A 576,716-nucleotide genomic window follows, 5' to 3' on the forward strand; every position below is an offset into this window, starting at 1 on the left:
TCAGTGCTTAAGAACACTGACTGTACTTCCAAAGGACCTGGGTTCAATTCCCAGCACCCACATGGCAGCTCACAACTGTCTGCAACTCCAGTTCCAGGGATTCTGGCATCATCATACAGACACACATGCAGGCAAAACCCCAAAGTGCATAAAAAATTAATAAATATAAAAAATCAAATTTCTAGATTTGTGTTTTGGGGTATTAATATTAGAGCAATGTAAATTCTTGACCTTTCCCCTAACTCTGTTAAGCATTACACAGCTGGCTATATTCTTGTCTCAAACTCTGCTAGCCATTATACAGTTAGCTAGATTCTGGTCCTACTTTAGAGGCAAGAGCGAGACAGACTGCAGGGCTCTGGGAAGAAGGGAATAATCAACAGCAGGATACAGGCCCTGCAAGGGTGTGGGAGACCGACCTCACAGGATCTCCGGGAAGATGTGAGGTGCCCTGGTGAACAGCAGATAGTGAGGCAGGGTCCATTTTCTAAAGCCTGAGGCAGAGAGAGTGTCCTTGCCTGACATTCAGGGTGCCTCTCTTGTCTAGCCTTCAAAGCAGTCTTCCAGGGGCTGGAGAGATGGCTCAGAGGTTAAGAGCACTGACTGCTCTTCCAGAGGTCCTGAGTTCAATTCCCAGCAACCACATGGTGGCTCACAGCCATCTATAATGAGATCTGGTGCCCCCTTCTGGCATGCAAGCATACATGGAAGGAATGTTGTATACATAATAAATAAATAAATCTAAAAAAAAAGCAGTCTTCCAAAGTATTTCTTCATTAGTCTGAAAAGCCTCATTAAATGTTTATAGGAATCATGCTGGCATTGTTTTTTCCAAGAAGATCAAATGATCATGAAGCCATATAGTGCCCAAATAGGCTACAAATAGATGGGTCCCAGTCTCTGCTCCTGCATACAGGTGCTAGCACCTGGTCACATACGGACAGCTCTACAGAAGATCCAATGCTGCCTTGCACATCTCCTTTGCAGTTGTGATTCGAGGAGTTATCTGTTCAAGGTTGGTAGCGTGGGTTGCATGATACTTGTTTTTCAGCTGTTCAAGCAAATGAATGAAATTATCCAAAGGCCAGATCTTAGCCTAAGGTTTTTCTTCCTTTTTTTCCATCCTCGCTGTCTGAAACGATAAAGAAGCCGTGTTCTGGAGGGGATTCCAGCAACCCCACATCCACCCAGCAAGCCAGCATCCACCCAAGCAAGCCAGCATCCATCCCATGAGCAGTGGCCACTTGCTTCTCCCCTGTCTCCCTCCCTCCTCTCTAGGCTCACTCTCACAGTTGCTCTACCTAGCTTTCCCCTCCTTTTCCCTCTCCCCTCCCTCCCTTTCTCCCTCCAGAGGCCCCAGACTCAAACTGCTGGGAAGTCTCTTCAAACAGGATTGAAATGGCTTTAAATATTAGAGGATTAGGGGAAGACAAACAGACCGAGGAAGGTCTATGTTTGGGGATTAGGGATAGACCTCCACTGCTCTCTAAGCATAGGTGGAGGCCATGCTGCTCACCTCCAGACACTGGCCTCTGAGCTGGGGCAGCTCCAAGTTCCATCTCCGTGTAGCCCACACCCTTGGGCTGGTCCATCAGTAGCTGGGCATGTCAGACATTTTCGGGGCAGTCCCAGCCAGGCAACCGCTGCTGCTTCTCATCCCGTGCCCTTGCTCACCAAAGAATTGCCACATTGAGCTAACCTGATGCAAACCCAATTTTCTTTCACCTACTATACCTTATCTTGTGAAGTACTTTCTGTGTACCAGCTGAGGAGCCTTTGGCCAACCAGGGGAGGGTCACAGAACAAAAGAACCCCTGTAGCTGGGTAGCAAGAGCTAAAGACACAGCCTGAGACAAGAGGAGTATGGGTATATGTGCACATGACCGTGCATAGAAACAAGATTTAATGTATTGTGACTTCCATCATGTCTAAAGCCCGTACTGAGGGTTATAATTTCATATTTGAGGGATTTACCACTAATTAGAGTCTTGGACTCTTAAAGGCTGAATAAACCATAGACACCCCACTGAAGTTACATCTCCCTTATAGCATCCTTGGTGGACTGTATGAACTATGTTCTGGAAACATGCAGGTGCCAAGGAAAAAAATTATCCAGGTTTTGTCTCTCTACTCTGAAGCATTGTAAAAATCATTGCATTGAAAATATGCCTCTTTTCTATCAGCAGAAGCATCCAGAAGCACCAATCCCAATTCTATAAAACAGGCTCCCTGTGTATGTGAGCACAGGCAATCCTCAATTTGAACTCAGAGTGCAGGAAGAAAAATGTAATATGACAAAGTGAACCAACCACAGATGAAAAGACAGGTGCATGTGGTGGTATAGAAATTATGATTCTCCCCGTCCAAAGACTCTGCTAAAACATGAATATAACACATATTTTAGGGTAAGATATTTGATATACATATGTGTGATCAAGGACTTCAATTCGCAGTATGTCAGCAATTCCTCCAAACAATGAGGCAGAAGAAAAACTGAGGGAAAGGTGATCAAGGACAGGTGACATTTTTAAACGACCAGTGCACGTGGAAAGGGCACGCAAATAGTCACTGGGTCCATGCAGCAGCCAGTGCGCATGTGAAGGAACACATAACTCAAATAGTCACTGGGTCCATGCAAATCAGAGCCCCGGTGAAATACCGGTCTATACTCATCACGCTGGCAGGAACCAGGACGTCTGACAGTGACAGGCATGAAAAAGATGAGTTGAGAAGTTCAGCCTCACCCTTGCTCGTCAGAATGATCGGTGTAAAAAGCGGTGTTTAGTGTCAGCCCATACGTGCAGACTTCTCTCCGGGGTGGGTGCCTTAGGGTGCGCAGAGGAGGCGGCTCGTAGCATCCCTGTCAGTTTAATTGCCTTGAATTGAAAACTGCTCCAATATTTACTGACATCACGTTGAATTAACAAGTTAGGGCATATTCGTACAAGGAAAAACTATACATTAATAAAAATGAGCAAACTGTAATTATGAATGAATCTTTTAAACAGCAAAGCAGTACACACTACTCTGTTTGTGGGAAATTTAAAAAACAGGCACAAATAGATCGTATCATTCAGCTTACATACTGAGATTATTGGACCGTTTTTAAAATGTTGCCATGGAAGACAGAGCTATGGAATTCCTGGTCCTACCTGAGAGCAGGATGCCGAGTGTGGTATGGGAAAGACAGGGCGGTGTAGGAGGCACTGTTACATAGCTTGACTTAGGAGATAGCTATGTGGCTCTTTCTACATGTTTGGGCATAATATATGCTTGTTTTCATATTTTCTGCATGTGTGTTCTTCACAATTAAAAATGCGTTTTGAATTACAACTTAACAACTACTGTGTTTCAAACTACTGTGCTCACTTAAATATTCATTTTGTTTTGAGACATGGTCTCTTGATGAAGGCGAGGATGGCCTCAGGAGGGCTGTGATTATAAACATGACCCACAACACATGGTTCAGCCTTCTCTTTTCAATACTACAAATGATTGGTTTCTTCAAAAACCCATGAGTCCCAAAGCCTGTGCTATATGAGGGGCCTTACTATTTCTATTTAGGGTTCTCCCTTTTTCCCCTCTTCGCTCTCCCTCTTTCTTTCGTCTGTCATCTTCTGCTAAAACAACGGCTGCTCCATCCTAACGGAGCAGTTAGAAAATCAAAGGTAGAAATGGGCAGACCTCAAATAAGGACAAGCACAAGTCCAATTTGTAACATTCCAATGAGGACAGATGCCATCGATAAAATAAACAAACCATTACACAACAAACAAACCATTAGGATGAGAACAGAAGTGTCTACACATTCATAATTTCTTAATTTCAGATCCTTGATGATAATGAGTCCACTGACAGACATTAGTTGGTGTAAGCGGCAAACAGGTGCCAGCACCGAGACAAAATCAACTTCTGGGACGCGGGCTGCAGAGAGAGCCTGCCAGGGCTGGGGGAAACAGGCCACCTCATCATCTTGCCAGAAACATCTGCTGCCTTCCTCCAAGGCTTCTACTTAACAGCCTGGGGGGATGAGAACTGGCTCCTTGCTCAGGGGTCTGGCTCAGCCACAGGGCAGATCTCTGGTCTCAACACAAGCACGCTAGAGACTTCCCTGGCAGCCCTGCCTTAGAGACATCCAATCCTGTCCTTCCCTCCTTTCCAGGGAAATACCCCAGGGAAGGAAGAAACCTGGGGAGAAGCGAGGTCTTGCCTAGTCTCTACTGCTAATTAGCCATCAGCAGTCTCCAGTCCTCTCTGATTACCCGGTGAGAAGGAATGAAGAAGCTCAGGTGAGGAGGAGCTGACAGCCCCTGGGAATGGGAGCTGGGCTGAGGCAGATTCTCCATCACCTAGCCCCGCTCAGACTCTGGCGACAGACACCTGTGTCTAGTCAATCACAACATCTGTCTACCTGAAGCTTTGCTCCAGGTCCGTATTTACCATTATTACAACATCAGATCAACTAGTTTTCATGATGTGGATAGCCCACCTGGGGCCAGAAGCTCCTGACAAGCATGCAGATGAAGGAAAGTCCATTTGTCCTGCTCTTTGGGAGTGACCAAGTCCCTTGGCCTCTGCTGTGGATCTCACCAAGTCACTGTCTCTGTGACACACAGACCAAAGTGTCAACGGCAGGTCAGAGGATAGAATTCTGCAATGTAATGTGTGGGATTTGCTGATGTTTCCTTTCAGATGAGAAAAATAAGGTGTATCTTGGAATTAAGATGCCTTCTTTAAAAAAAAATCTAATGCTCTCTGGGAGGCTGGAGAGATGACTCAGTGGTTAAGATAATTGGCTGCTCTTCCAGAGAAGCTGGGTTCAATTCCAAGTACCCAAATAGCACAACTGTCTATAATATCTGTTTCAGGGGATCCAGCTCCCTCTTCTGGCATCCCTGTGTACTGCATACATGTAGTGCACAAAATTGTTAGACCTGAAGTTAACCTGTAAGTCCCACCTGCCCAAGGACCAAGTAATTTCCTGGAATTCTGGGAATTGTAGTCTTTGAATGATAACATCTGCCTAAGTACCGGGTAACTTCTTAGGAATCTAGGGGTTGTATTTCTTGGGAAATAACAACAAAGCCTCATAGGAAAGAGCAGTGGCCTATTGGTTTTGGCCATAAAAGCCCTGCCAACAGCTGTCTCCATGCCACTTATCTGGAAATTTCTAGGTGATGGTCCTGACCAGAATCCATCTTCAGTATTTAAAACTGTAATAAAAGCTTGCTTAAATATGGCCAAAATGGTGGAACTAGTTTTTCTGATGAATTTCAAAAATAACGATGCAGATAAACACTCAAACACATATAAAATAAAAATAAATAAAATATCTAAAAAAAAAATACTTAAAAAATCCCCTATTTTTAAGTCAGCCCAAGCATAGAGAGTCAGGCCAAGGCCACTAAACATCATCAGGACCAGCCTCCTTCCTTGTGTTCTCCAACCCTTCTCCTTCCTCCTGCCATTGCCCCGGTTCCTTTAAAGGACCAGGCAGATGCTACCATGAGAGGTTTCTGTGACAGTAGGTGAGTGTCTCTCAGGGTGGTAGCCTGACTTCCTGAGTCCTGAGAGTACACTAAAGGTCCTGAAATCATCATCAGGAGTAGACCTTACTCATCCAGTCCAGATCAGGACGGGCCCAGTACCTTATGTGGGCTGTGGCTTCATCTCATTCTCTGAGCTGGTCTCATGATGCTACTATCTAATGTGCATCAGCTTTCTTTCCGTAGCGTTGTGGTGTCGTCACAAGAGGGGAATATCTTACAAGCTCACTTATCCCTTTGTGACAAATGGGGAGCGTGTTTATAAAACACTAAGAATGAACAACAACGAAATCTCACACATTTAACAGTAGGAACCTTCAGACAGTTAAAAACCAGCAAGCTCAAGGTCATTGCATGGGTAGGGCAGTAGAGGGGTGGAGCATTCAATCTCCGGACTTCAGGCCAAACCCCGTGCTCTTCAGCCTGTGACTTTCTTGGCTGCCCCCCACTTTGCTCTCATCTCCTTTTCACGTTTTCCCATAACCTCTCTTCTAGTACAGAAGGCTCCAAGCCACGCAATAAGCGCCCATCAGCAGAGGGACATTCAGTTGCCTGTCCACCCACCCAGGGTTGCTGGCATCATGGCCAGGACAAATGTCTGCTTTGGAGATGGGATCTGGAGACGAAGAATAATAATAAATCGTGAGTGGAACAAGACCGAGCAGCGCACACACCTCCCCATCTGCTCTGGTACAGGCTGCTGGATTTGCCTTAGATTAGATCTCTGTTTTCTGATCTGACAACAGATGCCGGAGCCATAAATAACTGTGTGTTTTTCCCTTGAACTTTCGCTGCCATCTCCTGATGCCTCGTGTCACATTGCATTCTGGGGAGAGGTGCGGTGGAGCATGCCGCCATCGTCTCACCCTCCCTCTGTCCCTGTTTCTGAGTGCTGCCACCCCAAGTCCAAGGGCAAGTGCTGAGCTTTCCTGTGGAGCACACTTTCTGGGGACCGGGAACCCTGGCCCCTCTCCCCAGTCGCTGGGCTTGACCCCAGCTTCTCCCGGGGGACTCTGAAGTTGTTGATGTGTCTGCACAGGCAGGGAGCCCCTTGTGGGGCTATGGGGAAGGCAGTTCTCTGGCCAGGCATTTAAGAGGGGAAAAGAAGGTTCCACGGGCTGACAGCCTAGTCCTGGAATCCCCCAGGTAATAGATGGGCATGTGGCCCCCACCCCGGGAGTGACAGTAACATATTTAAGGCAGTGTCTCTTCCAGCTCTACCCGGTGTCGCTAACCCACTCGATCTCTCATCCTTAATGGTGCATCTTCCTGGCCCCGCCTCCTTCTCTGATTTGTTTTGACTTAGAAACCCAGAGTCACCCTTGTTACAGACCAGGATGGAACATTTTATAATCAAGAAAATCTAAAGCCGAGTGCTCTCAGCCAGTCTTACCAACCACTGACAAACGGATAACAGAATAACAAGCGCGGATGTTGGCAAAAGTTCAGGATGAGGACCCAATCTGCTTCCCAGAGCTCTGATTTCAGTCTTGGGCCTCCCCCTCCCCTAGCACCCTTTCCTCTCCTCCCGTGCCCTTCTCTCTCGCTGTCCTCTCAATACCATGACACCCCTCTCCACTTCTCTTCCAGTTTCCCTATCAGTCTTGTCTCATTTTTAATTCTTTATCAGACCATCTGCCATCCCTATAGGTGCTTTCCTGACACACTTCCTCCCTCCCACCTCCCCTCCCTCTCTCTTCATCCCTCCCCTAACCCCGGCCTCTTCTCAATGTTTCTGTCTGTAGGCACCTGCCTCTGCTTCTTCTTTTGCCTGCTGAGCTTTCAGAAGGCTCCCCCTCTGGTCTTTCTCCTTGCTTTCTCTTTGAATTTTTTCTTTACTGGCTCTGGACCTTCTCCTGTCTGTCTGTCTCATTGATTTCTTCCTCCCCACACTCTTTTCTTTCCTTCTATCCTGTCTCATGATCCTCCCTCTTCCCTGGTTGCCCACATTCTATGCTTCTGCCGCCTGTATCTGTGCCTCATCCAGTCAGACAGCCAACTTTCCCCTTGCTCCTGTGGACACCCCACTCCCCCTCTTCTGGATCAGTAATGATCTTGTGTCATTAGCGTCTTAGTTCCTTTCTTGTTCCTCCCCCAGCACTGCCCAACTGCTTGGAGGTTTAGCATCTACCTTCTCTTTCGATGGCAAACCGGAAGTGTGTTACACACCTCAGGGCTAGGTGTGACTGGTCCAAAGTAGAATAAACTCGTGAAAAACAGGAAGGAGCAATGTGAGGGGAAACAGTGAGAAAATATTCCTGAGGAAGATGCAGGAGTTAACTGGCCTCGAGGAGGGAAGACTGGGAGGGAACTCAATAAAGTCTGCAAATCTGAAGAGGCACCAAAAGGCACTGAAGAGGACGAGGCACACGAAGCTATTTTCCATCTTTTCCATGGAGTGTAAAACAAAGAATGAAATATTAAACTGGAGACATGAAGAAGTACCTGATCGGGAAATTGAAGAGCAATTAAAAACAGGGACCCAGGAGGCCGTGGGGCTGCTCTAAGATAGTTTTGGAGACAGGTTCACATAGCTCACCAGAATGATTTTTTTGTTGTTGTCTTTACTTGTGGTAGATGATGACCCCCCCCCCTTTAACTCAGGCTTGTTGGTGGAGGCTGCTTGTTTGTTCCCAGCCACTCAAACCCGAAATAATCACACAGAAACTATATTATTTGTGATACTGTTTGGTCATTAGGTTAAGCGTATTTCTAGCTAGTTCTTATATCCCAAACTGATGCATCACCATTAATCTGTGCATCACCAAGAGGTCATGGCCTACCAGCAAAGTTTTGGAAGGCTCTGCAGAGGCATCTCTCCTATGGTGGCTACATGACTTCTCACTGACTCTGCTTTCTTTCCTCCTCTATCTGCTTGGAATTTTCCACCTTGTTTTATTCTACTAAGCCACTGGCCAAAACAGGTTTATTCATTAACTAATAAAAGCTACACATATACAGAAGGACTTCCCATACTGCTTCCCCTTTTCTGTCTAAATGAAAAGGAAGGTTCTAATTTTAACATAGTAAAATTACATATAACAAAACAGGTATCAAACAAGAATTACAGTTACAGTATTTATATCTACTTTATCTTTTATCATTACTAAGGAAAACTATAATTATAACTATTTATTCTTCAACTCCATCAAAGACCCCAGAAGGATATAATATTACCTAAGTTAACAGGAAGTGCATTGTAAGCAACTTCCAAAACTCTAGAATTGACAGAGACATCTCACTACCTACACAGTCACCCAAAGTTCTTCTCTAACATTCTTCTGTAACATTGGGGTACCCATCTTCAGCCTACAGGCCTTAGTATCTGGCAGACTTTTTCACGAAACAGGAAATTTCAAGATCTCTTATGCCTTGTATTGTACTGGCAAAATTCATCAGTTACTTGTTTCTGTGTACTGCAAAATGTCTGGCAGTTCTGTCATGAAACAGGAACCCCAAAGGACCAGCTCACCTTTAGACAAGTTCAACAGTCATTCTTCTGTGGGTCTTGCATGTCCAGTTCATACAGCATAGCATCAAGCAGTCCAGGTAAGAATAGTTTCTTGCCTGAATGGCTAACCAACTCCTTAAGGAGCTTCTTCAATGCCCATCATCCTCTTGAAGTAGACTGGTACTGCCAGGAGCAGATGTGTCTCATTGTCATGAAAAGTCCTAAGTTTTTAAAGCATTTTAAATGCCATATTCTGTAGTCTTTGAAAGGTTTAAAGAACAACTATCCATCTGAAATATATCTCAGTACATCTAGAAAACATAACTAACATGACTGCAAGTTTGACTATTACAAATGACTATCTATTAACCTCTACTTTAAAATTATACATTACATTTTTAAATGAACTGCAAAAACACAATACCTTAATCAAGAACAGAAATATACATATAACAAAATTTACATTAAATTTGTACCACTGAACCAAGATCAATACCAATGCAAAGTATTCGTATCTATAGCATATCCCCATTTAATTGTAAAAAAAAAATTTATAAATGATCATTTAGGGAATTTGGGTGTTTTGTTTAGACTACTCACTGTTAATCAGATCTGTCATGTGTGCCCTGTGTGGTAGGTCCATCTCAGCCAGCAATTCTGAAGCCAACATGGATGTTGCACCATCTGGGTCATTGTTTCAGAGGGTCTTGTTTGATCAAACCACATTAGTCTGGAAGGAATACACAGGTTCTCATCCTCTATGGAAACAAAAGTAGAACCTCTTTTACAAAGCAACATATTCTTAGACCCAAATTTTGAAGTAAAAACACCTTTAAAATATGTATGTTGGATTAGCTTAGCAGCCCATACAATGAAATGTCTCTTTGTACTTAGCTTATTTACAATAAAAAAATTTCAAAGAAAACACAATAATATACATAATCCATAATTATGTATACATAATCTGTGTACATTCCATCTTTACGTGGCTTATTTTTCTGTGCTCCTTTTATCTGTAGCTGTCTGTACCCTGTCTCTTTAAAAACTTTGTTTCATTTTTTAAAAACTATTTCTTTTATAAATGTCTATATTCTTTTTCTTCTCTCTCTCTTTCTCAAGTCTTTGTACATTTTTTAAACACACTTTGATCCATTCAGAGGTTTATTTCTGTCTGAATCTGTCTTTATTGCATATCTGTAATTATTTTTTGACCAGGCAAGCTTTAAAAAAAAAAAAAAAAAAAAAAAAAAAAAAAAGCTAAGCAGGCATGGCTAGGACTACCTCCACGGCCCTGCCTGTTGGATCCACCCAGTCAAACATGGCAGAGGCATGTTTGCTGCCTCTGAGAATCATGCACATTGCCCCATTTTCAGTCACACAGCAAGTCTATGTTGCCATTAAGCAAGTCGTAGCACTCTGTTCACAAACCCCATTAAAATGCTCTGTAGCCAGACCTCCCAGAAGAGTCGGAGCCATCTGTACAGGCAAACCAGGAAGCCACCATTTTTAAGGAAGCTGCACAGTTTTTAGTGCTAAAGCTGAGTCAAGATAACTCTTAGAGGAGCCATGTCTCTGCTTCCTGCCAGAAAACAGAGCAAGAAGCTGCACTGAACTCTCTCTCTCTCTCTCTCTCTCTCTCTCTCTCTCTCTGTGTGTGTGTGTGTGTGTGGGTGTGGGTGTGTGGGTGTGTGTGTGTGTCTAGAATTCCTTTTCAAGCTCTCTCCAGTTTTTAACTGGATTTAGTTGACCACATTGGCGCCAATCTGTCAGACATTCTGCAGGACACAGAAGAAAGTGACTGGCAAACTGCTAATATAGGCAGAACTGTCTTTGAAATTTCCTGCTTCATGGAAAAGTCTGCCAGATGCTATGGGCCTGTAGGCTGAAGATGGGTACCCCAGTGTTACAGAAGAACTTTGGGTGACTGTCCAGGCAGCAAGATGTCTCTATCAATTCTAGAGTTTTGGAAGTTGCTTACAATGCACTTCCTGTTAACTTAGGTAATATTATATCCTTCTGGGGTCTTTGATGGTGTGGGCAGTCCATCTGTATATGTGTTCCTTTTATTGGTTAATGAATAAAGAAGCTGCTTTGGTTTGTGATAGGGCAGAATAGAGCTAGGTGGAAAAACTAAGCTGAATGCTGAGAGAAAGAAGGTGGAGTCAGAGAAAAAACATGTAGCTGCCAGAGGAAAACAATGTGAGCTGTCAGCCAGAACCTTGCTGGTAGGCCATGAGCCTCATAGTAAAGTAGAAAATATAAGGAATGGGCTAATTTAAGATGTAAGACATTGCTAGGAATATGCTAGAGTCATTGGCCAAGCAGTGTTTAATTAATTCAGTTTTGTGTATTTATTTCTGGTCTGAGCAGCCAGAAACGAATGAGCAGCCTCCACCAACACAGGCTCCTGACTTCCTCCTCACCACAGCAACACTCTGACTCTGTACATGGACTGCAGATGCCTCACTAGCCCCTGCAAACAGCAGTGCAGCCATGCTGTGTGAGCCATTGCAGATGTCATTCATCATTCCGGCACCTGCTTGACACAGCGACTTCCACCTCGATGCCATGTCTCCTCCCCCTTTTCTCAAGGTGCTAGGTCCATCCTCAATACCACACTCCTTCCTTGGCCCCCCACTGACTTGCAGGTCCTGAGGAACTTGGAATGGTCAGACCTGGGTCCCACTTCCTCATTCAGACCATCAGCCCGTTTCACTTCCTTTGAAGAGTTCCTATCACCTTCTTCCTCTCTCTTCGCTCCAGGATGCACGAGCAAGCCAGTATGATAGAAAGCAAGACCGTACAGCTGGCCAGCCAAGACCATTCTGTGCTCCCAAGTTTTGAGACAAAGTCGTCAAGGTCTGAAGACTGCCAAAGGGCATCCCATTGAGCGAGACATGCATTTTTAATAAACGATATTTGACTTCCATGATGGGCAAGTTATTAAGTCGTTTGACAGCCAATGGCATGAGGAAATGAGAGAATACCTTAGAAGTAGACATTTCTTGGCAGATAAGGGAGAAATTCAGTGAGCTGGAGGCAATAGAAAGGGAAATGCAAATAGAGATGCGATGCTTTTGCCTATCTGCATACAGTGGAGAAGCCATTAATATAACAGTGAATAGTGGGATTTTTATCAGTACTTGACTTGAATGTCTTGAAAACTAGCCTAGCCTTGAAAGGATCGGTCTTTTCAGCTCCAGACCAAGCCCCGGTCCTTTGTCTCTGTGTGGAGAAGATGAATTTGTTTTCTGATGTGTTTTTCTCCTCTTTTTCACATCTCTCTGAAATGAGAACTGGGTTGGTTTTCCATCACTTTCCGATTCAGAATTATTAAGGATAATGATAAGGAGTAAATGGGTCTTTCTTGCCCAGAGGCATTTTATTGAACTGATGGATTCCCATCCAGGCTGGCAGCTCCTCTCCCACCACCACAGATGGTCAAGTCAGTGATCTTCATTCTAAGGGACCCCTTTGAGAGGCACTTTTCTATGGGCTTTTCTGACCAACCAAGTGTGCTACCAAGCTTCCCGTTCCTCTAGAACCTGCAAACTGCTCGTCTGTTCTGCCTGTGTGTTAGGGTTCACTGCTTTGAGAAATCATTTTCTTTGCTGCTTGAATATTTTTCAAATATTCTTCTAGGGTTTGGATGCTGTGTTTCCAATTGCTGTCTACAGACTAGCAGGAGAATAGCTAACTGCGCTCCTTTCCTTGCGCTTGTCAGAATGGTCACTAACTACTGTCCTTGGAACATTTAGGAAACACACTGGTGAAAGCAGAGTAGAACTATTAATAGCAGGGATTGAGCTACCTAGCTGGTTGGCATGACCTTGAGAAGCCAAGGGCATGCGGTTTAGAAAACATAGATTTTTGTTATTTAGAATCTTTTCCTTTCTGCCCTGGCTCACCCAAGAATTCTGGAGAAACTAGTGTTCATAGATTCTAGTATGCCATGGAGAGATTGCCTGGGCATAAGAGAGTGGATAAATAACCCACGGTCATTAGTCCTTTTGTGTTGAAGATCCTGTGTGGTCATAGAGTTCCTCTGTGTCACATACCCTCATGGTGGACTTCCCTTGAGTCCTGTGGGACTGTGATCTGTCTATGACAGTTTCCCTGATCTTCAGCGTCATGTTACAAGAGTTCTATTGTCTTGTTACTCCAGCTGTAACCAGCTTTTCTCTGATGGCCTGACTTCCCTCTGCAGACCACCCAAGTACTGACTCATTTCCCACCAGATTTCGTGCTATGGAGTGTGCTTTCCTTAGTCCCCAGTGCCACATCCAAAGTGATTCCATCTTGTCCCTAAAACTCCTCAACCCTTCAGTTCATGTGACTGTACATCCCAGACCATTACATCATAAAGTAGATGCCTGGCAGAAATCTCCTGTTCCAATATCGCTTTCAGTTGAGACCATACAGATATAGTGACCTGCGCTTCCACCCCAGACCATGGGGTTGTCAGGGCCCAGGCTGCTCCTGAGGGCCATGCCCCTCTTCACCACACTCAGGAAAGATGTCCCCACCCCTCACCACCAGTGGGGGAGAGCTGACCCTGGTGGTATGGGCATAGGGGAGCTGACTCAGCCCCTCACCTGAGGAGACAAGGCAGTCCCAGTGGTCTGAACTAACCAGTTCAGCTATTGCCCAGGCCCACAGCTGGGTTTGGGGTTGACCCACCCTAACGTCTTCCCCATCTAGGACCAGTAGGAGCTCATGAAGAGACCTGGCCTGTGAAATGATACCTGCAGGATCTCCTTGACTCAGGCAGCCACAGGATAGCCGAGAGGAATTTCAGTAAGGATCCAGTGATGATGGTGTTCAAGAAACCAGAGGTCTTGAAACAGACAAGTGACTCATTGCCATGAATATATTTGCAAATAAAACTGATTGACCGAGAAAAGGGGTATTCAGTGCAACACACCATGTAGTCGGAGGCTGCTCATTCATTCCCAGCTGCCCAGACCCAAAACAATCACACAGAAACTATTAATTCAAACACTGCTTGGCCAATCACTTAGGCATATTGCTAGCTCGTTCTTATATCACAAATTAGCCCATTTCTATTATTTGGTGCATTACCATGAGGCTTATGGTTTACCAGCAAGGTTCTGGCGGGCATCTCTCGTCTTTCTCCTCCAGTGAGAACACAACTTCTCCCTGCCTCCACCTACTTTCCTCCTCTATCTGCTTAGAATTTCCACCTTACACTATTCTGCTAAGCCATTGGCTAAAACAGCTTCTTTATTAACCAATGGCAATAAAACATATTCACAACGTACAGAGGGGAATCCCACATCAACACCAAGGCTCCCAATGCCACCAGGACGAATGAAGAGGTGCTGAAGAGGCAGAAAAGATGGAGGAGCGAAGAGGATTTTTGGTGTTGTTTTGGTTTGGTTTGGTTCTTTTTTTGTTTTTCTTTTTATTTGTTTGCTTGTTTTGTTTTGTTTTTAAATCTTTGGGGGCAGCTGCAGGGAGGAGAGGAGGATATGAAGGAACTGGTGAGTGAGTGGAATTGGGGTGGATGATATGAAATCCCCCAAGATTCAATAAAGAAATTATGCTAAAAAATCAACACATTGTTTTCATTAAGTCCACAGGTCCAACCTGCTTTCCCACTGAGCCTGACTTCAGAGAATACTGTGGCCACTGACTCGGTTGCTCTCAGTACCTTGTAGTTTTCCTTGATTTTTATCATTTCTATGTCCCTATAGCCATTCATTTGAGTAAGTCCTGTTGGCTCGTCCATAAAGACCCTGCCTCACCCAGTTGTTTAATTAAACCTTCCTATTGCCCTTTGCTCTAACTCTTCCTCATGCCAGTTCTTCAGAGGCAGACGTGGGGTTCCTAAACCCCTTTATCTGTTCTTCCCAATGTGGTCATTTTAATTAACTATCCCTTTTTCGCTTTTTGCCATTACTCATTTTTTTTTTTTTTTTTAATTTTCAACACGTGTGCCCTGGGCTGCGTTTAGATGTCAGAGGTCAGCCTTGGATGTCAGGCCTCACCTGCTACCTTGTGTGAGATATGTATTTTTGTTGTTCATTGATGTGGATGTCAGGAAAACTGGTCCACAAGCTTCTGGGGGGTTCTCCTATCTCTGCCTCCTACCTCACTATAGCAGTTATAGCTGCTCACCATTGTGTCGTGTACCACTGTGTCTGGTTTTCTGTGGGTTCTAGGGATCTGAACTCTGGTCATCATGCTTGTGTAGTCAGTGTTTTGCCCATGCACCATATCCTCTACTGCATCATCATTTGAATTGCTGATCTGGAACAGTGGCTGAGCCCAGTTCATCCAGCTGCTGGGGCCCAGACTTCTTCACTGAGACTAGTTCCAGCAGCAATTGCAAAGACACAAACTGTTCCTGTACCTCCTCAGCTCCAAACTCTCCAAAGACATCTCTTCCAATAAAACAAGACCCAAAGCCCTCATGCATTCAAAGACTTTAATTGTCTCAATTCGATCACCCAACAATCTTAGAATGCCCACAGCTTCTCTGAAACCCTACTCTCTTGCTAGCTGTTTATCAACTGTAGGACTAGCTCATCTTCATCTGTGTCACTTAGACTCAGGCTCTACCAGTCATCAGCCCTCCCTTCTCCTCTTACTTAAGTCTCTTCTTAGCTCTAATAATTTTTCCTCTCTCAAGGTACTCTCAAATTCATGCCCTTCTGCCCAGCACCCTAAATATATCCTCTGTGCTGCTCTTCAGAATAAGAACTTAGGACTGTCTAGCAGAATGATATTCATGTGTTTAATTGCTCATTTTCTATCTCCCCTTCTGAACTGGATCACATTTTGGTTTTAGTTGTTTGTTTGTTTGTTTGTTTGTTTTTTCACTGTTGAATTCTTAACTTCCAGACCAGGCATGTGGTTGCTTGCTGTTAAGCAAATGTTTTTTTAGTGAGGAAGGAATGAGAAATGTTATGTACAGTTCATGAAATTAGCACCAGATAGAGAAAAGGAGAGAATAAGACCCGTCCAGGCATTCCCAGAGAGGGATAGATTCGAATAGCTACTTCCCAATGAGCACAGAAAAGAGATGCATTAATAAGGGATTCAGAAAATTAGAGTAGGGGTTTAGATGACAAAAAGGGAAATTCCTCTGCCACTGAGCTGGACAGATCTTGGGGGAGTAAGCAAGGAAGACATTTTATAGTCAGTGCCTTGGTCTTTTGTCTCATGGATGCATGGAAGAAGTCTCAAGAGAAGGGAAACCCATACATTTTAACCCCTGATAGAACTTCTCTGACACGACAGTGAACCTATGAATGCAATGAGAGGTGTGCTCAGAACAAATAGAGCTTGTCTGGAGATCAGAGTGCAGAGCTGGCCACTAGTTAACCATAGAGGCCAGGCGGTGGTGGCACACACCTTTAATCCCAGCACTCTGGAGACAGAGGCAGATGGATCTCTGTGAGTTTAAGGCCACCCTGGGCTGCACGAGATTGATCCAGACTAAAAGGAAAACAGAGCCAGGCAGTGATGGCTCACACCTTTAATCCCAGTACTTGGAAGTCACACGTCTTTAATCCCAGCACTGGAAAGGCAGAGACAGAAAGGGATATGGGTGGGTGGAATATGAGGCTGGAGGAGACAGGAGCTCAAGGCATTCAGTCTGAGCATTCATAGAGACAGGATCTTGCCCTATTCAGTCAGAGGATTTGGTAGAGGTAAGAACTCCAGTGACTGGCTGCTCTGCTTCTCTGATCTATCAGCTTTCATCCCCTAATATCTGACTCTGTATTTTTTAATATTAGGACCAATTAGAATTCGCACTACAGGAGGGGACTCAGACAACCTCGGTAGTTTGCCGAACTCCTATTAATGACTAATTACTTCATGAATTTCCTTACATAGCAAATTGTCCTAATTGTCCCAGGCTTACTTATCATTTTGTACATACCTTTGACATGGGACTTTTTCCCAGAGTGAGTTTGTTTTCTGTTTACACTCCCATTCCCCTCATTTGACTGTGACAGAAGCCGTCATGTTTTATTCATCTTTGCATCATGCCTGTGGTGGTACTCAGCAAACAATAGCTCCAACAGGGCCAGCTCTCTAAAGCAAGGAGTTGTCAAACAAGGGGCTCTTGTTCCTTTCTCTCTCCTCTTCCCAAGGATGCTGAGTTGCAATGCGAAGTTTCTCCTTTGTTATCTAAAGCCTGCATTTGTGGATCAAAGCCCATCTGCATCCTTGCCCCTTGGCTCCGGTACAGCAAAGCCTTTGTGGCAACTGAACAAACCCCGTCGTCCTCTTGTCACCCAACTCCGCCACCTCCACTTCTGTAGTCCATCTTGTAAGCTCATCTTAGATCTTTGTCTATCCAAGATGCTTGGTCAGCAATCAAGGTGCTTTGTTCTCTGCCCTGTACTATTTTAAATGAGTAGCTAAGGGAACTAGAGGGGGGAAAGGGGGCTGCAGGAACGTTGCTAAAATAACCATTAATCCCCTAGTCACAGAAATAAGTGCTAAGCACCAGGCTCTCTAGATAGTCATATTTAATGGGACACATTGATCAAAGAGGACAGCGAGGCAAAGACTTCCTCTTACCTCCACTTTCTACCTTGGTCTCTGGTAGGACTCTGCCTGGTCACCCTCTCACAGTTGTACCTGTGAAGGGAGAAGTGAGCTGATGCTTAGGCATTGTGCGAGTAGACGGGATGTGTGTGGAAGGAGCTTCATGTCCCATCTTCTTGTGTTTTCCATTTCTTCTACTGTCAACTTAAAACCTATTTCTCTCCAGGTGGTGGTGGCGCACGCCTTTAATCCCAGCACTCGGTAGGCAGAGGCAGGCGGATCTCTGGGAGTTCGAGGCCAGCCTGGTCTACAAGAACTAGTTCCAGGACAGGCACCAAAGCTACAGAGAAACCCTGTCTCGAAAAACCAAAAAACAAACAACAACAACAAAAAAAAAAACTATTTCTCAGAATCCATCTCCTCTATGAGTCCTCATAACTCATTCATTGCTCATTGGCATGCTGACATAACACATCAAAAATGGGCCAGTTTGTAGTTTATTGAAAATCTAATCATCTCCCTTTTCCCATCCCCCAAGGTTATACAATCATGAACAGAACTTGGTTGGGGGGAAGCCCTTATACACAAATCAAGTTCTCCTTCTCTCCCTTTCTGTTTGGCAAATCTCTGCAAAATGACCATGCTTGGAGGCAGCTAACTGCACCAAAGGGCTACTCTCCCTCCTCTCTACTCACACAGTCTTCCTCAGGGGAGAAGATGCAAGTGCAGAAGTTCCGGTGCTCCCTCTTTGCCGACAAAAACTTGTGATGAGCACCTGAGGAGCTGATGGTGGTCAAGGAGTTCCTCCTCCCCTCTGTTACCTCCTCTGTGACAAGCCATTGTGTACTGTGCCTCTTTCTTTCACCAATTTTCTCTAGTGAGGAAGCACTTAGAAGGGAAGTCGGTAGCTCTGGCTTGCCTGAGTTTGCTTTCTGATGCTATGACAGAATACCTGAGAGCAGACAATTTTTGAGGAAAAAGGTTTTCCTTCTGGTTCTTCAGACCGGGAACTTCAAGACTGGGAGATTTTCTTTCTACAAGATCATGTAAACCAACCTCTTCATGGCTATAGTAGGAAAAAACACCAGAGTGTAAACATCATTAATCTGCAAGTCCAGCCTTCTGAGTCCTCAGATAAACAAGAGATGGAAGTGTGTGTGTCTTCAGGGTCCAGGATCTTCATCCACAAAGCTATGATAAGTACTTTGATGAACTGTGTGAAGTCAAAGAGGCCATTATGTAGAAAAGAAATCTGCTCGTGCTTAATCCCGATCTGAAGGGTGAACGGCAGTCCTCAGAAATCTGCTAAGTGGCAATACTCAGTCTCCCAGTTCACCAAAGGGAAAGCCGAGACTTCAGAGAGCTGGACACCGGTGGCAGTGAGGAGGGGTAACACAGGAGGTCATGTAGATCTTGTATCCAGGTTTAGAACCTGTGTCGTGCACACTTCCATCTTGTCTTGAACTTTTGCTTGGCTGAGCTGTCAAACAGAGATAGGCACCTGACTGGAGATGGCAGGTTCCTGGAGGGGCTGAGGCCACCCTATTCTTTCCCGGTCAGTAGACAGTTGTGTTCCAACCAGGCGAGCAGAGCTCTGATCCAAAGGAGGTATGTGTTCTAGTGATTTCTGGCAGGTTAAATCAGTGGGTTGACAGTTTGTAGAGTCTTGGGCCCTGCATGAAAATTTTGATGTCTCTTTGTGTGACTTTCTTGTCTTGAAGGCCTTCTTACCAGGTTACATGCAGTATTAATACTCCAGGTAAATGTTTGTGTGTGAATGTCATTGAAAACCCTCTTCCTCACTTTTCTCATTTGTAAAATGGGAGTCACAATGCTTGTCCTGACCATTTTAATGGACAGTGTGAGAATTACCTGGGGCAGTACATAGAAAGCACTGTTGGTTTAAAGTGTATGGCAGGCTATACTTCTTGGGTTTGGTAGTATAAATCTGTTGGAACCAGAGTAGTGATTTTATAACTTGACCTCAAAAGTATCATTTTGAGTAAAACGTAAATAATAAAGCTATCTCTAGAAAGTCTCACACACTTGTCTCTTGCTTTTTCATGGTGGTGGGATAAGAGGAGCCAATGTACTTGACCAGCATACCAGACTACTTACTTACCTGACTGGTGACCAGAGTGTGTACCGTGCAGTGTGAACCGCAGGCATGTGCGGCATCCTACCATCTTTGCAGACTCAGTACACCTTGTGTGGATGAGCAGAACAAAGAAATGTCCATTGGTATTCATTGTTCATAGCTTTATAGGTGGACTCAGAACTCTGATGTCACCTTGCCTCCATCTCAAAAATCTCTCTGTAGTCACTTCTAGTGGTAAAGTTGAATAATGCTTCTTCTGTTCCACTGTTCAGCTTGCTTCTGACCTGTCTCTATCTCTGTCTCTTTGTCTCTGCCTGCCTCTCTGCCCCCCTCTGTGTGTGTGTGTGTTTGTGTGTGTGTGTGTGTGTGTTGTATGTGTACAGAGGTTAATACTAATTTAGCTAGACTTGTTGGCCACTGGCTGGCCAGGGAGTTCCTGGGATCTGCTTGTCTTTGCTACCCTAGTTTAGGGGTTGCAGGCATGCAACAACACCAAATTCAGCTCTTTACTTGCTGGATGCGGATCCAAACTTATGTCCCCATGGTTGTGTAGCAAGCATTTCCCTGATCAGCCATTCCTGCCCCCAGGCCCATTTCTCACTTGTGATGACAAGGCAGGCCATTCTTTCAGAGGCTGGTCTTGCTGAAACTAAAGGAATAGCTCCTTTGCCTAGGGTCTCCTTAAACAGACACAGTCTCTTGCTTATAGCCGAAGAGTGCCATGATGGAGGCTGTTGCTCCTCTCTGTGTATCTCCAGTTCTGCCACCCTTTGCATGTGTTGTTCTGTATGCCCTGGGGAACTTGGGCTTTTTTTTTTTCACTTTCTCCTCCTTCTCCAAAGAAGTCCTGCTGTCCGCTTGCTCCCTGCATGCAAAACTGAATTTATCTCAATGTCATTTCTTCAAGATGTGAGCTGGAACAAATCTGGAGCAGCTGCTCCGTTTCTAAGTGTCCTTTAGGGACCCCCTCGGCAGACACTTTGCAGGGTATAATGATGACATTCTAACGAGCATTAATGTACATGTTGTCATTTTTCTGTATTTACCCCTCCCACAGGAGGCATAGCTCTGAGAAGGAAACTCCAAAAGCTGGGCGATGGGGAAAAAGTTCTTCACCACCAGCTCACTAGCTGGGAACATTCATGGTAAAGGAAAGAAAATCAGCAAGGGCCAGTAGGGCTGGGAAATTCTGGAAGACAAGAAGATGGAAAAGGAGAGCAAGAGAGGAGAGTAGCCTCGGAGGCAGAAGAAGAAGAGATGAGGTTAGGGATAAAGTTCCCAAAGTGGATATAGGACTCAGAACAATCTTGATTGTCCTAAATACATTTTCTTCATCATGACGCTGACCACTGTATGTTGCATTAATGAATCCATCCACCCCTTTAACAGGAAGTGATGGAATCCTTCCTGCCCTGCAGACATTGTGCCAGGGACCAGTGGTGAAGGATAATTGGAAAGAGAATTTAACCGATGGTGGGTGAGTAGGGTCTGTTATGTGAAACATCACTGAGCCACCGGCTGGCCTCCACCTGCTGAGATATATAGTGGATGAAGGGCTAGGCTCGGGAAACAGGAATTTCTTGTGGTTTTCACTGTGTGCACGGCTGTGCCAAGGCTTCCACCCAGTTCTGGGCACTTTCTTTTACCATCTTTCTTTGATTTGTTTGTCTGTTTTTACAGGAACATGGGAGGGAAGGAGGTAAACTCCAGTTTTGTGGTTCCCAAGAACTCTGAGGGATTTTGAATATATCTTCCAAGAGCTCTCAACCAAATACACCGAACACTAAAATCAGGCCGCCTCCCTTTTCCTACTACTACCCACTTGAGAACACTTTTGATCCTTCCACTCACAATCCTCTCTCCTGGAAAGATTTTTTATGCCATCCTGATTATATAAGTTATATAAAATAGGAATATAAACCAAATATTTACTGATAATAAATCATATAAAATTATCTTAAGATACTAATTTAGGATCTGGAGAGATAACTCAATGGCTAGCAGCACTTGCTGCTCTTGCTGAGGACCGGGTTTCAGTTCCCAGCATCCACACGGATGTTCACAACAGCCTGCATTTCCAGGTCCAAAAGATCCCTCTGCTGGCCACCATGGGCACTGCACGCATGCATGTATGTGGTACACTTATGTCCACGCAGGCAAAAGTACTCACACACATAAAATAAAAATAAAGACAATCTTTTAAAGATACTTTGCCATTTAGTAAGACTGAAAGTGCATCTGCATGCTGTTGCTGTGCCATATGTGTGCGTGGTTATTTTTACATAAAGAATAAAATCTTGGTTGATTATTTGATACTGCAGAATATAGATTATCTCAGAAACTTTTTAGAGTTGATCAATATTTTGATTTTATGATGATCAATGCTGAGAATCCCACTTTACATAAACACATAGCATAGACTACTGTGTGCAGGGTCATTTCAGAAATCATGAGAAATTCTTTACTAATCCCAGCCAACTTTATTTAATGATTTTTTTTTATGAAACTTAACTCATCAACACAAATGGTAATTTTTAAGGTCAAACATTTTAACCCAATACAACCCAGGATATACTAACTGGATATTAGTATGCTGAGTGATAATGGTGGGGAAAGCCTTTGCTTTCTATAATTAAGCCATTATGTTTTTGTAAGAGCACAAAATGACACATAGAATAAAATTCGCAAGGGTTAACATAAAAAAGTCTTGAATCTGATACAAGGGATTTCAGGTGCCACTGACTGACTCACTTGGGGTGACAGCATGAGTGATTCAAAGTGTGTGCCTTGTGTGCTTAGAACAGCGGTTCTCAGCCTGTGAGTCGTGATCCCTTTGTGAGGGTCTGATGACCCTTCACAAGGCTGCATATCAGATTCCCTATATATCACAAATATACCTTATGATTCATAACAGTGGTAAAATTACAGTCATGAAGTAGCAATGAAAATGATTTTATGGTTGGGGGTCACCACAACATGAAGAACTGTATTAAAGGGTCAGCATGATGAAGGTTGATAAGCGCTCGTACAGAGCCAAGGCTGCCATGAAGTTGCATGGTGTAACCCAGGTGGGTGCTGCCAGGAGCACCTCTCAGATCCAGTTCATGGGTTTGGTTTTTCATTGATTTTTGGTCATTGTTCACTCGGAGACCTTTCACTGCTATGGAATTTTAGAGATCCCCTTGCCACACTGAGTTAAGCAACCTCATGTGGGTTCAAGATTTAATGCGTACGTAGCTGTGCATGTTAGATACCTACCAGCCAAGACTGGAGAAGCCTCCCTGGCTGTTCCGAGCCTCTGTTCTCCCTCCAAGTTCTGCAGACACCTCACAGTGTCTTTCAACTAATTAATCAATCAATTCACAATTAAGTCTGCATTTATATAGTTCGTCCCCATTCTCAAAGCTTCTCTAGTCATTATTATTGTAATAAGTCCTTGAAGCAGACAAAGGAGGAGTCAGCACCCCCTGTGGCCACACCAGGGAGCAGGAGTTCAGACATATTACTGTCCCGGAAACTAGCCAGTAGGAGAATATCAAAGGCAGAACCTCGAAACCGGGACTTCCGTCTCCATTCTTCCTGAGGCCAGAAACTTCCACAGGTAGGGTCGTCAGGATGTCCCTCCTCAGTCTACAGAAGAGGAGGAGGCTGAAGGTATTCAGTCAGTAGACAAAGACACCATCTAGCGCGTATCCATATTTTTGTCCCAAAGTGGAGGCACCTGACATGAATCTCAGATTGGTCTGTATTGGTGGTCTTTGTCTATAAGAGAGCAGGGCAAAGCACTCATAAAATCCCTGGAAATAATTCCAAGGTCAGACACAAGCACACAGGTAAGAGTGTGTGGTAGAGACCTTGGGGAAGAAAGTGACACCGCAGCCAGGTCTTTGTGGGCTGAGAGCCCCTGGCCTCCAAGAGCAGCCGAGAGAGAAGGAAGGTTCCTTGAGCAAGCACAAGGGAAGAGTCCTTACTTTTCTTTAGCCGAATGATAAGGTCAAACTTCGTCCTCTGCTGCCCATAGATCTTATCTGGGTGGGATTGTATCAAATAAATAATGTATCAGGAGATCCGTCCCCTGTTACATTAGCCCCCTCCGCAGCCAGAGCACAGCCCGGGTGTGTGATAAGTGCTAATAAATGGCGGTGCTTGTCAGTGGAAATTTTTCTGGCAAATTTTCCGAACCAGATTAAAAAGTAAATTAGATTTCTTCTGAAGAGTTACTTTCAAGGGTTTTTATCCACTGACGTGTGTATGCAAGATTGTAGCTTTGCCAAAGGGGAAGAGAATGAAGCTGAGGAAGAATAACAAAATAAAATAAAATAAAAAATCAGCATGCAATTATCTGTCTGAACAAGGCTATCGTTGGGAAGGCACCTAATCAGAGATGTCTCAAATTTGCTTAAAATACAGTGAGTGATATAAAATGTATTTATAATGTGCCTCTTATGCTCCAATAGAATGGTTACCAGGATCGAAAGAATAGTGGGAGGCAGGAGGTTGTAAAACAAAATGGCTAGAATCAAATCTGTTATTAATGATTGCTGAATAAAACACAGCTTTGTGGATAGGGAGGAATGTGTTGCTTTGTTGGGATTCAGTTGCTTTGTGTGTGTGAGTGTGTGTGTGTGTGTGTACATGTGCATGCACGTGCTTGTGTGAGGGGGGTGTACACGTATGTACACGTGTAAGGAGGCCAAAGGACAGTAGTGGGTATTGGTCTTCAAGCGCCGTGCACTCTTTTGTTTGCTTGTTTATTTGTTTTGGTTTTTCAAAACAGGGTTTCTCTGTGTAACAGTTCTGATTGTTCTGGAACTTGCTTCATAGATGAGGCTAACCTTAAACTCACAGAAATTTGCCTGCCTCTGACTCCTGATTGCTGAGATTAAAGATGTGTGCCATCACCACTCGGCTCCCATCCACTTTTTAAAAAATTATTTATCTATTCATTTATTATGACATAGGAACTCTCATTGACCTGAAACTGATCAAATAGGCAAGACTGCTGGCCAGAAAGCCCCAGAAATTCACCCATCTCTGCCTCCCCAACTCTGGGACTACAGCACACCTGGTTTTGTTTATGTGGGTCTTGGGGGTCAAACTCAGGTTCTCAGGCTTGCAAGGTAAGCACATGACCAACTGAGCTATATCTCAGCCCTTGACCAGGTCCCTTAAGGGCGGCATGAGTTGAGTGCCGACGACTCTCGCCCCTTTTTGTGTTCCTTCTCTGCCTTACAGGGCTTTGCCTTCTCCTTCTTGCTCCATTCCTCCAGTCTCTTGGCAGCTCATCTGTTTACCATCTTATGGACGTTTTCCGGTCTGTCTTCCCCACTAAGCTCAGAGTGACCTTCTGCTCTTCCAGCCTGGCTGCCATCTCCCAGCTTGACTGTCTTTAACTGTTCATCATCTGTAAGACAGAGTCGAAACTCGCAAGCCGGCATCATTTTGTATCCACATCACCCTGAACTCTGAGGTTTCAGAAAGACCGGCAACACCAAAAATAGTTCCCAGCTTTCAACTGCTGCCCCTCATAACCAGTGACTCTGCCAACCATTAAGTAAAACCATGGGCAAAGAGAGGGATGCAGAAATGGGGTCAATTCAATGGGAACTTGAGCATCTCAGCACAAAGCAATCACTACAACCCTTCTCCCTCACTTGAAAAGCCATGTTTCATGGATAAACATATTCTCTTCCTTAAAACTATCAGTAAAGTTTTAAAGTCACGAAATAACAACTAAATAAGAAAACGATTAGATGAACAGGAGAGGAGAGAAGGGAAACTGTGACCAGTATGTAAAATAAATGAAAAAATTTTAACGAAACAAAAAAACAAAAAAGGCAGAAGCAGGGGATTGCTGCAAACTTGAGACCACCATAGTTCTAAATAGTAAATTTTAGGCCAGCCAGGGTTACACAGTGAGACCATGTCTACACAACAAACAAACAAATGACTAAGTAAATAGAATTTTACTTTTTTCTCTTAATAAAAAGAAACAGATCAGTTAATTCCCCTATTTGTGAGGAGTCGTGACTCTGTCCGGATTGGGAGTTCTTATAGACATTTCCCCCTCTTGTTCATATCTAGCCTTTGGTCATTTACATTCTCAGAAGCAGATGCAAGAGAGTTGAAACTCCAGCCAGCTCTTTATCTCCCCACTGAAGGAAAGAGTGGGGTAGATGGTGATGCTCTCTGGTCCCCTCCCCAGTAGATCCTGTATTATTTCCTGGGGACATAAATATTGTCTGTATTTGTCTTCCAAGAAGGTGGAGAAGGCTGTAGAATTCTCCCTGCAGACATGTTTTTCACCCCTCTCTACATCAAGAGCCCTTCCAGCTAAGGTCTGGACTCCTGGCATAGCTCAGTGCGGCCACTAAGAGAGCCATCATTGTTCTCCTACCTCAGGAATACAGATTTTCTGCTCTATCTTGGAAAACTGAAAGGAAGGAAGAACAGCACTGGAGTCTGCTGGCATGATGATGGAAGTGGGGCCAAAAGCGGATTGGAAAGGAGATTCCAGGAGCCAAAGCTAATCCATAAAAATCAAGTGGGCCTTTGGGATGACTGAACGTCCGCTTCCTTTTCCCCAGCCACCAGGAGCTGTCCTTCTCTAGTGATAGTGGCTTTCAGCTCAAGCGCTGTGGACCTGTGTACTCTTTGCTGTTTTGTGCAGAGTGAGAATGACGTGGGAAAGACATATTAGTCTCCTTCCCATGACAGCAAGAGCCCAGGGTTGTTTCTGTCCCTAGAGAGTATGAGCCAAGCAGCTAGGCATAGTGTGCCTCTGCCTGAGAATGGCTATGCGTGGATTGCCAGGCCAGCACCTCTACAGAGCTTGGCTGAAACTGGGTGAGAGGCGGGGACTTTGGGAGAGTTGATGGGGTTAAATCCAGGGAAGATAGAAAACCACCAGCTGAATCCAGTTTGAGTCTGTCCTACAAAGACACTCATCAGTTTTTCTTTGCACACTCAAACATAGCTCCCTGGGGGAGGTAACAACAGGAAAGAAGGAGCGGATTGTTTCCTTGCATGGTGACGACTACCTATACAAAATAACAGCAGGATTCGCACTGTGGGACCTGTTAAGAAGACACATATCTTCTGCCCCATAGTTTTGCGGTCACCCCGACCGACAGATGCTCTGATGTGCGTAGGCACAGTGTAGGCCTAACCCTGGGGCCTTGGGAAGATCAGAAGCAGGAGGCAGCCAGCCCCTGGAGCATGGTCCTGGGTACTGAGATTCCAGGGGGCATCTCCTGCGTTCCTCTAGTGTTCTTCACTGTCAATTCCCTTTTATTCTTCTTTGCTTATCCTTACAACTTTTTTCTTCCTTCCTTTGTTCCCTCACTCCTTTCTTCCCTCCCTCCTCATCTTTGTTTCTGTCTTGTCTTCCCCTTTCCTCAGTACTAGCCTCCTCCTCCCCAGCTGTCATTCTATGAACAATGGTAGGAGATGCACAGTTCAAAAGCCAGGCACACAATAAACAAGACCCAGCTCTGTTCATCACAGACAGAGGAAGGAACACACGGCAATAAGATACTGAGACATGCCACCCAGGTATGCACAGGGTCCCAGTCTAGCTGGAGAGGGCTTCAAAAACTAATCCAGTCTTGTTGACTCGACAAAGACCTCCCAGGTAGTGATAGTTGGGGATGCATGGAAGTTTCGAGACAAGAAAGCTGAAAAGCCTTCTCGCCTGAAGAACCCTAATGGCAAAGACCTAGAGGTGGAACATGAGGTATTTTGCTTGATTGTGTAGGTGTGAGGTTAGAGCAGGGACCACACTGTTTTACAGGGTTTGGGTAAGGTTAGATGTTGGCTTGTCTCTTGCAGGCCATGAAGAGATGCTTCAGTGGTTAAACATTTTTTCTGTCATCCAGAGGACCTTCCCTTGAGGAAGGGAAAGGGTTCTCTTAACTGCTCCTTTTGTTCAGCTATAGATCACTTTATTCCAGTGTCTTAGTCCATTCCAAGTGGCTATAACAGAACAACTGAACATATAAACAACAAGGTTCTATTTGGCTCACAGTTATAGAACCTGGTAAGACCAGGAATATAATGCCAGTATTTGGTGGGGGTCTCCTGTTGCAATCATTTCAGGTGAAAAGACAAGAGTGCATAAGACAGATAAGAATTGATCTCTCTCCCAAGATGGATTTAATCTGCTCATGAAGATGGTACCCAGTATCTAACACTCTCAGTACTGCTGCTTGGGGAATAGGGTCACTAACAGATGAGCGTCTGGGGGCGGCCTTCAAGCTGAAGCATCCTTCCATCTTCCCTTTTTCTCCTCTGTTTCTCTTCTGGCCCTCCTCCGCCCTCCTCCGCCCTCCTCCGCCCTCCTCCGCCCTCCTCCGCCCTCCTCCGCCCTCCTCCGCCCTCCTCCGCTGTCACTCCCAGCAGTGCCACCCCAAGTCCTCCTCACTCCAGAATCAGAGGAGGGGGCCATATATGTGCACGGTCTGATTTTGGGCAGCAGGCACAACAGACACCTGCCTCTCTGTCCGCAGTCGTCTTCTGTCTTCTGGATGTTTCTTCATGAGTCCCCCTCCTTTGTTCTCCCCAATTTCATTGTCTGACTCTGGGGACGCAGGACCAGAGTGAAGCAGAGCCTCTCATGATCTTTTCATGTTTAGGAACTGACCCATTTGGTGACTTTAGCCTTTAAAGCCTGAAAGATGCCTTAAAGCGGTGGTTCTCAACCTTCCTAATGCTGCGACTCTTTAATACAGTTCCTCATGTTGTAGGACCCCCAACCATAAAATGATTTCCATTGCTACTTCATAACTGTAATTTTGCTCCTGTCATTAATCATAATGTAACTTATCACATATGCAACCCCTTTGAAAGGGTCATTCAACCCCACCCCCAAGAGTCACGACCCACAGGTTGAGAACCGCTGCCTTAAAGAGAATACCAATACCTGCAAGAAGCCCCTTGCTAACGTTGCTAACAATGCTTCCCTAATGCCAGGCTAAGAACAAACTTTGCCTGGTGCCTTTCATTGTTATACTAGCTCATTCACTGCAATGAATTCAATGAATTCAAAACTCACAACTGGATCCATATGGGTAGGACACCTGTCTTTTTCTGGCAGCTATTTTGTTGGATCCTTGACCTATCTGCTGACTCTTTTAATGATTACAAGAATCTAATAAAGTGTGTATTTATTATTTATACCCCTCTATGTGAGCAAACTTATGATATAGGGTGACATGGGCTCAAGGGGTTTCAGTGAGATTCAGGAAACCAGCCCCTATATACAGTCCAAAGACGACACGGACACTATGGCTTTCCCCTTTCCTCATTCACTTCTCTCCTCCCTTGAGCCCTTTGCCACCTCAGATTTGTGTCAAGAGACAGGCAGACCTGGGCAGGAGAGTGGATGTGATGGGTAGGGCAGGGAGGAGGGACCTTTGGGTCTATCTGTCACTGTGGCATCCCTATCTCTTTCTTGATCAGTAAGCTCTCACCTCCCCCAGAGCAGCCCATTATTCTTGCCAATGCTGAGGAGATGGAGCCCAGCCTCCCCCATGCTTGAGAATGAAGACCTAGTAGAGTGGTGGTGTCCCAGTCAGCTTCCCTGGGGCAGCTGGGGCAGCTGCAGAGTAGCAACTGGACAGCCATTGTTCTGAGATTGGAGCTGTCTCCTCCCTGAGTAAATGCTGTAAAGAGGCAGGCTACCTGGAGAATCAATCCACAGTGTGTTTAGACATATTAAAGACTGAAGGTGGTACCATGGCCAAGGAGAACCAGTACAGACCAAGTCTGGTGTTCTGGACTTTGACAACTTGCCAGTGCCAGAGTGGGTTTTGAGACGGTGGCTTCAGGCTTAGCCCCTCTTCTAGGAGGTTTTGGTGATAGAAGAAAATGACAGAGATGTGGGGAACTGTGTTTACATAGGAGCAGGAAGAATAAGAGCATATTTATTTAAGAAAAAACATGTTCCTACACAACACAGTATCAGGGCTAAAGAGATGGCTCAGCAGCCGAGAGTTTGCTACTCTGTCAAAGGATCCAAGTTCAATTCCCAGTACCCACATCTTGTGGTTTGCAACCACCCATAGCAGCAGCTTCAGGGAACCCAGTGCCTTCTTCTGGCCTCCACAGAGAAGTGCATACACAAGTGCTTACACACAGAAACATGCACCCAGACATATAGACAAACACAAAAAAGCATTTAAAAACAAAGACACTATGACATTATAAAGAGAGCATGGGGTGGGGGCTGGGAGGCTTGTGTTGCACCCTGGTGGTGGACAAGCTGTGTGTCTCTTTTTTGGTCTTTGTTTTCTGTATCAGTAAAGAACAGATGCTGACATCACCTACCTCAGAGGGATGGTGGAAGACAATGCAGGCAAAACAAACCCAGACTGTCCCCGCCCCCTATTTCCGGCACTCTGCACGATATAGGCAATGACTGACAGTCACATTGGTGCCGGAATTAGATGTACCTCATGTCACTGTGAATAAATGACATGCTTCTCTCGTCTCTGGGAAAGTCACTGGAAGTGAAAGTGGCCAGGCACAAAGTAGGTGCTCAATAAACAATGGCTGTCATTGGAGATCTATTGGGATAAGAGTTTGGTTGAGGTCAGCTTTGACAGAAAATGAAACACTGTTGGATTTGAGCATTCTAGACATTTCTTTTTGATGATTCTTGGCTACTGCTTTAATGAAAATGAGACATCTTACTTAAAGGCAAACGATTAGTTCTGCTAATAGAAAAGAAGAGAATCTTAATCTATGAGCCGTCCGTGGATCCCCAGGCCCGAGGTACTGTCAGGAGTCCCACACTGCCGGAAAGATGGGTGGGTTCCCCAGAGGGCTGCTCCTCTACCTCCTCTTCACAGCTCTCAGTAGAAATCTCTGGAGCAGGGGCATGGAAACTGCCCCGTACCACATTCTTCAGGCAGGCAACCCTCTCGTCCTGCTAGAGGTATTTGCTGATTTCAAACAGGCCCCGTTATCCTCCCACTCCTCTCATTTCCTCTAATCCATTTTATACACCCCAGTCAAAGACGTCTCTTAGAAACACAGGCCTCATCACTTCTCGCCTCTGCTTCCAAACTCTCTAACGATTTCTCAGGGCTCTTAGGATGATGTCCAAACTCCTTATCAAGGCTTCCAGAGCTCTCAATGGTGCCATCCTCTAAGCCCGCTGTGTCACCTCTCCTCCACCCAGCCCCCAGCCCAGGCTCTTGCCCACCTTACTCATTACCCATCTTCCTGGAAAATCCCAGACCCCTTCCAGCTCCAGGAGTTTCTACGTCCTGCTCTCTCTGACCCAAATGCTCTCCATTTAGCTAACCCCTATTTATTCTTCAAACCTCGACTTAAATGCCCTTCCTTGAAGAAGGCTTCTCTGCTTTCCCGAACTGGCTTTTTGCTCTGATAGCATCAGTAAGTGCCAGCTCTCCCCTAATCTCTGAGAATAGAAAAGCGTGTGAGTAGCGCCATACCCTTCCCTGTATCTGTGCACCGTGAAATGCAGCTGTTCCCAGCAAAAGATGGACTCATTTTGCTCACCCTTTCTTTTAGGCTAGCCCTGAGCCTGATTCTGTTCATTGACTATGCTGCAATGATGTACGCGATCTGAACCTAGCCTTCAGGAGATACTGTCAATTTCCATTAGTTCTCCAGGAGCTCTGCCAGGTTGCCAAGGGAACAAGCACCGGCCAGTCTGCCAGGTAAGAGACCGTATTGTCTAGTCAACCCCATCTAACCATGTTCTAGTCACACCCATATAACCTCCAGAAGTACAACTTCCTAGTCAACCCACGCCTGTCTGTAGATTCATGAATGAACCCAACCAAGACCAGAAGAGTCGTCTAGTTGAGCCCATTCCAAGCTGCATAGAAGCATGAGCTAAGTCCGTGGTTGCAATATTTAAGCCAAAGAAATTCACATTCCAGTAGCTGATACTGGCATCTCACAGGGCAAATAGATATATGAACATCTAGATAATCAAAGATACAGGATAACGGGTTCTAAGTGGGCCAAGGGACACAAAGTAAAAAGAAATGAAAGTCCAACTGGAAGTCTGGAATTATAGACAGTAATTAATTTATGTATGTCATTATTTCCATTGAAGACATGGACTGTGTCTCAAAATGATTTTGTAAATTTTGTAATGCCTAGCACAGTGTAAACTACAGCATTCAAAGGTGAGAAAGATGGCTCTGAAGGTAAGAGCATTTGTTGTGCAAATATAAGAACCTGTGTTCAAATCCCCAAAGCCCATGTTAAAAACAAAGTATGATCACTTACATAGCTGTAACCCCAGCACTGCGGGAAGCTGAGACAGAGGGCTTGCTGATACTGGCTGGGTGCAAGCCTAGCTCCATGTTTAGTGAGAGACCCGGTCTTAAGGGAGTAAGATAAGGAGAGCTAAATCAGGGCAGCCAGTGTCTTCCTCTACACTTACACCCGCACATGTATGTGTGTGTGCACTTACACGCATGTGTACATACACACACACACACACACACATGACTCAATTTTAACAAACCTGCCACGGAAGGAGAATCAGTTCTTAAGAGTTGGGTATGATTCTGTAGGTTGCCTGTGTTCCAGGGGAATACCCTACTCTCGTGTGCATATATGGTCAGCATTGAGAATCAGTGGACTCTTTTTTAAAAAGTCAAATTAATTAAATAAATAAAAATAAGAAGGGGGCACAAGGTTGATGGGGCAGATGTGGAGGAGAAGGGTCTAGCAGTGGGAGGATGGGAGTCAGAGGTGGGTAGAATCAAAATACGCTGTATACATGCATGACATTGTCAAAGAATAAACACATTTTAAAGAACATAGCTGTTGGATGATTGTTTTTAAAAGAAAGACATTCTATTGATCTTGTTAACTTTTATATTCCCAGCACCTGAATGGAATACAGAGGGATCCAGTAAATACTGGATAAACAAGTGACTGGTTTTATAAAAGACAAAAAAATACCCATGTATTTCGAATTGTTTAGGCAGTGTCTGCAGATAGAACACACTAAGGAAGGCAACCAAAACCACAATGGCGTAGGGCTGATGATCTCATTGTCATCCATTCTGCCCGTGGGACCCATTCCTAAGCACTTCAGAAGCCGCAGTCACACGTGGTTCTCTTCCCACTAGTCTTCCAATTTCTCACCGCTTTCTCTCTCTTCCCATCCCCATCTTCTCCAGCCCTTTTTTGGTTAACATCTCTGATGTACACAGTGAACCAAGTTTAAGGTGAGAACTTTGGGTTAGCAGTGACCACGGAGATGGGAGTGGAAGACGGAGGGACTCTGGGGAAGGTGCAGGGCCATGATGGTCCTTCATCCTTATCGTCCTTTCTCTTCCTCCTCTCTGCAATGCCAAAAATGAGAACAAGGGCAGTGTGAGGGGTCCGTTTGACTTTGCCTGACTGTCCTTCCATAGCCACCTGGTCACCTGACAGCTGTCTTCTGGAGGCTGCAGTACTGCGTGCACCTGCACCCTCTGTGGTGATCTTGATAAGTGTATCCCCACAGATGACTTCGATAGGTAGCTCTCCTATTTGACCCTTGGGACGGCGGGCAAATATACACATTATGCATTTGTCCATTCATCTTGGCTCTGTTTCAGCTCTTTCCAGGCAAGATCACTGCCTCATAGTTGGACCAGTCTCCCTGGTACCTGAGCGATGCCTTGCATTTATCCCTGCAAGTCCCAGTGCATAACCATGCTACTCATTTGGTATTAGATATACAATAAACTACTTCTTGACAGTTTTTATTTTTTTTTCTGCTTTCAAACAAAGAATCTGAATATAGCTCAGGTTGGCCTCAAACTAGAATCCTTCTGCCTTAACCTCCCGAATGCTGGGTTTCTCTGCACGTGCCACCTTGCCCAGTGAGATTTCTTGCTCTAAGTATTGCCTCCATCTGTTTCCTGCTATTGTAATAAAATATGCCGACTAGGGAGAACCAGTGTGTTTATCATGCAGCTTGCAAGCCTGTGTCAGAGTCCATCACTGAGGGCAAGCCAAGGCAGGAACTTGGAGCAGATGATCGTATTCATAGTCAAGAACACAGAGAGAACGATTACACCCATGATGCTGCTTACTCTCTCCTGTTTATGTCATGGGTTCAGTCCGAGAGATGGTGCTGCCCACCACAACAATGAACATAATCAGGACATCCTCCACAGACGTGTCGACAGGTAGACCTATACAATCCATCACTGAGACCAGCTTCCCAGAAGATTCTACAGGTCAACCTAGACAATCCATCACTGAGACCCCCCCTTCCCATGTGATTCTACGAGTCAACCTCAGATGATCCATAATTAAGACTTCATTCCCAGGCTGTTCTACAGGCCAACCTAGACAGTCTGTCCCTGAGACCCCTTCCTAGGCGATTCTTTGTTGTGTCAGGTTGACAGTCAGGATGGTGCCTCATCACACCAACGAGATCTTTAAAGGAAAGGCAGGAATTTTATTTGCATGGCTTGTAGATCCATGGACATCTGTAGACATTGAACAGGGGCTCAGACTTCATCCTCATGCGTATATGAGTACATGGCAAACTGAGAAAGACCAGTTTGCTTTGAAGCCTTATTCCAGTAAAAAACTGATACTTTCCTATTTGCTAAGTTTGTTTATTTGACAGTTGAACGCACATAAATGATGTTTCCTGATTACTCAACCCTACCCACTCTTATGTCCTTCCCACCCATCACTAAAAGTTACTTTATAACAAGTGCTTAACTACCAGTCAGATATCGAAGTATGCACTTTAAGTGGGCTCTGAAAACTCTTTCTTCATGATGTCGCTGGAAGGTGGGCCCCGTCTCTGTTCCTGAGTTTGTAGTGGGGCTCTAGAGCAGGCGCACACTGACTCCCAGAAACTGAAGGACAACATGGACCACTCCAGCCAAGAAAAGTGCAAGGGGTGTAATTTCTCCTTTACGAAAATAAATGGGGAAGGTATTATTAAATTGTTTTCCCTCATGAGGGCTCTGGGCATACCACTAAGCCAGTTACTAGCTGCCTGCCATATTCCATGTGATTCATTTCACTTTCTCAAAAGGCTCGTGACAGGTACTACATAATTCCAGTTGTTACCATGTGCCAGGCATTACACTTGACACTTCACAAAAACATTTCACCTAATGTGTCCAATAGTGTTTAATGCCAGTGGTGTTGGTGACGATGATGACGATGATGATGATGATGATGGCAGCTTTTTCCCATAGGGAAATCTAAGAATCAGAGAGGTTAAGTAACTTCCCAGAACCACTGATATGTAAAGAGCCCTAATCTCTCCTACTCAAAAAAAGTGTCCCTTTAGCTCTAAGGTGTAAGGTTCCAAGCTTCCAAGTGCTTGGGGTTCTCGGGAGCTAGAGCCACATGAAAATCCAATTATCTAGTGGCTGTGCATGGGACTTGAGTCTTTGTGCTAGTGCAGCCACGCTCTGCTGATGAATCAGACTCCCTAGACCTAGAATCCACCTTCTGAGCATCCACTTAGGTGAGCCTGCTACAGACTGCTCATGGACCGGGCGTCATGGCAACAGCTCCCTCTTCAGGTAAATGGTTTGAATCTTCTGCAGGAGACACCTGGATGGTGTGTGTTTCCTCCTCTTGGCATGCAAAATGCTGGCAGTGCCCAAAGATATGTGCGTGAGCTTGCCCTTTATCTTGCCATCATGGCTAGGACTTTAAACTCTCATGGCTTCTGTGTTAGGAAGTCTTTCCTTACTATTCCTGTATTGTCCTGTGTGTGGGGTCTCACTGAAATTTTAAAGTTCTCTCTTTTTCTTACCCCCTAAGATGTAGCCTGATTGAAATCCACAGATCTTTGCTTCTTTCTCCTTGGAACCCTTGTGGCTTATTACTTACCTTTTCATCACTCAAGGGCCTGAAGCAAAGATGTAGACCTTCTCAACACTGACATCTTCCTTGCAAGAATCGCCCCTTGGTTGTGAGAGAGATTACTGTGGGGAATTGGCACGGAGGCACAGTAGCCCTATAATTTTCTTTTGCTCATCACTCGCCATCTGGAAAGCACTCATAGAAAAGTTTCTTTCTTTCCAACTCAGTGAATCCAAGCAAGACTGTTGTCGCCGTCCCCGCCTGCGTGACATTGCCACAGACTTTTGGAAGTGTCCTGCTTGCTCCACCACAAGGCAGCTTCTCTCATTCATACCTGTGTGTCCTCTGAGAACCAGTACAATGAGTGGTTCATTCCCTGAGCGGGGAAGCTTCTTCCAACATGTATGTTTATATGATGGCTGGCTGATGCAACGTTGAGAAGCCCCAGTTTCCTATACAGTGGAATGGGGCCATGATACCCTGTTGTACAAGTTGTACAAGCCCAGGGTGAAGTCAAGCTGCCTCCAAGGGAGCCTATGTTCTTTGGATATGTGAGACCTCTGCCCTTTGTTTTTCAGTTGTTTACAGTGCTGAAGGTTGAACTTGGGGCCTTGTGAACGCTAGACAGGATCAGGGCTGTGCCGTGGAACTACATCCCCAGCCCTGTGGGAGATCAGTCTTAATGGCAAATAATAATTCCACCGAGTGAGCAGTGCAATGGCTTTGCACGTTTTTACAGAGACAGCAAGATGTTTTGTGTACTAGAGTGGTGGTTGTGAAGTAGCTTTGGGGTGACTGGTTTAGTGTTATCTCAAGTAATTTAATTTCTTTAAAAGAGTCTTTATACCCTAAGCCTTCCTATTAGCATGCCAAAGGTGGATAACTATGGGACCTCATTCGTTGTCCCGTGATTACTGATGTAACCATCCATCCAGAAGCATGTGTCACACCTCTGCAGACTAATAGAGGCAAACTAACACACAAAGCCGAGCTCTTGGCCTTGAAGAGCATGCAGCCTGGCGAGGGAGTCAGGAGTTCTACACACTACGTCCTGAGGTGATTTTAAACATGGACTGTGTGCTCTGAGGATCCAGATAAAGGAGAGGAGAGGCCTCCGGTCAAAGAGAAGTGAGGGAAGAAGTGAGAGGGCCACACCCTGTTACTGGAAAGGAGTGCTCGGGGCCCAGAGGTGACTGGAGAGAAGGAGGCAGGAAGATGAAGTGAGGCGGTGATGGATTCACGCCCCCCTCATCCTCTCCCCTTGTCAGTTAAGCTTCGGAGTTGTCCGGGTTCTGCCACCTGTCAACTAAAATTTAACTGAGAGAAATCTCTCATCAAGAGGTTAATTGTGGCATCGAGTCTCATTTCCGGGGCTGGGGTGACCTGGTACCTGTGCAGACTGCTCCTTCTCTGGCATCTGGAGCATCCTGTCTGTTAGAAAAAAGCAGATATTTGCAGTGGCGTTCTTTCTGGTCTCTAGTTTCTTCTGGAACATCTTCTCTTACAGGACCACTCTCTGTATTTCATTTCTCAGCTTTTTAGAGCTCTTCCAGATGGACCTGGAGCACCTTCATCTACCTCAGGCCCCCATCTCCCTGGCACTCCAGGCCCAAGCTGAATGTCTTCTCAAGGACAGTCTCGCATCTTCCTGGTGGTGAAGGTAGAACTCTCAACCCGGAACCCAGAGCACAGAATGGGCACATTTCTCATCTTGTTCTCTTTGTAGTTGCAACCTCTTCCCATTTCCCTAGCTCTCCAAGGCCAGGAGCTTCCATCCCTTGTGGCCACTGCTTCAAAGGCGCCTGGAGCCTTTGCTCAGCCTGCTCTCCAGCCTCTAGCTTCACTTGACTGCTTAGCTCATCCCCCAACAGCCTCTCCCCCCCCTCCTCTTTTTCCTCCTCCTCTAAACTCTGCTTCTCTCAGCCCAACCTATCCTCAGATGACGGGTGTACAGTGGGTGTCCCTTAGTCACTGAGATTCCACACAGAAAGTTGTCTAAAAAGTTGAAGCAGAGATAGCTTCTAAATGACTCCAAACTTAACATAGTATTTGTTTCATCTTTGTAGAGACGAGCAATATAGATAAGTTAATGAGATCAACAGGAGCGGGTAAATCAAGGTGCAGTATGGAAACCTAATAGTCAGGACCAAAGCTGGGAGTCCGCAGGTAAGATCTATTTGATCCCTGGGGATGATGACAGACAGGTTTTGACTCCAGTGCTTATCACAGGTGGATCTTGTCTTTGTCATTATTATGTAAGACCTAAGAGAGGTTCTCAGGAAAAGAGACACAGAATCCAAGAGAAGCCTGCCATGGCAGCTCGAGGCAGACTGAGCAGAGACACTGTGGCTCACCTGCCGGTACAGTAGGGACCATCTGCAGAGGCAGATGTCACTGAGTGATGAGCCTGTCAAGCCCACACTAGGCTACTTGTGAATTTATGGCATCCCAGAAAATCAGGGAATCTTCACCAAGACTACAAATAATGTTGACGATCTCAAACCCTGGGATCTTGGAAGTAGGGCACGCTGAGTCAGCTAAATTAAAGGGACATCTGCAGAGAAGCCTAGGCTACAGATGAGGCAGGCCAGAGCTCCACCCAGTTCTGCATTTCCCTGCTGCACACCTCAGACTGACTACCTGACTGCTCTGAACCCACAGTCTCTTCAGATGAACCTGGATGGTAAAGCCTGTCCCTCAGGGCTATGACTTTTCATGGGAAGACCTAGCCATGATAACTGGGAATACAGAATTACAGTAGTACTTATCCTAGCTGTGCAGGTGTTTATGAGGCAGAGGTGTGTGTGTGAGAGAGAGAGGAGGGGGAGAAGGAGGGAGAGACCAAATCTAGGCAAAACATCAGACAGAACAGGTGAAAGTATCCAGAAACTTGAAGATAACATGAATGTTATGTGATTTCAATAAATTTACTTAGTAACCATGATCATGCACTAAATGAAATTTTGATCAACAAAATGAGTCACATGCATGAAGGCCATCTCTTTTATTTTATTATATCACCTAGTAATATCTTAATTTTATAAATCTTATGTTTCTGTTATTTGTGCAAAGAGGAAGTCACACGAGGTCTCATTTTTCAGAATTAAGCAACGTGCCACTGCGCTGTGCCTTAGGACTGTGCTGGTGTGACGGACACAAACATCAGGGGTTCTATTTCCTCAGGAAACTTCGGGGCTGATGAGAGAAAGTCACAGGCAGAGTCTGGCAGCACCAGCCAGTGACTCCCAGAAGAGGGATGCTCACAATACATATGGGTTTGTGGGAACTGGTGAGTGGGTAGAGAAGATAGAAAGCAACTGAGCTGGGCTGGGATCCCAAAGGAATTTGTGAGTGAGCTGTCACCCGTGGGAATGTTGAAGGACCAGGGGACAAGGCCCACAGGCCAGCGGGGAGGCTACACAGTCTTACTGTCCCAGGAAGGAAAGTTAGCCTAGGGCAGACTTGCCAGTAGACAAGCCAACTCATAAGTGCTTCATGATCACTGTTTGCTAACAGGCCATGGACAACTTTCTTATAGGAAAGGGTCAGTAGACTGGGCGATTTCTCAGCCAAAGGAGCTCTCCCAGGCTTATGCTTCCCAGTAGTTTGTGCTTCCAACTCACTTTAGATGTGAAGACTACAGATCACCTGCAACAGAGGGGTGAACGTGCACTGGAGGATGAGTCCAAACTGATGAGGACTGGAATGGTGAATACTGACCCAGCCCGTTCTGAGACGACAGTGGCCCTTCCTGCCTGCCCACCTTGACTATCCATAAGCCAGATGACCCAAAAGCTCTGGTAGATTGTCTGGCTTAAATGATAATGAATCAGAAGCAGTGTGTCCCTTCTGTTCAAGGAAAATCCACAGGATGTTCTCCATTCCATCATTTCTCTCCTCCTTTGGTTCTTGGTTTCTTCATGGTTAGGGTGGAGACTTTGTATGACAACAGTCTCTTTAGATTTGTCTTGTTCTATGTCCAGGGCTACATGGATTTGAGTTTCTGAGCTCTGGTCCAAAAGGAACACATTCCACAGGGGAATGATGGAGAGTAAAGAAATGGTATGAGCCAGGATGATTTGGCTACTAGGGGAGCCAATGAGCAACATTGACTACTGCAGACACAGCCAGGTGTGTCTATAGGAGTCATCTTTGGGCAAAAGATGACTGTTTAGTGGCAGCCCTTGGGAAACAGGAGCTGTCTCATAAGAGTAGAGCGCTCCATTTGACACAGAACCTGGGACTTGATTCTTCTCTCTTGGCTCTGTCTTTGGCACATAATCTTTACTCAGTAAATTCTTACAGCTGAAATGAGCAGCAGATGCTGCAGGAAGCCAGGAGGATTGACATTGAAGAAAGAGAACAATCCAGGTCCCTGTTTCATATTTCTTTATCACAACTAAGGGTGTCCATTATGGTTGATTCTTTCCCATTTTTCTCTCAGAGGTTAAATTTATTTCTGGTCCTCTGACCCTGCTCAACCAATTCTTCTTGGCTTAGAGTGGAGGCAATTCCTCCTCCTGGGATCATTCTCTGCCTTCTCTGGTGCAGTGGATGGGTGGGGATATCCACAGGGTGCTCTTATTTACTAGTACATGCCATCTCTTTGTTGCATTAGCTCTAATGTGGTGCGGGAGAATTGTCTGTATTCTGTCATTCATGTTTTAAGTAAACGCTGATTGGCCAGGCAGTAAGTATAGGCAGGCCAACCAGACAGGAAGTAGAGGTGGGGTGATGAGAACAGGAGAATTCTAGGAAGGAGGAAGCCCATTCCTCCCAGTCCTGCCCAGACCACTGAAGAATCAGGATGTGACCTGCCTTGCTGAAAAAGGTACTGAGCCATGTGGCTAACATAGATAAAAATAATGGGTTAATATAAGCTACAAGAGCTAATAAGAAGCCTGAGCTAATGGACCAATCAGTTTATAATCTTATGGAGAACTCTGTGTGATTTTCTTTGGGACTTGCCGGCTGTGGGAACTGGGCAGGACAAAAACCCCAAAAAACAGGCCCTCATGTTACACTAGTAGACCAGGATCCAAAGCTGTGGGGGCTGCAGGGAGGTTCCAAAGGTAAGATGTAAGCACTTCCTAGAGGATGCTGACCTAAAGGATGGACTTTCCATTTACAGGAAGCTAGAAAATGCAGGGGTGACCTCTCCCCACAACCCCAGAAACAAAAAGCTCCCTCTTTGGTGAGTTTGGATCCAGGAGGATTTGACTGCCTCCAAGATGACAGCCTTGTCTCATCAGCCAGGGGACTTCCATTTGGAAAATCCTGAATCTCTATTACAATGAAGTACTTTTTGGTAAAATTTTATATAAAATATATATCAGACTATATTCTTGAAAGAAAGCCAAGTATAGTAAGAAGAAGGCTGGAATTTGAAGGCATAAATTTAATTTTGGCTATATCGCTTCTTACCTCTGAATCTCCTTCTGTGTCAAATGGAAATATCTAACTTACAGCTATTGTGAGGATTAAAGGAGAACATATGCTTAATGATTCCAAAACTATTTGCCAAGTACCACATTTATTAATTAGGACAACACATACTACCTCCATGTGTGAGCCTCTAAATCTCAGTGGTTCAACATAGCGGAAACCTGGAAATCTTGATATAAGGTAGTGGGTTCTCCTCCTGCCTACAACACAAGGATTCCAACCTCCTCAATCCCGTGATAGCCCTCTTCCATCACATACCTGCCAAAGCGAGGAACGACAGAGACGGGTGAGGAACACTTGGTCTGCTGTGCCTTGGGCCAGGGGTGACACGTCGCATCTGTCCATGTCCTAGCTGTCAAGCATTAGTCAGCTGCTTACAGTTTGGCTCCGAGGAAGGCTGGGAAATATTCCCACGTCTGAACCTCAGAAGAGGACCCTCAGTAGAGAGAACAAATGGCCTCAATTCTGCCAGTGCCTGCTAGGAACTGTTCTAGGTGATGAGAATGTACACTGAACAAGGCAGGGTCACTGTGCTCAAAGACTGCACAGCACAGAAGTGACTTTCCAACTATTACAGGCTCTTAGAACAACGGGACTTCCCTTTCAATTCTCAAAATTTGCCCTCTTTCCTCTTGTCAGTCATTTATTTATATTCTCAAGATTCTGTGTCCTTAAAACTTGATACCCTGCTTGTTGGTCTTAGGTAACTCATCCATGCCCATGGCACGTTCTAGCCCACAGTCACCTGTCAGCCAGCTATGTGATACATTGTCCTTTTCCCATAGATAGCTGTTGAATTTGAGTTTTTTGTTTATATCTCTCTTTTTTACATTTTTTAAAGTTGTTCACTTAATTGCATGTAGGTAAGCATTTTGCCTGTATATATATATGTACCATATATGTGCCTACCGCCCATAGGTCAGAAAAGGGAGTAAGGTCCCCTGGAACTGGAGTTATAAGCCACCATGGGGGTACTAGGAACTGAACATGCGCTCTTAACCACTGAGCCTTCTCTCAAGACCAGCGTTTATTTTGTTTGTTTTCTTCATTCAGTTATGCTCCTGTCTTCTCTTTGTCCGTGGCCTTGCCAATGCACCCTTCTCGTCACAGTGGACTTCTGGCTTCTCAGCCTCTTCGCTCTGGTGGCACGGTGGCACAGTGACACTGTGACACGGCAGGACTCGGCATCTCCTGGGTAGAAAGACAAGAAGACAAGCCCTTCTTTCTCCCTTCCTCCCTGTCAGATGCCTTCTTCCAGAACTGCAGGAACTGAGCCCCTGGAGAACTGCCTGACTCAAGGGAGAAAGTGTAGTCCACAGAGTGGTCCGGCTGTAAGTAAACAAGTCAAAGGGTGACAATAAGAAGTACAGACTGTCACTGTCGGGAGTTCTTTGACACCTTCTCTCTGGGCGCCATTCTTCTAGGGTGGCCTCTGATGTCCCTCCTCCAACCTGCTGTCCCCTGGTCCAGGCAGGCAGCATCGGGCAGCAAGGCATACTTCACTCTCTACTCTCGATTCTCTTATCATCCCGGCAGCCAGGTCCTGCCATGTTGGAGAACAATAACAGATTCAGCCTTCCGTGTTCATCATTACCCTGTACCTTTAATCAGGAGTGTTATCCACAGCTCCTGCCCAGGCCTCATTTAGATTTCTTGTTTGTAGCAATAATACCCTTTTAATATGCTAAATGAGCGAGCAAATGAGCCTTCCTCCACTTGTGAGGTTTTTAAAAACATCCCTTCTTTAGTGGATGAAGGTCATTCTTTTGGCAGATTAATACTTAACTAGGAGGCACTGTTTATTGTCTGGGGTCACTTCAGTGGCTGTCACAGCATATTAAAGAGCACAGGATTGCCCCTGCCAGAACAATGCAGCGAGGTGGGGGACACAGGAGGGGTAGCCACTCACCCGGTTCCCTTCCTTGGCTCTCATTTAAACTCTGCAGCCGTTATTAATACTTTAATTTGTACTGCATTAATGAATTCTAATCCCCATTATGCGTTGAGCAAATGGGCCTTCAACAGGCTCCGTGCAACCCGAGTGGGTCCTGGCTGCAGGTTAGACAGACACACTAATGGTATTAGCGAGGGGTGGGGCATTTTTTAGAAGGGCTGTGGGTGGGTGCTGGCAGCAGAAGAAAAGTGGACAAGCAAGAAGCAATCCTGGGGGAACTGTCTGAGACCCTAGGCTATGCTAGCTCTACCCTTGGACTTTTCAGATGCAGCAACCAGTTTTACCCATTCCTGTTTTAAATTTTCCCTCAGGCGAAAAAAAAAAGTACAATAATAATGGAGCCAGTAGTGTCGACTCATTGAGTGGTGTGCGTATTAAATGAAGTATTATACTTGATTTTCTTAGGGTTTGCAGAAGACAATTAAAGCTCATTGTTGCTGTCCCCAGTTTCCCCAGCAGGAGGCTGGACATAGTGGCTGCCTCCCTTGCCCATCACCTCACTTCCTGCCTTCCTGCCTCCCTGGAGCATACCTCTGAAAGACTTGTTTAGGAACTGACTTCTCGCCCAAAGTCAGTCCTATTAGGGGCAGGAACTGTGCCATCCCCAGTCCTCTCCACTCCCAGTATTTAACAATAGTTTTTATCCTCAAAGAAGTCGCCTTATCTAGGCTCCATAAACAGCTGAATAAATGTAGCCTGGGTGGAATCATAAGTTGTCTCATCAAGGAAGGAAGGGTTAATTTTGTCTACTACCTTCCTCCTTGGTGGTGGGGAAGGCATGACAACAGGAACACGCCATGGCTGGTCACACTGTGGTGCTGGCAGTGCGGAAGCAGAGCGGGTGTCAACTCACTTTCTCCTTCTCACACAGTCAGAGACCCTAGCTCGCAGAAGAGAGATGCCTGTAGTTAGAGCGGATCCTCTCACTTCCATAAATCTAATCTAGGAACTCCCTCACGGACATGTGCAGTTTATCTCGTAGGTGGCTTTAGGTCCTGTAAAGCTGACAGCTGTTAGCCACCACCCTGAGCCTGGACTTGTCCCTCTAAGTTCAGTCTTTTCTCCTGTCCTCAGGACATGGACCACTGAGACGGCAAAGTCCTCTTCCTGGGGTGCCTAGATCTTCCCTTCCCTTCATGACAGCAGCAGCCCATGCTGACCAAGGAGAACCTACAGTCGATGAGAATAAGCATTCGGGTTCTTAGCTCATGCACCTGTAACTCAGAGGTTTGGGAACATCCAAGGCCACCCAGCCACTGTGTGACGTAAACCCTCAGAGCCAAGTTCTCTTCCACCAGTCACCTCATGATAAGGTGTGCCAACTACCACCCCACTCTACTCTTAAAGGCTTCCCTGAAACCACTTGCTAAAGGCTTGGTCCCCAGACTTCCCTGTGACTAGGAATTGATAGAACTTTCTGGAGAAAGAGTCTGGTGGGAGGCAGGTAAGTCACTGGGGGTGTGTCCTTGAGGAGAATCGCAGAACCTTGGCTCAAACTTTTCTCTTTATTTCCCAGAATGCCACAGGGGTGAGACACTCCATCCACCACAGCGTTCTGCTTTGGCACAGGCCCAAAGCCGCAGGACCAACCAACCATGCATCAAAATCTCTGAAACTGTGAGCCTTAACAGTATTCCTTTAGCTTAGCTCGGGTATTTTATGACAGCACCCCAAAATAACACATTCAGTCACCCAGTCAAAGCAAAGAATGGACCAGATGGGACGAGGTGATGATGCCAGGCCCCGTGGATGATTCTGAAATGCAAGGCAAATTCCTTCTACCCTGGGACCATAAGCTGCTGAGTCAGGACCTGGTTATAATGGCTCTGCCCTCGGGGTTCTCAGGGGATATCTTCTGTAAAACATTAATACAGTCTCGGATCAATCTAGTAAGTACCTGGAGCTCTAAGGCAGAGAAAATGCTTGGTGAAAACAGAGCCTCTGATTCCAACCACATGTGGGTTCCTGAACTACATCATGAAGAGTCAGCACAGAGTGTCCATAAGTAAACAGACCAGACTGTCCTAGTTCATCTATGACGTAGGTCCCAACGTCAAGGCCTCTCAGAGAGCCCCTTCCTTAATAACACTGGCAGACAGTCCTGTCCCTCTACATCGTTTATTTTTCCAAGACCTAGGATCCAGCTACTTGGAAAAGATACAAATATTCTTGATACATCCCTTTGGCCTGATATATCCAAACCTATCTTATGGGAAACCATGTGGAGATTTCTTTGGCTCAATGGCAGCAAAGAAATTGCTCCCATGGTCCTCTCTGTCACCCACTTCTCTCAGCACAACATATTTAATCACTTTTACTGGCAGAGATGAAAGGAATCTGAAGTTCACTGAGTCAGAAGTCAAAAGACAAAAGAGGAGACAATGATAGATTAGGGCTCCGCTAAGGAAATGGGCTCTCTGGCTAAGCTGCACCCTGGCTCTTCCAGAGGCATCCATCTGAGGTCACCTAGTCTGGCCTCCACATGCTTGAAGTGCACTCAGACGTGATGAGCAGATTTCTCCATGAAGGAGGAAGCAGACTCAGATTCACGTGTGTGTGTGTGTGTGTGTGTGTGTGTGTGTGTGAGTGTGTGTGTGTGTGTCAGAGAGGGGGGATACAGACAGGTGGGTACTAAAATGCATGAGTTGCATTTGTAAGGGGATGGGGAGTCTACATGAATGAGTCCACGTAAATAATATGTGCATATATGAGTAACAGTAGTTAGTCAAATGTGTTTGGCGCAGGGAGTTGTTGTGTAGCTTCTTCCCATAAAACATTCTAACTTAGGGAGAGGCTTACTAAGACATGAAATGTTCTTAATGGAGGTGAAACATTTCATCCAGCAGTGACTCATTAGACTCAAGAGGTAAATAACTCAATAGCTTCAGGAAGTTCCTGAAACAGACCAGATTCACCAGGCTCCTCCCTCCCCTAGCCTATCTAAGGTGTAAAGACTGCTGAGAGACACTCTTAAACAAAACAAGCTTTCTAGAAGAGGCTCAGACCATGTCAGCTGTCTAGAAGCTGCAGAGAACAGCCAAGTGGACTGAAAGAGAAACACTTCAATCTACTGAGCTGCCTGCTAGTTATGGAGAGGCCTCTAGGTCCTCAGTTTTATGAGCCATTGCTCACCCTAGGGTGGACTTTTGGTGATGTAAATGTCTTTAAATCATTTCTGCTCCTTTTAGTAACTCCTCATTCATACACCTCTAACCTAAATAAAACTCATTAGTTCACCAAGTTGGACTTTGGTGGCATCCTTACTTTGGCTTGTCATCAGTTTCCTACCTAGGAGAAGCAGACATTTGTTCAAGTTTCCCCAGAAATATAGTCACACAGCAACAGTATAGAAGTTTATGCACACTTAGACAGAGAGTACTTGCAATGGTTCAGAAGCACCTGAGTGTGTCTGAACAGTGTGGATAAGTGCATTGACATACTTGAGATATTTTTTATGAGTGTAACTGAGTGTTGATGTGTGTGTTTTCTTGAGTAGGAATTTTATGGTAATGGTTGTGGGAGTGAATAATAATGGTATAACTGGGGTATTATGCTTATATTTACAATATTGGAGTTACATGAGTTTGAAGGTATGTTTTGAACTGTATCTTTATGTTCACCTAATATAGCCATGCGTGTGATACCTGTGTGTGCTATGTATGGATGACTTATATCAAAAGGTTGAGAGATTTAAGTGCTATGATTATGAGTGTAAGTGAAGATGTTAGGGGAGAGAATGTTCATGAACAGGGGTTTAAGGACAATGGTGAAGGTGAGGGGGTTTGGTACAGAAAATAATCTTAGTTTAGGTGCACCTATGCTCATATATTGATAATAGTTTATATAGCATCATGTGAACCAAGTGTTAAATTTAAGAACTGTGAAAATTGGCTGTTAAACTTAGTCATATTCAATAATTAGACAGTGTATATTTAGTTAAATAAATTATAGAACAATAAATATAATAGATCACCAAAACTCAACCCTTCCTAATTAGTTTACAGTTTGCTCTCAGCTGTTACTCCAGATAGTGCATATGTATGTGTGTGTGTGTACATGTGTTATATGTGAGTATGTGCATATGAACATTGATCTCAGGGGGAGGCAGAGATCAATGTAACATGTCTCTGTCCATCTTAATCTTACTTTTTGAGACAGGGTCTCTCACTGAACCTGAGAACTTTTTGATTCCACTAGGCTGGCTGGCCAATGAGTTCCAGGAATTTTGTCTGTCTGTGCTTCCTTCTCCACCCTAGGAGTGGAGTTATAAACACAGGTAACCCAACACCCTCATTCCTTGATGTATTTTACATCCACTACATCTCCGTGGTGGAAATAGGATGCTGTGTTGTACATGGCTCATCTCTTCCAGCTCTGGGTTCCATGACTTTGCACTGATAGCTTGAAACTGGCCATGGTAGGCATCTTAACACCACAGATGCTAACAGACTGACTCCCCCTCCCCCCTAAAAAACCTGTACAGATGACTCATAAACATTTACCAGTACACAGTTACGTGGGTACTTTTTGTGTTAGAGTGAAAGTTAGTTGGATAGTTTTTGAAGTTGGATTTAGAAACATGTGGGCGGGTCACTGGTGAATAAGTGGTTAGAAATGTAATAAATGAAGATGCATATCCTTTATAACTATGTATTTCAGGTAAGTTAAGGCAATCATTAACCTGGGGTTCACGGGTCTCTGAGGCTCCAGAAAAGGATGAAAGAGCGTCTGTGAACTTGAATAAGTAACATTCTCTTTCATGAACTGAGATATCAAGTATAAGCAACAATACACAGCAGTATTAGTGGTGTCTATGAGTTTAGTGCCAATAGAAATGTCATATATTTTCATATTATTTTATAGTTCTTTCAGGTATATCAAAATATTACTTATGGTCTTTACATTATTGGTCCATAAGATTCATCATTGAATATTATTTAAAGTAGGAAGCACATGTATTGCCAACTCCTAAATTTTAAAGGTATTTTGACATCAATTCATTTTCTGTCTAATCCTAGATACTTTCATTTCTGCATTAATAACTGTTTTCAAGGGAGTTCCTGGACTTTATCAGACTGCCTAAGTTGTCCAGAGCGCAAAGGAACCATTGCACCATGTTATATGTAAATGAGACTGACAGAGCAGGGAATGGGGTTAATATGAGCGTGCATATGCATGTATGTATGTCTGCATGCGTTTGAGAGCTGGGATGCGGGGATGTAAACGACTGGCAGGCTGCCGAGGGGAGTACGTGAGTGAGAATGGGGAATATTTATTGTCCAATGTTGGACAGAGCTTCCCCTTTCCACTAATAACTCCAGTGGGCCTGAATCTGCAGGATGAGGGGGTAGGGAATGCTCCCAGCACGAGTGGGCTCTAAACTGAATTTGAAATCTCTACCTTGCGAGGAAGGCTTGCTCTAAAGTCCTTTTTATACAATTCTTGTTAGCAGAAAATAAATTTACTTTCAGAATCCTGGCTGCCTGGTTGAGGCTGGCTGGGGAAGCGTTTCTCTCCTAACTTACACACACACTGCTCTGTCCCTGCAGACATCTCAGACTTCTGTGAACACAGGCATTTTGGTCTCCCCATCGACCTGCTGTTTCGCTTGTCTTTCTCCAGATACTTGAAAACCCACTCTGGTAAACTGCAGCTAATCCCTCTTGGTTTAGCTAAATACTCTCTGCTTTCAGCCTCCGGGCCTTGCATATGCCCTCAGGTCTTCATCCAAAGGACATCAAACCCCATTTGACCACCTCTACAGCTCTGCTTCCTGTCTGGGCACTGGCCACCTTGGCTCAACTGAGGAACGACTTCAATGTTCTCCCAGAGAACAAGCCAAGGGGAAGAGAAGGCAAAGGTAGAAAAGAAAAGGCTGTGCTCTTTCAGCTTCTGGCTTTCAAAGGTTGCATGTCAGAGTGAAGAAGACTGTAAGAGTAATATGCTTACCTTGCCAAACAAAACAAAACAAACATCTTCATTTCTGGTACCCATTGGGATTTCTTTTCCATTGACCTCTATGGCTAAAGTAAAACTCAGGATGGATGTTTTTCCCTGGACTTGCCACACACCCTCCTCAGGGTGAGATGCTCTCCGATTCTTCCAAAGGATGATCAATGGACATTCCTGCAAGTTTCTGGCTATGATGCAGCTCTTCACCCTGTTAAAACCAGGTCTCACAGGCATTCTTCAGAAGCTGGTCTAACCCCAAATCCCCATAGCTTCAGCTTAAGCCTCTTGATCAGCTCTCAGGGGTAGCAGAAATGCTGTGTGATCTTCCAGCGTCGGGAGCAGCCGTCAAGGCTCTCTGGGTGCAAACCAGGACACCACGCTACCTGAGTGCAGCAGTAGGGCATGGTCTTGAAGAGTTTCTGAATGCTGAAGTGGTTTGTGCTCCTCTGGTGGTCCAAGAGGAGGAAAAGTGTTTGGCTCATAATTTGACTGCCTACTGTTGCCCTGGTGTTTGTACCCTTGGGTAAGGATTGCATACATGGCCTAAACACACAATTAAGCCTTTGGGATTCTTGACAGCATCTTATGTAAGCCTAAGATCCAGAAATAAAACCAGAAGGAACCTCAGGTGTTCTGAGGAGTATGACACCTTGCTATTCTTTATTATATCAAAACCCTGCTCATACTAGAGTTGTGTGCAAAATCCTATACATGTCTTTGAGAGAAGAACTACAGCCCTGGCTAGGAAGATGGCTCAGTCAATAAAGTGTTTGCTATGCAAGCATGAGGACCTGAGTTCAGATCCCAGCACCCATTTTAAAAAGACAGATGCTGTGGTGGCTGTTCCCATTTTTAACCCCAGCACTGGAAAGACAGATATGAAAGGATTCCTGGAGCTTGCTGACCACCATTCTACTTCGTTCACTACGTCCTGTTGTGGGAAGTGTGAGCTTACACTAATAATAATAGTGAGTAATAGTGAGAATACTTGTGGGCTATTATTTATAGAGAATTTATATTGGTATAGATTCTTGTATATTGATACAAATCCAAATTATATTTGTTATATTAAATATGCTCCTATTTCTGTGTACAATATTTGTACACCTATGCAAAGTTATTCTGTCCTTTTGTATACATGCATGTTTCTACCTCTGCTTAAGATATTTTGTGTATTAATGCAATTTTAAAATACATGTATCATATTGCACTATTCATTTCTACCACTGACCAAGATACTTATATATTATTTACATTTTGAGATCATTGTCCTTATTTGCTGCACATTTGTTTAAAGATTGTTTAATATTTTAATATAAAGCCTTAGTCTTTAAGCTATATAGGTATTAAGAACTATAGGTTAATAGTCATCCATGTTTGTCATATTTATAGTTAGACTAATCAGGCTCTCTAAATGCATAGAGATTATACAAATTTCACATAGATAGGTAATCTTTAACCACTTCAAAGAGCTATCAAATATGGCATTTAAATAACTTAGGGTTCTGTTACCATGAGACACGATTGCTCCTGGCAGCACCAATCTATTCCTAAGAGAATGTTGGGCACCAAAGATACTCCACTTGGAACTTGTTTTCTTCATGGCAAAACTGGCCTTTGGGCAAAGAACTGCCCCTGCCTCGACCACTGAAAAATGCACGTTGTCCAGACTGGACAAGCAAGATACAAACAAAACGACTGCCAAGCCTTGCCAAGACAGGTTAAGACGGTTTTTAAAATGTTCCTGCCTCTGAAAATGGTCTGCCAGTTATTCTAGGCCTTAGCCAAAGTTGTTTGACCCAGTGTTGCAAATGAGACTTTGGTGATTGCCCAGGTAACCAGTTGTCTCTACCATTTTTTACACCTTTCAGAAGTTGCTTGATTGTACTTTCTGTTTACTCAAGTAATATTATTTCCTTTCTCAGGTCTTCAATGGGGTTAAAGACTAGATAGTTGTAGTTACTTTCCTCTCATGACTTAGCCAAGCCATTTCTAATATAAGACTTGGACTCCTTAGAATAAGATAACTATTGAAACATTTACCATATGTTTCTTGTTTGATATTATTCATGTTGATTTTAATTCTAATTTTTATTCATGATATTTGTTCTTATTGTATATAGTTTTGCATTAGGCTTAGAATTCTCTTATTTAGACAAAAGGGGGAGGTGCTGTTGGAACTCCTCAGTCAATAGCCTTTAAGATAGTGGCTCACTTTGGACGTGGTCTCATGTACTATAAATGCAGACATAAAGCATGTGTGGGGTTCCTTTGGCTGCTGGATTTGGTCCCAGTTCCCTGCACATGCAGAGGACTGCGTATCACTACTCTTTCTGTGAATTTACCCCTAATAAATAAACCTTTGTTATACTCCATTCTGGGCTAGTGTGGAATTCTTTGGTACGGCAACAAGTTCCTACCTTCCAAAGGTTCCACATCCTCCCAAACAGCACCCCAAGCTGGCGATCAAAGTTTAAACACATGAGGCTATGGCAAACATGTGACCACCAAATGCTAACACTTAGCTATCACTAATCATTGCTTCATTCTCCTTAGGTACTGTTGGTTAGCGAGTCTCTGCACACTTGTGCAAAAAAAAATCAATCTAATAAGCACATGAGTTCTCTGAGGAACCTGACTCAAGGCAGAAGAACTCGTCTGACACTCGGTAGATGCTTAGAGTTCTACATCAGATGGACAGAGAAAGTAGGAAGGTTTTCGGGGAGATTAGCCTGCCCAAGGCTAGCCTGATACTCAGCCACCTGGAGTTGTAGAGGAACCTGATGACACTTTGTGTATTATCATGATCAAGTATCTGTACATGTGTTCTCTGCACTGGCTAAAGAAAAATACATTCTTGAAATTTTAGCAACATTCCCCAAGCTTCTACCTATCCCTTTCCAGATCTCACTAACCTCCCACATCTCTTAAAACAAAGCCGCAGAGGAACTCAATCCTGATAGTTGTGGTCCTCATCTCAGAGGAGATGAAGGTCAGGCAGACACTGTGAGAACAGCATGGCACCTTTCCCAACACTCATTCCTCCATGTCCTCAAAACCTCTGTCCAGGACCGGGATCAAGGCAGCTTCTTAGTTTCCTGCATCAAACCACAAGAGTAAACCTCTCCTCACCTCTGTGCTGCCCCTTCCTGGCTTACATAATGGAAGCACCACTTAGTTAAGATCATAGGTCCAGGGGATTAGAGAGATGGCTCAGCAGTTAAGCACACTTGCTGCTCTTGCAGAGGGCTCTGCTTGGTTCCCAGCACCCATATCAAGCAGCTCATAATAGTCTCTAAGTACAGTTTCAGGGATCTAATGACATCTTCTGGCCCCAGAGGGCACCAAGTGTGCTTGTGATGCATATACGTATATGCAGGTATTCACACAGACACATAAAATAAGTAAATTAAAAAAAAAAAGATCTAGAGGTTCTCAATACTGTGCGCATTACTATTTATATCACTGTGGAAAAATCACACAAGCTTTCTAAGCTTAGCATCCTCTTTTCCATAATTGGGGCATTGATGAGACCTTTGTTGCACAGTTATTACAAAAATCTCAATACACAATGTGGAGCAATCAGCTCCAAGTCCAGGCATCAGTACTCTTCAAGCACTGCTTGTGATGTCATCCTTGTGTGTCTGTGCCTTAGACCTCCATCTCTTGTCCTACTGGGTTTCTACTAGGATGCTGGTATGTTCTCCAAATGCATCTTCCTCATGTAGAAATGTCTAGAAACATAAGTGGTCAGGGATAGTTTCCCAATTGGGATTCTACATACGGAAATGCTGGCATGCCTGGAAACCTTCATCAGCACTGGGGTTGTTTGGTAAGTTAAGCAGTGACCCTGGGCTCTGAGAATCTTCCTAAAGGTTTGATGGAGAGTTGCCAGAGCAGTGGAATATGGAGTGAAGAACCCTGGGAGGCATCTGCGTAAGACAGCATGGACCATTCATCCACAAAGATGTGGAAAGCAGGCAGTTGGGGAAACTGTCTCTAGAGCAGGACCTTTGGGAGTTCCTTGAAGTCGGAGGCTGATCAGTATGCTTGCAATTGTGTGGGGAATGGGAGAGCAATGACAAAGGAGAGGCTGCTGGGGAGAACACATCCTACTTGAACTTGGAAACTGACAGTTTTCATTGCCCACACTCTTGCATAACCTCCCTTCAAGCATTCGTTTTTTAAGTATTTGTCTTGCTCTACCAAAGCTCCGTAACTAGGCCATCCTCTTTGGAAGCCTGTCACCACTCTGCTTACTTTCCTCTTCTTGTAAGTGGCCCTGGGTCTCGCTGCAAACCTCTTCCAAATCTGATGAGACAAACCTGAATGCCTACAATAGGATCTGCAAAATGTCCTTGATCTTGTCAAGCACATCTTATGATCCCACATGATATGCTTGGGGGTGAAGAAGCCCTATAGAGTTATTTCCTCTGCTGGCCTGATGGAGGTAAGCCTTAGTTCCAATTGGGGAATGGTCACAGACCCCCCCCCACACACACACACCAATGCCCTCATCTAACTCCTCCTACGTGGGATATATCTATGAGATGTATTGAGAGAGGGGCCGATTATAAGGTTTGACCCAAAGCAAAGTAGTACTCTGTCTCCATCCCATAGCCATTGGTAAAAGAACATCTTAAAGTATTTTTTAAAAGTCTTGAAAACAAAGAGAAATAGTTCAGAATGTGAGAATTCATCACCTCCTAGGAGTGAAGAGGAAAGACACCAAGGCCTCATAGCAGTGATGTTACATTAAAAGGAAGAAGCGGTATTGTCCATAGCTAGAGAGGATTTTCTAGAACCTCTTGTGGGTTTGATGCAAAATTCATGTCATTTTACAAGGTCTTAAAGCAGATTTGTCTTGTCATGGTTTCTGTTTTTATTTTTATTTATGTGTCTGGGTGTGTGCCTGCTTGTCTGTATGTGCACCAGGTGAGTACACATGTCTTCAGAGGCCAGAAGAGGGCACTAGATCCCCTGTAACAGGAATTTCAGATGGTTTCTAAGCCACCCAATGTAGGTACTGGGAACATAGAGCAGTAAGCACTTTTACCCACTGAGGCATCTCCCAAGGCCAATCTCATCTAGATCAAGGAACATATCTAACTGAGATGTAAACTTGGGAATAAAACTTACACATCTTTCCAACTCCCAAAGTTCTGGCTTTCAGATCCTTCTTCATTGTTTTTCTAAGGCCAATGAAAGTACAGTGCTTAGGTGACCTTTGTAGGTTGACATTAGCTTAGAAAAACAAGACTGGCATTCATTTATTCCTGTTATCAGCATCATGTGTTCAATCCTTCTCCAGGAGTGGTAACTTCTTTAGGCACTCACGTGACTCACATGCTTTGTATGTATCCTACGCACTGCATATGACCACGGCACGACCTTAGCTTTAGAGTCAAACCACCAAGCTAGTGTCTAGCATAAGGAAATGTCGGTGTCCATGACTCATCAAGGCGGTAGAAAGTGCTGGACATAAAGAAAAGACAGCCCAGGGCCCTGGGCTGGGACTTTGTTCTACTGAATTCTTTCAAATTCCATCGTTAATTTGTTTTCCAATCACTGCCTCCACCTACTCTGGGATTCTGGTACAGTTGGCATGGCTTTTCAGAGGCTAAAGACGGCTGAATTATCTGCCCCAGTAACCTCGTGTGAACAAATAAACTCTGCCTTTTGTCTAGTGAGGAACAGGAGCAACCATGACCCTAGCCAGGTCAATAGCTCCACACTCTGGCACCCATATCCTGGCTGAGTATTTTTCTAGCACCCCCTCCCCTACCTCGTGAAGCCACGTGGTTCCCCTCTGTGTTGGGTCATTTGCATCAGCATCCCGCCCACACTCCAACTTCTCTCCTATTAAAGTAGCTTCCCTTGACCTCTTCTTAAGGCCCCTCCCTGTCCCTTTCCCTTTAAAACAAGACTGAAAGTTGTTGGGTGGTGGTGGCTCGAATGTGAAAAGGTCCCCTAGGCTCGCCTTTGAACATGCAGGAACCTCTAAGGGGCAGGGCCTTCCAGAAGAAGTGAGTCACCGCGGGTGGGCCTTAAGGTTTTAGAGCCCAGCCCTATACCCTGTTTTCTCTTCTGTAGTCCCCGATGTTACCTGTTCCTGTTGCGACACCCTCCTGGCGTGATGGATTATGTCCTTCTGGAAGAAAATAAACCCTTTCTTCCTCAAGTTCCTTTTGTCGGGTTATTTTATCTCAGCTATGAAAATGTAATTGAGGTAGCTGTTGTCTACTCTCACGTGTCCCATTTTCTCTCCTCCTTCCCCGCCTAACCCACTCCAGTTTGGCCTTCTCCTCCTACCACTGCGCCAAGCTTCTTATAGGATTACCCCGACCTCACCAGTCGTTCCTCGTGACTAGCACTATTTGACCTTTTAATAGCGATGTCTATACACTGGATCCCTAACCTTGTAACCTCCCTACCTGTCCTCTAGATGACCATATTCACTAGTTTTCCATTAAGCTTTCTGTTTTATCTAACATTGCTTTTGCTAACTCTTCTCTCTCTCTCTCTCTCTCTCTCTCTCTCTCTCTCTCTCTCTCTCTCTTTCTCCCTCCCTCCCTCCCCCACCCTCTCTTGGAGTTTTGCTTGTTTGTTTGTTTGTTTGTTTTGTTTTGTTTTTGAGACAGGGTTTCTCTAATAACAGCTCTGGCTGTCCTGGAACTTGCTTTGTAGAACAGGCTGACCTTGAACTCACAGAGATTCACCTGCTTCCTGAGTGCTGGGATAAAATGCTGTGCCACCACTGCTCAGCTGCTGACTCCTCTTTTTATACCCAGCCTCTGAACACTGGAGCCATAACAGGGTTCAGACTTTGGAGTTCTTTCTTTTTCCACCTACACACTCATTGCCTCGAAGGACAAGCTTACCCACTGCCGTAGCTTTAAACGCCATCCCCTCAAGCAATCTCCTGCCTCTGTCCCACGTCTGTGTATTCATAGATACTCATGTGACATCCCACACCTGTGACAGGCATCAGGAGGCCTGTGTGTCCAAGCACAGTCCCTGACCATTCCAACCAAACCAGCCTCTCCCAGAAACCCCACCCCTCAGTTTACGGCAATTGTATTTCGTCAGTTGTTTTAATTCAGAGTCTCAGTGCTGCCCCCGACTCTGTTTTTCTCTTATTCACCATAGCTGCCTGGCCTGTCAAAAATGTCCTCAAAATATACTTGCAAAATGTATTTGGCATTCAACCCCTTTCACAAATCCCACTGCCATATTGTGGTGCCCTCCACACCTCTGGCCTTAATTCTACAACAGACTCCTGGTTACTCCCCCTAACTCTGCTCATGGCCACTATGTTCTTCTGTCTTCAGCTGATCTGGCTTCCCGTTTCCAGTGTGGTCTTTTCTTCTGCTGTCTACTAATTTTGCTCCAACCATGCTATTCTCTTAAATATTTCAAGAGCATTTCTGCTCCAGGGCCTTTGCACATGCTTTTCTTTCTATGTAGAATGTTCGTCCCCAAGGAGTGCATATGGCCAGTTCTCTCTCTTGTCATCACTCAAATGTCACTTTTGTCAGTAAGTCATTTTTCTCAGACCAGTGCCTCTAATTTTAGCCCCGACCCCTATACTTTTCAAATTATTCCTTCTATACTTTTTTTTTCCAGAAATACCTTACCAGAACCCCTTACTATATATTTAACTAAGTTGTCTTTTACTATACATTTATTTATCTTGTTTGTGAATGTCTCTGGGCAGACAGTAAACACCAGGAGGGTTGGAGTCCGTGGTGGTTCTTTTGAATCCTAGGGCCTCAGCATTTGGAAGAAATATATATCACACATGCTCAAAAAGCATCAGACGAATCTATTGAACATTGAGACAGAAGAAAAACCTAAGGCAGAGAAATTGCCTACCTAACAGCATCAGGAAAGATGTTCAAGGAACACCAAAGGATATAAAAAGCCCAAACTGTAATGCTGCAAAGCAACTAAGTGTTGGCTTCTGTACCTCTGAATCTTTTCCTGGAAGTGCTTAATAAAGTAAAATATTTGCTATCCTCTTCTGGGGACCAGGAGAGGAAAACTGCCTGAACTGCAGAAACATCAGGTGAAGCCAATGATAAATCAACTAGGATATTGCTTACCATGCTTTAATATCAGCAATAATAAGACACAGCGCAAGCCGTGACTCAAGCATCATCATGGGCTTTCATCAAGCCGAGGTTTTTCTGCAAGACATTTTGGGTCAGCTTCCTGGTCCATGAACACGTGCTTCGTGTACAGATGCTAAATGCTTCTTAGCAACTTACATGGGAAGTTTTCCGAGGAGCTGCATGGTGGAGGGAGGCGAGCAACTGTGAGGTTGCACCCAGTGTGGGAAATGATGTCTCTCGAGGGCGAGATTCACATGAGACATTGGGTCCACTTGTAAGCAGATCTGAGGTGTTAATTGTCAGGGCCTTACTGGGTCAGCAGCAAGGGGGATCTTCCAGCGGGAGGTAGCAGTGTAGATGGAGAGAGAAATAAACCTGAAAAAAAAAATAGGTAAATGCTTCAAGGAACAAAAGGGCCCTAACAAAAAAGGCCAGACCTTTCCTTTTAAACCATCTCCACTCATGCACATACCTTGTAACTGATCATCACCCAAAGCATGATATGACTGACGGGTCCCTTGGTAGGTGTTGCTGTACAGCTTATTTCTTGATTCTGTCGGTATCACCTCCTGCTTTCAATCTCGACCTGTACTTGATGACCGCCCTTGTTTTCCCTGTTCCTACCTCCATACTCCTTGAGGGTCTAGGGTTAGCCTGTCTAAATTGATCTCCCCAGTTTTTGTCCCTTGATACCTTGCCCTTCATATCTTCAGTTCCAGAGCCCAAATCCCCATAAGCAAGAGGAGAAGGATGGCAGGTCAGGTGAACATCCGTCAGGATGCCTTATATGCTCCTGGCCTACAGAAGCTGGGCAGCCAAAGTCACCCCATCCTACCAGCATATCCTTGCTCTTTGTCTAATTCAACAAATTCCATGGCAACGCAAGGCCTGCTCAGCTTCCCTGACCCCTTCCTGACCTCCCTGTTAGCAACTCTCACTTAGCTGAGTGTGTGAGAGTCTCTTTCCCCCTCTGTAGCCTTCTTTGATGTGGGCATTACAGCACAGAAGTGGGATAGCCTCTCCCCACTCATGGGACGATTTGGGGGAAATGAAAGAGGGAGAGAATGAAGCCTGTGGTGTGGTAACAGGGTGGTCTGGAAGGTCACAGTTCCTGGAAAGCAGTGCCTGGCTGCTGAGGCTTGCATTCAACTGAGACACTGATGTCATGCATTTTTCTAAGATCCTTTTAGGGTGGCTAGCACAATGGATCAATGTTTATGTCACTCAGGATCCCTAACAGCTTGGTGTGACAAAACCCTCTTTGTCCTCCTGATCAAGAACCCAAAGAGCCTTTTAACATGTAGGTCTGCAAACTTCTCTGTTGCCCAAAGTGGGTTTTCCTGAGCATGGCAAGTACACAGGATGTACCCCTGGCAAGCAACAATCAGCCATTTTACTGGTCCACTGATGGGGTTTGATCTTTATATCCCAATCCTTTTGCTATGGCGAGGATTCTTTTTGTTGTTTTATTTTTTTCTTTTATGTGTGTAGAGTGATAGGCAGTTTGTGAAACATGGTCCCATACCAAGCCATTTGACTCACAGAGTCTTAGAAGGGAGACATACAGGTATTTTCTGTGGAGTGCCCCTCTGGAGAAAGTAACACCTAGAGCCCAAAGGTCATGAGGACCTTGCTTGTGCCAGGAAGTGATCTAAAGGTCTCTGGTCCCAAGTTCAAGGCTTTTCCCCCAGCCCATTCTGTCTCTTTATGGTCACATCCAGGAAGGTGCAAGCAGCAGAACGGGTGAGCCTGCGCATGGGTATGTGCCAACAGGGTGCCATGCTGTGTAGGCTATGCGATTGATGGCAAGGAGTCTTGTCACCTCATCCCGACTCTTTTCTCTCAGGCCATCTTCCCTAGACAGAATCAATCTCTCAGCTTCCATCCTCCTGCACCATGTAATTCAAACGTGTTAGGAAATCACCTGTAAGATTGTAGTACAGATGGCTGAAAACGGGTGGCTGGGTTGAAACTAGACTATGACAACTGCGAGGTTAAGCAACACTACGCCCCCCAGAGGCCTGCTCTGTGCTCTAGGCAGAGAAAAATCACTCTGCCTGGCGGGAAACACGCCGGGGCTCCGTTACAGGTGTCGGCACCATCCTATGATTTCCCCAGAGCCCAGGAGCTCCATGGAAAACAATCCGACGCTTTACTCTGAGTGCAGAGCTTTGTTGGACACATCTGATGGACTAAAGACAGAAGTCCCCACAGAAAAGAGGCGATAATGGAAATCTGCAGAAAGATGTACCCACAAGGGAGGAACAACCCTGGCAGGGTGAGCTGGGCTCAGTCACTAGTCTGAGGGGTTCAGGACAGGGGATCCTCATTCTGGGTTGTATGGGGAAGCCCTCTGTGCCTCATCACTCCCCCCCCACCCCCTCCCGCCCACACTCTCTAGAGAATCTGTGCTTCCGTGCTTGAGAAAAGACGAAACAGAAGCCTGGTGTGGTATTGTGCCCCAGCCCCTCTTCTCTTAGCCCCTTGGCAGGATCTAGGCCCTAAAAGACTGTTGTTCCTCCACCAGCTGTACCATGATCAATAGTTCGGCAGGTGGAAACATTCAGGAAATTCTTAACTACACTGCTGGAGAGAATTCATCCACACATGCACAAGAAGGATGCTGCTGAATCACTCTTCAGAGGCATCCGAGTTCCAGAGACCGATGGAGACATAGAGGAGACTTCGCGGGAGCCAACCGTCCTTGGCATGGCTGTGTGTGACATACTCTAGCTTTTTAGAGGCCCATATAGAGACAGCAGAGGAAGGAAGGCTACGACTGTAGTAGAAACAAAGAACTCCTAGAGCAGTTGAACTCAGGATTTCCGAACCGAGGTGATATTTTATGGGGCGGCCCCTCCTAAGTTCTCAGGCTCTCAAGATAGAACCAGGTCTTGTCCTCATCGTGGGGCAAGCTTAATGATGATCACAGATGTGTGGCCATGGCCTTCCTGGTCAGTCTGTTTAAATTTGTCTTCTAACTTGTGGTAAAATGTGTGTTATATAAAAATCTAATATTTTTCTATCCCAGGAGTCAATTTCAAAAGTACAAAGTACATTCTCATGCCTATGTAACCGTCCTTACCCCATCTAGCTGCAGATATTTTTCATTTTCTCAAATTGAGATATTAACTGCCTGTGTTTCTCGCTCCAGCCCCTGGAAACTACCCTTCTGCTTCTGTCTCTAGGAATTTGCCTTCTCTAGGTTCAGCATCTCAGAGGAGCCAGGTAGAATTTGTTCTTTGGTGCCTGGCTTATTTGCACTGATCACAACATCCTCAAGGATCATCTCTGTTGTAGCAGGTACCAGAGCTCCCTTCCGTTTTACTGGGTGACGTGGCATGGCGTGTATGCATTGTGTTTTGTTGATCTATTCGTCTGTCAGCAAAAGTGTGGTTTGTCTAGACGAAATGTTTTGTTATTGTGAATAATGCTGTCATAATAAGGACACATAATATCTTCCTCTATCTTGTTTCTCATGTCATTTCTCCTCCCCCCACCCCTCACCCTCTCAGTCTTAACTGTTGCCCATGTCTGTAATTCCACCTTTAAATCAATTCTTCTGGGAAGCCGTCCTTGACCCTACAGTCCAATGTAGCTGCCTCTACTATGCACACCTGGGCCCCTGCAACTCTTTGTAACATAGGCCGCTTGCATTGCTTACTCGTGTTTCCTGATTACCTGTGACCTTCATATCAAGGGACCCTTGTCTGCCTAGCTCATCTTTAGATGCCAAGGACCTATTAATGCCTGAGCCATAGAAAGCCTAAAACAATTTGTGAATGTAAGAATGTACTTGGTAATCCAAGTAATGATGAAGTGAGTGTGTTGTGTCTACAGACATAAGCACGAGTGAAGGTTTTTGTGATATGCTTTCTCATCTAACCATGGTCCCTTCTTTTTAATTTTTCAAAACGTTTGCATGTGTTGGGGAGTATGTGTGTTTTGTGACTGTGTGTCTGTGTGTGCGTATTGAAGCCAGAGGCCAGTGATGGTTTTCTTCCTCTATCAGTCCCTGTCTTTTTTGAGACAAGATCTCTCACTGAGCCCAGAGATCATCAATTGGCTAGTCTGCCTGGCCAGGAAGCTCCAGAGATTCTCCTGTCTCCATCCATCTCAGTCTACTGCCAGTGCTAGGTTTGCAGACTCTTGCCACGATGCCAGGCTCCAGTCCTTTCTTCGCCACATATTATTACATGTTATGCTAAAGCTCCAGGATGTGCAAAAGCTGTGCCCTGAGTTCCTGGACCATCCAATTCAGTGCGGAAGGCGAGATCTCTAGGCATGGCATGGTGGGTGGAGGCAGAGCACACCGAAGCAGTGGTGAAGGGGGTGAGCACATGTTCTCCGACAGGAGCATGCAGAGCTGTGCTCGCTAGACTGAACGTCAATGATAGACCTACTACCTTAAAGCTGTTCAGGTTTCTCCTCTCTCATTTTTAGGTGTTAGTTCAAAACTAAAGTCATTGCTAAGTCTGCATTCCTTTTGAAGGTGTCATGGGAAAATCATGTTTCTGGCTTTATCCAGCATCTAGAAGCTTCTGCATTTGTTAGTTTAAGGTCCTTTCCTCTGCCTTCAAGAACATATCATTGAATCTCAGATACTCTTGTCCCATCTTGTGTGTGCATATGTGTGTTTGCTTGTGTGTGTGAGTGTGTGTATGTGTGTGTGTGTGTGCAAGTACCCATGCCACACAAGAGGAGGTCAGCCTTCAGTACCTTCCTCTGTTACTCTTCACTTAGTTTTTATTGTTTTTGATACAGGCTAGCCTATTGAACTTACCTCTTATCTATTTAGTTAGACCGATTAGCCAGTGGTCCTCCGGGGATCCTCCTGTTTCATCCTCCCCGACACTAGGATGATGAGTGTATTCCACCATCCCAGATTTTATGTGGGTGCTGGTAATAGAACTCAGGTTTTCACAATTGCACAGGAAACATGTTGCCAACTGAGCTATCTCCCCAGCCCTCTCGTCACATCTCCTCTTTACCCTGACACCTATCATCTTCTAAGAATGCTTGTGATCACATTGGACCTATCCAGGTAGCCCAAGATAATCTCCTGTTCCAGACACTTTATCTCAGCTGCGGTTCTCTTTTTTTGGGGGGGGGGAATGCTGCCACATTCTCAGGGAATAGGATGTGGACCTTTTGGAGGGGCTGTTATTCTGACTACTACAGAGATCTGAGCCTGACGGATGAGGGCCGATGCATAGGGACAGGCTTGAGTGTCCACTTCGAGCAGAATCAGGAAACAGTGGAAGGATGCTTCAGATGCAGAGGGCTCTGAAGTAAGCCTTGGGGGAGGGGGGGCTGGAACATTGAGACCCCAGTGGGCAGAGAGAAAAGTTTTGGTGAAGGAAATGTGGGGTGTTTTGGGAGGTACTGAGTATGCTGGTCCAGATTTCTTTGGGTTCTGACGCCAGGCAGGGCTATCAGGCAGGGCTATCTAGGTACTCTGAGAGTCGTAAATATCAGCTGAGCCGTTTCTTTGGAGGAGGTCTGCACCCTCAGCCAGGTCTGCCTTGGATCACCTCCCAGCATCCCCCTTTTACATGCTTTTTAACGAGCGCTAAGATAGAAAGGGAATAAATCACATCCAATCCTTATATGAGCATTTTCATTGTCATCCCCTGCAGCTGGCAGTAACAGGGAGTACATAAAAGTGACATCTAGGAGCTGGAGGGCCTTGATTCAGAGGGGTGCTCAGCCCTGAAGTTTGGTGGTCAACGTGGGTCCTACTTCTGCAAGAAAACTGCACAGCCAGCTGCTTCTAGAGAACCCAAGAGACGACAGAAGGCGTGCTAAGTCCCCAAGGATATACCTTTTGGTTCCTGTCCCCATCAGCATGTTGGAGAACAAGACCTGGCTGGGGGCAGGGAGGGGGAGTGGAATCTTCTTTTCTCTGATTTCCTCCCCCCCCCCATCTTACGCTGGCAGATAGGACCGGTGGGGATACAGCAGCTGTTATGAAGGTCTCAGCACTTTTTGTTGCCAGAATCCCAGGCCCTGTACCACCTGGTTTGGGGCTTTGGGGAGTATTGAAGTGGGAGCAATCTAGGCCCTAGACTAAGTCATCACTGTGCCCTCTGGTGTCCCTTTCTCCCCCTCCTCACTTCTCTTTAAGCAGCAGCCAGGCTTCTAGGAGCTTCTCGGATCGCTGAACTCCACTTATGCTTGAGTCTGCCCAGAGGTCAACAAGGATACCGGCATCTGATCTTTGCTGGTTAGCACCCTCAACTCTTTCGTTGACTGGTAGGCTGAAAATAGGCAGTTAGTTAACTAATCCTAGGCCTGACCACTCCTGCCAAAGCCATTGCATCTGTCTGGTCTAGGATTAGTCTCCTAACCACACGTACTTCTATCCCTGCCCCTTTCCAGTTAATTCTCCCATGGCACAATTAAAACACACATCAGAGCACATCTTGTCTGTGTAGACACCCAGTAGCTCGGCTTTTCCCCTAGAACAGAATCCAGCTTTCTCCGTGTAGTGGTCCAGGCTCTGCCCCACCCATCCCTTAAGTCTCACTTCCTCCTCTTCCTCCATTCCCCTTCCGAGTGTTCTTTAGCATCCATTCGTGTCCCCACATCTGCTGGCAATAGCCTTCCCACAGATCTCAAATGGGTCCACTCCCTCCCTCACTCAGGTCTCCTCCGGTCAGATATGTTGCCGAGGATCTCTCTACCCACACCTGAAGTTCCCCTTCATTTATCTTCAGGAACCTATAGTAGTGTACCTGTGCTTCTCTCTCCCGACACACACCCCATCCAGGAAGGTCAGGAACACAGGCGTTGGTGTTCTGTTTCATCTACCTTTATGCCCATAGTTCCTGGCCCAGGGTAGCTAGTTCATAAACTTGGTTGAATGACTAGATGAAGGGATTGTTTACATCTCAGAAAATGATTGAGGCTATTATTACATGACGAGAACTGATATGTAGATAATGCTTATTCTGGGCTCCTAGAAACTCACAGCCTCCTGAACAGAGTTAAGGAAATACATATAACTTTAGCAGACTGTGATAAGTGCTATGAATGAGGTATGCATAAAGTACCACGAGAATGTAAGTGGTGAGATGGTTTTTCCTCAAGGTTTAAGAAACTATAGAGAGACAGAGATGGATTTGAACTTGAGTTGAACTCATCAGTTGAAGGGCTCTGAGTTGCCCTTAGTGCTAATTGCTTGCTGATACATCTTCAAAATTGACTATAACCATCATGGCTAAATCTGCCTGGATTTTCAAGGATGCCCACACTTCAAAAAGCTCATGGAAAGATGTCAGAGTCTAATACTAGGTCCCAGAAACCATTGGCCTCCCAAATCCTAAACAGGACCCAGGATAGGCAGCTCCTGCTCTAAAGGCCTTGGCAGAAAAAAGCTCTCCAATAGCTTCCAACTGTAGTTTCTACAAGTATTGTAGTAGCTGATGGTAACCCAGGGTTCTGGCCTCTGGATACAAAGACTTGTCCAGTTGTACCAGTATAAATACAGAGGCTGGGATGAAGGTGCCCGTGAAGGCTCTCTTGGCTGCAATTGGCTCCATGGGACTTCTCTGGGACATCCCATGCCTCGTTTGAGTTGGTTCAGTTCGAACATGATGGTCCAAGCATGCAGGTGGTATTAGTTCTCCAGCATCAAAGACATCTCTGACAGGTAGCACTTTTACTGCTCCCTGGAAGCAGCAATGCTGCAGGGAGATGCCTCTGTTGAGGTCCATAAGCAAAAGCCATTAGGTAAAGCACCCTAGCTGCGTCTGCCTAGGAGCAAGGCTGTGCCTGTGTAGCCCTGCCTACCAAAGATGGACCCTGAAAAGCCCTGAACAGATGGATGCATTCACATTTACACCTTCCATTTCCCAGGGGGTTTCACACACGTTATTTAATTTGGTTCTCACAGCGGTCCTATGAGGTGGAACAGTCATGTATTTTATTGTTTTTATTAGTATTTTTCCCATTACAGTTTATTATAGAAATTCTGGAATGCATCAGAAGGCACAATGAACACTATAAAGATCATGTGTAATCATAGCCTGTGAAGATGTATCTTTCTGCCCATCCCCCCCAAGGCGTAAAGACATAAACAATCTATACAGCTTTCTGTCTTGGTGGTGGCAGCTAAAATTGGCTCCAATTCCTATACTATTGCCCACGTAAGTATGTCTGAAAATTTCTAGATGGGCTCATAGACTCTCTTTTTTATTCCATAAAGTTCCTGAGTTGCAACCCACAGAGACTCAGGCTAAAACTAAAGCTGTTGGAAAACACGGGTTATCACATTGGATTGAGCAAAAGCTGCAGATACAACCTCACAAACGACAGACACCTAAGTATCATAAACCACAAACAGCAGAGAGCCTAATGTCACTTCGATAAACCAACACTTCAGGCTCCATCAATCCACTCCAGAGCCAACCCCCAGGGAGAATACCTCATCACTCTAGAGTGTCTTACCTGTTTACAGCTTGGCCACGGATGACAGAGCATCCAACTTGACAAGGCAAGCACCGTATTCAGGGGCAGACACCCCCCTTCTGGAGGTCAAATTGGATTTTAATGTATTTCCAATAATCAAGAGAACAGCAATTTGACTTCAGATTCATCTGCTATCTTTTTAACCACTCATCTGTGGGGGGAGACAACTTTTAGTACATGTCTTTCTTTCCGTGGACTATACTAATTCTCTAAGTTCATTTGACTCGGAAAACTCCTGCTGACCATTTTGCTTTCAGATCTCAGTTTTTATTTTTTATACTGTGAGGCATGTTCCACGACTGCCAATCATAACAGTGCTTTTCCCTCTATTTACTTCAAAAACGTCATATTTGTCTTCTTACACAAGCAGAAAATTCCCAGAGAGCTTAACTACCCTTGTTATGCAGGGCTTCTTCAGGCAAAAGGAGAACCAGAATTGGCCTCAGAGGGAAGACTTATGGTGTTGGAAAACAGGGAAGGATGTAGGTACAGAAATGAGCATGTGCCACACACCGACAAGCCCCTGCCTCAGAGCCATGGGATGAAACACCGGCACACAGTACGCGTTGGCCAATATCCATACAATAGCTTCAAGCAATTGCCTAAACTGCGAGCCTTTGCATTTGAGGAGGCTAGGCTATCCTGCAACCCTCAGTAAGCCTGCTCTACATCCCGTCGGAAGACAGGAGTGGAGCGTTGCCTTCATTTTCAGTCATCTGAAAAAAAATCCAAGAATGTGGAAGACAAAGAAGGATGCATGGACTCTGTCAATAGCCTGTGACAAAAATAAGTGCCCCACCGCGTGAGGCTGTTGGATTAAATTGATGACTTTATGCCCATAGCGCTTAGGAAACTGTGTGACAGTCACCATCGGCGCGAACATGATAGGTCTTCTCAGATAAAATGATAACAAGAGATAACATTTACAAGATGCCCCTACGTGTTAGGCACTATGTAAGCCACTTTCCATAATCAATCTCAGTTAACTCCTATGCAGCATGCTGTGGCCTGCTGTGGTCAATGGCGATTGCACCCCCTCCAGGATTACTTCCTCTCCTGCAGCGGCTGGTTAAAAACTACACTTCCCAGAATGCCTTGCAGCTTATAGTCCTCGTGTGATTTTGATTCATCCTTTTGGAAGTCAGAACCGGAACTCCTCACTGAGCTAAGTAGGGTGATGAGGAGTTTGAAGTGTGCTGTTCGGTTTTCTGATGCATACTCAGATGGTCTAACAGGTAGACTCTGGAGTCAGCGGTGGTAATGACAGATTCCAAATATCTCTGGTTCCCGCGTTCTTGGATTGCTCCTGTGGTGAAGTGATCCTGCGTTCAGAAGTTTGGACGGTGGCCTCCTGTTTCCCCAGCCTTCTGACTGGCAGATGTAAGTATCTTCTTAGTTGATTGGTAAAGTGATGGCATTTTGGAACTTCTTAATATTGGCTGAGGCTAGAGTCTGTTTTCTGTGTCTTTCAACAATTGTACAAGTACCTGATCCCCCACCTATATTCAGCCCTTCTCTGCTTAAAGAACTTTACGTGTTCATGTTATCTCCAGTGAAGCCCAATGCAGCCATTTTATGGGTGGAAAAACCAAGGCAGAGAATAATTCCACACATCCTCTAAGATTGTAGGACCAGTGTGTGGAAATGGGATCTGAGCTCTGGAAGTTGGCTGGCTTTGCTGGCTGGTTGACACCCTTTATACTTTCATCCCTAACATCGAATCTACACTTTCTATGTGTTATGAAATATGTTCAACTCCAGAGATGTGGAAGATATGCACTCTTTCTTCTAACTCTCCTGCTTTGTGATGGACAGCACGGTAGCCACAAGTACATTTAAATTGCAGCGTGTCCTGCTTCTGGTTTGCATGGGAAAGAGGCACGTAGTATTTGAAAGCACACAATGTAAATCAAAAGCAGTTGTAAAAGAGCTGGTGGCTAAAGGGATTCGTTTTGAAAGTTGATTGACATATGATCCAGTGGAAATATTGGTAAGAACAAATGGAGAGAGCTAGGAAGAAAGGAAAGAGTTAGTAAATAGGCCGACATCCTTACCTTTCATGAACCTCTTTGATGGGTCTCCTGGCTACCCCACAATCCTCAGACCAGCGACTTTAAGTGACTTCGTCACATCCATTCCCGGTTGGGACTCTAAAGAAAAAGGTAAGCCATGAGCAGGGAACTTGAAAGGAATGAGTGGCCCCACTGGAAATTCCTTTCTAGTGCTGAACAGATAGGACTTGGTGACTGGGTCACGTGAGATCTCTGATCACTGCTGACTGAGGAAGAAAGCCCTAGAGAAGTGAATGAGTTTCCCAGTAGAGGTGTAATCTGTTGGCAGAAGGAAGACTCCCGAGATATGAACTTCTGATGAAGCTACAGAAGGAGTGGGGCCAGGCCTATGCCTCAGGAAGGGATTTCAACTGCAGGTTTCAAAACTCAAGAGTGACTTGAAAGAAATACCCTCAAAGTTAGGGATAAAACCGGAGCCAAACAATCAATAATAATGAATAATTATGGAGACATGCTCAAAGTTTCCTGAGGGACAAACTTTTATTTTCTTTAAAGATCCACACTTCCAGGCTACAGAAACCTCTTTGACGTGTAGTTATTTAATCCACAAACTAGATCTCCTTGGTACCCATATTCACAGGCTATGTGCTTCTCCCTGAGGTGATGCAAAGGCATTGTGCCCTAATTGCTGGCAAGGGAAAAATAAAAACTCACATGAGCCTTGGGTTTATGAATCTATAGATAAAACTGGTATTGACAGTACAAATTCTACAGAAAATCAACAAGAAAAATTAATAGGAAATAATTTACAAAATTTTATTACATGTATTTTATTTATTTTGCTTGCATGGGTATATGTGTTTCAGAAGGCGTACGCATATGAAGTCAGAGGACACAACTTTTGAGAGTTGATTCTTTTCTTCTATCACGTGGGTCCCAGGGATCAAAACTCAGGTAGTCAGGGTTGGCAGCAGGCACCTTTACCCACTGAGCCATCCTGCTGAGCCGTCTTGTCGACCTATCTAATAGGAGCTCTCGAGGCAAAGGTGGTATAGTAGTCAGGGTTCTCCAGAGGAGCAGAACTAATAGAATGAATCACTTTATGAATATAAAAAGGAGATTTATTAGAGAGCCTTACAGACTTTGGTCCAGCTAGTCCAGCACTGGCTGTCCACTAACAAAAAGTCCAAGAGTCCAGTGGTTGTTCAGTCCACAAGGCAGGATGTCTCAGCTGGTCTTCAGTATATGCCATAATCTCAAAGAAATAGGCTAGTGCCAGTGAAGAGATGCACTTACCAGTGAGAGGAAAAGCAAGCAGGGAAAGAGAGAGCAGGCTTCTTTCTTCCATGCCCTTTATATAGGCTGCCAGCAGGAGGTGTGGCCCAGATTAAAGGTAGAAGATCCCATCTCAGAAGATCCAGATCAAAGGTGGGTACTCCCACTCAAAATGATTCATTAAGAACAAACCCTCACAAGTGTACTTGTCCCCTTGTACCCGGCCGCTTGGGTTTCAGTTAATTCCTGAAGTAGTCAGGTTGACAACCAAGAACGGACATTACAGATTGGCTTTGAAGATGCTTAGGTGAAATACATGTCATTGGTAAATGGCTTCATTTTGGGGGGTTGGGGCGGGGGGCTCAAGACAGGGTTTCTCTCTGTAGCCCTGGTTGTCCTGGCACTCTATAGACCAGGCTGGCCTCGAACTCAGAGATCCTTCCACCTCTACCTCTTGAGCACTGAGATCAAAGGCAGGCACCATCAACACCCGGCGACTTCATTTGTTTTAAGAAGCAGGGATCTGTGGTCCTCTGTTCTCTGTTTATCAGTTGACAGTTTCAGACACTAGCCATGTATTAATGAAAAGTTTCTCCTTCGATCACTCAACTCAGTCCAAAATGTAGAGACACGACAAGCCCCCGCTATCCATCCATAAACTGTGCATTCACTAATGTTCTGGGTTCTCAGGGCCACCAAGACATGCCAGTCACCTGACTGTGACAGCAAACCAAACGTAAATGAAGGGTTTACAACTCTTTCTTCCCCTCTCCCGTCTGAGAGTAGAATCACTCTTTCCTTGCCCAGGTGTAGTTAGACTCTGTGGCTGTGCGGCTGTGTGACAGCCAGTGGAGAATGAGGAGAAGTGACAGGTGTCACTTCCCTGCAGAAACTCTGAGCGCCAATTCTTGCTTTACAGCAGTCTCACTTCCCTGTTCTATTGTGACTGGCAATGTTACAGTACGAGCTCCTTTGTCAGCCTGGTTCCTGGAGCCAGGCAATATAGAATCGGTTCCCTGAGACTTTTAGCAAGAGTGAGAAATAACCCTATGCTTCCGTCAGGAGCAGTGTCTGAGGTCACTTCTTACCATGGCGTAACTTAGCCTAATCTGCCTAATACAAGGCAACCCAGTAAAACTAACTTTTATTGAGGCCTAACTATATCCTGAGCATTGTGATGAGGGCTTTGTATGCATTATCTCACTGAAGTCTTGTAAAAGCACCATAAGGTGTGTGTGTGTGTGTGTGTGTGTGTGTGTATTATTACTTCTGTTTTATAGATGTTGAACTGAGTCCCAGAGCTAAGTTCAAACCATGCTGTTATTTAACGCTAGAATGGAATTTTAGAACCTTGTTTGCCTGGATACAGAACCTATGGACTTAACTGCTGTCTTAGTTTATTATGTATTTCCGTAACCAAATATCTGACCCTGGGTCTAAAATTCTAGACAATGTAAACCAAGTGGTGCTATGAGACCAAATCCGGTCTGGAGAGTAGTGCTAATCCCATCAGCAGGGTGGTCTCGCCTGGCCACGCCTCTGTCACCTCCTGTCCTACTCAGCTTTGACTGTCAACTTGGCAGAGCCTAGAGTCACGTGAGGTAGGGGGTCTCAACTGAGGGATTGCCCAGATGATATTGGCCTATTGGCATGTCTGTGTGCGATTTCCTTGATTACTAATTGACATAGGAGGGCCTAGCCCACCGTGGGCAGCGCCGTTCCTGCACTGTATAGAAAAGCCCGCCAGCAAACAGCGTTCCCCCATGGTTCCTGCCTCAGGCCCTTCCGTGACAGGATTGTACCCTGGAAGCATAAGCCAAATGAATCCTCGCTTCTGGTAAGCTGTTTTGGACAGAATGTTTTATCATAGCAACAGGAAGGAGACTAGACTGACTCACTCTGGGCCCTGCCTCTTAAAGTTTATCCCCACCTTGATATCACTTCACTGGGAACCCAGCCTCTCCACACATGAATCCTTCTGCAGAAAAAAAATAAAATAAAAATCATTGTGTCATATAATTTCAGGTGAAAAAAAATTGAAATAGGCTGGAAGTGCTCTGAGCATTTTAAAAGTGGAGTGTTCAGTACCCACTAGAACTTCTTGGGAAGAGATTTATGGAAAAGTGAGAATTGCAACATGGGCAGGTGGTAGAGAGGAAAAATGGAAGCTGTAATGTTCTCTGGCCTATTTAAAATGGGATGGGGGAGGGAAGAGGCCTCATCTGTCTGGGTGAAATAAGGCAATACAATGGCTATGCCAAACCTGGAAATTGGTTTAGTCTACCCTTAAGAGTATCACAGTCAGAAAGGGGCGATAAGGCATTTACCCAAATTACTATCATAATTCAGGCAAGCCGGAATCCTCTGTAAACGTGTTAAGATGTACCAAAGCAAGATAAAGCAGAAGCCTCTTTGCCATTGCAGAATTGGGGCATGAAGCAAGAAGCCAGCAGCAGGAGGGACAACACAATGACCCAGGTGCTGGACCCCTGAGCACACAGCAGTCTCTGTCCTACTCCAGAAGGTGCTGGTAGAGAAATAACCCAGACATAACTCAACTAGATTAGTGCAAGATGGCAGGAGAAATATATCCCCTGTTGCCAATAGCAATGACCAGAAGGGCTAATGGGGTAACAAAGCCATCTTAGTACATTTTTATCTGTGACCTTAGTTCCATGGGATGATGCTAAACTTCTTGGTCTCCTCGGTGTGTTCAACACATGGGACAGAGTCTCGGAATCTCTCCTATCAACTTCCCAGATTCTGTTCTTGGATGTCTGGAGTATCATCCAAAACTCTTGTTTTATTGCCTAGATCCCTTGTGCTTTCAATATTGATAATCTTTGAACCTTATTTAGAAACTCGTTCCACAACAGCATCAAAGAAAACGTGTCTCTGGAACTTAAGGAAAGCCTGCAATAAAAGTAACAAAAGTGTAAGAAATAAGGTTATGGGTTTTCTAAAATATATTCATATTCTTTTAAGATTTTAATGGTGGGAAAAAAAGTAATTCCAAGATGGGCAAAATAAAATTGAAGTGAGGCAGTCCGTAGACTTCTAAGATTATATATGGACTTCTAAAATGTGTTGCTTCATTTATGTCTTTGTTGGAGAAATCCAAATTTTCATTAGATTTTTCAAAGAAGTTGCAACTCAAAATGTTTCAGATCTTTAAGTGCTGCTGCTGTTGGACCTTAAGGGCAGTGTGCGTGACACAAGGAGAGAGGACACCCCAGAAAAGCTTGTGGTCCTGTGGGTTTCAGTGGAGTGCACAATACCTCCAGAGCAATGGTAGAAAACAGTGTCAAGAAAGAACAAGCTCCTACAAAGCCTTGAATGCTGGTTATTTGTAATGTAATAAGAAGCCTTTGGAGGTTTGGAGGCAGGAAAATAATGTGTGGAGTCTGTGCTTCTGGATGATAAAACCATCAGGTGTGCAGGAGGCATGGGAGAGGAGGCAGAACGGTAGAGACAGCCAGCCGCAGGCCACGATTGGTCCTAATAAGAAGGCTGAATAAGTAGAAAGCTGTAAATAGAAGCAAGGCCTGTGGTACACTTGACCCTGCAGCTCTTCTCTTCCACACTCAGGCTTAACCAACCATGGACCTGAGGAAAATCGTATCAGTATTGAACAAGGGCTGGACTTATAGTTTTCTTGTGATTATTAGGCAATCATGTATAACAACCCCTTAAATAACATATATAGTGTCTTGGGTATTTAATAAGTCATCTAGAGATTACTTATTTAATTCCCTATCATTTTATGTAAGTGGACTAGGCATCCTTGAATTCTCACATCCACAGGGGTTCTACACCTAACGCCTCTATGAACAGAGCAGTGACTGTAGCTGACAGTACAATGGAGTCAGGATGACAACATGAGGTTGATTGACAGAGGGAAAGGATTTGTCATTTTCAGGAAAATTTAAGTTTGGTGTAATAGCAACTAATATTTATTGAACCAAAGCTGTGCCTTCAGTGCCTTGCTCTTAAAACCTGCCCAGCATGTCTAGAAAGCAGGTAATTTTATTTTCCTTGACTGTAGATGAGGAGATAGAAACAAAAGATGCATGTCCAAGGATCACAAGCTCAGCCGGAGAGGAGTGGAGCCTGGAACTAGAGCCTATAAAAGCATGAAAAGCCATTTTCTTAACCATCAATTTTTTTTTTTCATAGAAATCAGCATGAGTTCGGATTTAGACTTATTTCAGTACACCATTTGAATGTCCATGGGACGATGTCTACAGTCATTTGGGACAGTGGAACTGGAGTTTGAAACAGTGATCAGAAAGGGGGTCTATGGAGCATTAATGGTGGTGAAGAGGGCCGTCGGAGTCCAAAGGTGGAGCCCAGTGACCGCTGGGGAAAGAAGGGCGGAAAGGCAAAGGCTGTGAAAATGGAGTCGCAAACACAGAAGACTGCAAAATGGCACTAACATGCAAGCTAGGGAGAGGTGGACGGTAGGAGCAGAGAGGTCACCGAAGAGGAGGAGCTGAGAAGGAACCTTTGAAGTTGTCAATTAAGAACAGTTCGGTGGAGAATAATTTGAGTTCATTACTTAACAACAGATAGAAGGAAGATGTTCAAGGATAAGAGAAGAGGGTGACTGTGACAGCATCTGCCGTGGTTGGGCAGCAACAGCCCAGTAGGTAGTTCAACGATGTAGCGGGATTCCAAAAGGCGATTGTCATTTGCTTTGTCGTATTAGCATGTGAGAAACTGGAGCTTGTGGTTTGCTCTCATGGCAGGCTCTCGTGGCAGAGGCCCGGCAGGGGAGCTGCTGACTGTGTAAGGGGAAGTGGGGAGAGGATGGCAGGAACCCAGTGAAGTGCTGGAGAATGACTTGCTGGGGGTGGGTAGCAAAATGTCCTGCTTTGTAAGAGAGAAGAGAAACTGTAGAAGCTAGAGGGACCTAGAGAGTTGGAGGCAGAGAGAAAGGAGTGTGTGGCAGTCATGGCTGACGGCTGTTCTTCTGAAGAAAAGGGAATGAGTGGAGCAGAAATGAGTGGCCAGGGTTGGCAGGAACTTCATTAAGGAGCCAGCCCTGCAGAACCTGCAAAGCTAACGTAATATGCTTGGCCCTGGTGCTAAGACTTCTCTGGCATCGGAAAAGAAAAGCTATTAGCTTTGTAAAACTGTCACCATGCTGGGCATGATAACACGCACCTGTAATCCCAGTATTTGGGAGGTGGAGACAGCAAGATCAGAGGCTCAAGGTAATCCTTTGGCCACCTATAAATTGCAGGATAACCTGAGCTATACTAGACCCTGTCTCAAAATTAATGAATGAATAGATAAATATAAAACTGCCATCAATATTATCATCTCTGTTAACATGGATGTAATTATAGTCTGGGTGTGCAGTTGATCTAGTCATATAACAAATACCACCACCCTCAGAAACACTCTTTCTTCTGAAAATAGATCCATGTTGTTGGGCCCTGTACTCTGGAGCATCTTTGGCTACAGAAGTCACCGAGGAGTGATTGCTGCTTCTCCTTCACAGGTGGAGGACTTGCTGGTGTTCTAAATACCTCAGAAATCTGGATGATAGAGTTGCCCCTTGGGTTTTTTACTGGGTAGCTTTACTATAAGCTTGCAGTACACGTTTTATGAAGTCTGGATGGAAAGAGGCTAATATCCCTCACTGGGGCCAATTAAATGGGGCTGGACAGATCTCCCAAAACCTTTGTAGTCATCGGATGCTAATAGCAAAGAGGTTAAGTGACTTGTCCAAGTCATGTAGCAGGCTGCTGAGATGGACCTTAGACCCAAATCTTCAACCAATGATTCTTTGCCTAGACCTTGAAGAGTGGCTTATGTACAGAATGTCAGTAGGAAATTTCTTTTTACGAAGACCTTCCATGGTCTTTTCAAATAACTTACTTTGGGTTTCCCCCTGAGTGGTGTGGCATCCGTGTCCAGGTGCTGTGATGGTGTGGCCCATCTTTCCTGCCAACTGGATTTTGAAGTGCCCAGGTGATGGGTAAAACACACCACTGATGTGTTTTGAGGGTCCATTTGGAAAGAATTAAGCAAGGCAGGAAGACTCATCTTGAGTACTGCTACCCACAGGGAGACAGGATGGCATCAGAGGAGGGAGAGAAGGGAGCCTGGAGCATGTGCCATGATGTGATTTATTCAGTTCCACCACAACCCCCTCTCCATCATGGGTTATGACTTTAGAGTGTGTCAACAGTTCTCCTCCCTCCACTTGTCCCCTTTTCCTTCTAAGAACTCTTTACATTTTCATGTAGTGTGCATGTGTGTGTGTGTGACAGTATGAGGATAATTAGTGAGACCTGCTTCTCTCTTTGCATCATGTGGATTCTAGAGATTGGCAGCAGTGGGCAGGCTGGCATCAAGCATCTTTACCCACTGAGCCACATCTCCAGTCTTAATTTGCCTTGCTTAGGTTTGCGTTCATGGTGTTAGAAAAGTCCGACCAACTCTGACAAATGTCTCTTTGATGTTTGAATCATGTAGGAGTTTCCTCTTTCAACAGGCATTAGTTTCCTAGTGTTTCTGCGATGTATTACCACAGATGCCGCGACTTAAAGCAGCATACTTGTATTTTTCCCAGAAGGTTCCAGGTGCTGGAACTCTGAAATGACTTTCATTGAGCTTCTACCAGGGAGTCAGTAGGTCTGGCTCTCACACAAGCTCAAAGAGAGGATGTGTGTCCAGTTTTCCATTGGCAGCCTTCCTAGCTACACGCCTCTCTTCCATCTTCAACGCCAGTCTCTGAGAATCTTTTAAAAACTTTTTTGGTCTCTGCTTCTGTCTTCTGTGTCACCCTGGCTTTCATGCTTCACTCGTATAAGGACCCCTTTGGATTTCAGGGTGGCCACCCCAAAGCAGCCCGGTACCATCTCATCTCTAGATCTTTCACTTAATCACATTGGCAGTGCCTATATTGAATATGAGGATATTCTTTTCAACAGCACTGTCAAGTTCCTGAGTGAGTAATGCCCCTACCTCCAAGATGTCTGCATCCCACATCCCGTGGAAGAGCCATTAATCAGCCTATCACAAGAATAAGGAGCCAACAGACATCGCTGTGGCCATTTGTCAACTAATCGATGAGCAAGTATTTGTTGTGCATACTGTGTGTCAAGCCCTAATATGAGAAGGGTGGGAAACATATGTCCACACGAGACATGCTCTCTTCGCTCAGAAAACTCCTACTCATGAATGATTAGACTTTAAACTCTGAGGTACTTGCTGTAAGTGCCACAGGGCTACAGAAAACACTCTCTGGAGTTGCACAGGTTGGAGCAATCTGTGAAATTTTCGTGGGGGAAAAAATCCATAGACTTAAAATGAATGTGTAGCGTATAGATGGAGCGAGAAGGAGAGAAGCAATTGAAGTGGGTTGGGTTATGGAAGCCAGAGTGCGGCCACAGGAACGGAACAAGGCTAAGAAACAGATTGCCCGGGAGCAGGGGTCACAAGCCAAATCCAGCCTTCCGTCTCTTTTTATAAATAAAAGCTTTTATTAGAACAGCCATGCTTTCTTGAAATATGACTTCTTTTATGCTTTAATGACAGAGATGGACAATTCTAACTGAAATCAAATAGCCTGGAAAGCCTAAATATTTTACTGCTGGCCCTTTGTGGAAAAAAATTGGCAACCCCATCCTACATGAAGAATGCGCACCAAGGCCCTTTGCAAGAAGTACACAAGAGAAGACTTTGAGCCAAGTGTACCAGTGAGGGGTGTGGTTTGCTCGAGTCCCCCTTCGTTTGGGTTAGCACAGTTTTCTGTTCTCAGTACTTCCACTGGCCACCAGAGTTTCAGACCCTTCAAAGTTTGCATTAGATGCCTCATGTTGGGGTTACTAGTATTGACAAAACAGCTCTCATCTCAAAGGAATAAAAGACACAGCTTGTTTAGAGCCAAATACGAGTGACCATGTCTAGGAACACTGACAGGACTCCCCAAATACCATGTTTTGATGAGGTAGCACTGAACTTCTTATAGTGACAGAACATCAAGACCGTCTTTAAATACATTGATGGCAACATCAGGTAGGCCACATGGAGAGAGCTCTGCCATAGGCCTTGGATGCCATCCGACAACACTCTGATTTTTGATTGGTGGGAAATTGGCATTTTGTTATGTTAAAACATTCCAAAAGTCTTGATCTGTTTGGCAGGGTGATATTTCTGACATGGTTGGGGGCAAGGAATGGCTATTCTGGAAACTCAAGATTGCCCAAGATCAATTATAATTTGGCTCAGAAACTTCAGTGTTCCAACCCCTCCACATAACCAGTTAGTCTTACGGAAATAGCTTCTGTCCAGGACTACCTATTCACACTCGCTAGGGAAGGTGTGCTCAGGATTGCCCATTCACACTCGCTAGGGAAGGTGTGCTCAGGACTGCCCATTCACACTCGCTAGGGAAGGTGTGCTCAGGACTGCCCATTCACACTCGCTAGGGAAGGTGTATTCAGGACTGCCCATTCACACTTGCTAGGGAAGGTGTGCTCAGGATTACCCATTCACACTCGCTAGGGAAGGTGTGCTCAGGACTGCCCATTCACACTCGCTAGGGAAGGTGTGCTCAGGACTGCCCATTCACACTCGCTAGGGAAGGTGTGCTTAGGATTGCCCATTCACACTTGCTAGGGAAGGTGTGCTCAGGATTGCCCATTCACACTCATTAGGGAAGGTGTGCTCAGGATTACCTATTCACACTCGCTAGGAAAGGTGTGCTCAGGATTGTCCATTCACACTTGCTAGGGAAAGTGTGCTCAGGATTGCCCATTCACACTCGCTAGGGAAGGTGTGCTCAGGACTGCCCATTCACACTCGCTACTGAAGGTGTGCTCAGGACTGCCCATTCACACTCGCTACTGAAGGTGTGCTCAGGACTGCCCATTCACACTCGCTACTGAAGGTGTGCTCAGGACTGCCCATTCACACTCACTACGGAAGGTGTGCTCAGGACTGCCCATTCACACTCACTACTGAAGGTGTGCTCAGGAGAGAGATCCAGGGTGGCAGTGACCACATAAGCAGCTCCTGGACAGATCATTACCAGTTCCAAAATTCTCTGTCTACACTCTCCTTATAGAATATACAAGGCACCATCATAGGTCTTATCTGCTAGCTGGGGCTCTTGGGAAGATCTTTATAATGACAGATGTTTTGGGTGCACTCCTTAAAGGAAGCAGCCTGTCACTGCCCTCACACACTTTCAAGGGGCACATGGGCTGATGTGTGCAGAGGTCACCGTGTGCTTGCTTGCCTCCTGAAAGGTTCAGACTCAGTTTTGCAGCTAGTTTACCCCATTCTGAGTTTCTGAATGAAGCTTCAGGCAGCCCCACCTTCCCCAAGTCTCTTCTGTATCAAAAAGGGAGTGGTCAAGAGGAAAGGCCTGGATCGGCCACCAGAAGCTCCTAGCAGCCGAGCTTGGTTTGTACATAGACGATGGAGGAAATAACAAAAACTGGTCTCTGCTCTCCCGGGAGCTCAGAGCCAAGTAGAAAACCCAGCAGAGACATGCGGTGTAACATAAAAAGAGATGACAGACCCTGACAAAAGGATGGGGGAGAGAAATGGGAAGAGTGACAAGGGCTTCTGGGAAGGAGATGAGCATGAGGTGCACACTCTCAGAGAAGTCTACAGTGCCTTGGCGAACATGGTGTTGGGTTTGGTCTTGAGAAATCAGTCTCATTTATATTGGGAGAGTGGACATGAAATATACGTGAGGTGCAAGGGAGAGAAGAGTAGAAGCTTGGCCTTGTGCTTCTGAGTGTCAGTCCCGGAACTAAATGACTAGGAAGTTAGGACGCTGAGTCACACATCTGAAGTATGCAAAACTGCAAAGAGGCCATTACATCTGCTGTAGAGTCTCCCTATGCAAGTGAGGCCAATGCATCCATATTTAAGTACACACAGGATAAAAAAAAAGAGGTATGTGGCAATATTATAATTGCCAAGTGGGTATTATAGACAGTAACCGCTGCTCCCAGGTCCTTCCCAGCAGGGATGACTCCCTGATGGAATGTTGCTTTTTTGAAGTCAGTTGTATTTTGACAGGACATTATCAGATTTTGTGGGCGATCACTTCCGCTTGCTGCCATCGAAGGATGGAAGAGATGAGTGTACTACACGTGTACTAGATCCCCAATATTTACCTCCCTGTGACCTTCCCACAGTTCTCTCTTGTCCCAACCACAGCCTCTCAGAACAGCCTCAGCTGTTCCCTTCTACTCAATTTGGGTTTTTTGGTTTTTTTTTGTTTTTGTTTTTGTTTTTTGGTTTTTTCGAGACAGGGTTTCTCTGTGGTTTTGGAGCCTGTCCTGGAACTAGCTCCTGTAGACCAGGCTGGTCTCGAACTCACAGAGATCCACCTGCCTCTGCCTCCCAAGTGCTGGGATTAAAGGCGTGCGCCACCACCGCCCGGCTTGGGTTTTTTTTTTTTTTTTTAACATGGACTAGCCGCTAAGTCACTCACATGATGTAAGCCAGGAGAAAGATGAGTGCAGAGGTCTGTCCACCGTCACCCTTGACTAAGCAACACATACCCAGTGTAGAGTTGGCTTGGCAGTGCTCCAGCTTGTGGAAATGTGTGGTGGCAGACTCACTGTCTCCTGGATCCATGGCTACAGTTCTGCCATCTCAAGAGTTGGCTAAGCGAACGTGTTTACTAGACCTAATGACTAGGCTCTGAGTCTTAATGCTCCCCTTAGTGGAACCGTCTATCTTCCCCGTGTACACCTGCATGGTAGAGCCTAAGAATCATTATGTTTCTTCCGGCTTTCTATGGAGATTTCTAGACTTGGCCTGTCAGTACAAGCTACCTGCACCCCCGCATCCATCCTAATATTCAGCACACAAGCCATGGAGGTGTGAAAATTCTCTGTGGAAAAGTCACATAGAGAGATCAGAGTGAGACATATTGCCGATGCAGAGTTCAGGCTGTGTCCTCGTGGGAAGCTGCCCTTCTCAGAAGTTTCCTCGGCTCTGGCCTGTCTTTTTCGGTCTTGTGGGACAGTATTTGCTTTTGCTTTTCTAGATTCTGTTTTCTGAGGATGAATGCAAGGAGGTTTGGTTTCCTTAGCTCACGTCATACGCCACTCAATCCAAGGGGAGTTTGTGGCAATGCCATCAAGAAATGACCAAGAGAATGTAGGGAAATTGAGACCAGGAAAAGTCAACAGCATCTCCCTCCTTCTCTTGAAAGGCGATTGGGGGACACTCGTACTCAAATCCAAGTTGCCATGCTGTGGGGAGCCCAAACCACATAGAAAGGCTAAGGGCTGAGCTTGGATGGACAGTGTCCCTGTTACTGACCACCAGGCTTGTCATTCTGCCACCTGTTGATCCCAGCCTGCAGACACGGCTTTCAAGTTACTTCACTCCAACAGCAGAGTCTTTCCGTGAAGACCAAGGCACGTTGTACCAGACACATGCCCAGTGGCCCTGCTCACACACCAGCCTCACAGAACCTGTTAAAATAAAATGCTATAACATCAAGTTCAGGGTGGTTTGTCATGCAGTTAAGGGTAACTGGAGCACTGGCCCAACCTTAGCTTTCAGATAAAAGCACAGTCCTTGTGCCGCTTCCCTGTTCCCATTGGTCTGAAGTCTCGTTTACTCTCTGTTTCCAGCACTCTCCTGGAGTAGCTTCTAGAATCGTTTTTCCTCTTTACCAGCTTTCCACTTCTGTCATGGTAGAGGTATGTGTGAGTTCTTATACTCAGACACTAGTTAAGTGTGTGTGTGCTTGTACTCAATGTTAAGAGTCTTACACTCATATGAAGGCACTAGTTAAGTGTGTGTGTGCTTGTACTTGGTTCCTGGTACTCTAAGCGGCCAGAAGAGGGCACCAGATCCCCGAAAAGACCAGAAAAAGGCACCAGCTCTTCTGAAACTGGAGTTATGGACATGAGCCACCACATGGGTGCTGGGACCCACCCTCAAGTCCTCTGCAAGAGCATTGAGTGATCATAACTGATGAGCCATCTCGCCAGCCCCATGGTAGTCTTGTCTTAGCATTCTATTTTACTCAACTTTCTCTTTTCATTAACAACAACGGCTAATGTTTATTGGACTCTTTATTTGTGCCTCACTCTGTACTAATGGCTTCTCATTTTCATAAGACTTTTACTACATTAGCTTCTATCACTACCCACGTTTTCCAAAAGGGGAACAGGGGCTGTGAGACCATGCTCGACTGGCTTACAACCCTCTCAGTATTAATTGTAATGGGGCCTCAAGTCAAGACCTGTTGACTGCAAGTCTGATAGAGAGATGTGATTGCTGATTAATCCATATTTATATTGTTATCTTTCCAAAGTCATGTTTATATTAACATCATAATTGGGTGAGATATATGCATTAATCAAGAACTTTGCAGTCTCTTCTTGAGAAGAGATACATTTTCATCAACATCCACAACCCATAGACCTCATGCTAACTGTGTGGACTGGAAACACACTGCCTTAGATGGGTGGCTGGGTGGAATGTGGGAAAGAGTCTTGAATTTGCAGAATGAGTCTCTTTTCAAAACATCTTTGTTTCCATTCAGCACATGCAAGTTGCCCTAGTATTCAGCTGAAAGGAAGGTCACAGGTGATCAGAGGGTAACTCCTTACACATGATTATAATGCAGTAAATTTTTTTATCATTATTATTTAAAATTAATTCTTAAATTAATTTTGCATCCCAAAAGATATGTGGTGATGTCTGCAGATATTTGGAGTGGGGAGGACACTTGCAGCTATGAAATAGAGGCCTGGGAGAGCATGCTGTGCTCTCTGTAGTGCACAAAAGATGGTCTGACCCTAGATGTCAATAATGCTGAGGTTGAAAGCCTGAACAGTAGTGTACGGTGTTTTTCAGCGGTCCCACTGCTTAATACAGGTTCTCACTATTACTCTCCAAGCAAACCTCAGGCCTTTAATGAGATGTCTCATGGTCCCTAAGCTACTGGCCTCTTGGTCATCATGGTGGTTATTTAGGGTGATGGATGGTTTAATGTGAGCACTCACTGTGTACCAGGCATTGTTCTAGGTACCTTGCATGCATCTCAGTCAGTGACTCTGGTGACATTTAGTAAAGTGTCATTAGCATCCTCATTGTACAAGTGAGAAACCCATCTAAGACTAGAAAAACCAGCAGGGGCTCCATCAAGGTGCACTCACCCTTGCCTGCATTCCTAATTTCTTCCCTCCAACAATAGGCCTGAGTGTCCACCTTGGGTATTTCCCGAGCGTCCACCTTGGGTATTTCCCGAGCGTCCACCTTGGGTATTTCCCGAGCATCCACTTTGGGTATTTCCCAAGCGTCCACCTTGGATATTTCCTGAGCGTCCACCTTGGGTATTTCCTGAGCGTCCACTTTGGGTATTTCCTGAGCGTCCACCTTGGGTATTTCCTGAGCGTCCACTTTGGATATTTCCTGAGCGTCCACTTTGGGTATTTCCTGAGTGCACAGTGAGTGGGGAAGGCTCCCATTTAACAGATGGGAACTAAAGATGTTAGTGGCAGAAGGAAGCTGGCACACTGCCCATGATCATTAAGCAGAATCACTATCGTGTAATATTCAATCTGTGCTCTTTTGTGGTTTATAATGCTGAGTGTGGACTTGTTTCCCATTTTTGGTTGATTAACTAGTTATTGCAAACAAAGACTGCTAGGTGGATAGATGGAGAAGTTAAATGGGTGATCAAATACCAAGATGCCTTCAGGAATGGCACATTAGGGAACATATGTCTCCTTTCTGTGACTCAAACGTGACAGCAAAGCTAAGAGACAACTGAGTTGGAAGAGCCAAAGTTGAGCAAGAAGTCAGATATGTGACTTGTCTCAGCCCCAGTACTATGGTACCTGTAGGGCCCTTATTTGTAAGCTGGAAGGGACTCATCTATTAATGTATTTATATTTTGGTTTTCTTCCTGAGCCAAGTTTTTTTGTTTGTTGCTTTGTTATTTTTGGGGGGAGGGGTTCTCAAGCAACCTCACTATGAACATGTTCTGTGTTGGGGGAACTTTCTTATGTATTGTAGGATATTTAAGTCTCCTTGCCTTGTGCACAATAAAAAATAGGGTATCCCACCCAATTCAAGATAATCAGCACTATCTGCAGACACTGTCAGATGTTCCTGGAAATTCAAAACTATCCCAAGAGGAGAACAACTCTTCTCTGTTGTTGTGTTGTTGTGTATCTCGGGCTGGCCTTGGACTCTGTGTAGTTCAGACATGCCTCAAACTCATAGCAATCCTCCTGCCTCTGCTTCTTGAGCACAGGACTTAACAAGAGCAAGCCACAACACCCAGCTTTTTTTCTAGGCAGAGTCCCTGAGGTCAGAACTTGAATCTCCCCAGCGCGTTGCTTATGGCAGAACTTGCACGGGAAGGAAAGGGCATGGATGTCTATGAATTGAAGACTCATTCCTCTCTTTTGGTGAGGAAAAAAATAGAATTTCAGGAAGAATCCAGGAAAGACAAAATAGAGAAGGAGAGGGATGGGGAGAAGGAAGAACAAGAAGGAGGAGGAGGTTGCTCGTAGATCCCAATGACACCCACTGTGCCCACCCAGGGCTGGAGACTTAGCAGCAGGTGTGAGAAGGACTCCCAAGCCCAGTGAGGAGCTTCAGATGACTTCACCTCTGTTTGAACTAGAAAATTCACACTGTTTCTGCATTTGTGCTCTTTAGAGGGACCAGGGTTATCTTTGTGTGCATGAATAGATGCGTGTGCGCATGTGTGTGAGTATAATTACCAATCACTGATTAATCTTCAGACTGAGTCAAGCGTTCATTGCAAATCCTTGAAACAAACAAGTCTATTTATATTTTAATTTTTTTCTTTTGGATTTCAGGTTAATTTGTCTTTCTTCTGCATATTTATGAAGTTGTTGATCCCATGATAACCTTTTTATTACCTCTTGTGGATCAGAAGGAAGAGAGAGGGAGACAGAGAAACTGGCTCTGTCCCTTCTGTTCCCCAGATGCCATATCACTCCCTGTGGTTCTAGAGGACAGTGAGGACAATACAAGAACATAGGCAGCTTTTTTCAATTAAGGTGTAATTAATTAATTGGACCCCCTGCCCATGGCTGTCATTCTTATTTAAGGTGACCTCAGCTCTCGCTGAAATTTGACTTTGGTCCTGGACTCCTTTTCCCTCCTCGTTATCACCCCCTTCAATCTTACTCTGTCGTTATTAGACCCGTGTTTCTCCCAAAGGCCCTAATTTCTTCTTAAGTAGTTGAGACCTTTCTATAAAATTGATCAATGCATTTGAGTTATTGGAGAAACGTTGCAGTTTTCTTTGCTTGAGCATGTAGTTCACGGATGGGAAAAAAAGCAAATATGAGGTCAAGGGTAACTGGTGCCAGGTTGGCAAGATTTCTAGCCCCACCCCCATGTCTGTCCACTTAGCATGCATCAAAATGGTGATGTGTTTAAGCTGCTGGATCCAGTAGCGTGGGTCTATGCCAGACACTGCTCAACTAATGCTTTGATCAATAGCAGATAATTTTCCCAACAAATACTGTCATCAACTGACCTCCATGCAGGAATATGCTTCCTGATCCATCAGTGTTGAATTTGGCCATGTGGCTGTTTGATTTGTCTTGGCCTTGAGGTAAAAGAAGAATACTTTCTTGTTTCTTGCTGTGGCAAATGGACTGTCTATCATTACAATGCCTGTACACGCGGGATATGCCTGACCGTCACCGAGAAAAGCACATGCTTTGGGAGAGTGCTCATCGAAGAAGCACGAAGAGATCCTTCCTCTCTGGGCCAGACCTGCAGCCTATCTCAGACAAGTCTATCCTAGATCAATAGAGTCCGAGCTGACTATCAGACCTGTAAGCAGAAGGATGAATTCTTGTGGCTTTGTGGGAGTTTATTAGGCATGTAGATTCCAAGCTCAGTGGCCTTGCTGCACCCAACTCCACCAAAAATGGCTTTATGACATGTAACTTGTTATTGGGGGGACTTAACTATTGCATCTCCATAGCATCCGCATGCTAGCTTACCAAGGTCTGTTGCGTTATTAGGTACTGACTATTGTAATGACTGTGACCTGTTAGAATACATCTGTATGTGGCCGAAGAACTTCAGTATGCTTTGCTTGCCTAACATGTCAAGACTATGAGGTGATATTTCCACGCTTATTTTATAAGAAGACTAGGCCTGAGTAAGAAGACAAGCCATGGAAGGAAGCTCTTGGACCTCATTCAGATCCTGTATCACACTGAGTGGTCAGAAGACAAGTAGGGCCCTAACCTTGCCCCACCCTCAGCTCTGTGGACGTGAGGCAGTTACACACGTTTCCTCTGCTCTCTCAGTCCTTAATCCCAAATTAGGCAGATAGGAGTGCAGCATCCTTCCATCTACCCTCCTGCCCTGACACCTGTCCCCCAGCATGTACTTTTCTCTCCCTCTGTGTGTGTGTGTACGCGCGTGTGTGTGCACGCGCATGTGCGTGCGTGCGTGTGTGTATATGTGTGCGTGCATACGTGTGTGTGTGTGTGTGTGTGTGTGTGTGTAAAACCCAGTGAGTCTAGTTAATGCTGCCTCTGTGTACTCCGTATGTATGGGAACAGGATCATAGAAAAACCACCAGTAGCTACCTCCCCCTAGAATGTGATTCTTCCTCCCCTAGCAACCATCAACAACCACTAGTAGCTTCCTTACAAGGTGAGGCCTTGGATGGTGGTTTGAAAGAAAATGGCCCCCGAAGGGAGTGGTACTATTAGGAGGAGGGGCTTTGTTGGGGTGTGGCCTTGTAGGAGGAAATGCATCACTGTGTGGGTGGGCTTTGATGTCTCCTTTTCTCAAGCTATGCTCAGGGTGGTAGATAGTTCGTTTCCTGTTGCCTGTGCATCAAGATGTAGAAATCTCAGCCCCTTCTCCAGTAGAGTGCCTGCCTGCGTGTCTCCGTGTTTCCTGCCATGATTAATGGACTAAACTTCAGAAACTGTAAGCCACTCAAATTAGTTTTCCTTTACAAAAGTTGCTGTGGTCATGGTGTCTCTTCACAACAATTGAAAACTTAACTAAGACACCTTGTGAATATTGAGTGGTATGGTCTGGAGCTGTAGGAACTTCCTGGAGGCAACATTCCTGCCATATGCAGAAAACCCCAGTTTTCAGCAGCCCTCTATCCAACCCCCATCCCATGGCTCCTACAATCCTTCTACCGTCTTTTCTGAGATGTTCCAAGTCTCTACTCAGGGATCTTAGCACACACTCATCTTAGAAGATGGCAGCAGATGTTAACAGGCTTTCTTGGTGACAGGCCACCTGCTACATTTTTAGGCTTGGAGTGCCACAGCGCCTCACACACAGAGTGGTGGAGAAGCAGTTACAGACACCATGAATGTATCAGCCAACAAAACTTTCCCCATGCAAACAGATGGTGGGTAGGGTTTAGCTGCTGGCTATAGTATGCCCACCCCTGGTTTATAGACTGATGGAGAAGAAGCTGGAACACAAATGATAGCACAATGCCCGCACCTGCTTTGTAGTTACTTCCTTCAGTGAGGCCACGAGAAAGCTTTTCCTGTCTTTGTACCCTTCTTCCCCACCCCCACTTCTTCGAGTCTTTATTTTCTTAACTTGTCTCATTTCCTTTATAAGAAACAGATTTATTATTTTTACTTACGTATATGTGTGCACATGCACATGTGTCTACCATATGTGTTTAGGTGCCCAGAGAAGCCAGGAGAGGGGATTGGCTCCCTTGGACCTGGAGTTACAGGCAGTAATAAACTTTCTGATATGGGTGCTGGGATCTGAGCTAGGGTCCTCAGGAAGAGCAGCCAGCCAGTGCTCTTAACCATGGAGTCATCTCTCCAGCCCCTTACCTCCTTTAAAAAAAATGAACAATTTCTTTCTTGCTCTCTCTGCAGTCTAACCAGCAAATATCAATACTTACTGAGCATCTACTTAGTCCAGGTAGCAGGCATATGAAGGCTGGAAATCTCCTCTGCCTTGAACTCCACTGGCTCCTGTTCCTTCTTTGCAAGCTCCAAGTGCCCTGGAAAAGGGGGAGGCAGTGAGGTCCCGTGGACAAAGGGGTCGGGCTTGCTGAGCCCCTCCACAGGAGGCAGAAAGGTAGGGGCCTCCTGCATCAGAGTCTCCATTTCGGCACTCCTTTCATCTGGAGCAAGACTCTTTAATTTGTAAACATTAATAACCATTATTATTATTAAAAAGGAAAGAAAGCGAGTAGCCCTGTAACTAATTACTTTAAGTGTTCTCAACAAGGCCCAGTTCAGCTCCTTTATAAAGCCTCCTGCTGTGAAGACCAGATTGTCATTATGATGGGCTCCTTCCTTAGACCTATTAATTTTACCCAGAATAACAGCAGAGCAGATGCAAGAAGAAGGCTAGTCTGATTAACATAATTCTTTTCAAAGACCATTTCCTCCCTAAGGGCCACCGTAGCGAGTCTTCTATCTTGTCTCAGATCTAATTACATTCAGGAGAATTCAGACACTGACGGCCGATCTCGGCAGATGTCACTTCTCCGATTTGAAGCACACTTCAGGATATGAAACCTTATCAGAAAATCAATTGAAATTAACAATCCCCCCTCCATCACTTCCCTCTGCTAACTCCCCCCCCCTCCCCCCGCCTCCTTTGGCCAGATTAAAGTTGTATCCAAACACTAACCTTTCTCAGGAGGAGAGACAGCATTTTCTGGTATTCAGTACACCTGAAAATTCAAGTCTTTGCCTAGCTTTTGAAGTACTTGACTGCTTCCCCCTGCCTCAGCATAATGAGAGAGAGAGAGAGAGTGTGTGTGTGTGTGTGTGTGTGTGTATGTTACCAGCAGCGGTTCCTGAAGGCCTCTATAAGGTATAAAATAAGACAAAACAGGAGAAACCAGAGTGGGGCTTCCTGCCGCACATAGAAAGCACAGACACCGAAAAGTCCCTCTCAAGTATCTGGTCTCTGATTGAAACCAGAGCTGATTTGGATCCCTGCGTCCGATCTTTGATGGGCGAGAGCCGTGGGCTTACAATGGAGTATCTTGCTGCTTTTAATGAAGTATTTGACATTTCTCCTGCTGCTTTCAGGCGAGCTGTGGGATCTTTGGATAGCTGCTCCTGGGGGGGCAGCGAATAACTGCAGATGGGGTTTTGGTGCTCACTCCTAGGTCAAGACAGGGCAGTACGAGGGCTCCTGCCGCACCCATGTCCCTCCTCCTTCCCCAGCCTCATCCTGGGCTCCAGTGCCCTTTGTTAGGGAGGTCTCAGAATGCAGAGAATTTGGCTTGAACTTCAGTGACGTGAAAACCTCGCGCCGTGGCCCTGCTGCCGTGCTCAGACTCCTCTGTGACATGAAGGGTGTCATATGTGACATATGGCCTGACCATAGGGAAGTAGCCACGGGCAGGAGGATTTGAGGGCATGACTATAGATGGGAAGCGTGCACCGGCCATCTACTTTACATATCCTGGGAGGACAATGAAGGAGTCCGAAAGCAGCAGCACACATGTCTGCATTATGCATTGGCTTTTTTTGTGACTTGCAGATGCTCTTCAGTGCCTCGCTGACACGGCGCTCAAAGCAGCCTCCGTTCCCTGAAGCGCCATTGCAACAGCTGGCCTCGGCTTGGTTGGGCCCGGATTTGTGTCTCTGTGGTGGTGTTCCTCAGGGTGGCCAGCTGGGTGTTCTCCCCAGATAGCCTGTGGGGTTGGCAAGGCCCTCCGAGAAGCTGCCAGAGGGAGGAACACTGGAGCAGAGTTGGTCCTGGGCCCCTCTCTGCAGGAACTCTGAGAAGTCTCTGTCTGCATACCGCTGAGGCGGCAGCTAGACGGAGAAACTCCAGAACGGGGAGAAGAAGTGGAGAGAGTTATGGACCCCGGGATGTGTTTGTCATTTTCTGATTTGTGTTGTACATCTTGCTACTGCCCCACTGAGAGACTGGGCGAATTTGACTTTTAAATAGTTGTCTATACTATATGGCCTTCCCATGGTCTGGCCCAAGAACCACACCAGTGTGTACATAACTAACAAGAGAGAGGCCCGGTGACTCCAAAGAGGTAGCTCTATTGCAGGCTTTACACGTAGGGATTTCCAAGAAAGTTTAGACTTATGCCGCAGTTAAGACAATAAAACAAGAGGAAACCAACCTCTATTCTCTTCCAGAATTTTCTGAGTGAAATATCATCATTACCGTTTGTTCTTGTGGGAGAGAGGAGGCTCATTATGGGGGAAGGCAGGCCCGTGCTGTGTCTGGAGGTCCTGAGCTGGGGGAGGTCTCCAGACCATCTGCGCTGTCACTAAGCCTGGAGGCAAACAAATACATTATGGTTGGTACTGCTGCAGTCTGGCTGAGACATTAGGTTTCTCCACTGTGCTCAGCTTGCCGTCAGCTTCTCTGAGTGCTGTGGCTTGCATGAGGGTACCCCCCTCAAGCCCAAGCCCATGTATAAAAACTTAGATACCTTGGGTTGGCACTGCTGCAAAGTGAGACCTGATGGAGGTTGTTAGGTGGCTGGGGGCATGAGGCAGACCTTCTGTGCCCACGTGAACCCTCCTGAGTTGTTAGAGAAGGAGCCAACAACCCCGTGCTGTGTGTGTGTGTGTGTGTGTGTGTGTGTGTGTGTGTGTGTGTTCTGGGTCACAATACTATAACTGTTCGCTTCTATACAAGAGTTCAACCACGGCAGGTTGCTGCACGAGCTGTCTGACATGGAATGAGTACCCGATCCAAACTACTCAGAAGGAGGACCTGTTTATGCTCGTGTTTCGGTCTGTAGTCACTTGACTCTGGACTGAGGGAGAGCATTATGGTGAGGAATGGGTAGAGAACAATGATGCTCACATCCTGGTGGAGAGGGGGACATAGAAGAAGCAGTTGTAGAAGAGGAGCTGCGAGAAGAAAAGGAAGAAGGGGAAAGAGAGGGAGAAGGCAAAGAAAGGAGGAAGAGAGAGAGAGGATGGAGAGGCCGATTAAAGTCTCCATGTACCTTTAAAAGATATACTCTTGGATAACCTACTTCCACCAACTGGATTCAGCCTCCGAAGGTTCCCAGCACACCCATACCCCCAGCACTGCCCCTGGCTGGGGATGAAGTCTTCGGCACATTAACTTCCAAGGAATGTTCTAGATCCAAAATGTAATAGCATGCCTGCAGCTCGCAGAGGCCAAACAATGGGGATGTGTGCTTGATCCTAAGCTTTGGTTCTCTGAAAATAGTAGCTAACTAAGACTCTTTCCCTTCACAAATGTCAGGCATTTCGCTACAGTGGCAGGCAGCTGACTAACACAATGTGGTGGTTTGAATGTCATTGACCCCCATAAGCTCATAGGGAGTGGCACTATTAGGAGGCGTTGCCTTATTGGAGTAGGTGTGGCCTTGTTGGAGGAGTGTATCCCTGTGGGGGCGGGCATTGAGGGTTTGCTATGCTCAGGATACTGCTCAGTGTTTCAGTCAACTTCCCGTTGCCTACAAGATATAAGACTCAGCTTCTTTGCCAACACCGTACCATGCTCCCTGTCCTGATGATAGTGGACTGAACCTCTGAACTGTAAGCCACCCCAATTAAATGTTCTCCTTTATAAGAGTTGCCGTGGTCATGGTGTCTCTTCACAGCAATAGAAACCCTAACTAAGACACGTACTAAGTTTAATGTGGAAAAGTGGGGTTTGTCTACCATTTCTTTGGATAGCCTAAATGGAAAAGATGTTGGTCTGTGATTATACCATCCTGGGATCTTCTGATCCAAGATTCAGAAAGAATATAATTATTGAGCATCTTTATCACGTAGATGCTTTCGCTTACTCAGCATTTACCCAGCATTGACTGTGTGTAGAGCAGTGTGACAGACAGGAGGGAGAAGTGACAACAAATGCATCAGAAATAGCTTACAGTGTAGGAGACAGACACACACAGATATATACACAAAACAGAAGCAGGAAACTTAATATGGAAGCCATCAGTTTCTACTTCCCAATACACACGCGCGCGCGCATACACACACACACACACACACACACACACAGTGGTGCTAGGGATCAAAGCCAGAGCTTCACACAAGCTAGGAAAGTGCTCTACCACTGAGTGATAGCCCCAATGTAACAGGACTTCTAAGTTATATAATGAGCAGAGGCTTCATCTTATTATTATTTTTATTTACTATTATTGTGGTTGGTATGGGGGGATGATACACCTATGTGTATATGATGTGCCTGTGTGTGATGTGTCCATGTGGATGCTTGTGCCACAGTGTCCTTGTGGATGTCAGAGGATAACTTCGTGGAGATGGTTCTCCCCTTCTACCTTTACTTGGGTGCTGGAATTCAGATTTGTATGGTAAACACCCCTACCCACTGAGCAATCTGGCCAGCCTACCTTTATTTTTAAATAACTTTTTTTTCTGTAAAAAGAAAATATGTTGGGGCTGGAAAGATGGCTCAGCACTTAAGAATACTGACTGCATTTCCAGAGGGCCTGGGTTCAATTGCCAGCACCCACATGGTAGCTCATAATTATTTTTAACTCTTGTCCCAGGGGATCTGACACCCTCTTCTGGTTTCTGTGGGCACCAAACACACAGGTGATACACAGACATATATTTAGGAGACATATGCACATACATGCATATACCAATATGCATAAAAGAAAAATAAAAATATTTAAAGATAAAACAAAATACATACCTAGCAGTGAAAATGTGAAAAAGAAGTTTATCTCAGTATTACCACCTCACTATTATTAGTGGCTATACTTGGGCATCTTAGATAATTCTCCAGCATTTAAAAATTATGACTGAGCTCTAAACTTAACATGCATATACACACAGAGGTGTGGGGGGAAAGGAAGATACATACATACACAAACACACAACATCCTGGATCAAACCAGTACTATCTACCATATATCTGGCACTTCTCCCCATAGCAACATCATCCATATGAATATATAAGACAGAAAGTAGGAGTCATTCTGGATGATTCCCTTCCTTCTCCAGTATACAGTTATCTCGATTTCTTTTATCTAATCTAGAAAGCACAGATCCACTTAACTATGCCTGTCCCCCTTCTCTATCACACTGTAGCCCAGCCACCTTCTCACCCAGATTACTTGACAGTCATTCATCACAATTCCCAACTTCACTCTTGCCTTGTCCACCCTATTATTCATGTTATAGACTAACTCTTAAAAAAAGATGAAAAACTACCAGGTGTGGTGGCCATGTCTGCAATCCCTGCACTCAGAAGGCAGAGGCCAGAGGGTCATCACAAGTTCAAGGCTAGCCTGGTCTACCTAGTAAAATGTAGGCCAGCCATAACTAAATCTGAGAGAGAGAGAGAGAGAGAGAGAGAGAGAGAGAGAGAGAGAGAGAGAGAGAAAGGTAAATTGGATCATGTCACTCTTTTGCGTAATGATTTAGTGGCTCCCAGCTGCCTTTAGAATTGACTTCTCAAAATAAGGCAAGCTCAGTTGTTTGGAAAACCTTGTGCTGACAACAACTGAAAATGAGTTGTATTTTTAAATTTTTCATTTTGAAGCAGTGAATTACCAGTTATATCATAAAGAACCACCAAATCAAAAGGTTAGGGAAATTAAGAATCCAAATAGTTAAATAGTGAGTTTGACCCCTTCACCATTTCCTGAAATTGGCAAACCAGTCACAGACTCATAAGGCAATGGAAACATGAACCAAATCCCCAACATGCCCCATAGTGGGGTGCATAATGAGGTAGCCATCTCCCATAGAAAGCTGGGTTGGGGGGCAGTCAAAGGGAGGGTGTCGGATTGCCATCTCAGGAGTTAGAAACATGTCCTTAGCCCTATGAAGATCAGGGCATCATAAAATCATATCTCCCCTAGAAATTGTAAGCACAAAATGGTCATCTAATTAACCTATGGGATAAATTCTTTTGAACTGAAATGCCATCACTTGCTGTGGATTTGGTTGGCTGTGGCCAAGCTCTGGAAGTACACACGGGTAACTCCAAACCCAACTTGTCGTTTTAGAAAATGCCTCTAGGTTTCAGAGATGTCTCCAAAGAATGTTCAAGGGAATTGAGTAAAGCACCATTGAGAACAGCCAGGTACTAAGTGAAAATTAGCAGTAGGAATTCATTCTAAACAACAGACGGCAAAAGTAGACCCGCCCACTCCATGGCAATTTAACAGAAGCATTGTGGAATGCATGCGTTTACTCAAAAGTAAGAACGATTTTTAAAATATCTTCATGGGAGCTTACCAAGGAACAACCTAAAATATTTGAGATAAATGAGATTTCTAGAAATGAAAACCAGAGTGATCATGGCTGAGCTGATGGGTTTATCAGCAGACAGGGTTAGTGAACCAGAAGCTTGCTCTGTATCTGGAACGTGCTAAAAGTGATGGAAGTATAATAGGGATTGAGAGCGCAGGAATCAGGTCTTGTCTTTGTTTGATTCAAGATTTGTATGGATAGTAGAATGAGGCCAAGACAATATATGAAGTGACAGTGGCTGGGAATTTTCCAGAAATGTTTAAAGAGAGATCCAAGAGTCCTTACAATCCAAACAAAATAAGAAGAAATAAATCCACTTGTGGATGTGGCATAGTGAACTTTCAGACACCACAGATGGCAGAAATCTTAAAAGTAGAGAAAAGAAAAACACATTGGCTTCAAAGAGACACAGATACAGTGATGATTGAACTCTCAAAAATATTGCATTGAGAAGAAAAGCTTAGGTACCCGGAGTAGCCCTAAAGTCCTGTGTGCTTCATGTCTGGCCTCCTTTCCCCATCTTTTCTACTCATTCCCCATCACTTGCTCTGTATTCAGTGGGTCCCCTTCCTTTCTGTGACAGAACCTGCCCACTGCTCCATCTGCAGGTCCTCATCCATCTCTGGGCAACCCATTCCTCAGCATCTTTCAGGTCTCAGCAGCTTCTTCAGGGATGCTTCCCCCAACCAACTCTTAGCATTCTTTCTCATTTCATGTGTTCCCTTTCTTCATCTGGCATTTCTTCTGCTAGGCTGTACTCTATATAAGTACGAGAACCATGATGTTTTATGCACATCACTACACCTAGCATCCTGAAGAACTCATGTACAAAAACTCAGGAAATATTTGTGAAGAAAATGTTTGTTGTTCAGATACTTCTTGTCTTTTCCTAAGTATATTACCTTATTTGGTTATACATCATTTTATGTTTTTCTTTATACAGATATAACGACATTCCATTTTCTAGGTTGTGTTTTAAATTATCCATATAGCATAAACTACTCACCATGCATATAAGCATCCTTCCATAACTTCATTTCTGATGGCTTCACGATAGTCAGTTACGAAAAATCATAATTTGTTTACCCAAAGCACTATAGCTTGCTGTTTAGATTTGTCCTCTAAATCTTGGTGTAAATAAATCATCTTTCCTTGTGCCTTAGCAATTGTACCTGAGTGAAAATGCAAAGGGGGAGACATATGTGTGCATGCTGAAAATATCCACCTGATATTTCTATGTCCCAGTCACTTAGCTTCCCTTCCTAAGTATGGTATTATCTAGTTTAATATCTATGACCATTTGATGTACAAAAATGGCAAATATATATATTCCTTCCGCAGAAAGTTTGCTCTAATAAGCCCAATATATCCATATTAGAGTGCTTGTGTGGGAGTATATGTATATATACATGTGCATATGTGTAGAAGGATATAGGTGAATGTGTATATATGTGCGTGTGAAGATAAGAGTCAATGTCAGGTGTCTACTTTCCATCTTATTTTGGGAAGTACCACTGATTCAGTAGTGTGGCTGGCCAGCAAGCACCTAGCTTCTTATGCGGGTGCTGAAAGACTGAACTCACGGTTATTGTTTGTTTCTTTTGTTGTTTTTTGTTTGTCAGTTGGTTTTTAGTATTGCTTTATATCATAACTCCATAAAGAGTAGTCACATTCTTTTAGGTGTTGTATAATGTTATAAGTTAGGTTTATATTATGACACATTTAACTAGTGCCCTGTCGTTGGGAAGATCTAAATTAAGCTCCTAGAGATGGGACAGAAATTTTACAGATAGGGTCTCATATGTCCAGACTGACCTCTAACTTACTGTGTAGCCAAGGAGAACATATACCACTACACCTGGTTTTATATGTTTCTAGAAATAGGAGCCAAGACTTCATATATGCACAGCTAGCACACTATTAATTGAGTTACATACCCAGCCCTGCTGGAACTTGCATACTTAGGTTACTTCTTTTTTTTCTTTAATTTGCAATACTGTTTGGCCAATAGCTTAAGTGTATTTTCTAGCTAGCATTTACATCCTAAACTAACCCATCTCCATTAATCTGCACATCACCATGAGGTCATAGCCTACCAGCAAAGTTTCGGTGGGCTCTGGCAGAGGTGTCTGTCTCTTGCAGCTACATGGCTTCTCCCTGATCTACCTACTCTCTCTCTACATTACTGTTCAGATTTTCCACCTGGCTTACTCTGTTAAGCCATTGGCCAAAATCGGCTTTATTCATTAACCAATAAAAGCAACACATATACAGAAGGACTTTCCATATCATTTCCCCTTTTCTGTTTAAATAAAAAGGAAGGTTTTAACTTTAACATAGTAAAATTACATATAACAAAACAGGTATTATCAAGCAAGAATTATAGTTACAATATTTATATCTGCTTTATCTTTTATCATAACTAAGGAAAACTTTAACTGTCTATTCTTCAACTCCATCAAAGACTCCAAAAGGATATTATATTACCTAAGTAAACAGGAAGTGTATTGTAAGCAACTTCCAAAGCTCTAGAATTGACAGAGACATCTTGCTGCCTGGATAGTCACCAATGTTCTTCTGTAACATTGGAGCATCCATCTTCAGCATACAGACTCATAGTATCCAGCAGACTTTTCCAGGAAGCAGGAAATTTCAAAGACAGTTTTTCCTATATTGGCAGTTTGTCGGTCACTTTTTTCTGTGTCCTGCAGAATGTCTGGCTGATTCTTTCATGAAGCCTGAACCTGAAAGACTGTCTCACCTTTCTGCAAGTTCAGCAATCATTTTTCTGTGGGCCCTGCATGTCCAGCATAACATCAAGCAGTCCAGACAAGAGCAGTTTCTTGCCCAAATGGCTCACCAACTCCATAAGGAGCCTCTTCGATGCCCATCTTCCTTTTGAAGATCAGTGCTGCCAGGAGGAGATGTGTCTCATGTCATGAAAAGTCTTAAGTTTTTAAAACATTTTAAATGCCATATTCTGTAGTCTTTGAAAGATCTGAAGAATATCTTTCCATCTGAAATACATCTCTGCTCTTGATCTTAAATTTGTGTCAATAAACCAAGATCCATACTAATCCAAATCTCTATAGCATATCCCCCTTTAAGTGTAAACAAACATTTATAAATGATATTTGGGAATTTGAGCATAGTTTTCTCCAAACTGCTTCCTGCTTTTGGCTGGGTGAAGTAATTTTGGAGTTCACAGAGACCTGTCAGGGGTTCTTGTTCCTTCAAACCACATTAGTCTAGAAGGAATCCACAGGTTCTCATTCTCTGTAGAAATAAAAGCAAAACCTCTTTTCCAAAGCAACATAGCCTTAGCACCAATTTTGAAGTCAAGATATCTTTAAAGTATATATGTTGGCTTATTTTAGCAGTCCCCAGAATCAAATGTCTCTCTGCAGTCAAAAAATTCAAAGAAAATACAATAATATGCATAATCCAGACTCTCTGTGTATATTCCATATTTACATGGCTGATTTTTCTTACTCTATTACTTTTTCTACAAGTTTAATATTTATTTTATTGTCTTTACTCCTTTAATCTATGACTGTCTATACTGTTTTATATTATGACTGTCTATACTCTTTTTTCCCTCTCTCTCAAGCCTACAGACATTTATTCAACACTGTGACACATTTAGAGGTGTAACATGAGGGGCTGCTTGCTTGTAGGGGTTTCTGTCCTGCCCAGTTCCCACAGCTGGCAAGTCCCAAAGAAAATCACACAGAGAGTCTACATTAGGTTATAAACTGATTGGCCCATTAGTTCAGGCTTCTTATTAGCTCTTGTAGCTTGTATTAACCCATTATTTTTTATCTATGTTAGCCACATGGCTCAGTACCTTTTTCAGCAGGGCAGGTCACAGCCTGCTTCTTCGGTGGTCTGGGCAGGACTCGGGAGAAATGGGCTTCCTTCTTCCCAGAATTCTCCTGTTCTCCTTGCATCACCTCTACTTTCTATCTGGTTTTCCTGTCTGGCTTCCGACCAATCAGCGTTTATTTAAAACATAACTGACAGATATAGAATTGTTTTCCCGCACCATAGAGGTTTTTCCATCTGGATTTGTCTTTATTGCTTGTGTATCTATAATTATATTTTTGATCAGGAGCATTTTTTTTTCTTTTAAATGCTAAGTAGGCATGGCTAGGACTAACTCTGTGGTCCTGGCTGCTTGTTCCACCCAATTCAACATGGCAGAGTCATGTTTGCTGCCTCTGAGAGTCATTCTCTCTGCCCTAGATCCAGGGTTGTAACGAGTCTGTATCACCATTAAGCAATTTATAACCTGTTGCTCATAGACCCCATTTAAGTCCTTGGCCTCCTGAAAGAGCAAGAGCTGTATGTGCAACTATCATGAACCAGAAAGCTGCCATTTCTAAACCTTGCGGTTTATTTTGCTGCTACTGCTGAATCAGGAAAACCTCTCTTAAAGGAGCCATGACACCCCTGCTCACCAGCAAGAGCCCACTGGAAAAAAATGTTGCCGGCTACCAGGAAGCCATGACTAACTGTTCTTTTGTATCTAGAATTCCTTTCCAAGCTTTTCAGGTTTTATGTGAATGTAGTCAGCCCTACATTGGGTGCCTATTTATAGTCAGAGGCTGCTTGTTTGTTTCTGACTGCCCAGACCCGAAATAATTGCACAGAAACTATATTATTTAAAACACTGCTTGACCAATCACTTACGCGTATTTCTAGCTTGCTCTTATATTCTAAACTAACCCATCTCCATTACTCCGTGTATCAGCACAAGGTGGTGGCTTACTGGCAAAGTTTCAGCCAGCTCCAGTGGAGGCGTCTGTCTCCTGTGGTGGCTGCATGGCTTCTTCCTTAGGTTACTTCTTATCAACCTTAATGTTTTAGTTACTTTTCTGGCACTCTGATAAGACACCATGATCAAGGCAACTTATGGAAGAAAGACTTTGTTTGGACTTATAGTTCCAGAGGGTTAGAACCGTGATGGCAGGGACAGTGTGGCTACAGGTGGCAGGCATGGTAGCTGGAGTAGCAAACTGAGAGCTCACACCTTGACTCCTAAGCAGAGGGTAGAGAGGGAACTGAGAGTGGCCCAAATCTTTAAACTCTGAAAGCCTGCCCCCAGTGACACTTCCTCCAGCAAGGCTACACCTTAGGTCTTTGCAAACAGTGCCACTGGGGAGCATTGTTCAAATGCTTTAGACTATGAGGGGGCATCGTCATTCAAACCACCACACTGGGTAAATAGGAGTTGTAGATATTCTCAACATCTACATTGCATTTCTTTAATTAGCAATGGGATCAGTGACCTTTCTGCTCATATGAAAGCCATTTATATTTCCTTTCTTGTGGAGTGCTCTTATCCTTTCTCATTTTCTAATAGATGGCTGTTCCTGCTCTATTAATGTGTAGGCACTCTTTACATATAAGCTCTCTTTTTCCTACCCACAGTCCTCTGAAAGTTAAGAGTTTTCATAAATTCAATAGGAAACTCATGTAGTCTAGAACTTGACATGGACTGCCCCAGATGCTAATATACATAATATACAATATATTCACAGTATGCTCTTTCCAAAAAAGAAATTAAAAACACAGAGATCTCAGATTCTTTAAAACCTGGAAAACATTGAGAAAAATTATTATTTTATTTTCTTTTTCCAAATTGTTGCTTCTCCCTGCTGCTTTCCGCATATTTAGAGGCAGAATACCCAGGAAAGAGTTCCTTTACTACAGTGTCCAGTCTGGATTTTGCACCAGAGGATCGCCATCTGCATTTATCTGGGTGTGTTTCCCTGCAGGAAGTGTTGTAAAAGACATCATGGGATCACAAAACGTCTTCCTTGCAGACACAGAGTCAGCAGATGAATCTGCTTACCGAAGTATTAGTCACAGCTCTCACCAGCTTGGGCTGTATTTCACACAATAATATTTTTGTGACTGCTTAGCACCTAATAAATCATATATTTATGGAAACAAAATTGAAGACATCTCTGGAGAAAGGCTTTCCTCGCTCTGAGATTATAACGGATTACCCCCCTGCTTTCCTCACAGCGCCTTTACGGATTCCTTTGTCCTGGTTACTTATTTGACCCACCTGGAGTTTATTTTGGTATAAGTGGTGAGATAGGGAGCCAAATGAATATTTTATCAGATGACTATCCGGTTGTCCCAGCTACATTCATTGATCGTTCAGCCAAATTTCATTAATTTGAAATGTCATCTTCATCATATACTAAATGTTTATGCTTTATGAGTTCATCTTTGGATTCTCTCACCTGTCACATTGAGTTGGTTGCTTCATATTGTGACAGTATACTCTGGGGAGGTTCTGCCTCTCTATACCCCTGTGAGCAGCATATGGGTGTCTTGCCCTGGCCAGCATCCTTAGAAAGACTCTGTTCATATTTTTAAGCCCTTTTCATTTTGCAAACTAGCGTATAATTTAATAGTCGTTTACCTGCATGTTTATTGCAGTCAAGCCTGACATTTGTTTCTGTAAATGTTTATCTGGTTTATTGAGCACTTTATTTTTCTTCTGTTGTACGTTAGATATTGGTGTCTTTCTCCCATATGTCTAAGGGGACACTTAACTAATCCTCAATACTAAGGCCATCCTTTAAGAATCTCTTCCAGGGGACCAGCTGATATCAGGAATATCAGAATAGGCTGGGCGGAAGAATCAGCTACAATCCTCCCTGGGAATGTGTCTACAGGCAGAGGCTTTTTCAGATGGGGAGGCGGAGGGAGACAAATAACAATACCTGGTTTGGTCTGAATGTTTTTGTTTCCCCAATTTATGTGTTGAAGTTGAATACTGGAAGTAATGGTATTTGAATTTAGGAATTTAGAAGCAATTAGGTCATGAAAAGTGGGTCTTAGAAGAAAAGACACTAACATACTGGCTTCTTCCATCTGATCTCTCCTACATGAGAACAAAGCACAATGAAACTACCTGTTGGCTACAAAGACTCTGTTCAACAGAACTCAGCTACTTGGGAACCTTGACCTTGGACGACAAGGTTCCGGAACTATGAGAAGCTTGTTTTAAGACATTGTCTACCTGTAGGATTACATCACAGCAGGCCAAAATGTCTAAGACATTATCTAACGTTAGCTAATCACCCATGAACTGGTACTTCCCATAATTTTATTCATTGTATAATCGGAATAATTTTATGAACTATCATCACTGCATTTTCTGAGATAAGGAAACTCTAGCTTGATGGTTAAATAGTGATTTGGTACATAGATAGGACATTACAGAAACACAAGTAAAATCCAGCTCTCACTTGAACATAATAGTACACTCCTATGACCCTAGTCTCTGGAGACTGAAGCAAGAAGATTGCAAGTTCAAGTACAGCCTGGGCCTCATAGTGAATGCAGGGTCAGCCTGAGTACATAAAAAGGTATTGTATCTAAAACAAAATAGAAGTAAAATTTAAAGTCTCAAATTCCTGACACTTCGATATTCTTCATTTTTTGTTTGTTTGTTGTTTTTCAAGATAGGATCTCTATGTATCTCTGACTGTCCTAAAACTCGCTCTGTAGATCAGGCTGGCCTTGAACTCACAGAGATCCAAAGGCATGCACCACCACTGCCCAGCTAACACTTCTGTATTCTTAATGTCTCTCTGTATTGAAATTCTATTCTCCCCTCACTCCAACTAACGGAAAAGATGTATTCATACACAAAACAATGAGGCAGACACTGTGCCTGCAACTAACTGGGTCCTTTGTCTGTCGTGCAGATGGACAGGTGTACTGTGAACTCTGCTACCTCATCAGTACCATGCCCTGCTGTTGCCCTTGGTGATCAGAGACCTTGACCAGGGCACCCACTACCCCTGACCTCTGCTGGCACTGCCCTCAGCCTGGACATGTCCTTGAACCTTTCCCTTTTCTCTTCCTCAAAGTGTCCCTGGCCTTAGAATTAGAAGCCACCATTTCTGCTAATTTATTCAACTAAATTGGACAGTTGTTAATAAATGCTAATAAATTATTACCTTATTCCCACAGAAGCCAGGAAGTAGACCAGTGAAGGGAAAACTGAGCAGTTTTACAGTCAAGAGACAAATAATACATTTGACTTTCCAGGTCGTGTGGGGTCATCTGCCCTAGGAATCCCCCTGAGGAGAAAAAACAGCATTGGTCCTAGGCTGTGCAGGAAGGGGAAGACAATGTGGAGGACTAGCTGGGCCTCAGCTGCTGTGGACACTGAGTCTCCCTGGCCCAGCTCTACATCAGACATTGGCCTCCCAGCCATAGCACACATCAAGAGCTCTGGGGACCCAGTGGTGAGGGTAGAGAGATGGGGACAGTTCCTGGAGAAGTGGAGCTCCTTAGGGGATAGTGCTCGAAAAGGCAACACAGAGTGCAGGCTCAGACCTGGAGAAACTTCTCTGGTCCCCCAGAGCTTCTGTTAGCAGACCCAGGCTATGGAACAAGGGGAGGTCTCCTTTTAGACTTGCGTCACGGTTCTCAAGCTTCAAGGCAGCTCCTGCCCGTGGCAGATCTAGATGTCCCTGCAGTATTGCAATGAAAAACTCAGAAGAGACTGGAGGCAGAAGGAGGAGCACCCTTACACATCCCATTGCAGGGGGAGCACCCTTACACATCCCCTTGCAGGGAGGAGCACCCTTACACATCCCATTGCAGGGAGGAGCACCTTTATGCATCCCGTTGCAGGAGGGAGCACCCTTACGCATCCCGTTGCAGGGAGGAGCACCCTTACGCATCCCGTTGCAGGGAGGAGCACCCTTATGCATCCCGTTGCAGGGAGGAGCACCCTTATGCATCCCGTTGCAGGAGGGAGCACCCTTACGCATCCCGTTGCAGGAGGGAGCACCCTTACACATCCCATTGCAGGTTGCAGGAACCACTCCTAGAGACTGGCAAGATGGCTTGTCAGTTCAAAGCACAGACTATTCTTGCAGAAAACCCAACTTTGGTTCCCGGTACCCACACTGGGCATTATAACCACTGCCAAGTTCAACCCCAGAGGATCTGATAGCTTTTTCTGGACCCTACAGACACCTGCATTCATGCGCATATACCCACACATAGCCACACACACGTCCTCACAATGAAAAATAAAATAAATCTTAAAAGAAAGAACTCTGGTTTTTTTGTTGGAGGACAGGAGGTGAGCAAACAGGAGATGCTCTACAAAATTTATAATTACCACTGATAATACAATATTTCCAGAAATCATTGCTCAAGGCTACACATTTTCTCCATTCTAGGCTTTTCCTTTGATAATGTCAGATGCGCGTGAGGAATACATGAAGCGAAGGCCTGAATCCGTCACAGCCACGGAGATACCCAGTCTGGATGGGAGGCTCTGAATGAGCCAAGCTCTGGGCCCCCTCCAGCCAAATGTTTCGGTGATTGTGGCTGGCTTCATCTGGATGGATGAACTGGTCTAAGAGTAAAGAATGAGAAAGAATTCATTCCCCAACTGGATCAAACCTCTCTGAAGTGGAACCCCATCCAAGCTGCTCCTCCCTTGTTCTCCTTACTCTCCTGAGGAGTTGTGATATTCTGAGGCCATTGGGAGGTTAAAATAATTTTGTCATGAACAAACACCTTGAGGCAGCTGAGGAACATATCCCCTCTTTTTGTCATAGAGTCAGAAGCTGAGGCCTGGGGCTGCCCAGTTTCTTTGTACCAGTGAAGCTGTTGCTAGTGTCCATGCCGCTTGTCCCTGTAAGACTCAATCAGCTGATTACAGTGGCCTTTCCCTTTCAAGCCCCATTGCATTGGATAGATGCATTAAAAGGCTCCCCGGGAAGACAAATCCTGGCACTGACAGGTAGCTTTCCATTAATAAAGCAAAAATATAAATCCTCTTGGTGATTCTAGATCAGGGCTCGCCCCTCCTTCCCCACCCCCACAGGAATCCACAAACACATTTTTAAATAACAAAAGAAAATTGAGTACCCGATGCAGTTAGCGGCCCCATGGGGACCGAGGAGGCCAGAAAAGGAGTCTATTATTTTGCACCTGTCCTGCCCGATAGCTCATTGTGCAGCAGTATTTACTTAAAAAGCAGAGAAGGAAATCATTATTTGCTCTTAGTCCTGCGATTCCCGTGGCTATGCTCTTTGGAGGAAGTGTTTTATTTTATTTCTTTTTCCCCCCTCCTCTTTTCCCATGTTTGAGTTGCAAGAGGTAAAAGTGGCAGCGCCTGGTGCATACGATATGGAGAATGAGCATGGGGGCCAGAATGGAGCTTAGCAGATGTCTGCACTGCTTCCTTTCATGTCTGGACCACGATGAAAGGAAACGAGCTCAAAGGGAGAGTTTCTCTTCCTCTTTCTCTCTTGCCACGTACAAAAGCTGCGTGTACGCTGCATATGCACACTGCCCAGGCACGCACACCCCGAGTATACACACGTGTGTGTGCAGATTTCCATTGTGCTATGTAATGAAACACGCGTGACTATATTCCACCTCCCTCCTCGAAATCAGAAGACTTAATGTATGCTGAGGGATGTTGGGGGGAACACACACAACCTGTCGGGAAATAAGAACAGAAAAAGGAGTCCGCCCTCTTTTAAATGCTCTAAGTATCTTCCGATTTCTAATGCCTTTCCCTCTAAATGGCTGTGTTTGCTCCACTAGATTGGCAGCAATCAGCCTTACAAGTGTTGGGGAAAGATTTGCTTGAACAGATGAAAGAAAATTATTTCCTCCTAAAGGCTGGCGTCCACCACAGATGATGTGGCGTTCTCCTGCTTGGCAGAAGGACAGTGCATTTTGAAGAAGCTTGTTTTCTTAGAAAATATAGTCTTTGAGCCAGAAGGACAAAATCACAACCAGGCTGATAAAAATGTGACTGCTGCAAGTCTTGAGGTGTTAGGAACGGTGCTTTCAAAGTGAGGGACTTTAGGTAAGCTCGAGAGCAGCTGGGCAGAGGGATACGTGGTGTTGGGGTAGAGAGTGTAGCAATGGGACTGGCTGCTTGTATTAGACATATGCTGTGCCCCCTGAAGTACAGGAGAACTTCAAATGGTTAAAACATCAGGGGAAAAAATTAAAAGTTATTCTAAATATAACCAGTGGAGCAAAGAGGAAGCAAAAAGGCAAATAAAGCAAAGGATCCAACTCAGGACATAGTCACAAACCAATGTGGAGGAGAAGGTCAGAAGCACAGATAAGAAGTACAGCAAGGAAACTAAGATCTTGGGGGGTGGGGAAGAACAAGTGTTGAGAACGAAAACTTGCATCAAATAAAAGTACAATCATAAGCATCACCAGTAAGGGACTGGAGAGATGGCTCAGTAGTTAATGAAGCAAAACACCCAGACAACCAGAGTCTGCTTCCCAGCACCAGTGAAGGGCGGTTCTCAACTCCCTGTAACTCCAGCTCCGGATCTGATGCCCTCTTCTGGCCTCGATGAGCACCTGCGCTCATGTACACAGAACATAGTTTAAAAATAAAATCTTTAAAATCACCAATGAGTCTACAATCAGCCAAAAAAGAAACTGGTAGTGATAGAAGAAAAGGCTAAGGAAATAGTCCAGCTAGACATCAATGAAGAAAAACAAGTAGTCATGACCAGAGACTGAAGGAATTATGAGGTCTGCTCAAGAGACCAAACCTAAGAATCCATGGGGTAGAAGAAGGAACTGAGACAAGAAACTGACGGCATAGAAAAATCAATGAAATTATAGGGCAATTTACAAAATCCAGGGAAAGAAATGCATATCCAAGAACAAAGGGTATTTAGAACCCCAAATAGACATGACCAGAGAATAACCCTGTCACAACACACTGTAGTCAAAATTCTAAGAGTATAAAACAAAGAAACAGCGTTAAAAGACTCAAGAGAGAGTGCCAACTCCTTTCCAAAGGCAAACTCATCACAAGAACATTAGACATCTCGGCAGAAACCCTTACAGCTAAGAAAGCAAAGAATGATGTATTTCAAGCCTTGGAAGTAAGTAACTGCCAACAAGAATTACTATATTAGAAAAGTTATCTTTTTAAAACAAAATAGAAATAAAGACATTTCAAGCAATTCATGCCCACCAAGTCAGTGTTACATCCAATTCTTAACAGAATCCTACACACAAAGGAGGAAAAAGGCAATCTCAGTCGAGAGTGCAGAGAGAGGAATCAGTGAACAAAGGAGAACTGAGAAACAACCCATTGTTTCCAACTCAGTAAACCTGTAAACACCTAATGGAAATGTGGGGATAAGAGAAAAGAGCCCGCAGGGGTGACAAGATGGCTTAGCTGGTAAAAGCACTTGCCATGCTTTTGATCCCCAAGTTTGATCCCCAGAACCTAGGACCCCTGTTTGAGGGAGAAAACCCCCGGAAAGTTGTCGTCTGATCTCCACATATGCACACTTGCCACGGCACACATGTATCCACACTCAAACAGATGTCACAAAACAGTATTAATAAATAAATCTATGTAAGCAAGAGGAGCAAGTAATAGTTGAATTAACCAGGTAAATAATAAATAATAGGAATCGGTGTACCCTTCCCAAATTTACAAAACAGACATTATAGGACATAAGGGAATATATAGGCACAGGTATAATAACATAGGCCACTTTGATACCCAATTCTCAGCAGTAGCTAGATCATTCATACAAAAATACAACAGACTTCAGAATTAATCTCTACTTTCGATCAAATAGGCTTACCGGGGAATTTCACCTGACACCTTAGAACTGTACATTCTTAGAAGCCAATGAAACATTCCCCAAAATAGATCACATTTTAGGACTCAAAGCAAGTCCTAACTAGCAGAAAAGAATCAAGATGACTTTTTATATTTGATTATACTATAGTGGAACAAAACTGAAAATCAATAACAAGAGAAACTGCATAACTGTATAGACGCTGAATAAAACACTCTTGAATAACTGTTGGGTCGCTCATGGAAGGATGCGGTGAGGATGCTACAGTCCAGTGAAGAGGAAAGCACAATTTACCAGAACCTTTGGGATATAGCAAAGGTGGGCTGAAGAGGAAAGTTTACAGCCAGGAGAGCTCACAGGAAATGGAGTCCAAAAGAACCATACATAGAAACCTTCAAACAAAGACTTAGAACAGACAACCCCCTAACCCAGCTAACCAAAAGAAGAAGACCCAAACTGACAAAATTGGAGATGGAAAGGTATCAGTAACTACAGATCCATATGAAATACAGAGGATCATCAAGGCATACTTTGAAGTTTTATATTCAAAAAAGAAAACAAACTAGAAAGTCTAGAAGAAATGACTAGATTCCTAAATATATACAACCTAACCAGATTAAATTGAGAAGATACAAAGAACTTAGATCCATAACAAATGATAAAACTGGAGCAGCAATAAACTCTCCCACAGAGAAAAACACAGAACCAGACAGGTTGATGGATACATTCTAACTTTAACCAAATGTTACCACCAATGCTCCTCAAGTTACCTAAAAGAGAGAGAACTATAGAACTAACCTGTGAAGCCTGCATTGCTTTGATACTTACTCCATCAAGGACACAGCAACCATCATGAGTTTTCCTGTCGAACATCTCAATAAAATCTGTGCAAGCTGAATTCAAGAATGCAAGTTAGTTTAATTTCAAGGAGGCAGGGACTGTCTGACACACGAATCCCAATAAACTAAAATATACCATAGCAATAAGTACACTCAAGCAGAAATCACAAGGTCATCTCAACAGACACAGGAAAAGCCTTTCCCAAAGTTCACATCCTTTCATGGGAAAGCTCTGAAGAACTGAGGATACAGAGAGAATAGCCCTTCTGAAGCTGCCGGGTTTCACATTAGATTTTACACTTATAGGATCTAATATATTTTTATGCACTTCCTCATCACCCCAAAGCAGAAATTCCACGACAGAGTTGGAACTAGAAGAACAATTAGTTTCACCTCCTCATGCATGACTCAAATGTCATTGCCAGCACCCGGGCCTTCCTCACCCCTGCATCTCCCTTCATATAGTCTCTGCTTCTTACAGTGCAGAAATTCTTTGAGATATGTAGACTTTGGGTCTGGTTAAGTCTTGTATGTGATATTTTTCATGTGCAAGTTCTTCATAACTAAGTTTTAATGGAGAAAAGAACTGCGGGTAGGAGGAACAGGTACCATGTGGCACGATAAAGGCTAGCTATGATATTACACTCTAATGAGGACAAACTGAAAGCATCCTCTTGACAGTCAGGAACAACACAGGGCATTCAAAGTCTCCACTTTTATTTAAGATAGCTTGAAGTTTTAGAGATATAAGGCAAGAGAATGAAATAAAAGGCTACACATAGAAAACAAAAAGTAAAGTTATCCCCATTTGCACCGGAGAATGCTTAGATGTTAATCTGCTATTCAGTATACTAACATAAATAAATAAGTAAACAAATAGAATTAACAAGACAAGCAACGGATTTTTCTCTGCAGTAAGAGCCTGATGAGGGCTTTGACACAGAGGTTGTCATCTGGTTTACATTTTAGTCAAACATTGCTTATGATTGTGTGAAGAATAGGCCAAAGATGCATTATTAAATTAAAGGCAAAAGCCCAGGGGCGGGGCAGAGGGACGGTTATAACAATAATCTACATGTGGGATGCCACTGGTTTGAACCCGGAATATGGTAGGGAATATGCTGAGAAACTACACTACGATCAAGGAGTAAAAATGTTAGATACGCATACGAGGCTGTGTTGACTTAATAAATTAATAGATTATTTAATCAGTTACCATGTCAAAGCCAAAGGATTGCGTTTAGGGGAGGGGAAATAGCCAGTGGCGTCAAACAGACTAAATTTCCTGTTTTCTAAAACACCAAAGTCTAAGCAGGGGCAGTTGCAAGTGTCATACAAATCAGCATCCACAAACAGAGGTTAAGACTGGAGCGTGGTCCTCTCCTCAAGCTAGCTGTTGTCGCGGTAGCCTCCTCCCCTTTCTCCCTCACCTCACCATCTAAGAGCGTTTCCACGTGTCTCCTCAACATGGGCAATTACATCAAGGGGCTCCACCATTCTCTAAGACACTGAGTCCTTGTCTGCGTCCTCTTCTTACTCTGCTACTTCCTTCAAAGGTTTGAAGTCCTTTCTGGTTGTTTCCCCAGTTCCGAACTGCAGCTGGCTAGTTCACCCTGCAGGATACTGGCGAGTGCTGATGGCTTCGATCTCTGCCTCTCCAACTAACCAGACATTCCACGTTCTTCTTCACTCTCATCGGTTCTCCGCTGACTTGCTTTCTGAATCACAGACTCTGTGGGTCCTTCGGGTTCTGTGGAAGAGCATGAAGCCCCACTTCCCAACTTCCCTTTCCACCCGGTCCCCAGCACTCTTATGTGCTGTTTCCTTAGGCACCTATGGGCACACCAGACTCTTCCTTCCTCTCTGCTTTCTCAAGGACTTTTCCCTCTGATTAGGGCGAACTTCTTTCCTCCGCCAACTAAGACCAGCCATCCAGCCGGGCACTCTGATGTCCTCTCATGCCATAGACCTCCTCTGCTGCATCTGTACCATGCAAAACAACTTCAGTCACCACATGGAACTCTGGGGAGGCTGAAACATGTCGAGTGCCACATGCTGGAATGGTAAATGTTTGTATTTATTGAGTTAAGTAACATTTAGCATTAAAATGAATCAATCAATTTTATTAGACCTTTTAAAAATATAGCTACAAGAGCTGGTGAGGTGGTTCACTTGGCAGAGGTGCTTGCACACGGGCCTGGCAACCTGAGTTTCATCCCCTAGATTGCACATGGTAGCAGGAAAGAGTCTGAGAGTTGTTTTCTGATCTATACAGGCATACACGCGTGCACACACAGAAAAACACCTCTCTCCTTCCACAGAACTGGGACTACGATTTTTTTAAGTGGATTCTGAGGCTCGGACTTAGGTCCTCGTGTGAGACAAGCAAGCACTTTAACTGAATAAACTTTTTCTCAGCCCAAACTACTAGGTTTTCCATTGTCCTTGTGACTCAAGGCATTGTATTTCCAAGCAACATTGCATATGGTACCTTTCATAATCATATGTAATTCTTCAAGTACATGTCTGTCTCCTGCAGTATAGAATGCCTTTCCTTTCTGGTCCCTACCAGAATGGACAGTACCCCCTGAACTGTGAGCCAAAAATCCTTCTTGTCTTAAGTCGGTTCTCTCGTGTTTGGTGGCAGTGATGGGAAAATGAATCAGTGTATTAGAGAATCTGAAGGATTCAGAGTTACCTATAGTTCAGGTCCTTGAAAAGGAAGCTGAGGTGAACCATCCATGAGGACTTGCCCACTGCCAACATGAAGAGTCTTCTGTGAGCAGGAAGCCATGGAAGATTGAGCAGGAAGCAGCTGCCATCCCCGTGAATAACACAGTGGTCACAAACAGCAGTAACTTGTAGAATTCCCAGCCACCACGCTGTCGCACTGTTTGCCATCTTGTACTGTTTACAGCTAGGCTCCTGTTTTCTTCATCCAAATGCCCGGTGTGAGGGGAGGGGGGGTGTATAGCCCCGATTTTGGAATCCCCAGAGCAATCCCTGTTGTTTTTTCATTTTCCATCTCAAATCCCGAATCTCAAACCTTTCAAAACGGGGGACAGAAAACCCAACTCTTCTGAGGATCTTCCCAGTTTACTTTGCTTTTTGTCCCCAAGAGGTGACTGGACAAATTCTAGAGAAGGGGGCTGAGGCCTTGCAGGGTTCTTCCAGACTGTGGCCTGAGAGCTTTCGTCTCTTTGAACACAGCGCTTTGGAAACAAGCAAGGAGCTGCCCACAGCACCCAGCTCCAGGCTTTGATCGGAGGCTCCTGGGCCCTTTGATGAGTGTGGACCAGAGCCAGTCCTGCGGGATAATTAAGTCTCTTTTTTACATAATAAGGTCCCTTTGGCTCCTTAATTACACTTTATAGAAAAATGAACCACCTAGGCTGATGGATCAAAACTCACGTAATACGTGATGGGAAGAGGGAAAGAGCAGGCCTTCAATTGTGCTCTTCCGCTTTATCAGCAGATGAAAGCAGGGGACACAACAACTCAAAACCAAGTCTTCTGGAAGCCCTGTGGAGCCTCCAACACCAGGATGAGTCTGCGCTGGGAGGTATTTCAGATAGCTAGATCCCGCACTGCTATTCAGTATGCAGAAGCGTCAGAGCCATAGGCAGGTGGCTTTCCCAGGACTTGCTTCTCACTGTATCAGGTATTAAGTGTCTCCAGACTCTTGGTAGAATTATGACATAACGGTAGTTTTTTTCTTTGCTTATCATTTGATTCATTCATTCATTCATTTATTCATGCATGCATTCATCAGGGAGATTGAGAGTTCGGGGCTCGATTTGGCATAAGGTCATCTTCTTCTCAGTCTCTAGAGTCTCACCACCAGGTCTTAGCTGCCTTCTCATGGGGCCACTAGCTTTTAGACATGATCTGGTTTGAGTTGGAGGAAAAATGTCTTTTGTGGTAATACAGGACCATTTCAAGAAATAGGGAGGATGCCTTGGGAAAGGGTTCAATGTGGAATGTATTGCTCAGGGAAAAGAACAATAAAACTACTTGGAGGATTCGAAGTTTAGCCACCAGGAAAATCCTAACCATGTGAACTGTAAACGAGGTAAAGAGCCCAAATGTCCATGAGTCACTGGGGGAGAAACGTCTCACAATGTGTTACGTGCATCTGGAGTCACGGAGAACAAGGGTCTGAGGTCAGCTGAGCCTTGCCTGTGGAGCCTATGACATGGCAGGGAGGCAGGGACGGCCAGGAGATGACTTGAGGTGGTATGTCAGTAAGCCTTTCATCTTGGTGATGAATCACCTGACCCGGGCTGCATAGGAATTTGGAGAGGCTTAGTTAGCTCAGGTTGGGAGGGTCAAGAGCACAGCACTTGCATTGTCTCAGTTCGCAGCTGTGTCACCTCCTGGTAGATGGCCATGGTGGGGCCATCTTTAAGCCACTGATTCCTTCTTGAACCAGCAGCAAAGAAAGGGAAAGACTTAAGTGTCTGAAGTCCCCTGCATGTCCCAATGACCTAAGAACCTCCTGTAAGCTAAATTCCCCCAAACCATCACCCCGAGGACCAAGGGACCCATCACGGTAGAGTCAAGCCATAACAGGTTCTGGGATTCATCGCTTCATGCCATAAAGGACAACTGGAATCTGTGGAGAAAGACTTGTTGTGCTTAAGCCTCTGCTTTGTAACAGGCCAAGTCATTCATTATCAGGTCAGCAACCTCATCTGTAGAAGCCAGAGCAGGGGCTTCCTCCCAACTCTTATCACCCATAATGCCTGTGGTGTCTAGGCACACAACCATGCAAAGATGTTGCAAGCATATCCCTGACACCTCCCAGATGGCTATGTCTCTTGGCTGGTTGTTAAGGGGGTACTGGTAGCCCCCAGGAAGCCACATGACATAGTGCCTTTTGCTTTTATGGGCTCCGTGCACACCTGTGCAAAGTGTGCTGTCAGGTAAAGACTCCCCTGCCACTCTGAGACCAGGAAACAGCCACTCCCCGGCCTGTGCTTCTCAGTATAGCTCTGCCCTCTGCCACGGGTTTTATTACTCAGTGAATGATGTTTGCCTGGAAACACTTTCTTTATGACTTATTAATAAAAAGCGAGAAGGGAGAAATGGAAGAAACACAAGGTAAGAGAGCGGGATTGTGTCTAAGTAAAACACTTTTCAAAGTGTCAAAAGGTCTTTGGGGAAATAGGAAAAATAAATGAGTCAAAGTGTGAAGTGAGTGAGAGGCAGGAAACTGGCTCCAGGAAATAAGTCCTCAGCCGCGGCGATGTGGACTAAAACAAAACAGAACAAAATAAAACCTGACAAAACGATAACTAATAATAATCATCGCCGTCTTCCTCGTCGGCGTCACCCTCACCGCAGTGCCCTGTGTTGACATATTATTTGGAGACTGGGTTGATCTGAAAAATGACCAAGTCGTAAGAGGAAATAAAACAAGGTCGGCGAAAGAGAGAACAGGCCTAGCCCCCCCATTCCAGTGTCTTTGCAAACGAAGCCCTTGAGTCCCCGGGGGCTGGAAGACACCCCCAGATGGAACAGGCAGTACGTTGGATTGGAGTTCACTTCAGAATAGAGGGGTTTCATGCCTCCTCTGGTAGTGTTTGCTTACCCAAGGGGAGGAAGTAGCTACCGAGACAGCAAATCCGTGGGTAAGTGCAGCAAGAGGGATGAGGCTCCTACCAGTGAAACACTGAGGACCTTCGTGAGTGGTAAAGCTCCGGGGTGTGCCTCCCAGCGACCCTGTAAAGGTCACCCCCTACACTGGTGACTTCCAGGGCAGGGCAAGGGTAGGAGAGAGTTCACGTGTGTGGGTGTGAGTGGCAGCCAGAGGTTGATATCTGCTGCTTTCCTCAGGTTTTTCCACCTTATTTTTCCAGTCAGGGTCTCTCACTGAACTTGTAGCTCCCTGATTCAGTTAAACTGACTGTCCAGCAAGCCCAGGCCCCCACCTCCGAAGTATTGAAATTATAGGTATGTAAAGAAGCGGTGTCTGGATTTTCCGTGACTTCTGGGGATTGCTTTGCTGATTGAGCCATCTCCCTAGCCCCCTAAAGCTTCTGAGAGGACTTTTGTGAAATGAGAAAGGAAAAGACCCTGCCTTTACCCTTATTTCTTGAAGTGTCAAATTCTGGCAGTTTTCCCATCCAATCTCATCGGCTTTCTGGCCCTACATCAAGGACACAGGCCAGTCTTCGGGGAACTTCTTTCACTTTGTCCTGTGATGGCCATTCTCATGGCTCTCCCCACCTTGATTCTTCTGCTATGACTCTCAGTCCCACCTTGATCTAAATCCCACCCCCTTGAGATCTCACCTATCTCTAAGAAGCACAGCCTGTCGCTTCCAAATGGGAGCCATTTCTCTTTGCACTGCCTTTTATTGGCCACACCACGGTCATGCATATTTTATGAATATTTGTACACATTCAGGATGCGTCTTTCCTGCTGGAGCAAAAACTCCCTATGAGATGGGACCTTGCCTTATTTATCTGAATGATGTTGGGTATAGGAAGCCTTTGATTGCCTTGCAGGTAGGCGTATAGCTCAGCCCAGAACTCAGTGGCTTAAACCTTAATCCTCCTCCAAGGCCCATGACAAATGCCATCTTTTTTTTAAAAATGATTTATTTTTATTATTTTATGCGTGTGATGTTTTGCCTGTATGTATGTCTGTGTACCACATTCTTTAGTAGCTACCCAGGGGTACAGTCAGATGTGGGCTGGGAATTGAATCTGGATCCTCTGAAAGAGCAGTAAGTGCTGCTCTGTTAGCGACTGAGCCATCTCTCTAGCCCCTGTCACCTCCTTCTTAAAGCCTTCCTTCGCACTTTTATTTGGAAGCATGCTCTCTTCCACGATTTCCTACGGAGAGCTGGTCAGCAGACATCTCCAGCGCTCCTCTGGACAAATGGCCAGAGTGTATTCTCCCCCACCCCCTTGGTAGTTTATCAGGGTCATGTGATTTGCTTTGGGCGTTAAAATTAAAACAGAGGGGCTGGAGAGATGGCTCAGCAGTTAAGAGCATTGCCTGCTCTTCCAAAGGTCCTGAGTTCAATTCCCAGCAACCACATGGTGGCTCACAACCATCTGTAATGAGGTCTGGTGCCCTCTTCTGGTCTGCAGGCATACACACAGACAGAATACTATATACATAATTAAATAAATAAATAAATATTAAAAACATTAAAACAGAGATGACTTGCGTCACTCCTCAGTGGACACGCTAAGAGCAAGTACAGGGCTTGTTGCGCCCTCATTCTCCCGCCCTTACAATGGTGGAAGCCCAGAGAGGGGGCCTCCCTCAGGCTGCAGTTCTTACACAAGGTAGTTGTAGAATGGATTATTTCTGCAGTACCCTGAGAGCCGTGTGGCAGGCGTGAGAAACAAACCTTTGTGTTTTATAAGCCGCTGACTGGGATTTGGGAGCTAATTGTTACTGCAGCATAATACAGCCTATGCTGTCTGATATGCACACCATAACACTTCCCAATATTGTATTATTTGTGCAAGTGCCATCTCCCTAATAAGTTGAGCGATTCTCCATCTGTCCATTCATTTATGCAGTCTTCTACTTCCCCAGCATTTATAGAGCACCACCATATGTTAGGTGTTCCGTGCAACTCTGCGCTGGCTGCCTGAGACGGCATAATAAGCAAAGGGAGGTATCTGTCCTTTGTGGGCTTTCCGCCGGGGCGAGAGAGTGGTCAGGTGACCAGCTGGTGTCTGTGAAGCTACTGGGGAGTGTGAAGAATGTTACAGAGGCACATGGGGTAAGAACCTAACTTTTAGAAGTCTGGGAAGGTTGGGGAAGAATTGCTGGGGACATTTCCATCTAAGCAGAGACTTGCAACAAATGGGAAATTTTCAGCAAACAGAAGAAGGGAAGAGGACAGAAATGTGGCCAGAAAAGGGGTGTGGGGTAGAGAGAGATGCATTTGTGCATCCACCCATGCTATGCATGTGGAGGCCAGGGATTGATGTTGGGATGTCTTCCTCAACATTTCTCTCCCTTGCTTTTAGAAATAGAATCTCTCACTGACCTCGGAGCTCACTTGAGAAGACCTGGCCAGCCCAAGCACCTCTGGGATCCACCTGTGTCTGCTTTCAGTGCCGGGATTACAAAGTCACACATACCAGGGTTTTTACATGGATACTGGGGATCTAGCCTGGGGTCTTCATGTGTGGGCAGCAAGCACTGCAGCCAGAATCATCTCTCTAGCCCTGAGAACAGCATCTGTGAGAGGAAAATGAACAAGAAAAGATAGGAAAGACCAAAAGCACTACGGTTCATGCAGGATTGGGGGGTGGGGACTGGAGTCTAAGATGGAGTGGAAACCGTAAGATGGAGTGGAAACCGTGAGATGGAGCTGGCCAGGAAAGCTGGATTCATGCGTGGGAGAGCCCTGCATATCAAATCAAAGACTGGATTTAAATATAAAGGTGCTAGAGAGCCATTGAAGTAGAAGTGAGAGACATCACTGTGTATGTCTTGGATCTCCGACATCCTTTGGCTTGCGGTAGGAATCAGGGGACTTGAAGTTCGGCAGCTCTGGGAGCTCTTGAGGGAGGAATCTGGGTCCAGTTCGCTCTGCTGTCTCTCCTCCTTCCTGCACACCAAGCCCCTAGAACCGCCTCAGCATTTCGGAAACAGTAACTGGGTAGAAAGACAGCAGCGGGTGTGCAAATCCTCAGCCCTGTCAGTAACACCCCGGGGTTCGGAGCAGTCACTCCCAAACGGCAGCAACAGGGAGTACAGAGGCGGAGTGGTTTGAGATGCCCACGCTCTGACTGGAACAAACCTAATCAGGCCCCAGTAATACTTCCACAATAGCAAGCCTGTGCTGGACAGTAGGAAGTGCCTCTTCCTCAAGGGAACAGGCAACATCTAGGCCTGGAACTGGAACCTTCTGGAAGGAAACTGGCCACCACACAGCTGATGGTGTTGGGGGATGGGCGCTAAATTACCGCACTGGTCTTTGACACAGCCATTCCAATCCGGCTGCCGGTTCTATCAGCTCTGTGCTCTCACAGGGTCTGCAAACTTCGGAGGCAGGTGGGACAAATGGAGGCTCAACCTTTCCCAGGCTGCAGTGGAGTGGAGAGACCCAAAAGTGCCACCCTGTTCTTTCAGGCAGCAGAGCTGTGCTTTTTTTTTTCCCCCTTCCTGGGAGCTGGGCTATAGGCCCAGCCAGGTGTTTCAGAGCAGGAGGGCTGCTCACGCTCCAAGAGCCGGGCCGGCAACTCCAGAAGGCAAAACTTCAGTGTATTCCAATTTTCCAAAATAGAAAGAATAAAACAAATCAGAGCAGATGTTCCAACATGTAATTATCAACTAATCAGTTCGGACTTTTTTTTTTTTTCAAAAAGGGAAATTTCAAAATAGCTCCCAGATTTCATCAAGGCCGTTCGTTCTGTTGGGAAGCTAGTGGGATTGGGAGGAAGTGACTGCGTCACAGGGCTGCAGGTGCCCAGGTGGCAGAGAGTGGGAGGGGCAGACTCTTTACGGGTGGGGGGGCGGGAGGGGGGGCGGCTGGATGCTGCTGCTCCTGCTGCTGCGCTTGCTGAGTGCAGCATTCGGGGAGCTGCTCCAGGCTGCAGGTGCCAGGTTGAGGCAGCTGGGCCTCAAGGCAAGCAGTTTCCTTCACAGGGATGCTTGAGCTGGGATGAGTCAGCTTTGCTTCATCTTGCCCTAGATCCTATCTCTGGCAGACACGGGGATGGCTCGCACACGTGGAATGACTCACATAGCCAAATATGAGTTGACCATTTATTCTAAATCCCAGCACCTCAGGGAGTGGGTATCGCCCCTATCTACTCTTCCCCACCCCAAGACCTGCTCTGATCTTCGAATTCAGTGAGGTCCAGGGGAAGCAAAACATCAAGTTTGTGGGTGGTGGGAATCCTGAGACTGTCGGTTCAGTTCTACACTTGGTTTTGAAATCTCCAGTTGCTAAATTTTTTCTTTGAATGCTACTGAGGAGCTAGCAAGCTGGCTCAGCGAATAAAGGTACTTGCCAACAAGACTGTGAATCTGAGTTCACAGGTCTAGAACCTACATGGTAGAAGAAGCAACTTCTGCAAATTGTCCCTGACCTTCCTCCTTGCAAGCACTCAGGCACACACACACACACACACACACACAAATAAATAAATAAATAAATAAATAAATAAATAAATATGATAAAAATAATGAAGTCAAGGCTGCTGGGACCTTTAGTGGCTTCCCAGGAGCTGACAATGAGAGAAAGCAACAGAGAACAAAGAGGGAAGAGAGGAAGGGGGGGGGGGGGAGAAAAGGAGTGGCTGAGAGAAGGGAAAAACCTCGGAAGGAGAAGGGCAGACTCCATAGACCTTAATGGAGTCCTGAGGTTGGGGACATTGCTTTGGAATGAGCACAGTCTTGGTGCTGATTGGTGTGTCTGTATGTGTCGCTGGAGATCACAGAAGCTCTGCACCTTAAGCACTTTGGACTAATGGAACAAACGTTCTTCTTAAGTCCCTGGAAACTTTCAGGGACCGGTGTTAATGCACACTGACAGATTTCACGGCTTCCTGCCTAGGTGCTGGACCCTGGTTTTTCTAACCTAGTGGGCAGCCTGTGCCCCTTCCTTAACACAGTGTTTACTTCCTACCCCTCTCCTAGGAGAGGAATAGACTAAGCAGTCCCCCTAAGCCGGTTTCCATAGACCGCTCAGCAGGCAAAAAGGCACAGTTGTCCCTAGTGGGATGACTTCATTGTCAGGCATCCCGGGGTCAAGCCCCAGTGGCATTCCTTACCGCCTGTGTGTCTTTGATAAGCTGTTTAACCTTAGTGACTTCTATCTCATCTGCCAAATAGGGAAAACGATTATGCTTCTTGCATAAGGTGGTCGTGCGGCTCTCCAGGAAGTGTGCAGGTGTAAGCTTCTGTGTTCCTGTAGTAGAATGTCAGCCCCCTAAGCCCGCCACCAATGGCCTGCTGAGGAGAACCCAAACTGAATGATTGCTGGACTAAGAGAAAATGGAAATACACAGTCTCTAGTCCTGTATATCTGGGAGGGATTCCCTGTCCATTTTTCCTTTCTTCTTTTTCATTCTGGGAACGCCGTTTTCTGTCCCCATTTCCGCATAGCCAAAGTATATTGATTCCTTAAGGCCCAACTCCATGCTCACCAAGAGCCTCAGGTCCTCGTACGGGTTCCTCCCAGAGCTGTGTCCTGCCTTGACATTCTTTCAATACATTTCTTGGGGCCCATGTCTTTATGGACTGGTCTGAGTCTTCTATGAACTCTCCAAAACAGAGTTCTTGCTGGCTCACCTTGATGAGCATCCTATGCCTAGTACAGGTCTGCCTGCTGCATCGTGGATGATAATCTGTGGTCGTCAGTGCGAGCATGCAGGTAACTAACTCTTGACAAAAGCTGACTTGCCAGCAGTACAATGACGAAGCTACACAGGGACCATCCCCTTAGTCGGACGTTAGTAAGAGCCTGTGATTCAAGCTAAGACAAGTGAGGTCTCAGAGGAGCCATGAGATGGTCTCTTTGCTTTTTACAGTTCAGGGATTTGATGTACTGGAAAGAGAATGTCATGTTTCACCTTTTGATAGGAATAATTGCATAGACTTTGTTCATTCTCTTATTAATTTATTATTGAGAAGCAGCTTAGCAAGAGTGGTTAAAAATAAGCACTAGAGGGGTTGGAGAGATGGCTCAGAGGTTAAGAGCACTTACCACATTGCAGAGGACCCAGGTTCCATTACTTGTACTCACATGGTGGCTCACCGTAGTCTGTAACTCCAGTTCCAGGGATCCAGCATTTCCTCTGACCTCCAAGGGCTCCTGCAGGCGCGTGGTGCAGACATACACTTTGCAAACTCACATAAAATAAATAGACATATTATTAAAAAGCACTAGAGGCCAACATAGTGGTTCTTAGGAGACGGAGATGGGGGATCAGCTATTGGAAACCAACATTAACTACACAAGGAGTTCAAGTCCATCCTGGACTACATTGCAAAACTCTGCCTCAAACACAAGCAAGCAACCAAAACCAAACTACTTGAATCAGATTGCCATTCATCTGCTGTGCAAATACGTAGAAATTTTTGTGTAAAATAGTAGTATCTACCTCTTGATGCTATTGTAAGGATTACTTGCAGAATTTTGCAAGGGTGCTAGGCACGTGGTACCACTAAGCAAGTAACCAAACCCAGGAATCTATCTTGCAAGACATCAGGGCTAAGAAAAGAAAGCCAAGAAAGTCAGCTTCAAATGCTCGTCCTTACCTTCAAGTTCCGCAGTTGTAGTGCAGGTTCTCAGCTGCCCTGGGCACCGTGCCTTGCGTTTTACATCTGTGAAATAGCCGTTGGATTTGTTGATTTCTCAAAGCTGTCTTGAAGCTCCATTTTAACAAATTTATGAGAATTTGGAAGAATAGTCACAAACAAGTGTTAGACATATTCCAATGGTGACCTTGCACACACACACACACACACACACACACACATACATACACACCACTTCTGACTCCTGTTCTTAATATCCTCTGTCTTCTTCAGCCTTCCTCATATAAACTCTGATCTGTAATCTTTCTCATGTAATCTTTCTTATGCGTGCTTATGAACATGTAAATACACACACAGAGGGGGTGGGACTGGTTTTTGTTTTTGTAATTTTTTTGTTGCTTCTAAATCTGTTTCTTCTCTCTTGGGCACTGCCTGGGCATAGCCCTGCATTTCTCCTGAGAGTTCAGGATTATTGGGGCCCAGGCAGGGTGGAGGTGGGAAGGGCCTCGCCCACTACTCTCTGGGTTACCTGCAAAGCCGAGGCGCCTGCAGGGGATTAGCCTTTATTAGATAGATCTGTGCCCTGGCTTTCCTTGGGCTGAGCTGGCCCTGACGCATCCAGAACTCTGTGGGCTTGACAGGTAGTCAGGGCAGCAGAGGAAAAATGAAAAAGGATTTTGTTTTTGCTTTTTTAATAAATGATAAAGAAGGAAGAGAGAATGAATGTAGTTCAGATTCCCTCCCTCGCTTCTCACCTGCCACGGCCTGTGCACCTCTCTGGAGGGGACACCCTGTCCCCTGTGGAAGGCTGCTGTGTGGTTTCTGCTATCTCAGGGCTGGTTTCTGACTCACCAGCTGGGAATGGTTTTGGGAATCACTCTGTCTTGGATGGCTCCCTCTTTCTGTCTCTCTTTCTCACTCCATCTCTCCCGTTCTTTGGTGCTATTCTCTCTCTCATCCCCACCACAACCTTCCCAGAGCTGGCTCCAGTTAAAACAGATATGGCAGTTTGGCCCCCCGTTGCTGCAGAAGTTTTCACGGTTGACAGAGATCCTTGGCTTTCCTGCCTCATGTGCTGTGGGGAAGAAGAAAAGGGGGGATTTTCCTCACACCCCTTCTCCTCATCTTCCTTTTCCCTCGCCGTCCTAGCCTCCCATATTACCCTGGCTCTTCCCCAATCTAAGGCCAAATGATATCCAGACAGGTATCCCCTACCACACCCCGCTGCTGAGATGCAAGCACCGCCCATGCCCCATGCAACACTTCAGTTAGTCTGAAGGAAGCCACAGAGGCGCCTGGCCTGATCTCTCATGAGTCCCATTGACCTGCCTGCCCACTCCTGGGAAATGGTGGACTTTGTGGTGCGGTGTTTTCCAGCATTGTACACTAACGATTACATCTTGTGATCATTACCCAGCAAGGCTAGAGCTGAGGAGCCCTACTCTGCCTACCTCCCCTTGAAGCCCTAGCATCTCTTCCCCCTTTCAGAGGGGCAACACCAGGCTAAGCAGTCACTTTTCCTTTGTTCCCTACGGCTCTGCTTCAGCCAACCTGCTGCCAGCTACCACTTGGCTTCCAGCTACCCGCGACAACCCCTCAAGGCTCCTCAGTCCTCACTCCAGTGTGCCCAAGGGTGAGTTCCTTGACACCATATGCCTACCCCACTACCTGTTCTTCCTATGTAAAACTGTCGCCCTCGTATGGGTAGGGAAGATTAGTTGTAAGTCACTGTTACCTGAGAAGCAACCTGAGGCTATAAACCCCGGAATGCCTTTACCTCATTCTCACTCTCTGACTTTGCCATCCGTCCCCTCCCGTGTCGCTGGTCTCCTTGCCTCAGATCCCAGGACGTCTCCAGTCACTCTTGCCGCTGGGTCTAGGATTTTTACCTTGTTTCCGTCTACTCTATGAACCTGCGGCAGCTTCCTGTGGCTTTTGGATTGGAGTCAAAGTTTTCCTCCGTCTCCCTTCCCACTGTACCGCTGTGCCCACCTTGACCGCCTTCCACCATACCCCAGACTCACCATCCTCTTCCCCATCTGTTGCCACGCTACGATCCCAGCCTTGGATTCTCTTTGCTTCAGTGTGTCACTGGATCTTGTCTGACAATTTATGCTAATAGGCTATCTTGCCTCGTGAAAGGCATATGATAAATACGTGTAGACTGGCTGGTTTGGATTTGGAAATGGGGAAGTTACTGATGAGCCGAGATAAGGTGTGGCAGGCACCAACTGTGACTCCAGCACTGAGCTAGGCCCTGGGATCTGCCCTGTCTAGGAGAACTACAGAAATGGAGGGAGAGAATCTGAGTGCAACATTAATCTGATAAGGAAGCCACAACCAAGCGTCTATGCCGTGCCAGGCTAGATACTGCATCCCATGGATGAGTAAATGAAGTGATTTGGCCAAGTTTGATATTGTTAATAAAGGCTAGACTGGATGGGCATGGATTTCTGCCCCCAAAGCCTGTATGGTTTTTTCCCAGGAAGATGAGTCAAGCACAGGAAAACTAGGCTAGTTTCCCGGGATACTTTCCCTCTTTCTAAAGTCATGAAAAGGAATGCTCAGGGAAGTGGGGGATGGGTAGCCATGGCTCAGGCCTCGCTTAAGCTCTGCTTTATCTGATACAGATAGTTCAGGGTTTGCAGGAACCAGAACAACTGACACTAGAGGCGGAGGCAGACCACGGACTGAGGCTCAGAAAGAGGGCACGTCTCGAACAAATAAATGTACCTGATTCTGCTGTAGGCTAGGCGTGGATAGAGTATGGGCTGGAATGGGACTCGGAAATAAGGTTTGGACCTCTTCACCCGTCTTGCTTATTAATAGTGCAAGCCGCAAGCTTTACATTTCTGAAATGTCCACAGCAAAAATAAATAGCCGGATCAAGATGGCTTTGTGGAAATTTTGGCCCCATAAACATGTGTTTCCCGCTATTTTTCTTCTTTTGAAGGTAAAATCCCGTGTAAGTCTCCCACGTCGGAGGAGTTAGTCTTTGAGTATAAAGTTCAAGAAACCATGGTGGCAAAAAAAAAAAAAAAAAAAAAAAAAAGCCATATTCTAAGACGAACCTTGTTTATTGAAACTTGCAGATCATTTGACAGATAGTCAGGCGTCCTCCCTGCGAGATACGCTGTGCCGCAACCCGCACGTGCTCTTCATCACAGATGCGCCCACGCAGGTGAGGAAGCCTCTAAGCCCGTGCGAAGAGGCCCAAGGAGGGGAGCCTTGGCTTGAGCTTCAGCTCACAGATGCCATCAGACAATGGGCCTGTATCCAAGGAGGCCGGCGTTTGGGAGGGTCCCAAGCTTCTGTTAGCAAACCCAGTCGGGCTCAGCCCCTCCTCCACCCCCCTGGGAATACAGGGAAAAGATGAACTGCCTGATTTACTGGAGGAGTCTAGGAGCAGCTACCGGGCAGGCACCCTAGAAAAACAACCCCTTGAGCGAGGGCAATGTCAGAGGGCCGTCTCCAGGCAACTCCGGACAGAACCTGTGATTACACATTTTTATTCTAACCACTGGGTGGTTGTGACAGCCTGGTCTAGTGGAGTGCTGTTCTTATGGCAGGATCTCCTGTGATGAGCACAGCAATTACGGTGGATGGGGGCATAAATTCAAGAAGTTCTGCTGCCCCGGGAGCTGGCATTAATAAGAAGGAGGGAGGGAGGGAAGGAAAGAGGGTAGTCCTGACTTCCGGGCCTCCAACAGGCACCTCTCCGCCAGTCCCTCTCACCAGGCACGGCTATAGGGCCTGGAGTTTGGCTATTTATAGTCAGGCTCTGCTATCTTACGTGATTACCTTTCGGATCTCAAGTGTGCTGTCTGTTTTATGAAAATAGACAGTCCAGGCTAATTGCGGATATACCATGGTGCACCTATTTTTCCCATTTCCTCTTCTCTCGTCATCTCCCACCCTGCTCCCGGTGCCACCACTGCAGCTGAAGGGCCGCCATCTCTATTAACCGCGAGGAAAGACAATTCTCCCAAGACACGGGAGCCTACCCAACTGGGTTTCCTTCCTGAGACGCCATTGGAGACTTCGTTTTATGTTCAGAAGCTAGCTGAATCCCAATGAAGCATGATACCTTGCCATTTCCACCTTCGAGAACACCTTGCAGGTCAGCCAGTCCATCTCCCCACGAAGGGCTTCTCTTGCCATAGCTCTGGCCCCACCCTGTGCCAGGCCACTTCTAGAAAAGGCAGCGTACCCTTTCTGATGCCAGCCGTTCTGTGTTTAAAGTAATCCTCATTGTTAGAAAGTCCTTATTTTGAAGTGGAATCTGTCTTTTTAGGAAGAGTCTTCACAGATAAGATCGAGAACAGTCGTCCCCACCCACCCACCCACGTGTGATCCTGTAACCCATTCGTGCTCCGGGCCTCTGCAGCCCTTCATCCCCAGCTGGGGCTACTTGCTCCTTCTCCTCTGGACTCGGTTCAGCTCGGTGCTAGGACTAATCTCGGCCTGAAGCAAGAAGGATTGAAGGAGCTCAAAACCAACTGTATGGGATTAGAAATCAATTTCCCTTCAATGCTAATCTCACTGATACGGGTTTTTCCCCCCCATGGTTGGGTTTTTTCTCTGATTAAACCGGCTGCGACTGTTTTTATGATCACAGCCTATCATGTTTTGAGTATCTGCTCTGTCCCAGACACTGCGCTGAGCATGTTACAGCTTAATTCTATCTGCAGTTTTCTAAAGTGGACATCACTCTCAGTTAACAGAAGAAGCTGCAGCCCAGGGAGGTCAAGTGACTTTCTCAAGATTATGACGCTCATAAATGGAGTCAGGGATGCTGGTCCCCGTGGCTTAATGCTGCCCTCTGGACTGGCTTTATTGGTTACTTTTCTGGTCGCTACAACTTTCTGCCTGGCAGAAGCAACTCAAGGAGGGAAAGGTTTATTTGGACCACAGTTCAAGGATGCAGTCCATTGTGGAGGTGAAGCGCAGTGGCAGGAGCATGGAACTCACGTTGCAGCACTCATCGGGAACCAGAGGATGGTGAACACTTAGGCTCGGCCGTAAACATTTCAGCCGTATAAAAGTGCTCAGTCAAAACTTTTTCCTAATGGCCTCCACTTTCCCATTAGGCTTCTACTCGGTTTGTGAGCAGCACATTCAATGATGTTATCTCTATGTTGCTTTTTGCTCTTCAACTTGGTAACCTCACCTAAGGGGACTCTCTCCACTCTGTCCAAGAGTCATTGAAATCTCCAGCTGCCCCAAAGGGTCTTTCCCAGTCAATTTCAGTGGACTGTATTTAGGCTCCCAATTTGATGATATTTTCCATCCATCCATTCATCCACCACTTACTATTTATTCTATTTTTGTGACTTGCTATATACTTAATAAACTCACTCATTCAAAAACTATGGCCATCACAGTCCACTCTCCATATAATACAAAACACTGCAGTGGTACTTACCTTTTATCCCAGAGCTAGGACCCTGCCACCTACGTAGACACTTCCCCTTCAGTGCCTGTCTATTCGTTAGTTCTATCCATCCTGCATACCTGGAATTGTTTTCCAGCATTCTGTCTCACAGCCTGCTTGTAGCATTTGGCATTTGCATTCTTCCCTCCCCTCTTTCTCCAACCCCCCAGAGTCCCCTAAAGCCACCCAGGGTTATATGTTAGCCTGCAGGAGAGTCCTGTGAGAGTCACATTGGGTTATCACCTCGATTATCTCATACTTACAGAGACAGCTATGGAGCAAGCTCTGGTTGTGCCTGGTTTGACTATTCCTTAGCACTGTAAGAAAGATCCGTTGCTTGAGCCCCCAGCCACACATGCTCCAGAGAAGGAAGTGGAAGCATATGCTAAAAAGGCCACACTTCTTGAGGATTTCTTAGAGGACCCCACACTTTTCAGACTTAGCCAGCATCCAGAGATCTGATCCATTGGATCTGGGGATGAGTGTAGAGTAAGGAGATTGCCCAGCCATGGTTCTGCCCACCTAAGTCCTCATTTGGGTTTTCCTCTTCCATCCAGATCCCCAGATCTGGTACATTTTCTTACAAGGACACACACTATCACACTCTTTATGCCTGAAAGAAGAACAGCACAGAAACTCTGCCATCACCTTGTTGACCTCATTCTGAGCAGGTTCCTATTCTTTATTGTGATTCAACTATATAGGCAATTGCTTTGTTTTTCTTTTTTTTATTTTATTGATTTTTATTGAGCTCTATATTTTTCGCTGCTCCTCTCCCTGCCTCTTACCTCCTCTCTAACCCTCTCCCAAGGTCCCCATGCCCCCAATTTACTCAGGAGATCTTGTCTTTTTCTACTTCCCATGTAGATTAGATCTATGTATGTCTCTCTTAGGGTCCTCATTGTTGTCTAGGTTATCTGGGATTGTGATTTGTAGGCTGTTTTTCTTTGCTTTATGTTTAAAAACCACTTATGAGTGAGTACATGTTGATGTGGGAGACCTCTCTGTGTGCTGTGATTATCATTAATGAATAAAGAGACTGCTTTGGACCTATAGCAAGGCAGAACTTAGGTAGGCAGGGAAAGCTAGGCTGAATGCTGGGAAAAAGAAGGGCGGAGTCAGAGAGACGCCATGGAGCCGCCCAGAGATAGACATGCTGAAACTTTGCTGGTAGGTCACGACCTTGTGGTGATACACAGATTAATAGAAATGGGTTAAATTAAGATTAAGAGTTAGCCAATAAGAAGCTAGAGCTAATGGGCCAAGCAGTGTTTTAATTAATACAGTTTCTCTGTGATTATTTTACTTCAGGGCAGCCGGGATGAACAAGTGACCTGCCGTAACAACACGTGATAATTGTCTCTCTGTGTCTGGGTTACCTCACTCAAAATGATATTTTGTCGCTCCATCTATTTGCCTGCAAAATTCAAGATGTCATTATTTTTTCTGCTGTGTAGTACTCCATTGTGTAAATGGATCACATTTTCCTTATCCATTTTTCAGTCAAGGGGCATTTAAGTTGTTTCCAGGTTCTGACTATGACAAACAAAGCTGCTGTGAACATAGTTGAGCACATGTCCTTGTAGCACAATTGAAGATCCTTTGGATATATACCCAAAAGTGGTATTACTGGGTCTTGAGGAAGGCTGTTTCCTAATTTTCTGAGAAATCGCCACACTGACATCCAAAGGGGCTATACCAGCTTGCATTCCCACCAGCAATGCAGGAGTGTTTCCTTTACCCCACAACCTCTCCAGCATAAGTTATCATCAGTGTTTTTTATCTTGGTCATTTTTACAGGTATAAGATGGAATCTCAGAGTTGTTTTGATTTGCATTTCTCTGATGACTAAGGATGTTGAGCATGTCCTTAAGTATCTTTTAGCCATTTTAGATTCCTCTCTTGAGAGTTCTCTGTTTAGGTCTGTACTCCATTGATGACCAATTTCTGTGTTCTTTGTATATTTTGGAGATCAGACCTCTGTCTGATGTGGAGTTGGTGAAGATCTTTTCCCATTCTGTAGGCTGCCTTTTTGTCTTGTTGACCATGTTCTTTGCTTTACAGAAGCTTTTCAGTTTCAGGAGGTCCCATTTATTAATTGTTTCTCTCAGTGTCTGTGCTACTGGGGTTATATTTAGGAAGTGGTTTCCTATGCCAATAAGTTCAAGTGTACTTCCCACTTTCTCTTCTGTGAGGTTCACTGTGGCTGGCTTTATTTTGAGGTCTTTGATCCATTTGGACTTGAGTTTTGTGCATGGTGATAGCTATGGATCTATTTTCATTCTTCTACATGTTGAAATCCAGTTATGCCAGCACCATTTGTTAAATATGCTTTCTTTTATCCATTTGATATTTTTTGCTTCTTTGTCAAAAATCAGGTGTTCGAAGGTGTATGGATTAATATCTGGGTCTTCAATTTGGTTCCATTTGTCCTCCTGTCTGTTCTTATGCCAATACCAGGCTGTTTTCAGTACTGTAGCTCTGTAGTCAAGTTTGAAGTCAGGGATTGTGATGCCTCCAGAAATTCTTTTATTGTACAGAATTGTTTTGGCTGTCCTAGGTTTTTTGCTTTTCTATATAAAGTTGAGTACTGTTCTTTCGAGGTCTTTGAAGAATTTTGCTGGAATTTTGATGGCATTGCATTGAATCTGTAGATTGCTTTTGGTATGATTGCCATTTTTACTATATTAATTCTACCTACCCAAGAGCATGGGAGATCTTTCTACTTCCTGGTGTCTTCTTCAATTTCTTTCTTCAAAGATTTAAAGTTCTTGTCATACAAGTCTTCCACTTGTTTGGTGAGAGTTACTCGGAGATATTTTATGCTATTTGTGGCTATTGTGAAGGGTGATGCTTCTCTGATTTCTTTCTCAGCCCGTTTATCATCTGTGTACAGGAGGGCTACTGATTTTTTGATCTAATGTTGTATCCCACTATATTACTGAAAGTGTTTATGAGTTGTAGAGGTTCCTTGGTAAAAGTTTTGGGGTCACTTATGTAAACTATCATATCATCAGCAAATAGGGAGAGTTTGACTTCTTCTTTTCCGATTTGTATCCCCTTGATCTCCTTTTGTTGTCTTATTGCTCTAGCTAGGACCTCAAGAACTATATTAAATAGATAGGGAGAGAGTGGACAACCTTGTTTTGTTCCTGATTTCAGTGGGATCACTGGGAGTTTCTCTCCATTTAGTTTGATGTTGGCTTTTGGCTTGCTGTATATTGCCTTTATTATGTTTAGGTATGTTCCTTGTATCCCTGCTCTCTCCAAGACCTTTATAATGAAGGGATGTTGTATTTTTAGACAATTGCTTTTTAAGACAAAATATTTTAAGGGGTAAATAAAAAGTGACAGTGTAAACATGCTATCAAAAAGGAAAGAAAGAAAGAAAGAAAGAAAGAAAGAAAGAAAGAAAGAAAGAAAGAAAGAAAGAAGAAAAGAAGGAAGGAAGAAAGGAAGGAAAAAGGAAGGAAGGAAGGAAGGAAGGAAGGAAGGAAGGAAGGAAGGAAGGAAGGAAGGAAGGAAGGAAGGAAAAAAGGAAGGAAGAGTTCCTTAGAACATTTCAAACTCAAGTGGAGAAAAGACTGACTTTTCTCTTGCATTGTTTACATGGAATTCAGAGCTGCCTGTCGTTATGTTTCCTTCAAATCGAAAAAAAAATTATAAAGAACACAGATAAAATATAGGTTGGGTTAAAAGGTTGATGGGGAGAGAGTGAACAGGAACCCAGAGTCGGGGAGAAAGACAGACCTAGCGCCGATGGCACTGCAGGCCTCGGGTCCTATTGTGCCTGAGGTCAGCCTCATTCCTTCCCAAACTGGGTTGTTTATTGGCCTAATGAATTTCCTTTTATTAGATTGTCTTCTTTTAATTGACTTCTAAATCTTGACATCCCCAAAGTTCAGACTCAAACCATTTTCTTGTCTTTATCTGTTCCCTGTCTTGGTGATCTCATCTTGTCCCACAGCTTTAAATACCATTTGTGTTGGATGTGTCGTAAATTTAGAGCTCTAGCCCTGACTTCTAAACTATATATCTGGCTGCCTGTTCAGCCGTGCCTCATAGTTGCCTGGCAGGCATTCTGATCAGACATGTGTCACACAGTGCCTGCCTCTTACGTTAGCTGTCTCGAGGGGAACAAAACCAACAGGATGGATATACATGTATATCTGGGTTTATTAGACCGGAGACTGGATGGTTCAACAATGGCCATCTGCATGCTTGAGAGCCAGAAAAGTAACCTGGTGGCTCTTGGGTCTAAAAGACCGGAAGTCATGGAACAGGGACCAGGGCTGTGACTCCAGCCTGTAGCTGAGGGGTGGCCAGTGTGAGTGTGTGCTGAAAGGCTGAAGATGCTGGAGTCTGGCGTTCCGGGATGAGGACATGCATCAGGAACACACTTGTCAGGAAGAACAGATGTGCACGCAATGATTGCTTTCACCTTTTTCTGCTTTGGTTCCACTGGGGGCCCAGCCTATTGGACAGTACTGCCACGTTCAGGGAGATCCTGTCCCCATCAGTTACTGTCTTCCATGTTGGTCACCTCTGGAGACACAGACATATTCAGGAGTGTCCTTTACTAACCTCCTATCTTACAGTCCCATAGAGTAGACAGCTGAGACTCACCATCATACCCCTCCCTCACCTGGTTGACCCTACATCCTGCCTCTGCCTCCTGAGTGCTGGGAATAAAGGCGCATGCCACCATACCTGGCACACTTTTAAGTTATTTACCTGACACCAAAGGCTAACCCAGGAGCTTTGTAATGTCGCAGACCGGACATCCCATCCATCCCCAAATCCTGCTTCTTCCACCCCTATTAATAGGCCTGTTCTCTCCATCTCCTCTTCCTCCGCCTGATCGATCACAACAGCCTCCTAACTGCTTTCCTACTAAACCCCTAAGTGTGTTCTCCATCTTTGCATGGCACATTTTTAGAATCTGAGTGAGACAATATCACTCTTGTGCTTAATTTCTCACAATTGCCTCTCCAATAATTAATCAAATCCAGACTTTCTCATCATGCTCCATGAGACTTCATGATCTGGCTCCTGTCCACCTTGCCAGCTCATCTTCCTTAATTAAGTCTTCTTTCCTCAGAACTGTCAGGCTCGTTCTCTGCCTCAGGCCTCTACATTCGCTCGTCTGCCCAGAGAGCTTGCGTGGCTGTTTTCTTTTCATCATCTGAATGCCTCGGAAAAGCCTGCTCTGTCCCACAAATCCAAGTTCTCTCTGACTCCTTAGTAACATTCTCTACAGTGTGTTGTTTAATTTCTTATCACAGTCTGGTGTTTTCTTTTTATCACTCTTTATTTTTCTGCCTCTCTGTCTAAGAATGTAGTGCCCTAAACTCGGCACCAGGCCCTTTCAGTGTCATAACCTCAGTGCACAGACAGACAGACAGACAGACACAGAGAAACACATGCATACACAGAGAGAATTTCTGACAAAGAAAAATCCTCGATATGTGTTTGCTAACTGAATAAAAGCTCTTTCGTTGGGTTCCTCTCACTTGCCAATAAAGGAGATCCCAAGAGATTTTTCCTCATAATTCTACATAAGGATCAATGATGATAAGTTTGATACTTGGATAAGTGACTAAGTTACAGAGTTGTATCAAATGTCACGATAAAATGGCAGCCACTGCTGTAGCCATGTTTCTTATGGTGTGTTGAGTATTTGTTATAGCCTAGACAGTGGATTTTACATTAACCAAATTTAATCTTCACAGAACCCCTTATGGTGGGTGTCCTATTCTTTTTTTAAAACAGTATTAGAAACTCAGGCCCTGGAAGTTTATTTGACTTGTCCAAGAGTACACAGCAAGTAAAATCAGTGGGCCTCGGACTTGAAAGTTCTGATCTGTATGTCAGCATTAACTCATGAGATCATACTATTTCTACACAAGGAACATAATTTTTTAAAGTACAAAAGGTAATGATTTAACAAAGGCAACTTTATACCAGGCATGAGATTTTTAAAAAGATATTTTACTAGATAGAAACTTCACTACTGTAAACAACAGTGTAAAATATGGCAAGGAAAGCCCTTTATGGGGAGACCTAAGGAAATAAGGTTGGCAAATGGTTTGAATAATGAGAGGCTGTCATGATGCTAAGGTTCATTATGAAGTCACATTTTAATATGGTGCAGCTTTACCAGAGATAAAGTATCCACCCAGGCATTTCATTGTGATATTGAAACTTTATGAAAGTTTTGAGTGAAGAAATATTGCATTATGGTCTTGTGAGGGCTATCATTTTTTCTTTTTAGATTGCTTGATGCCTTATTCCAAAGGGCAAACATTAGATCATGCAAGAAGACCACGACCTTTTGGGGTAAAGAGGCTCTCTGCTCTGTACTGCAAAGAGACGGTCATGGCTCCTCTTTGTAGTCTACAAACACCGAGAAATGTATTGGCTCTAAGTATCCAGAAGGCACAGATAAGAATACTGCGGTCTTTTTTTCTTGAGAGAATGAGAGAATGGGTTTGATGGGAGGAGGAACAAAACAAAGGTGGAAGCAAGATGGAAGCTGTCGGCTTTGTTTGCAGTGGGCCAGCACCCCAGATCCTCTGTCTTTGCTGCATGCATAGACGCTCCCTCTATCACTGATCCCCCTGCTCTAGGTCTGGAACTTGGTGCTGGCCTCAAGCTCCCTTAATGCTGTTTACTTGGACGCAACCTGCACAATTCTCCTCTACCTTGGGTCTGGAAGAATGGTTGGAAACAGTCACGATTCATCACTGGCTAACTTTCCTCCCACCCACTGAGCCCATTATGGGACATGGCTTCATCAGGACTTCATATGTCTGCTTTCTCCTTGGCTCCACCACCCTTCAAAGTCTCCATCAGTTTATATATGTATCGTGTGTCATCATCTTGTTCATCCGTGAGCCTGCCTCCTCAAGATCATATCCTCTAATGTCTTTGATGAAGTCCTTATTGCTTTTTAACATTTCTCCAAATTATTACTCAGCCAGTCTTCTTGCCAGCTGTATCTTTTCCCAACAGTCTTTACTGATGCAGCCATGTTTCCCCCTCCATGCCTTCTCATCTTCTCCATCACTAGGACAGATGTTTCCTTCTTATTAATTTATCACAAATACGCAAGTAAAACCTAAATACAGAGTGACTTATTTTATCTTCTCCATCAGTGGGAAGTAAAACACGCCTATCTATTCCTTTCTGTTACTAAGAAAATCCATGGGAAGAAAAATAGAAATAAAAAACACCAAAATTACCCCTTTATTTAATTACAAGGTACTTGCTTTCATAAGCCACATTTTCACTGCTGAGAAGATTCCGATTTGGCAACAAAAGGCAAAAGCTATTTCTACTGAGAGCGGTAAGGAGTCCGCATTAGCAACCCACTGGTGTGGAGAAGCCATGCCGGGTATCTTTCATGGCTGTCTACCTTGGAGGGAGGGGCAGCCAGGAGGTGGGGACACACATAGAAGGTACAGATATACAGAGATGAATAAAGGAAAGGCAGGAAGATCAAGGGATGGAACAAAATGTTTTGAAAGGACAGAGCAACACAAAGAAACATGCAGAGTAGAAACAGGCTGGAGGGCCAAGTAACAGATGTAGAGAGTAAACTATGGCAAGCCGTGAGGGACTGAAAAGCAAGATGGTTAGAAGCTGGTGGTTGGAATTAGGTCATCATCACCTGACAGTAATAGTCATCTAGAGTTTTCTAAGGTGCCGTCTATCACCGAGGCTCACAGAGATCAGGCTGTTACTGAGTAGGTTTGTAAAGAGATTAAGTCTTATTAAAATGGGAATGTATATCAGAACAGCATTCTCAGAATAAAAGCAAGAGGAATAATAGAAACAGCCACAAGAAGTAAAGAGGAAACTCTGCACAGTTGCCCCCGATGCCGATTTTACTTCCACTTCAGCCGTGCCTCAGTTTAACCGCGGTTTCTGTGTCAGTGGATGAAGCATTGACTTTTCAATCATTTAAGAGTAGATCTAGCAATCACCTAAAGTGACACGTCAGAACTTGCGATGATAATCTGGTTGTCTGAGTATGGAGCCTTGAAGCAGTATTATCCATAATAAGGCTCAAAGACACGAGCAGATCAGGCTGCCGGAGGAGATTTCTTCCCCTGTCTCATGCTCACTGGAAAGCCCATCATCCGCACATGACTCCTGACAACCAGAGCTCATCTCCCAAACAAATACTGCTGCACAGGTAGTGTCTCCCAGAGCATGTCTGCCTAGACAGGTGTGCTGAGAGAATGTGTGAGCTTAGGAAAAATGATACCCAGGCTGGTGAGCTCCATATACCGTGAACATGGGAGCTCCACCTGCTGGGAACTAACTGGAGACATCAAGACCCAACAGGAGATGCTTTCCTGACCCTTCTTCCAGCATCTTCTTGAGAAGCCTGAGAGGGCTTTTCTTTCCTGAGGACCCAGAAGGAGTGAGGATCGAGGCGTGCTCCCAGCTGTAAGAGGCAGAGACAGACACGTCCTGGTTCCCCCTAAACTCTTATTTCACCTTCCCAATTTTATGCCAGTTTATCCCATGAGCCATGGCAGAAGGTACAGAAGAAGGGGCAATAAGTTTTGTTCATTTCCACTGACACTAATATAGTACCTACTATACGCCAGGCACTTGGGATACGGTGATTAATAGGATGTTCCCCCAGCTCGCATGGAGCTCGCAGCCTAGCGAGTGGGCAGGGAGATCAGTCAAATCAAGAGTTATGCTAATACCCGGTGACTCATACAGTGGTGAATGCCAGTCTCCTACATAAAACCTTTCTGTGACCCACTGCTTCCTGCCTAAAGGTCTTCACGTGACATGGAGCCGTTAACATATCCTATTCACCTCTCCAACTTCCCGTCATACTCTGGGCTTAGTCTGCACTAGTTCATTTTCAATTTCTCAGACTAATTATATTCCAGTCCCCTCCGTGCTCTCTCTAGACTATTCAGTCAGCTTGAACCATTCTGCATCTTCTTCCCTGCCCCTGTCCTTGCTGATGCTTAAGAGAGCCTTCCCCTAGCAAGTCTTATCTAACCTGGCTGATCTGGACTAAGCAGTCTGATGGGTCCTGTATCACATGACCCATTGCTCATCTGAGCACTTGGGCCACTAGGTCAGAATTGATAGACCCCGTATTTCATACCATTTATACATGTTTCACCTGATGGATCATTTCTGACCATGAGGCCAGAAATATGTGTTCTCCACGTGCTTAGCAAGCAGAAGAAAATCTGGCACAAATTAGGTTCTTACGCGTTATCCGCTGTACAAATAAACCAACAGAAGTTATATGCAAACGGGTGGTTCACTATGGCTTTGGTTTACTCTTGCTCTGTAAATAAGCCAACAGAAACTCTGTGTAAGTGGATGGGTGGTTCACGGTGGCTTTGGTTTAATGTTGTTAGATATGGACACAGAAGGGATTCTTAGGGGACATTTGTTTTACTCTCAGAGGAAAAGGTTAACCACGTCTTCATGGCAGGAGCTTCTGAATTTTTCCAAGACTATCGCTTTAGATCTCTCTCCAATGCTTGTTTTCTGATTCTGCGCCACAAGGTGTTAGCTTATATGCATAAAATTTTACCCCTCCTTTGAGAATTTGAAATGAATACTTGGTTCTGGAAGGTAAAAGTCTCCCAGGACTGAATTAATGAAGACCAACAAAAATGAGCATGTGAACATAGCTTTGGGGTTTTCAAAAAGCCTTTCATGTTATTTTTAATTGACAATATCTGTACTTCTTCATGGGTCACGGTATTATAATTCAACACGTATATAGGAGATGTAATGATCAAATCTGGGTAATCAGCATTTCCATATCTTCAGATATTATCATTTGTATTTGTTCGGAACCCGCAGACTCACCTCCTCTAGTTATTTGAAATGCGTAATTAACTGTTGTAGACTCTAGCTACCTTCTGACTACAGAACATTACAACTACTTCCCCTTTAATTTCTACAAGAAATCAAGGCCTAGAAAGTCTGCCAGTCTGCCCAAGGTCACAAAAACAAAAAAAGAAGGAGCCAAGAATCAAAGATGTGGATCTTCTGAATCCAAATCCTAAATTCTGTGTTTTCATCACTGTAGCTCCCTGTGACTGGTGGAGGCCAGGCAGAACATGGGAGTATAATGAAATCATCTTAAAACTGAAAACATTCCTAATCACACCATGGGAACCACTTTCTATTCTGTCTGCCATGAAGCTATTGGAGCAGAGATAATGGCAATGAGCCCTCTTGATCCTCATTGGTGAGGATCACCCTGGGCTTGGTCCTCAGCTTGCAGAGTGGGTTCTGGAGCTCTCACTTACTAGCATACTCTAGGCTGAGTCAAAGACATGCAAGGGTACATGGTAGCAAGAGAGTAAACAGCTTACATGTCAGGGTACCAACCTAATTCAATAAGACTGGTTTTGCTGAAGGACTGTGTTGAATGCCAATGTATAGCAGGTGAACGCACATCCGGGAGGATGGAGATGTTACTAGGCGTTGTGGTCCTGCAAAAGCTGAGACAGAGCTGCAGAGGTACAAAGATATGGACATAAAGAATTAAGAGGAAGTAGGAAGCCAGTTATCCTCTGAATCTAGGAGACATACAGAGGCCAGAACCAGTAAATTACAAGGCACTAAGGATTACATATGGAGCTGGGCAGTGGTTGCCACATGCTTTTAATTCCAGCACTCGGGAGGCAGAGGCAAGTGGATCTCTGTGAGTTTAAGGCCAGCCTGTTCTACAACAGCTAGTTCCAGGACAGCTAGGGCTGTAACACAGAGAAACCCTGTCTCAAAAAACAAACAAACAAAGAAAAGAAAAAAGAATTGCATATGAAAAGCAAATGAAGTTATATGGGATTGATTCCCCCAGGTTTGAACCCTTCAAGAAAATATATGCTCCATAACCCCAATTGGGGAACTAGCTGAAGACTTGGGAGGCTGGGTAGAGCGTGAGAATAGCCATCTTCACTAACAAACAAAATCCTCCTCTACAGTTTCTAGAATCTTTTCCCTATACTTCCCACAAAGCCTTAACTCAGCCTTCTCCCACTACCCATTTGCAAACAAGGAAGGCTTTCTGTTCATTCCTTCAACGACAACGCACTGAAGCTTGCTATTTTTATCTGTCACTCAGCCTCCCGCTACCTCCAGGCAAAATTGCCATTGATTACAGTCTTACCAAATTAAAGCTTCAGGACACTTAAGTGAGCAATTATTATCAGCTACCGAATTCCGGAAATCGTTGTTAGATATCATCTTGCTCTATCCTCTGCCAGCCTCCCACGGTACTTTCCCTTGCTGCTCCGAGTCAGGAGGGTGGTTCGCTCCTGTGCACTCAGATTTACTTTCCAATAGATATAAGCTCATCCCATTCCTTTCTATTGCTTCTTGATCAATGTGGTAGGTGCATATCCATACAGGGTATGTATGGTGTGCTCATGAAATGACCCAAGATTATCTGGAAGGAGAAGATCACCTAATTCAGCTTAGGTAGACCAAGACAGTGTCCCCAGAGACCACATCAAGCTTCATCTTAAAGGAACTTATTGCTAGAAAAAGCACTGAGGACCAGGTACTCCATGTAGAATGAGCATCAAACACAAGGGGTGGGAGACTATGATCTAACCAAACAACTTCATGCTCACAGAGGGCATGGCTGGAAAGGAGGACATGGGGGTTCTCTTTTGCAGACGATGTGGAGCAAGCGGGAGAGAGGCTGAACAGAAAGAGCTAACTTACTTGTGCTGCTCTGTCTGGCAGGAGCACGGGATGCAACTGAGACAGGAGGTAGGCAGGTATCTGAGAGTGTGGATCCAGGCAGGGAAGGAACGGGCTCTCCGTAGAATCTCAGCGATTGAAAGTGGGATTCAGGCAAAATAAAGAAAGGGGCTAGAATTGAAATCGACAGGAACAGAAAAGCCAGCTGGAAGTAAGTTGGAATGGTGATAGAAATTAGCATAGGTGCCCTGCAGAGAAATCCTGGGCCTGTAAAAGTGACCTATATGTAAGGCTAGACTATAGGAAATGCCTTTAAAAGAACCCGGCTCTCTCCCTGATTCCAGGATCACACACATGAATCCTGCAACTCTATAGTCAAGATTTCTCTGCCTCCACCCTCATCCCCATCTTTCCCTCTCCCCTTCCCCTCATGGGTCAGGTCACTGTGCACAGCCAAGCCGCTCTTTGCTTTCTGCACACACCTGTGATTTATCCCTGCAGTTTGCCATCCAGATCCCTCTGTTCTGCTGTTCCCAGGGCTTCCTACCGCCAAAGCCCAGGTTAAGCTATGAGCCTTCCCAAAGCCTCCCCTGATGGCTCCTGACAACTTCACTCCTTTTAACTGGATTTTCTATCATATCTATGGTCAGCTCCATCCAATAAACAGGGCCCTGAATGTATTACCTTGCAGTTTCTCATCTGAGAAAAATGAGTAATTTTCCCTTGTGGGCAAGGACCTTGTCTTATAAGTCTTTTGATTAGCTAATGAAGTTTATCATGAAAGCGAATAAAGCTATAGGAATCCATAAAGCACAATATAATAATATGAATTTACGGTACCATTTTGAGGCCCTGGTGCATTATAATGGCAGGCACACTGTAGTGATCAGGTATTGTCAAAAGCAGCTCTATAAAGAAAAGTTGAGGTTGGGGATAATTTGCAAATTTCAAGAGCTTACTAAACTGTAAACCAGCACAGTGGATAAAAATGAGGAGAGGGATGTCATTTCAGCCTCGTGGACTGCTTTCTTGAAGCCAGAACTCCAAAGGTAAATGAGATGATTTCCTAGTAATGGCTGACATCTCTGTAGAAGCTTGAAGGCCTGTGTAAGGAGTAGAGTGTGGAGTTGGGGTGAAGAGGATGGGCTTTGTTTCCTAAACTGCAGAGTGTAGGCAACCGTATGTACCTCACAGAACTGGGTATCAGGAGCAAATGAGATGTCACCAGTGAAGTGTGTAGCAGGATGAATTGATGGTAAGTGTCTTATTTTGCAATCATTGATATAACTGGATTTGCATACTGAATGGGACAAGCATCAAATTCAGTAATCTTGACAGCTCTCCTAAACCCAAATGTCTGTGAGGTTAAGGTAAGTACTTCCTGGTGAACTTGGACTTATAGAGACAGACTATCATTTAGAGAAGGCAGGTACCACATAGCTGCTGTTTCTCCTGTGAAGAACAGTGATTCTTTTGGACCATTGAGGAAGTAAGAAAAGCATAACAAGACTGACCCTGAATCCAAAAGTGCTAGTTTAAAGGCTGTGGTGGCTCACACCTTCAATCCCAACACTCTGGAGGAGGCAGAGGCAGGCAGATCTCTGTGCATTGGAGGCCAGCCTGGTCTACAGAGCAAGTTCCAGGACAGCCAAGGCTACACAGAGACACCCAGTCTCAGAAAAGAGGATGAGGAGAAGGAAGGGGAAGAGGAAGAGAAATAATTTGTTGCCTAAAAATTATTAAAGACTTATACAGGAAGGAAATTCAAAAATATAAATACCAAGTCAAAAGCCCAAAGACAGGAATAGATAAGGGGGCAGAATCTAAGCTGGCAAGAAACGTATTAGAGAGCCTCTTAGGAATGTGAATGTGCAGGAAGCCAGGTGTTAAAAGCCAGCCAATAGTGACAGCAGTGACCTTTAGGATACAAATTTCAGTGTGAGGTCGGGTTACTTCTGCAGGGATCTGGTGAAATGAGGTTCTGGTGCCTCTCTTTAAACACACTGAGGAGTTTCAAAGGGTCGTTGCACCCCAGTGCTCGTCCTGCATGTGGAGTCCCCTCACCCTCTCTCCTTCCTTCCGAGTTCACATGCGTGTGATCTCTCCCCCACCAGCCTTTCTCTACATCATCCTGCGCGTCACACTGGTCTCAGCTCAGATTTCATGCAACCGTATCCATTCTCTGACTCACACCAGTTGTGATAGATGTGACGACCCCTCCTCAGTGCCTGACTTCGAACCTTTCCACTCCCCTTTCAGCCCTGTATCTTGAGGGGCCATAGCCTGCCACACCGCCTGCCTGCCTGCCAGCTCAAGTGGTGGTGGGCTGCAGGGAGCTGGAGAGGTATGGTGCCAGCTCAGGACTCAGAGGCCAGCTGGAGGGGAGAGCACCACATTCTTGCACTTTCTGGCATTCCACAGTTTTGGAGTGACCCAATTGGCTCAAGGAATTTTTCCCTGAGAAGTCTTTTTTTTTTTTTCCACTGGAAAAGTAAGTTGTGCATTTGTGTTCGCTGACCATGGACCTTTCTCTCAGCACAGCTTCAAAGAGCAAAATATTTGGGCGACTACATAAGAACATATAGGAACCTGTCTTCACTCAGTGAAATGGGAACCCTGTTAATAGCCCAGCGTTTAATTCCTGGCTTCTTTCACCCTTCTTAGAACTGAAATCATTCTGTTGTCAACTCTGGGGAGGGTTAGCTGTGTTTGACTGAAGTGGTAATTTGACAAGATGTGTCTTCGCTGTCATTCAAAGTGTAGAATAGAGCTCTTAGCATATTCAGGTTTCTTCTCTCTGCCACCTCCATCTCCTCCTTGTGAAACTCTGCCTTCCCTTTGGAGATAAACCTCCTTAAAGATCAGAGAGAGAGAAAAAAAAAACATGCAGTGCGAGGGGTCAAGAGGGCATGTGCTAAACTCCACAGTGAGTCGGAGTCACTTCTCTAGATTCAGTGGGGGCCCTTCCAGGACAGGAGGGGGACAAACGCCAAGGTTTAGGGCTCCTTTGGCAAGAGGTTCCTGATTATCCCCATAAATCAACCCCAATCAGTTAATTCCTCATAGAAATGATGAATGAGAGACTCTGAAAACTGCCTGGCATGAGGTTTGGTTGGTGAGGGGCCAACGTGCCTGATTTGTCCCAGCGCTTGCAGAGCAGGGTACCAAACATGGAGAAGACTCCCATGTGTACTTCTGGTCCTGATGCTGCATGGGGCCACCAGAGACTCCAGATTTCCTTCCGGATACTCTAGGGAACTAAAGCCACCATCTGGATTTTATACTGCTGATATTCAGTGATTAAGAGAATTGATTTTCTTTTCTTTTTTTTTAAGGCTGGAGAGAGAGATGGTTCAGTTTGTTAAGAGCACATCCTGCTCTTGCAGAGAACCTGGGTTCAGTTGCCAGCACTCACGTGGTGGCTCACGACTACTTGCACCTGCCTTCACATGCACACACCCCACACTGACACACAAACACACACATAATTAAAAATAAATCTTTAGAGATAAAAGGGGATGAATTTTAGAGTAAGAGACACACGGAATTTCAACTTCTCGCCTTGGTTAAAGAATAAAGGATATCACTTCCCTGTCTGTAAAGGAGGTGTTGATGCCTACTGGAATGCCCAGCAAATGGCAGCTGTTAGTGAGTACACTGTGCATCTTCCTGAGGGGGTCTGTGTAGTCTGGAACAACATCAGGGTCTCTGGACCAAAAGGAACCCAGGAAATGGAAAAGAGACTGACCAGGACTTGTTATTATAATCATTCTTATGCCCAGTCCTTTTGGATCCTCTGCTCCTGAGTCGTGCTGAGTGCATAAGCCCCCTGGTGAGGGCTGCAGAGCCTGTGTCCACCAGAATGGGAGGAATCTTTTGAGTTGCCCTTGGAATTCTTTGCATAGTTGTCTCTCAGAGCTTCCAACAACAAACATTTGAGCACAACCTCACACCAGGTGTCTGTCAATCGGGACAGAGGGATACAATGTGATGGCGTGCCCTCCGCCCTTGAGAAACTTAGGGAGAATAATGAAGGGGAGCAGACCAGTAAATAGTTAACAAGGTTGAAGCATGAAGAGGGCTATAATGGAGGAAAGCAAAGATGGGGGAGAAGCAGAGGAAAAGGAGAGGGACACCTGAGCACAGACACCTTCTTCAGCCAACCCGGGCTCTTCTCCCATCCCATCACACCACCCATCCTTTAATGTTTTATTTTGTTTCTCTCATGTTTGCCCTGCTCTTCTGAGTGAGAAGTAAATGAAGATGAAATTGAAAGAGATGAGACTTGTGAAGCTCCCAGCACATAGTGGGTGTTCACTGAGTGCTGGATCCCTTTTATTCCTTTCCTCTCAAGTGGGAGTCAGATTGAGTCAAACCATATGGAATGCCATTTCTGTAGCCCCTTCCAAAACTGCCATTTCCGTAATTGTAAGCAGTTGATTATCAATGATTTCTTATAGTTTGTGCCAATATTACATATATGTGTGCTTTATGTTTTAGTTGATAAAACTATATATTTTTGACATATCACATGTTGTTTTGATATATGCATAGATTTTGTGGAATGACTAACTCCAACTAATTAGGATATGTGTTGCACCACTTTTTAAAAGAGGACTTAAAATCTAAAGTATTAGCAACCTTTAAGTTCATGATTTATTGTCCTGAACAGAAGACGTGATGATGTACAATAAGATTGTTTGAATTATCCCTCCTGTTGAGTTAATATTTTGTTCATTGACCTAACATCAATTGACAGATTAATTGATTTAGCTTGGAAGAAAATAGTGTTTACTGACAATGACTGAGGGAAGGTGTAAGGCTTTGTACTGAGTATCCAGTGTGTTTAGAACACCAATTGCTTAAAGCATGAACCAAAAATAGAAGGTCCCTACTAGCAAGAGTTGAAAAACCAAGGAAGACAAGAGAATTTCTGATTCATTGTCATGATTAGTGGAGCAGGTGGCCACACACTATGTGGTGACACAGGATGAAAGGGCAATGAGTATGGTCCAAAGACAGCAAGGCCACACTTGACATAGGGGTGACCTTGAGAATGAACCAGAAAGTGGCAGGGACACCATTTACAAAGCTATGTCTTCTGAACAAATGGAACAACAGAGTCAGAAAGACACATGAGCAACACAGAGTGGCTTTCAGGAACCCTCTAACCGCTGTCTTCAGAACAAAGGGGAATTTGTGATTCACGTACCGCGGTAATGCCACTGATCACTGGGGATCTGTTCTCATAATTGCACCACTAGGAGCTTCATCGTGTGAGACATGCTGCATGACCACTACATGACAGATACATTCTGACAAGACCACTATTAAGTATATAGTGTGTCATTGACTAAAATATCACCATGTGGTGTGTGACTACATTCTCATAGACTCTATGAAATCCTCTATATAGAGAATTTCAGAAGAACTCAGGGCTTCTAACGGGGGCATGCTGGTGGTCCTTCCTACTAGGAAAGTGAGCAAGAGTTTTTCTGTGGGGGCCTTTTCTCCAGAGCTTTCTACACCTGGTCCTATGGTCAGGGTATCCACGGCAGTTCAGCATACTCTGGGCTTTGGTCTACGGTAGTGGCCCTGCCCTTCAGTGGGCTTTGGTCTACGGTAGTGGCCCTGCCCTTCAGTGGGCTTTGGTCTACGGTAGTGGCCCTGCCCTACAATGAGGGCCTTGGTTCACACTAGTGGCCCTGCTCTACAGTGGGCTTTGGTTTACAGTAGTGGCCCTGCCTTTCAGTGGGCTTTGGTTCACAGTAGTGGCCCTGCCCTTCAGTGGGCTTTGGTTTATGGTAGTGGCCCTGCCCTTCAGTGTGGGGCTTGGTTCACAGTAGTGGCCCTGCCCTGCAGTGGGCTTTGGTTTGTGGTAGTGGCCCTGCCCTTTAGTGGGCTTTGGTTTATGGTAGTGGCCCTGCCTCTCAGTGGCTGGTGTTTTTCAGGCTTCTGTGGGACCGTTCCCCCACTCCTCTCCCACAAGCCCTACTCTGACAGAAAAAGGCTGTTCTTTGTCCTTCTTGCGGTGGCGCTGCAAGGCCCAAGTGGGGGCAGCTGTTTTATTGATGTTATTGATGCTTCTATGGGCAGGGGAGGCAGGGGGTTGATGTTGCTGTGTCAGACATGTGTGCTGGCTGAAGCGCTCAATATTGTTCTCAGCTTCTGTCCTCTCCTCGTCTCACCCCCACCTCCAAGTCCCTGACTGTCCTATGAGAGTCTGGCTCTCACTCTGAATATCTTGTGGTCAAGACACTTACTGAGCCAGGATTGAAGAGCCCCTAGGCAGTGTCAGGAAAGCTGGCGATGGTAAGACTGTGGAGAGTGGAAAAGAGTGGGAGGGAGTGTCAAGGAGAAGGGTGCCAAGCAACTGCTGAAAAACAGTGAATAATGATACAGAATCTCATGAGGGGCGAACTCTGAGTTAGGAGTCAGACCAGTTTGCCAGTTCCTTCTGTGACTCTTGGAATTTTTTAATTTTATTCATTTTTATCTTTTTTTAATTTTTATTCAGTCAGTAACTTACTATGTGGGTCTAACTAACCTCAAACTCATAATCCCGGGCGGTGGTGGCGCACGCCTTTAATCCCAGCACTCGGGAGGCAGAGGCAGGAGGATCTCTGTGAGTTTGAGACCAGCCTGGTCTACAAGAGCTAGTTCCAGGACAGGCTCCAAAAACCACAGAGAAACCCTGTCTCGAAAAACAAAACAAAAAAAAAAAATATTAAGCCGGGCAGTGGTGGCGCACGCCTTTAATTCCAGCACTCGGGAGGCAGAGGCAGGCGGATCTCTGTGAGTTCGAGACCAGCCTGGTCTACAAGAGCTAAAGTTCCGGGACAGGCTCCAAAACCACAGAGAAACCCTGTCTCGAAAAAACCAAAAAAAAAAAAAAAAAACTCATAATCCCTCTACCTTAGCCTCCTGAATGTTGGGATTATAGTCATGTGCCACCATGCCTGGTCAGTTCTGGAATTATATAAAGCACAGGATTAAAATAGATAGATAATAGACAATAGATGACAGAAGTGGGTAGATGATAGATAGATAGATAGATAGATAGATAGATAGATAGATTATAGATATACGATAAGTATGTAGGTAGATAGGTAAATAGATAATAACAAGATAGACAATAGGTGATAGATATGTGGCTAGATGATATAGATAGATGATAGATAGGTAGGTAGATAGATAAATAGATAGATAGATGATTGATAGATAGATGATAGATAGGTAGATAGATGATAGATAGATAGATAGATAGATAGATAGATAGATAGATAGATAGATTATACCTATGTAATAGCATGGTAGCTATATTTCCCTAAACTTACTTTGTCAGAGGAGTTTTATAAAATACCCTGGGCAGCCCAGTGTGTCCAGCCCTTCCTCTCCCCTCCTTCCTTTCCCAGATTAATATTTCAGCAGGGTGCCTGTACTCTCAGTGAATACACCAGCATCAGTTGTTTGCTCAAATCCATCTTAGTCAGTAATATTTTAAAGTTGATTGGATCTTAAAACTGTAAGAGGTCTCGGGTGTCGTGACTTTGCTGGCATTATCAGCTCAGCCATTTTCTTACCAAGCAACCTCCTACTGAACAAGCATGAGGCTCCCCATCCTGGAGCAAGCAGGAGGGAGCTTCTGCCTGTGCCCACAGGGGAGGCTCACTTAAGAAGCAAAGATGGTGAAGAATGAGGATGCCTCTCCCAGCTTGCCCACATGACCTTGGGAGTGTGCTAATGTGTCCTTGAAGCGTCATGGAAGGCTCCCCAGCCTTCTCTCCCTGCTCTCCTTTTTCCTTTTCTTCTTCTTCTTCTTTTTTTAATATGCCCACTGACAGTGCCATCTCTCAACTTGATAAACTTGTCAGAGAGTGCTCTGGGAAAGTGTGACACTGAGTTTGCAGTGATTGCTGAGTGTGCAGGGAGAAGAGGCTGGGGAGTTGTGGGAGGCACCAAGACATTAGCCTGGGGGCGGGCAGATGTTCTGGGGTGTTTGTGACTCAGGGGCAATACGCATCACCTCCACAGTGCGGGCTTCCAAGGGTTGTGGGCAGCTGTGTGATGGGCGTTAAGGGAGATGTGGGTTGACTGAGGGGGTGAGGGGAATATGCAGGGCTGGAGGTGTGCGTGAGCATTATGTGACCTGGGAAATGGCATGGCGGGCTGCTCCTCTGGCAGGCCACGTGCAGCTGGGTGGGCAGAGGACTGGGCATGAAGGGTAGAAGGTTAGTGGAGCTCGTGAAATAAAAAAGCATGCTAGAGAATGTGATCTAGCCGGGCAGTGGTGGCGCACGATTTTAATCCCAGCACTCAGGGAGGTGGTGGCAGGTGGATCTCTGTGTGTTCAAGGCCAGTCTGGTCTACAAGAGCTAGTTCCAGGACAGCTAGGGCTGTTCCACAGAGAAACACTGTCTCAAAACACAAAAGCAAACCAAACCAAACCAAACAAACAAAAAAGGAAAAAAAAAAAAACAGGAAACTGTGATCTGAGCAGCTCTTTCTGACTTCTTCTCTGATTTTACTTAGTTGCCCAGAATGGTGGGAGTTTAGATTAATCATTCTTCTTGGAAATGGGCATGGTCATACATACCTGGAATCCCAGCAGTTGGGGGTTAGAAACATGAGGACCAGGAATTCAAAGTCAGTCTTGGCCACACAGTGTATTTGAGGCCAGCATGGACTGCGTAAGACCCTGTATCATAAGAAAGGTAGATCTGAGATATGGCTCAGTTGGAAATCCCTGTCATTCAAGTACAGGGATCTGAATTCAGTCCCCAGGATTCAAATAAAAAGGCAGGGCACTTCTGTAAACCCCTGTAATCCCAGCCCTGGGGAGGTGGAAACGGGCGGATCCCGGGGCTTGCTGACTGTCTAGTCTTGCTGAATTGATGCATTCTAGATTCAATGAGAGACCCTGGCTCAAAAACTGAGGAATAGAGCCATTGAAGAAAACATGTGGCATTGCCTTCTGACCTCTCTGCACAAATGCATGCACATGTGCACACTTCCACACACCTGGACACAAATGCCTACACCACACGCATATATAAGTAAATGCATTGCGGGGAGTAGAAAAAACATATCCTTTGAGCACACATCATTTTAGCACACTGGCTGGGTGACTCAGCGATTGCTGTACCCTGAGACAGGATATGGTACTTTGTGCTTCCTTACCAGTCTATTGCTACTGATAAATGTTGCATCAGTGAATGAACCCAGAACCCATTTTCATCTGACCTGATTTGCTGAGGCTGTGCGTGAAATCCGCATTAAGTGGACAGGCATGTGGGGAGTCGGGGCGGGAGTGGGGGTTGGGGGGAGATAGGAGAATCTGAACTTGAAAGACTGTTTCGACTCCTCTATCTGTTCTTTTCCTCTGTTTCCTCATCTCAGTAATGGGAAGCCTGAAATGTCCTGCAGATGACCTTGTTCAGTGTTTTAGCTTCTAGAGAGAAATACGAAATGCTGTCTCAGGGATAAGACGTTTGGAAATGGCAAAGCACAACACAGACTCAGGACTGCCCTGATCTCCTAGAGGGGGACACATCCCCTTAGTAAGGATTCTCCAGCTCATGTACGTCCCCTCTCCTACGCTTGCAACCAGTCCCATCTAGCTAGAGGGAAGGGCTTTGGCAGTCTGCCAGCGGAACAGGTGTCCTCCCGCTCCCTCCGTCCAGCTAATAGTCTAATAATCTTCTGCCCCAGTGTCTCCAAGTGATTAGGGCACATCTCATGTCCTAGCTTCTCATCCAGAGGCGAGGCCAAGAAATCCTCCTCACCTGGGAAGTACAATAATTGCTTAATGGTGTCCTGCCTAGAGTGTGATATTTATATTATAAGATGGGATTTAAGTCTAAAAATAAAGGAAGTTGTCAGAGCTCAGGATTATTGATAGCAAGGGTAAATGACAGTCCTGACAGCTAACATGATGAGCTCTGGTTGTGTCCAGGCTTCTAAACTGGGAGGGAGGTAAAATTAATAATTAGGTCACTGACAATCCCCAGTCAAGGAGGGAGGAAACGATCCGACAACTCACCGCTCGCCCTTTCGGCCTTCACATAAATAGAGCTGCACGTAACTGCAGATACACTAAACAGAGAGGGGTGGAACTCCTGATAGAATTAACATCTTACAAAGCCACCACCAGCTCAGAGCAATCAAATAATATGGGAAATAAAAGTAACTTGATAGGCAGATGTAGTGGTGCACACTTTTGACTCAGCACTTGGGACGCAGGAGAATCTCTGTGAGTGTGAGTCCAAAGCCAACCTGCTATACGGAGTGAATTCCAGGCTACATGAATTAGACAATAGAAACGTGGTACCCATGGCACGCTAGGGAACAGATGCGCCGATCTAGAGGGTTTGCGGTTGGGAGTCTTTCTCTCAATTCTCTATCAACCATCCTCGTGACCTGTGGGCCTCAGTTTCCTCATCAGCAATAGCTGGGGGTTGGACAGGAAGACTTCTGAGGTCGCCTCCAGTTTTGACGTGCCAAGGTTCGATGTGCAGTGCAGTGTCACTGGTCCCTGTCAATGTAGAAGCGGCGTCTGGCCCCTGGAGTGCCCAGGGATCACCAGTTTGACCATCAGTGACCTTTGTCCGGAAGAGAGGCCCTGATTAATCCAGCACAACACAACAGACGTTTCCCGGGAGCACTTTCTTCCTCACCCCCAGCTCTTCTCTCCTTGGTGAGTTAAGTAAGACTGGTCAGTTTTGCTTGCTTGCTTTCTTTCTTTTTTATTTTTCCTTTTCTGCTTTTTATCTCCACCTCCAGCAGAGATTCGGGTTTTTTCATTTCCTCTCTCTGCAGGTTTCAATCTTCCCCACCCCCAAAACAATATCCTCTACCCCATTGCACAAAATAAAAGAAAACCTACAAATTGGCTCTGCCTCCTTAAGCTTTTGGGAAACTGTATTTGCCGTGCCTGTCTGTAGAAATCTAAATTTGGGGTCTGTGCTATTTGGTGATGTCTCTTTACCTCAGAGGAATCTTCTAGCTTTTCTCCATTTCAAAGCACTTGGGTCCACACAAAAATGCTCTCGAAGAGAGAGCTTCCCCACACCCTTAACAAAAATTCAGGTCTGCCACCAGGAAAGGAGAGGTTTTTCTGTGGAAATCGTCCTCGTGCTGGTTATCAAAGGCACTCACATCGCAGTGTGAACTCCGCTAACACGCTCCGTTGTCTTTGTGAGTGAGAAGCGAAATCCACACAAAGGTATAAAGAGTTGATCCATATAAAGATTGCTCTCCGGATTCCACTGGGCCTCAGCTTTCTGATGACCGAATCTTTGCCGCAGACAGCTGTGCAATTGAGACCACAGCAGGGCTCCAGATGTGCTGGGGCTTGCCAGGCAACAGACTTAGAAGTTTGGCCAAATCAGCCCCAGATAATCACCAGAGAAGAAGCGTGCAGGGGGTTGAAGGGGGCACAGAGTTGGTCCAGAAGCTTTGTGTAACTCAGGAACCGGGCTAAGGAAGGAAGTTGGATTGGAAGGTCTTCCGGTCTTCTCACTTAGTGTGAGTGTCCTTTCCTTGGCTCTAAGAACAAGGATTGAGAGTGATGACCTAGGAGGTAATATCACCTAATGGCCAGTTGTCTGGGCACATCAACACAGTGGGAATCCCTGCCTCTTACTAGCTGTGTGACCTTGAAGACACTTTGTAAGACTTCGGCTCACAAAGCCCTGAGAACACGCTTGACACGCATCCTTGCAGCAGCTGCTCCTTTTACCAGGAGGAATTAAACAAGCAGCTAAGATACTAACCAGATGAAGATCAAACAGCTAGGAGCTAGTAGCGATTAGTGCCAACACCAGCCCACACTTCCTTCCTCTATACTCAATGTATCTCATTATAACAATCACTTGGTTGAACGGCTCTTGAGCAGAGCCTAGAATCCAAATATTAATAAAATGTCCCGGGTGACATGGGACATGGTGACTCATTCTTGTAATTCCACACTTAGAAGGCTTACTGAGAATTTGAGGTAAGCCTGGGCTACAGAGTAAGACCCTGTCTCAAACACAAATACATAGGTACATACATACATATGTACATACATACGTACATACATACATAAACAAATAAGTAAATAAATAAACATTTTAAAGCTTCAGGTGAATATTAAGATGGAAAAGCTGCATTTGAGAAAAGATGCCCTGTGTCTTGCAGAGCCGAGGGTGAATTCGCCCAGAGCTGGGTTCTCGCTCCTCATATATTTCTTCCATATATACAAAATGAAAACTGTGAACCATCAAGTTTGGGACAAGATAAGAACCCCAGAAAGAGCTATCTAAAAAGAAACTAATGTGTTTTTTTAAATATTTGTGTCTATATGTGATGTGTGCTTGTATGTGTGTATGATGTATTATATGATGTATATGGATGTATGTGGTATATACATATATACATATGGTGTGTGTGATTTATATGTGTGTATATTTCAGTGTGTAAGTACAGGCATGTGTCTCAGTACACGTGTAGAAGTCTGAAGACAACCTTGTGGGTCAGTCCTTGCCTTCCACCCTGTTTGGGACAGGGCATCTTTGCCTTATGCCACTGCATACACTACAGAGCAGCTGGCTAGAGAGCTTCCAGGCATTTTCCTGTCTCTGCCCCTCTTCTCCGGGTAGGAGCATAAAGATTGCTGGCACATGCTGTACATGTTCTGGGGATTCAAACTCGAGTCCTCAATTGTGTGGCAAGGGCTTTGCCCACTGAGCAACTTTGCCAGCTCCCAGTTTGATTGAACAGATACACCAACTCTTCACAAAACTTTCGACAAGGAAACCGAATCTCCACACGCTGTCTCTAATAGTGATGGTTGAGAAGACCCAAAGTGTTCCTCTCCAGGGCAGGTTTTAGCAAGATCTGTCTGCTGGGGGTGGTATGGTTCGTTCTTCCTTAACCATTGTTAGAAATCAGGGAGCTATTTGAGGCTGGTACAATCTAGGCTTTCAAAGGGGAAGGTGGAAAAAGGACCCCTTAGGTGGGAGCAGAAGAGGAGCCAATGATTAAAAATTGTTCGTGGTGTCCCTTGAACATGATTGCCGAGGAAACTTGGTTTTCACTTTGGTTTTTTTATGGTTACTTTGGGTAACCACAAAGGATGGCACAACTGTGGCCGCAGCTACGCTGGGAGAGAGAAGTGTGTGTCCTAAAGCATTTAGGTACAAAGGCAGGTGGCTTCAGATCGACTGCAGGTTACAAAATGGAAAAGCCCATTGTCGTTTTGGACTTCACAGGGAGCCAAGAGTAAATAATACTTCTCATGTAGCTTTAGCCTAGTGCTATCTTAATTGCAATCTCTGGTGAGATTTGGAGTTATGCGTTTTTAACAAGCAAACCATAAAATAAGGTTTAATCTCCCCAGAGCCCTAGAGTTAATTTATCTGTCCACAGGCTAAGATCTTTTTAAAGGTTAAGAATGCTTGGGTTTTCTTTCTAGGTCTCTGGATTGGCTAGAACACCTGCAGGTGTCTCCTATGGCTGGCGGCTGGAATCTGGCTTTCATCAGTGCTAAAGACCCAACCTCAGGAAGCCCTGCAAAAAGAATCAGGTGTTGGAGCCTAGCAGTCATGAACCCTATTTTGTTCAGATGGTGAGGAACTGGTATGACCGAGGGCAGCATCTGTAGCAGCTGATATGTCCAATTTAGCCTCAAAAGGAAAAGAATCGTCTTTCCTCTCCTGTCGGGAGGTGCAGGGGTTCGGGGAAGGAGTGCCGACCTCTCTTGCATTTCACCAGCTGTAAAATGAGGTTGAAAGATTTACCTTGGGTCAGTGAGATGGCTCCTCAGTGAGTAAGAGCACTTGGAGCTAAGCCTGAAGACCCGAGTTCCATCCCTAAGAACTGACTCGTGCAGATTGTTCTCTGACCTCCAGCTGTGCATCGTGTCTCACATGTCCTCCAGCTAAATAAATAAGTAGACAAATGTCTGTAGTAACAAATGTAATCTATCCTGGAGACTTCATCGCCCTTCATCGTTCCAGAATCTCAATATTCTTTGAACATCAGATGCTCCATGGCTGGCTCTTGTTTTAATAGTAAAATGCAGCACAGTTATTAAGCTGACTTTCTTATCTAGGTGCTCGCCCAAGTGAAATTTGCCTCATCAGAGCGCAAGGACATTCTCAGGTATTCAGAACACGTCTGAAACTCAATCTTAACTCTTGTAACTGACCGTCATAGGTTCATTGCCAAAGCGCAGAGAGCCAGGCTATCACACAGGCCTTGCCTGCAGAAGAGCTGTGCACGTGTGACCTCCGTCATTTCGGCGGAGTCACTTCCTTTGCTGAAGCACCTTTCCTGCCTCTGACAAGTTCAGAAGCTACTGACTAGACAGGGGATCTCATTTTCATCCTGTGTAACTAATATCCCTAGGAAGAAGAATCAGAGGAGCCCACATACACTATAAGTTGAGAAGATGGAGGAGAGACCCCTGATTTAGATACCACACTCCAGCCTTCACTGAAATTCGTAGCCCCATTGGCTAGCCCCTAATCTTCAAGTTCTGCAGGAGTCTGTTTGCTTCTGCCTTCTCCCCAACATACTATGTCCCTTCCCCTTGCTGAACTTGATGTCTTCTGCCTTGATGATTCTTCCTGTACTTCCTGCCAAATCATTTTACCACCGTCCATGAAATTATGACCACAAAACCACCTTGTTAGAAAACCATCCCTGAGTAACCTTGTATTTTGCTAGCATTCCCCATGCCTTTCCATCAGTTCCCCCATCCCACTATTGGTATATTTGATCAGGTTATAATAACCCCTAGTCTCAGACAAATCCAAGAGGGACAAGATGATCCTTGGCTCATTTCATTCCTTGAGAATTAAAATTCTGTGCCCCGTGCTTTGTTCTCTAAGAGATTTGCAGAAATTATTCTGAGCAGCTGCAAACAAGCAAAGGCCAGCCAGGTTCAGCCGAAATGGGAAGTAGGCTAGTAGTGTTGAGGCTCAAGATTCCTCCTAAGGTGCACATTGAAGTGTGTTTAAACGTTCCTTGCTTTGGAGGGATTGTGGGTCATGTGACAGAAATAAAGGATTAGGAAGTATATGTCAAAGGGAACAGAATTGTTCCTCTAAAATACGGTTCACACCTCATAAGTCTTCCTTGGCTCCCCGTGACACAAGAGAGAAAACCCATACTCAGCCAGGGAAACAAGTGCCTGTACAATAATTACCACCCATCGCCCCCCACTCTCTCTCTTGCTCTTATGACTTACCACTACTTCCCAGTCCCTGTCAGGTGCGCCAGGCTCTACCGCTCATCAGCATCTCTCATCTCTTGTTCCTCTGCCTGGAACATTCTTTTCTCTTCCCTCTCCCATGTAATCTAAGCCATGGAAAACATATCATTTAAAAAAAAAAAAGGAAAGCATATCATCTCCCGGGCTTTTATTGACCCTAGTCAGGATCAAGTCTGTCTACCTTAGGATAGTGGTTCTGGTTCTGAACCTTCCTAATGCTGCAAGCCAGGTTCTCATGCTGTGCTGACCCACAACCACAAAATTATTTTCTTTGCTACTGTTATGAATTGTAATGTAAATATTTGATACAGAGATGGTCTTAGGCGACCCCTGTAAAAGGGTTGTTTGATCCCCGCCTGAGGGGGGTGCAACCCACAGGTTGAGAACCTGCTATCTTAGGAAGTAGACTTGCTTCTTGTCCTTTCATTCACAGGACACAGTTACCTCCAGGGCCTGTGTTCCTCTTCTCCTTTTCCTTTCCTTTCTTCCTAGTTGCCTGTCTGCTGTCCTGAATGCTCCATAGTCAGGAGTCCTTACAGGACCATTACGGAGTCAAACTGAAGTGACTGAATTCAGCCTCCAGGGCTTCTCCTCCTCAATTCTACCACAACACCCCACCTTTCTTGTCCTTCTCCCCCAGTTTGTCTCCCATTTCCTCCAAGACAGGTAGCAGTCTCGCTGTCTGGGCTTCCAGGAAAGTAAGAAGCCTTGTGGGGCCCCTGTGCCTGCCCTGCCTCTCTTACCTGAGGCTGCTGGTCTTAAGTTGTTGAGGAGACAGCGAGAGAGAAAGGGTGGCATCCCCTCCCACCACCTCTTCTACCTCCGGTTCTTCCTGGACAGCTTACTCTCTCCCAGTCTTCATCCTGAGACAGGTGGAAAAGCAGCAATAATCCAATTAAAGTGTCTGACACGATGGCCAGGTGGCGCCATGCTGGGGAGGAGGTGGCCACACGGGGGCTGTTACAGGTGGCGATTCACTGGCTGTCGATACCTACAGGGAGAACGCTTGCTATAAGATTCACACATAAAAACCAGTGGCCTCTGCTTTCTCTCCAGAGTGTTTTTGTAAGAAATTGGTTTGGGCCAGGAGGAGACAAGATCCTTCCTCTTTCTTTTCCCACCTTGATGGCATTTAGAGGAGGTAGGAAGACGAACTGTTCGGGGAGGGGAGAATAAATCAGAGGAGCTGATAATGTCAGAAAAGCCAAGCATGTCTCCAGTCGACCAAGTCTGCTCAGGTGAGGGGTGGCCACTCTCCCGTCCTGGACTTGCCCCCTGCCACCCTTGATACGTGTCCTCACTTTCTGTCTCTTCTCATTAGATCATTGCCATTGCCCCAGCTCTGAGACTCCCGGGATAGCTTCTGGGTCCGCACAAAGGCCAGGGACCATCCCTGGGAAATTAGAAGAAAGGAAGGACAACCATCCTCACTCCACCTTCCGCCGAGTCTATCTGCTCACAGCAAAAAGCCAGCCCATGGAGACGAGCCCTTACAGGTGTGGGTGCTGCTGCACCCCCAGTCCACCTACACGAGTATCCCAGCACCCTGGCTACCCCCAGTTCCAGCTCACTTGACCACCTTCCCATCCACAGAAGCCCTTCCACCCCTACCTGAGCAGCTGCCCCAGCCTCCCACACTGCTTATGACTGGTCCAGCAGGCTTCCCCACACTGCTCCTGGCTGACTGGACTGGACCAAACCAAGTTCTTCCCTTCGTTATCCATTAAAAGAGTGTTTGATTCTGACTGAAGTGAACAATATGAAGAAGCACTAGAGAGTCCTGGCGGAGGATGAGAAGTTCCTTATATCCACGGAGTGGCACTTCAAAGTGGCCAGTGGAAAGGTTCCACTTTAATTAGGGGGAAGAAATTGCCATGTGCTTTAATTAATATCAAATTAACTCCCCCACCACCAAACACAAGACAGAAAGATGGAGAGAGGGCGGGGCTACTGACACAGTCTGTCTGGCTCGGTTATAGACAGCACAGTGAGAGATTTGTTTTCTAGATGAATCCTTGGGTCAGTACTGAACCCGAATGCCTCAGGTGATCTATGCCACAGCACAGGTGCACAAACGTGTGTGTGTGTGTGTGTGTGCATGTGTGTGTGGTGTGTGTGTGGTATGTGTGTATGGTGTATGCATATGTGCGTGGTCTGTGTGTGTGTGGTGCATGTATGTAGTGAGTGTGGTGTCTGTGTGATACGTGTATGGTGTCTGTATATGTGTGGTGTGTGTGTATATGGTGTGTGTGTATAGTGTGTGTGTGGCATGTATCTTTGTGGTGTATGTGCTTGGTGCATGTGTGTGGTATGTGTATATGGGGTGTGTGTATAGTGTGTGGTGTGTGTATGGTGTGTGTGGTGTATGTCTGGGGTGTGTGTGTGTGGTGTGTGAGTTGTATGTGTGGTAAGTGTGTATAGAGGGTGTATATGTATGTATGTATGTATGTTCTTTTTCACGCTACATGTATACATGTCACATGTGTGTAGGTGCATTTGTTGACTAAAGAACAGTGCCAGGTGCCATTCCTAAGGAGCTGTCTGTATTATTTGACCTTGTTTGTGTTTTGGTGGTTTAGGGTTTTTGTTGTTGTCAATTGTAGTTAGGTTGGCCAAGTTTTTCCTTTGGTTTTTGAGTTTCGCTTTTTAAGACTTGGTCTCTCTGGATCCAGGGCTCATCATTCCAGCTAGGTCACCTGACTAGCGAGCCTCAGAATCTGCTGTCTCTGCCACCCCCCCCCCACCCCAGCGCTAGAACTCTAAGTATACACCATGACACCCAGTATTCTTTTTTAAAACATGTGCTGTTGAGATTAAAGCCAAGCACTCTACACACTGAGCCCACTCTCCTGTGACCTACCTACTTTACTGGAAATATCCGCTACTTCCTCCTGCACAGTACTCCAGCAGACTTCTGGGAATCTGCCCGGATTCTCCTTCTCTCTCTGTAATAAGTGCATCCCAGACATTCTAGCTCCCAGTTCTCAAACCTGTCCTCTTCGGCCCTGTCCTTATCCAGCTTACAAGGAGGTGCCTACCTGGTTCCTTGTTTTCTTCACTTGTACTTAGGAGCCCAGTTTCCATCTGGCTGCCAGGATGGTTCTTTGTTTGTTTGTTTGTTGTTTAGACAGTCTCACTATAAATAGTGGCAGGCCTGGAACTCACAGAGATCCTCCTGCCCCCACTGCCAAGGGTTGAAATTAAAGGTGTATGCCACCAGTCCAGGTGCTGTGATCTTTTAAATGAAGGAAATCAAGTCCTTTCTCTGCTCAAAAGTCGTCTGGGGCTTCCCACTATGCTTGAACATTATCGGCATTTCCTGCCTGAGTGCCACCAAGACCCTGGATGATCTGGCCCCTGTCTGACTCTCCCTCCCTCCCTCCCTCCCCTCTGTTCTTGGCACTAACCAAACTATTGGAATCTTCCTCACAAGATTTCTTCTTTGGGGACACTGTCTGCTAGGTCTTGGCTTCCCTCACTTTTACTCATCCTTAGCAGTCTGATTTAAATATTTCTGCTCTGGTAATAATTCTAAGGTACCCAGCATGAAAATCCAGCTACATACATACATACATACATACATACATACATGCATGCATGCATACATACATACATTTTTCTCTGAAATACACACCAAAATAGAACCGGGTAAGTGTTTGGCCAAATACCTGCTTAATGTGGATCTCTTCCCCTGAACAACAAGCCAGGTGAAGCAGAGCCTGTGACAGTTTCATCATACCTGTTTGTAGGATTGTTTACTCAGAGTCACGACAAACATTCTGCTCCCCATACAGCTGGATTTCAACCTTACCACAAGCCATCATTTTACTAAACTCACTTTACAGAGGCGGAATCCTAAGCCAGACATTGTCCAAAGTAACACGGTAGGTGGGTGGAGGCCTGGCCTCGTCTCACCGTTCCAAGTGTACAAAGGATGCACAGTACCCAGTTGCTGGGGAAGGAAGGATTCTGGGTTAATGGAGGTGGATAGTTGGAGTAGAAGGGACCAGAGGGTACCAAACAGGACTCTCCATCCCTTCTTTTCTATGGTTGCTATGGTAAGTACCACCAAAAGGTCAGTGTGAACTAGAAGGCAAAGAGAAGCTGTGTAGTGCTCAACAGGTACACACAGCCCTTTGGAAAGACATATAAACACTTTCTTTTTCAGTTCATATGTTTGAACAGCCTCCAACTTGTTAGCAACAGTGGTCTTTATGGAGTTGTTTGCCCAGAGCTACCATGTTTGCCCATGCCTGTGTGTGGTATATGCGTGTGTCCTTATGTGTGCACAGGTGTGTCCGTGTGCATTTGTGTGGAGGTCAGTGTGGGTGTAGGATGCCATCCTTCTTTGATCTCCACCTTATTCTCTTGACACAAGGTCTGTCTGTCAACTTGGAGTTCTACTTAGCTACACGCGGGCCTCAAGCCCCAGGGTCACCCTATCTGCACCTCCACAGTGCTGGGATAATAGGCATGCACTACCATACCAGGCTTTTAGGTGGATTCTGGGGGATTCAACTGACGTCCCCATTCTTTTCCGGCCATATAAGTTTTCTCAATTTATCTACAGAGCCATCTCTCAAGTCCTCAGACCCAGAAACATTAAAAAAAGAAGAAAAGAGAGAGAGAGAAAGAAATTAAGACAGGAAGGGAGAAAGAGAGGGAGGGAGGGAGGGAGGGAGGGAGGGAGGGAGGGGAGAGGGGAGAGGGGAGAGGGGAGAGGGGAGAGGGGAGAGGAGAGGAGAGGAGAGGAGAGGAGAGGAGAGGAGAGGAGAGGAGAGGAGAGGAGAGGAGAGGAGAGGAGAGGAGAGGAGAGGAGAGAAAAAAGAATTTGCGTCTCTCAGGGTGCCAGGCTCCCACACAGCAGCTTGTCCCCAGCTTGTGTGCACTTGCACGGCTGACAGAAGCAGGAACACTGAGCCCCAGGGTTTGAAGGACAGGTTTGTAATTGACAGTATCTGCTGCCCTCCTAGTGCAGTGCCTCAAGCCCGAGGTCTCTCCAAAACAGCAAAGCAAAGCCTCTTAGCTCCCCGATTCGTACAAGGTCGTGTGTTATCAGCGCCAGATGTGATCCTCGAAGCCACCCACTCCTGAGCGCACCATGGAAATGGGCTTGGCAGGTGGACAAAACGCACAAGATGACAAGCACCGTAGAGTTCGCAGCCTCTGGAGGGGGTGGCGAGGCAAGAGGTCTTAGGATGCCAGCCCTGTTGGTGACACTGCTGTCGGGTGCCTCACCCTCCCAAGGCCTCTGCCGAAGCAAACTTGTGGGCCCTCTCCTAAGCCGCTTCTTGTCCTCCCATAGAGATGGGGTCCATTGCAGAGGCGTGGCTTCCTCCACTCACTGTTTTCTTTGTGTGGGCGGGGTCAGCTGCGGGCCAGACACAGCTTTCTCACCAGGAGCAAAACTGTCACAGACTCAGCTGGGGATGTGCAGGCTGCCCTGCTCACCCCAACAGTATGAGTGAAATGAGGGGTGTGCTCTCGGGCCCTCTGGAGGCCTAGGGAGCTTTGTGGTGTACAGGTCAATCCGTGTTAATTCTGGCTTCCAGAAATCATGTCACCTAGTACATTCTCTGGCCAATCCTTCCACCCCTCTTTCTCTCCTCACCCCATCTTGAGGCCTCTGAGGCTGTCTAGTAGATGGGGGCCTGTGCTATCTGAGAATCGGCGGCAGCCTGGATCTGTGCCCTGCTCGGGGTACATCCCAGGGGGAGGGGAGGGACAGGCGCCAGATGTAGGCAGTTCTCTCCCTGCACCCCCTGCCTTGGGAAGGCTTGCAGCTTGGCAGCCTCCTGGAGTAGACCTTCCCAGCAGCATGCCTTGAGCTTCTCTCCGCCAAGCCGCAGACGTCTGCCACATCCTCATCCCCCAGCTGTAGGACTTACAATAATTTCATACAGTTCTGTAGGCAGATATTGAAAAGGCATCTGGGAAAATTGATAGCGTATCAAGGCAAAGATTTCATAAAAGTCATTTTTTTTTTAATGTCCAGCCTTCGGTACCCACTCACAATCCTCTCGGATGCACACTCGGGTCCCCAAGGTCCTTTTTCCTGATCTTAGAGCGCCCCCTGTGGAGCTGAGTCTCCTACTGCTGCTGGGAGTGCCTGCTTCTCTCTCAGCCTGGGAGGATGAGGGCCGAGAATGGGAAAGGAGGAAAAAGGAAGAGGAGACAACATCTTCCCATGTGAGGAGAACCACGCTTCACCCTTGCACCTGACATTCCACCAAGTCCTCACAAATCAACCTTGGGCCCCAGTTTATTAACAAAACCCAAGAAGTCAAGGAACCGCAGGCTCCACTACCAACCCACTGTTCTCTCTGGTAACTGATGCATGAAGTCTGGTTTTTTTGTTTGTTTTTTTTTTTGTTGTTGTTGTTGTATTTTGTATTTTTTTTCTCATCATGCTCTGACAAACTTTCCCAATTCTCTACCGAAATCACGAGGAGGAGCCACTGTGCCCAGGAAGATTCCAGGGCTCTGGCTGGAAAAGGGTGGATGCTTGTCATAATACCAAGGGACCTTTGAACAGTCCTCCCTCCCTGCATTTCTGCTGGGCTTTGCTTCCTTCTTGTTTTGGTGACCATGAATGGATGTCAGGACAAGAAGAGAGCCCAACTTGCAACCAGGAACACAGTCTGGCACAGCAAGAGCTTGTTGGCTTCGGCAGGATCTGGCCCGGGAGGGGAGAAACTTCTGGGCTTCTGGATTTGATTGGGACAATTTTAAAAGCAGGTGAGGTAGGGGTTTGGTTAATAGGGTATTCCGGAGATGCGAGACCAGTAAGGAACATTTTCTCATAAGGACTCAGCTCACACAATTTTGAAGGCTGAATGTCCCCATGGTCTGAGTTCTGAGCTGGAGACTCAGGGAAGCTGGTATTGTATTTCGGCCTCAATCCCAAATTCTAAGAACCGCAGAGCTAGGACTGTAAGCCTTAGGCCTAAGTAGGAGAAAAATCAAAGCTATCCTGGTTCAAGGGCTCAAGCAGGGGAGGGGGGTGTCCTTCCCTCTAACTGTTGCTTCATACAGACTCCCATCCGATTAGATGACATCTTGGTGAGTACAGCTTATTCAGATGCTAATCTCATCCACAAACCTGGCCACAGACTTGCACCACAGCCTGGTTCAGTTAACTATCTGGGCACCCGATGTTCCAGGCGAACAGACCTATACAAAAAAGCAGCACACCCGGTGATTGCACAGAGTGGGGACCTTACCCTAAAGTGCAGAGGAAAATCTAGGGTCCTCTGGAAAGAGCCTTATCGGGAGTGAGGAAGGGGTCAAGTATTTGCAGAGGGAATTAGGACCAGTCTTTCCAAGGACCCTTGAAGGACCCCTGAAGGACATCTGCATTGAGTCAAGAGCAAAGATGAGGTCTTGACCGGGCGTATCTTAAAGGCACAGCTGCACGGGTGGGTCTGGGGCTCCTGAGACCCAGCAGATTCCTGGGGTGCTTGGGATAGACTGGCGTATGCTGAGTGTGAGCTTGACCAGGTCTCCAAGCCACAATACAGAAAAATCTCTTATAAGAGTAGGGGGCAAAGGATTAAAGGATTCTCAGGAAATATTCCCTTGGGGCAAGGGAAATGTGTTGAGTAGAAGAAGCCTGGCTCCCTTTTTTCTCTGGGATTAGCAAATGGAGGCTGCCTCTCTACTTCTTCCGCCTCCCCACCCACCCCCATTTCCTGCTAACCTCACATCGTTCCAATGGTATATTTTACTATGGAAGGTCTAGGAGAATGTCTCCATGCATGGTTTCCCAAATAAGACCTTACAGTGTCGGGAAAAGGGGTTTAAAGCAAGGTCTGCCTCAGTACAGCTCTGAGGAAGGGATGGGATTACACTGAGTTCATTCTCTGGAATGTGTTGGACCATACACAGGCTTCTCAAAGGGAAAAGCCCTGTGTCCCAATGGCTGATGTGAAGCCAACCACACCAACAGGCCAGGACAGGGCAGGTAAAGTGACCACCTATGGGAACGGGGCTTGTAGGAGTCTACAGCTCTCCTCTGCTCCCAGCTTGGCACTGATGGACTGAGCTGGCCAGAGTACCGTCCTGATAACTGATAACAATAGTTTCACAATTTGAACCCTATATGGGCAGAGTAAGCTTTCAGAAATGGGAGAATTCTTCCCATAGCCCAGATACCCAGCCTTTCTCCTATCAAATGTGAGACACTGGGCTTCAAAAACACTGCTAAAGGCGTTGTCTTCACCAGATGCCTCTGATGCAAGCACCGCTGGAGAAATTCCTTTCAGAACTTAGGGCCCAGAATTTTCTGCCATATCTTAAAGAGTAGAGGACATTTTTAAAAAGTGAATTTGGCCCCTTTAAAATGATTACAACTATGGTAACATGCTTTATTGCTCTTTTTGCCTTAACTACTAGGAAGCTCCAGTAAGATTTTATGTTAATTGGAGTAAATGTTTTCAACAGTATTTTGAATTAATGTATCTATTACTGTCTTTTTGGCTCAAATTCCGTTTTCCTTTTTATTACTACTCATGCACATCCTTTGTCTAATCCCTTTAAGCCACCTTTGGAAAAAGACATTTCTAGAAGGAGACAACAGACTACTTACTGTACATTCGTGGTCACAGCTGGAAAAGCCACATGAAGGGTCCATTTTCCTGGCAGGAGCCCACATGACATCAGCACTGCTTTCAGAGATAAAGGACAGTCTTCTGTGTTTCTCCCCTGCCTCTTCCCCAAGCCACCACCCTCACAAGGACAAAGTGTCGGGGGCATTCTTTAATCTCCTCTATTTTAATTGGTGAGAGAAAGTGGTGCCACTCATCGGTGCTCTAAGTTGGATGGATTTAATTAGATCTAATGACCAGATAAATGGAGAATTCTGAATAAGGACCTTTGGGGACTGAGTGGTGTGAAGAGGATTATGTTGTTATATTTCCCTACGTTTGTCACCGTGCTGGGAAGTGAGGCAGAGCCAGATCCGGATGCTGGTGCATGGAAGGGGTAGAAGAGAAGGCCTAGGCTCATTCTGGGGGCCACAGCAGAGAAGGTACTCGGAGCAAAACTGAGGGAGTTCTCACTTGTGAGCGCCCAGAGTTTGGAGTCTACTGACTGAGTCACCGCTACTTCCTTCCCAGGTCATCTGTTTCGTGGGCATTTATCCCCCCATGACCCTGGTATCTTTGTCACATTTGTGGAAAGCCACAGGCTAGTCCTAGAACGGGTAAGGCGGTTGGTTCACTTGTCAAGCTTCCCTGGAGCTGATACTGAGGACAATCTGTCCCACTTTGACAAGCCGCCTTCATCTAGTATGAGCAAGATCATTTTGAATGTCCTTGGGCTGTCACTTAGGGCCGGGAGTGTCACAGACTTCTCTCCCCTCAAAGATCATCTGTCAGAGTTAGTAGGGTATTCTAGTCCCAAAAGCCCTGAGGGAAGAGTGCTGGGGGCGTGGGGGCAGAGAGGAATCCAGGCAATAGAGTCAATCAGCAAGTCCTCCAGCTCCAGCTCATTCCTAAAGTGGGGGAGAGGCAGAGTTGACCCTGGAGAAAGGTCAGCCAAAGCTATAAGTCCTGAGAGGAGAGAGAACCTTTATTGGGCATCCACCACCTGTCTAGCATTTGGTCAACACTGCAATATTGCTTAATTCTTATGCTCTTAGATTTTTGGTACATAATGGGTCTTCAGTATGCATTTTTTAAAAAGATGAATAATTAATTATTCTGGGAGTTATCACAGTCTTCATTGTACAGAGAAGAAACCAAGATTTAGAGGAAATAAAGTGTGCCAAAAAGAGCTAGGATTTGAACGTATATATTTTTCAGTTTGACCTGAGGTCCTCCCAGTCTCTTTCCCAGATAGGCTGATATTGCTCTCAGTGCATCTCAGTTTGTCCACCTGTTGAATGGACTGACTAGAGGAACACTGCGTGACGAGGGAAGCAGCTGCTGGTTTCCCCTCCACATTTCTGTGCTAATATGGCCCATCTTTTGTCTGCATCCCATCCCCACAGTGGGGTGCATTGGAACATTTATGAAATAAATGGTAATTCTGTTTCTCTATCTACTCCCGGAGATGGATTTACAAATGAGCTGAAAATGTATCAGCGGTTCTACCTGTGATGTGCTGTTTCCCATCTCTGGATGTTGAATAGCAGCTCAGGCCATTAAGACAGTAACACACACATATGCATACACACATGCATGCAGGTACACACACTTCAACCCCTCTGACAGCACAATACAGCAGGAGGCAGGCAGGGGTGCACGAAGGTCCTACTTCACTAATGTAAGTGGTCACCAACCATTTGTTCCAAACTTTGTGAGGTTCTTATAGGTCCCTCTCATCCCCAGCTGACTTGAACTGTCTGTCTCCTCTGCTTCAGTTCACCAAAGAAAGACTTTGACAGGCTGAAATCAGGCACCTGGCTAGTCTGCGACCCCACGGTGACAGCCCACGCGTTTCCTAAGCACGTCACTCCTCCTGAGAACAACAGTTATTAATTTTCCACCGACAAATGATGATGCCGCTGCGTTGTACATGGACGGCCTCCCATAAGTGACTCTACTCTGAATGTTTACTGTGGTTATACCCATTTTACAGAGAGAACGGTGAAGCTTAGGAGTTCAGTAACCTATTCAGATCTACCCAGGCAGCTGATAAATTAGCAGTAAGGAAGGAGATGGAAACCTAAGCCTTCCTGAGCTGTGACACCTAGACTGGGCCATAGATGACAATGACACGTGTGTTTCTCAGGATACGGGGCTGTTAAGAAAGTAGGAGGTGGGATAATGGATGTTTAAGAGAAAGGGACTTGACAAGTTTTCTTACACTTTGTACCACGAACCATGCTGAGTACAGAGTCTGCCCCAAGTCTCTTTTCTCTAAGATGAGGACAGATCAAACCCCAGACTTCTCCATTCATTCATTCGTGACTTAAGTTAGACATATCCAGGGCTGTTCACTGAAAATACAAGACCTGGTTTCTACTCTCAGTAAGCTCACCATCTGATGGGGGAAGACTTATAAATTAATTATTACCTATCCATATAATAAATGCTCCCAAGTAGATGGAAATACCGCAAGTCAAGGGAAGAACATCTCAAAAGAAGGAACCTGAAGAGAAAGAAAGAGCTCGGAGCCAACTTTAAAAGATAACAAAACAACCGTCTGTGATTCTTATCTTTGTAACCTTGAACCTGTTGAACTGCTTTGAGCTGTTCTGTTTTGTACAGGAAAACAGTATCAGTTGGATAAAAGAACTGCACAAGAGATTAAATGGGTTAACGTAAGCGAAAACAGCATTGTTCATCAGCAAAATGGCAAAGCTGGAAAACACCGGCAAACCCGGTGTGCAGAGTCAGAAAGGCAATGCGAAGATTTCTATAATGTGGGATTATGTAGCAGTGTAATAATATAGATGTGGATGTTACAGGAAATGGGCTGTCTTGGGACTTTGAAATCATCATGCATGCTTCAAGGGAACAAATCTCTCCATATGGTTTTGAGGAGAATGAAAAAAAAAATACTTTCAAGCCACTTTCAGATATAATTCCTCATTGGGTAGGAGGGGAAAAAAAATAACTGAAACTTTCTATCAGATCTCAGAAAAATCAATCTACTCCCGCGTGTCTGCCGATCCAGCCATGTGTCAATCGCTATGATTGTTTCTATGCGTAACTTCGCACGAGGTAGCTGGAAAAGAAAGAGCCATGTACACCGAATAATTCACAGCTAAATGGTTTGTGACTCACTGGTTTTGGTATTCTGAGGAAGCCTGAGCAAGAGAGATGAGAGATGCGTTCATGGAGGAAGTGGTAAGACCTTAAAAGAGGCTAAGATCAAGAGGAGAGCGTGAAGATGATGAACGAAGCGGAGAGGAGGAGCGGGGGGGGGGTGACAAAGATGAGCAAGAAAGGTGAGGAGTGAGAATAGGAACCACACATAGATTTAATGTTGCAGGGAGAAGGACCCAAGGGGGTCTGAGCCTGGAAGGGCTGCTAGGATGCTAAACATCTGGACGCAGCCAAATTTATGGTCTAAGCTGATGAATCTGGGTCTGATGCTTGTGTGAGTTGGCCAGTGACATGGCATTGCCATAAAAGAAGGAATGCAATCTGCTCCACAGTTGGAGGGAACGATGAACAGGAAATCATTCCCATCAGACTACACCATTGAAATAAGCTAAAAAAAGTGTGTGTGGTGAGAACAAGGGACTCACCACTGGGAACATTCTAAGACTTGGATATCAGAAGAGAAGATGGAGAGCAGAAAGGGAAAAGTCGAAGACTCCCACAAGGCTCAATTGGGTTAGGAACCTAGACATAAGGCCTCTATGGTGGACAAATTAAATATCGGAGAAGTTAGAATGTGTGTTCTTTGGAGGCAGTAGCAATCCCCTCAAATGGGAATGTTATAGGAACAGTTGGGACGAAACTGAATAGCAGAGGCAAGATTGAGGCTAAAGAAGTCCGTGCAAGAGCTGTGTTAGAGATCCCAGGTAGAGTGGCTAGAGGGATGGGGGAGGCAAATGCAGAGAGGTCCCTCGAGGGGTCTCACAGGTAGGATGACAGGAGAGAACAGATACACTGAAGGAGAAACAGCAGTCTCGGGGGATAGTAAGAGAACCCCAACAATTAGGCAGATCGGAGTCAGAGATAATGTAAGGGATGGGGGGAGCATGGTCCTTAGCGTCTAGCTGCAGGGAGGAGGACCAAGAGATGGGGAACTAAGATGGCTACTCCAGAAGACGTGTCAGTATAATTGGGGAGCAAATGTCAGCTTGTGTGGAAGCTGAGATTGGCAGGTCAGGAAATGGGGAGAATCGTCAGCAAAAGGAAAGGCGAGGAGCGGGAACTTAGCAGGTTTAACAGAATCAAACAGAGGATCTTTCTGAGACAGAGAAAGTAAAATACATGGAGAGAAGAGGGCCAGCAACATAGAGGAGGAGGAACTAGACACACATTGTGGGAACAAAATCCCGGAGGAGATAGGGGTCCAGAGTTCATGCGAAGCAGTTATCTTTAAATAAGAGGAAAGAAGCCTCTTCCTTTGAAAATAAAGGGGGGATTCCACTTCATAGACAGGGCACCTTAAGAGGTGAGGACGAGGGTACTTGAGATGCTCACAAAGATGGCTTTTATCTCCTACTGATCTGAAATGGACACATAGCATGAGTGGAGAGAAGCCTTTGATGGTTTAAGTTCCTGGGATTTTCAGATTGTCACTGCAGCATAACCTAGCCCATCCTGATTGAATACAAGGAGAAAGCCACCTCCTGGTATTTAGGTAGCAGGGATGAATCAAGGTTTAAGGAAAGAAAAGGAATGAAATAATAACATGATAGCATCCAAGTGGTTCAAAAGGAGGCTTCATCTCAAGGCGTGTTTTTGAAAAGTTTGAAAGCTGCAGAAATGTTGGAAGCCAGGATAATGACCACCCAGAGATCCTTCACCCAGATTCACCCATTGCTGGCATCTTGCGGCATCTGACCACATTATCTCTCTGTAATGTCAGGGACACACACACACTCACTCCTGCAGCACACCTTGTTTTTTTTTTTTCCTGATTTTCTTCTTGTATTCAAAAGTACCCAAAAGCAAGTTGTAGAAAGCACTTACTTCATAAATGTGGAGAATTTCTCTTACAGAATTATAACCTTATTACTACAGACAGAGAAATGAATAGTTCGGGTTGTTTAAGACTGTGCAGATCTAAAGTATATGACACTGATCTTCTTACACATAGTGAGGTCACTACTACAGCCAAACAAATTAACATGGCTGTCATCTCACATTTCTTTATGTGGTTAAAAAAATACTGAAAATTTACACAGTAAATTCCCGGTATACACTATGATATTCTTGACTATAGTTCTCATACTGCACATTAGATCTCTAGGCATATTCGTCCTACAATAATGTAAACTTCATTTCCAAGCTTAATATTAATGCAACACTCTTATCTAGCATAGTCTACATGATTCAACTTTTCTGAGGCATTTTTAAATCTCCTTCATACTGTTCCCTCACCTCTGCCTGTGAGACCATTAAGAATTGAATACTGAGCTTTGGAGAGAGGGAGAAAGAAAGGAAGAGAGGAGGGTATAGAGAAAGGAGAGAGGTTGGTATTAATTGATTACCTGGGAAGAATTTGGTTTTCTTATTCTTTAACAAGGCAGACTTGCATTGTGGAGAAAAATGATAATCAAATGTATGGTGATGGCCTGACTGGAGAACATAGTCCTTTACTTGAGATAAATGATTAGCATAATCAGAAGGGGGGGAGGAGGAAAGGGGATGCATGGTATATAATAGCAAAGGAAAATGGCAATGCTCAGATAACTAATGGGCCAAAAAGAAAAGGAGAATTTGGAAATATAATTTGGCAATGTAAAAATTAATACTAATTAGACTCTTTATACCCTCCCCCAAATGTTTAATTACCATGCATTAAACAATCAATCATTAAATCTATGTGAAATTAATTTGTTCTGAGATCTTTACACATATATGCTCAATTTGCAAGTGGCATGGTGAACTCCTCCCAACTTTAATTAATTAGAGCTGGCATTGGAGATGGAATATTTATTTATGGGCCAGGTGCAATTAAAGGAGAAGGTTCTGCTCACTCTGGAGAATGACAAGCGGACTGTGGGGTGTGAGTGTTGGAGAACCCTAGTCTCTCAGAGCAGGTGTAACCTCAAGGGTCACTCCCTTCCGACTATCGTGGGGAATCTAGGAGAGCTGCAGAGGAGCTCTGTGCTTTTCTCCATATTTCCAAACAGCTAACAGAGACACTAGATTTCATCTTGATAAGGTTGCACTGGCTAGATAAACTACCGGAGTGTTGCTGTGCCTTTGGCTGGAATTATATTCATCCTTTATGACAATGTTGGTTATCTTCTCATGACCAGATGCCCCAATTATCAGTCCGTTCTGTCTTTCATGAAAAGAAGGAAATGATTTTATTTTAATCATCAAGTTTATTTGGTTCAAGAGATTTCTCAGAAACAAAGGGAAAGGACGGGGTGCTGAGGGAATTGATAGTGAAAATCCTCAGAATGGAAAAGAGGGAAAAGCACCATTCTTGTCCCAAACCGAACAAAGAGGAGATTGCCCAAGTGATACAGTCAAGTTCACGCCGTGACTTATTAAAAGCAATTAACTGAAGCCTTTCTGGTTCATCAAAGGTTACTTGAGGAATAAATTTTATGAGTTAAAAGTGGAAGATCCCTGGAGACACTAAGTCTCAAGCAAGAAAGTCATTCAGGAGGCTGGTGTGTGCCATCCAGAAGGGATGTGGCAGCTGGTGTCTATCAGGAGTGGATGGAGAGATCCGCGTGTACACAGATATTAGGACGTCGTCTCTCAGGAGACCTGGAATGACTGAGATTCTAAGAGTTACTTCTGCCCCAAGGGTCTCCCGGGTTTCTGTAATGCCAAGGACAGAGAAGGACAAAGGAGCGGTCCCATCCCAGCCCCAGGCTTTGAGCCTGCGGTGGGAGTCTCTGCCCAAGGCAGACGCCAGGGGTCAGTGCAGGCCCACCTTCCCCAGCTGGAGCGTCGCCGAGGTCTCCCGCCTTCAGCAAGTGTTCATTACGGAAAGAATTTAAGAGAACTCTAAACGGCAGATTCGTTTATGATAGCAGCATTTACAGGCAGTTGTAATTATAGTGTATGGAAAACAATTATTCCCTCCTAAAATTGCTCTTTTAATTTTCTCTTATTTGTCCCACAGTGAATGTTAAATAAGCCTCATTGCCTTGCAGACAGCCTCCGATATGCGTACAGAGAGAAGCTCCTAAGCACACGCCACACTGTAACCTGCACACGCGCACTCACACACGCGCGCACTTGTTCCTAGTACACGCGACAGGCAAGTTCTGAAAAGCATACGGGTCTAGCCAGTGGCTTCCCACCACAGCCCCATTCCAAGTACAGCTCAGGGATGCCATGTGGGAATCTCCTCCCTGTCCAACAGATCTCTCGCTGGGAGTTCCTCAGGAGTCACTACTCAGGAAAGGAGAACCCTTCCTCTCCCTCCAGAATCCCCAGACAAGTCTTGTAGCTCCAAACCGTATTGCACCTTGTTCCTGGGCCAGACATCTTCACTTGACAAAGTTTCATCTACTTCTTTGTTTACAGACCTCTCTTTACATGTAAAATCTCAGGCTCAAAATGCTTGCCTTTTTAGCACCAGTGAGAAAGCTTTCTCCTGGTCCCTCTCTTTGGCTATAGGTCAGGATAGTGCTCTTCCGAGGAAAATCACGAGTTGAATACTTTCCTAAAATGTTAGTTTGCAAAGAGCTGTGTTTCCATATTCCAGCTTCTACCAAGGAGTGTAACAAACCAACATTCAGAACTGAATGTATCTTTGTAGAGACCAGCCATGTTCTAGAACCTTGACGGCAACGTGTTGCCTTTCAAAGGGTCTTGACCTTTAGTGAGGTTTCAAAGACTTGGGGTGCAACAGAGGTCTCTAATTATCCTTGATGAGAGAATAAATGTCATTAGACTCAGACTGTGGGACAGATGGGTAGAAATGGAAAACAAAACACATCTTCACAGTCAAGGACCAATGACCTTTAATAAAGGGATTAGGCGGTGACATTCTATAGGTTCTCAGACCACCTTGAAGTGACTGCTGTTGGTAGATAGAGGCCAAGCTCTCTTAGGGAGGGCTGTGGAAGTCTGTCCCTTTGATTAAAAAGTTTTCATTGGAGGGGGAGATGTTTGTAATTTGGGGAAAGTGTTCTTGTTAATTGCTTGTCTTGGCCTTGAAATGGTCATGATTGTTAAGTAGCTCTCTCTTTCCACAGTAGAAGAGAGAGCAGGAGGAAGGGATTTCATGTGAGGGACAGAAAAGAACCAAGAGGATGCTGATGCCAAGTGAGCCGTCTGGTGGGTGTTTGATGCTGGCAGGCTGGACTCCTCTATTCATCCGTGTTCTCTCTGTCTTGGCTCGGATGCTTACGGGACTTCTGAATCTCTTTGTTTCCTGTTTTTACTGCAAAGGTATAAAATAGTTCTGAGGATTCCTGCCACCGCTTCATACTAAGTCTTTTTTCTCTTTCTTTCATTTTTTTTTCTTCTTGTTTGTGCTGCTATAACAAAGTGCTATAGTCTGGCTAGCTTAAGCACAATAAAAAGTTTATTTCTCACCATTCTGGCGGCTGAGAACTTCGAGATCAAGTACCACATGAATTATCTTGCTTCTTATAGATAGTGCTTTTGACTCGTTCTCACAGGGCAGAGAGAGCAGCAAGCTTCCTGGCACCTCTTTTAGAAGGGTGCTGTCGACTTTCAACGTACACAGATCTGTCTGTGAGACCTGGGACTTGAGGACTTTACAGAATGGGGTGGATTACAGTCTAATACTGTGGACAGCTTTACTTCCATTTCAGTGTGCTTTTATACATGAATGTAACAAAGAAAGCAGTGATTCAAAAAAAGGTTGTCTGAGCTCAGAAAAACATGTAAATAAATGCCAGTAAGCACATGCTAAATATTAACAGAGCAGCCCTTTCCCAGAACTTTCTCAGGACAGGCCAATTTGCCTGGAACATACTAGAGGTTATTTCTGGGAAAGCCCAAAAGCAAGGCAGAAGGCCATGCCCACATTCAGGGGACACTGAGGACAGCACTCGGCATACCCTTTCACCAGACTGGCTTCTATAACTATGTTCCTGCAGGTACTAATCCCATTCACAAGGGTCTTCCCCTTATGACACAATCATCTCCAAATACTGTCAAACTGGTGATTAGGTCTCAATACAGGAATGTGGTGGACATGGAGCTGAGGAATTCCCACTGTAGTAACCAATGCTCATGGGATTGTGTAGAAGAGACCTGAGTTTTCCTTCCCCATCTGTCTTTAACATCCCATGAAGAAAACCAAAGGCTAGAAGGTAGACATGACATCTTGTTAAACATTCTAGAACTTCTGTAAGCAGTGTTTCTTAAAAAAACATGTGTGTCCATTACATTTGAGAATCGAAAAAGAACTAAAATGAATAGAAAGACAGAAAATGTAGTCCTGTATATTCTTAAATTACTTGTAAACAAATATGTAAACGATGTAAATGTACTGTATGCATTTACATTTATTAAATTACTTAATAATTATTTAGGACCTCTCCCATGGCTTGGAATGAAATACTCAAGGAAGGGTCCTAACCTGAGTTTTGTCCTCTATGGGTAGCTTAGATCCATTGGCCTCCTAGTTCTGTTGTTAAAGGACAGACAGGGGGACATTTGGATGAAAGTTGAGGCTGCTGTCCCTTCTTCAAGTAGGAAACGACCAGGTGATCCCACCTCACCTTCCAAAACTATCTTTCCATTATGACTTCTTGGTAGGGTTTGACTATGGTTCGTTCTCTCCAAAGCTCATGGTGTGATTCAATTGTCATTCTGGCAAACTTGGGACGTGGTCGTTTAATAGCTGAGGTCTAGGAGGGGGATTCATGACAGTCTCATGGGAGTGAGTTCATTATCACAACAACAGGTTACCATAAGGCAAGTCTGCTCTCATCATTTCCTTTTACTGTGTCATGACACAGCACGGAACCCTCATGGGAAACCAAGTAGATCATGGGACCAAGCTCTTGTACTTCCTGCTCTCCCAAACTGTGAGCCAAACATCCTTTCTGCCTTAAACATTACTCCATCTAGAACAGAAACAGATTTAGACACTTCTTTTTCTAGAGGCAAAAATTTTGCCTGGATGGGATTTATTTATCTAACTTTCAGTCACCTGCGAGTTCTGCCCATGTCAGGTTCCTGGAACACGTTCCTATCATTTCCTAAAATGGTAGTGCAGAAACAGGCAGGGCAGGGTCAACACAAGGGCACCTCTTACACGTGCAGCTAGGGAGAGCACCGAGGCAGAGCCCTGGGAGCTTATTCCACAGAGCTGTTCTCCCTAAGGGCTGTAGTAAAGGCGGAAGTAAATGATGACCATGTTGTCTCCCACGGTTTAACAATTCCCAGGTATCTGGCTTTTTTGTTGAGCACTTGGCACGAAGTACTGCATTGAATTCCCCCCAATTTATCCTGGAAGTAAGGGCCTAACCATTGTGTTCCTGGGAGATGGTGCCGCCATAGTGGAAGCCACCTAGGAAGCAGGAGAGAGATGGAGAATAACTAAGGCTGCCTCCGAATAATTCCAAAAACACCTGGAGTCTGCCCATAACTTGTTTCCTTCTTTCAGAGATGAAAGGGACTTTCTGCCCCAATGGGGAAGGAAGATTTTGCTGTTTGAGACCCTGCCCTTTATCCCAGGTTGGTCTCTAACTTACATAGCTCAGGCTGACCTTGAACTTGTGATCCTCCTGCTTCAGCTTCCTGGAGGAGAAAACTTTTTAATAACCACCATTGTTTACCACCCAGGACAATCAAACAAAACTGCCCTCTGAGAATTTTACCATCATCATTGCTGGTAATTTTTAATCAAGAAAAGGCATCCTCATATCTTTCCCCAGCGAGTCCTGGCCTCCATCCACCCACATTAATCACTTCAAAATAGCCTGAGAATTCATTTAATGTCACTGCTTAATCACTTTATTAAATGCCACTGCTCCTTCCACGTGAGTGTTTGTTTTTAGCTCATCTCTGACATCCATCGGTGCCTAAGAACTCCAACCTCTTTTCAAAAAGCCCATGAGTTTCATGTTGTGCCTGCTTCAGGGACCCTCTGCCAGGAAGACCAATGGACTTGAAATCCCCCCATAGGAAGCCATTCTTATAGATAAGGGTAGCTCTCTCATAGTACTTCTCCACAAGGCTATTTGATTCTGTAAACTTTTATTTTTAATATTATTCTCAAGAGAAAATTGTATAAACAGTGTAGAAATTTCAGGAGTGGAGGGAGAGGTAACTGAGGGGCAGGGAAGTTAACAGTCTGAGATAAACTTTCTATCGCCAACAGGAATGATACCAAAATGGGTTTTGTCCCATTGACTAAAATCAAGACTTTTAGCAGGGGAGGGTGGTGTGTACCCATTATTTCAACACTCAGGATGGTGAGGTAAAGGAATCATGAGGTCAAAGGTTGTATAACAAGACCTTTCAAAAGAAGAAAGGAGAAAAAAGTAGCAAAAAATTGACAAAGATATTGTTGACACTACTGAGGTAAGAGTTGTCTTATCCAACCTCACTGGGGAAAGATGTAGCTGTGGTTGTGGGAGGATGGTAAAGGAACAACTGATACAGAAAGAACCTTCTCTAGAGGGAGATGGTTTGCACTTGATTGATAGCATCTTGGACAATAAAAATAAATCTGAGTTATAAATAAGTTCTCTAGGTTTTTTCAATTTTTTTTTACTATTTTTAATTGTGTGTGTGTGTGTGTGTAATTCCATGGAGGATGGCGGTGTTAGGTGTCCTGGCACTGTGCTGGTCCTCTGTAAGAGCAGTATGTACTCTTGACTGTTGAGCCATCTCTCCAGCCCCAGGAAGGATTTTTTTTTGTCCTATTACAAAATTAAGTTGTATTTGCACACAATCACCAATTGACCTATAATGGCTAGCTGCAATACGGGCTTAAAAATGATGCTGAAGCCTTACCAGCTGGAAGGCAAGCCATGAGGAATTCAGGATGTCTGGTGTGTACAGAGAGGAGATGTGCTTTGCTGTGATATCAGTCACTGTCCTACTGCTGTGAAGGTACACTATGACCAAGACAACTCCTACAAGAGAAAGTGTTTAATCCGAGGCTTGCTTACAGTTACAAGGATTTAGTCCATTATCATTATGGCAGGGAGCATGGCAACAGGCAGGAAGACAGGATCTGGAGCAGTAACTGAGAGCTATATTCTGATCTGTGGGCAGGTAGGCAGAGAGAGAGAGAGAGAGAGACTGGGGCTCACTTGGGCTTTACCCCCAATGACATACCTTCCCTAACTAGGCCACACCTCCTATTCTTCTCAAATAGTACCACTCCCTGATGACTAAGCATTCAAATATATGAGTCTATGGGAGTCATTCTTATCCAAACCACCACAACTGCCCAACCTACTAACCCCACACTAACATGCTGGTTAATCTGCCTGAGGCTGCTATTGAGCACTGAAGAACAAGGTCCTTTTCCCTGTCATTTAAGCCTTCAACGTTTCTTCCTTGCAGGAATTTGGGACTGATGCTATTGCTTACATGTATTTAAAGGTGATCTTTATGCTTCCCGAACCCCATTCTTGCTTTGCAGAGGAGGAAACTAAAAATAACAGGAGTAATTGACTGCTCCTTCATTTAAGGTCTAGAGTTCCAAAGGTACGTTCCTGCAAATAGAGTTATTTCACTGCCTGTTGTAGGATATATATCTGGGAAGATCACCAAGAAGTACACAGGTTGTTACACACCTTCCTGTGGCATTCATTCCATTGGTAAAGGCGGCATTCTATTTGGAGAGAAGTACTGGCTCCTGAACAATCATTCCCGTGCATCAGTAGATAGAAACATGGTGTGTGTGTGTGTGGGGGGGGGTCACATTTTAGAAAGCCAAAGCTATGATTTTCAGAATGAGGGAGAAACCTTTGACTATGGGATGAGAGCCTTTAAAGACCAAGAATATCAGTTTTCCTCTTCATTTGACTGATTTGATTCCCCATAACCACACTACTGAGGTGTGCATGGGTTTGCCCCCATTGTAGAGGAATTGTGCCTCATGGAAGGAGTCATCTGTCAGGCTGGGGTCTGTATCCAGGCCAGCATGGCAGAAGTTGGGAGTCTTTTCAGAAAAACAGACAGGCTCCTAAGTAGAGGTGCAGGTAAACAGACATGGGTAAGCAGATATAGATAGGTGAAAGACAGACAGCAAACACACCGATGACAGATAAATACAAGAGCCGTGCATGGTGGCGCACGCCTTTAATCCCAGCACTTAGGAGGCGGAGGCAGGCGAATCTCTGGGAGTTTTGAGGCCAGCCTGGACTACAGAGTGAGTTCCAGAACAGTCAAGTCTGTTACTCAGAGAAACCGTGTCTTGAAAAAACCCAAAATAATAGATAGGTAGATGGACGGACGGACGGACGGACGGATGGACGGATGGATGGATGGATAGATGGGTAGGTGGGTGGATGGATAGATAGATAGATAGATAGATGATAGATAGATAGATAGATAGATAGATAGATAGATAGATAGATAGATAGATAGATATAGAGCTATCTGCAAAAGCAGTGTTATAGATTAGCATTTGATTTTCCAGGCCATGACTTAAGATACTGAAATGTGGTTCTTCTGGCAGAGAAATAAGCACACATCCAGGATGTACAGACTACACGGGTACTGATTGATTTATCAAGCTGAGTTTATACTAAAAATAGAGGAAGAAGAAGAGATATCCAGAAATGAATCAAGACAGCATCTATGGCAAGAGAAGAAAAACAATATTGTAAGGAATGTCTAGGAGATTACAGAGAGCAGTGGGAGAACATCTGAAAATACACACAGCCTTAAACAGTCCCCAAACAAGTTCCTGTTAAGGGGCAGAAACAGATTCTCTGTAGGCATTCTTATCCACATGCAAAAAACGCTGCTGTTTCTACTATATTAAGAAAATACTCTTAATGTGGAGTATAATCCCTATCTCCATCCTCATTTTATATCGTAGTCCATCTGATGATCAAAACCACATAAGAAAGTCACCAGTTCCATTCAGGCAGGCTCACAGCACCCTCAGAACACAGCTGATGTGGGATTCCCTCTGTATGCAGTGAACAGCACTGGTGAATAAAGAAACTGCCTTGGCCTGTTGATAGGGCAGAGTAGAACTAGATGGAGAAAACTATACTGAATGCTGGGAGAAAGAAGGCAGAGTCAGGAGAAGCCATGTAGCCCTGCAGGAGATAGATGCAAGAACTTTACCCAGTAAGCCACAGCCTCATGGCGATACACAGATTAATAGAGATGGGTTAAATTAAGATATAAGAGTTAGCCAGAAATATGCTTAAGATATTGGCCAAACAGTCTTGCAAATAATATGGCTTCTGAGTGGTTATTTCAGGGCTGAGCAGCTAGGAACAAACGAACAGCCCCCTACTACACATAGCCATTTCCTACCTTCATAGACCGTATAAATTAAAGAATTAATCATGGCTGCTGCAGGCAGGCAGGAGTATGCTCCCTCCCCAGAAAGTAGGCCCGTTTTCTTTCTCATTGGTCACTGATGTGCCCGCCAAGTCCTCCGGAAAGTCACACCGGAAGAGCACCACATACAGCTCTAAAGATATTTGTTGTACCTGCCTTGGAGGCTTCTCAGGTGTCCTCCATGCTCCGAGAATGCCACCAGTGCCATCATGGCTCCCTGATGTCAGTCTTAGATCCTGGTTCTAATAGACCCTAGCCTGTGTAGCCCATGTCCCTGGTGATGCTGGTATTCAAGTGAACACTTGTTTAAAGCTCATTTCCCCCTACCCAAAGCTCTAACTTGGTGCTGCTGTGGCTGATCCCAGCGCCCATTTCAGCAGCCATGTAGGATTGTAGCCTCCTTGGACTCCAAGAGGCAGAGAAAATGGGTAGCCATAGTCATGGACGGGCCTTTCAGGGCAATTTGAGATCAGGAATACCCAGATGTGAGCGACTGTCAAAAGCTGCCTCCATTTAACTGCATAGGTTCATCAAAAGCTCCAAATACCCTCCTTTTCACATGAGTTAACAGGAATTTTAATAATAAAAATTAGAACGCTCAGTATATATTTTGCTCCCTATTTCATAAAAACTAATTCATTAGAACACTGTAATTAGTCTCCTCCCCATCTTTACAGATACAACAATGGGGGCACAGCTAAGGAATTTAAAAGCTGGGTGTCAGAAATGAGACTGAAACTCAGTTGGGCTGATGCACAGCCAGTGCCCCTGACCAGCCCAGTACCCCGCCGCTTGCTTGGCTGGAGGGTTTATATCTACCAATTACACATGACATTCCAGACTGACTTTCCTGATTCAGTTGATAATAAAAATTCTTTAATATACAAAATCTCAGTAATATCAGAGCTAAAGGACTGGAAAAGATAGAACATTTTTAACGTAATTGCGTTTCAACAGAAGCTGAGGGAATCTGGCATCTGATAAGTATTACTGATGTAAATTTGACACCCTAAGTCATCAGTGACTGTGAAGTTAGCAGAGAATTTTTGCACGTTTGATTTTGTTCTCTTTATCATTGCATAGCTTGGACAGGGCCATCATTTAGATAGGGGTAACCCTTCAAATAAGCAATTTCTAAAGATTAGCGAATGCTTTGACTATTGCTGCAAAGATTTAATGAGTCATGTGCACTAAAGTGATGTCATGTGACATAATTAGAGTATAGCCCGCTGAGCACATGAGAAAATGAAGAGGAGCTTGGGATGTAGCTCAGTGGGCAGAGCATGTGCTAAGCATGCATGTGACCGTAGCTTCAAACTGAGTGGTTATGTTATAGACTTTAACATATATAGAAAGTGATTATAACATATAACATGTTATAGACTTTAACATTATAACATTATGCCTTAACATTTATGTTATAGACTTTAACATTAGTATTTTACTATGCTGATAGTGTTTTGAATATCACTTCATCTTTTACTAGAATTTAACTCAGGCTTAAAAGGGTTTCAATTACTGTCAATGCACCAGTCTCTTGCCTTTCCTAGCTCACCAGTGCACCCTCTCTGGTTTTTGTTGTTGCTGTTGTTTTGTTTTATTTTGCTAGTTATTCTTCCTTCATCTCCAAAGTGCAGTATGTTCTAGGCTCAATACTGGGACCTCTTTTCTTTTTTATCTGATCTCTCTTGATTGTCTCATACAATATCATGGCTAAGTCCATACATACATTGGATACTTAAAAATGTGTATTTTGGGTTTACCTCTTTCTGGACAGCAAATGAGTGTGTGTAAATGGTTACTATCTCCACTTAGTTGTCTTAAACCTATATTTAAGCTTTAACTTTTAAAAAGTGTGTGTGTGTGTGTGTGTCTGAGTCTATTTATATGCACCATGTGAGTGCAGAAGCCTTTGTGTCAGATCTCCTGGAACTGAAGTTATAGATAGTTATGGGCCATGCAACATGGGTGCCTGGAACAAAACCCATGTCCTCTGCGAGAGCAATATGTTCTTTTAACTTCTGAGTTATCTCGCCAACTTCTAGCACTAAACTTTTGTTCTTCTCCAGACTCACACAATCTTTCTCACATAAGCAAATGGTGTTCTCTCCATCTGGCTATTCTAGCAGTAAACCTTTGAGTCATTCTGGATTCTTCTATTGCATCTCTTATCCAATCTATAAATTAATCTCCTACAATCTGTTTTCATACTGAATCCTGACCGCTTCTTGCCATCTCATCATTTTCCTGTGGATTTTAGTGTTTGCTTAATGCTCCCCTCTCTGCATCACTGATTCTTAAGCAGTGGTTTCTTTAAAATATGAAGCACCCCAATATAATCTGCAAGGCAAGCTGCTTCAGTGTCTTCTGTCAAACTCAGAGTCATCATAGCACCCCCAGCACCTCCCAGCCACCTCCTGGCGGTCACTTCTCTCACTCCTCCCCAGAAGGGTCTCCCTCCTTCACTTGGCTTCAACCGTGCTGATACCCTTTTGCCCCATGTATATGGCAGTCACATGGCTGTCTCGGGAGCTTTCATTGTATTTCACCTGACCAATGCTCCTCCCTCATAAATCTACCTGACTCTCTCCCTCACCCCTTTAGTTCTTTGCTCAGACCTCACTTTTTCAGTTTCCCACGGTTGCTGTAACTAGACAGGCAAAGCTTTGTCTTAAAATGATGTGTATTTATTATCTTATAGTTCTGTAGCTGAGGGATTTCAGGAGTCAAACATCAAAAGAGACATTGCATTCCTTTGATGGTCATTGCTTTGCCTTTCTAGATGACTCTCATATTGCTTCACTCCAGGTCTTTTGCTCTGCTCCTAAAGCTGGTGGCATGACATCTTCAAATGTTCTTTTATTATCAGGTTCCATAGTCACACTTCTATTTCTGAATCTGACTCTGTTGTTATCCTATGTAACTACACTGGGTCCACCTGAATGGCAGATAATCCCATTTCATGGACTCTCATCTGGTCACCTGTTCAAAGGCTCATTTTCCATGTAAGGTAACATAGTGTCTCCGTTAGGGTTCCTATTGCTGTGAAAAGACACCATGACCACGGCAACTCTTACAAAGGGAAGCATTTAATTGGGGCTTCTTACAGTTTCAGACATTTAGTCCATTATGGTCATGGTGGGAAGTTGTTGGAGACCAGCTTTGACAAAAATACCACTTACTAGGGTAGGGGCTTGGGGATTAGAAGTAAAAAGAATGTAGACGTGAGTGAAAATAATAAGACAGGAACATAGGATCATACCGGGAAGGAGTTCCAGTGAATACTGAAATCACCCACATTTAATTTCCATTTGCTTAAAATACCCCTGACTTCAAAAAGTAGGAGTAAGAAAAAAAAACTCATTAACATGATCAAGGAAATGAAAATACCAGTTGAAAGTTGCTTATTACATTCTTAGTTAAAGATTTTATTGTTAGAACAAAATAAGCCATGCTCACACCCTAGACCAAAACATTCTAGACCAACTCATTGCTATTTCCCCAAGGGAGTAGGAACCTAGCTGGATTCTTAGACTTTTGTTTGAGTTAGAAACAAATCTACTCCTCTATTCCTGAAATACAAGGTCTGAATATTAGCCACACCTGTTGACAATAACCTTGAGAGAGCAAAACTCTAGGTGGGACCTTTGTTTGAGGTTGAAACAGACAATAACCCTGAAGGAATGAATAGAAGTAAGTTCCAACTCTCTGACCTTCAAATAAGGTGGAAATAGGCTCACATTTTTGGGCCTCCACAGGAAGTATGACAGCAAGCAGGCAGGCATGATGCTGAAGAAGGAGCTGAGAGTTCCATATCCAGATCAGCAGGCAGCAGGAAGTGAATGATACGACCTGCCTGAGCATTTGAGACCTCAAAACCCACCCCCTAGTGACACACTTCCTACAACAAAGCCACACCTACTCCAACAAGACCACACCTCCTAATAGTGCCACTCCCTCTGAGCCTTGGGAGCCATTTTCTTTCAAACCACCATACATAGACAGTCACAGGTTCTAGGAATAAAGACATGGACATGTAGGGGATTGCCATTCAGCACACCACAGTGAACTAGTTAATAGGCATTTTCAACTGAAACAGTTAAGTTTATGAATCCTATTCCCTTGCCTGAATCATGTTGTTTCTGCTTTAATTTTCCTTTATGACATTTATCACCATCTCACACATTACAGATCTAGAGTGTATCTGTTTAAGGATAAATGGGCTTTTATTTACTACTATGTATAATCTGTAGCTTATAGAAGACCAGCTAGAACATAATAAGTACTCAGCAAATGTCTGTTGAATAAGTAGAAAAGATACTTCATAAATAATATCATATGGTAGACTGAGACCTACAACTGGAATCTGCTAATAAAATGTTCATGGAGAGGAAGATATCATGAGAGCTTGTCAAAATCTTGTCTCCATAACTGTGCTTGAAAGACTATACTTTTAACACCTTTGTGGTTAGTTGGGATCATACAACTAATTCTGGCCACTGAAATATGACAGAAAAGGATCCATGTTAAGTCTAATCTGCAGCCATAAAAAGACTTTTCTTTCTCCTCCACGCTGAAACCAGGGATAGAAAATTTCAGGTGACAAGGTGGCAGAGGGCAACATTTTAAAAATTATTTCTTCATTTTATTTTATGTGTGAGTATTTTGCCTGAGTGTGTATATATGTGCACCATGTGTGTACTTGGTGCCCATGGGAGGCAGAAAGAGAGTATCAGATCCCATGGAACTGAAGTTACAGGTGGCTGTGAGCATGTGGGTGTTGGTAATTGATCCTGGGTCTCTACAAGAGCAACAAGTACTCTTAACCACTGAGCCACCTCTCCAGTCTCAATAGCAACATCTTTGATAGCTTGAGTTACTAAGAGGAGTGTCTGTGTAAAGTAGAGCCTTCACTCCATTTCCACCAGCAGAGCAAGACATGGAATAAAATCAACAAATCAGCTTCTGTTGCCGTAAGGTGCTGAAAGTGGGTTGGGGATGTGGGTCAGTCAATAAAGAGCTTGCCTAGAATGCAGAGAGCCCTGACTTTGATACCAAGCTCCACATAAACCAAGCAAGGCAGTGCATGCCTGAAATCCTAGCACTCAGGAGACGGAGGTGGGACAGTGGTGAATGCAATGTCATCCTCAGCTACATAGCCAGTTCGAGGCTTGTAGCTTGAACATAGATCAGGATCAACTCCTGAGACGCTTTCTCAGAAGCAATCAGTTGTCCACATGAGAGATAATAGATCCCAGGATAGACTCCAATACTCGTACTACAAAAGTGCACCTTTGATTTTATTGTGAAGATTAAAAAAGAAATAAGCCAATTTAAAACAAACTCTGGATTATTTGTTATCAGAATATAATTAGTCTATTCTGATTAATGCAGCTTGCATTACGAAAAATTGGATGCCCTTGCAAAACACAACCTAAAATGCATGCTGCCGACTTTGCAGATGGCCAATGGCAAGGAAACTAATATCCGAAGCTAGAAAGGTTATGATGTATGTGTCATATGGTGAACCAGTATTTAGCAAAACTGTCACTCATGTAACTTAGGAAGTAGATTGTTGTGTGAGCGAGACAAAAGCTCAAGGGAAAAACAAGATGTTAGAGGATTTGCTTTGTGGTATTTGTCATGTTTGGCTCAGTCTTAGAAAAAATAAGCCCAGGGAAGAATTTCACAATTTCAAAGCAGAAATGAAAGGAAGTGAAGATGTGTAAGGATTGACTCTTTGCAGAACGGAAAAAGCCAATTGCTTCTATACCCCCAAATAGTAAAATTTAAGTCTGAAAGCAATTTTAAGGCAGATGCCAATAAAATCTCTCAGCAGATTATATTACCTAAGGGCAGGGATCAAATTAAGGATATATTGCACAGTAAATCTTTTTCAATTGTATGAAATTACTCATGGCAGATATTAAGGGCAAAATTTGTCTGCAGAAGTGTGGTAGCCTGGAGAAAGAAACTGTGAGACTGAAAATGCGAAGACACACACCAGATAGGAGAAATTTGTCTCAAAAAAAGCTGTGAGCCTTCTCTTTTTCTTCTCTTCCTTTCCCTTCATGGAGAGAGTAATCTTATGCCATGAGGCAGGTAGAAGGAGAATCTCTGTACCTGGTACAAGAGTTGGGGAACCTCAGTGTCCCCAAAGGAGATGGAATCTGAGCTGAATCAGGAGGGCTTCTGTTTTAGACAGCCGCCTATATTCCTGCTGAGATGTGGGGAGGAGGTGGTCCATAGGATGGATGCTGAGATCCCTGGGTAGGTGATGTTAGAACCAGAGGAGGGGGAAGAGCGACTCCTCCACTTGAGTGAATGAGCTGGTGGGTTGTCAGAGAAAACACACATGAAAAGCACAACCCAGGATGGAAAGTCAGAGCCCATGTACCGAGAAGAACATCTGTGGTGAAACGGGATAGGATCTGGGCACAGGGTGACAGAGGCTGGGAAGGATGAAGAAGCTAACCATGTACAGGGTGCCTTATGGCAGAGCCCGGTAGATGGACAGCAGAGGTGACAGTAACCAGTGAGAAAGGGGTCTCACAGTGGTGGCTCATTAGCAAGAAGAGGGGAGCATCCGCAGCACACGTGCAGACTGGAGAGGAGTTTGGTTAAAGATAGCAAGGAAAGGGACTGGTAAGGTGGTCCAGCTCGTAAAGTGCTCGCCTTGCAAGCATGAGAACCTAAATTCAAGCTCTCGGAAACAGAAGGAAGGCATGGTATAACACACCTGCAATCCCAGAGCGAGGGAAGCAGAGGCAAGCAGATCCCTGGGGCTTCCGGACCAGTCCGCCCAGCCTAATCGCGACTTCCTGGCCTGTGAGAGACTCTGCCTGAAAAACATCGTGCCAGATATGGTTCCTGGGGAGCAATACCGAAGACTTCTGTCTTCCACGGGCATGCTCACTCACATGTACCTGCACACAGATGGGACACACAACAAACACATCAAGTAGTGAGTAGGGTGGTCAGTCATATAGGGAAGAAGCTGCAGCAATGGATGGTGGTGACAGAGCCCTGTGATAAACTTACGAATATATACATATATTCCTTATGTATGCATATATAAACTTGATACACATACACACCTATGCACATATACATATGTGCACACTGTTCTGAGAGATCCTGGGGACAACAGTATTCAAGTAGTAATGGACATACCAAGCATCTAGATTATAGACCCTAAATACATAATACTAAAATTATATGACATGTGTGTGCATAAGTATGTAGAGACTAGAGGATGTCAGGTATTATTCTCAGGGTTTTTTGGAGGGAGTGGTTTGGTGTGTGTGTGTGTGTGTGTATCTGTTTTTAAATTTTTATTATTCTATTTTATGTATACGGGTGTTGTACACTACTGTGTGTACCTGGTGTCCTCAGAGGCCAGAAGAGTGTGATCTGTCACCTGGAACTAGAGTTATAAGTTGTGAGCTGCTGGGAGCTACTAAGAATTGAACCTGGGTCCTCTAGAAGAGCAGCTAGTGCTCTTAACTGCTGAGCCCCCTCTCCAGCCCCTGTTTGTTTTAATTAAAGGTCTAGACATCCAACTCAGGTCTCCCTGCTTGCACAGCCAGTGCCTTACAGATGGAGTCATCTCTCCAGCCCTATTACCTGTTTTTCATATCTAATTTTAAAGTTATGCCTTTCCATAAAATCTAGAGGTCACAAAATTGACATTCTTAATTCATACTTAGAAGATGTGAGAACTCCCCCACAGGACTGCGCAAAAAAAAAAAAAAGAAGAACCATGGCTTACATGGAACTGCATAATTAAAATTTAAATACATTCTTAAACCTTATTTAATTTAATGTACATAGAATAAATCTATAAATAATTATGGCACAGTAATTTTATTATTCTGCTTCAAATTCTTATGAATATTTATTTGTAGAAAAAGGGTAACTTCCGAAAGCTATCCACCTAACACAATTTCTCTTCATTTTATGAAAACTGCTCATTTGTACTCATTTATTTAGCTATTTTGAACTTGTAAATTATTCTATGCATCAAGTGAACAGCTTTCATAATAATTGCTGTTCCAGTTCATAATTATAATAATAAATATTCCTTTGCATTTTTAATAGACTGAGAATTTTCATATATAAAACATGTTTAGAGAAGCAAGGTCTGGGAGCGCAGGCTTTCAATCCTAGCACTCAGGCTGAGGCAGAAGGATTGTGAGTTTGAGGCGGCTTGAGCTCCATAGTGGGTTCCAAGCCAACCTGGACTATACTCTGAGCCTGACGCAAAAACAAAACAAAACACCAACAAAATCCAACCAAATGTGCAAAGGGACCCGAGGACAAAAAACGAAGCAGAATCATAGACAGAAAAGTGAGGAGAGGCACCCTTTTTATTTGTTTTGGAAAATAAGATTTATGCTTGCTGAATAGAAAGTTTGTCTGAAATATTTGCCCATACAGCATATTTTAAAATTAATGAGCGATAGATGAAGGATCACCGTTGAGACCCCTCTTCAACTGTTACTTATTGATTTCTTCTGCCTCAATCAAGACACATATGCCACCTGAGCCTCATCCATGAAAGTAGGCAGTGCTGTCTACGTTAATAAAAGTAAAAAGTGCATAGACATTTTATAAATTCTTGAGGTCTGCACAGAACTAATTGATTTGAAACTCTCTTCTTGATTAACATCTTCATTTTGATCTATTTTGATCATTCTCTCACGCTTCCATTTGGTCTGTTACTGTTTTGACCACAATGACACATGATATTTTAAAAACTATTACTAATAGGTATAGTTATGACCTCTGTTTCACCATCAGAACACCGAAATTCATAGTTAAGAAAGGGCAGACCTGTTTCCTTATCTAAAGAAACTTAGTGCACATACTGATAAGATCCAACTTGAGGATCGACAATTTGAGGATCCTCTAGCAGCCCTTTCCCCTCAGAAATCAGACCTCTCCCCGCCCACCCCTGCTTCCTAGTTGATAAGCTAGGCTTGCTAAGAGCTTGCTGCTCTCAGAGTTGAGTCTTCCCCTTCCCTCTTGCAGCCTCCAGATTCAAGGTAGCTTTGAGTTACACAGGTAGCTCACACGGACCTGTCCTCTCCCCAATGGAAACCTTTAAGATCGGTTTGTTTCCCCAGAACTGAATGGAACTGAGAATCTTTCTCTCCTTCGAGACACAATCTCATAGTTGCCTCCAGATATGGTGTATTAATTCTCCAGATAACTCATGGGACCAACAGGCAAGAAGTCTGTGTTTGACATTCACTCCATTGTAACATCAGCGAGACTGTGGGAGGAAGCCTTTTCACTGTCAGCTTGCCACAACAGCATCTATTGTAGATAAAAGCATCTTTACGGGAGTCTGGGAGGCCAGGCAAGAGCTCCAGGACACTGTTGGAGCAAAGAATCTGGGAATGAACTCACTGAAGAAGCCTGAGGGGCTTTACTTCACCCGTCAGCTTTTCCTCAGACATCGCAGACAGCTGAGCAACGTTTGACTAGCCCAGGGATGTAGGTCTAAGAGGTCTACGTCTTCCTCACCCCATACTGTGTACTGTACTGGAACAAGTGTTTGAGACAGGCTGAGAGCAGGGGAGAAGGCCACGGGGCTGGGAATCCACTTCTGTTGCAGTGTTACACCATGTTCCCCAGGGAATAGATAATGTCTATTCCCGTAAAAGGTTATGAGTCCTGAATTACTCAGTTAAGTCTATTTTTTTTTCCTCATCCAGAGAATGAAAATAAGGGTAGAAACTGCTTCCTGAATTGTTTAGCATCAAGACAGGGACCACTCACAGAGAGTGTTCAGCAGATTGACTTACCCTCTGTAACAACCAAGTGTTGAGGTCTGGGCTAATCCAAGGCTTCCCTGCGACCCTTAAGTATGGAGAAGAATCATAGCTCCTTTTCATAGGAACATGCTTGACTGATCGACTAACAGCCTGGGGCCAGGGCCTTGGGAGCTTTTCCCTGAGGCCTGACGGGATGGAACACAGCTGCTTCTCGAAACCAGGTATATGCTTGACCAAGCCAGTAACGGTCTGGTGCCAGGGCCTTGGCATTGCAAACTTCAGATTATGAGAACCCAACCCTTCCCATCACATGGGGCTATGGTTAGCAGTCCCAAGCCCATGTGTAATGCTCTCTCTCGAGATACCTGTTTCCTTCTGTGCAATGTTGTTTTATTAGCTCACTGATATCACCCCATTGTATACTTTCTGCTGACCTTGGCCCACTTCTTCCCTGAAAATACAATATAAGGTGTTGTACTTCTTAATAAACTTGCTTGGTATATGATATGGTTTATACAAGACCTCCCAGTCTAAAACTTATCTGTCTCCTTATCATCAATCTCCTGGCCCTTTTCTTTCAGGACCCTGTTACTGAAGAATGACCTGCTGGTCCAGGTTGTCTAGAATATTTATAAATTGTATCTTAAACTGACCTTTAATGCCTTATTAAAACTATTTTAATCTTTGCTACAAAAATGTGTTGCAATGTTTCTTTCTCAGGTAACTCTTTCATTGTTAATACCAGTTAGTGTCCCAAAGACATTTCTACCTTATTCTCTGTGAAGGAGATTTGAAGCCTTAGTCAATATTGAAGAAGACAGGCTTAAGCAGCAGCTGATGCCCGTGGAGAAGGGATTGGGGTATCACTAATATCAGTAGAGATGAGTTCAGGGTATTAGCTGATATTAGCACTGAAAGAACTGGTTTAAAGGAAAACAGAGTGCTAAAATTCTAGGGCAAAGATCGAAATTGGACTACTGTCAGAACACAGAAAATAAGAGAAATCCAATTGTATAAGGGAAGAAACAAGTTTTACAACGTGTGTGTGTGTGTGTGTGTGCGCGTGCGTGCGTGTGTGTTCTAGGAAGTAGTGCAAAAGTCAGAAAAATCAATACCTTGTAAATTGCTAGCACTCAGAGGTTGGCAGGTTATCACTTGCAGAGAAAGGACGCAGTAAGCAGGTTTTAGAAGCCTTCTATCCAGCAGCACCACAAATTGGCCAACGGTGCCCATGGAGGAATGCTCAGCTCAAGTTCCAGTAGATAGAAACGGTGTTTCGAACAAAGGCATTGGCCTGTTTGCCGCCTAATTTTCTCTTCTAGAAGCTCTCCCCATAAATGCCTGCTACAAGTTTTTCCATTACGTTGGGTGAAGTATTTGCCGTTGTTCATGAGAATGATGATGAAAATGAGGACAATAATGACGAGGACAATAAGGAAGATGGTGGTGGTGATAATAAAGAAGTTAATGATGGTGGTGATGGTGATGATGATCACTTAATTACTGACATCCATAATATCTGCTGTTCCCCAAGTATCAACCCAAGATTTGTGCAATTGTTACCTCACCTCGGTCCTGTGTTATTGATATGAAACGGATATGACCTGAGCCTCGATACTTTGCCACCAAGGGACCCATGCTCAGAGATGTGATGTGATCTGCCCACACTCACATCACCGCTAAGTAGGTATGGAATACATAAGCTTGACTTACGTGAGAGGAAAAATTATCTATTGATAAGATATCAGAAATTCTTCTGTAAAAAACATTGGGAGATTAAAACTATTACTAAGGTGTGGATTTGAGAAGATCCAGCAGTAGAGAATAAAAAGATGAACCTTTTTGCTCTCAGAAATGCAGATCAGATTGGAAGACCTTTCAGAGGAGATTGTTTTGAACATGCTGTATAACCTTACCCTGCATTCAGAAATACTAAGCAAAGGCCTCTAAGCACAAGAAGAGAAAGATGTTCAGTAACTACCAGCAACATACAGGTTGGGGCAGCTGTCTTGTTTGTCAGGGAAGCCACTAAACATACTGAATTAGCTAGATCAGGAGGATACAAATAACACAGGTCAGATATAACCAACTCTCTAAACAAATTAGAGGTCATGAACTCTTATTACCGCCTATTGGGAGCTATGGCTTTAAAGGGGAACAGTGTAGAAACTGGAATTTTTAATAGGTAAACAGTGTATGAGAAAGTAAATCATTAGCCACATACCTAGTGTTGGCAAAAGTCTCTGGGTCTCTGAGCCATGACCAATGACATTACCAGAGCAAGAAAGGAAGGGTGGTGTTTTGTTCAATTCCAAAACCAAGAGAAGCAGAAAACCTATGCCCCTGAAAATGTCAATTATCAAACACCTTGTGGAAGTTTCCATTTCCACAATCACTTGAGGTAGGATTGCTCCACTCCTTATCTCGTCACGAGCACTTTTTAAAAATAGACTAGGAAAATTAAATAGAATAGAGACATTCTTACATAAAACAAATACATAACCAAGAAACACCTGTCACAATGGAAATTCATACGGTGAACTCAACAGATTACTTAGAACAGAATTAAAATAAAGAACAGAAAATTGGTTAGATAAGAAATGAGCACAGTATGTGGGCAGTGCCGGCTATAAAGGTCTTACTGGGAAGCACGATTAATACAAGTTCAGAGACAGAAATAAGGGTTCAACCTGAAGGTCAGAAAAGTAAAGCATACAGCCCACTCACTCTTACCTCTTCCTCAGTCCAAAATGCCAATCCTGCCCCCAGCAATCTCAGAATGAGACTGTGATTGAGAGCTGTCTCCTCCCATTTTATATTCCTCTTCTGGGATTAAAAACGTGCATCACTACCACCTGGTTTCTATGGCAACCTAGTGTGGTTCCTGGGATTAAAGGTGTGTGTCGTGGCCTGGTCTGTAAGGCTGGCCAGTGTGGCTGTTTTACTTTTCTGATCCTCAAGCAAGCTTTATTTATTAAAATACAAATGAAATGCCACTAACATAACTGATAGGCTTTATGTGAATGATTTAAACCAAAGGAGCAAGCTAAGAATTTCTTGAGAGTGTAAAAACACAATTAACAGGAAAAGAGAAACTGATCTGGCTACTTTGAAATCTATCCAGTGGGAGAATCATAAAAGCAAAACAAAGATGTTACTCTTAGTTTTGTTGTTGTTGTTTCTAACACACTTAATTCACTTTATTCTTCCTGTATGAAAACTCTTATGTAGTGGTCACAGCTGGTGCCTGGGTTCAGAGGACATCACAAGACGGTCAGTGCATTCCTGATGAGACTTGGTAAACACAGTCTCTTTGCAGATTTTGGGGGTCAGGTAGCTGTAGGTCTTAGAGACGGCATCAAAGGAAGCCTTGGCAAAGTTGTCCAGGGTGGCAGTGCAGCCCCTAGCTGATGTGTAGCAGTCATCAGTACCAGCCAGCAGCAGCAGCTTCTTGGGCACAGGAGCGGAGACAATGCCAGTGCCTCTGGGGACAGAAATGAGGCGAATCAACCAGAGCCACAGTGGTGCCGTCACTTTGCATCGAACAGTGTGGGGCTTGCCAGTCTTGTTCCGCCAGAGACAATGGAAAGCTTGACCAAGATGATGGCCCCTCGGATGGCAGTGGCTTCCTCCTTTGAGCACTTAACGTGAAGACCAATGTGACCATTGTAGTTCCCATTAACAACAAGGCCTTGAACCTGGCCCGCTAGTCAACCTGTTTCTGCACTGGCATGATCTTTATAGAACCTTATCTTTGGGGGATGCACCCAGGAAAATATCAATAATTTCAGATTCCTTAATGGGCAGGGAGAACAGACAGATCTCCTCCAGGGACTTGATCTTCATGTCCTTAACCAGGCGGCCCAGCTTGGTGATGGGGATCCAGTCCTTACCGTTGGGTTTACCTCCACAAGCCCTGCGGCCTCAACCACCACTGGCCCCTACAACGGCTGCGGACTCCTCCGAGGAAGTTGCTCCAGCCTCCTAATCCTGGGCCACTAGGTCCTCAAGTCCCTATTGCTGCCCCCACTGTCTTCCTCCATTTGGTGTTTCCCCAAAGAAGAAGGACTCTTAGGTTTTTAAGAGAATATTTGCATGATTGGAGAAAGACTACTCTTCAGACTGAGCTGACACAGGGAATCCTGGATGGGATAAAAGATCGGAATGAATCAAGATTAACACACCCTGGGAGTTAGTCAATTTTCTGTGGCTGTGACTAGCGCTTGAGGTAAGCAGACTATAAGGAATAAAGATCTGTTTGGCTCACAGTTTCCGAGGCTTTGGCCTGGTTGGTTGATCTTTGACCTGTGGTTGGTTGATCCCGTTGGCCAGGCTTGGAGTGAAGTACAGTGTGCTGGGAGAAGCTGCTGGCTTCACTGAAGCTTGCCGGACAACATCCTCCCACCTCCAGTCCACTAAGCCAAACAGTAAAAGATTATAACTCACCAGCAGCATCAGAAGACTCACCAGCAGCGTCAGAAGCCTCCTGCACAGGGACCATTGGAAGATAAACTATCAAATCTTGAAACTTTGATGCCTGAAAACAAATCTATAGCACATCAGTGTTGTGGATTAGGTTTCCAAAGTTCATTCAGATGCGAGCAAGACTTCTTGGGAGCTTCTCCTGGAATCAATGCCGCTAAGAATGTAGGAGAAGGAGGACTGGGCAGGAGGAGAGGCTGCATGGTGGCCCCTCCAAGACGGAATCACCATTTAACAAAACTCTAAAACACACAATAGTGTGGGATCACAAAATCTATCTTCATCGCGAGGCTGGGAACTGAGTGCTAGCGGGATAAGGAAATACTGATTGTGGGGGCTGCCTCACGTGGAGATTATTAGCAATGCTTTTGTCAAGATGCATTTAATTATGTAATTTCAAAGTTATTATTATGTATAAGTTGTATCTAAATAGAGTTTGCTGGAAAGAGGAACTCTGAAAAATAATAATAGGATAAACATACGACTCGGCCTAGGAGACCCGGTCAGCTAGCCAGTGTTTCAGAGAGTGAAGCGACCACGTGTTGATGGGTCTGCCACGGACCCCTCTACCGTCCCACATGCTGTTGTAGTAAATAAAACAGAGACTCCGTGTATCCCTCATCCAGCCGTGGTGATATATTTTATACACAGGATCCTGACAGTGAGACAATGTACTAGTCTTAACTCCATATTTGTTCAGTTTTACTTGTATGTGTTTGTGTGTGTGTGCACATGTGTATTTTCAGTTATATAACTGAAAATGTGATTGTTGGCATATCTACTAAGACAATCTCTTGTCTATTCTCCATTTTAATAATTTTGCCATCTCAGGAGTATTATACAAATAAAACTATATCATTTGTGAGGTTTTAGATCTTCTAGGTTTGTCTGATTTTTTTTTTCAATCTGCATGATTCTATGGAGATTTCCCCAAGTTTCTGGGTAGTGGTAGCTAGTCTGTTTTTATTACTGAGTTCTAACCTCTGGAATGGATCTACAGCAGTGTGGTTATCCCTTCACCCACTGAAGAACATCTACAATTCTTCCAGTTAGGGGTTATTACCAATAAAGCTGATATGAACTTTCATATATAGAGCTTTGTGGGAATATAGTTTCCTTTCTCTGAGCTGAATACCCTACCATACAATTGCCAGTGTGTATGCTTAATGGAATATTTGGCTTTGCAAGAAACCTCAAGGGGCTGGGGAGATGGCTCAGTTGGTATAGTGCCTGCTCCACAAGGCATGAGGACATGAGCTTGGCATATTGGTATACTATACCTCAGCACCGGAGGGGTACACAAAGAAAGAAGCTAATTGGCCAGCCAACCTAGTCGAATCAGTGAGCATCTGGTTCAAGGAGAGACCCTGTCTCAAAACTTAAAGGTGGAGAGTGATCAAGGAAAGACGCCAGACAACATCTGGCTTCTATATGTACACACACGTGTTCATATAAGAAGTGCTAACAAGTATATACAACACACACTCACACAATACACAAATGCAAAAAGAAAACAACAAGCCACCAAACTATTTTCCAGTTTCGATGAGTGGTGTGTAAAGCAAACCTCTCCAAAAGCCATCTCCCCCTCCGCCCCCATTTCCTCCCACTCTTCCTCTTTCTCAAGCTTCTCTTTATCAGTTTCAGCCATTCTTATCAGCGTGCAGCGGTTTGTCCTTACTGTTCTAACTTCCACTTCCCTGTGGGCTAGCTGAGCGCCAATCCGTGGGCTTCCTTACTACTAGCTGCACACGTGTACGTCACCCATCTCCGTCCGTAGCTCTTGGGATTTTTTAGTGGCATCGCTTGTTTTTATTTCTCTTTGTGTTTTTAGAAACAGGAAAGAGTGGATCCATTCCCACGGCAACAAAGATGTTCCCTGGGGAAAGAGTGACTCAGATATCGAAATGAGTAGACTTCAAATTATTCTGAATTATGGAAAGAAAAAGTATGCTTATAGTACATGAAATAGAAAATACCAGCACAGAAATAGAAACTGTGTTTCAAATAGAAAATTACAGCTTAGTTTCATTAAAAAAAAAAAAAAAAAAAAAGGCCACTGAACACAGGTGCCATTGGGATGACTCAGCAGGTGAGCCGACCACCTGAGTTCAAGCCCTACAGCCCACATGGTGGAAGGGACAAACTGATTCCTGCAAGTTGGCCTCTAACTACCACACGCAAGCCATGGCTTTCACGTGTGTGTGTGTGTGTGTGTGTGTGTGTGTGTGTGTGTGTGTGTGTGTGTGTGTTTCAAGACTGGCCACTTTGTGTTGGTTAACCACTCAGGGGACTCATTCCTGGAAGAAGCTGTTTCTCTCTCCCTCAGCAGTCGTTGGTTGCCTATAGTTTTTTTTCCAGGAGTGTGACCCCATGAGATTTTCCTTTTTCCACATCAGTATATGTGTTGATATTTCCATTCTTTGGGTCTTATTTAGACAGATATTTCTGGGAGAGACTATTTGACAGCAGACTTCCTGACCCTCTGGTTCTTACACTCTTTCTGCTTTCTCTTTCTCAATGTTCCCTGAGCCATAAGTTCAGGAGAAATGATGTAGATGTCTCTACAGGGGTTAGGGTCCACAAGATCTGTTGACCTCTGCACTGTGTTAGGCTGTGGTTTCCTGCAAAGGTCTCCATTTATTGTAAAGAGAAGCTTTTGGGATGTGATAGCTGCAGCTGTCTGTGGGGATAAGGGTGAGACTTAGGATTTAGTTGGGTATTGTGCTGGTCTAGCAAAGTGACAGTAGCAGATTCTCTTCTAAGACCATGAGCTTACTAGCCCCAGAAAGCTGGCTAGGTTTTTAATACCAGGCATAATTTCCCTCCTGTTCAGTGGGCCTCACGTGCAATGATAGACTGACGATAACGAAGATTTTTTTGAACTGATAGATAAACTGATAGACATCAATAAAACTAGATAAAAAGAGCTCCAGAAGAGGAATAGAGAGAATAAAGGAAATATCATCAGAAACACAACTTATTGAGATGGCTCAGTGGTTAAGAGTATGTAGTGTTCTTGCAGAGGACCACACTTGAGTTCCAAACACCCACATCAGATAACTCACAGCTTCCTGGAACTCCAGCTCCAGAGGACCTGTGACTCCCTTCTGGCTTCCATGGGTGCCATGTGCATACACTAACCTCCATACAGACACAAGTGCATGCAGACGGCTAAAAATAAATAACATAACTACTAGCCAGGCAGTGGTGGCGCATGCCTTTAATCCCAGCACTCGGGAGGCAGAGGCAGGCGGATCTCTGGGAGTTTGAGGCCAGCCTGGTCTACAAGAGCTAGTTCCAGGACCGGGCACCAAAGCTACAGAGAAACCTTGTCTCGAAAAATCAAAATAAATAAATAAATAAATAAATAAATAAATAATAACGTAACTACTTTAGACATAGAGAAAGTCTTACATGTATAGATTTCAGAGACTTTACAGAGACTTGGGGAGGATACATTTAATGTAAACCTCTTGTACATATGATGGTACCCACGGGAAACAAGAGGGTGTGGGAAGCAGTCAGAAGAGACAGATAATGGATGTAGCCAATGAGCGGTGATTCAAATGCCAGCTGACTTCTTTCAGTATGGGAGCTGGAGAGTAGAATAACAAGTGGTGTCTGAGGAGCTTTCAAAATGTTCTTTAAAAAATGTATATTTCTTCCCAAAGGTATCTCTGAATACAGTTCTCCACACAGCTAAAATGCCTGCCCATGAAGGCAAAGCTTTGTCAGGTGAAAGCAGCTAGGGATTTACTGTCGGTGGACCTAACTTGCAAGAAGCACTTGCTTGTAATTTTTATTGTTAGTTTCTTTCTAATCTGATCTTGAGGTCTTTCTGTCCAGAGTGACCATAAGCCGAGATATGGGCTCATTTGGGGAGCCTGTTGGGGGCAGAAAGAGGTGCCAATGAGCATCAGGTGAGAACCAAGGAGGCGTAGAATTTACACAACTGCCTTACTGATAGGTTACAGAGAGGATCCGGGTGCTGGTAGGAGATTGCCAGAAGGTATAGAGGAAACAGCTCCACCAGACAATGGGAAATGACGTGTGGGGGAGTGTAGGACCATGGCTTTAAGGTCCACACATGTTATCCTTTGGGTCTCCTGCTAAGGGTGTGAGTTTGTTTATAACTTTTGTGATTGGAGGACCTAATAACATGGCCGTGATGTTGAGCTTTGTTTCATCATGGCCAACAGCTGTGTGGTATGCTTGTGCTTGGTTTGGGATTAGCGAGATGAGGAACAAACAGGGAACTCAGAGCCCTGCCGGAGGTGATAGGATATGATTGGGGATTTCAACATCTCACATCAGGTCTAAAATGAATGGCACCCTATGACTCATTTGTTGGAAAACTCTCTATATGACTATAAAGTATGCTAACGTTTGAAAATCATGACTCCCAATGGGAACCTGGTATCATATCCCAGGTTAAAATAGATTATTCTTTGCTGACCATTCTAACTGTAAATTATATGATTGCATGACAGCATTGAATGCAATAAGGAAGTCTAGCTGTCTGAGCTAGATCTCCAACATAAATAGTGAATACAATATATTTCTGTGAATCATGGGTTCAAGAAGCCTGCCTCTGTTAAAATACAATAAAATGGCAGAGAGTTGTAGAGACATTATACTCCCTGCTTCTCCACAAAACCTAGCACCATCATGGGCACCCAGAGGGCCATTAGCTTTAAGAACACCAGGAAGGAAGAATTTCAGAAGACAATATTACTCAGAGGATACAATAAAGCTATGGAGGCCACAGCAGTACCCCTCCAAGCTGCTCTGTAAGCATCACTTGTCAGTAATCATTAACCCAAAGACAAGGGTGGGCGAGGCAGAGAGACAGAAGGCAGACAGCCGCATTCACAAGTGCACACAGAGGACAATAACAAGCAACTTTTGTTTAAGATCAGGTGTAATGTTAGATGGAAAGTTCCAGACTAACACACTCAAGGTTGTTTAAAATATGGCAATGAGAGGAAAAGAAAAAAAAACACACAAAAAAAAACCCATATCTTTATTTGGTATGGTCCGCTGAGAGCTGGGCCTCTGGATATGACAAAGCATTGCTCAAGTGGAAGGGACAAAAGGTAATGAAAAAGTGATGAAAATCTGACAATGCTGTGTCCGAAAACAAATACAGATAACGTGCGTCCCAGGGCATGGCTCAGTGGGTATAGGTGCTTGCCTCCAAGCCTGTAACCAAGAACCCAAGCTCAAGCCCAAGCTCTGCATGGTGGAAGGAGAATCGACACAAATGATTGGCATGCAAGTAGACACGGTGCTGGAGAAGTAGCCAGGTATCCTACTTCTTGACGTGTAGGCAACAGGAAGTGGTCTAAGACACGTGGCAGTATCTTAAGCATGTATGAGACCTCAAAGCCTGCCTCCACAGTGATACCTCCTTCAACGAGGCCACATCTACTCCAACAAACTCATACCTCTTAAGAGTGCTACTTTCTTTGGGGGCCATTTTCTTTTAAACCACCACACCATCTAAGGCTCATAAAGACAGTAGCGACACCAAACGTAATAATTCAAGGGTGAACTTCACCATACGGGAGAGGTGTGGGATGGAGACTCCTCCTCTTTCCCAACAGCCACCCAGTGACTCCCTCCAGTGTCACTATGATCAATAAGTAGACGGAGGCATGGAATTGAATTTATAATGGACTAAATCAGGGACAAAGTCTGGGGTGGTAGCTGATGCCTGTAATCCAGGAGACTGAGGAAGGAGGATCAGAGAAAGTTCAAGGCCAGCCTGAGCCAGTGAGTTCAAGGCCATCTTGGGCTCTACAGTGAGACCCTGGCTCAAAAAACATCAAAAGTAAAGATAGAACAGGATTGATTAGCTCTTCAGAAGGCCTGGACAGACAAGGTATTCCCTGCACAATACCGTTCTCCTGCATTTGAACATATTTTTTGTGATGAGGATATATCATTTACTTTATTTTAAAATAGAAATTATTTGTGACAATTTTTCTAGTCATGGATTCGCGAGCACAAGTGACCACACTGCTAACTACCCGCTGCTGCGGTCACAGTTCCATTGGGAAGTCCTTCAGCTCCCCTGCATGTAGCACATTTCTGACCTATAGGAAAGCAGCAAAGGTGGGAAGTGACCTCCCTCCCTCCCTCCCTCCCTCCCTCCCTCCCTCCCTCCCTTCCTTTCTTCGTCCCTCCCTTCCTTCCTTTCTTCCTCCTTCCTTTCTTCCTTCCTCCCTCCCTCCCTTCCTTTCTTCCTCCCTCCCTTCCTTCCTTTCTTCCTCCTTCCTTTCTTCCTTCCTCCTTCCTTCTTCCCTCCCTCCCTCTCTCCCTCCCCTCCCTCCCTCTCTCCCTCCCTCCCTCCCTTCCTTCCTTTCTTCCTGTCTTTATTTTTTCTTTCATTTATTTTCAAGACAGGGTTTCTCTGTGTCACTGCAGTTCTATCTGACCTGGAATGCTCTGTGGATCAGGCTGACCTTCAAACTCACAGAGATCCGCCTGCCTCTGCCTCCTGAGTGCTGGGATTAAAGGCGTGCGCCACCACCTGGCTGCCCATTTTCTTGTGCCACAAGAATCCCACACACTTTTCAGTTTTTATTTTCTACTATTTTCAAGCATATCTATAACCAATAGGCAGCATGACATAATAAAACCAGGTATCTATTATAACAGTTACCTTTGGACTAAATTTCCCTATTTAGTTCGTTTTGGCTAAAATATTTTTTTAAATGGTGCTTTACCTTTGTCTTAGAGTTTTGTCATAAAACATTATGAATGAGGAAAGCCAAAAGTAGTGTCTTATTGTGATTTATTTGTATATTTTAATATGCTTGTAAAAAGCAATTTCCTCTTGGTGGCTTAAAAAATACACATATATCTTTTCTCTTCTTAAATTTTACACACAACAATACCATTCTTTACACATATATCTTTTTTCTTCTTAAATTTTACACAGGACAATACCATTCTTTAAACAAAATTTTGTTTATTGGCAAAGAAAAAAGTATCCTATGATCATTAAATAAGTCACACATGTTGAATAAGCTGTTTCTCCTCCAGTTCAGATTTATATACATATATACAAATGCATGCAAGCATGCTAGGGATCCAACCCAGTGGATTATATGTGCCAGGTAGGCAATTACTTATAACTGATCTACATTTGTCACCCCAATTTGATAACTCTTTTTCAAAAGATGTATATTTTAAACATGTGTGTATGTGTGTGTGTGCACGTGTGTGCACATGCCCTGTGATTTTGATAACCCCAGTGTTGGTTCTGGACACTGAACTTGGGTCCTCTCGAAGAGCAGTAAGCATTCTTAACCACTCTCCAGTTCCAACTCTTTTTTTTGTTTGTTCTTAGACAACGTCCTGTGTATATATTTGTTCTTAGACAACCTCCCATGTATGCATTTATTCTTAGACAATGTCCTACATATGTATAGCACATTGTGGTCATACTCACTCCTCCACCACCTCCACTCTTTTGTTCCCACCTCTACTTATCCCTTCCTTCTTCCCCTTAACTCCCAATCCACTTTCATGACCACTTGCTTTGTTTTTGCTTTGTGACCCACTGGTTTTAACCAGGGCCACTCCCATGGGCATGGGTGTGAAGCTATCCAGCTATCCACCACAGCGTTAGCACACACCAGTGGCTACATCACTGAAAACAATAACTTTCTCTCCCATAGCAGCCCTTGCTGGCCATTAACTCCCCCGAGGGGGTGTGGCTTCATGAGCTCATCCCCATCCATGATCAAATGTTTTTTGGCTTCATCTTGTGCAGCTCTTAGTAAGAAACAACATCTGTTATGAGTTCATGAGCACTATGGCCATGGTACAGCCCAAACAGCCCCCTTCTCTTCCGCTCAGCTCTTGTGTCCTTTCCCCCTCTCCCCGCCACACTGTTTCCAAAGTCTAGGTGAGGCGATAGGAGTGTCCCATTTGCTGGTGAACTCTTCTCAGTTCACTTGCTCTCAGCACCTTGACCAGCATGAGCCTCCGCATTGACCACCATTTGCTGTTGTTCTTAAAATCCAGAAAAGCTTCTTGCAGTAGATGGGAACTAACATAGAGACTGACAATTGAATAATGTGCAGAGAGTGAGAGACTTCAGGCACCCAGTCCTAAATGGGATGTTTCCATCAAACCCCTCCCCTCAGCAATCAATGCAGAAGAAGGGGCAGAAAGACTATAGGAGTCAGAGATTATGGAAGCCTCCAAGGAAAGAGGGTCTTCCAGATGCAGCAGGACCAATGCACACATGAACACACAGAGACTGTGTGTGGCAGCACACACAGGACTGCATAGGTCTAAGCTAGACAGGGTCCCAGTGCTGAGATGGGGAGTGGACTCAGGCTCCCATCCCTAACCAAGAAATCATCTAAAATTGATACCCATTGGCAAAGAGAAAATCCGTTTTCTCCAATGGAGTCTCTCTAGGTCTATCAACCACACTTCAGGGCAGGAACCAGCGCCCAAGAATAGCTGTCCAATACTAACAAACTCAGTGATATTTCTGTGGGACTGATTGTTTCATTTCTCTTTTGGGAGGGCATTTTATTGTCTTATTGGCCTTTTGTTTGTTTGTTGTGATTTTCCTTTTTGTCTTTTAGGGGAGTGTTGTTTGTTTGTTTCTTGAGTTTTGCTATTGTTTATTTGATTTGAGAGCGAGAACATAAAACTAGGTTGGCAGGGAGATGGGGGAGGATCAGGAGAAAATGAAGAAGGGAAAAACATGATCAAAATAGATCATGAAAGAATTTTGTGTAATGCCATACACACATATATTTATTTATAATATTCAGCTTTTCCCAACTTTCTCCAAAACATCTTTTTCAAGTTCAAAACAGGTCTTATTCCAGTAACTGGATATCTCTCAAGTATCTGTTTTAACAGCTTTATTGAGTTATAACTTATATACACAAACCTGCCCGTGTTTAATGTGTACAAGTTGATGAGTTTTAATATAAGTCTGCTGACTTATATGACTTATCACCACAGTTATGATTATAAGTATATCCCTCACCTCCAAAGGATTCCTTGTGCTTCAAAATATCCCACATCCTAAGTTTTTCTTATTCCTTTATCATGGTATTATGTAATGTTTTTCTTTACCTCCTAAGTTTCCTGTAAAATAGATATTTAGTCTGAAAGCTGTCAGATTCCAGTTCAAAAGTTTGGATAGAAGTGATGGTGGCACACACCTTTAATCCCAGCACTCAGGGAAGCAAAGACAGGCAGATCTCTGTGAGTTCGAGACCAGCCTGGTCTAAAGAGCGAGTTCTAGGACAGCCAGAGATACACAAAGAAACCATGTCTTGAAAAAAAAAAACGAGAGAGAGAGAGAGAGAGAGAGAGAGAGAGAGAGAGAGAGAGAACTTCACTCCAGAAGGTACACAGTGGCAAGATGGACCCATTTCAAAGATATCAAGTGGATCTATCAATAGGTTGTGGCAGCCTGCCTGACTCCCTTGGTACATAGATACCCTTTCCTCTCATGGCCAGGAAGTAATCTGTAGCTAACAGCACCCTGTGGCATGTGTAATTACTTTAGCATCTATTAATGTTGATTATGTTGGATTAACAACTTTGAGTTAAGGAGTTAAGAAATATACTGTGCTTTTTCTCGTTCTTTTTATATTTGTTGACTGTAACATTGCTGTTAGAAGAGTTTACCTTCATTAGCAAAGTTTCATATTCCTGAGAAGTAATTAAAGAGAAAAAGGTGGTTCACACAAATAGTGTTTACAGCCACATACGTGTCTCTCTGTCCAGTCAGGCTCCTGGCACAGAACTTAGGTGAGGTGATTCACAGGAAATGCAAATGGACTGGGCACTCCAGAGTCAAGGTCAGTCTTGGGGCCAGCTGAGAGCCTTCTTTCTGACTCATCTATGGCTGTCCTCCCCTGGTCCTCACAAGAACTTAAATCTGAAGGCTATCAGACTCTGCTTCAACAGTTTGGATGCAAGTGCACAGTGGTGAGATGGGGCTGAGGACCACTCCTTTCATAAGGATACAGATCCCGTTCCTGAGTCCTGATGTTGTGACCAACTGTGTTCCAAAAGGTAACACATCATAATACCGTCACCTTCTGATTAGGGGTCAACTGGCCGAGCTTGGGAGCACACAAACATTCAGACCCTAAAATGTCAATACTAGCTGTCTGCAATAATAAATAAGGTAGTGACGGTGCTTAACAGCTGTTGCTGCTAATCAGTAGTTTTTGGGATTCTCGATTTTAAGACAGTCTCTTGGTTCTTAACCCATAATCTCGCTTCATAAAAGAGGATTAAGCATCACACATATAAGCACCCACAGCCTACTGAAAGCCTGAAAGCCGTCAGAATGGAGGTAAACTAAGAGATGCCTTGCAGGGGAAAAAAGAAATGTTTATGATATTATGGACAAAAAGGAGGAAAAGACTGCAATAAATGTCAGTTAGGCACTGCAGGGATGGGGAGAGAATAAGGAAATCCAAAGCAAGTGTATAACAGCCTCAGGACCATTTTACAATGTGCACACAACTTAGGAGAGGGGTGTGTACTGCGTTCTGACATTTACAACCATTCTGTATACTCGTTAAAAGAAAAGGAAGAAAAATACAGACAAACTGAGGGGGGAGAATGGAGGGAGAGGAAGGAGGATAAAGAAAAGAGCGGGGAATGAAGGAAAGAAGGAAGGAAGGGGAAGCCTTGTCTGCAAGGTCCTTAGCTGTGGAACAGTTTCCTGCCATTTCACTAAGGCTACCAACCCAGAGCAGTGAGTCCCTGACCAGAGGGCAGGCCTCAAGGTCCCCGCCAGGGAAAGCGGGCCCCTGCTGCTGGGGCTGCAGTCTCTGCTGTGATCTGCTGGACCTGCTCTGCCTGCGCCCTACTTCCCTTAGTCCCTGGCTCATTGGGGCATCCAGGAGTTCCTGTGTAGGTGCCGAGAAGTTTCATCGGGACGGGTGAGTGTGTGCTATCCTGGGGCAGAGGGTCCCGGTAGAGAGCACAAACGCCCCTCCCCCAGCTCCTGCTGCAGGGCTTTCTCTCCTACACACCCGCCCCCACCCCCACCCCCAAGCCTGCCTTGTCTGCAAGGTCCTTAGCTGTGGAACAGTTTCCTGCCCTTTCACTAAGGCTACCAGCCCAGAGCAGTGAGTGCCTGACTAGAGGGCAGGCCTCAAGGTCCCCGCCAGGGAAAGCGGGCCCCTGCTGCTGGGGCTGCAGTCTCTGCTGTGATCTCCTGGACCTGCTCTGCCTGCGCCCTACTTCCCTTAGTCTCTAGCTCATTGGGGCATCCAGGAGTTCCTGTGTAGGTGCCGAGAAGTTTCATCGGGACGGGTGAGTGTGTACTATCCTGGGGCGGACGGTCCCGGTAGAGAGCACAAACGCCCCTACACTAAGGCTACCCAACCAGAGCAGTGAGTGCCTGCCTAGCGGGCAGGCCTCAGCAACCCCCGAAAGGGAGCGCAGGCACCTCCAGCTTGTACTGCAGTGTCACCTGTGTTCTACTCGACCCCGCCCGACCCCTTGCATTCGGCCTTCTTTACGCGGGTCATTGGAATACCACGCATCCATGTTTTGGTGTTGAGGAGTTCATCTGGAAGGGAACGGTTCCTGCCCCTACACTGAGGAGATACACCTAGAGAGTTAGTCACAGCAAAGACTGGTCCAAGACATCAGGCCTCTCCTGGCTCCATTTGAAGGAAAAGATGGGCAGGCGCCAATGCAAGAATTCCCCCAACAACTTGAAAGGCAACGTGACATCACCAGGATCCAGGAATCCCGAAATGAGAAGTGTACACCCTAATCCAGAAGAATTAGAAGAATTTGACTCAAAAGTGAATTTTATGAAAATAATAGAGGACCTTAAACAGGAGGTGAAAAACTGCCACAACCAATTAGAGATTACAAACAAAAAGGTAGAGGAAATGAATAAATCTCTCAAAGATACCCAAGAAAACGAAGAGAAACAAGAAAAAGTAATCAAACAGGTAAGGGAAACGGTTCAAGACTTGAAGAATGAAGTGGAAGTAATAAAGAAAACACAAACCGAGGGAAGAATGGAGATGGAAAATTTGAATAAACGAACAGGAACTACAGAGACAAGTACCACCAACAGATTACAAGAGAAAGAAGAAAGAATCTCAGACACTGAAGATACCATAGAGAAAATAAACACTCTCATCAAAGAAAACAGCATAACCAACAAATTCTCATCACAAAACATTCAGGAAATCTGGGACACAATAAAAAGACCAAACCTAAGAATAATAGGGATAGAAGAAGGAGATCTACAGCTCAATGGTCCAGAAAATATATTTAATAAAATTATAGAAGAAAACTTTCCCAACCTTAAGAAAGATATTCCTTTGAAGGTCCAAGAAGCATACAGAACACCAAATCGACTGGATCAAAAAAAAACATCTCCTCGTCATATAATAATCAAAACACAAAACATACAGAATAAAGAAAGAATATTAAGAGCTGCAAAGGAAAAAGGTCAAGTTACCTATAAAGGTAAACCTATCAGACTTACACCTGATTTCTCTATGGAAACCATGAAAGCCAGAAGGTCCTGGATAGATATACTGCAGAAACTACGAGACCATGGATGCAAGCCCAGACTACTATACCCAGCCAAGCTTTCGTTCACTATAAATGGAGAAAACAAAATTTTCCAGGATAAAAACAATTTTAAACAATACGTAGCCACAAATCCAGCCCTTCAGAAAGTAATTGAAGGAAAATCACAAACCAAGGAGTCCAACAATGCCCACAATAACTCAGACATCTAATGACCCTTCACCAGCACAACTTGAAGAAGGGAAACACACAAACTCTACTACCAAAAGAAAGAAAGAAAGAAAGGAAAAATGACCGGAGTTAACAACCACTCGTCATTAATATCACTTAATATCAATGGACTCAACTCACCTATAAAGAGGCACAGGCTAAGAGATTGGATACGAAAACAGGATCCAACATTCTGTTGCTTACAAGAAACACACCTCAACCACAAAGACAGACATCTACTCAGAGTAAAGGGCTGGGAAAAGGGTTATCAAGCAAACGGACCTAAGAAACAAGCAGGTGTGGCCATACTAATTTCTAAGAAAGTTGACTTCAAACTAAAATCAATCAAAAGAGATGGAGATGGACATTTTTTACTCATAACAGGAACAATTCACCAGGATGAAGTCTCAATCCTGAATATCTATGCCCCTAATATAAAAGCACCCACTTATGTAAAAGAAATATTACTAAAACTCAAGGCAGTCATCAAACCACACACACTAATAGTAGGAGATTTCAACACTCCTCTCTCACCAATGGACAGGTCAATCAGACAGAAACCTAACAGAGAAATAAGAGGATTAAGAGAGGTAATGAATCAAATGGACTTAACAGACATCTATAGAACATTCCACTCAAATAAGAAAGAATATACCTTCTTCTCTGCAGCTCATGGAACCTTCTCGAAAATAGACCACATACTCGGTAACAAAGCAAACTTACACAGTTACAAAAAAATATCGGTAACCACCTGTGTCTTATCAGATCACCATGGATTAAAGTTAGAATTCAACAACAATGCTATCCCCAGAAAGCCTATGAACTCATGGAAATTGGACAGTCAACTACTGAACCACACCTGGATCAAGGAAGAAATAAAGAAAGAAATTAAAGTCTTTCTTGAATTCAATGAAAACGAAGACTCAACATACTCAAACCTATGGGACACTATGAAAGCAGTGCTAAGAGGAAAGTTCATAGCATTAAGTGCCCACATAAAGAAAACAGAGAAAGCACACATTGGAGACCTAATAGCCCACCTTAAAGCTTTAGAAAGAAAAGAAGCAGACTCACCTAGGAGAAGTAGAAGACTGGAAATAATCAAATTGAGGGCTGAAATCAACAAAATAGAAACACAGAAAACAATCCAAAGAATCAATGAAACAAAAAGCTGGTTCTTGGAGAAAATCAATAAGATTGATAAACCCCTATCCAAACTAATCAAACGGCGGAGAGAGAATAGGCAAATTAACAAAATCAGAAATGAAAAGGGAGACATAACCACAGACACAGACGAAATTCAGAGAATCATTAGATCTTACTACAAAAACCTGTATGCCCCAAAATTGGAAAATGTAAAAGAAATGGACACTTTTTTAGATAAGTACCATATACCAAAGTTAAACCAGGACCAGGTGAACAATCTAAATAGACCTGTTAGTTGCGAAGAATTAGAAGTTGTTATAAAAAACCTCCCCACCAAAAAAAGCCCAGGTCCAGACGGCTTTAATGCAGAATTCTACCAGAACTTCCAAGAAGACCTAATACCTATACTCCTTAATGTATTTCACAATATTGAAACAGAGAAGTCATTGCCAAATTCCTTTTATGAAGCTGAAGTACTCTGATACCAAAACCACACAAAGACACAACCAAGAAAGAGAACTACAGGCCAATCTCACTCATGAACATCGACGCAAAAATACTCAATAAAATACTGGCAAACCGAATCCAAGAACACATTAGAAAAATTATCCATTATGATCAAGTAGGCTTCATCCCAGAGATGCAGGGCTGGTTCAACATACGAAAATCTATCAATGTAATCCATCATATAAATAATCTGAAAGAAAAAAACCATATGATCATTTCATTAGATGCGGAAAAAGCATTTGACAAAATTCAACATCCCTTTATGATAAAGGTCTTAGAGAGATTAGGAATACAAGGGTCGTTCCTAAATATAATAAAAGCTATTTATAGCAAGCCGTCAGCTAACATCAAATTAAATGGAGAGAAACTCAAAGCTATTCCACTAAAATCAGGAACACAACAAGGTTGTCCACTCTCTCCATACCTCTTTAATATAGTGCTTGAAATTCTAGCAATAGCAATAAGACAACATAAGGGGATCAAAGGGATTCAAATCGGAAAGGAAGAAGTTAAACTTTCATTATTTGCAGACGATATGATAGTGTACATAAGCGACCCCAAAAACTCCAGCAAAGAACTCCTTCAGCTGATAAACACCTTTAGTAGCGTTGCAGGATACAAGATCAATTCCAAAAAATCAGTTGCCCTCCTATACACAAAGGATAAGGAAGCAGAGATGGAAATCAGAGAAGCATCACCCTTCACGATAGCCACAAATAGCATAAAATATCTTGGGGTAACCCTAACCAAGGAAGTAAAGGATCTATTTGACAAGAACTTTAAGTCAATGAAGAAAGAAATTGAGGAGGATACCAGAAAATGGAAGGATCTCCCTTGCTCTTGGATAGGGAGGATCAACATAGTAAAAATGGCAATTCTACCAAGGGCAATTTATAGATTCAATGCAATCCCCATTAAAATCCCATCAAAATTCTTCACAGATCTTGAGAGGACAATAATCAACTTTATATGGAGAAACAAAAAACCCAGGATAGCCAAAACAATCTTATATAATAAAGGATCGTCTGGAGGCATTACCATCCCTGACCTCAAACTCTATTACAGAGCCTCAGTATTGAAAACAGCTTGGTATTGGCATAAAAACAGAGAAGTCGATCAATGGAACCGAGTAGAAGACCCTGATTTTAACCCACAAACTTATGAACACCTAATTTTTGATAAAGGAGCTAAAAGTATTCAATGGAAAAAAGAGAGCATCTTCAACAAATGGTGCTGGCAGAACTGGTTGTCAACGTGTAGAAGAATGAAAATAGATCCATATCTATCACCATGCTCAAAACTCAAGTCCAAATGGATTAAAGACCTCAATATTAGTCTGAACACACTGAACCTGATAGAAGAAAAAGTTGGAAGTACTCTACAACTTATGGGTACAGGAGATCACTTCCTACGTTTATCCCCAGCAGCACAGACATTAAGGGCAACATTGAATAAATGGGACCTCCTGAAACTGAGTAGCTTCTGTAAAGCAAAGGACACTGTCACTAAGACAAAAAGGCAACCCACTGACTGGGAGAAGATCTTCACCAACCCTGCAACAGACAAAGGTCTGATCACCAAAATATATAAAGAACTCAAGAAACTAAACTTTAAAATGCTAATGAACCCAATAAAAAAATGGGGCACTGATCTGAACAGAGAATTCTCAACAGAAGAAATTCAAATGGCCAAAAGACACCTAAGGTCATGCTCAACCTCCTTAGTGATAAGGGAAATGCAAATTAAAACAACTTTGAGATACCATCTTACACCTGTCAGAATGGCTAAAATCAAAAACACCAATGATAGCCTTTGCTGGAGAGGTTGTGGAGAAAGAGGCACACTCATTCATTGCTGGTGGGAATGCAAACTTGTGCAACCACTTTGGAAATCAGTGTGGCGATTTCTCAGGAAATTTGGGATCAACCTACCCCAAGATCCAGTAATACCACTATTGGGAATATACCCAAGAGATGCCACATCAAATGACAAAAGTATCTGTTCAACTATGTTCATAGCAGCATTGTTTGTAATAGCCAAAACCTTGAAACAACCTAGATGCCCTTCAATGGAGGAATGGATGAAGAAAGTGTGGAATATATACATATTAGAGTACTACTCAGCAGTAAAAAACAATGACTTCTCGAATTTTGCGTGCAAATGGATGGAAATAGAAAACACTATCCTGAGTGAGGTATCCCAGACCCAAAAAGAGGAACATGGGATGTACTCACTCATAATCGGTTTCTAGCCATAAATAAAAGACATTAAGCATATAATGCGTGATCCTATAGAAGTTAAATAAGAAAGTGAACCCAAAGAAAATCCTATAGTCATCCGCATGGAGAGGGGGAAGTAGACAAGATTGCAGGGCAAAAACTGGGAACTCGCGGGTGAGGTGGCATGGGGCAAAGGGGAAATGGGATGAGAAATATGGGAAGGGGAGGATGGGAGGAGCTCGGGGGATTGGGATGGTTGGGATATAGGAAGGATGGATACGGGAGCAGCGAAGTATATATCCTATCTAAGGGAGCCATCTTAGGGTTGGCAAGAGACTTGACTCTAGAGGGGTTCGCAGGTGTCCAGGAATATGTCCCCAGCTGGTACCTTGGGCAACTAAGGAGAGGGAACCTGAAATGACCCTATCCTATACTGATGAATATCTTGCATATCACCTTAGAACCTTCATCTGGCGATGGATCGAGGTAGAGACAAATTCTCAATTTGGAGCAACGGTCTGAGCTCTTAAGGTCCAAATGAGGAGCAGAAGGAGGGAGAACAAGAGCAAAAAATCAGGACCACGAGGGATGCACCCACCCACTGTGACAGTGGAACTGATTTATTAGGAGCCCACCAAGGCCAGCTGGTCTGGGACTGAATAAGCATGGGTTGATTCCGGACTCTCTGAGCATGGCGGTCAATGAAGACTGATGAGAAGCCAAGGACAATGGCACTAGGTTTCAATCCTAATACATGAACTGGCTTTGTGGGAGCTTAGCCTGTTTAGAAGCTCACCTTCCTGGACGTAGATAGAAGACCTTCGTCTTCCCGCAGGGCAGAGAATTTGGACTGCTCCTCAGTATCGAGAGGGAGGGGGAATGGTGTGGGGGGAGGAGAAGAGGAGTGGGGATAGAGTGAGGGGAGTGGGGGGAGGGGGCAATATTTGGGAGGAGGGGAGGGAAATGGGAAACGGGGAGCAGGTGGAAATTTTAATTAAAAAAGAATAAAAAATAAATAAATAAAAAAGTATTAATCTATAAAAAAAAAAGATCTGAGAAGGGAATAAATATTACTTAACAAACGAGATATATCCAAAATGTGCAACAATTGACAGAGACAACTGACTACCTGCGCAATTACCCAAAGTCTCGTTTGCAATGTTGAGTCAACCAACTTTGGCTAAGGCGTAACATAACTGACATACCATTATTAAAGGCAAGGAACTTTTCAAAACTATCTTACCCTGTCTTGGCAGGATATGACAGTCCTGTTTTATCCATTGATGCACGCTCTGTATCTCTGTCAGTGGTTGAGATCTTGGGCATTTCTTTGCCCAAAGGCCAGTTCTGCCAAAAAGAAAGGCTCCAGGTGGAGTGTCTTTGGTGCTCAACATTCTCTCAGGAATAGAGTGGTGTTACCAGGAGCAATTGTGTCTCACTATCACAAAACTCTGAGTTAGACTAAAGGCCATTTTCTACAGCTCTTTGAAGAGGTTGAAGATTATCTATCTATACTGAGTATAATCTCTATATATCTAAAGAACCTGATTAGTCTAATTATAAATTACAAACTTAGATGACTATTAATCTATATAATTCTCAATATCTATCTAACTTAAAGACAAAGACAATAAACAACTGTGTAACAAATGAGGATAATGACCTCCAAATATAAACACTGTACAAATATACATTGCAATATGGTAAATATATATCAATACACAAACATTATATAAGTATCTTAATCAGAGGTAGAAATGTACACTGCAATATGGTAAATATATACAATATATATATATATCAATACAATATATGTCAATACAAAAATTTTTTAAGCAGAGGTAGAAACATGCATGCATACAATAGTCAATACAATAACTTTGTATCAATATACAAGAATACAATATACAAGAATCGATATCAATATATTTGTCTAAAAACAGTAACTCACAATTATAAATCTATTATCCCATCATTCCCTCTTCTTTTTTTTTTTTTTGTTAAAAATATATACAGCTTTAATGGGGAAATAGACTTACAGAACCACCGTTCCGGCAGAGACCAGGAAAGCAGATGCAAGTGCTGCTGCGAGCATGCTCTCCAGATTTATAGGTAAACATTAGCCTGAGGCGAACATGCCCCCTAAGGGGCGGGACTTATCCCTACATTTAGGTCAAACTCATCTATTAGTGGTTTAATCTATATTAAAGGACAACTGAAAATTTTGAATGCTTTTTTGTGTATATGTAACAAAATATATGTGGAAAACTTAGCATTTTAGTCTCTTGTTAAGTGCACAGCTGAGTGGCATTGCAGCCATGCATCCAATTGTTGTTAACCACTGGTCATTTCCAAAGCTATCATCATCACAGACAGGAGCCTTGCTCTCCTAGACACTGATACCCTGGCCTCTCGTCCTGCTTGCCTGGGGCAAATTCTGTCCTACTTCCTCATTCTATGGATTTGACAGATGGTACCTAGTGTAAGTGGAATCACCACAAAAAAAGTTGTCTCTTTGTGCCTGGATTAACCGGTTTGAACTGGTCTGAAACAGCTTGAACCGGTCTGAACCGGACTGAGCTGGTCTGAACCAGCCTGAACACGTTCTAACTGGCTTGAACGGGTCTGAACTGGCTTGAACTGGCATAAACCCAACTGAGCCGGTCTGAACCAGTCTGAACCGGTCTAAATCAGCCTTAACCAGTCGGAACTGGTTTTAATCGGTCTGAACTGGCCTGAACCAGTTTTAGCTGGCCTGAATTGGTTTGAGTTGGTCTGATCCAGTCTGAACCGGCTTGGACCGGTCTGAACCAGTCCTAACCAACTTGAACTGGTTTGAACTGGCCTGAAACGGTTTGAACCAGTTTTAACTGGTTGGAACTGGTCTCAACCGGTTTTAGCCAGCCTGAACCGGTTTGAGAAACACTCTCCCTGCTGGGCTCAGACTGTCATGTCTCAAACACCACTCTACTCCACAGCCAACCCCTCCCCTGCCCAGAGTGCAGAAGTCATATTCCCACCTCTGAGTCTCAGTCTGACTCCTCTGCATCCTGCAGAGGGCCCTGCTGTGCTGCTGACTGCCACCTAGGCTTCTACCCATGACTTAGCTCCCCTCCCGTCTGACTCCTCTGATCTGACAGCCTTGTCTATTCATCTGGATATGCCAGGCTAACTGGGCACGGGGCTCCAACCAACACACATCTGGACTTTACCCAGGGCTCTAACTGCAGTTGGGCCTCTCATCTGCCTCCACCTTACCTCTATGCCCCAGGTTCTTTCCTCCAAAGAGAAGGCAAAGGAGGAAGAGAGACAGGCTCAGGGCTTGCCAGTGCCTGAGCCCCCTGACTCCCTAGGTTTTCTGGTCTGCTCCTACAGCACTAACACTTGTAGCACGTTTGTCCTGTCTCTTGAGAAGGCTACTCTTGTGCATGGATCTTTCTTTGGCAGATTTCTAAAATTCCTGTCATTGCCAATATTCTGGACTGCCCATGATGAATAAATTCTGACCTGAAGTTTGTTCAAAGATTCTGGGTAGAGGTTCTCCCTCTGCCATACACTGTCTGGCCTCAGACGCTGTTTTACACACACTTGGTGTAAGTCTCCATTGTCGTATAACTACAGCACTCTGGCACTCAATCTGGGGGTGAGAGGGTGGTAGAAAGGAGGAGATAGGAGTGAGAACATGGAGAAATGGGATAGTTTAGGGAGGAGAGGGATGAAGTGGGAGAGCAATGAAAGGGAGATCTTGATAGAGCCACTATGGGGTTAGAAAGAAACCTGGTGCTAGGGAAATTCCCCCAAATCCACAACAATGACCCCAAATAAGAGTCCTATCAATAGTGGGGTGGGTGCCTGAACTGAACTTTCCCTCTGATCAGATGGGTGAATACCACCACTAACATCATAGAGCCTTCATCTAGCAACTAACAGAACAAGATGCAGAGATCCACAACCAACCACCACGCCAAGCTCCAGAAATCCAACTGAAGAGAGGGAGGAGGTAATACATGAGCAAGGGAGGTAAAGATCATGAGGGAGTGTTGGGAGCTGTGAACACCCAGATCCTGAAACAACTTGTTCTCCCCTGATCTGAGTGCCTACAGCTGCTCTGAGAAACTCTAACTGCAGTTAGAGTTCCTGATGGCAGGAGAGTGCTTTCTGGTGAGTTTGGCTGGGGTGTGGCTAAAGCTGCCCCTGAACACAATAAAGGGGGAATTCTTGGGGCATTCTGGCATCAAGGATGACCTGTCTCTCTCTGTCTGTGCGTCTTTGTGTGTTTCAATCTCCAGCCCCTTGCCCAGTTCACAAACTTTACGGTGGTGCCTAGAGCACAGACGGGTGTGGTACGCCGCAAGGGAGAAATCTACAGAGACAGCTGCACCAAGCTCCCAGGAGCTCACGAGCCCTAGACTGACAGCTGTGCAGACTGCATGGGATCGGACCTGGTCCTCAATACGTGGGAGACAGCGGTGAAACTTGCACTGTGTGCTTATTGGAGCCCATTCCCTATGGTGGCAGGCCGTGCTCAGCCTTCATGTGGGGGATGGGGGTTGGCCCTGCCACAACTTAACGTGTCAGACTTTGTTGACCTCACATGGGAGCCCTTACCCATTGAGAGAAGTGGATGGGGGTGGGCTGGACGGGAGGCAGAAGTGGGCAGGAGGAGGAGGAGCAGAGAAAAATAAAATAAAATTAAAAAATAAATTAAAATCAAAAGATAAAGTGGTGCCTGTGGCAGATTTGCCTATGTCCACCCTGGTGCAAGCATTTCCCATGGGCAACTGAGTCTCATGCACCTGCTCATGGGAGTGCTTCCAGGTGGCTCTGCGTGCCTGACTTTTTGCTCAGCATGCTCCACAGTCAGGTTGTGCTCTACCCCACACTGGCTCTAACTAATCAGATTTGTTAGGTGTAGTTACTTTCAGCTCTGCTAGGTCTCATAGTCATTCAGGTCCTGCACCAGGACCTGCTTTAGTGCCACAACCGTGACAGCTGCAAACATCACTATATATCCTAAAATTCTCATACACACCAGCTACCAGAACAGTCATTCTACTGTTGGTCAATCAAGATTATCATTATCATTACCATTACCTCACAGAATTAGAGATGAGCTGCCTAAGGTTGTTAGCCCACCTGCCATGATGTGGACACTCACTGAAACAGCTTACCTGAGCTAATGGAAGCCTTCCAACACCAGTCTGACAGCAAGGGAGCGAGCTGAGGACCTAACTAGACCCTCTGAATATGGGTGATAGTTGTATGGCTGGGTAGACTGTGGAGCCACTGACAGTGAGACCAGGATTTATTCCTACTTCTTATTCTGGCTTTTTGGAATCCATTCTCTCTGGAGGAATACCTTGCCCAGAGTAGATATATTGGGCAGGACTTTGGTTATGCCTCAAAGCAATGTGCTAGACTTTGTTGACTCCCCATGGGAAGCCTTACCCTCTCTAAGGAGTGGAAGGGGGAGTGGGGTAGGGGGTGGAAGGGGTGCAAGGTGGAGTGAGCAGGAGGAGGGGAGGAAGTGGGAAATGGATTTGGCATGAAAAATGAGAAAAAGTAGTTTTATAAAAAAATAGATTAAAATAAAAAAATCAGAAAAATGACATGGATTATCAAAATAATAATTAACATTATGTCAGTCCCAGTTAAGTTGATCATCCCTTCATTTAATTGTTCCATTTTTAAATCATGCATTGCATAATCATACAGAGACCTAACTTCCTCTATCATAATCATGTTTCTCATTTTTTATTGTTGGAAGAAGCTCTCTCTTTTTATGTATTTCCCCACTTAAGAATTTTCAGTTCTTTGGTTGAGGGGTATCTAGGTTGTTTCCAGGTTCTGGCTATTACAAATAATGCTATTATGAACATAGTTGAGCACATGTCCTTGTAGTATGGTTGAACATCTTTTGGGTATATGCCAAAGAGTGGTATTTCTGGGTCCTGAGGTAGGTTGGTTCCCAATTTGCTGAGAAGCTGCCATACTGATTTCCAGAAAGGTTGTAAAAGTTTGTATTCTCACCAGCAATTGAGGAAATTACCCCTTACTCCATATCCTTTCCAGCATAAGCTATCATTGGTGTTTTTGATCTGAGCCATTCTGACTGGTGCAAGATTAGGTATCTCAGAGTTGTTTTGATTTGCATTTCTCTGCAAAGGATATTGAGGCTATAGTTCATGATTTGAGAGAAGCCAAGTAACAAGGTAAACCCTAAAAAAACATACATATATCCACCTGGAAAAAGGAAATAGACAAGTTTGCCTGACAAAATTGGGAGCATGGGGGTGGGGGGAGTAGGGAGGGCAGAAGGGGAAGACGAGGGGAAGACAAGGGGAGGAGGGAGGAGAACTTGAGGGAATGGGATAGTTGAGATGGAGGAAGGAGAAAGATGAGAGAAGATAAGAGATATTTTTTTTAAGAAGAATACCTTTAATAATAAGTCCAAACTGTTAATTCTACAAAAAACCTATTTTGAGTGACTTTCAAGTCAATAGACCCGATAGTGAAGCATTGTTTTTCTTCTCCCAGAAACCTGTGTTTCTGTCCACATACTACTTAAAATATTTGGATTCTTTTTTTTTTAAATTTTTTTATTAAAGATTTCTGCCTTCTCCCCGCCACCACCTCCCATTTCCCTCCTCCTCCCCCATCAAGTCCCCCTCCCTCATCATCCCTAAGAGTAATCTGGGTTCCCTGCCCTGTGGGAAGTCCAAGGACCATCCCCCTCCATCCAGGTCTAGTAAGGTGAGCATCCAAACTGCCTAGGCTCCCACAAAGCCAGTACGTGCAGTAGGATCAAAAACCCATTGCCATTGTTCTTGAGTTCTCAGTAGTCCTCATTGTCCATTATGTTCAGCAAGTCCGGTTTTATCTCATGCTTTTTCAGACCCAGGCCAGCTGGCCTTGGTGAGTTCCCGATAGAACATCCCCATTGTCTCAGTGTGTGGGTGCACCCCTCGCAGTCCTGAGTTCCTTGCTCGTGCTCTGTCTCCTGCTCTTGATTTGGACCTTGAGATTTCAGTCTGGTGCTCCAATGTGGGTCTTTGTCTCTGTCTCCTTTCATCACCTAATTGTTTTTCTTTGGGTTCACCTTCTTAATTAGCTTCTCTAGGATCACGTATAATAGGCTCAACGTCCCCTATTCATGGCTAGAAACCAAATATGAGTGAGTACATCCCATGTTCCTCTTTTTGGGTCTGGCTCACCTCACTCAGGATAGTGTTTTCTATTTCCGTCCATTTGTATGCAGAATTCAGGAAGTCATTGTTTTTTACTTCTGAGTAGTACTCTAATATGTATATATTTCATACTTTCTTCATCCATTCTTCCATTGAAGGGCATCTAGGTTGTTTCCAGGTTCTGGCTATTACAAACAATGCTGCTATGAACATAGTTGAGCATATACTTTGTTGTATGATAGGGCATTTCTTGGGTATATTCCCAAGAGTGGTATTGCTGGGTCCAGGGGTAGGTTGATCCCGAATTTCCTGAGAAACCGCCACACTGCTTTCAAAAGTGGTTGCACAAGTTTGCATTCCCACCAGCAATGGATGAGTGTACCCCTTTCTCCACAACCTCTCCAGCAAAGGCTATCATTGGTGTTTTTGATTTTAGCCATTCTGACAGGTGTAAGATGGTATCTTAAAGTTGTCTTGATTTGCATTTCCCTGATCACTAGGGAAGTTGAGCATGACCTTAAGTGTCTTTTGGCCATTCGAACTTCTTCTGTTGAGAATTCTCTTTTCAGCTCAGAGCCCCATTTTTTTTTAATTGGGTTGATTAGCCCTTTACGGTCTACTTTCTTGAGTTCTCTATATATTTTGGAGATCAGACCTTTGTCTGTTGCGGGGTTGGTGAAGATCTTCTCCCAGTCAGTGGGTTGCCTTTTTGTCTTAGTGACAGTGTCCTTTGCTTTACAGAAGCTTCTCAGTCTCAGGAGGTCCCATTTATTCAATGATACCCTTAATGTCTGTGCTGCTGGGGTTGTACATAGGAAGTGTTCTCCTGTGCCCATGTGTTGTCGAGTACTTCCCACTTTCTCTTCTATCAGGTTCAGTGTGTTTGGGCTGATATTGAGGTCTTTAATCCATTTGGACTTGAGTTTTGAGCATGGTGATAGATATGGATCTATTTTCATTCTTCTACAGGCTGACATCCAGTTTTGCCAGCACCATTTGTTAAAGATGCTTTCTTTCTTCCATTGTATACTTTTAGCTCCTTTATCAAAAATCAGGTGTTCATATGTTTGTGGGTTAAAGCTAGGGTCTTCTATTCGATTCCATTGGTCGACTTCTCTGTTTCTATGCCAATACCAAGCTGTTTTCAATACTGTAGCTCTGTAATAGAGTTTGAAGTCAGGGATGGTAGTGCCTCCAGACAGTCCTTTATTGTATAAGATTGTTTTGGCTATCCTGGGTTTTTTGTTTTTCCATATAAAGTTGATTATTTTCTTTTCCAGATCTGTGAAGAATTTTGATGGGGATTGTGTTTAATCTATAGATTGCTTTTGGTAGAATTGCCATTTTCACTATGTTGATCCTCCCAATCCAAGAGCAAGGGAGATCCTTCCATTTTCTGGTGTCCTCATCGATATCTTTCTTCAAAGACTTAAAGTTCTTGTCAAATAGATCTTTCACTTCCTTGGTTAGAGTTACCCCAAGATATTTTATGCTATTTGTGGCTATCGTGAAAGGTGATGCTTCTCTGATGTCCCTCTCTGCTTCCTTATCTTTTGTGTATAGGAAGGCAACTGATTTTTTGGAGTTGATCTTGTATCCTGCCACATTCCCAAAGGTGTTTATCAGCTGTAGGAGTTCTTTGGTAGAGTTTTTTGGGTCGCTTATGTATACTATCATATCATCTGCAAATAATGAAAGCTTAACTTCTTCCTTTCCAATACGAATCCCTTTGATCCCCTTATGTTGTCTTATTGCTATTGCTAGAACTTCAAGCACTATATTGAAGAGGTATGGAGAGAGTGGTCATCCTTGTCGTGTTCCTGATTTTAGTGGGATGGCTTTGAGTTTTTCTCCGTTTAATTTAATGTTGGCTGTCGGCTTGCTGTAGATAGCTTTTATTATATTTAGGTATGATCCTTTTATCCCTTATCTCTCCAAGACCTTAATCATAAAGGGGTGTTGAATTTTGTCGAATGCTTTTTCAGTGTCTAATGAAATGATCATATGGTTGTTTTCTTTCAGTTTATTTATATGGTGGATTACATTGATAGATTTGCGTATGTTGAACCAGCCCTGCATCTCTGGGATGAAGCCTACTTGATCATAATGGATAATTTTTCTGATTTGTTCTTGTATTTGGTTTGCCAGTATTTTATTGAGGATTTTTCATCAATGTTCATGAGTGAGATAGGCCTGTAATTCTCTTTCTTGGTTAGGTCTTTGTGTGGTTTTGGTATCAGGGTAATTGTAGCTTCATAAAAGGAATTTGGTAATGACTCTTCTGTTTCTATATTGTGAAATACATTAAGAAGTATAGGTATTAGCTCTTCTTGGAAGGTCTGGTAGAATTCTGCATTGAAACCATCTGGTCCTGGGCTTTTTTTGGAAGGAAGATTTTTGATAACCATTTCTAATTCTTCGCGACTATCCGGTCTATGTAGATCGTTCACCTCTTCTTGGTTTAGCTTCAGTATATGGTACTTATCTACAAAAATGTCCATTTCTTTTTCATTTTCCAGTTTTGTGGCATACAGGCTTTTGTAGTAAGATCTAATGAGTCTCTGAATTTCCTCTGTGTCTGTGGTTATGTCCCCCTTTTTATTTCTGATCTTGTTTATTTGCGTGTTCTCTCTCTGTCATTTAATTAATTTGGATAGGGGTTTGTCGATCTTGTTGATTTTCTCCAAGAACCAACTTTTTGTTTCATTGATTCTTTGGAATGTTTTCTGTGTTTCTATTTTGTTGATTTCTGCCCTCAGTTTGATTATTTCCAGTCTTCTACTCCTCCTGGGCATGTCTGCTTCTTTTTTTTCTAGAGCTTTCAGGTGTGCTGTTAAGTCCCCAATGTATGCTTTCTCCGTTTTCTTTAAGTGGGCACCTAGTGCTATGAACTTTCCTCTGAGCACTGATTTCATCGTGTCCCATAGGTTTGAGTATGTTGTCTCTTTATTTTCATTAAATTCAAGGAAGACTTTAATTTCTTTCTTAATTTCTTCCTTGACCCAGGTGTGGTTCAGTAGTTGACTGTTCAGTTTCCATGAGTTTGTCGGCTTTTTGGGGGTAGCATTGTTGTTGCCTTCTAACTTTAATCTGTGGTGATCTGATAAGACACAGGAGGACACTGATATTTTTTTGAATCTGTGGAGGTTTCCTTTGTTACCGAGTATGTGGTCAATTTTCGAGAAGGTTCCATGAGCTGCAGATAAGAAGGTATATTCTTTCCTATTTGGGTGGAGTGTTCTATAGATGTCGGTTAAGTCCATTTGCTTCATTACCTCCAACAATTCTCTTAAGTCTCTATTAGGTTTCTGTCTGCTTGACCTGTCCATTGGTGAGAGAGGTGTGTTGAAGTCTCCTACTACTAGTGTGTGTGGTTTGATGTCTGCCTTGAGTTTTAGTAATATTTCTTTTACATAAGTGGGTGCTTTTATATTAGGGGCGTAGATATTCAGGATTGAGACTTCATCCTGATGAATTGTTCCTGTTATGAGTATAAAGTGTCCATCTCGATCTCTTCTGATTGATTTTAGTTTGAAGTCCGTTTTGTTAGAAATTAGTATGGCCACACCTGCTTTTTTCTTAGGACCTTTTGCTTGAAAAACCTTTTCCCATTCCTTTACTCTGAGTAGATGCCTGTCTTTGTGGTTGAGATGTGTTTCTTGCAAACAGCAGAATGTTGGATCCTGGTTTCGTATCCAATCTTTTAGTCTGTGTCTTTTTATAGGTGAATTGAGACCATTAATATTAAGTGATATTAATGACCAGTGGTTGATTACTCTGGTTATTCCTATTGTTTTTTGTAGTAGAGTTTGTATGTCTCCGTTCTTTGAGTCGTGCTGGTGAAGGGTCGCTAGATGCCTGAGTTATTGTAGGCAGTGTTGGCTATGTTGGATTCCTTGTGTTGTGATTTTCCTTCTATTACTTTCTGTAGGGCTGGATTTTTGGCTACGTATTGTTTAAATTTGTTCTTATCCTGGAATGTCTTGTTTTCTCCATTGATAGTGAACGATAGCTATAGGGTATAGTAGTTTGGGTTTGCATCCATGGTCTCTTAGTTTCTGCAGTACCTCTATCCAGGACCTTCTGGCTTTCATGGTTTCCATAGAGAAGTCAGGTGTAAGTCTGATCGGTTTACCTTTATAAGTAACTTGCCCTTTTTCCTTTGCAGCTCTTAATATTCTTTCTTTAATCTGTATATTTTGTGTTTTGATAATAATATGGCGAGGGGATGTTTTTCTTTGATCCAGTCTGTTTGGTGTTCTGTATGCTTCTTGAATATTCAAAGGAATATCTTTCTTTATGTTGGGAAAGTTTTCTTCTATAATTTTGTTAAAAATATTTTCTGGACCTTTGAGTTGTGACTCTTATCCTTCTTGTATCCCTATTATTCTTAGGTTTGGTCTTTTTATTGTGTCCCATATTTCCTGAATGTTTTGCGACGAAACTTTGTTGGTTTTGCTGTTTTCTTTGATCAGTGGGTTTATTTTCTCTATGTTGTCTTCAGAATCTGAGATTCTTTCTTCTATCTCTTGTAGTCTGTGATTATGTTTGTTTCTGTAGCCTCTGCTCGTTGACCTAGATTTTCCATATCCAACTGGTCCTCATTTTGTGTTTTCTTCCTTGCTTCAATTTCCGTTTTCAGTTCTTGAACTGTTTCCATTACCTGTTTGATCATTTTTTCTTGGTTTCCCAGGGCATCATTTACGTATTTACTCATTTCATCAAACTTTTTGTTATACTTCTCATCCATTTCTATAATGGTGTTTTTTACATGTTGTTTAAGGGACTCTATTGCTATCATAAAGTCAATTTTTTCTGTGTTAGGGTGTTCAAGTCCTTCTGTTGTAAGATCATTGGGTTCTGGTGTTTCCATCTTGTTTTTCATATTGTTGGGTGAATTCTTGCCTTGGCGCCTGCCCATCTTCTCCTAACAATGCTATCTAATGGGTCTTTTAAGTCAAGAACAGGTTTCCCTGCTGGCCAAGGGCTCCGCTTACAAAGTGCCCTCACTCTGTTTCCTGGCTCCCGCCGTGGGCTGAGATCGCTCACACCACTCAGAAGGATCTTCAGGACCAGGACCAGGACCAGGCTCCCCGTTTGCCCAGGACCTCGTTCACAAAAGGCCTACCCTTTTGTAGGCCAGCCACCAAGACAGAGAAACTCCCACTGTCCTCTGCCCCAAGCTCCTGACCCAGTGCCCAAACAGGCTATACTGGGTGATCCCGCAGCCCCGCAGAAGGGAGGGGGAGTGGAAGAGGGCCCTGGGCACAAGCTTGGATGTGTCAGAAATAGAGAGGCAGTAGAGGAGGAGCAGCCCCCGCAGAGGGTATCAGCCTTCGCAGGCTTACCAGGGGGGTGAAGGGGGTCTGAGAATGCTCCCGCTCCGTTTCCTGTGTCCCTGCGCAGGCCCAGAACACTCTCCCCACTCAGGAGGGTCTTCAGGGACAGGACCTGGCTCCCCGTTCGCCCGTGGACCTCGCCAATAAAAGGCCTCCCTCTCTACAGGCCAGGCCCCAAAAAACCTACTTGATTTAACTGTGCGGGCCGGGGGGTCTGCTGCTTCCGTTCGCGCGGGCCGGGGTCCCGCTGCTTCCGTCCGGAGCGGGCTGGGGTTCCGCCACTTCCCGATAGGAGATATTTTGATTGAGGGAGCCATTAATGGGCTATCAAGAAACCTAGCACTAGGGAAATTCCCAGGAATCCACAAGACGACCCCAGCTAAGACCCTAAGCAATAGAGGAGAGGGTGCCTTTCCCTGTAGTCAGATTGATGAATATCTTAAATATCACTATAGAACCTTCATCCAACAACTGATGGAAACAGAGTCAGAGTTGAAGTCCAGTTGAAGAGTGGAAGGAGTCATTGTTTTTTACTGCTGAGTAGTACTCTAATATGTATATATTCCATACTTTCTTCATCCATTCTTCCATTGAAGGACATCTAGGTTGTTTCCAGGTTCTGGCTATTACAAACAATGCTGCTATGAACATAGTTGAGCATATACTTTTGTTGTATGTTTGGGCATCTCTTGGGTATATTCCCAATAGTGGTATTGCTGGGTCGAGAGGTAGGTTGAACCCGACTTTCCTGAGAAACCGCCATGACTTCTTGAATTTTGCATACAAATGGACGGAAATTGAAAACACTATCCTGAGTGAGGTAAGCCAGACCCAAAAAGAGGAACATGGGATGTACTCACTCATATTTGGTTTCTAGCCATAAATAAAGGACATTGAGACTATAATTCGTGATTCTAGAGAAGCTAAATAAGAAGGTGAACCCAAAGAAAAACATATAAGCATCCCCCTGAATATTAACCTTCATCAGGCGATGAAAGAAGACAGAGACAGACCTCCTTTCCTTTCTGCTGGGAACCGGCTGCTCGCTGTCGAAATGGGCAAGTTCATGAAACCCGGGAAAGTGGTGCTCGTCCTGGCTGGACGCTACTCGGGACGCAAAGCCGTCATCGTGAAGAACATTGATGATGGCACCTCAGACCGCCCTTACAGCCATGCCCTGGTGGCTGGAATTGACCGCTATCCCCGAAAAGTGACGGCTGCCATGGGCAAGAAGAAAGTCGCCAAGAGATCCAAGATCAAGTCCTTTGTGAAGGTTTATAACTACAACCACCTGATGCCCACAAGGTACTCTGTTGACATCCCCCTGGACAAAACTGTTGTCAACAAGGATGTCTTTAGGGACCCAGCCCTGAAACGAAAGGCAAGGCGGGAAGCCAAGGTCAAATTTGAGGAACGATACAAGACAGGAAAGAACAAATGGTTTTTCCAGAAGCTTCGCTTTTAGGTATATTTTTGTTTACATCATTAAAGTTTAAAAAACAACAAAAAAAAAAAAAAAAAAAAAGAAGACAGAGACAGAGACCAACATTGGAGCACTGGACTGAAGTCTCACGATCCAAAGGAGGAGCAGAAGGAGAGTGAGCACGAGCAAGGAACTCAGGACTGCGAGGGGTGCACCCACACACTGAGGCAATGGGGATGTTCTATCGGGAACTCACCAAGGCCAGCTGGCCGGGGACTGAAAAAGCATGGGACAAAACCGGTCTCGCTGAACATAATGGACAATGAGGACTACTGAGAACTGAAGAACAATGGCAATGGGTTCTTGATCCTATTGCACGTAATGGCTTTGTGGGAGCCCAGGTAGTTTGGATGCTCACCTTAATACACCTGGATGGAGGTGGGTGGTCCTTGGACCTCCCACAGGGCAGAGAAACCTGCTTGCTCTTTGGGCTAAGGAGGAAGGAAGACTTGATTGGGGGAGGGGGAGGGAATGGGAGGTGGTGGCGGGGAAGAGGCAGAAATCTTTAATAATTAAATAAATTAATTAATAAAAAAAAAGAAGAAAAAAAAAGAAGAAAAAAAAAGAGTGGAAGGAGTGAGAATATGAGCTAAAAGGTCAAGACCATAATGGTAACACCACTGAAACAGTCTACCTGAGCTAATGGGAGTTCACCACCTCCAACTGGACAGGGAAGGAAACAGCATAGGTTCAAACTATTCCCTCTGAATGTGGGTGACAGTTGTATGGCTGGGGCAGACTGAGGGGCCACTGGCAGAGGCACCAGGATTTATTCTTACTGCATTTATTAGTTTTGGGGAACCTATTCTATTTAGCTGGATCCCTTGTTCTGCCTAGATATAGTAGGGAGGGCCTTGGATGTTCCCCAAAGTAATGTACCTTACCCTCTCTGAGGAGTGGACGGGGGGGGGGGGGGGCGTGGTGAGGGGGTCAGTGGAGGGAATGGGAGGAAGATAGGGAGTGGGAACTAGGATTGGTATGTAAAATGAAAAAAGATTGCTTTTAGTTTTTTAATATTAAATAGTGAAAAAAAAAGAATTCCTAATTTTCTCACCGAATCTGCTGATGGCAAAAATGAAGATGTGAGGCTGATGATTACCGCTGCTTAGAACTTTATATGCCTGACCATATTTCAAGGCACCCACTTAGTTTTGGCAGCATCTGGAGAAGGGGGTCCAGGGAAAGTCCACCAGGAGAGAAGAAAGATTAACCTAGGGGGTGGGGCAGTGACTCCAGTCGAGTGTAGCTCAGGCATATGCCAATTGCTGCAAAGTCTGTCCAGGAAAACAGCTTCCTCATGAATCCATCTCCAAAAGTTAGGCACCAGATGTAGCTTGAATTGTAACTGTTCTTAATAATCAAAACTCGGAGTCAGCTATCAAGGGGTGAAAGCTGAAGAATCAGAGAAGCAGAGTGGCAGCCACTAGAGTTCATACCTCTCCCAGTGCTCAGAGCAAATGGATGATTCTGTCCTCAGACTGCTTAAGACTGACAGCGTCAGACTGACTGCAATGAGCTCCTGTCTCCTCCCACCCTATATTCCCTTCTCCACTCAGCTGAATCACTCCTGTCTCCACCTCCCTGGTGCTGGGATTACAGGAATGTGATCTCAAGTGCTGGAATCACCTTTGTGTGAGCTGTTTCACTTTTAGAATGGATCAGTTTCGTGTAGCTCAGGGTGGCCTTGAACTATCAGAGATCTGCCTACCTCTGTCTCCTGAGTGCTGGGATTAAAGGTGCTTGCCACTACTGCCTGACCTCCATAGCTAACTAGTGTGGCTAGCTCTGCACTCTGATCTTTAGGCAAGCTTTATTTGTTAGATCATAAACAAAATATCATCATGTAAGATTATTTGGCCTTTTCTTCCTCACTGGTTTATTGCTGTGAATAGACATTAGGAGCACAGCTACTCTGTTTTGAAGGAAACCATGTGATTGGGTTCTTGCTTACAGTTCCAGAGGTTTTAGTTCCCTATTCATCATCATGGTAGTGGTATGGTGATGCTCATGGCTCTGGACAGTAGCTGAAATCTATATCCTGATCCACAGCAGAGAGACAGTGGACTTAGTATGTGCTTTTGAAATCTCAAAGCCCACGTCCAGTGACACACTTCCTCAACAAGGCCACACCTCCTATTCTTCTAATCCTTCCAAAGTGTTCCACTGTCTAGAAACTAAACATTCAAATATAGGAGCCAATGGAGTCATTCTTATTCAAACCACCACAGGCCTCTTCTGAGTCCCTCGCCCTCTCCATTGAACTTTAGGATCCATTTGACAATTTCAAAACAGTGACTGCTAGGATATGATAGAGCACATTGAGTCTGTGTATCTGTTTATGATATATTGACATCCTAAGAACATAGTCTTCTGATCCATGAACACAAGCCTTTAAATGACCATGTGAACTCAGTCCATCTATCTACATATCTATCTATCTATCTATCTATCTATCTATCTATCTATCTATCTATCCACCTATCTATCCATCCATCCATCTATCTATCTATCTATCTATCTATCTATCTATCTATCTATCTATCCATATATCTATCCATCCATCCATCTATCTATCTATCTATCTATCTATCTATCTATCTATCTATCTATCTATCTACGTTAGAGATATGTATAAATATATTTCAGTAGATAAAAATGCTCTTGTTAACTTTTATAATTCTTTTTAAATCAGGGTTCATAATTAACTGGGTACCCATAACATGGTCACAAAGCTGCCATCATCAAATGTCAATGTGCAACCATATATATGAATGTGTATATGTATATATATATATATATATATATATATATATATACATACATATGTTCACACACACACACATGTACCTTAAGGAGGCCACACATGAAGTTTTCAGGCTCCCACAGATTATCCCACCTGGTTGAGAATCACTTTTATTTGGAGGATTTAGATTTTATGGTTCTAAAAGGGTAAGGATCTGGCTATGCTGGCCTTACACGGCCTTTCTGATGGAAAGAACACCAAAATGCCTTAAACTAGAGTCAGTAACTCTCCTAGGCTTGGCCATGGCAAAGGCTCAGGGTCTGTCATATTCTCCACATCTGTGAAATGGGAACCATAGGCTTAGCTTCTAGGCCTGCTGTGAGGATCTGGTGAGGAAACACACATGTGAAACCAGCTATGAGATTCATAGTGATGTCCCAAGGGACCATTTTAACTGTCACATTGTTTAGTGACAGTTCAATATCCTGCTCTTTCTTGTAGGATCCTTCTCCAGACACAAAACCAGGTAACTTTTTGAAGTGCTCATCTTACAAAATGAGGCAATTCTCACATGCTCCATTAATGAGGTTTTGTCAGCTGGGGTCAATTAAGGAGACCCAGTTGTGATACCTGCGGATTCTCCTTCCTCAAAGCTTGGCATCTTCTCCTTCAGGCCTATGGGTCCACCTGAGTCAGAATGAAGTCTCTAGAGTTTGATTTTTTTTCATGCTGGTCTCTAGGGTGATGCCATGACTACTGTGGAGTCAGCCCAGCTCTGAGAAACAGGAGCCTTTTTGGTTAGAACCCATGTACAGCAAATAGCTTGAACTCACACATTAAGCATCTGATAGACGTGTCAGATTCAGCCTCACCCCCAGACACAAGTGGCCAGTCCCAGGAGTTGGTTTTACCATTTACTTGTTGGGTAACCTTTGCCAAACTGCTTATGTCTTCTGGGTTCTTTTCTGTTCAATGGGCAGATAGAACTATTCTATGGAATCTCTAAGTGCTGCAGTCTTTTTAAAATACAGCACGTGCAATCCCTTGGAGCAGGCGTGTGGCTCTCTTATGTCTAACTCAATTGGTGTGTGTGTGTGTGTGTGTGTGTGTGTGTGTGTGTGTGTGTGTGTGTTTCCCTCTTGAACCCGTTTCTAAACATCTATAATAAAATCTCCATGACTAAAACCAACAGTGTCAGGGTGGCTGTGTCATTCTATATGTGACACTCAATCACAGAACTGCCTACTTCTCTGGGAACCTCTATTTCTTCATTAATCCTGGTGGAGAAGCCTCTCTGCCTGGACTCGACTGCCTCTCCAGAGCTGATGAGGATCAGCAACAGGAGCAAGGAGAGTTGGGGTTAGAGCTGTGGAACAAGGCTTAGCAACAGCACTGCAGGGCCCAAGGTGCTTCTGATTAGTGCCAATTGCCAATTAGAAAGGTGTAGATACACCAATCGTGACCAAAGCAATGATTGCAACACAGGCCATTGAACAGCAGTTGAGATTGCATGTTATTATAATGTATTTCAACCAGAAAATGTATTACACTAAACAATTGCTGCAATAAAGTTCACAGGAAAATGGGTTTGGTCGTCAGGATGTGTAGAGTTCATAGCTTGTGTTGCCTTCATTTTTTTTTTTTAATGCCATGATTCAAACTCTAGCCTCAAGCATTCTATTTACTCAGGTGCTATACAGCTGAGCCACATTCCTAGGCACTCTGGCTTTGCTTCCAGTACAATTTATTTATCATTTCATAATTAACTTTTACTACTGGCTGTGTTTAAGGAGCAGCTCACAGGAATTCTAACCCCTTATCAATCATCACTCTCAACAGGAAGTTCTCCTCCTATTGAATCCTTGGGAAACCAAAACACAGGCAGAAGGCAGGGATGGAGATTCGAGTTCATGAGCACTGGCCAGAACTTGTGACAGTGTGTAGACATCATGACATTTTATTCCTCTAGCCAGCCTAGAAGAAAAGAAGCTACGATTAGAATTCTATAGGAGAGGCAACCATGGCAGAGAAACAACAAATTCAAAACTGCTCGAGAGTTTGATATATGTGGACTTAAATTTTTATTCGCATCTAAGATACATGAGCCTTGTGAGTGTTTTCTCACTCCAGAGGCATGGAGATGTCACGGTTGACTCCATGTTGGTATGTCAGGTTGTGAGATGTTTGTACACTATGAAGAGGTATTGATGTGATCTGTATAAGAAAAACCTGAATGTCCAATAGCTATGCAAGAGCTATAGGTAGGTCTTCTGGGCAGATAGATGAAGAGAAAAATTGAGGCACCCAGGAGACACCACAGAGATGTGGAGATTAATTCAAGTTATAAGAGCTAGTGGGACAAGCCTGAACAAAGACTGAGCTGTTGTCATCAATAATTCTTCATGTTGTTTCTTGTGAGTTCTTGTCCCAAAGTAAATTCTGTCTGCAATGTCAAGGTTGACATCTTTTTGTTTGCCCTTTTGTTTATGTGCATGAGTGTTTTGCCACATGTATGTGTGTATTTCACATGCATGTCTTGTTCCTGAGGAGATCAGAAGAGAGTACTAGATCTTCTAGAGCTGAAGATACAGATGTCTGTGAACTGCCATGTTAGTGCTGCGAACCAAACTGGGTCTTCTGTAAGCCCAGCAAGTACTATTTCCTCGGGTCTAACTCTGCATCCCCCATTGTTGTGACATCCCAAGGGACCATTTCATAGCCCTCAGTGTTTTTTAATAGCACAACCTTATGCTATTCCCCCTGCTTCCTTCTCCAGACAGTAACCCAGAAAACTTTCTGTAGTATACTTCTTAGTAAATGAGTCAATTCCCACAGGCACCTCAATGAGGTCTTGTCAGCTGGAGACCAATTAAGGAGTCCCTGGTTTGTTAGGACTAGGAAAGCTGCTTGCTCCCTCTGATTCAAATCTCACCATATTCTCTGAGTCCTAGGAGCCCACCTGGGACAAAGGGAAACTGTAGAGTTTCTGTCTACATCTTGCTGACCTCTGGGATGGTCCCTTGACCTGCAGGAGCAGGACCAGCTATTGGCATCAGCAGAGAACTTGGTTAGAGTTGAGGTGCAGCTATGAGCTTAGATGATTAAACATGTGACATACATGGCAGAGCCAGCCTCCACCCAAGAGACATGGTGAAGTTTTGGTGCTGGCTGTGCCATTGACAGCTGTATGACCTTTGCCAAATCCTTCCTCTCTCTGAGGTCACTGTTTGTTTATCTATGCAGGGAGGTAGGATCATGATTGACAGGATCTGGTTAGCTCTTCTGTCACTAAAGGACAGAGTGACTTGTTTTGACCTGTTCTCAGGCAAGTCACTTCATGTCTCTGAACCTCACTTTCAAGATCTGTCCAAGGGAAGGTGAATGTTTATCTGGACTGTATTGTCTCCTCTGAGCTATAAAGTGGGTCAATGACTTGAATGAGAAGAGTTAGGTTTGTTGTGTGCAATTGATGCTTAGCAACAGCACTGCAGGGGCCAGGCCAGGGGCTGAGGCATCAACTGTCTCGTTTGGATAGTTGTGGTATAAATACATCATTCAATGTCAATGTCATGACAGTCATGACATGTGTCACCAAAGAGGGTCCAAGCTTGCACATTGTTCCACAGTCTTTCACCAAATGAATCCAATGCAGTAGGTAGTAGCTTTTAGGCTCCAAACTGCAGTAAAATATGGGTAGAACATCAGGATTTGAAGAGACTTGAACATTCATTGCCATTATTTTGGGGGGGTAATTTTCAATGCTATGAAACAAATTCTATGCCTCACGCATACTGTCTAGTCAGGTGCTGTGTATCTGAGCTGCATTCCCAGCCACACTCTCTTTAATTATAGATTTAGGTAACTTTTAATATTGACTGTGTTTCAGGACCAGCTCATGGTATTGCTAAAATCATAATCCATGGCTCTGGTGGCCTGTGGAGCATCAGGGAATACCCCTGAGTCAGATATTCTGGTGGCCTGTGAAAGATCAGATTTTCAACTTTGGAATGTTTAGGAAACCAGGTCCCAGGCAGAAGATAGGATGAGCATTTATGGTCATGGAATGTTGGCCATCTCTCTACCAGGTATTCAGTATAATCTCACATAATTCTTCTAGCAACAGCAGATGCGAAGAGGTTACTGTTGGCAATTAAGAGGAGAGAGAGGATAGGACAGACCACAGTGAGTATAAGAGAGAATTCTTGAGAGGTCAGCATATCTGAAAACCAGGACTTACGATGTGCCCAAGAGCCTAATAGTCCCTGGGTGAGTTCCCTTGCTCTACTGGGAGGGTACTGCTAAACCTTGGAATTGTGAGGAGTAAATTGAATCTAAGATTGTCTAGGTAATACAGGCTTTATTTTGGGGTATACCCCGAACTGGTCAGTTTGTCTGTCTCTCCCTAAGTCCCTTTTAGAGAGCAGCCTTATCAGCCTCCTTAAGTTTCTATTATAAGAGAGACAAAATGTTTACAGGGGCAGGAGAATTGGCAGTTATGCATTGTTAGAGGAGTACAATGATCAGGAAGGAACAAGGGTAAAGATATACATCATGTTGATGGGGTTGCAGGTTTAGTGTAGGTTAAAAACATGTTTTCCATTTACATCAGATTTAAGAAACAGGACCTTATTCTTAATTACCAATAGAAACCTTAACCTGCACATGACAAATAGGAACTTCTTCCTGTTCTTTTTGTTCTTTTTCTTGTTCTTCTTGTTCTTGTTCTTCTTGTTCTTGTTCTTCTAGTTCTTGTTCTTCTTGTTCTTGTTCTTCTTGTTCTTCTTCTTGTTCTTCTTGTTCTTGTTCTTCTTCTTCTACTTGTTCTTGTTTTTGTTCTTCTTCTTCTTGTTGTTCTTGTTGTTGTTGTTGTTGTTCTTCTTCTTCTTCTCCTTCTTTTTTTTCTTCTTCTTGTTTTTCAAGACAGGGTTTCTCTGTGTAGCCTTGGAGCCTATCCTAGCACTAGCACTTGCAGACCAGGCTGGCCTCAAACTCAGAGATCTGTCTGCCTCTGCCTCCTGAGTGCTGAGATTAAAGCTGTGGGTCACCACCCCTTGGCTCAGGAACATATTCTTAACTGTTTTAACTGCAAACAGAAACATTAACTTGCAAGATGCATTGTTTCTGTTTTGATTTCACACCCCCTTCAGTTGTATCCTGTGTGAAATTTTTGATTCTATAGTGGGCTTTTGGTTATATTGGGATCTAGTAATCATGCACTTAACACTAAGACTGGAATTTATGTGTCTAATTAAGATATTAAGAATGAAAGAACTAATTGTAATTAGCAGAAACAGAAGAGTCCTATGATAGATGAAATCGGAGTAACCAAGAGAATGGGAACTAGTCATTTTTCATATTGGATCCCATTTTTCTGCAACAATTTTGAATATAGCCAAATTATCTCTAATGATTCATGAGTATACTTATATAAAAACTTTTATTTTAATTCCACAAAATACCTCCTTTTTCTATATAGAGTAGGTTGAATGCCCCATCATATTGTAGAACTACTTCAGAAAATAAATCTGTCTATTGATAAATCTGGGCATATTTGATTTTACTATGTATCTTTTTGTATGTTAATTGAAACTATAGGCAGATATTTTGTCCCCTCCATCAGGGACATACAGTTTTGACCCAATAATCCAGCCCGTTGAGGACAAAGGGTCGAATACTCTCTTCTGTAACTATTTCCTGTTATAAACAGGACATCAGTATCAGGGCCCAGAAAGGCAGGAATACCAGCAAAATGCCTGGAGGGATTCAGGCACTGGAATTTCTTCAGAAGCATCTGCTTATCTGAGCCAGCTAAAGAGACAGGGAACAATCTCATCAGCTGGACTGGCGCACATCAGCTTTCAGCAAGTCCAGAGCTCACAGCACCTTGGAGAGATTTGTAGTCCACAGTTGATTTCTAGATGGTGTCTGTCATCCAAGCTGAAATCTGCTGAGAGAGGATGAACAGGAGCTTACTCCTAACTGTCTTAACTGCAAACAGACACCTTAGCTAGTGAGGTATATAGTTCCTGTTTTGGTCTCACAGTATGACTCTACTGACCTCCAATGATAATGGTCCATGGCTGACTGTTAAATAGCCCCTTGGGCAGTACTGGCACAGACTGGACACATGGCTTTGGAAGGAATAGAGATCTGACTCAGTTATGGTCTCACTGGAAGTTGGGTTCAGGGTTTCAGCAATAATGAGAATTTCAGTTCTCGACTGTTTCACTTCCTTTGCTCTGAGCTGCTCATATTCTTCAGTTAGTCTGTTAAAGCAAAAAGGTCACTACTCATCCACATGTGCACTGTTTCCTTGTAGTGTGTCCCCAAGAGTCTCTTCCTGGTAAATGTTCTTGTTTACAGAATCCAGAGAATCTCTAATGGGAATAGAAATGGCCCTTTCCCGTCTCTCCTGGGGGCCAAGATAGGAGGCAGAGGCATGAAAACCCAGCAGTTCATTCCACTGGGAAGAGCGCAAGAATTTTCTGTTTAGTTAAGTACTCCATGTTTAATTGGGTTATTTAGATTTAATACCTAATTTCTTGAGTTCTTTATATATTTTGGAGATGAGACCTCTGTCTGATGTGGGGTTGGTGAAGATCTTTTCCCATTCAGTAGGCTGCTTTTTTGTCTTATTGACTGTTTCCTTTGCTTTATAGAAGCTTCTCCGTTTCATGAAGTCCCATTTATTTATCATTGCTCTTAGTGTCTATGCTACTGGAGTTACATTTAGGAAGTGATCTCCTGCCCCCATTCATTGAATGCTTCTTCCCACTTTCTCTTCTATCAGGTTCACTGTGGTCAGATTTATATTGAGGTCTTTAATCCATTTGTACTTGAGTTTTGTGCATGAGGATAGATATGAATCTATTTTTATGTTTCTACTTGTTGACATCCAGTTATGCCAGCACCATTTGTTAAAGATTATTTCTATTTTTTCATTGTATAATTTAGCTTCTTTGTCAAAAATCAGGTGTTCATAGGTGTGTGGATTAATATCCAGATCTTCAATTCAATTCCTTTGGTCAACGTCTCTGTTTTTATGCCAATACCAAGCTGTTTTCCTTACTGTAGCTCTGTAATAGAGCTGTAATAAAGCTTGATGACAGGAATGGTAATGCCTCAGGTGGTTCCTTTATTGTATAGGATCGTTTTGGCCATCCTGGGTTTTCCTTTTTTGATTATTGTTCTTTCAAGGTCTATGAAGAATTGTGTTGGGATTTTGATGGGGATTGCATTGAATCTATAGATTGCTTTTGGTAGAATTGTCATTTTTACTATTTTGATCCTTCCTATTCAAGAGCATGGGAGATCTTTCCATTTTATGGTATCTTCTTACATTTATTTCTTCAAAGCCTTAAAGTTCTTGACCAATAGGTCTTTCACTTCCTTGGTCAGTGTTACCCCAAGATATTTTATGTGATTTGTGGCTATTGTGAAAGGTGATGTTTCTCTGATTTCCCTCTCAGCTTCTTTATCTTTTGCGTATAGGAGGGTTACTCAGTTTTTTTGAGTTGACCTTGTATCCTGCCACATCACTGGAGGTATATATCAGCTGTAGGAGTTCTCCAGTAGAGTTTTTGGGGTCACTTATGTATACTATCATATGATCTATTATTAATGAAAATTTGACTGCTTCCTTTCCAATTTGAATCCCCTTGATCTCCTTATGCTGTCTTATTGCTATTACTAAAACTTCAAGAATTATGTTGAAGAGATATGGAGAGAGTGGACAGCCTTGTCTTGTTCCTGATTTTAGTGGGATCCCTTTGAGTTTCTCTCCATTCAATTTGATGTTAGCTGTTGGCTTGCTGTATATTGCTTTTATTATATTTAGATATGATCCTTGTATCCCTAATCTCTCCAAAACCTTTATCATGAAGGGGTGTTGAACTTTGTCAAATGCTTTTTCAGCATCTAATGAATGATCATATGGTTTTTTTCTTTCAGTTTATTTATATGATGTGTTACATTGATAGATTTTCATATGTTGAACCATCTCTGCATCTCTGGTATGCAGCCTACTTCATCATGATGGATGATTTTTTTGATGTGTTCTTGGATTTGTTTTGCCAGTAACTTATTTGTCATTTTTGCATCGATGTTCATGAGTGAGATTGGTCTGTAATTCACTTTCTTGGTTGAATCTTTGTGTGGTTTTGGTATCAGGCTAATTGTAGCCCCATAAAAACAATTGGCAATGTCCCTTCTGTTTCTATGAAGTGGAACACTTTGAAGTGTATAGGTATTAGCTCTTTTTGGAACTTCTGGTAGAATTCTTCACTGAAACCTTTTTTTTTTTTTTTTTTTTTTTGGTTGGGAGGTTTTTGATGACACCTTTTATTTCCTTGCATCTTATAGATCTATTTAATTTGCTCACCTGGTCTTGATTTAATTTTGGCATATGGTATCTATCTAAAAAATTGTCTATTTTTTTTTTACATTTTACAATTTTGTGGAGAACAGGCTTTTGTAGTAAGACCTAATGATTCTCTGAAATTCCTCAGTGTCCATTGTTATGCTACCATTTTCATTTCTGATTTTGTTAATTTGGATGCCTTTGCTCCTTCTTTTCATTAGTTTGGATAGGGGTTTGTCAATCTTGTTGATTTTCTCAAAGAACCAGCTCTTTGTTTCATTGATCCTTTGGACTGTTTTGTTTCTATTTTGTTGATGTCAGCCATCAATTTAATTATTTCCTGCCTTCTACTTCTCCTGGGTGAATCTGTTTCTTTTTGTTCTAGAGCTTTCAGCTGTGCTGTTAAGTTGCTCTGTGAGCTTTCTCCGTTTTCTTTATGTGGGCACTTAGTGCTATGAACTTTCCTCTTAGTACTGCTTTCATAGTGTCCCATAGGTTTGGATACGTTGTGCCATCATTTTCGTTGAATTCAAGGAAGACTTCAATTTCTTTCTTTATTTCTTCCTTAACCCAGGGGTGGTTCAGTACTTGACTGTTCAATTTCCATGAGTTTGTAGGCTTTCTGGGGGTAAGTATTGTTGTTAAATTTTAATTTCACTCCATGGTGATACAATATGACACAGGTGATTACTCCAAATCTTTGTGTCTGTATATGTTTGCTTTGTTATCAAGTAGGTGATCAGTTTAGAGAAGGTTCTCTGAGGTGCTGAGAAGAAGGTATATTCTTTTCTGTTTGGGCGGAATGTTCAATAGATATCTGCTAAGTTCATTTGATTCATTACATCTGTTAGTTCCCCTTTTTGTCTGTTAAGTTTCTGTCTGGTTGACCTGTCCATTGGTGAGAGAGGAGTGTTTAAATCTCCTACTATTAGTGTGTGTGGTTTGATGTGTGATTTAAGTTTTAGTAATCTTTCTTTTATATATGTAGGAGCTCTCATATTAGGGGCATAGATATTCAGGATTGAGACTTCATCTTGAGGAATTGTTCCTGTTATAAGTATAAAGTGTCCTTCTCCATCTCTTCTGATTGATTTTAGTTTGAAATCAACTTTGCTAGATATTAGGATAGCCACACCCACTTGTTTCTTAGGTCCATTTTATTGGAAAAGCTTTTCCCATCCCTTTACTCTTAGGTTGTGTCTGTCTTTGAGGTTGAGGTGTGTTTCTTGTGAACAGCAGAATGCTCGATCCTGTGTTCATATCTATTCTCTTAACCCATGTCTTTTTATAGGTGAATTGATTTCATTGATATTAAGAGATTAATGACCAGTGGTTGTTTACTCCCGTTAATTTTTGGTGGTAGTGTTTGTGTGTTTCCCTTCTTTGGATTGTGTTGGTGTAAGGTTATCAGATGTCTGTGTTATTGTGGATGTTGTTAGCTTCCTTGGGTTGAGGTTTTCTTTCTAGTACTTTCTGCAAGGTTGGGTTTGTGGATATGTATTGTTTAAATCTGTTTTTCCTCCATGGATTATCTTGTTTTCTCCATCAATGGTGATTGAAACCTTTTAAAGGTGGGAAAAACTTTTTTTTCTGATTCCTCCCTTTAAGAATTCCTACTTGTCTTATCAAATCTACCAAGGATGTTGATGTATATTTGAGGCTGGTTGCTGCTGCATAGAATACTAAAATCATGGATTTCAAGGCAGCTACCTAGTTTGACAGCAGTCTGAGAAAGAGGTTCAGGGAAAGCCTGCAACCCATGGTGGAGAGAGAGAGACAGAAAGAGAGAGAGAGAGAGAGAGAGAGAGAGAGAGAGAGAGAGAATATAGCAGGGTGTGGCTAGAGCCCCACATGCATCCCAGCCTGTGTTGGTGTCTAAAAAGGCTCAGGCAAACAATTGTTTTTGAGAATTTGTATCCTAAACTTTGAGCACCAAATGTAGAATGAATAATAAGAACCCAGAGACAGATATCAGAGTTCAATCCAAAAACCAGAAAATCAAAGCAACGAAGCCACTTGAGAAGTCATATATCTGCCAAGGCTTGATGACTACAGACTACACAGGCTAAGCCTCTCTCCTCCCTTTTTATATTCTTTCTAGTGCTGGGATTAAAGGCATGACTCCCCAGTACTAGGATTAAAGGTGTGAGCTGCCATCACTTGGATTTGTTTCTGCATTGATCTTGTGTAGGCCAGGGTGACCTTGCACTCACAGAGATCCATCTGTCTCTGTCTTCCAAATCCTGGAATTAAAGGCATTTGCCAACACTGCCTGACCTCTAGTGGCTTAGCTTTGTCCTTCTGATTTTTAGGCAAGCATTATTTATTAAAATGTAAATAAAATATCATAAATATTCACAAAATGGCCATGACTTCTAATGAATGTGTAATTACAGAATCAGCCTTTTCAGAATTTAAAGCAGTTGCCCATTGAAATCCTGGATATGTATCTATTGTATGATGCTTATAATTTATTTTTTCAAACTCTGCACAATGAAACACATCCATTCAACAAAGTTCATTTCTTTGATTACCTTTTTGGCTACTTTATACAGGTAATGGAGTTCAGTTATGCAAAGAACAAGTAGGACATTTCCTTATAATTTCTTTCGGTCATTGCCAAGTGATACAAAAATCTATCTTCAAACTTTTGCTGTTCACATTGTGTTTCTTATGAAATCCTGAGGCTTTCACTACATTTACTACCAATAGCTGGTCAATTTCATCATTACTTTGCAATCATCAAAGGCTTGTAGTCATCAGTCTGGTCCAGTAGGGACTCGTCAAGACCTGTCTAAACCGGTCTGGTCAGGTCTAGTCAGGTCTGCTCTAAACTGGTCTGGTCTCAAAGAACCAGCTCTTTGTTTCATTGATTATTTGTATTGTTGTTTTTTTTTTTGTTGTTGTTGTTTCTATTTTGTTGATTTCATCTCTCAATTTGATTATTTCTTGTCTTCTACTCCTCCTGGCTGAGTCTTTTTATTGTTGTTGTTCTAGAGCTTTCAGGTGTGCTGTTAAGTCACTGATGTGAGCTTTCTCCATTTTCTTTATGTTGTGCCTTCATTTTCATTGAATTCTAGGAAGCCTTTAATTTCTTTATTTCTTCCTTGAACCAGGTGTGGTTCAGTAGTTCATTGTTCAATTTTTAACAGTTTGTAGGCTTTCTAAAGGTAGTATTATTGTTAAATCCTAACTTGAATCCATGTTGATTCAATAAAACAGAAGAGGTTACTCCAATTCTTTTGTATCTGTTGATGTTTTCTTTGTTACTGAGTATGTGATCAGTTTTAGAGAAGGTTCAATGAGGTGCTGAGAAGAAAGTATATTCTTTTGTGTTTGGGTGGAATGTTCTATAGATGTCTGTTAAGTCCATTTGATTCATGATATCTGTTAGTTCTCTTATTTCTCGGTTAAATTTCTGTCTGGTTGACCTGCCCATTGGAGAGTGGAGTGCTGAAGTCTCCTACTACTAGTGTGTGGGGTTTAATATGTGATTTACTTTTTAATGTTTCTTTTACATATGTGGGTGCTCTTATATTAGAAGTATAGATGTTCAGGTTTGAGACTACATCTTGATGGATTGTTCCTGTTATGAGTATAAAGTATTCTTTTCCATCTCTTCTGATTGATTTTAGTTTAAAATCTATTTTGTTAGATATTAGGATAGTTATACCTTCTTGTTTCTTAGGCCCATTTGATTGGAAAAGCTTTTCTCAATTCATTACTCTGAGGTAGTGTCTGTCTTTGAGGTTGGGGTGTGTTCTCTGTATATAGCAGAATACTGGATTCTGTTTTTGTATGCATTCTTTTAGCCTGTGTCTTCTTATAGGTGAATTGAGTACATTGATATTAAGAGATATCAGTGGCCTGTGGTTGTTAATTCCTGTATTTTTTGGTTGTAGTGTTTGTGTGTTTTGCTTCTCTGGGTTTTGCTGGTGTGAGGTTATTTGTTGTCTGTGCTTTTGTGGGTGCAGTTAGCTTCCTTTGGTTGGGGTTTTCCTTCTCATATTTTCTATAGGGCTGGGTTTGTGGATACATATTGTTTAAATCTGTTTTTGTCATGGAATATCTTGTTTTACCCATCCAAGGTGATTAAATTTTTGCTGGGTATAGTAGTCTGGGCTTGTATCCATGTTTTGTTAGTGCCTGTAGCAAATCAGCCCAGTACCTTCTGGCTTTCATGGTTTCCATTGAGAAGTCAGGCATAATTCTGATAAGTCTACCTTTATATGTTACTTGACCTTTTTCCTTTACAGCTCTTAATATTATTTCCTTATTTTGTATGTTTTGTGTTTTCATTATTATATGGTGAGGGAATTTGTTTTTGATCCAATCTACCTTCATAGGAATATCCTTCTTTACCTTGGGAAAGTTTTCTTCTTCTATGATTTCACTGAATATATTTTCTGTGTCTTTGAGCTTGAGTTATTCTCCTTCTTCTATCCTATTATTCTTAGGTTTGGTCTTTTCATAGTGTTCCAGATTTCCTGGATGTTTTGTGTTAAGAATTTGTTAGATTTAATGTTTTCTTTGATCAATGAGTCTATTTCCTCTAAAGTATCTTCAACACCAGAGATTCTGTCTTCTATCTCTTGTATTTTGTTTGTTATACTTGTCTCCGTAGTTCCTGTTCATTTTCCCAGATTTTCCATATTCAGAATAGTCTCAGTTTGTGTTTCCTTTATTGCTTCTATTTCAGTCTGCAAGTTTTGAACCATTTTCTTCACCTGTTTGTTTTTTTTTTTCTTGGTTTTCTTGGGTTTCCTTGAGGGATCTATTAATTTCTTCCAATTTTTGTTTGTCTTTTTCTCCATTTCTTGAAGGGAGTTTTTTATTTCCTCTTTAAAATTCTCTATCATTTTCATAAAGTTACATTTAAAATAATTTTCTTCTGCTTCTGTGTTAGGCAGACCAAGTCTTCCTTTTGTGTGACCACTGGGTTCTGCTGTTACCATGTTGCTTTTTATGTTTTTGCATGATTTCTTACATTGGCACCTACCAATCTCTTCCTTCACATGAGGCTGGCAGAATTTTTGTATGTTGGTCCAATCCTTGCAGTGGCTGTCTGAATGTTTGAGAACTTTTCTTGGCCTGCTATGTACTGTCAATGTCTGTCTCTCAAGAAGCCTCTGAGGTCTCTCTAAGCCTGCTCCATTGGTCTTCTCTCCTGGTTCACTCTCTTGCTCCTCTCTCTTGGTCCCTACAGTGTTTTAGCCAGCTCTTGGTCCCCTGAGTATTATAGTAAGCTCTTGGTTCTCTCAGTATTGTAGCAAGCTCTTACTTTTTTCAGTATTGTAGCTGTTGAAGGAGCTGCGGGCTGCGTTCCTGCCACCCGGCTCCCGGCCGCCTGGCTAGCTTATGCCCCGAAATAATTACATGGAAACTGTATTCTTTTAAACACTGCTTGGCCCATTAGTGCTAGCCTCTTAATGGTTAATTCTCACAGCTTGCCTAGCCCATATTTAGTAATCTGTGTAGCACCAGTCTTACCGGGAAAGATTCAGCATGTCTGACCTGGTGGCTTGCTTCATTGCGTCTGTCCTGGAGAGGGGAGGCATGGCATCTGAGCTCACTTCCTCTTCCTCCCAGCATTCTGTTCTGTTTACTCCACCCACATATGTTCTAACCTAGCAGGCCAAGCAGTTTATTTATTAATTAAGCAATAGCCTTCCTCCATCATGTAGTAAGCTGTGTTGCAGAGTTCTGCCGAGGTCACAGGAGGATAGGCGAGTTTGGAGGTGGAATGGTGCTAGTATTTTGCAGGATATGGTGGATTGGGTTGGGTAACTGGGGAAGCCTATCTGCAGGGAACTTTCCTGCTGGCTAGATAGAAAAGCCAAGGGAGTTGGAGGAGAGGCCTGGGGTTTTGTCCCACTGTGGAGGTCCTAGAGAGTGGAATGTCCCACCATATGGCTGTTCACTCACTTCTTAAGTTCCCTCAGTATTGAAGCAAGCTGTGTTTCAGAGTTCCACCGAGGTTGCAGGAGAATAGATGAGTTTGGCGCTGGGGTGGGATGTAACTTGGAGGGTCTGGAGGATGGGGTTGGATAATGGGGAACCTACCTGCAGGAAACTCTCCTCCTGGCTTGCTAGAAAAGCCAAGAGGGTTGGAGTAGGGGCCTGGGGTTTTGTCCCACTGTGGAGGTCCTCGAGAGTGGGGTGTCCTGCCATGTAGCTATTCACTCCTCAGTATAACTTTCTACCACGTTTTAAATAAAAATTGTTTTAAGGCATATAAATGAAAGTTATTAAGGTGTGTGTACCTACAAGTTATAAAAATCTGAGGACAAACACAAATTATCAATTTTTTCTCCCTCATTGTGCTGCCATTCATAGTCATGACATTATCAATAAAATGCTAATAAGCTATTAATCTAACTCTTGAAGAGTATCATACTGCAAAGTCAACATTTTAAATTCTTTTTGGTCATTTTCTAAAGATACTTTTCATCATGCAAAAACATCTATCACAGTCATTTTGGCATAAATATGTTGTTGTTTATACAATGTATGTGTCTAAAACTTATTTTTTACAAACTCAAAGAATTCTTATGAGTTCCAGGGAGTTGAATTGAAAGATTCACTTTAAAGAGGTCAGATACTCCCATCTCTCAATTTCCTGCTCTGATACACTCTTCCTCAGTTACCAGAACCCAAAGAAAAAATTTTTTTCTTCTTATACTTAACCTTGTCCTCTGCTCTGCCAACACCCCGCCAGGTCCAAAAGACACACCACAAATCCTGGACAGGATTGAAGCAACCAGATACCCCAGGACATGACCAGCACCCAGCTTTCTCAGGGTTTCCCAAGACTCTGACATTCATAAATCAGCAGGAAAGTAGTCTTCAGTACTTGATGCCCTAACCCCCTTAACCTGCTATGCCTAACTCCTTGCCTTTTTATTATAAGAGAAAGATGAGAATGTTATAATTCTGCAGGCCTTCCCTGTCACCTGAGTACTCTGTCCCTTTAAGAGTAAGTTCTGCCCACCCCTAATCTCCCCCTTTCCACCAAGGCAAGCTGATCTGGTCCTCCTCTCCTCTCTCTCTTTCTGTCCTTCCTTCTTCTGAAGACTATCTATCCCCCTTTCTCCCTACCCTCCCCCCTCGATAGATAGATAAATATAGAGATATAGATACAGATATAGATATATTTCTCTCTTCCATCCATAATCCCCTTACCCTTATAGCTTTCTCAATACCCATAAATAAACTCTGTACCCAAGTTCACTCCACAAGGCGTATCTGTTTGTCACACACGCCACAGTCTCCCACCCACTAGCAGACCTGCCAGGTTTCTGCTGCCATAAATCTTTCATCCTTGTGAGTTATAATCCAGTTCTTTTTTATGGGATCATTATGTGGAATGTGGAGGGGGTTCAATCGTACACCAGCATTCTCTCATGCAAGGCAAACAGCTGCCCATCTGGTTCTGGTTCTAGTTCTGGTTCTGTTTGCATAATTTTGTTTATTTCCCATGGAAAGTTTTTTTTTTGTTTTATTGGAAACTTTTATCTGTACTTTCTGGTGTGTCCATATATTTTGCTGCATTGTTTGTCTTGTTGGAAAGTTTTGCCTGTTTGCTTATTGCAAAAGTTATTCCTCCCTGTTTCATTGGGAAGTTAGGTCTGTCTGTATTTTCTGGTGTGTCCCTTAAGTTTGGTTACAACCATGGCACTGAGACAGAAATAGGTAAGATGTTTTTGCTCTGTCTGTGCAACAGTCACAAGGCTGCTTTATCACCAGGGCTCAGAATTTATCTCTGAGCTCGCTGGTCACTGGATTCCGGTTAGCGGGACGTCAGATGTCTTTTTGGTGTAGATAATGTTAAAGGAGGCTGGTTCTATGTTGGGGATTATAGACCCTCCAGACTCTAAATTTCCTGCAAACACCTTGTTTTTTCCTATGCTTGCAGCTGCTCTGAGCCAAACAACTTATTTTTCTGTGCTTGCAGATGCTCTGAGCACGAAACAGGGGAGTGGTTTCTGGTGGGTTTGCAGCTGAAATTTCCGAAAGCAAGGACATGGTAATTGGTCAGGGAAGGCACTATATAAGCTTCCCTGGAGCACACTAAAGTTGGTATTCTTGGAAAATTCAAGGATAACCCATATCTCTGTCTCTGGGTGTGTATGTTCCAGTCTCCGGCACCTTGCCTGGCTCGCAAATCATACTGTAGATTGCAGAGCAGACGTTAAGTTACAGATCTAGAGTTAAATCATGGCTCTTACTTCATGAGACCCAGGCATATTTAAAAGTTTTTGCTATATCTGGTGTCAGTTGACCCACCTGGCAAAGTGACAAGGAAAAAAAGCAAAGCAGAATATCCAAAATATTAGATTTAGTTTATATGAAAATTTTGTACCTCAAGATTTATATCTGTGAGTTCAAGGCCAGCCTGTTTTACAGCATCAGTTCCAGGACAGACTCCAAAAGCTACAGAGAAACCTTGTCTTGAAAAACCAAATAAGAAAACGAAAGAAAGAAAAAGAAGGTGAAGAATGAAGAAGAGAAGATGGAGAAGTACTCAAAAGATTCTTAAAAAGAATTATTGTTAAAGACTCCTACAAGAAAACAGACTGCTCAACAGAACATCACGTGATATATAAAGTGTAAACACCCACACCCTGAATCACAGAGGGATTTTCTGATTGACTACTGTGTAGATGATAGGAAAATGATGCCCACCATCAAAGTGTAAGAAATGAGGCAGCAGAAAGCAGGCAAAGGTGATACCTGCCCTCGGATGCTACTGCCACTTGCAGAAGTACTTGGAAATGTTGTGATGAAATCCAGAGCCCTTAATTTCTAATCTTGTGTTATGTGACACACACTGCAGAGTTCAACATGTTTATCTATAGACCACATTGAATTTATGTATAAACTTTGGTCTCTGGCCTGTACCAATTTTATTTTTCATATTTTAATTTTCATAATGGCAACCTTGATGTACTACCTAGGACATAGCACCTCAGCCTCTGCTGTTTCCATTATAATGTCTCTAACAGCATGTTTTCTGATGGTTTACAGGCATGCTGTTGCCATCTGTGAGTATACATCAGGCTACATCCCTCCTGTTACTCACTCACTTCTCTATACTGGAACTATAGATACCAGACTACAGTCAAATGACTTATGTTGCTTCTCTGTGGAAGAAAATATTTCCATCCTCTTGCTGTCAGGCTGGACCATGATGCTTTTATTGGCAAAAGAATGTATGCAAAGGCACTGGTCATTACTGGGAAGCTGACACATCATGGGGTTTATCCACTCTTTTCCTTCTGATATAGAATGCACTGGATACAGGAATTCTCCTTCAGGATGGATCTAGCTACACAAGATTACTCCCCAGCTACAACTAACAAATGTGAGCAATAAGCAAGTCTTTCTACTTATAACCACAACCACAAAGATTACTGAGATGTTTTCACTTAAATTGTACTGTAAGCTATTCATTAAGACTGTCATCTCCGTTTCAAGAATATTGTCCCCAGTTATTAAATAGCTATATTGGATTCAATGCTCAGTGTTGTTTACGTACCATAACTAGACTGTCTCTGTCTTAAATATTGAGCATTTATCCAATGTTTACCTAAGATTCAACAATCCACCTACCATATCTATCATCTTGAGAAATGCTCTCTTGATGTCTCTGTTCCTTAGGCTGTAGACCATGGGGTTGAGCAGGGCTGAGAAGACATTATAAAAGAGTGAGATCTGCTTGTCATGCTCGGGGGAATAGCTGGAGTTGGGCCTTAGGTATATGTAAGTGGCTGGACCGTAGAAGAGTGTGACCACAGTCAGGTGGGAGGCACAGGTAGAGAATGCCTTGGAGTGGCCCTGGGTGGACTTGATCTTGAAAATAGCCGTGGCAATATGAATATAAGAGGCGACAATGAGGGAGATTGGGACAACATTTATGAAGAAACTCATGGCTAGATCCACTATTTCAATAAGATGAGTGTCCATGCAGGCCAAACTACGTACTGAAGATCCTTCACAGAAATAATGGTTAACCATGTTAGGGCCACAGTATGGAAGCCTCATGGTGAAGAAGGTGTGTATCAGAGAGAAGAAGAAACCACAGACCCAGGTTCCAGCTGCCAACCATATGCACAAGTCCCAGGTGAGGATGACAGTATAACTCAATGGGTAGCAAATTGCCACATACCAGTAGGTCATAAGCCATGACCACAAAGAGGATGCACTCTGTGATTGCCAATGCACCAAACATATACATCTGAAGCCAATGTCCAGCAAAGGAGATGGTCTGGGATTTAGCAAGAAGATGTACCAACATCTGGGGAATAGTGGTGGTGACATAGCCCATATCCAACAGGGCAAGATTACAGAGGAAGAAGTACATGGGAGTGTGCAGATGTGTGTCCAGGCACATCAGCAGGATGATGAGCCCATTGCCCAGGACTGAGCTCAGCTAGATGAGAAGGAACACAATGAACTGGGCCTGTAAGATAATCATATTTAACAACATGTTACTGGATAGATGGTAGGCCAGCAAGATGGCATCTACAGAGGTAGGAAGGCTGGAGTATTTATTCCAAGCATACTGCTCAGTTTCTGTGCACTCTTCCCAACTTACCCAAGTTATGTGACCTCTTCATGCCTCAGTCTCTTCATCTATAAAATGAGGCTGATGACACTCATGTCTGGCATTATTGTGAATATCTAAATTAGCTCACAGAGCTCCTAGAAACACCATGTAACACATTACATGTTGTATGAACATTTACTCTCTCATACCAAGGATTCCCATTGTGAGAAGCTACCTACACCAATTGAAATGACAAAGACTGGGTTCAACAGAGAGACCCTGCCTCAATGAATAAGATGGAGGGAAACTGAGGGAAAACCCCATGTTAGTCTGGTGTGGGAGGTCCTTCTCTCCATGTTCAGCTTGCATTGGTTAATGAATAAAGAAACAGCCTTGGCCTGATAGGGCACAACTTAGGTAGGCATAGAAGAGAGAACTGAATTCTGGGAGGAAGAAAGCAGAGTCGGAGAGACACCATGGACCCACTGCTGGGGATAGATGTTTTGAGACTTTGCTTGTAGGCCACAAACTCATGGAGATATACAGATTAATAGAAATGAGTTAAACTAATATGTAAGAGTTAGCTAATAAGAAGTTAGAACTAATGAGCCAAGCAATGATTTAATTAATATAGTTTCTGTGTGGTTATTTCAGGGCTAAGCTAGCTGGGTGGCTGGGATGAACAAGCGGGCCCTAGTCTTACACCAGTCTCTTAACCCGCTACACACACAGACATGTATGCACACAGATATCTGCAGAAGAGAGAATAAACAAATGGGTGAAGGTAACAGAACACAGCAGACACAGACCCATGCACACATTGCCTTATGACTGATGACATAAGGTCACACTACAATGCACCTGGGACTTGCTAGCCATGCAGATAAGCTGCTATTCATGTGATAGATCTGTCTTTTAAACCCTACCTCCTGCTGCACCCACACAAAAACAATTCAAGGTGTACCATAGATTTAACTACTAAATGTAAAACAACCAGATTTTTAAAGTCAAACCATATAAATATCTTTATCCTTTTTGGGGATAAAGAAAAAAATTCTTTAAAAATTATGGAGAAGTACTTACATAGAGAGAAGAGTGGCATACAAGAATGAATTAAAAATATGTATGCTAAGAATTAAAAATTAAACTTGTACATAAACATGAAAGCAGCCTTCCCAACAGAATAATAGAAAAGAAGTTAGAACATTCACAAAGGAGTCTATCTAAATGAGCCTGACTGATCAAAAAAGCACTCAGAACCATTGCTCACAGTGTCAATGCCCACTCCTACTGTCCTAATCTCTGAAGCTCCCATCACCTCCTGCCTGTTGGGGGAATTGCTGATAACACCGTGGACCACAAGTTTGTATTTGAGTTCATTACATAAAATTAACCCTGTGTCAAGAGATTGAGTCATCAACTACTTGATGTAAAGTAAGCATAGAGCAGCAGAAGGTATCTGGAAGAAACAGAGAGATGCACAGGAAGTAGTAAGGAGGGATTTTAAAGTGATGAAGGTTTTTGTTTGGCAGAGCAGAAGAATGTTCCTTTCAGAGATGCAAGTGAGGAGAGAAGTTAGTAAGCTAGGTGCTACTCAACCTCTCTGAACTATCAGGCTTTCACCCCAGTCTTCGAACCTTGAATCTTATTTATGAATATAACCATAGAGATTTAAAGCTGGCTTCAGTGGCAGGAGCAGATCCAGTGACTGCAGGAAGAGAATTCCCACCAGGCTGTGGAATGAGTGTCCAGGCCTCTGCCAGAGATGCAGGAAAGTAACTGTGGAGTCACGGTTGCTAGCTGAAATAGCAGCAGATTAAGGTGCAGTCACTGTGCCGAGGATAAACAATGTTTGACGCCCAATGTGGGTCATAACCATGTAGACTCAGAAGTCAAGACAGCTAGATCTGCCACAGCTGCTGCCCGGCATTCTCTGCAGGAACATTCACAGCAGGGGGACAGCTGCTTGCTAGGACTCTGAAAACAGGTTACAGCTTGAAAATTACAGAAGGGGCTTGAGTTTACTACAGACACCATGGAAAAACTGAGAAGTCAAAAGATTTGGTGAGATACCTGGAAAGTCCTTTAGGAGAGTGAATATCACAATGCAGGTGATAGGGCCCACAATGTATAGTTCTATTATAGATGGCTTGAAAGTGAAAATTTTAAATGATAGGATAAATGATTTATCTGGGATTGACTTAATGTTGATGGTAGTTAATATCATCTTAGTAATTGCTATTTTGTCCTTTAAAAGTGGTTTGATAACCATATCAAATATAATTTGACTGATGATATACAAGCCTTAGAAAGACTTATCATTGATAAAATACAAACTTTAGAAAGACTTACTTACTGCTGATGAGATATAAACCTTAGAAAGAGTCATCAATGAAAATAAGAAAATTTTCACTGCTAACATGAAGGCTTTAGAAAGACCTACTAATGAAAATAAGAAAAATACTCAGACACAGCACAGAAATTTAGATCAGAACCTAATGCCCCATTACATTATGAAACTGAAAAGGAGCAGCCTCAGGTTATTACAAAACCAACCTTAATTTATTCAGTTACTATACAAGAATGAATACCAGATGATAGGCAGACACAGGGCTATGCAGAAGTTAACTGGAATCCAGTAGAGATGCTATATTTGAAGAGATGAAAGGAAGCAGTCATTTCATATGGTACATATTCATCTTTCATGAAGCACATGTTAAATTAATGAACAACAAGGAACATAACTATTCCACAGACTGAAAATATTTAGTTACAGAAGTATTAGAAGGGGCTGCAGTTACAATGGAATAAATGGTGGAGAGAGGAAGCTAGGATCATAGAACAATAAAGGGTTAGAGGTAATAAGATTTCACAAGACCAGACGACTAGAGAAGGGGCTGACAGGTGTCTGCAGAGACTGCCATCCCCTCCACTCAACACCTGTATCCTCTCCTGTTGAGGACACCTCTGGTGAGGATTCAGATTAAACAGAAACATCTTACCGTTCTTTCCATTTCTAAGAAGGCTACCCACAGATCTCTCCACACTCATCCTCTCCAATTACACATCGTGATTCTGCTTCTTCCCAGAGGGAGCATTGGCTGCATTGGTCCATGGGAATAGAGGGAGCAGAAGCAGGGAACAGGGTTCCTCTGGCAATGGATACAATAGAGACAGCTCTCCGGGAGACAGACTTCAGTGAATCACCTCGGCTTTATTCCAGAGCGTAAGAATTATATGAGAATAAAAATCCTGGGGACAATCCCTAATTTGCATTAAGTGGTACAATCCTATCATAAGGCAGCAGAGTCCTATAGCAGAGTTACTAGTACAAGTCTTAGTCACCATGTGTGCAGCAGGGGAGGCTTCAGCAAGGATCTGTACCAAGAGTCATGCTAAAGATAAATCAGGCATCTAGACTTTGAGACAGCTTTTAGATAGGGTAGTCGTCCAGGCGCAGAGATATTCTCCAGATATCAGCAGGTAAAGAGCAGAAAATCTCATTGTGGAGAGTCCAGGAGTCCCATGCCTTCAAGCTTTGGATAAAAAGCTGAGAGGCCATGATAGACAGCACCTTTGATCAGTCAGCAAGGCCTCTCAACAATTATATTCCATGGATATTCATGGCCATGTAACCAACCTATGATATTTTGTTTATGATCTAACAAATAAAGCTTGCCTAAAGATCAGAGTGCAGAGCTAGCTCATGCACCACGGATAGATCCTGGTCCTACCGCCATGGGTCTCACAGACAGTGCAAGTTTCACCGCTGTCTCCCACGTATTGAGGACCAGGTCCGATCCCATGCAGTCTGCACAGCTGTCAGTCTAGGGTTCGTGAGCTCCTGTGAGCTTGGTTCAGCTGTCTCTGTAGATTTCTCCCTTGCGGCGTACCACACCCGTCTGTGCTCTAGGCACCACCGTTCAGTTCGTGAACTGGGCAAGGGGCTGGAGATTGAAACACACAAAGACGCACAGACAGAGAGAGACAGGTCATCCTTGATGCCAGAATGCCCCAAGAATTCCCCCTTTATTGTGTTCAGGGGCAGCTTTAGCCACGCCCCAGCCAAACTCACCAGAAAGCACTCTCCTGCCATCAGGAACTCTAACTGCAGTTAGAGTTTCTCAGAGCAGCTGTAGGCACTCAGATCAGGGGAAAACAAGTTGTTTCAGGATCTGGGTGTTCACAGCTCCCAACACTCCCTCATGATCTTTACCTCCCTTGCTCATGTATTACCTCCTCCCTCTCTTCAGTTGGATTTCTGGAGCTTGGCGTGGTGGTTGGTTGTGGATCTCTGCATCTTGTTCTGTTAGTTGCTGGATGAAGGCTCTATGATGTTAGTGGTGGTATTCACCCATCTGATCAGAGGGAAAGTTCAGTTCAGGCACCCACCCCACTATTGATAGGACTCTTATTTGGGGTCATTGTTGTGGATTTGGGGGAATTTCCCTAGCACCAGGTTTCTTTCTAACCCCATAGTGGCTCTATCAAGATCTCCCTTTCATTGCTCTCCCACTTCATCCCTCTCCTCCCTAAACTATCCCATTTCTCCATGTTCTCACTCCTATCTCCTCCTTTCTACCACCCTCTCACCCCCAGATTGAGTGCCAGAATGCTGTAGTTATACGACAATGGAGACTTACACCAAGTGTGTGTAAAACAGCGTCTGTGGCCAGACAGTGTATGGCAGAGGGAGAACCTCTACCCAGAGTCTTTGAACAAACTTCAGGTAAGAATTTATTCATCATGGGCAGTCCAGAATATTGGCAATGACAGGAATTTTAGAAATCTGCCAAAGAAAGATCCATGCACAAGAGTAGCCTTCCCAAGGGACAGGACAAACGTGCTACAAGTGTTAGGCTGTAGGAGCAGACCAGAAAACCTAGGGAGTCAGGAGGCTCAGGCACTGGCGAGCCCCGAGCCTGTCTCTCTTCCTCCTTTGCCTTCTCTTGGGAGGAAAGAACCTGGGGCATAGAGGTAAGGTGGAGGCAGATGAGAGGCCCAACTGCAGTTAGAGCCCTGGGTAAAGTCCAGATGTGTGTTGGTTGGAGCCCCGTGCCCAGTTAGCCTGGCATATCCAGATGAATAGACAAGGCTGTCAGATCAGAGGAGTCAGACGGGAGGGGAGCTAAGTCATGGGTAGAAGCCTAGGTGGCAGTCAGCAGCACAGCAGGGCCCTCTGCAGGATGCAGAGGAGTCAGACTGAGACTCAGAGGTGGGAATGTGACTTCTGCTCTCTGGGCATGGGAGGGGTTGGCTGTGGAGTAGAGTGGTGTTTGAGATATGACTGTCTGAGCCCAGCAGGGAGAGTGTTTCTGAGACCGGTTCAGGCTGGCTAAAACCGGTTGAGACCGGTTCTAGCTGGTTCATACTGGTTCAGGCCGGTTCAAACCGGTTCAGATGACTTCAGTCTGGTTCAAGCCCGGTCAGATTGGCTCAAACCGGTTCAGGCCAGCCAGCTAAAACTGGCTCAAACCAGTTCCACCTGGTTCAAACTGGTTCAAGCCGGTGCAGACCAGTCCAAGCCGGTTCAGACCAGTTCAGGCCGGTTTATGCCAGTTCAAGCCGGTTCAGACCGGTTCAAGCCGGTTAGAACGGGTTCAAGCTACTTCAGGCCGCCAAAAACCCGGTTCAGACCGGTTCAAGCCGGTTCAGACCGGCTCAATCCGGTTCAGACCGGTTCAGACCGGTTCAATCCAGTTAAGACCGGTTCAGACCAGTTCAAACCGGTTCAATCCGGTTCAGACCGGTTCAAGCCGGGTCAAAACGGTTCAAGCCGGTTCAGACCGGTTCAGACCGGTTAGGACCCGCACAAACCGGTTCACACCAGCTCAAACCGGTTCATGCCGGTTCGGACCAGTTCAAACCGGTTCAGACCAGCTCAAACCGGTTCATACCAGTTCAAACCGGTTCATACCAGCTCAAACCAGTTCAGACCGGCTCAATCCGGCTCGGACCGGCTCAAACCGGTTCAGACCGGTTCAATCCGGTTCAGACCGGTCCAAACCGGCTCAGACCGGTTCAGACCGGTTCGAGCCGGTTTAGACCGGCTCAAACCGGTTCATACCGGTTCGGACCGGTTCAAACCGGTTCGGACCGGTTCAAGCCGGTTAATACCGGCTCAAACCGGTTCAGACTGGTTCAAACCGGTTCAGACCGGTTCAATCCGGTTCAGACGGGTTCAATCCAGTTCAGACCGGTTCAGACCGGTTCAGACCGGTTCAGACCGGTTCAATCCGGTTCAATCCGGTTCAGACCGGTTCAAACCGGTTCAAGCCGGTTCGGACCGGTTCAATCCGGCTCAAACCGGTTCAAACCAGCTCAATCCGGTTCAGACCGGTTCAAACCGGTTCAAGCCGGCTCAGACCGGCTCAAACCGGTCCAGACCGGCTCAAGCCGGTCCGGACCTGCTCAATCCGGTTCAGACTGGTTCAAACCGGTTCGGACCGGTTCAAACCGGTTCAGACCTGCTCAAACCGGTTCAGACCTGCTCAAACCGGTTCATACCGGTTCGGACCGGTTCAAACCGGTTCAGACCAGTTCAGACCGGTTCAAGCCGGTTTAGACCAGTTCAAACCGGTTCAGACCGGTTCAATCCGGTTCAGACCGGTTTGGGCCGGTTCAGACCGGTTCAATCCGGTATGGACCAGTTCAAACCGGTTCAGACCAGTTCAAACCGGTTCAGGCCGGTTCAAACCGGTTCAGACCGGTTCAATCCGGTTCAATCCGGTTCGGACCGGTTCAGACCGGTTCAATCCGGTTCAGACCGGTTCAATCCGGTTCAGACCAGTTCAAACCGGTAAACCGGTTCAGACCGGTTCAATCCGGTCCAGACCGGTCCAAACCGGTTCAATCCGGTTCAGACCGGTTCAATCCAGTTCAGACCGGTTCAAACCGGTTCAAGCCGGTTCGGACCGGTTCAGACCGGTTCAATCCGGTTCAGACCGGTTTGGGCCAGTTCAGACCGGTTCAATCCGGTACGGACCAGTTCAAACCGGTTCAGGCCAGTTCAAACCGGTTCAGGCCGGTTCAATCCGGTTCAGGTCGGTTCAATCCGGTTCAGGCCGGTTCAAACCGGTTCAGACCGGTTCAGACCGGTTCAGACCAGTTCAAACCGGTTCAGACCGGTTCAGACCGGTTCAGACCGGTTCAATCCGGTTCAGACCAGTTCAAACTGGTTCAGACCGGTTCAATCCGGTTCAGACCGGTTCAAACCGGTTCAAGCCGGTTCGGACCGGTTCAGACCGGTTCAATCCGGCTCAAACCGGTTCAGACCAGCTCAATCCGGTTCAGACCGGTTCAAACCGGTTCAAGCCGGCTCAGACCGGCTCAAACCGGTCCAGACCGGCTCAAGCCGGTCCGGACCTGCTCAATCCGGTTCAGACTGTTTCAAACCGGTTCGGACCGGTTCAAACCGGTTCAGACCTGCTCAAACCGGTTCATACCGGTTCGGACCAGTTCAAACCGGTTCAGGCCGGTTCAGGCCGGTTCAATCCGGTTCAGGCCGGTTCAATCCGGTGCAGACCTGTTTGGACCGGTTCAGACCAGTTCAAACCGGTTCGGACCGGTTCAATCCGGTCCGGACCGGTTCAGACCGGTTTGGACCGGTTCAATCCGGTTCGGACCAGTTCAGGCCGGTTCGGACCGGTTCAATCCGGTTCGGGCCGGTTCAGACCGGTTCAATCCGGTTCAGACCGGTTCAATCCGGTTCAGACCAGTTCAAACCGGTTCAATCCGGTGCAGACCGGTTTGGACCGGTTCAGACCAGTTCAAACCGGTTCAGACCGGTTCAATCCGGTTCAGACCGGTCCAAACCGGTTCAATCCGGTTCAGACCGGTTCAATCCAGTTCAGACCGGTTCAATCCGGTTCAGACCAGTTCAAACCGGTTCAATCCGGTGCAGACCGGTTTGGACCGGTTCAGACCAGTTCAAACCGGTTCAGACCGGTTCAATCCGGTTCAGACCGGTCCAAACCGGTTCAATCCTGTTCAGACCGGTTCAATCCAGTTCAGACCGGTTCAAGCCGGTTCGGACCGGTTCAGACCGGTTCAATCCGGCTCAAACCGGTTCAGACCAGCTCAGTCCGGTTCAGACCGGTTCAAACCGGTTCAAGCCGGCTCAGACCGGCTCAAACCGGTCCAGACCGGCTCAAGCCGGTCCGGACCTGCTCAATCCGGTTCAGACTGTTTCAAACCGGTTCGGACCGGTTCAAACCGGTTCAGACCTGCTCATACCGGTTCGGACCGGTTCAAACCGGTTCAGACCAGTTCAGACCGGTTCAAGCCGGTTTAGACCAGTTCAGACCGGTTCAATCCGGTTCAGACCGGTTTGGGCCGGTTCAGACCGGTTCAATCCGGTACGGACCAGTTCAAACCGGTTCAGGCCAGTTAAAACCGGTTCAGGCCGGTTCAATCCGGTTCAGGCCGGTTCAATCCCGTTCAGGCCGGTTCAGACCGGTTCAGACCGGTTCAGACCGGTTCAATCCGGTTCGGGCCGGTTCAGACCGGTTCAGACCGGTTCAATCCGGTTCAGACCAGTTCAAACCGGTTCAATCCGGTGCAGACCGGTTTGGACCGGTTCAGACCAGTTCAAACCGGTTCAGACCGGTTCAATCCGGTCCGGACCGGTTTGGACCGGTTCAGGCCGGTTCAGACCGGTTCGGGCCGGTTCAGACCGGTTCAGACCGGTTCAATCCGGTTCAGACCGGTTCAGACCGGTGTCCAGGAATATGTCTCCAGCTGGTACCTTGGGCAACTAAGGAGAGGGAACCTGAAATGACCCTATCCTATACTGATGAATATCTTGCATATCACCTTAGAACCTTCATCTGGCGATGGATCGAGGTAGAGACAGAGTCTCAATTTGGAGCAACGGTCTGAGCTCTTAAGGTCCAAATGAGGAGCAGAAGGAGGGAGAACATGAGCAAAAAATCAGGACCACGAGGGATGCACCCACCCACTGTGACAGTGGAACTGATTTATTGGGAGCCCACCAAGGCCAGCTGGTCTGGGACTGAATAAGCATGGGTTGATTCCGGACTCTCTGAGCATGGCGGTCAATGAAGACTGATGAGAAGCCAAGGACAATGGCCCTAGGTTTCGATCCTAATACACGAACTGGCTTTGTGGGAGCTTAGCCTGTTTGGACGCTCACCTTTCTGGACGTAGATAGAAGGACCTTGGTCTTCCCGCAGGGCAGGGAATTTGGACTGCTCTTCAGTATCGAGAGGGAGGGGGAAATGGAGTGGGGGGAGGAGAAGAGGAGTGGGGATAGGGGGAGGGAAGTGGGGGGAGGGCAATATTTGGGAGGAGGGGAGGGAAATGGGAAATGGGGAGCAGGTGGAAATTTTAATTAAAAAAGAATAAAAATAAATAAATAAGTAAAAAAAAAGAAGGAAGGGGAAAGGAAGAAGGAAGGGAGGGAAGAAAGGAAAGGAGGGAAAGAGGGAGGGAAGGAAGGAAGAGAGAAGAAAGGAAGGAAGGAATAAAGGAGGGAGGAAGGGAGAGAAGGAACTCTAAATTCACTGAATTTATGAAGCAGCAGTCTTTGGCTTCTTTTGTATTTTTTAATTAATTCTTTGAAAAAGAATTATTCTGCTTCTAGTGAAAATTTATATTCTCCAATGTTTTGGTAATTGAAAAAGCAATTCTCCTGTTGTGGGCCACTGTCCTCTAGGCATAACGTGGCTGTAAGTATCCTAAAGGCGCACCTGTGGTGCACAACCAGGAGCCCTTCACAAGAGCAGGCCTGTAGGTGTTTTCTCACAATGAGGACGGGGGGGGGGTCATTAGAACTTCACCAGAGATCCCAGCCACTCCCTCCCTCTTGCAGCACCCCCACCCAGCTCAGGAGCTGTTTGAATATATATATATATATATATATATATATATATATATATATATATATAAAACAAGTGACGGTTAACTGAAGGGAGGCTGCATTTATGCAGCTTTCAGGAGACAATTCCCATTGTGAGTGGGACTTTTCGATGATTCAGCTTTAGGAGGTTCACATAGGCTCCTGTAACCTTCACCCAGGCTCCTCTAAGTAACCCCCCAGCCCGGGCTTCTCTAGATAACCCCTCATCTGGGCTCCTGTAACCCCTCACTCTGGCTTATGTAAGTAACCCCTTTACCAGCATCCCAATAAATCCAATAAATTCATTGGCTTCCCAAACTAAACTTGTATGGATCATTTGTTTGCTATATCATTGGTGCCATGTCTATCTGGAGTGAATGAGCATTTGTTCCTGTCCCAGAAAAAGCAACCCAATATTCCTCCAAGACAAGAGCCACAGTCCGCCAACATCAGGTAGATTATGATGGCTGCTCATTGCTATGGACTAATTCAGGAACAATAAGGCAGCGAACCAGAGCCATATTGAAACCGTGTTATTTAACCGTAAAAAGCAAAGTTTAACTGTAGGGTTTTATGTCAAATTTTCCATTGTAAAATTGAGACTGGCCAATGAACTTATAGGAGTGTCAGAATAAGCAAATGTTTAAGGGTGGGGTGAAGGCTGGTGTCTCTGCGAGAGTGTTTGCTCTCACTCCAACCACTAAAGAAAACAAGGATAGAATGGCCAGCACTACTTCTCGCCACCATCCCCAGAAGGAGTCAAATAGACCCCAACCACAATACACACACCGACCACTCAGTTCCATTACTATTACCCATCATTCTTCTTTCGTAAGATAAAGAAATCGAAGCATGAGATTCAGTCACACAGATGAGCTGGCTCTGCATGGTTACAAGGCAGTGAACACTCCAGGGGAAAGGCATGGGCATTTAGAGTCTTCATTTCTCTCACTTTCGTGCTTTTCTACTTTGTCATTTTTATGATTTTCGTGGTTATTCTTTTTAAGCATTCATATAATTATGCATACACTTTTTCATTATTGGTAATACTATATTTTCCCCTTCCTTGGCTTGCTTTTGCCTCCCTGTTCCTCTCCTTCCCTCACAAAAAGTAGTGCTTTGACTTTACCTTACTTTTAAATACTTGTGATTTTCTTTTTCATCCACTTTCTTTTATTTCTCCGAGTTTGTATTTGAACTTTTTTCATTATTGGGGAGCCCTTGTTTTCTACTATTTTGCTCTTTCCTTTTCCACAGCAATCTTCCCCACTCTTCTCTCTCCTTCCATTATTTAATCCCACTTCTCCTCTGTGTCTCCTTCTATTCACTACTATGATTTCCACACTCACCTGCAATATTGTTTAACCCCAGAGCACCTTCTACAGTACCCCTGCCATGTGGGGTCTATGGTCACTGGTAATGGGTGAGGGAGCTATAAATGATTTTGAGTATATTTCTGGCATTGTTCCTGTTGTAGGGATTTGTTTTCTTCTAGAATGGGATTGAGAACTGAGCCTTCTGGGTTACTCAATAATACACACACACACACACACACACACACACACACTTGGAAGAGATGGTCAAATCAACAGATGAACAGATCACAAACAAACACATAAGAAACATGACAATGAGAGACTATAAAAAACTTCTCTAGGAGGTCACCACTCCCCAACTACTGAACTCATAGATGCCAAAGAAGGTAGAGTGCCAGATGGAGATTTTTAAAGTTTTCTGATAAATATCTTCAGTGGTCCCAAACAACATACAAATATGTGGGTGGATTCAATTCAGGCCCAAGGGGAAACTGATGGAGGCAGAGGCAGAGACCCACATCGAAACTGGACTGAGCTCCCAAAGTCCAGTTGAAGAGTGGATGGAATGAGAATATGAGCAAGGAGGTCAAGACTATGATGGGTTCACCTACTGAAACAGTTTGCCTGAGCTAATGGGAGCTCACCAACTCCAACTGGACTAGGAAGGAACAAGCATAGGACCAAACTAGTTTCTCTGAATGTGGCTCACAGTTGCATGGTTGGGGCAGACTGAGGGGCCACTGGCAGTGGCACTGGGATTTATCCCTACTGCATGTACTGGCTTTTGGGAATCCTATTCTCTTTGAATGTATACCTTTCTTGGCCTAGATATAGTAGAGAGGGCCTTGGACCTTCCACAAGGCACTGTGCCTTACCCTCTTTGAGGATTAGATTGGGGTGGGGTGGGAGGGTGTGTGGAGGAAATGGGAGGAGGGGAGGGAGTGGAAACTTGGATTGGTATTTTTTTTTAAAAAATCTAATAAATTTAAAAAAGAAGAATTCATGGGATAGAAGAAAAAGGTTGTGTGTGTATATATATATATACATATATATGTGTGTGTGCATATATATGTTATATATATATATATATATAATGTACTAAAGGCATAGAGAGAATCTGTTCAATGAAATTATAGCAGAAAAAGTCCCAAATGTAGGAGAAGGCAAACACAAGAAACATTTAGAGATCCAAATAGCCTCACCAATAAAGAATGTCCGTGTGACACAATACAGATATCAAAACCTGAAACTGTGGAACAATATTAAACACTGAAGGGAGAGAACCATCGACCTACCTGCACAGGCAAACCATCAGAACTGCACCAGCTCACCTGTCATTAACCCTAAAAACCAAAAAAGCATGAAATGCTCTATCTCGATGGCTAAAATAAATAAAGAAAACAGCTATGAACCGAGACAGTTACATTCAGCAAGGCTTTTTTTTTTTTTTTTTTTTGAATCTGCTGGGAACACAAGGGCATTCAAGATAAGCACAAACTCATGTAGTTAGATATCATTTGGTACTGTAGTATTTTTTTCAACATTAATTCTGCCAATTCAGAAGCATGGGAAGCCTTTCAATCTTCTAGCAATTCTTCCTTCAGCATCTGAAAGTTTTCACTGTGAAAGTCTTTTGTCTCCTTGGTTAGATTTATTCCAAGGTATTATTTTTGCTATTGGGAATGGGGATTCCCCCCCCCAACACAGCAGTTTCGTTCTCAGCAAGTTTATTTTTGGCATATAGAGAAGGGGAAGCTTGTGTAAAGCAAAATGAGCCAGAATCAGAAACACAAACACACCCTGTTTTTCTCCAAAACAAATGACTATGCTTAAAAGTTGCATGTGCATCTATTTACTCATTACCTCAGGTCATGAAATGAGAAAAGAGGTCATGAGAGAGAAAGAACTTGGAAGTGTGGAAAAGGGGAGAAAAATGGAGTCCATAGTGAGAAAGCAGAAGTTTCGGGGGCATCTTGGGGAAGTCAGAGAGTAAGCCAGAGGTGACAGTGGATCCTGGGACAACAATGTGAAGGGAAACCAAATAAGAATGACAGATATTCAGGTGTGTGTGTGTGTGTGTGTGTGTGTGTGTGTACGTATGTATGTGTGTGTGTATGAGAAAGAAAATGTTATAATGAATCTGATACTCTATATATGCTTGTCCTGGTACTTTCCTATTGCCGTATCAAAACAAACACCATGACCAAGGCAACTTATAATAGAAAGCATTTAACTTGGAGGCTTACCATTCCACAAGATTGGAGTCCATGATCATCATGATGGAGAGTAGGGCAACATGCAGGCAGACATAGCATTGGAGCAGTAGCTGAGCCCTAACACTTGATCTACAAACATGAAGCAGATATCTAGAAAGTTAAGAGGGAATGGCTTGGGCTTTTGAAACCTCAAAGCCAAACCCAGTGACATACCTCCTCCAGCAAAGTGGCTCCTCCTAATCCTTCCTAAATATTTTCATCAACTGAGGACCAAGTATTCCAATACATCAGCCTAGAGGAGCATGTTTTGGAATATTTGTACGCAGTGTGAAGATACAGTGCTGTGATTGTTTTAATAAAGAGTTGAATGACCAGTAGCCAGGCAGGAGGTATAGGAGACACAGAAGGAGTCAGATATACAAAATAAAAGAAAGATTAAAAAGTTACATGGTAAAATATGGATTTATAGAAACGGGTTAAGTTATAAGAGGTAGTTGGAAACAAGCCTAAGCTATACACAGAGCTTTTATAATTAATATTAAGTCTCCATGGCATTATTTGGGAGCTGGTTAGAGGGACAGAAAGAAGATTCATTACAGAGGATTCTCACTTAAACAACCACAATGCTAATCTCTAACTTTAATTAACTAAAGAATAGAAATAGTTCACTGTGCTACATCAGATATGCTAAAGCTAGGCATTCTTAGATGTTAAAATGATACTTTTATGTTGTTGCAAGATTTTTTGAAATGATGGTTGGATTAATAGATTGTACTAAGAACGTGACATGTGCTAGACATCAATGTATATTTGATATTAATGTTGATTTTGGTGATAAAAACAGTGATAGCACATATTACAGAGGGCTTGTCTTTTGCCAGCCTCTTTGACTAGGTAGTTTAACTTTATCCTAAGAGGCGGATACTAGCCATTCTTTAGATGGTATAGAAGTTACAAAGTTTGCCAGCACAAGTCTAGCAGTGGTGGTACATGCCTTTAATTCCAACAGTCAGGAGGCAGAGGCAGGCCGGATCTCTGTAAGTTCAAGGACAGCCTGGTCTACAGAAAGAGTTCCAGGCCAGCCAGGCCAGCACAGAGGAACCCTGTCACAAAAACAAAAACAAAAAGTTACAAAATAGCTCAAGGATACAAAACTATTAAGAGGCAAAGCTGGGATTCATCCCATGATGTTCAGAATCCAGTCTCCTAATACTGTGATGCCCATGGTTGTATTAATTTATTGACTGATATATCTGATATCCACTCATTCATCTAGACATTACTTACCAAATAGCTCTGATAGTCAAAACAATTGAGCTAGGTATTTTACCAATTAAAGAAAAAAATCACATATATTTACTTCTCGCTTGTGTGTGTGCACGCATGTGTGTGTGTGTGTGTACGCACGCACGCTTGCATGCATGTCTATCTGTAGGTCAGAGGACGACTTTGGGGAATCACTTCATTCCTTCTACCATATGCGTCCCGGGGAATCAAACTGAGGTTGCCAGGTTTAGGGGTAGGTTCACTTAACCACTGAACTATCTCACTGGCCCTGAGCCAGGATTTTATACACAGAGAAAAATAACCATAAAATGTATCCCTGAAAGTGTATCTAATGAACCCGTTCTCCGTGGACAATCTTTTATCTTCAGATCAGCTTGCCCAGTTTCAGCTTCTCACCCCTTTGTCTTGTTTATAAGTCCCTGGCCAACTTGCTCCCATCTGAAATTATTCCTGCCACCCAGTTTTTCTGTTGAGCCCCACTCTCTACCACAGATCCAGGAGAGGGTCACAGAATACATCTACAGTCCCGACGGATGCAGAGCAAGCTGCCTAGGAGACGGAGGAAGAGAATCAGATGCCTCCTCCAGAGGCCAGGATGTAGATGGGTGGGTGGAGTTCTTGACTAGCATGCATTAGGCCTGGGTTTGACCCCAAGCACACTGTGAACCAGGTGTGGGGGCACACACCTGTAAGAACAACACTCAGGAGAAAGAGGCAGGAGGAATTTTTTTTAAGGTCATCCCCAACATTGCTAAGTAAGTTTAAATCCAGCCTAGAATACATGAAACATTTCAAAAGATAAAACTTTGCAGCTGGAGATATGACTCAGTGGTTAAGAGCACTCCCCCCCTCCCCCAGAAGACTCAAGTTCAATTCTCAGCACTCATATGGCCATTAACAATTGCATATAACTCAACTTTCAGTAAATCTAATTCCCTCATATGGCCTCCTGCGCCACCAGACACACATGTGATGCCCCAATAAACATGCAAGCAAAACATGCATAAGCATTTAATTAATCAAAGTAAAAATAAAACTTTAAAATAAAATTTCCTCCTCACACACTGCTACCATGCCAGAACAGGGAAAGCAGGAAAGTGCCCTCCAGGGCCTTTATTATAAACTTATACCTAGGTTTATTGTTTCCAAACCTTTGTACCTCAAAGGCATGCAGCATAATCTTTAGAGTCACAAATGAGAATACAAATTTATGAAAGTCAAGTGACTGGCGGTCCCCAAACTCATTGAATTTCAATTGAGGAAGGCTTAACTAGTTGATAATAACATCCGCCCCACCCCCAGCCAGATGCCTCAAAACTATTATCTGGAACAACGTTGTGCAGGAGCTGCCCAGCATCAGGTCTGATCACATGCATGGCCTCCTGAGTCCACATACAGCATTTCATGTAGAATCAGCCATAAAGAGAAATTCTACAGAAATTGGCACAAGCCAAAATAGGCCTTTGAAAAGTCGGCTGTGGGACGTTAACTTGATGGAAGGGAGCTATATAAGTCAGGTCAGAAGTAGCTTAGTAGCTGATCGTCATGGTGAAGTCAAAAGGAGCTGGAGAGGAGTCTCCTCCAAAAAGAGGAGAACCAGGCTGGTAGCGCCTACATTCCCCAGCCTCAAAGAGCTCGAACCAACAGTCAGAAGTGTTACGTATGAGCAGGCAGCAGTAATATCTGGTACTTATCCTTTTCTTCCTTTCATTTTTATGAAACTTTAAAAGGGGTTTAAAATTTATTTTTGTCTCTGTCTTGCACACTAACTTAAAAATTAACTAAAATAATACTAGCTTGTTGGATCATTGAGTATTCAAGCACACGAGGGAGGCTAACTCTGAAAATGCCCTTTTGGGAAAAAGACAAAGTTCTCAAAGTATAAAAGTATGGCCTGCGGTTGTTGATCTTACTAGAGACATCCTGTAGTTCTCAAACAAAAACACTTCAACATTTTTTGTAAGTTTAATTATAATATTCCTTGGTTTCTCTATAGTCTCCATAAAATCGCTTTTTTAAAGGCAGTATATAAATCACAAAGTCTGTTCCTGTTATTAATCTCGACAATTCTTGTACTGAGCTATTTTGGTCTTCGTCAGCATTTTCATACAATTTTTCTGTGTAAATTTACATTGCATTAGTGACTATTATATCTCAGTAATAAACAAATAAAAAGATTAAGAGGGTGCTGTTGAATGTAAAAGCAGCTGGTAACATTAATTCAACTCCAACTTTTACATTCAAAGAGTATCTTTTAAAATCAACTGTTACGTGTGGTGGTTTTGTGCAACTAAGAAAAATGAAAAAAAGTCTGAAAACAACCACAGATCCCTGATAAATAAATCTTCTTGGACACTTAATCTACGTGCCCCTTGGCTATTGCTTTTGTAAAACTTTACCCAGTAGCTTGGACAGAGAAAGAAAAATATTTTGCATCTACATGCCTCCCTTCCCTTTTGGCAGTTAAATCTAGCCACAGGGTGTGCGTATGGTCTAGGCCTGATAATTAAAATAATCCACCCCCCTAGCCAGTGGCCATTGCTTCCAACATGGACATGACCCAGACTGGGAAAGTCAGTTTTTCCCTGTGACTTCTTTCTATATTTAGGCATGACAAGAGAGTTCTGTCACTCTGAAATCCCAAGTCGTGGAGTTCATGCAACCCTTCTTCTGCCACAAACAACAAATCTTAATGAAAATGGAAACCAAGGAAAACTCAGTGCTAAGACATGCAGCAGGCAAGAAGCCTGGCCATGTCCACTAAGCTCAGCACAAAGCGGCACACATCAGCACACGGCAGCACACATCAGCACACAGCAGCACACGGCAGCACACATCAGCACACAGCAGGCACACGGCAGCACACATCAGCACACATCAGCACACGGCAGCACACAGCAGCACACGGCAGCACACATCAGCACACGGCAGCACACAGCAGGCACACGACAGCACACATCAGCACACAGCAGCACACGGCAGCACACATCAGCACACAGCAGGCACACGGCAGCACACATCAGCACACAGTGGCACACATCAGCACACAGCATCCCTGGACTTCTCCATACCCTTGCTGATGAGCTAATTCAGGGCTTGTCATCCCTTTTAGGCTGGCAGGAGGCAGATCTCTATCAACTGTATAAAAGTCTTATCATCTACAGAGGACTAAAGCTATCAACGGATTTTATATCATCGTTAGACAAACCACAGCCACTGCGCTGTGAAAGCAATTTGCCTTTTTCCAGAGCAAGGATAAGATATTGTCTGCCGGTAAAAGAACGATGAATTTTATGTATCAAGTAAAATGAAAAAGGCTGCAATTACCCAAGTATTATTTGACCTTGTATTCATGACAATGGGGGAAGGATACAACTCAAACCACTGGTCCACAGATTGGCAATAACACATATTCTTAATGTTACATCAGAAGGAACTCTCGTAAAATTCTGGTATCAAATGATACTGTTATACAAACATAACATCCATAGCATATAAAGTGAATGGAAGTGTGTGGACTGTAACATATTCACTTCATATGGTGAAAATGATTGATATTCAAGGCATGAAGAAATTCCTGATTTCTGTGCAGCATGTAAGAGGTTGAAGAACTTACTGGTTTTTGGTTTTTTTTTCTTTCGGCTGTCAGTGAAAACTTCTACTATACAAGAATTTTCATGTAAGTCATTTTGTGATTCACGGATTGACTGGAAAGGGACACTGGAATTGTTCCTGCTTCCACAGCAGCTGCATATCCAGCAAAGATGTGGACCTGGATGCCAATGCCTGTGATCCTTTATCGTCAGGGAGCTCCTCAGGTTAAATTACCCAAAGCTAATGGGAATGGAAGGGTCAGGTCATCAACAGTCACTGAGCGACTAAAGCCATTTTATTTCAGGGGGCTAGACACACTCGATTTCTGCTACAAAGCAAACACGAATTCTATTATTATAGTAAGAAATACAACATTAAATGTGCCAGTTTAACCATTTCTACCTGCTGTCCAGTGGTGTTAACTATGTCTGCATTGTTGCAGCAATCTCTAGAACTTTTTCCTCTTACAATACTGAAGTTCTATACCCAGAGAGTAATTATGCCCCCCCAGTAATACCTTCTTCCTACTTTCTATATCCACTAGTAATGCATTCTTCCTACTTCCTATATCCACCAGTAATGCCTTCTTCCTACTTCCTGTGTTCCCCCAGTAATGCCTTCTTCCTACTTCCTGTATCCCCCCAGTAATGCCTTCTTCCTACTTCCTATATCCCCCAGTAACGCCTTCTTCCTACTTCCTGTGTTCCCCCAGTGATGCCTTCTTCCTACTTCCTGTATCCACCAGTAATGCCTTCTTCCTACTTCCTGTATTCCCCCAGTAATACCTTCTTCCTACTTCCTGTATCCCCCTAGTAACGCCTTCTTCCTACCTCCTGTATCCCCCCAGTAATGCCTTCTTCCTACTTCCTGTATCCCCCAGTAATGCCTTTTTCCTACTTCCTGTATCCCCCCAGTAATGTCTTCTTCCTACTTCCTGTTCCTATGATTTTTTTGATTACTATATTTACTTCATAAGTGTGAAATCATACAATACATATTCTTGTTTGTATTTGTTGAGCTTAATGTGGCCAGTGTTCATCCACATATGCATTGTCCTTAATGTGGCCAGTGTTCATCCACATATGCATTGTCCTTTCTCTTTTCCTTTCTTTCTTTCTTTCTTTCTTTCTTTCTTTCTTTTTTTTAAGTTTTTTGAGTTTCTCAGAGTAGCCATAGCTGTTTTGGAACTTGCTCTGTAGATCAGGCTGGCCTCAAACTCACAAAAATCCACCTACCTCTGCCTCCTGAGTGCTGAAGTTAAAGGCATGTACCACCACCACCCAGCACATTGTCCTTTTTAAGGACTGTGTAATGTTCTGCAAATATACATACATATATATGTATATAAACACACACATACATAGCCATATATATAGCCACCAACCAGCTGCCAAATCATGACATGAGACTTCTTATTAGTTTTGAATGCTCAGCCGTATCTTAGCTCTTATTTCTTGCTAGCTCTTATAACAAATTATCCTGTTTCTCTTAATCTACATTTTTTTAATATTTATTTATTTATTTATTTATTTATTTATTTATTATGTATACAATATTCTGTCTGAAGGCCAGAAGAGGGCACCAGACCTCATTACAGATGGTTGTGAGCCACCATGTGGTTGCTGGGAATTGAACTCAGGACCTTTGGAAGAGCAGGCAATGCTCTTAACCTCTGAGCCATCTCTCCAGCCCCTTAATCTACATTTTGCCCCAGGGTTTTTTACCTTTCTTTCTTTCTTTCTTTCTTTCTTTCTTTCTTTCTTCTTTTTCCTTCCTTCCTTCCTTCCTTCTTTCCTTCATTTCTTTCTTTCTTTTTTCCTTTCTTTTTTTTTTTTCCTTTCTGTATGCCTTATGTTCCTGCCTCTCATGTCTGGTTGCCTGACTTCTGGCCCTGAGTGTGTCTCTCTCTTTTTCCTCATTCTTCTCCTTCTTCTCTCTTTCTAGATTTCTCCTCCTACTTATTCTCTTTGCCCACTATCCCCACTTCAGTGTTGGTGTAGGATGTTGAGAGTCTTCAGCCAGTATCACAGCTTCCAAGTAGCTCTAGGTATCAGGATTCCTCTGCCCTTGATGGTAGCCAGCATGACAGGCCATGTGCCAGTGTAGACCACAGGGATTCTTCAGCCCTTAACACTGGCCAGTGCCACTGCTTTTAGCCTAAAGTCTGAAACCCTCGGCTCTAAAAACCTGATGGTTTTCTAATACCTTTAAGTGGCCATGGCCTTCAGTTTCTCCTCTCTGGCTCCTTGCAGCCTTTTACCCATCTTCAACCTCAGTTTACCAAGTACTCTCTATGGTCCCTCTTCCTACTCTGGCCACTCATGGACAGTTCAACTACTTCCTCTTCAGCTATCTGTCCAGTAGAGCTGTCTGCTTTGTCCCTCCCTCAAGTCTCTCTGCTAGACTCTGTCACTGCTGTCTCTGCCACTTCTTTCTCATTGTGCCCACACTACTGAAAGCGAGCAAGAAAAGATTACTTGAGATCTTTTATTGAGCTTGATGCTACAACACCAAGGAAGGAGGTAACACTAGAGAGTGTCTCTTGGCTGACTCCATTAGAGCCCAAGCAGCCTGCTTATATCACAGCCAACCCCCTCCCCCTCCCCACCACTTGCTTTAGACCAATCATGACCTTGTCTCTTAGAATCTGTCACAGTTATCAAGATTAATATTTTGACCAATCACAACTTTGCCTTTTTAATACCATGTATGTGACAGGGTCCATAAATATTGGTCTGCTCTACCTTGACTAAAGGTCAGAGATCTGGAAATTACTTCAGTTCTGTCGAGGTTATTGTCAACAGTTCAGACAACAGGTATGGCTAATATCCAGGCCTGGTATTTCAGGTATTATGAAGTAAGTCTGTTTCTACCTCAAAGAAAAGTCTAAGGATTCAACTAGGTTCCTACTCCTTCAGAGAAATAACAACAGATTCTACCCAGGGAGTGGTTTGTCCACATAATGTTTTGGTCTAGGGTGTGTGCGTTGTTTGTCTTGTTTTGGCAACAGAACGTTTAACTGAGAATATAGACAGTAACTTTCAACTGATTTGTTCATTCCTTGTATCATGTAAATGCAGTTTTTTATCTTACTCCTACCTTTAGGGTTGGGGTATTTAAGCAAATGGAAATTAAATGCCGGCAATTTTCAGTACTCATTGAAACTCCCTCCTGGTACTATCCTATACTTCTGTTTATTATTTTCACTCAGTCTTCATTCTCCTTGTTTTTCTAATCCCCATGCCCCTGCCCTGGTAAGCTGGATCCTTGTTGAAGGTGGTCTCCGACACTTATTCCCATTCCCTTTGAGGCCACTAGGGAACGTGCTCCCTTCTGATTTTGGAAATGACTATATATCATCATAATTTCAAAGGTTAATGATATTAAAAGCCTGACATAAGTGGTTTCTGATGGCCCTGACTGAGGCTGTGATTTCCAGAGCTGGGGTAAAAGCTGTGATTGATAGGTAGTTTTCTCAAGGTGTACATAGTGTCCCAGGTATCTGGTGCTGTCTGACAACTCATTTGCTCAAGACACCAACGTCAAGATAGAAGGGTCAAATTGCCCATCCTCTAATGTTCTTGTTATTACAGGAAAAGGAACATCAAAAGAAGAGTTTGTAATACATAAATAATTTACCACGAACACTAACAATACTTTTAGCAGTGCTACCACTGCCCAGTCAGTACCAGGGAAAGGTAAGTTCCCCATACTGTCCCACAAGAACCTCTTTGAGAACTTGCATTGGATTCTTCTGAATAGAAATGCAGACTTTGCTATATCATAAAGAAACTTTGTGTTTATTTTTTCAAGGAATCTCCATTTTCCCCAATGGCTGTACTCTTTTCAATTCCTATCAACAATGCCCAAGGGCCTCTATATCACACGCTCAGAAACATCTGCTCCTTTTATAGCATCCATCTTGATGGGTGAGAGAGGACATCTCATTGTGGTACTGACATACGTTGTCCTAGTGATTAGTAATTTTGAGCATCTTTTCATGTGTTTATAGTCTATTTATATGTCTTCTTTGAAGAACAATCTATTCAATTTCCTTGGTCTTTTTTTTAAAATCCAGTTGTATCTAGAATTTCCCCTAAAAGCCTGTTTATCTCCATTTTTAAAATGCAGTCCCCAGCCTGTGGCTCCCCTGAGAGGTGGTGAAATTTCTTTCAGGAGTTGGGTCCCAGTGGAAGGAAATTAGGTGACTGGGGGTATCTTGAAGGAGACCTCTGGAGCCCCTCCAGAAGGGTTGTGGCTTCCCCCACCACATACTCTTCCCCCATTGTGATTCTACCTCATCAAAGGTCCAGAGAGCAATGGGCCCAAGCAGCCATTGAGTGAAGCCTCTGAGGATCTCTATTCTGCCACCAAAGGAAACAGAGTCATCATTCCGTATAAGAAATGCCACAGGGCAGATAGGATGATCACACCATTCAAAGAAAGATGAGGGCAGACTGCCACCTGAGAATTTGGAGATAGATGTCTGGCATGTCTCAGATGAGACAAGTGACCACGTAGTACCCAGTCCCAACATAGCTCCTACACCTGAGGCTCAGGGAGCACTGCAGAAGAGGTGGGCAGAAAGATTATAGGAGCCAGAGGACCAGGAAGTCTAATATGAGATTGTGTCTTCTAGAAATGGCAGGGAAGTGACACCCATGATACCTAAACAAGACCCAAACAGTGACGATATTAATAAGCACGCTAACAGGAAAGGGGACATTAACAGGGTCCCACCCTTAAAATAGATTTTGTTTAACTGTATTAGTTCTTATCAGTGATTTTCAGAATGTTCAAGGTTTTCTTTTTCTTTTTTTTTTTTTTTTGATTGATTTTTATTAAAGACTATGGATGTGCCTGATGCCTCCAGAGACCAGGAGGAATCAGATCCCCTGAACTGGAGTTACAGATGGTTGTGAGCCTCCATGTGGGTGCTTGGAATTGAACCTGGTGCTAGTGTTCTTTCTCACTGAGCCCCAGAACATAACTGTCTGTAGTCGTCCTTCATAGGCCTTATTTCTATGACATCAGTTCTAATGTACGCTTTTCCATTTCTAATTTAGTGCTCTCTCTGCCTCCTTCTCTCTCTCCTCCCTTCTCTCTTTCTCTCCTCTCTCCTTGAAAAGGTTTTTGTTGTTGTTATTTTACATTTTCAACAAAAGCAACTTATTCTGTTTATCCTATAGTCTACCTTGCCGTTCTCTCTCCTAAACTATGTTCCCTTCTTCTGCCTACTTGGGTTTAGTTTTTTCTTTGTATAGGTCTTCAAAATGTGAAGTCAGGTGGTTGACTGCCACATCCCCTGCTAGGAGCCTCCCTTTTACAATCACTTTCCTTCTGTCCCATATGCTTTGACGGTGTGTGGCTTCATCTTCCTTTGTCCCCAGACAGTTTTAGAATTCCCTTGTGTTTTCCTCTTTGACCCACTGGTGGTTTAAGGGCACACGGTTTAACTTCTACATATCATGAGATGTTTGTTCCTTCTGCTATTGATTTCTAGTTTCGTTTCACTCCATTGTGCAGAAATGGGTTTTCCAAAAAGGCTTGATAATAACAGTAAAGAATATTTCTATGAATTGAAACGACTTGCTTAAGTCATTATATGTTAACAGCATAGTCAGTATCTGCTGTAACCTAAAGCTACTGCATCAAGGATGGAACACTAGGAGCTATTTAGATCCCAGGATTTCTTTTAAAAGATAAGTAAGAAGCAAATGACTTTAAAGTCAGGAGTTTTCCACCAACATCTGGTAGCTTTTCTTTTTTAATTCAACATAAAATATTTAAACTATCACTGTACTGATTGATTGATTGATTGATTGATTGATTGATTGATTGATACAGGGTCTCTTATAGCCCAGGCTGGCCTCAAACTTGTTCTGTAACCAAGGACAACCTTTAGACTTCTGACCTTCCTGCTTCCATCTCCTGAATGCTGGGGTTACATGCATGTGCCACCATGGCCTGAATGCTGAGATACACACATGTGCCACCATGGCCACCAGCTTATGTGGTGCTTACCATCAGACCAGGACCTCATGCCTCCCAGCTGAGCCATTTCCTCAGGTGACACTAGATTTGTATTTGAAAAACACCCAAATACTCTAACAAAACATGAAAAATACTGTCTAAAGAAATGCTTAAGGAAACACTACTGTGGTGCAGGGTCCCCCACCACTGTTGATCCCTCGGAATGGGGCTAGGGCTCCTGAAGAAAGATTCAGTTGAGTTTTAACTTTAATAATGACAAGTGACTATGTCTATCATGTGATCCAGCACAACTGTACAGGGAGACAAGTAGTAGTTATTCTGGGATAGCTTCAGTTAAAGCATGCAGGTTGTTAGGTGAGGAACAGGGCTGCAGAAAGCTGGTTGTGACTGGTTTAAGGAAGCTCCAGTGCATTTGAAGAAACAAGGCAAGGAAAATAGAAATCAAATCACATCCAAATTCTGATGATGGAATCTGAGGAGCTCTTGGTGTGTAGATGACAACTTAAACAATTAATGACATAATGTTTAGAAAAGCCATGAGGTTTATACCGAAGCTTCCGATGTGAGATTGAGAACCAGTCAGGAGCGCAATACAAGACTGACTTTTGAGGGATTTGGGAGATGCTTAGTTAGGAAAGTGCATGCTTAGCAAGTGTGAGGACCTGAGTTCGATTCCCCAGAACCCTTTTGTTTTAGCGGTGTAGCGGTTGGTATATGTCTACAATTCTAGTGATGAGGCAGTGGTAAAGCAGAGACTGCAAGTTCAACTATATCAAAAGCAGAAAACAGAGGACACCTGACAAACACCCATGGTTGCCCTTTGACACACACATACATACATATACACACAAAACAAGGAAAGAAAAGGAAAGGAAAGGGACAAGACCCAGAAGACCTGAGTTTAGTTTCTAGCCTCACCTCAGGCAGCTCACACCTGCCTTTAACTAATTTCAGATCCAGGGGATCTAAGATCCTCTTCTGGTTTCCTTGGCTCTTGCATTCATATGCACACACCCATACCCACCCACCCACACAATTAAAAATAAAATCAACCTGAAAGAAAGAAGATTGGATTTTCATGTTTTTATTGTGAGTTGCTTAGAGGCAGGTCCATAGGAATATGACCCGACAGTTATAATAATGCTGCAGTATTATAGTCTCACTTCTTTCACTCACAAACACAAGCCAAACTGGAAATTATTCTTGATTAAAAAAAATTACACCAAGTCTTGAGAAGTAGATAGTTGTGTTTTCTGAAGTCTTCTGAGGTCCGTAGAGGGACTCCCATACACACTTCCTGGGGCAGCTAGAATCAGAATTGTTGGTTTAATTTACTCAGGGAGTCTGAATGCAGGCTTTGGAGTACGGCTGCTAAATCACCGTGGAATCCAAGCAACCACTGGTTATCAAACCTTAACAAATTTTTCTAAGCAAGACAACTGCTGTTGTGGTCCTGAAATTTTTCCTTCTGTGTGTTACATTCTCTCTGAACAGATCATTGAGCTATGTGTTTCTGGGCTGCACATTCCTGTAAATCAAGGATAACGGTGACTGGAGGGGTGACTCAGTAGTTGAGAGCACTTCCCACTCTTTCAGAGAGAGGACCAGAGTTTGATTCCCAGCACCGGCATTCAGCAAGTCACAACCTGTAACTCCAGTTCCAGAGGATCGGAAGCCCTCTCTGACCTCTGCAGGCATCCCCAAACACATCTGACGTTTACTAACAGACACACTCACAAGTACACATAAATAATAAAAGAGCATTCAAAAAATAAGGAATGGCTAATGATGATTTACTACTTAGACAGCAAGCTTAGAAGTAAAAGCAAGCCTTCAAGTGTGTGCCCCCTCTTCACAGCCTTGCGATATGCAATGCCCAAAAGGCAAAAACAAACTAAAAGTTCATCAAGAAATAAACAGAAAAGCAAAGTGAAGTGCATACATAGAAAGACATGATGTTCACTCTTTAAAAAGGAGGGCATTCTCGTAAATTTGACATGGGTGAGCCTTAAAGATCTTGTGCTAAGTAATAAAGCCAGACACAAATTCACATGAACTTTATTATTTCATTTACATGATATGTCTAAAACAGTAAATTTATAGAAGCAGAAAGTATAGTTGTAGATACCCAGGGCTGTGGTCCAGGGCAAGTGGTGAGTGGTTATTTAATAAATAGGTTTTGTTATTTCTATTTGGGTTGAAGAAAACTGTTCAAAAATGGATTTAATGATGATAGTGTGACAAAGGACTTCATTTAGCACCATTGAATTGTAGGATTAAAAATGTTTTGAATGATAAATTTTCTGTCACGTACCTTTAACTACAATCCTCAATATTCATTTCTTCATAAGTTAGATTACATTATCTATGCAGTACATATGAGATTGGAGAAAGAGGCGTAGGAAGGACCAGAGATGTTTTCTGCACCTTAAGACCATCTAGCAAATGTAGTTTAAGAACATGGCAACCTGACTTTCAACCACACTGGTAGATGGATGGACATCCTCACAGCGATATGCAATCGTCATGTCCCAAGCGTCAATAATGCCCACATTAAGGTCCCTGAAAATGTTCCTTAAAATAAGATTCTGAATGTTGCCATGGAAGTCACTGAATATCTCTGCATTCTCATTTACTTCTCTGATATTCTCAGTCTTAATTATCACCTTGGTCTCCGGGCTTCGTAAGAACAGTCTCTCTATGGCCTTCCTGATGTTGATGGCCCTACGGATGAAAATGTTGATGGGGAAGGGTCTGAAGTGTTGGCCGAAGGTAATGACAATCGCTGTGCGGCTGTCTCCCGCCACCTGGTCGATTTCCCGTGGGATATAGTTGTCATCTTTCACAGAGAACAGCTTTTTAGTAACAAAGGGATGGCCGTGTTTTTTCCACTGTACCAAAATATGTCGTTTAACATCCAGGAGGACATGAGTTTGAAACAGCCCGGTTCCATGATGATCAAAGAATGTTAGGGCTGATGGGAAACAAATCAACAAATCTCTTAACAAAAAGAAGTAGCGTAATTTTAAAATGTGCACAATCTGTAAAACTCTGACCATGGGGACTTCTGGACAAACAACTGTTGCTTTTTACAAGGTAGAGAATTTTTGTCAGATACCTTAAAACGTTTACAAAATTTTGAAGTTTGTATCAAAATACATCAATAGAAAAGATGGTGCTAGTATCTGTGATTAAATAGCTAAAATATAACTTTTATTAAAACTTAGAGCCTGGGACTAGAGAGATGGTTCAGCAATTAAGAGCACTGGCTGTTCTTCCAGAGGACCCAGGTTAGATTCCCAGCACCCACGTGGTCATTCATAACCACCTGGAACTCCAGTTCTGGGGGATCTGATGACCTCTTCTGGCCTCCATGGGTACTGCATGCATATGATACACAGGAGATATATATATATGCAAAACATCCATAGACATAAAGAATAAGAATTAATAAACCCTTTGTAAAAATGAAACCAACTTAAAGCCAGAAGTTTGCCAAATTGAAAGCAATAATAAAATAAAGATCAGAAGAAAACAAAGAATTCTGATTATGATTATTTTAAAAAAAACTCCTTAACAGTTGACCAATTTCAAACTAAAAATAAGACATACTTTTCACAACGTTGCTTAAGTAGTACACCCATTGGCGCAGTGTGGAATCACCCATGAGGTAAATCAGTTTTCTGGTCAAGCAGTTATTTATGTCGTTTATGTTACTGAACTCCTTCTGTTCACAAAATGTCGAGATCCACCTCCCTTTGAAAGTATAGCCACTGGGGAAAGGAGTCTTCATTCCAACTTGACATTTCTTTTTCTTCGTTTCATTCCCTAGCAATAAAAATCAAAAATCCCAGACTCAGTCATTTTTATTACCACAAAATATTTTAGATATTTAAAATACGCCCCCATCCTCTTTCTCTTCTATCTTTGCTTTATACTCTATGTCTGCCTCCCTTGCGTCCACAAATATTTATTTAATGAAATCATCTTAAAGGGATGAATAAAAAGTTCTCACTAGGTACTTGCTCTTAGAGCAGGAATCTATTTTTCCCGAGTCTTTGCAGTGTTTCCTTGGGATCTACCTCGTCCCCAGAGCCTTTCAGAGGTAAGACAGCAAACTGAAGTTGGGAAGAAAGTGTAAACAGGGCTCAATTGTCCAGACGGATATTTTAACAATGACACTGGCCTTGGTGAAATTTCATGTCTCCTTATTCTCAAGCTGTTAGCTTATGAAAGAGTTAGACACACTTGGGAAATGAGAGCCCTACACTATCTGTGTCCAAATTACGTCCTCTGTTTAAAAGTAATAACACTTTAAATATTCCATTGTGTCTAAGACTAAAGATAATATTCTCACTGAGGTCTGTCTTCTGCAGACAAACAGAGTCATGGTCTCCTTGTTCTTCACACTGTACTACTGACATAGCTGAGGCCGGCCTCCTCAACTCATACTAAATGGTCCACCCAGGTAGGTGCACTACTTAGCTTTGACTGCCAACTTGACACAGAATAAAATCGCCTGAGAAGGGGAGTCCCAACTAAGGAGTCACCAGGATCATTTTGGCCTGTGGGCATGTCTGTCTAGGATTGCCTTGATTATTAAGTGATGTAGGAGGGACCAGCGCGTGGGTGCCACCATTTCCCTGGACAGATGGCCCTGGGCTGTAGAAGAAATCTAGCTGAGCAGAAGCCTGTGTCCAAGCAAGCAAGCAGATTTCTCCATAGTTCTTGCTGAACCTCTTTGGTTGAGAACTGAGTTCTTTAGCCCAGGGGTAATTCTTTGTGAAATATTAAGCAGCCCTGATTTGGGTTTCTGCTTGAATTCCTACGCTCGTTCAAAGATGGGCTGGAACCTAGAGGTCTAAGCCAGATGAACTTCCTCCCCTAAGTTGCTTTTGGTCATAGCATCTGTCACAGCAGCAGGTGAAACTAGAATAGGCAGCTTTAATACTCACACCTGAAAAGCACATTTTCATCATCTGCTTCCATCTTTGGGGCAGAGGGAATAAGTTAGGGACTTACGTTTATTCACACTGGATTACATATAGCAGATATGTTAGTGACTCTAATCATCACTAATGTGATGATGGTGATAATGCCAACAACCATAGCCTGGCATTATTTTGTGAGAAACTTGCTGATTTTAGTAGAATTGCAGTCTAGGCAAGAAATATGATGTGATCTCCTCTGCGGTGACAACTGGAGTTGCCTCAAAAGTCTTAGGACTTTCTTTCATACAAAAATTGGTCAGGGCTAGTGGTGCCCAAGTAGAGAGCGTGGTAGCAGATCCAGATCCATGGTTTATTTCCATCTATGCTCTCCCCTGGGTTTAGCACAGTTAATTCTAAACTGTAAGTCCTCCCTTGTTGGACCTTTGCTGAACACATGAAGAGGGGGTAATGGGTCAAAGTCTATATGTTGACCAGTATGGAAGTCATTAATGTTACTGAAATTCACTTAAATTCCAGGGCAACAGCAACACTTTATAAGTTAACTTTGTACGAGCCACAGAAGTCCACGTGTTAGACAGGTGAGCCATAGAAATTGCTAGCTCATAGAATCTTAAGGGGTGTGATTTGACTAAAAGGAAAACTAGAATCCAGGGGAGAAATGGCCTGAAGTTTTCCAGTTCTTTGGAAATATTTTAGCACAGTACCAGAACCCAACTGTTGACTTTGGAGGATAGCCTTTATGGCAAATACACAGAGTCTGGACATTTTGAGTGGGGCGGCTACAATTCCCTAGATTTATATATCTTATTCATGATGAAAACTGCTATGAAAATATTTTAAGTGGTTGAGGACATTTGATTCTTTTGCAGAAGACATGGGTTCAATTCCAACAACCACAAGACAGCACAAATTCATCTTCTAGTTTCAAGAGATCCGATGTCCTCTTCTGATTTCTTCTGGTATTGCACACACCTGATACACACGCATATATGCAGGGGAAACACACAAAATAGGGCTGGAGAAATGGCTCAGCGGTCAAGTGCACTGCCATCTCTTCCAGAGGACATGGATTCAACTCCTAGCACCCACATGGCAGTTCACAACTGTCTGAACACTACTTACACAGACACACATGCAGGTGAGATACCAATGCACAGAACACAAAAATAAATCTCAAATAATAAAACACATACAGTAAAATAAATCTGTTTAGAAATTTAAAAAATATTTTTCAAGCATAAAATCCCTTCTTTAGAATCCAGGGTAGCTCATCTGTCTCAGAAAATCAGAGCTCAGTGTTTAAGGGAGAACAAAGGTGTCACAAAGTAAGACAGTTGTTTCTGTTAGCAAGTTGTGAATACAGTGTCAAGAGCTCACGGGACTTACTGTTACCCGGCAAGACTGTGATGGTCAAACTCTTCACCATTTCAACCGCCATGTTGACCCTTCAAGAAATGGGAGAATAAGTTAGTCTAACATCTGTCCAGATCTTTAAGAGTCAGTCTTAAAAAATTCTTAATTCTCAATGAGAGGTTGTTGTTGTTATATTGATACACTTAAGATGTTCTGATGAAATTGATGAACCAATATTTTAGAAAATGGTTTCTCTGCTAATGGTGGGGAAATCTGCAAATCCATGGTGTCACTTATGTATTTGCAATCAACCAAATTTATCTATGTATCTGTCTATCTGTCTATCTGTCTGTCTGTCTGTCTGTCTACTCAGCCTCTAACTTTAGCCCTCAGGCATGACCCACCTGATGCTTCGTGAATCCCAAGATAGAAACGTGACCCAATATATTTGTAGACCACAACACCGTGTCACACTGTCCCAGGGTTGGGCACTCCTGTATGATTATCTAATGCCAGTTATCTTCTTTCCCTTTGCCACCTCTAGTAATCCAGGGCCTCATCAAACTTTTTCTTGGATAGTGTTTCTCCAATTGAAGAGCCTCACTCTCAGAATTTCTAATTCAGTTCACGAACTTGTTTCTTTTACTTCTTGGGTGAAGCTGAAGCTACTGGTCCAAGGACATCACTTTGACAACACTAACCTAGGCTGTTATATCACTGTATTGGTCCTTTGGTTAAGTCCAGCCTATTTCATTACCCTATACAAAACCTCTATATGACTTTCCCTCAACAGTCTATAGAATAAAGATCAGGCCACATAGAACCTCCTAAACATATAAACCTCTCTGGCTTCACTCTCACCTCCTCTTCACCTTCTCAACTCCACTGGGAATCTGCTTTCCATGGTCTGATAGCTCCTTGAGAATAGAAATAAGGTCACTCTGCTTTGCCCCAGTATTTCAGATGTCTAGCCTAGTAAACACCGCCTCCAAGTATCAATTCTACAACTTCAGCTGGTGACTGTATCTCATGAATTAAATTCACTTGATAAAGGATGAATTCTAGCTGGTGGAGGGTGGCATTGTCCGGAGCCAGAGCAGAGGGAAGGTTGGAATTGCAGAAGCAGCGTTGCAGAAACCTCCAAGGAAGACAAAGGGGACTTTGTCCAACACCGAGAGAGGATTGTTCAGATCCCAAGAAAGGGGTTTTTGGGTCAAGTGAGAATAATGCGTATTACAATCTAGCATTTATTATCTTTCATCTAGCCCAAGTGAGGTCAAATATAATAAGGAAAAGTAAGAGAACAAGACCTGGACACTTTGTCAATTTGGTTCCAAAGGCCAAATTTGATCGAGTCTTAAAATTAGCGTTAAAATATATGTTGTTTGTATAAATGTATTCACTTCAATAAGTCTTTTTAAATAATTATCTGTGCAAGCATTACATTTTAGAAAAATGCCTCTAATGTTGCATACAGGTTTGCAGCCACTGGGGAACTTTGGATATTCTGAGACATAGGCAGGAGGCTGTGCCAGGATGGGTCTTCCTATCCAGGCCTAATGAAGTCTGCCTTAAGAGAAGTGGAGATGAAGCCAGTGAGGAAGACAGGAATTATATACAAATGACTCCTGACTCTGAGAATAAGAGATGGTTCTGAGACAGTCAAAACAAAAAAAAAAAAAGATCTAGTCCTATGTTTTTTCCTTTTTCATTTTCTGTTTGTAACTTTTAATTTTTATTTATTTTAATGTGTGGGGCTGCTTTGCCTACTTGTATATCTGTGCCCATGGAGGCCAGAAGATAACACTGGATCGCTGGATCTGGAGTTCTAGATGGTGGTGAGCCACCATGTGGGTGCTGAGATGTGAACCCAGATCCTCTGAAGAGCATGAAGCGCTCTTAACCACTAAACCATCTCTCCAGTCCCATCAATGATCTTTTTTTTTTTTTTCAAATTAAAAAAAAATGTTTGAGAGCCTTTAATCCCAGAACTCAGGAGGAGAGGCAGGCAAATCTCTGTAGGTTCAAGGCCAGTCTGGTCTATAGAGTGAATTCCAGGACAGGCTCCAAAGCTACAGAGAAACCCTATCTCAAAAAACCAAACCAAACAAACAAATGAACAAAAACTTAAAAAGGCCCTGTTACTCAGAAGATAAAGGTGTGGGTTTCCCCATGCATTTGAGGAGAAAGCAACTGAAGGTGAAGGAGGGGAGAAAAGGAGTCTTGGAAAGAGAAAGAGTTCATTTTCACATGTGAATGTGAATTTCCAGAGCTCTAGCCTGTCCAGTTCACTCTGCTGGACACGTATGAAAACCAGGCCTTCCAACAGCAGTAGTTCCCAGAATGTGGACCTGCAGGTTCTGAAAATGAGTCACCAGCTCAGCCTGGGAACTATTCAGACCTGGCTTAAAGGACAAACATTCACGTTCCTGAGAGGGAAAAAAAAGATCTATTCTGTCATTTTCAGGTCGCTTATGACTTGTTCTTTTATTCAGTCAGCACAGTCACTGAGACCCTCTTAATGTCACTGAACTAGGCCTGTGGCCCACAGATGACTTCTGAGGTTCTGCCTGCCCTGTCGACAGTTCCTGAAGCCCTCAGCATGCTCTTGCCCCAGACCCCCCTCCTTCTCTTGACATCTTGACAATTGTATTTCCCCCATGCCCACATGACTCAACCCTTTACTTCCTTTGGGTTGCTGCTCTAGACAGGCCTTATTTTATTACTTACTAGTAAAATTTTTATTTGGAAAAGACCAACCTCTTTGACCAAAATAATTACATAAAGGGATTTTTTTTTTTTACCTTGATGAGAAAAACAAGTTGAAGGTGAAGCAGAGGTTTCAAGAAGAAGTTGAAGAGGAAACATAATCTCAGAGAGAAAGTGAGATGGGAGTAGTGTCTGGCCCTATTAGTATTTAAAATAGTGTCAGTGATACCTTTGGGTGGCCTGCTACAGATTCACTTATTTGTTCCTGTCTTGCAAGAATGACCATTCCCTAGAACTCAGCGTGGGATGTAGAAAGTGCTACTTATGGAGTGGCTGAACGAATGATGTTCAGACATGGCAAGCATATGCTCACAACCCTGCTTCTCACAATGTGAACGGTATAATGTCATGTTAGGAAAGAACAGCTTGCAATGGGAACACAGGCCTAGTCCTCCCTGTGACACGGAGCACTTCCTGGAGACAGCAGCAGCTGACCCAAGGCTTGGAAATGCAATGGTGAAATAAATGTTCACCTTGGTTGGCAGAGAGGAAACCAGCATGGAAGTGAAAGAAGTAGCCTGGAAACAGCTTAGAGTCTGAGCTCATCTTTAGAGCTGTGCAGCCTCACAGTGATTTTAGGCAAAGAAGAGTTCATAGATATTAGTATATTATATATTATATTATATATTATTAACATAATAATATATGTAATACATACATATATATGTGCGTTTTAGAAACACGAGTGAGAACCCAGAGAGCAGCCCCCAAGATCGCTGACACAGTCTGACTGAAATCTGAGGAGAGCTCATCCGAGAGAGAGGCAACAGGGATGGACAGACATGAGTAGGCTTCAGGACATAGTTCAGAGGTACAATTTATAGGATCTAATGGTTGGTTGGATCAAAGGGCAGAGTAAACTGAGTAATGATTCTACTCATTTAATTAATAGTACATGGGACAATATTTTATGAATACATTATAGACAATGCTGGTGCATCAGAAAGAATTACTGAATTTGGAATTATCATGCACCGTGGAAAACAAGATGGACACACTGTGAAAGGCACGTTATGGCTGTATTCCTTTCAGCCAAGGGTACCAGAGGTAACCCAGAATGGCAGCTGAGCTACCTCTGAAGGATGGACCTAACTGTAACTTAGGCAACACAGACATGACAATTTGATTAGTCAAAGTTAATGTACTCAATGGTTTGGTCAGATTCAAAGTCTACCTTTTGGTAGCCCTTAATGAATTTGAAGCCCTGTTTACCTCCGGAAAAGGAACTGTTCCTGAAGGCTGAGGTAGGAGACATTATTATTACTGGTTTTCATATGGGTCAGGGCCTCACAGGGAACGTGTGGAGGCTTCAAGCAGTAGAAGGCTTCATGATCCCGTGCATCCAGGTACTGACACTGCTCACCATTTGTGTTTAAGGTCAGGCCGCATTTAGTGAAGACAGGGGCAGTGCCATTAAGAAACTGGCCAGTGAAGATTATCCTATCATAGCCTTGGTTCCGTGCCCTCCAGAGAGCTGACACCCCTTCACTGGGATGCATGAGAAGAATAGACAGGGAGACGGGGCCCTCCCAGAACAGAGTGAAGCTGACCAGGTAGGTGCCATTGTTGAAGTCTGTCACCTTTCCAGAAGCTCCAGCCTTCAGAGCTGGGGAGGATATCCTGGCCCTCAGGAAGTCCCCACCATATTCCTTCCTGCGACCAGAGTAGTCCTTGGCTACCAGCAGGACATCCAGTTGGTCGCCTACAGAGTATGTGTCTCGGGGGTTGAAGATGGTGATGGTGCTCTCTTTGGCGCTGGTGGTGGTGCTAAGGTCGGTGAAGGGTCTGGGTGGGATCTGTTGGTTTAACTTCTCCAGGATCTCCAGGACCATCAGCTCTGCCTCTGCTGATGAGGTTGATGCGTTCTGAAGCCCTTCCGGGTGGAAGAACCCCTTGAAGATGTGCCATCGTCTCAGAGTGATGGGGTTGTTAAAGTGAAACAAAAACTGAAGTATTGAAAAGAACACATTTACTAACCGCAGTTAAGAAAGCGTGCTTCCAATATAGATTAGTATGACCCGTTGTATGCCTTTCAGTATGATGAGATTACTGGCTAGAAATCAATTCTAATTCGCTTTCAGTTAGGGAACGAGAGGAATTGATTTCCACATAGTGTGTCTACTGCTGCTGGCAGAGGCTTTCCTTCGGAATCATTCATTGGCTTAAAACTAAGTAGGTATAATAAATATGGGTTTCACTGTTGGACCTAGGATTTTTCACCTTGCCATCCCTTCATCTATCTCTTCCTTATGAAAATCATCTCACCGTATTATACAAAATCTGGAAAACAAAGCAAATATTTAAAATTATATTCTCGCCTCAATTTTATTTTACAGTATTGCATCTCTTACCACTCGTTCGCATTTTTACCAAGTTGCAATTTTACCAAATACAGTTCTAGCAGCTTTAGCAACTATACTATATACTTTAACTTTTAAAGCTTGCTAAATAATTTTTGTGATCTTTATTTTTATTGAGTTTGTTGTAGCCCATCAAGAAAGCACCTTGGGCCATGGGCCCTATGACATTAAACAGTCAGAATATTTAATTATTATGATTTTATACCACACTTGGACATTCTCCAGTTTTTCATGTCCAGCATTACATCTTTTATGGTAGGTTCCTGGGAATGAAATTGTACAATCACATGTCACTGAAGTAAGTACCAGCCAGTCAACGAAGGTGACATTTTTGACTGCCAAATATGTTCCTTCTTTTTACTGAGGCAGGGTTTCTCTGTGTAGCCTTGGCTGTCCTGGTACTCACTTTGTAGACCAGACTGGCCTCTAACTCACAGAGATCTACCTGCCTCTTTTTCCAGGATAAAGGTGTGAGTCACCACGCCCGGTTGTCAAGTATGTCCTATGGTAATTTTAAATTGTCACCAGCAACATAAAAGGTTAACTTTCATGCTATACCTGTCTCATTGGTCGTCATAGCAAACAAATCAGAAGGATTACAGTGAATGGCCCTTTCTAGAAGGCCAAGAGATTTAGTTGAGTGAAACATTTACTTACCAGTCAATAAATGCTGCTGTAAGCATCTGAATGATGGATTAATGGAAAGCAAACAGGACCCCAAGTTTTGATTCTTTCAGGTCTTGGGAGACTCCCCTGCTTACAGAGGGTCTTGTGACAGCATATTAAAATGGCACAGAGGGGCCAGGGTCAGAAAGCCACTGTTTTTGTCCACTGGATCATTTGAGTTCTGCTTTTTAGTAGTCTCAATGTGTTAGTTAATCTGTTTTCAAATAGTTCTGGTACAAAGTAATTGTGTAAAAAATAATTGTATGCCATCACGTATATCATTGAATTAGATAGCTCCCCAGTTGAAAGAACCAGGCAGCCTCCATCTTTGATGACTTTGGATGGCTGTGTGCTCAGTCAGCGAAGGGGCTTATCCTCACATGTCTCAAAGACGAAACCTCCCTCCCCAAATCCATCAGTTTAAATATTTTTGAATAATTGTGGAGTGTTGTCAACACAACTACTTGAAGATTTAACAAATGAAGTAAGTTGGAATTTTGCTACTGTACAAAATGATACTTCTAACTAATATCAGCATGTTTCAAATTCATTTTTATTTAAATGTTGTTTTGCTGATCTATTTCCTCTTTTAAATTGTCTATTTTCTTCATCTAATTTTTTCATTTAAATTTTAATTTTTTATTTCTCGGTTGATATAAGATTGTCATATGATAGGCATTTTAACATGCAGTCTCTTCAGGGTTTGGTTTAGGGTAGAGTTGTCATTTTAAAGATAGTATAATTGTGTGTGTATGAGAAGTGATTGAGGCACAGGGCATGTGGTGGTCAGAAGACAAGTCCGTGGGGTCTGTCCCCTCATTCCTCTTTCAAGCAGATTTCAGAGATTGAACTCAGGTGGTCCAGTTTGTGAGCTAGTACCTTTTCCCACTCTCTTGCCAATGGCAGTCTCTCAATCTCTCAGTTTTACAGAAAATATTGTTCTTGTCTAAAGTTGCTTGACATTTTTAGAAAAATGTAATATTCATATTTGAAGCTTTGAACAATTCTTTTGTGATTTGTTTCTAATCTTTGACGGTTCCTTCATGGTTTCATTTTCTAAATACTAAATTCTATTTTAAAATACTTTATTCTTTTGGTCATTTAGATTCGCTCATGGGTATCTTGGAACTAACAAGATGGCTCAGCAGATAAAGGCATTTGCTCCCAAGCCTGATGACTGAGTTCAGTCCCCACAACCTAATGTGTACGGGAGAACTGCCTCCCATAAGCTGGTCTCTGACCTCCACATGCGTGCTGTGGCATGCACAAACGCACTAAATTTTAAAAGGCAAAAAGCAATTTTTAAAATGTTTACTAAAATAGGTTTACTATACTGGCTATTATAATAAAGATACTGTACTATTTCAATTGATCTCAATAATAGTGCAACTAATTATTGCCAATACATTACAAAAAGAAGATACCAACACGCTGTTTACCACAATTTCACAGCAAACCAAATGCACAGAAAATACCTAGCGTGTGACCTTACCTTATCGGACACAAGTTAGCAAATATACAAAGACCCATGGGTGCAGAAAAGAGATTGAAACAAACCTGCCTGCGACAGTAAGAATGGTTTCATAGAGAGAGAAAGATGAGGATTGATTGCTTTAAGTTTACTAAGATAGCAAAAACACTTCAAAAATAATTGTTTTTAATTGACAAAAGGCATGTGTATAAGGTGAGGTTTTGACATGTGTGTATGTTGAGAGATAATCAAATCAAGCTAACATCTCACATTTATCTTTCTTGTGAGAACACTTAAAATCTTTCTTAACAATTTAAGTTACATAATATGGTATTGTTATCCGTCACCTGCTAGACAACTGACTCTGTGGAATGTATTTGTGGTGCCCTCTGGCCACCAACTCCTCACACACATTCGTATCCTGGCTGTAGTCCCTGCTTTCTACATCTAAGTTCAGGGTTTCGCTTACAAGTGAGATAAGGCAGCACTTGTCTTTCTGGGTCTGGCTTGTTTCGCTTAGCATGTCTCCTATTTTTAATCGTGTGTGTATGTGTGTGTGTGTGTGTGTGTGTGTGTGTAATATATAGCATATATTTTTGTTCATTCATTACTTAAGGGATATGTAGGCTGATGGATGTTTAGGCTGACCTTGGCTGCTAGGAAATCACCTAATGTATAACTGATGAATCACATAGTAATTCTATTTTTAATTTTGAAAGGTGTATTTTATTTTTAATTATGTGTATGTACACATGATTACAGGTGCCCCTGAATGCCAGAAGTGTTGAATCCCTTGGAGCTTGAGTTACAACTGATTGCATTGTCTACTGTGAGTGACAGGAGCCTAGTTCAGGTCCTCTGCAAGAGCAGCAAATACCCTTAACCATCGTGCTGCCTCTATTTTAAGTTTTTAAGGAATCTTCATACTGTCTTCCATAATGCATGAGCTAACTTGTATTCTCACTATCAGTACACAAGGCCTTTTGTGCCTCATCCTTGCCATCCCTTACCTTTAGACTTTGTGTAATGGCCAGTTCAACAGACACAAACTATATCTCAAAGTTCTAATTGATATCTCTCTGATGATTACTTGTGTTGAGGATTTATATTTTTTTCCTTTGAAAGATATCTATTCCAGCCCTCTTCATTTTCCATAGCATGGCTTATTTTGTTGCCTTTGAGTTTTGAGTTCCTCATACATGTAGTTATGAACGCTTTTATCCAATGTACAGCTTACAAATATTTTCCCCACTTTGTATACCACTCGGTATTCTGGAGATTGTTTCCGTGGCTGCATAGATTTAGGCTTCAATCCCATTTGTCTTAGCTTTGCTCTGATTTCATATCCCTTTGGAGTTCGATTCAAAAATATTTGCCAATAACAATATCAAGAAACTACCCCTGCTTGTTTCTAGTGTTCTATAGCTTTAAATCTTGCCTTTAAGTCCTTGCTTCATTGTGCATGAATCTTGCGCATGACGCTGAGAGGGGCACTTACGTTCTAGTGCATGGACTTCCAGGTTCCCCCGCACAATTTATTAGGCTGCACTCCTTCCACTGCGTGTTCTTGGCATTTTGATAAAAGAACAATTGGCAATAATTGCATGGATTTGTTCCTGGCTCCCTATTCTATATTGATGATGATATTTTGATGTAAATTTTGAGAATAGATGCTTAAATGTTTCCAATTTTGTTATTTTGGATGGTTCTAGGATTTTAATGATACTTCCAAATTTTTATAGATTTTCATATGTCTATTAAAGTATCTTTGGAATTCTGATAGATAATGCATTGGGTCTGTTCACGGTTTCAGGTCGTTCGGAAACTTCAGCCTCTATTTTAACCTATGAGTGCCTCTATGTTTCTACTCCCTTCATTTTCTTCAGTTTCTTTCATTATGTTCTAGAATTCTCGGTGTACTGGTCTTTTATCTGTGTAGTTTAATATATCCCTAATTATGGTATTGTTTTGATAATTCTACTCATGAGATTGTTGTCCTGATTTCTTTACTGAAGAGTTTGTGGTCCATACATAGCAATGTTGCTGGTTCTTGAATGTTGATGTGTACCTTTTGTTTCAAAGATCCGAATTTGTTCCATGCTCCTCAATACATCTTACTTGATAAGACCAGTCACTATGTAATCTTCCCCCACTCTTTTATTTTCTCACCCTGTTTTGAATAGTCAAATAATTTTTAAGAACTTGGCTCCTAATCTTCATCACTAAAGATTCGGACATTCTCCAGGTAGATAGTTAGTAGCCACAGCTGTAGGTCCTTCAGTGCCTACATGCCTTTGTGTCTTCCCCTTTTAGATCTCTAGCAATACTCCTATTGGAAATCTGCTTCTATTCTCTACCGTAACTTAAATATAATGGTACATTTTCTTTTCTACTTATACTTCCTTCTAGTGATCACTTCCTTAATATTTAAATCTCTCCAAGTACCTCTATTACATTTGTTTATTTGAGAGGAGGGCATGTACCGCAGCATATACTCGGAGATCAGAAGACAACTTTTGGGAATCCGTTCTCTCCTCCCTCCATATGGGTCCTAGGGATGAAGCTCACATCATCAGGTTTGGCAGCAAGCCCCTTTACTCTGCCTGAACCATCCCACTGGCCCTCAAGTATCGCCAGTACGTGAACACCTTCTTCTCCTTTAACGACTATTCTATTCTTCTCTCGCTCCACTCTCCACACAAGTCGAGTGTCTTGAGAGTTCTCTCCCTTCCTCAGTGGTGGCTTCTCTGTCATCACCCATTATCTGACTTCATGCTCACTTTTTACCTCATTCTTAACGACACTTCATTGTCACTCTACTGCTCCCCCGTGACCATGTCTCAGATGTCCCCAAACTGGCATTAGAGTCTAATCCTTAATAAATTAATTTTTTAAAAAATCATGCATTTCTCAACTGCAGACTTGTATATTCAATTGGGTATCAACGGAACATCTCTACTTAGGTGACTTTAAAAGGCCCTAAAGGTAAACATTTATATCTAAATTTATCCTTTGTCCTCCAATATTATTCCTCCTACTTTTCCGCAATAAATGATATCACCATCCATGAAGCTCTACAAACCTCACATACAGTGCCTGATTAGCCCCAAATCTTCACTTCCCACAGTCAATAAAATTTTCTATCAATTTATTAATTGCTCAATGAGCTGGCCCTTTCTGAAGCTACAGCCCCATTAAAAGATAATGAATGCCTATGCCTTCAAAGCTGTTCTTTCTTTCCTTTATTTCCCCAACTAAACCATATCAGGAAATGACAGTGCACTAGCTAAAGTCACCAAGTTACTCTTGACTCATGTGTGTGTGTGTGTGTGTGTGTAAATATTCTGCATATGTTCATGTATGCCTATATATGTAGAAGCAGGTGCAAGTGAAGGGCAGAAGGCAATGCCAAGGATCTTCCTCAATTGCTCTTCACCTTATTCTTTGAAACAGTCTTTCTGTCTGCCTGGACACACAGATTCAGCTAAACTGGTTGGCCAGAAAGCCTTAGGCATCCTCCTGTCTTCTCCAGCTCTGGGGTTACAAGAGCATGTTGCCACACCCTGCTTCTTCTTCTTCTTTTTTTTAATGAGTTTTGAGGAACCAAACCCAGGTCCTCATGTTTGTGTGACAAGCACTTTACTAACTACATCATCTCCCTCACTCTCTGACCTTCAAGGGAGCCTTAAACTAAGCATAGCAACACGTGCTCATCCACTCCCTTTCCTTTCTGCACACGTGATCTCTGACTTTACACTGAACATGCTCAGAAATATGCCAGCCTCGCCTGTGCTTTCCTACAGGAATGTGTATAGGGTTCCCATATAAAACCTTCATGCTTTTTTTGAGAGAGAGCAATTGCTTTGCAAAAAGTCCAGCACTGTCCTTGTCTGCTACAAATGAATCTTTATTTACGCTCTTATTTCTTTATGGCTTTGTACTCACCAACATGCAAATTCACTGCCTTTGACTACAAAATTAATGACCCAGATAGGATCATTTGCTTGAAGGCCCTTGAACTTTTGCTACTGGGTTCCTGTTAGGAGGGGCTGTGAGCAATGACACTTTATCCTAGGTATACTTTTCTCCTTGCTGGAAACAGATGCTGAACCTATAAGGGAAAGCCCTGTCTTGAGACTAATTCAATAGCTTTACAACTGCTAGGGTTCTAGAAAATCCTTTAGGGGGCTGGAGAGATGGCTCAGAGGTTAAGAGCACTGACTGCTCTTCCAGGGGTCCTGAGTTCAATTCCCAGCAACCACATGGTGCCTCCCAGGTACCTACAATGAGATCTGGTGCCCTCTTCTGGCATACAGGCATACACGCAGGCAGAACACTGCATATGTAATAAATAAATCTTTAAAAAAAAAAAAAGAAAGAAAAGAAAAGAAAATCCTTTAGCCACTCTGAAACTTGCTCAGGAGTTTCTTTGAACACCGAGTAGTGTTGGAATCAGTAATATACCAGTGGAGCCGTGATAACTGGACAAGGACTAGGTGGGTAAAAATGTGTGCGAAGGTTATTAGCAGGTCTAGCAAGTCGCAACAACATGTAAGGAACTGAGGGGACCGCGAGAAAACTCTGTCCCAATCTCGGAGACACCTGGCACAGGAAGCCTCAGAGCAGATCTGGGAAATCAGAAAGAATCTGTCTTGGTTGCTGACCATTGAAGTTTCAGGGTGACAGAAAGACATTTCCATCCTTAAGACCTGACCAAGGTAAAGGGACACCAAGGAGATTATGGTGATTTTTGTGTATTTTTCAAGTTTGTTTTTTTAATTATGCCAGAGGCAGTGGCATCATTTTACAGTTTAAGTATTCTGAAATCCTCTAGCAATGGATCAAATCTAAACTTGATACCCAAAAAAAGAACTGTAAAACTTATATTTAGACAAGCAAACTTTCAGCCCGAATATGGGAGGACTCCCTCTTGAGAAGCCCATGCCCACACTGGGGTGTGTGCTATTCCCCTCTTTCTAGTCATTCCTGGGCTGAAGCACCATTCTGCTTCATACTGGCTCATCCCAAAACTCACTTCTGCTGTAAAGTCGAGAATTCTGACTTTCTCTGAATAGAGGTCTCTGGGAGAAAAAAAATCAGCAGTCTGTAAAAGACAGCAGGTTGGGGCTGTGGCTTCTGCTCCCGGCATCTTTTCGAGTGACCCACACAAGCTCGAACTCTAAAGCATGCTAGTGAGGTCCTTCGACTCCCTCTTTGCTCTGCTCTCTCTCTACGCTCTGTTCTTCATCACACTTTGGGTTTGCATCTTATCTTGCTTCTTTTACTTCTGTTTTCTGAAGCTAGGACTCCCTTGAGAGCTATCTCCAAGAACCTGTGGGGCGGGGGAATGCAGAATGAGTAAAGTCCTGATGGAATGGGCATTTTGACATGTGCTTAGCCTGGCCTGCAGAGAACTCTAAAACTAATTGACCTATGGTAATTGATAAAACCATCACCTATATGGGCCAAGCTCAAGAGGGATGACAAAGGTATCCTTGGGAGGCTGAGTCTGAGTGTTTATGAATGACTGAGGAGTGTGTACAAAGACTAACAACCACAGCTTCCTCTGCCTGGATGCTTGCAGAACTGGTCCACAGAGACCTCCTAAGATGAGCTACCCCTCCTCCATGTTTTACCTACTAAACATGCTGAGGTTCCAGGCTGTGCTGCAGTGGTAAGAGTACTGGTAATGCAAGCAGTTAGAGAGGCCCACCTGATCCCATTTCCTTTGTATGGTGTCTGTATGTCTGTTCTTTCTTCATTCCCACACTGCCCCCAGCCAATGTCCCAGGACCTATGGCACAAGGAATGTGGCAAGAACTGATCCCTAACATTCTAAGCAGCTCTCTTTCATGCATGATTGATTGCTCCCCAAGAATTTGTCAAAGTGTTTAGCTCTGTTGTGATACCCAGATGAGCAAACCTAACTAGGCAGCACAGTCTGGAATTAAAACACTTTAGGAAGGGCTACTTTGTGTTTGACTTTCTCCAGCCTCTCTCTTGACCTTCAACACTTTTCCTTGCTTCTCAAGTTTTGTCCTCTTCCTGGATACCAGGTTTTCACCCCACTTTTGGTTGCCTTGTGGACCCAAGTGAAGGGTCAATACCCTTTCCTAAAGGTGGTTGGTTTCTAAGTCCTGTTTCAAGTGAACTCAAATCCCTAGCAAATAATTCATCAAAATCTGTTCTCAAGAGAACAGAACTTTCTCCAAACCGCTATTGTATTTCACCAACCCTTAGATATTTAAGACACAATACTCATGCCTTCTGTGTTCCAGCTTCCTGTGTTTTCATCAGAATATAAAGTTAAATTTTATTAAAACCGTTTTCTCAGTTTTGTAACAAAAAAAGTTTAGAAAGATCAAAAGGGGACCATAGAATTTTTTAAAAAGATATATAAAAAGTTATAGGTATGAAATATATTTTCCTGTATAAGTGCATTTAGATTAAAGAGTTTGAGGTAGCAAACTCTTTGTTCTAGAATAAAGGATTGTTCCAAAAGGAAACAGAAGGAATTAAGAACAAAACCAGAAATCTCAAGCATACTGCAGAAGGTCCCAAAAAGTTGCCAAAAGAGATACAAGAAAGCTAAGATTTAAAGTATACTTGTGTGCATAATTAAGTTGCTATAAATAAATGTTATTTTAAAAAGTTGCCAAGTTGGGTTTTACCAATACTTAATACATATCATCAGTCAGACCACCCTGACATTGAGAAAAAGATACAAAAGCAAACACATACATTCAGGTAGTCGACTTTTCGTTTTGGCTTTTGCCATTTTCAACATAGAAATTAAAATAAAGAGAGTCCAAACAGCCCACAGCAAGTGATTACAGGCAAGAGAAGAACGCCAGCTGACAGGCTTGGCCCGGGGGAGGAGCACACTTCTCTAGGCGGATAAGAACTAGGTGGCAAAATGAGAGATGTAGGAAATAACCACCCTCAGTGAAGTAGAAGAGGGGGGACTTGATTCTAGCATATTCTGAAGACCAGCTGAGACATCCAGCCTGATGAAGTGACAACTACCAAATTCTTGGATCTTCCATTGGTAAGCAGCCATTGTTGGACTAGCTGGACCACAGCCTAATAAGCCTATAAGCCATTCTAATAAATCCCATAGATAGATAGAGAGATAGATAGATAGATAGATAGATAGATAGATAGATAGATAGATAGATAGATAGATAGATTCTATAAGTTCTGTTTCTCTAGAGAAACCTGACTAATGCTTCAAGGGACCATTTTGTTCTTTTGTTTTGAGATAAGGTTTTGCTATGTACCCCAATCTGATCCCAAATTTACTATGTAGCTGTGTGGTTTGAAAGAATATGGTCCAAAGGGAGTGGCACAATTATGAGGTGTGACTTTGTTGTAGTAGGTATGGTCTTACTAGAGGAAGTGTGTCACTGTGGGGCAGTTCTCCTATGCTCAAGCTACTCCCAATGTCACAGTTTACTTCCTGTTGCCTTCTTATCAAGCTGTTTTCAGCACTGTGTCTGCCTGTACACTGCCATGCTCCCTACCATGATGATAATGGACTGAACCTCTGAACTGTAAGCTACCACCTCAACAAACTGTTTTCCTTTATAAGAGTTTCCATGGTTATGGTGTCTCTTCACAGCAATATAAACCCTAAGACAAACGTTGGTGTCAGGAACTGGAGTACTGATGTGATAGGTCTGACCATGTTTTTGTTTGGAGGAACTGGGACTTTGCGACTTTGGGTTAGGAAAACAATGGAATGCTTTAAGCACTGCTTAAATGGCCTACTAGTAGGAGCAAGGAAGACAGTGGTGCTAAGTTACTTGAACTGTCAGGGACGGCTCAAGAGCTTTTATCAGAGAAGAATTTTAGTATGTTGCCTAGAGATCATTTTTGTGAAGAATGTGACTGCTTTCTGCCTTTGTCTGAAGAGTCTACCTAAGGCTAAAGAGAAGAGATTTAGATTAATTCCATTGAGAGCTACTAACTGAGACTGGAACCAGCCCAAGAGAAAGAAGTGGGTTGTAGTCAACAAAGCTTAACAGAGTTGGAGATCTGAAGAGACTTTTGACATAAGATGGAGATGTGGATTTTGGAGTTTGCCCAGCTGGTTTTCAGTCCTTTTTTTGTCCAGTATTTCCTTACTATGCTACCTTCCCTATGTTTTGGAATGGTAATATATACTGTGCCATTATATGTTGGAAGTATATGATCTGTTTTTTGATTTTAATTTTACAAGGGATTACAGTTAAGAGATTGCCGTTTGTCTCCCAAGAGACTTTGGACTTTGAAACAAGTTCAAGGCTATTATAGACTATAGAAACTTTAAAGTTGAACTGAATGTGTTTTTGCATTATAATATGGCTACAAATATTTGGGGTCCAGGGAGTGGAATGTGGTGGTTTGAAAGAAAATGGCCCCCAAAGGGAGTGACACTATTAGGAGGTAGGGCTTTGTTGGAGTGGTGCTGTGGGAGCTCCTTCAGCCTATAGCCTTTAAGATACCAGCCCACTTGGGCATGATCTCTTATACTACACATGCAGCTATAAAGCCTGTGCTGGCTCTCTTGCTTCCTCTGTGTTGACTGTGGACTGACTCTTTCCTCTTCCCAGAATTCTCTTGTTCTCATCACCCCACCTCTACTTCCTGCCTGGCTACTGGCCAATCAGCATTTTATTAAAGCAATACAACTGATTAATGTTTACAGGGTATAAGATCCTTGTCACTTATATTGTATTGATTCAATAAAATGCTGATTGGGTAGTAGCCAGGCAGGAAGTATAGGTGGAGTAACTAGGCAAGAAGTAGAGGCAGGGTGACAAGAACAGGAGAATTCTGGGAAGAGGAAAGAGTCAGTCTGCAGTTGTCACCCAAATGCAGAGGACACAAGATGAGAATGCCTCACTGATAAAAGGTACCAAGCCACGTGGCTAACATAGACAAGAATTATGGGCTAATTTAAGATGTAAGAGATAATAAGAAGCCTGAACTAATAGGCCAACCAGTTTATAATTAACATAGACCTCTGTGTGTTTCTTTGGGACTGAATAGCTGCAGGACTGGGCAGGACAGAAACCTCAGCCAATAGAGTGGGTATGGCCTCATTGTAGGAAATGTGTCACTGTGGGGGCAGGCTTTGAGTTAGTCTATACTCAAGCTACTTCCAGTGTTACAGTTCAGTTCCTGTTGCCTTCTGATCAAGATATTTCCAGCACCATGTCTACCTGGAAACCATCATGCTCTCCACCATGATGATGATGGTAAACTACCACCTCAATTAACTGTTTATAAGAGTTGCCATGGTAATGGTGTCTCATCACAAAAATAGAAACCCTAACTAGGATAGTAGTCAAGGCTGGTCTCAGATTTATTATGTAGCTCAGACTAGTCTCAAGGGCATGATCTTGCCTTGGCCTCCTGAGTGTTGGAATCACAAGTTTGTTCCACATCACTCAGTAGGAGGAGGCACCATTAGAACTCCTCTGCTTACAGAGGAGAAAAAGTCCTCCCTAAAAAATTAAAAAATAAAAGGGGCTGTGTGAGACTGAGTTCAATTTCCAGCAACCACATGGTGGCTCACAGCCATCTATAATGAGATTTGGTGTCCTCTTCTGGCCTGCAGGCACAACACTGTATACATAATAAATGGATAAATCTTTCTTTTTAAAAAAACAGGCTGTATGTACTTGCAGAGTTGTTTATTTCCATGTCAGCTAGAACACCTTGTCGATGCTCATGAGGAACCAACCAGGGTCACCAAGTCAATCTGACTCTTTCTTAAAGGTGATGTGGAGTAAATATGGTTTATTGCAATGCTAAACTGGGAAAGCCCAGAAGTGTTCATGCCCACCATCTTTCCTTTTTGAACACACGATCTAGGACTGTACACTGAGCATGCTCAGAAATTTCCATCTTAAAACTGGGCAATCCAAGAATATGCCTGCTTCTGCACAGACTTTTCTGTTTAACTAAGTATACATTTCCCGAATAAGATCCTCACATGCCCTTCATTCAGAGAGAACATTGTTTTGCAAATAATGCCAGCATCCTCCTTGATTGCAGCAGGTATACCTTTCTCCACCCTTTTATGGTTGGCTTGTACTTTTGGACTCTGTAATTGCCAAGATGTAAACCCCCGGCATTTGATTACAAAATCTGTCTTAAATTGGGTGACTTTCCTCCCTCCTCATTACTAGTGCTTTCTCTCAAGTCACGGTTAATTCTCTCCTGTGTCAGATCACTGAAAAACCTATCTTTACTTTGTTACTGACAAGTTATTTATTAGCATCTGATATGTGTCTGGCTTGGGATTGTGGCAACAAATAAGTACATACCAAAATCCTTGTTGTCCTAAAGGCTAGCATATGGTGGTGAAGATAAACAGCAATCAATGGATGTAATGAATTTTTGATCAATTCTACGGTAGAGCAGCAAGGGGAAAGTACAGCAAAAAAGAAGTCAAGCAGAGCAAGAGAAATGCAAAGAGGTGGAGTGACATGGGAAATCAAGTGAAATAAACTGCAGAAAGGGGAAATCTGAGCAGCACTAAGTGGACTCTGAAGAAAAAAAAATAGCAATACCTCCATGACAGAGGGAAAGTACTGAAACAGGGATAGTAGGATTACAGCCTCTACGGGCATAAAAAGAGATAATCTTGAGGCAGATGGCAAAGCCAAGCGCCACTGAAGAAGCAGCACTCACCTATGTACATACATTGTACAAGGGAACAGAGAGCGGAGACCCTTCTTACACTGCCTAGCCTTGCCGGAGTGACATGCTTTTCAGGTTTACTTCTTGCATTTTCAGAGTAGCATTGGAGCAAAGACGCTCTGACCCTCCCTGGGAGATTATGTAATAGAAAACCATTCTTACCTCTGTGTGGTCCTTTGAAGCCATGAAGACCACCCAGAAAACAAAGATAAAAAGCACCAGCAGGAGCAGCTTCCGGGCTGAAGCATTTGGAAACAGAGGGAGCAGTGTCCTAGGAGTGAAGAGGACGGGAGAAGTCATCACACGTTAAATGAAAGCCGGAAGGGAGTCCACTGAGAGTTCGCTTGCTCCTCAGTTATTTCCAGAGTGGGGATTTTGCTCAGTCACCACAGGAAATCAGATAGGGAGTTTTTCCCTGGGGCAGGGAACAAAACAGAGACTGGAAGTTTCTGACTCTGGAGAGGTCTTGGTGCTGTGTGAAAACCGGTCTGGAAACTTTTCTCATTTCCAAGTTAAGTCAGCAATCATGTGCGCCTAGAACCTCCTCCCCCCAGATTCTTTCATACTCGTGCTGATCGGATGAGGGTCTTTCTCCCATGTCCAGCAAGAAATAGATCTCTAATTTAGTTATCCAACTTTTTAAGGCAGCTTCCTTCTACCTCAGATTTTACTTTATTTTCTATATTTTAGCTACTTATTTATTTGTTGGTTTTTCGAGACAGGGTTTCTCTGTGTAGCTCTGGTTGTCGTGGAATTCACTCTGTAGACCAGGCTGGACTTGAACTTACAGAGATTCGTATGCCTCTACCTCTCTAGTGCTGAGATTAAAGGCGTGTGCCATCACTGCCTGGCAAGGTTTTTTTTTTTTCTTTTTATATCACAATAGTTAATCAGCAATTCTTCCCCCAAGAATAAACATTTCTGAAAAACTCAGTGTTGAGTTGCCAAAGTTTTCGTCTTACCGTTTTTTTGTAATAAATAAATAAGTAAAATAAAAATCCAGAATCCTGAAAGTATGAGGCAAAGTGCTAAATTCTGACAGTGGTCCTCAAACATGTTTTATTAGCGTCACGGTAGGCAGAGGACCTCAACTCAGCACATCTCCATGTATGTACACATACTAGCCACATAGAGTTGACACGAATCAACATTCATCCTTACTCTACACGAAGCAGTGATATTTTCTAGCTCTTCTACCTGGCTCTGCGCCATTCTTTCCCACTTTAAGGCTTGTTTATACCCGTACCACATGATTTCACACTCCCTTGCAGCAAAGCCCTGGCTAGTCTGCAGTCCTTCCATTTGCCCCCCCCCTTCCCCCCTGTCAAGCCAAACAGAAAGACTGGAAAATACACACCTATGGCTGAGCACCCTCTTCATGGTCTCATATTCTCCCACGCCGTTTAGAGATACCCAGAGACTTGTCGGTGCACGGCTTCGGTGATCAAAAGCTGACCTCCGATTTGTAGGCACAGTGCCATAACTGCCAATCGCAGCAACTTGTTCACTACAGATGGGAAGGACTCTCTGAGGTTTGCTCTTAAAGAGAGGTCATGATAACAGGGTACCACTGGCTGTCACTTTTTCTTCCTTCCAACCGGGCTTTGCATGTTTACAGCTGGCTGAGCTTGCCTCACCTCGGGCTTCGTTCGGCTATCCAGGCTGTTCGATAGTCCCTCACCTCCCCGTAGCAAAGGTATCGGAAACTTCAGGAAGACAGAAAAGCAATCCCTGTACCACAGGTCTGCCTAAGATTTATATGGCTGGTTCTTGGCAGTATTTCAGGAGCCTGTAAATTTCTCTCCTTAATTCTAAACTATTGTTAATATCAAACATTCCAACGATTTCAATAAAGCTTGGGACCACAAGTAGAGCAGCTACAGATCTCAATCCTACTGTAACCTGCATGGGGCAAAAGAGGTGAGGGGCATAGGTGACATGCCACCAAAGATGCTAAGCAGCTACAGAGAGCTACCTGTCAGGGGACATTCTAGCACCACAGGGCATGGGACTGAATATGGATGTACACTTTGCTCTTCAGAAGGGTAATTTGTAGGTGGATTTTTCTTTGGGCCACCAGCTCATAAAAAATGATACAGAAATTTATTATTAACTATAAAAGCTCAGTCTATAGCTTAAGCTTGTCCCATTAGATCTTATAATTTTAAATTAACCCATTTCTATTCATGTACACATTGCCATTTGACTCATGGCTTTTACCTTTCTCACATGTCTTGTTCCCTCTGTGACACCACTTTTTTCCCTCTCTGAGTCTTCTCTGTCCCCCAGAAGTCCTGCCTAACCTCTTCCAGCCTATTATTGACCATTTAGCTCTTTATTAAACCAAGCATAGTGACACATCTTCACACAGTGTAAAGGAAGCGTCCATAACATTTTCCCCCTTTTTGTCTAAATAGAAAGGGAAATTTTTAACTCTAACACAGTAAAACTATGCACAATAGAAACATTTATCAGGTATGGTCCAAATAAAAACGGAAAGTTTTAACTTCAACAAAGCAAAACTAAATGCAATAAGAATAATTTTCAAGTAATTCTTTTTTGAATTTGGTAATGAAGAAAATTATAACTATAACTATCTTGTCTTCAACCCCATCAGAGACCTGAGAAGAATATAACATTATCTGAATAAACAGGAAGTGCAGAGGAAACAACTTTTGAAACTATAGAAATGCAGAGGAAACAACTTCCAAACTATAGAAATGACAGAAACAGTTGGCTGCCTGGACACTCACCCAAGGCTCATCTGTAATATGAGAGTGTCCATCTTTGGCCTAGAGGCCTAAAATATCTGACAGACTTTTCAGTGAAGCAGGAATTTTTAAAGGACTCCCTACCTTGTCTTGTCAAAGTTTGGCAGTTGTCTTCTTTTGTGTTCTGTTTGTCTAATCTGGAGAGCATTTTGTCAGCAGTTGAGGCAAGGGCAATTTCTTTGCCCAGTGTCTAACCTTGACACAAATGAAAGCAAACTCTATGTGGAAGTCCTTTGATGCCTGTCATCCTCTTTTAAATAAATTGGTACTGTCAGGAGCAGACATGTCTCACTGTCATGAAAAGCTTTGTTATTAAATCCTTTTAAATTCCATATTCTGTAAGTCTTTGAAGTGTTTGAAGACCACCTGTCTATCTAAAATATATCTCTATTTGACCTTGAAAACATACTTAACTTGACTACACATTTGATTGTTGTAGGTGTCTAAATGCTAATCTGCATTTCTTTATTATCCCAAATAGTTTGTAATAATAATTTTCAAAGACTGAAAATTTACATTACATTGTTAAATGAGATGCATGGGTACAATATATCTTAAACAAGAGTAGAAACATATGTATGGTATAACAAAAATAAATTTGTGTCAATATACAAAATATACCGATGTAAATATTTGATACTAGTGGTTGTTCAAAAGTAGACTCAAAAATACACCCTTTATCTAATCATTTTTATACTCTAACCTCCTTTTTCACTTCAGAAAGAGATACCTGAACCTAATCTCCTTTGTTTAGCCTTTTCCATAGTTATGACCAATAACAACTTGTGACCAAGCCCCTAAATTATGACAAATATCCATAACCCATCAAATGACCAAAAACCACCCACCCCATCTCTTGGGAAAATGAGTGCTGTGTTCTCTAGACTGCTTCTTGTTGTCTGGTGGTGGTGGCATCTTTGGGGGGCCCTGAGAAAATTAGGATAATGGTCATGTCCTGGGAGAGCTAGCTGTAACATTTGTTGTTCAGACTCTGTACAATGGGAAAGCACGAGGTTTTTCTGAAGTTTTGGCTAGAATAGTCTGTGAAGTTGGACTATCTCAGCCAACAGTGTTGAAGCTGTTCTGGATGTATAACTCTGAGGAAACTGCAGCAGAGGCGCTCTGAGAGACTCGATCACCTGGGACACTCATTTTCACCCGTGTCTCGTTCCCTTGCTCTGAAAACACACAAACTTTCAAAGGTAACATACACATCTGCATTAACACAAGTATGGACTGTGAATTGTACAAAAGCCAGCCAAAAATGATCTTTTGTTTTACATTTAAGCAGGTAAAATATACATCACCTGTCTTGAGGGTTTTTTTTTTCTAGGTTTATTTCTTTATGTCTATAGCCAGGATTTTCAAGGTCTCCCCAATAAACTTGATTTCTATCTACCTTGAAGGAACCTACAGCCTTTTTTTTCTATAGAAACAAAAGCAAAAAAATATTTTGCCTCTTCCCCAAGGCAATATATCTTCTGATTTCCATTTTAAAGTTAAGGCATTCTTAAACTATGTAGGCTGGTTTAATTCAGCAGTTCCTCTTATAACCCCATATCTCTTAGCAGCTGTCATTCGATCATCAGCAATACAAATATTCAAAGTCAACAAGACACCATATTGTATCTGAAAACCCTGTGTATTTTTTATCTTTATATGACTTATCATTTTTACATTATTTTATCCTCTCTTTAAAGACTTTATAAACTACTTTTTATGATTTGTCTATACCCATTTTCTTCTTTTAAAAATCCTACACCATTTTTTAAAACACACTGTAAGCTGTTTGGAGGTTACATCTGAATCTGTCTTTACTGAGCACCTGCAGCATCTCTGACCATGTGAGACAAATCTTAAACCGCGTGTCAGCTGCAGTATGACTCAGCTTAGCCCATGGTGCTAGCAGGAAGGCACTGGCGACTGGCTCCAGCCCATAGGCAGCACATGTCTCTTATGCTGCTGAGCACCAGACCACCCGAGAGACTGCAGGACTAGGAAGCTGTATCCGGCTTCTTGCTCAAACTTTTCTTAGCTTTCTCAGGCCCTATGTTTAGATATTCGAGCCCCACCTTGGGTACCATATGTAGACAAATTTTTCTGAGTTGCCAGCTCACAAAAAATAATACAGAGACTTATTGTGAATTATAAAAGCTAACCAATAGCTTAGGCTTGTCCCACTAGCTCTTATAATTTAAAGTAATCCATTTCTATTCATCTGTGTTGCCATGTGACTCATGGACTTTTACTTCTCCTCCTCCATGTCTTACTACCTCTATATCTGTCTGGTGACCCCAGTTTTTTTCCTCTCAGCCTTCTCTGTCCCCAGAAGTTCCACATAACCTCTTTCTGCCTAGCCATTGGCCATTTAGCTCTTTATTAGACCAATCACAGTGACACATCTTCACACAGTGTAAAGGAATATTCTACATCAGTAATCCATATCTATATCTCCTTGTATAAAGATATATATTTAGGTTTAGACATACACATAATACATATATTTAACTTATATGTACAGATATAAATGCATATAGTATTTGTTTATTCACATCTATGCCAATTCGTCCAAGCATATGACCACATACCTGTATATACATCATGGCTATGATTACAGCACACTGGAAATATGTAGAGGTTCAGAAGATACTTTGGGAAAATGAAGAAAAGCCATCAATCCTGCCAGTTCTCACCCCCATGAGGACAAGCTGCTCACCATGCACTGTCACATGCTGTATGAAATATGAGAACTACAGCCATACACCACATTCCAGGCAACAACGGCCAGCTCCTAGTGATGGTCTTGTAAGATAATGTCATCTGGCAATGCCATATCTGTCTTAGTTTGTATAAGCACATGCTATGATGTTCACACAGGGACAGAATCACCCAGCTTCCTACTTCTCAGAACAACACCCCATGTTTAAGTGGAGTATGACTCTATGACGGTGGGCTCTTTTTGCCAGCTTCACTACAGTACAGTTGACAAAGACATTTTACATTTACAGCACACTTGACATTGTGCAAGGTGATATCATGACACATATATACGTGGTTAAATGAGCATTAAGCGAAAATTAAAATATGCTCATAGTTCATTTTCATCGATGTGATAAGAGCATTTAAGATTTATTTTCATGGGTTCAGGCTTCACAGTATTCATAGTCCAGTACTCGGCTAGCATGCACAGGGCCCTGGCTTCAATCCCTAATACTGGAAAAAATTACAGATCAATTGTGCTAGTAATGCTCAAGTATACAATATATCATTATTAGCTATAGTCCCCTGTTATACAGTAGGTCTCTAGAACTCATTCGCCCTGTCTTGTTGAAATCCTATGTCTTCTGACCACCATCAACACTTGGCAATCACCATCCTCTTATTTACGCCCGTGAATCTGATGCTTTTAGAATCTACATACACATAAGAGCAGGTAGTCTGTCTTTCTGGGCACTCAGCACATTGCCAGCCAGGTTCATTCAAGTTATTACATGATACGATATGCTTCCTTTTGAAGGGTAAACATGCACTACATGTATGTGACAATTGTTAGTTCATTGGCGGGCTCTTAAATGAATTCCACATCTTCACTCTGTTGAACATGTCTTCTGGTGTACTGTCTGTCTCTGAATATCTAGCAAGCAACAGAATTGCTGGGCCATTAGCTAGTTGCTTTTCATTTTTTGTGGAACTGTCATACTGCTTTCTTTCCGGTGATTACACGAATTCTCCTTCTTCCCTGACTGCAACAGCTACCTTCTGTCTTTCTTACAGAGGCCATTGAGACAGTGTCAACAGTTAGTCATACCTCTTTTACCAGATGTTTGACATTATTTCTTGTCTAATGTTTGGCAGATTTCATCAATGAAGCCATAGAGTCCTAGCCTTTTATTTGTTGATTTTTTTAAAATTTGTTTTTTATGTTTATGAGTGTTTTGTCTGTGTGTATGTCTATGTTCCACACATGTACAGTGACCACAGAGGCCAGAAGAGGAGATCAGGTCCCTGGAACCAGAGTTACAAATGGATATGAGTCACTATGTGGGTATTGAGACTCAAACCAGGGTCTCTGGAGAAGCAGTCAGTGTTATTAACCCTTGAACCATCTCTCCAGTCCCTGCTGGGAGGTTTTTGATTGCTATTTAAGCTCCTAGCCTAGTGCAGCTTTATTCAGATTTTCTCCTATTCTGTAATTCGGTTCTGGTAGTTGGTGTCTTTCCAGAACTTCGTCCATCTCTTAGACAATGCCAAACTTGCTGACCTGTTATGGTTCCCACTAATCACTCCTATGGTATTTCTACTTTATCTGTTGAAGTGCCTCTTTTTCTTTTGTGATTAGATAATGAAATTATGATTCTTGAACACATGTCCTTTCTCTGCATTTCACTATTACCTGTCTCTGTGATTGGTCTGTTTGGGATGGGTGGCCAGGCTTAAGCTGCTGAACCTTCCCGGGCTTTGACCCTAAGATCTTCAGTGGCATTAGAATATTGGCTTTCACCAGCAAGAACAGGAAGGAGATTGACAAGAGAAGTTCATTCCTCTCCTTCAGCCTGAAATCTCACTACAATGCTCCTAGGGATAGATTCTAATGAAAACAAACAAACAAAAACAAAACAAAACAGATAAAGTCCTCAGAGTCCCTGCTCCAAGATCACAAAGGCAGATGATAACTTGGTGTGAAGGGCAATAGCTTCATAACAGCAATGCTGTCTACCTGCTTGGATTCACTCAGGATTTGTTTGTTTGTTTGTTTATTTATATGTGCAGTCTGTAGACTGAACTCAGAGCCTTGCTGGGAAAATATTCTATCACCAAGCTACACTCCCCCACCCTCCCTATTCCCTACCCCCATCATCATTTCTTTGCGGGGGGTGCATGTGTAGGTAATATGTGTGCACATGTATATGTGTGTTTGAATGTGTGTGTATACATAGGTATGGAGGCCTGAGGTTCACATTAGGTATCTTCCTTGCTTGTTCTCCACTTTATTTATTAAGGCAGACTCTCTCAGGGAGCTCACCAGCTTGATTAATCTAGCTACCCAGCTTGCCCCAAGGTTCCCTGGCCACTGCCTTCCCTGAGTGCTGGGATCACAGGCAGCTGCCATGCCTATGTGGTTTTTCAGGGGATATGGGGATCAAATTTCAGTCTTCATGCTTACACAGGATGTGCTTCACCCGTTGGACCATCTCCCCTGCCCTTGGCTGTCATTTCTAAGAAATTTCCTAGAATCCTCTACTCTCTGATTCAAACTGGGTATTTTTTCCCCAGAGAATCTATATTAATTTGCATTATATCACCACAGTTCTCATGTTCATCTCTTCTTGTATATGTATCTCTAAAGCAGGAACTGTATGTTAGCAAGAGGTTCAGGATGATTCAGACCTTCCCCAAGCTGTGTGAACACCTTTACAGCAGCATACTGGGCTTCCTCCAAAGTGAAAAATCCAGGATCAAAGCCAGGGGACACTGCAGCTCTTCCTAGGACCAACCCACACACTTCAGCCCCATCAGATTACACTGGTTAGAAGCTGTATTCAAAATGAGAGACTTTCAACTGTAGAGGAGTTCAGAGAATTATGAACAGTTTTTTTGTAACATGTTTTAATTAAGAGATGACTCCAACTGAACTGCTATTTGGAAGTATACTATACCAGAATTAAAGTTCAAATAATTGTTTTAGAAGAAATGTATCCAGTTATTAAATATGACCATGTTATAAAACTCCTATCTATATGTACTGTGTTACTCCTGCGGTTTTTTTTTTTCAGTAATGATAAATTAGAAAAGTTCAGAAAGGTTTCTTCAGGTTCCTAAAAAGAAAAACGCTGTCCCAACACTCTCTGTCAGTCACAGTCTAGCATCATGTAAATAATTTTTGATATTTAAATACATCACTGGACCATATGGTCATCAAAGCACTTGCAAAATAGATCAATACCAGGCATGTAATAAAGGCTCAATAAAAGTGTGTTGATCAAATACAAGAATAAAGAAAGAATATACTTAAGAGCTCAGCTGTTCTTTATTACTCTGTCTGAAGACTGTCAGTAAGGGTTGACCTGTGTGACGTTGTGAAGTGTGAAAGGGTATGTAAGGGTGTGCCTTATGTACTTGTGCTTCAGACAGAGATACAAAGTGACTGAAACGTAATTTGTACTTTGGTGCTCTTGCCAATTATGATTTAAATAAGAATTTAGTTCCACCTGAGGTTTAAATATAAGAAGAAAACATAAGTAAAAGCAACTCGAGATAAGTTGTTGTTATTATCCTAAATTCTTGTGGAATTTTTAGGTACATAAGCCAGCAATGTTAGTCTTCTTCAAGACCACCTCAGAAACTAACTGCTTAGATCTTGGTTGAGCTTTCCTCTCTCGAGACCCAAGTGTAAAGTATTCCTACGGTGTAGGGGCCTCATTATAATCCAAATACTAATACAGACTTTTGTTTGTTAATGTTCTCTTAATGGAGTAAAGTCTTGGCTGCTGGTGCTAGACTTTCAGAAATGATTGGGTCATAAGGGTTCTGATCTTATCAGGGGGTTGAACTATGAGTGAATTCATTATTTTGGTAGCATTATTGAGACAAAGAGCCTAATTGGAGGTAGTAGGTCACATGGGACTTGTCTGAAAGGGTGTATCTTGCCACTAGAGTTTGGAGAACTCACTCCTGCTTATCCTCATTCACAATCTCTCCCCTTCCTCCCTTCATCCTCCCTCCACCACACAGCTGTGTTGAGGTGATCCATCATAAGGTGCCCCCACCATGATGCTCTTTCTTCCTCACCATATTGGAAAAGCAACAGGGCCAGGCAAACATGGGCAGAAGCCATGAGCCAAAATAAGCCTGTCTCCTTAGAAGTTGATTTTCTTCCTCAGGTTATCCGTCATAAAAGTGAAAAAAGTTGATGGACACAGTCATATAAATCTTTTTAAAAGAGGTGCGGTACAGTGGACTTCACTTGTAGGGATCTCACATTATGAGGGGAAACCTTTTGTTTGAAACGTCACAGATAATATTTTAAAACACATCTGTCTAATCTGTAGATCAAAATTTTGGTAATAATCACATTGAATTATCCTGAGAAGAAGGAGGAGGAGGAAGAGAAAGAAGAAGAAGGAGGAGGAGGAGGAGGAGGAGAAGGAGGAGGAGGAGGAGGAGGAGGAGGAGGAGGAGGAGGAGAAGAAGAAGAAGAAGAAGAAGAAGAAGAAGAAGAAGAAGAAGAAGAAGAAGAAGAAGAAGAAGAAGAAGAAGAAGAAGAAGACCCACTTCAAAAATAAGAGCAATTACAGGGACTTACTGTTGGAGGGGAGGAACATAGCTCAGTTTAGCAAGAAACATTGTACAGATGAGGATGCTTCTGTGTCCATAAAAATGATGTTGTATAAAGGAATGACTTTACTGCAAGGGAGTGGAGATATATAGGTTGCAAAAAGCAAAGTACGGCTGGCAAGATGGCTAGTGGATAAAGGCACTTTCTACCAAGACTAAAGACTTGACTTTTGGTTCCTAGAGGAACTACAGGATAAAAGACAGAACCTCCTTTGATTTGTCCTCTGATCTACATATGCTGCTGTGACATGCACACACATGTATGTGTGTTACACACACACACATACACACACACACACACAACTGATGACAAAATGGAACGCTATGTCAAGACCCAGAGAAGGAGAAGGGTCCCATGGGAAGAGTGGAATGGCTATCTGAAGAGGTGGAGAGAACTCCAAAAGTCTGCAAAATGCTCTCTAGAGCTAAAGATTCCAAGAAGCAAGATAGTAGTGTGCCTAAGACAAAGGCATGAGAATGAGGAAGTTCTGGGTTCCTCTCCTGACCCTGACCCTTGCTCAGTCTTCTTGCTTGTAAAATAGAAGTCATAGCGTGGGTATACAGGTTTGTCACATTCATAAATGTTTTCATACAAGCCAAGGTTGAAGTACATAGTACAGGTTCAATAAATGGTAATTTGACCTAGTTCAGGACCTGTGTTATAGAAGGGGCCCTTGCCAGTGAGGAACTTCTATCGTCCACAGCCCAACTCTCTGTCTGAGTTCCTGGATTTTGACCTCCCCTTCATCTCTGGATGTTTGCCACCTACACACTGTGTCTAAGTGACTCCAGTTATAAAACCCTCTAATCTACTACCCTGTCTCCCACCTACGCTGACTCTAACAGTCGGTCCTGGCTCTTCATGTCCCGTCCTCCTGATACTTGATGTCACCTGTGTGGGCTTCAGAGAAGCTGCAGAAGTCATTCTGAAAGTACACAGCTCTCTCAGGTTGTCAGATCTTCAAATTTTTTGGAGTTTTTCATTTTTAAATTTCATTTATTTATTTATTTCTATGTCTATGCACCACTTGTGTGCCTGGTGTCTTTGGAAGCCAAGAGAGGCCATTGGATCCCCTGGAACTAGAGTTACTGGTGGTTGGGAGCTGCGCCATCTTGGTGCTAAGAGTTAAACCCAAATCTTCTGAAGGAGCAGCCAGTGCTGTTAGAGAAATTACCTGGCGTGAGTGAGAAGGAGACATGGAACACCAACAAACCCGTTTAGGAGTTTATTAGAGGGGAGTGCGTACAGGCCTGGTGATCAATGTGCAGAGAGAGAGCAAAAGATGGTGCATCCTGCTTTTAAAAGCTGCCTAGCACATGCGCACAGGGGGTTGGCGTGACTACGTCATGGGCAACTCATGCATGTGTGCAAGGGTTTAGCTGAGTCATAGATGGATGTAACCACACATGCCTGCACGTGGGTCATGCAAGGCCCTTTGTGCCCGAGGGCCTGTTCTCACGTGCTTGCCATTAGAACTGGGAAGTGCAGCCTTATCTATGGCTGAATAATTACAGTTAGCCACTGAGCCATCTCTCCAGCTCTCTGATTGCCGCCGTAATCAGTATTTGACAAGCATATCTGCCGGAAGGATAGACACCACCAGCATTTTGAACTTTGGACAATTTCTGGATACACATTGTTAATCGATTAAGGATAAACAATTGGAGACACTGTTCAAGGAAATTGGCATTTCAATCCTTGTGGATTTTGTTGACTTTTTTGTTTGTTTGTTTTGTTTTTTCGAGACCGGGTTTCTCTGTAGCTTTTGGAGCCTGTCCTGGAACTCTCTGTTGTAGACCAGGCTGGCCTCAAACTCACAGAGATCTGCCTGCCTCTGCCTCCCAAGTGCTGGGGTTAAAGGTGTGCGCCACTACCACCTGGCAATCCTTGTAGTTTTTAATATTTAACTGTGCATTTATCCTGAGTGCAGTTGTGTGCGTGGAAGTGAGAAGACAGCATATGGGAGTCAGTCCTCTCCTTCCCCCACGTGGGCCCCAGGGGTCAAGCTCAGATTGTCAGGCTAGGCAGCAAGAACCTTTCCCCACTGAGCAATTTCCCTAGCCCTGTTTCGTTCTTTGAGATGGAATCTCATGTAGCCCAGGCTACTCACACTTGCTTTGTGGCGAAGGCTGTCCTGATCCTCCTGCCTCCAGTGCCTCAGTGCTGGGGTTAAAAGTAACCACAATCATCAATCATGCTTGGTTCAAACAGTTCATCATAAAATTGAACAAGAGAATATTTTAGAGATGTACAAATAATGTTTAAATTTTATCACAGAGCCGGGCAGTGGTGGCGCACACCTTTAATCCCAGCACTGGGGGGGTGGGGGGTAGAGGCAGGAGGATCTTTTTGAGTTCAAGGCCAGCCTGGTCTACAAGAGCTAGTTCCAGGACAGGCACCAAAAACTACAGAGAAACCCTGCCTCGAAAAAATCAAAAAAAAAAAAATTATCACAGATAGACATTTTCTATATCTTCCAAGATAATGTATGATAATTAAAAAAAAGTAGCAAAGCTATTCTATGGATCTGTTATGAAACCTTAGTTTACGCTCTTGTTTGGCAGACAGGAATAAAGACGACAGACGATGTCATGAGTTGAAGAGCATACATAGTCGTGTGGGTGCCATTTTAAGGAATCTCTGCTTCTTGAGTCCTTGTCCTCGGTATTTTCCAAATAGGCTCACAGGGTGCAGGTATAGAATGTGTCCAGGGTTTTTTTAAGTCAAAAAAATTGAGGCGCAATTTATAGGAAGCAAAATTTGACATTTCATTATAGTTTCATGACTTTTTGACAAGAATGCAGCCACCACCACAGCTAAAGACATGGCACAGTCCGTCACTCATCACTGTGTGGCAAGCTCTCGTCCCTATCCCCAGTTCCTGGCACCCCCTCGCTGATTTTTCTATTTTCTATTTTAGTTTATGTTCTTTTTCTTAACATCTGCTGACTGAGATCCCTACTGTTAATTACTTGTCTATATTTTTACCACTTATTATTTCTTCCTCTGGGTGTGGCCCAGGTATTTCCCCCTTTGGAGGAATTTGGAATTGTCTGTTGTTTTGAGGCAATTGCACTTAAGTCCCGGTAGCATTCATGTACAGGGTTTTTGCTGAACTAAAATTTGTATCTCTTGGACTGTGACTACTGTGTGCAAAGTCTATTTTCACACCATTTACACCACAAGAAATTCAAATCTTCTCAGAGTCTCTGTGCCTGCTCTCTCTCTCTCTCTCTCTCTCTCTCTCTCTCTCTCTCTCTCTCTCTCTCTCTCTCTCTCCAAGCACTCTTCCCCAGCCCTTGGTTCTCTGAGACTGATTCTCCATATGCACCCCAGGCTGGCTTTACACTCACAATCTTCCTGCCTCTGCCTTTTGGGAGCTGGGATTAAAGGTTTATGCCAGTGAGCAGGCTGGGAGCTAATATCCTAATAGGTAGATAATCTTACTGTGACTCCCCTACCCCTAATGAAAGTAGACACTGAGCATCTTTTGATGTCAGTTGTTAATGTTCTAAATAAGATTCCATTATTTCATTTATAAATACATGTGCATACATTAACCCTTCAACTACTCCCTCTTATCCCTCTCCTTCTCAAACTGGTCTCCTTCTCCATGCCCAAATAGTTTCTCCTTCTGTTTTGGGTGGGGTGTATGTGTGCATGTTCTGAAAGACCCCTGGAGTGGGGAGACTCTCACTCAAGTCTCGGGATAACACGACCCCCCCCCCCCCCAGGAACTAACGAGAGATTGTCCTTGCTGCAATCCCCATGAGGTTTATTGACAGGACAGGAACCAGTGCACTGGGGCCGAAACTCATTTCCCACACAGGGGTAGAGGAGTTCGACCCCGAGTAGCTGGGAGAAGGGGTATTTAAGGGAAGAAACCATAACCCAATAACCCAAAGGGGGTAGGGAGGGCATCACTGGAAAATTCCGAAAATACAGTGATAATCACAAAGGGGGTAACTCCCTGTTTCTCAAGATTATGGTCGCTAGTTCCTAGAACAGAGTCAATGAACCGGCTAACCTAGATTTGTGGTTCTTCTCTCCCTGCTAGATTTTTTTTTTTTTTGGCTCTGCTCTTTCTACTAGAGGGGTCTGAATTTACCCGGGTCCTTCAGTTCCACATATGAAAGAAAACATGGAATGATGTTCCTTCTCTTTCTTCTCCTTTTATTCCTCCCCCATCTCTAGATCTTTTTCTCTCCCTTCATAGCCCTCCTCCCTTCCATTTTGTTATTCTCATTATTATGTGTATCCTATTACTACACATATCTTCTTCGATGAAATATTTTAAAATATCTCCATTTTTTCAAACTTAGGTCATTTCCTTTTTGAGTGGGAGTATACACATCTTAAAGACTTGGAGAAAATACTGTGTGTATTCTTGGCAGTCAGTAATTTTAAAAAGTAAATTTTAACTGGTTTTTGTTATTGAAAGAGCCTCAAGTATCCCAGTCTGGCCTTGAACTTCTGATATTCCTGCTTCCATCTCCCAAGCACTGAGATGCACCATCCCTCCCATGTTATTATTCAGTGCTGGGACTTGAACCCAGCACTTCATATATGCTAGGCAAGCTTTTTACCAACTGAGTTACATTTCCAACCCCAAAGCTTTTACTGCTGTTAAGGTTCAAGTTATCAACTTTTTTAGTACTAATAGTATCATATCAAAGAAATTATTACATAATCCAATATCACAAAGATTTTCTTCCAGGCTTGCTACTAGATTTTTTTTTATTTTGCATTTAAGTTTATGATACATTTTGAGTGAATTTTTCTGTATGGATAAGCATGGGTCAAGATTAATTTCTTTTACATGTGAATGCCCAATTTTCCAGCATATTTTCTTGAAAAGACAAATTTTCTCCATTTATTTCTACTGTTATCAAGAAGCTGTTGACCATACACACGTGCACGAGTCTCTATTCATTTTATTGATTTGTGTCTGTCTCTCCACTGATACCATATTGTCCTAGTTCCTGTGGGGGCCAGCCATGATAAGCTAAGTATGGGCAGGTCACCCAAAGGAAATTCTTTATTTCCAACCATTATCAACTGCCAGAGTAGAATGCGGCCCTCGATAAATTTAATAAGAGACCTGAGTCTCAGTAGCTTACTCTGAAGCAGTACCTGGTAGCAGGAAAGCTGAGATAACCCAACCCCCACCCAAGAGCTGACCATTCAAAGGAAATGCCTAGCATTCCAACCGCTGTAGATAGGATCACTAGCCAGCACACCTCACCAGGACACCCCTAGACAAATGTCAGCCAATCAGGGGTCCTGAACTTCAGAGACCCCTCACCCCCACCTTTACAAATATAAAAACCCAATTTTAATTGAACTCGGGCTCTCTGGTTATTCCAATACATTGCACATGCAGAGAGACCGAGTTTGCAAACTTGATTAAAATAAAGGCTCTTTGCTTTTACGTACGGGACTCGGTTTCCTTGTTGGCTTCTGAGGGGACTTCGCGGATTTGGGCTTAACAGTTACTCTAGCTAGACTATGGAGAGTCCCAAGATTAACTGCTGTGAGCCTGTAAAGAGGGTCCCAGAAGGGCCTTAGCCAATCCATACTGTCCAAATCCTGCTCGGTTCTAGAACAATATGCATTCAGAATACCATGGCTTGAGTAGAAAAAATGGTATGAATGGTTCAAGATACGTCCTCGTCCCTTCTAGAGTCAAGTTACACTCAATGACCCAACCTGTGCTAAGAAACAAAAGCCAGGGTTAAGGGCTTTGGAAGTCCGTCAGTTGTGATGTTACAGAGGAATATGTGCGTGCCCATGATGAGGCTCAAGTAGCTTTCCAGAGTGGCTCATTGCGGATCCTGGGCTCACTGCCTGTCTGGGAGACAAAGTCGCTTTGTCTGGCTTAGTGCCTATCCTCAGTCTGACACCCTGGAGGCAGAGACCTTTGCAGAGTTACCGGCATTGCTCTTCTGTCTCAAAACTGGCCTTCTACTTTCCCTGCCTTTCTACCTGAATCTCAGAGCCAGACTATTTATTTCTATAACAAAGCACCTTGCTGGGTTTTGAATTGAATTCTACTGAGTCTGTAGGTTAATCCAGGCAGAACATTGTCACGAACATGGAACCTCCCCACTCCTAAACAGATCCTGTTTGTTTCTGCCGCCTGTGACGGCTTTAGCAAGGATTTGCGCGTGCGTGGGTGTGGATGCAGAGCTTGGATGTTTCCTTGGTCTTGGCTTTTGCTGCCAGTCTGAGTCATTCTGCACTTTTCACTTCAGTCTTAAACTGATGATTGGGAGCACAGAAGTAAAACATTATACCAACTTGAGTCTTGTTGACAGTAAATAGTTCTGGTAGTTAGGTTTCATTTTGTTTGGTTGTCTTCTTTGTTTTTAATGAATTCTCAGGTTTTTATGTAAACAGTGATGTTGTCTGTGAAAGGAAACAGTTGTCTCTCTTTTCCCCTCAGTTTGTCTTTTATTTCATTTCATTTTTTAAATCTTTTATTTGTACCTTATACATTACATCCCAACTGCAGTTTCCCCTCCCTCCACTCCTCCTAATCACCCCCATCAACCCTCCCCTCTTCCCCCAGATCCACCCCCTCCTCCATTTCCCTTCAAAAATGGGCAGGCCTCCCAGGGATATCAACCAAACATGACATAGCAAGTTATAATAAGACTAAACACTTCCCCTCATATTAAGGCTGGACAAGGCAACCCAGTAAGAAGAAAACGGTTCCAAAAGCAGGCAAAAGAGTCAGAGATAGCCCCCATTCTAACTGTTAAGAGCCCCATAAGAAGACCAAGTTACACAACCACATCATATATGCAAGGGACCTAGCTCAGACTCATATAGGCTCCCTGATTGTCAGTTCAGTCTCTGTGAGCCCCCATGAGCTCTGGTTAGTTGATTATGTGAATTTTCTTGAGGTGCCTTTGACCTCCCCAGCTCCTACAATCCTTCCTCGCTCTCTTCTGCTGGATTCCCTGAGCTCCACCTAATGTTTATCTGTGGGTCTCTGCATCTGCTCCTTATTTCATTTCTTAACAAGACTCTGAATAAGATATTGGCTAAAAGAAGCCAAATCAACACTGCTGACTTTGTCCTAGTCTTAGTGGAACAGGTTGTCTTCCACCCAGGTCCATGTGGCATTTAAAACGAGCTTCCTTAATTCACTTATAAAGCTATGAACATTCTTTTCCATTCCTAGTATATCTCAAGCTTTTAACACGAGAAATATTAAATTGTGTCAAAGAATATTTTATACCTACTGAGCTTGTTATATGGGGTATGGAGATTTCACCAACTCGTTTTCTAATGCTGAACGAGACTTGATTCTAGGACGAGTCACACTCCAGTTACTTTTTGTGTTGCTGTGACAGCATACCTGATAGAAACCATGCATGGGAGGAAGGTTTCCAAGGCCTCATAGTCAAGAAGGAGTATAGTCCATCATGGTGGGGAGGGCATGACAGCAGGAGTGGGAGGCAACTGGCCACATTGCATTCACTGTCAGGAAACAATTAGTACCAAAGGCTGATGCCCAACCTGCTTCTTCCTCCTTTTGATTTAGTCCAGGACCCCAACCCATGACCGCTGTACCGCTTGCATTCTGAGCAAGTCTTTCCATTTCAGCTAAATCTTTCTGGAAACCTTCCTGTGTTTCCACGGTGGATTCTAAATACAATCATGATTATCTAACTGTCCCATACATTTCTGAATTCCATTCATTAATCTTCTCTTGAGATTGTATTAATTACTTTTCCATTAATGTGACCAAATTCATGGTAAGAGCAACTTAAATAAAGGGAATAAGATTTATTTTAACTCACGGTTTTATTGGGTCTCATCCACAGCCGCTTTGCTTTATACAGCTGGGCTTATGGCAAGGGAGAATATCAAAGAAGCAGCGTGTGTGCAGATGAGACGGTTACTTATCTCACAACAGACAAGAACAGAAGACAGAGGGAAATACAAGAAGAGGCCAGACCATGATACCCATGATAATCATCAGTGATCTTCCCCACTCCGATTGGCTCCAGTGCCTATCTCTTACCACCCCTGAGCAATTTATTATATTATGAATTTTATTAATCCATTACAGGATTAATCCATTGACAAGGTCAGAGTCCTCAGAACTCAGTAAGTTTACCTCCTGTCTTATTTCTCTAAGTCAGGAAGAGAAGAAACTCATCCTCTCCCAACACTCTCCTGGATTCTGAAAATCATTGCCAACAACAGAGAACTCAAGCATACAAAGTTCTCCCAAACCCTCCCATCTAATGACCTGAGTAGTCTTCTCTGGTAGAGTTCCATCAGCTTCAGAATCCTCAACAGTGTCCGGGAGCAGTCATGAATCAAAAGTTTGGCATCTGCTGAGTACCATCAATGGTGTCTCCTCACCTCTCCAATCATCCATCCCTCCTCTCCAGTCAGCAAACACCAAATCAGTAATGCAAATATACCCGAGGTGTGGTCACATGAGCTTGTTATAAAGTTTAATTGCCATAATGGGTGGCCCTTGCCGCAGGTCCCCCACTAGACATTACTTTCTTGTCAATAACCCAGAACATCTGTTGTCCACCCTCCCTGTTGAAGCTTCTACCCAGGAGGTCTCCAGAGCTGCTCTGCAGTAAGTACTTGCTTTCCCTTCTAAACCCAGGTTTCCTTTGCTGACCTTCTTCTGTATCAGTCTATATAAAAGCCTCTTATCTCTCCAGGGTCATGTCCAAATGAAATTCAGGACAAAAGGCTAATTGTGGTGCCTATTAGCATGCTGGCCTCCAAGCGCACTCAGCAGCGCCTTCTCAGCTGTCTCCCCTGCTGTCTCCCCTGCTGTCTCCCCTAAACTTTCCAGCTTCTTATTCCTACAAACACATCCCTGGCAGTTTTGCATGCACTCTCTTGCCAACCTTCATCACCGCCCCCCCTGCCCCGCCCCTCGCCCCTGGTCCTCTCTTTTGTCTTCCCCTCTTTCTCTGCCTCCCTCACTCTCCTCCATTTTTTCTCATCTATCTCATGCCCAAATTTGGCCTCCTAATTTCTTTCCCTGCTCTGAACTCTTCCAGATGCCCCGGCTGTAGACTCCCTCATCTCTAGAATTTTAAAAGCTTCCCCTCGACCGACCATACCTTAGAGCAGCCATGTCTTCACTTTGAACATCTAGCAGACCTCCAGTATATCACCTCGGTCATGTTTTGCATCTGACTCCTTCTGGACATTTGCAAGTGGAAAGATCTTTCTGAGTAAAGTTGTTATCACATCTCCCCACAAACCCAGCATTAGTAAGTTTCCATCTGGCTCGACTCAAGTCAGTTTCCTGCCTCTTCCCCCAGCCTGGTTTCCTGTATGTCTTTAAGGCAATTACAAATCTTTTTCTTCCACACTTCCCCAACCACAATGATTTGAGAGTCTTAGTGTTTGCTGCCAGCTCCCCCCACCACCCCACCTCACCCTATTGCCCCTTGAACTAGCATAAATGCTCCCTGTTAGGCCAAAGGGTCCAGGGAGGACCTGGTGTTTTTCTCCTCAAGTTAGCCCCTTCGCTGCTCCCCAAGGTCTGCGCCACAGCAAGAAGCTTTCTCCACTCCCTTGCTCAACTACAGGCCCTCCTGAGTGAAGGAGGCACAGAAGAGGCTGTAAGTAGGTACAGCACCTTTATCACAAAGTCTCACAAATTCCCACACCCGCAATGAGCCCCACCTAACCTTTAATGGTTCCTTTTAAAGCGTTAGTTCCAAGGAGAGGGCTACGGATAGGAATGCGTGACCTGGAAGATGTCAAGTGAGCTTTCCGGGCATGACAAGATGCTCCATGGAGGGCTATGTTGAGAATCCTGAGGCTGTTTATGCATAGAATAGAAAAGCGTTACCTGATCTGCATGCGTGGTGAGTGCAGATGAGAAAATGTAGGCTGATTACATGTGTTACAAACATAGCGCATGTGTGGCGAGTACAGAAAGAAAACCTAGCCTGATTATTCTTATCCACTCACACGGTGATTTCATTTTCTTCCCGTCCTCCTCAGCCCTGAGTCAGTTTCGTGTTCCAGCTGTCCTTGCTTCTCAGCGTTTCAAGTTTCAGAGTCAGCCTATGACACTGGTTTCCGGGAGGTCAAGCAAAACTGCCAGTCTATAGGCTATCCAGATGTTTTACATTACTACAGGAATGGCGATGCCTAGGGCAGCTAGCCCTAGCCCTTTGGGGTTCATTTCAAATGAAACGAAATGTGTCAGAAGACAGGATCCCTGGGTAGATAATACATTTTTTATTCTTCTCTCATAAATTACATCCTGACCTTGATTCCCCTCCCTCCACTCTTCCTAATCCCTTCTCCCATCTTCCCCTCCCCCATGATCCACTCCTCTTTTGTTTCCCTTAAAAAAAAAAAAGCAAGCAGGCCCCCCAGGGATATTGACCTAACCCAGCATAACAATATATGAGAAGACTAGGCACAAAGTCTTATACTCTCATATCAAGGCTGAATGAGGAAAAGGGTCCCAAGTGTAAGCAAAAGAGTCAGAAACAGCCCCTGTTCCTACTGTTAGGGGTTATACAAGAATACCAAGCTACACAACCATAACATATATTCAGAGGACTTAGCTCATACCCATACAAACTCCATGATTGCTGCTTCTGTTTCTGCGAGGCCCTATGAGCCCTGGTTAGTTGATTCTGTGGGTTTTCTTGTGGTGTCCTTGGCCCCTCTAGCTCCTGAAATCCTTCCCCCACTCCTCTTCTGTGGGAATCCCCTGGCTTCACCTAGTGTTGACTGTGGATCTCTGTATCCGCTCCCATCAATTGTCAGATGATAACTCTCTGATGACAATTGGACTGGGCACTGACCTAAGGGTATAGCAGAATATCATTAGGAATTATTTCATTGATTTTTTTTCCAGTTGTGGTGTTTGGTTCTATTCTGGGTCCCTAGGCTGTCCAACCTCTGATTCCTGGTCACCCAAACAATATCAGGCATGGGCTATCTCTTGTGGTTTGGGCCTCAAGTTGGACCAGTTATTGGTTGGTGACTCCAAGTTCTGCACCACAATTACCCTAACACATCTTGCAGGCAGGACAGATAGTAGGTCAAACGTTTTTGTTGATTGGTTGATATTCCAGTCCCTCAGTTGGAAACTTTGCCTGGTTGCAGAAGATAACCAGCTCTGTATCCTCTGTTATTAGAAGACTTTGCTAAGGTCACCCTCATAGATTCCTGGGAGCTTACACTATACTAGGTTTCTCCATCATCCCTGAAGTGCTCCCCAAGTCCATTAGTCTCTCCCAAATCCTCCCTACCTCCATCCTCTACCCCTGCCTGTCAGGAGCCATGTACCCCCTAAAATTATTATAGGGATCACCGCCCTGAGGAGTTTTGCAGAGGGCTCCACTTCCCAATTGTATTGAGAATTGTTTTATTGACAAAGCCTATCCCACACCCAAATTGTCTGTTAATAGAGAGCTATCTGTTAGCGGAACCTGCCTCACACTCTATCTAGAGAACTAGGTGTGTCAACTTGTGAACTCCTGGCAGAGGAATCGTGACCTGACCGATCATAACCTCTTGGCCTACGTGACCGGTATGGACCACATGGCAAGATCCCGTGCCCCAGCCCCCCAAGCTCCTCATCCAGGGGCTATATAAGCTGTAACAATGACTCTAATAAATAGAGGCTTCGACAAATCTGCCTAGCCTCCTTCCTCTCACCAGCCCATGTCTTTCAGGTGGTACCTCTCCGTGACCCTGGAATAACTGACTGCCAGGCGGGTTATAGACCCTAGACAGAGTGACCCGCCAAGGCGGTCTACATCCCCCCCCCCACACACACACACACTTGATCCCTCTGGCTCCTATCCCCACCCATCCCCAGGAATTTCAAATGGCTGAGAAACACTTAAAAGAAATGTTCAGCATCCTTAGCCATCAGGGTGATGCAAATCAAAATGACAGAGATTCCATCTTACTCCCATCAGAAGGGCTAAGATCAAAAACACAGGTGACAGCTCATGCTGGTGAGGATGTGGAGCAAGGGGAAACACTCCTCCACTGCTGATGGGAGTGCTAACTTGTACAGACACTTTGGAAATCAATAAGGCAGTTCCTCAGAAAATTGGGAATTGATCTACCTCAAGACCCAACTATATCACTCCTGGGCATATTCCCAAAGGGTGTTTCATCCTACCACAAGGACACTTGCTCAACTATTTTCATAGAAGCTTTATTCATAATAGCCAGAAACTGGAAACAACCTAGATGTCCCTCAACCAAAGAATGAATAAAGAAAATGTGGTTCATCTACACAGTGGAATATTACTCAGCCATTAAAAACAGTGACATCATAAAATTTGCAGGAAAATGGATGGAATTTAAAAAAATCATCCTAAGTTAACCCAGACTCAAAGAGACAAACATGATATGTACTCACTCATAAGTAGATATTAGCTGTAAAGAATAACCATGCTACAATCCACAGGCTAAGTAACAAGGAGGGCTCAGGGGAAGCTGCGTGGATCTCCCTGAGAAAGAAAATAGAATATATTTTGCAGAAAATAAAACTTTATTTATTTATTTATTTTCCATTCAAAAATTTACACTTCCTCCCCGCCTCCCATTCCCCTCTAGCTCCCCCACTCACCCTCCTCCCTCTCCCTCCCTCCTTAAAAGAGGGCAGGGAACCCTGCCCTGTGGGAAATCCAAGGCCCTCTTCCCCTACATCCAGGCCTAGGAAGCTTTGCATCCAAATAGACTAGGGTCCCAAAAAGCCAGTACATGCAGTAGAAACAAGTCTCAGTGCCTTTATCAATGGCTTCTCAGTCAGCCCCCATTGTCAGCCACGTTCAGAGAGTCCGGTTTGATCACATACTTGTTCAGTCCCAGTCCAGCTGGATTTGGTGAGCTCCCATTAAAACAGGCACACTGTCTCAGTGGGTGAACCAACCCCTTCGCGGTCCTGACTTCCTTGCTCATCTTCTCCCTCCTTCTGCTCTTCAACTGGACCTTGGGAGCTCAGTCCATTGCTCTGATGAGAGTCTCTGTCTCTATCTCCATCTGTTGCTGGACAAAGATTTTCTACAGTGATATTCAAGGTAATCATCAGTGTGATAGTGGGGCAAGACAGTTCAGGCACCCTCTCCTCTGCTGCCCAAGGACCTAGCTGGGGACATCCCCGTGGACACTTGGGATCCCCTCTAGAGTCAAGTCTCTTGCCAACCCTAAAATGGCTCCGTTAATGTAGATATCTTCTTCCCTGCTCCTATATCTGTCCTTCCTCCATCTCCACCCTCCCACTCCCCCAAGCTCTCTCCAGTCTTTCCTTTCTCCATTCTCTCTCCTCCTCTCCCCTTCCCCCATCCTCACCCCCATCCCTACCCTCACCCTCATGCTCCCAACTTTTGCCCAACGATCTTGTTTGCTTCCAATTTCCAGGAGGATCTATATATGTTTTTCTTTGGGTTCACCTTGCTATTTGGCTTCTCTAGGCTTGCGAACTATAGGCTTAATGTTTTTTGTTTATGGCTAGAGTCCACTAATGAGTGAGTACATACCATATTCATCTTTTTTTGGTCCGGGTTATCTCACTCAGGATAGTGTTTTCTATTTCCATCCATTTGCATGCAAAATTCAAGATGTCGTTATTTTTTATTGCTGCGTATACTCTAATGTGTATATATTCCACACTTTCTTTATCCATTCTTCACCCCAGTATCACAGACAAGAGCAACATTGAATAAATGGGACCTCCTGAAACTGAGAAACTTCTGTAAAGCAAAGGACAAGGTCATTAAGACAAAAAGGCATCCTACTGAATGGGAGAAGATCTTCACCAACCCCGCATCAGACAAAGGTCTGATCTCCAAAATATATAAAGAACTCAAGACACTGGACATGAAAATTCTAATTAACCCAATTAAAAAAATGGGGTACTGAACTGAAAAGAGAATTCTCATCAGACGAAGTTCAAATGGCCAAAAGACACTTAAGGTCATGTTCAACCTCCTTAGCGATCAGGGAAATGCAAATCAAAACAACTTTGAGATACCATCTTACACCTATCAGAATGGCTAAGATCAAAAACACCAATGATAGCCTATGCTGGAGAGAATGTGGAGTAAGAGGAACACTCATCCATTGCTGGTGGGAATGCAAACTTGTGCAACCACTTTGGAAATCAGTTTGGCGGTTTCTCAGGAAATTGGGAATCAATCTACCTCAGGAACCAGCAATACCACTCTTGGGAATATACCCAAAAGATGCCCAATCATACTACAAAAGCATTTGTTCAACTATGTTCATAGCAGCATTATTTGTAATAGCCAGAACCTGGAAACAACCTAGATGCCCCTCAATGGAAGAAAATAAAACTTTAAAGGAAGTACATGTTGGGGCTGGAGAGATGGCTTGGGGGTGGAGAGCATTTGCTGTTTTTGAAAGAGGACCCTGGTTTAGTTTCTAATAGCCACATGACAGCTTACAACTGTCTGTAACTCCAGTTCCAGGGGAACCAAAACTCTCTTCTGGCCTCTGTGGGTACCAGATACACACGGTACACATGTAGGCATGTAGGCAAACACTCATACACTTCAAAGCCATTAAAAGAAGGAAAGCATGCGTTTTTTAAAGGTAACCCACTCTATAGAATAGTCTACAGCTAAGACTATGGTGGTCTGCTCTACTTCTGCCTGAGAACAAGATTTAAGTGAGAAAAAAATTATTTCAGCTGTAAATTTGGGGTCAGGGCTTTACTTGTAAATGAGAACTTTCTATTTATCACAGTTAGTAGAAAGATATAGTGGATACTAAACCAGAGGACTTGAATGTTCTGTGGATTTGGTACATGGAGTTCTTTTGTGACCTGTGGACCCCCTCTCCCCACAAACAGTGTTCTTAAATGTATGAAGTAGAATATAAGGGATTACAAAAGGAAGTAATTACATTGAGCTAGAATTTTCAGTGTATTTTACTTACGGTCACAGAAACACCTGCCTTGGCTGTTTAAAATGTTGCATAGTAATATCTAGAACTGTGTCTAATTACTGTGCTTCCAAAGCAGCTGTGAGAGTAAACGGCTTTTGAGGGGTGGAGGGGGAACTCAAGACAAGGCCTCACTCTGAAGCCTGTGCCAGTCTTGAATTCATGGAACCACCCCCCTCCACACACACCCTTCCCACTCAGCTCAGCTTTCTGAGGTTACAGGCATGCCCACCACACCCAGCTGTAATCGCATTTGTGAAACCCACAACGGTTGCAACATGATGCAGAGTACTGTGGTTTCTTTTGGGGGGAGGGGAGTCTGTGTATATGGTCGTGAAGTTAAACCAGCATCTGTACCTATAATATGTATGTGTGGGTGGGGGTACACATGTAGACACAGTTAAGCTATCACATGAACACACATGTGTGCAGTTATATCAGCACATATGTATATATATGGGGGTGCTTATATGTGCACAGTTTCATCAACACGTGAGTGTGTATGTGTGAGCGTATGTGTATGTGTGTGTTGTGCCCTTGCGAAGACCAAAGGAGGATGCCAATGCCCTACTCTCCCTCTCTCATTGTCTTATTCCCTTGAGGCAGAGTCTGTCACTAACCTTGGGCTAGGCAGTAAGCCCAGGCAATCCCCCTGTCTCTATCTTCCAAAGTGTTGGGGTTACAGGTAAGTCATGACTAGATTTTGTTATTGTTTTTTTTTAATGTGTATACTGAGGGTTCAAACTTAGGTCTTCATGCTTGCATAGCCAATGCTCTGAGCTGCTGAGCTGCCATCCCAGCCCCCAGTCCTCACATCTCCTTCAGGTAATATACCTCCAGTTGGGAACCCAAGGAGGTCTTTGGGATCCAAGGATTTTGAACAACTTTCCAAACACTATTACCGCCTTCTCTGCGGGGCTTCCCAGACGTCTAGTGAGTGCCTGAGACCAGGGCAAATACCTCCTTCTTGTATACAAGCAGCCCCTGACACCGTGATTCCTCCTAATAATTGTGGATTTTATGATAACGGGAAGCAATTCAGAGGAAACCATGCTTTGAATTTGGAACTATTTTCCAGACCGCACTCAGTAGAATATTTCCTTGGGAGGCAGCGTGCTCACACTCACAGGGGAGACCTGGGCCAGTGAGATGGCTCTGTCGGTAAAAGGACTTGTTGAACAAGCCTGCAGAGCTGACGTGGAGCCACAGAACCTACAGTGGAAGGGAATGGACGACTCTGGAAAGTTGTCATCTGATCACCACACACATGCCATGGCACGCATGCGCCTACAACCTACATACACTTACACACATGCCACGGCACACATATGCTTACAACCTACACTGACACACATGCCATGGCACGCATGCGCCTACACTGACACACACGCCATGGCACGCATGCGCCTACACCCTACACTTACATACATGTCATGGCACACTTGCACCTGATTTTTTTTTTTTTTTTTAACGACTCAACACTTGGAAAGCACAGGCAGATTGATCTCTGTAGGTTAAAGGTCAACCTCCTCTATGTGAGTTCCAGGCCTGTCAGGGCTACACAGTGAGACCCTGTCTCAAACAACCAAACAAAAAACAAAAACAAAACAGAAAACAAGAAAGGGGAGAGGGTATGGAGAGATGACTCGCTAGTTAAACATGTGTTCTGCTCTTATAGAGGACCAGAGTTTGAACCCCAGGCCCACCTCAGGCGTTTTACAACCGCCTGTTACTCCAGATCCAGGGGACTTCCATGTCTCGGTCCTCCAAGGACGCTCATGCATCACATACAAACACACACATACATAAACAAATAAATACTTTTTCAAAAGAAGAAAAGGGAGGGACAGAGCTAATGTTCTGCAATGCACCATGCTGCTAAGCTTGGACACTTGATAAGTTAGTTGTAATCAATACATTTATGTCTCATAATATTTCCAATTTACAGTGGGTTTATTGAGACTTAAACCCACCGTAAGTTAAGGCGCACCTGCGCCTGCTATGTGTTTTCATAGGCGTGTATTTATAACCATATTGAAGTCCATTTTATAATCCAGACACAGTATCATTTGGACACTGCTAACAATATATTGTAATTAAAATGATATAAATGTAATCTCTCTCACTATCTCAATATATCTTACTGTGGTGATGTGGAGGACACAATGCTGCAGCTGACCATAGGTCATGAGGATCCCTGGAACCTGACCCACTGATGGGGATGGGGAGCCGCGCAGTGCATAGTAGACCACGTATTTTAACTAAGGTGTGTCTCCTCAAAACTGGCGACCAGTGTGGGCTGTGTCTTTATCTGTGTAGGAGGCAGGTGCCTCAGGCCAGAAACACTTAGGATAAAGAGCGGAGAGTGACCATGGAGTCAGTGTAAGATCTACTGTCCAGCTTCAAATGCCGCCTCTGCAAGTACATAGCCTGGTGCCACCTTCATGACCCCGGCGCAGCCTGATCTCCGTGGTCTTTGTGCTCTGCACCTGCTTCATCTCCTCCTTCTCCTGCTCACTGGAGCACGTCCTTCAAGACGTTCAGAGATTGTCCCTCTGATTCACAAGTATGTGAGCTACTCTTTGTTTAGGGAAGGTGGAGTCCTGAGCTTTCTAGAAGCAGGTGGAAAGAACAGACAAGAACACGACCAACAACAAAGGGATGGAATTGGAATGCGTACAAACAGCAAATACTATGAATTTTTTATTGTCTAAAATACAAGACTGTTGAGTTTACTGGGAGAATAAAAATGCCATGTGCAGATGGATGGACACTGGCTTCCATGGACAATCCTGCCCCCCTCCCTCTCTTCCCCTCCCTCCCTCCCTCTTTCCTGCCCCCCTCCCTTTCCCCTAACCTGTGGATCAAGATGTAAAGCTCTCAGCCACTCCTCCAGCACATGAGCACCACCAGGCTCCCTGCCTTGATGATAATGGACTAAGCGTCTGAAACTGTAAGCAAGCCCCCAATTAAATGTTTTCTTTTCTAAGAGTTTCCTTGGTCATGGTGCCTCTTTAAAGCCATAGAACAGTGACTAAGACACTAGCCAGGTAGTGGTGGTGCACGCCTTTAATCCCAGCTGCCGGGAATGGAAGAATCAGCCTTCTCTAGGAAAGAGGCCCTGAGAGGTTATCCAGTCCTAAGTGGTCAACACATACAGGTAGGAGCAAGACTAAATGGACTCAGCAGGCTGTGTGTGTGTGTGTGTGTGTGCGTGTGCGTGTGTGTGTGTGCATGTGTGTAAAAACAGTAGTTAAGTAAGAGGTGATGAACAGGAGACAGAAAGGGGGCTACATGGGAGGAGTTGGAGAGGAGAAAGGAAGAGGTGGGAATGATGTAAATGTAGTACTCACATATGAAATCCTCAAAAAAATAAAATCAAATCCATCCTCAGAGCACCTGACAGCCTCTTCTGGCTTCCATGGGGATTGCATGCATGTAGTACACAGATATACACGCAGGCAAAATCACCCATACATGAGACCCTATGTCAATAATGAAAGAAACGATAGATAGTGGCTGGGAGAAAGGAATGAGAACACAGACAACCCCCACCAGTCAAAAAGATGTTTTTAAAAAGCCGAAAAGGAACAGACAGAGTGGAGGCTTTCTTCTGACACCAAATGTCTGTCATTCACCCGAAGTCACTGACACTAAGTGGATCTCCAGGAATTCCTCTGAATGGTGACTCTGGCAATACTCAGCATAGACCCTCCACCTCAGCCTTGTCCCAAGATTGCCAACACTTTTCATGGTAGCTGCAAATGCACAAGACCATCGAATGTGTCTGGCCTTCCTGCTGGACACTGAGAAACCCACACTTCCTCTCTTCGTGTTAGTGTGAACCGAAGTTTCCGGGGATGGCAGAGGGCACAGCCACATGTATGTCTAAAGATTCTACCAGGCTGATTGACTGACTAGAATTTCATGCTTGTGATGAGTTGGAACATGGCCAATCAGAGCCAAAATGATCTTAGACTGGCTTAAGTCCCCTTAAATACTCACTTAATACTTAAAACACACTCACTGCCCACCTGTGTCTGACTTAATGATCTTTTAGTTACCAGGTTAAACTTCCCTTAACTTAGCATATCCCTCACTTTTGTTAACCCAAAACTAAGAATCTCTCATCGGAGAGCATTTGAGAGTGGAAAAGAGGAGTTTTTCTGCTTTGCTGCCGCTCTCCTACTCAGCATTTCTACTGAGGTAGTTGAGAACACTTTGATTTGTGGCTTGCTCTTGTTCTGTAACTATAAAAACCTTTACGAAACCTTTCCCACATTGGAACACAGTATTCAGAACAGCCTGAATCTATGTCCCCGGGGCACCGTCACTCCTAGGTAGCTCAGGCGTGCACAGTCTCCTGCTCCCTTTGAAGTGAGAGCTGTGTTTTGTGTCATGTGACAGTTTCGCTGGCCACCTCACAGCACTCAGGTAAGCACCCTGGCTCCTATTAGAGTTTATCATAAATGACTCAAAGATGGACAACCAAATGCAGTGACATTGGGGGGGGGTGAAGGAAGAGGAGGAGGGTTGCCCACACCTCCTGTGACTCTTCTAGAACTGTAAGGACATGGAGAATTTTAAGGAACTTTTTGCTTGCTTAGGGGCTGGTTAGGGCATTGGGTTCAAATGCAAGACATCTAGGAACGGTTGCAAACAGGATATCTAACTAGAACACTGAGCTCGAAGCACAGACCACAAAGCGTTCCTGGCAGTGGGCCATCTGTTAACACCTATCAGGGAGCAGGAAAATCGACGGCTTTGGGGAGGGCTTTGGGGACGGGGACCTGCTAGACATAACCACGTTGAGGAAGGGGCATGTTAGAGATAAGACATACCTGCTGTTATGTAAGACCAACTCCCTTGACCCAAAATGAACCTAGCTTGAGGGTTTTGCCTATATAATGTCCACCCCAAGTGATGAGGAGGCTCTTTCCTACTGCTCTGGATGTTGAGTAGTAGTTGAGTCCCCAGCCTGGCTGGGTAGCGCTGAACAAACCTTGCTTTTGCATTCTGGACTTGACTGGACCCTAGTGGTCTCTCTGGGGGTCACGACATGGGTACAACAGAATGTAAAGGCGTTAACCAACCTGTTCAGTCCTGTGCTTCACTGTTGCAGAGTTTTTATCATTTTGTCTTCATGACTCTTCCTTCCCCTGGAGTGTGACAGAATGTTCTTGTTTTCTGATCATACCTTTGGTGGTGTTGAGGCCCTATACTAGGCCAGTCTTAAGTATAAACTTAAGTATAACCAAATGGTTCCCTATGAATAACAAGCGCCCCTCATGTCTTACCCTTAGGAGCACTGAGTTGGGAATCAAGGACAAAAACCAGTTGTGCTTTGTACGGGGGCATGGGGGGAGTAGTTGGCAAATCTGAAATTAGATTCTCTGAGAAAAAAATTGAAATGAAACTCTCTTAAGAACTGATTGAAGAAGAGAAAGGTGTGGGAATGGAGGAAGGCCCAGGCAGAGGCTGCATGGGACAGAGGGGAAGAGGAATATTATAGACACATTAACCAGCAAATTTTAAACAAGTAGAACAGACAACTATCTAAAAAATAATAGACAAGGCCAAAATTGGCTTATAGGGAGAAACAAACAGCCTCACATACAGCGACAGATATTAAAGAAATAGGAGTGGTTAAAAGAAAAAACTATCTGAAAGAAAGAAAGAAAAAAGAAAAGAAGGCATAAAGCCCTTGCTTTTCCTTAACTAAGTGCGAACTTTAGATAATTTTGTCAGCAGTCAGAGGTCAGAAACATAGCTCCACACTGCCACACACTGGGGAGTGCCCGTAGACATTTAGGGATCTTGACCCAGGCCAAACTGGAACCCAAAACTTCAACACTGAAAAGAACCTCAAGGCTAAAAAACAAAGTGAAGCAGGGCTGGGCATGTTACTGAAGAGATTTTAATACAGGCTTCAGGATTGAGAAAAAGAGAAAGACCCATCCAAGTGACAGTACATGCTTCCCAAGGGAGCTCAGGGGAAAATAAAGCACACCCAAGTGTGGTCGCAGGCTCCTTTAGTGTGAGTAAACACTTCATCCTCTCAGTATTAGCTGTATATACCATTTTGGTGACTCTCCAGTTGCATCTCAAGAACTTGCTAAGAAACCTGCCCTCCACCACTGGCTCTATGAGAGATACGGAGGCAGTTCTGGGGATGCGTTGGGTCGGATTACAGTTTGACACTAGTCTGGCCCAAGTCATTTCCCTGAAGACAGGAGTTCTGGGGAGATTCCTAGAAAATTATGGTTTTGCGGCTGGGAAAGGCCCTGAGCAGTGGTTGGTAGATCTGGAATTCACACTTCCTCTGCTCAAGAGAGACTTCTTGAACTGGGGCCATGGAGGAGGACATAAAGAGATGGTGATGATTAGTTAGATTAAAATGTTTAGCTTTAGAGAAATAAATGATGACATAAGACACTAGTGGGAGCCCTTTTGTGGTGTTGGGGGTTTCTGTTCTGCCTGGTCCCTGCAGTCATTAAGTCCCAAAGAAATCACACAGAAGTCTATATTAGTTATAAACTGATTGGCCCAGTATCTCAGGCTTCTTATTAACTCATACAATTTACATTAACCCATTATTCTTATCTGTGTTAGCCACTTGGGTCGGTACCTTATTCAGCGGGGCAGTCACATCTTGCTTCTTCTGTGGCTGGGACAGAACTGCAGACCAGGACTTCCTTCTTCCCAGAATTCTCCTGTTCTCATTGACCCACCTCTATTTCCTGTCTGGTTGGCCCACTTATACTTCCTGCCTGGCTACTGGCCAGTCAGCGTTTATTTATAATATAATTGACAGAATATAGACCATTGTCCCACAGCACTTTCCCCTCTTTTTTTTTTTAACAAGAACTCTGACTATAATATCCTTTGTTTAGCTTTTCTCCTGACCATTATCCATAACAATTTATAACCAACATTCTAAACAAAGGAAAATATATATAGTCCATTTTTTGGGAATGTGGGCAAAGTTTTCCAGGCTACTTCCTGGAGAGACATTCTATCAATCAATCTGTCTTACCCCTTTGACAGAGTCTGAATAATACATACACTCAACAGTGCAAATTCTCTCAAATAATGTTTCAGCACCCAGTGTCATTGATTGGGTTTTATGTGCCAAATCGGCTGTTTCCTTCTCCAGAGTGCTAAATCTTCCTTTAAATAAATTATTACCAGTCTGTACCATTTCCAAAAGTATCTCAGTTGACCAAGTTTTGTTAGTTAAATTGATTATATCCTTCTTCAGATTTCCAACCTCTTTCCTGAGAAGTGTGGTTTCAGTCTGAAAAGACTGTACCATTTCTAATAATGCCTCATTCTTACCCCTATTGTCAAACCATATTTTTATGAAAAAAAAATGAATACAAGACTAATCCCCAGAAACAAAAATAGTGATGTAGAAGGAACAGCATATAAGTCTTGTAAAAACTCGCACATGGTGTAAGTAAAGAAGCTATTGAAACCTTGGACGGTTAGATTGTCTGACATATTGTCCTTTTAAATTAGCAATTTATGATCTATAATTAGGATATTAAATTTTACCTGTGGTTTAATAAGCTGGATTAGGTACAATAATCATAACCTACCAGTAGGTGTTGCAGGCCACCTACAAAAGTAACCCAGCAGGGCGTAGCAGTGCACGTGAATTCACCCGTGGTAGGTCTGAAATCTGAGCTTAGAGCAAAATGCTGAAAGATAAATCGTAGACTGTGTGTCTGCGGATGTCTCTAGAGCAGTGGAATAGGCAAGTGCAAACAAATCATCAGAAAGAAAATGGAACAGCTGGCTCAGACCAGGGAAGCTCACGTCTCACCCAAATGTCTGTAGTGCGCCCTGGCAGGAGGCAAACAGTAAGGCATGTGAGAATTTAAAGCCATTCTGAGGTGTGTAAAGAGAAAATATAAAGAACTGTGGCTGATCCATAATAAGAAAGGCCACTGTGAGAGATTCTGTATTGAACTACTGGCTCCACGCACAGGAAGATGCAAGCTCAGGAGAGCTGGCAGCAGGCAGCAGAGCCAGGGGATTCTAAAACCAAACATTGGCGCCAATTGATGTCTGGGGTTTCTGTCCTGCCTGGTCCCCGCAGTCATTAGGTCCCAAAGCAATCACACAGAAGTCTACATTAGTTATAAATTGATTGGCCCAGTATCTCAGGCTTATTAACTCTTACAACTCTATTAGCCAGTAGGTGTCGCGGGCCACCTACAAACTTATATTAGCCCATTATTCTTATCTGTGTCCTGCCTATACTTCCTGCCTGGCTACTGGCCAATCAGCGTTTATTTATAGTATAACTGACAGAATTCAGACCATTGTCCCACAGCACTTTTGAATTGTGTTTCCATCACTGTGATGAGGAAGGACTTGTGTCTGCTCATAGGTTCAGAGATTTGGATCTATCATGGCAGAGTATGACAGAGCAGAACAATTCCCATTATGGTAACCGAGAAGCAGAGAGGGGAAGATCCACCCCACAGGCTCATCCCTTCCCCCTCTGATGACTTCTTTTGAAAAGCTTTGGTTGGGTATTATATGCAGGCTGTCCCTGGAGGGATTTGTCTAGCATTCTTCTCTTCATTAGCCTGGTGTGCTCGGAGAGAGAACACAAAGAAGCAGAGTTTTCATCACATCCTAATGTGAGGCAAATCACTGCTGTTTAATTCTCTGACAACTGTCAGGGGTACCAAGAGCAGGAACTGGACACAGTGCCATACTGAGGAATTTCCAGAGACCTCTACTAGGTGAAGACCACATTCTTGAATCTGCCACAGAAAATAACTCAGTCACTATGAAGCAGACCTGGAGTTATTAAGATAGGACCTTCAGAAGCTGGAGAGATGGCTCAGGGGCAAACACTAACTGATCTTGCAGAGCAACCTAGTTTGATTTCTGGCACCCAGGACGGGTGGTTCACAACCATCCCTAACTCCAACTCCACAGGGATCTGAAGCCTCTACCTTCTTAAGGTGCCAGCACACAGGGCACGTGCCCACACAGAGATACACATAGCACACATAACTACAAACAAAATAACCCTGTAAAAAGATTTTAACACAGACCTAAGCATGATTATTAACAGAAAGATAGGAGCTTAGTGTGCACCTGGGTGTGAGTGTGGACATCTCAAGAGAGGGAGACTGCTTAAATGTCCTAAGAGCACCCATGTATATGATTTTGGTGACTAGTGAGTTTTAAGAGATTTTTGTTCCTTGTTTTTTGCTCAATAAGATCATAGGGTGGCTTGTTGGATTTGATTATAGAAATGCTAAAGAACAAGCTGCATGACATGGCACAGACATTTTCATTGTAAACCAAGTAGGCTTTTCTTTTTTAAAAAAATTCCTAGGAAATTGAAGCTGTACATCTGGGGAAGGAGTAAGGCATCCTTGAAGATTCTTAAGCATGGTTTATAGCTATCTATAAACATTCGTATTTGAAACATTGTTCTACAAAAGGCATATTGTCTCTGTGCAACCTCACAGTAGACTGTGTTCACCGTGTTGCAATCCTTTGGTTTTCATGATTTAAAACATTTTTTCCTCACATAGCATATTCTAATTATGGTTTTCCTTCCCTCTACAACTCCCAGTTCCTCCCTCCCCTCCTCTCTCCTCCCATCCCATCCGGATCCATCACCTTTCTGTCTCTCATTAGAAAACAAATAAGTTTTTTATTGGTTTTTATTGAGTTTTTTATTCATTTTTCTCTGCTCCCCTCCATGCCTCTCTCCTCCCCCCTTCAACCCTCCCCCAAGGTCCCCATGCTCCCAAGTTACTCAGGAGATCTTGTCCTTTTCTACTTTCTACTTCCCATATAGATTAGATCTATGTAAGTCTCTCTTAGTGTCTGCATTGTTGTCTAAGTTCTCTGGGATTGTGATTTGTAGGCTGGGTTTCTTTGCTTTATGTTTAAAAACCACCTGTGACTGAGTACATGTAATAATTGTCTTTCTGGGTCTGAGTTACCTCACTCAAAATAGTGTTTTCTAGCTCCACTCATTTTCCTGCAAAATTCAAGCTGTCGTTATTTTTTTCTGCTGTATATCACTCTATTCTGTTAATGTACCACTTATTCCTTATCCATTCTTCTGCTGAGGGGCATTTAGGTTGTTTCCAGGTTCTGGCTATGACAAACAAAGCTGCTATGAACATAGTTGAGCACATGTCCTTGTGGCACAATTAGGCATCCTTTGGATATATACCCAAAAGTGGTATTATTGGGTCTTGAGGAAAGTTGTTTTCTAATTTTCTGAGAAATCACCACACCGACATCCAAAGGGGTTGTACCAGCTTGCATTCCCACCAGCAATGCAGAAGTGTTCCCTTTTCCCCACAACCTCTCCAGCATAAGTTGTCATCAGTGTTTTTCATCTTGGCCATTCTTACAGGTGTAAGATGGAATCTCAGAGTTGTTTTGATTTGCATTTCTCTGATGACTAAGGATGTTGAACATTTCCATAAGTGTCTTTCAGCCATTTTAGATTCCTCTGTTGAGTTCTCTGTTTAGGTCTGTACTCCATTTTTTTTTGTTGGATTATGTGTTCTTTTGGTGTCCAATTTCTTGAGTTCTTTGTATATTCTGGATATCGGACCTCTGTCTGATGTGGAGTTAGTGAAGATTTTTTTCCCATTCTGTAGGCTGTCATTTTATCTTGTTGACCATGTCCTTTGCTTTACATAAGCTTTTCAGTTTCAGGAGGTCCCATTTATTAATTGTTTCTCTCAGTGTCTGTGCTACCGGGGTTATATTTAGGAAGTGGTCTCCTGTGTCAATGCGTTCAAGTGTACTTCCCACTTTCTCTTCTATAAGGTTCAGTGTGGCTGGCTTTATTTTGAGGTCTTTGATCCATTTGGACTTGAGTTTTGTGCATGGTGATAGATACGGGTCTTTTTTTCATTCTTCTACATATTGATATCCATGTACGCCAGCACCACTTATTAAATATGCTTTCTTTTTTCCATTTGATATTTTTTGCTTCTTTGTCAAAAATTTTATGTTCAAAGGTGTGTTGATTGATATCTGGGTCTTCTATTCAGTTCCATTGGTCCTCCTGTTTGTTCTTATGTTAATACCAGACTGTTTTCAGTACTGTAGCTTTGTAGTAGAGTTTAAAGTCAGGGATTGTGTTGCCTCCTGAAGTTCTTTTATTGTACAGGATTGTTTTGGCTATCCTGGGTTTTTTGCTTTTCCATATGAAGTTGAATACCATTCTTTCGAGTTCTTTGAAGAATTTTGCTGGGATTTTGATGGGCAATGCATTGAGTCTGTAGATTGCTTTTGATAAGATTGCCATTTTTACTATGTTAATTCTACCCAAGAGCATGGGAGATCTTTCTACTTTCTGGTGTCTTCTTCAATTTCTTTCATCAAAGATTTAAAGTTCTTGTCATATAAATCTTTCACTTGTTTGGTTAGAGTTACTTCAAGATATTTTATGCTATTTGCGGCTATTGTGAAGAGTGTTGATTCTCTGATTTCTTCCCCAGCCCTTTTATCATCTGTGTACAGGAGGGCTACTGATTTTTTTTTTTTGAGTTAATCTTGCATTCTGCTACATTGCTGAAAGTGTTTATGAGTTGTATAAGTTCCCTGGTAGAATTTTTGGGATCTCTTATGTAAACTAGCATATTATCAGCAAACAGTGAGAGTTTGACTTCTTCTTTTCCAATTTGTATACCCTTGATCTCTTTTGGTGTCTTATTGCTCTAGTTAGGACCTCAAGAACTATATGGAATAGATAAGGAGAGAGCGGACAACCTTGTCTTGTTTCTGATTTCAATGGGATAGCTGTGAGTTTCCATTTAGTTTGATGTTGACTTTTGGCTTGTTGTATATTGCCTTTATTACGTTTAAGTAATGTTTAGGTATGTTCCTTTTATTCCTGCTCTCTCCAAGACCTTTATTATGAAAGGATGTTGTATTTTGTCAAAAGCTTTTTCACCATCTAATGAGATGATCATGTGGTTTTTATTTTTCAGCTTGTTTATATGGTGGATTACGTTGACAGATTTTCATATGTTGAACCATCCCTGTATCTGTGGGATGAAGCCAACTTTATCATGGTGAATGATGGTTCTGATGTGTTCTTGGATTCGATTTGCCAGTATTTTATTTAGTATTTTTGCATCAATGTTCATGAGTGAGATTGGTCTTTAATTCTCTTTCTTAGTAAATTCTTTCTGTGGTTTGCATATCAGGGTAATTGTAGCCTCATAAAAAGAGTTTGGCAATATTCCTTCTGTTTCTATTGTGTGGAATAATTGAGGAGTATTGGTATTAGTTCTTCTTTGAAAGTCTTGTAGAATTCTGAGCTGAAACCATCTGGTCCTAAGCTTTTTTTGGTTGGGAGATTTTTGATGACTGTTTCTATTTCTTCAGCAGTTATAGGTCTGTTTAATTTGCTTACCTGGTCTTGATTTAATTTTGGTAAGTGATATTTATCCAGAAAGTTGTCCATTTCTTTTGAGTTTTCCAATTTTGTGGAGTGCAGGTTTTCGAAATATGACCTGATGATTCTTTGTATTTCCTCTGTGTCTGTTGTTATGTCCCCCTTTTCATTTCTGATTTTGTTAATTTGGATATTCTCTCTCTGCCTTTTGGTTAGTTTGGATAAAGGTTTGTCTATTTTGTTGATTTTCTCAAAGAACCAACTCTTTGTCTCATTCTTTATATTGTTTTCTTTGTTCCTATTTTGTTGATTTAAGCTCTCACTTTATTTCCTGCCATCTAGTTCTCTTAGGTGAGTTTGCTTCTTTTTGTTCTAAAGTTTTCAAATGTTCTGTTAGTTCACTAGTGTGGGATATTTCCAGCTTCTTTATGTAGCCATTTAGTGCTATGATCTTGCCTCTTAACACTGCTTTCATTGTATCCTATAAATTTGAGTATGTTTTGTGGTCATTTTCATTGAATTTTAGGAAGTCTTTAATTTCTCCCTTTATTTCTTCCTTGATCCATTGATGATTCATGTGAGAATTGTTCAATTTCCACATGTTTGTGGGGTTTCTGGAATTAGTACTGCTGTTGACTTCTAGTTTTATACCATGGTGATCTAATAAGGTACATTGGGTTATTCCAATTTTTTTTTATCTGTTGAGGTTTTTTTGTCACCAAGTATGTGGTAAGTTTTTGAGAAGGTTCCATGAGGTGTTGAGAAGAAGGTATATTCTTTTCTGTTTAGATGGAATATTCTATAGATGTCTGTTAAGTCCATTTGAGTCATAACATCTGTTAGTTCTCTTATTTCTCTATTCATTTTTTGTCTGATGACCTGTCCAGTGGTGAGGGGGGAGTGTTGAAGCCTCCCACTATTAGTGTGTGGGGTTTAGTCTATGATTTAAGCTTTAGAAGTGTTTCTTTTACATATGAGGATGCCCTTGTATTTGGGGCATAGATGTTGAGTATTGTAATTTCCTCACGATGGATTTTTCCTGTGACTAATATGAAATAACATATAAGTTTCTAAAGAATAATAATAAAATAAGATTTAAAAAAGCTACCACATTGGAATAAGACAAAACAATTGAACAGAAGGAAAGGGGGCTAAGAAAAGGAACAAGAAATAGATACAGACACAGAGACCTACTTGTTTGCACACTCAGGAATCCCATAAGAACACTAGCCTGGAATCCATAATATATATGCAAAGACCTGTGAGAAAAACAGACAGAAAAAATTATATATATATATAAAATTATATATATAATAAAATTTAAATAAATTTTATAAATAAATAAATAAAAATTAAAAAGTCTTGACACATTATGAAAAGAGACTTCATAGCTCCAGGGTGAAAGGCCCTCCCCCCACTTCCCTTTAGCTGCCTCCCACCCCCATCTTTCTTTCCCTCTCCTGCAATGCCAGACTTGGTCATCTGTCAACTGTAGAAGTTACACACTCTCTTTTTCCATGGCTGCACTCTGGAAGAAACTCACCATGCACAGAATAATTATCTGTTGTTGATTTTTTTTAATTTGGTCCTTTTTATTTTTCCTCCAATCAATGTTGCAGTGAATATGTCTCAAAAAATATATCTTCGTTGTCAGACTTAAAGGTTGACATAAAGATATTCCAAATTTCTCTCATGACTGAGAAAGAAATCTTCCTCTCCTGTGCATGACAGACCCTTCTTTACACCCTAATTACTTAGATAATAATTTGACTTTCAATTTTAGTTGAAAATATCCTTCACTTTCTTCATTTTTCTCCAAGAATCAGTTTGTATTCTATTGACCATATTTATTGTTCCTTCTTATTTTTTGTTTTATTGAGCTATATATTTTTATTCATGTTTCATATTATTTTACCTGCAATTGCCATCTTATCCTATTCACAATCCCCTCATTTTCACTCTTTTTGGGTTCACTGTGTTGTTTTTAGCCTTGACTCAGGTAATGAGCTTTATTTAATCTTTTTTCTTGCAGGAAGGCCATATAGATCTTGTCTCATTCCCATTTTAGTATATGTGCTGCCATTTATTCTTTTTCTCATTGCTATTTAATAACAGCATTTACATATATGTATTTCTTTCTGACTATAACCTGGTGGCATGGACAAGGATCAATATAAATGCTTTCATCATTATTCATTGTCAAATATTTTGCATTTTTACTTTTATTTACATTTGAATAAGGAATTTGCAAGTTGTCCAGATTTCCTTTGTGACTTAGCATGCAAGCTACTTTCCACTTTCATGTATACTTAAAATAATGAATTATTCTTTTTATTTCTTTGAGGTTTTATTCCCCTTACTAAGCTGGGATTTCCACCAAATATAGATATTGAGGGCTGAGGAGATGGATTTGCTATTAAAAGCTCTTGTAGAGGACCTGGGTTTAATTCTCAGCTTTCACATGGTGATTTACTAGTATCTGTAACCCCAGTTCAAACAGACGCAATGCCCTCTTCTGGCCTCTGCAGGTACTGTACACACAGGGCACACATACATACATGCAAGCAAACAGTCATATACCAAAAATATAAATAATCTTTTTAAAGTATATATAAGTAGATACTGATGGTCTTTTTATTCCTCTATTCCATACCTTTTAGCTAGCCTTTCATATATATATATATATATATTACATATAAGTAGATACCGATGGTCTTTTTATTCCTCTGTTCCATACCTTTTAGCTAGCCTTTTATATATATATATATATATATATATATATATATATATATATATTACATATAAGTAGATACCGATGGTCTTTTTATTCCTCTATTCCATACCTTTTAGCTAGCCTTTCATATTTTCTCAACTCTACTCTCGTGGATTCTTGAAGAGCTATTTAATCTGAACTTCTAGCTCCCTAATTGACTTTCAGATTAAGACTCTTCTACTAGTTTTTCCCTCTGGGGATATAGTTCAATGGTAGAATGCTTGTTTAACATTTATGAGGGCCTGGGTTTAACTCCCAATACTGAAAAGAAGTATTATGCTTTAAAAGTAATGAAATAAATCTCAGTTGTGTGACACTTATTGACAGAAAACAGAATATAGATAAAACATGTTGGAAATATCTGCTCTAGTCTCAACCCTCCCATTCCAGACCCCACCCCTCAGAAAGCCCTCCAAGGGACAGCTCCTCCCCCACAGAGCAGCTAATGACTATGCCTACAGGGTATTTAAGACCTGGTCACAAGACTTGCCTGCTGATTTCTCTCCTGCCTTTCTGAGAGTCACCTAGGAGTTGCCTAGCTCTGTTTATTAAATCTGGTTTTGTTAATTCAGTTTGATTTGGCTTCCTGCATCAGTGGAGGAGCCCAATAATGAGGGCTCCAATACTTATCAAAGCAGAATGAAAAGCTTAAAGTTAAAGCCATACATAGTATTGTATCCACAGATAGACTCATAGGATCATATCGACAAATCAGTGGGAATCTGAAGAGATGCAAATGGCAACACCAGTGTGTGTGTGTGGAAATGGTGGGATGTGTGTGGACTATTTGGTAAAGGATGTGACAACTTGAATCACTTTGTGGAGAGTTATATTTTTTCATTTGATAAGGTCTTACACATTTTTAACATTCAAATGACTATATTAACCGGCTTTCTGTCACTATTGCAAAATATCTGAGACAATTAGCTTACAAAAAAAAAAGGTTCCTTTGGACCAATGGTTAGGAGATTCTATTCAATGATCAGAGGAATCTGTTGCTTTGGGCCTCTGGTAGGGGACAAGGTGGCATCAGCAGAGCATGTGACATGATGAATCACTCATCTTATGGTCAGCAAGAAAACCACAAAAAAACAAGAAGAGACTGGGGTCTCAGTTTCCTTAAAAGGTGTTCTTCCAATGATCCACAGACCTAGAAAGCCTGTTATTATTTGAATACAAAGCCCATGCATTAAATGCTTGTGTCAGATGGTGGCCTTTGGGAAAGTGACTGGATCATGAGGGCTCTACCTTCATTTGTGAATTGGACCTTATTAGAAAGTGGGGTCGATGAGGAAGCAAGGAATAGTTAGAGCAAGTAGGAAAGTGAGACATGGTTTTAAAGGTATGGCTTGCCCTGACCCCTTCTCTCACTCTTTCTTTCTGTCTCCTGGCCACCATGAGGTAAACAGGTTCCCCTACTGCACCATCTTGCTTTTATGATGCTCTCCCTCATCCTTGCTCTCACATCAATGGAACCAGCCAATGGACTGAAACCATGAACACAAGTAAATATTTTCATTTTTATTCTTTCTTTCTTTTAATGCATGCATGCATGACAGCACATTTGTGTGAGAACACACATTTAACCACCAAGATTGTCTGTAATATTTCTCAGTTGCTTGCCCAGCTTATTCACTGTGGCAGAGTCTCTCAGTCAAATCCAGAGCTCACCAATATGGCTACTTTGACTAGGCAGCTTGCTCTAAAGATTCCCTGTGTCTGCTTTCTGAGCCTGAAGTTACAGATGTGCCATCACACCCACCCAGCATTTACATGGGTCCTGAGGATTTGAACTCTGGTTTTGACATTTGTATGACAAATACCTTAACTACTGAACCATTTCCTTTGCCAAATATACATGTTAAAATTATTATTTTTTGTCACAACAATAATAACCCAAGACTCCCCCTCTCAAGTGGTGTGGGAGGTCCTTCTATCTGTGTGTTGCTTTTATTGGTTAATGAATAAAGAACTGGCTTGGCTTATAGCATCGGAAAAAGGAGGGTGGAATCAGCGAGATGTCATGGAGCCGCTGCCAGAGATAGACGTGCTGAAACTTTGCTGGTAGGCCACAACCTTGCAGTGAGTGATTCACAGATTAATAGAAATGGGTTAAATTAATATGTAAGAGTTAGCCAATAAGAAGTTAGAGCTAATGATCCAAGCAGTAATTCAATTAATATAGTTTCTGTGTGATTACTTTAGGTTTAAGCTAGCAGGGCAGCTGGGAACCAACAAGCAGCTCACTCCCTTTTTCTAACACTCAAGGGCTTTTATGAATTACTAGTCACACCATTTTGGGGACCAAACCTTTAACAGATGTGTCTTGGGGACATTCAGCATCCAAATGATTGCATGGTTTAAGAATTCCAAAAAGCTGCCGAGTTAGTACATAGAACTCTCACACATCATATTGGACAGGAGTAGCAACTATATACCCATCTGTACCACAATGTCTAAAATCAAGAAAATAATATTAATGTATTAGTGGCTATCAACTAAACAACAAACTTAATTTGGATTTCATAAGCTTTTTTTTTTTACAAATGTCTCTTTTAAATCTTCAAAACCAATTTTGATTGCACATTGCATTTATTAATAGTTGTTATGTTTCCTTCCCCTCTTTTCTCTGTGACAGTCACTTGTCATGATTATTTTTCATGGTAATATGTTTTGGAATATGGCCCATAAGATGGATCAGTGGGTAAATGTGCTTGCCACCAGGCCAGATGACCTGAGTTTGCTATCCATGGTGGAAGGAGAGAACTTATTCTTGCAAGTTTTCCTCTAACCAATATAGGCACACCGGGTACATACCCACATCCCTACAAAATAAATGTAATAAAATTGTTAAGGGTGAGGCATATTAGTAATTGTTCATACATTTTGGAATATGCCAACAGCTGTTTTATAAAATGCATCTCAAATTTATTCTACCTCAAATTCCCCTGAGTACACTGAGGCAATATATTTTTCTAAAGAATATCACAGAAGTAGTGTACCCTTCTCATTTCAGCATGCATGAAGCTAGATATGTCCTAGTACTGATGAAGTTAGCCTTGATCCGTTAGCCATGAGAAGATCTGTTGATTTTCTCCACTGTAAAATTTTATTTTTCCATCTTAAAAATCAAAAACATGTTGATAGAGATATGTTGTTCTGTATTCTCAAACTTTGGCTTACTAATTTTAGGATTCATCATAATCACTTCTGTAATGGATTAATAAAAAATGCCGTGGATCCCCAGATCCCTGGAGGCTGCAGAGGCAGAAATGCTGTAGGTCCCTGAGCGGGGCAGCCAGTCCTAGGCAGGGATTGGCTCATGTCCCCGAGTGGCTGCAGCAGGCTACGAGGAGAGACAGACAGATGGGCATACCATGAGACCATGCTACAGGTCTCTGAAGGCAGCTGGTCCTGGGCAGGGAACCACATGGTGGTGTGCGAGAGACAGAGACAGGGATAGGCACGCTATGCAGAGGTATGATATTTATTTAGTGGGTTATGGAGAAGGAAGGAGAGCAGAGAGCAGAAAGGCAGAGAGAGAGAGAGAAAGAGAGAGAGAAGGGAGAGATAGAAGAGAGAGACAGAAAAGGAAGGAACTCAGGCTGGAAGCTGAAGATCAGCCTGCCTCAGTGGATGAAAGAAGGAGTAGTTGTTGCTTGTCTCTTAAAGAGACAGACAGACAATTACATTCCCATCTCTTTTTTATAATAAAAGGCAGGAGGTGAGGCACCATAGATTAAAGGAATTGGAGCCATGGATTGTCAAGACTTTTTCCTGCTTATTTGTGGGCATCTTCTTTGCGGGGAACCTAAGAAGGCTGGGTACTGGTCATATCCTGGCATAGCTGGTCTGTTTGTTCCTGTCTAGTGTTTGTTGTATGGAAATGTCTGGTGTCTCTTACACCTGTTTAAGATGAATCTTTCAATTCGACTCCCTGGAACTCACAAGAATTCTTTGGGTTTGTGAAAACAGAAGTTTTAGACTTATACATTATATAAACAGTAGCATATTTATGTCAGAATGACTGTGACAGATATTTTTGCACAATTAAAAGTATGTTTTAAGACTATGGAAGGCAGCATGACAGAGAAATTTGATAACTTGTACTTGTTCTCACACCTTTATAACTTGCAGGTCTTGTATTTGTAATTTGCTGAAATTTGTTTGGTGAGGTTGACCTTTTAAACTAACAAAACCTCTCAGCTGTCAAACTGCATCAGAGATCTTTGGGAAGGATAAAATTTTACTTGAGTTACTGATTAAAAAACGACAGAGAACTTTCTTGGTTGGCACCTAGAGCTACTTCTCAGGGTTCTCCATGGCTGCTGAAGGTCGTATTTGGCTTTTGCTATTTAGTGCAGGGCCTTCCAGGCTCCAGAAGATCCTATGGGCTAAGAAATCTGTAGGAAGACAAGCCTACCTTGACCTGAGCAGCTAGACTGTCAATTCCAGTGTTTTTGTCCACATCTGGAGATCTTGTTTAGATGAAAGGCAGTTGAAGGGAATTGCTGATGGACATCGTTCTGTGTCCATTTGTCTTTTGTCTTCTTTGGAGGAAATAAAGTGCTGCTGCTAGGAGCCAACCTGTCTTTTTTTTTGTTATGAAAAGTTTTTAATAATTAAATATTTAAATGCCATATTCCCCAGATCTCTAAGCAGTTGAGAGCTGTTTATCAGGTAAAACTACGGTATAGAATCTGCCTGGAGAGCTGGGTGGTGAGCTTGACTCGTAAAAAGACAGAAAGAAGAAAAAACTGCTTGTAATAGAAGGTTAATGGAAGAACTGACAATAGTATAGAACAGCTTAATATATTTTAAATCAGAGTTGGATTAAATATACTGTATTGTTGTAAGAGGCTTAAAAGTACATACCAGTTTAAGACATGAGACTCATTGTTTTATAGTCTGGAATGAGATACAATAAACAGACAATTATAACATTTAACAGTAAACATAGGTGCATTTAAGTTACATGTACGAACATGCACACAGAGTGAACAGGAATTGGGCAAAGTAGATGCTCTTGGAGGGCCCCACCAAAGGCATGCCACTGCACAAAACACACATGTAACAGAGTCAACAAGAGGAATTTAGAGACAAAAACGTAAGCAAAACGGGGGACCAGGCAGGGTATACCTCAGTAAAGATGGCAGGACTTGGTCACCTGACCTGGCTATCAGTTAAGATGGTGGTAAAGTCACCTAACCTCAGTTAAGATGGTGGTGAAGTCACCTGAACTCAGTCAAAATGGCAGCAGTCACATGTTGTATGGAAAAGTCAAAATTCTTGAGCTGCAAAGATTTTAAGCTAATAAATAAGAGAGACCTAGAGGCGTGATCCACCCTGTGGCTAAGCTGCCATGCCCCAAGCTGCAGAGGGGAGCAAAAGGCTGGAATTGAAAACAGCCGCCTCATGGATCTGACCAATCTTGTTGGCAGCAGTAGCAGTGGCAGGGACAGTCTGAAGAAACTTTCCATTTGCCTGTGCACTGAAAGTAGTTAGAAAGCTCCCATGAAAATGGAGCTGGCAGGACATTGTTGGAGAGAGGGTAGGAGCTGAAGAAGTAAGGCATTAAGGCCTGTGCTTTCAGGGCCTCTAAAAGGCATCCACCCCAGGTGTGGGGGATGGACATGGATGGCTTGCTACCCACAGCTGAAACCATGAAAACCTGTGAAAAATGGTGACATCACAAGGCCTATAACAAGATGCATAACAAGACACCCTATAGGCCGGGTGTATATCAGTGTGAACAGGCAGGGACAGTGCATGAGACCACGCCACAGGTCTCCAAAGGTAGTTGGTCCCATCCCGGGCAGTGAGCCATGCAGTGGGTGAGAGATAGCTGGATAGGCATGCTATGCAGAGTGAGGTTATTTATTTAGTGGGTTATGGAGGGGAAAGGGAGAAGGGGAGAAGAGAAGAGAGGCATAGAGAAAAAGGGAGAGAGAGAGAGAGAGAGAGAGAGAGAGAGAGAGAGAGAGAGAAGGGTGATATGAAAGCTGCCTCTTCAAGAGGGAGACAGAAAAGAGGAGGAGACTTAGGCTGCAAGCAGGAAGGAAGAAGAGCTGCCTGCCTCAGCGGATGGGGGAGAGAGTGGGCGTGGCTTGTCTCTTAAAGAGACAGGACAGACCATTACAACTTCTTTTAAAGATTTTCTTTCTCAAGCATGTGCCTCCCCTCCTTTTTTGACTTGTACTGTTTCAGCTTTTGAAGTTGGGATTCTCCCAGCTTAGGTTTTTGTACAATTTTAGCCTGACCTCTGGTTCTTGTTTTGTTGTTGTTGTTGCTGTTGCTTTTGTTTGTTTGTTTTTTAAGTAACACCTAAGTCTTATATAGTGTTCCAGGCTATTATGTCCCATCTCAAAGTCCTGGAATCAATCAAATGCTTCTCCCAGGAACTCTGATTTTATTTATTGAGAGTTTGTAAATCAAAGTCTGGGAACTGATTATTATTATTGTTGTTGTTGTAAAGCAACTTAGAGATCAGAGCTTCAGAATGCATCTGTGTACAGACACTTGTGTAGGTACAAATATAAGTCTGTGGATCTATTTTGAAGACAAGAGCCTATATTGACAGCTCTAATTCAAATCAATTTCCACAAGGAAATTCTTTTGAATAGAAGCATCCATTTTCTTTCTTGTTACTTCTTCATTCTAAAATATGTTTGATCTGGCTTTTTCAAGGACAAGCTTGTCCCTTTGTGGATTTAGACACTCAGATCTCAGGTCACTGCTATTCTGCTATTCCTATTTTTGGATTGATGTTTGAGACCTTGAGAGTCACTTCCTGAGCTTCATTTCCTTCCCTTGGCTGTGTCTTTTTCTTCTGTCTACTGGGATATTTCATTTAATCTCCATAAAGCATTGTTATCATTTCTTCTTTTCAAAAGTAATATTAGTGGTTACCACTAAGGATTTGTAAGGAAAATAAGTGTTGCAGTGGTTTGAATAAGAATGTCCCCATGGGCTCAGATATTTGAATACTTGGTCCCCAGTTGGCAACACTGATCGGGGAGGTTGAAAAGACACAGCCTGGCGAGAGGAAGTGACTCACTTGGGGATCGCTTTGAGCTCTCTCTCAACTTCACGCTTGGGGTTGAGGATGTTTTCTCTCAACTTTCCACTGCTGATGCCATGTCTGTGGTATGCCGCCATTCCTTTCTCCTATGATGGCCTTTTAGCACTCTGAATCCCTAGCTAAAATAAACTTTCTTGCATGAGTTGCTTTGGAGTATGACGCTCTATTCCTGCAACAGGAAGATATTATTACAGTTGTTCTGTTCTTTTAGTTAGAGAATAACACAAGAAAAAAGTGTCTGTATGTGATAAATAAAAACTTTTTATCATTGGTTAGTTGAACCCACAGTGAGAGAACCAATGGATGTGAAAGGCTGGCTGTACATAAATGAACCCAATTTCTGTTTTAACTTACTATTATCTGGTTTGTTTCCCCCAGTTATTCTAGTTACTTCCTTCCTTCCTCTTTTCCTTCCTTCCCTCCCTCCTTCCTTCTTTGCTTTCTTCCCTTTAACCTTCTTATTTTACGTATATGGGTGTTTTGTTGGTATGTCTGTGCACTATATAAATGCAATGCCCATGAGGTCAGAAGCATCAGATCCTCCAGGCTAGAGTTAAAAATGGATGTAAGCAATCAGGTGGGTGCTGGGAATTGAAGCTGGGTTCTCTAAAAGAACAGTCAATGCTCTTAACCACTGAACCATCTTTCCGGTCCCTGAATTTGTTTTCTTATCCTGATATTTGTAGAAATCCTGGAGTGGAATATTTCAGAACTTCCACTTTAGGACCCAGAGTTGTACATCAGGTTTGCAGTCTGGATGACCCTCTTCAGTTTGATCTGCAGAATTTGCAGTCCCTCTGTGGACACGACACTAGTCTTGCACGTTGGAATTTATGAATATGACCCAAGCATAGTTTTCCTTGATTTGGAGATAATTATCACTTGGTCTGCAAAAGCCATGTACTTCGCTTACTCATGGATGGCTGACTGCAGATAAGAATTTATAGAGAAAGTCACACTCCTGAAGGCATAAATAGCCCACACCACTTTTTAAGAAGCATGATTCTCTGCTTCAGCTACTGGAAAAGAATGAAGGTTCTGGGTTGTACTACATTTCAGCATTTCAGAAGAGACAGAACCTGGCTTCATGGTGCAGGACTATAATCTCAAGTACTTAGGAGACTGAGGTGAGAGGATCACAAAATCGAAGTGAGCCTGGGCTATACAGAGAGTTAATTCCAGGCCAACGTAAGCAATGCAGCATTGTATCAAAACAAATAGACCACTTGCCCAGCATGTACAAGGCTCTGTGCTTAATCCCTAACATTGAATCAAAGCAGAAAGAAAAGAGAGAAATTGGTAGAAGACAGAAAGGAAAGGAGGCAAGCTAGGGGGAGGCAGGGAGGGCAGCCAGAGCAGGGCAGGGCATGGAGGGAGGAGCAAGGTAGGGAGGGCAAGGAGGGCAGGGCGGGGCATGGAGTGAGAGGCAGGCCAGGGTGCAGAAGGCAGGGCAGAGAGGGCAGGGTGGGAGGAAATCCATCTTCTGAACAATCCAATCTGTACATGAAAACTAAATCTGATCATTGCATAAGTTGCCATTGATCAGGAAGATTCTATCTTTGTAAACCCATGCCCAGGATCATTGCTGATGTATCCGGTCCCAGACTCAAGAGTACAGCTAGATACTGGCTGCCTAGGGCCATGGAAAGGCAGCCTGACGTCCATCAGAAGAGACTAGAAAGCTGCTAAGTATACCATATATATACTATACTCGGCACATCACCTCCAGCCTCCTCTGCTTATAAAGGACATAAAGAAGCAAAGCAGATGAACACAGGTGTACTGAACATCGGGGGCACCTGAACCTTGGCTGCTGACCAAGAGAGAGCTCTGAGAACCCAGCATATGTATGCCAACAGTCGTGCATGCCATAGTCACAAAAGCATCAGGCATAAAGAACACATCGTCTACCACATAACACTTTACATATGCAGCCGCACAGCTGGTCATCATGGGAGGCAGCTTCTGTTCAGCTCAGTTCTGTTCTCGGCCCTAGGAAAGATATCATTTCCTTTGAAAGAGCACGGTGTAATACTGCCATCTGCCACCTCCAAGCCACAACTTCAGGAATGTGCTGGAGCTGTTCCAGGGTGACCTGCCAGCCTGTGGTTCTGGGTTTGTTTGGTTTTTTTAATGAACATGTGACTCACAGCTGTTTCTTTTACTTCCTGACAGATGAGAAGACGTGGCAGTTGACAGGTGAGGAACCAACAGAAATCCACAGCATCTGGAGCTTCTAGGGCATGGTTCTGAAGTGGGTGTCCTTGCTGAATGTCATCGCGCGCACTGCAATGTGGTAAGTGGAATGTGACCATGAACCCTGACATGTCAGTTCATACCTGATTGATGCCATGGTGTGATTTCATTGAATGAGTCACAGAACTCCCGTAGACCACAAGTACAAAAGGCTTCATGGGTAACTCCGGGAAGGATCTGATCCAAGGTACAGAGGGTGCATCTGGGGAAGACTTTGCTGTTGGCAGCGCAGAACATCACTTGACAAGAGACAAGTACAATCTTTTTCTTGTTTAGTGAGCATTTAAATAATATGCTACTTCCTAGGCAACATAAGGTTTTCAAGATAGTTTTCTTGACTGGTCCTGTTGCATTCTCTGGGCCTTTGCTGTTACGCATTTGACTTTCGTATGCGCTCAGTGCACTGGGCAGCATCTGCCATATTTGCTGGATAAAACTGTTTATCTTGTGGAGGAATTGAAAGTGCAGGGTGGTCGATTCTTCTTCACTTCCATAATCACATTTCTTTGTACAGAATTAACTTGACTGCTGGTTTCATATTCCTCCATGATAAAGAACTCCTGGTAAAGAATTATGTCTTTACTTATCTTAAAAGAAAACATTTTGAGCTGGAGAGATGGCTCAGCCATTAAAGGCTAGACTCACAAACAAAAATATAAGGAAATATTATTACTCAATTTTTAAAAGTCATATTGCTAAGGCTCTGAATCTCATAGTGTTTTTTTAAGTTTTGTAAGAATTGTGTCTGTTAGCATGGTTCCTGGCAGTCTGTCATAACACTTATTATAACTAATTTGACCTTCTTCTCTGGTTGTCTTTGGGAATTACCTCTTTGTCTTTGATTTTCAATAGTTTGCATGTTCACCTTTCTGCAATTTTTTTGAAATAAGGTTTCTCTGTGTAGCACTGGCTATCCTGGAACTTGCAACATAGGCCAGACTAGCCACAAATTCAGAGATCCACCTGACTCAACCTCCTAAGTGCCTGAATTAAAAGTGTGTGCTACCGTGCACAGCCAGTCTATTTTTTTTTTTTTGCTATGGACTTTGCCATATAATAATAGAAATTTTTGAAAGTTTTCCTATTGGAAAATTCCCATATCCATGCCGTCTATGAACTTGCTCTATGCCCCACCCCATATAAATGTGTCATTTTGTCCTCTACCTTTCTTTTTTTTTCCAACAAAAATATTTATTGAGTTGACTCTTCATTAGATATTCTGGTGAGTTAACACCATCTTGCATGCTTTTTGACACATCAACTCATGTTGTTTACAAAAGCAGTTAGCAATGTAGAAAAAAGCATCAAACACATTGATAATAAGCTCTATAAGAACAGAAGAGCAAGTTAATGATTGGACTCTTGTTAGATCAGAAGAGAAAACCAGATTTCTCTAATCATTGTAAACAGCTCCTCCTGAGGGCCAAATACAAGGCAAAAGTAGGTAGAACAACTATATCTGTCTCAGCTCAGACAGAGCCTCTATCCCAGCATGCAGATTGAGGAAAAGCACAAGTTCAGGTAATGGGAAGATGAAGGAAACATCTGTTCTCAGGGTGCATGCTTGTTTTTTTACAGCTCCTTCAAATACCGCAGTGCTGGCTCTAAGATTAAGTTTTTTCCAGAATGGAATCCCCGCAAGGCCAGGTCAATTCTCCGATGACTCAGGGACAAGTTGTAAATGAGATTGTAGTTGTGAATGAGGCGTCTGGCTCTTTCCTTTTCCAGAACTCCTGTGATGACATTGGTAGATTATTTTTTTTTAAATGAGGAAAGAAGAATTAAGGAAAGATATAGGTTAGCTTGAATGAGTTGTAGGTAGATGTTAAACACTAATGTTTTAAGACTTTAAGACCTCCTGAGCGAATTGGGAGCATGAGGACCTTGAGAAAGAGTTGAAGGGGAAAGGAGAAGCGGGGAAGGGAGTAGAGAAAATATAGAGTTCAACAAAAAATTGATTTAAAAAGATTCTTTAAATTAGCTTAAGACATTTAGAGTCTTGGATATGACTTATAGATCTTAGGGAGTGACTTCAGGGTAGAATAAAGCAGATGGGTCCAGTAACACCACACATATGTTCTAAAGAAATCAAGCTCATTTTTTTTTATTTTTTATTTTTTTTATTGAAAAAAAAAACTTCCACCTCCTCCCCGCCTCCCATTTCCCTCCCCCTCTTCCTGTCCTCTCCCCCTTCCCCCACTCCTCTTCTCCTCCCTCTCCAGTCCCAAGAGCAGTCAGGGTTCCCTGCCCTGTGGAAAGTCCAAGGACCTCCCCCCTTCATCCAGGTCTAGGAAGGTGAACATCCAAACTGTCTAGGCTCCCACAAAGCCAGAACATGAAGTAGGATCAAAACCCCGTGCCATTGTCCTTGGCCTCTCGTCAGCTCTCATTGTCCGCCATGTTCAGAGAGTCCGGTTTTATCCCATGCTTTTTCAGTCACAGTCCAGCTGGCCTTGGTGAGCTCCCGATAGATCGGCCCCACTGTCTCAGTGGGTGGGTGCACCCCTCGTGGTCCTGACTTCCTTGTTCATGTTCTCCCTCCTTCTGCTCCTCATTAGGACCTTGGGAGCTCAGTCCGGTGCTCCAGTGTGGGTCTCTGTCTCTATCTCCATCCATCGCTAGATGAAGGTTCTATGGTGATATGCAAGATATTCATCAGTATGGCTATAGGATAGGTTCATTTCAGGTTCCCTATCCTCAGGTGCCCAAGGAACTAACTGGGGACATTGCCCTGGGCACCTGGTAGCCACTCCAAGTTCAAGTCTCTTGCCAACCCTTAGGTGGCTCCCTTAACTAAGATATGAGTTTCCCTGCTCCCCTATCCAACCTTCCTTTATCCCCAATCATCCCGTTTCCCCAAGTTCCCCTCATCCTCTCCTTCACACTTTTCTCTCCCCATCTCCCCTTACCCCCATCCCACCCCACCCCCAAGATTCCAATTTTTTGCCCGGCAATCTTGTCTATTTCCCATAGCCAGGAGGATAACTATATGTTTTTCCTTAGGTTTACCCTCTTGCTTAGCTTCTTTAGGATCACAAATTATAGACTCAGTGGCCCCTATCCATGGCTAGAAACCAATTATGAGTGAGTACATCCCATGATCTTCTTTTTGGGTCTGGGTTACCTCACTCAGGATAGTATTTTCTATTTCCATCCATTTGCATGCAAAATTTGAGAAGTCATTGTTTTTTTACCACAGAGTAGTACTCTAATGTGTATATATTCCACACTTTCTTCATCCATTCTTCCATTGAAGGACATCTTCAACAGGCTTCATTTTTTTGGTTGAAATTGTATATTTTGTACATAATAGTACAGATTTGAGTAAGTTACTACTTTGTGATCATAGAACATTCTTCCTCTCTCTTTTTCTCTCTCTGTTTCCTTCCTTCCCTGGCTTCTTCCTTCTGGCCCGTCACCAGACCATCTTGTAGTACCTTATCCCTCCTGCTCTGTTTTTTAGCTACCCTCATCACAAAGCTTGTTACATTTGTGTGTGTGCATGCACGTGCACATGTGTGCACCCATACATACATATGTGCACAGTGCATGTGTAAAGGTCAGAGGGCAACTTTTTTTTTTTTTTTTTTTTTTGGTTTTTCGAGACAGGGTTTCTCCGTAGCTTTTTGGTTCCTGTCCTGGAACTAACTCTTGTAGACCAGGCTGGCTGAACTCCCAGAGATCTGCCTGCCTCTGCCTCCCGAGTGCTGGGATTAAAGGCGTGCGCCATCACCGCCCGGCTCAGAGGGCAACTTTTAGGAGCTGGTTCTCTCCTTCCATCTGGGTATTGAATGAGGGTTGGCAGCCTTGGTGACAAGTGCTTTACAGGCAGATCTCTGAGAGTTCAAGGCCAGTTTGGTTTACAAGAGATAGTTCCAGGACAGTCAGACAAACCCTTCCCAAAAAAACTATAAAAAAAGAAGAAAGAGTTGCCATGGTCATGGTGTCACTTCACAGCAATAAACCCTAAGACAAAGGTCATTCATTTTCAATGCCAGAAAACCTCTGACCACACAGATAGAGCAAAAGTCACCAGACTAGAGAGCAAGTCCTTTCCAGCCTTCTGTCCATTTAATCCCCCTAGAGGAACAAACCAGCTGGTCAGTGGTGGCACACACCTTTAATCCCAGTACTCAGGAGGTAGAAGAAGGAGGAGTTTGAGGCCAACCTGGTCTACAGAATGAGATTCAGAACAGCCCCAGCTACACAGAGAAACCCTGTGTTGGGGGGAAAAAAGGAACAACCATGTATGCTTAAAATTCCAGGTTTTAGTGCATGTGTATGAGCACAAAGATCTCCAAGCCTCCTACAGAGATCTACCAGCCAAATGCTAGGATTACCCAGCTTTTGCTTTCTCTTTTATTTTGTTTTGTTTTGTTGTTTTGAGTTATAGTTGTTAATAAGAGTCTTTGACTATCAGTCCAAGGTATCAGAAAGAAATTATAAAGTAAAAAATAATTCTACAGCTCTATTAACCTTTACACTTGAAGACTCAGAGCCCAAAATGTGTTTTTACTTGCACCTTCCTGGACACAGCTTATCCTTCAACAAGAAGCAGTGTTTAAGAATCTCCTTGCCTCATGCTCTGGTCAAAATGATGCCAATGGTCCCATCTCCAAAACCTATGGCCTTCTGACCTACTTAGCTTTGTCACCTCAACACAGCCTGGAGTCATCTTAGAGAAAAGTTCCCAATGAGAAACTGATATTAGATCAACAGATGAGATTGTAGGCATGTCTATGGGGGAATTGTGTTATTAACCGATATTGGAGGGCCCAGTCTATTTTGGGGCACCCATCTCTAGGCAGGAGGTCCTGGGAAGTATAAGAAAGCAACCTAAGAAGAGAAGGAAGGAGTCAGACAGTGAGCCCATAAGTAGTGTTCTTCAATGGTTCCTGTCTCCAGGCTTCTTCCTTGAGTTTCTTTGATGAGTTTCCTCTGTGATGAACTGTGACCTACAAGTATAAGGGGAAACAGTCCCTGCCCTATCCAGGATTGATTTCAATTGGAGCATTTTATAATAGCAACAGTATAAAACTAGAATACCCTCCAAGTTCTTAGCTCTTGCCTAGAATAGAGTATAAGCAGAGGCTGTTTATTTGTTCCTGGCTGCCTAGACACAACATAATCACACAGAAACTATGTTAATTGCAATACTGCTTGGTCAATGACTCTAGTGTATTCCTAGATAGCGCTTACATCCTGAATTAACCCATTTCTATTATTTTATATTTTACCACAAGGCTCGTGGTTTACCAGTAAGGTTCCAGGGCATCTGTCTCCTTCAGCAGCTACATGGCATCTCTCTGACTCTGCCCCTTTTCCTCCTTTATCTCTGCTCAGAATTCCAGCTTTGCCCTATTCTGCACTGCCATAGGCCCAAAGAAGATTCTTAGATTCTTTATTAACTAATGGCAATAAAACACATTCATAGCATACAGAAGTGAATTCCACATCAATAGAGGTTTTTCTATAATATGACAACAGAGGATATTTCCTTTACATAAAGTCTACACCCCATAAATAGGGGTTAGATTGCATCAGGGCTTCAAAAAGATGTCTGCAACATCCAGAGCTGCCTGGGCAGTCAGGCCTGCATTTCTTCTTTCTGCTAGTTAAATCTTCAAGTCTAATCATCCATGAGCAGCCACCTAAACAGTAAGAGAATGCCCACCCTTCAGGGTTCTTTGAAGGGCAGCAGTAATAATTTGCACAAGAGAAGAGATTCAAGTCCACATTGAGAATCAGACAAGATTGCCTCCAGAGAAGCAATAAGTCCAGTGGGGGAACACTGCACTTTAAACTATGCATCCTCTTCTATTCCAAAATAGGATGCTTGTCGCTAATGTCTGCACCCAAGAGATTCCATATCACCTATAGTTTCTTCAAGCAAAGAAGCTTGTACTTACTTTGCCACTAGAAGATCCTTGGAGATGGAGGAGTTCCAGTCATTTCCCCAAGGACAAGACTTCTTAAAAATTCTAAAACTAAATCCCTCCTCTTCTATCTTGGGGATAAAAATCACAGTTGGGCAAACCTGTGCACATAAAGTTTGATCCAAAGTTGACCAGATGGGTAGGTGCTCCTACTCACCTCCTGTGGTGCAGAATCCACTAGAGATGTTTAAGACATCAACCACATCTCTATCGGAATGAACAGATCTGTCTACTTGACTAGAAGGTGAAGAGCCCTTTCCAAAATAAGAGAAAACACAGGACACATGCTGCTAGTGTTGGAATTTCCGAAGTTCAGTGAGTTCAAATAAAAGGCACATAGACATCTGGCTTCCTGCCTCATTTTCATGGGTATAGATGGAGACTGGTCATTGTTTTCCCGGATGCCCAGACCCGAATAATCACACAGAAACTATATTAATTACAACACTGTTTGGCCAGTGACTCAGGCATATTTCTTATATCATGAATTAACCCATTTCTATTAATCTATGTATCACCACAATTCTGTGACCTAATGGTAAAGTTTCTGTGTGTCTTTCTCCTTCGACAGCCACATAGTCTCTCATTGATTCCACCTACTCTCTCTCTCTATCTCTGTTCTGATTTCCTGTCTGGCTTTACTCTGTTAAGCTATTGGCCCAAACAGCTTTATTCATCAACCAATTAAAAACAACACATATACAGAAGGATATCCCACATCATCTCCCCTTAGTAAAATTACAAATGCAAAACAGTTATCAGGCAAGAATTACAGTTACAATATTTAATCCATTTATATTTGGCAAATTAAAGAAAATACTCTATCATTTATTCAGTCTTTGTAAATCTAAAGTTTTATATCTAGTTTATTCTTTATCATAAATAAGGAAAACTATAACTGTCTTCAACTCTTCAAAGACCAGAAGGATATACCTAAGTAAACAGGAAGTGCATTATGAACAGCTTACAAAGCTCTAGAATTGACAGAAACATCTTGCTGCCTGAACAGTCATTAAAAGTTTTTCTGTAATGTTGGTGCATCCATCTTCAGCCTAAAGACCCATAGTATCTGGCAGACTTTTCCATGAAGCAGGAAATTTGAAGATCTAGTCTGCCATGTACTGGCGAAGTTCATCAGTTGCTTTCTTCTGTGTCCTGCAGTATGTCTGGCAGTTTCTACTGTGAAGAGGGAACCCTGAAGGACTGTCTCACCTTCTTTAGGCAAGTTCACTAGTCACTTTTCTGTGGGTCCTACATGTCCAGTTCATACAGCATACCATCAAATAGTCCAGGCAAGAACAGATTCTTGCCTAAATGGCTAGCCTTGTCACATTGAAGACAAATCCCATAATAAGTTTCTCTGATGCCCCTCAATCTCTCTGAAATAATTGGTGCTGCCAGAAAGAGACATGTCTCACTGTCAAAAGAAGTCTAAGTTCTTAAAACCTTTTAAATGCCATGTTCTGTAGTTCTTTACAATGTTGAAGATTATCTATCTAACTGAAATAAATCTCTGCATATCTAGAAAACCTAACTAACATGACTACAAGTTTGACTATGATAAATTGTTAAAAATATTTTCTAACACGCAAAAATCCCATTCAAGCCAAATCACAACAAGCCAAATTAAAGGATATCCAGGTTTAATAGGATTCCTGCATTCTCAGGTGGCCCTGAGGGGAATTGGGAAGCTGCCAATGCGACCATGGGGGGGAGTGGGAGGAGACCACAAAGGAACTTCCGGGGAGCAGTTTAAATAGACTGGGGAAGTGGTCCTGATCTCCTTTGGAAAAGGGTCAAGGTTTCGCGGGCTGACTTGACCTTCCTCATGGGAGGAGTCAAGGTTTGATGGGTACAGGGGTGGGGCCTCCAAAGATGGAGGCCAGAGACCAAGATTTACATAAATGACTATTAATCTGTAATTTTTAATTATACATTACATTTTTAAATGAGCTACACAAACACAATATCTTAAATAAGAGCAGAAATATATATACACAGGGTAACAAAAATCAACCTTAAATTTGTATCAATAGACCAAGATCCATACCAATATAAGTATTTATATCATATCCTTCTTATTTCTTTAAGAAATTGACTGTGACCATTATTATAAACAACCCTTTTAAAATGAAAATAAACATTTATAAACAATCATTTTGGGAATTGGGCATAGTTTTCTCCAAACTGCTTTCTGCTGTTTGTTGGGTGAAGTATTTTTAGATGTTCACAGAGACTTTTTGGGGAATCTTGTTCTATCAAACCACATTAGCCTGGAAGGAATTCACAGGTTCCCATGCTCTGTGGAAACAAAAGCAGAACCTCTTTTCCAAAGCAACATAGCCTTAGACTCAAATTTTAAAGTCAAATTACCTTTAAAATATATATGTTGGTTTAGCTTAGAAACCTCCAAAAACAAATGTCTCTCTGCAGACAAAAATTTCAAAGAAAATGCAATAATATGCATAATCTAGACTCTCTGTGTGTTTTCCATCTTTATGTGGCTTATTTTTTCTTTACTCCTTTAATCTATGACTGTCTGTACTCTGTAAAATTACTTTTACTGTCTCTTTAAAAAATTTACTTCTTTTTATAACTGTCTATACTCTTTCTTCTCTCTCCCAAGCCTGTGTACATTTTTTAAAACACTGTGTCTCGTTTAGAGGTCTTTTATGTCTGAGTCTGTCCTATTGTGTATCTGAAATCCTTTTCTGACAAGAAGCATTTTAAAATGGTAAGCAGTGTGCTTGCAGCTGGTTTTGTATAATTTTGAACTTTACACATTTGAAAATCTGCTCAAGATCTGTGAAAGACAGTAACAAGTCTTCTCCCTAGACTCCCAGCATTTCTGTATTAGCTATTTTGGTTGCTGAGGCTGTGACAAGATGTCCGACTCCAACAACTCAAAGGATGAAAGGTGTCTTTTAGCACATTGGTTCATGTTCACATGGCTCCATGTATGAGGCATGAAGGCAGAGGAGTTTCTTCATGGCTTACAGGAAGCAGAGAGAAGGAGGGTTTACATGGGAGGAGCTAGGGCAAAACATAGTCATAAGGATGCAGAGATAGAGGGACTTTTAAGCATAATGGCAGTTACTAAGCAGTTCCTCGGAGCTACCTGAACTTGGCCATGTCACATACATTTATTTGAATGTAGAAAATATTCTGAGAGTCAGAGACCATGAAAACAGGAACCTGGGCCTCACCGTTTTAGACCTCACTGGGTGACCTTGGTAAATGATTTAAACTCACTCTTTACCCTCATTTCACACTTCACGAAGCCAGGAAGATCTAGTTTGAATGTTTCATGAAAAGATGCCAATTCACATAAAGTATCAATGTCTACACGGAGAGAGCTCATTAAAATCTTTAAGTCTGTTGACTCAGAGAGGCTATAATCTTGGGAAGTTGCTGCCACCTGCATTCCCAGAGACAGTTAAACAAATCTATCCCAATTCCTATAGAGTCCAATTGAGTGATCCAGTCCCAGTCACATAAAGTTAGAACAGTTTTTCTCAAAAGCCATGGTACGGAAACAAAGTATTACTATGGCCGGTTTGATAGAACCTGACTAACAATGCTGAAAAGTCAGGATTTTTCTTCCTGAAAGAGGATTTGAGTCTAGCTTGTCTGCTTTTATGTTTTTGTTTGTTTGTTGCTGCTGTTGTTTTTAAGATTAGATGGTGAAAGCAAGAAGATCTGGAGTCTGAGGCTATCCAGGGCTACATGAAAGTCTATGAAAAACAGCAAGAAGATGGAAAGGTTGGTGATGTATTCAGACAACATAAGCTCTTAGAAAGGACAATGTAAACAAGACTTGTGAAGAGGGCCCCAAGGGTCCAACTGCTGTTTCCTGTGGGCCCAATGCATATATCTGAGGCACCTACTCTTTCTAGTACTCTTTCTATCAGAACAAGAACACAAATCCCCAGTGGCTTCAAACCTGTGACTCTCATCCTGTTAGTCTGAGATACTGTAATCCTTATTAACGTTCTCCTCTTAACCACATCCGAGGTGGTTTCTCATTTTACGCAGTGTACTGTCCACAGAGTAATGTGCATCTTAATCTTGGTTACTGGGTCTTCACAGCAAGGCTCAGATAGAAACTCACAAGTCAGTCCCCATGGGAGTACTTACCGTCTGCTTGTCAGACTTAGACTTCCAGTGTCCCCCTCCATTACAATCGTATTCTGTACTATGCAAAGTATTCTGTCTTTCATTTCAACCTCTGCTTGACCTGGTCACTGCTGTTTTATCATCCAGGCTCCTCCTTAGGGCAAAGGGCTTGAATCCCACTGAAAAGTAGTTTCTACCCTATGCCCCACAGCTTGTATCTGTGATGTGTTTTGGTGCAGGAAGGCCGCACAGTGGTAGCACCCTACTGGCCACAGAAGGAACCTGCCCATCAAGCTCACCCAGTTCTTAGAAATGAGACTAAACCTGGCCTTTATATTAAAGGTATAAAAACCAAGAGTAGCAGGGTAAGGGGCAATATTTGTTCTCAGGTGCTAAATCCTTTTGTGTATAAACTAAGAATCCAGAACAAAAAGTGATTCTAAGAAGTTTTGAGGGGTATAAAGTTTTATAAGGGTGGTGTTCAAACAAGATAATTTGTCTTTTCTTACATTCATGGGCTAATGTCCAGGATCTCTACTATTAAACAGTAACTCCGCCCAGGTAATCTAACCAGAAAAAGATAGCTCAGGCTTCAGGTCAAAGACGAATGTTCATATAAACAGAAGGAGACAATGGCTAAGGCTTCAAGATTTCTTTTTTAAGTATATAGATGTGAGTTTTAAAGTAATTCTTTTTATAGTTGAGAGGTGTTACAAGAAAAGGACCACATGAAAGTTGGTGGACCAACATCTATTAGACGTTCTCATGGTTCTTAGAGGCCATTGTTTGTGAAGTGTTTTGCCTGATCTTTGTAGTTAAGAGGAAAGGAACGAGAACCTGTGAGGTGGCGCAGCCTGGAGGAGTCACGCAGATGTGAGTGTCCCGCCTACTTCAGGTTCCCAGTGCCTTAGCTGCTGGTGGGCTCCAAGCTGAGAGCTAAGGGCATGGCAGCAGCCAGGGAGAACTGATATCTTAACTGAGGGTGCTACGGTGAGCGGGCTACACCTTCGTGTGCTTGCCTTTCTCTTTCGCTTTGTGATGCTTGCTTTCCTCTGATTGTCTCGTAGGATTCGAACCATGAAAACGATGACCAGTCGTAAGTCACTGTGGGTGCTGCTGTTGATAATTATCTTCTGGGTCTCTTTTACAGTTTTCAGAAACCCATCGAAGGTAGGATTTTCTCTCTTTTCCTGTTTTACTGGATACTATGTGCCTAGGAAAATGTAAGCTGCAAAGACCCACAAATTGCAACGGAGATGGGGTGTACTCAATATGGCTTACCATGCAATGTTAGTGAACCGATGTAGCTGACAATTGTTAAACATGGCAACAAGTGAAGAATGTGCCCAAACCTTTCACAGATAAGCTGGGACCCAGAGCAGAGGGTGATTCTCAGAGATAGGAAAATCACGAGGGATGGCAAGCTTTATGTTCACATGTGTGCTTACACACAGACTTCGTTCTGTACTGCTTGCGGTTAAGTGCAGCTATTGTTGTGCCTGGCCCACGGCCTGTGCTTGCACCTGCCTTAAGGGAGCATCTGTAGGAGAGAATACATTCATGTCTATGCACTGAAACGGACCTGCCTTTTAAAAAACCATGGACCGTGTCGAATGGGAACCATTTCCCTCCTCCAGTACCAAGCTGTCTAAATAGCTATTCAAACTTTTCAATGTTGTTTCTGCCGCTGCAGAACAGATTTTAAGGCTTCCGTTTTATTTTGTTGGCGTTGGTGGCTTCTCCGCTTTGGAGTGGGGCTTTTGGTGGTGCCGGTGGTGATTAGTTGCCTTTAAGTGTTTGTTTGCTAGAATTCTGGTTTTGTGTTTTCAATACACAGTTTCACTCTGTAGCATAGGTTAGCCCTTCTCTTACTGTACAGTTCAGGCTAGGGCTCAAACTTGCAGCTGCCCTGATTCGGGTTTCACTGCTCTTAGAGAGCTGTTTTATTGTTGTTGTTGTCTACATAAGGATTGGGGTTCACGCAAGCCACTTTGCCTTTGCTGAAAATTCTAATTAGTGATTGAGAGCGGCGATCCATCTTACTGTCACTCTATTTGATGTGTTAGGGTATTTTCAAACATCTTTTCAAGTAATAGAAATAGTCTCACTTGCCTTGTGTCCCGTGCCTTTCTAATGTTTCCCATGTGTCCAAGTTAGGGTTTCTATGGCTGTGATGAAACACCTTGACCAAAAGCAACTTAGAAAGGAAAGGGCTTATTTGGCTCACACTCCACATTAAAGGAAGTCAGGACGAAACTCAAACAGGGCAGGAACCTGGAAGCAGATTCAGAAGCCACAAAGGGGTGCTGCTCCCTGGCTTCCTCCTCATGGCTTGCTCAGCCTGCTTCCTTATAACACCCAGGACCACTGTCCAGTGATGGCACCACCCACATTGGCCTTGTACATCAATCACTAATTAAGAAAATGCCCTACTGATGCATGTTCAGGCCAATCTTATGGAGGCAATTTTCTGAATTGAGATATCACTGACAACTGTAGCTTGTGTCAAGCTGACGTAAAATTAGTCAGCATACCATGTTATTCCATAATCCTCACAATAACCATTCAAGAAGCATAACTATGACCTGATAGGCAGTTGCTAAAACTGATTTACAGTTATGTACATGCAGTACCCATAGTGGCCAGAAGATGGTGTCAGATCTCCTAGAGCTGGAGTTACAGGTGGTTGTTTGCCACTGGCAACTGAACTTGGGTTCTCTTTAGGAGCAGCAAACACTGTTAACTACTCAGCCTTCTCTCCACCCCCATATCACCGCCATGACGGTCCTAGCTCGGGCTAATTGAGGATGAATGGGTTTCCCAAAAGAAGCCATTGAACTCCCAATAGATCAGTCCCACCGTCTCAGTGGGTGGGTGCACCCCTCGTGGTCCTGACTTCCTTGCTCATGTTCTCCCTCCTTCTGCTCCTCATTTGGACCTTGGGAGCTCTGTCTGGTGCTCCAATGTGGGTCTCTGTCTCTATCTCCATCCATCGCCAGATGAAGGTTCTATGGTGATATGCAAGATATTCATCAGTATGGCTATAGGGTAGGGCCATTTCAGGTTCCCTCTCCTCAGCTGCCCAAGGAACTAACTGGGGACATCTATTGGGAGCTCATCAAGGCCAGCTGGACTGGGACTGAAAAAGCATGGGATAAAACCGGACTCTCTGAACATGGCGGACATTGACGGCTAATGAGAAGCCAAGGACAATGGCACTGGGTTTTGATCCTACTGCACGTACTGGCTTTGTGGGAGCCTAGCCTGTTTGGATGCTCACCTTCCTAGACCTGGATGGAGGGGGGAGGACCTTGGACTTCACACAGGGCAGGGAACCCTGACTGTTCTTCAGACTTGAGAGGGAGGGGGAGAGGAGTGGGGGTGGGGGAGAGGACTGGGGGGAGGGGGAGGGAAATGGTAGGTGGGGGGAGGCAGAAATTTTTTCAATAAAAAAATCAAAAAATATAAAATAAAATAAAACAAAACAAAAATATAACAAAAAAAGAAGCCATTGAAAACTAGAGTTATACAGACAGTTTAAACCAAGATGTCTGTGTGTGAAACACATGTGACCACAAAAATCTAAGAGTAACATGATTCTGTGCCTCTCGTTGTTCTAAAAAAAAGACAAAAGTGGTTAACCTGCCAAAACTCCTTACATTAAAGAGCATCTTTTTCTTTATTCTCTATTCTATTTCTTGCCCATTCAGATATGGGCTCCGTTCAAGTTGCCTGTGTCCTTCAGTGGCTGGAACTTGGTCATGAAATCCTCGTGTCCTACAGTGCTTTTGAACCCACCAGTCTCACCGAAAGAGACAGAGCTGAGAGTCCGGGAGGTCCTGGAGAAGCTAGATCAGCAGATCCCTCCCAGACCCTTCACCCACCTCAACACCACCACCAGCGCCACACACAGCACAGCCACCATCCTCAACCCTCGAGACACATACTGCACGGGGGACAAGCTGGATGTGCTGCTGGAAGCTAGGGACTACCTGGGGCGCAGGAAGGAATATGGTGGGGACTTCCTGAGGGCCAGGATATCCTCCCCAGCCCTGAAGGCTGGAGCTTCTGGAGAGGTGACAGACTTCAACAATGGCACCTACCTGGTCAGCTTCACTCTGTTCTGGGAGGGCCAGGTGGCCCTGTCTATCCTGCTCATCCATCCCAGTGAAGGGGTGTCAGCCCTCTGGAGGGCCCGGAAACAGGGCTACGACAGAATCGTCTTCACCGGCCTGTTTGTCAGTGGAACCTCTCAGGTCCGCACCGATTGTGCCTTGGTTCTAAACTCAAGTGCCGAGTTGTGCCAATATCTGGACGCCCAGGACCAAGAAGCTTTCTACTGTGTGAAGCCTCCGAATGTTCCCTGTGCTGCCCTTACCCACATGCATTCCAAGAACAAGGAAGTTTCCTATCTTAGGCAGCAAGAGAGGCGCCTCTTTGAACGGTAAATAATTATTGTTTCACATGTGGGGGAGCAGTAATCTAACCTGCAGGATGTATTCTAAGCACATTAACTTACAGGCTACAAGAAGAGTCCTTTGAGAAGGGACCTATGAATTCTTTTGAGGACAGTGTTCATTGTCCAGGAGTCCTCAAACTTCTATAATAAGTAATCCCTATCAATGAACCCCCCAAAAAACACAGATTGAGTAAAAACTGAAAGAATGAAATATATGTATGTGTATTCTAATACATTTTTTTCTGGGTCTCTATACACATACCTTCTCAGTTCCTGTCTCCCATGGACTAGGAAACAAATAGATGGAAAATAAATTCTAGCCAGGGAAATGAGATTCTCAATGAGAACTAACAGAAGGACTGGTCAGTCTGAGTTCTGGGACTTTGCTTAAGTCGAGACCACTGCAGATTAATTTCTGTATCTGTCTCTTTAAGGTCAAATATAGGTGTGGAGATAATGGGAAAACCCAATGTGATTAGTGTCTCCAAATGCAACAGTAAGTGGTTCTGTGTTTGGTGGGCGGTGCTTAACCCTGGACCCATTTAAAGGTCCTGCTCTGTTTGCTGGACTTGGCTGCTGTCTCCGTTTTTTTTAAAGCGGGCCAAGGCACAAAGTCCATGAGCGAATGAATGGTTGTATTCCCTAGGATCTTACACACGTGCTCTGGCGACCACATATCTCACTAATCTACTTCTCAGGTAGAAGGTCTCCTGTCCATCTTACACAAAAACCTACAAAGGTCAAAACTTTCTCCCGTGTCTCTGGCTAGCTCTCCTCCCATCCTCACAGCCTCTCTAGAATTCTCACTTACAAATCTCCACTATGCCGTCTAGGAGTCAATTTACTGCAATTCTTCTCTCTTGGATTTTTTGTTTTGTTTTGTTTTGTTTTTTTTACAAAGAGCTTCCACATACACATTCGCTAAGGGTTTTTTTTCTTTTTTTATTGATTTTATTGAGCTATTCATTTTTCTCTGCTCCCCTCTCTTCCTTTCCTCTCCCCTTCAACCCTCTCCCATGGTCCCCATGCTCCCAATTTGTTCAGGAGATCTTGTCTTTTTCTACTTCCCACGTAGATTAGATCCATGTATGTCTCTCTTGGGGTTCTTATTGTCGTCTAGGTTCTCTAGGGTTGGCATTCACTAATTTTTCTCTCTCTCTTTCTTTCCAAAAAAAAAAAAAAAAAGAAGAAGAAGCTCTGAACAGCTAGCTCACGAACACCACCTAAAATAGTTTAAGGCAACAGTGTCTTTGCCTCTCTGAATGAACCATGAAAAGCTTGCTAATTGCTAAGATGGTTTTCCGCATAGAAGGAAAACCATGTTTCTGACTGCACGTGTGATATGTAGTGCTTCCGCAGCAGCGCAGAGCCATAGGCTTGACCCCCAGCACCATGTAAACACACATCCATGATTTCCAAACTCTGGGAATAGAGGCAGGAAGATGAGAAGTTTAAGGCCATTCTCAGCTACACAGCAACTGGAAGGCAAGCCTAGGCTACCTTAGACCCTGTCTCAAAGATAGAGACAGACTTAGAGCAGAAGAGGGAGAGAAATGGTATTTCTTTGGCCCCATATATATACACAAGTACCTTCATAGTAGCTGTAAAAATATTAATTTACCCTTTTGGGGTGGTGAGTAACTGCGACCCCAAACCTGCTGCCTCACCACCCCAGCTTACCTCCAGGTCTCCTCCTTACCCAGAGACTAAGGTTGAACATCTGGCCCATCTTGGACCTCCAGGCCTCTCTCAATGCAAACTGGCCAATTTCTAAGCCAAGTTCACCATGCCTTTATCTCAAAGAGTTCATACGTTAATGGTGACACTGAAGACACTGTGAGAGCATGTGACAAGCTCAGGAGCCAAGTGGCTTAAAACAATCAGATGAAAGAGTTCTTGCCCTTTATAAGAACTGATGAGGCTGGTCTCACGGCAAGGCTAACAAATAGTCACATTTTACTTGAAGGCCTTTTTTATTTTTAAAAATAAAAATATTATTTTAAAAATATTTAAATATTTTAAAATATTATTATTTTTTTAAAAACCCAAGTGGAAAAACCCAACATTTTTTTCATAATAACCACTAGTAGGCATCACTTAGGAAACTCACGCCAGAGTAAAGTTTTACTGAAAACAAGTGTCCCATTATAAAGATACTTTAATAAGTGTCTTTTTATTGTCACCCCACCTACACGCCTGTCTAGAGGGTTCTTTGGGAACGATGGAAGGCTCTTAAACATGGATCAGTAGAATGCTGTTGTATCTCTCTGATTCCTTGGCAGAAGAAGCTGTTCCAGCAAAAGAGAGGTGCAAGTTCGGGATGGTGCCCGCAATCCCCAGTGGGCATGTCTGGAAAAACACATGGAATCCAGCTTCCTGTAGTTTGGCTCCAATCAAAATGAAAGACTGCCTGAGAGGAAAATTCATCCATCTGATGGGTGATTCCACAATCCGCCAGTGGATGGAATACTTCAAAAGCAAAATCAACAGTATGTCTCAGTATACGCTAGTCATGTCTCTTTCGGAAACTGTGTTTTCATTTCAAGGAAGAAGAGTACAAGAAATTCCTTCCTCCTCTACCATAGTTCTATAGTTCTTAATTCCAAACCACCAGCATTATTCACAAAATGTTACTAGCAGTCCCTAAAACTGTGGTTCTCAACCTGTGGGTCATGACCCCTTTGAGGTTGGAAGACCTTGCCCCGGGGGCCACCAATTTACATTATGATTCATAACAGTAGCAAAATTACGTTTATGAAGTAGCAACGAAGATAACCTTATGATTGGGGGCCATCACAACATGAGGAACTGTACTAAGGGGTCGCAGTATTAGGAACGTTAAGAACCACATGACCTAGAACAATGTTCATTATCCCTAGCATTTATTTTGGATGAAATAATTAAGCGATAACAAATATTTATCACACTACAAGGCACACTGACACACAGGAAGTACTCAGAAAGCAACGGCAATGGGAACTATTATCAGAGTTGGGGCTAGAATCTATCTGTAAGAAGCTTAGTTCATCGCCATATTTACTAAGTCAAGAAGACACCAGTACTATGTCAGATTCTAGTATTCCATCTGAGCTAAACTACATTCTAAACCATCACTTCCTGCTTTTCTATGTCCTTGGGCCCTGGATCTTGTCACTGAAGACAAAGTTGAGGCTATGACTCCATACTGTGAGACCAATCTCGCGGTCTCCAATCTTAAAGCAACTGATCCTCTCAATGAAGAGGCTGAAATTGGTAAGGCCTGGACTCTAAGTTATAACAAAGTAAATAGAGAGGACACGTTAGATCCACACTTCTGGTAAACAATCGGCCCCTCGTAACTTTGTCTCTCTCAGCTTCAAAGTTGAGATTCTAGGGACAACTTTACCATCACATAGTTGGACATTGCCGTTTTCTTAGGTCATGCAGCATCCTGAGGGTAGTGACCCTCCCATCTCAGTGTGTAAGTTATAGGGGGTGACATCATTGTATGTTTTATGCAAAGTTAAATTCTGGAGCCAGAATGTGCTTTGGAAAAAAGATCTGGAGTGAGTTGGAAGCAAGGGAGACCCTTGCCCCCAGAACGTCCCCAGCATCTCTTTTGCAGCCTCACTCTCTGGCTTAAGACTTCTAAATCAGCCCTTCTCCACAAAGACATCCACAAGACATCCATGATCTCTGAGCACATGTTTTCTCAGAAGCTGTAGCTATAAAACAACTCACCTTGATATTTTGATAAGAATCTAATTGGCTCAGTGAGACATGGTGGACTGTGTCTTGTTCTATTCTATTATTTTCAGTGGTGTCTAGATATAAGAGATTATCTTTCTTGAAAGATGGAGGGGATTTTAAGGCTCTTTTGGTCACAAACTGTAATCTTAGGTATTTGACATTCTGTTTTGACTTTCTTTTCCACAACATGATAAATGGGGGGGGGGCTATCACTGAGGTGAGTGGCTGCATCTGTCTAGATAAATGCTCTATAAAGGGTTCACAAATGAGCAATCATATTACTGTCAATCATGTAGACGAGACACTTGGTGCCATTCCACTCATAAGGAAAGAAGAACATAGAATATCGTTTTAGATTCCTGGAGTCATTCCAAGATATGCTTGGTTTCTTTTTACGTGCAAGCCTCCCCCTCTATCCTCATATAAGGTCAGGGTATAGTTAACATGTCTTATGAGAACAACACACACACTAACCGTATCATCTTCCAGTAAGGCTGAGTTCAAAGCCAAAGCCATGCCTTGCACAACTCAACTCAATCTGAATGATTTTAGAAGAAGGGAAAGTCGCTTATCATAAAGCATTTTCAACTGTTTGAGTAGTTTTCAAAACCACTATATAACACATGTCTTTTCTCCTATGTGTGTGGCTAGTTGAGCTCTGTAACTGTGTTCTCCTTCTGTTTTGGGATTGCCTGTTTGCTGTCAGCACTGAGGTCTGTGGATCTGCACGAGACTGGAAAACTGCAACACCAACTCGCCGTGGACTTGGATGAAAAAATCAACATCCAGTGGCAAAAACATGGTTACCCCCTTATTGGCTCATTGGTCTACTCTGTCAAAGAGATAGAGAACATCGCACGGATAATTGACAGGACTGGAGGAGAGAAAAATACGGTCATCGTCATTTCTCTGGGTCAGCATTTCAGACCTTTCCCTATTGACGTTTTTATCCGAAGAGCCCTCAATGTCCACAAAGCTCTTCAGCGTCTTCTCCTGAGAAGCCCAGACACGATGGTTGTCCTCAAAACAGAAAACATCAGGGAGATGACCAGCGACGTGGAAAGACTTAGTGACTTCCATGGTTACACCCAGTATCTCGCCTTAAAGGATATTTTCCAGGGTCTCAATGTGGGGGTCATTGATGCCTGGGATATGACCATTGCATATGGCACAAATGACGTCCATCCACCACAGTATGTGGTTGGAAGTCAAATTAATATATTCTTAAACTATATTTGCTAGGAAGCACATAACTCTGAAAGTCACTCATTGAAGCTCGAAGATACGGTGAATCCTGCTGGCGTGCCAGCTACCAGGATGTCCCAGTTAGTCCAAGGAGGTAGTCTGGGGCCCATGCAATCCACCCCGTTTAGTCTAACAAGGCCCTAGACTGGTCTTCTTCTTCAGCTGAAGCTAAAAAGAATCAATGAAAGGTCCTATCTTTTTTGACCAGAGCCCTCATGCTCTTCATCAATTGGAAGTTAGGGTTCCTGTGGGTGAGGCCTTCTCCCTGCTCCTACAAGTTCACAAAAATGAAGCAATTTTGTATACAATTTTTTAAAGGTCTTTGATTCCATCTCTAAATATTTTTGTGGAGAATTTTTACATCCATGTTCATCAAGGAAATTGATCTGTGTTTTTTCCTGGGTCGTGTCTCAGAGTTTGACATCAGGGTGACACAGACTTCAAAGAATGACTTCGGGAGCGTTCCTTCTGTCTGTGATTTGTGGAAGGTCTAGGAAGTGTTGGTTAGGTTTCTTTAATAGTTTCATAGTATTCAGTAGTGAACCTGTCCAGGCCTGGACTTTTCTTTGGAGACCTTTAATTACTGCTTCAATTTCATGGCTTTTTATGGATCTGTTTAAATTGTTTCTATTTTCTAGACTTACATTTTGATAGGCCATATACGTTTAGAAATTTCTCTCTCTTCTAGTCTTTACAGTTTTTTGGAATATAAGATTTTGGATCAACCAAAACAAAATACGCACAGAAACCTAATATTTTGTATGCTGATTTTAGAATAATTAAAAAATAAATAAAATTTTAAAATGGAGAACACGTTAAAGTAGGAATGAATAATAGAAAATATTTTAGTGACTTTTTATTCTTATATATTAAATACAAAAGTGTAGCTTGCTTTTTCATAAATACATTATAAATTATATATTTTTGTTTGTCTTTTGGTTTCTTTGAGACAGGGTTTCTCTGTGTAGCCCTGACTATCTGGAACTCAATCTATAGGCCCAGGCTGGCCTTGAACTCAGAGATCTGCCTGCCTTTGCCTCATGAGTGCTGGAATTAAAGGAGTGTGCCACCACTGCCCAGCTTTATCTTTTGAATTTCTGTATTATCTTCATTTATTTGTAGGGGGCTATATGCCACAGTGCACGTATGGGGGTCAGAGAACTATGTTTAGGCTTCAATTCTCTCCTTCCACCCTGTGGGTCCCAATGATTGAACTCAGGTTATCAGACTTGGTAGCAAGTGCCTTTACCCACCCAGCCACCTCACTGACACTAAATTATAGCTTTTGGAAAGAATAGAGGTGGCTAAAGAGATGCCTCTAGGTTCCGAGCACTTACTGCTCTCCCAAGAGACCCAAGTTTGATTCCCAACACACACATGGCGAGCCACATTTCCAGGAGACTTGACGCTCTCTTCTGGCTTCCACAAGCACCAAGCATGCATGTGGTACATGGACATATATACAGGCAAAACACCAATACACATTTAAAAATATATATTGTATTTTCTTTTTATTATTATTAATTAGATTTGTTCATCTATTTTACATCTCGACTCTAGTTTCCCCTCCCTCTTCTCCTCCCATCCCCTTCTGCCACCCCCCCACACACACACACATCCATTCCTCCTCTATTTGTGTTCAGAAAGGGACAGGCCTCCCATGGGTGTCAACAAAGCACGGCATATCAAGTTACAATAGGACTAAGCTCCTCCCCTTGCATTAAGGCTGGGCAAGGCAACCCAGTATGAGGAATAGGTTCCTGGAAGCCAGACAGAGCGTTAGAGAGACCCTGCTCCCACCACTAGGGTCCCACAAGTAAATCAAGCTACACAACTGTCACACAAACAGAGGGCCTAGGCCAGTCCCATGTAGGTTCCCTAGGTGTTAATCCAGAGCCTCTGAGCGCCTATGAGCCTGGATTAGTTGTATCTGTGGGTTCCCTTGTGATGACCTTGTCCTTCCTGACTTGTAAATCTTTCCTCCCCTCTCTTCAACAGGATTCCCCAAGCTCCCCCCAGTGCTTGGCTGTGCATCTCTGCATCTGTTTCCATCAGTCACTGGATGAAGGCTCTCTGATGATAATTTGGGGTAGTTAGTTACCGATCTGATTACAGGAGAGGGCCAGTTCAGGCACACTCTCCACGATTGCTAGGAGTCTTAGCTGGGGTCATTCTTGTAGATTCATACGAGTTTCTCTTGCACCAGGTTTTCACCTGACCCCCAAAATACCCTCCCCACCAAGACATCTCTTTCATTACTCTCTCTCTCTCCATCCACTCCGGCAACCCAATCCCTCATGTTCCCATCCCTACCCTCCCCCGTCATCCCCCACCCCGCACAGTCATAGAATAGCAGAATACCAAGTGAGGCTCCAGGCTCTCAAAAGTCCTTTGACTGTACTCTCCCGTAGGACCCCTCTCTGTGGGATTTCAGCTGAATCTATGGCCTCATCATCCAGGAGCAGGAGGTGACAGAGTATGACACAGTGGGTGGGAGCTCAAAGACTTCAGTCCTGTTACAAGCCTTAATTTTAAGACTGCATAAGTCAGGTCTCCTTCTTAGACTGTGGTTTTCCAAATGAAGGGATGAGTGTAAGAGTCCCAAGCACAAGACTTTGTTCCCTGTAGCTGTGGGTGGTCCTGGGGACACTGTTTAGAGACACAGGTGTCCGGGAGGCTGAGTAGAGGCTCCACCATGCCTTCTCAACCGAAGTATCAGCCACTTTTACCTGAGTGTGTCAGTCTTCTGGGTGAGCCTTGGTGGGTCTCTACCTTGATACGTTTTGAGAGCTATTTTGATTGCTTGATTAGCATCCCCTACATGTCTGCATTCACATTTCAACAGTTCATTTGAGTAGCTGAATAAGACAACAAAATTTTCATCAAAAAATTTCTTCAAAAAAAAAAAAACCCAAACATGTTTTCCTTCAGTACAATATTCTTCTTTAACTCTCCACTATTCACTGAACCTTACAAACTGTAAAACCCTGACCTACTGCACCTGGAAGAAAACAGCAGAACACTGTAAATCTGTAGCCTGGGTCCTTAGGTCAGGAGATAATATGTCCTCTGTACATCTGCCAGCAGCTCATTGTTCACAGTCCAGCGCCTAGTGTACATCCAGGGGGTCAGAAACACTTGTCAAGGCACTACTACCATGTTCCAGATTCTATTCTAAACTTAAAGCTAGTGTGAAGGCTGGAGATAGCTCAGCAGTTAACAGTGCTAACTGCCCTTGCAGAAGAACTGGTTCAGCTCCCCATGCCCACATTGGGTCCCTCAAAACTGCCTGAAACTCAAGTTCTAGGTGATCTGACACCCTCTTCTAAGGACACCCGCACACCCATGGTGCACATAAACTCACGTAGATGCACACACCTACAAATAAAATGTTTTTACTTGTTAGGAAAAAAAAAAAAAAAAAACACCTGAAATATCTCCCGTCAAGTCTTTACCAGTTAAGGTAGGGTCAGGGTGATTCATAAAAAAAAATAAAACGTTATGTAATGACTAAAAACAAAGATCGATGTCATGCTCCAGTGTTTGACACTACACTGTTGATATCTGACCAGCATAAATTTAACTAAGTGAGTTTTTAAAAAAAAGGCATGAAGCTGAGGAGGGGAGGGGTCAGTGGATCAGGGAGGAGTTGGGCCTGAATATGATCAGAAGACATGTATTCATGTATGAATTATTAAAAACAGTACCGTGTCAAAGTATATTGTGGACTAGTGTGATAGAATGTTTTATGGCACAAGTTAGAGCAATGTCTTGGAAAAGATTGCAAGTAGTCTGGCAAAGAGGCAGCCATTAGAGAAACGGTAAAGAGAGACCCGAGGGAAGGAAGTCCCCCGAAACCTGACTTTTGTAGAAACTGCACAGGCTATTGGGGGAAATTTGTCACTAGTAGTTCTACTTGACTGAAGATTCCTCTGCCACACTCCCAACCTGCCAGATAAGAACTGTCCTCTGGTGCAATGGTGGCATGACTCATGGGCACCACAAACAGCTCACCCAGACCTGCTCCCCAGGGGGAACTTCTGATGCGGGGAGCCAAGGCAAAGACCTGCGGCTAGGGGGAGCAGGGGCCTCCGTGACGAGGAACAAAGAGGCTCTGTGGCATCCTCTCAATCTACTTCATCTTCAGGGTCCTAACTGGAGGTTTAAGTTTAAACAGAGGGCACAAAGCCAAGCAGTCCCAGTCGAGGTAAGGTTCCACCCATCATTATTTGGCTTCAGTGTCTCTTACAAGTGGCCTGATCAGTTGTCAGAACTGAGTGATATATTTTAATAGAAGACACTGTCTTCCTCTGAATGACACCACCTTTCCTTATTCCAGCGTAAGGTTTCTGGAAAACTCCAATTTCTTGGGAACATCTATTCCAATAGTCTTATAGCTAAAAGGAGAGGCACAAGAATCTCTTTAAGATGCCTGCATTCCTGCCAGGATCCTTCCAAAGTCATCTTCTAAAATGCTGTTCGTACCCGTAGATTGCTAGTGCCATTAGCCTGCAGCAGCAGCAGAGGAAAACCTCACCTCTGGAGAGGGTACTGGTTACTACAGACACCCACCCAGTTACACTGGTTGTGACTGGTGACTGTTAATGTGGCCCACCACTCAGTTGTAAATGGAAGAAAATAATCAGAAATCTATGTCACCACCTCCAAGACCTAAGAAACATTGCAGAAGAGGAATGCACTAGAGTCACTGGGCCTGGAGGTCCTTCTGCCAGCCATCTGTAGCAGAACAAACTGGAAGACAGAAGTTAATGGGGAGGGTGGTTTCATTCAAGTTCAACTGAGGCAACAAGGTAGTAAAATATCTGCCTTCCAGAACAAATTCAAGTCTGCTGCCTGAGATGATCAAGCCTCACGGGATACTCCAGTCACGACTTGATCATAATTTAAATTTTCTTTAAGTCCTCATAAGGTTATCAGTGCCCCAAATCATCAGGAAGTAGTCTGGAAAACTACACCCACATTCCAAAAAAATGGATTATGGATGTTTGCCTTTGTTTAGACTGTTGACTACAAGTTGTTATGGATAACGGTCAGGAGAAAAGCTAAACAAATGGCAGTTGATTCTGAGTTCTTGTTTAAAAATAAGAGGGGAGGGCCAGGCGGTGGTGGCGCACGCCTTTAATCCCAGCACTTGGGAGGCAGAGGCAGGTGGATCTCTGTGAGTTCGAGACCAGCCTGGTCTACAAGAGCTAGTTCCAGGATAGGCTCCAAAACCACAGAGAAACCCTGTCTCGAAAAACCAAAAAAAAAAAAAAAAAAAAAAAAAAAAAAAAAAATAAGAGGGGAGGAAGTGCTGTGGGACAAGGGTCTGTGTCCTGTCAATTGTATTTTAATAAAATGCTGATTGGCCAGTAGCCAGGCAGGAAGTAGAGGCAGGGTAACAAGAATTCTAGGAAGAGGGAAGTTTGAGTCTGCAGTCATGACCCAGCTGCAGAGGAATCAAGTTGTGACTCCCTCTCCAAAACAGGTACCAAGCCACGTGGCTAACATAGACAAGAATTATGGGCTAATTTAAGTTATAATTAGTTAATAAGAAGCCTGTGTTAATGGGCCAGCTTATAATTAATGTTTAAAAAAAAAGAAAAAGAAGTTATCTGCCTTGCAGAAAAGTGTTTCCTGTTTTCAAAAAGGGACATCATCTCAGGAGGATTAAAGGGATGGTGGGAGGGAGACTCCTGCACTTGGAGAAGTTGAGTCCTTGCTTTGAGAAGTTCTTTTTAATTTTTAAGATTATAATTGCATTGTTTCTCTCTTCCTTTCCTCCCTCCAGGCCTGCCCATATATCCCTTTTTCAAATTCAAGGCTTTACTTTCCATTGAGTGCTATTATACTCCTAAACATAACCTGCTTAGACTGTGCAATATTATATATTGTATTTCAAAATAGTCTATACAACGTTGCATGTGCATATTTTCAGGACTGACCTTTTGGTATTGGATAACCAATTGGCTGATCTTCCCTGAGGACGACCATTTTTTCCACTCCCAGCATTTTTTAGTGGCTTAGGTTTCTTTCTGTAGGGTTGAGGCCTCGTGGACTCAACATGCCATCCACTGTGTTGTGTCCATCGGTGTCCTTCCTTGCTCAGTTCATATTTGGACAGCTATGTTGATAAGATTTTATGAGTGTAACTTTTGACATTACTAGGAGACACAATCTCAGAGTGGACTCCCTGATCCTCTGGCTCTTACAATCTTCCTAAATATTTCCACTCTTCTAGAATGTTCACTGAGCCTTCGTTAGGGGGAGCTGTGTTATAGATGTATCCCCTGGGACTGGGCTCCACAACTCTGCGTTTTGATTGGTTGTGGTTTTCTGTAATGGTCCCCATCTGATGCACAGAGAAGTTTCCTTGATGAGGAGTGAAGACTACCCTTAACTTGTGTGAGTAAGGACAAGCATTTACAGAGTGTTGTTAAGGATGATGCTGGTTAGTAAAGTAGTGGTTGTAGATTCTCTTCTGAGGACCATGACTTCATCAACACTGAATAATTGGCTAGGTTTCCAGTACCAGGCATGGCTTCCGTCTTGTTGAGTGGGGTCTTCCAACCAGTTAGAGTTGTTGGTTGCTGTCAAGGTATGTGAGCTACTACTGTACCCTTAGGGTTACAGTACCAGCCTGGTTGTTGTGGTGGTTCATGGACATCAATGGGGCAGGACCATTGGTTGTTTGCATCCTTTGGAAGCCGACAAAGCTTCTTCTGGGACTAGAAAAGCTATTTCTCTAGGAGGTCAGTCCCAGCTCAGGGGTCTCTGGGCTTGTTTCTGAAATGCATGGTGTCTTCAGCAGTGGGGATTTATCTTCTTCCTCTGGGGAATAACCAAGGGCAACAGCAGTAGAGTGTGTGTTTTGGGAGTCTCTTTAACAGTCCTGGCCAACAACTCAAAAGAAAGCTCCTCGTGTCTGGTGTTGGGGTTTTTGTTAGGTGGTCTTTGGCTCTTGGAGGGAGCATTGTCAGTGGAAATGAGAAAAATTAATTTCAACTATGTACGTATATTTATATACAGAATTACATGTATTATAGGGTTTTTTAAAGACAGATAGTTAATAGTGTAGTTTCTTATGACTTGCTCAGATCTCTTTATTGTTACTTCACTTCCCCCTCCTTCTTTTGTACTTACTTGTTGGAATCCAGATGTTTACTAAGCAAGCAGTTCGTTACTCAAGCACGAATTCTGACCTAGCTATGGCATGGTGACTGAAGAAAAAAAGCAAACAAAAAACAATGGGCAGCGCTAAAGTTCAGGAGAATGCCCTTGGGACAAAACCAAGCCACAAAGGCAGCAAAGTGCAGAAGGAAGAACTCAGGAAAGGGGGTTAAAGGTACCGCTCGCTCAAGTTCTGCTGCTAGTGCTCTCCCTAGTAGCTGCCAAAGCGATATATAAGCAGCAATGGAAAAAATAAAAGCTATTCATTCTTCAAGCGAACCCGGAATCTTGTGTCTCTGTCTACTATTGCCTGTGGTGCTCAAGGCTGCACTGGCCAGGGAATTTTCCCCTCTCCCCCTTCCCTAAAGTCCTCCCACGCCGTTTTCCATTTCCTGGATCAGATTCTTCCAGCAGTCCTTTGAATGATATATAGGACAGGAATTTTTGTTGAAATTGTCCTTCAAGCCAGACCTTCTCCGTGTCCCTGTGGGGACAGGGAGTAGGTTAGACCCTGTCAGGATGGAGACCAAGAACTCTATAGACTTCACTGCTGAGGTGACAGCTTGCTGCTGGGTGACAAGTGCTGCCGGTTAGCATATGACTTCTTTTTATCCATAGACTGAAGAATTAAAAGAGTTCAGAGCAAGCAAAAGTTAACTTCATTACAAGCATTACAGACACCACCCCAACCCCAAGGGAGAGGAAGAACTGCAGAGCTAGAAGACTCTCAGAGGCGGGGCTGAATTTTTATGTATATTTAGTATTCCCCCCCAGCTTGGTAGCCCTTCCTACTGTCATTCATACTGAACTTAAGGCATTCAAGGGTCTCTTTTGGTGTAGCTATTAGGCTCCTTGCTTCTGTCCACAAACATTGCTAGCATCTGTCACCAAATCAAGGTGGATCTCTAGCCTCCCCTCCCCCATTTTGAGCGTTGTAATGACTTGAGGAAAAAAAAAACAACTTAAAAAGCAAAACCAAACTTAATACAGAAAAAGGGAAATGGTGAGTCATCTCCTTCCTGTCTTTCTTTCCCTCGGCTCTTATGTGCTCTCCTGCTCTCTCTCCTTTCCTCTCCTCCTCCCTGTTTCCCTCTCTCTCCCCCTTTTCTCTCCCTCTTTCTCTCCTCTCTCTCTCTCTCTTCCCTCTCCCTCTCCCTTTTCTTCCCCCTCCTTTGCTCTTCTTTCCCCTTTGTTCAATAAGCTTTTGCCACATTGCACAAATACAAAGCTCTCATTGCTAACTACATTATTTTTGCAAGTTCAAACAGAACAAAGAAGAAGAGAGTACCACACATCTCTTCCAGGACAACTAAATCACTAAGTGGAAAAGGAAACAGCTATTACAGATAGGTGCAAGGGAGGAAGGTGAGTTTGACAGAGCTTCGTTCGTACTGCTCATCCAAAGAACGGCTGCTTCCTCCACATGCTTTATTTTCACTTTATTTTTTCTACAATATTTGAGTTGTTCTGCTACAAAGTGTCGTGCATCTATTTCCTTCACATTAAAACCTTCCTTCCTAGACGGGAGTTCCTAGGACTCGGGACCAGAATCTTAAAATGTTCTAGAACCTCAGAAAAGCTGCAAGACTGCAAGGCTCCTCCCAAAAGTTATAAAAAGCAATAAACAACTTATGGCCCAGTGGAACTGCCTGCAGATTGGGCCAGAGAGCTCCTGGGACACACTGTAAGCGAGTCATCAGGCATGCTGCGGTGGGCTTCCCGGTGACGCTGCTGTCTTTGGCCACCCATGTTCTTTCCTGTAAGTAACCCACTTAGGATACGGGTTCACTTGGAGTTGGGAGGGGCTGTGTCTTTGACTGCTCTCCATGCAGTATCTGGCATGAGCAGATGTTTATCACATCTACCGGGAAAAGTCCCACGATAAATATCAGTACTATTTCTCTGCAGTTGGTCACACGGCTTAGTTCGGGTTTTCTCGAGTAGTATCATCCTGATGGGTTGTATGTGAGTACGCCGTGGGACCTTGGGATGTGAGAAAGCTCAGTGTGGTCTGGATCGTTCTGAAAAGCTTTCTAAAAGGAGGGAGTCGTCCTGCTGGACTAGAAGGTTGTCTTCTTGAGTCAGAAAAGCGGCGGCATCTTTTTAAAGGTTGTCTTTGGATGTTTTGCTTTGTGAGTGTGCTTAATACACACGAAGAATTGTGGGGAAGATGTACCGTGCTGTTATTTCCTCCGCTAGAGCCTCTCGCCTTGGTCGAGAGCCTGCTGTGGAGGGAGTGATCTGAATGTTAGATTAACTATTTTTTAACTAGTAATTCATATTAATGTCGATGTTATTCAGATACAGAGTTACATAGTCAACTGAAATAAAATTTTATCAGGGATTTTTTTTTATGATTTTAAGTGAGAGATCTTTTGTTATCTACACACGATGAATTACCTGGACCCAGGGTTCAAGTAGATACAGCTTAAAACAGAGCAGACAACAAGACAGAGACATGTGTTTCCAAAAATGACTGCATTCATTTATATTCTCACTAACAACAGGGTGGGTCGTATTGAAACTGTGACTTACGCTATGGCTTGGTTGAATTTCAGACAGTAGTGGTAATATGATTTCACTTTAGAAAATAAATTAGTATAATCCATCACACCTGAAAATGCATTTTAAAAGATTATATAACTACCCTGATGAATCAGAAAAGACCTTTCAAGGTAGCTCAACTTCTAGCAGCATTAAAAACAGAAACTGTTTCTTTTAGAGCACCTCCTTCATCAAATAGAACATACAGAAAGAGCAAATGCTGCATATTAGACACCACGTGTTCATGCACATCTGGTGAAGGTGAGGCAGATATGGTATTCAATAAGTCACTCAGATCGTCTCTGCTCTCTGAAGGCTGCTGCTGGGAAATCCTACAAAAATAAACCACAGGGTTTCTGTATATCAGCCACAAGGATTTATTTTAAAATTATATATATTGAGAGAGAGAGAGAGAGAGAGAGAGAGAGAGAGAGAGAGAGAGAGAGAGAGTGCCAATCATTATCAACTGGCAATAGGGAGGTGTCACTAGCTCACATCACTAGCTGGAGAGCTGCTGGGAGAAGGAGATATTGAGATATTGTTTACTCTAAGGGTGTGGTCTAAGAATCTCTGAGATGGTCCCACACCCATGAGTTTGTGGGTGGTATTGCACTCAGAGGGTCACAAAAAAATTAAATTAAAAACAAGACGTGAAGTTGGAAGAGGAATCAGGGTGGATCTGAAAGGAGTGTGGTGTCGTAATGTGAGAGTGGCTAAGATAAAAATATGTTATGTGCACAATGAAATTCTCAGCAAATTAAGAGATGCATAGATTTTTAATTAGTTGCGAATTATATGTTATTATTTTGTATGTAAATATAATGTATAATCATTTGTATGCATATATTATACATATATATATAATATATATATTATCAGAGAAGAGGCTCGCTGATTAAGAACACTTGTCCCAGGGTTCAATTCCCAGCATGCACATGGTGGCTCACCACCATCTGCAATTCCAGTTCTAAGCAAACTGATATCTCCTTAGGCACCATGCATGCACGCGGTATACAAACATACAAGCAGGAAAAACACTTATACACATAAAACTAAAAATTAAATATATATACTGAATGAACATATATACACAAATAAACATACATACATATGTGTATATAGTATATACCTACACATGTGGGATTTATGTTTCCAAAACTCTTAAACTAATTTACAGCTTCCTCATAAAAACAAATGAAAAAAGCTGAATAAATTTCTTTTAAATCAGACTGAAGCATCAGAGAGCAACCAAGATAGTGGAGACCAGAGACATCTAGATTCTAGAAAAAACAGACAAAAACATAGTAACTAGGGATTTAAAAGGAAAATGAAGTAACACCTTTAAAGAACCAATACACTTTAAATATGTCAAACACTTGACAATACAGAATTACACTCAGCAAAAATAACACTCAATATAAAAATAAAATAAATTGGTAAGACTATATCACCAAAAGTTTAAAATTAAATTTAAATTTTAAAATGTTGTAGGTAGATGTTAAGTAGGAGAAAAATTATCCCTAAATGATAAAACAGAAATGTAAGAAAGAATGGAAAGTGAGAAGCTGAATGAGTAAGCATTGTGGTGATGTGTGTGTGTGTGTGTGTGTGTGTGTGTGTGAGAGAGAGAGAGAGAGAGAGAGAGAGAGAGAGAGAGAGAGCTAACAAATAAAACTCACTTGAAGATCAGAGTGCAGAACTAAGGCACTTGTTAGCCATAGAGGCTAGGCAGTGGCAGCACACACCTTTAATCCCAGGACTCAGGAGACAGAAGTAGAAGGACATCTGTGAGTTCAAGGCCACCCTGGACTACTGGGATTGAATCATTCTAAAAGAGAAACAGAGCTCACACCTTTAATCCCAGCACTTGGAATCACATGCCTTTAATTTCAGCACTAGGGAGGTAGAGACAGGAGTGATATGGCTGGGCAGAGAGAGGAATATAAGACAGGAGGACACAGGAGCTCAGATGCAGTCTGAAGATTCAGTCTGAGATGCAGTCTGAGGTTTCATGGAGACAGCAGCAGTCTGAGGATTTTAGAGCCAGGATCGCCCTTTCAGTTGGAGCATTGGCAAAGGAAAGAACTCTAGCGGTTAGCTGCTCTGCTTCTCTGATCATCATTAACCCTTATATCTGACTCGAAGTTTTTATCATTAAGGCCAATTAGAATTCATGCTACAAAGCATTCTACAAAAATAACAATTTATAGTATATAAATAATAATAACTTTAAGATTCAAATACCTGGCAATGCTAACAACAACAAACGTGGAAGATAATTCAATGCAAATGGAATATAATCTTATAGGTTCCTTCACTTCCTGGAAAGTATTTGAGTGTGAATTTATTTTTGAAACTAAGGGCTAGAGAGATGGCTCAGGAGGTAAAGGCATTTGCTTCTGAGCCCAATGCCCTGAGTTCCGTTCCTGGAACCAACATTAAAAGGAAAGAACTGACTCTCCTGCAAATTGTCTTCTGGGAAACTAAGAAGTGGCTCAGTGGTTAAGAACACTGGCTGTTCTTCCAGGAGTCTGGGTTCAATCTCCAGCACCCACATGACAGCTCAAGCTGTCTGTAGCTCCAGTTCCAGGGGATCCGACACCCTCACACAGACATTCATGCAGGCAAAACACCAAAGCACATAAAATAACAGTAAATTATTTCTAAAAAAACAAAAATATCTTCTGTCCTCTACATGCATAGGGGCATGGGAGCTCCCATATGTGCGCAAGCACCACATACAAAACCATACACAGAGACGGGGAGAGGAGAGAGACTAAAAAAATGAAGTCTAAGGAGCAGGTTGTAATCTCTCAAACAAACTAGAAATTACTTAAGCATTCTGGCAATCCAAATCATTTGGGAAAATAGAATAATTTTAAACCCTGAGTAACAGAGAAAAGTCAAAAAGGGAGAAAGAGGAATATAGACAGAGAGGACAAATAAATCCAAATAGGAAGACAAAGGGATGCAGGTGGGTTGATAAAATGTAGGAAACTCAGATGAGAAAGATCCTGGTGGGAAAAAGAACGAGTTGTTTGTATGGGACTAATGTGTCCCGTAGAAAACATAGATAAAATTTTTAAATTGCTTTGAATACATTTAAAGATGGTAAAAAAAATTAATTAAAATTAAAAATTGGCAGACCCTGAAGGAAGCTGGGTCCCTGAAGAAGGAATTCATGCTGATGGGAGCTACATGATTTTTCCCCCTACTAACTAACCAGTGTCCATCAGTCACGGTCCCTTGAATTCATCCACAACTGTAGAAAAGTGTGACCATGAAGGTATCACATGATAAGAACTGAAGGCAGTTGGAGCGATAGGAAAGTAGGTTTGGAGGTTATCTCAGAAAAAAAAAAAAATGAAGAAGGAAAAGCCAGGAGACCTGCAGAGAAGGCGGCTGGACTTATCTCCTGACTGGGTGCTCAGTTGTTTGTGCTCAAGGACACCCCAGGGCCTCACAGGGGAATCAGCCTACGAGACAGGTCAGGGATGTCATCTGTGGACTACTGCAAGGAACCATTTTGCAGTTTATAGTCAAAGAAAACTGAGACTCGGCCGTAGCCAGACTGGCACCAGTGCCACCCACTCCTCCCGCTTTGTCCCCTTCAAGTACCTGTGGCCAAGAAAGATTCGTGTTCAAAATAAGAACAACCGTACTAAACCGTCAGGGGCATAGACTCAAGTCTATACAGGTTCAGACAAGGTGGATGACTTAGTGTTTGCTACTAGAGACATTGTTACAGATACACAGCAATAAAGTCTAGCAGGCTTTTTGCAGATGTCTCAAAAGTAAAATATCCCACCACTCCAGTATTTATGAAAACCTTTGCCTGTGTAAAGAACTGTTTATGCATAGCCATAGAAGCCTTCCCATGCTTGAAATAATTCCTATGTTCACAAAATGATGAAAAGGTTGAAATGAAGAGTGTGGGGCTGCAGAAATGGCTCAGTTGGTAAAGTGCTCACCATACAAGTAACAGGAGATGCACATGCATCCCAGAACCCATGTAAAAATCCCAGCATGGTAGCACACACCTTAAACCCAAGTCCTGGGAAGGATGAGACAAAAGGATTCCTGATTCTTCCTGGCCAGTCAGGCTAGCCAAGGAGGCAAGCTCCAGGTTTAGTGAGAGACCTTGTCCAAAAAATAAAACAGGGATCGGAGAAAGAAACCAAACATTGACTTTTGGTATCCACATGCACAAGCAGATGCACATGAACACACACACACACACAGAGAGAGAGAGAGAGAGAGAGAGAGAGAGAGAGAGAGAGAGAGAGAGAGATTATTTGTAGGATATATTCATAAAACGAAGCCCTGTTCAATAATGAAAAGGAACAGAGAACTGGCAAATGCCACAATGATGATGGATTCTCAAAAGCAGTTCACTAAAAAGTATTTTACAGGCTGAGTGTTTGGGCACACTCTTAATTTTATCTCTTAGGTGGCAAAGGCAGATGGATAGCTGTGGGTTTGAGGTCAGCCTGGTCTACATAGCAAGTTCCATAATAACCAGTACTATATAGTGAGACTGTTCAAAACACAAACAAAAGGGAACTGGAGAGATGGCTCAACAGTTAAGAACACTAACTGATCTTCCAGAGAACCCAGGTTTGTATCTCAGAACCCAGAAAGTAGCTATCTGTAACTCCAATTCCAGACGATCTAACACATTGCTCTGGGCTCTATGACTACTGCATATACATGGTACCCAGACTACCAGGGACACACACACACATCACACACACAAGTATATCATGCTAGTGTTGAGTGCAGTAGCTACACAGATGAAAACGTTTCTCAGCGTTCTTAGAACTGTGTATTTGATGCATGTATGTTTATTATATGTCAATTACACCCTACTGAACTGTTATAGCTTTTTTAACCAGGGCAGTGTGTGAACAGTAAGTCGGAAATACCGTTTTACCAGACAGCGATGATGATAGCAGGAAAAGGAGCACGAATAAAAAAAAGACACTGACCTCCAGATAAAGACAAACAGCCTTCACTACCAAGTTGTAGCAAGAGGAAGTGGGTAGCCAAACAGCAGCAACTGCAACAAGAAAATACAGTTTCTCCTCTTGTAACCATCCACTTAGATTCTCCCCTTGAACACATGTGGACCCTCCCCTGAAATGAGCCGACAGAGTGAAATCTCTCTTTTCACTAAGCCTCTTAAGTGAGGTCCAGCTAGGTCTCCAATTATGAATACCTACAAGAAATCATAGAAGACTACTATAACATTAGTTTAAGCCAATAGAACATCTTTATTAACTGGTCGGCTACTTACACTAGGTGTTTGGGATCCCTCTGTAGCCCCAAGCCTTTCTCAGGGTGAGCTTTTAGCACAAAAGCATATCCAGGGTTGATATACTACAATCAATAAGAACAGCTATTTAAATACCCAAGTAGTATCAAAGTATATTTAGAGACTTTCCCAGAACTATAGACTTTGATAAATTAAGTCTTTGTTTTAGTTTTGCCAGGTGATGCTGTCTACTTGCTGAGTTTGGTGGCCAGAAAGGTACTTCTGTTGTAGGGTATTCACCAGAGAAGACTGTTCAGACATGGGTTTCAACCAATAGAAAGTGTTTACTAGCTGGCAGCAACTACGTTGGGTGTTCAGGATCCCAGTGTAGCACTGAGCCTTTCTCAGGGTGAGTTTTTAAACACACACACACACACACACACACACACACTTGTGCGCATGCACAAATGTCCTGGATTGACATTGACATTTCAGTTAACAAGAACAGTTAGCCAGAAGCAGAGCTACAGAAGCTAAAAAGCAGGGTTAGTACATTTTGGCACTTTCCCAAACTATATGGATTTTAATGGATTAGGTCTCTGTTTTCATTTTGGCTGGTAATACTTTCTACGTGCTGAGTTTTATAGCCTGAATGGCACTTCCATCATGGAGTCAGTTGGGCTAAGGTCTGGGGCCCTGTTACATTCCTTCCCCGCTGGTCTTTACGAATGAGTCAAACCATGGATTCATTCTCTTGTAGTTTAAGATGCGGGGCTCACTGTTAATCAAATTAGGATGAGAATTAGAGCCCCCGTCAGTGCTAACAGCAGAGCAGTTAGCCAGGGCGATCAAGAAAACAGATTGGTTCCAATTATCTGACTTACGTCTCTGTCTCTTTCTCTTCTTGAGTTTCTTTTTGCTAACAGTGACATGTAGTGATATCTCATTTGTATTTTAATAAATAAAGCTTGCCTGAAGATCAGAGAGTAAAACAGCCGCCCTGGTCAGCATTACAGACCAGGCAGTGGTAACACACACCTTTAATCCCAGTAGCCACATTAGTTTGCCATAGAAACTGGGCAGTAGTGGTGTACGCCTTTAATCCCAGCACTAGAGAGAAATAAAAAATAGGAAGAGACAGCTCTCACCCACAGTCTCATACTGAGGCACAATAAAACCTAATTTCTATGAATCCATAGTCTGGAAGAAAATCCATTTGACAGCAGTGTCTGTGGTTACTACCTAGGCATGGCAGATCCGTGGTGCAATGCCAGCTACCTTCATCTCCATGGGAGTAGAGAGAAGTGCCTTGGAGGGTCCTCTTCAGATTAGTTCCAGGGCCCTTTTAACTACTCACTTGGCCCAGACAGTATCATTAGACTGGAACAAGGGAAGATTTATGGTGGATTTGGAGGTCAGCTGGGTCTCTCCCAGACACTTTATGAAGTACCTGGGGGGCCTGTAGGGACTTGAGAAACGGTTAGAGAGTTCTGCCACCTACTCTTCTCTGAGCCTGGAAAGCAGTGGGGGAGCTCTTCCAAACATAATTTCACGGGGGGGGGGGAGGTAAATACCTCCTACATGGAGGAGTGCAGCGGGCCAAAGCAAAGGAAAGAGGCCTACCCATCTTTATTGGACTCCAGTGAGAGTTTGAGTTTTGTTAAGGTCTTGTTTATTCTTTTTACCTGAACAGAACTCTGAAGTCTATTTACACAAAGAAGTGTAATACTTTACCTATTAACTGAGAGATTTGGGCTATGAGAGCTAAGTGATTGTCAGACCCCATTGCTAGGGGAAGGCCAAATCAGGGGACCAGTTTCTGAAGGAACCATTAAGCTACTATAGGAGCAGTTTCAGACTGGGTAGGGAATGCTTCTTCCCACATGAAAAGGGTATCTAGAAAAACTAGCAAGTTTATTCATCCTCCCCCAGAAGGCCATTTTTTCCAGTCAGTTTTCCTGGAGTTCACTGAGATACTGGTCTCTCATTCTGAACCTTTCCTGGGTAAGAGCTGTCTGTTTTGGATTTACTGGACCACAAACCTAGCATCTGGCTGAGACATCCCATGCCAGGCTGTCCAACATACCTTGGTTCGAGCAACTCAGAAAGTTTTGTGGACCCCAGAGGAGTATCCTGGTGAAGGTCAGTTACCAGAGTCCTGCCTGTTATTTCTAGGAGAATGATCTTTCCCTTGGTGTCCTCCATCAACTTGTGGGTTTGAACTGTCATTCCTTCCTTCCTTCCTTCCTTCCTTCTTTCCTTCCTTCCTTCCTTCTTTCCTTCCTTCCTTCATTTCTTCCTTCCCTCCTTCATATTTATTTATTAATTTTACCTTGACCATAGAGTCTCAGGTAGTACCGGGTGAAGGTGTGTCATGAAAATATCAATGGGCTCCATTGGCCATTTGTCAGGCAGTCAGATCAGCAACTAGCAGGGGAGGCTAGCAAATTCTAGGGGAAGCCAAATAGTCTCTAGGAGAGCCGAGAGTTTTTAATGTCCTTTCCTCAGCAGTGAGAAGCCCTCTTCCTATGGATCACATCGTGGACACAGCAGGCAGTAAAAGCATGTCTATTGTGGTGGACTTTTCTCTTCCCTATCTGAGAGCCTGGGCCAGATCAATCAGTTCTACTATCTGGACTGAGATACCTGGCATGGGCTCAAATCGTTTCCGGTAAAAGTATCTATTGCAGCTCCCAGAACCAGGTTTCATTTTTCACCTCATGACTGTCATGGATGAGCACCCGGGTCATCAGGCAAAAGGGCGGCTGAATTGACAGTGGTGGGTTTCTCAAACCAAACTCGAGGGTAGTCAGTAGACAGCCAGAATTCGGATGCTCCTCGGAAAAGGACCTCAACCACATCGTGGGGTGCTGTGAGTACAAGATCTTGACCTAGAGGTCAATTTCTTTCATTAAACTAGCTGTTGCCTCCACAGATCTTAGACAGGTGAGCCATCCTGTGGTGACAGGGTCCAGCAGTTGGATCAGGTATGTCATAGAACATTTCCATGGCCTCAAAGTTTGGGTTAAAACTCTTTTGTCTTTTGTTTAGTCTCAGTCCAGATTAGGGGCTTGGTTGTCCCCCCTCCTCCTCCTGTGCTGGTGTATGGAGAGGTCTTTGCTTGTTCCACAAACTCTGGCTTTCTGAAGCAATGTTATCCAGCTGCACTTAGGAACTCTGACCCTGTCTCTTAGCCTTTGGGGTTGGGATCTGAAGGATGGCAGCAATCCTACTCTGAGACAACCTCTCTTTGCCTCCTGTAGCTGGCAGCCAAGATAGGCAGCCTCTGATGTACAAAGTTGGGCTTTCTTAGTTGGCATTCGGTAGTCCAAGGTCTCCAGCTCTGGCAGCATTCCCTCAGTAGCCTTTTTATAATCTCTTTTCCCAGAAAATCTCCGACAGAAGGGCCAGAAGTCTGCATTTAGTGTGTTTAAATCCTGATCCAGGAATATTGCTCACTGTAACCTCCTTCTGGGTCTGTCCATTTAAAAGCAAAGATGGGTTGACTCTGTCAATGGGAGACTGGAAAAAGCATTTTTCAGGTCCAAGACAGTGCAAACCTGTTTCTCTGGAAGAATCCGACTCATAAGAATCAGAGGTCCCTTCACAGGCAGAAGAGGTAAATTCCAGGGTGACTAGATTCTCCAAGTCAGGGAATATGGACTGCAGTTTCCTTTCTTGTTTCCAGGGTCATTGGGTATTGTTTAACCTGGATGGGGGTAATTGAACTGGTTAGTTGAACAAACATAGGTGTTTGGTGTTAGGCCTGGAAGGTTGGCTTCTACCCATACCCCTGCAACTCTCACTGTCAATCTGAGAGATAGTCCAAGTGTATGTTTTGATTCGAGGCAGAGCTTTCAGCTAGGAGATATTCTTCTGACAGAGTGCAAGACCCCAGAATTCATCTGTAAGTCTAACTTTGTCTCATCATCAGAGAAGGCGATGGTGGCTTTCCATTTATGCAAAAGGTCTTGTCCCAACACCCTTTGAGCTACTTCCAGCAACTGGAATTTAAATTTTTTAATTTTTAAAACTTTTTTAATATCTGGGGCTGATTGGGTGACAAAACAAATCTTTTTAGCAGCTGTCTTTAATCTTTCTTTAAAAGTAAATAGTTTAAAGTCTCCTTGGTCAGTGTGGCACAGAAGGGAAAATCTATTCTGTCCAGGCTGTGTTGCCTGGAAGCAATCCCCCCCTTTTTTCCATCTGCTTTTGCCCATCATCTTCTCTGGTGCTGCCATAAGCAGGCATATCTCATTGCTATTTTTTTAAAAAAGAACCTATGTTATTAAAACATCTTAAATGCCATATTCTGTATATCTCCAAAGAATTTGAAGATGGCCTGTATATCTAAACGATATATGGTTTTATGTTGAAAACATACTTAATATAATTATAAGTTTGATTGTAATAGGTGACTAATTACTAATCTGCATTTTCTTACTATCCTAAATGTTGAAATAATAACTTTCAAGGACTAGAAGTTTGTCTAATGGCATTGTTAATTGTTAAATGAACTGTATAGGTACAATACCTTGAACAAAATTAGTAATGTATGCACTGTATATTCTAACAAATCTTAAATTTGTATCAATACACAAAATTCATATCAATATGAAATATTTAAAACTAATAGTTGCTTTTTGGGTTAAAAGTAGATTCAATAATCTACCTTTTATCAGTAGGCAAATTTATTCTTGGGGTATTTTTTCTGGAAGATTTTTCCTTTTTCTTCAGATGTCTCATTTGTGCAGTAGTCTTCAAACTCCCTAGCTGGATGCCTTTATTCTCCTGAAAACACAGAAACAAAACCCTTTCCCAATCCTAATTTCGGGGAGATTCCTTTTTTGGTAAGCTATATCTGATCAAATGAAAAACATTTGTTAGTTTTGTAGGTTAGTTTAGATTGAACAACCATGTTGTTTGATGAACTATCATTTCTTCTAATTAAGAGGTCTCTATTGTTCAGATCAATTCTTTATCAGTTTTAATTTATAGGTTTTTTCTGAAATTTTTGTTTTCTTTTCTAAAACTGTTTTATCATCAGGAACAGTATGGCTTTTATTGTTTTGGTTTGTTTGCAATAGGCATTAGGTTCTTTAATTGTTCTGGGAAGGAGTTTCCTCTATGACAGGAAACAACTGAACTGAATTTGTCAAGGTATTTCCCAATGGCAAAGGGTTACCTTGACTGACCCTTGTTGACTACACTCATTAGTCCAATGCCTGCTCTTGTCACACCTTCTGCATAATCCAGAAGGGAGGGGCATTCTGTTTGGATTATGCCTAGAACAAACATTGCTACTTGGAATGCCATGTTTACCGTTCCTTTTTAGGTGACCTTGCTTACCAAAATTGAAACATTAGATACTATGATTTTTCTTCAAACCTCTGGAAATCATCTCTCCTATCCAAGCATTAGCATGGTCATTAGATTTAATATTGATTGTATCTTGTAACCATTCCTCCAAGGATGCTAATCTTGCATTTAACAGCCTGATTACTCTTTTTCATTATTCCTTAGCATTTTCAAAAGCCAGAGATTCTATTATTATTTGTCTAGTTTCTGAATTTGGTATTATCATTCTATTTACTGCTGAAGTCAATCTTTGAAAGACATCAGTGAAGGTTCTTTTGGTCCCTGTATCATTTTAGAAAATGACTCAATTTTCTTTCCTACTTCTTCAACCCTGTCTCAAGCATCCAAAGCTGTTGCATGACATAAAGCCAGGATGTGGTTCATCATATAAAGATTGCCTTTCTACATGTCTCCAAGAAGTTGGTCTCAGGAGGTTTTCATACCTGTAGCCCTACTTTATTGTTCAATGGTCACAAAGTCATCTTTCCACCAGGTCCTCCATTGTAATTGAGAGCCAGGCTCTAAGACTGCTGTAAACAAGTCTCTTTAGCCTCTAGGAATAATTCTATTACAAATTGATCACAAGTTAAACGTCTACCTCACGAAAGGTGAGTGCATGTCATATGAATCTCCTTAACTATTTCCACACGATTCCAGTGACTGCTTAAACAGCCTTTGGGGATCTCTGTCATTTGGCAGTTTCTGTAAGGTAACTGTAAAAATTAAGGATGGTTGTTTGAAAACCTAAGGCTGTTCCTCTCTAACTTATAAAGCAACGTTAAAATTGGTTCTCCTTTAAATTCCTCTGTCTGGATCTGAATACCTTTATGATCTGTTTGAATAAGTTTTTCCAAGGCCTATATCTTGGCACTCGTATCAACCAACATTTTTATAGATAAGCCAAGAATTATAAAACCAATAATAAAGATTATCAAAATGATAATTAACATATGTCAATCCCAGTTAAGTTGATTATCCCTTCGTTTAATTGTTCCATTTTTAAACCATGCATTGAGTAATCATACAGAGGCCTAATTCTCTCCACAATAATAATGTTTCCCACTTTTTAAAATGGGAAAAAAAGCTCTCTGTTTTAACTAATTCCTCCCTTTAAGAATTCTCAATTGTCTCACTAAATCTGCTGCTGATGGCAATGAAGGCATGAGGCTGATTGCTGCTGCACAGAACAGTAGAAGCCTGAGCAGGTTTCAAGGCAGCAGCCCAAGAAGAGGGTTCAGGGAAAGCCCATAACCCACTGGGAGAGAAGAAAGGAAAACCTAGCCCCAGGGCAGTGACTCCAGCTGTGTGTAGCTCTAGCCTGTGTCATTGGCTGCAAACTCACAAGCAAGTGGCTTTTTCGTGAATTTGTGCCCCAAAAGTTGGACACCAGATGAAGCATGAATTGTAATTGGTCTTAATAATAAAAACCCAGTCAGATGCTAGGGGATTAAAGCTAAAAGATCAGAGAAGCAGAGCAGCCAATCACTAAAGTTCTTACCTCTACGAAATCCTCAGACCAAAAAGGGTCTATAGAGTACTTTTTTAGACCATTGCCAATTGCATTGTCAGAGGTGTAAACATTCGCTTTTTGTTGTTGTTGTTGTTGTTGTTTTTAAGTGGTTTTTTTTTTTCTATGAAACCTTAGCTCTGGGGATTTTAAGGAATCCTTGTGTGGTGGGTAATCTTTCATTGTGTGTAGAAGGCCTTGAATTGGGAACTGGTAAAGGTGGAGGCATTATTAGCTTTTGTTTTTTATTTATTTATTTATTAAAAATTTCCACCTCCTCCCATTTCCCTTCCACTCCTCCCTCTCCCCCTCTCACTCCAGTCCTAAGAGAAGTCAGGGTGCCCTGCCCTGTGGGAAGTCCAAGGCCCTCCCCCTCCATCCACGTCTAGGAAGGTGAGCATCCAAACAGACTAGGCTCCCAAAAAGCCAGTACATGCAGTAGAATCAAAACCCAGTGCCATTATCATTGGCTTCTCAGTCAACCCTCATTGTCAGCCACATTCAGAGAGTCCAGTCTGATCACATGCTCGTTCAGTCCCAGTCCAGCTGGCCTTGGTGAGCTCCCATTAGATCAGTCACACCATCTCAGTGGGTGGACGCATCCCTTGCAGTCCTGACTTCCTTACTCATGTTCTCCCTCCTTCTGCTCTTCATCTGGACCTTGGGAGCTCAGTCCAGTTGTGGGTCTCTGTCTCTATCTCCATCCATTGCCAGATGAAGGTTCCGTCTGGATGGATCTCTTTTAAGTTTAGGACAGGCTATATGAACCATACCCTGTCAGGTAAGGGCTGAGGCACAGTGGGAGAACCTGGCAGTCAGGTCCAACTTTTACATGTTAAACAGGCACCTCAGCCTCTTGTCTTAGGTTTGAAACAGATATATATTAAGAACAGCAGGTGAAGTTAAAAATTAGCTTTTATTAAAATTTTAAATATTGACCAAGGTAGAATCTTGTCAGAGCCATCATCTGGAAACTTTTTAGTTGTGTGCTTCGATACTTGTGTTGTTGGGGCTTATATGGACAAAACCCATATACCACTGAATCTTTTCATAAGGCTGTGTTGTTATACATTACGAAGTTCAACTCCCAGAGTGCTAGGAAGTTACCTGGTCTTTGGGCAGGTGTTATCTTTTAAGAACTACAACTTCCAGAATTCCAGAAAGTTACCTGGTCCCAGGGCAGGCACTATCTTTTAAGAACTATTTTAATTAATGAATCTACCTATTGATAAATTTGAGTCCATTTTTGTATGTCAATTGGCATTACAGGTAGCTACTTTGTTCCTTCTGTTAGCAAGTTTTCTTTTGACTTAGCCTGTCTGTCAACATCTAGTGCGTTGGGGTCCCTGGGTAAGGGTCTCACGCAAATCAGGACACAGGGAATACAGAGTATGAACAACTGCATAACAAACTTTATTTCATTTTTTTTAGATTCATTTATTTATTATGTATACAACATTCTGCCTCCATATATGCCCACATGCCAGAAGAGGGCACCAGATCTCATTACAGATGGTTGTGAGCCACCATGTGGTTGCTGGGAATTGAACTCACCACCTCTGGAAGAGCATTCAGTGCTCTTAACCACTGAGCCATCTCTCCAGCCCTCGTATGGCTTTTTATACAGACTAAAAAGCATTACTTCAGCTCTGGAAACCCTCCTTTACCCACGTACATGATCATGAGAAGCTCTTACCTCACCTCGCAAAAAACAATATCTCAATAAATAGCAGTAATAAAAATAAAAAGAAGTGTGACGAAACAAGGCAAAAAGTATACAGAAGCGGGGCCCTTCCTAATCTTTATATGGTAGAGTGTGAAGAACTGAGCTCAAAGGCCACTTCCTTATCCAGGATACAGATTCTGACAGAACATTTGAGAACTGGGCAGAGAAAGTATGCTTTCATGTATGCTTGGTTTGCCAAGAAACTGTTCCCTAACTTCATCTCATCTGTCCCAGGAGGAGCCTGCACTCTAAGCCAGTTCTGTCTTTCCTCACCTGTCTAGCAAGTGTTATGGGGACAGGGGACAGTGCCTTTCTTAGCTGCTTCCTGCTGAACTGAGGCATGGCTTGTCAGGGCCCAGGAAGGCTGAAAGGCTTAGACAAAGGCTTGTGTATCGGAAGTATCGGTAGTTTGTCATTTGTACGTGTTTCCTGGGTGGCGATTGTCAGCCAGTTGAAGATCTGTTAAGATATAGGCTGGGCAGAAGTTAAAATGCAGGGGCTTCAGAGAGTTCAGAAAATCTTACATCTGGAACCTTTTGGTTTGATGTGTTGACAGGTGGCTTCAAGCCTTGTGACTTTCCTTGAAATTTGTATGAATTTTAGTTTAGCAGAGGAAATAAAAGTTGTATAATATATTAGCATTACCAGTCTATTGGAAGCCACATTGTAGAAAAAGGCAGTTAATTGGTGTCTGTAAAATAGCTGGAACAGATTTACATCTTGGGGGCATAGCAAAAGCTATGACTTCAGATTAAAAAGCACATTTTATGTCCAGAGAGTCAGTTATAGATTAGACAGTCCAATGAGAAGAATTTTGATGTTTATAGTTAGAGAACAATCAAAGGAAACTTAAAAATCTTGAGCGTGTGACTAGACAATAAGTAACCAGTGTTTTTAGAGCTAGATTAATAGCTTGCCAGAACTTCACTTCTTAATGCTATAACTTTGAGCTTTTAAAGTCTTAGTATAATGTTGGCATAATGGGGGAAATAAATTCCAATTGTAGTTTCTGGAAGAAGAGTGTTGGTAAGCGCGGAAGTGCTCTGCATCTAGTGGAAGCCTGTTGCCTGTTTGGGAAGGGAGGGTGTTAGGGAAGAAGGAGGGATCCCCTGGGGAACAAAGGCAAAGCCAGTTTGAGATTTCCTGGTGGATTTTGGGAGAGCACGATGGTCCCCAGTATCCAGCAAACAGTGCTGTCTGGAGAGTTGTAACAACTGAGCTGCTGCTGGCTTCTTCCACGTGTCTGTACCATCCCGTGCCCGTCTGTGCCGGAGCCCCTGCCACAGGGCAGCAGCGGTGGGATGTGGGGAGGGGAGTTTCATGAACGGGAGCAGGAACCATCTGCAGCTGGCGGGGTAGACTCCTCCGGGTGGACTGCACAGGTCCCACCCCCAGGCCCTACTCACGTGAGATGAGCACACTTAGCCACGCATGATGGCCTTCAGCTGTGTGCGGTGGAGACAAAAAGCTCCTGCCCCTCGTGCAGGCTGTCTACAAGGGGTGGCTGGCGCGTGGGTTCAGTGTGGCTAAAGGCTCCCACACCCACTCGCCCTGCAGGGTGGCCGGAAGACAGGCTCTGTCCCTGCACTCACATGGCAGCTAAGACAGACTGCGTTCCGTGCCCCATGCGTGTTCCTGTGAAGAGCAGCTGGTAAGAAGCAGAATTCCAATTATAGAAAAGAGAGGAAACGCTGTCAGAGTTCTTCAATATTCCCGAGGCAATTTAGCCACCGGGGGATTGAAAGTCCTAACAAGCATAAACCTGTCCATAGATTTAAGAGTTTGGCAACCACCCTAGTGGCATTTAATTGGCCATTGTATTACCAGATTTTATTTTATTTTATTTTATTTTATTTTATTTATTAGAGAGAGAGAGATAAAAGTTTTTTGCCCATGCCTGGTTGGACTATCATGGTTCGAAAACGGGGTGAAAAATGTTTAGTCAATTCCAGAGAATTGCCCTGGCCAAGAAGCCTCCTTTGTCCTCCAACCGTATTTGGCCCCATGCAAAGGTGAAAACCAGAACAAAGATGACTGCTGATCCTCAAGTTGGGACAGCCAGGCTAAAATGGCTGTTTCTCTCAGGCAGGGGGTGCTCATCAACTCCCTATTTACAAGCACCATCTGTGGGGGTGTTCTTTCCCTCTGAGCCTGTGGGTCACCAGGGCAAGAGGGCAAGAGGCAGTAGCAGTGACAGAAAGTTTTGTAATAGAGACAGCTCTCCAAGAGACAGACTTCAGTGAATCATCTCAACTTTATTCCAGCATATAATGAATATCTAGCACTAGGGAGCCTGGGGACAAACCCTAGTTTGCATTAAGTGGCAGGCTCCTATCATAGGGCTTTGCATGTGACAGTAGGGTCCTATCAAAATGGCTAGAGCACTGGCCTAGATTACCATATGGGTCAACAGGGGAAGAACATTTGCAGGTATCTGTGTCAAGGGTCACTCTTGACATAAGTCAAGCATCCTGGGCCTAGAGACATCCTCCAGGTAAGTCTGGGTAGAGAGTGGGGAGCTTTCGCTGAGGAGAAGGAGTTCTCCATGTTGATGAGCTTACAGAAATCTGCCAGGCTATGCAGACTGCAACCTCTGATCAGCAGGGCCTTCCAACGCTGGTATCTCCAAGTCTGGTTTCTGGGATCTGAGTGGGACCTCCAGAAATGTGGAGTATTCACCAGAGAAGCCTGCTCAGACATGGGTTTAAGCCAATAGAAAGCCTTTACTAGTCGGCCAGCAACTACACTGCGTGTTCAGGATCCCAGTGTAGCGTGGAACCATTCTCAGGTGAGATTTTAAGCTTAAAAACCCCGAGTTAGCATACTTCAGTTAACAAGAACAGATAGCCAGAAGCAGAACCACAGAAGCTCAAATGCAAGGTTAGTACATTTTGAGACTTTCCTAGAACCACGGACCTTGATGGATTAGGTCTTTGTTTTTGTTTTGGCTGGTGGTGCTATCTACATGCTGAGTTTTATAGCCTGGATGGCACTTTTGATACCTGTAGGTCCTGATCAACCTTTCTACTTATTTTTTTAAGTTTTTATCTCTCATGATAAAGGCTGATGTACGTATGGCTGACACTGGCTCCAGCTAGGCCTAAAATGAGGGCAGGCCAAGCTCTTTTATAATAGTGCACACTTTTTAATAGTGCAGGATCCATATTAAAATGTACTTTTCTCCCCCTTCCCCTTTATATGGGTATACCTGGGTCAGAATGTGTGCTAAGATGCATAAAAGGGGGTTCTCAGTTGGAAAGCATCAGAAGGGGCACATTTAGTCCACCCATTAGTACATACGCACCAAGTAATCTCAGAGACCCAGTAATATTGCTATTGCCCAGATGGGTTAACCCATAAGCAGAATAGCAGGCATCAGAATAAGGGTAAGTGCCTAGGGTAAAGGTTTTGGATGCTAGACAAGTTTCAGCCCCTTGTAAGTCCGCTAACGTTAATTTGAACTGTCCTCAGCCACAGTGAGTTTCGTCAGTCAATGGGCTGGCAGTCTGGTTTGTTTCTATCCCTATGTAGTACAGGGGCCGAGGGGTTAAGCATAACCAGCAATCCTGGCCAGCTTCTGGCTGGGAATGATTAACTAAGTGGTGAACCTTGTCAAGAGTGAAAAACAGAAGTTGGGATCCCTCAGCTTCCAGGATATCAAGATGTAGTTAAGTAGTTATTGGGTGTGTTAAGTACTTTGGAGGGAAAAGTTGGTCGAGACCTTAGCATGGGTTGGATCTTGAGGGCTGGTTTAAATCTACCCCTAGGCTCCCTTCCTGTGATATAGAGTCTGATTCCCCAGGTTTTTCCTGTTTCCTTTGGCCAGAATTTTTTTTAAAAATTTTTCCAGGAAGCCTCTGTTTCACAACCCCAGTTTTTGCAATGGAAATTCCCTTGTTCTTGGCAACCAGGGGGGCCAGCTGCAAGGCATGCAGAAAATTGCAAACTTTGTATTTTTATCTAAAAAAAATCAATTCTCATATCTTTTCTTTTTCCAGTACTACCGGACATTTAAAGTGGGCATCAGTGAGCAAAGATCAAGATGGAATATAGATTGTTGGTCTGTAGTTATGCTAACTATAATTTCCCTGTCTTCCTCAGTTTCCAGGTCCAAGCTTGAGGGTGGTAGGGATTGAACCATGATCCTATTATATTTATATCCACAGGGCAAAACATAGGCTCAGCAGGAAGCATAAGGGCAGGAAGTGGAAGGGTCCAGGGCATGATAGAACATTAATTTTAATGTTCAGAGACAGTCCATTTGGCAGTGGTAGCCGTAGCTCCTGCCTTATTGACTTGGGTGTGATGACTCCATGATGTGATGCCAGTTACCTTCATGGCTCTAGGAGTGGAGAGAGTCACTATGTAGGGTCCTTTCCAAGTTGGTTCCAGCACCACTTTGGCCACCTACTTGACCCAGACAGTATTACCAAACTCAAACAAGAGCAAACCAGTTGTAGATTCAGAGGTCAGCTGTTTCTCTCAGCTAGTCCGATGGACTGGAGGGTCTGTAGTGACTTGAGAAAGGAATGGTTAGAGAGTTCTACCAACTTCTGGGATCTGAGCTTGAGAAGCAGTGGGGGAGATCTTCCAAGATAGCCTGATAGGGAGTAAATCCCTGCCTGTACAGGGGGCAGGGGGCAGCAGGCCCGAAGTAAAACAAGGGGGAGGAGGTCTATCTCACCATTCATCAGACTCTAATGAGCTTTAGTAAAGTTCGTTCTGACCCATTCTTTCTACCTACCCAATGCACAATAAAGTTTTCAATCTATGTCTAAGTTTTAGGTATTAATTAAGAGGTCTTGGCTATGAAAGCCAGGCCATTGTTGGACCCCATTGCTAAGGGAAGGGGCACAATTCAGGGGACCAGTTCCTGGTAAAGCTTTTAAGCTAATATATGAGCAGTTTCAGTCTGGGTGGGGAACGTTCCTACCCACCAGAGATGGTATCTACAAAAACCAGCAAGTACTTATATCTTTTCCTTTCAGCCTGGATCTTGAAGGCAGTTTCTCAGCGTTCACTGGGGTGTTGGCCTCTCATACAAACCCCTTTCTGAATAGAAGTTCTCTGTTTTGAATTTACTGGAGCACAAACCTGGCATCTGACTCAGACATCCCATGCCAGACTCTCCAATCTAGGTATAACATACCTTGGTCTGAGCAACTTAGAAAGTTCTGTGGACCCCAGAGGAGCATCCTGGTGAAGGTCAGTTAGCAGAGTCCTGCCAGTTGTTTCTAGGAGAATGATCTTTCCCTTGGTGTCCTCCATCAACTTGTGAGTTCCAGCTGTCCTCCATTTTTTTTCATCCTCTATTTCCTCTTAGTTGTACTATGGAGTCTCAGGCAACACCTTGTCAGGCTGTGCCCTCAGACTATCAATAGGTCCCGCTGGTTTTGGAGTCATCAGTTAGATAGCCAGGTCAGTGGTCGGGTTACTTCTTGCTTCGGGGAGTATCTTTTTGATGTTCCCAGCAGTGGAAGGCAGCAATTCACAGAGGAGGCAAAACATCCTCTAAGAGGGCCGAGATTGTCCCTTTGTCTTTAATGCCCTTTCCCTTGGTAATGAGAAGCCCTCTTTCTCTGGGGAACATGCTGTGGACTTGTGCGGTAGTAAATGCGTAGAGACTGCCTGTGTGTACAGTGGTGGACTTTCCTTTTCCCCGGCTGAGAGCCTGGGTCAGGGCGATCAGTTCTGCTCTCTGGATGGAGATACATATGACCTAATCCCCAGTCCTTTCAGCTGAAGTAACTACTGCAGCTCCTGCATCCCTGGTTTTACCTTTCCTCTTGTGACAGTCATGGATAAGCCGCTGCTGGCTGTCATCAGAGGCCAGAGGGCAGCAGAATTGACAGGGGTGGGTTTCTCAAACTGGACTTGAGAATGGTCCAAAAGTTGAGCCTGATTCTGGGTTACGTACAGCCAGCATTCTGGTGTTCCTCAGAGGAGGGTCTCTGGCCAGGGGCTCTAAATATAAGGTCATGAGGTCTAAGTACAATAGCATGAAGTGCTGGAAGTAAAAGATCCTGACCCAGAGTTAACTACTTGTTTGTTTCGCTAAACTGGTAGCAGCCACCACAGTTCTTAGGCAGGTGAGCTCTCCTATGGGGGCCTAATCATTTGAACAGGTATGCCACAGTGTGCGGCCCCAAAGTTTGGGTTAAAAATCCCTATTGTCTTTTGTTTTGTGGATGAAAAGTCTTGAGACATCTGGAAGTGGTAGGAAGCAGAACTGCTTTTTAAGCCTCGAATAACCTCTGTTTAGTCTCAGTCTAGATTAGGGACTCAGTACCCACACACCACACCCATATACACCGTGTGCTGTGTATACAGGCAGGTCTTGCTGTTTCTACAAACTCAGGTATCCAGAGCCAGCAATACCTCGCCACACCTAGGAACTCTCGAACCTGTCTCTTGGTCTTCAGAGTTGGGACCTGAAGGATAGCAGCAATCCTACAGTGAGACAGGTTCCTTTTGTCTCCCCTCTGGTGTACAACGCTGGGCTGTCTTAACCAATATCCTCAGGAAATTCTTGCAATGGTCCCTCATTGGCTTTCTTATAAACTATTTTAGTTCTGAGGATTAGGAGAAGGTCTTCTCCATGTTGTAAGAGCATGGTCCCAGAAAACTTCTGACGGAAGGGCAAGAAGTCAACATTTAGTGTCTCATCACACATGATTGGAGAATTCTTAAATCATTGAGGCAACCTGGTCCTGGAATGTTGCCTGCCGAAACCTCCCTCTGGGTCTGTTCATTTCAAAGCAAAGATGGGTTGACTCGCCTATGCCAATGAGAGGCTGAAGAATGCATCTTTCATGTCCAAGACAGTGCACACCTGTTTCTCTGGAAGAATCAGACTCATGAGAACCAGAGGTCCCAAGTTTCTTCACAGGCACGAGATGTGTATTCCAGGGTGACTGGCTGGGCACCAGCTTGCCCGTCTCTTCAAGCCAGGGAATACGGATTGCAATTTTCCTTTTTGTTTCCAGGGTCATAGGTATTGTTTGATCGGGATGGGGGAACTGGTTAGTTGAACAATTACAGAGACTTAGTGTTGGACGAGTATCACACACATGTGGTACACTGACATGCATGCAGACAAAACCCCCGAGTACATACAGATTAAAAAAATAAAATAAAAAAGAGACTTGAAATGCCACCCATGCTTGTAAATGCTTCGCTATTATTATGAGCATAATACTTGCCTGCTTGTTATTTGCTGTGCTGATGGGAAACTGATGTGTGACCAAATAAGAAGCTCGGTTGTTTAAAGTGTTAATCGCTATACTTTGGTATAGTTGAGTTTGGCTGTAATTCTCTATATTTTACTTTATATGTTTGAAAATGTCATTTACAAAAGAGGTCCCTGGGCTCCATTAGACAACCAAAGAGGGCCCTGTTTCGGAACAAATAAGACTAAGGACCTTTATGCTCCAAGATATTCCCATCATATTGTACAATCAAAACAAGGCTGCTGCTGAAGCCAGTGTGCCATAGGTTAGCACAAAGAAAGGCTGGAAGAGACAAGTCATGTTGCCCTAGTTATAGTCACTTCAGAGAATGAATATTTTGGCTGTGCACAAACATGCTGGAGACCAGGAACTGTAGTGTGACTGGATGTCACATGCCAGACCTAAGTTTGCGTCACTGGTGATAGGAGAGACAACATCTCTAGTCTGCATATGGGTGCTATAGTGACTGAGGAAGACCAGACTCTAGGAGCAGAGTCAAGAAGAAAGACCACGTTTCCCATAGGTGACATCATTCACAATGACAGGGGAAGGAACTGGCAGGCAGTGACAACAGAGAATTGGCTAACCAGACAGGCTGACCTTGGTGATTCCTATGAGCAGGGTAAACTCAGATCTGTTCAGTTCTGGGTTGTAAATGTATCCACCGTGGAAGGGTCTCAGCCTAGAAGCAATGTATTCAGTGTTTCTTATTGGCTAGCAGGTTAAGCACACCTCTGCCCTTGCGCATTTCCAATGGAGACAGCCTGGGGACATTTGGATAGGAGCTCAAGCTGAGGTGTAGGAGCTAGAGAGGTATCTCATAGGAATACATGAGATCACCCAGCTCTAAGCCTCTAAAGAAGAACTGTGGTCTGCAGTCCCTTCTTTTATGTGAGGAATCTGCTCTGGAATGTCCATTGACATCATCGAGGAACGTCACAAAGGGGCATCCTGCAGCGTACACTGGCAAAGTTTGCTTGTGAGATGAAAGGGAGCTCGGAGGGAAGAAAACCCAGTAATTAAGCTCAAGATTGAACAAAGTTTTCCAGATTGACCGTAGAGCACGGTGGGTACTGGAAGGTGTCCATCCAGGTGGGATGAGGGCAAGAGGCCATGGACAATGGTGGGGACACACAGAAGAAGAAGGCATATTCCAGGGCTGACGGGGATGTGGTCTTTCTACTTCTGGCATCTAACGTTCATAAACAGTTACTTCATTGGCCTTGTTGACATACTTCATCTTCTGGACACATATGGGATAAATATTTGATATTTATTTTTACATTCACAAATAAGCAAAATAAGCAGAAATTTAATGAAACACTGGTTGGAAATCTAGAAGTCGTAAAATTGCAATGATTTTATTTTTTTCAGGATTGGTAAAATTCCGTCTGTGTATACTACTTTCTAGATAGAAGAGCACAGGTCAGAACAGATACTGATAACTCAAGCATTATGAAATTCATCCAATCTAGCATGATGACACACGCCTTTAATCCCAGCACTTGGAAAGCAGAGGCAGGCGAATCTCTGAGTTTGAGGCCATCCTGGTCTAAAAGTGAGTTCCAGGACAGCCAGGGCTATTACACAGAGAAACCCTGTCTTGAAAAACAAAAAACAAAACCAAAAATCTCACCTAAAAGTTAGAAACACTGGGTAAGTCTTAGGGTAAAGAGGCCTTTGACCAACATGTTGCCTTACTAGACATGCTTTCTTAGCACAAATTTAAGTAAGTAGAAATTTTTGGAAGTTGCTTTTTAGAAATTTTTGGAATTTGCTTTTTTTTTTTTTTGACTCATTCCACAAACATTATGCTTGCCAGTGACACAATGGGTACAAGGCTTACAATGCGGAAACAGACCTGACTTCAAGGGTTTATTAATTGGCAGGTTATGGTTTTCAGGAAGTAGTTTAATATCAACAGGACAGTACAATGAATGACACAGATTAAATCAGCTGTGTTCTCTTTCCTTCCGAATTCATTCATTTCCTCTCCATACCATCCAGACACAGAATTCAATCCTTCTAGAAATTCCTTCGAGCACCATGTTTCCATAATTGACAAGTCACAGCTGGATAACTAGACAGTGATTTAAAATGAGCTGCAACTGACCATCACATCTTGCTTAAAACAGTTAGCTAGCTCTAGCGTGACTTTTTTTTCTCTAGACTCTGTTACTGAAGTCACAATCTGTACCCCAAGAAGCCAAGTTCAGCCACCCATCCTTGAGACGTCAATGTAAACAGTCAAAAGAATAGCAATAAGCATTAAAGGGTGATGCAGATATTTAAAAGAGAGGCAGAGACATCCAGTGACCACACAGATATCTATCATCAAGATCCTGAAGGATGCTAAAGTTAGAGTGTTATGGACCTGTCAAGGTGTGGCCCTGCCCACCGTTGACACGTCATTGTTGTCGCTGAAAGACTGTGTCTTTTTTAGAGAGAAGAGTCCTCTGCTCCTACTGCCCCAGGCTTTTCTTCTCATGGCATAAGAATTTCCAATTTCTTGCCGGGCAGTGGTGGCGCACGCCTTTAATCCCAACACTCGGGAGGCAGAGGCAGGCGGATCTCTGTGAGTTCGAGGCCAGCCTGGTCTACAAGAGCTAGTTCCAGGATAGGAACCAAAAGCTACGGAGAAACTCTGTCTCGAAAAATCCAAAAAAAAAAAAAAAAGAACTTCCAATTTCTAAAGTTTGTTGTTTTCCTAGTCTGATAGCTAAAGTGTCTCTTTAGAATATAATCATTTCTTCCAAGTCAATTATCTTTGGATTTCTGCACGAGTATTACCTGGTTTTGCTCTGTACCAATAAGATGCAAACAGAATCTTTTTAGAACCTAACAGGTTAAGTCACTCATCCAAAACCTTTTCAGACAGCCCAAAAAATATTAAAAAGAAACAGAGAGGGGGCAATATGCACATTGCATCTGATGAGTATTGTTTCCGTTCTCCAAGAAATGGGCGTCATCAGAAGAAGCGGGTAGCTGTTACTATCATTTAGTTCCCTCTGCAACCATGCTTTACCCCCTCAAAACCCCCTCCTGGCTTCTTCCTCTTCTGGAAACACCAAATGGCGGATGACGCCGGTGCAGCGGGAGGGCACGGAGGACCCGGGGGCCCAGGATTAGGAGGCCGTGGCGGCTTCCGCGGAGGATTCGGCAGCGGTCTGAGGGGCTGCTGCCGTGGTCGAGGCCGTGGCCGAGGACGAGGCCGCGGGGCTCGCGGAGGTAAAGCTGAAGACAAGGAATGGATTCCCGTCACCAAGCTGGGCCGCCTGGTTAAGGACATGAAAATCAAGTCCCTAGAGGAGATCTACCTGTTCTCCCTGCCCATTAAGGAGTCTGAGATTATTGACTTTTTCCTGGGAGCCTCCCTAAAGGATGAGGTTCTGAAGATCATGCCCGTGCAGAAGCAGACTAGGGCAGGCCAGCGGACCAGGTTCAAGGCTTTTGTCGCTATTGGGGACTACAATGGTCACGTAGGTCTCGGTGTCAAGTGCTCCAAGGAGGTAGCCACTGCCATCCGAGGGGCCATCATCTTGGCCAAGCTTTCCATTGTCCCTGTGCGGAGAGGCTACTGGGGGAACAAGATTGGCAAGCCCCACACTGTTCCTTGCAAAGTGACAGGCTGCTGTGGTTCTGTGCTGGTGCGTCTCATCCCTACCCCCAGAGGCACTGGCATAGTCTCCGCTCCTGTGCCCAAGAAGCTGCTGATGATGGCTGGCATTGATGACTGCTACACATCAGCCAGGGGCTGCACTGCCACTCTGGGCAACTTTGCCAAGGCCACCTTTGATGCCATCTCTAAGACCTATAGCTACCTGACCCCCGACCTCTGGAAAGAGACTGTGTTCACCAAGTCTCCTTATCAGGAATTCACTGACCATCTTGTGAAAACCCACACCAGAGTCTCTGTTCAGAGGACCCAGGCTCCAGCTGTGGCCACCACATAAGGGTTTTTATACAAGGAAAATAAAAGTGAATTAAGTCTGTTAAAAAAAAAAAAAAACCCTCCTGCCTCCTCTCTTTCCCTTTCCTCAAGCAATACATAACCTTGCTGAATTTGTCTTTTATACAGAGTAATTCAGACTCCTTCCCCCAAAAGAATTTCTACTTCAAGATTCATACTTGGTGCTCAGCAAAACAAGAATCACGACAGATCAACTTTGTTTAAAGGTATCTTGTAGATTACTTTTGTAACATAAGCATAATCTTAGGGTCCCATCAGTTAGCTTCTGTTTCACCTCTCCCCCCACCCTGCCTGCTGCAAAGAACCTGGTGGCTAATTAATTCTTCTGCTTCTCATTGAGACTATGGTGAGGGAAAGTGGGGTGTTTCCGTAGAAGACAAACAGGGAGAGTGCATACAGTGAGCCTCTGGCTTCCATTCCAGGAGTGAGGAGAAGGAGAACCTTCAAACAAAAGTCTGAGTAAGAAACAATCAGTAGGGTAGACAAAGGAGTTGTTCATTAAGACAGAAGGAAAAAGAAGGCAGTTGGTGGCAGATGGTCAAGTCTCAAAAACACAAGTCCCAGGGAAACAGTAAGTGTAGACAGACTCCCTCCTCACCTCAATGTCTTCTCTTGTGCTCTTTCCTAGGGTACTGACCATGTTCTCAAACGTACTGTGTCAGAAAATGCTGCTAACATTCATGTCAGTTTTAATAATTATCTGGATAATTTTTGAAATTTCTCAAAATCCCACAAAGGTAGGTACGCAATCTCCCACTCTGACCAGAAGCTGCTACCTATGTGAGCTCTCTCCTCAGATCCTTTCACTAAGTCTCCCGTTCCCACTCAGCTCCCTTCTCCTCAGAGCCTTTCACAGGGTGTCAGAGGGTGACGACACTGACTGTCACTACTTCTTTATTTTTTGTTCATCCTTAGTGCCTTTTAACCTGTCTTGTCCCTCTTTCAGGCACCCAAAATGGCTCTTGGTAAGGCCACCAACTGCCATATCACTAAATAACGACTTGTCACTAAATCTGAGTGTGTATGCTTGGTTTTCTAAGCCAAGCCTGCTACTACCTTTACCCATGTGATGGCTATTTTTAGTAACCAATATGCCTTATAGTTTTTCGATATTAAGGGATAAGTAGGAAAGGCTTACCACCGGAAGTTTATTTAGGAATTCAGCCATGTTTTGTCGTGTTTTTCCTTGTAGCATTCCTGCATTTAAATATCAGGTACATGTAATCCCATCATTTAGGAGACAGAAACAAGAGGATTGTGAGTTTGAGGCCAGCCTGAACTATATAACAAAATCCTTGTCACAAAAATAAAAAACATTGACAACTGTGATTCCAATCAGATAAGTTAAAGCACAATGAGGATTTTGTCTTTAATTCATTAAAACATAAATTATATTGATATATTTTCCTTTCTGGATCCATGTTTATATATATTTATATAAACATTATATATAAATGTATATATATACATATATATATATAAAACGTAAATAGAATTTTGGAGAGAAAGAATTTAAAAGCCATGTTCACAGGTAGGAAAAGTCTTCACCTTCCCTATATTGTACTAATCAAGCTATAGAATAAAATGTACCATAAAACCAACTGGACAGTTTTCTTCATTATGTACATTAGCAATAACTGAACCAGTGGAGAAGCATTCAGCCATCTGTCCAGTGGAAGAGCAGCAAAGAGTAGTTACTGACTGCAAGGTGCATAGGCTAGGGAAGAGCGAACTCACCTCCATCAGCCTCTTATTCCCTGAGCTCTTATTTCCAAATTAACATTCCTGTAAAACTCCTTGTGAGTGAAAATGGCTGGGAGCCGGTTGGTTTTCACAGAGCATTACACGTCTTGTCATTTCAGCTTCAGGCCGTTCTGAATGCAAGCTTCTCCTTCCATTCCTGGAACACCTCCATGAAGTCCTCGTGTCCGGAAATGCCAGCGAATCAGTCAAGGTTACCAACAGAGACAAAGCTGAGAGAGGAGAGCCCTAAAATGCTGGCACCAGTCAAGTCACCGACAGAGAAAGAGCTGAGAATCAGGGCGATCCTGGAGAAGCTAGATCAGCAGATCCCTCCCAGACCCTTCACCCACCTCAACACCACCACCAGCGCCACACACAGCACAGCCACCATCCTCAACCCTCGAGACACATACTGCACGGGGGACAAGCTGGATGTGCTGCTGGAAGCTAGGGACTACCTGGGGCGCAGGAAGGAATATGGTGGGGACTTCCTGAGGGCCAGGATATCCTCCCCAGCCCTGAAGGCTGGAGCTTCTGGAGAGGTGACAGACTTCAACAACGGCACCTACCTGGTCAGCTTCACTCTGTTCTGGGAGGGCCAGGTGGCCCTGTCTATCCTGCTCATCCATCCCAGTGAAGGGGTGTCAGCCCTCTGGAGGGCACGGAACCAAGGCTATGACAGAATTGCCTTCAAGGGTAAATTTGTTAATGGCACCTCCCAGGTCTTAGTTAAATGTGGCCTGACCCTAAACTCAAGCACTGCACTCTGCAAATACCTGTACAGTGGCGGTGAAGAAGTCTTCTACTGTATGAAGCCTCAACACATGCCCTGTGAGGCCCTGACCCATGTGTGCACCAATCAGCAAGGTGTTTCTTTTCTTACTGACAAAGAGAAAGATCTTTTCCAGAAGTGAGTATATTCTCAGTACAATGAGAGGTTCCCCCAGGCAGAGCTATCCTGCCCACCTCAATACTGAGCAAGACCTAAGATGCTTCCATCACTCAGGATTCTGGTAAGACCTATATTGTCTTTACTGGGCCCCCTATTCATGCCACAGTTTCCCTTCCTATTGCTATGTTCAGTAAAAGGGGCTGCCCAATAAAAGGGAACCAAATGAACCATATTCTCCACGGCAGCCTGCGATGACCTGTTCGATCGTGTTATTTTACTACAGAGCTGGGTTTAACAAAATATCTTCTGTATGAAACTGTTCTGCTGTGGCTCATAGTTGTCCCACCTCCCCCCAAATGATGCCTTGATAGCATCATGATCCTCCACCTCCTTCATCTCATCTCGTACACTTTGCTTCTTTAAATCTTTTGTTCATCCATTTATCTCTGTGTCTTGTGTTGCCATGCCAGTTCAGACTGCCCTGTAGATAACTCATCTCACCTCCCCTAGTGTGACAGTTAGCGAGTGGGACTCTCTTGCCTTTCTCAGCCTCCCTCCGTCCCTCCCTCCCTCTGTCCCTCCCTCTCTCCCTCCCTCCCTCCCTCCCTCCCTCCCTCTCTCCCACTTTTCCTCCTTTGTATACCATAGCAGACTTTTTCATTTATTCGACCAATGTAGTCTCCCTTTGTTCACAAACAGACACTTAACTTCCTGACCTCCTTGCTCTCCATGGAGGTGGAACATGCCTCATTGCCGAAAATAAACCATTGAGGTTTCTTCTTGAAGACTTGCGAAGGTGACTGTCGCCTCACCCCTCAGAACAGTGGCACCAAGCCCTGAGACACCCTTTCAGCTGGAATCCTTTTCTGTTTCCATTTAGGCAAAATCTCCAGCCTCCCCACACAGACCCTCTCCTCTACTGCAGCCTACTTTGCAGCAGGCACACACACACACACACGTGCATGCACACATTTCTTTTTCCTTTGCTTTGCAATAAAGTAAAATGCTTGTTTCTCAGCTACTCCTTTCCTAGATTTCAAAGTCAAGTTTAGAATCTTTTCTCCTTAGCTTTCAAACACAAATGATTGGTGGAAGTAAGAGTAAACACCAAATATGGACAAATAACACACTGCAGAATCTTGCCTAGGCATCCAAACGAGCTCTTGGTGTGCAGTCCCCCACACCCCTTCTGAGTGAGTGAGAACACAGCTGGGTTTCTATTCCTTTTCTTTATCTCTGATTATGCAACTCACTCATCTTTTGCTACCCACTAACTACCCCGTGTCTACAGCAGGCAACTAATTCAAGCACCATACTGAACTCTACTTTCTACCAATTGTTGAGATAGGAATTAAGGTTGCAGAGAGGTCAAAAAGATGGCCTACCTTCCTTCAGATGACTTTCACCTGTCATAAAACAAGTCTTTTGGGTTAAAAAATAAATTCAAAGTGAACTAGCAGAAAACATGACTAAAAATAGAAGCAAGGACTGTGGTAAGAGGTCTGTGTGGTACCATAAGGAGTCCAGACTCCTCAGTAAATGATGGGAGAGCGATTGACTTTGAATGATAGCACGTGAGCATCTGCAGGGAGAAGATGCTGTGTCCATTGTATTGAAAAATTTAGGTGGTCTTAAGCTGACACAAGGAGGCTCGTTGTGATTGAAGGACAAGATTATATGAGCTTGAGTAGATGATGCAGAAGCAAATCTTTAAAAATGCGGATTTTGTGGTTATTTTAAAAATCTAAAGCTTCTAGACATACACTGACTGCATGTGGCAAATAACTCCAGTGCTCACCAGGAACTCTCAGCAGGGTAGAAAGTCTTCCCAAATCCTAATTCATTAATAACCTTTGAAATAATAGTTTCAGTCATATTATCAGAAGTTCAAAATGGATGCTTGCTTCCCTAACAAGCAGGTGATCCGTGTTGCCTGTGTGCTACAACAAACAACAGGCTAATTTATCACTTTGTTTTTTTTGAAGGTCCAACATAGGAGTTGAAATGATGAAGAACCCTAAGTCTATTAGTGTCGCTCGGTGCAACAGTAAGTCTCTTCTACCCTGTGGTGGCTGCTTCTGTTTCCTTTCTAGTCTCTTGCTTTTTGAGATAGGGTCAAACTGTACAGACCAGGCTAACCTCAAACTCACAGAGGTCTGCCTGCCTCTGCCTCCTGTGTGCTAAGGCTAGAGGTATGCTCCACCACACCCAGCAGTAGGTACTTCTTGATGTTTGTCTCTTGCAGGGGAAAGGTTTTTCAGTGTTAATTGTAATTTTCTAGATTACAATTCCTAATAAGTATCTATGATACCTAACAGGCTGGATGTTGCAGATCGAAACCAATTCAAATAAATTATTTAATATTCTTTTGATAACCTACATTGCCTATGCCTAGATTCATCCCAGTATTTCAAATATCAATACTAGCCATTCCTACTTTCACCTAGGAAGTCATATCCTAGTGCCCTAGCTACTGCGTAGATGTCTTTGGTAGATAACGGTGGCTTCAGCATCGTAGGTTAAGTTTCTTACAGTTTCAATTTTGAGTCTAGCCTTTAATGGCTGAGCCATCTCTCCAGCCCATGTAGATTTAGTTCCTAAATCTCCATTAGCATTGTCTCTAACATTTAGCTGTACCACTTACCAAATTTATATGGTATTTTGATCTTATTAAATGTTTAATGGCAAAGCAAAGCAACATTACATAGGAAAGAATATTTACACTGCCTAATCTCCAGAGCAACTTCCCCCCAAAGCCCACTTTAGCTTATCAATAACACCCATATGCTTGGCAACATTTCAGGATTTATTGCCAATAGTCATTCATTTGTTCAATAAATACTTATTGAGGGTCTGGTAGATAATGAGGCGCTGTGGGAAGATGGAGAAAAAATAAAGGCTTAGAAAGCTGGTGTTATAAAAACCGTCCAGCCTGCTGACTCTGTGAAGAAGCCATATGCAGAGCTTCCTTTCCAGTGAGTATTTGGCTAGCCCCAGAAAGATACCTGCAGTCAGGAAATGAGGGAAAAATAGAAAAATAGATCTCATCAAGCCCATAGGGGAGTTGACAGATGTAAGTAATAATCATGCATGGAATCAGTTAAATCTGAGTAATTCAGATTGTCTCTGTAGCTGTTAATTGAGATGAAGGAGGAGGACCACCCTGTGATGCTCTCTCTAACAAAGCGCTCTTCATCAGAGTGGCTGAGATTCACTGTGTCATCCTGCACTTTTCTACCAATGGCTCTCGATCAGATAAACTCTAGTGATGAGCGAAATTGTCATGAGCAATGTTAATAGGCCAGTCTGGTAGACATAGTGTAGACTATAACCAAGGATAAGGCTAGAAAACAGCAAGAGTCTAAACCGCTGTCATCCTTAAACATCATGTTAGAGAGTTTGGTGGCATTTCTCAGAGTTTTAAAGCCACAGTCCAAACGAGGAAGAAAGTGCTTCAAAGAGTAACGCTCGTTCACAACAGAAGAACTGAGCGTGACCTAGAGGAGGACGTTTATAGGTGTCCCCAAGGGACATGATGTATGGAAATAAAAGAAAATGTGCAGCTTCCAGATAGAATGACTTCACATTGAAAGGACGGTGGTTTCTCTGCATTCGCTTCTTACCGCCACTGTATAACCAGTGCTGCAAAATGAGGGAAAGACATACTGTTTCAGCTTGATGTTTCAGATGCTTAACATCAGTCTCCCTGTCTTAGGGTTTCTATTGCTGGGAAGAGGCACCGTGACCATGGCAACTCTTATCAAGGAAAACAGTTAATTGGGTGTGGCTTACAGTTCAGAGGTTTAGTCCATTATTGTCATGATGGGACGTGGTGGCATGCAGGCAGACATGGTGCCTGAGAAGGAGCTGCGAGTTCTACATCTTGATCTGCAGGCAGCAGGAGACTGGCACACTGAGCATGGCTTGAGCACATATGAGACCTCAAAGCCTGACCCACAGTGACACACTTCTTCCAACAAAGCCACACCTCCTAATAGTGCCACGCCCTATGGACCAAGCATTCAAACACATGAATCTCTGGGGGCCATTCTATTCAAACTATCACACTTAACTGCCCTCAGTCAAGGCACAGCTGACTGCATGCCTTCCTGGCTCAAAAGAAGAGTGTTGTTGCACCTCTGCGGTTTCTAGAGGCTGCCCATATCCCTTGGAGCCTACCCTCAGTCTCCAGAGCCATAACCACGTCAAATATTCATGCTGTCTTGTCCATCCTGCTGCCTCCATCTTCAACTGATGAGCTGGGGTTGGCCTCTCACCCAGATAACAGAACAATCTGCATCACAAGCCCAAATACTCAGTTATATCTAGAAAATTTCTTCTGCCATAGAAAGCAACATAGTCACAAGTTTGAAGATTTTTTTTTTTTGGTGGTAGACATACACACAGACAGAATATTGTATACTAAACAAATAAATAAATAAATATTTTAAAAAAGAAGTTATGCTTAAAAAGGAAAAAAAAAGAAAACAATGCCCCAAGGGGTGGCACACACCTTTAATCCCAGCACTCAGGAGGAAGAGGCAGCAGGATTTCTGTAACCTCAAGGCCAGCCTGGTCTACAGGGTGAGTTCTAGGACAGCCAGGTCTGCACAGAGAAACCCCATCTTGAAAACCAAAGTCAGACAAGGGTGGCGCATGCCTTTAATTCCAGCACTTAGGAGACAGAGACAAGCAGATCTCAGTGAGTTCAAGGCCAGCCTGATCTACAAAGCAAGTTCCAGAACAACCAGGATTGTTACACAGAGAAACCCTGTCCTGAAAAACAAAAACAAAACAAATAAACAAAAACCAAAACATAAAAAGAAAAAGAAAAAAGAAAACAATGCTCTAGCATACAAGTTTATACATGATACGTTTTATAGTAAAATTGCAGGGTTTGTCTGTTTATAGTGGGTTATCATCCAAATAAATTTATAGATTATCTTATCCGTGCATTCTCAAAGCAGAAAGTATTTAGTGATGATGGGCCTGAAGGTTCTATACTCAGTGTTCGACTGTTCACTGTGCCATGCTGCCAAGTCTTCTAGAAGCCCAACTGTGTCACAGCAAAATGGGAACATAATTAATGGAATTAAAGGAAATTCCACTTGGCAACTAAATTACTAGAATTTGAGGGTTTATTCTAGGCGTATTTTCTAATTCTGCCACTAGCACCATGTTGTTACTTTGTCCATAGGTTACAAATAACAGCTGCCCCTGGGGCATTGGTTTCAGGACCCACTTTGGATACCTAAATATGCAGATGTTCAAATGCCTTACATAAAATGGCCTATCATTTGCATATAACCTTATAACCTATGCACAACTTCTTACGGACTTTAGAGTACTCTAGAATATTCCTAATACCTGCTGGAGCGCAAATGCTGAGTAAGTAATCATAATTCAATGCTGCGGAGGGAGCACTGGTGAGGGAGCACTGATGAGGGAGCATTATACGTGCTCAGTACAGAAGAATGTTTTTCCCGAATACCTTTCATGCATGATTGTTTCGGTCCACGGATACAGCGCCTATGGATACAGCAGGTCAAGCAGGGACCAGCAAGATGGCTCAGCAGGGAAAGACATTTGTCACCAACCCTACCCACAGGACTTTGATCCCTAGGACCAATACAGTAGAAGGAGAGAATTGACCCATGCATGTTGTCCACTGACCTCCAGAGGCATAGCACATCATGGCACATGTGTGTATGTGTGTGTGCGCGTGCGTGCGTGTGTGTGTGTGTGTGTGTGTGTGTGTGTGTGTGTAGTGTACCAGCATGGAGAGAATGGCAAAAAAGCATGATGTAAACAGTCATGCTCTGTTATAATAAAACTCCAGGTGCCCTGCCTCCAGGATGCCCAGGAAGGCGGACCGTGACAGGGCTGTCATGGAAGAGGGACTTGAGGAACAGCTCAGATTATTGTTAGTTCATGGAAGGTGCAACTCAACACTTTTAGCAAAGCCCTCCTAAGACACCACTGAGCTAGGCATCTCGTCCTAAAAGGCCTAAAGAGAACCCTACTACCCAGTTTGAGTATCAAGCCTTTGTCAGTTAATCTTGTTCTTTCCCCGATGAAACAGAGGTGAGGGTAAGATCTGCTGGTGAGGACGCCAGCTGGCGGGCTACTGCAACACTGCTCAGGTTAGAGACACTGTCACCCAAGAGCCAATGGGAAAGACAAAGAAAGGAAAAAATATCTCTCTGACTGAGCTCATGAGCAGATTTAGAAGAAAACGAACAGAGAGGAGTTGAGATGACCCAAAACTATTCAAAAGACTGAGCAAGGGGAGCAAAAGAATTTTCAGAGCACAGTATTTTTTTCACTGCTTGTTTGTAAGAATAAATAATTTTTGCTATATTTTTTATTATTACAAAAAAAATAAGAGGAGCCTGGTACGGTGGTGCACGTCTTTAATCCCAGCACTCAGGAGCAAAGGCAGGCGGGTCTCTGTGTTCAAAACCAGGCTGGTCTACAGAGTGAGCTCCAGGCCAGCCAAGGCTACGTAGTGAGACCCTGCCTGAACAAGAGAAAGAGAGAGAGAGAGAGAGAGAGAGAGAGAGAGAGAGAGAGAGAGAGAGAGAATGAGAGAGTTGGGATACCTAAACTATAACTAATAATCAAAAATAAAGTAACAGGGAAAAAAGCTTAAGTAGTTAGAAAAAGAAAAAGACAAAGTGGGAGGGGAACCAAGGGAGGAGACTGGCTGCTTGACTCATGCCATCAAAACCACTATCCCAATATCTGTTACCAGAGAGAGAAGAAAACAGGGGAAAGAAATGTCAGATCGGAACGGAGATTCCCACACCTAGCGGTTACACTTTCCAAGGAAGATGGGTAACAGCCCAGTGCAAGCAGAGTCTGCTGAACTCCAGTCAGATAAATGACTGCTTGAGAAGGAAACTCATTTACTTCCTGGGAGACTCAACGCTGCGCCAATGGATCGAATACTTTCCCAAAGTTGCGAAAAGTATGTAATTGTTTTTATATTCTTTCAGGAATCAAAGCACCTTACAGTGCTTTGAGGGTGGTCTCCCTCCTCTCTGCCAAGTTTTTTTAAATCTTATTTTACCTTCTAGGTTTGAATCTTTAAATATATATTTTAATCTCCCACTCAAAAATATTGCTCTTTTGACACTTACTCATCATCACCTTCTAGTGAAAGATCTTTTCTGCTTTCTTGTCAGAACTGAAGCCTTTTGATCTTCATGGGACTGGAATATATAAGAAACATGTGCTCCTGGATGCTGAAGGGCACACTCTGGTTGAATGGAAGAAGCACAGCCACCCTTTCATCACGGTCAATCTCTACTCTGTGATAGATGACGGTTATATTCCTCAGGAAATTGACCGCTTACTAGGTGACAAAGATACTGTCATCGCCATTACCCTGGGCCAGCACTTCAGACCCTTCCCCATGGAACTTTTCATTCGGAGAGCCATCAGTATCCGAAACGCTATTGAACGACTCTTCCTCAGAGCCCCGGACACTAAAGTCATCATTAAGACAGAGAATATCAGGGAGATGTACATAGATACAGAGAAATTCGGAGACTTCCACGGTTATATTAACTATCTAACCATGAAGGACATTTTCAAAGACCTTCGTGTGGGTATCATTGATGCCTGGGACATGACCATAGCATATCACAGTAATATTCTCCACCCGCCTGAGCAAGTGATTGGGAATCAGATTGCCATGTTTTTAGACTATATCTGCTAAAGCTCCATCCCTTGGAGCCGGTGTCCACTGGCTGTGCCGTGTGATTCATCAGTAAAGATTTATTCAATTTAGGGTCTAAGAAAAATCAAATTTCAAAGAATCAGTCTTGGAATAGAGATGCAGCTCAGTTGAAAGAGTGCTTGCTTGGCATGCATGAAGCCCTGGGTTCTTCTGTCGACACCACACAAGCAGGGCACTGTGACACAGACTTGTAATTCCAGCACTCAGGAGGACAGAAGTTCAAGGTTATCCTTAATTACCTAGTCAGATCGGGGGGGGGGAGGGGGGGCTGAGCTACGTGGAAAGCTTCCTTGATTAAAAACAGGAGTCATAATCTTGAAAGAATACAAACTCAAGAACAATGACTACGGAGATAGGATATTAAGCCAAGAAAACTAGATATGAAGGGCAATCCCAGAATATACTACGTTTATCTCCATGTTAATAAATAAGAGGGCACCAGATCTCATTACAGGTGGTTGTGAACCAACATGTGGTTGCTGGGAATTAAACTCAGGACCTTTGGAAGAGCAGGCAGTGCTCTTAACCACTGAGCCATCTCTCCAGATCAATATCTTTATTCTTTAAATATAGAGTCATGATTTCTGTTACTCTTGGCTGAACCAAGTAACAGGGCGAGTTAAAGGGAGAAGACATGCCATTGCCATTATGTCCCAAGATTTAGAAAACAAAACAAAACAAAAAAATCACCTCTTTTTCTGCAAAAGAACAGAGAGTAAATATTTTAGGTTTAGGGGACTATGCCATCTCTGTTACCACTGTGTACTTCTGCCACCAAAGCACAAAACAAGACAAACATGTAAGCAAATACAAATGTTTGTGTTTTAAAAAATAACCTAGTAATGAACACTAAAAATTGGTTTGAGTTGTGGGGTTTCAAGGCAGGGTTTCCCTGTGTAATAGTGCTGGTTGTCCTGAAACTCTCTTTATAGGCCAAGTTGGTCTCGAACTCACAGAGATCTGCCTGCCTCTGCCTTTCCCCAACTATTTTTTAAAAATCAGAAACCATTTTTAGACCACAAGAACTAAAATAAATAAATAAATTTATTTTGTGTGTGTGTGAAATCATTCTAAATTTTCTTAGGGAATTTAGGGACCCCCCAAAAAAAATCAGATATTGTTGAAAAATAATAGGTTTAAAAAAGTTCCCTTCCAAACATCAAGATTTGTTTTAAAGCTATCAAATCATGAGAGTGACAGAATAGAAGGGCGGGGACAGCCCTGACATAGAGTCACTTACGCGTGATAAACAGGGTATTGATGAGCAACGAGGAAGACCGTTTTCTGATTTAGAAGTCCAGGTAAGATGCTAGGGAGAGATCTGTCAGTAAAGAGCTTGCTATACAAGCGTGAGAACCTGAATTCGAATCTTCAGAACCCACATCAAAAGCCAGAAGCAGCAGAGCACATCTGTAACCCCAGTACTAAAGAAGAGATAGGGAGATCCCTGGAGTTCACTGGCCAGCCAACCTAACAAAACCAGTGATCTACAGAGAGACACTCCTACCTCAAAAATTAAGATGGAGAGAGATTGAGAAAGATACCTGATGTCGACTTCTGGCCTCCACATGCACCCTCACACACATGTATGCACACACACACACACATGAACACACACACACACCCTGCATGCATCCATAAATAAACTCCTAGAAATGAATAAATAAAAGTTCTGGGAAAGTAGGACATAAGAAAGTTTCCTACATTATACTATCCTCCAGAAATAAAATACATTTCAGGGGGGATAAAGCTGTAATTATCAAAAACAAAGCAGGGAAGCTCACTCAACTCTGTCTCATCCCATGTGTGGCAAAGAGCTGCCTTTTTAAAAAATACCTAATTGTTCAAGAATCTAAGTTTCACCCCACTGCACGTGGCAGCCATACAACCCCAGTCACTATGACTCTCCACACGACCCCGACAGCATCCAAACCATCTGTCTCACCCTGCCATGCCACAGCAATGCCACATGTTGGTCCTGAAATCTTCAAGGACTGGCAAACACCAGTCAACAAACGCACACAGGTCCTTGAACAACAAGAAACAATTCTCAGCTGGTTAAAGACAAACAGTCCAGTGTTTCAGTGACCTTAAAGCAGGTTCTCTTAGATTTGGTCCCCAAAAGGGAAAATACTGATTGGTTTGAGTATATTAAATTCAGAACAGCTTATTAAAAAGAGCAAAACAGCTGGGCGGTGGTGGCGCACGCCTTTAATCCCAGCACTTGGGAGGCAGAGGCAGGTGGATCTCTGTGAGTTCGAGACCAGCCTGGTCTACAAGAGCTAGTTCCAGGACAGGCTCCAAAACCACAGAGAAACCCTGTCTCGAAAAACAAAACAAAACAAACAAACAAACAACAAAAAAAAAACATAGCTGGAAGTGGTGGTGCATGCCTGTAATCCCAGCACTCAGGAGACAGAGGCAAGTGGATCTCTGTGAGCTCGAGGCCAGCATGGCCTACAGAGTGAGTTCCAGGACAGCCAGAGCTACACGGAGATATCCTGTCTCAAGAAACCAAAAAGAAGGAGAGGAGGAGAAGGACACTAAACTGGAAAGGAAGAAGAGAGATTTGTAGATCACAAAATAGAGGACTTGCTTTCTATTTCCAGACTTTCAACACGAAATTCAGATTGTTAAATTGGTGTGCACAGCTTTAAAACAGTATATGGCCTCCAGAAAAACTACAAGCAACCAGAAGATAAAATGACAAGTGGAGTAGAGGCCCTTGTCACTTATATCCTTAAAAAGAAGCAAATACACCTGCCATTTAGAGATCTCTTAAGAAGTAAAAAGAAATAGATCCAGAGAGAAAAATTAGCCATACAGTAAATGTGTGTGTTCGCCCTGTATGTGTATAATTCAGAAATTAAAATGGCCTTTTTGCACAGAAAAAGAAATACATATTTTTTTAAAAAAAAAAAAAAAAGAAAGAAATGCACATTAAAGTTGAGCTGAGAGATTTCTCATCTATCAGACTGGCAGAAATCCAGGTCTGAATATTCACTGTGCTGATGGGCCTGTGCAGAAGCTGGCGCTCTCAAGCATTGCTGATGGAAACACAGAACGGCGTGGTGCCTGTGGAGGGAAATTTGGGAACGTGAAGAAAAATTACATATGTATTTGTTTACCTCTTGGCCCAGCATTTGGAAAGCTACTAGAAAAAAAAAAAAAAACACAAAATGACTATGTGCAAGATTATCCATCGGAGCGTGATTAGTGTTCACAAAAAAATGGGAAAACGAATCAAACGTGCATCTGATAGAGGACCAGTGAAATGAATTATGATGCATCTTTCAGAACAATACAGTGCAGCATAAAAAGAGAATAGGAAACTCTCTAAACTGTAACAATGAAACCTCCAGGATAAGCAGGGAAAAGAATGTCGCAGTGTGTACTGTGCAACCTCTTGGGTAATAAAAATGGAAGGACACAATTAAATGTATTTGTTTATACCAAGGACAAGAAACCAATGGAAAATAAGCAAGAAATGGATAAAATGTAGTCTGCAAACACTTGGAGAATTTGTGGCTAGAAATAAGAGTCTTTTAGTGCACACTGGTACACAGTTTTCATTCTGAATCACATGACTTACATAGTCAATAAATTCAATCAAGAAAATTTAAAGGGGCTGGAGATATGGTTCAGTGGTTAAGAGCACTGACTGCTCTTCCAGAGGACCCGTGTTCAATTCCCAGCACCCACATGACAGATCACAACTGTCTGAAGATCCAGTTGCAGGGGATTTGACACATTCACACCAATGCACATAAAATAAAGTTAAATAAACCATAAAAATATTTTTAAAAAAAGAAAATTAAAAAAAAGAAGACTGGTTTGATATCTGACTCACACGATAGAGAGTGAGAACTAACTTCCTTGAGTTCTTCTCTGACCTCCACCCATGTACCATGGTGCCCTCCAACACACACACAATACGTAAAAATGTAATGCATTATTATTTTTAAAAGGAAAAAATAAATTTTGAAATATAAATACAACCACTATTTAACCACAGGCTCTTACACTCTAAAACATGTTTTCAGGGGCACTTGTGTTACACAACATCAGAGCGGGCTTAGAGAAATCAAAGTTGCTCTAGATCAGTCCATCAGCATGACCTGTTCGTGCAAGGTGTTTCTTCATGAAACGCCTGAGGCCAGTGTCGGTACAACACGGGTTTGCTTTATAAGAAACTGTATTTTTCATACGTGCAAGGAAACACTGTCAAACAATAGCATATTAACTGCACGAGCAAGAACATACTAAGTACTATCATCACAAGTTAAATCTGTGCTTAACTGCTAGACTTTTGTAGGACCCGCAGCAGAGTATGTTCATAAGGGCATCCATCACCACAGATACAAAGAGTATCTGTGCGCAACAGTGCCAATATCAGCAGCAACAGGAAATTTCCGGCCCCGTTAGGAGCTGGTGGGACCAAGTTATGTGCCGTGTCATTATAAATCCAACACAGATTAGTGTGGCGACACTAAGCACTTCGTCTGTTTTGTCTCTGGGATTAATACATTTAAGAATGACATTTTAACAATACTTCCTCCAGGGAAATATATTTTCAGAAAACTAGAACTTGGAGCTAGATAGATCCTAAGAGCACTTCTTGCTCTTTCAGAGGACTAGAATTCAGTTCCCAGCACCCATGTTAGGCAGCTCACAACCACCTGTAACTACATAGTTAGGTGATCTGGCACCCTTTTCTGGCTTCCACTGGCACTTACATACACACACACACACACACACATTTTAAAAAATAGAACAGAAAATACCAACACTCGATAGTAATCTTTTCATTAGAAGTAATATTGCTAGTTCTACTGAGTTGTATTTTGACAGTTCTCATTACAATGCACTATCATAGACACCTTTGAATATTACAGAGCACAGAAAGGCTTTATTTCAGCTTTTTATAAGATTCTCCAAATAGGGGTGAGAGGACTGAGGAAGGTTCAAAATCTCTGATAATGTTGACTGTTAAATTAGTTGGTGTTGATTTTTTTCTTTTTTAAGGTCTTTGTACTTAAAAGGTCACATTCTTAGTATTGTGGCATATTGAACGGCTCAACGGACTTTTTACTAAATATGATTGGTCTCTACTTTTCAACAATTATGAGCTGAAATTAATTTTGTTAATATTTGATAAGATCTCAGTATCTACACAATTTTTGCCCATCCAATAATCAAATATATACACTACATGTAAAAAAGAAGTAATAGTGCTATTATTTTGCAACTGTTTTTATATTTTGTTGAATAACGTAAAATATTACCTTCATGGCATTAAGGAAACTAGATTTTTAGTGTAAACAGATGCAAGTTAAAAGGTTTCTAATTTATTTTTGAAATTAAAATATAATTGTGTTGCTCCCCCCACACACACCCCTTTCTTCCCTCCTTTCTATACACCTCTCCCTTGTTCTCTCTCAAATCCATGGTCTCTTTTTCTCTAATTGTTGTTGTTGTTTTGTGTGTGTGCATGCTCCTCAACATACAAACACAACCCGCTCAGTCACTTGCATGTGTATGATTTCAGAGCGACCACGTGTGGGTGTATTTTCAGCTCCACTCGAGTTCCCTGGGAGGATGACAGCCCTAAGTTCTCAGGACAGTGAGCCTAGAGAGTGCAGGTGACCCACATCCTAGCTAGGGAGCGATGCACAGTTCCAACAAGGTTTAAATCCCGTGAGGAAAAAGGGAATGAAGAAAGGAGTTGTAGAGTATAGACATCCTTTTTCACAAGACAAACACTGCGGGACATGGAGAGTCAGTCCCCATTCCAATGTCACTGACCGCACTCTCGCAAATAGCTGGGCCATGTGAGTACACAAAGTCAGCCAAGAAACTCCTTACAGATCTCTGTTGTATATCAAGTCAACATAACGAATATGTACAGAATACTCCACCCAACAAACTCAAACTCAGGTCATTGGACTTGCAGAGCAAGCACTGAAGCATCTCGCCAGTCCAGGACGTTATCTTGTTATCATGGGGAGTTTTTTCAAAACAAACCATGTTTTAAGCCATATGATAAGTCTTAACAAATACAGGAAAAACTTAGAAATAATTTCTTTCTTATCTACTTATGATAGAATGAAACTAGAAATCAAGAGGGAAGAAAAATTACAGAACTATTAAAACACAGAGAGATTGAACACTACATTGTTGAACAGTGGGTCATTGCAGAAATCAAGAAAAACTTTCTTGCATTACATGTATGTATGGGGGTGGGGCAAGGGGAGCCTGTGTGCACCATGGTGCATGTGCAACATTCAAAACTCAATGGGCGGGTGACGGTTCTCTCCTTCCACTATGTAGATCTCTGGATTAAACCTAGATCATCGAGCTTCGTGCTATGACACGCACCCCCACATACTTATCAAACATACACACAACAATAATAAATAAAAAATGATAAGTAGTTCAGGGACTCAGTACATTTTACAAAGAACTAAAAACAGAGTAACAGTATACACACCTAAGAACTGGGAACAAAGTTCTGTGTTTATAATGAGAATGATCATTTGAAACACTTCTTAAATTTTTATGTATTAAACATAAGTAGGGAGGATGACGAGAGAGAGAGAGAGAGAGAGAGAGAGAGATTGAGATTGAGATTGGACATGGCCACATGTAGCTCATCTGTGGAGGTTAGAGGACAGTTCTGTGGAGTTTGCTCTTTTCCTTCCACTTCCGCATGGGTTGGGGTTGCGGGGCTCAAACTCAGGTCATTGGACTTGCAGAGCAAGCACTGAAGCATCTTGCCAGTCCAGGACGTTCTTTCATGCTCTGATTTCTGAGTAAGATAGAGGGACAGATGTTGACTTTACAGTGTAAGGAATGAGATGTTAGCTAAGGACCAGGAAGCTTGAGACTTCCACGCAATTTCCAATCACCCTGACTATGCTAAGGATCCATGCTGAGAGGCAGAGATGCCTTGGCAGAGGAGACATTGAAGCAGCTGTGAAGAAGGTGAGGCTCTGTTCTGAGACGCATTCATTCACTGAACTTAATCAACAGCTATTACCTGGGAGGCCATGAGATGCACAGGGCTCAACATACAGACATGGTCCCTACCCTCATTTACTGCGTATCTAGACAGAATACAGGTAAGCAGTGAGCTATTGCAATATTGTGTAACACCTGCCACGGAAGGATGCCAGGGGACCTAGGAGTCACCTGCATGCAGTCGGGGATACAGAGAATCTTCCTAGAGGAAGTGGTACCTACAGAGTTCAAGGGGGCAAATACAGAGGCTGAAGAACAGCCCAGAGAGAAAAAATGTTCCAGAATAAATTACATGGTCCAAAGGAGTCCTGTGTCCTTGTGACCCGGCACGCACACCCTTCCTTGTGTGCTATCTCATATTCAAATGGCTCATGCAGTGGCTCGTAGAATATTGCTGGCACTTCTACTAGAGTTAACTGCATGTCTCACTTTCGCAATTACCAGGAGCCCACAAAGGTTATAAGAAAAAGGTCTACTTTCTTCATTTGCTCAGTGGAAGCCATCACAGTTTAATCTACTCCAGGGCAGACTTACACTGCCTGGGGATATATTGAGTGTGGAAACATTTTTCTTTAAAGTTAGGAAAGATGCAATACTCTGATAGTTTAACCACAGCTTTATAACTTGAGACGTGAATCTGAGTGATATGTACAGAGTTCAAATGACTATCTCTGTGTTTCCTAATGAATTACAAAAAGAAACAACATTTATTGTGTGTGTGTGTGTGTACGCGCGCGCGCATGTGTGCACACTCAATAAGGGGCTTGAGTGGGGCTTCTCTCTTTCCACCATGTAGGACTTTGGGATCAAATCTGGATCGTCATGCTTGGCAGCAAGGTCCTTTACCCATGGAGCCGTCATCTCACCAGCCCTCCTACTAAACTTTAAGTGACTTTTAGTTTTGACCTTGAATGCCTTATTATGGAGACTCTAGAATGTTTGTAAAGCAATGGGTAAAGTGTTCCTGGACTTGAAGAGCCGGCTCCGTGATTAAGAGCACTTGTTGCTCTTACAGAAGACTTGAATTCCATTCTCAGCAGAACTGGGTGAGCAACGCTAGGTGACTCACAACCACCTGCCATTCCAGACCCAAAAGATCCAGTGCATTCTTCTGGCTTCCTAGGATGCTGGCACACAGAAGCCAAACACACATGCACACACGCATACACGCACACACACAACTTTTAAAAACCGCTCCTTATGAGATGACATGTATACAGGAAGCAGTGATCAACCAAAATTATCAAGTACCCAGATTCAGACTACAATGTCAGAAGGTACAAGAATGTCAGGTGGGGCAATGTGAAGTAATTGCACATTAAGGATGTGGCAGTGGATGCACATATTAATAATTAAGACGCCCTACACCATCTTTCAAAGCCAGGATGATTAAAGAATCATCGCTTGCTGTTTTTCAAGGAGACAGGAAGAGAGGATGGCTGTTTGCAAATGTTCCAAATATAATTGATGCAATGACAAATATGTTCTCTAGCCCAACGGATAAGAGTGTTATAGATGCCTCTGCTTAAGGGATGAGCTTCTTAGACTTATTTTCAAAAAAGTGGGGCAGCGGGCTGGAGAGATGGCTCAGTGGTTAAGAGCATTGCCTGCTCTTCCAAAGGTCCTGAGTTCAATTCCCAGCAACCACATGGTGGCTCACAACCATCTATAATGAGGTCTGGTGCCCTCTTCTGGCCTGCAGGCATACACACAGACAGAACATTGTATACATAATTAATAAATAAATAAATAAATATTTTTTTTAAAAAAAGTGGGACAGCTTAGCAGGTAAAGGAACTCGTGATCCGAGTTTGATCCTCAGGACCCACATGGTGGAGGGAAAGAACTATATCCCACAGGTAGGTCCTCTGACTTCCAGGAGCACATGGGGCACACCCCTCTTGCCCTTCTCCACATCCCTAAATGAATAAAGGCATTAAAAATTTGCTTCTTGAGTGCTGAGTAACACCTAGACTTCAAAGACAGCTGCAGGGACCTGACCCAGCCTTGAAAATACAATCGTGCCAACGCTGATGTCTTGAGTGTGGGACCTAACATCAGCCAACTGCCACGGTTTGGAGAGATGGCTGCATTCATCTCTGCCTCGGCAGTGAAGAGAGCACACTAGTGTCAATCTGAGTGTCTGCGGCGGGTGTGCATAGAGGACCACACGGACGTGGAAGACAGGTTTACTCATATCCACTCCCACTCAACCTCGCATGGCTACTGATACAGCACAAGTGCTCAGCAAGTGAGCGCCTGACAGCCACTAGTCAGTCAGGGACACAAAAGGGGCACCATCTGCCAGCTTCCTCCTCTGTATCAAGGAAGGAGAAGATAGCTGATGCTTTTGAAAATTGCTGCATACAGAAAGGGCAATATTATAATACTACACTGCTGAACATGGCTTATGTGGAGGTTTTTGGTTGTTTGGCTTTTTGTGGTTTTTTTTGTTCGTTTTTTTCTTTTTTTTGGTTTGGGTTAGTTGGGTAAGTGGGTGGGGAGTGTGTGGGGTGGTTGGTTGGTTGGTTGGCTGGCTGGCTGGTTGGTTGGTTGGTTAATTGGTTGGGGAGGGTAGCATTAAAGAGAAAAAGCAAATAAAAATGCAATATTGAGATAAAGTCCTTAGCCCCCAGCAATTATTCTTTGGAAGGGACACAGATTTCTGAAATTTGCAAACAGACTGAATTAAGTACCATCAATGATTCTATTAAAGGAACTTTCACTTACCTTGAGGGAGACTTCTTCTCTCAGGGTGGATTTACTGCCTCCCGAAGCTGTTAAAAGTACATTTCTCCTATTTTCATTTTAAATTTTAAGTTCAGTTCTCTGGAAGTCATTAAATGGGATCTTTCTATGTTGTCGGTGTTATTCATCTTTTAGATTTGTGTTTCATTATTATAAAATATTCACGTCGCCTGTCACCAAAACATATTAAAAGTATTAATCCTTCTCACGTGCCCTTCTGGAAACTCCGCCATTACACTCTTACTCCCTGGAAGCTGGTGGCCACTGCAACAATGCTCTAAATTTAATTGTCTTGTATCTCCATATCTTTGAATTATTTGCCCTTTATTTATTTTGGGGTGGAGTGGGTGTGGCACACATGTGACGGTCAGAGGATAATTTGGGGGCATCAGTTCCCTCCTGCCACCTTCCAGATTCCAAGTTGGAACGCAGCTCACCAGGCTTGGTAGCAAACTCCTTTCGTCACCGAAACATCTCAACAGCGCGTTATCATATGCTTCAAAACTTCAACACTTTTTAAGTCTGTGCCAGGCTGTCTTCCAGAGCCTTTAAACAAAATGGTGGAAATCTTCAAACACCAAAGTTCAGAGATCAGTCCGGGGTCTCTACTATCTCTCCTTCCAGAAAACACTAGAGCAATAGCAGAGACAATCATTGGAGTGTTCAGCCTTCTGTCACCAAGTGTGAGATCTTCACCCTATTATGCACATGGTTTGAAGTCTGGGGAGCATTCACCGGGATTTGGGGGTTCTTGGAGCCTGAAACAAAGACTTTGACCAGGATAATGAATAACAGCAGAAATAGAGGCAGCTTATTAAAGAAGAAAAGCACTTCTGAGATTGGACACGGGACAGAAAGCTAGACAGACAATCAATGGTCTTAGGTGAAAGAGTTAGGATGCTTTGTAGGCCATTTACATGGTGCCTGCCTTGCTCACATGTATGTGTCAGGGACTTTGCTGCAGCTTGTTTTTTACATGTAGCGGTAAGAGAGTTAGTATTCCTTTCTTTCTGCTACTGTGGTTTTTTTCTCCTAAGTAGATCTCTATCTGCAGGGTTGTGTGGGTACCTGTGTGCCTGTGTGTGTGTGTGTGTGTGTGTGTGTGTGCATGTGCACGAATAGCCATGCACAATGCCCAGAAGCCAATGTTGAGTGTCTTCTTAAATCTCTCTCCCTGTTATTTTGTTATTTTTTTCAGTCTCTCACTGAGCTTGGAGCTAGCTTACCAGTTCAGCCGCACTGCTGTCTGGCAAGTCAGAGGGATCTGCCTGTCTCTGCCTCCAGTGCTGAGGTTGCACAGTCATGTATAGCCAGTGCTGGAATGTTCTGAGTTCTGAACATCTGTACTCTGGCCCTCACTGCTAGCCCAGCAAGTGCTTTCCCCACCCAGCCATCTTCTCAGCCCTCAGACTTTAATCTGTACTCTCTCTTTCTTTCCCGCCACATCCTCACTGCTGTACCCAGCCTGGAGCTCACTTGAACTGAACCATGGAACCCGAATTCTGAGGACACAAACAGCACAGGAAATCTGATTCCTTTTCCTCATATTCATCCCCAGTGACAGAAATAAATTGGTCTTGGTGAATCTAATCATAATTCTAGTTACTAATCTTGTTTGAGGCAGGTCCCTCTCTGTCTTCTAATTGAAACATTAAAACAGGGAGCAGCCGACATTGCCAGAGAGAGATTTCCCAGCAGAACCCCACAAATCTTGCTTATTCTTTCCCCGTGTTGTAACAAACATAATTAGTTTTCTTTACAGAGGATATCGTTCATAAGGAACTTAAATTTTAAGAATCATAATTGGAAATTTATTTTGGTCATAGCAAGTATAGAGGCTAAAGAGTAGATTTCAGACCCATTAAGGGTATCTAATGAAGGTCCTCAACCACAATAAAGTGTCTACTTAGGCCACTGGGTCACTGTGTTGATGAGGATTCTATCAGCGGCAGATAACAAATGTTTATGTAAGCCAGTAGGCCTGCATCAGAATGGGTATTTCCACCTGGACTCAGATGACAGTTATACAAGCTGGGGATGTGGCCCAGTGGTAGAGGGCTTGTCTCATGCATGCAAGGTTCCTAACGCCACAAATACTTTATCTGGCCATTTATACCTATAAAAACAGCATTAGGGAGCCAGACACAGGGTGAGCACAAGTTCTAGTCAATCCCTGGCTACATCCCAAGATCAACTTAAAGTCAAAATGACAGCTGGACTCACCCCTTGCCTGGCATCATCCGAGGTCCCACTTGGTTTATAGTTGTGGGCCTGCTTTGTTCTGCTTCCCTCTTTTAAAAAGCCATCCTCACACACCAGGAAAGTGGATGTGCATCTGTCTAGATGGGTGTGTTAGTCAAGCTTCTCTAAAGCAGTAGAACTTATAGAATACATACATACATACATACATAATCATGAAAATTTATTAGAATGACTTATAGGCTGTGGTCCAGCTAATCTAATAACAGTTACTTATGTAAGGAAGGTCTAAGAATCCAGCAGTTTTTCAGTCCATGAGGCTGGATGTCTTAACTGGTCTTTAGTCTATGCTGAAATCTTGAAGATGTAGACTCTAATGCCATTAAAGGAATGGACTTGTATGTAATGGTGGGAGGAAGCAGGCAAAAAGAGAGAGCTTCCCTCTTCCATGTCCCTTATACAGGCTTCCAAAAGAAGGAGTAACCCTGATTAGAGGTGGGTCTTCCCAACTCAAAGATCTGGATTAGAAGTGGATCTTCCTGCTTCAAATGATCTAATTGAGAAAAAAGAAGCCAAGTGGTGATGGTGCATACCTTTAATCCCAGCTCTTGGGAGGCAGAGACAGATGAATCTCTGTGAGTTCTAGGTCAGCCCGGTCTATAAAGAAAGTTTCACAACAGGCTCCAAAGCTACAGAGAAACCTTGTCTCAAAAATTAAATATATATATATTTAAATATATGTATTTATATATATTTAAATATATATTTAAATATATTTATTTATATATTATATTATATATTATATATTTAAATATATTATATTATATATTATATAAATATATATTTAAATTTATATATATTTAAATATATACATATATATACATATATATGTATATATTTATACAGTATTTATTTAAAGAGTAAAGTGAGTCACTAGACTGCCCAAGCAGCTTCCCAACCTTAGAGCCCAGTCTTTCTCATCCCTTCTGTTTAGTTATCACCTTGTCAGATCTGATGGCCTATGGGCTACCACAGGGGCTGTGGACAAGTGACTGGCTTCCTGAGCTTAAAGTGAAGAGTTTTGGACTCATTCTTTTGGCAGAGGAAATCACAAAACAGCCTAGTATATAGACTCTGTCGTGTGGATATTAGTGTTAACTCTGATGAATATTTATAATGAAAAGGAACAGGCTGAGCAAGTGGAAATACAAACTGTACCAACTGAGAGAAGGGGCAGCAGGAAGTGGAACAGAGCTAAATCCTGTATTCAAGGAGATAAACAGATTAAGAAACTGGAGAAAGGGAGTGGTGACCTCAGGGCAAGACTGACCCTACCCAGCTAAGTTTCCAACTTGTGAGAAGGAATTAAAGAAAAGCTTAGAGCTAGGCGTAGGGTGCATGCCTTTAATCACAGCACTCAGAAGACAGAGGCTGGTGGATCTGAGTTTGAGGTCAGTCTGGTCTACAGAGGAAGTTGCCAAGCTTGGGTAGCAAAGAACAGAAAGTTGGTGAAGATGTAATTGAATGCGGCAGCCATGTCACAGCTCCAGCAAGCAGTAGAATTTGCCAGCTTTGGCCACTTGGTTCTGGCCGTAGAGTTAAAGATAGAAGAAACAGGCTATAGAATTTGCCTCTGCACCAAAAGAAAGCCATCGAGGCCAGGCATATGTCAGGGGTGAACCTGAATGGAGGCCTAGAGAAGCCATTTGGTGAAGCTGCGAAGTTGAAGCCTGGATTGCCATGGAGAATCTTAAAATGTTAGAGACGCTGGAGGTGTGGGATACCTGCTGAGGAGAGCTGCTAACAGGGAGTGGAACCAGCCCAAGAGAAAAATGTGTTGCAGTCAACAAAGCTGAATGGAGTTGGAGATCTGAAGAGTGCTTTGACATCAGACATGGAGATGCAGAGTTTGGGGTTTGCCCAGCTGGTTTTTGGTCTTGCTCTGGTCCATATTTCCTCACTATGTTCCCTCGTCTATTTTGGAACAGTAATGTATATCCTGAGCAATTACATGTTAGAAGTATGTGATCTACTTTTTTTTTTTTTAATTTTATCAGCAATTACAGTTAGGAGATTGCATGGATCTCAGAAGACACATTGAACTTTATACTTTTAAATAAGTTTGAAACTGTTATAGACTATGGAGACTTTTAAGATTGAACTGAATGCATTTTTACATTATGATATGGCTACAAACCTTTGGGGGCCAGGGAATAGAATGTGATGGTTTGATTTAAAAAAAAAAAAAAATGACCCGCAAAGGGAGCTTTTATTAGGAGGTGTGGCCTTGTTGGAGGAAGGGTGTCACTATGGGGCAGGCTTTGAGGTCTCATATATGCTCAAGCCAGGCCCAGTGAGACAGTCTACTTCATGTTGCCTGTATATCAACATGTAGCAGCTACCTCTCCAGAACCGTGTCGCCTGCATGCTGCCTATGTTCCTGCCATGATGATAGTGGACTGAACCTCTGAACAGTCAGCTGCCACCTCAATTATATGCTTTCTTTGTAAGAGTTGCCATGGTCATGGTGTCTCTTCAGAGCAATAGAAACCCTAAGACATCATGTTACTGAATTACATTTAAAACTGTCCTCACGGTGTGGGGGAAGAGGATTGCTTCAGCGGAAAGGATAGGGACTCCCATTCCCCATTCTGAAGCATTTGTCAATGAAAAAATGGACAAAACCCCCTAAAAAATAGACCTAGTAGGCACAAAGCAGCTCAGTCACTTCTGTCACTCTTTTCTATGGAAGTTTTGGAGCATAGAGTGGAAAAGATGTTAATTGCCTCTCCCAAAGAGAGTAAAGATCATCATTAGATTCCTTGGTCAAATTATGGAATCTTCATTTTCTGTCAGACAGAGATATGTCCCTCAAGCAGATTTTAAGAAAATAGCATTGAACATAGAAGACAGTGGGGCTTATATAACAAAAAAAAAAAAAAAAAAAAAAAAAAAAAAAAACTGCAAGGCTACGGGTTTTCCAGGGGGTTTTGATTATAAGGGAACTTAGCAGAACATTTCAAAATTATTTAGCAGAACATCTTATCAGTGTACAGTCAAGGTGTGAGTCAAATTCCATGGGGTAGGGAGCATGTCAAATTCCAGAAACAGGTTAAAACGCGGTCAAGCTTGAATTTTGCAGCAAACAGAAATGAACTCACTCTGACTTTGTAATAAAATGGCTTCCATCCTTAAGACGGAGTCAGGGCATCAAGGCCACTGCACACGTACTTCTAGAAAGTCCAGATACCACTGTGGGATGACAGACATGAGAGGTGTGTAGTTGCCAACACAGTTCTGGTGACTTTCATAGCTACACCAGCTTCCTCATCCCAAAGGACATTTCTAAACATCTCAGCAATAAGTCACTAAGAACAGCCAGTCACCAGAACACATAACTGGAAATGAGAAGTAAATATCTTGAACCTACTTTTGCTAAATTGTGCATACAGAAAATCCCCAGGTCTCCACAGACATCCACAAATATAGCACACTCTCTTGAGTTCATCACTTCCTTCCCTCCCTCCTGCCCTGTATCCCAGGCTGAGAGCCAAGGATGACTGATGTGAGATAGCCTTCTGTTTGCTGTGAATATGTGTTGCTTTTATTGGTTGTTGAATAAAGTTGCTTTGGCTTATGCCGGACAGAATATAGCTAGGCAGGAAAGTCAAACTGAATACAAGAAAAAAGAAGGCAGGATCAATAGAGATGTCAGCAGCCACAGGAGCAGCAAGAGGTACTAAGAACAGGTAATGCCACAAAGTCACAATAGATTCATTTAAATGTAAGAGCTAGCCAGTAATAAACCTGAACCATTAACTGAACAATTACAATCAATCCTCTGAGTGATTATTTTGGAAGTGGCTGTGGGACCAGGTGGGATACAAAAAAGCTTCTGGCTACCTTTGTTGTCCAGCATGAGCCACTCAAGTCTCCACATAAGACTTATAAAACTTTTTACAAAGGGGGCTCTGGAATATATAGACAGAGCCAAGGAGGGCTTCCCAGTTGTGTCTTTCACGCAGGACATGGTGCAGAGATGCGGCAGCATTCGGGCTTGAACACAGCATGGCAGATTCCTATCATGGTACAGAGAGGCATCTCCAAGCAGCACCCCATGGCAGATTTAGCTTTTACCCATACAGACAAAAAAAAAGTTTATGGGCAGCATGCTACCCATAGCATCGTGGTAGAGACCCACTGCTTCCCAGAGTTGGGGGGTGAGCTTGGCTCCCAGAGCTGGAGATGAATGTCCCTCTACCACGTTGAAAAGTTGAACTGGGCAGAGCAACAACCTAAGTTTTTGCTTTGGTCCTAGTCATGCTCACTTATCATTTTAAAACAATGATCAAAAAATGGTTGCAGATAGGATATAAAGACAGATTTAGACAAAAAGAAATCTCTAACAAGTCACAGTGTGTTTCAAAAATATACACAGGCTTTAAAAAGAAAGAAAATGGGTATAGGCAGTTATAAAAAACATAAATGGTTTTAAAAAATAAAACAAAGTTTTAAAAAGACAGTAAAAATATTATTTTAAAAAACCACATAAAGATGAAAATACCCAGAGAGTCTGAATTATGTATGTTATTGTATTTTCTCTATATTTTTTATTGTTAATGAGCTAGCTTCTAAGAGATATTTGATTATAGAGGCTACTAAGTTAAGCAAACATATATATATTTTAAAGGTATCTTCACTTCAAATTAAGTCTAAGAATATGTTGCTTTGGAAAAAAGGTTCTGCTTTTGTTTCCACAGAAGATGAGGAGCTATAGATTTCTTCCAGGTTAATAAAGTTTGATCAAGTAAAACCCCGAGAGGTCTCCGATGGGAGCAATGCCCAGGTGATCCAATATCCAAAACAGCTTCAAGACAACTGGCTGAGACGATGCAGCCTCATAGACTACTACAGCCAAAATTTACCCATGTTTCTAAACTTTCTCAGGATCCCCTTAAGATTAGCAGTACCCTAATCAGCAGGAAGTAGTACAGAAAACTACTCCCAAATTCCCCAAATATTGTTTATAAATGTTTGTTTTCATTTAAAAGGGGTTAGTTATAAATGATTAGTGATAATAGTCAATCTCCATGTAAAGAAAAAAGGGAGATATGATATAGAAATGATGAAGTTTATGCTGTGCTCATGCTATGCAAGCATTTGACCATCTGGTTCTTCTTCCTCTGCCTATCAGACTGTGTTCCGACATTGCTCCAATGTGCTGGGCCTTCTTTTTTTTTAAAAAAAAAAAAAAAGATTTATTTATTTATTTATTTATTTATTTATTTATTTATTTATTATGTATACAACATTCCTTCAATGTATGCTTGCATGCCAGAAGAGGGCACCAGATTTTATTATAGATGACTGTGAGCCACCACGTGGTTGCTGGGAATTGAACTCAGGACCTCTGGAAGAGTAGTCAGTACTCTTAACCTCTGAGCTATCTCTCCAGCCCCTGTGCTGGGCCTTCTTGCCTTCACCATCTATACCACCTTCTTTGTGTGACATCATCCATTTCCACTTGGTTACCATCCCCCTCGCTGCCTCCTCTCAAATCTCCATCTCAAACCCAGATCTCTCTCCTTAGCTTTACACTGCTATGTCTCATTTACTACTAAACATCTCCACATGCCTGTCTCTGACTCCAAAATGACTGGCTGGATGGCTCCTTTTCCCCTCCCCTCCAGTAGCTCTTCCTCTGGTATTTTTGGTTTTTTTGTTGTTGTTGTTGTTTCATTTCTCATTGTTTTTGTTTTATCTTCTGCAATCACTTATCTGATTGTTCAAATCTGAAACCAGGAAGGCACCCTTAATCCCTTCTTCTCTCTCATACACTCCCTTCACTTCCAGCAATTCCCAAGTCCTATTCTACTTGCCGGATATCCATCATGTGTGCAGTGTATGGATGGGCTCTGTCACTTATGCATTAGTTCCCTGACCGCCCTACCCTCTACAAACCTATCAAATAACACCGCTCTGTGGCTTTGAATCTTTCAAATGCCTTGTAGCTGGGACTGTCTCAACGGATGTGTTGAGAATAAGTGCAGTAGAGTCCCATAGCACACTGTTAAAATGTTGGCACCTGTGCACCACCAAAACCAAAGAGTTAAAAACTCTGTGAATAGACACAAGACATTGAATATTTAACTTCACAGTGGTGCCCGAGGCCACACATTCTTTTCTGCAAATGGAAGTGTCAAAGGTCAAATGAGTCATTAGTTCCCAATCTGAGCATAGATCCCAGGAGGACTGGCTACATGCCTTCCTGGTTACTCTGTATCTCCAGTATCATGGACAAGACAAAGGTGTTTTGTTTCAATGTCTGTATCTTGTGCTCCTATTTAGCCCTTCCATTCTCTCTCAGAATCATTCCAATGGGGCTTCTGCTCACACTCCTTCATCAAGAACCTGTCCTGTCAGTCACCAGTCACTTCCCACTAGCTTAACCGAGAGCTGTGACAAGGAGTGGCCACAGCATTCAGTTCAAGGTGTCACACTGCTCCGGTTTCTTCCTGCTTTATAGGGTCCTTTGTCACCAGTTTTTCGACTTTCTTCCTCTTCCTCTGCCTCTCACTGACATCTAAATGTCAGAGTGGCCCTGTGTTGCAGCCCTTGAGTCTCCTCTGACCAGCCACTATCTTAGGGACCATGCCCCATCTCAAGTTCAAAAGCCACACACGAATGACTCCTAAAGCTAACGTCTCCCACTCCCCTTTTTCCTGAAATCCAAAGGCAGGTGTCCAGCTGCCTAGTTCACAGCTCACCCTAGATGGCACTGCAGGTTGGATGCTGAATAGTTCCACAAAGCCCATGTGGTTAAGACTCAGTCCCAGATGGCATTTTGAAGGGTGGTGAAGACTTTAAAGCCCCAGCCTATGGGGAGATCTTTGGGTCATCAGTGGCATACCCTAAAGAGGTGTGAGACCCCAGGTCTGTTTCTTCCTCTCTTTCTTTGCTTCCTGGTGACAAGATGGGCAGTTTTGCTCTGTCCTGCCTTCCCAGCATCATGAAGTGCCTCGCCACAGCTCTAGAAAAGGCTCAATTCCTTCATCGTAGATGGCCACCTCTAAAGCTGTGAGTCGGGATAAACCTTTTTAATGAGATAACTGTCTCAGGTTTTTCCTCCTAGTGAGGAAAGTTGACTAATGGAGATGATCAATGTGATGGCTATAGAGGAGAAATAAGCACAGTGCAGAAGCTTGTATATAGGTAAAAATCATTTTTTGTTTATTATAAAACCACTCAGAGAGGATTTGGAATCTTCCCAACACAGAGAAACCATCAGTGTTGAGGTGATGCTTATACTAATTTCCCTGACTTAATCATATATTCTATAGCTGTACCAAAATATCATAGTATGTTTTAAATAGGAGTGCGGGCTGTTTTTTGTCCTGGCTAGCTTTACATCCAAAATAATTACATGGAAACTGTATTTATTTAAACACTGTCTGGCCCATTATTTCTAGCCACATATTGTATAAATATGTATGATTATGGCATAACCAAAAGTTAATTTTTTGAAACACTTTTGAAGAGTGTACAGAAGTTATCTGAAAATAGATTTAAAAGGAAACAAATAAAACAAAGAGAGAAAGACCCGTCTCAGCTCCAGAACAAGTAAGGCGGCTGTAACAGGGTGACAGCATGGGCCAAGGGAAGAGAAGTCTTTAATAGCTCTGACAGATGTCTACCATTAGTTGGTGCTCTGGAGTCTTGGATTGGTGCCCTTAAGAGCTACATGGACACTGGTGAACCTACCCTTCTACCATCTGGAAACGCAACAAGAAGGCTTATCTGCCACCCAGAAAGTGAGTTCTCTCAAGGCACCAAATCAGACAGCCCCTTGATTTGGAATTTCTCAACCTCCAGAAATGGAAGCAATAGAGGCCCGAGAGGTAGCTCAGCAGGTAAGAGCACCAGCTGCTCTTCCAGAGGAGCCAGGTTTGATTCCCAGCTCCTACACGGTAGCTAACAATCTTTAGTAACTCCAGTTCTATAGGATCTGACATGCTTTTCTGACCTTTGTGGATACCACAGGTGTATACACATGCATGCAAAACATTCATAAACACAAAATAGAAATAAAACTAAAAGAATTTTAAAAAGAAATATAAGCAATGCACAGGCCATGCAGCCTACACTGTTTTATGGTAGTACCACAAAAATTAAAACATGTCTCCAAGTATTCTTGAAATCCTTAGATTCTAGAAATCCCTAGACAAGCCAGGCAGTGGTGGCACATGCCTTTAATCCCAGCATTCAAGAGGCAGGGGCAGGTGGACCTATGAGTTTGAAGCCAACGTCATCTACAGAGAAAGTTCCAGAACAGTCAAGGCTACATATAGAAACCCTGTCTCAAAAAACAAGAAGAAGAAGAAGAAGAAGAAGAAGAAGAAGAAGAAGAAGAAGAAGAAGAAGAAGAAGAAGAAGAAGAAGAAGAAGAAGAAGAAGAAGAAGAAGAAGAAGAAGAAGAAGAAATCCCTAGACAATAAAAAGTGAAGAACTCTATCTTTGCTTGATAGGACCACAAAATACAACCCTGGAGTTTATGGAGGGCCAACAGCATCCTGCCTTTAGGGGCAAATGGAAAGGTGTGGAGTGGCCTGTGCTCTCAGTCAGTGTATATCAGCACAGGGATGAAGGTGCCCCTTGTCATTTGCCCTGCTGGAAGAAGCTATGAGGCTAGAAGCTGAATATCACTACGCATTGATGATTACTGGGAATCAAAGTCTATCAACATCATAACTAGTTGCTCTCTTAGTATCATGAAGTGTCCAAAGGATGGAATTTAGAACCAAAGCTAGAAGCCAGGGTCAGAGAATCACCTATAATCCGGCACACACAAGGGAGGCTGAGGCAGGAAGATCAGTGAGTTTGCGGCCAGTCTGGTTTGCTAAGACCAGAAAGTAGAGTTACCCCTGATTTTTGATTTCCCAGATTCCACAAATGAAAGCAACACATTTGTGTTTATAGGAGCTGGAGAGACGACTTATGTCAGCCAGGGTTCTCTAGAACAGAATTTATAGAATGAATTTCCTCACCCATCCCTCTATCTATTTATCTGTCATCTATCTATCTATCTATCTATCTATCTATCTATCTATCTATCTATCTATAAAATGGAATTTTTACAGACTGCAGTCCAGCTAATCCAGCAGTGGCTGACTGTGAACACAAAGTCCAAGAACCCAGTAGTTTCTCAATCCACAAGGCTGGGTGTCTCATCTGGTCTTCTCTACCTGCTGGAATCCCAAAGAAGTAGACTCCAGTGACAGTGAAGGAATGGATGTACTAGCAAGTTAAGGGCAAAGCTTCCTTCTTCCACACCCGTATATAGCCTTCCAGCAGAAGGTGTGGCCCAGATTAAAGGTGTGTCTTCCTACCTCAAGATTGAGACTAAAGGCGTATGTATGTCTTCCTACCTCATAGGTCTAGACTAGAAGTAGATTCACTCACTCAAACCAAGCAAAAAATATCTCACAGGTGTACCCTCCATTTCTAAATTGTAGTTCATTGCCAATATAGTCAAGTTGACCACCAATAAGAGCCATTACATGGCTCAATGGTTAAGAATGAGTACTGCTTTTGCAGCGGACTTGTGTTTGACTCCCAGAACCCATATCTGATGGCTAACCACCACCTAAGTTCTGGGAGAGCCCTATTCTGGCTTCCACAGGAACCACATTCACACACACACACACACACACACACACATTCCTGCCTCCCCCACACTCCCACACATACATATAAAGACAAATAAAATATGCATCTGTTCTAAAATTACACTTCAGCTTACTCGGTTTACAGCATTTTGCTACAACAAGACTCAACAGATAAAACACATCTCCAAGCAATCTTCAAAGTGTCCAAGAGCCTTCCCACAGCTACGGGACAATATGGCGCCAAAAGACAAGAAGCCTAAGAAGTCAACCTGGAGGTTTCCTTTGGACCTCACTCATCCCGTAGATGAAATTTTTGATTATGGAAACTTCAAACCGTTTCTCCGGGAAAAGGTTAAAGTCAATGGGAAAACTGGAAATGTTGTTCACCTTGAACACTTGAAGAATAAAATCAGTTGTTTCTGAGAAACAGTTCTCTAAAAGGTATTTGAAATATCTTACAAAGAAATACCTTAAGAAGAATAATCTTCGTGATTGGCTTCATGTGGTTGCATCTGACAAGGAAACCTATGAACTCTGCTACTTCCAGATTAGTCAGGATGAAGATGGGTCAGAGTCTGAAGACTAGCTGGCCTTTGTATGCTTTAAAGAAAAACTAAAATTGGACTTTTTTGGCAAATAAAGACAGAAAGTACACTGCAGGAGGCTCATTTGCTCTTGGGTTTTGCTTTTGTGATATTCAGTTCCTAGGGAAAATGAACTTTCTTCAAAGTCATCAGGCCCCGGTGATTTAGAAAACACGTTTTATAGCCTAATCATTAAGTGTTTACTGAGCCTGGCACTATTTACTCTTTGGAGCCAAGCTGGTGAGATGGCTCAGCAAATAAACGTGTCTTCCACGAGAGGCTGACAGCCTGAGCCCCATCCCCGAAACCATGTAAAAAGGCTGCATTAATCGCAGACTCCTAGATGGGAGGCGGAAACAGGAGAACTCTGCGGGATCTTTCTGCCGGCTACTCTGCTGGGCAGAAATAAGAGAGATCCAACTTCAACAGGAGTGACAAGACAACCAAGTTGTTCTCTGACCCTCACACAAGCACCGTGGCACACGCTCTGCCCTATCCCCTCAACACACACAATGTTGGGAACAAAAAGAATGAGGTCAATAAAAGCCAGCTTGTGATGGTTCCTCTTACATGTTGACTCCGTTAAGTCATAGTCTCTGTGAATGTTGGCATGAAGCTACTTTTGAGATACTATTAACTTTGAAATCAATAGATTTTCAGTAAAGCAGATTGTTCTATAATTTGAGTGGGTTCATCCAGTGAGCTGAAGACCTCAAAGAGCAAGTTCCCCAAAGATAAAGGAAGCAGTCTGTGCACCAGTTCCTGGCCCAGCATGTCCAGATATCCTGTACACTATAGACCTGCCAACCTCCAACCACAGGAGCCAATTCCTTAAATAAGGGTCTCTCTCTCTCTCTCTCTCTCCCTCCCTCCCTCCCTCCCTCCCTCTCTCTTTCTCTCTCTCTCTGTATCTGTTTTTCTGTGTGTGTGTCTCTCTCTCTCCTTTCTCCAGTTACTTCCCTGTCTCCCTGGAGAACCTGGCTAACAAAGAAGCCAATTTTTTAAACAGACAACAGATCTGAGCAGATAGCAAAGATCTGCGGACAGCAAATAGGTATCTGGGATCATCCTTAGCATCGTTTGTCATTTGCATTCAGAAAATAGGAATGGAAGCTGCAATGCAATCGCTGGAGTGAGGAGCTACATGTCAAAGAAACTGAAGGTGCAATGGTTTTCAGAGAAGATCGTTGACCAAGAATTGGAGGACAAGTGAGGAAGATGAATTAGAAATAGTCATGAAAGAACTTCTAGAATGGAGGACATGTTCTTTATGCTGACTGTGGCAATGTTTTTACAGGTACAGACTTGGGAAGTTACAGAATGTCATCCCTTAAGTATTGACACTTATTATACATAGACTGTGAAAGGAAAAGTACTGACTCAGACCAAGTATTGACTCAGAGCTCCTGGACCAAGTTCTCAGCACAAAGATTTATTGGCCCCAGAGGGACAGAGGGCAGGGACTAAGGACAAAGACAGGAGATAGAGGATTTGGGAGAAGGGGAAAAGAACAAGGTAAAGAGGGCAGTTGTACTTGTCCCGGAGCGGAACAAAGGAGAGCCTCTGGTTACAGAGGAAAATGGCAGTTTATAAAGGTAAAATGAGAAACCCCATGTTGGGATTTGTTTAATTTTAATTGGTCATGTTAATAAGGTGAGACAACGGCTTTTGATTGCTGGACTTCAATACATTGATAACTGGACCTTGGCTGTCGGCCTCAGAAGGAGGAAGTGACCAAACAAGGAAATAGACCTTGGCGGCTAGCTTTAGGAATGTAATTTAGCAGGTTTTGAGCAAGACAGGAAATGGGAGAGGAGGACAAGGCCCGCCACAGCCATGCCTGCCGTGCTCAAGCTGGCCAGAGTCCCTTCAGATTGTTCTTAAAGCCTTTCTTAAAATACTACTACATTTCAATTATTCATTACATGTCTAGTGGTTTGTGTTTGCGTATTAATTAGTACCTAAAGTTCATCATGAACTGTACCTGTCTGTTGAAACAACTTTGTTCTCTGAAAACTCATTCTGCCTTAATTTGTATTATCATGGCAGCTCCTGACTTGCTTGAGAGGCTGCATCTGCACTTTATAGCTTGCCCCTGGCCTGCTCTCTCCACTAAATGTGTGACATTTCACAAGTCACATTCTTCACCTGAAACATGAAATGTTCTCAACACAGTTGCTATGATGATTAAATGAGCTAATATCTGTTCAACATTTAAAACAAGGGCCAGCAAGACGGCTCAGTGGATAAAGGTGCTTGCTGCTAAGCCTTATATCCTGAGTTCACTCTGAGACCCACTTGGTAGATGGTGAGAACCAACCCCAGCAAGTTGTTCTCTGATCTCAACACATGCATTGTCTCTCTCTCGCGCACACACACACAAACACAAAATAAAACAAATAAAATATAATACATTTATATTAAAATATAAAATAAAACCAGGTCTCACATTATTGCCATTACTTACAATTGGGGATTGACATTTTTCTATGGGGAGGAGTAGCATCTGCATTTTAAAGTCTTTGGCAGAATCCCTTGCCCATAACCCACTACATGTCGGCTATAGCCCTTCTTAGCTGTGCCAAGCAAAACAGTCTCCAAACATGCCCAAATACCCCCTAGAGGACAGACCAGTCAGAATGATGACCACATCTGTTTACTATCAGGCCTGTGGCTATGAGACCCTTCCTCCCTTCTGCACCCCTGTAGCCATTGTGCCATACAAAGCCATGCAAACTACTTCCCTCCCTACAGAACACCACATGGTTGGCTGGACTTACCCTTGGGCTCAGGTCAACCCCTCCAGATGCTACTCCACCACAACACTTCCTGCCTAACCTTTACCTATGGTTCTCACACCTCAAATGAACAGGCTGTCTTCGCATCAGCAGGGTTTCCCACAGTGCCCCCTAAGAAGGGGACATCCTTTCCAAGAGACGAAGGCCATCACCAATGTCTCAACGTCACTCTGCCTGTGTTTTGTTTGTGAATGGCCTCTAGTGCTGTCTCCCACTCACAGGCTCTGTCTCTAGTCTCAGAACCCTGGGACAGTTGGTTCCTTTGGGATCATGTTAAGCAGGTGAGGAACTTGGAGACACCTGTGCTGACTGAACACTTCATGGTAAGAATTAGAATAGATTTCCTCAACAACAGAAATTTCTTCCCAAAAGAAAATGTTGGCTTTGGTGAACAAAAGGGGGAAAAAATGAACAGATTGGATTTAGTTGAAAAATAATATACTAAGTGCGGTGTATTGAATAAAAGTGACCTCAATAGGCCCATAGGGAGTGGCACTACTAGGAGGTGTGGTCTTGTTAAAGAAGGTGTGACCTTATCGGAGGAAGAATGTCACTTGGGGTGGGCTTTGAGGTTTCAGAAGCCCAAGCCAGGCTTAGTGGCTCATTCTTCCTTCCTGCTGCCTGTGGATCCAGATGTAGAACTCTCAGTCCCTGTCCAGCACCATGTCTATCTGCACACCACCATGCTTCCTGCCATGACAGTAATGGGCTAGACCTCTGAACTATAAGCCAGACCCCAGTTAAATGTTTTCCATTATTAGAGTTACCATGGTCTGGGTGTCTCTTCACAGCAATAGAAACCCTAACTAAGACACTTAGAAACTTGGTAGCAACTAAGACATTTTTACTTTTTACTTATAAGTAAAAATGTTTATAAGTAAAGAAATAGGTATAATTGAAAAACATATATCGCCTCTTAAGTTGCCAAAAATTATCTTTGAATATCTTCTAGTACTGTTCACTGAAGGACAAAGAAATGGGTTGCTTTGCACACCATCAGTGGTAGTCTAAATTAACACCAAATAACACATATAAACACAAAATCATAGCCTAGAATCCCAGGATGATTCTAGTACCAGGGAGCCTTGGGCTTTCGAAACTAGAGACACTAAAATCAAGACTATAATAGGAAAGGGGAAGAACAGAAAGAGTTTCAAATTGCAGTTTTACAATTATTTTCACTGCAGGAATTTCAGTAAAGGTACTTTTTACTCATCTAAGTACATTTTGTTGTTTCAAGCTACAAATAACAAATTTATTCAATAACTGTCATAAAAAATTACCTGCATAACGACTATGTGTAAGGAGGCTAATGCATCTCTATTATAAGAAAAAGAGAAAATAGATTGAGCAATTCTATACACATGAACACTAAAATACAATCTACTAAATAATACTTGTTTTAAGGGGAATTTTCAAGAGTTCAAACAAAATGAAACACTACTGGAAAAATTTTAACTGTGCCCAAAAATATAAATATATATTTTGTGTGTTTGTGTGTGTAATGTGTATGTGTGTGGTGTATGCACATACATGTGTGCAGGTGCACACACTCATGCACCCAAGTGCACAGGCCAAAAGATGATGTTGTCCTGGGTCCAGTTCTACCACTCTGTCTTATTTCCAGGAGGCACGGTCTCTCATTGAACCTACACCTAGGCTGTTAGTCAGCAAGTCCCAAGGATCATGTCTCCACCCCCATGTCATTTTACATAACAATTTCAGTTCCCCCTTCCTCCCTTTGCTCCACCCTTCCCTCCCCTCAACACCCCCATCCACTCCTCAGAAGGGTAAGGCCTCCCTTGGGGTGTCACCAAAGTCTGGCATACCAAGTTGAGGCAGGACCAAGTCACTCCCGCCTGAATTAAGGGTGAGCAAGGTGTCCCACCATAAGGAATGGACTCCAAAAAGTCAGTTCATGCACCCAGGATAAGTCCAAGTCCCACTACCAGGGCTCCTCTCCAACAGGTCAAGCCATGTAAGTGTCACCAACATGCAGAGGACCTAGTTGGATTCCATGCAGGTTCCCAACTCTAAGAGTCTGTGAGCTCTCACTAGTTCTGGTCAGTTGTCTCTGTGGGCTCCCCATCATGATCTTAACCCCTTGCTCATAAGATCCTCTTCAAATGAACTCCAGATCAGCCCAGTGCTTGGCTGTGGATCACTACATCTGCTTCTTTCAGTTACTGGATATAGGTTCTATGATGACAATTAGGGTAGTCACTGATCTGATTATAGGGGAAGGCCAGTTCAGGCTCTCTCTCCACTATTGCTAGGAATCTTAGCTGGGGTCATCCTTGTTGAATCCAGGGAATTTACCTACCTAGGTTTCTCCCTAATCCCATAATGGCTCCCTCTATCAAGATATCTCTTTCATTGCTCTCCCTCTCTGTTCCTCTCACAATTCGGGCATCTTGAACCCTCATGTTCCCATTCCACATCCCCTCCCTTCTACCCCGCTACTTTACCCAGGAGATCTTAACTATTTCGCCTTCCTGGGACCCTCCATGTATGTCCCCTCTTAGGATCCTCCTTTCTACCTAGCTTCTCTGGAGTTGTGGATTGTATGCTGATTATCCTATGCGCTATGTCTAATATCCACTTATGAGTGATACATACTGTGTTTTCCTTTCTGGGTCTGGCTTACCTCACTCAGGATGGTTTTTTCCTAGTTCCATTCATTTGCCTGCAAATTTCATGATGTCATTGTTTTTTACTGCTGAGTAATACTCCACTGTGTAAAGGTACCACATTTTCTTTATTCATTCTTCGGTTGAAGGGCATCTAGGTTGTTTCCAGGTTCTGGTTATTACAAGTAATGCTGCTTTGAACATAGTTGAGCAAATGTCCTTCTGGTATGAGTCTGCATCCTTTGGGTATATGCCCAAGAATGGTATTTTGGGATCTTGAGGTAGATTGAATCCCAATTTTCTAAGAAAACACCATATTGATTTCCACAGTGGCTGTAAAAGTTTGCCCTCCCAGCAGCAATGGAGAAGTGTTCCCCTTACCCCACATCTTCTCCAGCATAAGTTGTCATCAGTGTTTTTGATCTTAGCCATTCTGACAGGTATGAGATGGTATCTCAGTAGTTTTGATTTGCAGTTCCTTGATGGCTAAGAATGTTAAACAATTCCTTAAATGTCTTTTAGCCATTTGAGATTCTTCTGTTGAGAATTCTCTGTTTAGATTAGCACCCCATTTTTTAATTGGATTATTAGGTATTTTGATGAAGTTTCTTGAGTTCTTTATATATTTTAAAGATCAGCCCTCTGTCAGATGTGGGGTTGGTGAAGATATTTTTCCCATTCTGTAGGCTGCTGTTTTGTCTTATTGACAATGTCCTTTGCCTTAACGAAGTTTCTCAGTTTCATGAGGTCCCATTATATATTGTTGCTCTCAGTGTCTGTGCTACTTGTGTTATATTTAGGAAGTGGGCCATGTTCTCAAAGCTACTTCCCACTTTCTCTTCTTCTTCTTCTTTTTTTTTTTTTTTTTGGTTTTTTGAGACAAGGTTTCTCTGTAGCTTTGGTGCACCACCACCACCCAGTCCAGTCCCACTTTCACTTCTCTGAGGTTCAGTGTAACTGGATTTCTATGTATCGGTATCAACATCCATTTGTTGAAGACGCTTCCTTTTTTCCATTGTATAGTTTTGGCTTTTTTGTCAAAAATCAGGTGTTCATAGGTGTGCCGATTAATGTCAAGGCTTCAATTTGATTCCGTTGATCTCCATGTGTCTGTTTTTATGACAATACCAAGTTGTTTTCATTACTACAGCTCTATAGGCAGTCAGGGATTGTGATGCCTCCGGAAGTTCTTTTATTGTAGATTGTTTTGACTATCTTGGGTTGGGTGTTTTGTTTTTCCATATGAAGTTAAGTATTGTTCTTTCAAGGTCTGTGAAGAATTGTGCTGGGGTTTTGGTGGGGATTGCATTGACTCTGTAGATTGCCTTTGTGAGATTGCTATGTTTACTATGATGATCCTACCTATCCAAGAGCATGGGAGATCTTTCCATTTTCTGATATTTTCAGTTTCTTTCTTCAAAGACTTAAAATTCTTTTTTTTTTTTTTTTTTTTTTTTTTTTTTTGGTTTTTTCGAGACAGGGTTTCTCTGTGGTTTTGGAGCCTGTCCTGGAACTAGCTCTGTAGACCAGGCTGGTCTCGAACTCACAGAGATCCGCCTGCCTCTGCCTCCCGAGTGCTGGGATTAAAGGCGTGCGCCACCATCGCCCGGCAAAGACTTAAAATTCTTGTCATGAAGGTCTTTCACTTGTTTAGTAAGAGTTATGCCAAGATATTTCATGCTATTTGTGACTATTGTTAAGCGTGATCTCTGATTTCTTTCTCAGCCTGTTTATCATTTGTATACAGGAGGGCTACTGATCTTTTTTTAAATTAACCTTGTATCCTGCCACATTACTGAAGGTGTTTATCAGTTGTAGCAGCTCCTTGGAAGAATTTTTGGGGTCACTTATGTATACTATCATATCATCTGCAAATAGTGAAAGTTTGACTTCTTCCTTTCCTAAATGTATCTCCTTGATCTCCTTTTGTTGTCTTATTGCTCTAGCTAGAACTTTGAGTACTATATTGAATAGATATGGAGAGAGTGGACAGCCTTGTCTTGGTCCTGATCTTAGTGGAATCACTTTGAGGTTCTCTACATTTATTTTGATGTTGATATTACCTTTATTATGCTTAGGTATGTTCCTTGTATCCCTGATCTCTCCAAGACCTTTATTATGAAGGGGTGTTGAAATTTGTCTAAGGCTTTTTCAGCATCTACTGAGATGTGTTTTTTTTTTCTTTCTGTTTATTTATATGGTAGATTATACTGCTCTGGGACAATGTTAACTTGGTCATGGTGAATGATATTTTTTAACGTGTTTTGGGATTTGGTTTGCCAGTATTTTATTGAGTATTTTTGCATCAATGTTCATGAGGAAGATAATTCTTTCTTAGTTATTTCTTTGTTTGATTTGGGTATCAGGGTAACTGTAGCCTTGTAAAAAGAGTTTGGCAATGTTTCTTCTGTTTCTATTGCATGGAACAATTTGAGGAATATTGGTATTAGTTCTTATTTGAAATTCTGGTAGAATTCTGCACTGAAACCATCTGGCCCGGGTTTTTTTTGGGGGGGGGTATTTTGATGATTGCTTCTATTTTCTTAAGGGTTATAGGTTGAATTAAATTGTTTATATGGTCTTAATTTTGGTATGTGGTATTTATCCGGAAAATTGCTTGTTTCTTTTACATTTTCTAATTTTGTGGAGTAAAGGTTTTCAAAGTATGACCTGATGGTTCTCTGTATTTCCTCCTTGTCTGTTGTTATGTCCCCCTTTTCATTTCTGATTTTGTTATTTTGGATATTCTCTCTGCCTTTTGGTTAGTTTGGATAAGGGTTTGTCTATCTTGTTGATTTCTCTCGAAGAACCAACTCTTTGATTCACTGGTTCTTTATATTGTTCTCTTTGTTTCTATTTTATTGATTTAGCCCTCAATTTGATTATTTCCTGTAGTCTACTCCTCCTGGGTGAGCTTGCTTCCTTTTGTTCTAGGGCCTCTATCATCGTCATAAATTTATTTTTAAGGTTGTTTTCTTCTGCTTTATCTGAGTTGGGATGTTCAGAACTTGCTGTTGTAGAACCAGTAGTTTCTGGTGTTGCCATATAGCTCTTTATGTTGTTGGATGCCTTCTTATACTGCCGTCTATCCATCTCCTCCTTCAACCAGTGCAGGTGGTGCCTGTGGCCCTGGTGGTTAGCTGATGCAGCAGCGGGGAATATTTGGAGGGGCAGGGAGGAGGATGCTGCCTGGTCACTGGGGCTGCAGTAGGTGGGGGAAGGCCCCCCTCCAAGGGCTAGGGTCTAGAGAACAGGGTTCTCCAGCCAGGAGCTCAGACACTCATTTTTTTCTTCCAGGTACAGGTGGCATATTTTAAAATTTTAAATAAATAATCTCTCCTCTATAAATGAAAGACCGAGTCTAAAAAATAACAATAGTAAAACCCATGAATAGACGCTACATGCCTGATCATGTCAGTTCAATCCCCAGGACCCTCATGATGGAAAGAAACTGCTGTAAATTGTCCTCAGATCTCCACACTCACACCATGACATGCACACACACACACACACACACACACACGAATAAGTGAGTATCCTCAGAATGGCAGCCTTCTGGGGTGACCTTTTGCATGAATAATTTTAATTTTTAAAAATCAAGCCTTCTCTTGCACTAAAGGAAACCAAATCTCCCTGACATTTTCACTGTTAGCTGTGGCAGAGTTTCCTGCTGACTTGATGCAAGTTAGCAACCAACTCCCATTAGCCATAACTCCCGATGGGCCATACCTGGCCTAGCTCCGGAGTTAGCACCCAGCTCTAATCCATCCTTTGTGTTACAAATACCTTTTGTTACCCTATGTGAATCTTGTCTAAGAGTTTCCCATGGATACAAAGCCTTTGCAAAACTGGGTTAGGGGGCAACCCAGAAAAAACCTTGGTGCCTCCTGAATCAAGTATTTGCACTTGGTACTGTATTTTCGGAAGCTTCATTCACATTGTTTTGAGATATGGAAATCTACTGGCTGAAGTGTAAATATAACGAAAATAAAAAGATGCAATGGGCTAAGGGAAAGTGCTTCAATCCACTGAGGCTGGGACTCCTGCAACTGCCAAGGCTGAGTTCATTCTTAAGGTGTCTCTGAGTGTTCATTTCACAGACCCGCATGAACCCATACGCCCACACCGTGACGTAAGAAAGAGTTAGCATCTTCCACCAATGACTGCTGGACTACAGCTGCTGAGACCCACTGTCCACCCTGTCCACACTGTCACGACAGCTGTCCAGGCCCCACTTCAGCTTTTCTGCTAGTTAATGTAAGGCTAGGTAGCAAGCGTTTCATATTCTAAGTAAAGGCCAAAACAGCCAACTTAAACATTTCACTGCTCAGCCTCACCCTGGAGCTCATTGGCCACTGTCCCCTGCTCCCACCCCACCCCTGCCCTCTTTCCCCTTATATTCTCCTGAAAACCCACTCAGATCTGAGTCTTCTCCATCTTCACCCTGTATTAGATCTGAGGAGATTGTTCCATCAGGAAAGCGCCTGGCGTGCAAACAGAAGGATGTGAGAGAGAGAGTCCTGGAGAGCACAGGAGAGGTGGCTCAATGCTGTGCACCTGTAATCCACTACTGGGAAGACAGAGAGACAAATGGGTCTTTGTGACTCCCTGGGCAGCCAGCCTAGACAAATCAGGAAGCTCCAGGTTCAAGGCGAGACCTTGTCAGCACATTAAGTGGAGAGCAATTGAGGAAGACGGCTGATGTCAACCGCTGAAGTCTACGGTCCTGTGTACATATACACCCACCCACACCCACCCACACCTACTCACACCACACACACACACACACATAAATTCCCAATGTAAACTAATAAGCATCCTAAATCACACATCAGGCATTTGGCTAGAATAAAATCCCCCCTAAAGGAGAATTCTGGGCCTCTAACAGGGAACCTAAGGTCTGAACACCGACTGAGATACTTTAGGGCTTCAGTTGACCAGATGGCCCCTCATCCCCTTGCTCATCATCATTTACATCAACAGAACTGAAGCAGAACTCATTTGCTTCAACAGAATTCTTCATTGGAAGCTGGTCTCCTTTCCCTCATTTATTATGCTCCACCAAGTGACTTCCTGAGAGTCTCCAGAATACACCACATCCCTTGCTACCTTCAGACTAACATGTCTCCTAGGGGAAACCCACACTCGCTCTCCAGAAGAGGCCCCTGATCTTCCTCAGCCCACTACCAGGTACCATCACCTCTGCTCCGCTGTGTGCACACACTGCCCACTAGAACACAAAGCCGACAGATGCTCCGCTGTGTACACACACTGCCCACTAGAACACAAAGCCGATGGATGCTCTGCTGTGTGCACACACTGCTCACTAGAATACAGTCAATGGATGCTCCAGTGTGTGCACACACTGCCCACTAGAACACAAAGCTGACGGATGCTCCGCTGTGTGCACACACTGCCCACTAGAACACAAAGTCAACGGATGCTCCGCTGTGTACACACACTGCCCACTAGAACACAAAGTCAACGGATGCTCCGCTGTGTACACACACTGCCCACTAGAACACAAAGCCGACAGATGCTCTGCTGTGTGCACACACTGCCCACTAGAACACAAAGTCAACGGATGCTCCGCTGTGTGCTCACACTGCCCACTAGAACACAAAGCCGACAGATGCTCTACTGTGTGTACACACTGCCCACTAGAACACAAAGCCGACGGATGCTCCGCTGTGTGCACACACTGCCCACTAGAACACAAAGCCGACAGATGCTCCGCTGTGTGCACACACTGCTCACTAGAATACAGTCGACGGATGCTCTGCTGTGTACACACACTGCTCACTAGAACACAAAGCCAACAGATGCTCCGCTGTGTGCACACACTGCCCACTAGAACACAAAGTCGACAGATGCTCCGATTTGCCACACTCCTGGAAAGACCCATGTGAGGAAGACATGGACAAAGCATTTTAAGACACTTGCTTCCCAGGTCATTACCACACCCATCGTGCCTCAACTAGACTCCCATGGAGATGTTTTCCAAGCCTCCTTTCACTCTGAAGTGTGCAAGAACCATGTTGAGCAATTAGCCTGGTGAGACGATAGCATTGTGTGGACATGACGCAGCCATTGCACCAACTCGCAGCCACTGTGATGACCTTCAGAAAACCTGCACATGATATACATTCAATATTCCAGCACAAACGGGTGGGAGGAGGAGCCATTTTTATTTAATTCTGTAGCCACTGGTGTCTTGTTCATGCTACAGTAAATCCCCCACATATGCTCATGAGAGCAGCCGAATTAAATTCGGTGGGTTACAGAATAACAAACAACAGAGAAACGAAAGTAGGAGGGGGACTTGTTGGGAAGAGGGGGTTCATTAGGTGTGGGAGAATAATGAGTGAGGGTAATAGGGGTGAAAATGACCAAAATATATTATATACACACGTGAAATTGTCAAAGAAGAAAATGATTTTTAAAATAGCTGGGTGTGGTGGTGCACACTTTTAATTCTAGCACTCAGGTGGTAAAAGTGTAGGGGCCAGCCATGATAAGCTAAATAGAAACAGAGCACCCAAAGGAAGTGCTTTACTTCCAACCATTTTATCACCTGCCAGAGTAGGACTCAGCCATTGATAAATTTAATGGAGGCCTGAGTCTCAGTAATTTACCCTGAAACAATACCTGGTTGCAGGAAGAACCACAAACTGAGATTACCCGAGCACCACCCAAGAACAGACCATTCAAAGGAAGTGTCTAACATTCCAACTATTGTAGATAGGATCACCTGACAGCACACTCACCAGGACACCCCTATGTCAGCCAGTCAGGGGTCTTGAGCCTCAGAAACCCCTCACCCCCACCTTTACTAGTATAAAAACCCAACTCCAACTGAGCTCGGGGCTCTCCGTTTATTCTAATACATTGGACATGCAGAGAGACTGAATTTGCAAAGTTGCATAAAATAAAGGCTCTTTGCTTTTACATACAGGACTCGACCTCCTTGTTGGTTTTTGGGGGACTTCGCAGATTTGGGCACAACAAAAGATAAGCGATCTCTCTAAGTTCCAGGTCAGCCTGGTCTACATAGCAAGTTCCAGACCAGCCAAGGCTACACAACTGAAATCCTGTCAATTATAATAATAATAACAATAATAATAATAAGTAATGATAATAGTAAAAATATAACGATGATGATACAGCATATAGCTACTTTTCTATGACAGGGCTTTAGACAGACATCCTAGACATAAACAGACCTTTAAGTCCCAAACTCCAAAATGGGGACTGACAGGTACAATTACATCTGTATTTTTTTTTAAAGTACAATGAACAAAAAGGGCACAATAGGAATTTTCACAAAATCACATTCATCCCATTTAAAGTACCTGTTCTTCCTTTCTGAACTTCCATCCACACTTTGGGTTTGAAAATTCATCTGTGAAATGGTGGTGACAGCAGACAGTGTTTGTACAGCCTTCTTTGACAAAGTAGAGGCTGCAAAGATTATTCAAATGCTGCACAGTTTTTACCTCCGAGAAAATCCAAAGCTGCATAAAGCAAATGCTGAAGAGGAATGGGGTTTTCTAGGAAGCAGTAACCCTGGGGCAGTAACAGAAGGGCACCTACATCTCTGGAAACTTGCAGCTTCCTGGTCTGCTCAGGTGCCCTTCAGTGCCACTGCCTGTGCTTCCCAGCTCTTTCCGTGTTGCTGGTTCTGAATTATGCACACAAAAATGATTGACCATCATGTGACCCTATTTCACAGAGCTTAAAAACAGGAAAATACAGACTTGGATAACCAAGTATCTTTGAACCTCTAAGATAAAAAGAAATGCATAGAAAAAAACGATTGAACGAAATACTACTAAAAGAGGGGAAAGCATAAGACATGGAGATGGAAAAGGGCTTAGTGGGTCGGAGTGCTTACTGTGTATGCAAGAGTGTGGCCATGTGAGCGACTGCCATCATCACTGGGAGAGGTACAAACAGGAAGATCTCTGGGGCATGGCTGACTGCTAGGTTCGGTGAGAGATCCTGTATCAAGGGAAGAAGGCAGAGAGTGATTGATAAAGCAGGGCGGTGGCTGACTTCCACGGGCCTCTGCACATATTCATGGGGCACCAGCACACACAAGTGTGCGTGCACCCACACCCACACATTTTAAAAGATATCTCATATTACACATGTCCGTAACTAGATAATTCCACATAATTTGGTTTTTTATTTCATTTTATTTTGCTTTTGTTTTGCTTTTGAAACAGGATGTTTCTCTATGCAATAGTGCTAGCTGTCCTGGAACTTGCTCTGTAGACCAGGCTGGCCTCGAACTCACAGAGATCCACCTGCCTCTGCCTCCCATGTGCTGGGATTAAAGGCATGCGTCACCACTGTCTGGCTATTCCATATAATTTGTAAATTACGTAAACAGAATTCATCTAGACTCTCCAATACACACAACTCAGAAGCATCTCCTTTTCCACCTCACTAGGTGAAGAGGTTGGACCCTCTTGAAAAATGGGGTTCTGCTAACCATCCCTCATCTTGTTAACAAAAATATCCTTAGACCACTTTGGCAATGACAGAACAGCAAGCAGCACCCTTGTCCCAACTTGCCTGCTTCCTGCTCCTGATGAAGAGCCAAGAGGATGCACTTTTCCTAAGCACACAGGCCAGGGTACCCATGGTGAGCTCCTGCAAGCTACATACTGGTCCTAAGATAGGATCAGTCTGAAAACGATTCATAGTGAATTATGCATGTTGGATGTGAGCAAGTGTGATAAAATTGCTGATCCACAACAATAAAAACATATTCAGAGGGTTATACAACCCAAGTCATGTTTTGTGTCCTGGAACAGGGAGTTTGTTCATTTGCACAAGGACACTGTTTCTGCTCCATGCTCAAGCTGCCCGTTTTCTAGCACGTGTTCCCCTAGAGACGCCCTTGTTTACTGTATCCTAAATTACCAACCCATGTGCAAAACTAAGCTCACTAAATTACCCTGACAACTAAGCCATGTCTCATGTCCTCCACGTTCAACTTGCCATGCTGAATCAACCTCTTTTCTAGTGGGATGCAGACAAACCCTTACCTCTGCAGGGCTTTGGGTGCTGATCACCCTTTACTTGACAGCAGATGCTCAACCAGAGAGGATCTCTTCGCTTACATTTTTACCAGGCTCTCTTTGTTTTTAAATGGGACACACACACACAAACAACAACAAATAAAAAACTCGATAGGTTTTGCTTAAATATCTGCAATTCAATCTTCATAACAGATGCTCAACCCATAGCAATAAATACATAGCCTAACTGCCTTTGCCCTCATCATCAGATACGGAACATAATGGCTTTTGCCATCATCAATCTGCTGCATATGGCTTAATGTAGCAGTGACCAATTTTCTACTGTCTCTACTGCTTTTTAACTTTCCAAAACGCAAAGCTATGTGGGTGAGCCTGGGACACTTATGCACAACCACAAGGCGATCAATGCTTTTGGTTTGACTAGTTATTACTTTTGTCCTTTACAGCGCGCATATATAACAAGTCCAGTTTTGTTGGGCCTGGTGACTGACCTACACCTTTAACCCCAGCATTTGGGAGGTAGACAAAGGCAGATCTCTGTGAGTTCAAGGCCAGCCTGGTCTACATGGTAAGTTTCAAGACAGCCAAGGCTATACAGCAAAACCCTGTCTTAAAAAACAAAACAAAACAAAGATTAGTTTCTGTCTGCATTTGTCAGATTTTGTCTGGTTGGTTTTATTTCTGAACAGATGTACTGTTTTGTAAATGAGAGCGCTCGGGCATCTTCTCTCTATGAAGACACTGCTGAGGGAAAGGGGGTTTTTCTTGCCACACAGTACAGTGGCTGGAATGCTAAAGGAGATTATCACTTGCTGCTGTCACCTCCCGATTCTTCTGCTGGGGACGTACACCTAGTCACCCCAGGAATATGGCTTGCAGTATAATCACCATGCAGACAGAACTACCAGTGAGAGGCCCCAAGAGGAGCAGCCTCTGCGAGGCACACATGCTGATGGGTTTTTGAGCTGACGCTATGTTTAAACCAATTTGTGCTGCAGTTCATGTTACAGAAATTACTTCACAGCTTCAGGAACCCCCTAAGAGACCCAAAGTGCCAGCGCTATCCATAGAACTCCTTAGTTTCTAGGCAGAGTGAAAGATAATGAAGTAGTCATGGAGCCGTCTCGTCTCCACGCGGACTCGCACCAGACCAGGATGCCAGTCACTCATTCTACTGGATGTCATACGGGCAGGCCTCATTTCAGCATGACCGTGAAGATACAGAACAGGGGACTAGGTCAGGAAAGCACCCATTTGTGTGACAAAGACTTAATGCCGGAGGGTTTTATCTTTGCTTTTAACTTAATGTTATAGCTCAAACAGTTAAAACTGATGGGGATACCAGTCGGTCACTGCGGGTGGAGAAACCCCGTTTGCATCACTAGTGTCTGGTTCCTGGCATCCTGGCACTTACTCTTGCATTAGAATCTGTGGCATTTCTGAGGAATAAAGGAACAGCAGAGACCATGTAGCAAATTTTAGGTGGAACACGAAGACTCCCTCAACAGTACCAGGGAGCTGTTGTTATGGGCACAGAGCGTGGCCCTCCCCGCCACAGCATTCAGCTTCAGTCTAACAACTCGTGAGTCACGTGTCGTTATCACGTGACATCACTCTCCCTCTACAAACACGGAAACTGAGGTTCGGGTACCTGAACTTGCCGGTACAGTAGGAACTTCAAGAGACAGAAGGCCTATTCCTAAACATACTACCTGATCTGGCCTTCCAAAGCATGGATGTTGGCATATGCCATGTCAGAGAACAGAAATGACACAGGTCACATACAGCTGTGGACTTTTCATCTAGTCCAGTGGTTCTCAACCTTACTAACGCTGTGACCCTTTAATACAGTTCCTCCTGTTGTGGTGACCCCCAACCACAAAATTATTTCCATTGCTACTTCATAACTGTAATTTTGCTACTGTTATGAATCATAACATACATATCTGATATGCAGGATATCTGATATGCCACCCCTGTGAAAGGGTCCTTCAATCCCCAAAAGGGGTCACAACCCACAGGTTGAGAACTGTTGATCTAGTCAAATTCTCACGTGTGTCTATGTACAGTGACCTCAAAATCCAGAAAAGAGCACTGGATCCCATGGAGCTGGATTTACTGGTGGTTGTGAGCTACCCAACAAGAGTGTTAGAAGCCAAACTCAGGTCCTCTGCAAGGAAAGAGTGCATCGTTCATTGCTGAGCCATGTCTCAAGCCCCTTTCTTGATTCAAACATTTTTTATTTGTAGATTTATGTGTGTGTTTGCCTGGACGCGTATCTGTGCCTCACGTGCATCCTGTACCCACGGGAGCCAGAAAAGGGTGTCAGATTCCTTGCTCCCGGAGTTAGAAATGGTTGTGAGCCACCATACGCGTGCTGAGAATCAAGCCAGGTCCTCTAGAAGAGCAGCCAATGCTCTTAAGCACTGATCCATCTCTCCAGCCCTTCAAACTTATATTAGATATGAGACCATCATAAAAGTCTCTCTTTCCAGTGGTTCTCAGTGGGAGGCAGGGCACTTGTAGGCCTTTAGGAACTGTTTGTCAGAATGAGGTGTCCAAAGAAACTAGGCCATTTCTACAGGTACCCCTACTGCCCTCACTAGCAAAAACTATTTCAGTCCTGTGGTCCTGAAATTGGGACAAGCTAAATTGGGAAGTTAACATATTTACACTGAAATCCCCCTTGGCTGCTAACCTAAGGCCACAGGCTAGCTTTGGTCTATAGACGTGACAGGGTGACTACCTTGTACGTATTTTCCAGCCCATAAAGTCTCAGGACTGCTACAGAACCCTGCATGCTTACCTGGATTTCTTAACATAGTGGAGAGCAGTCTGTCCCAGAGCTGTTAATTGGATAATGATGAGCCCAAATCCTCTCACAACCCAGCCCCTCACCCAACTCTTGATGTGTAAAGCATCAGAGAGTACGTTCACTTCCTGTTTGAAACACACAACTTAATCCAACCGCGTTTTGAGATTTACGCCTTAGCCATACTACTTAAAAAAAACATCTTTCCCCTTGACCAAATTACTAAAGAACAGATGGTACAGAAAGGGTTGCATTTCAATAGAACTAGCTTTATTTATTATTCATTTCTCAAACAAAAAGAATGGCCTATAAGCAAAGGCAGATGTGAACTGAGGGAGGGGTGTGGCCTGAAGCTTACAAAGGAGTTGCTGTGTCATAATGGGAACAGCAGGTTAGAAGAAACAAATCGTGATGTCTTGTCTGCTTGAGGCATCTGGAGATTCAAAGTTAACTGGAAACGTGTGTTTTTCTTTAGAAAAGGTGCTCTGCCGAGTCATCAGCAGGAGAGAGACACGAAGGGGGCTTCTGGAGAACTAGGTGGGCCGTGCAGCTGGGGAGCTGGCATCAACTCACAGTCTTCTCATTTTCCCCGTTTTCTATAATTTTCCTCTTCTTTTCGTCTGTCTTTCTCTTGAAGATGTTATTCCGGTAAAACTGAAGCTCTTTGATGCTTTCACTAATGTCATCAAGTGCCCTACGAGCAAACACACCACACTGAAAAAAAAAGTCCCAAGCCCTAGAGATGAAAATCATGGCTTCTTATGAGCAACCTCAGAACCATTTAGTGTGTGCGCCACAGCGGGTACGGAAAGGAGCAGAAAGAAGCACCACCCTAGTGGCACTAAGTCACTGGTGCTGGTGTTGGCTTTATGTTTTAAATGTAGGAGATTAAAAATCCCCACTATTCAGAGGACTATGATGTGTCTGAGGTGGAGGGTATCTCAGGTTCAAATGATTTTAGGAAGAAGTTAACCATTTCCTTTCTGAGGTTTTTAATATGTACATGGATTCCTAGGAAGAACCTAGATATGTTCTACTACACATATCCTATCTCTGCAACGTAACCAAGCACATTCACGGAATACTTACCAGCAGCCCACGAACCAGAGTCTGGGAAACACTATGGAAAACTTCGGGGTGTCCCTGAACAGAATATACTGAGTCTCGGCAGCTCATGACTCAGCCATCCTAATGAAGGCCAATTATCAGACTATCAGAGGGTACCTAGTCATAAAGGGGGTTCTGCCTCCTCTCTAGGCTGATGTGTGCTATGACTGTGGCAGCCTGCCTCCACCTAACGTGCTTCCCTGACATGCTGTTTCTCCGCTGTTGAAACCTGAGAAGTCAGGTAACCAAGATTATGAAAATGGTGCACAAGTAAATCTCTACACTGTGGTAGGCTCAGGGCCTCTTCCAGAGAATTAATTCAGTGTATGCCCATCAGTGCTGAGGTGGGTTTTAAGCTATTCATTTCCACGACAAAGGCAATAATCCACTTTCTTCATAAATCATATAGGTATGATAGAGGATTGAAACTCAAAAATATAGTCTTCTACCCCTAGCTGAAAAGCTATTGGCAAGTGATGGCTGCTGGGGTGGGGGTCATTTTTCCTCATGGCAGGGCCACTCATATTCTGGTGGATGACACCACATCCATGCGTGAGCAGGCAGCACTAACTGAACTCAGTGGGTTATACAAAAAAACAACAAAAAAACATTAAAAAAAAAAAAAGGAAAATGAGTGTGGTAGTGTACACTCTGCACTCAGGAGGTTGAGGCTAGCCTGGTCTAAACAGCAAATTCCTGGATAGCCTGGGTTATACTGAGAGACCTTGTCTCAACCCCAAATGTGTACACACACACACACACACACACACACACTCAAATCATAAAACTAGGAGGGGACCTTTCAAAGGAGAAGGGAAATGGGGATGAAGTGATGCTTAGAAGGGTGGGAATTAGGGGTAGATATGATCGAGATGGTAAATATGCATGGTACTGTCAAAAATAATTTTGAAATATCATTTTGAGATATACATACATACATATATCCCCTCTAGTTAACAATACATTTTTCACACACTATGTGTATATGAATTTGTAGGTCAGAGGTCAACCAAGGATGACACCCTTGAAGTTGCCAACCCACTCTTGAGACAGGGTCCCTCATTGGCCTGCAGCTTACCAACTAGGCTAGAGTGGCCGGCCATGGAATGCTAGGGATTCTTTCTCTGCCTCTTCAGATCTGAGGGCAGTGTGCACCACCCAGCACGTCACTGTGGGTTCTGGGGATGGAATCTAGGTAGCTGTGCTTCTTCTGGTGAACCAGGTGCTTTACCACCTGAAGCATAATCTCTTATCACAATACTGAACCCAGAAACAGATCAGAATTCTCAAAGCATTTTTAGGACCTGCCGTGTGGCAAAGCTGGGCCCAATCTTGGCCTAAGTTTACATATAGTCATGAGCTATGCCATCTTGCGTGAACAGCCACATTTCTTAGTAGAAAAGTCTAGTGTATCACGGAGGCAAGTCTTCTTCAGATCTACTTAGGGGTATGATGATGAACAATGTAGCTGACCGTCAGCTTCCTAAACTGAAAAGGAGCTGGTGAGATGGGGCAGTATGTAAAGACAGATACCTCTGCCAAGCCTGATGACCCAAGTTCCACACCAATGACCAACTATTAAAATCACCTCTGTATCTTCACCCATGCACCATATCCGCACATACACGTGTGCGCATGTGCACACACACAAGTAATGTAAAAAGAAAACTAGTAAGATCTGAAAAAGTCTAAACTCCAAAAAATTCCAAACCTCCATTGTTTCTGATAAAGTATCTGAGACCTGACGTAGTACACTATCATTTGGGGACGCCCCCTGTGAACACAACAGAAGGCGATTCTAGCTCAGGGGCTGACCTTTCTGGGATGCCTCAAACTGTACACTAGACCAGTATTCAATGTTATCGACTAAGTAAATCAGTAAACCAAATGCTTCCTTTGTCCTCAGCAGTCAGCTTTTCTTTCTAAATGGCTCCAAAATGTAAAAGAAACAGTGTGGGCCTGAGGTTGCAAGCACAGACACACCCAAAAAGCAATGTATGTAGGTAGGACAATGGCCTGATACAAAGTTTACAGTGTCCTGACTTCAGATGGCCACACACCTGCATCCTCTTGAAGAAGAGAGCTAATAGTGCTAGTTTCTACAAAGGTCACAAATTGCGTCCTCTTACTTCCAAACCAAGTTTTAAGATTGTAACAGATTATATGACTCAAAACAATGCCCCCTCCAAAACAAAACCCTGCCAAAGAACAACCATGCTGAGAACACAATCTAGAAGCCTAGCCAGATTCTTGGGACTATTACCGTAGGAAAGCTATCTTTCCACGATGCTATTTTGCCCAATAAAGAATAGAAAAGAGAGGTTATTATTTAAGTCAGGACTGGGGTTAAGTGTGTGCCAGCCCTCAGAAAGTCCCAATCTTACCTGTGCGAAGCAGCCTTCTTCGGTGCAAATTCATAATCCTCTGGATACCAGCGTCTATACACAGTAAAAATTATAAACTCTCAAAGGAAGCCGTCTCAAGCACACTGAGCAATCACCTTCAAGTCATCTGTCTACTGGCTTTTGTTTGTCTGAGACAGGGTCTCTGGTAGCCCAGGTTGCCCTCCTGGTCCTCCTGCCTCCACCTCCAGAGGACCACGATCACAGGCACCTCGCTTGGTTTGAGGTGCTGAGGATTCAAACCCAGGGCTTCCCACAGACTAAGGAAGGCTCCACCTAAGCTATACCCCAAACCTCTTCCAGTCATTAACACTGGAAAAAAAGGCTTCTCCTCTCTTTACACTAGAAACTCTTTAAACAAGTCTGTCAATATAGAGGACTCCTAAGTCTCTAAACAACAACCCCGCTCTCGCCATAACTTCTGTCCTACGTATCTAACTGCCTGCTGGGCATCTCCACCTGACCCACCAGACACTTCTAATTTAATACACAGAAGACCACACATCCTCCCCTCCCACCCTCAAATGCAGCCCTTACTCTTAGTCGCTCCTTTTAGGAACAGGTCCACCATCTACCTAAGCTGCTTCAGCCAGAAATGTCAACCCCTTTCTCTGGCTTCTCTTTCCTCACTCCTCATCCAAGAACCAAGCATCACGGCTGCTGATCTTGGCAAATGTTTTATCCGTTCCCAGTACCCAACGGCCATTTTCCTCACTTGTTTTTCAGTTCCTGAGATGATACCCGACCCCTTTCTTCCCACCGCTTTCCTTGCCACTTTTTAAGCGGCACAATTCGATTTTTCTCACCCTTCCGTTAACGCTTTCTCAAAGGAACTGCGTTCCTTATTAGACGAAATCAAACATCTTGAGCAGGCCCACAAGCCCTTTATGGTCCAGCCTTGGTCTTACCTCACCTTCGCCAATCTCAAGCTTTCCACTTCAACATTAACAAATAATCTATAATTTTTTGAACATACATCTTTTTTCTTTTCTTTCTTTCTTTCTTTCTTTTTTTTTTTTTTAAGGGACAGGATCTCATATAGCCCAGGCTGGCTTCCTGATTTCCTGATCCCCCTGCCTCCATCTTCCCCAGGGCTGGAATAACAGGTGTGCCCTAAAACATTCCTGTGTATGCACTGCTGGGGGCTCCAAGTCAGAACTTCCTGCACGCTAGGCAAAGGCTCTAACTGTGTTACATCCCAGCATCCCTGTGCCTTCAATTCCTTAGCATCCTCCTATCTCTGCTTGCGTTCAGGAATGCTCTCTTCTCATTCAAACCTCTGTCAGTCTCACTGAAAAGGCTGTATACAGGATAAAACTCTCTGACTCCCCGCTTTCTTCCAACACGCTGAGCTCTCCCCGGCCCCCATATTCTGCATGCACACTCCCATCACACAAGCCACCAGGCAGTTTATTTTTAGGGTGTTTTTTACACCTCTGTCAACTCACTAGACTGAGCGACTCAAGGGCTTTTCATCTCTATGTTCCCAGTGGGCAGGCCAATGACAAAGGTTTAACGGCATCTGTGTGGAAAGCTTCTGACATTTCTCCCATGCCTCACCGCTCCGAATAAATAAGAACCCGTACAAATGAGACTGGGACGAGGAAGACACACGCCCACTCAGCACCCTCGAGTCTATTCAACTATTTCGTACAAATTCTCCATTAAAACATGCTACAGGAGGCAGTAGAACATCCTTCACAGGGCCCTTACCTGCACAGCTCTTTAACAGTGCTCACATCAATTATCCTATAATGAAGATGTTTCATGAACTGGGGCATGTATTTGTCAAGAAACTTCTTATCTGCATGAACTGAATTCCCTAGAAAGACACGAAGCATACCGCATCTGCGCGTTTCTAACAGTGTACAGCATGACATAAACATTCATCGATCACATTTAAGAGGGAACTTAATTTTTTTTCTTCAAACAGTTCCTAAAAACCGATGTCGCCATCAAATCTGAGTACTTCCGATTAGGTTACAAATATGGATTCCCCAGCAGGTCATCAGTCTAGCTCACAAACTCAGAAGCGGCCTCTCCTGGGCAGAATGACCGTCTAGCATTCCATGAACTTAAAGCGTTTAAATCTGTCACTTTTCAAGTTTATACCGGATGTGCAAACTTGTTCCCAGTGTCACGAAATCCACACTACTAACACTAAAAATTTAACTGAATTATATAGTAGATAAGCCTTTATTTTACATTCCAATATTTTTGACAAATCATATCCATATTCATGTTTTCATACAGTGATTTATATTATAAACACTGGATTTTAAACGAGAACTTTAAAATAGACATCAGCCGCATCGGCTAAGGGGAAAAACTGATACAATATATGATCTCACATATAATGCCCAAACTTTTCTTTGTATTTCAAGTGTTAAGTTACAGTCTCAGTCTACATACACAAGTGCAAACATGCCCTCCCAGAACATTCCCTTTCCTCTGACAACCAACCCTTTAAAAAGCCTCGCGTAACAGACCTGGTCTCTTTAAGATCAATGTCACAGGGGTGAGGCAGGGGTTCGGGGAGATAGGTCAATGACTTTAGATTAACCAACTAGAGACAAAATAGCCAAATAAAATATATATGAGCAGTGACTAAATTTCGGTTCAAAAACAGACACTTTAGGGTGCTTCAAATGTAGGCTGGGTACCACGGATATCCTTAAATGGTGCTAATAATTTCCAATGCAACAAAAATACCGTGTTACATGAGAAAATGTCCTTACTCTTAGGAGCTGCTTGAGGGGGACTCTGGGAAGGAAGTATCACAAAGCAGCCTGCGGTTTATTTTCAAATGTCCAAAAGCAGCAAAATAAATAAATAAATAAATAAATAAATAAATAAATAAATAAATAAATGAAAACCAACGTGACAAAGGTTAACGATGACAAGATCCAACTTTTCTGTGCATTTGGAAGTTTTTTCCAGAATAAAAATATGGGGGGAGTTTTGGCTGAGTTCGTCTGTGTTTCCCACAGCTCAGATCAAGCTCCAGGCCATTTCACCAACACACAAAAGTGAGATGTGTACTCCAAACCAGGGTGGGTGGAAGGCAAGGATGGCCTCAGCTGGGCTCTCCGGAACTCTGGAGCTCCCTGGCCTCTTGAACCACTATTATAGAGGACTATCTACAAGACAGACATAGGACTGGATTTTACCTGCAAGTGGACAGAGCCCCGGGGGAGTCTGCTGTCGTACAAAGGACAGAAACTCATATTCTGCCTGCTGCAATGTAATTGTACTCTCCTTCACTGCCTTGGTAAGACCAGACTGCAAGAGAGAATCCCCAGCCCCACCAGAAACACATAAAGTCAGTTTTCAAAAGCATCCGGAAATGAAACTTCACTTCTTAAAATGGGCAGATATAACCACAGCTGGACCGGTTTGGGGAGGAGGGGGCTCAAGATTGAACTGAAACTGCCATATTCACACAGTGCTGTTTCTTAAAGACTCCAAACCAAATTAAGGTGTGTTCCTGATTGCCAATATCACTCCCACACAGTCAGAAAAGATGGCGCTCAGAGTCCAAGGCTGGAATCTCTGACAGCTAAGAGAGCAGCAAAGATGGCGCTCAGAGTCCAAGGCTGGATTCTCTGACAGCTAAGAGAGCGGCAGTCCCCTTCTCTGTGGGTCGAGGTCTAACCTTATCCATAAGACTGACTTGAGTAACACTTGAAATTCCGCAATGCGTTCGCGACAGACTGAATGTAGAAGAGAGAAAAAGAGGACATTCAGGAGAAGGTGATCTCGAGAGGTCCCAAAGATGAAAAGTGAACGAGCAAGCAGCTGCCCTGGCTTGCCAGGCCATCTTCCTCTAACCCTTTCATAACACCATCCACCAAGGGCACAGGATTCAGATGTGGGAGCAACAAGCTTGTGACCGATCCCCAAAGCAGCACTCTTGTTATTTGGTAATGTTACCTTCCCATGATGCTCCTTGCACCAATCTGACATGCTGTCCAGCAACTCATCTGGCTGTTTGATAATCAGGTTGGGACCCTGTGGGTGGGAAAAGCCATTAGTCATCAGGAAATTCAACAGAGGCTGGGCATGGTGATGCACACCTTTAATCACTACAATGGGGAGGCTGAGACAGAAACGGATCTCCTTGACTTTGAGGCCGCTGGGTCTACAGGACAGGTTCTAAGCCTGCCAGAGCTACATAAGAATCAATGGAAATAACCCTACTTTCAAATTGTATTTATTTATGGGTGTATTAGGGAGAGGGGTGTATATGCACAAGCATATGGGGTCAGAGGGCAATCTTGGGTGTGGTTCCTCAGGAGCCGTCCACCGAGGGACCTGCGGCTTGCCAATTATTTCCACCTTCCTGGAACTGGGATTACAGATGTGCACCACCAGGCTGGCTTCTTACACAGGGGTGAGGATCTAACTCGGGGTACTCTGCTTTTACAGCAAGCACTTTCCCGACTAAGCTGTTACCCCAACAACATCCTTTCTTTTTTAAATACATATTGATAACTGCATACAAAATATGAAGAAAATACAGACACTTTGGAGAGGCTAGAACTGCGGAAGAGAATGAAATAGACAACAGATTGCTATATATGTACTGGGAATCAAGTTATATTCTGTAGTTCTAGTTTGATATTTAAAAAGCTAATGTTTTTAAAGACATAACTAATATCTGAAGAAAAAAATGGTCCTCAACTTCTTAGTTCCATTTACAAATTTATTTAAATTAAAAAAGTCTTTAAAGATCTCGTTCTAGTTATGTACATGTGTGTATCAGTACATGTGTGCTGGTGTCCTTGGAGGCCAGGGAGCACAGCACCCCTGGAGCTGGAGTTATAAGCTGTGAGCTGCCCAAAAGGGATGCTGGGACTGAACTCAGGTCCTCTGTAAGAGTAGTACATTGCTTTAACTGCTGAGCTATCTCTCTGGCCCTTAAATTTTATCTGCACACCACACACACACACACACATACACACACATACACACACACACACACACACACACACACGTAACAGAATCATCGTGGAGGTCAAAGAACAACTTGTGGGAGACAGTTCTTTCCTTCTACCGGTTGAGTTCTGAAATCAAATTCAGGTCATCAGTCTTGGTCACAAGCGCCTTTACCCACTGAGCCAGCTTGCCAGCCCTCTAGTGCACTCCAGAGTCTAACGGGGAGCCTGACCAGTAGAACTAAGCTACTCACTCCTCAAAAGACAAAGGTCATAAGAAAGTCTAGCTTTCCTCATCAGGTCGTAACAGAATGCAAGAAATTACAGGCAACTTATGTGAACTCTGCAGAAGACTATCTGCTACTTAATGCAAGGAATTATGACCAGTAAGGTAGCAAAAATGGATTTCAATTGCTTTGAGGAATTCAAGTTTAATCAACACAGCTTGTCTCCTTTTTTAAAATTTTTATTGAGTTTTTATTTATTTCTATGCAAGAATATAAGTGTAACACACACACGTGTGTGCGCGTGCGTGCGTGCGTGCGTGCGTGTGTGTGTGTAAGTCAGAGGACAGGAGTTGGTCCTCTCCTTCCACCATGTGGTTCCTAAGGATTGAACTCACTTCATTAGGACCGGAAGCAAGCAAGGGCCCCCGCTGAGCTTCTATAGTTGAAATTCAACAGCTAGTCTAAAATAGGCCTACTATCTGAAACTAAATTTTAGCCAAATACAAAAACAGATGTTGATAATCTTGGTAGAGAAACAAAACATATATTTAAAAAAAACAAAGTACAGAAAAGACATACTACAAATCTACTGACTTCTTCTAGACTGCCCTTTGGCAACCTAAGACATCCAATTAAGTTTGCAAAACAGGATGCTTCTAGCAGCAAAAACACAAAACAAAATCCAAAAACCAGAAAAAAAAAAATCACGTTCCTCAGACCTTGCATGAGAATAAAACACACATACACTTTCCACATAACTGACATCTCTTAAGTATTTTCCTTATCCTCATCTGACTTAAGCCACTAAACAAATCCTCTATTCATGAGCAACTGTATGGACACACACCCAAAGTTCCCCCAGGGTACAGATCAACCAACTGATGCATTAAATCATATTTTGGGTCATCAAAGAATTTAAAAGAAAAATACTTCTTTGGCCAAGGCTAAGCAGAGCTGGTAAAATAACAACACTTGACTGTTTATCATCGGTCAGCTGCAAGCCAAAAAGATAAACAAGTCAACCTACAGGTCAGTGCTTGATTCAATTACTTCTAAGTTTTAAAGAAATTGTTATAAGAAACAATCTCGGGTTCTCTTCCAGATGTTAGATAGGTCTGATGCTACTACAAGACAGGGATTCATCTCAAATGTCCCTTTTTCGTTCTTGTCATTGTTTTGAGACAGTCTCCCTGTGTGGCCCTGGCTGACCTGACACTCACTCTGTAGAGGAGCCTGACCACAAACTCACAGAGATCTGCCTGCTTCTGCCTTATCAAGTGTGTGACATCATGCCCAGCTAAGAACACCTTATCTCCTCTGCCTACCCAGGGAATAAAAAGTCCTAACTAGGTTTAGGAGATGTCTATCGCTCCAGCATCCATCCAGTCTATCTCCTGAGAACGTGTTATTAATAAGACTCCCCTTTCCGCAGCATCCCTGCTCTCTATGGGTTTGGTTGTTGTTCTGTTTGTTGTTCAGCTTTATCCTATATGTATGTATGTCTGGTGGGGGTAACCATGGAGGCCAGAAAAGGGCTGTTAAGTTCTTTGGAGCTGGAGTTATGGGTGCTTGTAAGATACCTGATATAGGAAGGTACTGGGACCCAAATTCAGAAGTGTCTAGAAGTGCATCAACAATGGTCTAGGACCCTAACACAGACATGCAGGAAGCACACATCCAGCTGAAAAGGCAACCAGCCATCTGGAACAATGGATGTTGTCTGTGAGAATTCAGCCAACTCAGACCTAACGTCATCTGTCTGTAAGGCATCTGTAAGGAACGTATATGGATTTTTTTTCCTGATTCCTAGTATAAAAACTACTTACATGTACAGACATTGCATAGGCATTATACAGGAAGAATGGCAACAGGCAATCTAGAGGTGATTCAAAGTACTCATTAGGTAAAGGATGTAGGCACATGAGACTTTGGTTCCCACAGAGGAATTCTGGAACGGAGCTCCTATGGAGCAGCGATGGGATGACTATATATGGAATTAAAATCAAAGCTATGATATAAAGATGGAAAACTCTGGAAAAGGTTACCAAACCTGACAGGACCACAGCTGGCTGGACTATTGGTTAGGTGCACTTGAGAATGCAGGGATTTAGAGAGCAGTTTAATCAGCTTCCCCAATACCTCGCTAAGTCCCCCAAATTTCTGTAACCCAGTGTCTTCAGGTATAAAATGAGCATCGTTAACAGAACCTACTGATAGCCATAAGAACCTTCAGGACTATTTAGCCCTCAGAAGAAAAAGATAGCTTTGTTTCTATGAATTTTAACTGAAAAATTAATCCGGTTATGAGGGAGATTGGTTCTACTTCAATGTCGGTCCAGGTACCAATTCTAACATGTTATGGCAGACTTTAATCAACATAGACCTCAATCCACTAAATTTTTCAATCGGAGTGGAAGAAGCCATCTTTAGATTCCCAATGCCCTTTAAGTGATGTGAATGTATTTACACGGCATCACCTACTTCAGCCAAAATGTTAAGATCAGAGTCGGTTATCAGACAGGCCATCTCAATAATCTGATCCTTCTCAATGTCCAATCCTGTCATCTGCAAAATAAAAATAAATAAGAAATAAAATAAAAGCGTATAACACATGAAATCATTTTTTTGTAAACCTCTTCTGCCCAAGTTTAATAGAGGTTCCTTTGTGCGAACCCCGCTTACATTCTAGGATCGGCAATGACTGACCCCTGGGCAGTATGGAGGTACTAAGTTCTGAGCACTCAGAAACTGCAACAGACACTATAAACAGTGAGCTAGAGCTATTGACAAACGTGTGTTTGTCCTGGGAACAGCCGCAAGGTAAACAAGATAGACACAACAGTCGATTACAGAAAAGTGAGCTCACTAACATTATCTATCTGAAGTTTATGAAAGTTTCCATATTTGTTCCTATTTGTTCCAACATCTGATCTTTCAGCATAATCTAACGTAAAAAGTTAACAACTAAACTTTTTGTAAGGAGAAAAGTGGGACTCGAGGCACGCCCAGGTATGAATGTGTTAAAACTAAAAAGGGTTCTGTTCCCAGTGCACTTTGAGTAACTTGAATCTTCAACTGGGGCCTCAATTTTCTCTTTTATGGAATGAGGGGTAGGGCTGAGTCATCTCCTGAGTACCAACTAGCTTAAGCAACCTAGTTTTTTAAGGCTGGGAAGTGGGGGCGGGGGGGGGGCGCTCAGAGTCACTGTCCTCACCCCTACCCTTGATCCTGAGCCCAGAGACACTAGAGCTTTAGGCAAATTCACACCTGGGTGGAGGTCGAGGCTGTGGAGAAGGAAGACACACGGATGGCTCCACCCAGATGGAAAGAAACCTCACAGTTCAACGCAGTCCCAGAACCGCGCAGAACTCCTGGCTCGGGCTCCCGGTGCTGTGCTCACCTGCCTCACCTGACACCCGAACCCCCGCCGCCTCCTGGAACAGGTGGGTCCTTCGGTCCCTTGCTCGCCTCCCCGCACCCCCAGCCGGACTCGCTCACCTCTAGGTCCACCCAGACCATCCGCTGAGCCATGCTCTCCCCTGCCGCCATGGCTGCGCCACCTTCGCTGACACCTCGAGCCTCGAACTGCCCGTGCCTGCCACCCACGCCCCGCAACAGCCTGGAGCCCAGGGATACGCCTAGCATCACCCGGCACGAGCCGCCACGGCCCCAGCCCCGCCGGCCCAACGCGCGCAGGCGCCACAGTCGCTAAACGTCGCAAACCCACGGGGAGGTGCCGGGAGAAGACTACAAGCTCCGACATGCTGTGCGCCGACTCGCCCTCCACAGCTATGCTTGGCTGCCGAAAGGGCTGGTGGGAGTGGGAGTCCTTGGTCCAGCCGCCAGCTCCCCTCCCCCGCCACGTGTTTTCGGATGTTACGGGACTCGCTTGTATTTCATAACTAAAGTTTGTCTGTTTCCAGGAGTTATCACTCCTTAGTTTTTATTAGTTCTGAGCCGCGGAGTTGAAAAGGTTTTACTTGGAAAAAGAATCTGATTATCTGTTTAAGAATTTTTTTTAAATGCATCTTTCCCTTATTGCTACCTCCCCCCGCCACTTTTTTTTACCTGCCCCTCCCTTCCACGTATTGACTATATTTCTTATTTACTTGGAATCCGAGAATGACGTGCTATTTTGAGCTACAAAGCCAAATCCGCCATCATCGTTTAGAAGTCCTTAAATGGGCTCTTGTCTGAAAGATGACTTTGCACATATCAGGTGTTCCATAAATGTTCCTTTCCCGTCATTGGCAGAAGCCTTGTCTCATATTCCAGGTTGCCGAAACGTGTGGACTGTGTTTCGGTTGTTAGATCCTATACTACTCCACTTTTAAACTTCTCAAATTATGCCCTTGTATGATTTTTGCAGCCGACTAAAGCCGACTGAAATAGCTCTGCCTGATCTGTCCACTCTGATTCTGTCATCCATTCTGGTTTTGGTCAAAAGGTTCTTAATCTCCCACTATAGCTGCGGTTTTCACCAACTCCGCTGGAAGGGGCCTCTGTCAGGATCGCTTACATTTTAGCTTAGTAGCAAACACCTCCGCAAAGGGCAGTTTTGTCACGAACGTGCTCAGTCTTGAATCACATACTCTTGTGTCTTTTTCTGAAAGTTGGGTTGCCAGTAATTACAGAGCTTGTGGTTGGTGGCGTAGTAATCCCTACCTGGTGAGCTGGTTCTGTGAGACAAACATTGTTGCCTAATAAGAGCTGTAGAGATGCTGCAACCTACTAGTGGATTTCGGCTACTCAACCTGCCAAGCTTGGCCAGAGAAACGGAAAGATCTTGGAAATGTGCAGGAGATGTACAATTTCTCCGCAGCTAGAGACGTATGTTCTAACAGCATTGCCTAGTGAAGCACACTGTTACACTGTTTGGAGCTTGTAATCATTTGTGACCCTATTCATATGAAGGAGAACTCCATTAGCTTATAGAAACTTGTTTTGGTGTTTGGTTTTGTTGACTTTTTTGGTTTGTTTTTTGTTTGTTTGTTTGGGTTTTTTTTTTTTTTTTTTGGTTTTGGGGGTTTTTGTTTTGTTTTGTTTTGAGACAGAGATTCACTAGAGAACTCTAGGTAGCCTGGGACTTTGCCTCCTAAGTGCTGGTATTAAAGGTGTCCACCACCATGCCTGACCATATAGAAACTTGAATCAGCTGGGCTTATTACCACTCTAAAGTACCTATTTTTTTACATTTTGAAAGAATACCTTATGTTTGGCACATCTTTAGGCTGGAGAGATGGCTAAAGGGCTAAGAGCACTTGGCTGCTCTTGTAGGGAATGTAACCCCAATTCCATGGGATATGTTGTCCTCTTCAGGGCTCCATGGGCACCAGTACACACACACACACACCACAAATAAAATAGTTCTTTTTTAAAAAATGAATCTTCGGTGGTTGTATTTATCAGCCATGCCCATGATTTTTTCTTAGAACAATGAATGGTTGAAAGTACAGTTATGTAAATAGATCACAGGAAACCCTGTCTCAAAAGTCAACAGGAATGATGTGTAGACTTTTTTGAAATGTCCATGTTTATTCAGCTATAGTAATATGCTCCTGATTCAAGGGTAAGTACAGATTAATGTTGTTACCATAAATAAAACACTCATTTCCCCTCAATTCTGAAGAAATCACAAAACAGAAAATGGTAAAGGAAAGTGGGTTTGGATTTATACAGTTTCACCTAACTAGAGATACTGGATAGGTGTGCTAATTTCTTCCCTCCCATGTCTATGGCCACTTTTGGAGTTTGTACAAATCCATGTGACAAAGGCTAAAATTTAGCTGTGAGACAGGGTCTTTCCTGGGAGGAAGGGGAGGTGGCTTAGAAGTTGCATGCACTGTCCCTGTTTTTTGCTATAGAAACAGGGTTTTGTCTATTTGTTTAATTTTTGTTTGAAAGAGGGTCTCATTCATTATATAGTCTCGACTGGCCTCAAACTTATGACAGCCTTCCTGCCTCCCACGTTCAGGGATTACAATGAGGTAACATCTTTGGCTCCAGAAATGTTTATGATTCATATCTCCTCCACATTCATTATTAAGTGTACCTTGTATGCAATGGCCACTCAGTTTTTCATTAGATCTGAAGTACACTTTATGTCAATTCAGTTTAACAAACACATGCTAAGTACTTACCACGTATGGCACAGTGGACTACAAAGCTGTTGGAATTTGGATCTGGACATCTGTCAAAGGCCAGAATGTTAAAGCCTTGGTTCAGCATCATGTGGAGAGCTTGTGAAAAACTTTAAAGGTCATGATAGACCTTCCAGTCATTGGAAGTATGACCTTGACAAGAATAGCGAGACCTCCACTCCTTCCTCCTGCTCTGTTTCATCTCAACTGTGTGGGGGGAAGCTTGGCTCCAGTGCATGCTCCCCGCTAACATGCACCACCCTACCACAGGCCCAAAAGCAGTGACTCCACCTGACCCTGAACTTAAACCTCTGAAACCGTGTGCAAAGCAAATCATTCTTGTTCCTCAGTTGCTATCTCAGGTACTTTGTCACTCTAATGGAAAGCCAACGCAAATGTCAAAGGATCCACTGATGAAGTTAGCTGATGTTTATTACAACTCATTAAAGTAGGGGTCTGTGTATTTATTTATTTATTGTTGGTTGGTTTAAGGATTGGGGGGATTGTGTTGGTGGAGAGTATGTCAGCTCACAGTTTGGTAATACAGTCTTTCATGGCAGGGAGGTCCTGGCATCAGGAGCTTGAGGAAGCTGCTCAAGTTGAATCCATACTCAGGAAGCACAGAGGTAAATCTAAGACAGTTTTAATACTAAAATTAGGGTACTTTATTTTTGAGCTGGAGCTATTTCTTTGGTAAGTAAGGAAGTGACTACTTTCCTATCTGTGAAATGTTCCAAGACAATGGTACAAATGGGAAAAAAATCCTTTGTCCTTGTCACCAGGAGCTAGGTCACCCTCTTGTTTCTCGGGCAAAGAAATATTAATAACATTTAGAAAATTATACTTATTGTTTGTTTTTCTAAAGAAAAGTATAGTGTACACTGATGTCAAAATAAAGCAAGATAATAAGGCTTGTAAAGATGTTTTAGTTATGCAAATTTGCTGAAGAGCATTCTTTACCAGATACACAAAAATTGCATCCAAATAAGCACAAGTCAAGATATCTGGATTATACTGTTAAGCACAAAAACGACCAAGTGCAATGAGAGAGGCGAAATGAAAACAAAGGCTGGAATGACACTCAGCTAACAAACTGATTACTTGCTGGCAAATGGGAAGGAACAGTTAGAAGAAGCAAGAGTGGGGTGATACTTCCCAACATACACATGTTTTTGGTTTTGAGTCATACAAGTATATTATTTGTTCCAAGGGTTTAAAAACTTTAAAAAGAATACAAGTAGTTATACTTTAAAATGGATTATCAATACATCTTTGTATATCAAAATCAGAAATAAAAAAAATATTACAATGGCGCCAATTTTGCCTTTCATTTATTGGGGCACAAACTATATAGTTGCATAAGTAGTTAGATCCCGGTCACCTTTTCTATTATCATTTAGAGAAAAAAATATTGAAATTACAAAATCAAACAACCTCAAATTTTTTATTTGGTGTATTGGTTCTGTTGCTGCTGTTAGTGTCCGTATACACGTACATGGGGAAAGGCACACATGTAGACCACGGCGTCTGCAAGTCAGAGGACGATTTTCAGGAATCAGTTCTCTCCTTCTCCTTGTTTAAAGGCATGGTCTCTCTTACTGTTTCTGCCCTGCTCTATATTCCAGACAAACTGACCTTTGATCCTTCAGTCAAACCTCCTGTCTCTGCCTCCCATTTCACTGAAGGAATGCTGGGATTGCAGATGCATGCCACCACATACAGCTTGGGCGGGGGGGTGTTTGAGACAGGGTTTCTCTGTGTAGCCCTTGCTGCCCTGGAGCTCACTCTGTAGACCAGGCTGGCCTGGAACTCAGAGATCCACCTACCTCTGCCCCTCTCTGCCTCCTCTGCCTCTGCCTGGAGGATGCTGGAATTAAAGGTGTGTGTGTGCCCTACAACACATTCTGCTTTTTTAATGTGGATTCTAGGAAATTGGACTCAACTAAGCAGGCTTATGAAGCAAGTGCTTTTACCCACTGAACCATCTTGCTGGCCCACAATTTCTTATTTTACAAAAGTAAACCATGAGTGGTGGCTCTCTCTTGGGAAATGAAGACAGGAGATTTGTGAGTTCAAGGCCATCCATGGCCATATAGGGAGTTCAAGACCAGCCTAGGTTATATGAGACCCTATCTCAAAGGAAAAAGCAAGTTTCAAATATCAGGCCATAACATCAACTGCTGTTGGGTGATACGTTTACACTGTTTGAAGATGTGTTGCTGTAATTGGTTTAATAAAGAGCTGATGGCCAATAGCTAGGCAGGATTTCCTGGGAAAGGAAAAGAAGGAGTAATCTAGGTGCACAGATTATGCCAGATAGATGCCAGGGAGATGACAAGAGATGAACAAGTTGGAGTTACAGAATAAAAAAGATAATTAAAAAGGGAAAAAGAAAAAGAGGTAATGTATTTGGGGGTTTTTCTGTTATGCCCCATCCTGCAGCAGCTTATAAAAACTTATTTAGAGGCTTAATATTAATTACAAAACGTTTGGCCAACTAGCTCAAGCTTATTACTAACTAGCTCTTACCTTTGACCTATTTCTATTAATCTATGCTTGCCACATGTCTCATGGCTTTATTTGTGATCTAATACATCTTGCTCCTCTGATGGCTGGCTGGCATCTCTGCTGACTCCACCCCTCCTCATCTGAGGTCTCAGTTTGATTATTCTGCCTAATCTTCTCCTGCCTGGCTATTGGTCAAACAGCTTTTATTATTAACCAATGAGAGAAATATACATTCACAGCACACAGAAAGATCATTCCACAGCAAGCCATGCTCATAGCAAGATGTAGACTAATAAAAATGGATTAATTTAAATTATAAGAACTGGTTAGGGGAAAGTAGAAAAAGACAAGATCTCCTGAGTAAATTGAGAGCATGGGGACCTTGGGAGAGGGTTGAAGGGAAGGGGAGAGGCAGGGAGGGGAGCAGAGAAAAATGTAGAGCTCAATAAAAATCAATTAAAAAAGAAAACATACACACATGTGTGCATATATACATTTATATGCAAAATGAGTATCAAAAAAGAACTAGTTAGGAACAAGCCTAAGCTATAGGCTGAGCTTTCATAATAAATAATAAGTCTCTGTTATTTTTTAAGAGCTAGCTGGAAGGACTGAGAAAGACTTGCTACAAATACATATCCCCTTATTCTGTCACACCTAATTCAAGTAAGCAGGGAAGCAAAGAACCTGGTTTCTAAAATGAGACTGATTAGCTATGAACTTGGCTCCACTCAGTATATAATCTTTGGGATTTTTCTTCTATAAAACCATTGAAAGTGGTTTAGCATGCAGTAATAAAACTAGTTTCATACAAAAGAAATTCACATTTACACATTAATGTACCAACACTCAAGCTAAATATGACAGCATAATTTTATATTTGCCAACCGTTTCTCCTGATATGAAAATTTGTAAAAATTGAATATATCTGTATAATGCTATTAAAAAGTGATAGGATAAAGCTTGCTTTGGTCTTAATGTCAAAAGCTGAAGGAAAAATTGACTATTATATAATTAAAGACACAGGATATAAAGAACATTGAACCATGCAAACAGCAAAACATCATAATTAAACCTCAAAAATTGTGTATATGTTCAGACATTTACTAAGAAACAAAAGAGAAGAAATGACTTATTTTTTAAGTTTTGTTTTGCTTTTGAGTAATAGAAGCATTTATTGCTATATTGTCCTGTATATATTGCAGGATGATCAAATCCATTGCCTTCACCTCAAATACTATTGACTTGCAATGAAATACTTTTGAAGTATACATTAATGATACTCATCACACTAGGCAAAAGATCAATAAGATTTATTCCTCTAATTGAAACTTCCTGCCCTGTGATTGTTAAGATCTGGGGGATTTTGCTTCGAAGATTTATTTTTGTTTATATATGTATGTGGGAACCCATAGAGGCCAGAAGAGGCTGTCAAATCCTCAAGTGCTGGAGTTACAGAGGTTGTCAGCTGCCCAGCACATGTGCTGAGAAGCACACTGTGCTCCTCTGCAAGAGTCACCCATACTCTTTAACAACAGAGTCATCTCTCTCACCCACGGTTTAGTTTTGTCAACTTGGCACAATCTAGAATCACTTCAGAAGGAAATCTCAATTAAGGATTGTCTAGATCAGGTTAGGCCATGGACTTGTTTTTAACAGATTATCTTGATTACATTAAGTGAGAAGACCTGCCCACTGTGGGTGGCACCATACCCTCGGCAAGAAATCCATAGCCCGCTGCTCTTAACTGTGTATTTAACTGTTTCAAAGCTCCTGCTGCCTTGACTTTCTCACAAAGATGAACTGTAGCCTGGGATTGTAAACTAAAACTCTTCTCCTTGAAGTGACTTTTGTCCAAGCATCTTATCACAGCCAAGAGGAACCAAATTGCAACATATTCTTTAAGTGGTACCTACCTCCCCTTTCCCTGTAAACTCCCTACCCCAGGTTCTTATAGCCCACACCCTACTTCGATGGGTTCAGCTATTGAAGTAAGAGTAGGGTAATCTATTTGTAGCACCTGAAAGCTAAAGTTCAAGAGATAGAAGTAACAGCATGGGAGGGGAGTTTGTATGCTAGTGGTGGGGCAGAGAAGTAACAAGAAGCGGGAAAACTGCCTAGTAGTTTTTCTTTTTGTTTTCTTTTTCCTTTCTTTTTTTGGGGGGGTGGGTGGGTGGGAGGGTGGTTTTTTTTCTTGGGGGAGAATGGTTTTTCGAGTCAGGGTTTCTCTGTGTAACAGCCCTGGGTGTCCTGGAACTCACTCTGTATACCAGGCTGGCCTCAAACTCACAGAGACATCAACCTGACTCTCTGTCTCCTGAGTTCTGGGATTAAAGGCATTCGCCGCCACCACCTGTCTCCAGTATTTTCTTGATAGGGTAAGGGAGAAATGATGGTACCACGTAGCTTTGTGTTCTGTCAGCTTAGCTAAGGTAGAACGATCGTTTCCAGAATGTCCCTCCTGTTGTCGTTTCTATTTAGAGTTGACATTGAATAGTAAAGAACTTGGGGCTTTGTTCCTAACTCTGGGAGAAAAACCTAAATTCTTGGAATTTCTCAAGTTGCAGCAGTATTTTCATTACTATTTTCAAATGATGAGCCCTGAAAGTTTATGCTACTGAGGCGAACCAATTGGAGCCTTCAGGCTGGGACCAGGGCAGCATGCAAAGGTCAACCATGTGATTACAGGGTTGGGGCCCTAAGGTGCATATTAGTCTGAACCTCCTGGGAGAGAAGCAAGATTGGGTTCAGTGACATAGCCAAAAACTCAGCTCTGATGGCTACTTTATGGAACTTCAACACAAACTGGAAAACGTACAAACTTTATTAGTGTATGCTTCAGTGTGTTGACGTCATGACACCGTGGGGAGGTGGCGAAAAATCCTCGTGCATTTTTGCCTTGGGAATAAGATCCTGGTTGTCAGCACGTGCCGTTATCTGCTGAGCCATCTTGTCCGCCTGCCCATAAAAATTCTGAATGGATAATAAAGCTCAGACATGTTTCCTGGCCAACCATGATGCTTTGCTTTGCTAGGAAGGTGATCCAACCTGAGGCCAAGCGAAGAAAACACGGAAGAATCACTTCTGGGAACTTCCCTGTTCTTTTCCTCTGCATCTCCTTTGGGAACTGCTTTTCATTTTGACCTTTTGCTATAATAAAATTGTGTATCTTTTTTTCCTAAATTCTGAGTCTTTGTGGTAAAATGTCAACACTTAAGGTATAATGGAAACCCCTGAACTTTGTAGCCAATCAGTCAGAACTCTGGGTGGCCTGGGAGTTTCTGCTCTTCCAGCTCATGTCTGAATTGAGGGTGGTCTCAAGAAGACTCTTCACCAGAACTTTGGCCCAACTCTAGGAACTTACTCAGAATATCGATGCTGTTGATCAAACAGAAATGTGTATGAGAACGGGAGACAGAAACTGGTCAGGTATGGTAGGGCCCCCAAAGCAGCACTTCTCAGAATGCCCTCCCTGAGGCCAAGAACACCAGAACGGAGATGTGGCTTCTATTTCTCCCAAATGAGCACCTTTGCCTAAAGGCCAGAATGTGGATGAAACCAGGCACCCAGGTGGGCACCTGCTACTTTGTTCTCTCCAGGCTTGCCCAGCCCAGTCGTCGTCACATTCCTTTAAAAAGGGGCACTTTTTAAAGGACAGCTTGGTTGCTGTGGAATAATCCTTCTGTACACTGTGAATACGTATTACTTTCATTGGTTAATAAAGAAGCTGATTTGGCCAATAGCAAAGCAAGGCAGGATGGGACAATCAAACTGAGAATGATGGGATGAGGAAGGGTGGAGTCAGAAGAGTCGCCAGTCAGAGAATGAGCTGGAGATGGAAAACAAGTTGGACACACAAAATGGGACTGAGGACATGAGCCACAGGGCAGCAGAGATTACTAGAAATGGGTTAAGTTTTAAGAGCTAGTTAGTAATAAGCCTGATCTACTGGCCAAGCATTTATAATTTATATTAAGTTTCCAAGTCAATTATTTGGGAAGCCACTGCTGGGTATTTGGGAACAAGCAATTGGGACAGGAAAACTTGGTCTACACTTTATACTTTTTTTTTCTGGGACACCTTCTGCTATCCAGGAGCACTATTTTATATCCCCAACTAAAGCTCCCACCTATCATTCTGTAATAAACTTATAAAATTCGCCCTCTTGGACCTCAGTTTCATCCTCTGAATTCCTGAGTCAGGAACCTGAGAGCTACTGATTGAGAGCAGCTTAGGTGGCTACTGAGTTTCTGAGACTCCGCCATTCTCAAAGACCTGATTTCTGTTATCAACAGATATTGAAGTTAAGACATATATAACTTAAGAGCCGCACAGGTTCGAGTGTTTGGACACTGATCTCTAGCCAGTGGCACTGTTGGGGGTTACGATCCTTTAGAAGGTAGTCTAGCTGAAAGAAGTAGGCCCCTGAGGAGCCGGGGGTCCTGGAAGTTATGAAGCAAACAAGCAGCTGTCATACACTCCCGCTTGGACCCATCCTACCATGCCTCTTACTCTGTAACAGAAAACAAAAACAAAACAAAAACCAAGTTGCCTGACTGGCTATATGCCTCCTCATCTATGGCAGTTGAAAACTCCCCTAGAAATGTACACGAAAATAAAACTTCCTCCTTTATTTCCACCAGGTATTTTGCCCACAGCTACAAAATAAGGTAATGAAAATAAAATTGAAGTAGCAGGCCTGGCTCTTAGATTCTGGAAGACATTGCAGGCTAACAGGCACTGTGGCACTTCATGCATCGTTTACGGCTGGCTGGCTGAGCTCGGCATGGGCAGTCTTAGACTGTGTAGTTCCCATCACATGGAGCACAGAACTTCACAGCTCTACATCTAAGACTGAGACAGATGAAATCTCAGTGTAGCTTCTTCCTGTTCAGTTTTGCTCTTCAGTTGTCCCTGTCAACTGACAACCTCACTGAACCATGGTGACTTCAGACCCAACACCAGATATCGGCCAGCATATAAATTTATCAGCAACCAAAACTGTGTAAGTTTGCATCGCTATAATCTCTCCTTCTACATCACTTAGTTTTGCTATGCTAATTTTATTGTGACAGATACAGACCATCCATTGACTTAAAAATAAACAACCCCCCTGGAAATTAAACAGGAATGCTGTGGCTCTACAGTTTCCCTGATCCTGCTGCACATTATTTTTAAGAATACTGACACTAATAGCCCCACCACTGAGAATTTAGGGTACACCCTAGACACAAAGTATATTAATTCTTTTTAAAAGAGGTTTCTGGGTTATAGTAACAGAGCTTTCAACTGTTGTCTATATTGAATCCTGCGGCTCTCTTGCCCTGTTTACAAAGTACAGATATTTAGTTTATTAGTTCAACTGGGTAAAACTGAAGGAAAATAATCACTGGATCTTCCAAGGCTAGCCCCCGAAAAGCCATTAAGTCAAGATTATTCTGATCACCTGTGGATCAACATGACTTATTTCAAACTAGATTAAATGCCAATAAAGTACTATGTTTCCATGTAGATACCTAGAAATTATCAGGCTTTTTAGAAATAAAACTGCTTAAGCAAACTAAACAAAACCTTAACCTATGCTATAGTAATATTTCATTTGTATTTTATTGCCTGAAGATCAAAGAGTAAAACAGCCGCCCTGGTTAGCCTTACAGAAACCATGCAGTGGTGATACACACCTTTAATTCCAATAGCCACACTAGCCTGTCATAGAAACCAGGTTAGGTATATGCCTTTAATTCCAGTGATGCATACTTTTTGTAGAAATACAAAACGGGAGGAGACAGTTCACAGACACGGTCTCATTCTGAGATTCCTGGAAGCAAGATCGTCATTTCAGACTGAGGTAGAGGTTGAGGTAGAGGTAAAAGCCAGTGGCTGGCTGTTTTGCTTTTCTGACCTTCAGGTTGAACCCCAATTTCTGTCTCTGGGTTTTATTAATCTGGCTACACTATGCCAAGTGGGGACACAGAGCCTGGACACTTAGAACATCTCGCTGTAGAGAGCAGATAAAGGAATGTTCATAGCACTATACACCATAATCTATGCTGATAAAGTCTAGCCATGCATCAAGGCAAATCTACAGAAGATACCGTAAGATGGACAATCTTTACCAACCAAAGTGTGAATTGACATGATTGAAAGTACACTGCTAACTTACTGGATACCTCTGACATCAGTGTTGCCGAAATAAAGACACATTCTCTTTTTATGTATTTAATATATTAAAAAGGAACATAGTATAAATGCTGTGGTATAAAGAGGATCCACATTTTTCACAGAATTCTTAAAAACGATTTTACAGTGAACAAGCATCAGCATCTTGAAACATGGAAGTATTATTAAACAAAATTTCAAAATTATAATCCTTGCAGTGAAACATTTTGCCATTTTATCTATCAACATTGCTGTTCCTCTAAAAAGAATTTATCAACACTGTCTTCTTATGTAAAAATATACATGTAGATATTTAACTTCCTGAGTGACTAGTCATACATCAAATATAATTTAATAAAAGGATTTTAAAGTTCTTAGAATGAACTAGTATAGATTTATAATGTATATTTGTGATAAAATTCAAGAGCATACCACAGAATTTGTACTTAAATTCTGAATTAGAAAATGATTTATCCCCAAACAAAACCAATAAACTGTTTTAAATAAACTGTTAATAAAACGGATTACTGAGTTCCATTTTCTCATTTATTAACAAAATGCAGATAGCCATTTCAGACTACCAACTTGGATGCTTCCTACTATCTACACCAAAATGATTTTGTTACCAAGAAAATCCTTGCAACACAAAAGGGTGAGATAATTCAAATATTTGCTTTATAATACAACCAATCTATACAGTTCATCTTCCCTAGACTGAAGTGACTGGAATGGTGGGACATTCTTTTGTGTAGAATCCTCCCTCTTCAGAAGCCCTGAGGTACAAATGTGGAGCTCAGTCCTGCCTTCTCTAGGAAACTGATGCTAGGCTTAAAAACATCTCTTTTTCAAAGACAGGTGAAAAACTGTGGGGCTACTCTATACAGTTATAGAAATATTTCCAGAACAACAATGAAAAGGGCCTAAAATGGCCCTGTAAAAAATGTCCTTGGAATGCTTGCTAGTGTCGAGATGAGGACCACTTCCCACTTCTACTACTGTCCCTTCTGCTATCATAGTCATGGTTCCAGCCATCATGATTCCTGTCGTCATAGTAGAAATCCTCTCGGCCTCCTCTGTAATAATAGTCGGGCCCATGATCAGAGTAGCGCTGCTCACGACTATAGTGTCTATCTGACAGGTAGGGGTGAGAATTCTGTCTTTTACGCTGTAGTGACAATGTATCTTGGCGCCACTGGGAGCTGGAAGACTGGTTAAAGGGATGACCATGTGATTGACCTGATGGCGAAAATCCCGACTGATCTGCATGTGGAGAACCAAATTTCCCAGCATATGACATCTGTCTGAAAACATTGTTCATCTGAGAGAAAAAAAAAATTGAAACATTAATTGTAAGTACTTAACAGCAAAGCCAATGGATTAGTCAGTCAACAATACATAAAGAAAAACCAAAATCACCCTTGCCCAGATGTATCCCAAGCGAAATGTTAATGAATGACATGTGGTCTGATACCAAAGTTTCAGACATACTACTTATTTCCAAGACTCAAAATGACTATACTATGAGTCACTGTAACAAACACAGGAAACACAAGACGCTCACCAGCATTAGGAAAATCTCTGTGAAGGTGGCATACAATCTGAGTGTTAAGAAAATAAACTGAACAAAAAGAAATCTTTACAAGGGAGAAGCACACAGCAGATCCAGAATGGATTCTGAGAAAGACAGCCACAGTAGCAGAGATAGGTCCTGAATCTTAGAAGCTGTTAAGGGTTGATGACAAAAGCTGGGCATAATGGCGCACGCCTTTAAACCCAGCAGTCTGGAGGCAGCAAAAGACAGATCTCTGTGAGTTCAAGGGTAGCCTGGTATACAGAGCTCTAGGACAGCAGTGCTACATAGTGAGACTGCCACAAAAAAGAAAAGAAACATCGTAAGACAGCTGATTTGAGTTTTAGGGTAGGTCTCATATTACAAAAACCACTTCAGGTAAGTTGGTCTAGAAGATACGTGTTAAATTATTAAAACTGTAATGATCATGGTAGCCTAAATATTCTACAAAGTAGTAAGAATTAAAATAAACAGTTACTTATGCTGAAAGGACATAAGTAATAAAACTGACTGAGAAGTGATAAGTTGTCTGATGTAACAATACTTTAGCCAAAGTACCACTTTGTCTTAGCAACTCAATTGGGAAAAAAACTGCCTACCACTGCTTGCCGCTGATAATCTTCTGGAGAAGAGAAGGACCTCTGGACCATCTGTGCTGATGGAGTCATGTTACCCACTGTCCTTTCATAGCTGCAAAGAGAAAACAGGAATGATGAGTGGTCATCATTCAACAAACACTCAACACCAGTAAGTCATGAGCAAGACAGTTCTCGATGAAAATGATTAAGACAAGGACAGTTCCTATGTGTTAGGGGATTGGAATAGCTGGAGGAACAAAAGGGCACTGTACTTTTTAGGTCGGCTGATCAGGACAGCCTTTCTGAAAAGGACATATTTAAAGTTCTGTAACATGATGTTTTCTGGGAACACTGTTTTCCTCTTGTGTTATCTATTACCTTTACCAATACAACGGCAGACACAAAGACAACAGGGCTAGCACACAACGAAAGTATTAACTACTTGACTCTACAGAACAAAAATGTACTGGTCCTCAAGCCAATGCCATCGTTCAGACTGAGATTTTTTGTCTAGCTACAAATGAAGGAAATAGTAAAGAAACTAAATTTGACTTTAACTTGAGCAATTAGGGAGGTAGGTATCGCTGAGACATTAAAGTGAAAAGGTTTGGATAACATTTGTTTCCTCATTTTAGTGTTGATTTAGACTCGGTGGAGGTAGGGAGGAAAAGGGGGCTCTACTTTCTCTGGGGGATTGTGCGGGGGGGGGGCTCAGAGCAGATCATGTGTCCAGATTCTTTTTTTTTTTTTAATTTTTATTTATTTATTATGTATAGTGTGTCCTTGCAGACAGAAGTTGGCACCAGATCTTATTACCGGTGATTGTGAGCCACCATATGGTTGCTGGGAATTGAACTCAGGACCTCTAGAAGAGCAGTCAATGCTCTTAACCACTGAGCCATCTCTCCAGCCCAATGTGTCCAGATTCTAAGAGAGTCAAAAATTACAGCTTACTTTATGCCAGAGTATTAAAATAATCCACCCTAGCCTATGATTAAAGTTAAAAGAAGTGGCTAGCATACTTACTCAACCTTCTCAAGAAATTCTAAGAGGAAGATCTTTGCTCCATTTAGGATACCTTTGACTGTTATATCAAAGTAGCTGAAGAGTGTCAACTGATAAGTGTTTAAACACCACTAACTGATTTTGGCTGGCAAAAAAGAACACAGGGAAAGCAATGTTTTTGTGCTAATGCTTTTTATAATTCCTCCTTCCAACATTTCTCTTCACAGCAGCCATCCAATTCTCTCTAGCTTTGGTAATGCCTTAATCCAAACCAACTTTGATCCAACAGTCCCACAAGGTCACTTGCCAATAGCTTTCTAATTGGTATTTCTTTCACTAATTTCTTTTCTAACACATTCTTCTCCCACTGCAACCAAGTAACTCGTTAAACTTGTAACTTCGTATCATCATTTGACTTAGAAACATTTTAATGCTTTCTTCCTGTTTAGAATAAATCCTCCAAAACTGACTGTAGCTCTACCAGACACTTACTCAGTCTTTATGTTCCCTACTGCCTTCATTGCACTGGCTTCTTTCAGTTCCTCATCCATCTGCATCATCTCCTGCTGTTAAAACTCTCTCAAAGCATTTTCTACTTCTCGAGAGAACTAATTACAGTAATCAAACAGGTAGCCACAAAGTACATGTGCTCATCTAAATTTGAAGTTCCACTTGGCAGTGTATCATCCTGTGGCTTGATCAGACCAACCAGGTTTGTCTCCACACACTGCTTAAAAACTGCTTAAATCTGGACAAGTTAACCTCATTCCATACTTTCTGCACCAAAAGGAGAGAGAGAGAAATCCTATTTCATGGTTGCTTCAAGAAGTAACCAAGATCATACACAGAAAGGATTTGGTGAGGCGCTCAATAGGTAACAGGTATGTGCTCAATTCTTCAAAGAAAGCCCTTTATGAATGATCATTATGACAAATATTTTTTGTCTCAGTTCCATCTGTTTATGTGGGTAGGACGTGTCTTTACAAACACACATGACTATAGTTACATTTCATTTAGTGCAAATAACCACACAATCTATCTGCATCCAGCCTCCTTGGAAAACAGAGGCATGACATTGATCCAGCAGAGCCAGTGGCAAAACAGCTGGAGCATTCTGAAGGAAATCATTCCCTCAGAAACTTTCTGACAAATGACTTAGTGAGGAACAGTACCTGTTAGGAGATGTGGAAGTAGGGCTTAAATTTCCGACATGATGCTGGGGATATGACACACTGGCATCCTGAGAGGCGTGACTACTTCCTAAAACATAATTTAAAATTTCTAATTGAAAACCAAAAAGTCCAACAACAATCTGAAATGTCTCATCCAGTCTAAATTATCCCAAAAGAGATAAATAGTTTAAAAGCAGCACCAACCGCCCTCAAACTAAAACAAAACAAAGAAAACCATCACTCAAATTGATATAGACTACCTCACGGGTTTTTAAGTAGGTAATACCAAAAAAAGAAAGCATTCCAAACAAGATACTACCTAATGTAGAAACAGCTGATCTGGCCATGTTATTCTGATCTCCACACTGTACTGTGGGACTGCATGGATGGAAAGCCTTAGCCTATCTTCACAAAACAGCAGCAAAGCTGGGCGGTGGTGACACACACCTTTAATCCCAGCACTCGGGAGGCAGAGGCAGGCGGATCTCTGTGAGTTCGAGGCCAGCCTGGTCTACAAAAGGTAGTTCCAGGACAGGCTCCAAAGCTACAGAGAAATCTTGTCTCGAAAAAAAAAAAAAAAAAAAACAAAACAAACAAACAAACAAAAAACCCCAGCAGCAACAAAATCACTGTTTGTAAATCACAAAGTACCCTGGGAAATAGCAAAATCTAAAATATTTCCATCATTAGCTCCCTAATCCAATCTTTAAAATAGAAGTCTGGTCTGGCATCAACCGGTACAATCCCAACACTTGGGAGATAGAAGCAGGAGGATCAAGAGTTCAAGGCCAGACTTGGCTACACAGTCAGTTTGAAGCTAGCCTAAAATACCTGTCTTCAGAACAAAAAACAAGCAAACCAAAAAACCCCTGGAATAGTAGTAGTGAAAGCAAAAGAAACCAAAAGCCTCTCTTTATTACACTATACCTGAGTCATTACCTGATCTAAACTGAATTTTGATGGGCTTCCCAAAGAGTTTGATTCCATTTAGAAGATTCATGGCGTAAGGAACAGACACTTCGTGTTTGAAATTCACAAATGCAAATTGTTTCAACTTGCCATCTTTATCTTTTGGAATTTTCACCTTTATTACTGGCCCAGCCTACAAAGAAAAGGATTCAGAACTTAAACAAGACAGTTTCAGGAAAACACTGAAAATTCTGAATTAAACAAGAAGGCAAGCACACGGTGGCACATGCCTGTATGTCAGAGGTCAGGAGGTGCAGGCAGGAGGACTGGTTCAAAGTTAGCCTCGGAGTCCCAGGCTACCAAGGCTACATACAGAGACTGTCTCTCTCTCTCTCTCTCTCAAATACTACAAAGAGAACACAAAGTTTTAAACAATAGCCGGGCGATGGTGGCGCACGCCTTTAATCCCAGCCCTCGGGAGGCAGAGGCAGGCGGATCTCTGTGAGTTCGAGACCAGCCTGGTCTACAGAGCTAGTTCCAGGACAGGCTCCAAAGCCACAGAGAAACCCTGTCTCGAAAAACAAAAAAAAAACAACAAAAAAAAAACAACAAAAAAAAAAGTTTTAAACAATAGTATGTAATCAATGAAAAGTTTCTGCACCCTGATAAGCCTCTTCGCCAATGCAGCAATCCAAATCAGACCAAATCAAACCGAATTAGAAAAAGTCCAAGTTTAAGGGATAAAACGCTCCAGGATGATTTTCCAGCGCCCCAAAGAGGAGACAGGAAAAAGAGATCAGAAAACCATATGTGTTTTCTGGGGGGCAGTTTAAATACCCTCTCGGGGAGCCCTCATCATTTGGCAGGCCGAGATATGGTAGGGTTTGGAGAGAGATGGGGGAGGAAGCTTAGGGTGAAACTTCCACCAGGACATTTCAGACCCTTTGGGTACATGGATGCCAGGGGCTGGGGTGAAGCTTCCACCAGAACAACCAAGATCTCATTAAAAGCCAAGCGGTGGTGGCGCACGCCTTTAATCCCAGCACGCGGGAGGCAGAGGCAGGCAGATCTCTGTGAGTTCGAGGCCAGTCTGACCTACGAGAGCTAGTTCCAGGGCAGGTTCCAAAGCTACAGAGAAACCCTGTCTCTCGAAAAATTTTTAAAAAATTGACTTCCGCATCGATCAACTATAACCAGAGATTGAGTCATGAAGCAGGGCAGGATCGGTCTAACTTTTCGGACTTTTTGGATAAACATGCCAATGCTGTTTTTCTACGTTAAGTTTACAGAGTTTTAGAAACACTTCAATGTCTGCAATTTCATATGCAAGCTAAGCGAACAGAGAAGCGGAAACGTGTGAGACGAAGCAAAGCCCAATAAACTCAAAGAGAATGCGAGGTACACAGGAAAGGGAAAGCAATGCTGCGGTTCAGTCCCTGGACCTTCACCGGGACGAAGACGCCGACACCCACATCATCAGACGTCACTTTTGGCCCGAACGCCCCAGGGTTCCGGCCTGGCGCGCTCCGCTCCTGACTTGGGCTCCTGACCGCTCCAGCCGCCCTAGGACCGTGCCCGCGCCTTACCTGGTGGAAGAGCTCGAAGAGGAGCTCCTCGGTCACCTTCGTCTCCAGGTTACCCACGAACAGAGTGCGGTCGGCCTCCGCGGCCGCCGCCCCCATCTCCGCCGGGCTTCCAGTCTCGGGCCTAGTCGGACTGCTCGCGGGCGGCGGGCCGACCGTACTGCGCACTCTCAGAGACACCCGCGTCCTCTCGTTCTGACGTCACGACGTAAACGCCCGTCGCGCGCGAGCGCAGGGCCGCTACGCATGCGCGCGGGAGGAGGAGCCCGTTTCCGGCGGCGGCTCCTTCCGCAGTTGCCTTGAAGATGGCGGCTGGGGTCGGTAACGGCTGCCTCCGACGCGGGCTGGAGTGATCTGCGGCGCTGCCGAGGGCCCAGTTTGGTCGACGTACGTTAAGCAAACACTGCGGGCGGTGTTTGAAGATGGCTCAGAACTCGGCGTCTCTGTCGGCCGGCGATCAAGCCAACAGGGGGGCCTACCGGTCCTCCCAGGGAGATCTCAACCAGCCTACCATGGCTTGGGCGATGGTCTCCGGAGACAGCTTCCTGGTGACCAGTCTTGAACCGAATCAGGCAGGACCTCGCCCGCCAGTGCGACCCAGCGTTCGGACCGACAGACGTCGAATGTCCGTCGGTGGCCGCAGCCGAAGCCGCCAAGGGAGATTCTCTCCTTACCCGATCCCTGGCGTCAAGCTCGACCTCTTAAGAAGTGTGCTGCAGCAGCGTCTGGTTGCCATGGGAACTGCCCTGGCAGCCCGCATCTCGGCGTAGAACAAATGCCTCGCCTCCTCTCCCGTAGCTTGCAAACAAGGCCTCTCTGAAATCATTTGTTGCTGTAACGGCAGTTTTATTTTTACTGGTATATTTTCACCGAGGTTGGCGGTTAATATAGCCTATCAAAGTAGAGTTTGGCCGGGCTTGGTGACACACGTTTTTAATCTCAGGAGACGGGCTCTGAGTTCCAGGCCAGCCTGTTTTAGCTAGTTTGGGGGCGTCTTAATGGCGATCCTTATGGGGCCAAGAAGGATATAGGAGAGATTTTCAAAATGACTGACTGTAGTCTCTTGTCCAGACTGGTCGAGACTTGCCATGTATTAAGGATGGTCTTGAAATCGTCCTTCTGCCTGCCTGTGCCTTGTAGGTACTGAGATTTACAGGCGTAAGCCACACACCCAGCTTGAGTGACAATTACTCAATACAGAATCCAGCGGTATCTGATTTCCACAACCTTCCCTGAACTCAAGCTTTCTTAACTACCTTCCTCTTTACCTTAGACTGCCCTTCAATTTGTGTTAGGGAAAACAAATTATCACACTGCTTTATCCTTAACATCTTTCCTCACCACCTCACAGGGTCCCCTGGCTCCCCCCTCCCCCCCACGTCCTAATGTCTACAGACTCAATTTTTTTTTTTCCCCTCAAGGTGTCACTCTAGCCCTGGCTGTTCTGGACCAACAAACTTGTTTCTGCCTCCCAAGTGCTGGGATTAGAGGTGTGCCCCACCAGATCTGGACAGACACGCAAAACACAAGTACTATTCCAAGTTAAGCCAATGTGTATACTCTTCCAAAGACTTCAAATGGATTGTTAGATGTGTCATGTCATTAACTCCAAGTTTTTGTTTGTTTGTTTTTCAAGACAGGCTTTCTCTGTGTAGCTTTGAAGCCTGTCCTGGCGTTCTGGCACTATCTCTTGTATACCAGGCTGGCCTCAAAGATCCACCTGCCTCTGTCTCCCAAGTGCTGGAATTAAAGGCGTGAGCCACCACCGCCTGGTGTGTCTTGTCATTAACTTCCAAGTTTAGTGTGAATGCTGGTACAAAATATGCTAGTGGGGCCTAAGTTGTGTCCCAGCCACTCCTTATTTTTCTGCTCACTATGATCACCTGAAGTCTTTAGTCTTTATTCTTGAATCCTGGAACTTAGGGCCTTCCTGTACTGCCCAGGAAGGTCTGGAACTGGAAATCCTACCTAAGCATCCCTAGTGATAGGTGTGTACCTAGCAGTAGGTCAGCTTCACACATTCCTGCCCTCAAGAGCCATGAATGCATTCTGAATGGAGAAGCTAATAGGAAATTGCCACACTCAATTGTTCACTAAATGTAGTAATGCCGTTCAGTATTGGTTGTGATTGCTTCCCATGATACCTGTTACTATGGTTATCTTAGGTGGCTGATCGTTCCTATGCTGTTCCCCAGAGTAGTACTGGGAGAAAGTTTGTGGGATTTTTGTTTTGTTCTCAGACCCTTGTCTATTCAGACTCACTTAATTGAGATACAGCAAAATCACCATGTGATAGAACCACATCTTAAGATGAGAATTTCAGTAGAGTGATTGGTACAGGGAGAAGATCGGAAATCAAGCTAAAGGAAGGATGCTGGCAGAATATCATTAGCTACTTTTCATTGAGTGTGTGGCATTGTGTTAGAGGCAGGTGCAGCTGATTGAATTATTCTGTGCCTGCTGTTGTCTGCATCAGGCACTTAGAATGAAGTAGTGAACAAGATACATCTGTGGCTTTGCTCTTATGGCGCTTTATAGTATGTAAGAAGGATATTGATGTTGCTGGGGTAGTCCAAGGTCATCCAGCTGAGGTAGAACTTGTGGCCTTTCAGCCAAGGTCCTTTATCTGAACCATGCAACACAGACACAGCTTGGGGTAGTTACTTTGACAGTTTTTCTGAAGATTATCTATTTATTTATTTGAAACAGAGATTCTTTGTGTAGTTTTGGAGCCTGTCCTGGAACTCACTCTGTAGACCAGGCTGGCCTTGAACTCAAGAGATCCTCCTGCCTCTGCCTCCTGAGTATTGGGATTAAAGACGTTTGATGGAGGAAGGTCATTGGTTAAAAAATAAACTGCTTGGCCCTCATAGGTTAGAACATAGGTGGGTGGAGTAAACAGAACAGAATACGGGGAGGAAGAGGAAGTGAGCTCAGATCTCCTCTCTGGGGCAGATGCGATGCCGCTCCTCTCCAGAGCAGACGCGATGCAGCCAGCCGCCAGGTCAGACATGCTGAATCTTTCCTGGTAAGACTGGTGCTACACAGATTATTAGAGATGGGTTGATCGGGATATGAGAATTAGCCAGTAAGGGCTAGAGCTAATGGGCCAAGCAGTGTTTAAAAGAATACAGTTTGTGTGTTGTTATTTTGGGGCATAAGCTAGCCAGGCAGCCCAGGAGCTGGGGCAGCAGGAACGCAGCCCGCAGCTCCCCACTACAGACGTTCACCACCACCGCCTGGCTAAAGATAATTTATAACAAAACTATCACAGATACCTGAAAGGAAACTAGCTGAGCTTTAATCAGAAGTCATAGTTGAGAAAATTCCACTTATATGCTATGGATTTTAGACTGGAGAGGGATAGTGAAATGAAGCTTGAAGAAATAGCACAGTCCCAAAAGTTAAGAGATGTGTCATGTTGGACAATACCACCTCCAAAGGCAGGAAGTTAGCTACCAGAGAGTTCAGAAGAGGCTGAATCCTGAGTTTATCAAATGCTTTGAGTACAAAGTAGGGCTAAAGAACTTCATGTCTTGCCCATTTTTCTAATTCTCTACTAAAGAAGACATTCTGTTGAAGTTGAACATTGGAAAGTAGGGATTAAGAAATTTTATGATTAAAAAGGGTAGTACCTCAGCAAATGAAGGTATATATAGTATGAAAGAGGGGACTAATTAAAGATAATGACAGGCTGAGTACTTATCACCTTGGATGTGGCTTGGCATTAAATTGTTATGGAACATATCCTACCTGAGATTTGTAAATAAAGAAACAAAACCTGTCATGAATACCTAAAATTTTGTGCACTTGGGCAAAGGAGGACCTGGAGGGAGTTGTCTTCATTCCTGTTCTGGTGTTTATGTGATCATCAGGAGTCTGGATCTGGTTGGGTAATACTGTAACAAGGTTTATTGTGTTTCCTTGGGAAGGAAGAGAGCCTTCACATAAACTCTTGTTATTTTATGTGAGAGTCAATGGATGCCAAATCCTTGTTCTTAGTATGTGGAGAAGTGTGGAAGTTGGTGTGTCACAAAGACTATACCGTGAAAGCAGGAACCAACATAAACCTTTGAAGTTAGCTGAAATGGATAAGTCAATAATGCTGCCAAGAACAGACTGTGTCATTAAGCTCATGCACAAAGTGAGTTCTAAGAATAGTCTGGAAAGTTAGCATGTCTTTATAAGCACCTGGAGTTAAGTAGCTGTATGGCTGTGTTGAAGTGGGCTCCTTTTAGAATGCTTTCTGTAGAGAATTAAAATTCTAAAAGAACATTCAGGATATTACAAGGAGACCAGTGGGGCCATTGAGAGAAGGTAGAAGCTTGTGGAAAGCCTGAAGGACCTGAGTTCCATTCCTGGATCCCACAATGAACGGAGGGAGCCTGCTCCCCACAATTGTCCTCTAATCCCTTCACAACAGTCATGTGCATGTGCATACACACATGCAGGTACAAAATAATAATACTAATTTTTTAAAATGAGACCATTGAAGGGACTAGTAACAATGAGCTTTCCTCTTAGTATTAGATGGTATTTACAAGAGTGAGTGTAGAAGAAAAGGCAGAGGAAGAAAGGAAGGAAATACGAGAAGAGTGATCATCTGAAGACCCCAGCGTCTTTCTAGCCAAGTCTCACACAGTTCATTTCCAGACCCCATTAAGATACATCTTTGGAACTGAGCTGTGGTGGCCCAGGTCTTTAATTCCAGCAATCAGGAGGCAGAAACAGGAAGATCTCTGAGTTCAAAGCTAGCCTGGTCTACAGAGCGAATTCCAGAACAGCCAGGACTACACACAGAAACCCTGTCTCGATACACAAGATGCATCTTTGGTCTTTCCAGTTTCTGTAAAAACTGTTTTCCTTTTGTTTGTGAAAAATGCAGAACTTTGAATATGGCTCCGATGCCCCAACCTTTCTGCCTCTCCCTGTTCACTTACAAGGTCTTTCTTCCTCAGCTAATAGCCATATCATTCCTCAACTAATTGAATGTTTTGTCCCTTTGATGGCTTCCACTCCCCACCTGTCTGTAGCTCAACACACTCTCTTCTCACACTCTTCCTTTTCCCTCCCTTCCCTTGTCACAACCACTCAGTGTTTCTCAGTCTGTTCCCAAGTCCTTCACTAGATGTAAAAGCTACAACTTTGGAAATGGTGCAAGGACAGTGAATTTGGCAAGTGATATGTTTTATGACCTTAGGTCGCCCAATGTGTGATGCATGTTAAAAGTTCAAATAGCTTCTTCAGAGGAAGGCACCACTTTGCATTATTTGAAGCAGTGTTTGACAGCTTCTTTGTACATTTAATCTTTGCATATTTCATTCCCAGAGAGATACTCTTGTGCAAGAATAACTGGAGACACTACTAATGTTTTAGCGGGATACATTTTCTCATACATTGAAAATTATAGAGTGGGGAAGATTTTAATAAGTTTCCAAAGTGTTCTTGGGCAAAGAGTTTGGTCATCAAGGTACAGAAACCTAAGCTGTTCTGCACAGGATTGACCTGTACCTGTCAATGTCCTGTTGGGCAGGTGTGGGGAGACAAACACACAACTGCAGATCCCCTGACACAGGATGAGGACTGATGTTAATAATGACAATGCCCCTTCATGTAGACAGGTAAGCACAGTTATTTCTTGGGGATACTGTGATTTTTTTTTTAAAAAAAAATAATGGTTTAGTTGGACTTTTTGTCCTGGAATATCTGAGGGCAGTGCTCCTTTAGAAGGCAATCTAAATCATAGAAAAATATTTTGCCTTTGGGTTCCCAATCACCTCAAAGTCCCTAGTACATAGTGACTAAGAACTTGCACCATTCAACATATATACGTGTGGCTTTCTGTGATCTCACAAATCTACATTGTCAGGTCCTGTGTCCTCTGGGTGGCTGTTCGCTTCTGCCGCACACCTAGCTTCCCTCACCCCCTAACTAGGTCACCCTTTGTCTCCCTGTTAAACTTAATGATTGACTCTACAATGGAAAACCTAATTTTAACCAGGCTAAACTGGAAGTATATGAAACTAAAGAGTTGGGCAAGTGTGATAAGTGTTTGATACTGTGCCTTCCTAGCAACTCCCTACCCTCCATCTTTGGTTTTCCTGTCTTGGAGCCCACCCTTTGTTCATGTTATAATGCTTCACACCCAAATCCAGGGACAGATGCAGTCTGTTCTGTTTCATCTAATGTAAGTTTTCCGGAGATATTCAACATGCCTACTTTTTTTATGCCTATAAAGTCTGCCCTAGGAAATAGTGCTTCTTTAGTGAATGAATGGACTTTATAGACAAGCTGGGTGGTGGCAGCGCACGCCTTTAACCCCAGCACTCCTGAGGCAGAGGCTGGTGGACTCTGTGAGTTCAAGGTCAGTCTGGTCTATTAGAGCTAGTTCCAGAACAGCTAAGACTTACACAGAGAAACTCTGTCTCAAAACAACCAAAAGAAAGGGGGAAAAAATGATAGGCTATTTCTTCTTAGAATCAAAACTGAAGAAGGATTCCAAGAAGGCAAGGGCAGTATTTTTTCATTTTAATTTAGCATGTGTATGTAACACTTCATGGCAGCTGTGTGGAGGTCAGAGGCCATCTATCCAAGTCAATTCTGTCATACCACATGGGTTCCAGAGATGGGACTGGTACCAACTACCTCTTGCCTGTCAAACCATCTTGCTAGCCATGAGGACAGTATTTGTTAGCACTTTGGTATAAGATGATCTTACTGGACTAGATGTGTGTAACATTAAAGCAAAATATGCTTTAAAGTTTGCTTCAATTTTCAACCAAACTGTTTCTGAGACTGTAATAAAAAGTTAGATCCTAACCCAAGATTTCAGCTGGCACTTATGCGTGTGAATATTTACAACATCTAGCATTTTTGTTATTTATAAATAAGAAAAGTGGAGGCATGGAGAACATGCCAGAATAGACGATTGGTAAAGAATGTGGGTACTCCTCCATTCTGAATTGTTGCGAGCCACTTCACAGAGGTTGCTCTAGCCATTCATCACAATCATACTGTGATGGGTTAGCAATTTTTTTGTGAAGAGCCAGTTAGGAAATATTTCAGATACTGTGAACCAAGAGACAAAGTCAAATAACTGCTACAATAAGGTTCCCATTTTATTTCAAGGTGTTCCCCCTTCTCTCTCCCTTAGAATTTTGCCTGCTTCTGTCTCTCACAGTGTATGTTCCTTATTAACACTTTCTTTCCTATTGTCTCTGATCTGATGAGTTTACACCCCACATTTTTAGTTCATTATTCCCAGTACAACAATGGGAACTTACATAATTTATTCTAATGAAATATAAGAGTAATTGGTGGGCTGAAGAGACAGTGCAATGGTCTTATGTGCAAGCATGAGGACCTGAGTTCAAGTCCCTAACGCTGACATCAAACTGAGCATGACTACGTGGGGATGTAAACCCAGCAAAGACAGGCAGATCACAGGAGCATGCTAACCAGCCAACCTAGCTAAAATCCAGCTTCAGGTCCAGTGAGAGGCTCTGTCATGCGGGAATCACAGAGATAGCAATGAAAGAAGACACAAGACATCGTCCTATGACTCCCACGGCGCACATATGAAGAATTGAATACAACTTATTGTAATTCTAAGGAGAAGATGAAATTCTAGGCTGAGGTAGGGGGTAGCGAATAAGCATTTCCCTTACCTGGAGTTCAAAGTTGTGTTCCTTATCAAATCAGCAGCAACTGCTCATCTGTTAACAGAGTTTTAATGAGGCTTTATGTATTTCATCTTTGAAAATGTCTTTTCATACAGATAGATACTGCCAAATACTGATAAGAATCTCTGAGCATATGGTTTAATTGAGTATATTCATTGCTTGGAAGGCACTTAGACAATACTATTAAACCCCTCTCTTGATATTTGCCTTTCAGCCTGTCATTACATTGCAGATTAATTGCTTCCAATTGACATTTAGGTGGAAGCTCCTCAATTGCACAGTTAAATGACTTTTGAAATATGAAAAAATTGCACTTTCATCCGATTCCATAAGATGCTGTTAGATTCTAGTTAGAGCACAGAAAATAAATCTACTGAATATCGGTGTGACTACAGAGGCTGTGACTTGTTCTGATGACACAAGAAGTATCTGGAACAGTTTAAGGTTGTCCTGATTGTTTAGATTGTAAACTGGTGGTTTTGTTTGTGTTTTGATGTTAATATATGTGTGCCTGTATGCAGTTACACACACCATGTGCATGCAGAAACCAGCAGCAGCCAGAAGACCGTGTCAGATACCCTGCACCTGGAATTAGACGCAGTTGTGAGCACCATTTGGGTGCTGGGAAGCAAACTATGAGCCTTCTCTCCAGCTCCTTAGACTATTTAGTCAATGTTGAAATAACTAGACCATCTTCTCAGTTTGATATGAAAGTGCTTCACCGCTTAGCTTTAGCAGAGACACATGGAGTCCTGTAGCAAAGACTGCTTTCTAAAGCCAGTCACAGCTCCAGGGCAATGGTTGAGGGTAGTTTTCTTTACCACTTAAAACGTGCAAACTATTCTTAGCTGGAGGGCTGTTTAAACTGGCAGAGGGCAGTATTTAACCTTTGGATCTTGGTTAGCAGAGAATGTTAGTAATTCTTTGCTAACCTGCCCCAAGGCACAAAACTATTTAGTGGTAGAGCAGGGGGTGAAATTTGATCAGGCAGCCTGACCTCTAAGCTAATTCCCTTGGTCATTGTGTTTATTGTCCCAGGGTAGCAGTAGCCAAGTCCTCATGGCTGTTTCTCTCCTAACACTCTTTTCTTAAAAAGATGAATTATACATTATTTGCTGCCTGTAAAAGAAGATGTGTGTACTGCCCAGCTTTGGGTCAACTTGACACTACCTAGAGTCATCAGAAAGGAAAGAGCCTCAGTTGAGGAAATCCCTTCATAATATTTAGTTGTAAGGCATTTTTTTTCAATTAGTGATGGATAGGGAAAGACATAGCACACTGTGGATGTGCCCAACCCTGGGCTAGTGGTCCTGAGTTTTATAAGAAGACAGGTTGAGCTTGTCAGGGGAAGTTAACCAGCAAGCAGCACTCTTCCATGACTTCTGCATCAACTCCTGCCTCTAGGATCCTACTCTGTTTGAGTTCCTGTCCTGACTCCTTCAATAGTGAATAGCAATATGGAAATGTAAGCCAAAAAAAAAAAAAAAAGCATTTTCTCCTCACCTTTTTTTTTTTTTTTTTTTTTCCGAGACAGGGTTTCTCTGTAGCTTTGGAGCCTGTCCTGGGACTCCCTCTGTAGACCAGGCTGGCCTCGAACTCACAGAGATCCGCCTGCCTCTGCCTCCCGTGTGCTGGGATTAAAGGCGTGCGCCACCACCGCCGGACTCCCCAATTTTCTTTTTTGGCCATAGTGTTTTGTTGCAGCAATAGAAACGCTAAGACAATGAGTAAAATACAACCAGAGTCCATGCACTTACTTTATCCCTCAATTAAAAGAAAATGTTTTAGGTTCCCCTCTTTAACTCCTTGTGATGACCAGCTCACATCTCCTCCAGATACTGTGCAAAATTTTTTTGCATTCCCTTGCTTAATTATTTTAACTTACTTTTGCTTTATGCATATCTCTCACATATAATATAAAGCATCTCATCTGCTTTATAACAACGTGAATGATGTTATTCTGCATGTATTCTGTGAATAGCTTATTTTCTTGATGCTATTTTGCCAGCTCGAAACTAAAACTACATTTGAATGACTTTTGATAGGACAGGAATTTTCTCTTTTTTTCCTTTTTTTTGGGGGGGACAGAAATTTTCAATTACCACTCCCTTCAACTATCACACATTTCAATTCCCCGCCTGACTAATCAAGTCATCTGAATTTGCAAGCCCTCATTTGCCATTCCATGTAGACAGTCACATGTTTCTGAACATTTCTTTGGTCATGGGCATTCCATCAGTGTTTTTGTTACACATAATTAATAACTGAATATAAAACTTTGTTAGTTGTATAACCTTATCTACATATCTGTATTGGCAAAAGCCAATCTATGATTGCTTGAGGGAGGAGACTGAGTGGTAAAGGACACAAAATAATTTTATAAAGAATGATGAGAACATGCTACATTGGATTGTGACGATTATTACATGAGCATATGCCACAGTTAAAACACCATCAAACCATAACTTGGAATAAATGCATTTGTTATAAATAAGTTACATTTAAATAAAGTTAAAAGGTAGACATCATTTAACTTGTGCATATGGAGTCTTAGCCACACAAACCTGACAAATGAGATCCCTTGGCTTTTAAAGCTATAGTATGTCTGCACTTCAGAGTTCCCCTGGGCATTTCAAATGAGCAGAATTCTGCCTTTTGCACAAGATTCTTGTTTGGCATGAAAGTATTCCGAAGAATCTGATCACATTTGCAAGTTCTTAAACAGTTTCTTAACATAGGAAGCCTAAGGATTACATCCTGGAGCATAGTGTGCAGAATGATGACCTATGCCATATACTCTTACTAGGTTAGCCCCTAATTGAGCATCTCTTAGGACATTCTCCCCTCACATCTGCTGCTTTTTCAACTCATTAACAGGCCTGTTGTGGCCAAAGTCAAGAGTTGGCAATCATAGGATAGGCAACAATTTAAATATTTTCTAATAAACTCCTTTCTTCTTCTCTGGTAGCTGTATAACTAAGTCAATAATCTAAATATTTTCTAATAAATTCCTCCCTGGTAGCTGTATAACTAAGTATAGTGAAACTCTTCTTGTGAGTTATCTAGTCAGATCTGGTCTCTAATGATATTTCACATATCAATTATTACCCACAGTCCACTCCACTTTAGACAAAGTGGAAGATGCTGCCGCCTCACACAGGCTTTCAAGATTGTTTTTGTGTAGTTTGTTCTGGAAAATCTGCCAAATTAGAACATACTAGCAATTTTGAAAAGAATCCAGTACGTTGATGTGGGAAGACTGTGCATATAAATTCTTTAATTATCTCTCCTTTGGCTTAATTTTAGCTTTGTGGAGTGAGAACAGATCCGCACTGGCTTCGTTGCCATCAAATATTATGGCAGTTCCAACTTGGCTCTTTCCTCGGACTGAGCTCAGAGCAATACAACAGTACTGTGATGTGGACACAGTTTCTCTGCTAAAGCCATCCATTTTAATAAAGTAAAGGTCTAACCCATTGAGCCTGGTTGAATACAGCTGTTGCATTGATCTCTTCTGGCGCTACAGCTTCTGAGTTCATTTCCTTAATCACATTTTCCATACGGGTAAAAGCATGAAGCTGCTATCTTCCAGCGTGCATGCATTCTAATTTCAGAATTTAATCAAATGGAACTGGCTTCCTGACAGAGTAAACAGAGCAAACTACTGTATCCAGACCAGCTGCCAAGCTAGCAGCCTGAATTTATTTTCCCTTGCTTTGCAAAATGCATCTTGAATTTTTGAAAACGTAGTCCAGGTTTAAAAAAATTTAGCATTTCTGGATCAAGACAAGTCACCTCTAATATTCCACCATAAATACATCCATTAAATTGCAAAAGTCAGGTAGCCAAGCTAATCCTTTCTCACATGCCCATGGCTGCAGAAGAAATCACACTCCTTTTCCCCCTATTGATCACAGCAGTTGTGTACATAGGCCCTTGCCATTTGGACTAATCTAATCCCCAGAAGGGCAATGGTAACAAACCAAGAGGGAAGAGATAACATTTCTAGGGAAAATGTACATAATCCCATGAACACAAAACTTAGTGAGTAATTTCAGGAAGTTTGGGCATCTCAAAGACTTCTATCCCAAACACTGAAGCCCCTCCTTCCCTCAGCATCAAATTCAAACATTTGTTTGAATGAAGTGTAGGTCTTATGACCATTTGTTTTTGCTTTATAGGCCATTTGATAAAATTTGGTCTTTCCACAAGTATGCATTCTAAAGATACAGATTTGTTGTTGCTATTTTGTTGTTTTTTATGTTTTTGAGATCAGGATCTATGGTGGTTTGAATAGAAAATGGCTCTCCAATCTTACCAAAAGTTATCTACAGCTTCAATGCAATCCCCATCAAAATCCCAACACAATTCTTCACAGACTTCAAAAGAACAATACTCAACTTCATATTGAAAAACAAAAAACTTAGGATATCTAAAACAATCCTGTACAATAAAGGAACTTCCAGAGTTTTCAGCATCCCTGACTTCAAGCTCAACTATAGAGCTATGGTAGTAAAAACAACTTGGTATTGGCATAAAAATAGGCATGTGGATTAATGAAATCTAATCAAAGACCCTGACATAAATCCACACACTTATGAACATATGATTTTTGACAAAGAAGCAAAAAATATACAATGGAAAAAAAGAAAGTATCTTCAACAAATGGTGCTGGCATAACTGGATGGTGGCATGTAGAGGAATGCATATAGATCCATATCTATCACCCTGTATAAAACTCAAGTCCAAGTGAGTCAAAGACCTCAACATAAATCCAGTTATACTGAACCTGATAGAAGAGAAAGTGGGAAGTAACCTTGAACACACTGGTACAGGAGACAACTTCCTAAATATAATACCAGTAGCACAGACACTAAGATCAACACTTAATAAATGGGACCTCCTGAAACTAGAAAGCTTCTTTAAAGCAAAGGACATTTTCAATAAAACAAAACGTCAGCCTACATACAGAATGGAAAAAGATCTTTACCAACCCTACATCTGGCAGAGGGCTGATCTCCAAAATATATAAAGAACTCAAGAAACTTGACATCAAAATGCCAAATAATTCAATCAAAAATAGGGTACAAAGTTAAACTGAGAATTTTCAACAGAAGACTCTCAAATGGCTGAGATAGACTAAAGGAACTGTTCAACATCCTTAGCTATAAGGTAAATGCAAATCAAGATACACTGAGATGCCATCTTCCATGTGTCAGAACGGTAAGATAAAAAATGCTAATGTCAGCTTATGTTGGAGAGGATGTGGAGTAAGGGGAACATTCCTCCACTGCTGGCAGGAGTGCAAACTTGTACAGCTACTTTGGAAATCAGTAAGGCAGGTTCTCAGAAAATTGGGCATCAATATACTTCAAGACACAGCAATACCACTCTTGAGCATATATCCAAAGAATGCTCAATCACACCACAAGGAAACTTGCTCAACTATGTTTATAACAGCATTATTTGTAATCATCAGAACCTGGAAACAACCTAGATGCCCCTCTACTGAAGAATGGATAAAGAAAATGTGGTACATTTATACAATGAAGTATTACTCAGCAGGAAAAAAAATCACATCACGAAATTTGCAGGCAAATGGATGTAAGTAGAAAAAAATCATCCTGAGTGAGGTAACTCAGACCCAGAAATACAAATAACAAACATGGTATGTACTCACTTATAAGTGGATATTAGATGTAAAGTAAAGGATAACCAGGCTACATTCCATAGTCCCAGAGAAACTAGATAACAAGGAGGACCCTCAGAGTGATACATGGATCACCCTGGGAAGGGGAAATAGATGAGATCCCTTGGGTAACCTGGAGGTCTGGGGGTAGAGGGGAGAGGATGGGTGATGTGGGAGAATTGTCTGTATTCTCTCAATCATATTTTAAATAAATGCTAATTGGCCAGGCAGGAAGTATAGGCGGGTCAACTAGACAGACAGGAAGCAGAGGTGGGGCGATGAGAACACGAGAATGCTGGGAAGGAGGAAGCCCATTCCTCCAGAGTCCTGCACAGACCATGGAAGAAGCAAGATGTGACCTGCTCCACTGAGAAAAGGTACTGAGCCATGTGGTTAACATAAATATGAATGATGGGTTGATATAAGTTATAAGACCTAATAAGAAGCCTGAGCTAATGGGCCAATCATTTTATAATCTTATGGAGATCTCTGTGTGATTTTCTTTGGGGGCTTGCTGGCTGTGGGGTTCTGGGCAGGACAGAAACCCCAACAAGCAGGCCCTCGTGTTACAGATGGGGGGATGGAAACGTGAGATTGGGATGGTCAAGTTGGGGGAAGGAATGGAGAGGGAGAGCAATGAAAGAGGTACCTTGATAGAGGAGGTCATTGTGGAGTTAGGGAGAAACATGGTGCCAGGAAAACTCCCAGGAATCCACAAAGATGACCCCAGCTAAGACTCTTAGCAATAGTGGAGAGGACACCTGAACTGGCTGGCTTTCTCCTGTAATCAGATTGTTGACTACGCTAATTGTCATCATAGACCCTTCAGTCAGTAACTGATGGAAGCAGATGCAGTGATCCACAGCCAAGCACTGGGCCTAGCTACAGGAGTTCATGGAGGGGGGTTCACATGAACAAGGTGCCAGGTTCAAGATCACGATGGGGAAACCCACAGAGACAACTGACCTCAGTCACACCCAGGACTCATGGGAGCTCACAGACTCTAGACAAGCAGTTAGGGAGCAAGCATGTGGATGACAGTTATGTACCTTGGTCAGTTTATGGGATCCCCTAGCAGTGGCACCAGGACCTGTCCCTGGTGCATGAGGTGGGCTTTTTGGAACATCTTCCCTATGGTTGGTTGCCTTCATACAGAGGGGAGGAACTTAGTACTGCCTTAACTTGATATGCCATGCTTTGTTGACTCTCATAGGAGGCTTTACCCTTTCTGAATGGAGATGGAAGAGGAGTGGATGGAGGTGTTGAAGGGAGGTGGAGGGAGGGAGTGGGAGAAGAGGGAGGAGAAACTGTGGTTGGTATATAAAATAAATTTAAACATTTAATAAAAAGATTAAACAAGCAAAGAAGGAAATGGTCTTCATTTCCTTATTGGGTATTTGAATACTTGGCTCCAAGCTGTCAGCTCTGTTTGAGGAGGTCTCTTAGGAGGTATGGATTTGCCGGAGGAAATATGTCACTGGAAGTGGGCTTTGTGATTCTACTACTCTAGTTCCAGTTGTCTCTCTTGGCTTTGTGCCTAGGACTAAAGATTTGATCTCCCAGCTTGCTGTTCCTCCTGTTACTGCCATGCCTCACCGCCATAACGGAATCTTGTCACCCTGGAACCATAAGCCCAAATAAACTCTTTCTTACATAAATTGCTTTTAGTCATGGTGTTTTATCACAACAATAGGAAAGTAACTGATAGAGTCTCATCAAACTTGTTATATTGCCAAGAATGACACCGAACTTCTAATCCTGCTGCTTCCCCCTCCAAAGTGCTGGTCTTCCAGGTGTGTACCACAACACCGTGTATGGTGTAGCCCTGGGGATCAAGCACATGACTTTGAGCATGCTAGACAAGCTCTACACATCTGCAGTTACTGAAGATGTAGTTCAAAGACTGACACATAGTAGCTCTCTTCCCATATGATTCCTCTCTTTTGACTTTGATATCTTCCTTAGTCAAATGAAACATAGAGACTCAAATTAGTGTCAAATATTGAGCTGTCTGAAAACACATAGTTTATCTTAAAGATAAGACCTGAATAAAAATCCAAGAACATTCTGATTTAAGAGTTCTAATTGGTCACTCAGAACCTTTATGATATGTTTTTATTTTACACGAAGTAGTAAAGTCTGCATTCAAATAATCTAAACTATCAGAGGCCTTGAGCACCAGCCTCAGTAACCCCTCAGGTCTCAGAATTGGATGTCAATGGCAGGTGGGGATCTGAGGGTAAAAAATTAACTCAAGTACGTTACCTCTGCATCTTCTTTATTTTTCGTGCAAAGGGAAAAAATGAAGGGGCGTGGAGAAGAAGAAAAATAAGGGGGAGAAAGAAGGAGAGTAAGGGGAAGGAGTAGAAGAAGTAGCAAGGAGAAGAAGAGTAAGGCTAATCGCCATGAGGTTTCTAGCTTATACAGACATAGTTGGAAAATTCCATAGGAAAGGGCAATGATCATATGCATATCAAAATCACAAAAAGGGCAGGTACAATCTCACAAAGCAGTACTCTGAAACAGGTAGCCTGACCAAGGGAAGAGCCAGCATTCAATGGGAAGTACCTGACATTCCAAATTATTAGATAAAAGTTACTAAACATCTCTGAATCCTGGATTCATCCAGTCCTCATCTAATCTAGTTTGTGATAACCAGCTTTGGGAATGCCCAGATTTGTTTGTTAGTGAAGGTGGGGCAGGCTGCCTTCCTGCTCAGTACCTGTCTTCGTTGTGGGGTAATGGAGCAAGGTCATTCTGTTGCCTGTGCAGAAGTCACACTGCTGAGGTGCTTTACTGTATAGTCTTGTGGGCTCCAAAACTAAACCCAATTTTTGAATTTCATTTATGCATGTGTGTGCACACTTGCATGCACATGAATATGCATACGCATGCCAGAGCACAGGTGTGAAGGTCAGAGGGCTACGTTCTGGAGTAATTTATCTTCTTCCACTGTGGGTTATGAGTACTGAACTCAAGTTATTAGGTTTGTGTGAAAAACACCTTGTTTTTAAATTTAAAAAGGAAACCAGTAAGTCTTTCCATTCTATTCTTCACCGTGACCTTTCATTTGTTTTTCAGTTTTTTTTTCCCACACAGCCACAGGAGTAATGTGTGAGCATTTCAGTTGTCATGGATTAAAAACAGGCTGTCACCATCTTCATTTGAAGAGATCCCTCCAAGAGTTCAGACTCACCACAAGAGTCAAGAGCTGGAGAACAACATCAACCTCCTATGTGATGCTCTTTTAAAAAGACTAATTTATTTATGTGTGCCAGTGAGTGGATGCACACGTGTTCACAGAAGTCACATGACTGTCAGGTCCCTGGATGTGTTGCTGGATGCCTGGTTTGTTACACAGGTGCTGGGACCCAAACTCTGGCCTTTGTGATTTCTAGCCAGCATCCTTAGCCGCAAAACATTCCCCTCTAGCTTCTTGCTGTGCCATGGAAGCTCTGGGACCACAGCTCAGACAACAAAAACACAGTATTGTTTGTTTCACCACCACTACCTTTTCCAAGTTCTTTATCCACAGGATGTAGGAAATTAATTGGCATATTTTATAACATAATTTTTTATTGATTATTTGAGAATGTCACAGCAAGCACCCCAATTCTGTTCATTTCTCAGTCCCTTCATTTCCACTCTTTACCCTTGCAGCAATCCCCCCCAATTTTTTTTAAATTAAAGCAAAACTAAACAAAAAACCAAAACAAACAAAATCCTCTTCTCTCTGATGTCTTTGCCACCTCTCTAAGACCGCTTCATTCGTCTTAGTGGCACTGGGAGCCGAGGTGTGTCCAAACAGCTTTACTTGCAAATGTTCATTTCAACGAGTCACTGGTTGAGTTCAAGGCGTCTGGATTCTGGCATAGCATTATCTCATCTCTGAACCCTCTCTGAAACTCTCTTGGATATTCCACAGCCTCTCTGAGTCCTGGAGATCCAGAGGACCAGTTCTTTTACATGTTCCCAGATGGAGTAGATGTTAGGGTAGGCCAACAATAGACCCTAGATGTGGGCCTGGGTGGTAGCTGAGCTGGTCAGTCCAGGCCGCTGTGGCTGCCCACCTCAGCTCTTCTACATCCGTGCCATCAGGGTAGTTCTCCCACAGCTGTGGTGTTTGGTGGTCCCATCTCACCTGAGTGTGGGGGGCCAGTTCTCCCATGCCCAGAACATTGGGGCCAGCTCTTCTGTGAGGGTTGGAGTCAGTTTTCTTGAGGCAGTGTCCAAGGAGGGGCCAGGCCAGCTTTCCCAGGGCCATCAAAGGGTGAAGCCGGCTTAGTGCGGCCCTTGGATTTCATCTTGCATGGTTGCTGTGGCCCCCTGTGGTCACACTGATTAGCATATGTTATATCTTTTAATTTTATGGACAGCCTGTGAGAAAGAAGTTTACCTTACTTTATTTTCCACTACTGTAACAGAATACCCAAGACTAGGCAATTGATGGAGAATTATACATTTATTTGTTTGTTTGTTTGTTTGTTTATCACAGTTGTGAATGCTGGTAAGTCCAGCATCAAGTTCCTGCAGCTGGTGAGTGTTTCCCTGCTATGTCATGACACAGAGGGAGGTATCATTTGGCTGTAGGGCAAGTGTGTAAGCTTAGGTTTGTCTTCCTATATGGAGTCACAGATGGCACACAAGTCTCCAACGAGCAGCAACATATGAATGTGGTACATTAGTTTTCAACACTTAAACTTTTGGGGAGCATGTACACTGTCTGTATCTCCATCTGATATAGCAGAAACCGAGTCCTGAAGCATTTAGCTTGTATTGCATAGTTATGGAGGTGCCATGCTGGGATCCATCTCCACATTCACCTTTTGCAGAGCTCCACCCCATCCCTGTCTCTTTCTGAACACCTCCCTGCACCAAGCATCAGCCTTTGTGATACTGTGGCCCTTAGTGTATTCTCCTCTTTATCTAGAATAAGAGGACAGCAAGACTCTGAAATTCAGCTTATCTTTCATCTCCTGAGGCCATCAAGATGGCTCAGAAGGTGAAGCATTTGCAAGCCTGGGTACCTTAGTTTGATTTCAGGGACCCACATTGTAGTAAAGAACCAATGACTCTATAGATGTGCCATGGTGTGTGTATGCATATATGCATACATACACAAAATAAACAAATAAACATTTTTTTGTGCGGGGTTAGGGGAGGCGTGGATTGAGATAGGGTTTCTCAGACAGTACTGGCTGTCCTGAAATTTACTCTGCGGACCAGGCTGGCCTTGAACTAAGAAAGATTCACCTGCCTCTGCCTCTCAAGTACTAAGATTAAAGGAGTGAGCTACCATTGCCCAGCACGTTAAAAAAAAAATTGTTTTACAAATCTTCCTTTCCCTTCCAAAGAAGTGAAAGTCACTCCAAAGAAAGGTTAAGCAGTCATAAATAAGTAGTACTTATTTGTGTAGTAGTTACTTTTCTGTGATAAAACGATATGATCAAGGCAAGTTAAAGAAGTTTATTTATGAAGAACCAAAGTTCCTCCATTTTGTCCTCTGCCTCCATTTTGTGTCTTGAGTAAGCTATTTTCAATTAAACATTCCAGTCCTCAGAAATAGCTATGGGCAGAAGTAACAAGGTAGTTATCTGGAGAGTACAGGTAACCGCAGAATGCCCCCACCCAAAGGCCAGCCGATAAGAAAACTCAACAAACAACAGGCAATGTTTGAAAATAAAATTTCTGAAAAGCCCCTAGACACAAGCCAATCAGGATTGAACCCATCAACCCATGCCCTGCTAATGTAACTTTTCTGGTTTTTGCCTTTAAACAATGCCCTCTAGTAGGGCGGGGGACCTCCTCTCGCAGCTGTTGTATCAGTTGCTTTGATGAGGTCATGCCTGCTTGTAACTGTGCACACAATAAACATTGCTTTTTGCATTTTGGTGAATCGATCTTCCTGGTGGTCTTTTGGGTTCCCATGGACTGGGCATAACAGTTTTGATTTACAGTTCCTGGGGAATGGTATTCCAACATGACAAGGAGGGATGGCAGCAAGCTACAGCCGTGGCAGCAGGAACAGAAGGCTGAGGAGGACACCACAAGCACAAAGTGTAGAGGCAATCGGACACGAGGCAGAATTGATGCAGAGGCCATGGAGGAGTGCTGCCTACTGTCTTGCTCTGCCTGCTTCTTTATAGAACCTAGGGGCACCAACCCAGAGGTAGTGCCATTCACAATGGGCAGGCCCTCCCCATCAATCACTAATTAAGAAAACGATTTACAGGCTTGCCTCTAACCCAATTTGATTGTATGGGGGCATTTTCTCAGTTGAGGCTCCCTTCTCTCAAGTTACTCTAGCTTGTCTCAAGTTGAGATAGAACTACTGAGCACACTTCCCTTGTGGGTTTTTCTAGAGGATTGTGGGAAGAAATATCCTAGAAGGAAGATTTGGTCTACCATGATTTAGGGGTGAAAAGGGGTCACTGTCTTCATTAGGGTTTCTATTGCTTTAAAGAGACACCACGATCACAGCAATTCTTATAAAGGAAAACATTTAATTGAGGCTGGTTTACAGTTCAGAGGTTCAGTCCCTTATCATCATGGAGGGGAGTATGGCCACATGCAGGCAGACACAGTGCTGGCTACATCTTGATCAGAAGGCAACAGGAAACAGTTGTGATACTGAGGGAAGCTTAAGCAAAAGAGACCTCAAAACCCGCCTCCACAGTGACACACTTCCTCCAACAAGGCACACCTACTCCAACAATGGCACATTTCCTAACAGTGCCACTCCCCATGAGATTATGGGGACCAATTATATTCAAATTACCACATTCCGCTCCCTGGCACTCATGAGCTTCTAACAATACCATAATGCAAAATGTATTTAATTCAATTTCAAAAGTCTCAACAATGCTTAAAAGTCCAAAGTTCAAAGTCTCTTCATGCAATATCTTAACTGTAGTCACCTATAAAATAAAAATCAAGGAACAGATCACATACTTCCAACATATAAATGGCACACATTACCGTTCCCAAATGAAGGGAAGGGAACATAGTGAGAAAATACTGGATCAAAGCAAGACCAAAAACCAGCTGGGCAAACTGCATCTCCTCCATGTCAGCTTTCAAAATACTCTTCAGATCTCTCTTGTGGAATATTATTTTAAGATGTCTTACATTTTTTATGCTGTGGAATATTTGTTGAGTGATGAAAAAATGTGTTGCAATTTTTTATGTTACATTTGTTTAACTCTGTGAAGCTGTGTGTCCCTATCCAAAACACCTGATTGGTCTAATAAAGTGCTGAATGGCCAATAGCAAGACAGGAGAAAGGATAGGAGGGCTGGCAGGCAGAAAGAATAAATAGAAGAGAAATCTGGGAGGAGAAGATTGGGGAACAAGAAATAGGAGGAGAGGGGCTGGAGAGATGGCTCAGAGGTTAAGAGCACTGCCTGCTCTTCCAGAGGTCCTGAGTTCAATTCCCAGCAACCACATGGTGGCTCACAACCATCTGTGTTGAGATCTGGCACCCTCCTCTGGTGTGCGGGCATACATTCAAGGCAGAATGTTGTATACATGATAAATAAATAAATCTAAAAAAAGAAAAGAAATAGGAGGAGAGAAGGACTCTAGGGGCCAGTCACCCAGCTACACAGCGAGCCGTGAGTAAGAAGTAAAGAGAGAAACACAAAAATATAAGGTAAAAATCCAGAGCCACAAGATAGACTAGATAATTTAAGAAAAACTGGTGAGAAACAAGCTATACTAGATGATGGGCATTTATAAATAAGAATAAGCCTCTGTGTGATTTACTTGGGATCTGGGTGATGCACTCCTCCCCTAAATAAATAAAGTTTAAAAAAAAAACAAACAGTAACAGATCTCCAACTCTATTCAGCTCTGTTGACTGTGACATACTTCTCTCTGGTGGGCGGGCTCTGCTCCCTGTTAGCAGCTTTCCTTGGCAGGTAACCCACAACTCTGGCATCTCTGGCACCTTGGGGTCTCCAAGGTAATCCAGGTTTTAACTTCACAGCTTCACACAATGACTTCTCTAGGCCTGCATACAGGGAGATCCCTGACACATGCTTGGCCTCAGTGCTTTTTTTAGGCATGGAGACAAATTTCATAACCCATTTCTTTTATCCTGAACTCTAAAGTAAGAACCATGTGACTGATGGTGCCAAGTTCTGTTTGGGCTGGAACATTCAATTATATCTTCATCAGATGTTTTTTTAATTTTTATCTTAACTGCCTAAGCTTAGCTATTCTTGAGCTCACTTTGTAGACCAGGCTGGCCTCAAACTCAGAACTAGTAAACACACAACAGAGTCTATACTAGGCTGCTTTGAGATTTCCTCTGCTAAGGGAATTAATCCAAAACTCTTCATGTTAGCCTCAGGTAAACTTTTCAGACAAGGGGAAAAAGTAACCACTTACTCCACCAAAATATCAGAAGAACTATTTCTAGGCAACATGCTAAAATTCTCTGAAACCTCTTGATCCAGCCCTGGATAGTTCAAATCATTATTGGCACTATTATGATTACAGCACAAGTTGGGACCTTGGTGAGTGAGGGTCACCATTGGGAGACAAATACACCATGCAGACAGTGCTTGAGTGCAGAGATTATTGAGAGAAGGGCAAAGGGGGAGGAGAGAAAGGGGGGAGAGAGAGGGAGAGAAAGAGAGAAATGGAGAGAGGGAGAGAAGGGAAGGGAGAGAGGCAAAGACCTGCTTGCCTCTTCAGAAGAATAGCAGGAAGTGGGCAGCTTGTCTCTCTCTTTTTTTTTTTTTAAATATTTATTTATTTATTATGTATACAATATTCTGTCTGTGTGTATGCCTGCGGGCCAGAAGAGGGCACCAGACCCCGTTACAGATGGTTGTGAGCCACCATGTGGTTGCTGGGAATTGAACTCAGAACCTTTGGAAGAGCAGGCAATGCTCTTAACCTCTGAGCCATCTCTCCAGCCCTGGCAGCTTGTCTCTTAAAGGGACCTTTGCACCTGTGTAGTGACATAGCAGCCATAGGACCCAGGGTTGGCTAGGGTACTGCCTGGGTTCATCCTGCCAGGTGACAGGGGCCAGCAAAAAGCCTGAATCCTAACAAACACCATTGTCTTTCATGCTTCTACTAGTATGACCCATTAAGCGGTGCTTAAAACATCCTTCTGCTTTTCTAACCCAAAGTACCAAAGTCCAAATTCCTCCAAATAAAAACATGGTCAGGCCTATCACAGCAATACCCCAATTCCTGGTACCAACTTCTGTCTTAGAGTTTCTATTGCTGTGAAGAGATACCATGACCACGACAAGTCTTATAAAGGAAAATGTTTAACTGAGGTGGTAGCTTACAGTTCAGAGGTTCCGTCCATTATCATCATGCCGGGGAGTAAGGCCACATGCAGGCAGACGTAGTGTTGGCTACGTCTTGGTCAGAAGGCAACAGGAAACAGTCTGTGATACTGAGGGAAACTTGAGAAGAAGAGACCTCAAAGCTTGCCCCCACAGTGACACACTTCCTCCAACAAGGCCACATCTACTCCACTAGTGCCACTCTCTATGAGATTATGAGGGCCAGTTACATTCAAACTACCACAATCATCTTACTTCATGAATATCCCATTCACCTATAGATATTCATAAAATATTATCAAAATCTATAACACCAAACTCACTGATTTCCCCTTCCCTTTGGGACAGTTCACTCCAATCTCTCTTTGGGTGTGTGTTGTGGTAAAAATAAAACACTGTAGTTCCCTAAGTGATGGCAGTGGGCAGCAGGCAGCGGCCACAAGACCATGGCAGGCCACAAAGGCAGCCGGTCCCAGGCAGGGAGCCACATGGCAGGTGAGACACAGTGATGGATAGGCATACCATGAAGAGTGAGGTTAGATATTTATTTAGTGGGTTATGGAAGGGAAGGATAAAAGGGAGAGGGAGGGAGAAGGGGGACAAAGACAGAGAGGCAGGCACACACACACACACACACACGGGGTGGGGGGGGAGGAGAGGACCCCAGCAGGAGCTACCTCTTCAGGAGAGAGACAGAAAGGAACAGGCTGGAAGAGGAAGGAAGATCTGCTTGCCTCAGTGGGTAGGGGAGGGAGTAGGCGGGGCTTGTCTTTTTTTAAATTTTTAAGTATTTTATTTATTTGTTATATATACAGTATTCTGTCTGCATGTCTGTGGGTAGGTCAGAAGAGAGCACCAGATGCCATTACAGATGGTTGTGAGCCACCATGTGGTTACTGGGAATTGAACTCAGGACCTCTGGAAGAGCAGCAGTCAGTGCTCTTACGTGCTGAGCCATCTCTCCAGCCCGGGGCTTGTCTCTTAAAGGGACAGGACAGACCATTACACTGTGTGCTTTGCTTTGCTAAATAAACTGCTTAAATTATATTCTCAACTTAATCTTCTCTTCAAGAAAACAAAAATCCAGAGACTCCAACAGTAATGGCTGCTTCCTGGGGTCATTCCTTCTCATGACCTTTTGCAACCTCACAAGGCAGAAGCAGTTGGGAAAGATACTGCCTTTTGCCCTGCTCAATGATAAACAGGAGATCTTGATGACACAATAAAAATGAGAACATCAGAGAAGCTTCTGAGGGAAGAATCTGATTCTTAGGTGAAGTTGCAGCCCATGAAGGGAAAAGGGCTCCATTTGCTCTAGTGACAAAGTGCAGTAGAATGAAAAGAGCATGTTTAGACCCAACAGTGGGGCGTGAATCCTAATCCTAGTCTGTCCCTTTAGGGGAGTACTCTGTGTGAACCCACCAGGGTTTCATAGCTCTCATCTGAGCCATCACCTTACCCAATAATGGAAATAGAGTGAGACCTCTCTCCCAGGGCTCTCTGCATCCTGAGAAAGAATGTTCATGGGGCTGCAGAGATGGCTCAGTGGTTAAGGGCATTTGTTGCTCTTGAAGACCGCTGGAAATCAGTTTCTAATACCCATGTCAGGCATCTCACAACAGCCTGTAACTCCAGCTCTGAGGAATCCTACACTCTATTCTTCTGCCCTCCATGGGCATATGGCATGTGTGCTTACACACCTACACACATGGAGATATACAGCTTGAATTCCAGAACTTGGGAGGTGTTGGGTCTTGTGAGGTCCGGGCGTGAGGCCCAGTGTAATTTCCTGAGCCTAACTTGAGTTGGCATGAGGCTGGCCTAGTGTAACTTCCTGAGCCTAGCTAGAGTTTGAAGACCTGTCTCTGGCTACCTAGACCAGCCTCTGCCCAGCCACCACTAACGTGGCAGAATATTATTGGCCCTTGTTCCTTGCTCTGCCTTGACCCATCCCAGGCTTATACACCCCCATCACAACCCTATATAATATCCCTGATTGATGCCATTAAACGAGTTCCTGCTTTGACAGACTCCCAACTCTGTGGGTGTGTTCTCCCCAGCGGTGGGGGACGCAGGGGGGCGGCTGAGTCACGAGACTCACCATCCCATTCTGCCCCTGAGAGAATCCAGTGGTCTGGCTTTTTGTCCCCTTTCTGCCGGAGTACTCAGCAGGGAGGCAGAAGTCGGAGGAACTCTGTGAGCTCAAGGTCAACCTATTCTGCTGAGTTCCAGACCAGTCAAGGCTACATAGTGATATGCTATCTCAAAAAAAAAAAAAAAAAAAAAAAAGGCCGGGCGGTGGTGGCGCTCGCCTTTAATCCCAGCACTTGGGAGGCAGAGGCAGGTGGATCTCTGTGAGTTTGAGACCAGCCTGGTCTACAAGAGCTAGTTCCAGGACAGGCTCCAAAACCACAGAGAAACCCTGTCTCTAAAAACAAAAAAAAAAAAAAACAAAAAAAAAAAACAAAAAAAAAACAAGAAAGAAAGAAAAAATTCTTTTTAAATAAATCTTAGAAAGAAAGAATGCAATTCTAAGAAATACAAAGGAATGTTTTAAAACTTCGAGAGTTAAATGCCAAGGTCTTGGTAGTCCAGGCAAAAAAGTAGCCTTTATTGAGAATGGCTTTAGCAGTCCTGGGGTCAGAAGCAGGTGCCTAGGGCAGAACCCACACACTGCTCATTTCTGTCTCTGTGTGCCCTGTGAGCTGGTTAATTCCTTCTCAAACATCTGCTGGCTGTCAAGTTAGGAGCTACACCTGCCTTTCACTTTCTTGGTTATTGAGGGGGATTCTGGACAGGCTATAATGAGCAACTGGGAGATTCTCCAGACAGCTACTGTTTAATTGCTTGGGTTGCGGTCTGAGTCAGCTCAGGTGTAGGGACTGATGACTGCCTAGGGCATTGTCAAGGTTCCTGCTGTGAAGCAAAGGGCAGGCTCCAGGCTTGGTCCAGAGAGCCTCTGCTGCTCCACCGTGCACCCCACTGAAGTGCTGGCTACCTTCTCATTAGTCTGCTTACAGCCTGAGCCACATAGGTTTTGTGGCCATAGGTGTAGCCACACAGATTTTGTGGTCATTACCTCCCAAGACTCCCCAAAGAGGAGAAGAGCTGTTAGGAAGCCAGCGTTGATAGCAAACACCCAGGGGCAATGTGTGTTTGCTACTCTTACCGAGTTTGCCCCGTAGCAGTAATTGAAGCAAGTACCCTAGTTGGATACCAGGCTGTTTTATTTTATCACAGCTGTTGCTTCCATTGGTGACTCTCAATTATGTAGCAGCCATGACATATTTGTAAAACACTTTAAAAGTTCTAAGGAAGTGGCACATACTCAGGTTTCCTTGGCCTCTGACATTTCTGTGTGATACTTTCAAGTAGGAAAAGGTGAACATTCTAAGACCCCAAAACATAACAGCTCAGGCAAAATATTTTATTTTATTTTGATGAGCTGACAAATTTAGCAAGCTTCTCTTCTTCCGTCAGTAGTTATCCCATGACTTTTGAGTTCCTCTTCCTCCTCCTCCTCCTCCTCCTCCTCCTCCTCCTCCTCCTCCTCCTCCTCTTCTTCTTCTTCTTCTTCTTCCTTTCTCCTCCTCCTTCTTCTCCTCACTATTTCTCTTCTTTATTGTCACCCCATTCATCATCTATCCCATTAAAAAGATCTCGTGTATCCAGGCTGGCCTGAAACTTTCTATTATAGTCCAAGATGACCTTAACCTTCTGATCCAAAGGCTCTGTGTCGGGCTACAGATCACCATGTGTTGGGGTTACAGATCTCATGCTGAGTTACAGATCACTGTGTGCTGGATTGCAGATCACCATGTGTTGGGTGGCAGATCACGTGTGTTGGGATCATAGATTACTATGTCCTACTTTGAGGCGCTTGAGAACAAATCCAGAACCTTGTGCAGGCAACTTACCAACTGAGCTACGTACATAGCAACTCTGTGTAATTTCAGTGAGTTTCTTATGTGAAATGTAACTGGCATGTTGTGGCTGGGATCTTAAGTGTCCTCCCAGAGCACATGTGTTGCTATCAGGAGATGGTAGGGACAGGAGGTGAGGCCCCTGTGGATGGAGTAGTTCACAGAGAACACCCACCTCCTTTTCTATCTCTATTTCCTGGTCTGGTCTTAAGAAGCTAGAATGGCAATAGAACACATTGCCGCTACCATACTGTATGAGGAAGATAAATAGAATCAGGTTGAGATAGAGAAAAAGGCTTCCCTGATGTTTTCTTTCCTGTCTTTGCTGCCACATTCTGTGACCATCCTACTGCCTCCACAGCTTTTATTATTTTGGAATTCTTTATGTTCTTCACCTCTCCACTATGATCAGTCATCTATGGAGAATAAGCATGCAATGAACTAAGAAGGAGACCCAGATTGAAACAATTGTATTTGAGTCTCTTCTGCAATGGCACACACAACAGCCACCACCCTTCCACTGGGACTCCTTCAAGAGATCAAGGATTTCATGATGTGACTCAGATGTTTCCAAGCAACCCCAGACTGTGGACTCAAGCCCAGGGGGATCCTTGAGATTCCGGTTTAAATCTATTCACTATTGGCTAAGATTTCCTGAGAGTATCTGCATTTCTGTATAGAAATCCCAGCTCCGAGACTTCCTGGGAGACTGGAGGGTGGGTGTCTGATGTGGACTTGTATTTCAGGGCAACTGTTGCTCTGCCTAAACCCCCACTGTGCAGCTCTTCTCCCTACAGTTTTTCCAGGACCCGACTCTTTTCCATCAAATCCCTTTCTCTAATTTTGAGTAAGTGCCTCCCTGGTGGGTTGTAACCAATATTTTAGGGTTTGGATCTTAAATGCTCCCCCCATAATACACATGTTGATCATACTTGCCCCCCAGATAGTAGCAGGCCATATGTACTTATGCCAAAGAAAATCAACTCGACTGCCAGTGCTTACAGTTTTGTGTATTCTGAGCTCTGCCCTGCAAGAGGTTAGGTCACAGAAATCCCTTCCCTGTTACTTTGCTCATTATTATGGGATGCTCCCAGTAGGGGTGATTGAGCCTCAAGGTGACATTAAGCTCAGCGAGGTGTCTTTTAGTTCTAAACACTTCTCAGACCATGTGCACGGCCTTAAGTTGACTGAGCCTCAGTAAGAACATGGGCTGCCCAGACACGTACCTGAGAGGATCCAAGGCACAAGCAGCACTCCAAGAAACATGCCAGCACGCAGGCAGACATGGTGCTGGAGAGTGGTTGAGAGTTCTACATCTTCTATGTCTGGATCTGCAGGCAGCAGGAGAGACAGAGAGTCAGCGAGCCTGGCTTAGACTTCTGAAACCCAAGCAACACATTTCCTCCAACAAGGTCACACCCACTCCAGTGAGGCCACTTGTCCTAATCCTTTCAAATAGAACCACTCCCTATTAGTCTATGGAGGTCATCTTTATTCAAATCCCCCCCCCCCCCGTCTCTGTCTTTCTCTCTCACACACAATGTAAGAAAAATGAACAAATGAAAGCACAATTTCACGATGTAGCTCATGTGACAAGGTGGTACTTTCTCCATTTCCCTACATTTCTCAGAAGGGAAAGCACTCCTTGCTGAAACAAACATAATGAAGTTTTGTAAAAGTTTTGGAAGCACCTTCTGTACTTTGAAAAAGATTTGGTTAATGCGATAATTTATTGAAATTAATTTATCCCTTGAGAAGCCATTGATACTACCAACAGCAGAAACAGGTTTCATTCCTGAGGCTATCCTTGGATGCAGGTGGAGCTGGGTCTTGGGGGTGGAGTAGGAAGATCACCAGACAGGGATCCTGTAGGGACAGGAATTGAGGAAGTTTGGAGAAAGGACATCATTATGCTGATGGAAGACTGGTTGGCTACCCTGGAGGGCCAGTGGGGAGTGTCCTGCTTCACCCTCTGAGCTTCAGCCAATCAACTTGTGGATCTGACTATTCCTTGTCTAGGATGGGAACTCCAGGTGCATGGGCCACGGCTATGGTTTGCTTAGATCTGCCATGGTGACGTCACTTCACAAGGAGAAGATTTGAACAGGACTGATTATGGGGTCGGCTTCCTCCATTATGGGAGAGAATCGGCTTTCCCATGAACTACAGCAGAACTGAACACATTTGTTGTTTAGCTACCCAAAACTTTGCAGAAGTGCCTGTCCCCCACTGTGTCTGTCTCTGTGGTCTGATTTTGGCAGGTGTAGATATTAACCGCCCTGTAATCCCCTCTCTTCTCCTCACTAGGTGTCCCCTCCGAATGTCTTTTCAAGCTCTGCTTTCATTCTATCACTTTTAACTGATCCCAGTCTCAAGTCCAGCTTTCCCTCAGGCAGTTTCCTCCTTAATTGGTGATTTGGCAGCCTCGAGTTCTGTCTTCTAACCTGCCAGTTTCCTTCATTTGGAACAAATTCCGTCAAATGAATGAATGCCCACAGCACAATTACCAAGCACAAAACGAAAGTGCAAATATGCATTATCTTACCAGAGTAGTGCCTGGTATATTAAGAAAAAAAAAAAAAAAAAACAGAAAGAAAGAGACAAGGATATGAGACTGACAAGAGGCCAGAATGTTTCATTTTTTCATTCGGTTTTATTGCTACAATATCCCATTGATGGCCTCCAGCTCTCACGGCATCGGCTCCCCGCAATGACACTAATGAAGAAACGTTGCCTTTTGTTCAGACTTTAACCAACTGAGCTTCCCTGTAATGGAAGTATGGCGCTTTCCCTCCTCTTTGTGCCGTTATGAGCGGGCGAGTCTCTAGGGTACCTCTGATGCATACAGCACTCATTTCCCATTGGGAGCTCTCTGATTAGATGGTAAATACACGTCCTGTCAATAAATTCAGCGTTCCAGATATTTCAAATTATGAGCAGAAACAAGGATTATTCTTCCAGCTGGAGGAAAGGAAAACCCGAGGGGAGGACTGATCGCTTTATTGTTTGTTGTGTCTCTCTACTCTCTGGACTCCGCTCATCCCTTTTTAATTATTTCCCAGTCATTTTCTTCAGTCTGCTTTTGATTAAGGCTCCCACTGCCATGGCCATTTTCTTATGTCATTTACACACATCTGGCTTCCAAAGTGTCTAGGTTTTAGCAGAAAGTTGTTCTGCCTCTCCCCAGAATGTCCACTCTGGCTGCATTTCCGCTGGGCTCATTTCGTTTCTTGTCTGGTTTCTTTTTCAGATTCCTTCTGTTGGCCCAGGAGTACAGAATCCAGACCTCAGAGATTCCCATAGAAATAAGGCTGTTTAAGCTGCCAGAACCATCAAGGCATGGGTTCATGATGCTCACAGTTCAGTTTGAACACCTCTCCCCATCCTGAAAGAAGATTCTGGGTTAAGTTCAAACTAACTGGAGCATAAACCGTAAATAGAGTAGTGTTGCCAAGATTAAAGACAAGGGGAATCTCTTCTGGGGACTAGCAGGCAAACTGGCTCTTAGCCTACCTTGTGAGCTTTAGATTTTTAGAGGACAATGACCAGACTCTTACGTTCCTGCACACAAATGAATCTCTACCACACAAAACCATCTCATTAAAGAGAGAGATTTCCACCGAAGCATCTCAGACGACATGAAAAACTGGTAAGTAGATTAAGACGTTTCTGTTTAATTGTGGGAAAAGAGAAGCTGGAAAACACTTTTAAGTAAAAACTTAATTTTTTACATACAAGCAAAATTGTTGGGTGTGAACGCCTAGCAAAGGCTGGCTGTCATTATCATTGTAATTACCACTGACATGGTTAGTAATTCAAATCAACAAACATGTATTGCGGCATTGCTATAAATGATGGAAGGAAAATAAATGGCCTAGTCCTTGAATTAGGAGCAGCGACAGTGACAGAAATGGACATACAGGTGGCTGGTGTAAAGCAAGGTGGGACAGCCCAAGATCTAATGAGGCAACCCCAAAAGAGGCAAGTAATCATGACTTGGGGCACCGCTAAAAAGTTGGCGTTAAAAATATATTATATTTTTCTCCTTGCTGTCACCAAACACTTGATGAGAAGCGACTGAAGGAAGGCTGGCTTCCTTTCGGCTCACAGCTCATCATGGCGGAAGAGGTGTGACTGTGGGAGCATGAAGCAGCTTCTCAGGGTTCCGCTGTGAGCAGGAAGGAGCCAGAGGCGAACGCTTCCATTCAGTGCATTCTCTTCCTCCTCTCCCCGCTTTAAACTTAGTGTGGAACCACAGCCGGCAGAATGACCACTCATGGTGGCCTTTTCCCCTCACGAAATCTTTCTGAAAACTCCATCACAAACACATCTGGGGACGTGTCTCCTAGATGATTCTAAATTCAAGCAAGGTGACATTGCAGATTACGTCACAAGCTATCTGGAGGGTTTCAGTTGGTTCCGTAGGTTGCTGGAACTGAACAACTGAAGCCAGAAGGACAAGAAGTAAACGTGTATGTTCAGGGAATGGTGAGGCGTCTCATCCTGCAGCAGAGGGCTACATATGGGAGGCAGAGGGATGTCTAGGAGATCAACCTTCAGGAGGACTTGGGCGCCAGGCCACTTCTTTGCATTTTAGGGAGGTGGGACAGTATGCTAGGAGAAACTCAATAGACTAAGACTGTGGATCTCTATTCTGACATTTCATAGCTCTCTGAGCTCCAGTACCAGCTTTTTTATTCGTAAAATGGAGATAATATTAGTTTCCATCTAAGATTGTTGTGAAAATCAGGCACATGTAAGAGAAATATAGACACAAAGTAAGTTCTTCAGAAAAGGTGGCTATTGTAATGTGTTTTAATTTTGTAGGCAGATATTAAAAGTTAATTGGGGATACAAGAAAGATGAAGAAACAGAGGAAGAGGAGAAAGAGGAGGCAGAGGGTGAGGAAAAGGAGGAAATGAGCAGTTTTTATAATGCCTGTAGCTAAACGCATAAGGGGGGGGGCGCGAGCTAACTCCAAAAGATTCTAATATTATTCTTCATTGTAAGAGAAAAACTCATGGAGCAGGAATGAAAAGTCCAACCTCATAGTGTGAAGTGCGGGAACAAGAGAGAGGGCGAGCTGGGTGGGCCAGTGGTTTTCTCCGAGTACCCAAAAAGTACGCCCCAACCTGGTCTAGCCTCTTAAAGATCATTGGCTGAAGGAGGTTCCCCATCAAATGCTCAAGTTGTTATGGAGAAATTTAAATGAGGAATAGACTTTGTTAGCCAGTAAGTGAAGTAGGTATCTTTTGGGGTAAATTCCTATATATTAATGTACCTTCAAGGTGTCCTTTTCTTTAAATTCTTTTGGAATTACTTATTTTATATGTATGAGTGTTTTGCCTCCATGTATGTATATGAACCACATGCTTGCCTGATGTCTGTGGAAGTCAGAAGAGGGCATCAGATCACCTGGAACTTGAGTTACAGATATATGTGAGCCACCACGTCCCAAGTCCTTGCTAGGAGTTGAATCCAGGTCCTCTTCAAGAGCAACAAGGGCTTTTAACCATTGAGAGCCCTCTTCAGCCTCATCCTGTGGTAGTTTGAATGAAAACAGCCTTCAGAGGCTTATAGGGAGTGATAGTATCTGAAAGGATTAGGATGTGTGACCTTGTTGTAGTAGGTGGAGGAAGGGTGTCATTGGGAGTGGATTTTGAGGTTACAAGTTCCAGTCAAGGCCAGTGACTCACTCTGTCTTCCTGCTGATCTGGATGGAGAACTCTCAGTGCCTCCCCAGTACTATATCTACCCGCATGAAAATGGACTAAACTGAATTGTAAGCCAGCTCCAATGAAATATTTTCCTTTATAAGAATTGCTGTGGTCATGGCATCTCCTCACAGCAATAAAACCCTAACTAAGACAAAAATTGAGCATGCCTGGAAACAATCTTGCCTACTGTCTTTTGTTAATCCTAAAGACTCGAGGAGAAAGACTACCTTCCCAAATCATCATGGCTAAATTAATTAAAGCAACCAATTAATTAAAATGAGCTTTTTAATTCCTGTATATGGTCTGCCTCTCCCTAAGGTGGGGTTCAAGAGGTCAGCATTGGATGTGGGAAAATATAAGACTTTTATAGTTTAGGTGTAGGTGGATTTGGCAGGCAAATAGGCGAGGTTACAGAAGCAGAACATAACAAAGTGGTCATAACAAGGGAGTTAAAAACAAGGTAGTCATAACAACAGGTGATTATAATAACCCCTTGAAACAAAGGTAGGGCTGCAAGATGGTCATAACAACATTTTCAAACAAAGACATAACTGTTGTTTCCTGAACAGGCAGTTCAGAACCATTTGTAGTTAAGGTAACATATGGGGCATAGTCCAATCCTTGAGAAAGAGAGGCTTAATCCTAAACAGGAATGAATCTATTTTGTCTTTACTATATGGTGGCTTTCAAATCTAAGATGGAGAAAAGCTGGTTCATCAGGTTATGATGCAAATGCAATCTGAGCTCTTTATGGGATGAGCTGAGCATGTCCCGAAGTGTTCCTGTCTACCAATTTTACCCTTTCCAACATGTGTTATGATCTTTAGCTAATCGTACCCAAAAGGGATCTGACCTCTTTCCATCTATGATGGCTAGTCCTGGTTGTCAAATTGACTACTCCTGGAATTCACTAAAACCCATGGAGCTGGGGATACCTGTGAGGGATTTTTTTTTCTTAATTAAATCATTTAAAGTAGGAAGACCCACTTCTAATCCAGATATTTGAGGTGGGAAGACACACTTTTAATGCAGATCTTTTGAGGAGCCAGATCCACCTTTAATCTGTGCCACACCTTCTGGTGGCAGCCTATATAAAAAGACAAGGAAGAAGGAAGCTTACTTTCTTTGTCTGCTTGTTTTTGCTCTAGCTGGCAAATTCATTTCTTCACTGGCACTATAGCCTGCTTCTTCAGGATTCCCATCTATACTAAAGACCAACTGAGACATCAGCTTCATGAGCTACTGGATTCTTGGACCTTCTGTTGGTATGCAGCCATTATTGGACTAGCTGGACCACAACATGTAAGCCAGGTTATATATAATATAATACAATACAATATAATAGTAATATATATTAAGCCTCTCCATATATATTCATTCTATAAGTGCTGCTCCTCTAGAGAACCCTGACTAATACACTATCTTAAACTACTGCCTTAAATTGAGCATGCTCAGAAATGTGCCCACCATCCAGGTTATGAATATGTATGAATTCTTCCAAGGAAATCCCGTGCTTCCTTTGTCTGAGGATGCCATTGATTTGGAAATAAATACGTGCTCCTCTCACGTGATGCAGGCAATCAGCCTTTCTACACTGTTTTATTTCTTGCCCATGCTTTTTCTGAGTGTTTCCCTCTCTGCAATGTGTGATGACTACTTCAGTTTCAGGTTGGCAAAACTTTGTGGCTTACAGGACTCAAAGGTAAAGAGGAGTGGAATGGAAATTTATATTCTGTGTCATTGAATGTGGTAAGCATGTCATTTCCTTTCTGATTTTACAGAGGTTTGCTATGAAGAGATTGCTTGCGACTGAACTTTTAAACAGTGTTGGGACCAAGAGACTGTGTGGACTTTCAAGGTTTGACTAAGCACGGTTTGCATTATGTTATCACAACAAGTCAAAGGATAGAACGTGGAGGTTTGAAACTGTCTAGGAGGTGTGACCCAGACTGGCTAAACCGGTTCAGACCAGCTCCGACGGGTTCAAACAGGCTCAAGCCGGTTCCGACAGGTTCAAGCCGGTTCCGACCAGATTTAACCGGTTCGAACTGGTTTAAACCGGTCTCGACAGGCTCAGATCGGTTCAGACTGGCTCCAATTGGCTCAAACTGGTTGCGACCACCTCAGGCCAGTTCAAACTGGTTTAGACCATTTTTAACTGGTTCTGACTGACTCAGACTGGTTAAAACCGATTCAAACCGGCTCAGACTGGTTCCGACCGGGCGCGACCCGTTCAGACCGGCGTTCAGACCCCCAAACCAATGATGTCATATGGGCATCTGCTAGAAACTCAAATTCTTGGGTCCCACCCAAGACTACCAAGTAGGAAATGTGGCTCCAGCGAGGAGCCCAGGGTCTAATGCTACAGCAAGCCCTTTGATTGGTTCTGCTATGTGCATGAGCAAGCGTGGAAGCTGCTGCTTTAGAAATCAGTAAGGACTCACTCACAAGCATAAATGAACAGTAGGAGGAATTTCTCTGGGTGGGGTACTTCACAACAGATTTCTGCTTGGTGTTCAAGTCCAGGGCTTTGAAGATTATTTGTTCTCTAAATACAGGAGAGAGGAGCAGGGTTTTAATTAGCAATGTGATTAAAGGCAGCAGAAGTTTAATGCCATGCTATCTGCAACCCCTCTAATTAAGCTTATCTTAATATAATGTTAATCACAGGATAGATTAGTCTCCCCTCTGTTACTATAAGCAAGGTTAATATTTTATTGGGAAGAGTATAATTGGGCCATAAGGTCATCCCTCTTGGTGAGATGGGTAGCAAGCATATCCTAGGAGGTGTATTAGTTGGATTTTATTAGTTACTTCTCATTGCATGATAAAATGCCTGAAATAGCAATTTGAACAGGAGAGGGTTGTTTTGTCTCAAAGTTTGGAGAGATATATAGTTCATCATGTGGGGAAGGCACAGTGGCAGAACCAACATGTGACTGCTTATAAGAGAGACGGGAAGCAGTGTAGAGTTGAGAGAAACCTTAAGACCCACCACCCACCTACATTCTCCAGTGAGATCCCACTTCTTAAGATTCCAACAACTTCCCAAAGCAGCGCCAACAGTTGGTGGGCCAATGCTTAACACATGAGCCTGTGAAGGGCCTCGCACACTCAAGCCATAGCAAAGATGCTCCATCTAGGGACAGGAGGAACGTGTTAGGTTTTATCATCAAAACATGACTGGCAGAAGTGAAGGAAGGATAATCTTTATTCTACACACTGACTCTGGCACCCTTGGTTTTTCTGTGAGATTTACATTTCTGTGAGAAATACATTTCTATGGTTTTCCTAGGAAAAAGGTAGTCAAGGGTAGAGAGAGTACGATAGCAGGCCTCTCATTCATTGTCAAACCCATTCTGTCAGTTTATCGTCGCTCATACTCACTATTGAACCACATTATCTATAGTCGTCGTTCCCTAAGTAGACAAGTGAAACTCCTGAGTAACAAATGTGAACTGAAATCTCATCTTAGAGAAAGTAAAGAGCACAGAGGAGCTCATGTGTATCCTCCGCCTTATTCAGGTAGCTTAATTCAGGAAGGATGCCAGGAACCTGTCACCTCCCCAGGGTAGCCAGACAAGTCACCTTGATACTTTCTACTGCAGTTTCCAGTGTGTGAGAGAGGACAAAAGGGACAAACATGCACACATACACACACGCGCGTACACACACACACACATACACACACTTATATACACTCACGCAGGGATGTTGTGGGAACTAAATAAGTTGATATTTTAAATATTTTTAGGTCAATGCCTGATACAGACCACAAAGTATAAGTTTGTTGCTACAGAAGAGTGTGAGGGTTGGAGGGATGGCTCAGTAGGTAAAAGGGCAGAGGATGGCTACAAAGGGACAGGGAGATGAGTGGGATGGAGATGCAGGATGTGAGGGACACGGAGAATAAATAAAAAGTTTAAAAAAATAAAAAAAATTATTAAAAAATTTAAAATGTATGTGTGTGTGTGTGTGTGCATGTGTGCACGCGTGCATAAGTACAAATGCTTGCCTCACAAACCTAGAGACTTGAGTTTGATACTCAGAATTCAGGTAAAAATGCCAGGCATGGTGGCCCCTGCTTGTTATCCCAGCACTGGGGAAGTAGAGACAGGATGATGCCTAGGACACGCTCATCAGCCAGCGTAGTCTAAGTGCTAAATTCTAGGCTAATAACAGTACCTGTCTCAAAGGAAGTGGATGGTATTCCTCAGAGTGACTTCCAGTGCTACTCTCTGACTTATGTATACATACACACACACGCACACACACACAAACACGCACACACACATCCACACATATATTTTAGGTGATTTTAGTGTTTTAAATGAATTTTTAAAAATTTTAACTTTCTTTTTGTTTATTCTCTGTGTCCCTCATAGCATGCATCTCCATCGCACTCATCTCCCCATTTCTTTGTACCCACCCTCTGCTCTTGCAACCTCCACAACCCCAAAGTAAAATAAAATAAAATTTAGGAGAAAATTAAAAAGAAAGCCAGAAAGAAAAAGGAATCTCGTCATGGAAGCTGTAGTGTGACACAGTGGACCCTTTCACGCATACATCTTTACTTGCAAGTGTCCATTGCAAAGAGTCACTGGTCTGGTTCAGGGCCTCTGGTTTCTACTACACTATCAACACTGGGCCCTCCCGGGGACTTCTCTTGGGTATCCTGTTGTTGCCCTATGTCATGGAGATCCTGCTGCTTTGGGTCTGCAGGGCCGGTCCCTTCACATGCTCCAGCAGATGATCAATGGGGTGGATGTTGGGGTGGATCAATTCATTGAACCCTAGGGTTCTAGATGAGGATAGTTTCAGAGGCATTCAGCCCGCCAGCTCTCTCCTGTCCGCTTTACCAGGGTGAGTGCTCCAGCCTTGCCCTGGCTAGTTCACCCTAGGCAGCCAGGAGCAAGGGGAAGGGCGGGTTCTCCTGCTTTCACACCCTCAGAGCTGGCTCACCTACATCCACAGCAGCTCTACTGTGTTTCCCAGGAGGTCACTCCCCTGAGTGCTGCAGCTGATGAGGGGGCAAGGACAGCTTTCTGGCTCTTAGGACCTCAGGGACAGCTCTCCCACCTGCCACAGGTGGAGAGGGGCGCGGGATCGTACCTCCCTCACTCATGCCCCCAAACGACAGTAGAGCCAGATCCCCCTGCTCTTCAGCCACCACCTGCACCTCTGTCAGCAGGGTCACCTTTACTGTGCTGCTCAGCTGAGGTGCAGGGCCTGCTCTCCTAAGTGCTGCAACTAGCGAGGGGTTGGATCAACTCCCCTACCTGCCTCAGTTGTGACAGAGTGACATCATTCTTCAGCATCTTTGGCGGTGAATGTTGTTTTGACACACGGTTTCTCCGTGTGGCTCTGCTAGCCTGGAACTTGTTATATGGATACCAGGCTGGCCTTGAACTCACAGAGAGCGACCTATTTCTGCCTCCTGAGGGCTGAGGTTACACCACCTCCCCAGGTGTAACACGTTGCTAATAGTTACACTTTTTACCACAGCGACCAGAGAGCACAGTCGTGATGAAAGTCTTGTGTGAAAACCTGGGAAGTTGAAAGCTCAATATGTTTCACCTTGACAGAGTTTGCTGAAGTCCTGCTCTGGGTGTCCTTTGTCTGTTGGAGACTTAGGCATGTGTACAGAATGAGTCCAAGCTCCTCAAAAGAAACAGGCTTTGGGAGGATAGATCTGCACCTTTTTTCAGGAGGTAGCACACCAGACGGGTTTTGTGGCAGGAAATATAAACATTCCTTGTCTCTAACTGTCGGCTTTTCCACAGGGAAGAAAGCTACTCCGGCAGCCAGTAGGTCGTGAAGATGTCTGCAGGGTCTTACGCTTCTCCCTGGGCCTGGAGGTGACCCCCCAAGGACCCTCTTGGGGGTCTCGGCTGACCTTGGCCTGAGGGCTGTCAGTTGCAGGAGTGTGGTTCCGACTCTGCCCACATGTGAGGACAGACTCGGGCTGGGGTGACTTGCTGCAGAAAGATTGTTTCTATTACGGTTCTTTAATTCTCCTCTCCTCCCACCTCCTCTCTCTTTCTTACAGAGTCTCAAAAAAAAAAAAAATCAGAGAGTTGGGGGAGGAGATAGAGAGTGGGAGACAGAGACAGACAGACAGACAGACAGACAGACAGACAGACCGAAGTGGGAAAGATAAGAAATAAAATAATAAAATAACTAGGGACTTTTTTTTTTTAATGAGTCAGGGTCTCACTATGCAGTCCTGACTGACCGGGAATTGACTAGTAGATCAGGCTAGTCTCAAACTCATAGACATTCACCTGTCCTCAGCTGAGATTAAAGGCATGCACCACCACACCTGGCCAAGCTTATATATTAGAATCATTTTGTTTTATTAATAGTCTTGGCCTAAGAGATCGATACAGCATAAAATAAATATGAGTTGCTGATAAGAAGAATCAACGGTTGAACGATTTGCAGTTGGGTGACAGTGTACTCTTTTGATACAATGTGTCTGGATGATTTGATTCAGGGACTGTGTTGGTGGTCTACAGCTCTGTAGAAGCCAGTCTTTCAGGGTTCAGGTAAACACAACTACAGATAATTCATCTGAGAAACTCTCATGACAGGTGATGATCTTTTTATTGTCAAAATTGGTCATTATTAGATAACAGGTCTATAACAAGAAAATTAATTTTCAATGTATGTCCCTCCTCCTCCTTCTTCTCCTCCTCCTTTTCTTTCTCCTTCTTTTCTTCCTCCTCCTTTCTTCCTCCTGCTGAACTGTATAAATAGAATTAAGAGCCAGAACTTTAGTCTCAGGATGATAGGAATACGATCACTCATGACTTGAGGCAGGCAGATCTCTAAATTTGAGGCCAGCCAGGGCTACATGGAGAGACTCTCCCAAAACAAAAACAAAACCCCCAAACAACAACAATAAACACACACACACACTCACAAAAAAAAATCACCCATGACTTAATGACAATCCAAAATAATAAAACAAAACAAACAAATCCACACAGAATGAAGCCTGTGGGGCAGGATACCGTTTGTGAGTCTTATTAAAAACAGCTACAACAGGAAAGTTTCTCAAGTGCTATAGGGATTGCTCCGCATTCGCATTCGGAAGGGTGCGCTAGCGGAGCACAACACGGCAGGCAGTAGCGCTACCTGGAAGAAGCCCCATTTCCAGAGCTCTTAAGTGTCAGCTCAGGGAGCCAGCTTTGCTCCCGACAGAAGTTGTTTGTTGTTTGTTCCTAATGATAGTTAATGTCTGGACAAACTCTGCTCCCCAAGCTCTCGGTGGTACCATCAGTGATGCTGGGATGCAAAGATGCTAATGAAGCAGAACCACGTTTGGCGGGAGGCTTTGAAAACTGCCTGTGGTGGAGGCAGGAGGGAAGGAGTTGGGGTGAAGGAAGTCGTTTCTGCGAGCAGTAGATGAAAGGGTGGTGCTGGAACAAAGGCTCGGCCGAAAGCAATTACATATTTAAATTCCCTTCGCCCTGTGTGGCAGGAAAATTTCATCTTATCACTTTCTCTTCTGACATATTAAAATACATAAGCTTTTGAATCTGGAGGGGCTCTGATCTCCAGAGATAAAAATAAGAGGCCGGATATCCAAGGGGGCCTTTTGGCACCAGGTGACGGACAGGTAGGACATTTAGAAAACAGCTCTCTGACCCTCATCTTTCCTCCGTCCACAGTGAGGATTGTGTATGTCAGCCTCACCTGCCTTTCCACCTGGTTACCCTCCTGTCCCGTGCTGATGTTGCCACTGCCTCAGTGACTTGTTCTGCCTGGAGACCATTAACTTTCTGAGGGCTACAGAAATGGAGCTATGGGGGCGGGGACTATGTATGGCTCTCCGTGTTTTGCTACCTTCAAGAAAATGGCTGTCCCTAATTACACAAAATGATAGAGAGAGCAGTTGACTAAAATCACCGCAAATGACTGTTATTTCTCTGAATAGCTTGAAAGAATAGGTCAGCCTGGCTAATACACTAACAGCACACTTTTCTGCAGACGCGATTTCCATCCCATTTCTCCGCACTCTGGTGCTGAGTGGCATCTGGACTGGCAGGGAAAACAACTCCTTTTTGTTTTCTTCTTGTGGAGACCTCCAAAGACGCATTTATGTGCCGAGTCCGTGATTTGTTCTATCGAGTAAGTCGTGCATCTGTAGGAAAAAACAAAAAAGACGGCTTTGAGTTTGAAAATGATGGTTGTACCCGCCCAACGACACCTAAGGTATGAGGCTTTTGTTTGTGTTTCTTGTACTAAACAGTCAGAAACACTTGACTTCACTTTGTCCAGTTATTTTCAGCTTTCCATGTGTATGTATATATGTATGTATTTTGGAGATGAGGTCTCATGTAGCCCAAGCTGGCTTTGAACTCACTAGGTAGCTCAGAGTGACTTTGAACTCTCTGATCAGAGTGCTGGGATTGCTAGCATGTATTGCCACGCTTGAATCATAGGGCTCTAGGGATCAAATCCAGGGCTTCCTACATACCAGGAAAGCACCCTGCCAATGGAGCTCTATCTCTGCCCCAACTCTCCATTTAAACCCCTATACACATCATTAGCGTTATTGTGATTGATGCATAGTGACAAAACTGCTGATCCCTGGTCTTGCCAAGCCCCTGGGTGTGCCAGGAGATCAGAAGCCAGGTAGGGCTGAACCACTTGCAGTCTTGGAACCCTCAATTCTTGTTCTCCTTAGGTAGGCAGCTGTATCCTGGTAGCAGTAATGGTCAAAGGATGTGCTGGTTGCCTCCCAGAAGCTGCATTGTCCCCAAGGAGGCAGGCTGTGGTGAAGGAGTGAATCCCTCTGTCCCTAGAGAAGGTGCTGTAGAAACGTCCCCCGGAGTACAGCTGCTTCACTTCATGGTTGCGTAACTGGACCTGTGGGATGCTGGCTATTACAGGCCAATTCAGCTCAACAAACAAGCATTGCTCAACCATCACAGACTACCTGTTTAGAAGACCTGAGTGTGGTTTGCAGCACCCACAGCTGAGAACCACAGCACACCTGGAAGTCACCTGTAGTTCCAAAGCAAGGAATCCTCACTTACACATCATTTAAAAAAAAAAAAAATTCAAAAAAAAAAAAAAACCAACAAAACCCCGTTGTTTATAGTCAACAGAAAGCAATGTTCACGGTAGTTCTTTTAATTGGTGTGCGTGTGAATAAGATCTAATAGTTCTCTATGGGTATGGTGTATAATCCAGATGCTGGAAGAACATCTGGAGGGGCACATACATATAGGGCAGCAAGGACCAGAGAGGTGACTCAGCAGTTAAAAGCACTGGTTGCTCATCCAGAAGACCTGGGTTCAATTCCCAGAGCCACATAGTAACTCATAACTGTCTGTAACTCCAGGCCTATAGGGTCCAACACCTTCTTCTGGCCTCTTTGGGTGCTACATGGACATGATGTAAGCAGAAAACCCATATACATAAAAATAAAAGTTAAAAAATATGACAATCCAAGGCAGGCTGAGGAAAGTGAAATAATTTGCCTTAGGACAGTTACTAAGGAGATATCTTTTAGCTCTGACTAGCCTAGGACTCACTATGTATGTAGATAAGGCTGCCTCACACTCATAGAGAGCTGCCTGGTTCTGCCTCCCAAGGGCTGGAATTAAACATGTGCATCACCATACCTGATTAAGGAGATGTCTTTTGTTTCTTTGGTTTGGTTTTCTTTCTTTCTTTTTGGTTTTGTTTTGTTTTTTTTGATACAGGGTTTCTCTTTGTAATAGCTTTAGTTGTCCTGGAACTAGCTCTGTAGACCAGGCTGGCCTCCAACTCACAAGATCCATCTACCTCAGCTTGCTAAGTACTGGGATTAAAGGCATACACCACCACTGTTATTATTTCTGCGGGGTTGGAAAGGAGACACGAGACATGCGGGGTCCCACGTGGGTAAACTTTAATGGAGGGGGGTAACAGGTAAGGGACAGGAGTGAAGAGACGAAAGGAAAAGGGAAGGGGCGGGTTGAGATGTCCTGTTTTTAAGGGGGCTCCAGGTGTCTGGGAGAAAATGTCCTGCGCATGCGTAGCTTCCCATTGTGTTGCTGGGATATGTAGTCCACTGGGAGGCTGTATTCTCTGCGCATGTGAGGCCTTGTCTCCAAAAGAACAGCAACCACCATCCAGCTTGTTTGGTTTTTCAAGACAGGGTTTTTTTGTGTAACAGTCCTGACTGTCCTGGAACTCATTTTCTAGATCCTGCTAGCCTCGAACTCACAGAGATCGAACTGTCTCTGCCTCCCCTCCTGAGTGCTGAGATTAAAGTCATGTGCCACCACTCCTAGCTAAGGAGATCTCTTTTAAGAATAGTTTTAACACAAACTTAGGGCCTGGGAGATGACTCAGTCACTACAGTTCTTTCCTTGCAAACACAAGGTCCTGATTTGATCCTCAGAATCCACATAAGAAAGCTAGATGCAGTGGGGCTATAATTTCAGCACTGGGGAGGCAGAGATGGGTAAATTCTGGGGGCTCCAGGACCATCCAGCCTAGTCTACTCAGTGAGCACAAAGTCAATGAGAGACCCTGTGAAGAAGTTGGATGGCTACTGAAGAATGATATCCTCCCTCACAAACATACACACTGTACACACACACACGCACACACACACACAACACTATAATACTAGAAAGAAATGAAGCAATCATCACTCTGCAAGTGAGGTGTACGTGATTTTAATGAACCCAGAAGAGTAACCATGACTAATTTATTTTAAACACACATCTGCATCTCAAGGATGGCTTCATTAGCATCCCATTTGCTAGGAGCCATCTAGAGGAAGGGGGAAAGATGAGAGGAGAGACCACATGTTCTGGCTTGTGTGCTCAGCGTTCTGGTCCCCGAGCTTTCCTTTTCATCCTCCATTCCAGCATCTCCCGCTTTGATTGTGAACTCCGCCAGCAGCCTTCTGATGACAGATTATTTTCTTTCGGAATTAAGCTAGTTTGCATTGGATTTCTTTCCTTCCTTTTAAACAAAAGTCCTCAATAGCAGTGTGCCTTCATGGATGAATCTTTTCATTTCAGACTACGAGAACATTCCCATTCTGTTTCTCTGATTGCACTGCTCAGCTGGGGAAGCTGACGGTTCACATACTCACTGCCATAGTCTTTGGGCTGGGGAGGTCTGTTACTACAACCCTGGGCAGGCGGCTTGTTCAGTCAAGACATTTTGAAATTCTGGGACAGACCATTTGTAGGCCCATTTTATTAAAAAAAAAATATTATGTTTATTTATTTATTTAGTGTGTGTGTGAGCACGCGCGCGTGTGCATGCGTGTCCCCGCCCATGAGCTTATAGCTACATACAGTGGGAACCACGGATAATTCTACCTCTGGCGAGACAGTTAGTTGGGTGGATTCCTTGGATTGTCTGACCTACTCCATGAACTCAACGCCAACAAGAGACCCGGTCTTTTGTTTGTTTGTTTCTTTTTGTTTTGGTTTTTCGAGACAGGGTTTCTCTGTAGCTTTGGAGCCTGTCCTGACACTAACTCTTGTAGACCAGGCTGGCCTCAAATTCAGAGGTCCGCCTGCCTCTGCCTCCCGAGTGCTGGGATTAAAGGCACACACCACCACCGCTCAGCCAAGAGACCCTGTCTTAATGAACAAGAAGGATGTCTCCCGAGGTATGACACCTTGGAGTTATCTTCTACTGACTTCTTCCCACCAGAAGCTGTTTTCTTATTGAGTTGTAATTTTTAGAATATTTATTTATTTATTGTGTGTATATATATGTGTGTGTATATTAGTGTGTGTCACAGTATAATGGTGCAGAAATTAGCAATTCATTCCTTCTTATTGCTAAGCAGGATTCAATGATATGAATATGGCTCAGATTATCCTCTCTCTGTGGATGGGCATTTATGTTTTCTACTAACTCATTAAGAATTATGGATTAAGCTGCTACTAACAAATCACTTTGTGTGTATGCATTTCATTTCTCTAGTTCAGACAGGAGTAGAATTGTTGGGTGAAGGGGTAGGTGTATATTTAATTCTGTGTGTACATATGTATATTTATTCAAAACATTCCCAACATGGTTGTTCATCTACATTAACAAGGTAAGAGTACACTTTTAGTATTGTCAATGATTTTACTTTCTTTTTTCTTTCTTTCTTTCTTTCTTTTTTTTTTTTTTTTGCTTTAGGTGGTATCTTGCTGTAGTTTTAATTTGCAACTTTCTGATAAATGATAATGTCAGGACATTTATCATGTGTTTATTGAGTCATAACTTTTTCTTTGTGAAATATTTGCTCTACTCTTGATTCAATTTAGGAAACTGAGTTCTTTGACACTTCTTTTTTAATCATAGGTACTGTAGAAACAAGTCCTTTGCAAATACTTTATCTCTATGCTTGTCTTTTTAAAAATTTATTATGTATACATGTTCTGCCTGCATGTATGCTTGCACTGCAGGCCAGAAGAGGGTTCCAAAAGGCGTTACAGATGGTTGTGAGCTACCATGTAGTTGCTGAGAATTGAACTCAGGACCTCTAGGAAAAGCAGCCAGAGTTCTTAACCTCTGAGCCATCTCTCCAGGTCCTGAAGCTTGTCTTTTCATGTCTATCTGTTTGAGACAGAATCTTAGTTATCCCAGGCTTGCCTTAAAATTCACCGGCTCATCTGAACAAGACTTTGAACTTCCAGTCTGCCTATCTCTGCCTTCTGAGTGGTAGCATTACAGGTATTGTCTACCATGCCTGTTTTATGTGGTTCTGAAGATGGTTTTAAAGCAGTTTTAGGTATCAAGTCCAAGGCTTTGTGAGTTCCAGGTAAGCCAACTGAGCCATGTCTCCAGCCCCTAATAGTGCCAACTGAGGAACATAAACTTTACGATTGATGAAGTTTTAGTTTCTAATGTTTTTGTTAAAGGTTGGTACTCTTTCTGTCCTATCTAGCTACTTCTAAGCCACAAAGATGTATAATAAAGAGAGACAAACCATTTTCTCCTTATATTCTCAATATAAAACCAAACCATTTCTATGAATAAATGGGTAGAGGACATTTCTCCCAGTAGCTATCCCTTAACATAAGCTGGATATTCTTTGATTCAACTCAATTCAGTTCTGTTCAGTTCAGTTCAATACCTGGAATTAAGTGTCACATCCCTAATCTAAGGAATCCGGACTACCCCAACTTGAGATATGTGAATCAAAAACGGAGCTGCTTTGTCAACATTAGCTGTGTGCAGTAAACTATAGCTGGCATGGTGATTTGAATACAAAATGGCCCCATAGGCCCAGGTATTTGAATACTTGATCCCCAGTGGGTGATGCTGTTTAGTGAGGTGCTGTCTTTTCTTTTTTCTTCTTGCCTTTCTGTACTGGTTAAGATCCATGATTCAGGGATAGAGGGGTGGCTGAGTGCTTAAGATTGTGTACTACTTTCACAGAGGACCCAAGTTTGGTTCCCAGAACCCTTATCAGAAAGCTCACATAAGTCCATAATTCTAGCTCCAGGGGATCTGATGCCCTCTTCTGGCCTTGGTTAGCATTGCACACACATGCACATATCCCCCATACCCCCACATATCACATAATCAAATCTTAAAGAACTGCATTGCAGCGTAAATAGAAGTGGTAGTTTCAGGAATCTTTGCTTTGCTCTCAGTCTTGGTGAGACAATGTTCGGAATTCAGCTAATTTGATACTAGCTATAGATTTTTTTAAAATAGATGTTAAAAATTTAATCAGCTGGGAAAGTTTCCTTTGATTTGCTGAGGATTTTATAATAAATGGCTATTGCATTTTACGACTGACTTTTCTTCTACTGGGACAATCATTTTGTGCTTCTCTTTAGTTCTACTAATACAATGAATTAAAGATTTATTTGAGTTATTAATCTAACATTGTACTCCTAGAACAAATCTCATTTTGTCATTGTCTACACATGTCACTAGACTTGATTTGTTCATAGATTTTGAGGGTTTTCGTGTTTATTGATAGGAAGCTGCGAGTATGGTTTTCTTGTCTTATAACGAAGTCTACATTTTTATCAGTACGTAGCATGGCAATGATTTGGCCTGTGGTTGCTCTGCTGCTTGGCTACTCTGTAATTGCACTAGCTGGCAATCAATTAATTACCTACTCCACCCTAAGACACTACACACACACACACACACACACACACAACACACACACATATTATATGATGTAGTAGTCTTGGGAGATTTCAATTATTCAATCCAACTGACTACATAACAAATTAGATAAACTGGGCAGAAAATATCAAAATGACAAAATGAAGGTTTCATCACTCAACCTTATATGGAGACAGGAGGGGGAATTTGTGTATTTTTCTATTTCGTTCTAAATTTTCTTACATTTTGATTTATATGTTTCGAAGAGGAATAATCCAACTTTTTACATTTTGACTTATATGTTTTGAAGTGGTGGTATAATTCAACTTCTTGGGTGTGGAAGAGAAGGTTTTCAGGTCATTCCAATAACCTTTATGCAGAGAAGCATCTAAAACCATTGGTAAGTTCTGGTGGCAGGTCCTTATTAATGACAAGTCTGTATGGGGTTTGTTGACAGCTCTTTGGTTTAGTTTTCATTTAAGAATCTCCTCTTAAAGGCCATTGTCCCATAACTCTGTCTTAACTTGAAAAGGGAGAAGATATTTATATCTGGCTAAGAGCTACCAGAAGGGCAAAAACAAACAAATTGACAAGAAGGAGACAAGATAAGTGTCTTGCATTGTGTTTGGATGTGAAAACAGTAAGAACATGGCACTAATGTGTTAAAAACACACATATTTTGACAAAAGTGACAACAAAATCGTTGAAGAGGGGCCGCCTCCTTAAAACACAAAGCAGCCGCATCTTTACCTAGGGACAAGTTTGAAATCAGGGTTATGAATGAAGACATGCACACATTGAACTATGAACTTATAATGGAAAATTCTAGCAGTAGCTAGAATAATTCAATCATTGGAATGTTATATGATAAATAAATATAAATATAATGCACTGTTGGAAGTTATATTCATGAAATATTTGCGACATCATAGGAAAGGTCCATAATAGAGAGTAACAGAAAGTGCAGACGCGCACACATTTCAAAAACAACAGACTCAAGGGCATATGCATGGAAGCAGGACCACAAGGAAAATGCCGAGAGAGGGGAAGACATAGTTTTGCTTTACAAAGTCCCATCCCATCGTGGAATGAAAGCTACAGCCCAGGAGTCTCCTGCACCACCTACAGGCACCTGGGCTGGGCAGTCTCTTCTCCCAAGAAACGTTTCTTCTGTATGACCTCAGGAAGGGATCTTGGGAATCTTGTAAGTTTCAGGAGCTCCATGAGACTGGTAGGAAGGAATGTTTAATTTCCAAGGGAATTACCACACATCTACTTCCCCAAACCTGTATTTTTTTCCTCATAAGGAAAAGTTTATGCCTTCGGGTTGATAGGGGTATCTATCACACACTAAATGTAACAGCCCCATCCCTGCAGCTGTAGAGACATACTCATGAAACAGTGAAAGATTTATGATCAGAAGTTAGCTATATTTTAGTATAGTTTACTTGGTCTCTTCCTATTTTAATACGCTTATTTATTTTCCATGTTTGTATATGTGGGAGTGCCTGCCACAGAACACAGTGCACGTGTGGAAGTCAGAAGATAACTCCCAAAGACCGTACTAATGTCAGCACCGTTCTTGTTCTCGGTAAGCACCTTTGCCCACCGAGCATTTTAACAGTCCTTAGGACTGTTAGTGTTTGGATGAAAGCTCCAATAAGCCTAGTTTGGTTTTCAAAGAAACACACCGACAGCTAGGTCACTGCCATTCCCAGTCAGCTTCCTCATTTCCAGTCCTCCCAACAGAACAAGTTGTTACTTTCCCAGTTGCTCTGAACTGTTGGTTGGTAGCTTTGTAAGAAAGATGCTATGCAGTGAACCCAAGCTGGAGGCTCTAGCTAAGAAACCAAATTAGACGCTAGTTCGTACACATGCTTGGTCCATTGTCTGGAGCCATGGGAGAAAGGAAAACACTGGGAGCTCAGTAGCAACAAATCTGGATTTAAATATGATGCTGAACAGATCTTAAATGGCCTTGGGCTTCCAGATCATCTGTGAAGGGGTTGATTAAAGAACCCGCTACACCATTTACATGGAAAGGCAAAAAGAAAACAGAATGGAATTTGGGGTGGCTGGATACTAACCAAACTCAAGACTTACCACATACAAACACAGTGAAATTTGAAGACAATGAACTGTTGAAAGAATGACCTAGAAGAATCAAGGAAATGAAACAGAAAGCTCAGAAAAAAGACCAGTAGAAACACACCTGCTGACCTGTGTAGGGGAATAAAGGCATGCAGAGGAGAAAAGATATTCTCAGTCATCAAACAATGTTGATACTACCCACTGCCATGGGAAAAAAATGAATTTTCCAAATATCCACTCCTTTCACAGAAAAGCAAATCGACTCAAAATAGATTGTAAGGCTAAATGTAAAACTATAAAACTTATAGACAATAATGTTAGGGAACATTCTACATGATCTTGAGTTTGATGATGACTTTGGATTTTTTTAAAAATTGTTTTTGTTGGACTTGTTTTGTTTGAGATGAGGTCTTGTTACATAGTCCAGATTGGCCTTGAACTCTTGATGGTCCTGGCCCAGCCCCTCAGTAATAGGTTTACAGGTGTGAGCTACCATGCCTGGCCTTCTGACTTTGTGGATGCAGCACAGAATGCATGACTCATGGAAGAAAAATTAAAGCAGGTTGGTCCTCACTAAAATTAAAAACTTCCCCGGGAAAGACAGTTAAAAGAAAAAGATAAGTCAAACAGGGAGGAAATATTTACAAAACATATATTTGATAAGGATCTGGTATTTAAATTATACCACACAGAATTTAAGAAAGTCAATAAATAAATAAGAAAATAAATGCTCCAACTTAAAAATGGCCAAACAATCTGAACAGATAAATCACCAAAAACGCTCTCCAGATGGGTTGTAAACAGTCAAAGATGGCCACATCCTATGTCATCAGAGAGCGGAAGTTAGCACAACAGTGAGAAGCCTTTCCCGAGAGCCTGCTCGATTTCGTGCCTATCAGAGCACCATAAGTCCCCTGAACTGCTCATGTCCACACTGTAAGTTATCATGATGGGCTGAAAACAAACACAGACACCAGGAAGCCCTGTTGCTTTACATGAAGCTGTCCCTCCAATCTCTTGAGTTGTCTGTGGACACAGCTCTGTCACAAATAATAAGACTGTGCAAAGCTACTGATTTCACTTGGTATTTTAAATACTTTCAAAAAGATCAGTATGTCAAAATACAAAAAGAAATTGGTTGTCTTTATGTTTACTTCCATGACAAGTACTTTATTTTCTGTGAATAAGTTCAGGATGCTTCCAAGACAGTTGACTCGGGCTGGGAGACACCAAGGACTGACGCTCTCCTCTCTGATAACATCATGTGTGTAATGCTTATGATGGACACTTGGCCTCTAGCCAATAGCTTCTTTTGTGCATCTTTGCTAAGAAAATTACTATCAGAATTACTATTACTACTGTTTTTGAGTGGCCTAGAATGGAAATCCTTCTGAACCAGGAAGATGCATGATGGCTAGCCAATGGCAGCTAGCCAATAACATCACCCTCCTCACCCATGACTGGCAGGTGCGAATGGGAGCCTCTTAGAGCTGAGTGGTTTCCTGAGTAGTTATCTGATCATAGAAGAGATGGACAAGGAGATTTTTTTTCTTGCTTTTGAGTGCTTTGGGATGAATCTGGGCACATGAGCTGCCATCTTACAGTCATGAGGAAATAGACCTATGAACCAAAAGGAAACTACATGGTGAGCATGAAAACAGACGAACTAACCATCTTGGAGAAGTTGGTTCTCTCCTTCCATCTCAGGCCATCAGCTTGCTGGCAGGTGGCTTTACCAGCTGAGCCAGATCCCAGCCTTGAATTAACTATCTTGGCTGCACCCAGCTCTTGTTACAGATAATAAAGGCACTGGTCATGTAAGCTAGTGGTCTCCAAGACAGGAAGAAAACCATCAATTTCTTCTTGTGTTTGACATACCAAGTTTTAAAAAACATTTTAAAGATGGGGGGAAATCAGTAAATCAGTGACTTCAGAGTTCATTATTTATCAAAGGGCTTTGTCCAGAGATAGGTGTGGCAGTTCCCTGAGGTAGAATGGGGTTTCCCTGGGTGTTGTATTTGTTTGCATCCACACTGTGACAACTTATACTATGAGCACGCACGCTCAGTTAAGGGCGTCAGTGTTTTCTTTTACATTTATTTGTGTGTGTGTGTGTGTGTGTGAGAGAGAGAGAGAGAGAGAGAGAGAGAGAGAGAGAGAGAGAGAGAGAGAGAGAGAGAGAGAGAGAGAGAGAGAGAGAAATCAAAGACAGTTTATGGGAATGAGTTCTTTCCTCCCACTGTGTGGTTTCCTGGAATTGAACTTAAGTTGCCAAGCTTGGGCACAAGTGCATTTTCTACTGAGCCATTTTGACAGCCAGGATTTAAGGATTCTGTTATCTTAAATAGTAAAAATTAAGAAACTTTGGGAAAGTATCTTGAAAGAGTGTTCCAAATACTTTTGGTATATTTGAAGCTGACACTAATTGGCCGTTTTTTTTTTTTTTTTGAGGAGGGAGGGGTGAAGCCTGATTAACTTCACATGAACTGACAGAATCCACTTTAGGGTGTCTACATCTCAAACCCAACCCCAGCTGCTTCCTTGACCCCATCAACACCATGACCTTTGAAAGTCCTCAAAGTATTCCCAGTGAGCAACACTGGTATTTCCTGGGGTCCACCCCCGCCCTTCGAATTTTCTGAACTTTTTCTCTTAGGTTTTCAACTTCAATATTTTAAGACTGTTATCTTCTGTCTGCCTGCATCATTATTAAAAAGGGCTTCAAAAGTGACCTTGAGAGAAGGAAAGTGATCAGCAATGAAGTCACCAGGGAAAGACCCCAGAGAACAGAAAATAATGAGAAAGCATAGTGAGAGGCTCCCCATAAGCCGAGATAAAAATACACATAGCATCACAAAGCTAATAACCCAGGAGGGCAAATGGAAGAACATCCTCACGCAAACCTTAACAAGTAGAAAGTCCTAGTGGGTTGTTGAGGGGAGGGGGCTGCCTGTGAGACCACAAATGAAGACGCTGGCATATAATTGGCTGTGCTGCCAAGGATGGGGTGGGGGGCACTGTCGCCGGGTATGTTGATAAACGGAATAAATACGGCTCTGTAGGCCCCAGGGGAATCATCTATCGAAGAAAGATGATTTCTAGTACCAATTAATTCAAAGTTAAAAGTAAGTGCAACTGTGGCTGCTGAGTTTGTATTCAAGTAAAAGCCTGTGTCAGAAATACCTGGAAGGCTTGTTAAAACAAGGTGATAGTCCACCTCAGATCCTGCTGCAGTGGGTGTGGAGTAGTATTGAAGTTTCTTTTCTTCCCTCCCTCCCTCCCCTATCTTCCTTCCCTCTTTCCTCCCCCCTTTCCTTCCCTTTTTTCCTTCTTCTTCCTTCCCTCTTCCTTCCTTTTTGCTTTCCTTCTTTCTCTTTGTGTGTGCATGTGTGTAAACACTGCAACATGCATGTAGAGGTCAATGGACAGCTTGCAGGAGCTGGTTCTCTCCCTCTGCCATGCAGGTTTCTGGATCAAACTCAAGTTGTCACCACGCTTGGCACCCAGTGCCTTTGCCCACTGAGCCATCTTGCTGGCCCAAGTTTTATATTTCTAACAAGTTCTAGACGACACTGGTCTGAAACTACTCACTGAAAAACCAAAGATTAAAAAACCATATTAGTAAAAAGGTTTATAATGCCCCAGGCATGGCAGCTCATGCTTATAATCCCAGCACTCAAGGTGGAGGCAGAAGATCAGTTCGGGGCCAGTTTCAGCTACGAAAGTTGGAGGGCATAGATTGCATGTGGCCTTGTCTCAAAATAACAGAAGCAAAACCAAAACAAAACTTACCACAACTCAGTTCTTAACCCGCATGCTCACACTCCTTGAAAGGGATATTGGTGGGTTTTTGTTTTTAATTATTTTATGTCTGTATACTAGTGAACTAAAAATCACACAGAGAGCACGAAATGCAGTGTCTCTAAACTGTTACTGATAGCACATATTCTTCTTGCTTAGAAATTAAGGAAAGAAGAAGTTTTCCAAGTAAAAAATAATGACAGGTTCAACGATATAAAAATGTAAACCTTTGGCATAATGAAAGTGCACAAAATGAAAAGAAAAAAGAGATGCAAGAGAATAAGAAATTGTTTGCTCTAGACACAGCCGCGTATTTAAAGTTTACCATCTAAAATATATTGAGTTCATTTGAACCAGTTTCCCAGAGGGGCTGGGACACACACAGCCAGTTTCAAACACCAGGAATGCCGACATTAAGCCAACATTTGAAACGCTAAGCTTCAAAAGTTAATTAAAGAAATTCAAATGCAAACAATTATAAAGGGCCATTTAACACACATCAGATAAACAAGTATAAGGATAAATGATAAAAATCCAGCACCAGTGAGACTTGGGAGAGTATTACTGGTAAAGTATAAATTAGTTAGTTTCTACAGTAGAGCTACAAAACAAAAAACCAAAAACGATCATACCAGAAAATATATCCCATACTAGTAATTCATAAGAACAACAAAACTTTAATTATAAGAATATTTGGAGCAGAATTATTTATGTTAGCGACAAATGAAATTGCCAAATCCCCAGTAGTACAGTAGCAGAGCAAGTAACGCCATATGAGAAAGTGTTCATTCATTAGAATTGAGATTGTATGGAGCTCCCGCAACTAAGGGAAGCATGCCTGCTGCCCAGAGACAGAAGGCTGGATGGCAGAGGATTTGGACTTAGGAGACCTGAAATGAAGTGACTTTTACTAAGGACTCAACATGGTCTGCACCCCAACCCTGACTTTTAACAACACGTTTTCTCTCTAGTCTAACACTTAATAGAACATCTATCCTCTTTACAATTGAGTATGTGCACATGTGCACGTGTGCATGTGTGTGTGTGTGGTTTGCGCATGTGTTCATGCAAGTGCATGTGCTCACATGTGCACATGCGTGGAGGCCAGAAGTTGATGCTATCTTCCTCACTAATTTTTTACTTTATTTTTTGGAGACAGAGTAGCTGCAGTCTCCTGATTCAGCCAGGCTGGCAGGCCAGTGTGCTGCATGGATCCGCCTCCATCAGTGCTGGAATGACAGATGCATGCCACCATGTCCGCTTTTATGTGGGTACCGGGGATCTGAATTCAGGTCCTCATGCTTGCAGGCAAGCACATTACCAACTGAGCCACCTCTTCATCCCTCCCTTCACAAAGTTTCAAGAACATAACACAATATGCTTAATCTAGCCCCGTGCTACTCAGTCGGTCTCCAGAATGCACTGATCTTGCCTAACTGAAACTTTGTCCACTCTGACCAACAACTCTCCACTTCCCCTTCTCCCGGCCCCTAGCAACCAGCATTCCACTTTCTGTTTCTCTGCCTTTTACTGTTTTAGACTTCCCATTTAAGTGAAATCAATCACACCTCAACAAAGTGGTTAAAGCGAAAAAAAAAGGGGGGGTGGGATTTCATATTCAACTCTCTGTAAGCAGGTGCACGCACACACACCTACACCAGCTATAATGCTTGCTGGTCTATTTCATTCTCTTCTGTTCTCTATATCTTTCCTTTCCACTCCAGTTAAACATGCTTGCCATTAAATTGATTTCAAACCCACCAATATATCACAGCCAGTCATTCATACAATAATGACCTAATTTATAGAAACTCTTGAAGCTTATTGCCACCTTTCTCCCATCATTCTCCACCTCCTTCCCCTACAATATACCCAAAGAGCTTTAATAAAGGCCAAGGCCAAAATGGAGCTATAGAGGAAAGTAATTGCAGTGGGCATGCAATTTTACACCCGACTACATAGAGAACATATGCATGGGGACACATAAAGGGATTGTTAATATAACTAGGTCAGTATGTTTTTCCGTGTGTCAACAGCTCTCTTGAACCTCTTCAAGCTATTCCACCCATAGCTCAATCCTTCATTTCCCCCAAGAGATCATAGCCGATATTTGTAAGTCAACTGATCAAGCACATCCACCCCCTACTGGCTTGACCGTGGGTAGGGCAGGCCTGAAGGTACCATCTCCTCAGACAAAGAGCTAGTTGCTCTACCTACCTTGGCCGAGTCAGCAGTGGTCCAGTCTCAGAAGTCCTAGCTGATTGTGCCAAATGCTACCCATTTGCCCACAGGTGTTCTATGACACAATCACTCCAAAACAGTAGCTCTCACCTGTGTTTATGGATCATCCAGGTGTCACTTAAAATACCAATTGCTTAAGTCTCATTAGAGAAGAATCTGTTTCAAGGTGTGGTGGACTCCTGGAAACTGTGATTTGAAACACATATCCCAGTTCTTTCTCCAAATCTGGGGAAACTTCCCTGTGGATCCCACTTCAAAGGCAGAGGCTGTGGTTTGAGATTGTTTATCTTGGTCCTTTCAGCCTTCCACCAGGCATGTGCAACAAATCTTAGGGTTCCCCCCCCATTTATAAAATACAACGGATATACTCAATCTGCAGGCTTTCTTGTTTTTTGACTTCTTAGGATTGTGTTGTTAAGTAATATCAAATGGAAGAGCAAACAGGTCTTTTGTATATTGTTTTCAATGCCTAAAAATATATCAGTACAATAAGGGGTTGTGCTGCTCACCTTTAATCCTAGCACTTAGAAGGTAGAGGCAGGTGGATCTCTGAGTTTGAGGCTAGCCTAGTCTACAGAGTTAGTTCCAGGACAGCTAAGACAGTCAAGAGAAACTCTGTCTTAAAAAAATAATAATATATATGCACACACACACACATCTATTTTGTGGTAGAATTTCAGACATACTTTTTTTTTTTTTTATGTTTTTGGGGCAGGGTCTGTCTATGCAGTCCTAGTTGTCCTGGATCTCACTATGTAGACCAAGATGACCGTGAACTCACAGAGATTCACTGGCTTCTGCCTCTGCTTCCTGAGTGTGGTATTTACACCATCATGCCTGACTCAAATATACTTTTTAAGAGAGGTTATTGAAATAGTGTTTTGTCTTGAAAAAAAAAAAAAAAAGAAAGGTGACTGTCTGCTTGGGAGCCTGAGGCAGGAAGAGCACCATGAGTTTGCAGTCAGCTTGGGCTACAGACAGACTACGTCTCAAAACTTTAAAGAGGAGATAAGAATTGGCCTTTGGGGCTGGAGAGATGGCTCACCTAAATCGGGTGGATCACAACTACCTGTGACTTCATCTCCAAGAAATCTAATTCCCTCTCTTGGCCTCCACAGGTACACCCCCCCCACACACACACGCGCGCACACACACAGACATAAAAGAAATAAATAAAAGCTTAAAAATAGAACTTTGAATTTGAGTGATGATTATCATGTCTTTGGTGCCACCAGACAGTGACAGTACAGCAACAGACACAAAGGTCATTCTGGGGCTAAGGCATAAGTAGATGATAGAGAAGAGCCAGTACAGCAAAAAGCAGTCAAGACATGAGTTGTTCCTTTTATAAAATTTTATTAACATTTAAAAATTATTCTCCCCCCACCCCATCTTTTTCTCTCCCCATCCTGTGGTGTGTGTGTGTGTAGGAGAGAGGACAGGGAATTGATTCTCTCCTTTTGTCATGTGTGTCCTCGGGGTTGAACAGTTGAACTCAGAATATCAGGCTTGGCATCAGGTGCGTCTTTACCTGTGGAGCCATCTTGCCAGCCCAAGACACGAGGTCTTTCTCGCTAGAACTGATGTTTAGAGAGACCAAAGGCTAAGCACATGATAAGTAGGCAGCCTTAATCAGATGGCTAAGCACATGATAAGTAGGCAGCCTTAACCAGATGGCTCACTTTTGACAGAGGATATAAGAAAGAGATAGATATGCTTACTCATTGCTTTTTCACACAAGGAACTCAGTTAGTGTGAGAGTCAAAGTTACACTTTAAGTTTTAATTATTATGCCTAAGAGATCCATGACTCAAAATGCCTTTGACCTGCAAGCCCTTTGCCCAAGGAGAGACAGTTCCTGAAATGCTGGAGGCTATTGATTATGGGAGATAACAAGACACGTTTTCACCCCCTAAACAAGTTTGTTTGCCCCGTCTTCACCAGATATCCTTGATTACACGTGGGTGGGAATTTCAGAAAATCCATCAGTATGTACACTTGCCCCTGACTAGACATAGGCTAGAGGTACATTAGGATGTATTCTTGCCCCTGATTGGACATGAGGGAAAATGCAATGAATTGTGGGTTTTCCTTCTTAGGCTGCTGCAAACTGTGACTTAGGGCTATTTCCCAGGAACCTGGGTATGGACTTGGCTGGATTCCATCCACCTGGCCATTACTTAATTAAAGCTTGCTTCAATTTTGGCTTTAAACCATGGTAGTGGTCTTATTTTCTATCGGTGGAATTAGCATCAGCTCCTTGAGGCAGGCAGTCATATAAGATTATCTCCAGGCCAGGCGGTGGTGGCTCACCTTTTAATCCCAGCACTTGGGAGGCAGAGGCCGGTGGATCTCTGAGTTCGAAGCCAGCCTGGTCTACAAGAGCTAGTTCCAGGACAGCCAAGGCTGTTGCACAGAGAAACCCTGTCTCGAAAAACAAAACAAAACAACAACAACAAAAATCTATCTCCAGAACTAGACAGGATTGGGCTTCCCCTATGCTTCTGCCTCTTCACAGGCCCCCACCCCCCAGTCTCTTCCTCCAAAATCAGAGACAGGAAAGAGGAAATGATTCCTCTGCATGCTGGTCTGGAAAAGGCACCCACTTCCTCTATTAGGTACCCTGAATTCACTGGTGTTCCCTCCCTTACACAACTGAGCTCTTGACGGAGGCTAACTTCACACTCGTGTCTAGAAATGAGCCACTGGTACAGCCCAGCTACCCCACTGGTACAGCCCAGCTACCCCACTGGTACAGTACAGCAGACACAAACCCCAAGAATGTAGACAACAGATTTTCTCAGGGTTCTGAAAAGAACACCCTTATTCTTTCTTACAAGCAACCTAAGGACCTTTTATCTTCAGTATGAAGGAGAACCTGAGTGTCAAAGCTACTGGCAGCCATCTTGTGGCCACTTGGGGAAAGACATTATCCAAGGAAGAGGGCAAAAAGAAAAGCAACTAAATCTTCCTTGCTGGTTCTGAGTGGCTGGATCCAGCCTGGCTGAAGCCCGCTTCCTCCAACCTCGTAGGCATGTGAACAAGTACATTTTCTTTGGTGTTCAGGCCAAACTCCATAATTTCGTCTTCTAATAGACTCGAACTGTAACACATAAGCACACTACTTTAGGGAGCTCTTTCCCCGTTTTCCCTCTACTCTGTCTAGATTTTTCCAAAGACAAGGTGATGAACAGGACAGAAAGCACATTTTTCTTCTGTCAGTCACACAATCAAGCAAACCAAATGATCATTCATTCCATTTCTTCTCTCACAGACTCAAATGGAAAAAAGTAAAGGGTCTGATATTCAGTCACTCAGTGAATCTAAATGGTATTCCTGTTTTGTTGTTGTTGTTGTTTTTAAATATGTTTTGGGGTGTGTGTGTTTGTGTGTAGGTCAGAGGATAACTTTCAAGAGTGGGTTCTAATTTCTTACCTTGCTGAGGTATTGGGGGCTATGGACCCCCAGACCCCGAATTTACTGTAAACAACTTGTTATGCTTGCGGCTGCTCTGAGCAAAACAACTTTTTTTCTGTGTTTACAACTGCTCTGAGTATGAGACCTTCAGGAGTTCCTGATGGCAGGGAAGTGGTTTCTGTTGGGTTTGGCTGGGGCATGGCTATCAATTAAGGATCCCTATATAAGCTGCCCTGGTACACAATAAAGGGGGTATTCTTGGGGAATTCAAGGATGACCCATTTCTCTGTCTCTGTGTGTATGTGTGTGTTTCAGTCTCCAGCCCCTTGCCCAGCTCTAGGACGTCCTTGTAGTTCAGGCCATACGCTACAGGCGTAGTACCATAGTAGACATAGTTCAGGCACTACAGGACCATAGTCCACGTAGTAGTGTGGACGGTAGAGTGAGGCAGGGTCTTCCTCATCTCTGCTGCTGTGCTGTGTTCTCCCAGTGAGCTGGTCCATGAGCTTATTTCAGTTTATTCTCTCGTCACTGCCTCCTTTCTCAGCTCAAGAATTCTGAGGTTTCAGACGCATGCCTCCACAGCTGGCTCTTTACACATGCTCCAGGGATCCAGCCTGGACCACCAGGCTTATTGTTCAGAGAAATTTTAAGTTTATATAAAAATTTGAGCACACCGTACAGAGATTTCCCATATGCCCTTGCTCAAATACAGGCACAATCTCCCTCTCTTGGCATCTGTTGAGGATTGGCCTGGACATAAATATCTCTTACCAGGGTAGGGATGTGGGAATTTAGAAATATAAGTAAAGAATATGAAAATGAATAAAAAATAATAAGACAGAAACCATAGAATAATACCAGGAGACTATTCCAGTGATTACTGAAATCACCCACATTTATTTTTCCACAGCTTTTATATCTAACGTAACAAGGGGGGAAAGTAACAAAAGACTTTATTAACATGATACAAAGGATAACTCACACAGTCAATCGCTTTATCACTCTGAGACATCAAATCATTAGCATTCTGTTGTCTATGTAGTGAAGTTGCTCTAGATCACTTATCCTGAAGGCCGCCCTTTCCCAGGTGACCTCATAGTTACAAAAGAAGGAGCAGAAGTACATTCTTGACCACCTGTAAGGATGGCATGGATCTACTTGAATGAGCTGTTTTAATGTTAAAAGAACCAAACAATCACATCCTGAGTTGGGACCTGCAACTGCTTGCAACTATGCTGCTTGTCAATCATTTGAGCAATCTCCAAACTCTCTGACCATCAAACAAGGTGGAAATGAGCCCAATTTCTTGACCTCCACAGGCATCCTTCCCCAGAAAGGTACTGTTGACACAACTGAGAGAAATACACTTACACATCTTCACCAAAGGCCTTGGTTTCAGTAGGACTTACTCTTGATGTGGAGTGTACTGTGGGTTTAGACAACACATCCATCCATCCATCCATCCATCCATCCATCCATCCATCCATCCACTACTATGGTATCTTCAGAGTTTTTTCAGTGCCCCAAACATTCCATGTTCTGTCAGGGTCTGGTGCTAGCCCAGACCATAAATTATATCTCTTGACCAGACCCCAAAATAAACTGTCTTTCTGGACCGGCGTGGAGGCACGGGAATAAAGACACAACTCATATGGCTTTATCGGGAGGGAGATTCTCAGAGATCCCTCATGAAATCCTGAGTTCACATCCTGAAGAATTCCTCTCACTTTTTTCTCCAAACAGCTTTTATACCAAAACAGCAACTGAGGGGTAAATACATTAGCATTCTGTCTCCTAGGTAACCAGGTTAATGGCTTTTAGTCATGTTCACATCTACCTATCTGCTGTGTATGCTGGCTGTCACGTAGGCTTGAATCAGCATCTCTATCAGGCATCCTCCAAATTACAAAGAAAGGAGCAAAACAACATCCTGACCTTTTGTTAGGTAGTGGCAGCCTGTCTGGAAGGTTAAATGACCATCTCAGGTGTGGCCTACGGCTTTAGAGCCTGGCTGCCACACCATATAGAAATATGGGCCTACAATGTTCTGCCTAGTCGCCTATTCTTCCAGCCCTTGGCAACCACTTATCTTTTAATTTTATTTGTTGTTTTACCTTTTATAGAAAAATAAATATTTGTAATTATATAGGATATAGACTTTTCTGATTGGTTTCTTGAATTTAGTAGTTGTGTGTATGTGGGGTGTGTGTGTGTGTGTGTGTGTGGTGAGTATGTAGTGTATTAAACCCTAGGCCTCAAGCGTACTAGGCAAGTACTTTACCTATGATCTTTACCCTGAAATCAGTAGTATGCATTTTTGTTTCTTCCCATTGCCTAGACATACTACAATGTTTTTATCTATTCATCTACTTAACGGTATCTTGATTACTTCTAAGTTTGGAAAGTGATGAAAAAAGTTGCCATAATCATCCATGGGCAGGATTTTATGTGGGCCTTAGCTTTCCTCATTTGGGAAGAAGCCGGAATTTGTTTGCTGGGTCACTGGCTAGGAGTAGCTGGATTTTTTTGCTTGTCTTGCAAATAAATGGCTGGGCCATTTTAGTTCCAGCTAGCCCTGACTGAGTGCTCACCCATCCACCTTTGATGCTATCAGGGTTCTATGTTCTAGATTTGGGGTCTTCTTGTTGTTTTACTCTGCATTTCCCCAGTGATGCCATGGGGAGCATCTTTTCTATTAGCTCTCATCTGTGTTCTGTGAGGAGCCTCTCCTTAAGTCCTTTGACTCATTTTAAATTGGACTGTTTCTTCTTGTTGAGTTCTAAGCGTTCCCCATATGTTTTGGATACCAGTCTTTTATCAGATAATCTTTGGCAAATATTTTCTCCTAGCCTATGGGTTCTCTTATTGCTCTTTTGATAGGATTTTTAGACAAAACACAGTCTTTAATTTTAATGAAGTCTAACTCATTCTTGCTTTACAAATGTGTTTTCTATGCCATGTCCAACTAGTCATCCCCAAACTCAAGGTGTCCAGACTTCCTCTTGTTTTACTTCCAGGAGCATCATGGCTCTGCATGTTGCTCTGAGATCTACTTCAAGCTACTTTTAAGAAGATCAGAACTGTATCTCGGACTGTATCTTGGGTGCCCAAGTGGAGTTTACACTACAGGACTTTCCCTTCTAGTCCTAATTTATTAAAAGATTTTCTCATTATCAAATACTTTTATATGCCTATTAATGTGGTAGTGGCTGTTTTCCTCCTTTACCCTGTTGATATGATGAGCTAGCTTTCAAATGTTGAGCCAGTTTTGCTTACTTGGGATAAATCTCACTTGGCCATGGTACATAATTTATATATATACTGTTGGGTTTACTTTTTCAAAATGTTTTTGGGGATTTTTACATCTTTTGTCCATGGGTGATCATGGTTAATAATTTTCTATTCATGTAATGTCTTTGGATTTGTAATGTACTATGGTGATGATGGCTTCATAGAATGAGTAAGGAAGCTTTCTCTCTGTCTCCTGCTCCTGAAAGAGTTTATAGGACATTTGGTAGAATTTCCTTCTTAAGTAACTGATAGAATTCATCAGAGGACCTCTTTAAATAGGCATGTTATTAACTATTGACTAAATTTCTTTTGTAGACATGAGCCCATTTCAGACTGTCTATTGCTTCTTGTGTGTATATCTTGACAGACTGAGGTTTTCAAGGAATGAGTCAGTTTCCTCTTGTTCATCAGGTTTGGAGGCAGAGTGGTTCATAATCTTCCTCATTTATGCTTTGAAAGTCCATGTGTTCTGTAATGACATCCTCCTTCCATCTCTGCTGTCACTAATTGGTGAAGTCACTCTTTTAGCCTGGCTACAAGTTGACCAGTTAATCTTCTCACAGAATCATGATCTGGCTTTATTGATCTCTCTGGGTTTTGTTTTCAATTTCACTACATGGTGCTCTAATTCTAATTTTCTTCTACTTACTTTGAATTTAATTTGCTTTTTCCTAGTTTCCAGAGGTAAAAACTTAGTTGTTAGAGTGTAGGTTACCCTTCTTTTTTCCCCGGATACAGACTTCCCTCTTAGGACTGTCCTTGATGCATTCTGTACAATTTGGTAGGTTGCCTCTTCATTTTTATTCAGTCTGAGATATCTTTTTAACTCTCTTGAGATTAACTCATTGAACTTTGTGTCACTTATAAATGTGTTTTTAAAACTCTCAGTGTAGATTTTCGAGCTGTTTTTTTTTTTTCTTGATTGCTAGATTAAGTTCGTTGTGGTCTAAAAACTGAGGTTGTAATTCATCTTTTTCTCTATTTGCGAAGGCACATTTTCTGGACGAGAGTATAGTCTGTTCGGGTGAAGACTTCCTGTGAATTTGAGAAGAATGTGCTCTTTACCCTGTTGGACCAGGGAACCTATAATTGCCCATTACATTCAGCTGACAGACAATGTTTTGGGTTCAACTAAATTCTTACTGATTTTTCTGTCTGTTGTGTCTATGTTTGATAGACGGGTGTTGAAATCATGGATTCATCTTTTTTTTCCCTTGAAAGTATGTGTGTGTGTGCACATGTGTGTATGTGTGTACATTTGAGTGTGTGTGCAAGTGTCCATACAGGCCAACAGAGGGTATCACATCCCCTAGAACTGGAGTTTCAGGTTCCTGTAAGTCTTCTTATTGGGTGATGGGAACTGAACTCAGGTCCTCTGCAAGAGCAGTGAGCACTCTTAAAAACTTAGACATCTCTCCAGCCCTACCTTTCACTTTGTACATGGATTTCCATGCTCCATTTTCAGATGCAGCAGCATTAAGAACTGATACATCTTAAAGAACTGACTACTCCCTCTGTCTTTGCAAAGAGCCTCTTTGCCACTGGTTACATTCCCTCCTTCTGAAATTAGGACCATTTTTCTACTTTGCTGTGATTTGTTTTAACATGATATGTTGTTCCCCATCCACTTCTTTTTCATGTTTATGTGAGTTTATGATTAAAGTAGATTTGTAATAGAGAGCATATAGTTGGTTTTCTCTTCTTGATCCTCCATTACAGTCTCTTAGCTGTCTTTTGATTGGTGCATTTAGGCTGTTGGCGCTCACAATGGTTATTGTTATTGTTGTAGTAAGCTTTGTGTTGTTAGTATCTCTTACTCATTTCTCTTGTTTTTTGTTCACTTGTGTTCCATCTTTTCTGGGCTTGACTGATCATTTGATATTGTTCCTTTTTTCTTTTTTGTATATCAGTTATACTTAGTGATCTTAGTTATACTTAGGTCTTAGAGTTTGCAGTGTACACGACCAATTAATAGAATTCTACTTTCAAGTAGTACTATTTTACCTTATGGGTGGTACAACCAGATTACAACCAAGAAATAATTCTCCCCCTGCCTTGTGTCACCAATGTCAATCATTTTCTTTATACCCAAACACATGTATACACATCAAATGTACTTTTAGTGTTGTTTTCAGAGTTATCCACTGGATTTTTTAAGGTTAAGAAAAAGAAAAGTCTTAGTCTACAGTGGTTTACACTTCTAATTCCAGCACTCGATGGTGACAGCAAGTTTGAGGTCAGCCTGAGAAATATGTTAAGACCTTACTGAAGGGGGAGGAGGAAGTAAGAGGGGAAAGAAGAGGAAAGGAGGAACAGAATATGCGAGAGAGGGGAGAGGGCGGAGTGTGGAGGAAAATATTTCACTTTATCTTGAAGAACTGTTTTGAGTGTTTATTTAGTTATTTATTTTGAAACAGGGTCTCACTATGTCACCCTGATATCCTGGAACTCACTCTGTAGACCAGGCTGGCCTCCAACTCACAGAGATCTGTCTGCCTCTGCCTCCCAAGTACTGGAAATAAAGGCATACACCACTATCTCCTGGCTTTTTGAGAATTTCTTGAAGGTAGATCTACCCATAACAACATCCCTCAGCTTTGCTTTCCTGACAAATTTTTTTTTTAATTTTGAAGAAAAATTCTGCTGAGAATTTCTCTAGGTTTGTTGGTTTTACTCTGTCAATGCTTTTAAAAACTTCACTTTCTTGCTGACCTGGTTTTGAAGAAATTGACATTTCCACTTTCATTAAAAAGACAAGCAGCCACCATGAGTTTGTCAGGGTCGGGGAGGAGGTAGTAAGGGTACACAAACACCTTAATGACCCTTTCCAAAGATGGTCTGAGGCCTCTCTCCTTCTAATCAGTGACTTTTCTTACCATAATGAAGCCCAGACGCTTCCAATAAAAAGAATGGCTTGTGTTCAAGTCATTTGCTAATTCTGCCTAGAGGTAGAGAGAGAGAGATGTGCCTCACATCATTAATTTTAAATATCCTATTTTGTTTTATTTTCAGAATGAAATGGTATGGAACAGCGTAATGAGCAATAGAAATATGGAAGCAAGAAGCAATTATATCTTCAAAAGAGCAAAGTGAGAGCAAATGCAAGGCCTTGCACAAGTTAGCACACAAACAGGCAGCTCGAGCATCATTTACAGAGTCCACATACATGCCTTTTGGTTACGTCTGTAAATTATCTTCCACAAACATCATGTTGAACCACTAGAGACTCATTTCTGGGCTATAGTTAAAATTGGATTTCTCGAGAGGCCCTAAAAAAAAACCCCTCAAATTTAATTTCTTCAGTATTAAGTATCTTTAGTCTGCAGCCATTATTCTGGGCGCTGGGGCAGCAAGATAAATAGGGAATAAAATCTACCTTCAACGTTCTTACAGTCAAGTTGAGCAGACACAAATAGCGGTGACGGGGTGTGTGGCAGATGACAAAGATGGCAGCACACTTAATTCAAGGTGAAAGGACGGATATAGGTCAGGCCTTCTAAAGAGGTAGCAGAAACTGAAGGGATGCAGTACAAGAAAAGAATTGGGTCCAGCCAGATGTACAGGCCAAGTCATCAGTCATGCTGCAAGAAAAGTGGCCAAGCCCCCTAAGGACAAATGAGAAGCAGAAGCCAGAGCCCTGTGTAAAAAGATGGGCTAAGTCCAAGCTCTCCATAAGTGAACTGGGGCTGTCTCAAAATTTCATGATCATTTTTCTAGGACAATGGGAAACAATGATTATGATATAGAAATGGGAACTAGGCTTTGGCTCTGCGTAAGTATACCATTCAAACGTAGTTGTCTACAGTGGAGCCAACCGTCTAATCCCAGATACAAAGACATGACTCAGAGCTGGCATCTCAGAGGATCTGTCGGAGGCAATTCTTAAAGCATCCAACAGAGAGGAACAGCATGAGAAAAGCACTCCCATGAGTGATTGGTTTTCAAATACAAATTGCAGAGCACATGATGCTATCTACACTATTAGGAGCTGGTTGGCACGCCCAACAGACAGGACACATTACATCTAAGGAAAGAGAAATAATGCGGTAATTTGTTAATAGACTTAAAACAAATGTGTTTAGAATCCTTGGGGACAAATGAGAAAATGTCATTCTTAGATAATAGCAGGCAATTAAATTTTATATATTTGAAAAAGATAAAGAATTGCGCTAAGACTTAGTAGGTTACATTAGGTAAAAGAGAATAAGTTTATTGGAAAAGAGAATTAAGCAAATATGATAAAATCTGGTTATACCTATCACTTACTTCTCTTTCCCCACTAGAATACGTCAGAAAGTTCTGTTTCCTAGATGTCTTTGCACTGAGACGGAGGAAATAGGACTGGGTTGTGAGTGGAAGTAAATTTTAGTCCTGGACATGACATGTCCTGGGTTTCTATCTTCCTCCTTGAAGGTTGTGATGCCCACATATTGATAGCAACACCAACAAGAGAGTAAGGGGTCTGGAGTCTTCTGCCCAGAGCTCCAAAACCAGCAGCAAACTAAGAAGTAGACAAAATAACAAAAAACTAAATCAAACCAAACCAAAACAAAACAAAAAACGCACACACATACGCAAAAACAAAACAAAACAGATTTTTTTCCCTTTTCTCTCTGGGATTATTTGTTTTTACAGCAAAGCGTATCTTGAACACATACAAAAATCACCCTGAGTCAATGAGGCAAACGTATGGAAGACTGAAATGAAGTTGGAGAGGCTCAAGCAAGAGGCTCTAATCTAACACAGGTAGAATTGGTGTTCCAAATGGAAAGAATAGTCAGATACTGGCGGCGGGGAGGATGTATGACAAAAAAAAAAATATACTGAGAGAGTATCCCAGAATTCAAGGAAGACATAAATCCCTAGACAGCAAAATTAAATAAATAAAATTATTTAATATATTGACTCACTGACGTTGGAAAATTTCATCAAAATTGTTTTAAACCTTAAAACAAAATTGACCAGACCTTAAAAACATACAATAATCTTTTTCTATTTTAAAAAAAATCTTCATTCATTCATTACATCATTTATTCAAACAAGGAATGTTCCAAAAATTCAGTATACTGTGTTGCTTGTAAAGAACGGAATATGTTTATAATCTAATAAGAATTCAGAGAAGACGATGGCTTGTTGGAGTGCAGAGAAGGGAGAGTTTGGAAGAGGAGCTCCCTGTCATGGTCTGTCTATTGACATGACCTCCACACGTTTGTGCTTGTGGTTAGTCATTTTACTTTAAATAAGCCCCCAAACATAGCTCTACAATGCTGTCTTTTCTTCTTGTTGTCCTTTTAAAAATTATGTATAGATACATGTGTGGGGGGGAGGGGCTGTGCATGCAAATGCACTGCCCATGGAGAACAGAAGAGGGTGCCAGATTCCCTGGACATGGAGTTACAGGAGGTTGTGAGCTACCCAATGTGGGTACTGGGAACCGAACTCAGGTCCTCTGCAAGAGCCATTCTCACCGCTGAGCCATCTTTCTAACCCTATATGCCCCCTTCTGTTCTTAAGCACAAGAATGCTGTGATGCACCTAACAGGCAAATAGGTTTGTTAGCTAAGCAATCCAGGTGTGTGTTACAGTGCTGTTGGGATGAGCTCAATGATAATGAATCAACAGTAGTTATGAAGAGCAGTAATGCTGTATTTGCTCATTCAACCTTGTGGTGACTAGAGAATTCCAAGACATTCCTAAAGACATCCCTCAACTCTTTTGTTTAACAAATACTTACTGAATACATTCTAATTTTCAGGCATATTGAGTGAGGGCCGAACATGGGAGTGAGGTGGGTGGAGCCATTGAGAAGGGATGTGGAAGACTGGGGAGACCACGGTAAAGCACTTGCTTGCAAATGTGAGGATCTGAGTGAGATCCCCAGAACCCAGATAAAAAGCCAGGCATGGTGGTGCCCACTTGTAATCCCAGCAATGGGAAGATAGAAGGCAGTGAGGCAGGTGGACACCTAGAGCTCCCTGCTGAGACCAGTTTGGCAAAGTTCTAGGCCAGTAAGAGGTCCTGTTTCAAAAAGACATAGACAGCCACCTGAGGAATGAGCAGGATTTTTCTTCTGACTTTGACATGCACATGCATACATGGGGTCATGAGTCTATACACACATGTAACCACACATATGAACATACACCCACTCCCACGCAAGCACGTAGAGGCTGTGGATGTATAATTAAGGGCTCTAGGCCTGATCTCATGTCCATGGAGGATCAGCTGATGGAGGGATCCAATGTGGCCAAAAGTGAAAGGCTAAGGTAAACATTTTCACAAGGGTACTAGCCCCACCCAATCATAAAGGTTCCATTTTCACGATCAAATTATCTCCTAAAGACTCCATCTTCTGTAGCTGCAGCCACGCCTAGCCAGTCCACACCTGCCTCCACCCCACATCCTTAGGATTTCTATGGAAAGAATTCACATGTGACACCCTGAGTATACTATAGAAGACAGGCTACATTAGAGTCAACTGAGGCACTCTCAAGGGGTGAGAATGGACAATGACCAGAGGGACCATTGTGGAGAAAAACACTTTCATGGGATGACAGTGGCCAGTGACCAGAATCTACTGTACCAACCTAAAATGTTTAGGTAATTTTTATATTATTTTTTCAAGTCCCAGAATAGACTTTAGAATAGGTTTTTTGGGGGGCGTGCATGAGTGTGTGTGTGGGGGGGTCCTTCCAGGTGTTTGGCTAGCCCACATGGATTCCATTAGAGAAGACAATGGAATTTCTTAGTCCTTTACAAGAAAAGACTGGTACTGTCTGGTTAGATAGCAGCCTTATTTTTTTTTTATTTTGTTTTGTTTTGTTTTGTTTTTGTCAGTTTAGAAGTTATTTCTCCACCCAAGTCCCAAAATAGAACAGCTGACTATGAGGAAGGGGCCCACCTTCAGCGACCTTCAAGCCTGCTGATATCTGACTAGCTACTTGGAAATGTCACACTGAGCTAGGTTTCGACATGCGAACCCAGTCTATAGCATCACCCCATAGCATTTGCCGACAGATCAAGAGTGGGCGCCGTATGTGCCAGATTCATTGTTTCTCTTCCCCGCACCTGGTGCCTGGCATGAGTTGTTTGTGAGACCAAAGGAGGGCAAAAAGCAGATTCACCCCAGAAGCTTGAGCATTCAGCACCCGTGGGCTACAGGTCAATGGCTATTCTGTCGTGTTAAAGGCTGGCCTCTCCATCCTCCACTGCCTCGTGGCTGCTGGCTTCCTTCTGTCCCATATTCCTCTAGTGGCAATCGAGTTATCAAGGGTGCCAGGTTTCCCCTCCAGCCAGCAAGGACCCTCTGTGAACTGTAAAACACTTGATTCTTCTCAAATGCCCTAAACACACGGAACTGTCTGTAATTACAGCTGCGTTTTCTAGAAGGGCACTAATTATCTTTAATTCATGGCTTATACTCACTGCCTAGGAGCAAGAAACGGAAAGACTCGTTGCGTGGTGGGAGGAGTTCCACGTTCTTGCCTCGCCATGTGCTCTTCTAGAGTCCCTGCCACTCACTCCTCCTTCCGGTTCAGCTCCCAGCCTGAACATATGATGTCATTCACCTCGATTCATAGGGAGTAACAGGAAGGGGGGAAGCATTAGGCTATTTAAGGCTAGGTTTCAGAGACTGTTCATGTGTTTGATCTTAGAGGTTCAGAAACATACTTGGTTGCTACCTTCAAGGTGGGGATAGTCACTGACTCATGCCAAACGACACACTAGAGACAGAATCCAGACTTTCTCCACTTGATGTGAGGCACAGTGGGCATTTGTAGGACTCAACTGAACAAGAGACAATCTTCTAGCTTGACTTAGGCTTTATTCTGGTTGTGCCTTGATAAAGCAGAGAGAACTCACTGGCCTCTTGGTTCCTTTCCCCTGTGTGGCCATATCAAATACATCTCTGCATTTTCCCAATCCCTTTATATCTCTAGTTGGCCTGCTGAGGACAGGTGGCCCAGGTTGGCTTGTTCAAGCGTCAGGGCCCAGGCTATAATCCTAACTGCTCCAGTAACATCTTGACAGGACTAAGAGATGCCTAAAATTTGATAAGGTGTATTGTTGTCGTGGAGAGTGGTTCCAGAGATGATTGGAAGAGAGGCTGTAAACCGAGTGGAGAGACCTTGTGAGTGTGGGTAACACCATCCAGCAGGCTGGGAGCCTCAAGTGGATCAAAGCAGAAAGGGAAAGGGATCCCAATTTGTTTGTTTTTAAATAGTTTTTTTTTAAAAAATACAAAATATTATGATTTTCCTTCCCCCAATTCATTCCAAATCCTATCTCTCCACCCACCCAAATCTACACCCTTTCTCTCTGTGTGTCTCTGTCTCCCCCCCCCTTTCTCTCTCTCTCTCTCATTAGAAAACAGACAATAACAACAAAGGATAAAAGAGAAAAAGAGAACCAAGAGCCAAAGAAAAATTACAAAAAGCAAACACATATAGATGCAGAGACACACACAGTTGTTCATACAGAAATCCCATAAAAATACAAAATCAGAACCATAATATAACTCCCAAACTAGCATTAATTGAGTTCATTTTGTGTTGGCCCACTACTGCTGGGTATGGGGATTGCCCTTAGGTATGCTCTGTCTATCCAGGGAGAGTCCACTGGAGGAAGCTAATTTTTCCTTTGTGAGAGGTTGCCAATTGGGATAACTTCTTTGCCAATCAGGATAACTTCTGGGTTAGGGCTGTGGGCTTGTGTCCTCTTCCCCTCCCTCTGAATCTCACTCTTGATTCTTCTTGAACAAGTTCAGTTTTTGCTGTGGTTGTCATTCCTAGACGTCAGACCCCATGTTCTTCAGCCTTTGAACACTGAGTTGGGCTAGAGAGGTCTTCCACCCAAGCATGGGGCTGCATCATCAATCCTCTTTCCGAGGCTCCCAGATTCTTGGCCAGAGCAGCTACTGGCTTCCTTGGTTCTGTAGCCTGCAGACATCCACTGTGAGACTATTCCAGTCTCTGCTTATGCAAAGCAATCTAATCAATCCCCTCTTATAATTATATACGTTCCATTAGTTTGGTTCCTGTGAAGAACCATGACTAATACAGACACCAAGCTTAAACTGCTTCCATCCTAAAGTGTGAATGATTCCATTAACTCGAAATCTCTACGCTTTGGTCAAGCCTACGGCTCAAGTACGTTATAGGCGGTGGATTTCAGGAGATCATAGGACCAGGATGAGTGTGATCAGGGCTTGGGTGACGCAGAAAAGGGTCAGGTCACGACTGAAATGAGATGATTCCCAAACCAAAATGAGGGGCAGTCTCTGATCCTGGGGTCACCAAGAAAAATACAAGCCATACCTCAACCCAATCCCCTGAAAGTTGAGGGAAATTATAGGTTCTGTGAATTATGGGGGCCAATTTCAACTGAAAAAAATTTCTTTTGAGACAGGGTCTCAGGCTGGCCTCAAATTCCTTTTGCAGCCAAAGATGACTTTGAACTTCTGTTTCACCAGAGTGCTGGGATATCCTGGCATGAGTCGCCACACAAGATTTTCTGTGATGCTGAAGATTGCAGCCAGGGCTTTGTATATACTAGGAAATCACGTTACTTGAATTTTAAAGGAAGAGATTAATTCAGGTGGATTTTGCGGACAAATTCTATCTCAACAAGCATGGTTTTTAATTCATAAAAATCATAGAACATTGGACCTTGCGGGTAGATAATCCAACTTCTGATTTTGCAGTGGAAACTAGGGCTTTCAAAGGTGAAGCCCTTTGCGTTAACTCAAGCCACAAGTTTTCGGCAATTAAACAAGAGGTTTTAGCTTTTCATTTTCCAAGCCTTTACTCACATTAGAAAGACATATTAGATATATTGATCCCGTAATGGCAAAGATCATATTAAACTGTGGGGCCTTTCCACACTTAGCAAGTTGCAGAGAGGGGGGACAAGTTAAGGGAGGCAGAAACCCAGCACTGAGTGTGGCAAGGGGCAATCGGCTAACAGCTTGTTCTAGAACCATCTGCGTTCTTCTCTGTGTTGCTCTCCATGGCTTACATGCCTGCTCCTAGAGAGTACACAGTCACATGATTAGGAACAACCTACCTATTTATTAAACATCCAAAGGGGAGCCATGGTAACCTAGCAGGGGAGAAACTATTCCCTGGTTTTCAGCATTAAGTCAGAACAAAGGCAATATTAACTCAACAGTCTGCAGAGGGTCTGCAATTCAGCCCCAAATCTCCCCCTTATTTCATCAAACACCATTAAAATAAAAATTAAAATCTGGAGTCTAGTCATTTGGTCAGCAACCAATGCCACCAAAAGACTTGTTGATTTTTTTTTTCTTAATATTAAAAGATTTGCCAAAGCACAAAAACTTCTTGCTCCTTTGTTGAATAAACAGGAAATAAAAGGTGATGGAAAGTTAACCGCATAATCTAATATTCAACATTTCTCATGCTAAACTGGCCCAGACCCTCTGTATGAGTTATTAAAATTTGCATTTTGTGTATAGACCTAAAGGGGAAAATTTTAAAGTGTGTAAAAGTAACCACACATATTTTTTGTTAGAGAAAAATGTGCTGAGTTCTCTTCCCCTTCTCTTAGCAACCTCATAAGTAGAGTGTCCAAAGGAAATAGGTTTCTTGTTTCGAAAGGTTTAATTTCTATTTAAATTCCTTTTGGCTTGAATGGTCCCAGGCTGGGAAAGGCTTCAGTAAGAGCCGTGTGCGCCCTCTGCTGGCCACACAGAAGTCAAACAATGCGCTTCCACTCAATGAGAGAAACTGACCGGGAAGGACCAAAGCTTCGAGACTCTTCCTTCCACTGGAAATACGAAGCAGGATGCTCCCGTGACTCCATTCACACAGCAGTGTTTCTCTTTGCTATCATATTTTAAAATGCAGTGTAGAAGCGGAACATTGTTTTATAACAAAGCTGAACTGCACAGACCTGGGCTGTCCACAAGAGGTACAGCTGTAAGGAAAGTCTGTTAAGCCTTGTTGGGATAGACTGTCAAAAAAGGCTGGTGATTCCTGAGGACCAGAAGACCTATTTACTATTATAGTGTGCTGTCCTAGCTTCATTCTGATGCTGTAAAAGCCACTCTCACCGAAAGCAAGTTAGGGGAGGAAGAGATTTATTTGGCTTACATTTTGAGATCATATAGCCCATCACTGATGGAAGTCTGGGCAAGAACCTGAAGGAGAAGCCATGGAGGGAGGAATACTGCTCACTGGCTTGTGTGCTACTTGCACACCTTTCTTATAATCCAGGGCCACCTTAGGTGCTTAGGGAATGGTATTGCCCACAGTGGGCTGAGCCCCCCTACATCCATTAACAAGACAATCCCTCGCAGACATGCACAGGGCAGCCAGATGCAAGCAATCCCTCAACTCAGAGGGATTTCCTTTCAGATGCCTCTAGGCTGGGCAAGGTTGATGATTCAAGCAGACTAGGACATATTCTTTCCAGACACTGTGAGACTCCATGACCTCTGCCCTTTCCCAGAGATTGAGACCCACAAAGGCAGAGACAAGATTTAGAATCTAATGAGGATGTGCTAAATGTCTTCTGAGTGAATGCCTCACTCTAAAGAAGGTTGGATTCCAACTGTCCACGGTGTAGACTTGGATAAAAGACAAAGTGGGTTTGGGAGATCACATTTAATGCTGTTCATTATGAAAATCCAACGAACGTAGCAACCCATGTCTCAACAGCTGTTCTGGAAAGAGTTAATTGTACTGAAGACTTTTAATATAGCATGGCAAGTTACAGACCGGCTTTATGGGAATTCCATTTGATTTCAGTTCAGTCCTGAGAGATGCCTATTGCCCCTGTTTTGAGCAAGGTCTCCAGCTGATGAAAGTGGCGTGGGGCTCTAATGATGCTCCCCAGCATCCCCCCCACATCCATATGATTTACTAGTTGCCTCGCATCTCTGAGTTGGCCAAAAGGCAGTCACAGCCTTTAAAGCAGAGCCTGTAAGCCATATCATGATCATCTCCTTTGATTACTCTTGACAGCCAGATGATAGGAATTACCAAGGCTGGGGCGCATGATACTAAATGAGCTAACCACCTCTTTAATAGCTTTCTTTCCCCCTGGTCTTCCCCAAGGCATTATGCACAGCCATGCCATCTCCTGCACCACACAAGTTTGTGCAGGGTGAAATGTTCAAGTCTCCTGTATCACACAAGTTTACACAGGGTGAAATGTTCAATGCTCCCCTCAGAAAGTCCTCTAGCAAAAGCTTTGCAAGGTCAGCGGTCAAAGACATTTACAAGTTGGAACCAGAATGACCTGTTTGCTCAAGACTTGGTTGGTGCATTTGAATTCAGAAAAGGCAAACAAAAAAAGCCAGAAGCCAAATGTTTGCTTAGGTCTGGGTTTCATTGAAAGAACAAACCGGCAAAGGGTGCGTCTGCTACTGACGGGTCATTTCAGGCGTCGGCACACACTGTCCCCCATGCTTCTCTTCCCTCCCTGCTTGCAAAACACACACCTTTATTCAGCCTACAAGACCCAGAACAGGTACTGTGGGCTTTAGCACCCTCCCTTCAAGCACCCAGTGCTATTGATACTCCATCTGAGCCCTTCCTCCCCTCAAGTGACTAAGCATCCTTTAAGGGGAAGAAGCTACATATCTTACCTCTGCCAGAAAGAAAAATATGTGGGTACTCATAGTCCAATCCCAGAACCCCAGAGGACAGGCAAGTTGTTTTCCAACTTTTTGGATCATTGCTAGTAAGAAACACAAGCTATCTCATAATCCAGTATCAAATACATCATGGAGTTGTGAGGGCTGGCTTTAACTGCCAACTTGACTCAGCCTAGAATCACCTAGAACGAGAGTCTCAGGGAAGGGTCGTCTACATTGGCTTGGCCTGTGGGAATGTCTGTGGGGATCTGGTCTTAAGTCAAGTGATGTGGGAAGACCCAGCCCACTGTGGGAAGTACCACTCCCTACACAAGGAGTCCTAAACTATGTAAGAGTGGCAAAACTGAGCCCAGGACAAGCAAGCAATCGATTATGAACGCATCCCTATCTCTCTGCTCTTGGCTGTGGACATAATATGATTAGCAGCTTGAAGTTCCTGCCTTGACGTCCCCACAATGGTGTGCTGTAACCTGGAATTGTAAGTTGAAACGAACCCCTTTCTCCCACGACTTGCTTTTTGTCAGAGTATTTTATCACAGCAACAGAAAAGAAACTAAAGCAGCCATCATGGACATGTAATAGATACCTTTCAGATGGCTACACAGCCACGAAGCCAGCTCTGAGTGGAAGGTGCCTACAGCGCTAACTTAACTGTGTCTAAATGCAGGCAGCAGATAGATATGTAGATTTGTAAAACAAAACTTCATAAAATGTTGTTGCATGCTGCTCTGTTATGGGGATTTGTTTTTGTCCAGTTTGTTCTCTGTCATTTTTATAATGTGCATTGTGCTGTCCTCAATTGATTTTATGATACTCCAATGAGTATTGTGACTTTCAGTGTGAAAATATTGGTGTATTGGACATTTCGCCTGGTATTCCCCTGGCCCTTCTTGTTTCCTCATTTGCTGTTTGCATTTGTGGAATGGCTTCAAACTGGGAGGTTTTGATTGAGGGGAACAGCAATAAAGAGAGAGAGAATAAGGGCAGAATGAGAAGAAACAATATCCCATCTGCCCCCTGTCCTCACCTTTGTATAGGAGCTGAGGTCCCTTACAAGTAGATTGCGTATTGCAAGATAGCCAAAGTGTACACAAGAAACTTCGTTAAACTTGAGTCACAAATAGGGCTGCTTCAGATCCCAATCAAAGGTCAATAAACCGCAGCCCTTGGTCCAAACCTACCTACCCACCTGTTTTAGTAAGGGGAGTTGTGTTTTCACTTACACGTCATCTGTGGCTCACTCTGCTCCAACTGCAGGGTGGGATTAGCTGTGATCAAAGGTATACAACCAAGGCCAGGCATGTCAGAACACGCCTTAAGTCCCAGCACTTGGGAGGCAGAGGCAGGTGGATTTCTGTGAGTTCAAGGCCAGTCTGGTCTACGTAGTGAGTCTCAGGTCAGCCAGGACTACATAGTGAGACACTAACACACACTCATTCCTCAATCAATCCATCCATTCATCCATCCATAAAGAAAGACAGTACGACCCACAAAGCCAAAAAGTATTTGCCATCTGGCTCTTGGCCAACCCTAGTAAAGACAGAATGTGTTCTCTGCTTCTTGGGCAGGAAGCCAGCAAGGCTCTGACACACAGGCAGGGGAGTATCTTTCTTCACATGGCCCTTCCCAGGTGCTGTCAGAAAGGACTGCCGGAGCAGAAGGTGCTGGACAGGAGGACTCTGGGTGGGGACTGAGAGAGCACTGTCTCTGGCGGCATCTGGGAGCTCTTGTCACGTCACTGTGTCTGCAAAGATGAGGGCCCTTGAGACAGCTGTCTTTTCAGCTTCATTTCCATCCCCAGGATCTGGCACAGGGAAGACGCATGGAGGATGCTAAATACACGCTTGCTGGATAGCTCTTGAATCAGGAGAAACTAGCGATGTGTGGTGGGGAACTATTTTCTTGTGGATGCTCTTGACAGCCACAGCAGTGGAGAGCCCAGAGAAGGATTCCTTTCCTACTTGGGCATGGGAACACCTCTTCTCAGTTGCTTTGGCAACTAAGAGCAAAGATGGGCGTATGGTGATTGTGATGATAATTATGATCATGATCATTAACATTTACTAGATGCCCACCGAGGACCGAGCATCCCTCTGGTTTCTTTCTAGCTTGTAATTTGTTTTCATTATCTTTTTTTTTTTTTTTTTTTTTGGTTTTTCGAGACAGGGTTTCTCTGTGGTTTTGGAGCCTGTCCTGGAACTGTTTTCATTATCCTAACAAGCGGTTCTACTTCACTCTCATTTTGCGAATGAGTAAACCGAGGCACGCAAAGGTTAGATAACCTGCCTAAGGGGTGGGTGGAATTCGAAAGTGGCAATGAGCTTTAGAAAAGAAAAACATCTGGATCACTGGGATGAATTGGAAGAAATACGGGTCAGCTGTCCTCTGGTCCCTGAAGTCAGACTGGTGCCGGTAGAGGGGACGTCTACTAAAGACTGTCCAGGCCCAGAGCAGATTCATCAGCATCAGAAGCTGGGGTGTGCCAGTCTCTCCAGGTAGAAGGCAAGAGAAGGATGCAGCCACTCCCTGGGAGGTTAACAGTGAAAAACGGGTATCTCCATAGTCAGGTGTGAGCTTGATTCATGCGTGCTTCACAGGTGTGGCCGTAACTGCGTGTTTATGGTGGTGAAGCTTCTTGAGTGAGTACAGGTAGAGGACACTCTCAGTTACTCACCTGGGGGTCCCATAGCATTAATATGTACATGGAACACTAAGGAATGACCCATGAACTTATCCTAGACTGCCCACCCCACCCTCAACCATGGGGCCCCACCAGTCAGCGTCTACACCACACAATGAACACCGCCGTCAGCACCATAGTCCGAAACGAACCAGCAAACCTTTAATTGGGATCACAGGATGTCATTCAGCTCTGCCTGGCTTGCGCCCCACGAGGGAGAACAGTCCTTCATTGTTGGCTGTGGCAGAAGAGTAATTCTGAGAAATCACCTCAAACTGCTCAATGGTATAGCCAGCCTCTTCCACGGCATCTCGAACGGCCTCCCATCCCAGGGGAAGGCTGGAAAACCTCTGCTCTCCAATCATGTAGTAGCTACTCTTAAGGGCGTCCACCAACACCAGGCGGCCCCCTGGCTTGAGCAGGCTGCCCAGGTTCCTGAGGGCAGTGCGGTAGGTGGGGAGGTCAGGGCAGGCAGCATCCAAGCAGAGCGTGCTGAGAAGGCAGTCAGCGGGAGGCAGAGAGACTTCCCCCAGAGGCTGGCTCTGAGTCACGTCACACTTCAGCACCTGCTTGATTGCCCGCCTCAACTTCTCCTCCTTCTCAGGTCCCTTGGTTCTGGAAAATACACACAGACCAGCATCACTCACTGCTTGACATATGTGGACCTCAGTTTTCTTTGGTTGGGGATGAGGATGTATGTCAGTGTGGACCATACTGTGGTTCTTAAATTCATCCTACTCCGGTGTCTGAATGTTACCCCAAGCTGAGTCATGAAAACAATCACAATAGCTCCCACCTGCTTCGGAAACGAACTGCCTTCCATGGAATTGACCTTCTCCCACCTTCTATTAATATATATTTTTAAGTTATCAGTACTGTCCTTGACTGCTTTGTCAAAATGCAAGGTGGAAGCTATTTGACTCTCACACAGTCAATAAAGGAGCTTAGGTGCTGAACGATTGTCTTTACAGTAGTTACCTGTTCATGGGGGGATGGGATCCAGCCTAGACAGGTTTACAAGCTGTTGGTCACGAGGCCTGGGGATTTGGCTCAATCAACTGAGTGCTTGTCTAACATGTATTATGTCCTGGGTTCCATCCCCAGCACCACATAAACTGGGCATGGGTGTGGTACTGCCTGCCTGCAGTTCCAACTCAGAGGTCTGAGGCAGGAGGATCAGAAAGTTGGCTACCTAATGAGTTCAAGGTCAGTCTGGGCTACAAGAGGCTCTGTGAGTCTCTGGCTCAAAAAATGAATAAATAAACAAATGACACCAAAAGAAACCCTCGTCGGTTATCTTACCACTGTGGCCAGGGTCTTGGGTCAGTCCCTTTCTCCTGACTGCGGCTTTCCTAACCTTATTTTCTTGGTAACCCCATCAAGACAACTGCCTCTTTTGGTCAAATCAATGGAATTTCAATTAATCGATAGAGATGAGAAAGCAGGAACAGGAAATGATGTCATGGATGGTCCTGTAGTTTATATCTGGAATGTCCCTCAAAGGCTGTTGTGTGAAAGGCTTGTCACTGGTTGGGTTCTACTGAGAGGTGGTGGAGCCCATTAGAAGGTGGGACCTAGTGAGCCATTGCTGTGGCCATGCCCCAATGGGGATCGTAGAGTCCTGGTGTCTTCTCTCTTCTGCTGAGTGGCTTTTCTCCATCTCATGTTCCTACCCTGATGCTCCGCCATAACCTTATAAGCAGCCTGGAACTGTGGGCTGAAAGGAGTCTTCCTCTTTGCAGAACTACTGTCTCCGTTATTAGCTACCCAAATGGAAAGCTGACTGACATGTGGGGTCCATTTCACGTCTGCGAGGGGAGAAAAGAAGGAACAGAGTAATAAACAAATGTGTGGAGCCCACCAGATGAACTGGAGAGGGGAACCAGACAAGGGGAAAAAATAGCAGAAAGCCAAAGAGAAAGGGAATGGAGTACCCAGGGCCCTGAGCTCCACTAGGAGCCCTGACTACTGGTGCAGACCCCTTTGACAAAACTGGTTGACAAAGCACCTGGGCACTGCACAGCTGTAAACTCAGGGAACACAGCTGTCTGATACAGACCCCAGGAGATGAGATGGCCATTTGATGGAGACAGTAGATAGTCCTCCAACATCCACCAAGAAGGAAGAGCATAAGCTGGTCATAAGAAAACGTCAATGGTTTGAGGAAAACTTAAATTTGCGTCTAGGCAGAAAGATTTAAGGTGGGCGAAGTTGTCTGTGGCAATCTAGTTTGAGCATTTGTCTGGCACCTTCCGTTAGTTGCCAGTGTCCTTTGAATTTGCTGTAACTTTTCATCTGAGAGGCTTGATTATGGGCAGAGAGAAAGAGAGTATCACCAGCCATCAGAGAAATATGCCCAAACCACAAGGTTATACTTCACATGTACTGGGAGGGCTAGCATGAAAAAGACAGGTAACAAGTGTTGGCAAGGAACACGCCTGCCTACATTGCCAGTGAGAATTTAAAACAGTCCCACTGCTTTGGAGAATAGTCTAAAAGTTTCTCCAAAAGTTAAACATGAAGTTTCTGCACGGCTCTGAATTCCACTCATGGATGACTCAGGGTTTCGATTGCTGTGAAGAGACACAGAGACCATGGCAGCTCTTATAAGGGAAGACATTTAAAGGGGTGGCTTACAGCCTCAGAGGTTCAGTCCATTGTCATCATGGTGGAACATGGTGGCGTACAGGCAGATATGGTGCTGGAGGAGCCGAGAGTCCTACACCTTGCAGACAATAGGACATCAACTGTTGAGACACTGGGCATGGCTTGAGCATATCTGAGACCTCAAAGCCCACCTCCACAGTGACACACTTCCTCCAACAAGGCCACACCCACTCCCACAAAGCCACACCTCCTAATAGTGCCACTCCCTATGGGCTTATGGGGGCCAATGGCATTCAAACTACCACATTGGGCATATACCTAAGACAAACAAAACATACATCCACACAAAAACTTGTATATGCATGCCCTTAAATGATCCGAGACAATCTAAATACCCAACGGCCTATAACTCAGTAACTCTAATGTGGGAGGTACACAGCTGAGGAAACTCATTGCCAGCCATGGATTCTGATGTGTGCTACAGCATGGGTGGACCCGGAAGACATAATACTTAAGTAACAGAAGCCAGAACCAAAGGTCATGCGTTACACAATCCCACTTCCACGCAATGCCCAGGAAGGCTCTAGAGACTAAAAGCAGGGAAGAGATTACTAGAGGCTGAGGAAGTTGGCAAGAGTGAGCATTTCTTTGGGGAATTTACAAAAATATTCTAAAGTCATTTGACATGGGATTACACAGTGCTGTGGATACACTGAAAACTGGGTTCCACTTTAAATGTATCTATTGACGGTATGGTCCTAGCTCAGAAAGCCGCTCTATCTGAAAATAAGGGTCGACCAGGCATTGGGGCATCTACCTTTAATACTAGCTCTCACAAGGCTGAGGTGAAACAGGAGGATTATGAGTTCAAGACCAGAGTGGGTGATATGTGAGTCTAGGCCAGCCCAGGATTATGTAGCAAAACTGAGGAGAAGAAAGGGGAAGAGAAGAAGAGAGGGAGTGTTGGGGAGAAGACAATGAGAATCACACAGAAAGAGGTGGAGGCTTAGCAAGTGCTATCGGGAAATTTCCAGAACCACTATACTGGTGTCTACCTAGGGGATTAAAAAATGGAGGCTGGAGAAATGGTTCAGTAGTGAAGGGTCCACACTGCTCTGGCAGAGGACCTGGGTGTTAGGTCCAAAGGAAACTCTAGTTCCCCAAACCCCAAAAGGCAGTCCTATGAGCTTATGTTGGACTGTAGGAGGATTTCTGGCAGTTAGATAAAAGTCAGCCTTCCTCAGAAACTTGTGAAACTGATTCCATCTACCTAAAGGAGTCATGTCCCTTATCTCTGGCAGAAGGAGCATATAGCTACATATGGTGTCTATTAGCATATCAAAGCTCATGCTGGCCTCCAGGCTCCTTCAGTCTCCCGAGTACCTGCTACACATTTCAAAGTCCATACTAGCATCCTAATCCTCACCCCCCCCCCCATCGTAAACTTCCTCCAGCGCTTTGGCTTCCTACCCCCCTGCTCATTCTCCTTATAACCCTGCTAATCTCACTATGTTTGCTCTCTTCCTCCCTCCATCTCTCTCTGTGTGTGAGTGTGTGTGTGTGTTCTGTTCCTGCCACTCTCACTTTTCTCTAGCCTCTGCTGTTCTCACTTCTTTTGAAGATAGTCCTGGCTATGTCCGGTCTGCTGGCATGTTCAGTGTACTTCTTTCTCTCTCTGCTCTGGGCTCTTCCAGATGCCTCTGGCTGCTCTCTCTCTCTCTCATCTCTACATTAAAAACCTTCTCTCCAACCATCCCATGGAGTAGTCATGTCATCAGTTAAGGTCCTAGCAGCCACACTGGGCAGCTCACAATCACCTGTAACTCTAGCTCGAAGGGATCTGAGGTTCCCTGACCCCCATGGGTTCCTGAACCCATGATCACATACCCACACAGAGAAACATACACATACTTTAAAATAATAAAAATAAATCTTTTAAAAGAGTACCCATGATCGGGTCTACCTGCGCCCTTAATCAGGGCTGAAGATGGTTCGTCCTATAGCAACCACTTTGTGCTGATTTGCCTTAAATTTTTCCAGTTTAAAAGTTTCCTCTGCTGAAATTTCCTGTGCTGGCTTCTTTATGCAGTCCTGGGCAAAGCAGAACAACTGTCATCCTAAAAGCAGCCATGTCACCCAGCCCTGCTACAATACAGATAATTTGACAGAGCATGTTAAGAAGAAAAACTGATTATTAAGCAATAGATGTCTATAAAAATAAGTAAAGAAAGTAGATCAGAAAAAAGTGGAATTACCTGTCTACACATACACACAACAAGTGTATAGAAGAGGCTAAGGCAATAGAAGATGGTGATTTGGGGTGGGGGTTAAAATGCTACTCTAGGCTGGGGACATTGTTAGAATGTGTATTTAAGCGATTACGTCAGAAGCAAAGTGGACCTTTGTGCCCTATTGTGTATTAAGCTATTTTAAAGACACAAATTACCACAGAACTAGCACTTGCCAGTCAGCCGATGATGAAAATTGTCCCCACACTGTGAAGCCCACTGTGAAATCTCCAAAGCTCACAGGACATGTGCCAATTTGAGAAGGGGAATTTGTTAGGCTCTCCCACCGCTGCTGGTACCTGCTTGTCCTTGGCTGCTTAGCAAACATTGGTGAACTCAGTTGCCAAGGCAGCTATGTAAAGATTACCCCGCAGGGCTCCTCGAGGACTGTGGGTAACACCCACAGGGAAATGGACTCTCCTGGAGACCCAGGCAATTACCACTCAGCCTCACGTTTAGCTCAAGGAGAAGGTGATAAACACATACCGGAGCAGCATGGAGCTTGGTTTACAGAAAGCTAACTGCGGCGTGGCCATTGCTCTCCTTGTAAAGATTGACTCCTTCAAATAGAGGCTGCCATTTCCCCTGTGGATATGCTAGCTACACAAGCCCAAGGGACATGGCAGAGAAGGAAAGAACAGGTAAGGATTCCTGCAAGAGCCCTTTGTAAGAATGTCTTCCCATACCCAGTAATTATCTTGAGATTCTACCTACATGGAGAAGCAAGGCAGCTAGTAAGTCAGAATCTCCACAGGAGCCCTTTCCGGTCCACTCCCCTGCCCCAGTCCTCATCCCAGTAGCCTTCAGCACACGTGACAAAGCCATCGACACAGCCCAAGGACATAAAGGTTGAAGAAGCCTGGTGTGATGGTACTTGCCCTTAGTCCCAGAATTCAGGAGGTGGAGGCAGGAGGGTCAGGAGTTCAAGGTCATTCTCAAGTACAGAATGAGTTTAAGGCTAGCCCGTGGTGCACAAGACTTTGTCTCTAAACAACAACAAAAAGAAAAGTCAGATAAACTAGAGTATCAGCATAAGAATTATGAGAGGCAGGAAGAGTTGTCAATAACCTTTAGGCACAGTCCACACCTGAATCAGCTAGACAGTGTATGCAGGGCGTGGAGTCTGGATGGCAGGATACATCTGTTTGTTTATTTTACACTGGCATTTGAACCTCAGTTATGTGTTAGGTACTGGGATACTCAAAGGTCCTGGGGAGTCAGGGATGGACAAGAGAGAAACAGCTCTAGTCTTCCTGGAGATTACAGAAGGGAAGAAAGGAAAATAGCTAATCCAAGGATCACTTGCCAAAATTAGAAGTAAAAATGGATACGATCAAGGAGGAAAGGTCGTGGGGTGTGGGATCCTGGCTTCACCTGGTCGTCTACAGTGGCAAGTTCAAAGGGAGCCGTGGAAGCAGAGATGCGGGGGAGGCATCTGTCATCACTGACCAGGCCAAAGAGAGGAACAAGGGGAGGAGGATGGTCCAGCATGAGAAGATGGCATGTGTCCAGGCCACCTGGTAGAGGACATAAAGAAAAGAGTGTCCATAGGCAAATGAAATGCTGGGTTCCAGACAAAACAAGCCTTTGTGGATTGAATTTAAAATTTTACCTTCTAGGCCAGAAATGGTAGCACACACCCTTGATCTTAGCACCCTGGAGAGAGAGGCAGGTGGATCTCTGAGTTCGAGGCCAGTCTGCTCTACAGAGTGAGTTCCAGGCTGTGAGGGCTACATAGTGAGACCCATCTCCAAAACTGGGATTTTGCTTTCTATCCTAAGAAGTCTAAATGGCGCTATGGAAAGGCATGTAATCACAAAACCCTAGAAGAAGAAACAAGGCACAAGTTAGAGACTATCTTGGGCTACCAAGTAAGCCCTTGCTTCAAACAAAGGGGAGAGGAGGGCCCTGATCAGAAGGAGATCTTGGAATGAAAACAAACAAGTGCCTTGTAGCAGAGGCTAGGCTAGAGTCACTCTGTAGCTCAGGCTGGCCTTGACCTTGAAGATCCTGCTGCATATCCTCTTCTTAAAAACAAAACATATATGGGTGTTTTGCTTCATGTATGTCTGGTCACCAAAAATGGGTGTGTCTAGTGCCTTCAGAGGCCAGAAGAGGGAGTCAATGCCCCTGGAACTGGAGTTATAGACAGTTATTAGCTCCCTTGTGGGTTCTGGGAATTGAACCTGGGTCCTCTGGAAGAGCAGTCAGTGCTTTTAAGCACTGAGCCATCTCTCCAGCCCCAGACTGCATTTCTAACATGCTACTACACGATGTATTAAAGCTGCTAATCTGAGGATCTCAAAGCTAAGCAATATGTTGTTCAAGGGGCCAAAGGCTAATTCATGTTATTTCTAGGATTTCTTTTCTAAGTTTTCTTTTTGTGTATGAGTGTGGAGGGTGCCATTAGAATCCAGAAGATGGATCCCTTAAAACTGGAGTTACAGGCAGCTGTGAGCTACCCAAATGTGGGTGCTTGGAACTGAACACAGGTTCCCTGCTACAGCGGCAAGGCCTCTTAATGTTCCCAGTGACCAGGCCAGCTCCTTTTTCTAGAATTTCTTAAGAAAAGAGTTTATTTTCCTTGTTCATGACAGACCTAGGGTAATTACAAAATACCTCATGGTTTGAGATAGGCGTTTGGTACTGATATCTTAAAACTTTCAAACAGTCATGATTCAAAAAATCATTAGTGATTTTTAAATGTCCAACTTGTATTCCCAAAGCAGCAGAAGAAAGCAGCTAGCTTCTATTGTCCTTGGAAGCCATCAGCACAAGAAATATCTTCAGATAAAAAAGAAATAATCTTGGCGAAAATGGACTGTAAGTTGATCGAGGCACTCGAAGATGTGAGAGAGACGTAAGCGGAATGGGATCACTATCGTTCTCAAAATAGTCGAAGCTGCTGGATGTGGCGTGAGGATAAGGAAGGCATGCAGGACCTCCTGCCAAAAGTACAGTTCCTCATCCAGGCCAAGTGACGGGGATGGGGCGGGCGTCTTAAGAGGCAATTGTTCTGAGCTGACGATTCTGCAGGGAGATAAGTAATTCTTTTAGTAGCCTGCTAGACTGAAGGGCTCATTTTTGAATGAGATGTGGGCTGTGATATCTAGGGAAAGTGGGAATGCAGCTCCCAGAGCTTTCTGGACAGGTGTTTTGTATTTCAGAGAGACGTGTTGGTCTCAAATAGCACAAAACTTCTCTTTAATAAGCTTTCTTTGAAAGTCTGTCAATCCTCGTAAATTCTTTATTTGTTTAATGAGTTTTGATAGTGTCCAAACCCTCACAGCAAGTTATTCCAGTTCTGTCCCGGGAAATCATGTACTTCATATAAAAAAGAGTAGTAAGATTCACCTTCATTTTAAAGAATGTTTCTTCACTTATGCTAAATGAGTAGGGGGTTTCTATGTTAAATGGTCATATGAAAATAGTCTCTCAATTTGTTACTAAATGCCATACTCTTTAACTTGCCCTTGAAGGTCCTAAGTCGCCTGATATTTATCTGCCTTCTTTGGTAGGAGTTATAAGACCTAGAGGCTTCTTCTGATCTGGCCTAAGAGCTAGTCTTATGGGGTGCAACACAGTCTTTCAACTAAGTTTGTTGAATGGGTGGGTGGATGGATGGATGGATGATATTTCTTTTAAACATGCACCAAGAAGTACTAACCTTCCAGAACCCTCATCTGGATATCTTTACTCCAATAGTGGATTATTTGAAACAGAAATCAAGAAGTCAATTCTATTACAATAGCTACAATAAATAAATAAGTAAATAAGCTCAGAATAAAATTAACTAAAACAAGCCAACAATCTTTACAATAAAAACATCAATATAGAAGAACAATGTAGACACCAAGAAAATGGAATGATCTGTCTGCAGGTAGGAAGAACCAAGGTCATGAACATGTCCGTATGACCCAGGGCAATTTGTGGAGCTAATGCCATCCCTATTGAAACACTAATGATGGGGTTGGAAAAAAACATCTAAAATCTATACACAACCATAGATACGCAAAGCCTAGATAGCATCAGGGGAAAACAATCAGGAAGCATACACTGCCTCACTTCAATAACACCACCACCAATAACAACAAAGCTATAGGCACCCAAACAGCACAGCATTACCACACACACAAAACCAGAGAATAAAGAATAATGGAACACAGTTGAGAGCCCAGGACTAAGCCCACACATCTACAACCAGCTGGTTTTCAATAAGGATGATAGCTGGAGAAAGGACAGCTCTTTAAGGAATTGAGAGGGATATGAACTCAGGACCGTGTGCTTCTGTGACAAGCACTTTACCCACTGACCATCTCCCGGTTCCCTTTAGGCTATGATTTTACAGATGGTGAGTAATGGATTCTTTTGGCATAGTAGCTTCATTATCGCTTCTGTCAGCTAAAAATCCTGGTCAATGTTGTGCTGTTTCTGGTGGTATCAGCATTAAGCACACACAGAGCCACCAGCTTTGATTGGAGGACTTGACAATAAGATAATACTCAGGTAGTGCAGAGGGCACCCAATCTATTCTCCTGAACCCTCATTCTCCATCTGGAGTTCACTTTGGTCTCTGTCTTTGTGTTTCTTTTGTGTTTTTCAACTGAATTGCAATGGTATTTCTTGACTGATAGAAACATCAGGTCCCTTCAGAAGGCTGAAAAGCAGATACCCATCACCCTACCTGTTCCCTTCGAGATCACACACATAGGTGACCACTGGAGACCAGTCAAAGGCCCCTGGCTCCTTCTTCAGCCACTTCTGCAGCTCCCGAAGGTTCTGGTCTGTGTAGTCACTGACAATGATCTCCTTGAAGGACTCACAGGCAGAGAGAAGCTGATATATGGTGGGGCCAGAGCCAATGTCAATCAGGAGGTCTCCTTTCACACCACCTGGTCCAGAGGAGGCAGGGCTCAGGCATCATAAGAGGACAGGCAGAGCTGAAGTTCCACCATCTTTACCGGGATTGTGCCAAAAATGCCCCCAGACAACCGGACCACCCACCGCTCTCCATTAACATCATTTGGTAAGAAATCTTTCTACTTTCTATCCCTACCTCAAGCTCAGTCCTGAATGGGGGCATGTTTTGCTGGGCTATTTCGATGTCTGGTGGGCAAGATCTATATCTGGTATACAGATCACTGATCTCAAAAGACGACAACATAGACACGGTAAAAAGTTTTAAGGAGTACTTTGATAGAAATTTATTTTTTTTTGTTGTTAACAAATTGAATTTAGGGACTAGATATGTGTCCCAGCAGTTATAAATACTTATTCCAGCACCCATTTAACAAGTCAGGCATTTTACAAATGCCTATAATCCCATCTCTGAGAGGAGCCAAGAGGAGAGGCTCTCTGGGGCTTACTGGCTTCCAGGCTGGCCAAGACACAACCCCAGGTTTAGGAAGAGACTCTGTCTCAAAGGTCTAGGTGGAGAGGATGATGGAAGAGGACACTTGATGCCTTCTTCTGGCCCCACGCAAGCATAGGCATGCAACATGGGCACATAGACTTACACAGACACACATAAATAAATAAATGAAAAACACTGAGATTAAGTAATGATCAAAGTACCCAGTTCTTAATATTTGAGGAGGTCTTTACCTCATGGGAAAATATTCCTTTCAATTAAGAAATCAAACTTTTAATTTATTTATTTATTGGAGACAGAGTCTGACTCTATAGCCCAGGCTATGCAGAAAAAGCACTATGCAGTCCAGGCCAACCTCGGACTCAGGGAGGTCCTTCTGCATCAATCTCTTACATCCTGTGCCCCAGCTCTCTGCTCTCTTAGACTCTCTAAAGTGTCCCATGAGGTTGGATGGCTCCTTCGAACCACCTGGTAAGTCACTGCAGAAGCAAGAAGGACAGCACTCAGGCCCCTTGGCTTCATTTCTCAAGACCATATAAAAGACAATGGAGATAAAAGAACTTCATAAACTGTAAAATAGCTAAGCCAACATTCATTTTTACTCTCATTAAAGAAACGAGTGATGTCAAGAGACTGTCCAGGAACGACGGCTAGACACACGTCCAGTTGTCCTCTGAGACGCAGTGTGACTCATATGTAGACCGACAAACTTACCCGGGCAGAATATCTTAAAAAGATTTTCCAGCAGATGCCTGAGGATCACGTTTTCTGCACAGTGTCTGGACCCAAAGCTGTAATATTTTTCCAAGTAATCCCGGGGATTAAAATGATTTAGATAAGTGTCCTTAGAGGTAAAGCCGGATTCCATCGTGTCTCAGCTCTGTGCCACCAGCCTGCTGCTCTCCTGCCCCCCTCCTCCAGAAGCCAGGGATCACTCTGGGAAGTTGGCTTTTGGAATCTGGAGCTGTCAATCTTCCTTCAGCTCCGCCCATCCCTTAGAGGCTAATGTTAAAATAGACCTCAGATGTTCTGAGGTCTGCTAAACACTAACGGTAAAATAGACCCCAGATCTCCCGACTGTTCCAGGGAGTGATAAAATTACTGGAGAAGGGAGTTTAGGAGAAAAGGAATGGCAGAGGGAGGGTCACACACCGCATGGCACTTTCTACTCAGTGGCAAAGGTCAGCTGCAGAGGCCGCAGAGGGGAGAAATGGCCCGGCTCACTGTGGAGATTGCTTAACCCCTGGAAGAAGCCCCAAATTCAGAGGACCGGGTCATCTCCAAACAATCCAGTAATTTTTCTTCTTTTTGCAAGTATTTGTGTCCCCCCCCCCACACACACACAAAAGAGTCACAAAGAATGGTTTCAGTTTAAACATATGAAAGAAAGAAAAGTGGATGTGGGGTAAGGACAAGTGCTCGTGGCTAAGGAATGTTCGCTTAAAAAAAATCACAGATGAAGTCTGGAAAGATTAATTTTTAGAACATGGACAAGTGTCTTCTTGGATACAGCTTGGCAGCTGCACTCACGAGCTCACTGTAGTTATGGTCACCTGCACAAGGTCAAGCCAACAAGATCAGGCGACACCCCAGCAGGCAGCACTAATAGGGCTCAGTGGGGTCGTGAACATGGGAGGGGGTTGTGTAAGAGGTGCTAAGAAGTAATTGAGGGTGGGTACAATCAAGATACATTATAAGAAGGAATGAAATTGTCAGTGAATAAATAAAAGATATTCTTAAGAATGTTTGAACATCAAATCAATCAAACATGGTTAAGGGCTGAAAATATAACTCTATAAAGCGCTTGCCTGTCCTGCATTAGCCCTGAGGCTTGATTTCCCCCCAGCATTGCATAAATCTAGCATGATATGTGCATGCCTGCAACTCCAGCACTTAGGAGGCAGAGTCGGGAGTTCAGGTTCATCCTCGCTGCATAGCAAGTTCAAGGTCAGCCCAATGCATCTGTGGCTCCTTCTGACTCTTCTCATTGCCCAGCTTCCCCCAAGCCTCCCTGCTGCTTCCAAGAATTAAAAGCCTGCCAGTTATTTCAAAGTAAGCCCGAAATCTCAACTTCCTTAAAGAATCCCTTCAGTTTCCCTTCCTGGGCTTGCATCACCAATTAGAATTCACCCTGCCTAGCCGAGGACTTGATTTTTGTAGCAGCATGTATTTGCTCCTGGTTTTGTCTGTCAATTATTTCTCCCTAAACTCTTATAGAAATGACAAACCAAGTGACCAGCAGACTAAGGACGATGCCTCCAGTCTTTATATTTCCTGCTCTACATCATGAGTTGCTCCACGGAGTAGCTGCTCAAAATAGCGTCTGATTAAGCAGCCTGAGTTGCTACAGAAAATGCAAAAGCAGCAAGTGCCTGGTATCCCGTGGGTCATGATTAAGCCAGGGATCTTTGTCACAAGGTCCAGAAACTCCCTCAGAGAATCTCCACTGAGGCTGGGAATGGAGGGTGGCCCACAGGTTACAAGTTAGACCCCCATCTCAAAAGAAAAAAAAATGGCTGATAATATAAAATGGAAACAAATTTCGGGAAATCTAACAGGTCTATGTGAACAAAACCCCTCAGGCAGCTGAGTTATCTTCCCTTGTTTTGGTGTCCTTTTGCCTGTCTTTGAGGGGCTAGAGGCCTCTACTCTCTGCACAGCGACTTTTTTTTGCACATCTACTGAACACAGCTTCATTCTGACCTTTCCAAATGGTCAAGGCGATAGAAAGAGCCAAGTTCCCTAATTCCATTGTCAGGAAGGAGAATAGGCTCCTGCCATTGCATTTACTCATTAAAAGAGAAACGGCTCCTGATTAAACAGGTGCACAGATATTTAAATGATAATAAGATTCTGCAGCTAGTTTTAGGGCAACACATTACAGAATTTAGATTTATAAATTCCTAACTGGAGGTACAACACCGACAAGTTTTAGATAATGCTGTAACTCTTCAATAATTCAAACTGAAAATTATATTCAGTCCTGATGCGATGCCTCACTAGGTCAGCTTGCCTCCAAGACTAAAAATCTGAGATCAACCCCTGGAACCCACGAAGGAAGGAGAGAACCAACTCCTTCAATTTGTCCTCTGATCGCCACACACGTGCTGTGTCATGAGCATTCACACACTCACACACACACACACACACACACAAGGGCGTGTACACATACACACACACACACACACGAGGAAGAGAGGGAGGGAGGGAGGACTAAGTTACAACCACACAAAATTATTCAACAACTATGCTTTAGATTTAGGAAAAATCTAAATACCAAGGTAATTTATTAAAAATTCCAAACTAAAAATTACTCGTACAAAAATTTCAAATTAAATTGTCTAGTCAGGAAAACCACGAAAACTTCCATGGTACTTAATATATGACGAGGACTTCTGAAGCATTTTGCACACTTGTCTAAACCTTCTGTGAGTTAGGGCTGTTGGCTCCATGTCCGCATATGAGGAGACCGGGCGTTAGAGGTTCGGTTCCTTGCCTGGGCCACAGCCCCGCTTTAGAGCAGGCCCAGTTCAAAGGCCCGTTCTTGGGACAGCTACACTACGACCAAGGCAGTTCATGCCTGCGACACACAGTAACCTAACAATTAAAAACCCAGTGAGTACTAGCCCTCACATTTGCACATACAGGAGAGGCCGCCGGACTTACTCAATAGATACGAAAGAACTAGGAAAGCTCAAATTCAGCATCCGTTCACAATAACAACTCCTCTCTTGCTGGGGATGGAATGAGGCTTCTTGAGTCTACTGGGAAAGACGATGCACCAACTAAATGAGCTAAATGAGCATGCATATGAAAGCTTTCTCTTCAATCTGAGGTCAGAGATGCCTGGGTTAAGAATTACCAAGGTTTTTAGTTGGTTTATTTGTTTGCTTGTTTTTGATTTTTTTTTTGTTTTGTTTTTTTGTTTTTTGAGACAGAGTAACTCTATATAGCCCTGGCTATCCTGGAACTCACTCTGTAGACCAGGGAAGCCTTGAATCCAAAGCGATTCACCTGCCTCTGCCTCCTGAGTGCTGGGATTAAAGGCATGTGCTACCACCACTCAGTTGTTTGCTTGTTTTTGAGACAGGGGACTCTATGAGGCCCTGGCTGTCCTAGAACTTGCTAGGTAGACCAGACTGGCCTTGAACTCATAGAGATCCTCCTGCCTTTGTCTCCAGTTGTACTGGGATGAAAGGCGTGAACAACCACATCCTGCAACAGTTTTACCAATTTTAACAAAAATTCTACAGAAGTACAGGAAATATAGGAGATAAGAAAAGTAAAGGGAGAAATGAAACAATAAGAAGGAAAGGAGGACAATTCATTGTCAACACGGTGTTCTATATAGGAAATGAAAAGTAACTATACATATGTCAGGATGAAAACAAGAAGCAAAACTTCTGGGCACAAAATCAAGTGACAAAATTAAATTTCTTTTCAGTTAGCAACCATTATAAAATTAAGTTCAAAATCAGCTTTTCCCATGGTGACATTAAAAACTATGAAGAACCTGCAACAAAATATATACAGGACATTAATGGAGCAAATTATCAAGTTTTATTGAAAGACATTTAAGACCTAGATAAATGGAGAAAAACACCACTCTGTGGAGTAGACAGCTTAACATTGTAAAGATGTCATTTCCCTCCAAATTGATTTATAGACTCAGTAAAATCCCAATTAAAATCCCAATAGATTTTTTTTTCTAGAACTTGACAAGCTGGTTTTAAAATTTATATGGCAGTGCCAAGGGCCAAGAGTGGGTACTCTTGGAGAAGAAGAATAAGGTGGGAGGACTCGCTGTACCAGATATAAATACTTATTAGACAGCTATCACCATTAAGGCCGAGTGGTATTGGCACTGGGCTTGATAAATAGACCCATCCATGGAGCAGAATGGAAGGGCTGTGGACAGACCCTTCCTGTGTACATTTGATGTATGCATGGGTGGTGGCCCAGATCAGCAGGGAAAGAGACAGACTTGCAATAAATAGCACTGGGCTGGCTGAGTATCTGCAGGGAGGATAAGGAAATGAGAGCCCCACCTCACTGTGAGTGGGAATCAATTAAGTCTTATTAACCGACTATACATAAGCAACGAAAGCCTGAAGATTCAGAGGGTGATATACAAGATTGTCTTCATAGCTTTGGGTGTCAGGAAGAATTTCTTAAATCAGATGCAAAAGCCATTAATAGTAAGTGAAATATTTATAAATTTGAGTATGTGACAGCTAAAAATGTCTGTTCCAAACGCATGTTAATGGCAGAAGGACCATTCACAGACAAAAAAGCTAGACACATAAAGCTGACAATGAACTGGGATTTCACTTACTTACTTATTTTTGGATTTTTGAGACATGGTCTAGCTATGTAGGAAAGGCTGACGTCAAACTCATAGAGATCTGCTTGCCTCTGTCTCCCAGGTGCTGGGATTAAAGCATGCGTTACCGGGCCTGGTTTGGATACAGATTTTTATAAGACACACCTGAAACCCCAAAGAAGATAAAGACAAAAAGAGAAGACTCAAAAAGACATTTAATAACAAAGGAATGGCTCACAAATCTATAGAGTGATACTTAATTTTATCAATGAAATGTAATTTAAGCCATAGTGAGGTATTACCTCACATCCATCAAAATGGTACAAGTGATATGTGACCAGAACCCAGGACCTTGCCAAAACACATTATCCTACATTTTCTGAGAATAGAATAATGAATGAATTATACACATTAACAGTAGACAAGAATGTGTGCACAACACCAGATCCAGAGACTGCACTCCCAAGAACGTACCCAGAGAAAAACCAGCATGTATCCAGTGTTCCTTACAGCATTGTTTGAAACAGCCCCTTTACGTTATGTGTTGTTGTTGTTGTGACTAAATGCCAGTCAAAAGCAGCTTACAGAAGGGGTGTTTGGTTTTGGCTCACAGTTGGAGAGGACACGGTCCATCACAGTAGGAAGGATTGGTGGTAGGAGTGCAATGTGGCTGGTCACATTGTGCCCACAGACAGGAAGCAGAGAGAGATGAATGTTGGTGGTCTGCTCACTTTTCCCCTTTGTTTGTTTGCCCCAGGACACCAGCCAATGGGATGGTGTGCCCACACCCTAAGTGAGTCTTCTCGGCTTTAGTTAAACCTCTCAGGAAAAGTCCTCAGGGACACATCTGGACTTATATCTCATGAGCGAGTCCAAATCCGATCAAATGGAAAATGCAGATGAACCATGACAGCCTCAACTCGAAACAGTATAACCGTCCAGCAACAGCAGAGGAAATCAGCTAGGAATAAGCCGCAACTAAAGCAGTAAATGACAGCTGGAAATTCTCCAAATGATGTGGAGTGAGAGCAGCCAATCACAGGAAGTCCTTGTAGAGTCTCTTTCTGCAAAGTTTAAAGCAGCCGAAAGCACATGGTACTGTGTAGGCAGGCCAAAAGGCTGCAAGGAAAAACGAGTGTCCCTGACAGCTGTCACACAGAGGATGACTCCTGAGCACCAGCTGCAGGAAGGAGGAGCCAGAGGGTGCAGGAGGAACCATTCCATAGCCATCTTTATGTGGAAGTGGTACGGAATTTTCTGTCTCATGCTCTGTATTTGATAGGATTTTGTTGCTGTGTTTAGGGATCCTGTGTTCAGTTGCTTGCCGGTCTTCACGGCCAAGCCTGCCTGCTTTTCTGAGATCTGCCTGAAAAGTGGTTTGGGTTTTTTTTGTTGTTGTTGTTTTGTTTTTGTTTTGTTTTTTTTTTTCTGTCTCTTCCTTGGAGGCCAATCAAAATCCTAGGCCTGCTGGTCCTGGTTCTCAGCTTTCTCCCTTGGGAGGTTCTCTGTGGAGCCCTCCCACCACACCCCACCTTCCTCCATACAGCTGCTCTCAGCCTTCCATCGCTAATTCGAACTCAACACCATGATTTTCTCTTCTCTCTGTCCTCTTCCTCCCAGCAGCTACTGGGATTTACAGCTTGCCTGCCCTGTCGTTTTTCTCTCAAACTCTAATCAGACGGTCCCCATGCCTCAAGAACAAGCAAATTACCACTGCCAAAATCCAGTATGCCCAAATGCAGTCATCCCAGACAAACAGATTTAGAGTTCAAGGGTCCTGAAAGATAATACAGGCACCCCCAGGTTTCCTCTCCGTGGGATACTACGTGCTTTTTTTTTTTTTTTTTCTGTCTGACCCAGTGGGATCAAACCCCACTATTCAGCAGTATGGAATAAGCATCTCAACAGACATGGGGGTCATTGGGCCGGAAAGAGGCTCAATGGTTACAACTTGCACTGTTCTTGCAGAGGACCCCCGTTCATTTACCCAAATCCACCTTGGCCAGTACCCAACCACCTGTATCTCCAGTTCCAGGGTATCTAGCATTTTCTTCGGGTCTCTTTCTGTGGGTACCAGCACATACCCACACACAGACACATGCATACATATAAACAGAAGTAAAATAAAGCTTTAAAACCATGTGACCAGGAGCCGGGCAGTGGTGGGGCACGCCTTTAATCCCAGTACTCGGGAGGCAGAGGCAGGTGGATCTTTGCGAGTTCGAGGCCAGCCAGGTCTACAAGAGCTAGTTCCAGGACAGGCTCCAAAGCTACAGAGAAATCCTGCTTTGAAAAACGAAACCAAACCAAACCAAACCAAACCAAAAACAACATGTGGCCAAGGATTGAGGCGAGAGGTACAGAAAATGCTGCTGGGACAGAGAGAACCAATCCTGCTTCAGACTAGAGGTCCCAGAGGGTGTTAGGGCAGATACAGGCCCCAGGGGAATGAGTTTTCTTTTGAAACTCCATGGTTCCCACCCACTTATTTCCAAAAAGACCCACACCTCATGCACACCCCAGCAACTGTGAGCCGGCTCATGGAAGCAAGGGTTCATTCATATTGCAGAGACATGTCAACCGAGACTTCTGGTTCTCTGTGTAAACTATAATTCATGCTAATATGGACCGAGGTTAGAATTCCAAACTAGAGCCAGAGTAAATAACTCCTGAAATCCGAAAGAAGAGCCAGCAATCTGGGAGCCAATCGGAAGAGTCGGCACCCTAGGAGCCTTCCATGTCCCTCGTAGGTAATAATGAACAAAATCGCAGAGATGTAAGCCATCAAATGTGAGGTGGCCCCACAAGGCCTGACCCTGATTTTGACGGCTCCATTTGGTGAGAGTACCTTTCCTTGTGGGACGGCGGGAGAACCATGTTTTTTGCAGTACACAAGGCGGCGCCCCACCTAACAGGAGATGTTACTGTGTGTTCAGAGACCGCCGCCTTTTCGCGTCTTCACCAGTGTGCATGTGCACAGGGCTCAGGTTGAGGATATACAGCCAGAGATTCAGCTAGAAACTCTACATATCTGCTTAATAATCATGCCTCAAAGTTTTAAACTGGCTACGAAATCCCCTGAGCTGCTTCCCACAAGCCCTGAAAACGATCCCTTGTGGGTAAGAGGCAGAGGACGGTTGTAAGTGGAGAGCTGCTTGGCTTGGGAGAGGGACAGCTGAGGGCTACTTGGAAAAGTTAGCTGAGCTATACCAGGCCAGTTTCCAGCTCCGCCCTCATTACGTCATTTGTGATGTGTAGAGAGGACAGTTGGGGTCACGGCTTTTGGCAGAGGCAGGTACCAGCCGCCATGCTGTGGATGGTTGCCTAGGTACCATGTGTGCCTGACAGATGCAATGCCAAAGTCCAGAGCAGCTGGGGCAGCGCTTCCTCAGTTCCCAGAAGGCAGAAGCTGGGGCCTTGAGCTAGTTGGATTTTTCTGCTCTCTTCTTTTCCTCCCAGCGTGACACTGCTGCCCTGTGCTTACACAACACCCTATCTTTCAGCTCTTTTCTCTGTTCTAATGGTCTCTTCCTGCCCCCCCCCCCTTCTCCTTTCTTTTTTCCCCTCCTTCCTTCATTCTGAGACAGGGTCTCACGAAGCACAAGCTGACCTCTAATGCTGGCCTTGTGCTCCTCTTCATGCCTGTGGCTCCTAAGTGTTGGGATCACAGGCAAGGGCCACAGCACTTGTGCTGTGCTCCAGATGAACCCGGGCCTTCATGTAGGCTGGATGAGCATTCTACCAACGAGCCCCAGGCCCTGTTCCAGTGATTTCTGTCTTGATTCTTGCTAACGACTACAGTCAGGGGCACCTGTCCTCGTCCTACAAATGCTGCACAAACACAATGTTATTTCAGTGTTTTCTCCCTCCCTGCCTTGTCTGTGTCAAAAGCAAACAGCTTTATATTCTGAGTAGAAGATGTCGAGGACCGCGGTTGGATTTTATCTTGTCTTCCTCTTTTATTGTTTTATTTCTGAAAACAAAAAAACACGAGGTCAGATGATTAAAAGAAAATGTCTATTAAATCAGAAAAAGCACTGAAGGCTGAACACAGATTTAGAAAAGAAATAAAGAGAGAAGTGATAACTTGTTGGAAATCAGATTCTCTCAAGAAAACCAAACCTCCAAGGTGGAGGCTTGTGACTGTCTGTGCAGTCTCTTGCCAGAGAGCCGATGAACAAAGAACTGGAGAGGGAAGGAAACCCAGCCATCTGATGTCTGTCTTTCTTCCCATCCCAGATCCATTCAGACAGGCAGACATTCTGAGATGTTTAATGTACATAGAGAGAGATTTTTACATTTTTATTACATCATTCAGTAGTGTGTGTGTTAGTTAATAGTGTGGAGGTCAGAGGGCAATTTGACTAAGTCATTTCTCTCCTTCTACCATGTGGGCCCCAGAAATCAAACTCGGATCATCATGCTTGGTTGCAAGCACCTTTACCCACTGGGCCACCTTGCCGGCTCCTCCATTATTGAATGGCTCTCTGTGCACAAGGTTCATTGCTTCTCACCACTGCACAGCTCTCCATGATCTGTACCCTCCATCTATCCAGTCCTTCGGTGACGGCTGCTCAGATTGTTTCCCATGCCCCCAAACAATGGTTCCCCAGGCTTCCATGTCTCCTCTGCGTAGACCTGCACCGGAATTTACATGGGGTTACAGGAGGGGGAGAGCTGAATCCTAGATTGTCCACTAGATTGCCCCAGCAAGACCACCCCAGTCAACATTCCCACCTGGTTCCGCATCACTACGCCTGAGCTCCTGGGCCTTCATTCTTAAAATAATCTACTATTTTTTTCTGATATAAGAATAGAGATAGTTACATACTTTAAAATATTTTGCTTTTCCCTGAGAAGTTTGACTACAACCAAGCTTGCATATCAGGGAGTTTAACCAAACACAAGAGATGAGCCCTCCAGATGACAGGCTTTACAAGGTTAAGTGTTTATCCCCATCAGAGACCAGGGAGTGGGTGGAGTCTTGGGAGGTAGCTTGTGGTCATTAGGCATTCAGAGTTCTCCTCTGTGGCTATGATCAGGGTCCCAGAGTGAGGGCCATAGGAAAGGGGAGAAAATGAATCAGGAGGTTGTAGAATCTGGCCCATGTGGTGTCAGCCGCTGATCCCTGGAGACAAAGGGGTTGAGAAATAGTCTGCCCGTGCAACTTCTCCTCAGTCCATTCTCAAAAATGAAGAAAACTGGCGAAAGTTAAACACTTAAAAACAAAACAAAAAACCCACTCTTGGTAGCTGTCGAAATTTCCTCGGTAAATTCCGTATTCATACGCTCTCTCCTTTTGGCCTTTGAGATCTCGCTGTTGCTGTGTCTTCTAGCAGGTATCAAGTCACTGGCTCTTACCTGTTGTGGATATTTCTTTTTGACCCGCCAACCTGTTCAGTTTGTCGTCATCAAAAGATAACTTTCCCTAATCAAGAACCTAATTTTGCTCTAACCTAATTAAGCAGGTTTTAGTTTCTCACTTCCGAGACTGTTTCTACTGAACAAGGTACAGGTCTCTTTAGTCAGTCAGCCTCCTTTGCCAATTTCACTGTCGGTTCCTAGTTTGCAGATTTTCTCATTTCGGCACCAGGGAGTGAAAGCACCACACCCACACACAGGAAAAGGAATCCATTTCCTGGCTTTCCACTCTCCTTCCCAACTTTCTTCAGCCCCGCGGCCCTTTGCCTGCATGGTCAGTTCAACAAAGCACACAGGGAATTGCACCAAGCTGTTTGGAAAGCCCTTTCAACTCGCTGAAGAGGCACAGAGCCAACTCATGGAGCAGACGTCTATTCTTGGTTGCAACACTAAGGGACTGACGCTTGAACTGGAACTCTCTCAACGGCCCTGCCCGCCTGGCCCGTTTGGTTTCTTAACTTTGATCTCCTGCTCCCACTGTCTGGCCCCTTCCCTGAAAAGTCCCCCCTCCCCCCACCTTTGCTTGATTTGTCCTTTAAACCTAGCCTGGGCATTAATTCCAGGAAGCCTCTGCCATTCCTCTTCTCCACCTTTGGGCTCCGCACGGTCCTGAACATCTTTCTCACTGAACTCACCTAATTGTATTGCAATGATCAATGTTTCATCAAATAAACTTTTGGAGGAGCCTATCTTTCGCTGCCTCATGAAGGACAGCACACACAGCCTTAACAACCACAGAATAGATCTAATGAGCTGGTTACACCCAACTTCATGGTTTTGGAGGAAGTTTGAGGGCTGGTGAAAAGACTCTGCTCTGGTCTGTCATCTGGGACTCATTCCCAGCAGGGGATGAGGTTTCCTGGCCCTTAGCTTCTGTGGAGGCAGGGGAATGAATACTCCATATGCTCAAGTGAAGGTCAGGATATTCTGTGCCGCCTGCAGCCCTCCTCTTCCTGATTACCCTATTCAGAGGCTGAGATCTAGGAGGACAAGAGGGTGGCTGCCGTCAAATAATCAAGCAGTGAACTAGCAAAATAGGAAGAATCCTCCCGCCCACAGTGACCCTGCAGCCGGCTAAGCTCAGAGCTCTGCTGCCCCCTTGTGTCCAGAGAGAGAAGAACAAAGAGAACTTTAGATCTAACGTTCTGATCTGGAGGGGACACAACCCTGTTTCCCAAGGGCATTCTATCCTGAGGGCTTTTCCTGGGAAGATGTAAACCCATGTCCAGGCACCCTAGAAGGCACCAATGACAGATCAAAATATGATTTCACCAAAACCCAACTTGGCAAGAGAATAAGGGTTTTTTGTTGCTGTTTTAATTTTCTTTGTTTGTGGTCTTTCTTACAGAGAGGGGTTGTGTACAGAAGCATATGGGACCCCAAACAGCTGCATCACCACGAAGTCCCAACCCATCACCGAGAGTTACCTCCTGGAAGCTGTGTTATCTTCGCTTCTGTATTCTCTAGCGTCTCCCAAGACCACTTGCAGCTAGGGGAGGGATGAATAGCTGGAATACCAGGGGTGGGTCTCCTGACCCTCTCTAGGGAGTATCAGTGGTGTCATTATCATCACCAGAGACCTGGCTACCACTGTATTGTCCTGCTCTGGTTGCCATGGCTATGGGGCAAAGTCCAAGCGGCATCTTGTTATGATCAGAATGAAAAGCACCTTATAGCCCAGTAGCCACAATTAGAGACAGATATTCAAGAGGTGGCCTGAAGGGAAGAAGAAAGGGCTTGAAGAGTTAAAAGGTAGCTCCTCTATGGGAGACCCTCAGAGCGGTCCATTCTGGGAACAGCTCCATTCTGCCTGTAGATCCTGCTTCTAGACGCATTTTTTCCCTTTCTTTTTAAAATTTATGGTTATGTGTGTGTGCGCTTTCCTGAGTTTATTGGCACCACATGTGTACAGGTGCCTGGGGAGGCCGGAGATGGTATCAGATTCTCTGGAACCAGAGTTACAGGAAGCCATGTGCTGTTTATGTGGGTGATGGGAACTGAACCGAGGTTACCCACAAGAACAGAAAGAACTCCAAACTGCTGAGCCATCTCTCCAAGGCCACTCTGCCCTCTTTTGACAGAATCTTACAAGACAGGTTGGTCTGCTACATGCTAAGAAGCAGGCTTCAGAATCGTAGAAATCCTCCTGCCTCAGCTTCCTCAATGATGGCATTGCAGGCATGAGCTAACACACCCGGCTTTTAGCAGGAATTTCTGTTTCCACTCTTGAGGCGGTTGCTACAGGGTGGAGAGGGCTTGGGCTCAGCAGGGTATGCCCTGCTCTCATGCCAACTGTCTATGCAAGTTCAAGCTCAGTTGTTCGTACCAATTCCCTCTTCACAGCCTTCCCTGGCCTCTCTGCCTCAGTCCCCTGTCGTCCCTCTCTGCTAATTCTTATTCGTGGATTCTCACAGAAAAGTCTCGTTATTTATCTGGCCCTACTTCCTTGTCACTCTGCTTCTGGACTGTGACACAGTGTGACCTACCAACCTCTTTCTTCGGCCACCATGGCTTCCCTCCTTGCTGCCTTCCCTGGCCACGACGCAGAATGACCCCCTCAAACTGCGAGCCAGAACAAACCTTTCTTTAAACTGTCCTCTGTCCGGTGTTTGTCACAGCAAGGAGAAAAGCAATGACCACACTAGCTCTTCTCAGAATTCTTTACTCACACACACACACACAAGGCAGGCCCTGACCGTCATGTGTAACACTGTGTACGTGTCTACCACCTATAGGCCATCGGGGGTGTGAGAAGGGTCGGTCTTGCCCTACAAACTGCCTGCTTCCTCCCCTCCCGTCCTCCCACTGAGTCCTTTTGTTCTTTGTATACCACCGCTTTTCACATTAGCCAGTTGGGAGAAGATTATGAGTTTGAGCCTCACCCAATGAGGAACAGCCAAGTAAGACAGAGGTCCTCTTGCCTATGCATGCTGGCTAGCCTGACTTGGGTCATGGCTCACCCTTTCTGTAAAACGGAACTGCCCTATTGGGTTACAGTCACTTGGTTTGGGCGTTTCTTTGTCCAAAACCGAGCGTATTCATTTTCACTAAAGGGATCATAATATCCTGGAGGGCTGTGGTCATTGCTGTGCTAAAACACCGTGACCAAAATTAGCCTGGGGAGGAAAGGGTTTATTTTGCTTATGCTTCCGCATCACAGTTCATCACTGAAGGATGTCAGGACCTGGTCCCTGGAGGAGCGTGGCTTACTGGCTTTCTACCCATGGCTTGCTCAGCCTACTTTCTTATAGCACCCAGGACCACCCGACCAGGAATGACTCCACCCACACTGGGCTGACCCTTCCTTATCGCTAACGAAGAAAAATGCCCTCCAGACTAGTCTACAGCTTGATCGTATGGGCGCAGTTTCTCAGTGGATGGTCCTTTCCCGCAGATAACTATAGCATGTGTCAAGCTGACATAAAACTAGCTAGCACAGCTGATGTTTCCATTTTAGAGATGAGGAAACTGGGGTTCTAAGATATTAATGTCACGTCGGAGATCGCAGACCAGAGGAGAAAAACTAACGGTGAAAACCCACATCTCCCTGTGCCGAAGGCTGCCACTTCAGTAGACAAGCCTTCAGCCTTTGGGGAGGTGGCAATAGATGGCAGGTGCACGAGCCCAGAAACTGTGCAGGTACCAGCTGAGCCTGGTGATTCAGACCTGCAATCCCAGCACTAAGGCAAGAGGATCACTGGGCCTCTCAAGAAAGTGGGTTCAAGGTCAGCCTGGGTAACTTAGTGAGATTCTGTCTCCAAGTGGGAAGTAAAAGAGGAAAGGTTGGAGACACAGTTCAGTGGTACAGCATCTGCCTAACCTTGTAGGGTCCTAGACTCAACCCCCAGGACCATTAAAAACATTGCACAGATCCTAAATTATCTTTAAAAGGAGATGGTGGGAGGTCTCCCCTTTACATTCCGTGCGATCCTGTAGAGCCCTCCAAATAGGGAAGTGTGGTTTTATGTCTCTGGTCCAACTCTTTTCTCCATCCCCTGCTTGCAGTAAACATCCCTCTTTACCTGGCAATCACATATAATAACATGGAAAGTATTTGCCGTGAGGGCTCTGAATAAACAGCCTAAATGGAGAGGAAAGTGAGCGAGGGGGTCGGGTGACAGTGGGAAGTCAATTTCCTGGGGTCCATTGTTCCACTAGTCTGATAACCAAAGTGAAGGGCACAGTTGTCACTTATGATATCCTCATTTCTGTCAGGCCATTCACAATACCCAAGTGCTTGGCTGTGGCGCTGTCTCTGGAAGGGAAAGAGTATCCCACCGGGTCATGCGCAGCTCATGGGACACACTTAGGCTCATTGTCATCTGCTCCCTCATAAACTCCCAGGGTCTCCATCACACACCTTACAGGTGAAGAAAGCAAAACCCACAGGGAGGCGTGGTCACATGGCAGCTATTGGCCAAGCCTGGGTCCCACTGACGCTGGGTCAGATTCATTCCGTTTATGCATCCTCTCTACAGTGGATGCCTGTCAGTCCATTTGTCCCCTGCCTGACCCATGGCTTCAAAGAACTCAAGCAAGCACAAGGAGAAACAGAGGTGCTGCCTGCAATCAGCAGAGCCACCTGGTGAGCCCCATAGCCTTTGCTGCGGCCCTACAGTGACTCCGTTTCCTTTACTGTGAGTGTCACCTGTCACACACCCTACTCAGCCACCATGTGGTCATGCACATTAGCTTCTTACTGACACCCGTCGCAGGATGTCATTTGTGCTATATAAAGAAAACAGGTACTTAAAGGCTCTTCCCGGGTCCGTATTTACCTTTGAAGTCGCAGCTGTGAACATCAGGATCTGAGATGAGCTCCAGGTGTTTTACGTTACTGGGAGAGATGTATCTGGAGAATGGAGGCACCATAATGGCTCTTTCTCGTTCTCTGAAATTGTATGAGGTCAGTGTGGCTGTCTGAATGGAAATGGCCCCATAGACTCATGGGAAATGGCATTATTGGAGGTGTGGCCTTGTTGGAGGAAGTGTGTCACTAGGGGGCGGGCTTGAGAAGCTCAAGCCTGGTCTACTGGCTCACTCTCTCTTCCTGCTGACTTTGGATCCAGATACGGAACTCTCAGCTACTTTTCCAGCACCGTATTTGCCTGCATGCCGCCATGGTTCCCGCCATGCTAACAATGACTAAACCTCTGAACTGTAAACTAGTTTCCAATTCAATGTTTTCTTTTGTAAGAGTTGCTGTGGCCATGCTGTCTCTTCACAGCATCAGAAACCCCTAAGACAGTCAGTAAATTCTACTCTGCCCACATGTATCCATCCCTTAGTTCCAACCTGGAGATGGGCTTGTTTGTGTTTCGCAAATCGGGTGGCGCATGCCTTTAATTTCAGTAATCAGGACACAGAAGTAGGTGATCTCTGTGAGTTCAAAGCCAGCCTGGACTACAATAGTCAGTTCCAGGACAGCTAGGGCTGTTACATAGAGAAACGCTGTCTCAAAACAAAGCCAAACAAGCAAATCTCAATGATGAAAGGTTACCTTGTGAGGCCCACAGAGGTTCCTCAGGTTTGTTGCAAAAGTTCTGGAGTTTGCTGTTGCATTATCAGTGATGCTGACCCATCAAGAGCTGAAAACTCACTAATGATAAGCTGGCTGTCACCCAGCCACATCTGCCTGGATCTGACCATGTACCTGAGGCAGTTTCTCTGTGGCTCCAGGCTTGTTTCTAGCCACCAGTTCTTGACCCTTCCTTTGCTCAGGAGCCAGGTTCATCACCCTGCCCTGCTCCTCTCTGTTCCACGGACCCCTTCTTTCTTAGTCTCCATCTTCCTGGATGGTTCTCTATAATGGTCCTGGTAAAGACATGGATGTGAGCTGTATACGCTGGAGATGCAACCCACATCCTTTCCCTGGTCCCTTGAGGATGCACTCTTTATCTCTGGAGACCAAATGCCCGACATCTTCCTCAGCTGTGTTCTCAGTGTACAAGAAGTTCTTGTCTGTATAGACAGTGACC

General features: G+C 43.4%; 9 protein-coding genes and 3 pseudogenes across 16 annotated transcripts; 6 read left to right on the plus strand and 6 right to left on the minus strand.

Annotated features, from left to right (window-relative positions):
- The first annotated feature begins 66,557 nt into the window (after nucleotides 1–66,557).
- On the plus strand, nucleotides 66,558–359,307 carry Nxpe4 (neurexophilin and PC-esterase domain family member 4). Of its 5 annotated transcripts, XM_057767686.1 has the most exons (9): nucleotides 66,558–66,763; nucleotides 330,823–330,918; nucleotides 338,670–338,790; nucleotides 348,362–348,448; nucleotides 349,870–349,972; nucleotides 352,513–353,246; nucleotides 353,696–353,757; nucleotides 355,544–355,750; nucleotides 357,697–359,307. In XM_057767686.1, exons 4-9 carry the CDS (start codon nucleotides 348,423–348,425, stop codon nucleotides 358,230–358,232), a joined length of 1,668 nt encoding a protein of 555 aa, XP_057623669.1. In that variant the 5' UTR covers nucleotides 66,558–66,763; nucleotides 330,823–330,918; nucleotides 338,670–338,790; nucleotides 348,362–348,422; the 3' UTR covers nucleotides 358,233–359,307. The 5 variants fall into 5 exon arrangements, with proteins under 5 accessions (XP_057623669.1, XP_057623667.1, XP_057623672.1 ...); XM_057767684.1 differs by lacking the exon at nucleotides 330,823–330,918; XM_057767689.1 differs by lacking the exon at nucleotides 330,823–330,918 and having other exon boundaries at nucleotides 349,870–349,898.
- Nucleotides 187,093–188,359, minus strand: LOC130873497 (40S ribosomal protein S2-like; annotated as a pseudogene).
- LOC130873124 (60S ribosomal protein L27) lies at nucleotides 218,535–219,015 on the plus strand. Its single transcript, XM_057767691.1, has one exon. The coding sequence runs from the start codon at nucleotides 218,573–218,575 to the stop codon at nucleotides 218,981–218,983; it is 411 nt and encodes a 136-aa protein (XP_057623674.1). The 5' UTR covers nucleotides 218,535–218,572; the 3' UTR covers nucleotides 218,984–219,015.
- On the minus strand, nucleotides 239,689–240,722 carry LOC130873498 (olfactory receptor 2A12-like; annotated as a pseudogene).
- On the minus strand, nucleotides 267,077–308,463 carry Nxpe2 (neurexophilin and PC-esterase domain family member 2). The gene is made up of 6 exons (XM_057767690.1): nucleotides 308,399–308,463; nucleotides 289,344–289,452; nucleotides 275,205–275,938; nucleotides 271,248–271,315; nucleotides 268,531–268,746; nucleotides 267,077–267,892 (listed from the first exon to the last, which is right to left on the minus strand). Exons 1-6 carry the CDS (start codon nucleotides 308,410–308,412, stop codon nucleotides 267,357–267,359), a joined length of 1,677 nt encoding a protein of 558 aa, XP_057623673.1. The 5' UTR covers nucleotides 308,413–308,463; the 3' UTR covers nucleotides 267,077–267,356.
- Nucleotides 359,308–366,451: 7,144 nt separating the features above from the next.
- Nucleotides 366,452–404,412, plus strand: Nxpe1 (neurexophilin and PC-esterase domain family member 1). 2 transcript variants are annotated; one of them, XM_057768091.1, is made up of 8 exons: nucleotides 366,452–366,770; nucleotides 366,927–367,164; nucleotides 393,102–393,199; nucleotides 393,622–393,730; nucleotides 394,856–395,646; nucleotides 397,614–397,675; nucleotides 402,383–402,598; nucleotides 402,816–404,412. In XM_057768091.1, the coding sequence occupies exons 4-8, from the start codon at nucleotides 393,632–393,634 to the stop codon at nucleotides 403,349–403,351; spliced, it is 1,704 nt and encodes a 567-aa protein (XP_057624074.1). In that variant the 5' UTR covers nucleotides 366,452–366,770; nucleotides 366,927–367,164; nucleotides 393,102–393,199; nucleotides 393,622–393,631; the 3' UTR covers nucleotides 403,352–404,412. The 2 variants fall into 2 exon arrangements, with proteins under 2 accessions (XP_057624074.1, XP_057624075.1); XM_057768092.1 differs by lacking the exon at nucleotides 393,622–393,730.
- LOC130873319 (40S ribosomal protein S2-like) lies at nucleotides 392,091–392,976 on the plus strand. Its single transcript, XM_057768093.1, has one exon. The coding sequence runs from the start codon at nucleotides 392,095–392,097 to the stop codon at nucleotides 392,974–392,976; it is 882 nt and encodes a 293-aa protein (XP_057624076.1). The 5' UTR covers nucleotides 392,091–392,094.
- A 20,826-nt stretch (nucleotides 404,413–425,238) lies between the features above and the next one.
- LOC130873904 (60S ribosomal protein L22-like 1) lies at nucleotides 425,239–425,590 on the plus strand (annotated as a pseudogene).
- A 17,536-nt stretch (nucleotides 425,591–443,126) lies between these two features.
- On the minus strand, nucleotides 443,127–455,294 carry Rexo2 (RNA exonuclease 2). The gene is made up of 7 exons (XM_057768604.1): nucleotides 455,050–455,294; nucleotides 454,033–454,116; nucleotides 450,321–450,398; nucleotides 449,558–449,669; nucleotides 448,101–448,209; nucleotides 446,370–446,423; nucleotides 443,127–443,572 (listed from the first exon to the last, which is right to left on the minus strand). Exons 1-7 carry the CDS (start codon nucleotides 455,194–455,196, stop codon nucleotides 443,443–443,445), a joined length of 714 nt encoding a protein of 237 aa, XP_057624587.1. The 5' UTR covers nucleotides 455,197–455,294; the 3' UTR covers nucleotides 443,127–443,442.
- Nucleotides 455,295–466,388: 11,094 nt separating this feature from the next.
- Nucleotides 466,389–473,385, minus strand: Rbm7 (RNA binding motif protein 7). 3 transcript variants are annotated; one of them, XM_057768623.1, is made up of 5 exons: nucleotides 473,179–473,381; nucleotides 471,623–471,785; nucleotides 470,684–470,771; nucleotides 468,528–468,618; nucleotides 466,389–467,676 (listed from the first exon to the last, which is right to left on the minus strand). In XM_057768623.1, exons 1-5 carry the CDS (start codon nucleotides 473,272–473,274, stop codon nucleotides 467,317–467,319), a joined length of 798 nt encoding a protein of 265 aa, XP_057624606.1. In that variant the 5' UTR covers nucleotides 473,275–473,381; the 3' UTR covers nucleotides 466,389–467,316. The 3 variants fall into 3 exon arrangements, with proteins under 3 accessions (XP_057624606.1, XP_057624607.1, XP_057624608.1); XM_057768624.1 differs by lacking the exon at nucleotides 473,179–473,381 and adding an exon at nucleotides 471,883–471,934; XM_057768625.1 differs by having other exon boundaries at nucleotides 467,570–467,676; nucleotides 468,524–468,618; nucleotides 473,179–473,385.
- Nucleotides 473,386–473,445: 60 nt separating this feature from the next.
- Nucleotides 473,446–475,085, plus strand: C4H11orf71 (chromosome 4 C11orf71 homolog). The gene has a single exon (XM_057768626.1). It carries the CDS (start codon nucleotides 473,598–473,600, stop codon nucleotides 473,943–473,945), a length of 348 nt encoding a protein of 115 aa, XP_057624609.1. The 5' UTR covers nucleotides 473,446–473,597; the 3' UTR covers nucleotides 473,946–475,085.
- Nucleotides 475,086–549,867: 74,782 nt separating this feature from the next.
- Nucleotides 549,868–561,115, minus strand: Nnmt (nicotinamide N-methyltransferase). Its single transcript, XM_057768331.1, has 3 exons — nucleotides 560,709–561,115; nucleotides 559,308–559,515; nucleotides 549,868–550,343 (listed from the first exon to the last, which is right to left on the minus strand). Exons 1-3 carry the CDS (start codon nucleotides 560,860–560,862, stop codon nucleotides 549,911–549,913), a joined length of 795 nt encoding a protein of 264 aa, XP_057624314.1. The 5' UTR covers nucleotides 560,863–561,115; the 3' UTR covers nucleotides 549,868–549,910.
- Between the last annotated feature and the right edge of the window lie 15,601 nt (nucleotides 561,116–576,716).

The sequence above is a fragment of the Chionomys nivalis genome, chromosome 4, assembly GCF_950005125.1.
Source record: "Chionomys nivalis chromosome 4, mChiNiv1.1, whole genome shotgun sequence".
Classification (NCBI taxonomy): Eukaryota; Metazoa; Chordata; class Mammalia; order Rodentia; family Cricetidae; genus Chionomys; species Chionomys nivalis.

What these genes read in the sequence shown, in the direction of transcription:
- LOC130873124 (XM_057767691.1), top strand. Translation starts at nt 218,573, where the DNA reads ATGGGCAAGTTCATGAAACCCGGGAAAGTGGTGCTCGTCCTGGCTGGA.
- Nxpe2 (XM_057767690.1), bottom strand. An exon ending in CTTCAAAGGACCACACAGAG is followed by an intron (nt 275,939 to 289,343) that starts GTAAGAATGGTT and finishes TCAATACTTCAG; the next exon opens with TTTTTGTTTCACTTTAACAA. An exon ending in GAACAGTTCCTTTTCCGGAG is followed by an intron (nt 271,316 to 275,204) that starts GTAAACAGGGCT and finishes CATTTCTTGAAG; the next exon opens with GGTCAACATGGCGGTTGAAA.
- Nxpe4 (XM_057767686.1), top strand. Translation starts at nt 348,423, where the DNA reads ATGAAAAACAGCAAGAAGATGGAAAG. An exon ending in GAGAGGCGCCTCTTTGAACG is followed by an intron (nt 353,247 to 353,695) that starts GTAAATAATTAT and finishes TGTCTCTTTAAG; the next exon opens with GTCAAATATAGGTGTGGAGA. An exon ending in CTTCAAAAGCAAAATCAACA is followed by an intron (nt 355,751 to 357,696) that starts GTATGTCTCAGT and finishes GTTTGCTGTCAG; the next exon opens with CACTGAGGTCTGTGGATCTG.
- LOC130873319 (XM_057768093.1), top strand. Translation starts at nt 392,095, where the DNA reads ATGGCGGATGACGCCGGTGCAGCGGGAGGGCACGGAGGACCCGGGGGC.
- Nxpe1 (XM_057768091.1), top strand. Translation starts at nt 393,632, where the DNA reads ATGTTCTCAAACGTACTGTGTCAGAAAATGCTGCTAACATTCATGTCA. An exon ending in TTTCTCAAAATCCCACAAAG is followed by an intron (nt 393,731 to 394,855) that starts GTAGGTACGCAA and finishes TTGTCATTTCAG; the next exon opens with CTTCAGGCCGTTCTGAATGC. An exon ending in GAGAAAGATCTTTTCCAGAA is followed by an intron (nt 395,647 to 397,613) that starts GTGAGTATATTC and finishes TTTTTTTTGAAG; the next exon opens with GTCCAACATAGGAGTTGAAA.
- Rexo2 (XM_057768604.1), bottom strand. Translation starts at nt 455,196, where the DNA reads ATGCTAGGCGTATCCCTGGGCTCCAGGCTGTTGCGGGGCGTGGGTGGC. An exon ending in GGGGCTCTGTCCACTTGCAG is followed by an intron (nt 448,210 to 449,557) that starts GTAAAATCCAGT and finishes GTGTCTTTCTAG; the next exon opens with GGAATTCAGTTCATGCAGAT. An exon ending in AAGAAGGCTGCTTCGCACAG is followed by an intron (nt 443,573 to 446,369) that starts GTAAGATTGGGA and finishes GTTTGCTCGTAG; the next exon opens with GGCACTTGATGACATTAGTG.
- Rbm7 (XM_057768623.1), bottom strand. Translation starts at nt 473,274, where the DNA reads ATGGGGGCGGCGGCCGCGGAGGCCGACCGCACTCTGTTCGTGGGTAAC. An exon ending in TCTTCGAGCTCTTCCACCAG is followed by an intron (nt 471,786 to 473,178) that starts GTAAGGCGCGGG and finishes TTTTCTTTGTAG; the next exon opens with GCTGGGCCAGTAATAAAGGT. An exon ending in ATTATCAGCGGCAAGCAGTG is followed by an intron (nt 467,677 to 468,527) that starts GTAGGCAGTTTT and finishes TTTTTCTCTCAG; the next exon opens with ATGAACAATGTTTTCAGACA.
- C4H11orf71 (XM_057768626.1), top strand. Translation starts at nt 473,598, where the DNA reads ATGGCTCAGAACTCGGCGTCTCTGTCGGCCGGCGATCAAGCCAACAGG.
- Nnmt (XM_057768331.1), bottom strand. Translation starts at nt 560,862, where the DNA reads ATGGAATCCGGCTTTACCTCTAAGGACACTTATCTAAATCATTTTAAT. An exon ending in TTTTAAGATATTCTGCCCGG is followed by an intron (nt 559,516 to 560,708) that starts GTAAGTTTGTCG and finishes CCTCTGGACCAG; the next exon opens with GTGGTGTGAAAGGAGACCTC. An exon ending in TGTGATCTCGAAGGGAACAG is followed by an intron (nt 550,344 to 559,307) that starts GTAGGGTGATGG and finishes TGTATTTTCCAG; the next exon opens with AACCAAGGGACCTGAGAAGG.